We start from the raw sequence: 576,716 nt of genomic DNA, 5'->3' as shown, positions 1-576,716 counted from the left end.
TGCTACTGCGGCTTTTTAAACTCAGAGTTCAGTAATATTCACACTTTTCAAAACCTACTCTCTTTGTAGCTGAAATATAAGTAACCCCGGATCATGGCTACTGCTGATTGTAGAATTAATAAAAATATTAGTCCAATAATTAAAAATTAAATTAAATTGGCTCTGTATTTCCTGTCTCGTACATCTTGAACACCAGGTGATACACACACATACATACATCATACACTGTATCACAGACACAGTCCCTCTGATCGTTCAGAGATGTCACTAAACCCGACCAAAAGATGTAAACAACCACGCATGAGCAGCACCTATTAGACGGAGGGAGTCCTACAGCCGATCAGTGCCAGTCATTCCACCAGGAAGAAGGTACACGGCTCGTGTTGTTTATAATTCAGCCATGCCTAGACGGTCAATACAGCGGTTCGATCGCAACCGCATGTCACTTTGTGCCAGGAAGGGATCTCCACAAGGGAAGTGTCCAAGCGTCTCGGAGTGAACCAAAGCGATGTTGTTCAGACATGGAGGAAATACAGAGAGACAGGAATTGTCAATGACATGCCTCGCTCAGCCCGCCCAAGGACTTCTACTGCAGTGGATGACCGCTACCTACGGATAATGGCTCGGAGGCGCCCTGACAGCAACGCTACCATCTTGAATACTGCTTTTCGCGCAGCCACAGGACGTCGTGTTATGACTAAAACTCTGGCCAATAGGCTGCATGATGCGCAAATTCACTTCCGACGTCCATAGCGAGGTCCATCTCTGCAACCACGACACCATGCAGTGTGGTACAAGTGGGCCTAAAACCACGCCGAATGCACCGCTCAGGATTGGAATCTCGTTCTCTTCACCGATGAGTGTTGCATATGCCTCAACCAGACAGTCGCCGGAGACGTGTTGGGAGGCAACCCGCTCAGGCTGAACACCTTAGACACGCTGTCCAGGGTGTGCAGCAAAGTGGAGGTTCCCTGCTGTTTTGGGGTGTCATTTGTGGGGCCGACGTACGCTACTGGTGGTCTTGGAATTTTTGAACGTGTGATACAGTTAAAAGCACATCCCTATATGCTCTGCCTTGATTATAGTGGTCGACATTTTGAACAGTACCTTAAAAGTTTCAACGTATTAAAAATACTGGTAAGCAACGTCGTGTCCCTTACGCCGAGTATGTGCAATGCTCGTTGTTTTCTCAAAAAAATAAATCGTTTAGCCTCATCCTTGGCCACTATACAAAAAGACAGCAAAGTACAGCTTGATAGTATACCCCGGTTATGTACCACTTTTAAAATCGGTTATAGAACAATTTTAGAATCTTGAAATGGAAGCCAAGTCTATGTTTAAGACAGTGTAATTTACTTTTACATTTCGCAAAAACTAATCAGAAGTTCTCAGAGTAACTGGATTACAATTACATTGATAAAAAAAGTCACAAATACTGTGGAAGCTACCAACTGAAAAGAAGATTTCATGAATAATGTAGCACCAAGATATCCTTATTTGTGCTGTTGCGGACACGAAATTATCGGCAAAATTAGAATTAAATCTGAAACAGAAGCTGCGTACCAGAAACGTAAGAGGAATGAGCTGCTCTATTATGGATCGCACTACCACGGATAGCAAACACTCAAGATCAGGAACGTGTGCCAAGCACCCTCAGGTGGCTATCAGCTTCCATCTTCTTTGACACTTCAGCTCCCAATCTCTCCTAACTCTTCCACCATTCGTCCCTAAACGCTCAAAATATTTCTTCCTCTCACCCAACTTCCAAATTTTCAAAAATTCATTGTGGGCGAGACGACCTGAAGCTGTTGCCAATGTGACAGATAAGAAATGCAACAAAACTTACGAAAAATCGGGGAAAGGACAGCTTATATCCCACTTTTCGTGCACAATGCCCACATTTTACTATCATGAGCTTGAAACTGGACTCAAGGAGTTTTACTTTGACTTGTCAGCCTGCGTTCATCACGAGGCACGATGTGAAGAAGATGAAATTATCGTGTGGCATTGATGACCGGGGGGCCTCATCTAGGGAAATTCGGCAGCCGAGTTGCAAATCTTATTTCATGTGGTGCCAGACTGGGCGACTTGAGTGTCGGTGGTGATGTAATGATGATGAGACAAGACAACACCCAGTCTACGAGCGGAGAAAATTTCTAACCCGGCCGAGAAACGAACCCGGGCCCGCTGCATGGTAGGCGAACACGTTAACCACTTTTTTTTAATCTCATTTTTTCGTTATAGTTCGTTGCAATTGTTCATGGCGGACGACCCCGGCCGCCCGTTGAAGTTCATTATTGATCCATTCACTCAGTTGTTTTTATAATAGAAGGCAGCTAACCCTCTGACCGCTGAGCTACCGTTCCGGCTTAAAAATGCAATTATTGTCAACTTTTATAATCAGTATTAAGTGTAACGAATTAGTAAATGTGTGACTGGTGCCTCCCGTCGGGTGAACCGTTCACCAGGTGCAAGTCTTCCGATTTGACTCCACTTCGGCGATTTGCACGTCGATGGGGATGAAATGATGATGATTAGGAAAACACAACACCCAGTCCATGAGTGGAGAAAATCTCCGACCCAGCCGGATATCGAACCCGGGCCCTTAGGATTGACATTCTGTCTCGCTGACCATTCAGTTACCGGGGGTGGACCCACACAGCCAACCAGACGGACGTGACACGATGTAATCTAATCGTATAAACTAAATTTTGGGAGCGAAATGGAATCGATGCTACGACTCTCGCCGTAAACAGTAACGAGTTGTCTGGACATTTGAAGTTGGCACAGAAAAACAAAAGTGTGTTGTGTTCATATTATCTCCAGCAGGTGGCAAGATAGGTGTCACTGTTCAGCACGCGGACCGCTGTCTGCCGTGTTCACACAATCCCGCCTGAGTGGTCCACAACTTTACTTTTGCGAAAATTGTTCAGCGCACCAGGAAACGTGCTTCACGTAATTAGAATCACGGACTGCTGTGGACATAGGAAACTCGAGACCATACTAGGGCCTACCTGCACTGCTAGCAGGGTGTGAAGCTTTCTCTCTGAGTACACTTTTCCATTGCCTACAAATATGACTGAAAATAGTCGCCAAAGGAGAACTGATATGACATAGTGAAATGTGACAGTAGTGTCGCAACCTGGAGGGTAAGAGTTCTGCATTTGTTACGTGCAGTAATGCACACTGTGTAATTGAAGATAAACATTTCGGTGATTTCATTTTACAAGTATTTCCCGGTTGTGGAAATAACTGGGGCAACAGATCGAATAAATCACAATTTCATTAGTACTGTGTAACGAGCCACTGGATATCATATTTCCCTAATACCAAAATACTCACAAGAAGTCCCTGGACGATTTCAGAAATTTTGTCACTGGACTTCGGCTTCATCCCGTCTACAGTCTAATGCTGAAGGAGGTAAGTAAGGAATATTAGGGTTTAATATATCGCCTTATAAATAAAGTAAATAAATTGCTTGAATAAATCCGCGATAATTCTGGATATTTTGAGAATAAAATCGTCTAGGTCACTTAATGCATTACTTTTATGTAGTGACGTTTTCGCTACTTTCATCATCGGGCCAAAACTTGGAACTTGTAAAACCTGCAGTGTTGATGCCCATCATAGGTGACGGTTGTTTGTCAATGACACGGACCGTTGTTTCCCAAGCTCCAAGTTTTGATCTGATGATCACAGTAGCAAAACCGACCTTCAATAGAAGCGACCTAGATGATTTTATTCTCAAAATATTCAGAATGATCGTGTATTCGTCAAGGAAACTCGGTAGCCCAAACAATGTTAAAAAGTAAAGACATATATCAAACCATCCAGACGACTTCATCCATAAAATGCACTGACCTACAACAAAATTGAAGCGTCCAGAAGGGGAGGACGAAACGAAATTAACTTCATCGGCTAAGAGGATATGTGGTGTTATTTCAGTGGTTACAAACTGGAGTCCAGTGTAGGAAAACTAGGCAATATGAGCTCACTTATCAGCATGACGTTGGAGCCCCCTCTGTGGTGGATGCATACATTGATTCAGTTGGGAAGGCTGTCGTAAAGCGTTGCGTCCTCTCCTGTAGCAGGCTGCCCCACAACTGTTGTACCTGGAGCCTGGCGTTCTGGATACTGCCAGTGAGGTGAAAGTGACGTCTGACTTGGACCCAGACATGTAGAGATCAGAGAGTCTTGCTGGTCACAGGATACTTCAAAATCACGCAGACAGTTCACACTGACACGAACCACGTCAGAACGAGCACTGTCCTGTTGACAAATTACACCACGATACAGTCGCATGAGAGGTAACATACGACGACACAAGATGTCGCTGACGTGCCACTGTGCCATGAAATTTCAACACAAAAGATAATGAAATCTGGCTTCGCAGGACAAAGCGGATCAGGTTGTGGAAAGGGACCCAAATCAATTGCTGTTAGTTGTACAAACATACAAACTTTATTTTGCTAAAACACTTAATCACACATGCCCTTAAAAGAATTCAGAAACAATACGGCTGAAGGCCAGAACACAAGGTTGCCTTAAGGAATACACACGGCTGAAGCCCTTAATTACGAAATAGAAGAACTGAGGGCTTAAGGCCTGGATAACAAGATTTTAATTTAAGATGGCTGAAGGCCTTATCGTAAAATATTTCACATAAAGTTCGGATGAAGGCCATATACTGAATATGGAACAACTCAAGTCTTGATGCCTGGATAACAAAATTAAGATAGAGAGAAAATTTTCAAATTTTCAACTGATTTTTCAAATTTTAATTTAAGATGGCTCAAGGCTTTATCTTAAAATATTTCAAGTAGACGTTCGGCTGAAGGCCACACATTGAACATTAAAACAAACTAAATTAATACATGGCTGAAAGGCCCGAGACTAAAAGAAAATCACAATCGAAAACAACAGAACAGTGGTGCTCAGAAGTGCACCAAGGGTCTGCCTGGTGAGGAAAGTCTAACATATGTTTATGTGAGACAGGCAGCCAAGTGTAATACTACGTAATTGGAAGGCAGCACGACCTAGGGACGGCTGAAGAACCAACCAAAGTTTTGGCCAAGTTTCAAGTGGAGACAATCTTTCGACCTACCAAGAAAATTAGTGAATGTTTAAGATCGGTGAAAGACGCACGACACCCCTTAGCTACCCCAGGAGTGTATAAAATTCCGTGTAGCTGTGGCATGGTTTATATTGGAACAACTAAAAGGAGTTTTAATACCCGCCTAACGGAACACAGAAGGAACTGTAGATTGGGACAGATTGACAAATCAGCTGTAGCGGAACACGTTTTCAAAAACTGTGATCACGAAATAAAACTTAGTGAGACAAACGTGATAGCTAGGACCTCACATTATTATACTCGCATGTATAGAGAAGCTATAGAGATCTACAAGCGCGGAAATAATTTTAATAGAAAAGAAGAAGGATTAAAACTAGACAAGATATGGCGGTCGGCTTTGTACCAACGAAGTGACAATCGATTACCTGTAATCGAGAGAGATGGCACTAGCCAGAGATAGCTTTAAAGTCGAAAGCACGTGACGAGTGGTGGCGCCATCTAAGCGCTCTATATAAGCGGGACCACCAGCGCCTAGCAGTCAGTCGCCGACTCACCTCAGAAGATGTTGCCCGCAGTAGGCAACGAAACGTCAGGAAGGAGAAGAAGTTTTATATATGAACCACGGCAATTCAGCCCGGAAGTTTTAATTAATGAAGATGCCGGCCGTGAAAGCTTACATGTTATGAACCAACCTACACCTTATCAATTCCCTTCCACCCACTCAACAGCACGACAACCCAAAATATCAGAGGGGACGAAGATACCAGCAGCACTTCGTCTTGACAATTGGGATCTAAATACAGTCAAGGCACAATAACCATTAAAAAAATGAACAACACCAAGGCTGTCAAACCACACGCTGTGCCAGACAGCATCAACACGGCAAGGAAAACACACTGCCGGATAACTCCGCTAACGACCAGGGCAGGTAACCGGAACATTAACGGCCACAAGGCAGAAGATACCGCTGGTGCGCTTCACTAATAAGTTACAATCAATTCAATAGATAAACACCATACCGGAAGACGGCTGTAAAATTTTGCCGACTCCAGCACACCATATGTTGCTGATTGCGGGAACGGCCCAGGAAACAACAACCGCCAATGAACGAAGAGATGTCACAGCAGTTGAGCTTTCATCAGAGGTTAAGTTATTACTCAACTCCAGTATGCAGGTTCGGTGGGCGACGAACTTTGCAGCTCTCGCAGCTAGTGCCTCACAAATCCAATCGAGCGTGCACACTACCAGTGGTCCCGGCCTGACCGCGCGCCACGGAGACTTCCTCGCCGTTCTGTCGCAACCGACCGACTGCCTCACTCACACCACCACACGGAAGTACAACGGTCACACCAAAGATGGTACAGCAGTACTAGCATCCATAAGCGCTGCTGCTTCCACTTATAGAGGAAAGTCAGCAACTCATTATGGTAGTAACTCAGGGAGCAATATGACGCCACTCGATTGTGAGAAAATGCCAAAGAAGAAACGTCATCAACGCGAGCCGTGCTCTCGTGATGCAATGTATCTGATGATTTTTCGCGGATCCTCCACATTTATACCAACTAAACGTCGTAGGAGAGCTACAATCGATGTCAAGTTGGATAAATAACAATTACAAATCGACCTGCAACATGTAGCGCGGAAAGGAAACATATTTTTCAAACTTTCAGCTACAATTATGAAACGAGAAACTACAGAGTTCTTAGCTCTTCTTAGACATCGTCTAGATGACAACTGATCACATGGCAGTCCCATTGCTAGTGCAATCCCAAAAATTATTAGTGGAATCTCACGAACGTATTGTAGAAGCATGAATCCGATAAAGATCAGTGATGCATGGGTTAATGCTAACGAAAGGAAAAAAGTGAGTTTATGAAATGACTAATTCATTTGTGTATTTCACTCTACGTTGCTGCAATTAAGTTATTAAGTAAGTTACAGTTTGATGCAGGTAACTATTTGAACCATGCACCTGATACGACCAAGACCAGATGAGAGCGCCAGTCTGGCTTCAGATTAACTGTGTGTGGCACAACACAAATGGTATTCAGAAAATCGAAATGGCTGTTGCATCGGTGGCGTTTGTGGGATACACTGTGAGATTGATGACGACCAACTCTACGCAAGAGGGAACTCATTTTCCGGAATAATGTCATTGAACAGACGGACCTCGACAATAACAAAAGAAACTTTTGGTTACTTAGGATATTTTCGGCGTGCCACAGGACCATAGGGCAATACCCAAGTACCGTTACTGTGGAGCAAAAGGTGATGGCTAGACAGACATGTAATAGAGAACTAGCGGATCACCCACCAATGCTTACAGTTAAGATGCAACTTGTCTCCTGGCGAAGATCTTCTTTTGCCAAGTGACATGAAAAGCAGCCTAATGCTAGAGATATCTTACAAACATTGTAACGATCCCCGTAGAAGCTGTTAGCGACACCATTCATGCGCAGGCAGAATTGTGCCGTTACATCATGTCATTAGAATGTAATAATAATTTCATAACACTTTGCACTACAAAACATTCAAAGGAAATTACTTAGGGCACCAATCTGTTTACAGTCGGCCGTAGAATTTGTGCGAAGGGTGGAACCTTATCACACACGAGGAACACACTGGATAAGAAACAAATATGACTGTGCAATTATTTCACGCCTGAACCTGTAAGCTGAATACAGTTACAGAGACTGCAGATGTTGCTGTTACCAGCCGTTTCTTCTCCGTGATAGGATGACCCAATAAAGCGGTATAGAATATATCTTATCAAGTTTGACTCCATGTGCAAACACATTTGCCCAGATCATGTATCTGCTTCAAGTCGTAAGGAGTACAGCAATCATCTGCGACTGATTCCTGTGTTCTTTACCACCTGAAAGATATCTTGGCTGGTAAATGAGTCTGTTTTTCTATAACTGAGTACATTACGTCTCTGGGAATGAGAACCCATTTGTAGAGAACCACTTAATGATTTTCTGAAAAGGATCGTTTACAATTTCACCAGTTAATTCTTGTCTGTTGAGTGTGATAGCTATACTTGTACCATCGGCAAAAAGTACTAGCTATGCATCTTCGTGAACATAAAATGTTAAGTCATTAAGATATATTAAGAACAGCATAGGATCCAAGCCCAAACCTTGCGGTACCCCATCCTTGATTGTTCCCCAGTTTGAGAAATCACCCGTTTTTTGCATATTATGTGAACTGTTTATTTCAACTTCCTGTACTCTTCCAGTCAGGTATGATTTAAACCATTTGAGCGCTGTCCCATTCATACCACAGTACTTAAGATCATCTAGAAGTATTCCATGATTTACACAATCAAAAACCTTTGAGAGATCACACAAAATCCAAACAGGTGACTTCCAGTTACTCAGAGCATTTAATATTTCATTAATGAAAGTACACTCCTGGAAATTGAAATAAGAACACCGTGAATTCATTGTCCCAGGAAGGGGAAACTTTATTGACACATTCCTGGGGTCAGATACATCACATGATCACACTGACAGAACCACAGGCACATAGACACAGGCAACAGAGCATGCACAATGTCGGCACTAGTACAGTGTATATCCACCTTTCGCAGCAATGCAGGCTGCTATTCTCCCATGGAGACGATCGTAGAGATGCTGGATGTAGTCCTGTGGAACGGCTTGCCATGACATTTCCACCTGGCGCCTCAGTTGGACCAGCGTTCGTGCTGGACGTGCAGACCGCGTGAGACGACGCTTCATCTAGTCCCAAACATGCTCAATGGGGGACAGATCCGGAGATCTTGCTGGCCAGGGTAGTTGACTTACACCTTCTAGAGCACGTTGGGTGGCACGTGATACATGCGGACGTGCATTGTCCTGTTGGAACAGCAAGTTCCCTTGCCGGTCTAGGAATGGTAGAACGATGGGTTCGATGACGGTTTGGATGTACCGAGCACTATTCAGTGTCCCCTCGACGATCACCAGTGGTGTACGGCCAGTGTAGGAGATCGCTCCCCACACCATGATGCCGGGTGTTGGCCCTGTGTGCCTCGGTCGTATGCAGTCCTGATTGTGGCGCTCACCTGCACGGCGCCAAACACGTATACGACCATCATTGGCACCAAGGCAGAAGCGACTCTCATCGCTGAAGACGACACGTCTCCATTCGTCCCTCCATTCACGCCTGTCGCGACACCACTGGAGGCGGGCTGCACGATGTTGGGGCGTGAGCGGAAGACGGCCTAACGGCGTGCGGGACCGTAGCCCAGCTTCATGGAGACGGTTGCGAATGGTCCTCGCCGATACCCCAGGAGCAACAGTGTCCCTAATTTGCTGGGAAGTGGCGGTGCGGTCCCCTACGGCACTGTGTAGGATCCTACGGTCTTGGCGTGCATCCGTGCGTCGCTGCGGTCCGGTCGCAGGTCGACGGGCACGTGCACCTTCCGCCGACCACTGGCGACAACATCGATGTACTGTGGAGACCTCACGCCCCACGTGTTGAGCAATTCGGCGGTACGTCCACCCAGCCTCCCGCATGCCCACTATACGCCCTCGCTCAAAGTCCGTCAACTGCACATACGGTTCACGTCCACGCTGTCGCGGCATGCTACCAGTGTTAAAGACTGCGATGGAGCTCCGTATGCCACGCCAAACTGGCTGACACTGACGGCGGCGGTGCACAAATGCTGCGCAGCTAGCGCCATTCGACGGCCAACACCGCGTTTCCTGGTGTGTCCGCTGTGCTGTGCGTGTGATCATTGCTTGTACAGCCCTCTCGCAGTGTCCGGAGCAAGTATGGTGGGTCTGACACACCGGTGTCAATGTGTTCTTTTTTCCATTTCCAGGAGTGTATATATAGCATTTTCCGTTGAAAAACCTTTCTGGAAACCAAACTGACATTTTGTTAAAACTTTATTTTTACAAAGGTCTGAAGCTACTCTTCAATACATTTCTTTTTCAATAATTTTGGATAAGACAGTCAGAAAAGAGATTGGGCGGTAGTTGTTGACATCATAAGTATCCCCATTTTTATGCAGTGGTTTAACAATGGCATACTTCAGTCTATCCGGGAAAATACCCTGCTTCAGAGAGCTATTACATATGAGGATAAGAATCCCACTTATCTCTTGGGAACAAGCTTTTATCATCCTGCTGGAAATGCAATCAATTCCAAGTGAGCTTTTATTCCTGAGAGAGTCTATTATCTTCCTAATTTCGGAAGGAGAGGTGGGTGGCATTTAAATTGCATCAAATGGTGTGGGTAAGGCCTATGCCATTAACTGCCTTGCTTCTTCTAATGAACATTTAGATCCTGTTGTCTCTACCACCTTTAAAACATGATTATTCAAAATGTTTTCGACTTCCGGCTTGTTGTTTGTCAAGTTTCCATTTGCTGTGATGGTAATGCCGACATCCTGTACTCTAGGTTGCCCTGTCTCCCTTGCAACAATATTCCAAATTGTTTTGCATGATGCACATGCTTCTGGACTTTTTAATAACCTTTCTTAATGTCGCACAGTAGTTTTTATAATATTTGGCTGTTTTGGGTCATTACTCTTCCTTGTTGTTAGATACAGTTCCCTTTTGTGGTTACAAGATATTTTTATTCCTTTAGTTAGCCAAGGTTTTTGCGTGGTTTCTTATAATTAGATTTAACTACTTTCTTGGGGAAACAGTTTTAAAATTCTCTTACAAGTGTATCATGAAATAAGTTATATTTTAAATTAGCATTGGGTTCCTTGTACGCCTCATCCCAGTCTAACTGCTGAAGATTTTCTCTGAAATTTCTAATTGTTGAGTCATTAATTGAATGCACAACTTTGGAGGGTAGTTTTGAATTACTGAATGGAGCTATGTCATATACTGTAACTAGCTGAGCACCATGATCAGAAAGGCCTTTCTCAACAGGACAAGAATTTATGTTTTTAAACTTATCTTGCTCTATAAAAGTGTTATCTATCAATGTGCTGCTGTCCTTTACTAACCGAGTAGGAAAATTAATGACAGATGACAAATTGAAATAACTGAGCAAGATTTCCAGGACATTCTTCCTATTACCCTCTTTCAGTGAATCAACGTCGAAGTCCCCACAAATAATAATTTGCTTTCCCCTGTCTGACAGATAGCACAACATGGCATCCAAGTTTTCCGGGAATAAATGAAAGTATCACTAAGGGGACCTATATACTGCTACAATTATAAAAGAGCCCTCCTTCAGTTTAAGTTGACAGGCACATGCTTCTATATGTTACTCTAGACAAAACTTTTTTGTATCTAAGGTTTTTACACAGTGATAACTTTTGACATATATGGCAACTCCTCCTCTCACCTTATTCTCTCTACTCATACGTGCAGCAAGTTTATAACCACTGATATTTACCTTTTCCATATCAGACACAATGTGATGCTCAGACAGGCATAGTATATTACATTATCTGATTCAGTGACATCTAAACAAACCAGGAGCTCAACTACTTTATTCTTCAATCCCGGAATATTTTGGTGAAAAATGGTAACGTTATTTTTTTACTTTATTTTTGTGAGAATCTACTTTTTTTTTAATCCACAATATTTTGGTTAAATATGCTAAAATTATTATTTTCTTTCCTGTTGTGAGAATATCGTGAGTTTTGGGCCTCTTTAGCACCTGCCTGCCTGAACTTCTCATTGGACACTGATATTAGTCTAAAAAAGAGGTACATCCATGAGTAATTATGTGTCTATTTAAATGAGTAGTCGCAATGTTAGAGGAACTGCGAAATCATGGCGTAACAGAACTGACATTCTGAAATAGACAGTTTAAATAAACGCAAATAGAGTTTACTGTAATTCCATTGTTCTGTGGTGTGCTTGTGGAGCCTTTTGTCGCGCTTGAGTACTCCTACCGTTAATTCCTTTAGGATAGCGTGACCAATTAAAATCTTTTATTGGGCATACAATGAAAATCACTGTGTAACTGGAATGGAGTGAAATGTGCAATAAAAATTCTAATGAAAGTGACTAATTTATCAAGAAGAGAGGTACAGTTTACATCAATGGAAACAATTAACTTTTTTTTGGGTGGGGGGGGGGGGTGCATTATATTACGAATTTCACACGCCAGGACTCTTTAAAAGAGTTTCATTGAAGCCAAAAAAAGAATACGATGAATCCGAACTATAATTAGAAATAGAAATTATTCGTGCTGTTGAGACTCTGGATCGACGTGACTTGTGTCACATCTACTCAGTTCTTATAGTGTCCCCGAAAACGGAAGGCAATTGGGAAGTTGGGAAAAGTCTGACTGTCATCTCACGGGTATGCCTCTTAAGTGATATGCAGCATGAAGGTCCAGGGAACAATTCGATTCTGCTTTTACACTCAGCCCTTCCAGCGCAGAAGTATTACAAGTGGTTCATTCAGATAGGCATCATCGCAATTTAGAACGATTTCATCACCTAGTCGTGTGACGTGTTCAACAGAAGGCTACATCTGAAGGTCTCCGAACGGTCGCGAACCAAAACATCACCACACAGAGCTGAGGCGTTCTCCAAGTGAGCTGTCACTTCAGACAAATAATTCTTCATATAAATTGCTCACAATTATACTGAATTAATGTGTGTCTCCAGGAGTCCAGCATGAGCCGAAGGACAACGGCGCTCTCCAGAAATGAAGAATATATTCTGCAAAGTTCCCTCGTCACCATTTGTGTTCATCATATCATTGTTTTTTAACTTCAGTGAAATCCTTTTATAGAGTCCTATCGCGTGAACTGTTCGTAATGCAATGCGTTCCCGAAAAAAAGCTAATTGTTTTCATTGAGTAAAGTGTACCTCTCTACTTGATAAATTTGTCACTTACATCAGAATTTTTATTGCATATTTCATTTCATTCTGATCACATAGTAATTTCCATTATATGCCCAATGAAAGATATGCTTTTAACTGGTTGCGCGTTCCTATGGGAACTACCAAACTACCGAAGTATGTTAAAAAGCTTCACAAGCACACCACAGAACAATGCTACCATTACATTAAGCCCTATTTGCATTTATTTAATCTCTCTATTCCAGAATGTCAGTTCTATCACAGTTCCTCGTAATATTTCGATTGCTTACTTAAACCATTTTCGAGTTAAATGCTAATTTTTTTCTTTCCGGTGTCTTAACAACGGATTCAGTCCTGCTGAAAGCTTAGACCACACCCAGAAAAACAGTACTGTAGCTTGTCTTACCTGTCATATGTTGTTTGTTGCGGCTCTTAAAATAATACCGTGCTGGAGGGCAAGCTACTACGATAGATTAGTCTGTACGTCCAGTTCCAGTGATGAATCCTACCATAATCGCTGTTCAGCTGACGTTTACTGTTTTGCCAACAAGTACACACCGTTCGTTTAATCCGTGGATTGCCAGGCGGCGCACTGACAGCGACGGACCACCGGGTACCAGGCATCAGCAACAGGTCACTAGCCGCGCCACAAAACACCGCCTCCAACCGGCCATTAGAAACTAGGGAGCAGCACACACCTCTTCCTGAAGAGTGACTGAGCCAACCCAGAGAACACTGTGGACAGTTCCCATCGGCGACAGCTGGCCGAGTAATGGGTCGATACCTCCAGTTCATCGTCAGTATGCCATCGAAGAAGAAAACGCCACACCGAAAAGAATGCTAGTTTCTCCCGTTTTGGTTGAGGTTCCCGGGAGTTAGCTGGAGCCTATACCTTATAATTGCATTTAATTTGAACCGCTGAAGAAGCGGAGTTAATTTCTAGCTATTGTAACCATCAGCTTTTTCAAGCTAATAAAGAAGCCGTTGGTAACATTTTCCGGGATCTAGTCAATTAGTAACAAAAAGTATGATTTTTAAGTGATGACGAGGATTTTTGAACTGTTCAAACGTATGTGTCATGTCCCAGGTAGAACAGGAACAAGGGGCAGACGTTCCGCCAAACATGGACATTACGCATCTGGTACTGCTCTTACTTCAAAAGGGGCAGAAGGCAAATGAGATCCTAATCGAAAAAATTCTCGACTTGAAACTGCCCACTCCAGTAATCACGGGGTTACGTCGCCACCCTAACAGCGGTGTACACCTAGGTACATCAACCCTTTGACAGGAAATCATGCCTTGGACTTGCTACACACCCCGATAATAACAACACTTTGTAGTGTACAATAACTTTGACGGTGAACAACAGCGAGCTTTCCAACAGGCGAATGCTGACCCGCAATATACCAGCTTTTACAACAGTTACACCTTCAGCATTCTTCTGAAGCAGCACATTTCAGAAGCTTGTATACTCTTCTTGCCTAAACTGTTTATCATCCATGTTTCACTTCCATACATGGCTATACTCCATACAAATACTTTCGGAAATGGCTTACTCACACTTAAATCTATTCCCAATGTTAACGAATTTCTCTTCTGCAGAAACCCTTTTCTTGCCAGTGCCAGTCTAAAGATTTTATTCTCTCTACTTCGACCTTCATCAGTTATTTTGTTGTCCAAATAGCAAAAGCCATCTACTACTTTATTTGTCTCATTTGCTATTCTAATTCTCTCAACATCGCCTGATTTAGTTCGCCTACATCCCATTGTCCACACTTCTCTTTTTTTTTATGTTCATCTTATGTCCTTCTTTCAAGATACTGTCTGTTTCGATCAACTGCACTTCTAAACTCTCTTCTGTCTCTGACGGAATTACAGTGTCATCTGCAAACCTCGAAGCTTTTATTTCTTCTTCTTGTACTTTAATTCCCACTCCAAACTTTTCTTTTATTTCCTTTACTGCTTCCTTAACGTACAAACTGAATAACGTCGTGAATAGACTACAACCTTGTCTCACTCCCTTCTCAGCCACTGCTTCCCTTATATGTCTCTCGACTCTTATAATTGCCATCTGATTTCTGTACAAATTGTAAATAGCCTTTTCGCTCCCTGTTCTTTACCCTTGCTACCTTTAGAATTTGATGGAGAGTATTCCAGTCACCATTGTCAAAAGCTTCCTCTAGGTCTACAAATGCTAGAAACGTAGGTTTGCCTTTCTTTTACCTACCTTCTAGAAGTCATAAGTTCAGTATTGCCTCACTCGTCCCTACATTTCTCCGGAATCCAAACTGCTCTCTCTGAAGGTCAGCTTCTACCAGTTTTTCCATTCTCCTATAAGGAATTCGTGTTAATATTTTACAATCGTGACTTATTAAACTGATAGTTCGGTAATTTTGATACCTGTCGGCACCTGCTTCCTTTGGAATTGGAATTTTAATAGTCTTCCTGAAGTCTGAGGGTATTTCGTCTGCATCATACATCTCGCTCACGCTATTGAAGAGTTTGACATAGCTGACTATCCCGAGGCTATCAGTAGTTCTAACGGAATGTTGTCTACTCCCGGGACATTGTTTCAGACTTAGGTCTTTCAGTGCTCAGTCAGATTCTTCACGCAGTATCATTTCTCCCCTCTCATATTCATCTACGTCTTCTTCCATTTCCATTATACTGCTCTGAAGTACATCTCCCTTGTACAGACCCTCTACATACTCCTTCCACGTTTCTGCGTTCCCTTTTTTGCTTAGCACTGGTTTTGCTTCTGATCTCTTGACAGTCACACAGATGGTTCTCTTTTCTCTAAGGAACCATTTAATTTTTCTGTAGGTGGCTTTCATCTTTCCGTTGGTGATATATGCTTCTAGATCCTTACATTAAAATTATATTACCGAAAAAGGAGTCACCAAGGTTTCGGTGGAGATACATGTAACAAATGATGAGAAATGAAATGAATTTATAGTTTTAATATAGTATTTGAAACTAAAACTTGATTTAACAAAAGGGAAATCGGAAACTAGGCTGGCATTCTCTGTCATGTGTTCGTTGACTTCAATTATTGTCAATAGGGTCATGTTATCTTTCCGCTTTTTTTTTTTTTTTTTTTGACGGAATGTGAAACTTCACTTTCTGCATCATATGGATGGTTTTCTGGTAGAAGATAATCAGCAGAGATCGACTTTTTCTTCCTTAATGAAGTAGTACACCACTGTACAAATACTTCACACAGGCTTTGCTGTTTGCAGTGTGATCCAGAACACGAGTGACGTGCTGAAATAAAATGTCACGCTAAGTGCAGTTTAATCATCAACATACATACATCTTACTGATTTCACATTTATTTTTATATAATTATAGGGTCCGCTCTAGTTAATAAATGTATATTTATTAATATTAAACATGAATTGAAATTTGGCAGGATGCAAATTTTTTAACATTATCATAAGTAATTAATGTAGCTCCATGTCATCAAAATACATTTAAATATCTGTATCACTAAACAGTATGGATGCTGAACAGCTGTTAGGTTGTATTGCCATTACCTAATCGGTTCTAATAACCAACTACCTCCCACGAATGTTTACTTGAGCTCTTACAATCCTTGTTCAAATAAAGAAGTTTCTTTAAAGGACATCCCATCTTGGTGACCATCAGGAAGTACAGTTTGAAAGACATTGCCTTAAGATGAACCAGTTTTTAAACTGTAAGGCATTTCTAGAGGCGGTTGTGGACTCCGATCACAATTTATTTTTTATGAACCGCAAATTAAAACAGAAAAATTTCATAGAAGTAGGAAATGAAGGAAATGGTACCTGGGTATATTGAAAGAATCAAAGGTTGTTGAGAGCTCGAGAGGTGTATTAGACAATGTTGGACCAACAGGAAAAATGAATACAAAGGATCACGAATGGATAGTTTTGAGACATAAAGCAATGAAGGCAGCGGAGGATCACATAGGTAAAAAGACTAGGTCTAGTAGAAATCCCTGGATAACTGAGGAGATACTGAATTTCACTGACGAAAGGTGAAAATATCAACTGCAGACAACGAAGCCGGAGAAAGGGAATACAGACATGTAAAAATTGAGATTGGCTGCAAGTGCAAAATGGCTAAGTAGAAGTAGCTAGAGGACAAATGCAAGCGTACAGATGCATGTATGTCTATGGGAAAGACATATACGCCTATAGCAACTGTAAAGAGATCTTTGGAGGAAAGAGACACTGTTGTATGACTATCAAGAGCTTAGATAGCAACCCGGTACCAAGTAAGAAAGGAAAGCTGAAAAGTGGAAGAAATATATAGAGGATCTAACAAAGTGAAACAAACTTAATGTCAATATTATAAAAACAGAATAGAAAGTAGGTGAGGGTGAGAAATGAGATACGATGCTGCGAGAAGAAATTGACAGAGCACTGAAAATCCATGTGGAAATAGAGCCTTTGAAGTAGGTGGCATTCTTCAGAATTTTTGAGCTCCTTGGGAAACTTGCAAACTCACTCCAGCTAATGTGAAAGAAATATGAGACAGGCGAAACACCCTCAAGCTTCAGGAAGAACGTAATAATTCCAATTTCAAAGAAGGCAGTTATTGACAGGCATGATCACTACCGAACCATCAGTTTAATAGATCATGACTGCAAAATATTGACAGTATTATATACAGTAAAAAGGAAGCCGATCTCGTGGATTATCAGTTTAGGTTTTGAAGAAATGTAGAAACATGTGAGACAATACCGACCCTTGCCACTTATCTTTTGTTAGCAAATATATTGGAAAAAGGCACACCCACGTTTATAGCATTTGTAGACACATATAAATTTTCGACAGTGTATACGGGGCTACAATTTTAGAGAATTTAAAGGTAGTGTGGATTGAGTACAGGGAACAAAATGTTATTTAAAACTTATACAGAAATGAGACTGCAGTTATAAGAGTCTGAGGACATGAAAGGGAAGCCGTATTTCAGAAAGGAACGAGACGGTGTTGTAACCTATACACCAGATCTTGTTTACACTTTACATTGAGCAAGCTGTCAAGAAAACCAAGAAGAAATCTGGAAAAGGAATTAAAGCAGAGGGCGGCGAAATAAAACTCTGAGGTCTGCCAATGACGTTGTAATTCTGTCAGAGACACCAAAGAACGTGGAAGAACAGTTGAACAGAATTTATGGTGTCTTGAAAATATATTATTAGGTAAATGTCAACAAAAGTAAAACAAGGGTAATGGAATTAAGTCGAAAAATCCGACGACGCTGAGGGAATTAGTGTAGGAAACGAGACATTAGAAGTACCGGTCGGATACAATAAAAGTGCTGCTGCTCAAGAAGATCGAAAGTGGGCAGTAATTATCGTGTGACAGAAAAACTTGGTAGATATGTTAATTCGTTAATGCGGAATCGACTTACACGGCAAAAAAAAAATGTGTTCCAAATTTGGCCAGCAGGTGCTAATCTCGCACTGTGAATGTAAAAATTACGCATAGAAAGGTTTCCATATGTAGTTTATTAGGAACAGGACGAGAACAGGAAAGGCCAATCTGATGAGAAAGGCGTAATGTTTATTTTATTATTAATCATCGTGCCTGAAAATAGTGGTCTCCACACAGTTGCACGCTTCCAAAGGATGAATCACATTCCGTACGAGGAGGTCTCGATAATGTGCAGACGTCACGGTACACCTGAAACGGTTTCTGTGTGTATTCTCTTCGAAGAAGAACGAGCCCAGAATAAGGTGTTTTGTGAAAGCACAACGCACAGTCACATACGGCGAGTGAAATGGCTCTTTGTACATAACACGCGGTTTGGCAGTAATCCAAATCCGGCAGTTATGTGTATTCACTGCACCCTGCAGCGCAAAATGTGCTTCGTCAATCTGTAGAATATTTCCCAGTCACATGTCGTCAGCTTCGATCCATGCCAGAAACTGATAAGCAAATTCAGAAGTTGCTGCGGATCATGAGGTTTCATTTCCCGCACGGATTGTATCTTCTACGGATACCAGTGTAATACAGCTAGCAGAACTTTCCGTACTGTTGACATGGAATGGACAATTCACTCGTCATTGCACGAGCACTACTAACACTACTGGGAGCACATGCTCCATTGTCAGTTAGAGCAATGCCAACAACGTCCGCAGGTATAGGCCGCCTTTGTCTTCCAAGTGCCACACCAAACAGAGCCGTGTTTTCGAACATCACTGTCATTTTCTTTAAACCATTTACTGGCATCGGGCCTCTTCTCGGACTTTTCAGTGCGCAATACATTCTCAGTGCAGAACTGTAAATAGTGTCGTTCATCAAACAGTTTCAGTAACAGCTCACGGCCTCTCTTGTCGGTGGCCATTGTGGTATCTCAGATTATGGTATGTCGAATGACAGCGTGGATGTCATACCGTCGTACAAATAGTGTACAGCGCCAGATTTGCACCTGGTTGTCAAAACTGCAACTAACTTTTTACAATGTAAATCGGTGACACATTAACGTATTAGCATATCTGCCAGGTTTCGACACGAGCGAGGTGGCGCAGTGGTTAGCACACTGGACTCACATTCGAGAGGACGTCCTGCCATCCTATTTAGGTTTTCTGTGATTCCCCTAAATCACTCCAGGCAAATGCCCGGATGGTTCCTTTCAAAGGGTACGGCCGACTTCCTTCCTCATAGTTCCCTAATCCGATGGGACCGATGACGTGGCTGTTTAGTCCTCTCCCCTAAAGCAAGTTTAATTTAACTGTCTTACGATAACCATAGTCCACAACGGACCTCTGAGAGCAGCTGCACTCTAGTTATAAACATCCAGTAGTAGGTGAGATGTGCTATTTGGGCAGGAAAATAACTGATGATGGCCGCAGCATAACGGTACAAAATGCAGCATGACAATAACAAGAAGGACATTTCCTGAAAACTGAATTTTTTAACATCTTGTCCTTATTATTCTTCCGCCACTTTCTCTTCTACAGAAATTAGAGTCACCCACAGTTGTTCTTGTCTGTACGTCTAGACTAATCTTGGGAGCTATAGTAGATATTTTGAAGCAGTGTTCTTTGATAGACACATTCATGAGGAACTTCTGTGAGCGCAGAAGACAAATGTATGGCCGCCTGACTGCTTTGCCAGGCCAGCAGAAGCTGTCGCAACCACGGAGGAAGCAAAGAAGATTTGGTTTAATGTCCTTTGGACGTCGAGGGCATTAAAGACGGAACACAAGCTCGGATTGTGTCTAGGATGGGGAAGAAAATCGGCCGTGCCTTTTCGAAGGAAACATCGCTGAGTTTGCCCGGAGCGATTTAGGGAAATCACGGAAAACCTAAGTCTGGATGGCCGGACGGGGGATTGAACTGGTGTCCTCCCGAATGCGATCCCAGTGTGCTAAACTCTGCGCCACCTCGCTCGCTCGCTACGAGGAGGCTGACACAATCTACTGCCAATTTCTTAACTGAAGTGCGATATAGGACGTGTCAGATATTACGCTGATGAGAACAGATTCTGTTCATATAGATTTAAGGTTTAAGGCGTGTGAAGGGAAATGCGGGAAAAGATCACACAGAAACTTTAGCTCGCATGTGGTTGGTGTTGGAGTCGAACGGCCGACAGGTGGCTGTAGCTAGTGCTGTTTCAGTCGGCGGGCCGAGCGCTGCGGTAGGTTTCAGCTGCCATCACTACCACTAAATGTCAGTTCAAACACCAGTTCCATATGAAACAGATAACATTCATGCCTCTTGACAACATTCCTGGCGTGCGCTGCGCAGATCGTTTAAATTATGTGAAATGAAGACACTCAGTTACCTAACCATGTTCTCTGAATTTTAAACTCCACGCAGGGACCTATAAGCAGAAGTACTGTTACCCCAGATAAATCATTTATAGTCAGTTGGTGTTACCTGTGTGGAACCGGGTTTAGTTACTAGTCTAATATCAATTTAAGTGGTAGGGAGTCTATTCTCAGGATATTTACATTGACGATGATTGACAGCCGTTCGAAATTAGATCGAAATAAATTCGATGAATACGAATAATTTGGCGCCGGATGTGTTAGTTACAGATGTTCTATCTGTTAGTCACATACGAAAATTTCTGCCGGGCCGGGATTAGAACACTGATTTCCCGTTTATTGCGACCGGTCGCCGTACCGTCGGTCTGACTCAGAATTCCTTACGTCAAACTGTCTGCATCCCTGCTCCGTAGTATATTAATTTCAACACTGAGACCGCCTGCTTAGCTGGGTGGTAACATGCTCGCCTTCCATGCAAGAGGGCCAGGGTTAGATTCCTGGCCGGGTTGGAGACTTTCTCAGCTCGGCGACTGGGTGTTGTTCTGTCCTCATCATCATTTCATCCTCATCAGCGACGCGCAAGTCGCCCAATGTGGCGTCGAATGATATAAGACTTGCACTTGGCGGCCGAACTTCCCCGAATAGGGGCCTCCTGGCCAACGATACCATACGCTCATATCCATTTCGACACTGAATTCTCGCAGCCCGCTTCTGTATTCTTGCATTAGTGAGAATAGGACTACGGGGAATCAAGACCTATGAATTATCATCTAGTGACCGCCTCGGTATGTAATATTCACATTGATGATGATTGACAGCCGTTCGAAATTAGTACGAAACAAATGCGCCAAATGTGAACAACTTTGCGGTACCTACATTAGTTCCATATAGCCTAATGTTGTGGTAACCGCTCGCGACAAACGGGAAACCCGGGTTCGAGTCCCTGTCTGGCACAAATTTTCATATATCGCAAATAGGTAGAACACTTGTGACTAATAAGATACTTACATTCAACGAATTTATTTCCACCCATTCGGAAGTATTTGTGTGGAGTGCAGCATTATACGAAATTGAAATTTGGATAAACAGTTCAAACAAAAAGTGGACAGAAGCTTTTGGAATGTGATGGTACACAAGAATACTGAAAATTCCGTGGGGTAGATCGATTAACGAATCAGGAAGCACTACATCTACATCTGCATACATACTCCGCAATCCATCATACGGTGCGTGGCGGAGGGTACCTCGTACCACAACTAGCATGTACTGTCCCTGTTCCACTCCCAAACAGAACAAGGGAAAAATGACTGCCTATGTGCCTCTGTACGAGCCCTAATGTCTCTTATCTTCTCTTTGTGGTCTTTCCGCGAAATATAAGTTGGTGGCAGTAAAATTGTACTGCAGTCAGCTTCAATTGCTGGTTCTCTAAATTTCCTCAGTAGCGATTCACGAAAAGAACGCCTCCTTTCCTCCAGAGACTCCCACTCGAGTTCCTGAAGCATTTCCGTAACACTCGAGTCATGATCAAACCTACCGGTAACAAATCTAGCAGCCCGCCTCTGAATTGCTTCTATGCCCTCCCTCAATCCGACCTGATAGGGATCACAAACGCTCGAGCAGTACTCGAGAATAGGTCGTATTAGAGTTTTATAAGCGGTCTCCTTTACAGATGAACCACATCTTCCCAAAATTCTACCAATGAACCGAAGACGACTATCCGCCTTCCCCACAACTGCCATTACATGCTTGTCCCACTTCATATCCCTCTGCAATGTTACGCCCAAAATATTTAATCGGCGTGACTGTGTCAAGCGCTACACTACTAATGGAGTATTCAAACTTTACGGGATTCTTTTTCCTATTCATGTGCATTAACTTACATTTATCTATATTTAGAGTTAGCTGCCATTCTTTACACCAATCACAAATCCTGTCCAAGTTATCTTGTACCCTTCTACAGTTACTCAACGACGACACCTTCCCGTACACCATAGCATCATCAGCGAACCGCCGCACATTGCTATCCACTCTATCCAAAAGAGCATTTATGTAGATAGCACTGTATCGAACTGGGCAAAAAATAAAAGAGTTGGGTCATGGGTCACATTCTGATATATCAAGGACTCATGAGTTAGACAACGGAAGTAAGTGTTGTGGTGTAAAAACCGTAATGGCAGACCAAGTTAAGAATACACCAAGCAGCCTCAAACGGTTGTAGGTTGCGCTTGTTATGCAGAGATGAAGAGGTTCAAAAATGGTTCAAATGGCTCTGAGCACTATGGGACTCAACTGCTGTGGTCATCAATCCCCTAGAACTTAGAACTACTGAAACCTAACTAACCTAAGGACATCACACACAGCCATGCCCGAGGCAGGATTCGAACCTGCGACCGTAGCAGTCGCACGGTTCCGGACTGCGCGGCTAGAACCGCGAGACCACCGCGGCCGGCAGATGAAGAGGCTTGCACACGAAAGAGTAGCAAGGAGAGCTGCTTCAAAGAGCAGACCACAACAACAACGTTCTTACCATCGAAATATCTCAGACCTACTTTTATACACATATTTAAATCTTTGATGTTTATCATAAAAGAATATAATGGAAAGTATTTTACAGTCGTATTTACAAGTTTACTCTGTGTTGGTCACGTACAGCTAATAATAAAAAGCTGGGGTATCCCACATCAGTTTTTCAGATAGACTGATTTACAAACAAAGTTCAATGCCCTCGTGGCAGCGATCGCTAGATGCCCTTTTCCTAGCCTAAACAGATAACGGGTCGATGAGACAGGTTTTAACTGAATGCATCATCACAGTAACTTTCACTCGCCAGCATGCTCATTCTTCAAACACTTAAGTGGGAGTGCGTGTTAACTCAGAGCGTCTATCATGTGTCTTGCGATTTCTAATTTATGTTGTCTCAGTCAACGATTGTTGTTCTTCTTTTGCTCTCGTAACCTGCCACAAACTATCCGGTTTATTATTTAGGTTAATTAAAGACAAACTATCTGTGGAACAGTTGGAAGAACTTTGGAAACAAGAATTAGAAAAGAAACACCAATGAAATTCTATAAAGTAATGGCTGTACCTACTGTTGTATATGGTTTCGAATCATGGACAATAACAAAAGTAGAGAAATCGCATATAGAAGCTACAGAGAAGAACTTCATGAGGTATGTAAGCGGTTGCAATAAAATGGGTAAAATAAGGAATGAAACAATAAGGTCAAATTTTAAGGCATTTTCAGTTGATGACACGAGAGAAGAAAATAGAATGAAATGGAAGGAACGTGTTGGGATAACGTCAGAAAACAGATTGTCAATAAAAGATAATGACTTATCGGCAGGCTGGAGAGAGATAACTTGGTAGACCTCGTAAGAGATGGATGGATGGATGATAGAGACTAGAAAAGGTGATTACAACACCTAATCCTTGAAACGAGATTATGATGTATCTGCCACTAAGGAAATTGTTCCCGCACGAAAATTAGTACAATCTTACACAACAAAATATCACTATACCGAGAGACGCACTATTTTGGGAGGTAAATAAGAGTTAGTGACGTGCCTTAAGATGCTGAACGATTCTCTCTCTTTGCAACGTAGTTTGTGACGAACAACCTTCAAGACAGGACGGCGTTGTTGTCGAGAGCTCTTCCTGAATCCAGTCTGCGCATTCTCTAGACAACACTCTACAATTTGAAATACTTAGCACGACTAAGGTTCGGTCAGCTCTTGAGCCTTCCCCTGCCTCTGACAAAGTTTCACACACTCAACCGCAGAATGAAAACATAACTACAGAAGCATTCGTGGATAAGTTATAATCCAAAAAATTTGACTATTAAAATATTTCAGTGCTACTCGTAATATCATCCAGAGTTTTACGGACTGAAGATTTGGATCTTTATGACCATTGTCCACCGCCAGACTAAATTCGGCCTGATGGCGTTGTGAGAATTGACGCGGTAAGAAAAGTGTGCAAGCGGAGCAGTGATAAGTGGGGAACCATTCTAGCGTGGATTCAGGTATTAAATTGGTAAATTCATAGCCATAAGCGTTTTTGAAAAAGGACAGATAGTGATGTTTCGGCACCTGAGAACGAGAATTTCGGGAATGGCGAAACTGATTGGCTCTTCGCATGCTACTGTCGTAACTGCCGTGAGTAGGCGCCAAGACGCTGGAGGTCCGTTACTCATCACAAAATGAGGACGCTGGAGGCCTACCCGCTCTGTAAAGCTGGCTAGGTGGCACTCTGTGGCAAATCAGATGCCAGATTACAATGCTTGAGCAGGCGCATGTGCTTTGGGTGCGCAGTTCAGCGCACTTTGCTGAACATGGAGCTCTGCAGCACACGGCCCCCACGTGATCCCATTTTGACTCCATGACATCGTCTGTTACGATTACACTGGGATGCGATATCCGAGATTGGGTTGTGAGTCAATAGAAACGTGTTTCCTGATTGGATTAATCACGTTTCTTGTTAAAGCGTGTCGATGACAGTGTCCGGAAGCGAAGTCATCTAGGCAGACGGTTGCTCTAAATATGCACGCAGGCCTGTGGGAGCAATATTATGCTAAGGGGCACATTCATCTAGTCTTCCATGGGATCTGTGATGGTAATTGAAGGTACCATGGCACCTCTGACTACGTTAACATTATTGCGGACCATCTGCCCTCCACCGCCTCCTCTAGCACCATGAAAGTGAGTACCAGACATGTTACCACATGTACCACCCTGCCCTCCGCATTGACACTGTTTTCCTCATATTGCTTTTCTCTCCGATTCTGCGGAGAACCTTCTCATTTTTTATGCAGTCTGCCCTACCTTTCAACATCCTTCTATAGTACGCCATCTTAAATGCTTCGATTATCTACTTTTCCTGTCTTACCCAGTCCATCATTTCTACAATACAATGCTGTGCTCCAGAAGTACAATCTCATACTTTTTTTTCAATTTAAGGCCGGTGTTTGATATTAGCAGACTTCGTTTAGCCAGGAATACCCTTCTCGTCTGTGCTAGTCTACTTTTTACGTCTTCCTTCCTTCGCCCATCACATGTTATTTCCAAGGTAGCTGAATTCCTTAACTGTTTCGTGGTCCCTGATATTTGTGTTAAGTTTATTAAATTATTTTCAATTTCCTTCCACTCACTCCCAGTCCAGTCGATATTCCCAGCTCAGTAGACTTTTCGTTTAGACTGAATGGGAGGGAGGGAAAACTGCACCCTTGTCTTACATCCTTTTCAATCATAGCTGTTCAGTCTTCAGTATTTCATTCCTATTTCTCTTGTTCTTGTTGTACTGTGTATTACATGTGCTGTTTTATAGGTTACACCTGCGTTTCTTAGAAATTTCGAAAGTTTTGCCCCATTTTTGTCGAAATTTTTTCTAGGTTGACAAATCTACATCTATATCTATACTCCGGAGGGCTGCTTACGGTGTTTGGAGGAGGGTACTTTGTATTCCAGAATCACTTCCCTCTTGTCCAGTTCCAGTCACATCTTGGGTTAGAAGACATGGAGTATAGCAGAGAGTGCAGGACACCTTGCTAAGGTTCCTTAAGGGGCTTTGGTGACAGACAAGCCGTTTACTCTTTCTACAAGCAGGAAGAAGAAGCTCAATGCAGACGAGTACTCATCATTACCGGTCTCGGACTTTTAGCCCCGGCGGGGCCTAGTAAAACTAGAGGCCCCGCAGCCGGGCAACGCCCATGTAGGCAACCCGCAATCGAGGTCAGAGCCGGCTGCGCGAGGGCCAGAGTCCAAGTCCAGGCCAAGGTCACTCACGCGACACGCGTAAGCGGCTAAGTCCCGCTCGGGTCAAGCTGTACCTCACGTGCAACAACATGCGCACAGCGTGCGTAAGCGGATCAATGTTTTTTAAATTTCACGGGATAGATAAGAAAAGGGAGATAAGGAAATTAACAAACTTTACATATTCACAGACTCCTTTACCTTTAACCCAAAGGAATACAGACTCATTTACAGATATTTTTCTCTTATTACGAGTGTACAAAGGCAATGCAGAAGGCGACATATAAGAAGATTTACCAAAGTATTTGTTAGCAACTTCTGCCATATGGTAGGTACGATAGGCAATAATGTCTCTATCAACAAAACTTTCAAGTCCAGGTACGTTAGGAACTCCCGTACCTCCACGTACAATGGCTACAGTCACCAGTAATCTTTATTTTACAATTACAATTCCCTACTTTGGCCCATATGAAGAGGTACTCGTCTGCATTGAGCTTCTTCTTCCTCCTTGTAGGAAGAGTAAACGGACTGTTTGGCACCAAAGTCCCACAAGGAATCTTAACAAGGAGTCCTGTACTCTCTGCTATACTCCATGTCTTCCAACCCAATACGTTAGCGTCTGGAAAGGCTTCAAGGCCACCGTAGTATGCGTGGTTGCCCCATACAACTGCCAAAGTAAGCCATGTACTGCCTCCAAAAACAGCTTGAACATCACACATGGAATACATTCGTAGTCCTGTTTCAGTTGCGTTCGGTTTATGGGAAAAACGACCGCTGGTAAGCGTCCGTGTGGTATCAAATATAACTTTATAGACTTTTCGCGAGATATACGTAGGAGAAATGAACATACTAGTTGATGCCTCTAGGAGTGTACACTTTCAGGACTTTAAGATTAGATTGTGAAGTGATGCGGAACGCCTCTCTTGCAGCACCTGCCACTGTAGTTGGCTGAGCACCTCCATGCGCTTCTGCGCTTACTTAGTGAACCTGTAACAAAAGATGCTGCTCTTCTTTAGACGTTCTCTATTTCGTCCATCAGTTTTACCTGATACGGATCCCGTACGTGACGAACAATCTTCAAGAATTGGTCGAATCTTTGTTGGCATCTGCCTCACTCGCGATTAATTTTATGTGGTCGTTCCATACGCTTACACCAGGATATTTTACGGAAGCAAGTGGTTCCAGTGATTGTTCTTCAATTTTGTATTTATACAATGAACGGTTTTTCTGCCTACCTATTCGCAGTGCGTTACATTCGTTTGTGTTGAGAGTAAATTGCCACTTCCTGCACCAAGCGTCGATCCTTTGCTGGTATTTCAGTATTTCGCTACAGTTTTATAGTCACGACACCTCCTATTGTATTACTTCTTGCTTCCTTTATCAAGTGTAAGGCCAGAATGGTGACCTTTGTGTAGACGTCGGGAGCCAAGTACCTCCAGAAACATACCTACGACTTGCCGAGTCCATTCCATGCAGAATCGCTCTGCTGTGCTGCGTCCTAGAAATGGAGCAAAACAGTATTAAGCAGGTAGCCATAATATTGTCTGGAGTGGCCGAGCGGTTCTAGGCGCTACAGTCTGGAACCGCGCGACCGCTACGGTCGCAGGTTCGAATCCTGCCTCGGGCATGGATGTGTGTGATGTCATTAGGTTAGTTAGGTTTAAGTAGTTCTAAGTTCTAGGGGACTGATGACCTCAGAAGTTAAGTCCCATAGTTCTCAGAGCCATTTGAACCATAATATTTTCTCTCATGAGTCTAAATAACATTCTATTGAGGGAAAAATCGCAAAAACAAAAATTAATCGAAAAGTTTCTCTGGCGAATCGCAGCCGAAACACAGAAGACGTACTAAGGCTGAAGACTATATTCTTGAACCATGAAACATTTCAATCGTAGGGCACGTCACTTCTGTGGAATACAAGTTACCTCAAATCGAAGGTAGACTATCTCGAACAGCAGTGCAACAACTTCAGTACCTTATGTAAATAAAGTTCCTAAATTTTAAACATGGCTGAAGCAGCAAATGCTGAAAATCTTCATGGTAAATGTACACAAATGTCAACACGCTATTCGTCCGATCGTTAATGGAATAAAGAGTCCACATCACAAATTAGCAATATTCTTACACACTAAATATTAAGAAGCCTTCGTTTTTAACATAATTATTCTGTTAAAAATAGTGCTGAGTTAATAAACAAGCTAAAAGCGGTAGATTGCACTACCTCCTCCCAATTGGTTTCGTTCGTCGTCGTAAGTTCATACACTAATGTTCCGACAGATATCACTCTTAAAATTAATGAAAATAACATTCAACAACATAAAACTTTAAGTGAGTCGCAACTGTCAGAACTTACGTCACTATTGCAAGTTGTACCCGATTATAATTACTTTCAGTTTAACGGCACAATGTATGAGCAACCAATCGGCTTAGCCATTGGTTGCTGTTAGCTGGTATCTTAGCTGACATCTTTGTAAATGCTTTAGAAAGGAATTTTTTCAAAAATAATCCTGTGTTGGGTAATATGATTTCTTTCTATGCTCGCTACGTTGATGACATACTCATAATATTTCAAGAGAGTGACCAAGATCTGCAACTAATGTTTCATGTTTTTAACAGTTTTCAGGAAAAAATGAATTTCACAAAAGAGTTGCAAAACGATGAAACAGAAATAAATTTCCTTGATTTGAAGCTAAAGTTATTTGAAAACGCAATTAGCTTCGACATTTTTCGTAAAAGTACTTTTTCTGATAATATTATCCCAGCAGATTCTTATCGTCCACAAACTCACATAATTGCCTTCCTGCACTCTACAGTCCATCGTGCCATGAACACACCTTTAGAACAGGATCGTTTAGCAAAAGAAATATCTTTAGCAAAATCCATGGCTATTAATAATGGTTACGACCTTATGTTAATTGACCAAATTGTTAAGAAAAAAAATCAGCTGTAAAATGTTCAACCTTGCGAGATAAAAGGGCAGTAAAGTTGGAGTTCAGTAACTTTATTTCTGTTCCATTTTTGGAGAACATATCATACAAGATAAGGAGACTTGTACAGAAGCAATACGGTTACATATAGCCTTTTCCGTAAACAGTAGCTTAAAAGAAAGACTGATTCATATTATTGGGGCACAGGAAGAACTTGGCATTAAATCCGAAGTTTACAAAATTACTTGTAACGACTGCCCCAACTATTACATTTGACAGACAGATAGACCCATTAAAGTAAGAGATAAGGAACAAATGCTAGGTAAATATGGGGATAACGTATACAGTTCCACGTTTGCTGTACATTTATTGCTCTTTCAACATACGCCACGTTAACTGGATGGCGTAAAATTGCTACACGAAGTGAGTAAGGGTTATAAACTGGACCTGTTCGAGGAATTAGAAATTTTCAAACATCTATCTCAAAAAGATAGATTTATTCGTAGCGAACAGGTGCAGCTTAGAAACAAATATTTTCGAATGATTTCAAATCCCTTCTTTCTTTAACGTAGTATAGTCTAGCTGACTAGAAGCTAGTTTTCTTGTCTGTTGATGCAGGTGAAATGCTCCTTTCCTGTCTTGTTGGGATTTTACGTATTTTTGATGAGTGTTGTTCCGGATTTTCGTTGCGTATGTGTGGTTTAAATGATTCTGTTATGTTTTTTATTTGTGACGACAGATGGTTCCAGTTTACAACATTGTGTTCGTTTTCGCAAGTATGTATCCTGGCCTTTAATTCGCGCGATATTCTCGCGCATAACACTAGTGCCCTGTCTCGTGTGATATGTTCATTAGTGCAAGATTCACCTGCTTGACACTAGGACACAGGTAAACTGGTGTTCATATTTTCCATTGTCTGCGGATGTTTTGAATGGTTCTGATATGTTTTACTTATTAAGAAATAGGGTTTAAATTAGCACAATCTTTAAAATTTTGATGCGCATGAGTATGCATTCCCGGTGTTTTGATGTGCGCGAGTGTCTCGCGCATACCACAAGTGCCCTCTCCCGGTGAAATTGTCTGCCCTAGTGCTTCCACATCCACTTCACGCTAGTTCACAGGCGAAGTACTGATAATATGCTGTGCTCGCATTGACCATCTCTTTATAATTATGCTGTACAGATGGAGCTGATATTTTAATTTTAACTACTGACGACGCGTTTTCCACTATTGTTTGTGACTAAACAGTGACTAAAAGTTTTTGTGTTGGTAATACTTTGGTAATATTCATTGTTACTTAAAGCTATAAGTGTTTTTTCCTCTATCTCAGTTATGTTGCTAAGTTTTTTGCTAATGATAGTGTCTTCCTGTTCAGGTGTATTTTTGCTTCTGATTAAGTTATATTTAGATATACCGGAAATGTGCTCAAGGACTTCAATAAATCTTTCTTCTGCAACTGTTTGGCTGTTATCATTTACCGTGATGAGTAATGTTCCTTAGGGTTCAGGCTGAGAAATAAAATTAACCATGAAATGTGGTTAAAATATTTGTCGACGAGTGTCTTGGGTGATACGTCGATGATCCCATGTGGAATGAAATCATCGCGTATTGGCCCAAATTAAGCACGTACGTAAATTTAAGGGATTTTGCCGGTATAATGGAAAGATATGTGCATCATTGTGTCCTGATTAACAGTTAATGCCACAGGTAGTCATTCCTTCTCCCGAAGTTATTTCGTTCGCTAATGTTTGATATTGGAGCTACTCAGTAATTGTAAACCGTTTTTCCGTTATTTCACAAGCTAAGGAGTAACTCATCATTTGAAAACATCCCCTCGTGCTGACAATCGTCAATCAGCAGTAGTTAAGGGACACTGTAATTATTCTTCTGAAGACGTCATACGCTTGACTGTCGTTGGGTGAGCCATCTGACTGTCGAATAGTAGTAATACCGGTGTATGGACAACAGAAAGACTGTCTTTCAGCTATTCGACCATCGTCGCCTAATACTGAACTGTCCCAGACCTGTCGTTGGGCCGGCCGCGGTGGTCTCGCGGTTCTAGGCGCGCAGTCCGGAACCGCGCGACTGCTACGGTCGCAGGTTCGAATCGTGCCTCGGGCATGGATGTGTGTGATGTCCTTAGGTTAGTTAGGTTTAAGTAGTTCTAAGTTCTAGGGAACTGATGACCTCAGATGTTAAGTCCCATAGTGCTCAGAGCCATTTGAACCTGTCGTTGGCCTTCGTCGTATTTCTTGCAATAGGTAATGAAGTAGTGTGCGAATACGACAGCAATAAATTTTGTTATTCCAGCGGTGAAGTCACATCCTCACGGCATGACCTGCCGTCCTACTCGTTTGTTTTCTACTAACGAGGCTAAAACAACTCTGCTAGTCTGCTGCAATACTACTGTAGTAACATCATTCCCAACATTCATATAAATTATTTTATACATTTCCGAAATATTGCTTTTTCCTTTGCGATCTATCGAAAGGAGAGTAGTTTGATATTTTGCGGTGTTTATTCTCTTTCCTCCTATGTATACTTCATTATCGAGAACATCTGAGTTTACGAGCGATAGTTACGTGGTGTGCACGGAAATGAAGGAAGTGGGACAGATGCAAATAACGTCACGTACCTACGTTTGTGCATTGGGACCACATTATTTGACGTGTAACAGCTCCATTTAAAGCCTGTCCTGTGGGTTACGCCGTACATTTCCATCTGCAGCTAATCCCTAATAAACTGGTCGTTCCGGAAAAGAGCTTTAATGTTTTATTTGCTTTAACGTCAAAAGCATGCCGTAGCTTTTGACCGAAGGTTGGTAGTAATGGACGTCATGATGGTGCGGTCTGCATCCCTGCTTCCCGCCTCCCCTCCCCACCTACCCTCACCACCTGTCTCTCTCTCTCTCTCGTCTAGTGTTATTACCCAGCCAGACGAACAGCATATGCGTGCTACACGACATGCCTCTCTATGGATCACCGCACTGAAACTCTTCAACATAGCGTTTCGATGTACCATACCGCAGAGTTCAAACGTTTCACCACTTCCAACTCTCACATGCAAGCTCTTACTTCCCCGCGCATGGACAGAAAAAAAACTGACGTTCGGCTTAGTTTTACTTCTGTAAGAAAAGACGGGTAGAGCCACAAATATTTTGCAGTATTGTACACATATATTACCCGCTCGGGACTCATTTATTCGCTGCGTATTAGTCATCTTAAAATAACATCGTTTTCTGTTTTGAGCCATTGCAATGAAGTAGTCCGCATCTTGTCGAATAGATTTCTCAAAAACCCTTCCTTTAAAGCCATAAGTGGTGTAACTGCAGAGAGTAAACGTCAGAGAGCAATCAGACCAAACAACTACATTTTTTCAGATCTCGTCACTGTGCCTTTATAACTAAGTTATCACTTATGTTAAAGGGACGTTGTACGTGAAATTCGTTGAAATTTGACACTTTCCGTTTTCTACTCCATAATGTACTAATTCAAGTTCAGTGGATCTAGAAAGGTGCATTCAATAATTATGGAAAAATGTAAGTTGGTGTCTTAGAAAGTTTCCAAGATAATGGGTCACAAAATTCGACAATTTAACATTGGCGGCATAGGACGTACCATGTCCCCTTAAGCAATTACTAATCTTATTCCTTTCTTTTTTTACGAGATGAAGCCCAATGGCCGGCGCGCTGCAGTCAATTTCCTTCTCCATCGCTGCCATCTGCCATCCATCGACATCTATCGCTGACTGCAGCAGTTATTCATGGAGGCCACCGCTCCCTTCGGTGGTCTGCTTCCTGTGGAGATGAATCACAGGTGCCTCTGTAGCCACCTGATGTCTTCCATTCGGGCCACATTGATTCTGATAATTCCTCTGCAAGAAAAGAATGATAAAATTCCGTAACAGTGGATGATCCACATTATCTGATTAATGTAGTCTATGAAATGAATAGAGAAGGAACATGAACATACCAGAGTCATGCGTAAAATGTATGAAAATGAAGTAAACATGTGATGCACTCAATACTAGGTGAACTTATCAACACACTATATATAACAGAGGCGTGCAGTGATTGGAATAAAACATTGTCAAATGAAGCAAAGTAGACCGTGCTCTTAATTTATTAAGAAGAGCTTGAAAATTTGGCGAAATGACTTTGTACCCAATGCCTACTTTGCTTTATTTGACAATGTTTTCATACGTTTTACGCATGATTCTAGTATGTTCATGTTCCTTCTCTATTCATTTAATAGACCACATTAATCGGATAATTTGGATCATCCACTGTTACGGAATTTTATCATTCTTTTCTTGCAACGGAGTACCGCAGGGTAGGAGGGGCTCTCTGCCGGTCACGTTCCTCCAGCCACTCCCGCCTGTGCGGAATTCTGGCGTTAGCGCTAACAGAGGGCGCTGATTATGTGCAGCACTATGTTTTCTTTCATTTGTTACTACTTTAGCGATTTGTTTTATGGTTGTTTAATATTACCCGGTACACTATCAACGGTGTTTAATATTCATGTTATTATCTAGAATACTGGCACTAGAGCACATGTCAGCCACTGTTTTTTCTTTAACTCTTCCTGGTTTTAACAATATTACTTTTGTCGTGTTCTTATTTTTATTGCTTTTTATTACTGTAATGCGTATTATACGTTATAAGCTTATTACAGTCTTTAACTATTGTATCCCCCTTTATTTTGGCTGTTTCATTCAATTATTGAAAACTAGTGTATGCCGACATTAGCGACATCTGGTGAACTTACAACACAAACATCTAGTGGCTATTGTACGGCAGCTTGTTTTAAACAGTAGTACTACTGATAACATGACTCGTGCATGTGATGTTATTTATATGTATTTGACGATGCTGGTGCTGATTCCGCATTTAACATTTCACGATGACACTATCGCTGCAGTACATTAAGACTTTGTTTTTATGGAACAGGTATGCCTCTTTCATATTTAAAGCGCACAAATGTAAATTTTGTCAGTACTACTTTTCATTATGGTCTATGGATTGTGCTTAAGCTGTATACAGTTTGCGAGTGTATTTATGTTTTTCCCCATTTTTGCTGCAGATCTGATGATTGTCATTAAAGACCGAAACCGGTAATCTGTTAACTAAAAGTTTGTGACCATAGACGTAAATTAAAGGAAACCGAGAAGTTTATGATAGCCTTGCTTTCTGATATTCCTCGTCTCATAACCATATAGTGCCTCGGTTTCGGTTAGGGGTTTATACAACCGAATTTTCAACTAGCTCGGGGAACGTCTAGACTGAAACCGTTGATCTGGACAGTAGAAGAAGTTTTCTGCCTTGATCCTGCCGTTGGTCTCTACTTCGCATGACGAGTTGTCTCCCATGAATTTAAATACGTGGGCCTTTTTTAGGACAACACGACTGGGTTTTGAATGCCAACTGGTTTCCCGGATAGTATTAGGAATCGTAATGGCTCTGAGCACTATGCTACTCAACTTCTGTGGTCATTAGTCGCCTAGAACTTAGAACTAATTAAACCTAACTAACCTAAGGACATCACACACATCCATGCCCGAGGCAGGATTCGAACCTGCGACCGTAGCGGTCGCTCGGCTCCAGACTGTACCGCCTAGAACCGGACGGCCACTCCGGCCGGCAGGAATCGTAATGTGTTGTGTTTTTGGCGTTACGACATTTTTGTCCACCCGCCGTAGTTTATCTTGTTTCCATGAGAACAAATACGTCTCGGAATATTCGACGCTTTTTTAAGAATCCTTTATAGAACGAAGTCTAAGCAATGTGGGGAGATAAATTTTCGATTTAACAAAGTCACTACCTTTGACAAGTTTTAAAGCAAGAAAAAGTTTAATGTCCCGTCAACGATAAATTCATAAGAGACAGAGCAGAAGCTCGGATTTGAAAAGAATGTGTAAAGAAATAGGCCATGGCGTTTCAGGGAAACCATCCAGGCGTTGTCTTAAGGGACGTCACACAAAACTTAAAACTACATAGCTGGAGGGAGATTTCAACTGCAGTACTCCCGTTTGCGAGCTTATATTAGATTTAAGTTTTTTGTCGACGTCCTGTACAGTTAAGTGTTCCACGTACAGACAACTCCTAGACAAAAGAATATATTTGGTGTTCTAATAAGTACATATTTTATCTAATTTTAGGTGAATAACTCTCTAAAAAAGTTCGTGGTAATGCGGAAATGAAAGTGTTTCCCCCATTTTGAGCGTCATTCCAGTGTCAGGGTCCACAGAACATAAGTAAGTATCTGACGCTCACTGGATGCTTTCGTTTCCCAGGGGATAAAATGTACAACTGGCTGTAGATCTTGGCTCTTCATAAGAGGTCAACGGGAATATGCGGATGCCCCAGTAAGCAAGTTTGTTGTTTACAAATCACACACAAAAAGCAATTTTACACCCGGTCGTCATGAATATGCAGAGTAACATCATTTACTTTTCAGTTGTACGCTGGTGTCTTTATAGTATTTTATTTTGGGTCGTAGTATATCTTCCTTAAGTCATAAGTGAAAAGTACATTTTTTTTAAATTATAGCCTTACCTATTTTTAGTTATGGTCAGTTTGTTTATTCTGCGCATTGGCTATAAACTGCTGGGCGTTCAGAAGGAGAACACTCTGAAATTAATGGACAAGTATTTTCTAGAGAAGATTTTGAACGTAGAAGCATTTCAGTGGATAGTACTCGACAACTTGTAGATTTTTAGCGAAAACTGAATTGTGCCACCGTCAGCAGCTATGAAAACAAATTATTGTTGCTACTTATTTCGATTAACTCAGAACATCATCAGTCATAGGAAGGTTTTCCATCACAGTACTTGCAAGGATAGGAAAATGACATTCATCCACACTCTACGCAACAGCAAGAAGACAAACTGAATACAAGAACCTGATACATACAATCAAAAAGTTGTTTAAAAGATATATTGCCAGTAATAAAACAGTGAAACATATCTCATTTCTGAAACCTAGTAACGCTTAAAAACACATCGCAGCTACACTTTGGCGTGCACGAAGGAACACATACAATCGTTTCTTTTTTCCTTGCTTCATGTGTTATCGCATAACACACTACTTAAACTAACTTAAACCAACTTATGCTAAGAACAACACACACACCCATGTCCGAGGGAGGACTCGAACCTCCAGCGGGAGGGTCCGCGCAATCCGTGACATGGCGCCCTAAACCGCTCGGCCACTCCACGCGGCCAAATTATTGTATATACAGGATATGTCACTAAATGTGTTTGAGTCTACAAGCTACGAAGTAATAGGCGACGGAAATATTTATTGCGGTAGTTCACCATAAGAAACGTTACACTGTCTGCGGAGCTAAATGGTTCAAGTGGCTCTAACCACTATGGGACTTAACATCTAAGGATATCAGTCCCCTAGACTTAGAACTACTTATACCTAACTAACCTAAGGACATCACACATTTGTGTGATGTCCTTAGGTTAGTACATAAGTAAGTATCTGTCCGAGGCAGGATTCGAACCTGCGACCGCAGGAGCAGCGTGGTTCCGGACTGAAGCGCCTAGAACCGTTCGACCGGCTCTGCGAAGCTATGAACGTAGTTTATTGTGTTATTATCCAATGAGTTGCAGCAAACAGATACAGTTTTTAAATGGAACAATAGTTGTTTCTATATTGCACTGGAACCAGTAATACCAGCTTTGTATACATCAATTTAAATTACATTTCTATCACTTTCAGTTTGGGAGCTACAACCCTTCCAAGTTTCAGAGGCAGATTCCACACACGCTGCGCATAACGCAATGCGCCTTCTAAATGTGGTGCGACCGAGTTGTAACGTCGCCGGTGTCACGGAGCGAGAAGATTCCTAGATGCGCTGTTAGACTGCCGACTGTCGCCACACACGGCCGTATACCCGACAGTTCGAGCCACACAAACAAACGGGACTCAATACACCACAGTTACTGACATCGGATTAAGATGGCATACACGAACAACGAGTACGTTGACATGTTGCTGATCCTCCGCCAGTGCGGACACGATGCCATTGAAGCAGCCATGGCGTACGCCGTAAGATATCCTAGGTGAAGAGCTCCGGCAACCATTACGTTCTTAAGTGCCGAACAACGACTTCGGGAGACAGGCAGCTTGGTAATGCGCTCAGTAACAGACAACTGCAAAAAGTGAGGAGACGGAGGTGTTTGTTTTAGGTGCAGTACACCACGATTCTCATGTAAAAAAAAAAGGCTCTGAGCACTATAGAACTTAACATCTGAGGTCATCAGTCCCCTAGAACTTAGAACTACTTAAACCTAACTAACCTAAGGACATCACACACATCCATGCCCGAGGCAGGATTCTAACCTGCGACCGTAGCGGTCGCGCGGTTCCAGACTGAAGCGCCTAGAACCGCTCGGCCACACTGGCCGGCGATCCTCATGTCAGCTTACGAGCCGTTTCTGTAGTCGCTGGTGTCAGTCTCACATCTGTGTGCCGTATAGTACACGGCCACAGGTTTCACCCGTACCGCCTGTCACTGACCCAGGAGCTGCATGGGAACGATTTCCGTGCGAGAGTTACATTCTGTGAATGGGCCATGCGTAATTTCACCCTGGAGTCTTTACAAGGTGTTATGTTCTGTGATGAGTCCACGTTCACAAATTATGGTACAGTGATCGCCATAACGTGCACTACTGGGTCGCAGACAATCCTCGGTGGGTCCGACCTGTCGACCGTCAACGTAGGTTGTCTGTTAATGTATGGTGTGGAATTCTTGCCGATGAAATCATCGGTCCACTCTACTTCCCAGGTACACTGACAGGTGAGTTATACCGCGCGTTTATAGTCGACAGTTTGGGTGCTCTCCTTGAACATGTGTGTCTACACACAAGAGTACAAATGTTGATGCAGCACGATGGTCACCCAGCCCACTCTGCGCTTGCTGTTGTGGAAGAACTTAACTACAGGTTTGCAGGGTGTTTAGGGCGTCATGGTCCTCATTCATGGCCAGCAAGGTCGCCCGATTTAACACTATTAGTTTCCTTTTTGTTCGGATATCTAAAAGGTAGTGTTTATGTCACTGAGCCCACATCCCGAGATGATCTAAAACGGAGCGTCGAGGACGCATGTTGCTCGGCGAGACCGGCGATGTTACATCTCGCCCGCAGATCCCTTAGAAGGCGCACTGCATTGTGCATTCAGGAACATCGTCACACATTTGAACATCTCATTTAAATCAACTTCCCACCACCAGAACATCATAAACTCACCACACGGTCACGTATTACGTAGAGCGTGTGGGATCTTCCCCTGAAACTTCGAAGGTTTGTAGCTCCCAAACTAAAAGTGATAGAAATTTAATTTAAATTGATGTATACACAACTGGTGTTACTGATTCCAGTGAATAATAGAAACAACTATTGTTCTATTTAAAAAATTGTATCATTTCGCTGTAACTCATTGGATAATAACACAATAAACTATGTTCATAGCTCCGCAGACAGTGTAACGTTTCTTATGGAGACCTACCGCAATAAATATTTCCGTCTATTGCTTCGTAACTTCAAGAGGCAAAAACATTTAGTGAAACACACTGTATATATAGGTATATATAAGAAATACCCTTCCATAAATCTACTTTTTATCCTTGCAGCTTGTTTGGTAGCGGTTCAATCTTTAGCCGCATATTTGCAATTAAACAGTTAAGACTTTCTCGGCTGAAACAGAATCTGGTTTTGAATTAGCTGCCCGTTACTACTTAAGCCCTCCAAGAAGTGGAAGAACGCAAAAGCGCTACCAGCACAGTGCCGCGCACTCACCGCCAGCGAGAGAGGGCTGGCCAGCCGGGGTGGGCGGCTCAGTTGGTGTAAGAGCATCGCCTGAATAGCGAAGCGCGCCCGCTGGAGGCGGCTCTGTGCCGCGGCTTCCAGGCCTCTGGAAAGCCCCTCCAGGTGCGCGGCGACACTCAGCTTTCAGACACGTGAATGGAAATTCATAAAGAAAAGGCGCAGCCAGACCAGAGTAGCCGGGAGGAGTCTTCCTCATTAAAGCGTCCTTAGCTCTCCCTTTGACATCTGCTTCGTGAGAGCGCCTTAGTGTTTAATGATATCGCAGCCATCTTCTGGTAAGATGTTTAACGTGGTCAGGGGGATATGATCCGGAAGCAGAATTAATACCAGTAGCTGTCTGAGCTATCGGCAACGACTAAAACGCAGTCGTTCGATTTCTCGCTTCTTGATGTCCTTGCAGTCGTGTGGACCTTTGACATCATTCGTGAAAATCAAATCACATTCATAGGGCAAACTATCTTAGATGTATTTATGCTACGCGGAAGTACTATTCACGCCAGCCAGTGTAACAGAACACATAACGCCCAGCTCTTCTCAGATACCGGGTGGCTCTAATTATAATGCAGCTACTCGCAGAGATTCACTGTGGTCTGTAATAATCGTATGGAAGCGAAACTTGGTAGTTATTCTAATGCGTTAATGCAGAACCTATTTACACTAGAGAAAAATTGTTCCAATTTTTGCCACCAGATGCAAATCTGGCGTAGTGATGCAAGTAAGCCGTATATAAATATTTCCATGTACAATGGATTAGGAATGAGATGTGGGCAGAAAAGATCAAATAAGGGGCATAATGTTGCTTTCATTATTAGCCGCCACTTACAGAACTTGTTCAGTATGAACACCAGTGACGTAGACAAGATGCTGCATCCATGAAACGACGTGATCAACAGCTGTCGCAGAAGTTTCTCTGAAATCTGAGCAACTTGTCCCTGTGTACTGGCGTTCAGATCAGGTGGAGATCAAACGTGTCCCTGGTAAACTCGTTCTTATACATATCCCCAAAACTGAAAGTCACTTTGATTCAAATCAGGTGACGTTGCAGGCCATACGTGTGGGAAACCTCCGGAGATAACACGTCCGCGGAAGGTTCCACGCCGGCCACTGTCGCCGAGCGGCTCTAGGAGCTTCAGTCCGGAACCGCGCTGCTGCTACGGTGCAGGTTCGAATCCTGCCTCGGGTATGGATGTGTGTGATGTCCTTAGGTTAGTTACGTTTAAGTAGCTCAAGTCTATGGGACTGATTACCGCCGATGTTAAGTTCCGTAGTGCTTAGACCCATTTTTGAAGGTTCCACTGAGCAGATATTTCACTGGCCAAGCGACATGAGATGTTGCTCCGTCTTGCATGGAAGTAGTGGTTTCCACGCAACTGTGCTCTTCCAAGGCAGTTATCACTCTCACTGCAGCAAATTTATTATTACCGTTTACATAAAACACTTTAACTAACAGCGCACTATCTCTCTTCTTGGTAGCCATTCTAACACGTTACGGCTTGTCAAATGACAGCGTGGATGTCGTACCGTCATACAAATAATGTACTGAGCCAGCCAGATTTCCACCTGGTGGCCAAAACTGGAATTAATTTTCTCCAGCGAAAACAGGTTCCACATTAGCACATTAGCATATCTACCAAGTTTTGCTGCTGTGCGACAGTTACAGTCCACAATGGGCCTCCGTTAGTAGCTGCTCTTTAGTTATAACCACTGTTATTTCCCCCCCTCTCTCTCTCCCTCTCCCACTCACTTTCTCTGTGTGTGTGTGTGTGTGTGTGTGTGTGTGTGTGTGTGTGTGTATGCGCGCGTGCGCGTGTGTGCGCGTGTGTCTGTGTTGTACAAGGAGCCCTCGACAACGTACAGACGTCAAGGCGCACCTGACAAACACACACATACACACACACACACACACACACACACACACACACACACACACACACACAATATATATAATTGATGATTCTTGACCACCTGGTTAATACAGTGTTGGTCCACCTTTGGCAGGAAATACAGCAGCGATATACAGGATGTAAACGGTATAAGACGCCAAAATTATACAAATGGCACGTCTCGCAATGCTTGACAAAAAAGTCTAGTAACATGTTTGCGTGTTTCCTACGGTTGTCCCAGAGAAAAACAGTTCGTCTCAGGATAATGGTTTTGGAAAAGTAGATACTTGGTCGTGCACGTACGTAAGCAATCGGTTCCTGTTATTGCCCGCTGCACGTATTGACATCTCGAGCGTAAATCGTAAACACATAGGCAACTGCAGCCTGAGTGGCTGCGTCATTGTAATACATCGAGCGACGACAGTAGGCGAGTACCCGTTCAGATATTATTGCAACTCTGTGAACTGTTAGGATGGAAATGATATTTACTGTAGCTGAACTATGAGATATGCATTTAATTTATGGCGAGGCAAAAGGTATTGCGAGGGCAGCTGTGCAAATTTATCGAGAACGCTTCCCACAACGACGAAATCCTGCACGAAAGAGATTTTCTGCTGTGCACCAAAGCTTTGTGCCACTGTAATTATCTACTTGTATGCGATTATTATGCATTTACATCTTAATAAAGTACAGTAGTTATCTGCACCTTTGTAAATTTTCCTCTGCATGCGAAAAGTATCTTCTGTTCTGATATGCTTTCCGTTTTTGTTACATCATGACAGAATACAACTGACGAGTACGTATTTAATTTCCTTAGATTGAGAGATACTGGCTCTTTACTGCCCCGCGCAGAAGGCAGAGGCCCACAACGCGCCGATCGTACACTGGAAGCTGAGGAAAGAATTCTGGAACGCATCCAGGAGGATTCTTCTCAGAGTACTTGAAGCATCGCCCGCCACGTGGGTATATCGCACACTGTCGTTCATCGCACTTTGCAAGAGGAGTGTCTGCGGCCTTACCACATTCAACGTGTACAAGCACTAGAAGAACAAGATTTCCCTCCACGACTTGAATTCTCAGAGTCGTTTTTGTTACACAGTGCGCAGCATGATTTTGTCAACAAAATACTCGTCACAGATGAAAAGTGTTTCACTCGTGACGGAATAACTGATTTCTATAACATGCTCACGTGGAGTGTACACAATCCTCGCCACGTAGTGGCAACACATTTTCAGCGACGATTTTCCGTAAATGGGTGGGCGGTTATGCTCGATAATTACATTATTAGCCCCTATGTTTTACCTGCACACTTGACTGGTAACTATTACCGAACGTTTCTAGAGGAGACATTGTTACCAACGTTTTAGGAGACATTCCGTTAGGCATACGTCATAACATGTGGTTCCTCTACGATGGTGCTCCACCCCAGATTGGTCAGAGTACTCATATTTTTGGATAGCCGATTTCCAGTACGATGGATCTGGCGTTCGGGTCCACGTCGATGGCCAGCACGCAGCCCTGATTTAAATCCAATGGACTTTTACTTTTGGGACCATGTGAAGGAACTTGTTTATGCTGAGCCAGTAAATAATGTCGACTAATTGACGCAGAAGATTTTAGATGCTGCCAATGCCACAAAGGCTAATGTGCAAGTGTGTGAACGAGTGCGACGAAACTGGGTTCGCCGTAATGAAGCATGTGTAGAAGGGAATGATGGTCATTTCGAACATTTATTGTAGTATTGGTGTAAGAGGAAACGAAGTAATGGGTTTTCTTTTCGTTACGATGTTGTTGTACAGAAGGAAATTATTCTGAATTTAGTATTCGTTGCCGGCTGGTGTGGCCGTGCGGTTAAAGGCGCTTCCGGCTGGAACCGCGTGACCGCTCCGGTCGCAGGTTCGAATCCTGCCTCGGGCATGGATGTGTGTGATGTCCATAGGTTATTTAGGTTTAAGTAGTTCTAAGTTCTAGGGGACTGATGACCACAGATGTTAAGTCCTATAATGCTCAGAGCCATTTGAACCATTTAGTATTCGTTATGGCATTGCTGTAAAAAGGTGAAACAGTTGATTGTAATTAATGCACAACTATCTACTTGGTGATTGATTGAATTTGTACTAATGGAAATACATTGTCTTTGATATTAGCTTGTCATTACTACTACGACTTTCGTTATCGACTTGAGAAACAGACTGGTTGTATTCAAATCACGTAAAGCGAATTACACATTCCTGACAACCCAAAAACTGTTTACATTCCTTTTTTCGGTACCACCTGATTATCACACCACGTCGTTGTACACGTCTAATGATATCAATACTCTGGTCGGCTTGTTGCCTTTCTCTGGCCGCCCCATCATTGTAGGCAATAAGCTCGGTACGCCGTGTACTGTCTGTTGACTACGTAAACAGAAATGCGTATACTATCTATCCTACGAGCATTAGATTTTAATAATACAAAAATAAAGTACATGATACAAGAAAATGTCATTAGACTTTTTTGTCAAGCACACGGAGATGTACTATCTGTATAATTTTGGCCCCTTATACCGTTTACACCCTTATATGGCATGGATTACAAAGATATGTGGCGCCGGATATCTACGCGTAGGTCATGCAGTTCCCGTTAGTTACGGGCCAGTGCTCTCTGGCTGCAGAGTTATCCTGCTGGAAGACGTGGGGAAGACGTCAAGCATAAAGCGACGCAAGTGGTGCACAACGTACTCTATGCACAAGGTACTCTGTTTTACTTATTTTATGTTTACCGTTAGAAATGGTTCAAATGGCTCTCAGCACTATGGGACTTAACATCTGAGGTCATCAGTCCCCTAGAACTTAGAACTACTTAAACCTAACTAACCTAAGGACATCACACACATCCATGCCCGAGGCAGGATTCGAACCTGCGACCGTAGTAGTCGCGTTTACCGTCAGATATGAGTTTAATTTTTTGTCAGAAGAAACCCAATACCATGTTCTGAAATAGTGTCTTCTTTATCCACTAGCCAGTGCCACAACTTCTTCCAAAAAATCGTAACACAGCACACACACAAATGTCATACCAACTAATGTAAATACACCCGATGATGGAGGTTTAAACCTTTATAACGCGTCGTGGAGATAAATAAAACATTGACTGGTAACAGCAAATTTGTTGCTTCATTTAATGTCAATAACAGTCACGTTAGAGACTAACTTTAAATGTTCGCATTTGAAGATATATATGCAGTTTGATAAAACTGAAATTCAACCGAGCTATCCTATGAAATAAGAAAAATAATAGATTCACTCAAAAGTAAAACCCACGTGGAACTGATAGCATTTCCAACTGATAGCATTTCCAACAGATAAGTTGGATTCTCAGTCATATATGTAGTGACTCACTGAAACAGGACATTTTTCCAGACAAACTGAAATTTCACTATTATTAAACCATGCATAAAAAGAGGATAGGTCAGATGCTAGCAACTACTGCCCAATCTCACTTCTGACAGCTTTATCCAAAATTCTTGAAAAAGAAATGCATTCAAGAGTAGCATCTCGTATTTGTAAAAACGAAGTACTAACAAAATGTCAGTTTGGTTTTCAGATAGAGATTTTCCACAGAAAATGCTATATATGCTTTCACTGATCAAATATTAAATGCATTGAATAACCGAACGTCACTCATTGTAGTATTTTATGATCTCTCAAAGGCTTTTGACTGTGTGAATCATGAAATTCTTCTAGATAAATTTAAGTATTGTGGCATGAGTGGGACAGTGGCCCCACAAATGGTTTAATTCATATGTAACTGGAAGTACGAAGAAGGTTGAAATTAACAATATAGATAGTCTGCAAAAATCAGCAGAGTCCTCTAACAGGGTCCCACGGGGTTCAGTTTTGGGTCTCTTATTGTTTTTAGTATATATGCATATAAAAAAAGTTTTGCATCACCTCGGTTCCTACATTTTCGGAACCTGTACAGAAAACTGGAATAGACATCAACGTAAACATCATTTCTGCCCTTTTTATTGCTCAGCAATACCACACATTGCATGTTGTACCACCATACAGCGAGACCTTCAGAAGTGGTGGTCCAGATTGCTGTGCACACCGGTACCTCTAATACCCAGTAGCACGTCCTCTTGCATTGATGCATGCCTATATTCGTCATGGCATACCATCCACAAGTTCATCAACGCAAAGTTGGTCCAGATTATCCCACTGCTCAACGGCGATTCAGGGTAGATCCCTATGAGTGGTTGGTGGGTTACATCGTTCATAAACAGCCCTTTTTAACCCCTCCCAGTAATGATCTATGGAACAAGGATTGATGTATGTAAGTATGTATTGAATTTTCCCAGATACTTCCAATAAATCTACGTCATTCATTTGTTTTGTTTAATACTGTTTTTACGTGATCGTTTCTTAGTGTTACCCCTATTTACAGTAAGATAACCAAAGTTCTCGACCCACGATCTGAGTAATGGGATAGAATCTGTCATTGCAAACAAGTATCCTTGTGACAGACTTCCCTCCTGTTGGGATTTCGTCAGTTGGTAGAATGGAGAACAAGTCCTTTTTTTGCTAGAAACGTTTACTTTTAGTTTGTATTGGTTTATAACGACGAATGAAGTGATTACTATCCCATATTCGCCAACGGGTGGAATATGCTCACGAATATGTTCATCCGCGCGCTTTCGTAAACGCGGTAGCAAATCATACAAGAAGTACTGATACGTTTCCAGACACAACCAGGAAATGTATAGGCAACACTGCGTCACAACGTAACTTTCCACCTTATTAGACGTACAGCACACCTACTGCGAACAGTGAGTACCTCTACAATGCAAAATCGGCAATAGAAATTCACGTTCATAATCTTTTACCATCTTTCTTCCAAAAGCTTTAAAACAGTGTAATGATCTCTGGTAAAGTTAAATAAGACTGGATGAACATGATTCAGATCAGAGACGGCGACAACAGCTCCATATATAATGCCCCAAAAGAAATCAGTAAATAAAAATAGTATATCGAAAGGAAAGTAGTAACTCTACATTTCTTGCGCGAAGATAATTGTTAATTATAATCAAAAAGTTCAGGGAACACTTTGTAGAAGCACTTCTTTTCGGTAGAGTTCGTTTCTGCTCTGTTTACAAGTGTATGAAAAATACTTGGAGCGGCACTGGGTAGCCGCGCAGTCTGGGCGTCTTGTGATGATGATGATGATGATGATGATGATGATGATGTTGATGATGATGATATTTGGTTTGTGGGGCGCTCAACTGCGCGGTTATCAGCGCCCGTACAAATTGCGAACCTTTGCTCAGCCCAATTTTGCCACTTTCATGATGATGATGAAATGATGAGGACAACACAAACACCCAGTCATCTCGAGGCAGGTGAAAATCCCTGACCCCGCCGGGAATCGAACCCCCCCCCCCCCGGGGCGTCTTGTCACGGTCCGCGCGGCTTCCCCCGTCGGAGGTTAGAGTCCTTCCTAAGGCATGGGTGTGTGTGTGTGCCGTCCTTAACGTAACTTAGATTAAGTATTGTATAAGCCTAGGGACCGATTACCTGAGCAGTTTGGCCCCATAAGACCTTACCACAAATTTCCAATTTACAATACTTGAACTAACTTCAGTAGACGGCTTGTAGGGACCAAATGGATTAAGAGATGTTTCCATGGTAACAAGTTACACGAGTTTCTCTTTTAACCGATAGTAAGATCAGAGGATGGTTCATGCGGAACAAAAACCGGTTATTTCAAAAAAATTAAAGCACTCTAAAACGATGATAAACGATTGCGAATTTTCTCGGAAAAATATAACATTGTTTCACGAGGTCACTGCTTGTGGAATACGTGGTAATTTTTAATTGAGGTGGCTCTTCGTTCTTCTGAAGCGTTTCTTTTCTCTTTTTTCTTCCTCCAATCGCATGATACCCATAGTTGCTCCAACGACATATAATAAACTGCAATCAGATGACAAGGAAGCTCTTTCGCATAATCTCTGTAGAATTTCGCAATTATCACATTCAGTTCGATGCTTTTCAACTTCTGGGCGATTTTAGTGAATTTTCCATTGTTCGATCACTTACTTTGAAGAAACTTTGACGTGTTCTTCTTTTGCTGGAAAACCAAATACCAGGTTGGAATATGTGCAGAGCAAAGACACTAGCTGAACCAACACCTATTTATGGAAACTTTAATACATTTTTCAGCAAATGTTGATTACAAGGGCATTGTAGGCTGCACAGAATAAATTTCCTGAAATAAGTGTATCCTGAAAGCAGGTATTTGTGACAACGAAGCTATGATTGATGGGAATTGGTTCCTAGCAACAGGAACAGATAGGCTGAGATACATCGTGAACTTCGTTTTTCAGAGTATAGTAGTGCATTGATAACGAGACGGATGGGAACGAGCAAACATAACGGATTGCGCTGCAGACGATGTGGAGGAGTAAAGTGCTATGAGAAAAGCTTTGGAAACATCGTTTAGGCTAGTCATATCTGATTGTAAATCAAACATTCTCAGATGGAGTCCACAGTAACTATATGAACTACATATGACAGTTGTGCACTTACACGTTTTGAATTACTTTCTTCTCGGTCAAAGGGCAGAATTTTAGTTCGTGCTATCTCTTTCGGTCATTCGGAGGTAGGTTAAAACAAATGAACGTTGCATGTTTTCACTCAAAGTCTAACTGGGTTGGAGAAAAGCAGTCATATATAGTGCGTTTATTACACTGTAGCATTCATTCGATGAATAAACATAGATTACTTTCGTCTGACACAGGAAAAGCGCCATGATTTCCCTAAAGCTGGGTCACATTTTTTCTTTCATTTGCATTGCAAATGCATGGGTAAATTCCAACGGCGTTACACAAGTAAATTCCTGCAGTCTATTTACCAACGAAAAAAACTTTGGTTTACAGCACTGGCAAACAGGTAATTCAAAGCGTAAAGCAATATTTGTTACGCTCAGTTTACAGTGTCACGTAACACACATCGGAAGGTCAGAGTGCAAATAAGCGTCACCTCCAATGCCCTCTATATCTAACTTTGTTACAAAATCCATTTGTGGTATTTCAGGAAGAAGACTACAGTAAATGTATTTTACGTCAAACAATCGTTAGAATTTTACGCTAAGTTTAGTCTTGTATATTGGGTGCTATGTGCTTCGTTCACATTTGCGTTAAACGTAAAAAATTTTACAGCGTTTCTGTTCTTAGGATGTACTTTCTGCTCGTGATGTCTTTGAGGTGATGACTGTGGTACACAGTGAAAGCATCCTAGAGCCTGGTAGTAATTCAGGAAATTGTGTTTGCGATAAATGTCAAATTTAAATATTACAGTAAGGCCAGTTGGATTTTTTCTTTGTTGTATTCTCCTGTGACAAACTGTGACATAGACTGTGGCTTGAATCAGTTCTGGAAGTTAGGAGAACAATTGTCTTGCCTTTAACCATAAACACTAAAGGGGCAAAATGTTAAATTGATACTGAACCATAGTAAATTTTACTCCTTCAAATTTCATTCGAAGGAAGTCATAATTCATAGGTTACTTACAATTGTTATATCTCTACTGGTACGTTACACAGTAAATTTGTATCAAATACCTTTATTATACTATTTAATCTTTCTTTATTATTTGTGGAAAGAAAGACTAAATATATAGAATGTAATATAATATATTTATTGGTACAGAATAAACTCTCTGTTTTACGCCCTACCGCAATCGTAAATTTCACGAGTGTTTATTAATCCAGGATTAATTATGTCAGTTCTACGACGTTGGCTCTGATTAAGTTCAGATTATATTTTCTGATTTTTTCCGTAATTTTCCTTCTATCGAATTATTCAATTTCTTTCGACGACAAAAGCTTCTTTGTAAATGTAGTAACACTGATTCACATTGCGAAATATCAGCCGCATACCGGCACTGAAATAAATCAAGGCGGAAGTTGTAAACTTGTGCCGGACCACGACTCGAACCCATATGCCCCGCGTTTCTGGGACAGTTGCCTTAACCACCTTAGCCATCCGGACATGCTTCCCGTCCAGCCCAATTTCTCAATATCGATTCAGGCTCAGCCATCTTCAAAAGCGACTAATAACTTAAACACTTCCTTCTCTTTTACCTGGTCCCTTTAAATGTAGTCGACTGCCATATCCATTATAACTTTAGAACACATTAGTTTTTATTCTCTCAGGCTAATGGGTTTATTTGGTCTCTATTCTCTATCCTATGCTGACACAATCCATTATATCAGCATTAAACCTGCTAGGAAGATTACACTTTTGTTACGTTATCCAAACATCGGTATTTAGTCCAATGTTACTCACACAGTCTATAAAGAGACAAACGACAGTCATATTAGTACAGGCCATATGGACCGTGCGAAACAAATCTTAACCATATGCCTAAAGTACTTATGCATTGGAGTACGTACAGTTTGTGTTTTTTTTGCATATCTTATTCACAAGTTTTATCTCTCAATGACATTCCTGAGTCATTTCAGAATCATCTCTATCGGTGTCACAGAGACTTGCTGGAATGCCATATGGCTGTGTTATCTCTCGCTAATGAGGAAGTCTCCGCACCGTCGGCCATTGTGGAGCCTAGGGACAAGGAAGTGGACCCACTGTCGACTGAAGTGCTTTGGAGAGCGGCCAGTCCGCGTATTAATGTCACAGAGGTGCGACCACTGACTGACAAGGGCAGTTTGGAGCTACAGGCAATGAGTCCAAGCTGCTTTCCTGCCACTTCTCGGTGTCGTGTACAGTGTGCAACGCCAGGATGGATGCTGCGAAACTGCAGGCAACGAGTGCAAGCCATCTGCGTACTATTTCTCATTGCTATTTATGGAGTATGGCTCCCAGTTAGATCCCGCAGAGTTACGGATAATGAATGCCTGCCTGGATGGAAAAGTGATGGGATCATGATATTGTGGTGCTCAGCTACGGTTGCAAGAGAACAAATAACGGCCAAATTACTCATCTCCAGTGTGCAGTTACTGTCTGTTTGTCGTGGTTCACCGTGTTCTGGTACAAGCTATTTACCCGGTTTTGCTCTTTACTGCTGTTTGTTTCTACAGTAGTGGGATGTGAACGTATAGTTTGATTAATCAGTGTTCGAGTGACGCTGTTTTCCAGTCATTGTCACTGATAAGTTTTGAGAGATGTAGTTTGGCAGTCAGTGTAAGTGTCTTAAGTCGTCATTGTAGTTTATTTTGTTTCCTTTCAATTGTATTTTCTCCATCATTTTTATGCCATGTTTTGTTTGGGCTCACGTCTTGTTAAACTGTGTATATTACTGTTTCTCTCTCTTGTATAAGTGAGGGCTTTATTTTGGATGCCATGATTATTCCTCATTTCTCCCTTGTGAAAATTAGTATTACATTTGGTTTTTATTGATACATTTGTTGTAGCTGTGTGTCTTTTAATTAATGTAAAGCAATCCCACGTTCGGTTGGATGTTTAATTTATGACTTTTGCCACCATTTGCTTTCTTTGAAATATTTGCTGCACTTGTATTGCAGAGATTGTGTTATAGGTAGTGGATTATGTGTGAGAACTATTGGTGGACGATTGCCATCATTTAACTATGTTAATGTTTAGTGTGCTGCTGACACTAAGGTTACATGAAAGATTTAATATGTGTAAAATCAACTGATATATTTTTCCAGAATGAGATTTTCATTCTGCAGCGGAATGTGCGCTGATATCAAACTTCCTGGCAGATTAAAACTGTGTACCGGCCCGAGACTCGAATTCGGGACCTTTGCTTTCGCGGGCCAGTGCTCTACCAAGAGCACTTGCCCGCGAAAGGCAAAGGTCCCGAGGTCGAGTCTCGGCCCGGCACCCAGTTTTAATCTGCCAGGAAGTTTGATATATTTTTTTATGTGTGTTTTTAGAGTTGTGTCGAAGAGTGGTTTTTAAAAAATCGAGGTGTAAACGTTTGTAGTGATTTACAAGCTGAAAGGTTTTTTATATGGCTAACATGATTAAATGCAAGTGATTATTTAACTGTGATACGATCAACGATTGTGTAACTGCTCTTATCACAAGGTGTAACGTGCTGTTTTCCCGCTTACCAGTAAATGATGACTTGAAATTTACGTCTAGTAAAATCACCAGCACGCTCCCCTCCCCGTACCATCCATATTCAAAAAACTGTTCTTACTATGCAAAAACAATGGCGTTTCTCAGCCACGTAGTCATCTCTAAGAATTTTAATAAGCATTTCATTGTGCGTGTCAGTGACATATTATCATACAATTCCCCAGTTTCAACCAAGTTTTTCAAGAGGTTTGGTTACGAGGTGAATACTAGACCTGAAAGTTTCTTCCATTCACTCCCAATAATTGCTATTCTGAAATTACAATGAAATGAATACCTCTAGTCGCATACAGGCGTTGATATAAGTCAACGGGGACAGTTGAAAATGTGTGCCCCGACTGGGACTCGAACCCGGGATCTCCTGCTTACTTGCCAGATGATCTAGCCGTCTGAGCCACCAAGGACACAGAGGATAGTGCGAATGCAGGAATTTATCTCTGCAACGCCTCCCGTGAGACCCACATTCCCAAATTATTGTCCGAACTATATTCATAGTGCCCCTGCCCATTATACTCATTACTCGCGGCTTTTTGCCGATTCCTATAAGAGTTCGATCACTGTTTGTGCATCCGCACAGAAGAAGATGGTCAAATGGCCGGTGAGCCTTAACTCTCTCTCTCTCTCTCTCTCTCTCTCTCTCTCACACACACACACACACACACACACACACATATATATATATATATATATATATATATATATATATATATATATACATCCGAAAGAACAAATACCATGTTCATATATATAATTATTATCCTGTCTATCCCATTCCCAGTCTATTAGGACATTCGGTTCAAAAGAACCATGATTATATAAAGGGCAGGGTCTTAAACAGCCCACTTTGCTCCTTGGAGTAGAGAACGAAATCGGCAACGAAAAATATTTGGCTGCGTGTGTTCATTTTAACTAAGACCTTGAAAAATCAAAACAGTGGTAATTCCACCCCGTGAGTGGATGGCGGGGGCTACTTTGAGATATTCAATGGAAAATCCAGTTTACGTTTCAGATTGCGATTCTACGGCAAAATCTGCATGAGTTTTGTCTGAAGCATTTTCTTCGTTTCGTCACAGGTGGTTCTGTAATCGGAGGACTAGAAATTGGTACACAATCGTAATTTATGAAATGCTGCTCAATGGCCCTTGAATGTCCAATGGCATATGCTACCAAACCTACATGCTGCGAAGGTAGGACAGGCCAGTATTTCATAACTTCTAATTGAAAACCGCATTCGCAACGTTGTATTTCTCCGCCATGTCGAACAGGGGCTACTCGATGCGCCACCGTGGCCGCAGCTCGTGGAGAAAACTATTCTACTTTCCCATTTTGAGTGAGCGTTAAAACGTAGTACAGGCAACTTAAATACACTTACTTATCCGGTTTTCAAATGACCGTACACAGAACAGGAGTACATCTTCGGAAATATCTGCACAGGCGTTTGTGTTGCGCTCGATCATGTATTAACGTCCTGTTGGCACTTGCTGGTACACCTTATCTTTTAAATATCCTCACAGAAAGAAATCTGCCGACATCAAATTCGGCGATCTTTCGGGCCAACAGGGCTACCTCTGCCGATCCACCAACCAGTGTAAACACGGTCTAATGCCTCCCGTGCTTCAAGTACGTAACGCGCTGGGCAACCGCCATGCGACAACATACACGTTGTCGAACGTCCTGGACGACATCCTGCAATAGTGCCGGTAGTTCCTGTTCCAAAAAAGTTCGATATTTGCGTCGATAAAATATGGAGCGATGAGTTTATTTCCCGTGATGCCACACTGTACGTTAACCGACCAAGGACGTTCATGGTCAGCCGGCCGAAATGGCCGTGCGGTTAAAGGCGCTGCAGTCTGGAACCGCAAGATCGCTACGGTCGCAGGTTCGAATCCTGCCTCGGGCATGGATGTTTGTGATGTCCTTAGGTTAGTTAGGTTTAACTAGTTCTAAGTTCTAGGGGACTAATGACCTCAGCAGTTGAGTCCCATAGTGCTCAGAGCCATTTGAGCCACGTTCATGGTCAACTTACTGAACCAGTGAGTATTGTCTACAGTAACGCATATTATGCCGGTTAACGCTATCATGGTTTGTAAATGTGCTCATCTGTGAATAGTACCTCGGCAAAGAACGTGTGGGTCGTGTGCATTTGTTGATGTGCCCATTTGCAAAACACTTCCCCGTTATGGACTGTGAAGTTCTTGATGCGTTGACACGTGGTATGGTTATGTGAAAACACTGCCTATGGGAATAGCGGTGTAATTTCCGGGCACATGTCCTTGGGTTATGGTGCACACTGGATGCAGGTAAATTCAGCTGTTTCACCATATTCTCCTGTAATAGGTTTGCTTCGTTTCCTTTTGCCGGTCTGTACAAAGTCGGCAGACATAAAGGCGTTCTTAACCTTGTAAAAGAAAGAGCGAGAAGGAGCTTCCGCTGGGAAAACCTCGGCATACAAGGCAGTAGCAGCCTCAACATTTCTCCTACATTATCCGTAAATCCGGATCATTTCCGTTGTTTCCTCTGTGGTTGCAACATTCGTCGTCCATTTGCGCGACTGTTCTCCAAACGATAGGTGTGCAGACAATAAATACTGCGCAGATATTGTAGGGTTTAGAGCCGCTATTTGCTCTTCGTTTGCACGATACGTCAGCTCCGGTCGCAGTGTTCTGCCTGTTATGATACGAGTACGTCGTTGTTCACTAGACCGCCACCGTGGCACGTCGTGTACTCCCCTGTTCGATATGTCGGAGAAATACAGCGTTGCGAATTGAGTTTCCAATTAGAAGTTATGAAATAATGGCCTGTCCTACCCTCGCAGCATGGTCCCACGTGCCATTGAATATTCAAGGGCCATTGAGCAGCAGGTAGTAAATTATGATTGTGTACCCATTTCCATTCTTCCGATTACAGCACCATCTGTGGCGAAACGCAGAAAATGCTTCAGGCAAAACGTATGTAGATTTTGTCGTAAAATCGCAGTGTGCAATAAAAACCGAGGTTTCCTATTAAATATTTCAAAGTGGCCCCTGTAACCGCTCAGTGTGATCCAATACTATCACGACGACACCCTTCGATCGACGTTAACACTCGTGGTGTCACTCGCCTCCATACATGGCAGTGGACGTTTGAAAATCCGTGACGCTTGCTCAGTGGTCGTCAATTGATTTAAATGTATTTCCCGGCTGACTCTTAATTCAATTACTGCCACGGGGGTCAGGAGAAAGAACACATCCTGGTGGTACCAGCATTATGCGTATTTAGATGTTCGATTAATCTGAATGGTTTGCAATGTTCCAACGATTCTATTCGAACTCTGTGCTGATGTACCGACAAGGACCGTTTTCTCAGATAAACATGCAAGTGCATAATGGATGTTCAGTTTCTCAATATAGTTCGTCGCACTCACACATTATACATCCGCTGTAAGAACAATTTCATGCATTTACATTGTTGGTGTACCACAATATTGGTTGGCTAAATATTATGACGATACGTTGCATACAACTTCCACAGATATTGTTTATCATGTAGTCAAGACTACGTAATGAAGCCAAAATCGTAGATAAAATTGAAATGTAGTTTGTTTATTAACAATTCTCTTTTCACTAATTAAATATGAAATATGAATCGGGATTCGAGGTGATGATCCTATCCTTTTTTAGTATTTTAGGTCCCCGTTAATTAATATCTGGTTGTTAATAAGCGAACTATTTTTTATGCTGGCACGTTGTTTGTATCAGTTACCCCCACAACCGTCCAAGGATAAGATTCTATTAATCTTCCGCGCACACGCGTTTCACCATTTTATCAAATGCAGAATTACGTAAACTATAGCTTTCCGTTGTGCACAACTTTGGTGGGTTCCACAACCGCCGGCCGGAGTGGCCGTGCGGTTCTAGGCGCTACAGTCTGGAACCGCGTGACCGCTACGGTCGCAGGTTCGAATCCTGCCTCGGGCATGGGTGTGTGTGATGTCCTTAGGTTAGTTAGGTTTAAGTAGTTCTAAGTTCTATGGGACTGATGACCACAGCAGTTAAGTCCCATAGTGCTCAGAACCATTTGAACCACTTTTTTTTTTGTTCCACAACCATAATAGTTTCCTAAGAGTATTTTTCCCAGCTAACACGAAGTTCGAATTATGTTGTCGGATTCATTTTCACTTCACCCGACAATAAACGTCTCTGATCACTTCGTCACACGTAATTTATTTTAAACGTGCTTGAAGAGTCTTTAAATAATCTCCTTAACGAATTTCTCAGCCGCGTACCACTTTTTCATCGACTAGCCTGATCGCGATAATTGAAGGTAGAGAGCTCAATAATGTGTTACATGTTCTTTTATATGTATTAAAAAACAAACGCGCCCCTATATCTTTCGGTCCCGCTTTGTCTTTGCTACTTTGCTTTTTATTACTTTTCATTATATTGCTTCTTAGTAATACTGTGCAGTTATTAACGTTTCGTATTACTTTCCCCTTTTTAATTCTTCCCCGTTTTTAATTAATATGATGCTAATTGACACGCCTGCCCGCAAAGTACCGTTATACCCCCTCGTCATCCACGCACGGGGTGGGGTGGCGAGCCCAATGTGGTATCGTTGGATGTGTCCCTCCGAGAAAAACAAATAGGAATTGAAACTTTTCCAATCCGATGTATAGTTTTCGAGATATTTCAATGTCTTCAGTTAAAATGAACATCCTGTAGACATACAAGGTGAAGAAAAATTTGTGCACTCGGGCTTCGCAGAGCGATTCCTCACATACTAGCAATACAAAAATGCCTGTCACAAAATTTCGTCCTATTTACGGCTGTAAATGGACTTAAAGGTAGGCAATGTGGCGACACTGTACTCACGTGTACAGTAACTATTTCAGTCAGGAGAGGTAGTGGTGCTGAGCAGTTGATGCAGAGGATAGCGTTTTAGGTAGGATGCAGGAGGTCGAGGGTTCGAATCTGGGACGAGGCTTATTTGTTTTTATTCGCTAAAAGTAGCCTGCGGGATACGGTATCTGGCGTCTTAATCGTCTTACAGCGTGTCTTCTATAACACATTTGCAGTTATGTAATATGAACTCAGAAATGGAAGTACGAGTTTTCATTGGTTAGTTTTTAAAGAAAACTTTCGCACTTCATGAACGCTAATTGTTTCGCGCCACTGTGTCAACCAGATTCGAAACCTTTCTTTCTGTGTATCATCTACCAATAGTCCCATCGAAATTATTTGCAAAGCAAGTTGCGCAGCCCTACTGGTAACGTAAGTCCCTAATGAAATGTAAGGGGCCTCAACGTGGCAAGAATAATAGTTGGTATCAACCGATGGAACAATTGAGGGAGGATAAACACAAAACAAGTTTGGAATCTAGTAGATGCAGTGGCACGAAACAATTCGCGTCCTTGGCCCGCATCTCGTGGTCGTGCGGTAGCGTTCTCGCTTCCCACGCCCGGGTTCCCGGGTTCGATTCCCGGCGGGCTCAGGGATTTTCTCTGCCTCGTGATGGCTGGGTGTTGTGTGCTGTCCTTAGGTTAGTTAGGTTTAAGTAGTTCTAAGTTCTTGGGGATTTATGACCACAGCAGTTGAGTCCCATAGTGCTCAGAGCCATTTGAACCATTTTGAGCCAATTCGCGTCCACGATGTGCAAAATGTGTTGCAGAATATCCACTGTAGTTACTGCGTGACGATGAAGACACCAGATATCTTACTGCTCAGACTACTTTTGTCAAATGGAAACAAATAAGCTTCGGCCAGAATCGAACCATCGATCTCCTACATGCTAACCCAAACCGTTAGCCACTGCACCAACTGCAGAGCACTACCGCTCTGTTCTGACAATGATAGTTACCGTACACGTGATTACAATGTTGCCAGATTGCCAGTATTTAACTTACATTTACTGCACGAAATATGTACAGTACGAAATTTTGTTAGAGACGGTTATGTTTTGCTAGTATGTAAGGAATCGCGCTGCGAAGCCCTAATGCGCTAATATTTCTTCACCCTGTATATCGTTTCTCGGTAAGCACAGTAAAACATGGGAACGAGTGAAGTGCGCTCTCAAGGACAGGACTCCTAGTCAGGGTAACACATGGCTACCAACACAAGATCATACGGGGGTCATGCATAGGCGTGATAATAAATAACTAGATAGGAATACTGGAAAACTACTACGAACAGCGTAGTGAACGAATTATCATAGCCAAAACAGACATGAAACCAACGCACACGACAACACAACAGTACACGTTTATGAGCCAAATAGTATCGCAGATGATGAACAGATTGAAAGAATGTATGACGAAATAAAGTAAATTATTCAAATAGTTAAGGGAGGCGAAAATTTTAAATTCGGGGGTGTCTGTAATTTGATAACGGGAAAATAAGTAGAAGAAAAAATAGTGGGAGAACATGGATTGAGGAAATCAATGAAAGAAGAAGCTGCTTGGTAGAATAAGACATAGATCATGGTTTCATAATTGCTAACAGAACACGAAGCATGCAAAGGAAATAAAAAAATGAGACTGGCTGAAAGTGCGAAATGGATAAACAGGAATGGCTAGGGGACAAATACAGGGCTGTAGAAGCATGCAACGTGTGACTAGGACGTAGATAGATGTCACCTACAGGAAACTTAGGTAGATCTTTGGAGAAAAGGGAAGTAGCTGTATGAATATAAAGAGATCTGATGGCAAGCCAGTACTAAATGAAGAAGGAATGCCGATTGGTCCTTCTTCCGAAGGTTTTTAAATCACGCCACCTGCTGTGTACGGCGCTGCTGTCAAAGTGACGCAACCTGGTGGCTACTTTCGCGACCTGAGTCGTGCAGCGGCAAAAACGACGTATTCTCTCTCGTGACAACGACCAGCGTGAAACTAACCAGCAGTTTAGGCGACTGCAGCGGTTTTGCGATAGGGTTTCCTCGTTGTATCGCTAAAACATGCAGCCGTACTTAGAAATTGTTGTGACAGGCGCTACGGCACAATCATGATCATGATGATCAAATGCGCATAATTTTTGGTATAATTTGCCATAATGAAATACCAAGTCACAACATCCGTAGTGCAGCCATTACACGGGATTTGGATGTATCATTAACTGAGACACATCTGCGAATATATACACACATCAAAAAAGTTTTGCATCACCCCAGTTACCAGAACTGCTGAATGTAGACGTTGGCTTTGGATATTGTATCACAGACACAGTTCCTTTTACTGTTCAGAGATGTCACTAAACCCGCCCACAGACGTTAACAACCATGCATGAGCAGCGCCTATTAGACGGAGGGGGCCCGACAGCCAATCAGTTCCAGTCGTTCCACCAGGAAGGAGGTACACGCCTAGTGTTGTTTGTAGTTCAACCATGCCTAAACTGTCAATACCGCGATTCGATCGCGTCCGCATGTTACATTGCGCCAGAAAGGGATCTCAACAAGACAAGTGTCAAGGCGTCTCGGAGTGAACCAAAGCGATGTTGTTCAGACATGGAGGAGATACAGAGAGACAGGAACCGTCGATGACATGCCGCGCTCAGGCCGCCCAAGGACTACTGCTCGCCGCCTGGAGTGGCCGAGCGGTTCTAGGCGCTACAGTCTGGAACCGCGCGACCGCTACGGTCACTGGTTCGAATCCTGCCTCTGGCATGGATGTGTGTGATGTTCTTAGGTTAGTTAGGTTTAAGTAGTTCTAAGTTCTAGGGGACTTATGACCTCAGCAGTTGAGTCCCATAGTGCTCAGAGCCATTTGAACCATCTGACTACTGCTCCAGTGGATGACCGCTACCTACGGATTATGGCTCGGAGGAACCCTGACAACAACGCTACCATGTTGAACAACGCTTTTCGTGCAGCCACAGGACGTCGTTTTACGACACAAACTGTGCGCAATATAACTACGAAGTCTTTCGTGACGGAGTCCTTGCGTAAATAGTTCTCGGTTTACTTGCCGCGTCAAATTTGGATAAAATCCCGAGCTTTCGATGACTACCTCCGTCATCTTCGTCAGGGGTAAAACTGACTGTCGTGGACCGGTGAGGCTTCCGATTTTATAAGTAATGGACGGCTTCTCATTGGCTGGATGAAATCACGGTGAAAACGGCGCCTACGGAGGCGGCGGCCTCTGTGGCCATAGATTTTGTTTGCGCGCTTTATCCAGCGTTGCTTGCAGCGCCATTCATCGCAACAGACGGAAAACTGCGAGGAATGTATGAAGTCGCCCTCTGTGATCTTTCTTTATCAACTACGCGCTCCCATGCATTGCTGACTGCATATCCGGTGTCTTTGTTGAAATTATTTTCCCAAAGTCTAATTTCAACTGCTTCCCTGATGACAGAGTCCCAATACTTTGAAGCGTGAGCCAGTATTCTAGTTTCATCAAATAAAATCTTATGTTTATTTAACAAACTGTGCTCAGCCACCGCTGATTTTTCAAGATACCTGTCTGCATGAAGCGCAACTTCACTCTCGACGGCCGCGGTTCTAGGCGCTCAGTCCGGAGCCGCGCGACTGCTACGGTCGCAGGTTCGAATCCTGCCTCGGGCATGGATGTGCGTGATGTCCTTAGGTTAGTTAGGTTTAAGTAGTTCTAAGTTCTAGGGGACTGATGACCTCAGATGTTAAGTCCCATAGTGCTCAGAGTCATTTGAACCATTTCACTCTCGACGTCCATGGCGGGGTCCATCTTTGCAACCATGACACCATGCAGCACGGTACAGATGGGCCCAACAACATGCTGAATAGACCGCTGAGGATTGGCATCATGTTCTCTTCACCGATGAGTGTCGCATCTGCCTTCGATCAGAAAATCGTCGGAGACATGTTTAGAGGCAACCCGGTCAGGCTGAACTCCTTAGACACACTGTCCAGTGACTGCAGCAAGGTGGACATTCTTTGTTGTTTTGGGGTGGCATTATATGGGGCCGACGTACGCCGCTGGTGGTCATTGAAGGTGCCATAATGGCTGTACGGTACGTGAATGCCATCCTCCGACCGATATGCAACCATATCGGCAGCATATTGCCGAGGCCTTCGTCTTCATGGACGAAAATTCGCGCTTCATCGTGCGCATTTAGTAAATGACTTCCTTCAGGATAACGACTTCGCTCGACTAGAGTGACAAGCATGTTCTCCAGACATGAACCCTGCCGAACATGCCTGGAATTGATTGAAAAAGGGCTGTTGGGGACGACGTGACCCACCAACCACGCTGAGGGATCTTCGCCGAATCACTGTTGAGGAGTAGGGCAATCTAGACCAACAGTGCCTTGATGAACTTGTGGATAGTATGCCACGACGAATGCAGGCATACATTATTGCAAGAAGACATGCTACTGGTTATTAAAGGTACCGATGTGTACAGAAATCTGGACCATCACCTCTGATGGTCTCGCAGTATGGTGGTGCAATGTGTGGTTTTCATGAGCAATGAAAAGAGCGGAAATGATGTTTATGTTGATCTCTACTCCAATTTTCTGTACAGGTTCCGGAACTCTCGGAATCGAGATGATGCAAAACTTTTTTTTTTATGTGTGTATATGGACTGATTCATGTTTGTTATTTGCCGGTATATTTCTTTTTCAATATTCTATTAATTTTTTACTAATTTTCAGCTGTGCAGTCATACCCCAACGACATTCTGCCACGATATTTCGTTCTAGAGACGTCCGGCGATCTTCAGACGAGTAGACAACTATTGAAGAGCCCAGGTGCATCCACGGCATTTATGTTGAACCTCGCGCTTGCGAAATGTGCTGGCGTCTTTCGGCTCATGAGCCAGGTGATGACATGCGCGGTGTGTGCTGCTCTCGGTAGTGGCAGTGAAACATGGTCTGATCACTGAGTATGGCATGACCCCTCAATTCCGCTGTGACTGGATAATTTTAATTATACAATTCTATTTTTTATCACGTTATATATAAAGTTAACGGCAAGACGTATTTCTACAACTTCTTTGATTACTGAATCCCAATATGTGCAAACTGCAGCAAAAATTTCTGTTTTACTGAATTCCATTGAGTGTCCCATGGAAATATAGTGTTGTGCGTGCAGATCGATATCTACAGGCGTCTAGCTGGGATCGCCCCGCACAAACCGCCGGTGTTCTTAGTACCTTAACACATGGGGCTCACGTAATATCGGACGATGGTAATGTCCACGCAGAATTATAACACCTGGAGAAAGTTTTTACATAGAATGGCTACACTTCACGCCAAATAAGGAAGGCCATGCACAGCTTTAATAACAAGAAGATCACTGATGACAACTATAAATCAGCTGTGATCCATCCATATGCAGGGAACATGTCTTCTGAACTACGCAGGTTGCTTAGGAAAACTAAAATCAACGTTATCTTCCGTCCACCAGCGAAGAATTTGGCCCTGGTTGGATTCGCTAAAGATAACTTACACTTAAAAAAAGCGGGTGTCTCAAAATTCTCTGTGAGTGCGGTGCTGCATATACAGACCAGACGATACGAACTGTCCAGGAGCATTGTACAGGGCCAGTCTTTGGCAAGCATTAAAATCAGCAGTAGCAGAACACTGTATTTCCATAGGACACTCAAGGCAATACAATCTAACAAAAATTTTAGCTCCAGTTTCCAGTTTTTGGGATTCAGTAATCAAAGAATCGATGGATATACCTCTTGCCGACAATCTTATAAATCGTGAGAAAGGCTTCCAACTGGATAATAATTGGAGTCTTATAATTAAAATTATCAAGTCACAGAGGAATCTACGGGGGTCATTCGATACTGAATGATTAAATCATCTCTCACTGCCACACCGAGAGCAGCACATGCAACTCCCGCGCATATCACCATTTCAAGCATGCGCCGAAAAACACCAGCACATTTCACATTTCACATCCGCGAGATTAGGCATAAATACCGTTGTCTACTCACCTGAAAATTGGCGGGCGTCTCTGGGCGAAAGTATCGTGGCAGAATGTCGACTGGATCCGGCTACATACATGAAAATTATTAGAACAATAAATACGTCGGGAAACTTAAGAAATTACATCGTCTTCATTGATGGTGACCAGCTTGTAAAAAATCTTCTCCTCCTTATAAATGAAATTACGAAACGAATCGAGATCTTGAAACCTGTGTAATGAAGAACGTTACTTCAGAGTGATGGTAGTCAACGCAACATTGAGAATATGGATATTACGCAAGCGTAAGCTGAATTTAGACGCTTCATTTTAAATACATTCAATTTAAAACCGAAAATAAGTTGGACATGCAACTGAATTAACGAACGGCTTCTGCTATTATGTACCCCAGACTGTTGTACAGCATTACGCAGTGTTGCTCTACCAGCAAATCGCTTTTCAGGCCATCGACAACTCCAGAATCTTCTTCGCGATTTCTCCGCTCTTCTTCGATGAGCATTAACAGAGCCAAAGCTGCCTTTTACGAACGTTCATTTTCGTAAACAGACCGTCTGACTAGTGCGTCAGATGCAGCCAATTTCCGCCCGAGAGCATTGCGGCTAGAAATCACGATAAGGAGCACGTTCCGTGAGATTTAGTAGATCGTTTCAGAGCGTGCTGCAACCAGGAGTGCTTCGCCATGGGGTACGAGTCCCATGTGAGAACGGCTGAAACCACGCCGCACCAGGCATGTCTCTCACAGCTATGACTGAAATAGCACACAGGAAAGCGAGATGCTGACTCTCATGTATATTCTAATATCATCCAATTTTGTTTACCTTTATACTTTCAACAATAATTTGTTGCCCGAGGCAGGATTCGAACCTGCGACCGTAGCGGTCGCGCGGTTCCAGGCTGAAGCCCCTAGAACTACTCGGCCACACCGGCAGGCCGTAGCGACCCTGTACGGCAGGAAGTCAGAGCGGCTCCATTCTTGTCTTGATGCCCTCGATCTGTCGGGGAGCGGTGGTGAAGTGTAGTCTGGGAAGGTATGCCTGCAGACCTGGCTGGCAGCCGGCGCCTTTCGATGCCGAGATCGTGGCGCCAAATGCAGGAGCAGTGGGCTCAATGGTGTTCCGCTGGTTCCCACGAAGACTGTGCGGGTTGCAAGTCATGGTTAGTGCTGTGTGTACTGTGCAAAAGACTGCTCAAGAAAGCTTTAACCACTGCATTGTGCAACTAGCAAGCACTGATGCTTGTCAGGGATATCGTAACGGATTGGTTTCGTTAATGCTTGTTATATTTTGAAATTGTTGAGCTAATTGCTCACTTCCCACTACAGGCGACAGCAGTCGCGTACCTTGTACAGTCTCATTGTTGCTGTCTCTGATAAGGTCTTGGAGCACATCCGTGTCTCGACTCATAAAACATGTTCCTAAATTTTCTACATTTGATCAGTTTCACGATACGTTTGGGGATTGAGGTTTATTTGTGTTAAAAGCTTGTCATACTCTTACGATCTGATATGATTCATATTTTTGAGTGAGAAGTGTGTATAAAGGGAAGGTTTTAAATAGTTTAATATTTTGCCCTTAGCCAGTGTTGTGCTGCACCTGGTTAGTTATATTGCATGTATATTAAACATTAATTGTGATATTATTTTATAGCTCTTAGTTTAGATTTTAGCGTTAACCTGTTGACTATTCTCGGATTGATTGTTTCGAATATTATTGCGTTAGGACGTTTTACGAATTGTGATACTCGGGACATACATGCAGAGTGATTTAGTTCGACTGTAAGTCAACTACTGGTGATGCTGTTTCTCTCATTGAACGTTTTGTATTATTGTTTTGTGAATTATTATTATTATTATTATTATTGATTCTGAACCATCAAGGTTTCGCTTACATTACTGAGCTCTTTTTACATAGTAGTTTACTGACTGTGTCCGATAGCACTATCGTTAAAAATGGTATGACTGCTACATTATCATTATACCACAGTCTATGTTTCTGGTAATATCGGTCCCATCGCACCAGCTCCTTCTGTCTCAGAGTCCTCTCTACACAGAGTGTAACGGGTATAAGTGCAGATATTTTCGTATGTGCTACCCTCATATGTACTCACATTAGTGAATTGGTTGGTTTTTTGTCTGAGTCGAACAGTCGTCCCACAAACACGCCATAATTTTACGACCTGATGTTTTCTGCCTGGTCGTACTGCACCACTAAGTGGACTACACCCATCAGTGTAGATTTAACATTTCGCATCCAGACATCCACGGCTGAACACCTGATCCGCTGCCTAGGAGAAAGTAAACATTATTAGGCTTGCTCTAGCCACGTGTACTCGAAGGTACTAATTATTCTAAACATATGCAATTCGTACTGGCTATAACTATTAGTCTGAAAGTGACGTAAATACTGATTTCATGTTGTTCAGTAAGCCATCTTCAGTCACCAATAGAAATATCTGCACTTATATTCTTTAAACGCCATACATGCATTTGCTTGATGCCCCGTTTCCTTCTTATGTTGATTGAGTGTACCTGAGAGAAGCTCCATCGACGGCGGTTTAATACATATACCTAAATGATCTTAATAGCATGAGTAGCAATATTAATGGTATAAACATCACAGTCATATCAATTTATTAATTTCTCCATCGGCATTCGTCGAATGCATGGAAGCATGAAAAGCTGAGGAGGGGAGCTGCTAGAAGGAGACTTAACATCTGTGTTTTATTGGTATCAAGATTAGAGGAATACTATGGACGTGTTGCCGTATTTTTCTGAAACGGTATCGACCGCATTCCTTGAGTGTCACGATCGCAACTTTTGAAGTCCGTGTCTCCGAACTTGGGGACGTCTTTAAAGACATACTGACCGTGAAGGCTGAAGTGGAACACGCCGTTTGAGCAAGGTGGGGCGCGTGCGGCGTGGCAGCAGAGATACGGTAGTTTCCGAAATTAACCCGCAGCGGGCGGCGGTGTCACCAGCGGCGACAGCTCAATTAAACTCCGGCGCGTCTGGTTGCCTTCGGCGGCCGCTTCGCCCGCAGCTGTCTGCTCAGGTCCAGCCACCGAGCTACCCGAGCTGTTGCTACCCCAGCCACCAAGTAGTACTAAGGCCACTTCCGCTAGTACAGACAAGACAATCAGCTTATGTTGATAGCATTCGACAGTGAAGTAAAACTGACCACTGATGATGTGTGCAACACTATACGCTATTACGACCAATGTTATTTCCAACGTCCTATCGATATGGTTCCCGTGAAAGATCCATCACGGTTTAAATCTGTATTCTCTGCAAGTAACATGCTTTCCAATGATTTCTTGCTATCCTCCATTACCTCCTAATCTTAACTATGAGTATATACTAAATAGAAGATTTCTCAAAACATAAATTTTTGTTTCAAAAACTTCCTAACTGCCTAGATCGCTTACATACATGGTGATTATAATTACACATAAGCTTTCAAACCACTGTAGAAATAACACCACCGGTCAGAATGACGTCAAATTGCAATGCAGTATCATAGGAGAAGGGAGAAAACGTATGGCAGAAGAAAAATAAATAGTTACAAAATGTAGCAATAGATGACGCTGTAAGCATCATAATTTATTAGTGGTCGACTACAAATGACAAACGAATCACACAACAATGGCTAAAGTGTACGTTTGACATTAAACAAACTGTACTACTCAAATTGTTCAAATGGCTCCGAGCACTAAGGGACTAAACATCTGAGATCATCAGTCCCCTAGAACTTAGAACTGCTTAAACTTAACTAACCGAAGGAGATCACACACACCCACACTCAAGGTAGGATTCGAACCTGCGACCGTAGCGGTCGCGCGGTTCCAGACTGAAGCGCCTAGAACCGCTCGGTCACTGCGGCCGGCTGTACTAATCAGTGTGCATTGGTGTACAGGTGTTATAGTGTTAGTTACGTAAGCCCATCCAGCAAGGCAAGGTCATATCACATCCGATGGGAAAAATCGGTTTGTAATTGTCCTGAGACCAGAAACTGCATAAAAAGCATCAATCAAAAATAAATCGGATTATTAACTTCCTTGTGACTGGCGCAAATCATGTTCAGCAAGCTGTCCACCGTTTTCTGCTACAAGTTGAAATCGACAAACAGCATGTTCCACAACTGATCGAAGTGTTTACAGGGTCACATTCAGAATGTGCTGCACAACGCATGCCTTCAATGCAGCTAAGTTTGCAGTCGGAACACTGAACACAACTTCTTTCAGATAGCCCCACAGCCAGAAGTCACACAGATTAGGATCAGCTGATCGGAACCCCAGGCTGTAGGGAAATAGCGGCGGATAGTTCTAGAATTTCCGAAATGGCGCTTCAGCAGCTGCTTAACTGGATTTGCAATGTGTGGCGGTGCGATATCTTGCATAAAAATGATCCCATCCACACATCCATGCTACTGGAAGCTGGAATGACGTGGTTGCGCAAAGGACACTCATAGCGCTTAACAGTGACGGTACGGATAACAGGACCGGAAGCAACTCTCTCTTCGAAAAAATATGGTCCTATGATTCTAAATGATGTCGTAAGCCTGCACCACACAGTGACCTTTTCAGGATGAAGTGGTAACTGTCGATATGAGTGTGGATTCGACAATTCTGTGTATTGACGTATCCTGTCAGATGGAATTCGTCCGTCCTCAAAACCTTCCACGGCCAATCACTGTCCACTTCCATGTGAGTAAGAAATTCTAAAGCAAAGGTCTCTCTTGTTGAGAGGTCTACAGGAAACAACTCGTGCACATGTGCAATTTAGAATGGATAATAAAAAGGATGCTTCGTAAGATTTTATGCACCGTACTGACAGGTATGTCCAGTGTTCGGGCAATTCTCCGTGCACCACATCCCCACTTGTCTCCTCCTGCATTGCTGTGTCACTGCTTCCACCGGCGTCGAATCAGTTCGTTTCCTCCCTCTACCAGGTTGCACACCAAAAGAATCCGTCTTTACGATTTTCTCGAGACCCACGGCAGTCATCGGACCAACGCTTTTTTTTCAAACCCCTCAGTGTCCGGAGCTTCTGCAGAGCGACGTGTGCACAGTCATCATTCTTGTAATACATCTTTACAAGGAGATCACGAACGTGCATTGAGACAGTCATAGCGAGCGTCGGAGACGCGAAAGGAGGAAAAGCCGTGTACACGTCGTGTTTATACCTACTTCAATGGGTCGTGCGCATGACAAGTGTTTTCATTTACATACTCTGGCACATACGCCGCCATCTACTGATTAATTTGCACACTATTTTTTTATTTTTTTCTGCATATGTTTCCCCCTTCTACGATAATATTCCGTTGCAATATGACGTCATTCTGAGCAGTAGTCTTATTTCTACAGCGTTTTGAAAGTTTAACTTAAACTATAATCACCCTGCATATAGAAATTAAAACATAATGAATACACTACTTGCAGTTGTCAATGCAGCTATGCTCAGGTCTTGAAGGTATGAGACGAAGTTAGACATGCTGGATATGGGAAATGTTTCGTAACCTACCATACAACCCGGACTTGGCTCCCTCAGAGTTCTTTCTCTGGTCACATGAACCACTGGATATGAAGACAGCGTTTTGGCACAGACAACAAGCTGCAGATCGACGTAGAAAAATGGTAACGAGCACAGGCGACTACCTTCTGTCACGAAGTTATTGGTAAGTTGGTACAAAGCTACGACAAATGTCTAAATCAGAAGTGCGAATGTGTAGATAAGTGGTTGGAAGGCATGCCTAACTGTTGCAGACAAAACATTTTTGATTTTCGCTGTGATTTCCTTTTTGTGACCAATCGGTTCTTACTTTCCGAACAGCCCTCGTAAACTACTTTTAGGAGCCTATCAGTTTTCATTTACGTCTTGATGTTGTTATTGTGGCCTTCAGTCCTGAGACTGGTTTGATGCAGCTCTCCATGCTAATCTATCCTGTGCAAGCTCCTTCATCTCCCAGTACCTACTGCAACCTACATCCTTCTGAATCTGCTTAGTGTATTCATTTCTTGGTCTCCCTCTATGATTTTTACCCTCCACGCTGCCCTCCAATGCTAAATTTGTGATCCCTTGATGCCTCAGGACATGTCCTACCAACCGATCCCTTCTTCTAGTCATGTTGTGCCACAAACTTCTCTTCTCCCAAATCCTATTCAATACCTCCTCATTAGTTACGTGTTCTACCCACCTAATCTTCAACATTCTTCTGTAGCACCACATTTCGAAAGCTTCTATTCTCTTCTTGTCCAAACTATTTATCGTCCATGTTTCACTTCCATGCATCTTGATAATGATGGAAAAACTTAATCTACCCCTGGAAAATTACAATAAAAATTATCAGGATATGCAATCCTTTTCTTTGCAGCAAAAGCATCTTAATCACAATGCATTTCACGTTCTTTTGCTACGCTCAAGTGCACATTTTGAATATCATTATCTTAATAATGTGTATAACATAGGCATCATAAATTACTACTTTGTTTACTACTATCCATCGTTCATGTCGTTAATGACTAGCAGCTATTAGGCTATGTTATGCTTTACGTGAGAGATGACGTCTCTGAGATTACCATGCGGCAATATGGGGTGAGGTGGAGAAAAGGCATCTGAAGATGACAGTAATTGGCTCGGTAGTATCAATAAAAAGCCAGTTTTGATCTATAAAGGGCAGTATTTCTGAACATTTTGTTAACTATTTTGCTTTTTCCTGTGCTCTGCTATTACTCAAACTAGACTTTTTATTTATCTTTTTATGGTGTATATACAGTGGACTTGATTCGTATGATAGCACCTACAGAAGAGAAAATCCGTTGTATGTCAGCCCCTTAAATTGTTTAAAAATGAGGATAAATCACCCCTGTGTGAGCGTTTGGTATGAGAAACGAGTAGAAACAACCCATGATGCTGTACAATAGCGGAGCAATGACCACTGTCCGTATGAGCAATGTCGGAAGTCCGTACTTGGTTATTAAGACACAATCGCTTAATAAACAACAATATCCACATTACCGGTTTCGGCACCAAGTTGCCATCTTGAGATGTGATTAATCCACTAAGGCGTCGTCAAGGTATATATCAGTTACAATTAGGCACTTTCACTATCATGAAGTCTAAAATACGTTATGAATTCCCGTCATATCGTCATACGGTAAAAAAGGATGCTCGCCCACTGTAAGAAGAGTTACAGCATCAGTATCTGAAGAGAATTTCGTTATCTCATTAAGCGATTGTATTTTTGTGTCTCCACTCGTTCAATATGACCCTAATTGAACTGTGAAAAATATACTTCCTTTGGTTTCATATCTAACGTGTTGGTGCTGAAAAAATAGCTAGAAAACAGATGCATTACTTAACAGTGAAATAAAAAAGAAGTGGAAGAAGAACAACAACAGCAACAACACGTGGACGAAAACTGTCCTCCTTGCTATCACCACTGGATACGTGGCTGAGTCAGCCATTGCGTTCATACTACTTTCACACTCCTATATTCATCGCAAATGCAAATGTAAATGTTTCTGTTGTTGAGGGCAGCGATGATCTTAATTCAGTTGCTTCAGGGCACATTGCAGGTGCTCTCTTGTCCATCTGTTCTGTTGAGAACATAATACACGTGTTCGTGTCGGACGTTAGAGACAAAATTGCCGCCGTGGGGTCAGTTTCCACGGTCAGGGTCGACAAACCACTCCCTGCTGCCTCCAAGAACGCATCGGCAATTTCCGTAGATGTCTCCCCGGGGTTTGTGTAAGCAATTATTCGCACCAGAATGACATCGATATGGAGTATGTCGATTATTCTGGCACTTACAACCCGTAGCGCTGCTAGAACTACATCTTTTATACACCGCAATATCGAAAATTCGTACCAGTATTAACGATTTTCGAGCCTTTAACTGTAGGGTTATATATACTTCCGCGCGCGCCTTAACCTCTCTTTCCTTCCTATGCGATGTACACGACAAAGGCAGCTATTGTTCCACGTTCTTCTTAGACTGCATGTACTCAAAATTTCAGCGAACAGGGTTTACTGGGAATAATGACTCCTTCCAGACAATTCCACTACAGTTCCCCGAGCACGTTCATTATACTTTTGTATGGATATCCAGACACATTAAGCTCCTTGCCGTGCGGCAAGTTAAGTAATTCGTTTAATATCTGCTATCACTCCAATTTGATATCCACTCCGGATGTTTAAAAATTACTGTAGAATAGTTAGCAATACCCGTCTTGTCAGTGATTGCCTTAACAGATGCACCACACTTTCCTAGAAGTCTACAAACAAATGTAAGTCTTCCATCAAGATCCGTACTACTGTTTCCATTTGTTCATCCTATTTTTATCCCGTTTCTTAGTGTTACCTGTATGTATGTAAACAGTGTGAAAAATTCCACCGATTTTGTAATCGTATAATTTTTAAAGAAGCCTGTTATGCGATGCACCAATTAGAAACACTGCTAAGTCCACCGTTAATGAGCAAACAGGTAATTCTCCTGCGGGTAATCCTGATTGCGCGCAAACCCTATATTGTACCTGCTCTGGAAGCGGATCACCAGCGGGCGCGGTCGCCTTTCAAAGTAGGTGAATTGCACAGGGTGGTCAACATTTTAGTCGTGTCAACTGCGCACGGAGGAAAAACCAAGTTGGCACTACATTTTCCTTCCCATTTTCAGATACTTGTGGCCGTGCGGTTCTAGGCGCGTCAGTCTGGAAACGCGTGACCGCTACGGTCGCAGGTTCGAATCCTGCCTCGGGCATGGATGTGTGTGATGTCCTTAGGTTAGTTAGGTTTAAGTAGTTCTAAGTTCTAGAGGACTGATGACCTCAGAAGTTAAGTCCCATAGTGCTCAGAGCCATTCAGAGACTTAGGTCTCTATAGACCGGTCATAAATACGTATTGAATCGATTGAAATCCAGCCTAATTCTACCGCTTATCAAAATGGTCATATTTGACTAACTGCTTGTGCTTACACACCATTTCTAAGTCAGAGACAGACAAGGTTGATGCTTAATATTAATATTGTTACAAGCATTTGTAATTCCCCTTAATACTTTTTCGTATGTAGCCTCTGTTCTGTTAGGTGACGGGCAAAATGCTAATGCGACGTATCGATCATCGAAGTATACATGTAAACTGAAATTACGAATGAAAATTTGTGCCGAGGTTGTGGTTCGAACCCTGGTCTCGTGCTCACTTGGCAGAAGAGCTAACCACTACGCCACGCTGGCACAGTGGTTTTGCATCCCTGCACGAACTACAGTAACACGCCTCCCTCCTCAATCGAAATTCGCGTTCACGCCTCAGCCCACTTGGTATTCCCTCTAAACTCGAGGTATTCAACTGTACTGAGGAAGGCGGTATACTAGGCTAGTCTGTGCGGGTGTGCAAAGCCTCTGTGACAGGGTGGTGTACTGGTTAGCGCATCTGCCTAGCAAGCAGGAGACCCGAAAGAATGTGTGTGAAATCTTATGGGACTTAACTGCTAAGGTCATCAGTCCCTGAGCTTACACACTACTTGACCTAATTTATCCTAAGGACAAACACACAGACCCATGCCCGAGGGAGGACTCGAACCTCCGCCGGGACCAGCCGCACAGTAGGATACCCGAATTCGAATGCCAGTCTTGATACATTGCAATCTGCTTGTATGCATCATAAATGTTTGAGTTTTCAAAAGATCTCTGGATCAATATAATTCCATTTCAGTTTTTCAAGCAGGAATTAAACGCAAACAGCTGATTAAAATTTTTTTAGCGGTAGTCGAAGGCACCATAACCAAAAATTCCCTCACTCTCACAAAGCAGTCGTAAATTACTTTCAATTGAATTGTACGCTACTGAAATGCCCTGCTTAACCCGCAGAACAGGACACATGGAATAAATTGTGGAAAGGAACCAAAATAAAGGGCTATCAGTTACACTCGAACGTTCAACTTTATTATTTGATCAAACATTACAAGAGACCAAAAAAAAAAAATTTTAAACACACAGCTTTAATCGTTGGGACTAAATTACTGGCTTAAAGCCACTAAATTTAAAAACAGCTGAAGGCCAATAACTTAAAACGCAAGCATAATCAGAAATTTAAAAGGCAAGGCTTATCTTAAAACAGTTCTTTAGTTAGGCTGAAGTGAAAAATTAAACTGAAATCGACTGAAGGCAGAACACATAAAAATAAAAAAAATAAAAAAATAAATTGCGAAAGGGCTTACGTGAAACAGTGCTTTAAACTAGGCCGAAGGTCTTAAGAGTAAAACAACTCTAATTTAAAACACAAAACCGGCTAGAAGCCATTCAAGTACAAACAACAAGATCAAATTAAAAATAAGGCAGTACACACAAGGGCGCCCAGATGTTCGAGGGTCGGCCTGTAATTCAAACACTAATGCTCGCTTAGTTAAGATAGGCAGTCGGGCCAACCATTCACGATCCGACGATAATCCAACCGACCGACAGTCAGCGGACCTACCGACAAGATAACTTCCTCTTCACCCGACCAGGACTCAACAGGGAGTTCAACGGAACAACGTAGAAGAAATTGGCGCCCACATGGAGCTGTCAAACTACACACCATGCTGGACAGCAACAACACGATGAGGAAACTACACTGCCTGAAATTTACGTCAATGCCCAGGGCAAGTAACCGGATCGTTAACAGCAGAAGGCAGAAGTTTCCGCTACTACACTTCAATTCAAATAACCAAATACGGTGAAACTTCACCGGAGGGTGGCTAGAATTTTCCAACTTGAAAACCTCGTTGTTGCTCTCGGGAATATCCCAACAGCCGACAACGAACTCCAAACGACACAATGTGAACAGTCTTCACTTGCTGGTAGGTTAAATCAGAACTCAACTTTTGTGTCCAGGGTCGGTGAGGCACGGACCTCGTAGCCATGGGAACAGCGCCACTCTCTCCGACACCGTGTAGAGACCACCAGCGGGCCCCGGCCAAACTACGCCCCGCCGAGAATTCCTCACTGTTCCACGCCAACCAACCGACTCCTCAGAGACAATATGCCGACAACATTTAAAATAACTTGTCAATCAAGTCACACAAACTACACACAGTTTCACGAACACTTGCACGAAGAACACACAACCAAACCATAAGCGATCGCCGGCCAAATACTCGTCGTCCGGCAAGACGACCGACCGACGACCCACCCAAATCGTTCCCACTCCAATCATGTGTGTCGGCAACCGTCGGGCGAGTCATGGATGTCCGGACCTCACTGCTGCCGCGCCCAGACTGAACTTGGGCCGCGTGCCAACTCAAAACACTGCCAGGTCCGAACTATTAGACAACGCAAAACGATCGGGAAGTAATAGCAGTCCAGCAAAGATAATACGGCAGGGCCGATATCGATAAGCGCTGCTGCTGCCGCTCACGGGCAGGCAAGGCAGCAACTCAGTACCACCAGTAATTGAAAATTAAGACAACAAGGTAGCACTACGGTAATAAAAACAATATGTAAAATAACAAATGGCACTAACACGAGCCACCGAGACTCAGCTACATTAAAGGTAAAATCGTTAATTAGAGGTTTTTTTTACACTTAAAATCGATATTTCCTGCAAAACGTTATGAACATCATTTAACGTTTTCGATAATGGCAGTAAAATGGATCTACTGGCCCGATAAATACCTTTTTTATGTTAGTAACATCTCCTGGAAATATCGAGTCCAGTGGAGAAAACTTCTTTACGAATTAGTTTTAACGGTCTCTTTCTTAATTCAGTAAATTACAGCCTTCCGTTTTACGCTTTTGGAAGTTGTTTGTCCGTTTAACTTGTCAATGTCATCATGGTTAGGACTCACTTCATTAGTAAAATGAATATGAATTGAAAAATTGTTGCCGGCTGGTGTGGCCGAGCGGTTCTAGGCGTTTCAGTCTGCAACCGCGCGACCGTTACGGTCGCAGGTTCGAATCCTGCCTCGGGCATGGATGTGTGTGACGTCCTTAGGTTAGTTAGGTTTAAGTATTTCTAAGTTCTAGGGGACTGATGACCACTGCAGTTAAGTCCCATAGTGCTCAGAGCCATTGGAACCATTTTCTATGCCCGCAGAAATGTAAAAACGTTTGAGCTTAGTCATTCGTCTATAATTCTGCTCATCCTTTCCTTTGCGGTCCTCTTAAACTGGTGTTGCCGCACACTTTTACAAACAGCTATTCACTGTGTGAAAAATTCTAACGTATATTCTAAATCGGTCATTTTACTGTTAAAATTGGAATACCGTCGGGGGCACCCTCTTTGAAGAGTAATTGCTTCTGTCAACATAACTCATTAACGTGTTTTACTACGGTAGTCTGACACTCATGAACAAATATATTTTTAAATGCGTAATACAGTATTTTGGTTTTTCTGTTTGCTGTCTTCAGTTTAATCACCAAAGAGATCAGCGAGAGTGTGAATGGAAAGTTTGTTAGACTCATCTGCTTCATGTATGATGTAAACCTCATAGAATATTCCGGAAGGTACTTACCTGGAAATTGTTGCACGGTTCACATTGGATGCACGAGTTGCCACAACATTTCCTCTGTCTGTTACTAAATTCTCTTTCCATCGGATTTGATCATAATGCTCTGATTTCTTCTTTAAAGACGTACATTATCAAGTATAGACTATGTCATACACAGATACTCTTAGATTACTTGAGGAAATTTTTGTCTTTGGTGAGCAGGCCGCTGTAGTATGTGAACATGGAATCGACCGTTCTAGGCACATTAATTCGTTGATCAGAACATACACACTCATTTACAAGCACACGCACACCTTAATGATACTCAAGAAACTCTGAACTTCACGTTGAGTGAACAGCTAATATATGAAATAAAAAACGGAAAACGCCCTAAATGTTAAGGGGTTTCAGTGCAGTTGTATTCTCGGTACTCTCTTGCGTGTTAGGAGACTCGACCCAGCAGCCAAACTATGCAGAAAACTCTTCACACATGAGTTAGCAGATGCCACATGATCTTTGTGCCAAGCTGTATTTCCGTCTGGCGTCTGAAAATTGAAAACATATGAGAAGTGTATTGTGTTGACTACATTTGTATCGGTTGAAAACTTAATGACGTATTTCTTTACTTGTATTATCACAGATAAAACACAGAGCTTCAGTATTAGCCGCGCTTGGAACAAAAAGTTTCTCTCTGCCATTTTATCGGAAATTATTTTTGAGACCGTCGCTGGCTACAGAATACAAGCTGATTCGTCCTAAGAAGAAAACAGCAACTAGGCACTGTTAATAATTTTTTTATCTACACAAATAACGTAGGTGTCGGTTGCGAACCGACGGTTAAGCGTCAGACAACCCTCCACATCTGTATTACACTAGCGGAGAACCCGGCGTTGTCCAGGTATTTATTTATATCTGTGCATCCAAGCCCATACCACGCAGCATCTTGTCTTGGGTTAAATGTTAATGACCTCATATATACTGAACGACCTGTCGTTCAGTGATATACAGCACTGGCCATTAAAATTGTGACACCACGAAGATGACGTGCTACAGACGCGAAATTTAACCGACAGGAAGAAGATGCTGTGATATGCAAATGATAAGCTTTTCAGAGCATTCACACAAGGCTGGCGCCGGTGGCGACACCTACAACGTGCTGACATGATTAAAGTTTCCAACCGATTTCTCATACACAAACAGCAGCTGACCGGCGTTGCCTGGTTAAACGTTGTTGTGATGCGTCGTGTAAGGAGGAGAAATGCGTACCATCATGTTTCCGACTTTGATAAAGATCGAACTGTAGCCTATCGCGATTGTGGTTTATCTTATCCCGACTTTGCTGCTCGCGTTGTCGAGATGCAATGACTGTTACCAGAATATGGAATCAGTGATTTCAGGAGGGTAATACGGAACGCCGTGCTGGAACCCAACGCCCTCGTATCACTAGCAATAGAGATGACAGGCATCTTATCCGCATGGCTGTAAGGGATCGTGCAACCACATCTCGATCCCAGAGTCAACAGATGGGGACGTTTGCAAGAGAACAACCATCTGCACGAACAGTTCGACGACGTTTGCAGCAACATGGTCTATGAGCTCGGAGACCATGGCTGCGGTTACCCTTGACGCCGCATCACAGACAGGAGCGCCTGCGATGGTGTACTCAACGACGAACCTGGGTGCACGAATGGCAAAACGTCATTGTTTGGGATGAATCCAAGTTCTGTTTACAGCATCATGATGGTCGCATCCGTGTTTGGCGACATCAAGGTGAACGCACATTGGAAGCGTGTATTCATCGTCGCCATACTGGCGTATCACCCGGCGTGATGGTATGGGGTGCCGTTGGTTACACGTCTCGGTCACCTCTTGTTCGCATTGACGACACTTTGAACAGTGGACGTTACATTTCAGATGGGTTACGACCCGTGGCTCTACCCTTCATTCGATCCCTGCGAAGCACTACACTTCAGCAGAATAATGCACGACCGCATGTTGCAGGTCTTGTACGGGCCTTTCTGGATACAGAAAATGTTCGACTGCTGCCCTGGCCAGCACATTGTCCACATCTCTCATCAACTGAAAATGTCTGGTCAATAGTGGCCGAGCAACTGGCTCGTCATAATACGCCAGTCACTACTCTTGATGAACTGTGGTATCGTGTTGAAGCTGCATTGGCAGCTGTACCTGTACACGCCATTCAAGCTCTGTTTGACTCAATACCCTGGCGTATCAAGGCCGTTCTTACGGCCAGAGGAGGTTGTTCTGGGTAATGATTTCTCAGGATCTATGCACCCAAATTGCGGGAAAATGTAATCACACGAGAGTTCTAGTATAATATATTTGTCCAATGAAAACCCGTTTATCATCTGCATTTCTTCTTGGTGTAGCAATTTTAATGGCCAGTAGTGTAATTTTGTAGGTACATTCAGAGGAATATGTGGATACTATCTGCAAAACGTGTTGCGAAAGGGGTTTGTACCAACGAAGTAATAAATGTAAACGTCACGTAAATGCGGTAACTTTTCGCGTATCTCATTGCTTATAACGTCTTATCTCCTGAACTAAGTGTCGTATAGTGATACAATTTTGCATAATATCGGCAAATTTTCTATCAAATGCAGTTAGTAGTAAAGAAGAAATAAATTGTAACTTCATGCGTCATGCGGTACTCTTTCCTTTCATTTCTTGTAGGGGTTGTCAATGAGCAACATTTTTTATAAAGGCTTGAAAGTTGCGTAAAATTTGTTGCAAGTCGCTAAGTGCTCTCGTTCTCAAATCCTGGATGAATAAAATCTGGAAAAACGTGTGTCGCGGGATATGTTTCTTTTTCACCCTCACTCCTTTGACAGGTAGGTAGTTCTTACCCCACAGCCGTTGTCGCCTGACAGTAAGGTATATGTGAACCAAGTTCGTTGAAGTCCAGTGGTTTAACAGGAGATGCTCGACGTACACACACACACACACACACACACACACACACACACACACACACACATACACACACACACACATCGAAGAGCTGAAGAGTCCAAGAAACTGGTATAGGCATGCATATTCAAGTACTGAGATAAGTGAAGAGGCAGAGTACGGCGCTGCGGTAGGTAACGCCTATATAAGACAACAAGTGTCTGGCGCAGTTGTTAGATCGGTTATCGATGCTATAATAGCAGGTTATCAAGATTTAAGTGAGTTTGAACACGGCGTTATAGTCGGCGCACGAGCGATGGCACACAGCATCTCCGGTGTAGCGATGAAGTGGGGATTTTCCCCTACGACCATTTCACGAGTGTATCCTCAATGTCAGGAATCCAGTAAAGCATCAAATCTCCGACATCGGTGCCGCCGGAAAAAGATGCTGCAAGAACGGGACCAATGACGACTGAAGAGAATCATTTTACGTGACAGAAGTGCAACCCTTCCGCAAATTAATGCAGATGTCAGTGCTGGGCCATCAACAGATGTCAGCGTGCAAACCATTCAACGAAACGTCATCGATATGGGCTATCGGAGCCGAAGGCCCACTGGTGTATCCTTGATGACTGCACGACACATAGCTTTACGCAGCGCATGGGTCCAACAAACTGACATTGCACTGTTGATGCCAGGTCGGAGTAGTCTTTTTTCAAATAGTATCGAGCGGATGGACGTGTACGCGTATGGAGACAACCTTATGAATCCATCGATCCTACATGTCAGCAGGGGGCTGTTCAAGCTAGTGGAGGCTCTCTTATGGTGTGGGTCGCGCGCAGTTGGAGTGATACGAGACCCCTGATATGGCTAGATACGGCTCTGACAGGTGACAAGTACGTTAAGCAACCTGTCTGACCACCTACACCCATTAATGTCCATTGTGCATTCCGACGGACGTGGGTAATCCAGCAGCACAATGCGACACCCCACATGTCCAGAATTGCTACAGAGTGGCTCCAGGAACACTCTTCTGAGTTTATGCACTTCCGCTGATCACCAAACTCCCCAGAGGTGAACATTATTGAGCGTGTCTGGGATGCCTTGCAACGTGCTGTTTAGAAGAGATTTCCACCCCCTCGTAATCCTAAGGATTTATGGACAGTCCTGCAGGATTCATAGTTTCAGTTCCCTCCAGCATTAGTCAAACCATGCCACGTCGTGTTGCGGCACTTCTACGTGCCCGCAGAGGCTCTACACGATATTATGCAGGTGTGTGTAATGTTTGGAAGGTTGTTCCTGGAAAACAGTGATCTATTAATATTATAATTTATTTAATAAACTCAGTCATGACCGCATTTACGTTTCTATCTTCTACGAGATCACCATGGTATCTACATTCCTTGTAACAGCAGGCATCGCTGGCGTGGAGCACGTCTATCTATGCTGTTGTGAAGAACACCGCAGTGTGATAACGATCTCGTAGAAGGTAGATCATCATCACTTTGCAGCAACAAATAACAAATCTATCTATATGTTTGGATTTGTTGTTGTTTACATTAGATGTTGAGAAAGAAACAGCTAACGAGTAATTGAAACAAATGGAATTTATCGTATAACAATTTTTATTCACTTCTCTGTAATAGACCACAAGTCTACTTTCACCATTAGGCTCAGAGATTAACAACGTAGGCTCCGCATATGGCGATTTAACTGGCCGAATTACTCCTTTACACATCATCAGTCAGCTGTTTTAATATCTTCATTCTCGGTGGAGATAGTCCATTTGGAGTTTGCACTCTGAAATATCTTCAATGACATCATTGGAATTCTCTATCAGAGATGTAGGTCTCAGTACGGTAGTTAACATATCCGGATGTTCTTGGCAGATGTCGGCAGAGGTCGGGTTGACAGAGGAGACAGAGAAGATTCAAAGAAGAGCGGCGCGTTTCGTCACAGGATTATTTGGTAAGCGTGATAGCGTTACGGAGATGTTTAGCAAACTCAAGTGGCGGACTCTGCGAGAGAGGAGCTCTGCATCGCGGTGTAGCTTGCTGTCCCGGTTTCAAGAGGGTGCGTTTCTGGATGAGGTATCGAATATATTGCTTCCCTCTACTTATACCTCCCGAGGAGATCACGAATGTAACATTAGAGAGATTCGAGCGCGCACGGAGGCTTTCCGGCAGTCGTTCTTCCAGCGAACCATACGCGACTGGAACAGGAAAGGAAGGTAATGACAGTGGCACGTAAAGTGCCCTCCGCCACACACCGTTGGGTGGCTTGCGGAGTATAAATGTAAATGTAGATGTAGATGTACTTTTTAACTTTACCTTTGCCTGTAGGTGATTTAGGGGACACATAATACAATTCGTCAATTCGTAACATCCATACTGGCCATTCAGTTACATGTTATACACTCCTGGAAATTGAAATAAGAACACCGTGAATTCATTATCCCAGGAAGGGGAAACTTTATTGACACATTCCTGGGGTCAGATACATCACATGATCACACTGACAGAACCACAGGCACATAGACACAGGCAACAGAGCATGCAGAATGTCGGCACTAGTACAGTGTATATCCACATTTCGAAGCAATGCAGGCTGCTATTCTCCCATGGAGACGATCGTAGAGATGCTGGATGTAGTCCTGTGGAACGGCTTGCCATGCCATTTCCACCTGGCGCCTCAGTTGGACCAGCACTCGTGCTGGACGTGCAGACCGCGTGAGACGACGCTTCATCCAGTCCCAAACATGCTCAATGGGGGACAGATCCGGAGATCTTGCTGGCCAGGGTAGTTGACTTACACCTTCTAGAGCACGTTGGGTGGCACGGGATACATGCGGACGTGCATTGTCCTGTTGGAACAGCAAGTTCCCTTGCCGGTCTAGGAATGGTAGAACGATGGGTTCGATGACGGTTTGGATGTACCGTGCACTATTCAGTGTCCCCTCGACGATCACCAGTGGTGTACGGCCAGTGTAGGAGATCGCTCCCCACACCATGATGCCGGGTGTTGGCCCTGTGTGCCTCGGTCGTATGCAGTCCTGATTGTGGCGCTCACCTGCACGGCGCCAAACACGCATACGACCATCATTGGCACCAAGGCAGAAGCGACTCTCATCGCTGAAGACGACATGTCTCCATTCGTCCCTCCATTCACGCCTGTCGCGACACCACTGGAGGCGGGCTGCACGATGTTGGGGCGTGAGCGGAAGACGGCCTAACGGTGTGCGGGACCGTAGCCCAGCTTCATGGAGACGGTTGCGAATGGTCCTCGCCGATACCCCAGGAGCAACAGTGTCCCTAATTTGCTGGGAAGTGGCGGTGCGGTCCCCTACGGCACTGAATAGGATCCTACTGTCTTGGCGTGCATCCGTGCGTCGCTGCGGTCCGGTCCCAGGTCGACGGGCACGTGCACCTTCCGCCGACCACTGGCGACAACATCGATGTACTGTGGAGACCTCACGCCCCACGTGTTGAGCAATTCGGCGGTGCGTCCACCCGGCCTCCCGCATGCCCACTATACGCCCTCGCTCAAAGTCCGTCAACTGCACATACGGTTCACGTCCACGCTGTCGCGGCATGCTACCAGTGTTAAAGACTGCTATGGAGCTCCGTATGCCACGGCAAACTGGCTGACACTGACGGCGGCGGTGCACAAATGCTGCGCAGCTAGCGCCATTCGACGGCCAACACCGCGGTTCCTGGTGTGTCCGCTGTGCCGTGCGTGTGATCATTGCTTGTACAGCCCTCTCGCAGTGTCCGGGGCAAGTGTGGTGGGTCTGACACACCGGTGTCAATGTGTTCTTTTTTCCATTTCCAGGAGTGTATAAGAGAACGAGACAAGTCACCCGAGAACAAACAATATCAGATTTGGCCCAAACAGGTTCATATTCAATTAACTTGCACCAGTAGCTATTAACTTCCTTCCAGGCTGCCCCAGATATGCGTGTTTAAAACAGTCCCAACTCAAGGTTACGAATGTATTAACAAATTCATGAACCATAATCCGTAAAATAATTATTACGTACGAGATAATTTGCCATAAAACAAAACTGACTCATATCAAGGTTCAATATATAAAAGCGTATAAATTATGTAACTTAAAATAGTACATCCTTATATTACCATCATGAGGAGTCCCACTTCCATTTCAAACCGCAAGGGAACCCGCCAGATATATTATAACTTCCAATATAAAGATTCTAACCACTAAAAGATACTTCTTAAAATATAGTACATCAAATATTTACATCACACTCCCTGGCCATCATTGTGGTCCAGAATATAAAAGCAGCGAAATACAACAAGCACCAGGGTAAAACTTACGTCAAGAAACCACTTACTAAAAGTGGGCCGCGCAACATTAAGGCCCAACACCCACTGGGATATACAATCACACAAACAATACCAAAGTCTACGTTAAAATCGGCCACTACAAGAAATCTGAGGCGTCATCTACGAGCTCCGAACAAATTTCCTTATTGTAGCCGAACACGAGTTCTGAAACGAAACCACAAAACAGGCTGTGTGAAATCCGTAGTTTCGTACAGGGAATAAATTCGAACACAACCTCGATTTTATTTGATTGTCAGATGTCAATTACGCACAAACAGAGATACATAGTTTTTCCATTATCCTGACCAATATCAGATATGGCATTTAGGACGCGTTCCATCTCCATTCTTCAAATGTTGTGCCTTTGGAACAATCGTAACTAATCCAGAGTAAGTTGCGAAAGCAAAACAGATAAGCGGTGGTAGTCGGGACAGTCGTATGCCTCCGCTTATGGGCTGGAAAGTGTCTACTAAAATATGGCGCTGAGTTATTTACGAAGCAAGTGTCCACAGGGTGTACTATGCGTTAAGGCAAAGATCTAGCCCCATAGTTCGTATACTCATAAATGTGGAATGAAAACAGACCGAAACCGGTTCTGGTTAAAAGACATTAGTGTCAACGGAGAGAGTAAATTGCAAGTACATTCCAAACTCAACAGTTAATCGAGTGTGTCAGAAGCAAAGGAGTACAAATATCACTTCCCAGAGAAATGTGGCATATGCATTTTGAACATAGTAAAGCATGTAAAACTGTTGTGGCAGAGGATACAAATGAAATCCCATCCTCTGCTGCTCCCTGGTCAACTAAAGAAAACTAGTTGTACAAGATGTGAAGAAACAGTTGGCATCAGGAGATAAATGTGCACTTGTATCCTCTTGCTTCTGAGAAGATAATTTAAGTCAGTTGTTACCGTTTTTACTGCACTATATCATGTTCCAATAATTTACCGTAAAGCTGTAGTGCACACAAAGTTTTCCAAGTATCAAGGTGAAAGTTATTAACTCCAGTAATTCGAAAATATTGGAGTGAACTATGAAAGTAAGTAATTTTCGCTTTCTTCTTGTGTGATTATATCGATATCCTGCACATTATAGCTTATATAATATTAATAGTAATTGAATGTAATAATACTATGTTTTCTGTACTGGTTTGATTTATGTGTGTTTGTACGAAACAAACATCCAAGACTGCTGCTACATACTTAATTGGTTTCAAAATCGAACTGCTTGGTTAACACACGTTATGTTTAGTAACTTTGCTGTGCTCTCAGGTGTATCTGATGTTTTTGGGGAAGACAGTGGCCGGCCGGGGTGGCCGAGCGGTTCTAGGCGCTACAGTCTGGAACCGCGCGACCGCTAAGGTCGCAGGTTCGAATCCTGCCTCGGGCATGGATGTGTGTGATGACCTTAGGTTAGTTAGGTTTAAGTGGTTCTAAGTTCTAGGGGATTGATGGCCTCAGAAGTTAAGTCCCATAGTGCTCACAGCCATTTGAACCATTTTTGAAGACAGTGATGACGAACGTTGCTTCTGAAACATCCAATACTTCCACAGATGGAGACTCTTCAGTAAAGTGGAAGAGCATAAAACGTGTAGAAAGAACAGAAACACGCAAAAAATTCTAGAAAAAACATGTTGCAAGGAGACTGAACGATGAAGGTAAGAAGTGTAATGGATATGTAGGAGTGGGACATCGAGAACGCTCATTTCAGCAGTATAATCATCGATGCCGATACAATCCCAATAAACATATCCCTTATGAAGAACTGTAGATAGTAATTCACGATTACTGGAAATTGAGTTCATGGGGTCTGCAAACTGGTTTCTTGAATACATGTATTACAAGAAACATTCCAAACAGAAAGACAATACGTCCTACAACAAACAAATCTATAAGTATCATCACTGTTGTGTCGTAAAAGGATTTTTAAAAATTTTTCTTGAAAACTATTGATGTCAGTAACAACAGATTCATGAATGTGTTACATAAAAAGACTGCAAATGGTGTATCACTGAGAGACATGAGAAGAAGACATGAGCCATAAAAAAATTCCCCTCAAACAAATCAAATTTTTAAACAACATGTTTCCACGGTTTTGAAGTCAGTGTACCAGAACTCGCAATCCCAACACACGTTACCTAACTTTAGGACTTACCTTGAAAAACTGTATACAGAGTGCTGTGAAAAGCAAGGTAAATTACTTGTTAAATAACCTTATTACAAGCATGTTTTCAGCACTGCTTTTAACCTTCGATTTCATAAGCCTTATACCGATATTCGTATAAAATACGATACCTTTGAGATTGCTATGAAGGTAGGCGAACATGGAAACATATAAAGCACTGGTGCTGAGAAAGAGCTACACATGAGACAAGCAGAAGAGTCGAGAGCCAAACAAAAAGCAAAAGAACTGGCTCAGATTTCAGGGACTCGACATGCCATTTACTTTGATTTACAAAAGGCTTTACCAATTCCGGTTATAACTTGTACCAAAATATTTTATAGTCGTCAGTTACGGACTTAACAATCTCTCTGCACACAACCTTGCAACAAGAAACAGCTATTTGTATGTTTGGCCTGTAAATGAAGCATCGAGAGGGTCCCAGATAACTGGGTCCTGTTTTCTCAACTACGTAAAAGGATTGCCTCCCATTCTTAAATACATTGATGTGGGTGAAAAAAAAAAAAAAAAAAAAAAAAAAAAAAAAAAAAAACAAAAAAAAACAGAGTAAATTTTTGGAGTAATGCTGTCAACCACACAAATATCAATACAACGGATCATTGATTTCGTGTTTACGATAACTTTTACGAGGTATCCGACCAAAATTTTGGAATAATTGAGAAAAGGAGAAAGAATACATCCTACAGCTTTGTTGCTATAAAGTGTATCAATCCAGTCACTAAAGCAAGATGCAAATTTAACGTAACTCTAATGAGAAAGTATGATTTTCTTGAGTATTCAAGGAATGAGTTGAGTAGAAGATATCCGAAAAGATGGTAAGGTTCCATTTTTAAAATGATTCGCTATATGTCCTCTTCTACAAACCATCATTCAATGACGAGCGTGAGTATCTCGAAAGTGAACTAACGAAACTTGACAGAAAAGACAAAACTATCACGAATGTCATCTTCCGACCCCCATACAATCGATAAGTGAAGATTTATCTTCATAAATACAAACATCTTCTGGATTTGCTTCCATTTAATCCTTCCGTCCATCATGGTTTCTTCCACTCGCTTCCATGTAAGGAAGGACAGCCAAGAAGGATAATTAGGGATGGCCCACTTGACGGACTTCTGGAAAAGACTTTCTCGAATCTGAATATGAATAGACTCTTTCTTACCTAGCATCATTATTTTAAGCCAGCATCAACAAAGCGGTTTATACAATTACGTGGGGCTATACTGATTTTTGTATGTTGTATGTTACTTAAATAACCTTGTTGTGAACACGAGAGGAGGGAAGTGACCCAGATGGTGTGAAACATTTTCAATAATGAGCTAGTGCATTAAACAGTACTTTTTCTTATTTTGTTTCACAACTATAAGCCACAAAAGGCACAGTGTTCCTGTAGCATTACATAAATGTTTTGGTATAGCTCTAAATATTAATTTTATGATAACTGATAACAGTCAATAATAAAGCTTTATAAATGACGTTCTTCTCAATTCACAATATTCTGGAAGCAGATTGATACAAATGCAAGACAGACGTTTAGGAATTTTAATATAAAACTCATCATTTACATTGACCTGTTATTCCAACAGTCAAACGGAAAATTCTACAAAGCATTTTCAAGTCTAGATATACAAAAGAAACTGAAGTTCCATTTTGCTATCTCAAAACAACTCTGAAACTTTGAGAATTAAATTATAAGACATGTACTTCTATCCTTTACTTCTGAACTCCCCCCTCAGTTGTTGTTTTTCTTGCCGAAATAAGGTCCCACTACGAACCAAACGAATAATGTGGATTTTTTAAGTTCTATATAGTGCTCTTTTTGTACTTAAGGGTGCGTTTCTTTTTTTTTGTCATTTTTTGTTTTTTTTTCTTTTTTTTCTTTAAATATTTGAATCTTTTATTTTTTCTTAGTTTTATAAATTTTTAAATTTCTTATTTTGTTTCCAAAAGTTTTATTCTTGCTTAGCGGTGTTTAAGTCCAAAATACAACGGGAAATGCTACAGCCTTCATCTCTACTAACGTACTCTCTTGTTAGAGTTTTACATGAAAATATACATGCAAACGTCAAATACGCACATAGTAGAGTGTACGGCTTCTGAGTACTGGAAATTCAATATAATTCTCCCGTTCCTTTGAGGTTTCTTTTTTATAGCTCGTCTATATTTAATTTCTTTTCGGTACGTCCAATTTAAATATAAAAATTATTTTTAATGCAATAGAGCCGTGTAAATAATCCCCAGATCCCGAGGCGAGAAGCGGCGTGTGTCACTGTGTACCGAAACGCCACTGGATTCTGAACAACTCGTTGATCTAATCATGCTGTTGGAGAAGAATATTTCAATAAAACGCGAGTGGGAGTTCGCGCCATCTCTATTCCAGTTACAGAATTAAATTAAAATCGATCTCTGACGTGTTTTGGTAACAGAGCTTCAATAGTGACGACTTCGACTAGATGGGTAATCCAAAAAAAAGAAATTCAGTGCCGAATAAATATGTAGTTTTCGATGCTTTAAGCATTATGAATCGAATCGAACGTTACATTCCCGGTTTAACAATAAGTTGGTGGCCAAACACAATTATTATCGAGAATTCTTCTTTGCATTATGTTTTAGGGATTGTTTAACTTTATAGCAAGGCTCGCTCCCTGATCCGCTGGTCAAAGCCAGGTGTTCGCATAATATATTTCACATATTTTCCACTAAACAAGGACAAGTGTGTACAGATATACTATAACATCATGTAACTTTGCAAGCAGGTGACAGCGATGACCTTCGAAAGTATTTTTAATGCTCCGACGTAGTTGAGATCCCAAATGTTTTTCATTAACATTTATCGTACAGTGCAAGATAATATTCTAATGTATGATCTAGCAAGGTGATGCAGAGGTTAGCACACTGGACGACGGTTCAAACCCGCGTCCAGCCATCCTGATTTAGGTTTTCCGTGATTTCACTAACTCTCTTCAGGAAAATGCCGGAATGGTTCCTTTGAAAGGGCACGGCCGATTTCCATCCCCATGCTTCCCTATTCGAAGCATGTGTTCCGTTTCTAATGACCTCGCTGTCGACGGGACGTTAAACACTAGTGTCCTTCGCTAATGGATGATAATCGGTAGCCTACAGCATCTGCGAGAACGCATTTTGCAACTGCCAGCGACACTTTTTTACTTAACAAACAGTAGTTCCCACCACACAGAAATTCTGAAAATCTTCATAGTATCTGGAATAAGTAGACACTGGCTTATTTTCTACGATACACAGTTAAGTACTCGTACTGCATCCGACAATTTTCTGTCTATAATTCGAGTCCTGAGCTGTCCTGTGGAATCCTGATGTTTCAAGGTTTTCAGAGACCAAGATACTAAGCGTCCCTTTTGTTAACGGATAAAGCACTGAAAGGATCATGCGGTGCGGTATGTGCAGGGCATCAGCATGAGACTCATACCAGACAAGCAGCCACAGCATTTGCTGCAGTTGATACAAATTATCAATATACAACTCAGATTTACCGATAAGGAGGCATATAGTAGGGTTGGGCAATTTTCCGAAGTGATCTGAGGGCAAACTATCAAGATCTCGGGCACCGGCATGCTTATCATGAAGGAGTTGATCACCACTTAAAACTTCCTTCTCCGATCACGCACCGCTCACAGCAGTTGACGTTCATATAGTCATAACAGACGCTCCATTCACCGCCACCGCCTACCATCATGGTACGAGGTCGGAAGATGGTCAAAAACTGACCTAAATGTTTTTTTTGCAGTCGAGACTGTTTGTGTTCTTTTTAAATTACGTTTTGCAGACCACTGTTCTCCATGAGCAGCGTTCTCAAAAATTACTCTTTCTGTTTAATTTTAGCACACCCTCTAATAGGACATTTCGTTTAGAGACTATCTTAAAGCTAAATCAAAGCGACAATGGATCACAGGAAAATTGGCAGTTTTTGCACTGTTCTTATACAGCACAGTCTTTGTATCTCGACATTTTTGTTCAGTCTTTGGACACAGACATTTCATTCTATGGTGTGTAGGAATCGCAATAGAATTTTGTCTAGAGAAGGGCAGAGTTTCTAAAGTACAAGCAGTAAAGCACACCAGTTTGTGACTTTCTGGCCTCGGCGTGCCACATTTTAACAGAGTGTGTTTTATTTTGCGACAAGAGCGGAGCCGCGAGTTTAAGTGGAGGGAACCGGCACCCAGTTTTAGCTGATGACGTGGCGGGTGTGCTGCGCGCTTTAATATTCCGCGCGCTGCTTCTCCCGCCCGGGCTTTTAGTGCGGAGACTTTAAAACGTTTACAGGGAGACTGTTCTTTCATTTTTAGTGTACTGATCACCTGGCTAGAATCAGTTACTATATACTAGTTGCTTCACTTACTTTTTATTCTTTATTTTAGTACCCTTCTAGCTTATTTTTAGACTATGTGTGTATATATGAACCGCTTATTGCCATAGAGATAAAAAACGGAATAAAACCAGTTTAATATATTTATCTCCTGACATGTACTTTTTTGTTTCGTGAGGTAGGTATACTTGCTTATTATGTACATGTAAAAGTCAATTAAGACACGGACGTGTTCCCTATCTGCAGTACAGAGGTTTCTCAAACTTATTTTAGGGTTTAGTTACTTGTTTTAAAATAGAACTGTATATGTAAACGTCTCTTATTGCAATAAACACGGTTTCTTACGTATTTCTGAATAATGTTTGCCTTCAGCTGTCGTGCTCTTTGTCTCATGTATGATTGTACAATTTCAGTGTTAGGCCATTTTCAGATACCTAAAACGGAGGCGTTATACACTGAAGAGCCAAAGAAACTGATACACCTGCCTAATGTCGTATAGGGCCCCGGCACGCACGCGAAGTGGCGCATCACGACGTGGCCTGGACTCGAATAATGTCTTTAGTAATGCTGGAGGAAAGTGACACCATGAATGCTGCAGGGCTGTCCACAAATCTGTAAGAGCACGAGGGGGTGGAGATCTCTTCAGGACAGCACGTTACAAGGCATCCCAGACATGCTGAATCATGTTCATGTCTGGGGAGTTTGGTGGCCAGAGGAAATGTTTAAACTCAGAAGAGTGTTCCTGGAGGCACTCTGTTGCAATTCTAGATGTGTGGGGCGTCCCATTATCTTGCTGGAATTGTCCAAGTCCGTTGGAATGCACAATGCACATGAATGGATGCAGATGATCAGACAGAGTGCTTACGTACGTGTCGTCTATCAGAGTCGTATCTAGAAGTACCAGGGGTCCCGTATCACTCCAGCTGTATACGTCCCACACCATTAGAGAGTCTCCATTAACTTGAACAGTCCCCTGCTGACATGCAAGGTACATGGATTCATGAGGCTGTCTCCATACCCGTACACGTCCATCCTCTCGATAGAATTTGAAACGAGACTCGTCCGACCGGGTAACATGTTTCCAGTCATCAACAGTCCAATGTCGGTGTCGACGGGCAAGGCGAGGCGTAAAGCTTTGTATCGTGCAGTCATCAAGGGTACACGAGTGGGCCTTCGGCTCCGAAAACCCATATCGTGATGTTTCGTTGAATGGTTCGTACGCTGACAGTTTGTGATGGCGCAGTATTGAAATCTGCAGCAATTTGCGGAAGGATTGCACTTCTGTCACGTTGAACCATTCTCTTTAGTCGTCATTGGTCCCATTCCTGCAGGATTCTTTTCCGACCGCAGCGGTGTCGGAGATTTGATGTTTTACCGGATTTCTGATATTCAAGGTACACTCGTGAAATGATCGTACGGCAAAATCCCCACTTCATCGCTACCTCGGAGATGCTGTATCCCACTGCTGGGGCACCGACTTCAACACAACGTTCAAACTCACTGCTATTGTAGCAGCAGTAATCGATTTAACAACTGCGCCACACACTTGTCTTATGTAGGTGTTGCCGACCACAGCACCGTATTCTGCCTGTTTACACATCTCTGTATTTGAATATACATGCCTGTACCAATTTCTTTGGCGCTTCAGCGTAAATTAGATACATTTGTACCACTAATAATTTTCACAAAGGATTAAGTCGGAACTGAAGATACACTAGCCAGATTGTAATTTACATTATGGAGGATTCTTTAATGGTATGTTATGCAATGTGCATCCTTGTTCCTATGAATACATGTAATGTCACAAATTAAATTAAAAATAATTTGGGCTATTTTAGGAGCACGTCACTTATTAGGAGTTGTTGCAAATCTCTCATACATATAAGGTCGACGTGCTTATACCAGGAAGGTTACTTTACAGAAATTTGTTAATTAAGCTCTATATGCCTTTGTTCTCACTTACATTTAATTATAGTTCCTCACTGATGTAAATATAACTGCATGTACTTTCTTTAAAATAATATCTAAATATGTTGTAGCGGTCATCAGTCCTGAGACTGGTTTGATGCAGCTCTCCATGCTACTCTATCCTGTGCAAGCTGCTTCATCTCCCAGTACGTACTGCAGCCTACATCCTTCTGAATCTGCTTAGTGTATTCATCTCTTGGTCTCTCTCTACGATTTTTACCCTCCATGCTGCCCTCCAATACTAAATTGGTGATCCGTTGATGCCTCATAACATGTCCTACCAACGGAACCCTTCTTCTAGTCAAGTTGTGCCACCAACTCCACTTCTCCCCCATTCTATTCAATACCTACTCATTAGTTATGTGATCTACCCATCTAATCTTCAGCATTCTTCTGTAGCACCACATTTCGAAAGCTTCTATTTTCTTCTTGTCCAAACTATTTATCGTCCATTTTTCACTTCCATACATGGCTACACTGCATACAAATACTTTTAGAAACGACTTCCTGACACTTAAATCTATACTCGATGTTAACAAATTTCTCTGCTTCAGAAACGCTTTCCTATGTTCTCTTATTGGGGGAAAGCTTCATTTTTGAATAGTTCTTATATAATATCGATCACATTACTCTAATGAAAATTGTAAGAATCGAGTAAAACCAGCTTTATGGGTGCGTGATGTTTCGCATTACAGCCTAATTTATTGATGCGTGTAGCGATAATTATTCGCTCTATGGTTCTATAATGCTTCGCAGTAGAAATCGTAAAATGTCTAGGAATTTTCCTTTTTTGCACTTTTCGTTCTTTTAAAATTGTATCTGATTTATCTTTTAGTTGGATGTAAATTTCAGTTTTTTCCATTACATCTGTGATTTTTACCTTTCTGTAACTTAATAATGAGAAGTAGTAGAAATGAGAACAGCGAGAAACTTAACATCGGGATTGATGGTCACGAAGTCAATGAAGTTAAGGAATTCTGCTACCTAGGCAGTGAAATAACCAATGACGGACGGAGCAAGGAGGACATCAAAAGCAGACTCGCTTTGGCAAAAAAGGCATTTCTGGCCAAGAGAAGTCTACTAATATCAAATACCGGCCTTAATTTGAGGAAGAAATTTCTGAGGATGTACGTCTGGAGTACAGCATTGTATGGTAGTGAAACATGGACTGTGGGAAAACCGGAACAGAAGAGAATCGAAGCATTTGAGATGTGGTGCTATAGACGAATGTTGAAAATTAAGTGGACTGATAAGGTAAGGAATGAGGAGGTTCTACGCAGAATCGGAGAGGAAAGGAATATGTGGAAAACACTGATAAGGAGAAGGGACGGGATGATAGGACATCTGCTAAGACATGAGGGAATGACTTCCATGGTACTAGAAGGAGCTGTAGAGGGCAAAAACTGTAGAGGAAGACAGAGATTGGAATACGTCAAGCAAATAATTGAGGACGTAGGTTGCAAGTGCTACTCTCTCTGAGATGAAGAGGTTAGCACAGGAAAGGAATTCGTGGCGGGCCGCACCAGTTGATGTCTGAAGTGTATAGCAAAGGTGGGCGGGCTGGTGTCCCTTATTCTCACGTGTTCTTTAAATCATGTTCTAACTTTCCTTCCTGTTCGTCCAACATAGTATTCGACATGTTGCATGGTTGCAGTACTCATTTATCTTCACCTACATTACGAGACGCCCTTGTTGTCGGGCCTTGATGTAAGTGAATTCCAAACCAGTATCTTACCTTGAAGGATATAGACCAACTATTTCTTGATGTTATCCTCTTTATTTATTTATTTATTTGTTTTGTTAGTTATTGGCTTTCATTGAAAGGAGTTACAAAGGTAGTATAGCTTTGAGCTGAAAAGATCATCTCATGATATTCTGGAATAGTGAGAACTCCTTTTAAGTGTCTGGGAACATACAAATCATCGATCAGGCTAGTTCTTTTGGATAATGTACATCACCAGTACTTGTAGTCCACAGTCCTTTGGTTTTTTTTTTCTTTTTTCAGGAAAGTTTTACAAGTTCAGCAACGTCATCCACTGTATAGTATATTTCCTCCTTCCACCAAAATTTCCCCGTCCATTTACTTATTGTAAGGTTACGCGTATTTATGGGAGCTAATAGGCCACCCAATATTGGTACAACGTAAGATGAATTAGTGGTATGGCTGAACGGTAGCGGGCCCTGGTCTTAGGGCGCGCCGTGGCAGTCCTGGCTTCCGGCTGCGTGACCGGTACGAGAGAATACGGGTAGAAAGGCTAGCAGTAGAGTACCGGATGTGGTTAAATCCCAGTACAGGGAATTTATGCAACGGACAATCGCTTAGGAGGACAGACAATGCGCCAAGAAATGGCAGAGTGTCAGATAATCTTAAAGTTTGATACAGCTCTCTCAGCTTCGAAAGTAAATCACAGTGAATCTGAATACATCTGCGATCTCAAACTGGAGCACATCCAATGGCATGACAATATCTTTAAAACTATAGAAGTTATAAACTTTAGAATTCAATAAACATTACACAATGAATCTCGAACTAACAACATTTAATCAACAAAATGGTTCAAATGGCTCTGAGCACTATGGGACTTAACTGCAGTGGTCATCAGTCCCCTAGAACTTAGAACTACTTAAACCTAACTAACCTAAGGACATCACACACATCCATGCCCGAGGCAGGATTCGAATCTGCGACCGTAGCGGTCGCGCGGTTCCGGACTGTAGCGCCTAGAACCGCTCGGCCACTCCGGCCGGCAACATTTAATCGCGTCATGCAATTTCAGTAAAGGATATCTCAAATGATAGCATTGCACTGTGGCTATCATCCCTGAAAGCTACGTATCTGCTTTATTTAGTGATTTACGAAGTATTTTATACCTTTTCCTTTATACAAATGTTTGTCAGAATGTCATAGTCTCCACATTTACACAGCCAATGAATACAGCATGAGTGTCTCACACAAAGTCATACTTGTGTAGTTATTTAATGAACAGTTTACTATGTTGCCAGTAACGTCATTCAATTGTTGATTCCTAGTACTATTAAGTAGTCAGTTGTACGTGTTAGCGGACTCCACAATTAAAATCAGAACCAAAAGACACCTCTATCAAGAAAACATAAATAATTGTTTAAATAATATACAGCTACAATCTGTTGTCATTTATCATGGGTACACCTCCACCAGAATGCTGGCTTATTTATTTATTACAGACAAACCGTGACAATCTGTTGTCATTTATAGTGAGCGACCCTGCGCAAGAATACTGGCTTACTTACCTATGGACAAACTTTTATTTAGAATTGTTACAAATTATCTGAGTGTGACAGAATGGTTATAGGATTTCTTTATTTAATATTGTTGTAGAATATAGTAGTTTACTGTGGGAAAGTGGTCAAGGTGAATCAAATCGGAACTGAGAAAAGACAGAGCACGAGTTATTACACTTTGCATGGCATGTATTAAATTGTGAATCATCATACTCAACTCCGAACTATTTCGAGCTGGCGAATATTTCGTGTATTGTGACTGCGAATTGGACTTAGTTTTCACTAGTCTTTTATGAGTGTTTAGTTTGGGGATTTTGCTACCATTTTTGTAACGCTCTCAAAGTAATTTTACTGCATCTGAAAAGGGTATTTGCTGCCTGCATTTTAATTGAACATCTCAGGACCACTCCTGTTTATTTGAGAGGTCCTTTCTCGAAGAATCGTGTTTCATCATAATTTTCTGCTCTCTACATCAATTATGGACCCTAGAATAGAACCCTTTATGTGAAATTTTTCATTCCTGTTTTGTATTATATTTCTGTGTATTTTATTAATTCGCAATTCTAGCCAGCGCATGGACTATTTGATTGCAGGATAACAGCGACAGATTATTATCTGCAGCGAGTTAACTGCGGGAATGGAATTCAGACGACCCTATGACTGCATTGAGCAATTCTTTTTAAACAGAGCCACACTCAGCGCAAGCTCCTAATGTACGAGTAACCACAGGTAAAGATGCAACTGGTTTTCTCGTATGGGATGCTGTATAAAGGGTCAATTACTCTGCAGTAAACACCAGGCAACGTCGCACTATATATACTAAGAGAAAATTGGCGTCATTGTGCTACACACCATACAGTACAAAAAGTTTTCCTTTTTGCGATAAACAATACAGAACCATAGTCGTCTATAAAAGGAAATTTGTTAATTTTGGGCTTGATGCCTTTCTGCATTAAGCGCTTCACATGTTCTACCAGTAAAGTGGTGATGACACACGTTAAGCTGAAATACAAAACACCTTTTTCCAAAGCTGTTTCACAGAGGAAGATCACACTGCAGTTCCTTCTCTAAATCCTCGTACATACGAAAAAATGGCTGACATCGAAATAAGTGTTCAAGGATTAGAAAAGCAACTAAACTCACTCAACAGAGGAAAGTCCACTGGACCTGACGGGATACCAGTTCGTTTCTACACAGAGCACGCTAAAGAACTTGCCCCCCCTCTCCCCCCCCCCCCCCCCCCCCCCCCGCCACCCCGTTTCTAACAGCCGTGCAGCCGTGTACCGCAAGTCTCTAGACGAACGGAAGGTTCCAAATGATTGGAAAAGAGCACAGGTAGTTCCAGTCTTCAAGAAGGGTCGTCGAGCAGATGCGCAAAACTATCGGCCTATATCTCTGACATCTATCTGTTATAGAATTTTAAAACATGTTCTTTGCTCGCGTATCATGTCATTTCTGGAAACCGAGAATCTACTCTGTACGAATCAACATGGATTCCTGAAACAGCGATCGTGTGAGACCCAATTCGCTTTATTTGTTGATGAGACCCAGAAAACATTAGATAGAAGCTCCCAGGTAGATGCCAATTTCCTTGACTTCCGGAAGTCGTTCGACACAGTTTCGCACTGTCGCCTGATAAACAAAGTAAGAGCCTATGGAATATCAGACCAGCTGTGTGGCTGGATTGAAGAGTTTTTAGCAAACAGAAGACAACATGTTGTTCCCAATGGAGAGACGTGTAAAGACGTTAAAGTAACCTCTGGCGTGCCACAGGGGAGCGTTATGGTACCATTTCTTTACACAATATATATAAATGACCTAGTAGATAGCGTCGGAAGTTCCATGCGGCTTTTCGCGGATGATGCTGTAGTATACAGAGAAGTTGCATCATTAGAAAATTGTAGCGAAATGCAGGTAGATCTGCAGCAGATAGGCACTTGGTGCAGGGAGTGGAAACTGACCCTTAACATAGACAAATGTAATATAGTGCGAATTCATGGAAAGAAGGATCCTTTATTGTATGATTATTTGATAGCGGAAAAAAGACTGGTAGCAGTTACATCTGTAAAATATCTGGGAGTGTGCGTACGGAACGATTTGAAGTGGAATGATCATATAAAATTAACTGTTAGTAAGGCGGGTGCTAGGTTGAGATTCATTGGGAGAGTCCTTAGAAAATGTAGTCCATCAACAAAGGAGGTGACTTACAAAACACTCGTTCGACCTACACTTGAGTATTGCTCATCAGTATGGAATCCGTACCAGGTCGGGTTGACAGAGGAGACAGAGAAGATCCAAAGAAGAGCGGCGCGTTTCGTCACAGGGTTATTTGGTAAGCGTGATAGCGTTACGGAGATGTTTAACAAACTCAAGTGGCAGACTCTGCAAGAGAGGCGCTCTGCATCGCGGTGTAGCTTGCTGTCCAGGTTTTGAGAGGGTGCGTTTCTGGATGAGGTATCGAATATATTGCTTCCCCCTACTTATTCCTCCCAAGGAGATCACGAATGTAACAGTAGAGAGATTCGAGCGTGCACGGTGGCTTTCCGGCAGTCGTTCTTCCCGCGAACCATACACGACAGGAACAGGAAAGGGAGGTAATGACAGTGGCACGTAAAGTGCCCGCCACACTCCTGTTCCCACAAGAGCGATACGAGCAGCAGTATTCAGCAGAAGTAGCCTCGCGTGTGCCACGTCGCTGCCCGTCTCATTACGGACAATTTGCAAATATTTTACGTATTTATTCAACACCGGAAAGGGGTATGTCTGTCCTTCCAACCTTAAAAGTGATTTCGATATGTTAGCTGCATTCGACAATGTAGAATCTGCAACATATTCGAAATTCTGAGAGAAATAGGAATTAGCTATAAGGAGAGACGGGTAATGTAGAAGAGACGAAAGGCGATAATAAGAGTGGGCGACTGAGAACGAAGCGCTCGGATTATTAAGAGCGTAAAACAGGAATATAGTCTTTCATCCCCTACTGTTGAATCTGTACATTAAAGGAGCAATGATGGAAGTACAAGACACGTTCAGGAGCGGAATTAAAAATAATATTGCTATCTTGGGTGAAAGTGAAGAAGAAATACAGGATATGTCATTGTTGAATTGGTGAACATTCTATGGGTATAGAATATGGCTTTGAGTGCATATCAAAGAAAGACGAAAGTAATGAGAAATGGCAGAAATGAGACCAGCGAGAAATTAACATCAGGATTGATGATCACGAAGTAGATGAAGAAATTCTGTTACCTAGACAGCAAAATAACCAACGACGGACGAAGCAAGGAGGACATCAAAAGCAGAGTGGCACTTGCGAAAAGCGCATTCCTGGCCAAGAGAAGTCTACTAGTATCAAACACAGGCCTTGAATTGATGAAGAAATTTCTGAGAATGTACGTTTAGAGCAGAGAATTGTATGTTAGTGAAAGATGGAATGTGAGAAAACCGGAACAAAAGAGAATCGAAGCATTTCAGGTGTGATGCTACAAGCGAATGTTGAAAATTAGGTGGACTGATAAGTTGAGGAATGAGGAGGTTCTGCGAAGAATCGGAGAGCAAAGGAGAAGGATGATAGGACATCTGCTATCAGGGAATAACTTCCATGGTACTAGAGGCAACTGTAGAGGGCAAAAACTGAAGAGGGAGACAGAGACTGGAATACATCCAGCAAATAATTGAGGACTTAGGTTGCAAGTGCTACTGTGAGATGAAGAGGTTGGCACAGGAGAGGAATGCGTGGCGGGCCGCATCAATCCAATCAGCAGACTGATGACTCAAGAAAAAGTTGCATGTGGTACACAGCACTGTATGACATAAAATTCATCAAACATAAATTGGTGACGACTATTTGTTCTTAAGTGCAAATTATTTAAACACATGTGCTACGCTTAATTAATTAGGAAGTGACACATTAACTATGGACAAAGAAAAGCAATTCACCACGAGGCTGTGAAATAAGACTATAAGATGCAAAATATCGTTTATTTATTTCTTTTTTTTTCGGGATACTTTCCTCAAAATCGAATGAGAAGGATTTATTAATGAAGAAGACGCACAACTGAGAAACTAAATACAGAAGTGGATGTATCACTGCTTTATGTTCACAGAACAGTTATTATAGGCACATAGGTTGAGGTGAGATTTGTCACCTCGGGCATCATACGATACAACTGCCTGAGGTAACCAGCACTCCGTGTTGAGCCGGGAGAGACGCCAGACGATCGTATTGTTCTATCGCTGTCATCAGTGTGAACCATGTAAGTAGCTTCAGCTATGTTTCAAAGGGCTCCACCAGTTCGGGTTGCTTCTACGTTGTGTCACAAGTAGCACTGCGTATCATCGCATATCAAACGGCCTAAGAGAATCACGCCTACGGAATTTTTACTGTCAGAGGCATATCTATCTCCTAGCATTTCTTCTGTTATATGAGATCCGTGTTTTCATGATTTGGAAAAAGTTATTTTGGTTATCTTTGTAGCCGAATGTTCAGTCTGTCGCCACTGTCGTCAATTAATATAAGGGAATGAAGTAGGTGCGCTACCTGTGAGTCGTTTGATCTTTGTTCTGTGTGTTGTCATATTTCATCTGCGCTCCTCATCGTCGTTGGGGTGTAGTGTCTACTGTGGTGGCATGGGATGTCATTGCTTACACCTCACGACGGTGTGGTTCGCCTGACCCTATCTGCAAGGTCACTGTAAAGTTACCTTTCAACAGGATAACGCAAGACTGCGTGTTACAACAGCTGTGACGACCTATCTTGGCACAGAGGATGTTCGACTGTTAACATGGCAGCTAGTTCTCCGTGTTTCTCAGCTATGGAAAGTACCCAGTCACAGATTGCCGAGGTGCTGGCACGCCACCTCCTATAAGCCACTGCGATTACTGAACTCTGCAATGTATAAGGTGTCACGACTTCTGCACCACTTGATAGCAGCAGACACAGTGGCTGCGCCAAAGACTGAGACGGCGCGGAGTTTTACTATTATTTACTGAACTTTATTTGCAATTACTCCCTCGTCGTCGCTGCCCAGCCCTGCGGGTCCCTCCGCCTGGCTGCTGCTGTGTAGACCCTCCGACAATGCGCCGCTGATTGCACTCGGGAGCCTCAGGCCACCAGTGCTCCGCTGAAGCCAGGATGCCCTGCGGTTGAGATGAACTCGTCACCGCTCGGCTCCCCAGGCGGGCACGCCCACGGAGCCGCGTCGCTGTGAGGTCAGCTGCCAATGCCTGCTGCACCGGCGGCTGGGAAGCCGTCAGTCGCGATGTCCGCGAGGTCCCGTCATGGACGGACCACGCGCCGTGGGGCCGGGTTGCCGTGAAGTCCGGGCGTCAGTCCCCGGCGGCGCCTGTGACCAACACCGCGGTGCGGCCGGTCCTGCTGCAAGTTCTCGTTGTAGTTTGTCAGCCATGATGCTGACCGAACTCGGGCCGACCTCCAGAGCTGAAGTTGACATCTGGCGGCGAACGAATGACTCCTGCAAGCTGGAACAGAATTCCGGAATCGTCACCTACGAAGATTGAACATTCGGACATGAACCACGTCCGTCCTCATCCAAACTGCTTCCTAATGGCTTCTGTCTGTTGCTGCCTGCGCTCCACTATTTATATCCGGCAGGGGGACGTTTTTTACCCTCGGTGGTAGCTTTTTGTTATTAATCCCGCAGTATATTGCAGCGTAACTTAGCGTGCTGGCCTCACTTCCCCTTACTCAGCACTCTCCAGGCTCCGCTCGGCACTCTGTCTGTGTGCGTCCTTCCGTCAGCCGGTTGGTAGACGGCTGCTGTGAACAGGGCTATCTGTGCTTGCGTACTTCGCAACGCCTCGTTCGTCGGCGTGCCTCTGTTTTGCCATTCTCCACTGCATGAAGTAACGCTTAATACATGTGGCCGCAACAAAGGGGAAGTCAAATGGAAACTGGACACCTGCCACAACCGGATGATGGAATGGTTCCATTCAAAAGTGATCACCACATACATTATGACATTTACCCCACTGGCAGACGATATGACCAATTCCTGTTTTGTAGAATTCGGTCTACCGCTGACGGATCCACAACCGCGCCTACACTTGCACTTCCTCGTCCATCTGAAACAGACATCCTGCATGTCTTTTTTGCAGGTTGTGAAAGGTGTGAAAATCACATGGTGAAAGGTCCGGGATGTACGGAGGATATTGAAGTGTTTCTGAAGCAAATCACTGAAGCGTTGCCTTCGTCCAGTTGGCAGTGCTGGGGTGTGGATTATCGTACGACAGGATTATTCCGTTAGACATCACTCTGACAGCCCAAGGGCAAAGGTAAAGCCAACGATGGAAACATCCCATATTTATCCCGTCAAAGCTGTTCACATAAGTTTCTGTAATGTCGTAATGACCTTCCTTCTTCTTCGACTGTGGGGGACCTGTGTGTGGAATCGTAATCAATGGGAAACGCTGTGAAGACACTTTGCTGAAACTACGACAAGCCATTAAGTGAAAACGCCCAGGAATGTTGTCGGTCGGATTCATTCTGATACTCTTTAACGCCTTGCCCCATGCTGTCAATCATGCGCTTCCTGGCAGATTAAAACTGTGCGCCAGCACTCGAACCCGGAACCTATACCTTTTGCGTACAACTGATGTACCAATTGAACTACAAGAGCGTGACCCACGACCCGTTTTCACTGCTTTACTTTTGCCAGTGCCTCATTTATTCCCAGACATCAGTGGACGTCTGAGACTGAGCCATGTCAATCGCAGTCGGGGTATAGTTCACTTTCTGACAGGTCACGGCCCTTATCCTGCTCACTTACATCTCGTAGGACGCAGCCAGAGTGCTACTTGAGTATGTGTGGAGTATGGATCCCCAAACACCCCCTTTTCACTGTCACCGATACGGAGCACCATACCAGACACCAACGCAGTATGAGAATGACATGATACGGACAATAAGAGACAAAGACGAGTGAGAGGTAATAGATAAAATCGCTGATGATACCTCAAGGATATTACATGACGAATACAGAAAGACACGGCCTATGACAGGAACAGACACGAAGCACGTAAGAAAGCAGTTCCAGCTCGCACACCCACACAGACAGCAGTACCGAAACACACACTCAGTCAAACAGCGGACAGTTTCACCAACACATACCGCAGACAACCTTACACAACATCTAGAATAACATATTAGAATAAACAGCGTAATGCAATCAACCCCGTAAACCTGTTCTAAATTAAGTACAAACAACAGGCGTATCCATCCCGCGGTCATTATAACACTGTTGGTATATAACACTTGCAACTGAACTCTTAATATACAGGATGGAGAAAAATTGTGTCACGAAATTTTAATCCTGGATAGCTGATGCCACTAGGAACCAGAATTACTAATGTTGTGTTTGTCGACAACGCACATTTCTTAAACTACGGAAACGTGGCGGCAAGCGCACCGTTTGGCCGTGGGATTGCCCTGTTGCCGTTCGCCGGTTGACGGGCAGCGCTATGCTTGTCGGTTCACACATACAAACGTCCCTTGCCCTGGCACTGCCCAAACGCGATACGCACACGTGTCCAATAGGTCTTGCTGTTTGTCTCCACCTCACGTCAGAGGCATTCAGACGTAAGCTTCGCTTCAGAGCACACACACACACACACACACACACATGCACATCACTTGTGATTTAGTCACAAAGTAAGCCTGGCGGCAAAGTAATCGTTTGAAGAACAACGAGATATAGGATTTGTTTATGGACCAGCTGACGGTAACACGCATGAAGCTCGACGGTTGTATCAGGAACGCCACCCACACCCGAAAACGTTTACAGCAATTCACAGGCGACTTGGCGAAACAAGTTCGTTAGCGGATTATCATGGTGATGCTGGATGACCTCGAACACGACGGGATGTTGCAGATGATAAGACTGTTCTCGAGCGCTTCGAGGAAGCACCTACGACAAGTACTCTAGCGGTTGCACACGACGTGGAAGTGACTCATCAGTTAGTATGGGAGGTTTTGAGGGATGATGGCCAGCATTCATGTAGTTTCCACCTTGTCCTAGACCTAAATCCCGTGGCCGACTATGAACACAGGCTTGCGTTTATCCGGCGGTTTCTGCGACGTGTTGCACAAGACCCCGACTTCCCCGCCATTGTGTTGTTTACCGAAGAGTGCAAAAAATGGTTCAAATGGCTCTGAGCACTAAGGGACTCAACTGCTGAGGTCATCAGTCCCCTAGAACTTAGAACTACTTAAACCTAACTAACCTAAGGACATCACACACACCCATGCCCGAGGCAAGTTTCTAACCTGCGACCGTAGCGGTCGCGCGGTTCCAGACTGTAGCACCTAGAACCGCTCGCCCACTCCGGCCGGCTCGAAGAGTGCACCTTCCATCGGTATGGCCTTTACAACACTCGAAACGTTCACTACTGGCCAAGGGGACATCTTCACGTCACGGACACCAGGAACCGTTTTCGTTGAACATTTAAGAAGGCATTGTGAGTGACCACCTGACTGGGCCGGTCCGTCTACCTCCTCGACTTACCGGGGCAAATTACCTTCACTTTTTGCAAGAAACTCTACCTGGTCTACTGGAATATGTTCTCCTGGACCGGCAGCTGCGCCGGCCGAAGTGGCCGTGCGGTTAAAGGCGCTGCAGTCTGGAACCGCAAGACCGCTACGGTCGCAGGTTCGAATCCTGCCTCGGGCATGGATGTTTGTGATGTCCTTAGGTTAGTTAGGTTTAACTAGTTCTAAGTTCTAGGGGACTAATGACCTCAGCAGTTGAGTCCCATAGTGCTCAGAGCCATTTGAACAATTTTTGAACCGGCAGCTGCGCACGTGCTTGCAGCATGATGGGGCGCCCGCACATAACAGTCGTGCTGTGCTCGGTCAGTCGACCGGGGTGGCCGAGCGGTTCTAGGCACTACAGTCTGGAACCGCGCGACCACTACGGTCGCAGTTTCGAATCCTGCCTCGGGCATGGGTGTGTGTGATGTCCTTAGGTTAGTTAGGTTTAAGTAGTTCTAAGTTCTAGGGGATTGATGACCTCAGAAGTTAAGTCCCATAGTGCTCAGAGCCATTTGAACCATGTTTTTGCTCGGACATTTAAATGAACTCTTCGATGGCCGGGTAATTGGCAGAGTTCCTCGTAGGACATGGCCCCCGCGATCATCAGACCTCATGCCACAGGACTTTTTCCTGTGGGGATTCGTCAAGGTTCTAGTTCACCCACCCGGACGCGAACCTCCGAGAAACGAAGAGGAATTAATGGAACGCATTCAACATGCTGCCAATCACATCAGGGCAGTACCAGGAATCTTTGAAAGATTTCGGCAAAACACCATTCGATGTTTCCAAAATTGTATCGCGTCAGAGGGTCACCCGTTGGAGTTCCTGCTTTAAGTAAACAATGCCCTAGCTACAATTTGTAAAAGACCTTCTGTACGCGAACTAACAGCTGTTGACGCGTTTCTTCCTGGTACGTCTTATCATGAAACTACAGTGGAGGTGTCGGGACCCTGGCGGATTTGCCCCTAGAGTGGAAGCCTGGCGCGCTACCACCGAGCGTGCGGGCCGCCTTGGATACATCTCGACCTCCGGCAGGCAAACCATTCGCAGTAGCGCCAAGTTCCCGTAGTTTAAGAATTGTGCGTTGTCGACCTACACAACATTATTAATTTTGGTTCCTATTGGCGTCAGCTATCCAGGGTTAAAATTTCGTGACACAAATTTTCTCCACCCTGTGTAAGCAACATAATAGATGAAATTCAAGACACACAAAATAGGACCTGAAGGTTAATTAATAACCCCAAGAAATAACATACTTTACATTCACACACCACTGCGCTTTCCATAATGTACAACATAGTAACAGTGTTTCTGTAGATAGTGTTTGGAAATATTAATCCGTAAATTAAATCTTTACTATCATCTATCATCATACGTTCTTAAAATTTGAAATTTTTTGTGTTTTTCTTTTAATTTCTGCTGTACTAGTAATTTATTATTGCTTCCATTGTAGTTGCTGAAAACAATAAGTGCGGCTTATAATACCGAATACAGTTTGGAATTCAAATGAAAAACTGTAAAATGAACGACCTGTTATAAAATGTAAGGCAACATGTCTCTAAATAAGCAATAGATCAAATACAAATTCAGTGCCTCATCGTAACTGCCTAACTTAACAGACGTTCTCCTACGTGACTTGCTGAACTACACTTCTGGATGAGAAAATATTACTGAAACGTGGTTTAGCCGTAGGCGGGGGAGATTGCTTACAGAAAGAATTTTCACTTTGCAGTGGAGTGTGCGCTGATATGAAACTTCCTGCCAGGTTAAAACTTTGTGTAGGACCGAGACTCGAATCCAGGAGCACTTCTGTTAAGTTTGGAAAGTAGGAAATGAGGTAGTAGCGAAAGTAAAGCTGTGAAGACGGGTAGCTCGGTTGGAGAGCGCTTGACTGCGAAAGGCAAACTCCGGGTTTAGAGTCCCGGTCCAGAGCACAGTTTTAATCTGAACACAAAGTTTCAAATTTAACTATGTTTCCTTCCTATTACGCTGTATACGCACAATAACTATAATTTCGTTATCTGTTTTCTATCTTGGTGTTGCAGCTCTGACATCCAGCAGTGTACATTGCGAGTGGATGCCACGGGAATCCTGCGCAGTATTTTAAATTTACCAGACTCTACGCATAGAGAATGTGCGTGCACTGCTAGTGGACACTGGGGCAGCACAGCGGTCGTTAGTCAAGGCCGGACTATATTAATGCCGTGGCGTCATGTCCACCGTCGCAGTAATAAATAACATTTTTGCTCCCGCGTCGGCCGGCCACGCGTATATCTGGCGTCCGATACCGTCGCTACTCGTATATTTACATTTTTCGAAAGCCATTAATGAAATAATAAACGCCATTAGTAGTGTAGTCCCTCTAAATTATCGTCCCGCCTGCTGTGATTCATGAAAATTATCCAGTACCGACTACAATTTTGCGATTATGTGATAGCTGCCGCTACATAATTCACCAGGTGGCCACGCCTGGTCTCAGCTGTCTAAGAGGACACATTTCTCTTTCCTGTTGACCACCGTTCGCACATGTGGTGCGGGTCGCCCTTCACTGTTTCTGGCTAATATGTGCGCTACATCCCCAACTGGAAATCCGCCAAACCACTGCACTCCCGTTAAGTCTACTTTGATTTATATTGCGAATGCCTGAGGATGAATCACGGCACTCCCCGTCGTAGAACGACTCATTTTCGATTTGTAATTCCGGAACATCTAAATGGATGTACGAGAAAAGACAGGAAGATTAGGATTTAACGTGCCGTCTGCGACGGATCATGGGACACTTGTGTGGAATAATAGGAAATAAAGTCACCAAACAGAATCAGTCTTCAATATAGACACCATGAGGCTAGGGATACAATAGCCAAAAGGGCTCAGGAGTTTATCAAATTGCAGTGATTGCCAATGACTCTACATCGGCCAGACGGGGCGTAATTTCAACATCCTTCAACATTCGATTCAAGGAACATCAGTACCTTATTAAACCAAAGTTTACTTTACCTAGAGTAACTAGGGCCTCGTGTCGGATAGACCATTCGCCGGGTGCAAGTCTTTCGATTTGACGCTACTTCGGCGACTTGCGCGTCGATGGGGATGAAATGATGATAATTAGGTCAACACAACGCCCAGTCCCTGAGCGGAGAAAACCTCTGACCCAGTCGGGTATCGAACCCCGGCCCTTAGGATTGACATTCTGTCACGGTGACCACTCAGCTACTGGAGGCGGACACTTTATCTAGTTATTTCAAAGGTAAGGAGTACTGTCAGTGACATAAACATCAATCTGAGTACCCTTCATCGCCACCGTAAAGGCCTCGTTCTTAATTTATTAAACGAAACCCTTGAACTACCCTTAACAAGAAAACCACGTTGAAGTACGTGTACGGTACTTTCCTTTCTGAAATAGCGCTGAGACCTCAGCAACATCTCCCTCAGAATTGCATCTCAAAGGAATTGTATTTTTCTTTTCATTCTTTAATTTTAGTGGCCTTTGCAGATACTTTGTTATGATTATTTTACTTTTGTCCAACTTGCCACTTTTGGCTCCTCTATGGCTTTTTTATATTTTCTTTTTGTTATTTTATCTTTTAAATCAATTTCAACAGATGGTTGGGCACTCTTATTATTTATACCTAAGTATGTAAATTTCACCTTATTTTTATATTTTGACAAAGTACATTTAACCATCTTCTGTTCAATTATATATTATGTATTTGCCATTTGTTAAAGTTCGAGCTAGCCAGTCACTTCTTAAGCTTTTCACCACTACATGGCTTCACTTTCCCTTCTACTATGACAGTCGCCAGTTTTCGTGCGGGGATGTCTTCTACCATCGCGTCACTCCATATCTCGGCTTCACGTGCGGCTTTCACCTGCCCGCACCATAGTGTTCACAGATCTCGGTGATCTCGCGCCTCACGATGTAACTTATCGTACGTTGCTCGGTGATGTTGCCTTAGTATTTCTCTTCCATTTTCAATCTTTCAGCCCTCACATTCCTTAGGTTTATTTTGTAACTATCTGGTGCGACATCTTTGTTTTCATTCTGACTAACCGACAGTATCAACCTCATATTTAAAGTTAGAAAGTGAATCCCCACTATTATTATAACAAACAAGTGTTAAGTGTTATACAATCTATTATTACAGCTTCTCCATTTTCCCTTCTGGCTTATAATTGCCAAAAACCTGTCGTTACCTCAAATGGCTCTAAGCACTATGGGACTTATCATCTGAGGTCATCAGTCCCCTAGACTGAGAGCTACTTGAACCTAACTAACACACATCCATGCCTGAAGCAGGATTCGAACCTGCGACCGTAGCAGCAGCGCGGTTCCGGACTAAAGCGCCTAGAACCGCTCGGCCACAGCGCCCGGCCCGCAGGTATCGAATCACTTCATAGAAGCGCTGCTAGGATCGTATAGTTCATAAGAAAGCCTAACAGAAATACTCAGGAAACTAAAATGAGACTCCTTGGAGAAAGATAATGTATACTTCGTAAAATTTGGAGCAGTAAACAGTGTGACCGCTAAGCTGACAGCTAGTGGTGGGCAGGAAATCGCGTATCTGTTAGAAATCGCAGTGACTGAGAAGTCACAGATATCACAGTAGCAACTTTACAGAATCTAACTGCGATTTCATTCACAGTTAGCAGTCGCAAGTAGTATTTCACATTCAAAGACGTGAGCCATCTATTGGTCGAATTTAGCACTGCTTTCTGCGATTTCAGTGACAAGTCGCTACTAAGAGTCGCAAGTAGCAACTAAATAGCGCGGTTAACAGTGGCATCTGTTGGCCGAAGTTCGTACTACGTCCATCTCTGCGGTACGCTATGGAGTCTAACTGCGATTTCCGTGACAAGTCGCAACTAAGAGTCGCAAGTAGCAACTAAAAAGCGCGGTTAACAGTGGCATCTGTTGGTCGAAGTTCGTACTACGTCCATCTCTGCGGTACGGTATGGAGTCTAACTGCGATTTCCGTGACAAGTCGCAACTAAGAGTAGCAAGTAGCAACTAAATAGCGCGGTTAACAGTGGCATCTGTTGGCCGAAGTTCGTACTACGTCCATCTCTGCGGTACGCTATGGAGTCTAACTGCGATTTCCGTGACAAGTCGCAACTAAGAGTCGCAAGTAGCAACTAAAAAGCGCAGTTAGCACTGCCATCTGTTGAGCAAAGTTCATACTACGCTATTCGCTACCGAGTCAAACTGCGATTTCTGTGACAAATCGCAACTAAGAGTCGCAAGTAGCAACTAAAAAGCGCAGTTAACATACTTTTCCTAGTGTCATCTGTTGACCGACGTACGTACTTCGTTATGAGAGCCTTGTGCCTCACGAGATCGATGTGCTGTGTGTGCATATGAAGGGCTTATTTCAATAGTGGTACAAGTCCATTTTTGTTAATTTTGAGATATAGAGTCGTAAAGTTAAATGAGTGCTGAAAAATCTGCAGTTGAGATACCAGAAATATTCAAGCATATGGCTTCTTGCTGGAGATGAACCTTTATTTATGTTTGTTTGGATCACTATTTTCAGAAGCATTATAGACAGAAAAGTGTAGGTAATGGACTTGTACCACTATTGAAATAAGCCCTTCATATTATATGGCGACATGCACATTCTGCATCAGTTATGGTTGGTCAAATACTGCTGTGACTCTGAATGTATTATATTAATAAGAAGCAACATTGCCTTTTTCTCCTGAAAATATCAAGTAACGTAACAAATGTGTTTGATTCTGCTTCCAATTGACAGTTTTGGTTAATACTCCACATGCCTACAGGACTTTGCAATCTTAACACAGCAGAACTCAGACATCTGTATAAGTGTAGAGAAATGAAAACAGTCATATGAATGCCTCACTTTTGTTCCGACACAGTTCAAGACACGGGAGAAAAGTTTTACACCTGGTGTTCTACATGGCAACTTCACACACAAGAACTTTTTGCCGACACTACTACCACCTACATAAGTCAGCTTTTCCTGTGTCACTTTCAAGTAATGCACTTAAGCTATTCCTGATTTAACTGGAAGATCTGTACTTCCCACTTTCATATCAACAGCCTCAAAATGCATATTGTAGACTTGGGGATATGTTACAGATCAGTGTCACACCAAGATTGTGGAGAAAGGGGGGGGGGGGGCGGCACGTCGGTATCCAACAAGTGTTTGCCAATAAATAAGTGGCGGAAAATTACGGGTATAGGACGGCTTAACATGTGGAAAATGAGATTTTTAGTATTCACTCAATGTATTTAACATTTATTATTCCTTTAAAATCGCACAACTACTTCAATAAAACACTTTAATCAGTCACACACTTATTTCATAATTATTTCACTTTTAAACTGCAAATCCTCTAAGAGCTGTCTTGAATCTTCACGAGTCTCTCTCAACAGCCATGATGTGGATAGATATGTACAGCAACAAGTAATCAGTCAGAACTGCGTCTGCAAAAACACAAGGATTATTAAACTATTTTTGCTGTCACTAATTACTAGCAATATAATTGACAGAGTAGATTGCTAATATTTGCTATATCACATTTGCTAATATTTGCTATATCACATTCGCAAGAACGATCTCACTGAAGTAATTAAGTCCATCAAAACGCTTAGAAACTAACCTCTCGTCTGACGAAAACGGTCTAAAGACTGGCAATTTCTTCAGATCTGTTGACAATGATATTTTGAATTATCACTTTACTGAGTGACTGAAATGTAGTTCAGGTACCTATGAACATAACAATATGTTAGAATTCATTTTCTAAACACGAACTATTACGGTACTGTGCGGCTACTTACATATTAATTACACTATTAATATTTTCACAGTTGTTTCATTAATACAAAATTAAAGCCAACGGAAGAATAAACGTAAAACATACTTACCAATGACAGGTTTGTTGAGATGCAATTTTCTGTGTGGACAGATGTAACTTTTTCATACGGTGGTACGTCGCAGAAATCGCAGGAGTCACAGAAATAGCAGAAGTAGCAGAAGTCACAGAAATCGCAGAAGTAGCAGAAATCGCAGAAGTAGCAGAAATCGCAGAAGTAGCAGAAGTCGCAGAAATCGCGGAAGTAGCAGAAATAGCAGTGGCGGAGGGATACGCGACTTAGGTTCCTTAACTGCGACTCTTAACTGCGACAAATCACAGTTAAGAATAACAGATACTGAAAAGTAGCATTCACAGAAATCACTGATATCGGAAAATCGCAGTTTAGCCCATCACTACTGACAGCAACGTACAGCTCGCGCATCCACCATTAGAAAAAAATAAGAGAGATTAGGGCACGTATAGAGGCATGCAGACAGCCATATTTCCCTCGCTCAATGTGTGGATGGAGTAGGAGCGAAAATCAGGAATGTTCGTGCGAGGCTACGTTTGCACCGTGGCTTGTGGAGTATTTATATAGCTTTAGACGTTGATGAAACCAAATCTAGATGTCAACACGGGAAACCGAATCGCTGTCCTCCCGAATAGGTGCCCAGCATGTTCCTTGATCACTAGTGACGGAGCACAAGTTTGGAGAAGGCTGGGGAGAGAAAATCTTAATTGCGAAATTCCGTTGCCTTCCTTACCTTCAAGTGCTATGAGCGCTGTACTTTTAGGCTCGATGCACGCCAGTAGTTCATCGTAGTGAGCTCGCAGCAATATTTTCTCTCCCGTTTCAGCAGTGCACTTGAAACTGCCCGCGAGAACGCGGTGAGTGTCTCTCGCTCTCCAGCCGCTGCTGCGTTGCACCGACCTCTCATGTATCCGCGCAGCAGCAGTCGCTGGAGGTGAATGGTGCAGTGCGCGTGCATTCGCATACTTACCTGAAATATAGGACACATACGTGTAGGACCTGTCATGATAGGTAATTTTTGAGAGCATTTTTCATGGAGAACAAAGGTCTGCCAAAACATACTTTAAAAATGGACGCTAAAAGTCTCGACCGTAAAAAATATTTATTTTGTCAAACCCACACAAAACTTTACGCACATCTGAAACCACGCGGCTCTATTCAGAACCCCATCATGATATTTTAAAAATACACAAATAGTCTCGATCGTAAAAACATGTACTTCGATAGTAACCGGTTAGGTCAGGTCTGACTATCCTCGGACCTTCAAGGTATGAAGTTCTGAGGACAGTCAGAAACTGACCGAAACGGGCTACTATCAAAGTAATCATGATATGAGACTCCGAGGACAGTCAGAAACTGACTGAAACGAGTTACTATCAAAGCAAATGCTTTTACGTTCGAGGTTATTTGTGTACATTTTTAAAAGATCATGATGGGGTTAAGAACAGGGACGCATGGTTTCAGATGTGCGTAAAGTTTTGTGAGGGTTTGGCTGCGAAACCGAATCAGGAGACAGATGATATATGTAAAAATTACGGTTAAATTATTTTGTGTTCGTGTTCTAGAGGTGGATTTTTGCTCGAATTTGCCCATTCAAAGTCCGAAATAGCTTTCGCAGAAAATGCTTTGCTCCTGTGGAGAGCCCTTTCATCCTCAGTTAACAACAACAGTTTAAAATAAATTGTTACCTCAGACGGTTCAATGTAATCAACGCTTTATTGTACTGCAGCCAGAAAATACATAACTGTACAGATTTAAATAGTTATATACACTGTTTTACCCCGAACCATATACGACGTAATTAAGATGGACCGTTTAAGTCTGCGTTACACTGGTAGTGATGTTGACGTAGCAACAGGTCGTGTATTACTTGATTTACTTTGACGAGTTTCACTCGTCAGACACTACGATCCCTAGATATCCACTGCCCTAGCGCCAGTAGGTCTCGGGTAGCTATTTATGGACATTCCTAAACTAGCATCATTTATACAGCTCTAGACCATCTTCAACTTCGGTAACAGATTCGGTTTGTTTCATAATATGTACGTGCAAATCGCGGACAGTATGACGAGTGATAAAGGACGCAATTTATGCTCAATAAGCAGCTGTTAAGAGCTATATGGTCTAAACACCAACTCAAACGCTAATAAGCAACTGGGCAGTTTATGGCATGGTCAAATGGGACAAGATGAATAAACTACGTTATTTCAACGGGAACCAGATTGCCATGTCTCTCACAGTTCCTTGCAATGACCCAAGTAATTTTCTTCTTCACAAAATATCAAATCAAATTTCTTTTGAGCAGAAGTTTTATTTAATTTTTACGACACAGCTATGGAGCGCAGCAAAAATTAATCATTCAACCATAACCAAATTTAGCGATTCCATGCGTCCTGAGTACGACTGAAATATCGTTCTTTTCAAAAAGTCTGTTCAACCTGTCAACAGTACGTCAGAGAGAGGAATTTTTATTTAATTACAGTAAAAATTCAACCTATTTCTTAATTAAAAATATTGTTTATTTCCTCACAGAATATAATACGATTTGTTATACTGCGCTCAATCTGTGAAACTGCCATTATCAACGACACCCAGGCACTCAGTCGCAGCCTGTGGTCAAACTCATTATGAAAGGGAGTTCGCAACCCCCATTAATTAAAATTTTTCGCCTTCCGAGAACTGCGAAATGCTGCGGAATTCTAAGGTTAGGCAGAAGGCTGACTGGAGACAATACACAACGAGCAAACATACAACAAACTGATGCACGAAAACATGCATACTATCGAAACCAAACTGACTTCTCATAATGGAAGAGTGTGTGTGTGTGTGTGTGTGTGTGTGTGTGTGTGCGTGTGTGTGTGTGTGACCTTGAACACTAAGAGCCACATGAAAATGTGGTTAGAATGTAAATCGCTCTTCCCAAAAACGTAAGTATGAACCATTCGCATGCAAAACTGCGCATCTTACCACGAGAGACGTTTACTTCACAAGGTCTTGGTAATGTGAAGAAACAAGATATCGATGTAATAGGATTAAAAAGAAAAACAGAATACAAAGTACTGCAGACCTCTCTGTGGGCGTTTCTTAAGGTAATATAGTCTCTCCGAATAGTAGCGGCCCAAGTCAAAGAAAACCATCAGAACGACCGTGAGAGCGATGTGCTGACCACACGCCCTCCTATCCGCATCCTCATCTGAGGATGACATGGCGGTCGGATGATACCGATGGGCCACTTGTGGCCTGAAGACGGAGTTTTGTATCTAATATAGTCTCTACATGAGATTTGCATTGATTTTGTGAGATTATATTGTGAAAAACCATTCATACTATCCTCATTTCATCATCAGAATGCATTCGGTGCTATACAGTCACAATTTTCTACACCGAGGTACAATGCTATGGCACAATACACTTGTCAAAAGACAGGTTATTACACTGACGTAACAATATCACCGTTTAAAAATGTAATTAGAGCTCAACTGCAGAAGTGAAATTGAATTTGAAAAAGTGACTTTAGACAGAGTGCGTGCTGTCCCAATCTCTCTCTCTCTCTCTCTCTCTCTCTCTCTTTTTGACACTTCATGAAATCCTCCCGTTCACTGTGTAGACTGAATAGTTGTGCAACATTATCAGGTGAGTAGAAAACCTTTGTTGTTCAGATAATATAATTATCAGAGGGAAAAATAGCAGTAAGTCACGACAGTGAAATATGTTATATGAATTCGTAGTGTTTGCTCTTTCGGGCATGTCCTCGACGGACAATGAATCCACGACCTTCAGTGAGGATATAGATTTACGTTCGACCTCCAGCGGGAAACTGAAATTAGCCAGCATGGAGGGTACGTAGAGGGACTGCGAATATTTGCTCCTGGGTGGGAGTATGAGTCGGCCGGGAGCGTGCCGAGATAGTCTACACATTTGCGATAAACACAGTGTCCGAGTGGAGCAGAGGTTAAAGCAACTGCATAGGAAGCAAGAGATCCCAGATTCGAGTCCCAGACGGGTGCACTTTTTCACTAGTCGCCGCTGATTTCGCAAGAAGTTCTGATGCAGCTTATAATACCGCTAGTTCCTTCCCTTTCCTTTCCTTCCTCCCTCATGAAATATGTGTTTGTTTGTTCCTATATCGATGTTCTGTTTATTCGCTTTAGCAAAGTTCCTCTCCTAGGCAATGAGCAGATGATCATTCGAATGTCTCTGTTGTGGTAAGACCGCAGTTTTGTATGCGAATGGCTCACCATACTGTTTTTGGTGAGTGATTTATATTCTAAACATATTTTCATGGGGTTCTGAGCATTCCACGTCACGCACCACCCCTGGCAGAACTTCAAGACTTCAAGATAATTAGTGAGACACCAGCAGGTATTTTCTTTTCCGGTCTAGTGACGGCACCTACTGGATTTTGTAGCAGTAGCAACCATAGTACGTACTTAAGGACTCATGTTAATAGCACAGTGGACGGAACTATTTATCCTCGTCCCACTGGTCAAAGCGAAGCTGGTGGTCTTTCTACAAACATGATCACAGGCAGCAAGTTGATCCGGCTTCCTCGTCTAATTAATGTTTCCATCACCAATAGGAGCGTAATTACACCGACTCATACACTTCAGGGATTCGGCCAGAGCCTAGAGCGGTAGCAGACGGCTGTAGCAGACCGACCCTTTCTCAAGTGAACAAAAGGAACACTTCAGCTTCGGACTGAGATAGGAAAAACAGATTATTCGACATGTTTGCAGAGTTCTGATGCATGTTATTACATCTACGTTCCTCTGTGACAGTCCTCGTCCGTCTCACTGAGGACTGCTTTATGCCCACATTATTGTTCTGTAACTATCTAGTAAAAAAACATACAGCAATAAAAATGGTAGGTAAGGCAAATGATAAACTACCGTCTCTTTGCGAAACATATGCTTACATCACACGCATACTTGTACGAGCTGTACCATAATATGGTTCAAATGCGTGGTATACAACTCAGATTCCAGTAAAAAAGGACATAGAATGAACGCAAACGAGAGAAACAACGTTTTATAACTGATTGATAGTAGTCATAAATATTGTGAAATCTGAAGTGCGCAGTCTTTCATGAAAATCCACTTCGAGCATGCGTTTTCAGGCGGAGCCTAACTCCCTATTTATCGCTTGCGTGTGGATCGTGCAGAAAAAATAACTCATAAAGATCCCACTCTCTCCACACTCATTTGGTTCGCACTCCATTGCACTCCGTTTCTTGCAGGGATCTGAAGACGTACTGTGTGTTTATGTATTCTAAGTTTATCAGTTTGCTTGATAGGAGTGAATCTGAACATCTTCAACTCTTGTAGTCCTTCCCTTCCCAGTTGCGTATAATACTGTGATACGTTAGTACGTTTTGCTTTGTGGCCGGACAATCACAATTGAATGAAACATAATTCTTGTGCCATAAGCGTTACGCCTTTACTCTTTGCAGGGAATCTTCAGTGGCCTGAAATATGTACATATTTTTGTTTGTACTATTTAGTTTACTTTAAACGCGTTGCATATATAAATTGTGAAGAGTTATGGCTCTTTTTGCTTACCTATGATGTAGCAATAATTGAAAGTTCTACATCCACGAAATCTGTTAGTAGAAGTTTAAATTATTATCCTACTACATCACAGAAAACGAAAAAGTGGCATAACTGTTTATAGCCTATATACACAACGTCCTAAATGTAAACTAAATAGTATAAAGATATCTACATATTTGAGGCCACTGAAAATGCCTTACAAAGAATAAAGGCGAAACGCGTGTGGCACAAGAATGTTACTTCATCCAGCTGTCAAATGGCTTTATTTGCAATGGCTATCCTGCTCCGATGAGAAACATTTCCTTCCTCATAGAACGGATGGTTATTCGAATGTACATTGATATACGAATTCAAAACTCTACGGTGATCGGGAGATTGACAGGCGCATCATAAAATTTATACCCTTTCGCGTTATTTAATCTTTACTCACGCGGTCAGTAATTACGCAAAACAATACTATGAAATGCATTACATAACTTTTAAGTACTTGTAACTCGGAAATCAAGTGTCCTAAATCGTGCAGACGCCTCTTGAACAAAACTGACATCGTCACACTTTTCACTGCTAATAAAAAACGTTACTAATGAATCAAGCAAATACTCGTTAAGTATAAACTGATGCTAAAATGTACAAATGCGCATACGTTTCAGTCTGCAGGGAGATACGTTTTTATATATTTGTTATTTGATGTGATGCATTGCCTAGCGGCGATTATATTGCCACTCAGTTTACTGTGACATTTGTGGACGATTTATTTCTCTCAGAAGGGCATTAAATACCGACTTTCCACAAAGATTATCTGCACTGTTGAGTACAAAATGTGGTTTATTTTGACAACAGAGATTTATGCGCAAGATTACAGAGAATGGATTTTGAAAACAATATTGGAAATGTTCATCAACTTTCTGGGGTATACACAATGAAGATATAAATCATTCCAAATATGTGTGGAGTTCTAATTTCTCTATTAAGGTTTACCAGAACAATAGAGCATGAGATATTGTATAATTTGTTGCTTGTTAAGTAATGGAAAGAATTATTCTGGCTATGTGGAGGTCTTCTTATGACATATAATAATATTGTCTTGCTCTTATAATTCACTGCTTTAGACAACGTGACAGTAATAATCCTTAATCACATACTGATAGATAGAAATATTTATTGTCTTTAACTACAACATCGCGGGCATTATAGACGAGAGATCTGGCTGTGGTGGCCGAGTGGTTCTAGGCTCTCAGTCCGGAACCGCACGACTGCTACGGTCGCAGGTTCGAATCCTGCCTCGGGCATGGATGTGTGTGATGTCCTTAAGTTAGTTAGGTTTAAGTAGTTCTAAGTTCTAGGGGACTGATGACCGTAGCTGTTAAGTCCCATAGTGATCAGAGCCATTTGGACCATTTTTTATAGACGAGAGAAGTCTGCAGGTGCGCTGAACTTTTATTCTCAGAGACCTGAGTTCTGGACCCAGGTAGTACAGAGGCTACTGATAAAGGTATTCAAGGTGTTTCTCTTGCCCCTGACGATAGGTTTTATGCAACCCACAATGCTTGCAACATCCATGTGTGAGCTTTTCAAATTCTTTCGTTCTCTGCATGCAAGCAATAGGCCTACAGAAAAAAATGAACAGGACCCTTTCGTAGGAAATTTCATGTAATTAGATTTTGTACTGGGATATGTCTTCGCTGGAGGCCAACGTTTTAGGTTCATTTTTTTTCTTTAGGACAAGTAGTTTGCGTACAGCGAGCGAGAGAAAACGAAAACTTTGCGTATGGTATTTGAAGGTGTTGCAGACTTCATAACACCAATGGTCAGGAGCAGCTAAATCACTCAATGTATTAAGTACAGTAGGTATCTTTGGGTGCACAATTTCTTCCAATATATTTTAATGGCAACAGGCATATGGGAAATGTTGCCAAATCTCTTTTAACTTGTGCTAACACACTTTCGTTGACGCTCAGAAATAAAAGAAGTTGGAATAGGTAACCTTTGAATAAACCGAAAAACTTCGACACCATGAAATTCGGTGGGCGGAGCGGGAAAGCCATCGAGGCAGCGACTAAGCGTCGAAATGAGGCCCATCACAACACCAGGGACCAATGCAAAGCACCAAATTAACGGAAACGTAAATCGACGATGTCCCATTCATGAGATACATTAATGACTTCTTCCGTATGACTTGAATGTCGACAAGGGATTTTAGACTCAAAAATTCTCTTTCCAGCCACGTAACAGTATTTCTGCGGGTAATGCAAGTCTGCGTCAGAGGTCTATGCTACGGGATTCAATCGAGAGCTTTGCTCGAAGCTGCCCGAGGAAGGGTCTTGCTCACAAGTATTGTATGAATTCATTTCTTCGAGCAAAGAGATTCTCAGTCTCAAGCCTTGACACGTTCCGGGCGCATCGTTCCGTGGTAAACGTCCTCCTTTCGCAATACTGGCGTAAATTCATTGTTCACCGTTGCCGCTTCTAATGTTCCACATCCACACCTACATCTACATAGCTACTCTGCAAATCACACTTAAGTTCCTGGCAGGCGGCTCTTCGCATCACCTTCGCAATAATTCTCTATTATTCAATCTCGAACAGCGCGCGGGAAAAACGAACACCTGTGTCTTTCCGTTCGAGATCTGATTTCCCTTATTTTATTATGACGATCTTTTCTCCCTATGTAGGTCGCGTCAACAAAATGTTTTCGCATTGGGAGAAGAAATTTTGTGAGAAGATTCCGCCGCAACCAAAAAGTCTTTATTTTAATGATGTCAACCCCAAATCCTCTATCATGCCAGTGACACTCTCTCCCCTATTTCTCAGTAATACAAGACATGCTGCTCTTCTTTGAACACTCTCGATGTTCCCCGTTAATCCTGTTTGGTAACGATCCCACACCGCTCAGCAGTACTCCAATGGAAGACGGACAAGCTTAGCGTAAGCTGTCTCGTTAGTAGATCTGTTGTATCTTCTAAGATCTCTGCCAATAAATCACAGTCTTTATACCGTCTTCCCCTCAGTATTTCCTATGTGTTCTTTCCAATTTAAGTTATTCGTAATTGTAATTCCAAAGTATGTAGTTGAATTTACGGCCTTTAGATTTGACTAATTTATCGTGTAACAGAAGTTTAACGGATTCCTTTTAGCACTCGTGTGAATAAACCTCACATTTTTCGTTATTTAGCGTCAACTGCCAATTTCCGTACCATATCAGATATCTTCTCTAAATCGTTTCGCAATTTTTTTTATCTTATGATGACTTTACCAGACGATAAACGAGAGCATCATCTGCGTACAACCTGTAAGACAGGTCGCTGCGACAGATGTGCGAAACTCGACACGCATTCCACACGATGACCTTTGGTACGAACTGGGCAATCACATAATCTGTAATACTGAGTGACTGTGAACGAGCGAGGTGGTGCAGTGGTTAGCACACTGGACTCGCATTCGGGAGGACGACGGTTCAATCCCACGTCCGGCCATCCTGATTTAGGTTTTCCGTGATTTCCCTAAATCGCTCCAGGCAAATGCCGGGATGGTTCCTTTGAAAGGGCACGGCCGACTCCCTTCCCCGTCCTTCCCTGATCCAACGAAACCGATGACCTCGCAGTTTGGTCTCTTCCCACAAAACAACCCAACCCAACTAAGTTACTGTCCCGAAACCCGGTATGAGTTGCAGGTTGCCTATCTCACGCTTCACAGGGGGAAAAGATTTATTTTTCGATATTTCGCGTGACTATTGACTTAATTTAAAAATTTTAAATGCTGTCATAATCTAATTATTAAGAATCATAATCTCAGTAAACGTACCTCCATCTCTCAGCCGCCGGAGCGTCGCCCACGCAGCCACGCTGCGGACGGCAGCGTCTGCTCGCTGGCTACTCCCTACGCCTACACGGCAGCCAGGCGCGGCCCATACAAGACACTGTTAAATTCCCGAGAGGCCTTTCGTTCACCAAGTCATTCCCGATGTTATTCAATCTGTACATTGAGCAAGCAGTTAACGATTTTAAAAAAATGAGTAGGAACTAAAGGTCAAGCAGAAGAAAACAAAAACTTTGAGGTTCGACAATGACATTGTAATTCTGTCACAGAAAGCAAAAGACTGGAAGAGCATTTCAACGGAATTTGACAGTGCCAACAAAAGAAAGACAAGGATAATCGAATGTAGCCGACTTAAATCAGGTGATGCTGAGGCAATTAGATTAGCTTGGTTGGTTGATTTGGGGGGAAGGGACCAGACAGCAAGATCTTATGTTGTGAATTTAACACAATAAGAGAAGTATTACAGTAAAAAACTGGGTGTTCGTCTTGAGGCGGCGCAACAGATGGTCTGCAAATACCTGGACTTCATTCACCAGGATTTGAAAAAAAATGAGAGCACTTAGCGACTTCCAAGTAACTTTACGCTTAATTTCAAACTTTTACGAAACTTTTTCTAGCTATTATCCCTCCCCTTCCCTCCCCCCCACCCCAAACCCCATACACACACACACACACACACACACACACACACACACACACACACTGCCTTCTCTTGGTGTTCCCTGGAAACGACACAAAATCGGCTAAATATCTCTCAAAATTTACAAAATGATGAAGACTGACAACACTGTCTCAAATTCCAAGCATTGTCTAGCAAATAATAGCAGCATTCGCCTTTAGAGATTCATAGAGCCACCGAATAAGAAATCTTTGCAGCGATAAAACAGGCAAATGAGATGCAATGAAATTCATATTTTCTCCTTCCGTTAGAAGATGAGCAAACCAGCATGAAAATGGTAAAGACAAAATAAATTATCATAAAAAACTGACTGGTCGCACTTTTGCAACTTTTCGACATATGTTAAAACTAATTTGTAGTAACACACGTCGAATACTACAGCAGGGCTGTTGAGGATGCGGCTAGACGAGCAACAGCGCTCACACTCGCTCGCCGCCTAGATTGTGAGCGCTCGCGGTGAATCGGTGCGGTCAGGCGTCGTTACGTAGCTCAGCACGGCCGACTGGTGACGCAGAAGTGGGAACAACATGCTGCCTACATAGGGAAGACCATAATTAGGTTCGGCGTAGCCCTAGATGACACATACAGTATATATGGGGTAATGCTTAAGGGGGACCCCATCAAAAAGCTAACTTTTCATCTACTTTACCGATAGCACCCAAATTTGCAGCAGTACCCAAGTTCTGAGGTCCATAAATTCATTGGATTTAGAGTTTTTAATTTTTAATATTATTGTAATAGTATTCTTGGAAACCAACTTTTGATACTCCCACCACAGTTTTCACTTGCAACATTTTGTAGGTCCATTCACAAGACATACCTGTATTCAACTGTTCTGTGCATTACTTTTGTGAGAAATATTAATAATGTGTTTTAAGCTTTAAATTTTCGTTAATTATCGGTATATAAATGTGATGATAAAATAAACAAGTTAGATTTTCGATAAATTTGATGCATAGAAGTATGAAAACATTTGCACCATCACATACAATAAACATATGGACCAGTCATCCTGCCCTGATATGTTGATGTTGATCTCTGACCGTTTTGAAGCTCCTAAAAAAATTTCGTTCAGGTTGGTTAATATTTATGATAAAAAGGCGGCACTGAACTTATAAAAACAAATTAACAGGAAAATGGATTTTAACATTTTAACGAGAAATGAATGTTATTACAAGACACATATTAAAATTCAGCGACATCATAACGTTTACCCTTCCTGTTTATATTGGATTCTTCCTGTAATTTCAAGATCAGGGTACCCTTTCCCTTGAATTTTCTGAATAAAAATCTACTCCTAGACCCATTGAGGAGATGTAGTGATAGGGATATCTGATTGTAAACCACTGACTATTTCCTTGGAGCTTGTTGATTGTACTGAATTTATATTTACACAGTCAACAGGCATTCATTTCCAATGACTGGCTGCTAACTGTTCCGCCTCAGTTTTTCTGGGTACCGTATCTTCCAACTTGTTTTTCCCAGTTTGAGTTCATCCCAAGTTCGGAGTAATCTTTGGAGTCTTTCAGTGGCCACAGTTCCTTAAGCAGTACGTATTTCAAACATTTCTTAGACGTATATGTAATTCGAATACAGCCAAATCGGTATGGGATCTATGAGCAAACACTCCAAAGATGTAAAGCAGCAATTAGATTTTTTGTGAAAAAAATATGATTTAGGATGCAGTATCCACTTAAAATGCAGAGTAGCTGGTTTTAAAGGGATGAAAAGTAGCTTCATTGTCGGGTTAGAGATTTCAAAGCGATCAGACACATCAGCGTCAACGTATCAGTGCAGGCCTCCTATTCTCAATGTATATTGCATACGGTGGTGTTTGATACGGTTTGTCTTCTATTAATGTACTTCAAAACTTTGAACACAACGAAAAAATTCAGTTTACGACAGCATTACAGTAGATTCCATGCATAAGATTTTGGACGTTTGGAAGGCGATCAGTGAGAAGCCAGGGTGCAAAATTAAAAAAAGTGCATGGAATTTTGCAGTAAACTTTGCAACGTTTGGTCCGGAGAATGGGGTCACGTGTCAAACAGATATTTTTTTTTCTTGAATTTAATTTTGTTATCCTCCTGGAAGAAAATTTGAATGGTATGAGAAATTGCTCCTGTTCAGTACAGTTCTACTTCTTATAATATTATTGCTTTTTTCCTGTGTTTTTACTATCACAAATAAAAGACCGCCCCTCAGTATTAATGGCACTATAAACAAACACTTATTTTATGGAAGTATGTTACAGATTAGATTATAAAAGTCAACATCTTGGTCACATATTTTACCATCAGTTTCGGATTTGGAGCCATCGTTTTATCCAAAAAGATTTAGCAGCATCATGTAGCCGCCGTATTTAATGAACACTGACTAGGCACCTAACTGCTGCTACTGAATTTTATTAGATCTGATAATGGCTGCAAAACCGAAACCGGAAATCAATGTTTATAAAATATTATCTTACCAAGAAGTTGACTTTCATAATTTAATCCCATAAAAGTGTCAGGTGTCCTCAGGAGCTACAAACTGCCGCGTTTCGCGAATTATATAGAAAAATATTCTCTTAGTGTCCTGATGAATGTGAGACTAGGCACTTAGAACGTTTGTTGTTTCCACTTTGCAGTTGGTCCACTGCTTTGCCTGACAATAGTAGTCGACTATGAGCTGTCATTATCAGCTTTTAGCAGGCCGGAGTGGTCGAGTGGTTCTAGGCGCTACAGTCTGGAAGCGCGACCGCTTCGGTCGCAGGTTCGAATCCTGCCACCGGCATGGATGTGTGTGATGTCCTTACGTTAGTTAGGCTTCATAGTTCTAAGTTCTAGGGGACTGATGACCTCAGAAGTTAAGTCCCATAGCACTCAGCGCCATTTTTATCAGCTTTTACCGCGGGCGGTTCCAGTGAAATAGCACTTCCATAGTCTCCGAAAGTGACGGGCTTTGCTCTGTACGAATAGGTATCCGGGTCGCACCCCTTTGTTCACTACGCAGCTGCACCCGGCTTCACACGGTCCGCCACCTCAAAGCGTGATAATTTTCTCCTAGTTCCGACAGCCCTTTTAATCTGTACGCAATGTCTGTCGCACAGTAGCGCGGCGGTGGAGCCGGCTGCGCTTCTACTCGTCTCGCGTTGTGGAGGGCCGGCCGACGTGCTCCGGAATGACGCTGGAGGCGGCAACAGGTGCGGGATCGATGCAGCCGCCGCGCCGGGTCTGCCGTGCTCTGGGGCTGCGACCTGCGTCAGCCGCCGGCGCGTCGCCCACGCAGCCACGCTGCGGACGGCAGCGTCTGCTCGCTGGCTACTCCCTACGCCTACACGGCAGCCAGGCGCGGCCCATACAAGACACTGTTAAATTCCCGAGAGGCCTTTCGTTCACCAAGTCATTCCCGATGTTATTCAATCTGTACATTGAGCAAGCAGTTAACGATTTTAAAAAAATGAGTAGGAACTAAAGGTCAAGCAGAAGAAAACAAAAACTTTGAGGTTCTGTCACAGAAAGCAAAAGACTGGAAGAGCATTTCAACGGAATTTGACAGTGCCAACAAAAGAAAGACAAGGATAATCGAATGTAGCCGACTTAAATCAGGTGATGCTGAGGCAATTAGATTAGCTTGGTTGGTTGATTTGGGGGGAAGGGACCAGACAGCAAGATCATCGGTCCCAACGGATTAGGGAAGAGCCGGCCGGAGTGACCGAGCAGTTCTAGGCGCTTCCGTCTGGAACCGCACGACCACTACGGTCGCAGGTTCGAATCCTGCCTCTGGCATGGATGTATGTGATGTCCTTAGATTAGTTAGGTTTAAGTAGTTCTAAGTTCTAGGGGACAGATGACCTCAGATGTTAAGTCCCTTAGTGCTCAGAGCCATTTGAACCAGTTTTTGATTAGGGAAGGATGGGGAAGGAAGTCGGCCGTGCCTTTCAAAGGAACCGTCCCGGCATTTGCCTTGAAGTGATTTAGGGAAATCACGTAAAACCTATATCAGGATGACCGAACGAGGGTTTGAACCGTCGTCCTCCCTAATGCGAGTCCAGTATGCTAACCAGTGCGCTACCTCGCTCGGTAATTAGATTAGGAAACGAGACATTTGAACTAAGACATGGGTTTCGCTATTTCGGCAGCAGAATCACTGATGATGGCTGAAATAGAGGTATAAAGCGTAGATTGGAATGGCAAAGTAACGATTTTCTGAAGAACGGAAATTTGTTATCATCAAGTATAGGTTTGTCAGAATGTCGTTTCCGAAGGTATTTGCAACGAGTGTAGCCATGTATCGAAGTGAAACATGGACGATAAACAGTTTAGAAGCTTTTGAGATGTGGGTGCTACGGAAGAATGCTGAAAATTGGACGTGAAGATCACATATCTAATGAGGAGGAAGTGAATAGAATTGGGGAGACAAAATTTGTGGCACATATTGATTAAACGAAGGGATAAGTTGGTAGGACACATCCTGATACATCAAGGGATCATCAGTTTAGTACTGGACGCAAATGTGGGAGTAAAAATTGTAGAGGGAGACAAAGGCATGAATACAGTAAGCAGATTCAGAAAGATGTAGGTTGCAGTGGATAGAGAGACTTGCACAGTGTAGAGTAGCATGGAGAGCTGCATCAAACCAGTCTTTCGACTGAATACCATTTCAACAAACAGATATAGAACACTAAAGAGGGGGAATGTTACATTGCTACCGAACCATCGTAAAGTATCCTACTCCACATTTTATTGAAAGTAAGTCATAAGTCACGGATTATGCATTAATTAATTACCATTATGAGAATCTCCATTGATATATACAAAGCTAAGTACAAAGCATCTTCTTTAATACTTTAATGCAATCGTAAATTTTTACGAGGGTTTAGCAGTCTAGGGACAAAGCCAAATGTTCAAACTATTTATTATATGCGGATCGCTTTACTTGCATATTAAAAATTTAGGTACGAAACGTATCTTACCGAGTTAACGGTGTAGGCAAAATTAACACAGACTGTTACCCCACATAATTCAACCGTTGTAAGCAGGGTTATTTTTTTCTGACAGCCACTAACTCATTTCTAGAGTTCCAAAAGACTCAACATTGGGTCAACTTTTGCTTCTCTTAAATGTGAAGAAACTTCCATTTAAATTACATCAAGTAGAATACGTTATTTTTACAGACGATACGAATATTATAAGAAAGCCGAGCAGGACATATAGCAGCAGAAAAGTACTGAGAGGCAGTTGTGTGTGACACGTTGAAAATAATTATATACTGGGTTTCAGAAAATGGTCTCTTACTTTCTTCTAAAAAAATTGCACCATATTTTAGTCCGCACATCAAATGGTACAGGAGCGATGATAAATTTATTTACTGGACAAAAGCTTATAAGAAACAATGATAAAAAAAAACAGCTAGAGATATTAACCAACACTCAAACTTTCATTCATGAATGCCTTATGTATTTATTATTTTGTGCGATACTCACTTAACTCTAAATTAGTAACCTCTCCCAAAATTTATGATTGCTGTTGGCACCAATTCGCACTTCCCGTCAATCTCGTATTGTCAGTATAGGGTGTAAAACAGGACGTTTTGTATTTATTTTGTATGTGACGTATCATTGTGGATCTCATAATTGTAATTAACTAGTGCATAAACTATAAATTATGAGTTACTTTGCATAAAATATGGAGTACTGAAATTTAGGATCGTTTCGTAAAAATCTAACCATCTAACCTTTCCTCCCTCCCCCCACCCCCTCCTCGTTTTATGGTTCCATCGTTAAAAGGAAAAATGAAAGTTATCATTGTGCAAAAGTGTACCGTAAGAATAAAATACTATATTCATGTACGAAAAATTATGGACATACCTAACGAGTGAGCTATTTTAACACTGTCCATAATGAAATACTCGAAGAAAAAGTGACTTCCTTTAATCTACATCAAAATTGACTGTAGCAGAGGGTGGTTAATAAAGCCGTCACCAAAATCTTTGTTCAGTCACATAATAATAAATAATAAGAACTTCGTGTGGCTCAGTGGTTCAAGCCTTTATTCTGGACGCCACTTCGGCGATTTGCGTGGCTCTGAGGTACCACAATTATCCCACTGGGGAAAGGACAGCTACATTTTAACGAGGAATCGAAAGCACTTGTTGTTTCTGGTGACTCCTCACCTCGTTGAGAGGTGAAGGCTAGGTTAAGACAAAGACCGAAAATTAGTGATCGGCGCGAGATTCGATCCCGCCACCTCTTGGTATACAGACACGCACCTTAGGGACTAGAGTACCAGTATAAACATATGTACGTAATGATATACGCTCTTGATCAGTAGCTACGGTGTTGTTGCATGAGAGCTCCTGTAACCACGGAATGGCTATGAAATAGTCGGCGCGCGATATTATTGGGTGTCAACTGACATTTTGCTGGTTGTCGAGATGTCAGTAGAGTGCTAGATGTGTATAAAAATCGCTTTGTTAGCGTATGAGGTGTTTAAAAGATGACCAAAGCGATGCATGGGACACTCAATCTTGCACATCATCCAGCTATGTATGATACTGTGTCAAAGATGTACGCTGAATGCGACCTGCCGCCAGGGTCAACATCTGTGGGCAACGGCGTGTAATGGCGTGGATTACTGTCCACTGTCCCGGATTGTGAAGGGGTAGACGGACGTTAGTGCACAAAAGGGCACACTTACTCAGTGGTGGACAACAACCAGTAAACGTCCGTATCATTACACATTGTTCCTCGCCATGGGACACACGGAAAGTTGCCTCAGAAATATATACCGGCACACAGAAACTAGCATGGGAGGACAAAAACCGTTTTTTGGACGAATCAAGCAAAGAAAAATTTCTCCTGGAATCTTGAGTGGAAACTAATTCATCGAAAGTTGTATGAGACAGTACACGCTTTTGGCAAGAGGCAAACAGTGGGGCCATTAAATGGCTCTGAGCATTGTGGGACTTAACTACTGAGGTCACCAGTCCCGTAGGACTTAGAACTACTTAAACCCAACTAACCTAAGGACATCACACACATCCATGCCCGAGGCAGGATTCGAACCTGCCACCGTAGCGGTCGTGCGGTTCCAGACTGTAGCGCCTAGCACCGCTCGGCCACTCCGGCCGGCGTGGGGCCATTATCGCGTGGATAAGGTTTATAAGGGATTGAATGGAACCCTGGTAGATCACCATCTTTAACGTTAAATTATATGCTTTCGTTTATTCACCCATAGCTTCCCATGACCATCTTTACCTTCCGCAAGACAACGCGCCACCGAATCACTTCTGAATTATCTGAGAATCGAATTACTTCCGATGACTTCCGTCTCGGCATCTTCCACCGACATTTGTTTAATACATTTTTGGGAAGCATAGGGAAAAGTGTGCATTTAAGTAATAGTATAATGTTTCGGAAGGGACTCTTAGTATGGGCAAGACCCATTCTCCGTCGGAGATAGCTGATTTCCGACTTCTGGAGCATAATGATAAGAACATAATATGTAAAATGTGCATGTCCCACATCCCCCGGGCACATGACATGGGTTAAGTATGAAGGCAATTCGATGGGGACTTAATCAAAAAGTTTACATTCCAAAAACATTCGCACAAGCTAGGACAATATTTCGTACTACAGTCAGCGGCTACTCGTAACCACACACTCGTATTTATCTCGAAAACGGCCCGCTATCGTCCCAGCGTCCACGGGAATGTTTTTACTTGCGTTTTCGTATTCTTCATACCGTATATTACATCTAATGCAGTTACAAAAGTGAAGAATATTCAACCAAATCGAAATAATGTTCCCATTCTCCTTCGAAAATAAAGAAAAGCGTGATCTGATCTTAGAGAGCTCACTTTTTCGATTTAGCTTTTCATCGAAATGAAGAGCGCTTGGTGGTCACTATCTGGTACATAACTCCTGAGTGCCCAGTGTCTCAGATCCGACAGCCAAAGCGGAATGTATGCCAAGCAAGCGAGAGAAAATCGTTCATATTCACAGAATCTTAAACGTTTTAAAAGTAGAGGGCCACAAATTCTTTAGGATTCTTTTATGGCATGCCCCCCCCCCCTCTTAACAAAAAGGAAAAAAGAAACAAAAAAAGAAATTCGTTAAATCTATACAGTAACTAACAGGGACAGTAAAACACAAAGCATAGCAAGTGACCCAGAACCGTGCTGACTTACGCCAAGTATGCAGCACTACGGAGTCCAATTTTACTGTCCCTGTTAAGACATATCGACAAATCGAACATCGGACTCGACTGATTTGGGAGCATTCTGTCGAACGGACAGGTAAAATTCCTATCTGAAAATCATTTTGTTTGAAATGGGAAACAAACGACGCTTTCTGTCGACAACGGGCGTCCCATGCAAGACGTAATGAGCAGTGATTGTTTGGGTCGACTCCACTACCCAATGCAGAAACGGAATTGCAAACACCAGAGAAAATGCGGCTGAGGACTCTAAAGAACGTCAGTGCGTGGGAGATATGTGAGAAGAGATAATATATTGCCAGAACCTTGGGACGTTCGTTTTTGGAATTTTAACGCTCCCCAACGCCTCTCTCACGCACAGTTTTTTGAATCTTCAGTTGATGCGTTTTCCTGGTAATTTGTTTCCTGGTTGTTTCAAACTAACGACGCCTGAAGGTTATCAGAACATTCATATGAGAATTGTGAAAGTAACTCTCATAAAAGACAGCTACGTTAAATGCTATGGAACTCGCGACCGAATCCCCTCTTGGAGACTATTGGCACAGGCTTACTAACGTTTTTAACAGAGCAGCTGCGCTCAACAACATGTCTTGTGGCAATTACTGTTCGTCAAATGGTTCAAATGGCCCTGAGCGCTATGGGACTTAACGTCTATGGTCATCAGTCCCCTAGAACTTAGAAATACTTAAACCTAACTAACCTAAGGACAGCACACAACACCCAGTCATCACGAGGCAGAGAACATCCCTGACCCCGCCGGGATCGAACCGGGGAACCCGGGGGCGGGAAGCGAAAACGCTACCGCACGACCACGAGCTGCGGACTACTGTTCATCGGCTTTTCCTTGACTAAAGATGTGTGTGTCAAATAAATAGGACCAAAAGACAAATTTGGAGACAAGGCAACTCATTTATGATATCATAGCGGAATAACTTGAAAAAGCCGAAAATTGGCAAGAGAACGGTTTTAGGTGACATTAGGCTGAGGGTTATCACACCTAATTCATTGCTTCAGTTAAGTATCGCGGCGTTGAAATAGCCCTTACGGGACGAAAGAATGACAAATAGGTGTCATTTAAAATAGCTTATAGTCACTTTCAACATTTTGGTAACCCGAGGTCGCGGAGGTTATTTTCTGCACGCACTACTATTGCCACTACACAGTCCGCGCGAAGCATATGCGATCTCACTATGGGACGCAGCTACGCCATTATAGAAAAAAATTTCCGGTGCGCCCGGATCATGTCAAGTCAAGCTGTAGCATGCGCACACTGAATTACAGCTGAAAAATAATTACGGTTTTGTAACATCTTTTTGTGCGTTGTCAGCAGTGCTGATAGGTGCATGTTTCGTTCCCAGTCCCTAAAGAGCCACATATCGATTCATTACATAATTTACGTTCAACCACGCCACTACTGATTAAAAAGAATTCAGTAGTAACATTTCCACGAGTGTAGTCAACAGCGATAATATGTGTCGGGCCCGAGTCCCAATCAGCACAGAACTTTCTGGCATATTATTGCCAGTTCAGACATGCGTACATCTCGCTATTGGTGAAACGAACCACTATTTAACGTCTAGAAAACGGCTAGAAAATGATGGCGACAGGTGCCAGACTTATTCGTCACACCATTTCAGTTCCGTGTAATCTCGCAACTGATAAAAAAATTCGATCTCTAATATTTGTTTACATGCTTGGTTTGAATCCCCACCCTACACAAATTTAACGTCACATTATTTCAACGTTAAGCGTGTGCATAATTTATTACTTGTGACTGAATCCATATTTAAGACATTTAGCCTTTAGGTAACAGGAACAACGACTGCTGGATAAGAATTTCGGATCCCAGTCCATCCAAAAAATTTTATCGATTAATTTCAAGTAGAAACTTTCTCTTAAAATGTCGTGTATCGTAATAATTTTGAGTTTACAAGAGTTAATACCTGTGTCATCTCTAACTATGTGTTTCTTTATATTTGCATTATTGTGGTATTAATTTGAGACTGGACTGATAGCCATAAAGAACATTGCTCTCAACTAGTCTCTTGTATAGTCAAACGATTGCACCGGAAAGGACATGCAAGAAAACTGTATTAATTATGTCGCATACAAATCAGGCAGAACGCAGTTCAGATCGGTCGGATACTTCTGAACATGATAGTACAGTGTGACCCAAGAGTCCGTTAACATATCAAAATTCAATCCTTCTCGTACAAGCGTACGTAGAGAGGTAAGAATTGACACACATGCTTGAAATGACATGGGGATTTATTGAAACCAAAAAGGTGTACAAAATCGTCAGCAGATGGCACTTCATTTGAGTCAAAAGCAATAATTAGCATAACAACTGATTTTCAGTAAAGACAATTGGTCATCATGTCACCTGAAATTTATGAACAATACCTGCAGTCGTGGGATTATGTTGTGAACAGTACTGTTCAGCATAACAGTAGATTTGGTGAGAAACTGCCGTCGGATGTTGTTGTCTTTTGAGCGGTAGACTTGTGACATCAGATAACTCCACAACCTATGATCACACGGATTGAGGTATAAGAGGGTGGGAAGGGGGGGAGGGAGGGAGGACAAACTTGGCGGACCAGTACGCCACCCTCATTTGTACAAGAGATCTTTAACACGTGCAGCAATATGGGCTGGAGCGCCATTCTGCATAAAAGTAGCACTTCCAGCAGGTGTATATCAGCCAGGCTAGGGACGATCTGACTACCTCTCCTTTTTTTTTTTTTTACTTTATTGTTATTTTGACACCTGAACAAACAGGTAGGCTGGCAGCAGCACAATACGCCGCTCTTCAGCCGAAGAGAGTACAAGGAAATAAACAGAGAAGAGACATCACGTAGAAAAACGGCGGGAAATAACAGTAGACACATGACCATAAAAACACAAGAAGCCGTTCACACTCGATGACAATCCACACTACGAACTGTTGACCCGACGCACAAACACTGAAGAAGACGATGGCACTGGTGAACAATGGAGTGTGACGGCGAAACTGAACACTAAACATGACGGCACACACGATACACTGATGGCGGTGATCTCTGGCGCGCGAATGTCCACTGAGCGTGTGCGAGTCCGGGGACCTGCCAAGAGGTGAACAGGGGTGAGGTGGGGGAGAGGGGAGGAAAAAAGGATGCCAATGTCTTAGGAGACGGCGGCAGGAGGAGAGGGACAGGGGAGGGGAGGCCCGGGGGAGGAGGGGGGAGAAAAGGAGGAGGGAAGGAAAAGGGAGAGAAGGGAGGGAGGGTGCCCAGAGGAGTAAGTACAGGAGGAGGGCGGGAGGATCAAAGTTGGTAGGAGGGGTAGATGGAGGGGAGGAGGGCATCATCAGGGAGAGGGAGCTGGCGGAAGCCACCTTGGGAGAGGGTAAGGAGGGTGGAGAGATGGAGACCGGGTGGGACGTGCGAATACAGGTGCGGCAGCGGGCGGGGGTGGTAGAGGTTCGGGGAGACGAGCGGGTGAGGAGGATCGAGTTTGCGGGAGGTGTACAGGATCCGTATCCTTTCAAGGAAAAGGAGGAGGTGGGGGAAGGGGGTGAGATCGTAGAGGATCCGCGTGGGGGAAGGGAGACGGATGCGATAGGCGAGGCGGAGAGCATGACGTTCAAGGATTTGGAGGGATTTATAAAAGGTAGGGGGGGCGGAGATCCAAGCCAGATGGGCATAACAAAGGATAGGGCGGATGAGGGATTTATAGGTGTGGAGGATGGTGGAGGGGTCCAGACCCCACGTACGGCCGGAGAGGAGCTTGAGGAGACTGAGTCGGGAGCGTGCCTTGGCTTGGATTGTCCGGAGGTGGGGAGTCCAGGAGAGGCGACGGTCGAGGGTGACGCCAAGGTACTTAAGGGCGGGAGTGAGGGCGATAGGACGGCCATAGATGGTGAGATAGAAATCAAGGAGGCGGAAGGAAGGGGTGGTCTTGCCTACAATGATCGCCTGGGTTTTGGAGGGATTGACCTTGAGCAACCACTGGTTGCACCAAGCAGTGAACCGGTCAAGATGGGATTGGAGAGACTACCTCTCTCACTACAGCTCATTTTATACAGAATTTTCACGCGACGTCACTGACGTCTTGCTATCCAGCGCCATCTGTTAGCCAGTTTCCACTCTCGCTTTTGGTTTCAATAAAACCCCATCTCATTTCAGGCACTAGTGGCAATATTTACCTCTCTATCTACATTATTCCACAAATTTTGTGTTTTCAATTTTTAACGGACTTTGGGTCACGTTCACTCTACAGTGCACATTGGAAGGTAGCTCGGTAAACATTAGCGATGCACTGTTCTGTTTCATCGTGTTTCTAACTGACACTTATGCACCCTAAACTCCGTTATTATGATCTCTCTAGTAAGTGTACACAAAAGAGTTTTGCAAGAACTATTCTGCTTTTTTTGCAAAGATACTCATTTAAGTTTGACGAGTAATTCTGTCATTCTTTCTCATGGCCTACACCGTCTCGTTACAATCCTAGCACGGCGTCTGCGAATTCTTGTGATGTCCGTTGTTATGCCTACGTGATGAGGACTCTAAATACTAGCGGCACTCCGGAAGCTGTCGCACTAGCATACTGTACTCCGTTTCCTTCTCAGATGCACTGTTGGTCTCCATCACCATCCTTCCTGAGTTTGCGCTCCGTCTTGTAGAAAAAGAATTGCTATTTTATTATTTTTTTTAATGTCGAAAAAGTGAATATTTTGGTGGGCCACTTGGCAACAGAATCAGGGACTGATTACACTATTATAATAACATACGTTGAGCATTAAATACCTGAATAAGAGAAACATCATCATTTCTGTGCATTTTTATATTCGCGACGTAGTCATACCCGGAACAACACTAAGGGACCAGAATTTATGGACTTTAAAAGAAATGCAACACTACACAATTAAAAAAATTGGCTCAGAAATAATAGGAAATCGATCATGTTCCTTCTGCCTCATGCTGCGTTCGGCCCATCAGCGTGATCGTAATTTCTGGTGATGAACTAACACAAAATAATTATCAATTGAGTGAATGAGGAGATGGCAATCATCAAGGTTAATTTACTAAAATAAGCTCACTTATCTGTAACACACTTTTTTTTAATGCTACGTACCTTTTCATATTAAATTACAATGGATGACCATTGCGGTTAGATACTTTATACATAACAGTCAAAATGTCCTCTTGATGCTGTCTGTTCGTAATCAGTTACAAGAAACTACATGTTTTCTGATTGAAAAAAAATAACAATTAGCATATTCGGTCAATATTTTCACATAAAATGTAAAATACAGTTGCGGAACGCAGCAAGTCCGTGTCCGCCTTTCATAGAATACAAACAGGAAAAGGTGAGGCGCCAAAAGCCTCATTTGTCTTGAAACAACAAAATTCTTTTACATACCATTAATCGATACATGTACATAGAGATTTACAGGCACCGCGCAAGAACGGCAAAGATAAAGAATAATAGACTCTGTCGCTGCTATGCGATGGTTCATTTCTTTTACTTTACAATTGTTCGATAACTTAGGCCATCGGGCGTTTACTATTGAGCGTATATTAATGTTTGTGAGGCGAAAATTACTAATATTACAGTCTCTAACGACCTCGGGATCGACATGACGCGAATGACCTTCCGTCCTTCCTTCAGCTTAGTGATGTATTGCTATATTTCAGCATTTCCTGTACTTTGTCTCCTCTTTTCATGTAGCAGCAACAATGTTCTTTTATTTGACGTTGCGAACGTCACTTCTCGCGTGGCCTCGCAGCTAACCTGCCTGGAGACGTCGCTGTGGTGGGAATCGGTGCTCTCTGCGGCATTCCCTCCGGCGTCCCCGAGCCGCTGGATTGGCCGTCATCTGGCCTACGGCTGGAGCCGCCGGATTGCGGCTCTGGCGCTGGCAGCTCTTCCCCTCCCCGCCTTCCGCAGCCTTCGTTACAGCCCATTCAGGGCGTGTTTTGCTGCGGCGCGCCGGAAGAACACCCCGCGCTCCCGGAACCCCGCTTCCTCCGCGGCGGCCTGACCGTAACCAGAGGCGCAGTCGGGGGCAGCCAGGGCTCAGCGGGGTGCGTCCGCCACGTGGCGCTCCTGCAGGCATGAAGCACCCGCAGTACACAGAGGCACGATATAGCTTTAGAAGCACACGTAAAGCCTCACGACTGTAACGTTTCCGCTTTTATCCAAAGTAGTTCGATGCAACTCTAGTATCATCTGCAAGAAGTACCAATGCTGCTCGCTGAATGTTAAGTGGAACCTAATTCCCACGTGTAAGGAATAGAAGTGGACCCAAAATTGAACCCTGTGGGACCCCCTTCGTGATTTCTCCTCAGTCATTAAAAGTTTATACCTTTCCAACATTATCAGACATATTCAGAGTAACTTATTCCATTCTGTTTGTTAAGTATAAGTCAAACCAAATGTGTTTCCGCTTTTATCGTCAAATATCTTTTTTAACTTACATGGAGATCACAGGCCAATCAGATTTTTGTAATTCTTTATATTTGTGGTGCGTGAAGTTCAGTATTCAAATATCAGTCCACCAAAGTACCTCGATGCAACTCTCAAACATTCTCGAGAAAATCGAATTTGAAGTTTTCTGAGCATGTTTCATTATCTAAATGTGGTTTGGTTTATGGATGGGCCACTGGATTTGTGGTGGACTCCTCACCTGCCCTCTTGCCATGTGGGTGGCCAGATTCGATTCCGGCTGACGCAAAATTTTAAAGAGGGTGTATGTTCCACGAGAACTTTCTAAGTGTAAAATACATAAACATAAAAAATAATAATGTTTAAAAATTTTTGCTCGAAAGTATCATTATTAACAGTCCTTTAGTAAAAGATCCAAACCTAATTAAGAATTTATATTTGCAGTGAAAACCGGAATTTTGTACACCACTTGCAGTTAGTTATAAATAAGAAGACATGCCTTTTTTATAATAAATTATAGTTACATATGTGTTACTTAACATGCATTTTATAAATTTTATGGTTAAGTGACGTAGTTATTGGATCTGGATGAAAGAATCAGACAAAAGTAATGACAAAAATTGCCCAGATACGAGCAAGACTCGAATATTGACGGTTCTGTACAAAATTATGTACATAGACAGTTCTTCCATCCCAGGAATCGAAAATCTTGACCGTTTTTGTCTCTTGTCCAATTGACACTTGGAAAATATGGGTCTCTGGGATTCCAAGATTTTCGAGAATTCAGTAATATAAATGCGACATAGAGTCATGCAGGAGGGAGGTGAGCCCTCTTATAATAATCAGTAGTTCTCCGTCCAAGCTGTCTGGGTGTCTTTGGTGGAAGTCAACATTAGACAAGGAATGACGTTATTGCTCATATTTCACGTTTCTGAATGTATCCATCGTCAGATATCCAGGAGCGATTGCTGCACGTAGATATAACGTTTCAAGTTGTGAGTGAAAAAAATGGCGACCCAGTCAACCTGAATGCTGAAATCTTGATTGTTTTAATTTCAACTTTCAAGTCTGGTAACAAATGACAAAGAAAATATTTCTTTTTGTGATATGATTACAAATTAACTATCTTCGGATTTTTTCTCTTTATTTGTACTGCGAAACCTTACTTCTTGCCAAATTTCACCACTGCAAGACCTTAATGTCTCCCAGCGTAAACAATGTTCAGATAACTTATGGGAATGCAGCCTGGTGAAGTCGACGACAACCGTCGCTATTTCGACGGGAGTGCCCCCTGCCATTATTTACGAGGCAAAACTGCAGCAAGTAAGCGCTGTGCAATACGAATATTAATCCTCGGTTTTCAGAGAAACTCCATAAAAGAAATCTCTATCTCTCTCTCTCTCTCTCTCTCTCTCTCTCTCTCTCTCTCTCTCTCACACACACACACACACACACACACGCGCGCGCGCACACACACATACACACAAACACACACACACACACACACACACACACACACACACACACACATACACATTGTAAACACGAGCACCATCACAAAGCAAAGGTGACCGACGTCAGGAGTCACCGATGGTGAAATTAATAATGAACAGGAAGCATAAACTCTGTCCCTCCGTTTTTTGACAAGTGGAAGAGCAGGATTCTATGCATATTTTAAACAAGGAACACAATATCTATTTACGATTTACTTGCTAATTTAATTTCAACATCTTCTTTAATAACACGACCCCTATAGCTTGAAATACGTGCCAGAATCTTAGTCTTGTTCTATTCTGTATGATGACCGGTGCCAAGATAATGTAATGCAATAGCGGATTTGTTCGGCTGTTATAAGTGAATGTGCCGCTTATGCTCTGTACACCGTTCCTCCACAGTGCTTACAGCCTGACCAATATTTGACATGCCACAACAGCAAGTGATACGGTAGACACCCACCTTATGCAAACCAAGATTATCCTTTACGGAACCTAAACGTACGTTGAGAAATGCCGTTTATAGGAATCGTACTCACACTGATCTTGTCTGCAGGCTCATATTTGTCAGCGTCTCGCTCAACGCGTAGGGATACTTCGTACCTTGGTCCACGGTGCCAATGAGATCTCAGATCCAGAGAGTTTATCAGCTGAGTTAGCGCATCACGAAGTCACTTTTCGTCAGAAAGGTTATAGTGAAAGACAGATTAGACGTGCATTGCACCGGGTGAGTGATGATAATATCGAGGTGACACCAAACTTTACGGTCTTTTAGCCTTATGCCTTATTCAGTGAGCATTTCGAACAGGAATGGTCGTATTTTTCGGAAATATGATGTGAAGTGTGTTTTTCAATTACTATCAAAGATCAGAGTCCTTTTAAGTTCCGTAAAGGATGATGCTGGTTTGTGGAGGGAGGGTGTCTGTCGTATTCCTTGCAGTTGTGGTGTGTCATTTATTGATCAGACGGTAAGAACTGTGGAGGACCAGTGTACTGACCACCAGCGGCACACTCACTAACAACTGCCGAGCAAATCCGCCATTGCAGTGCGTTGTCTTGGCACCGGTCATCTTGTGCAATAGAACAAGACTAAGATTCTGGCATGAAATTCAAGCTATTGGGATAGAGTTATTAAGGAAGATGTTGAAATTAAATTAGCAAGTAGAGTTGGTGGTTTTTGTTTAAATTCTGCATGGAATTCTGCCCTTTCACTTGTCTGAAAACGGAGGGGCAGAGTTGATGCTACCCGTTGATTATTAATTTCAGCATCGATAACTTCTGGCGTCGTTTATATTTGGTATGTGATGGAGCTTGTGTTTAATGTGTGCGTGTGTGTATGTGTGTATGTGTGTGTGTGTGTGTGTGTGTGTGTGCACAGTGCTTAGTTGCTGCAGTTTTGCCTTGAAAATATCAGGGTGTGCTACTGTCGAAATATCGGCGATTGTCGACAACGTCACCCGACTGCATTCTCGTAAGTTGTTTATATTGTAGATCAACGGAAAGTACCGTATAGGTTTTGATGAGTGAGTTTCTGTGTATCAACAAATGTGACGCAAACGGCCGTATCTTTTAACTGCATTGACCCAGAAGCTAACGTTTATTATTCCGCCAAGGTACTATATACTCCGGTATGTGATATAAATTTCATCTCCTTTTGTCTATCTGCTCCTGAGAGAAACGAGTTTCACCAGTTGGACAAGCAGACAGACAGCCAGGCGGCCAACAAAGTGATCCTATAAAGGTTCCGTTTTTACCGATTGAGGTACGGAACCCAGAAAATACTCGAACCAGCGATTACCATTCTCGAGCGCTATTGATTTTCTCATCTTTATGTATTTTCCACTTCAAGTGACTTTCTCAGAACCTGCACCCACTCTATGTTATCGAGAGTATCCGGACACCTGGCTAAAAATGACTTACAAATTTGTGGCGCCCTCCATCGGTAATGCTGGAATTCAATATCGTCCTGGCCCACCCTTAGCCTTGATGACAGCTTCCGCTCTCGCAGGCAAACGTTCAATCACGTGAGGGAATGTTTCTTGGGGAATGGCAGCCCATTCTTCACGGAGTGCTGCACTGAGGAGAGATATCAATGTCGGTTGGTGAGGCATGGCCCGAAGTCAACGTTCTAAAACATCCCAAAGGTGTTCTATAGGATTCAGGTCAGGACTCTGTGCAGGCCAGTCCATTACAGGATGTTACTGTCGTGTAACCACTCCGCCACAGGCAGTTCATTATGAGCAAGTGCCCGATCGTGTTGAAAGATGCAATCGCCATCCGCGAATTGCTCTTCAACAGTGGGAAACAAGAAGGTGCTTAAAACATCAATGTAGGCCTGTGCTGTGATAGTACCATGCAAAAGAACAAGGGTGCAAGCCCCTCCACGAAAAACACGACCACACCATAACATCACCGCCCGCGAATTTTACTGTTAGCACTACACACGATGGCCGATGACGTTCACCGGCCATTCGCCATACCCCCACCCAGCCTTGGGATCGCCACATTGTGTAACGTCATTCGTCACTCCACACAACGTTTTTCCACTGTTCAGTCGTCCAATTTTACGCTGCTTACACCAAGCGACGCGTCGTTTGGCACTTACCGGCGTGATGTGTAGCTTTGAGCAGCCGCTCGACCATGAAATCCAAGTTCCCTCACTTCCTGTCTAACTGTCATAGTACTTGCAATGGATCCTGATCCTGTTTGGAATTCCTGTGTGATGGTCTGGATAGATGTCTGCCTATTACACATTACGACCCTCTTCAGCTGTCGGCGGTCTCTGTCAGTCAGCAGATGAGGTGGGCCTGTACGCTTTTGTACTGTACATGCCCCTTCACGTTTCCACTTCACTACCACGTAGGAAAAAGTCGATTTATGGATGCTTAGGAGTGTGGAAATCTCACGTACAGACGTATGACACAAGTGGCACCCAATCACCTGAGCACGTTCGAAGTCCGTGAGTTCCATGGAGCGCCCCATTCTGATCTCTCACGATATCTAATGACTACTGAGGCCGCTGATATGGAGTACCTGGCAGTAGGTGGCAGCAGGATGAACCTAATATGAAAAACGTATGTTTTTGGGGGAGTCTGGATACCTTTGGTCACATAGTGTCTATTTCAAATTTGCATCAGCCAGGAACTGAACCTGGGCTACCTACATGGCAAAAATGAATTCTACCACGGATCCAAGCGACCCATCAAAAAATCCTCGTGGCTTTAAGGAATCAAAGATGTTTGGAATATTTCAAAACCGGTTTTTCCGATAAATTTTTAAAGGTGCATCGTCTTGCTTTGGGGATTCATATTTGAGTTGTGAGCTTCACATACTATAAATATAGAAACTGTAAAAATTTCACTGCCGTGAGATCTGCTTGTTGAATTAGAATACTTATATGATGCAATTCGACTACTTCATCGTCAGATCTTTCATGAAATAGAGACAAAAGTACATTAGAAAGAAAAAAGTCTCAGTCTAGTTAGACAACATTTTTCCCTACCAACGGAGCATTACACAGAGAGATAAAAATGGTGCCAGAAAATATTGTTTCCAGAAACAGGCAACGGAAATTGAAATACACCATGAAATACCAGTCCGATATTTATGAAATTTTGTAGATGTGTTAGCCACATAACGGATATTAAATGATTAAATTATCATTCCATCATCATAATATGTATGGGGTTCGACTCCACGGGCACAAATACAATCTTGAGTTCAGTGTGCAATAGAAGCGAACTGCCTCCGAATGGCATCTTGAGGAATCTATTGTCATGCATGAAACACCTTCGGTGACAGTTCATAATAATTTCTGGCTGGAGGCAAGAAAGAAAGTGCAGATTTATCGCATCTCACATATACTCTGTGGATGACAGCAAGGAGACCGTACATCCTGAAAACGATTGTAGAGTGAATTGGAGTGTGGGGTTTAGACTTACCTTGTTCGAATATATTAGGGTATGACGACAGGGTTTACCATTCTTGCCAAATAATGGCGAGCATTCAGTCTCCTTTCAACAGTAATGTAGATTATGACTAGTTACTACAGTGCTCCAGTTTTATACTTGACATGGCCAAACTGGCCTGCTGTTTCTCTTCAGCCCAAGTAATGTAGATTATGACTAGTTACCATGGTGCTTCAGCTTTATACTTGACATGGCCAAACTGTGGCATGCAGTAGGTTAGTGTCACTCGCTTCTGAAGAGGGCCAAATTACTTTCGCTGAAACCTGGGTAAAGTTTGGTTTCTATTTGCAGCTGAGGCTGACGTGTTACACCTTCAATTATCACAGTTGGTGACACGGCTGCACAATGTTAGAGGTTCTTAAACGTGAGTTCACTGTTCAGCTACTCAGATCACTGAAAAATTAATCTGGCTTTGTGACACGGACAATTATATTAATGGAAGATGAATCGTCGTCCAGGAGCACATTGTGAAATTGGTCCACAATAAAATTAGTTAGTTAGTTAGTTACATGCTCCACAGCTCATTTAAACGATTCTTTTACAGAATATGTGAATCAAGTCGGTTTACAAGACATCTGAACACGATTAGTTTCAACATTAATGAAGACATTATTTTTTTCTTCCTTCTCATGCTAGTGCACTTAGAAACAAGTTTTTTTCCTTCTCTCTTTTTATTTATTTTTAGTCTTTGTTTTATTTCGATTTTTTTCACGGGCTACCAGTATATAAACATAAATTCGTCAATGTAAGGGGAAGGAGTTATTTAGAAGAAAGGTGGGCTACATTTAAAACGTCCCTTCCATCTGTCAGGCATTTTACGATATTGGGTAAAAGATCAGAAATTTTTATTGCTGCATATTGGGCTACATTCTGAGCCACTGAGAGCTTTAAAATGGGTAATGACTGAGTAACCCGGTCGCAGGTTCGAATCCTGCCTCGGGTATGGATGTGTTTGGTATCCTTAGGTTAGTTAGGTTTAAGTAGTTCTAAGTTCTAGGGGACTGATGACCTCAGATGTCAAGTCTCATAGTGATCAGAGCAATTTGAACTTTTTTTTTTTTTTTGACTGAGTAACCAACGAAAGTACAATGTTCTACGAGTCAAGGCGTGTGAAGTATCAGAAGCTTGAAGGTGGTAGGAGAGCAAGAAAATGTGAAAATGGAAATGCAAAGGCCCAATTTAGATATAGTAGGGGTCAGAGAAGTAAACTGGAAAGAGGGCAAGGATTTTTGGTCAGATGAGCACAGGATAATAGCTACAGCTGCAGAAAATGGTATAATGGGAGTAGGATTCGTTGTGAATACGAAAGTAAAGCAGAGGGTATATTACTGTGAACAGTTCATTGATAGGGTGGTTCTTATCAGAATCGACAACAACCAACACCGACAACGATAGTCCAAATATACATGCCGACGTCGTAAACTGAAGATGAAAGAATATGTAAAGATATTAAAAGGGTAATACAGTACGTAAAGGGAGATGAAAATCTAATGGTCATGGGGACTGGAGTGCAGTTGTAGGGGAAGGAGTAGAAGAAAAGGTTGCAGGCAAATATGGGCTTGGGACATGGAATGAGACGGGAAACACGGAGTTCTGTAATAAATTTCGACTACTAACGGCGAATACTTTATTCGAAAATCACAACAGGAGGAGGTCTACTTGGAAAAGCCCGAGTGATACGGGAAGATTTTATTAGATTACCTCATGATTAGCCTGATGCTGGATTGTAAGGCGTACCCAGGAGCAGATATAGACTAAGATCACAATGTAGTAATGATGAACAGTAGGCTGAAGATTAAGAGATTAGTCAGAAAGAACCAATAAGCAAAGAAGTGGGATACGAAAGTCCTAAGGAATGACGAGATACGCTTGAAGTTCTCCAATGCTATAGATACAGCAATAATAAATAGCTCAGAATGCAGTACAGTTGAAGAGCATTTGAGATTTCTACACGTGCAGGGAAGCTGAAACGAAATGGCTGCATGAAAAATGTGAAGAAATCGTAAAAGAAATTACTGTCTGAAAGACTGACTCAGCGTATAAAAAAGTCAACCCAACGTTCGGTGAAATTAAAAGCAAGGATGCTATCATTAAGAGTGCAACGGTAATTCCATTGTTAAACGCAGAGGAGAGACCGGATAGGTGGAAAGAGTACATCGAAGGCCTCTATGTTGGGGAAGATTCGTCTGATGTGACATAAGAAGAAACAGAAGTCGATTTAGAAGAAATAGGCTAGAATAGTGCTTTCCCGGCCTGACAGCGCTTAACTTCGGTGATGTGACGGGAACCGGTGTTACCACTGCGGCAACGCTGTTGGCAAGAGAAGACGAGCAAGAACGAATTGCTCGGATTACAAAGGGTATAAAAGAGAGATGCAGCCCTTTGCACCTACTGTTCAATTTGTACGTCGAAGAAACAATGATGGAAATAAAAGAAAGGTTCGGGAGTGATATTAAAATTCGAGTTGAAAGGGTATCAATGTTACGATTCGCTGATGACATTGCTATCCTCAGCGAAAATGAAGAAGAATTACAAGATCTGCTGAATGGAATGAACAGTTTAATGAATACGGAAGATGGATTGAGGGTAGATCGAAGAAAGACGAAAGCAATTAGAAGTAACAGAAATGAGAACTGCGAGTAACTTACCATCAGGATTGATGGTCACGAAGTGGATGAAGTTAAGGAATTCTACTATTTAGGCACCAAAATAACCAATGACAGACGGGGTAAGGAGGACATAAAAAGCAAACTAGCACTGGAAAAAAGGGCATTCCTGGCCAAGAGAAATCTACTGGTATCAAACATAGACCTTTATTAGAGGAAGAAATTTCTGAGAACGTACGTTTGGAGCTCAGCAGTGTACGATAGTGAAACACGGACTGTGGGACAATCGAAACAGAAGAGAATTGAAGCATTTGAGATGTGTTGCTAAAGACGAATGCTGAAAATTAGGTGGACTGATAAGGTAAGCAATGAGGAGGTTTTGCGCAGAATCGGAGAGGAAAGGAATATGTGGAAAACACTGACAGGAAGAAAGAATAGGATGATAGAACATCTTTTAAGACATCAGGGATTGACTTCCATGCTACTAGAGGAAGCTGTAGAGAGCAAAAACTGTAGAGGACGGCAGAGATTGAAATGCATCCAACAAATAATTGAGAAAGTGGGTTGCAAGTGCGACTCTGAGGTAAAGCGGTTGGCACTGGAGAGTAATTCATGACGGGCCGTACAAACCAGTCAGAGAACTGATTAAAAAAAAAATTGTTCAAATGGCTCTCAGCTCTATGGGACTTAATATCTGAGGTCATCAGTCCCCTGGAACTCAGAACTACTTAAACCTAACTAACCTATGGACATCACACACATCCATGCCCGAGGCAGGAGTCGAACCTGCGACCGTAGCAGTCGCGCGGTTCCGGACTAAAGCGCCTAATAACAAAAAATGGTCATTTTTTTTCTCTGGTGGTGTAGGTGTGGACATCATTGTTTTCTCAAATTGCGGAGGATTATTTATGACGAATGTGTATTGCGACGGCGCAGTTAAAACACCGAACTCTTTGAAGAGGTAACTACGTAATGACCGCAGGTGACCACCACATATTATTCATATTGTTCGCTTTTGTGCTATCAGTACTTTCTTTCTATGTAATGAGCTACCCTAGACGTTATTCCATAAGACATTATTGAGTGGCAATATGCAAAATATGTCAGAAGGTTAATTCGTTTGTTTCCAAGACTAGCAATTATACGAAGAGCAAAAGTATCTGAACTTATTTGTCTGAGGAACCCAGTAATACGCTGCGTCCATTTCATTTCTCATCATTATGAAAGCCCAAAAAGCTCGAACGTTCTGTCTTGTTTACTGACTCCTGTACATGTGCTACATCAGTTTTTCGTATGACTATCGTGCAGAAGTGATTGTAATGTGCGCAGGTTTTTTTCCAAAATTAAGGCTCTCAGAGAAACACTTAATAATTCTTTGGAAAATATCATAAAAATCTCTTCTGCTGCTTTCTCTCTAATTGGATTTGTTGTAACATCGGTATCGTCTGCAAAAGGTACCAATTCTGCTTGCTGAATGCTAAGTGAAAGGTCATTCACATATGTAAGGAATAGGAGCTGATTCAAAATTGATCCCTGTGGGACCCCCTTTTTGATTTCTCAGCAGTTACTAAAAGTTTATACCCTTTCATTATCCAGCACTACTTTTTGTACTCTGTTTGTTTGGTATGATTCAAAGCAGCTGTGTGTGAAGCCATCACTTCCATAAATCTTCAGTTTTTCTAAGAGTGGAACATGACCTACACATTGAAACACTTTGTAAATCTCATAAAAATACGAACTGGTGATATTTTATTTTTTAAAGTTTGTAATATTTAGAGCGTGAATGTATAAACATCATTCTCCTTGGAGCAACCCTTTCTGCAAATGCGAACTCTGATGTGCTAGGTAAATTTTCTATTTAAATATAGAACCACTCTTGAGTACATTACGTGTTAGAATATTTTAGATAAAGATGTCGTTAAGGAAACAGGACTACAATTTTCACTCTGCAGCGGAGTGTGCGCTGATATAAAACTTCCTGGCAGATTAAAACTGTATGCCGGACCGAGACTCGAACTCGGGACCTTTGCCTTTCGCGGGCAAGTGCTCTACCAACTGAGCTACCTATGAACGACTCACGCCGCGTCCTCACAGCTTTATTTCTGGCAGTACCTCGTCTCCTACCTTCCGAACTTTGCAGAAGCTCTCCTGCGAACCTTGCAGAACTAGCACTCCTGAAAGAAAGGATATTGCGGAGACATGGCTTAGCCACAACCTGGGGAATGTTTGCAGAATGAGATTTTCACTCTGCAGCGGAGTGTGCGCTGATACGAAACTTCCTGGCAGATTAAAACTGTGTGCCGGACCGAGCACTTGCCCACGAAAGGCAAAGGTCCCGAGTTCGAGTCTCGGTCCGGCACACAATATTAATCTTCCAGGAAGCTTCAGGACTACAATTATTTAATTCGTTCTTATAATCTTTCTTATGAAGAGGTTTAACAATTTTATGTTCTAATCTGTCTAGAAAAACTCCCTGCACCAGGCATGTATTAGATTTGTCAGTAAGGACGCTACTTTTTAAGTTGGCAGATCTTTTCGAAATTCTGTTTTAAATTCCATCAGCAGCTGATGAACTTTTTTCTAGTGTTTTTTTTTTATAATTTTTAGTCCACAGCTGTCATGGTGCCTTCGCTTGCTACTACAGGTCCCATGGAAGTACAGGCTGATTTCCCCATCAGCACCATACTGATTCCACCGGCCTGTGTCCGTGATACTGTGCGCGTCTCGCCTGGGTGACAGCGTATGCGGACATGACCATCGTGTTGGTGTAACAAGAAATGTGATTTATTCGCCTAGGCCATACGTTGCCATTGATTCACGGTCCAGTCTCGATGATCCTGTGACCAAGGGAATCCTAATGGACGATGTTGAGTCAACATGGGAACATATAAGGGTTGTCGTCGCCTACGGATCCCCATGTACAACAACAGGCACTGACAGTACGCTTAGAAGCTACTGTGCCTGCGCCGGTGTTGTAATCTGTCACCACATCTGCCGCAGATCGCCGTCTGTCCTGAGTTGCATAGTGGGTAAGCCTCACACCTACACTCTCTGTGCTGAAGCTCGGTTGTCCAACAACTTGTCTCCTATTCATAGTTTCAAACACTATCTTAGAGTCTCACGAAAGTAGCATGCCAATAGGCGCCGTGCCATAGCCGTACGTCCTTTGTGTCTGTAGATTTTCCGATTTGTTGCTCGTATCGCCCCTAGAGTTACTCCTATTCGTCTCTGCTCCACTTACGGAGGGTGATTCTTAGTAACGATTAAAAGCCCTCGTAGCGACGTGGATGAAGCTGAGACAAGTAATGTAATATGACAGACAAGGAAACGCAAAGGATGATAAATGTTGAACATGTGTCACGAAATGGCGCACCCCGCTACATGTGCAGCTGTTGGGCTTGGGCTTGAAGTGATGATTGAGCGATGCAGTAGTGGTATTCGAGCAAACGGTGAAAATATGGAACACCTTTTGTAAATGTGATTTGTTGTAAACGTAGAAGTTGCAAAATTATAGTCCTCGCTCTAATAAAAAAACCGTCGTTATTTCTGTTTCTTTTCTTTTGTTTCTTTTTTTTACTGGCAATTTTTATTAAAGAGTACGTAGGTAATTTTCTGATAACGACGCCGTTAGAAAGCTGATACTCATTTACTTGTGACGCAATATGGTAGTTTTCTGTTGTACTGAGTAATAAACCAGCGGAGACCGTGAGACCGGCAAATAAAATAATAAATCTTACCTCAGCGTAAACACATAATTGCATACTGCAGTGACAGAAACACTGCGTGCCAGTCGCAATATTCGAGACTTGAACCCCACGCAGGTGGGCCCAGATCCAGACCGACTCGAATACTTGACTTGCGTTGAGATGACCATATGTGACAGACCGATAGGCTCAACCGTTACAGGTTCGCCGAGGTACGTCTGGTGGTGACGTCACATTCTCAGCATTTTTCATTCACTTTGCGACTCAGTGTACTTATATCCTACACTAAATTAAATGTGTCGGTGCCAGCTACGTCGCTTCGGAGTTTTTCAACCGTTAATAAGAGTTACCCTGCATACTTTCTACATCACTTGCCCGCAACGGCACCACTGTCAACCATCCTCACGGTTGGCAGTGGCCATAATGTTTTGTCTCATAAATGAGTGTGTGTGTGTGTGTGTGTGTGTGTGTGTGTATGTGTGTGTGTGTGTGTGTGTGGGCTTGTGCGTGACAAGTACCGCACTAAATGTTAAGTGGAATGATAACCTATTAAAAGTCCGAAGTAAGTTGTGTAATAAGAAGTTGTTTTTATTCTAAGAATAACCAAAACACTGTTAAGTTGAAATAAATTCACTATTATTCAATACATATTTAACTTATAAATATAGTAAGAAAAGAAAAATATATTGTAGACCACTGAAGGCGTTCCGAAAAAAAAGAATCCGAACGTATCGTGCAACCAAACAGTTGTCATTCAGTCGTAGAGCCTAAGAAGACACCAATTATGAGTAGGTACATTAGCTGAGACAAATGAGTAAGGATTAAAAAAATGTTACATGGCGAAATTGCCTTCCATTTACAGTTTTATATTTTAATTAGCAACAACATTTCACTGTGTTAATTAATACAAGCTTCGTTTGACTACGTGGTATGCATAAAATAAAGGAAATACGTAAATGTGCAGAAAACAGAATTTATATTCAGTCTAAAGACGTCGCGACATTAACGACAAAGGGCATAGCTCTTTTACACACCGCTGTGTTCAGAGCGCGGGTGCGTACAAAACTCTCCTAAGTTTAACAAGGCATACAATGGGCTCTCGTTTTAACAGAGCATCCGTACACGCGCGGCTTGTCGTTGGAAAGTCCGTCACGTCTCGCGAATGTCCTCTGTATACCACTCACCTTCATTCAGCTGAAGATGTTCCTTCGCTGTAGTGGAGGCGCTTCGCCGTGGTCTCGTACAGAAGTGGTGCTGTAATTGTGATAATAGGAGGAACTCCTTAACTGCTTTGTAGTAATTAGCACAAAGCTCTACTTTTTCTAGGGATGTCTTTTATTAATTCCTGTGGTCTCTGATAGCAGCACAGTTGGCACTACACTCGGCGAGTTGCGCAACGTGTCGTTTCCCATTAAAATTTATAAATCACTCTCAGATTAAATCTGTAATTAGCTCTGATTTGCGTAAGCGGCCGCATTGATCACCAACCCCCCTGCTTAAGTTTTTTCAATGCAATGCTTAATATATTTTATCGAACAAATGACGAGAACCATCACCGATCCCACCGTCCAGTGCAGGCCCAGGTACAAGACTGACGCACCATCAATGATCTCTCAGTTTCTCTCAAGAGAGCTTCTGGCCCGAGCGTTTTAACCAATCACAGCAAAGGCAATTTAGCGCTATTATATGGGCTATGGTGGATCCTTGCTTCTCCAAAGGCAAGCGAGGACGTTTTCCGCAGCTCAGTGACGCCGCTTGCCACATCATCGAAATGCCAAACTGGAACTTCTAGGTTTCCTTCTGCCCAGACCGTAAGTTTTATGAATATTCGATACTCATTTTAATATAAATAATATGTGCAATCTAGGAAGAGAAGTGGGCATCTCTAAATTGGAAGTAACGGATGTTGGGCAGCCAGACATAGGTACTCATACAAAACAGGTAACTTCGAAAGAACCTCGGGTAACATACGAAATACATCAATTTAGCGACAAATTGAGAAACTGCACAAATTTTCGGGGTAAGATAGGATTACTGCAATATAAATCACTTATAACTGAAATAAATTCGGAAATTGGTGGTAAGTTCCTATGGGACCATACTGGTAAGGTCATCGGTCATGTTAAGTCCCATAGTGGTCAGAGCCGTTTTTGAGCCGTCATCGGTCCATAGGTTTACACACTACTTAATCTAACTTAAACTAACTTACTCTAAGGACAACACGCACACCCATGCCCGAGGGAGGACTCGAACCTCCAACGGGGGGAGCCGCGCGAACCGTGGCAAGGCGCAGACCGCGTGGCTACCCCGCGCGGGCAAACGAAATAAATAGGAGGTGCCCGGCAGCCAAGGAGAAATGGCTCCAGGAAATATGTGACGAAATCGGAAAGCAAATGATCGTCGGAATAATTCACTCAGCTTATAGAAAAGTCAATACAACTTCAACTAAGCGAAAACTAAGTGTGATAGCGCTAAGGGTGACAGGAGTTCCATTGCTACACGCACAGGAAAGAGCAGATAGGTGGAAAGAGACACTGAAGGCCTCTAGGGGAATAAAGACTTGTCTGATGACGTGATAGAAGAAGAAACTGCAGCAGTTAATAAAGACGTAGCTGATGCAGTATTAGAGTCAGAATTTAAAATACCTCTGGAAGACTTGAGATCAAATAAAGCTGAAGGGATGGATAAAATTCTGTCGGAAATTCCAAGTTCAGTGAGAAAAATTGCAACCAAAGGACTGTACAGGTTGGTGTGTGGAATCTGTGAGATTGGCAACGTGCCATAAGACTTTCGGAAAGATATCATCTACATCATCCACAGAATGCTGAGGACTGCAAGAGCTGACAGGTGCGAGAATAATCGCACAATCAGCTTATCAGCTCAATGCATCCAAATTCCTTACAAGAATAATATACAGAAGAATGGGAAAGAAAATTGAGCATCTGTTAGATGATGGTCAGTTGGGCTTTAGGAAAGGCAAAGGCATCAGAGAGTCAGCTCTGACCTTGCGCTGATAATGGAAGCTAGACTGATACAATCAAGGGACGTTCATAGGAATTGTCGACCTGGAAAAAGCTTTCGACAGTGTAAAATGGTGTAATATGTCCGAAAGTCTGAGAAAAATTTCCTGTAGGCTACAGGGAACGACGTGTGATATGCAGTATGTACAAGGAAGAAGATGGAACAATAAGAGTGGAAGACCAAGAACGAAGTTCTCGGATTAAAAAGGGTTTGAGACAGGAATGCAGTCTTTCACCCCTGTTGTTCAGTCTATACATCAGAGAAGCTATGACGGAAATAATACTTCAACAGTGGGATTGAACACTGCTGTCCTCAGTGTACGTGAAGAAGGATTCCAGGATTTGCTGAACGGAATGAACAGTTAATGTGCACAAAATAATGATTAAGAGTAAACCGAAACAAAAAGAAATAATGAGAGGTAGCAGAAATGAGAACAGAGAGAACTCAATATGAGAATTCGTGGTCACGAAATAGGCGAACTTAAGTAATTCTGCAAGCTTTGAAGCAAATTAACTATGACGGACGAAGCAAGGAGGACGCAAAAAGCAGACTAGCGCATGCAAAGAAGGCATTCACGGCCAAAAGAAGTTTTCGCGTATCAAACATATGCCTTAGTTTTAGAAATAAATTTATGAAAATGTATGTTTGTAGCCGGCATTATATGGTAGTGAATCATGGACAGTGGGGGAACCTGATCAAAGGAGAAACAAAACGGTTGAGATGTGGTGCTGTAGAAGAATATTGAAAATCAGATCGACTGGTAAGATAAGAAATGAAGAAGTTTCCGCAAAATCGGTGAAGAAAATCAGAAAACTGATGACAATTAAAATGCTCATATTATGACAGTTTCCTAGCATGTAAATTCGTCCGCAAAGAAATGTGCTGTACTTCCTCTTTCACCATATGTCGAACAAGAGAGACGGAAATAATGCTTCTCCACTGCATGAACCTAGCGATCTCGTTAGACGACAATAGATGCTGCAGAAGTTATTAGAATTTAACTATAAAGTCAAACAGTGTACGAGGTATCGGATGAGAAGGAAGACCGGGAAGTAACATTGTACGCAAATTTCAGTAGAAACACGTACAGTAGCGGCTGTTAGTGTTTTGCAGAGAAGAGTCGATACATGTAAAGAAACTTCGGCTATTGACTGGACTCAGTCAATCGGTTGCCAGTCGTCAGAAGAGAGAATTGTAATTGAGTGGCAAGAAGTGGCCGCCTGCCAGAGCGAAACTATTAGATCGAATGATAATTCTGAAAACAGTAAGCTTAAAAGGCATTCGGGGCTTTGTTTCCAGACACGCATCCTTTGACTATTTTATTTCAGCTGCCTTAACTACATCTTGACCAGCGGAATAGCAACACAGGTGATGCGTCTTGAATGCTAACAAACAAGAGTCAGCAACCATAAAATTTTCTTTCAAAAAGCACGTCCAATTGCTGCCAAACAAATACGTCTGAGAAATGCTGTGGTCAGGAACATAGATTACCCTCTGGGACGTCGTAAGCTCTAAATTTGGAATGATTATCGAGTTAATACCTGTTCCGTGATAAAGATACATATTCTGTTAGCGCACTACCGAAATGAACAGGAGAAGAACAATAGGTACACACACATATATGTTACAATCACCTAAAAGAGAGAGAAAATTCGTAGCGAAGTTATAGACTGCCATCTCGTTACAAAACTGGGTGCAGTGTTTAGAGGACAAACGAGACGATAGTGAGCAGTGAGTAAGGATCGGCCAGTAGCTTTATGTTAAATAGTTAACAGGACTTAAAAAAATAAAAGAATAAAAACATAGCCGGCCGGAGTGGCCGAGCGGTTCTAGGCGCTGCAGTCTGGAACCGCGCGACCGCTACGGTCGCAGGTTCGAATCCTACCTCGGGCATGGATGTGTGTGATGTCCTTAGGTTAGTTAGGTTTAAGTAGTTCTAAGTTCTAGGGGACTGATGACCTCAGTAGTTAAGTCCCATAGTGCTCAGAGCCATTTGAACCAATAAAAACATATTTCTCCAGGCGTATTTCATGACGAAATAAATCTCGGGTGAACAGCTTGGTCGGAGTGTACAAAGGACACAATATTTCGGCAATCGACCTTGTTGCCACCATCAGGTGTGCTGATGCGGAAATTTTGTGTCCTTTGTACACTCACACCAGGCTGTTCACTCGAGATTTATTTCGTCAGTAAAAACATAGTCTCATGAAGAGGAGCATAACCGCCAGAACGTAACAGGATAACTATGAGCGGCTGCAAGGGCGGCACGTAAAGTGGTGTCCCAGGGGCGTCTGGAACACAAAGTCCACCAGTAAAGAGCGTGGATGCAGCAGATGTTCGAAGGAAGCGACTGTTCTGGTCGAGACGAGGAAAACAAGGGGTAGTTCTCTATTGCTGTGTCAGTAGAGCCTGGAGCCCTGCCACACAATGCTAGTCTCACGCCTCTCGATTGGTTGTTCGGAAAAACCGCACATTCACCGCTGGGTGCGACTAGAATGGCCCTGGTGGCTAATGACACTTACGTGCTGTAACTGCACTGCGGCACCTTCCACTCAGAGGAAGAAAAGTCCCTTAAGTTCCAAGACGCAGTGTACAAAATATAAAGTGAAATACTTGCTGGAAAGACTAGTTAACGGGTTAATGATGACGCGTGCCACAAACATAAAACACAGCTAGTACATCCTTCTGCACCAGTAGGAGTGTAGCGTTTGTGAGGTGGGGACTTTCTTAGACACTGAAAATACTAATACAAATAGAGTGTTAAGCCCTGATGTAATGAAACTATGTCTTGTTATAAATATCGTGTCCGAATAAACAAAGTAATGCTGTATGACTTGGACACGGAAAAAGGAATTTTTAAGATTAGCTCACTTTCACATTAAACCGCACAGGTAATGAATGACTTCTAGGAATAAACACATCAGTGAAAGTAAAAATCACTCAAGAGATCCTATCACAAACTAATGTATGTAATAATGATCAACTTACAGCCACCACTATACAGTGGGGATCGTGCCCCCTTTCTGAAATCAGAACGCTGAAACACGAGAATAAGTAACTGCTAGTAATACTCCTCGACGATGAATGATCATACGGTTCGAAAGAAGTGAATATCAATCAAGTATTACGTATTGTAGAACACACCGATACAGTACTCGCAGCCAAGTTAACTTCGTCAACCAAGAACAGAGATACTGTACAGAATCCGCCACAGCAACTCTTCACTCAGTCACCGACGTTGATAGTTACCTTCACAGCCGAAAAATCTGTATGCAGAAGACGGGACATTTATGGCTAGAAACAGTGGAAAACTACCTGATAACTGAATGTCTTCATCGTCTTTATTAAGTTCCACACTTTTTTTTTAACTTTGTGTTCTGCCTTACGGCAGGTCTTGTCATGGAGGAAGCCTCGTCAGAGAGGTCCGACGCATGAGCGTCTAGGGAAGTGGTTCCAGTGGTGGTTTCACATTCCCTTCCACTGATGATGGTGAAATGATAATGAGGACAACACAACACCCAGTGCCTGGGCGGAGAAAATCTCCGACCAAGCCGGGAATAGAACCCGGGCCTCTTGGCGTGACAGACAACTGCGCTGACCATTCAGCTATCGGGGTGGACAGGTAATACGTAAATACGGGCTAGTGGCACACAAAACACAAATCAAAATATACCTAAATGTTCAATAAATGACTTAGGAAACTGGAAATGAGAAACAGCAAACGTTATTAAACTGTTTATTGACTTCAAATCGCATGTTGATTTGGATGGCCTGCTGGTATTTCGAAACTTGATGATGAGTTTCCGAACAGGATTGCGGTTAGGTATCTTCACTCCTGGGGACTTTGCTGCGTATGCAGATTCTATTGCTGAGGTAAACTTGTCTCCATTGCGGAACGCATGCTCTACATGTTTATAATCATCCACGTGTGCTCAATGATCAGCATGATGACCTGGATCGCATTGATGTCACACGAGAAGTTGGTCTTCAATCAAACTGGACCTGAAAACAAATACAAATACCTGATCAAATATGGTTCAAATGTGACAAACAATGGAAAATGTTGTATTAATAATTGACAATCATATCAGTCATTACTTAGCACACAAAAACATGGCACTGCACAGTTACTTTCTGAACATCCAACATATGCTGTAAGGTTTTCAACGGAATCGTTCTTCCTGTAGAATATCTACATCTACATCTATGTAGATACTCTGCAAGCCACCGTACTGTACGTGCCGGAGGGTACCCCGTACCACGAGTTGTCATTTCTTTTCCTGTTGTAATCGCAAATAGAGCGAAGGGAAAACGATTGTCTCTATGCCTCCGTATGAGTCCTAATTTTTCGTACCGTTCCCTGGTGGTTCCTACGCGCAGTTTATGTTGGCGGCAGCAGACTCGTTCAGCAGTCACCTTCAAATGCCGGTTCTCCAAGAATTTTTCTCAATAGTGTTTCTCGGAAAGAACACCGCCTTCACTCCAGGGATTCCCATTTGAATTCAAATCAAGCAAACAAGGACACAAACCGCTTGGCATTCGAGGTACATGTGCAACGTAAGATGAAAGTTCCAGCAATCACAAAAACATAAATATGTATGCACGACCCAATAGCAGTAGAGCATGACATAAACTGGAGTTCCGAAACTGCATGCATCATGTTTCGAATAGTGTGACGGGAACAAGATCGTGTAGCCAGCTTCAAGCTTTGTGAAAGCACAAAGATTCGGAAATTTCGAAATACCACTTTCCAAAATATCAGCTCACTTTCGCAATTTGCCACACAAACGAACGAAAGCAAAATCTTGGCTGTGAGCAATCTCGAATAAATGACACGTTCTCACCAATACGTCCAAACACGCCTTGGTGCATCTGGCCTCCGACTGTCCCAACAAGCCTCTCGGAACAGGTGTGCCTCAAATCTGTCCAGCAGCACCTTTTTTAACCCGTCGGTGCGCTGGTCGGCTGAGAATGCGCAGAAGCGTCCGAAGTTGACCTTGCTTCCGTCACAACATCGTAGAGAGGGGCGACTCAAAGAGTCTTCACCGTATATAGCGATACTGATTACAATCTTCTTCCTCCGCAAATAATATTGCTTGAGAATTGTGTCATAAGTGTATCTGCTGAGTGTAGGTGACTGAAATGGGTGTATGTATACTGTGCTGCCGTGTTCGTCTTATACGATGGTAAGAGTGAAGAGAGAGTGAACCCTGGTGCCAGAACTCAGTGTACTGACTCAATTTATTCCTCTCGAACAGCACCAAGAGCGCCGTCCGGTTCACCGTTCCCGTCCGACGGGCGTCTCCACATCATGAGGCGCTGCAGAGAGTTTTCGATTTTTGTACAGGATACGGGCGAAATATCCGGTGATAACGAAGTATATGCCACCATCTCTCTTCCTTCCTGGCCAAACAATTTCTTGGTTCTTCGGATTCGAACCTTTTGCCCTGAGTCGAGGGGCAACGCGACGGCCTACAGTCGTTTCCAACTTTATTGTCCCTTGAGACGGCGAGCTCTTGAAAAATGGATTTGGGTGAGACAGAAATGGAGCGGAATGCTGTTAAGAGACGAGGTGTGGATAAAGATGCCAGAGGTACATATTAGCATCTGGTCACCTCACAGCAGTAGAACAACAAACAAACTATGGGGTGAACAGACTTACAGGGAGTCACCAAGAACTGGGAAAAGATTAAGGAAAGATCTAGACGTACTAGATTTATGTGTCTTTGCGTACAAGTGGCCTCTAACAGACTCAAATTTTATATATGAATTGAAAAATAAGTTAAAAACAGTGTGAAAAATAAAAAGCACAGTATTTTCAATATCGCTTCAACTGTAACGTCCCCTTAGGAAAATTATGAATGACAGAGCTGGAAAAATTCTAACGTTATTTGATTTTCAAACAGCTGAGCAAAACTGAACGTACTCAGACATTTCCATATTTACTTATTCTGATCATCACTAAACTGACACACAATATTTTTAGCGCAACGAAATCTGACTTTCAATAATCCCTACGAAAGAATGGCTCTGACTAACAATAACCTATACGTTTCATGAATCTCTTACGTCACAAAAATCTTCGTTACTCGAATTACTGCAATACAGCGAGCGCCAATACTGCAAGCTAAATAAAAGATTCTAACTACTGAAGGTACTATCTACTGATACGCATAGTTAGCAAATGAAAGATTTTGATAGAGAACAAACAATGTATTTACCTTAATAATGTTCAAAAGTCATCATTATATATCTATCAATTCATGACATCCATCTTTACAAATTTCCTTTTTCTGGCGGACACACGTCCAGATCGTCAGCTAACAGTAACGTCTCAAGATTCTGGCTTCTCTCTCTCCGCATCCACCACTGCTGGCGGCTCACCGGCAACTGCGCAACGCTACGCGCTGTTCACATCCAACTGCCCAACACTACACTAGCGAATATTCCAACAATGAGTCCAACCAGCCACAGACTGCACACAGCACAGTCAGTGATTTTCATACAGAGCGCTACGTAGCGTTACCAACATAAAAACCTAAACAGCCTACTTTATGTCAGATTGCGTTGCGCTAAAAATATTGTGTGTCAGTTTAGTGATGATCAGAATAAGTAAAGAGAGAAATGTCTGAGTACGTTCAGTTTTGCTCAGATATTTGAAAATCAAATAACGTTAGAGTTTTTCCAGCCCTGTCATTTATAATTTTCCTAAGGGGACGTTAAACAGCTTACAACTTAATACGAAGTTAGATACAATACATTAAATACTAACATTTTACAATAAGAAACTTAACTGCTGTATACTAAGACAATAACATAACATTGCTGTATGATATCCTCACACTGCTTGACTTTTGAATACTTACAACAGTAGCGGCTATGTTGATATAATGTAGTGTTAAATATAAATCCATCCAATGATTACGTTATCTAACAATGAGAACACCGCTTGTGTTAGAATGACATTTTACCATTGCAGATATTGTACACACCTCCTTGGCTGTTGTAGTCTTTAGTTCATTGCCTCCAACGCATTCTTTTCCCGTTATCCAATCAAGTAGCGCTATCTTTCCCCGACTCCCAGGCGAAAAGGGTGTCGTGAAGAAATGGTTTCCCTTTTGATAACATGTTCAGAAAATAACCGTTACAGACCCTACAAAGCACTAGCGCTATTGATCTTGCTGTCGAAGGTTGTCTACAACAGTATATATGCAGTTTTAAACATGTCTGTTACAGAGCAACAGTATGCTAGTTCAGCATAGGATTATACAGCCAACCAGTTGCAAATAACTGTTTGGTACATTGACCTAGGTTTCGTCATCTACTAAGGGTGTCTTCATCAGAATGAAATTTTTGATAAACCGTAAAATTACATTGCGAAAAAGCAATGATCAGAACAGCTATGTTCAAGACAAAAATAATATAAAACGCACCAGCCTAGCTAGGAACAACATCAGCACAGCTGCTCTAAATTCTGACCACAGCTTTTTCGCAATGTATTTTCTGATTTATCAAAAATTTCATTCTGATGAAGAAACCCATTGTAGGTGTCGAATCCTAGGTCATTGTACCAAACAGTTATTGCAACCGTTTGCCTGTATAAACCTACGAGGGCAGTTCAATAAGTAATGCAACACATTTTTTTCTGTAACAGGGGTTGTTTTATTCAGCATTGAAACACACCAGGTTATTCCCCAACCTTTTAGCTACACAACACTATTTTTCAACGTAGTCTCCATTCAATGCTACGGCCTCACGCCACCTTGAAATGAGGGCCTGTATGCCTGCACGGTACCATTCCACTGGTCGATGTCGGAGCCAACGTCGTACTGCATCAATAACTTCTTCATCATCCGCGTAGTGCCTCCCACGGATTGCGTCCTTCATTGGGCCAAACATGCGGAAACCCGACGGTGCGAGATCGGAGCTGTAGGGTGCATGAGGAAGAACAGTCCACTGAAGTTTTGTGAGCTCCTCTCGGGTGCGAAGACTTGTGTGAGGTCTTGCGTTGTCATGAAGAAGGAAAAGTTCGTTCAGATTTTTGTGCCTACGAACACGCTGAAGTCGTTTCTTCAATTTCTGAAGAGTAGCACAATACACTTCAGAGTTGATCGTTTGACCATGGGGAAGGACATCGAACAGAATAACCCCTTCAGCGTCCCAGAAGACTGTAACCATGACTTTACCGGCTGAGGGTATGGCTTTAAACTTTTTCTTGGTAGGGGAGTGGGTGTGGCGCCACTCCATTGATTGCCGTTTTGTTTAAGGTTCGAAGTGATGAACCCATGTTTCATCGCCTGTAACAATCTTTGACAAGAAATTGTCACCCTCAGCCACATGACGAGCAAGCAATTCCGCACAGATGGTTCTCCTTTGCTCTTTATGGTGTTCGGTTAGACAACAAGGGACCCAGCGGGAACAAACCTTTGAATATCCCAACTGGTGAACAATTGTGACAGCACTACCAACATAGATGTCAAGTTGAGCACTGAGTTGTTTGATGGTGATCCGTCGATCATCTCGAACGAGTGTGTTCGCACGCTCCGCCATTGCAGGAGTCACAGCTGTGCACGGCCGGTCCGCACGCGGGAGATCAGACAGTCTTGCTTAACCTTGCGGCGATGATGACACACGCTTTGCCCAACGACTCACCGTGCTTTTGTCCACTGCCAGCTCACCGTAGACATTCTGCAAGCGCCTATGAATATCTGAGATGCCCTGGTTTTCCGCCAAAAGAAACTCGATCACTGCCCGTTGTTTGCAATGCACATCCGTTACAGACGCCATTTTAACAGCTCCGTACAGCGCTGCCACCTGTTGGAAGTCAATGAAACTATACGAGACGAAGCGGGAATGTTTGAAAATATTCCACAAGAAATTTCCGGTTTTTTCAACCAAAATTGGCCGAGAAAAAAAATGTGTTGCATTACTTATTGAACTGCCCTCGTACTTTGAAAGAGTCTATCAAAGCCAAATGGTATGCTGAAGTGGAACGGCCCACCTAATGAAGAATTTGTGACTCATAAATATTTTTATTCTTGTATCTACCGGTACGCATGGAGCTCCATGGATCCTGGAGCAGACAGATGACTTATGCAACCTGTCAGTGGTTCATCGGCGGAAAAGATCGTTTTACTCGACCATAACAAAATCGGAATGCAGCGGTTTGGTAGGGGCAGACTTTTAAAGTGAACCACATTTTCTGCTTTATAAAACTGACGTCAATCTGTCCAACGAGGCTTGTCAAAGAGCACCTACCCTACAGCCATTGCATATGACGGTGGGGGCAATATTTTTGTGGCTTTCTCTAGTAAATCCCTCGATAGGTATCATATTCATCTGCTATTTGTCACCCGATGTTTTTGGGAAGATTCAGATCTTTGCCTTTGTTTTTGCTAGCATGGCCTCAGAGCCTCGGTATCGACGAAGAAGCGAAGTCGATGGCAAATACAAGTAATGGGTTCGACAACTTACTTTTGCTTTTTAAAGTTAATTAGATCCTTCTTCTGCTTCTCTCCCGGGCACCTCTTTCCAGATTTCAAAGAGACTCTTTGACGAAACTGCTACTTCTTCAGCTGACGCGGAACAACCCAAGCAGGTCCGTGCGCAGCAGGTTTATAAGCCCGCTTCTGTACTCAAACATTACCACTCTTTCTTTAAAGGTACTTCCTTGCCCATTTTGTCCTTTCCCTAAATTTTAAATTCATTATTTCATTATGTCATTGCTTCTGATTTCTCCATACTCATCATCACAACGTAATAATTCATACGATAACAGACGAAATGCTGGCACCATCTACATTATACAGCTGGTTCCTCTCCCCGATACGCCATCCACCTCTGCTTCACATCAGTATTCCTGTGAATTAAACGCATCTTACGAAAAAAATTGGGTTAAAAACAGTAATTTTTCACTTCATAACTTTATTCACTCTATACGAGAATCATGGAAATTGTACCTCCCCTCCACAATACAATCCCAAAACTCCATGCAAATCTTGTTTGAAATCACTGCCCCGCACTTTCCAAAATCTATGATGTCGAATGGGAATCCAGGGAGGCAATAAAATTCCATCATCAAATCGTGCTTTAATGACTTACGTCCTAATGCGACTAAAGTATCTTAGGGAAAAAATGACACTATTATTGATTGTTCGAAAGTAGAATTCGGACGTTAAGCTCAACGACACTATCAGTACTATTCCAGAGTACTACCAGCAGTTTATTTCACACTATACGTTTCATTCATTTACAAAATGCTAAGAACATCACACTCTACAAGCAGCCATCACAGGTCACCTGAAAATAACGTAATTATTAATGTATTAACATAGTGAGTGCCTGTAACACAAGACTAAATACTTAAGGCGTGCCGACCGAAGTGGCCGTGCGGTTAAAGGCGCTGCAGTCTGGAACCGCAAGACCGCTACGGTCGCAGGTTCGAATCCTGCCTCGGGCATGGATGTTTGTGATGTCCTTAGGTTAGTTAGGTTTAACTAGTTCTAAGTTCTAGGGGACTAATGACCTCAGCAGTTGAGTCCCATAGTGCTCAGAGCCATTTGAACTTAAGGTGTAGCGTAAGAAGCGCAGGTACAAACAGTCACGTTGCTGATACTAAATGAATTGTAGTACGGAAGCGTGTAGGATTTGTATTTATAGATCAATAATTTGGACTAACCGCGATGAACGAAGGATGTGAATATTCATTTTGCATTTAAGCACAAATTATTCACCTCACAAAAAGGTCAGAGGGAAATAAATTTTAAAAAATAAATTTAATCTTATTTATTTTTTATGGGATGGTTTCCAGCGGTATGCAGATATTCTTTAGATACAAGCCCTAAAACGTAGAGTAAAATAAATAAAATAATTTTACTCCCACAAAACTATTCATCAAGAATCCGCTTGCGATTGTACTATTTACCGACACTCTGAAGCGGATGACGTGCGTTTTCAATTGAATTACAATCAGTCCCAAGACACTGAAAACATTACCCATCGTAAGATATCGCCATATTTCTCATTCTACACAACCAGCTGTAGAACCTAGCGGCTATCGACCAATCAGCTGCTATGCAAATGCCTAAAGGTATTTTTGTTTCTCTACTTATTCAGTATTACGATCAGAATTTAAAAGAGCTCTGAAAGATTTAAGATCAAATAAGACAGAAGGGACAGATAACATTCCAACAGAATTTCTGAAATCACTGGGGGAATCAGCTACAAAACGGCCATTAAACTTGGTGTGTAGAATACTTGAGTCTGACCTTCTGACTTTCGGAAAAAGATCATTCATAAATTCTGAAGAATCCAAAAGCTGACGAGTGCGAGAATGATCGCACAATTAGCTTGAAAGCTCATGCATCCAAGTAGCTGACAAGAATAATATACATAAGAATAGAAAAAAAAATTGAGGATGTATTAGATGAAGATAAGTTTGGCTTTAAAAAGGTAAAGGCACCAGAGAGGCAATTCTGACGTTGCTGTTGATAATGAAAGCAAGACTAAAGAAAAATCAAGACACGTTCACTGGATTTATCGATTTGAAAAAAGCGTTCGACAATGTAAAATGGTGCAAGGTACTCGAAATTGTGAGAAAAATAGGAGTAAGCTATAGGAAGTAAGGTGTAAGACAGGAAGGTAGTCTTTCTCTGCATTTGTTCAATCCATACATCGAAGAAGCAATAAATAAAAGAAAAGTACAATAGCGGAATTAAAATTCATGGTGAAAGGGAATTAATGACAAGATTCGCCGATGACATTGCTATCCTTAGTGAAACTGAAGAAGAATTACAGGACCTCCTGAATGAAATGAACGGCATAATGAATACAAAATATAGATTGAGAGTAACTCCAAGAAAGACGAACGTAAAGAGAAGTACCAGAAATGAGAACAGCGAGAACCTTAACATCAGGATTGGTGATAACGAAGTAGATGGAGTACAAAACATTATGGAATTCTGCTACCTTAGCAACGACCTTAATTTGAGGAAGAAATTTCTGAGAATGTATGTTTGAAGCACAGGACTGTGTGGTAGTGAAACATGGATTGTGAAGAAACCGGAACAAAAAAGAAACGAAATATCTGAGATGTGGTGCTACAGAAGAATGTTGAAAATTAGGTGGGCTGATAAGATAAGGAGTGAGGAGGTTATCCGCAGAATCGGTGAGGAAAGAAATACGTACAAAATGAAAACATGACTCGAAGAAAAAAATATTTTGAGCCAAGACATGCACAGACTTTTAAGAAGGTAGATTAATTATTTGGTGATAGTTTTCGTCGAATCTAACCTTATCATCCGTCGGCGTGTAAGCCTCTTCTTTCTACAATTTTCTGTGTTCCCCTCGTAATTCGTTTCACGTCGTCCTCGTTCTCGTCTTCTCAGACGTACTAAGTTCCCAGTTCCCTATGGTAATACTCTTCAGAAAAATTTCTTATGCACTTACACTGCCGTTTTCCCTGTGTTGAATGGACAACATTCATCTTCGTACTCGACTTACTAAGAGCATCACCAACGATTTTCTCTTGTAATCCAAGATTACTAAATAACTCTTATCTTTCCAACCCGTGAATGTAGTAATGTACACACATTTGTATCCTTAAATTTTTGAAGTGGAAGCGTGGGACCTAATAAATGTTTACACGGTAATCTGATATACCAGTTCTTACAAATATTGACATTATCTGTTCATACAATATATTTCCGTCTTCAGATGCGTTAATTACCGGTGTCATATTCCACTACATGCTGCTATTACAGTATTTCCGGTATCTAGCAGCAATGTGATATGCCGTACATGATTACTACCGTGATAGTTGGAGGTAGTAGCCCTCAAAAATGGTTCAAATGGCTCTGACCACTATGGGACTTAACATCTGAGGTCATCAGTCCTCTAGAACTTAGAACTACTTAAACCTAACTAACCTAAGGACATCACACACATCCATGCCCGAGGCAGGATTCGAACCTGCGACCGTAGCAGCAGCGCGGTTCCAGACTGAAGCGCCTAGAACCACTCGGCCACACCGGCCGGCTAGTAGTCCTCGATATTGGTTTAACGCCTTTTAGGTTTCTTAATTTTTACACGTCCTATCCTCTGCTGAGCTCCCTAGCACCATAACTCTAATATTACCGGCCAAACGTCCTCGTAAATGACACTTTACAACGTCTCATATAAGGAAAGATACAGCGTTATGGTTCAGTTATCGCCCGCTATGAACCTTTATCTCGTAACGTAGGACCCTGAGGGCTAAGAGGATTTTGTTCCATCCCAAAATAAAGGGATATGATGACTGCAGTAATTTATTACTACATCAGCAGTTAACCTTCTTCTATATTTAGATGCAGATAAGTGTAGTAATTTCTTTCTGAGTGTTCAGTCTAAGCCGAACACTCATTACTCATTATTCGTTAATTCAGCAAAGCTGTTGGAATAATGGTAGTATTAAAAATGTCAGTACTTTCCATACCATCGTTCTTTACCTTGTAAACCATTCAACTCTTTCCTGGAGCATTAGATAAATGAGGTTAGTGCTATATCAGGAAATAAATGCCAAATCCATAAAGTCTTCCTCAATCATGATCCAAATGACGACGTTTGTTATTGATCCGCCAATCCCACTGTAACAGATATATTCAATCACTTCTTGCCCACAAGTGGTTTCCCTGAGGTGTGGAAATAGTGACTTGTCAAGCCACTAACAGAAAAGAACTTTGCTTCACCATTCTCGGAGCACCGATCTATTCGCTTACTAAGACCTTAGCATTTATGGTCCAATACCAGACAGTAAACTACTTAACTGCAGGTAACTTACTTGTCCGTGTCGGTAGCTGCGCGGTCAACGCGGTAGATTGCTAATCGAAGTCACCGGGTTTCGATTCCCGGCGGGTCGGAGATTTTTCCCGCTCGGGGACTGGGTGTCGTGTTATCCTTACACTCGTATCATTAGAAAAAGAAAACTATTAGACGGATAACAAAGTAACAGACGACCTGAAACTTGTCATAGATAGGCAAAAGGCGACTACCACGTGCTGCTCTACACAATAACTTCGATATTTCAATTCTGTGGTGCGAGTTTCCCCTAATTGTTTCTGTCTTGTGCTGCCCTTTTCCTCTCTACATATCTCCCACATCCAACTTGCCTAAGCTTGCCATATTGTAAACTTTGTCCTTCCTTATAGACATTCCCTCTACTGAGCTTTCAAGCCCCAAGTGAACTATTTCTGGACGCTTTTGCCCATTTCACCTAACCTGTACCTACATGCGGTAAGAGCTTTACACATCCTAGAGTCGGTTATTCTTTATGGAATCTTTTCATTCCGTACACTACATGAGCTACGTGTTCACTTACATGCAGTGCTGTATTCTAGCCATACAATTTCAGAAACTTCTACCTGAACATTTTTCCTCACCAGTAGGTTTCTTTTGTCAAAGAAAACTTTCGACTGAATACTAACATTTTGTATCTAATAAACTCACCGCACATCATCATATATAAAAGAAGGTGTTCCTTACCAACAACGCCTAATTCAAATGCTTATTGTTGTAGAGATTAGACAACAATCTTTACGTTCCTTTCTGGTTCATAAACGAGGGCTTCGCTCATTAAAAAAAAGAGAGGACAGATTTTAGTTTTACTTTGCAGCCTAAATTTCTCACCGAGTGCAGTGCAATGGTTTTGCCCGTATCTGTCGTCTCATCAACAATACGTCATGTCCGGCAACATGAAGTCACAATGGTATCAGGGGTCCCCTGGCTTTCGGAGTTAAGTCCTACACTCGGTTCATTGCACGTCAATGACATTTCATCAGTTCTGTCCCACTGCAAACACGACATACATGCTTATGATCTGCAGATCCTGTATGCCCATTTATATCCCCATTACAACTAAGTATGAAAACTGAAGTAACAAACTTCAAAATTCCACGATTGCCTGAGTTGAGCATTGATTTATATTACCAGTTTCGGCAAACTATGCTGCCATTTTCCGATTGATTCTTTGAACTGTAGTGGAGAAGGTCCGAGATGGCAACACAGTTTGCCGAAACCGTTAATTTCAAAAAATGCTCTACTAAAGCGATCGTGGTATTTTGAAGGTTGTTACTTTTATTTTCGTATCAATCTAAATGGCCCAATGAGTAGAATAACGCCAGGCATATGCAGCTAAGTGTCATTTACCAGAGTTCTTAGCTGGTTCATTCTAATTTCTCTCCCTCAGAACTCGCTATATCATAAAGTACCACTTTTTACACATAACTTTAACTTGCTACTATCACTATTATTATTATTATTACTATAACTTGCGGCAATAATAGTACCGCTAGTGTTCACTTTATATTTCTTAGTACTATTATTCATATTGTCATATAATTTAAATAACTTTTAATTGTTATAATTTATGGTATAAAAAATTTCTTAAGTAATTATGTTGTAAAAAATACTATATGTGTAAGACTCTGGTCCGAAGTAACAGCGGAGCCGAAGCCCTAACCATATCAGATTAAACAAATAAGTAAAAATAAAACCTGTCCTCTTTTTTTTCTCTAGTGTTCCTTATAAATAACTTGTAAATCACGAAAGAACGTAAAGAGTAATGTTCAATCTCTGCAGTAATCAGCATTTGAATTAGAGGTCTTTTCTATTTCATGATGTGGGGTCAATTTAGAGTACACAAAATGTTACGATTCAGTCGAAAGTTTTCTTTCGACAAGAGAAGTCTGCTGGTAGGGAAATTGTACAGGCAAACGTTTCTGAAACTGTATGACTGGAGTACAGCATTGTATGTGAGCAGACACGTAGCTTAGCTGTAGAGTACGGGGTGAAAACATTCCATAAAAATACCGCTTGAGGGAAACCGTTAGTTTGTAAATAAAAGTACATTAGGGCAGCTTCTGGTTGTTTCCGTGACGCCATTCATTCACTGACAGTTACTGTCGACCCACTCGAGTACCTCTACCAATCTCATGACTGAAGTCACATAGATTAACATAGCAACATAACAACTAGTATGAATGATCGAAGCGTGGAAGAACATTCACGGATCAAATGTATCTGAACATCTATTAGAGGACATCAATACTGGCTGTGTCAGCCCTTCGACTTTATGAGTCCTTGGACTCTCTTGGGGACATTTGTGTCTCAATGTCTGTGGAGGAATAGCAGCCCATACTTCCTCAAGAAGCGACATCAGATAAGATAGTATGTTGGAGTCTGGAATCGGAGCGATATCGACGTTCTCCGTCATCCCACGTGTGTTACACTGGTCAGGACGGTCCTTTTCCGGAATGTTACTGTCCACAAACGATTGCCTAACACATGCAGTAGCAGGGTACATGGTCATTCTGATACAACCATTGTCTCCGAACTGTTCCGGTACTGTACACCACACACAAGGGTGTAAAATGTGTTTTATATCCTTCCGAATTTAGCTGTTTCTTAATCGAACTAAGGGCACCACATGCTAACCACGAAAAACTCTCCCCCCCCCCTCCCTGCCCGTCATCATAACACTGTCTCCTCTGTACTGCATTGATGACACTGCATATGTTAGCCAAACTCAAATCCATCCATCGGATTGCAACAGGCTATAGCGTGACTCGTCACCCTAAACCACATGTTCCCAGTTATTCAATCCCAATACCGCCGCTCTTTTCATCACCTCAAGCGTACTAGGCACTGACTACGTAAATGAGTAGCTTACGAAAAGCTTCTCTGCCATTGTACTCCATATTCTTTTCAACTCTCTACAGTCACTGTGCTGGCTGGACTAGGTGGCACTCTGGAACTCACGAGAGAGTCCTTCCGTCGACGATCACCGTCCATCAGTTCATGAGGTCTGCCTGGTCTAACTTTATCTGGGGCTGCTACTTCGCATTTCCACTTCTCAGTTGCATTACCAGCAGCCGACTTGTGCAGCCTTAGAAGGGTTAAAATGTCTCACGTGGATTATTTACTCAGCCCACGTTCGAAGTCACAGAACTCTCCTGACAGACCCATTCTGCAGTCATTGCTTCTCTGTTGACGATACAATTCTCCCCACCTTCTTTTCTAGTGACAGGTTCGTCTCTCTTGATGTATAGTGCTACATTCCGCATTACATTAGGGCGTCCGTTTACGTTTGATCAGCTGGTGCGTAAATGTAGACAAAATAAATGGCAGCTTTCACTTTATTGGTATTGAGAAATGGCACTCGCCACTTCTTAAGAAGCAGTAGGAGAAGTCTAGGATACGAAAATACTGAGCCCTTAACTGCTGATCATTAATGTAAATCGAAGCACTCATAGTGTTGTGTAAAGGAGCAAAGATGTTTATAACGGTAAATCAACGTCAAGGGAGATGACTTGGGGGAAAAATACAGTCTCTTCGTCACTTCGGGTTGGATGTTTCTGGGAATGAATGGAGAGCGTTTCAGGGTGTAGGTAGCGGCCACAATTGGCTGTCCTGGCCAGAGAGCGGCTGCTGCCCCCGAATCCTCCCAGGGGCCCAAGGCGGCAGCAGCTGCTGTTTCGGTCGAGTAGAGCGGGGTTCCCGTGGGAGTGGCGCTGATCCAGCAGCCCGCAGGCGCCGGCCACTGCTTTCACCTATTCCTCCCGGCAAGGCCTCGAGGATCTCACCAGGCGGCCCTAGCTGCCGTCAGCTCCTCACGGCACCATGCGCAGAGGGATTTCTGTCGCTATCGCCGAGAGCGACATAGACTTAACTTCCGTTTAAAAAACGTATTACACGTGATACACATTACTTGGTCAGCTTTCCCCGCTTCGCTGACGCTAATTGCAACCCTCCGCCGCTAGAGGGCTCTGAATTGTAGCGTGCAGAGTCTACATCTTACTCTGTAAGCTGAGGGTACTTCTGGTACTACTATATCCCTACCACCTTTCCCTGATCCACTCTCGAAAAATTGATTTCGGTAAGCCTCTGTATCACCTCTAATTTCCTGTATTTTCTAGTCGTGGTCATTTCGTGAGACTCGCCATGGACAGTCCTCTCTCGAAATTTCAATAGCAAACCCCTCCGTGATCCGTAACAGCTCTTGTAACGTCTGCCACTGGAATTTGTTGAGCGTCCTTGTAACAAGGCGATGTATAGCATAGCTGTGTCAGTGCTTGAAAAATAACGTGCTGCAATCGGGTTTCGTATTCTGAGAGTTCGTCCAGACTATCTCCTTCGATGTGACAGTGCCAGACCACGCACTAGCGCTGCGACCTCTGCAACAATCGACGTCTTGGGATCATTGTCATCGATCATCCTCCGACTTGGCCCCACCTGCGTCCAAAGCTTACAGAATACCTTCGGGGACTTCAATTTGATAGTGATGAAGCGGCGCAAGTAGAGGTAAGATTGTGGCTCCGTCAATGAAGTCAAACGTTCTACGGTGGCGGTATCAACATAGTGGTTTCTCGTTGGGTGGTTTGGGTTGGGTTGTTTGAGGAAAGAAACCAGACAGCGAGGTCATCGGTCTCATCGGATTAGGGAAGGACGTTGGCCGTGCGCTTTGAAAGGAATCATCCCGGCATTTTCCTGGAGCGATTTAGGGAAATCACGGAAAACCTAAATCAGGATGGCCGCACGCGTGATTGAACGGTCGTCCTCCCGAATGCGAGTCCAGTGTCTAACCACTGCGCCACCTCGCCCGGCTTCTCGTTGGGAGAAGTGTGTTCGTAGCTAGGGTGACTACGTTCAGAAATAAATAAGTAAACATGAAGGATAAAAATGTAGAATGTCAATAAATTTTTTATTGAAAGCTTTAAAAGCTTTCACATACAAAATTCGGAGGCGTTACTTTTCTGCAGGCGCTCTGAAAACTCTACGACAGGCAACTCAAAATGTCAGCCCTTGAAGGAATTCGTGGTGTAAGTCAGAAACTGTAGTTTTGAGATACCAAAGGGTTTATTAGAAAGTAAGTTTTTACATTTTTAATGTACCCTAAACTTTGTTGCTACTTATAGTTTAAAGAGCAGTGTATATTGTAACGTATAACATTATCATTGGTATTTAGTAGTTCTAGATGGAAATTTTTTTGCGACTTTCATCAGTAATGCTTGCAGCGTTTACACAGGAACTTATTTTTCATGTCTTACGCCATCATAAAATTAACATAAACCACTGTTTCCGTCAGCAACATGCATATTTAACATTAAGTGGAATAGCTTTATTTCTAAAACCACAAAATTTAAATGAAGCATGTCTACTACACAATAATATACATAAACCGCATACACAACTTACTAAAATTTTTAATTTACTTAATATGTAGTAGTTACTACTAAAATATGGGATTTTTAATTATTATTACTTTTCATTAAACAAACTACAGTATTGTGCGTGCTGACTTTATTCAAACATCTTCCAATGTCCCAATATCATATGTGTAACTCGTGCTCCAATGTCTCTTTTACTACTCTTACAGCAGGATTAACATCCACATCAATTTTCGCAGATCCTCTTCACGTAGCTAATCTTTAGTTATTTCAGACTATGATTATCCAGTTAATTTTCAGGTTTCATGTTCCTACACACAAACATGGAAACTCATGAAATGTCAATTCCCACATGCGCTGTGCTCTTCGTACCACTTGCCCTGTAAGACTAACACATATGTATTCGCCTTATTGAACCTTAAGGGCAGCTCATTTTCGGAATTCCCATTGAATACAAATTTAGAGATAACGTTCCTTTCGCTCAGAGACACTGTTGAGCCCTGTACTTGCTTTGTTTATTTAAGTTCTCTAGCCTGTACTTCCGAAGTATTCTCAGTCTTACTCTCTTCTAAGATTCGTCTAGAAGCCCAAAATTCCCATACTTGACGCTTGATGAGTATTTCATGCTGTTCCTAGTGCATGATTCCTTATTCGTTAAATAGCCTAGCAGCGCCGAAAGTGTCTTCTACCCGAAGCTCACAAAAATCTAAATTGAAATATCTCTTTATCCACAGATCGGATAACGATGCACCAATCGATGTTAAACAAAAGATCGCAGATATACGTGTTGTGTCAAAACCTTCTTCGTCATCGTAATTAATTAGTGAGATTCCAAAGCATAACGAATCGGAAATGAGCGACGTGAGTGAGATAACGTATCATTCTCACGTCTCATTTTGATCCCCTGTCGAGGTAGTGCTCCACAATTGCCCTTGTACATCACTTTTTCTGTAGTAGATTGACTGTTGAATTTCTTTTCGACTGGAGATCCGGAAGGTTTCCATTTCATTCTTTGACGGATGCTCTCGGGTTCAAAGTAATGAATCCATCTTTACCTCCAGTGACGATGCGTCTGAGAAACATTTCATCTTCGTTATCACGACAGTCCAGTAACTGCTGACAGATTCTCACATGATCGCGCTTGTGTTCTTCATCAAGTTGTTGTGGTACTCATCGCAAAAGAATTTCTCCCGAATGTAGTAACTGGTTTCGACCACACTATGCTCATCCTCATGTTTTTTTTTTCCATATGAGAAACCTTTTGTGAAGCTCAATAAACACATTTGAAATCTCACTCAACCATGTGTATGAGTTTTCACAGGAGCCAGTGAACTGACTGCAATGCGTACATTCAACGTAGATGAGACTTTGCAAACGTAAGAGTGTGTGCAAAAGTGTCTTCGTTATATCCATACATAGGCAAACCTACATTCATAGCATTTGCAGATTTCGAGAAACCTTTTTTCTGGCATACATTATCTGAAATTATGAAGGTAGCAGGGATAAAATACAGGGGACGAAAGCTTATTTACTATTTTATTGGTACAAAAACCAGACTGTAGTGGCGTGGCATGAATGCGAAGCAATGATTCAGAAAGGAGAGATGTAACGTATCCCCGCTGTTATTCACGAGAAGGTACGAAAGGAAACGAAAAAGGAATTTCGAGAAGGAATTGAAGTTCATGGAACAGAAATAAATACTTTGAAGTGTACCGATGACATTGTAACTTCGTTAGAAGCAACAAAGGACGTGGAAGAGCAGTTGAAAGGAAAATGTTCTCTGTTAAAAGCAAAAGTAAAACTAGTGTAGTGGAATGAGTTCGAATGAAAGCAGGCGATGGTGAGGGAATTAAATGAGAAAATGAGACTCTGAAAGCAGTCGATGAGTTCTCTGTTTGGGCAGCAAAATAACAGAAGGTGTTTGAAACAGACAGGATACAAAATAATGAAATAAGAACAGCAATTCTAAAATGCAGAACGTGTATAGATTTCAAATTTAGTAAAGTTTTTTCTGAAGGTGTCTGTCTCGAGTGTAGCCTTGTACAGAAGCTGAATGTAAATGTTAAACAGTTCAGAACGGTTCGGAACAGCAGAGAGTCGAATCATTTGAGATGTGGTACTACAAACGAATTTTGAAAATTAGGTGGACTGATAAGGTAAGGAATGAGGAGGTTACGCGCAGAATCGGAAAGAAAAGGAATATGTGGAAAACATTGACTAGAAGAAGGGACAGGATGACAGGACATCTGCTATCAGGAATGACTCCCATGGTACTAGAGGGACCTGTAGAGGGCAAAAACTGTAGAGGAAGACCGAGATTGGAATACAGTAGATAATTGAGGACATAGGTTGTAAGTGCTACTCTGAGATGAAGAAGTTGTCACAGGAGAGGAATTCGTGGCCAGCAGAAGAAAATTGTCATATTGTTTACCTGATGACTGGGATACTTTAGAGGAGGTAAAATGGAGGGAGATATCTAAGCTACAAGGATGGGCAGTAGCGGGACTGAGCATTTGTCGTAGTAAAAGGTATGCAGAAGGGGGGAGTAGAGCATTGGGACACGCTTGCAATGGCATGGAAAATCACGAAATCGAATGCGCGCAAACGTAACACATATAATGTAACTACTCAGTGGGATGCGAAACGCACGTACACACTACCTTTCCCTCGAAAGCACGCGGGGAACTTTGTACGAGACGCAGTCTGTACCGATGCGGAGTGGGCCGAGACGCAGCGCATGAAGCAAAGAAAGCTTCCCATTTCCGGAGTTAATGGGAAAGGCTTCCCCGCGCAGCCCCACGCCGCCTTTTCTCCCCTGAGCGTTGCCGATACGAGCAATTCCTTGGCGTGACGTAGCCGCTGTTTCCTCGCAGCAGCAGAAAGGCATTAGTCGCGCTGCGCGGGTCACCACAACGAGCAGGAAATGAGGTGCCGGCTGAAGCTGCCAGCGAACTTGACTTATTGCTGCGCGCTGCCCGCCAAATCCGCTAGACAACCCACACTAGCCAAGCCGGACCAACATCAGTCTTCCTCTATGGTTTTAGGAGGTAAACAGCATAAGAAAAAGAAAACTGTGTTGACGGGGCGACAGCCTTGTGGCAAGCTAGACAGCTGAAATTATCTAACAGGAACTTTTACCTAATTTCTATATTGTTAACAGGAGATTCCGCCGGTGCTAGACAGAACGTGAGTTTAGTAATAGTGCTGAATCATTACAGAAATGAAAGATAGGTTCAAGAATGGGATTAAACTTCGAGGTGAAAGACTACCAACGATAAGATTCGCAGATGATATTGCATCCTCGTTGGAAGCTAGAAAGTATTACAGGACAGACTGAAGGAAATGAACAGTCCACTGACGACAGAATATGGACTGACCGAAGAAAGGCGAAAGTGATGAGCAGTAGGAGAAATCAGATCAGTGATAACATCAAAATTAGGGGCCACGAAGTAGACGCAAGGAAAGGAAAATAATGGATGACGAACGAAACAAGGATGACACAGAAAGCAGACTATCAAATGAAACGAAGGCATTGTCGGTCAAAATAATTGTACTAGCATTTGAAGATGAAATTTCTGAGACTGTACTTCTGGAGCACAGTTTCGTCTGTAACAGAGCCTTGGCCTGTGGTGAAGCTGAAAAGCAAAGAATCGAAGCGTTTGAGATGTGTTGGCATAGAAAGATGCTGAAAATTAGTTGCATCCATCAGATAATAAATAGGGAGGTGCTTTGTAGAATCGACGTGGATAGTAATAGGTGAAAAACGATTGCTAGAAGATCGGACAGGATGAGGGGATGTGTATTAAGACATCAAGGAATAGCTCCGATGTTACTAGATGGAGCTGTAGAGAATAGAATACATAGAGAAAGACCGAGATTGAAATATACCCAACAATGAGGACGTTAGATGCAAGAGTCACTCTGAGGTAAAAAGGTTGACATAGTGTACGAAGATGTGGTAGGCCGCACCAAACCAGTCAGATGACTGATGAGCCAAACAAATATGTGTTACGACATAACATCAGAAAGTCGGTTTAAAATTCAACTAGTCTGAGAAAGCAACAAATTCTCAAATTATAGACTGCAGAGGTCATAAGGTTATTTCAAGCTATATTTTTCAAATACTCCACAATGTAGGAAAAGACAAACCGCTACTTAACTTAAAGAAGACGAGTCAAGTTGCAGCTACATTTATTGAGTCATAAGTGGCAAATGATACGAGTAGTCGTAGTGTCTCAGGAATATACCAGTGGTTCTCAAACTTTGCCCTGTTTCATCGCAGGGCATCACCAACGTGTCCCAATTTGGTTTGTACATACCTTATGCAGATGCAACATAAGAACAGAAGAATTAACGAAGGTGGTATTGATGATTGTTTTCCTTTGTTGCAGCATTCGATTTGCCTTGCATATAAAATTTGTTTCTAAAGACCACATATCATTATCAAGTAAGGCTTATTCATAAGTACTTCTGGGGTTTTAGAAGGCGACTACATGAAAACTACAAGACACAGAAAACAGACACCCAAACCGTCGATAGCTCAAATCTCAAAGTTTTAAAGTCACATTACAGTTGCTCAGTATGAGCACCGTTAGTATATGAGAAACGTCAGTACATGAGTACAATTTATTGAAATCGCAGGCGCGAACTGGCCAGGAAGGCGTACCAATTGACTGCTTTGGAAAAGTTTTTGTGGTTGCCTATCTGCAGGCACGACCTGAGTGATAATACACAGCGGAAGTATTGACTACATACAGGGTGTTAAGGGTGAAGGTACAGATATTGTGATCTTTGATACCTTAATGGTACCCAATTCTGTGTGTTAGTAGTTTCTTCTTTGTGTCTAACAGTATTCACACAGACACCTCACACAATTTACTACCTAATGTTTCCTATACAGTTGTAGCTACACCTGCCAGTATAGACTTCCCTTTTTGCATCCATGCCACAATATTTTTACCTGACCTGCTGCCCAGGGGAAAATAAACGTTAATGGGCTGCTTCTGCCAAATGTACTTGGAGATACTAACCAAGATGAGAAGATGGTAAGAATATACAGAAGGGATATACGCTGCAGACAGCCGACCAAGTAAAGAAGACCTTGGGATAGAAGAAGAAGATAAAGTTGCAGATTATGAAAAAGGAAAAGCAATACTAACTACTGAGATTAAAGAATCTAAGGAGATGAAAAATGAAAAGGCAATGAGATTGGTGAGATTCCTGCGGAACTGTTAAAGTCAGTGGAAAAAGAAGGGAAAAGTCAGTTGATTGAACTGTGTAATCAAATATACATGACAGGAAAATGGCCAAGGGACTTTACAGAAAGTATGTAATACCTATAGAAAAGAAAAAGAAGAGCAAAAATTGTGAGGAACATAGAACAGTGAGCCTGATATCGCATGCAGCTAAAGACTTGCTGAGGACGCTCAACAGAAGGTTACATGGAAAGCTGAATTACGTAATAGGAGACGAACAATTTAGTTTCAGGCGAGGAGTGGTAACTGGAGATGCCATCGGGCTACTGAGAGTGATAGCGGAGAGGTACATGGAGAAGGAAAGGAGGGCGTATGTTGTGTTCATTGATCTTGAGAAGGCTTTTGACTGTGTCAGATGGGATAAACTGATGGAAATCGTAAGGAAACATTGAGTTCACTGGAGCGATAGACGGCCAATTAGAAATTTATATTTGAACCAGAGAGGAGGAGTAAGAATAGAAGGTGTGATAAGTGAAGAAATTTGTGGTGTCACCGCCAGACACCACACTTGCTAGGTGGTAGCCTTTAAATCGGCCGTGGTCCGTTAGTATACGTCGGACCCGCGTGTCGCCACTGTCAGGATTGCAGACCGAGCGCCACCACACGGCAGGTCTAGAGAGACGTACTAGCACTCGCCCCAGTTGTACAGCCGACTTTGCTAGCGAAGCTACACTGACCGATACGCTCTCATTTGCCGAGACGATAGTTAGCATAGCCTTCAGCTAAGTCATTGGCTACGACCTAGCAAGGCGCCATAGCTTTGATAATTAATATTGTGAAGCATGTATCATCAAGAGCGATGTTCTACAAATGTGAATTAAAGTTAAGTATTACAGCAACTGCGTCCATTTTCTCAGTTCTCATTTCCTTTTAACTGTTCCAGACCTCACGCCAATCTGCGTGAGCTTAACGCGTGCCTTTCGGCTTCCTCTCGTTGTGACTTGGCTGTCGTGCTAAGTCACAACAAAATTGAACTGGGAAGAGGTGTAAGACAAGGTTTTTGCTTATCACCAACACTGTTCAATATATATCTGGAGGAAATTATTAGTGAAAGTTTTGATGGAAGGAGAGGAGATTGTTTAGGGGGTCAGAGAGTGGAGTGTGTAAGATTTGCCGACGAAATGGTTGTGATGGCAGAGAGTGCAAGAGAGATGGAACAAATGTTAGATGACCTAAACACAAAATCAGAAGAATATGGAATGAAGATTAACAAGAAGAAAATAAAAAGCATAGTAATTGGAGCAAAGGGGAGAAAATGCCGTATGAAAATAGGGGGAGAGGAAAGTGATGAGAGAGCAAGTGAATAACCTTACTTACTTGGGAAGTGTAATAATGGATGATATGTATTGCTCAACAGAAATTAGGAAAGGAATTGCAATGGCAAAATAAGGATTCAAGAGGAAACAGAAATTACTTTGTGGACCACTAAACAAAGATCTGAAGAAAAGACTTGCCAAATGTTACATCTAGAGCGTTGCACTATATGGTGTGGAGACCTGGACATAGAGGAAGGAAGATGAAAGAAGATTGGAGGCACTAGAGATGTGGATATGGAAATGGAGGAAGTGAAATGGAAAGACCGAGTAAGGAATGAAGAACTATTGAGAAGAGTTGGCGAAGATAGAAACATGATGAAAGTCATCAGGAAGAGAAAACGGAACTGGATTGGACATTGTTTGAGGAGGGACTGTTTATTGAAGGAAGGAATAGAAGGAATGGTGGAGGGAAGAGGAAAAAGAAGATATCAAATGCTGGACAATATCAAAGGAGGCAAATATTCAGAAATGAAAAGACTGGCTATGGACAGAAAAAAGTGAAAGAAATGATAATTAATTGTAACCCACAGCTGCCGACAGGTGTTGTTGATATACCTCGATGGGGACAGCAGAAAATGTGTGCCCCGACCGGGACTCAAACCCGGGATCCCTTGCTTACATGGCAGACGCTCTATCCATCTGAGCCAACTTTTTTATATTTTTTTATCTCATTTTGTTCGTTGAGTTTGTTCGTGGCGGACGTTCGACGACAGTCGTTCAGGTTGTTCGTTGATCCGTTCACTCGGAGAGCTAAACCCTCCGACCGAACACGCTGAGCTACCGTGCCGGCAGGCATCTAAGTCATCAATCGTATCTGTTCTTTCGGGAACAGTTACTATCTTCATATATAGTTAAAGGCTACACGACCCTTGACCTTCGTCTGTGCGAATGCGCACAGGTTGCGCCAGCTCTTATGGGAATCGTCACCTTAGTTGGGGCGAGTAATGAGTGGATGGGTAAATATTTATTAGGAACATTACGCATGTAGATTGTGGACAGTTGGGAATGTGGGTCGCACGGGAAGCACGCAAGGGATAAGTCCCTGCAGTCGCGCAATTCATCTGTGTCCTCGGTGGCTCAGATGGATAGAGCGTTTGCCATGTTAGCAGGAGATCCTGGGTCCGAGTCCCGATCGGGGCACACATTTTCAGCTATCTCCATGGAGGTATATCAACAACACCTGTCGCCCGCTGAGGGTTTCAGTTAGTTATCATTTATTCTAGAGAATCTGCATGGTCACCAGTGGTATCTGTTCTTTCTGAAACAGTTACTAAAATGGTTCAAATGGCACTGAGCACTATGGGACTTAACATCGGAGCTCATCAGTCCCCTAGAACTTAGAACTACTTAAACCTAACTAACCTAAGGACATCACACACATCCATGCCCGAGGCAGGATTCGAACCTGCGACCGTAGCGGTCGCGCGGTTCCAGACTGAAGCGCCTAGAACCGCTCGGCCACTTCGGCCGGCTAGAACAGTTACTATCTTCTTAAAAAGTGGAAGACGCTTAGCCGGCCGGAGTGGCCGTGGGGTTCTGGGCGCTACAGTCTGGAGCCGAGCGACCGCTACGGTCGCAGGTTCGAATCCTGCCTCGGGCATGGACGTGTGTGATGTCCTTAGGTTAGTTAGTTTTAATTAGTTCTAAGTTCTAGGCGACTGATGACCTCAGAAGTTAAGTCGCATAGTGCTCAGAGCCATTTGAACCATTTGGTAGAGGCTTAACCCATGACAAGACCTGCCGTAAGGCAGAATACCATACTACTAACCAACCTGAAGACATACTACTCGCAAAGCTGTAATTAGTAGTATGCAAATGAAGTGAATACTTATATAATGTCGTTCAATACATTGTTCTCAGTTATTAGTAGAGATATATGCTTACAGCCCCAACGCCTTATATTTCGACATGCATGGCTACTAGTGCAACTAAGTGACTGTTGTATTACGAACTGAAACTTGGATAGATGCTCTACCCACTGATAAGTGTCATTCCTGTACTTCTTGTAGTTTTCACATCGCCATTTTCTGAAACCACAGAGCTGCTTATGAATAACCCTGCACTTTCGAGCAGAAATCATCAAAAAATTTATATGGATTCGATACCCTATTCAGAGACAAAGCCTCGCCCAAATTTTCTTCTTTCGACCAAAATCATGTATATTGTAGAGAAAATATGACAGCATGAAACTCCATGATTTTTTTTTTATATAGGTAACAACTGAATATCAGTCCCTCAGTGTTAAAGATCGATGAACATTAAGTTGATTTGTAGATTTGCCACGCCCTGTTTGAGTTAAACTGTAAGTTTTCGACAATGGCTTTAATAAGGAAAGTATATATCATATGAAAATTAGCGTGGAATGGGTTTCATTCCGAGATTTGAGAAGTTGTGCCGTGAAGAACAAGATCATTCACCCCATTAATTTTACTACTGATAAATATGACCAATAAATGTTGAACTTAAATTATATATTTGATTTTTTAACTAACTCAAGCACGTCAACTACGCGTTATGTAGACCTATGTTTTGAGTTAAGCAAAATTAAGGCCATAGAGATCTATTCACTTGGGAAACGCTGTTCCAGACGCCTTCTTAAGTCTCAGTTCCTTCTTCTTCAAGCGTCATCTCGTAAGTGGATTGATATCCAGAATTCCTTGCTACAGCCATTTCTACAGCCATTGGCGATTCTGTGTGTCTATATTCTTACCGTTTCCATGGAAACAGTCAGTAAAGTTCTTTCTATATAAGTACCAGGAAAACGCTTTTGAGATACTACTGCTTTTCTTGTACATGAAATAATTTTATGTGAATTTTCCGGACGAGTGCTTTGCGACTGTTCAGTAACACCAAGCGACTGGCTAATGAACTACATCGGAATTTAATAATGGGCTTTTTCTTTTTCTTTTTTTTTTTCAGTGCACGACTTTAAAACGGAGTAGACGGTAGGACAGTAACTGAAGTTGCTGTTAAAGAGATGGGTAGTTCTTGCAGTATTACTTTTTAAGCAGATCTCATTAAAGAAAGAACAGAATTTTCAATTATTCCGGACACTGTCTTAGCTCGTAACTTGCCCACCAACGTCCGGACTCTAAAGTTCGTGCTTTTATGGCTCAGGAGATCCTGGAATAAAAACTTAAAGTAAAAAAGCGGGATTAAATTTACTGACTCACAGAGATCGAGGTCTGACGATGCTTAAGCGCGCTAGTTGTAGCTGACAAAAAGAATAGGCTTTGCAGAACACCAAAATAGGAGGTTCCAATGCAGGTATTGATTGCAGGCAGTGCCGACACATGCGGGTTTGTCCAATTTCTTCTGTGACAAGACTCTTATGAAATCCTCATCAGTTGGATATGTGGTACATTATTGACGTATTGCGTTCTCGGCTGTCCTATGAGCAATTTTGTGTTGTGCGTTCACAATAGTTGACACGTTTGAGCGATTTAGAAGCATTTAAAGTAGAATATATGTGTCTGATAATCCTAAGACTATTGCAGAGGTTGAAAATACCGCTTGAGTTGTAAATTACTTTATTTTCACACGACCGGTTTCGGACTGCTATAAGCCCATCCTCAGGTGTCGTAGCTGTACTGTGGTCCCCGAGGGCTGTGTGTATCAGGCGCGGTGTGCTGCCTATGAGCGCAGTCCGAAACCGGTCGAGTGAAAATGAAGTAATTTACAACTGAAGCGGTATTTTCAACCTCTGCTATAATGCTCAGTTGCGGATGTTCTTACAACAGGATTGTTTGGCCTAAGACTGTTTACACAGAAGGAACAGTGAATTTTCGTAATGTTTCCTGTTACACATGAGAAAACAGGTCACAGAAAGCATGTTATGAAACAGCTTCTCTACATCGCGCCGTAGTACAGACAAGAGTACTTCAGGACAATAGTGGTAGCAGTTGAAATTGCAGTCTAGCATCATTGCAATGACGAAGACAAAATCTGACGTATCTCTGCCTTCTCGTACACTGGTCTGCGGAAACCAATGAAAGACTAATTTTGATATACTGACAGAGGTGTGAACTGTATATTGTTTTTTTCCTCCTCCCGATACTGGTGTCTTAGTTACGATGCCATTCCACCAGATTGGTGCATGGTGCATTATACTACTTTTATAATATCGTGCTGTCAGACGATCTTAATTCTTCGACCCATCGCAGTATTAAAGACCAGCTCCATTCAGAAGAAACACACATGAAATGTCAGATTCCCTATTGAGACATTAACATCAATAATTCAAAGAAGAAGAGCTTTTACTTATCATACAATTGCCGCGAGCCGTGGCGTGAGGAAACTCCTCGTAAGTTTCGTTAACGTCACTGACACATTTCTAGCTCCATGAAACTCTTTGGACTACACTACATTCATCAAATCATCCCCATCGACCAAATAAGGATGTAGGCAAGCGTTTGGGAACGCTTACCTAAATCCTGGTTTGATGATATGATGAATGTAGTGTAGTCCAAACAGTTTCATGGAGCCAGCAGTGTATTTCATGGACTTCCAGTTCCTGCAAAATTTGCGTTACATGGTATACACATTTTCATGCAGTCGATACGACCTTACAGGTAGAGGTTACAAGGCTGAACACTATTAGCATTAGGTGCGGATGCTAGTGACTTTATTGTACAACTTGTAGGTTTAATTTCTCACAAATTGCGCCACCGATCTTGTAGCATCGTCTATGGTACGCTCATTTTTCTCGATGAAGGCAAACGACGCTCCTTTTGATGAATATATTGTTTGAGTATTGTCACTTTAGTTTAGTTCCTGAGTCCGATGAAAATTTTGTGAACCGTTCACGAGTCCACTGGAAGTTAAATGAGTGAAATTTTTAGTAGAACGTAGGTAAAGTAATTTCTAAAAGCTGTTCACTGTTTACATGACTGCATGAGCCACACTTATTTCTCTTTAGCTGCCAAAATTGAGCATTCAAATACCCGAAATGATTTTACTCTCGGAGGAGTTGTGCAAAGTCAATCTTCATTCTACAGATCCAGTTACACCTTTTTTTTCTTAAACATGAAGTTTCTAACTACGACTTGCGTTCTAATCATTTGAGGTGTGTCCAACTGGGCTATTATTTTGTTTCAATTGTTCCTTTTTTCTCAAACACAGACTTTCAAATTACAAACTTCCGTTCTAATCATTTGACGTGTTTCCAACCTAGTTATTACACTACTGACCATTACAATTGCTACACCACGAAGATGACGTGCTACAGACGCGAAATTTAACCGACAGGAAGAAGATGCTGCGATATGCAAATGATTAGCTTCTCAGAGCATTCACACAAGGTTGGCGCCGGTGGCGACACCTACAACGTGCTGACATGAGGAAAGTTCTCAACCGATTTCTCATACACAAACACCAGTTGACCGATGTTGCCTGGTGAAACGTTGTTGTGATGCCTCGGGTAAGGACGAGAAATGCGTACCATCACGTTTCCGACTTTGATTAATGTCGGATTGTAGCCTATCGCGATTGTGGTTTATCGTATCGCGACATTGCTGCTCGTGTTGGTCGAGGTCCAATGACTGTTAGCAGAATATGGAATCTGTGGGTTCAGGAGGGTAATACCGAACGCCGGGCTGGTCCCAACGACCTCGTATCACGAGCAGTCGAGATGACAGGCATCTTATCCGCATGGCTGTAACGGATCGTGCAGCCACGTCTCGATCCCTGAGTCAACAGATGGGGACGTTTGCAAGACAACAACCATCTGCACGAACAGTTCGACGACGTTTGCAGCAGCATGGACTATCAGCTCGGAGACCACGGCTGCGGTTATCCTTGACGCTGCATCACAGACAGGAGCGCCTGCGATGGCGTACTCAACGACGAACCTGGGTGCACGAATGGCAAAACGTCATTTTTTCGGATAAATACAGGTTCTGTTTACAGCATCATGATGGTCGCATCCGTGTTTGGCGACATCGCGGTGAACGCACATTGGAAGCGTGTATTGTATTCGTTATCGCCATACTGGCGTATCACTTGGCTTGATGGTATGGGGTGCCATTGGTTACACGTCTCGGTCACCTCTTGTTCGCACTGACACCACTTTGAATAGTGGACGTTACATTTCAGATGTGTTATGGCCCGTGGCTCTACCCTTCATTCGATCCCTGCGAAACCCTACATTTCAGCAGGATAATGCTCGACCGCATGTTGCAGGTCCTGTACGGGCCATTCTGGATACAGAAAATGTTCGACTGCTGCCCTGGCCAGCACATTCTCCGGATCTCTCACAAATTGAAAACGTCTGGTCAATGGTGGCCCAGCAACTGGCTCGTCACAATACGCCAGTCACTACTCTTGATGAACTGTGGTATCGTGTTGAAGCTGCATGGGCAGCTGTACCTGTACAAGCCATCCAAGCTCTGTTTGACTCAATGCCCAAGTGTATCAAGGTCGTTATTACTGCCAGAGGTGGTTGTTCTGGGTACTGATTTCTCAGGATCTATGCACCCAAATTGCGTGAAAATGTGATCACATGTCAATTCTAGTATAATATATTTGTCCAATGAATACCCGTTTATCATCTGCATTTCTTCTTGGTGTAGCAATTTTATTGGCCAGTAGTGTGTTAACACAGTTAAAAGTGCGTCAGACGGTTAGAACGCAATGTCTCACTTTACACCGCGTTTGCAGCTTTTTCATTAAAATGTTTGTGTTTGAGAAAATAATTTTTTTCATGCGAAGATCGGTTATATTTGTCGGAGGCATGAGGCGACAACTATTACTAGTTTAATTATGCTTAGGCCACTGAAATCGGCGGTTTAGAGATAGAGAGGCATGTCATAAATTAATGACTATTGGTGCTTCACATCTACACTATGCATGATTAACACATAAGTTTGACTAAATAAATAAGATTGGGCTCACTGCTAATCTTCTACCTCAACTGTCATCCCGCACATAAGATAATAGGATGACCTAACTTCCATCACCCTGGCATCAGACTTATAGACACTTTCCTTATTATTAATTCAACCATGCCTCGAGAACATAATATCGGCAGACGCTGTCGGTGAGGCCACACATGCTACAAGCAGTCATACACTTATGTGCTTTCGCTGAGCTGGTAAGCGCTACGATCTATGCTGCTTCTTGCAACGAATGTATACAATTCTGAAGGCTAATTAACAGCTCCTGTTCTGTTTATGTGTCTAGCTCCTTGCCCCTTCCCCCCTCCCCCCCCCTTCTTCCCCGCCTTCTCCAAGTGCATTTTAAATTCGAATCATTTTCTTTCTTTCCTACACAAGCATGATAGAAACTGTGCCTACTACCATCTGTTCGTTCCGTTTTAAGATTCTACGGACTCGAATAAGTGAACTTCTTTAGCTTTTCAATACTTTATCATGTTAAATCTTTTCCTATGTGTAGGACGGCTATTTCCACTGAAAGTCCCGCATTGTGGGCTAGTGGCTCCCACAATGAAAGGGCTGTCTCAAATTTCACTTCTGGTTTAAAGAATGTATCTAAATCACAGTACTGCAGTGCCTGCGTTATCCCGAATTATGATGCATAATTTTGGTTGTCGAGGTGGAGGCATAATGTTGCATGCACGTACTGACATCCAAATCATTCAAGACGGTAGACTTACAGGTCAGCGTTACACTGAACTCCTGCCCACATCTTTTCAGGTGTGGATGAGGACATAACTTTATTTTTATACATGAGAGTGCTTGACTGTATCGAACAGCGCAGGTGGAGAACCTCTTGAAACGAGAGGATATTTGCCGAATGGACTGGCCTGCCCATTACCCCAACTTAAACCCCATCAAGCATTTGTAGGATGCCTTGTGGAGATATACATGTCCGACGGTACATTGCATCGTAATTCAAAATAACACACGCACTACAATATCGAATTTATCGCCTGGCACAGGGCAAGCGACTTTCAAGTGAAATGTAAGGAAATGTACTTGATGGATGTACGAGTAAAGGTTGTGGACACGTGGTTGGGTAGACTTACAGGTCAGCGTTACACTGAACTCCTGCCCACATCTTTTCAGGTGTGGATGAGGACATAACTTTATTTTTATGCATGAGAGTGCTTGACTGTATCGAACAGCGCAGGTGGAGAACCTCTTGAAACGAGAGGATATTTGCCGAATGGACTGGCCTGCCCATTACCCCAACTTAAACCCCATCAAGCATTTGTAGGATGCCTTGTGGAGATATACATGTCCGACGGTACATTGCATCGTAATTCAAAATAACACACGCACTACAATATCGAATTTATCGCCTGGCACAGGGCAAGCGACTTTCAAGTGAAATGTAAGGAAATGTACTTGATGGATGTACGAGTAAAGGTTGTGGACACGTGGTTGGGTAGACTTACAGGTCAGCGTTACACTGAACTCCTGCCCACATCTTTTCAGGTGTGGATGAGGACATAACTTTATTTTTATGCATGAGAGTGCTTGACTGTATCGAACAGCGCAGGTGGAGAACCTCTTGAAACGAGAGGATATTTGCCGAATGGACTGGCCTGCCCATTACCCCAACTTAAACCCCATCAAGCATTTGTAGGATGCCTTGTGGAGATATACAAGTCCGACGGTACATTGCATCGTAATTCAAAATAACACACGCACTACAATATCGAATTTATCGCCTGGCACAGGGCAATCGACTTTCAAGTGAAATGTAAGGAAATGTACTTGATGGATGTACGAGTAAAGGTTGTAGACACATGGTTGGCACATCTGGAAGTTTCAGTCTGGCCGTGAGGAAGTTTGAGTCTGGCCGTGAGTCGTGTGCAGACAGATAAATGGTAAGGCGACCACTCGCGATAAGCGGGAATTTTGGCACGAATTTTCATTGTCCTCATTCCATTCTACAGCACCGAGCGAGGTGTCGCAGTGGTTAACTCACTGGACTCGCATTCTACATCTACATGGATACTCTGCAAATCACATTTAGGTGCCTGGCAGAGGGTTCATCGAACCACCTTCACAGTTCTCTATTATTCCAATCCCGTATAGCGCTCGGAAAGAACGAACATCTATATATTTCCGTACGAGCTCTGACTTCCCTTATTTTATCCTGGTGATTGTTTCTCCCTATGTAGGGCGGTGTCAACAAAATATTTTCGCATTCGGAGGAGAAAGTTGGTGATTGGAATTTCGTGAGAAGATTCCTTCGCAACGAAGAACGCCTTTGTTTTAATGATGTCCACCCCAAATCCTGTATCGTTTCAGTAACACTCTCTCCCACATTTCGCGATAATACAAAACGTGCTGCCGTTCTTTGAACTTTTTCGATGTACTCCGTCAATCGTGTCTGGTAAGTATCACACGCCACGCAGCAGTGTTCTAAAAGGGGACAGACAAGCGTAGTGTAGGCAGTCTCCTTAGTAGATCTGTTACATCTTCTAAGTGTCCTGCCAATAGAACGCAGTCTTTGGTTAGCCTTCCCCATAGCATTTTCTATGTGTTCCTTGCAGTTTTAGTTGTTCGTAATTGTAATTCCTACGTATTTAGCTGAATTTACGGCCTTTAGATTTGACTAATGTATCGTGTAACCGCAGTTTAACGGATTCCTCTTACCACTCATGTGAATGACCTCATACTTTTCCTTATTTAGGGTCAACTGCCAATTTTCGAACCATTCAGATATATTTTCTAAATCGTTTTGCAATTTGTTTTCATCTACTGATGACTTTATTACTCGATAAACGACAGCGTCATCTGCAAACAACCTAAGACGGCTGCTCAAATTGTCTCCCAAATAGTTTATATAGATAAGGAACACCAAAGGGACTATGACACTACCTTGGGGGACGCTAGAAATCACTTCTGTTTTACTCGATTACTGTTCGTCAATAACTGCAAACTGTGACTACAGTGTCAAAAGTCTTCCGGAAATCCAGAAATATGGAATCAATCTGAAATCCCTTGTCAATAGCACTCAACACTCCATACGAATAAAGAGCTTCTTGTGTTGCACAAGAACCAAGTTTTCTAAATCCATGTTGACTGTGTTAATAGACCGTTTCCTTCGAGGTATTTCATAATGTTCGAAAACAATATATGTTCCAAAATCCTGCTGCATATCGACGTTAACGATATGGGCCTGTAATTTAGTGGGTTACTCCTACTACCTTTCTTGAATATTGGTGTGACCTGTGCAACTTTCCAGACTTTGGGTACCGATCTTTTCTCGAGCGAACGGTTGTATGTGATTGTTAATTATGGAGCTAATGCATCAGCATACTCTGAAAGGAACCTAATCGGAATACAGTCTGGACCAGAAGGCTTGCTTTTAATAAGTTGCTTCACTACTGCGAGGATATTTACTTCTACGTTCCTCCTGTTGGCACCTGTACTTCATTCAAATTCTGCATTTCGGAAGGCTGTGTTTAGTAACTGCTTTGGCAGCACTTTCTGAGATAGTATCTCCGCTGCTGTCGCGCAAAAAAGGCATTGATTGTTTCTTGCCGCTAACATGCTTCACATACGACCAGAATCTCTTTGGATTTTCCGCCAGGTTTCGAGACAAAGTTACGTTGTGGCAACTATTATAAGCATCTCACATTGAAGTACGCGCTAAATTTCGAGCTTCTGTAAAGTATCGCCAATCTTGGGGATTATGCGTCTGTTTAAATTTCTCATGTTTGATTCGTTGTTCCTCCAACAGTGTTCTGACCCGTTTTGTGTACCGAGGAGGATCATCTCCATCATTTGTTAATTTATTTGGTATAAATCTCTCAATTGCTATCGATACCATTTCTTTGAATTCAAATCACATCTGGTCTATACTTACATTATTAATTTAGAAGGAGTGGACATTGTCTCTCAGGATGGCGTCGAGTGAATTTTTATTTGCTTTTTTGTATAGGTATATTATTCGTTTATTTTTGGAGGATTTGGGGGTTACAATATTCAATCTCACTACGACAACCCTGTGTTCACTAATCTTTGTATCCGTTTTGATGCTTATTATTAACACAGGATTATTTTTTGCTAAGAGGTCAAGCATGTTTTCACAACAAACCCGCGTCTAGCCATCCTGATTTAGGTTTTCCTCGATTTCCGTAAATCGCTTCAAGCAAATGCCAGGATGGTTCCTTTGAAAAGGCACGGCGATTTCCTTCCCCATCCTTCGCTAATCCTTTGGGACCGATAACCTCGATGTTTGGTCCCCTGTGCCAACCATTCTACAGCTAGTGGTGAATGTGAATACATTTAATATACACTCCTGGAAATGGAAAAAAGAACACATTGACACCGGTGTGTCAGACCCACCATACTTGCTCCGGACACTGCGAGAGGGCTGTACATGCAATGATCACACGCACGGCACAGCGGACACACCAGGAACCACGGTGTTGGCCGTCGAATGGCGCTAGCTGCGCAGCATTTGTGCACCGCCGCCGTCAGTGTCAGCCAGTTTGCCGTGGCATACGGAGCTCCATCGCAGTCTTTAACACTGGTAGCATGCCGCGACAGCGTGGACGTGAACCGTATGTGCAGTTGACGGACTTTGAGCGAGGGCGTATAGTGGGCATGCGGGAGGCCGGGTGGACGTACCGCCGAATTGCTCAACACGTGGGGCGTGAGGTCTCCACAGTACATCGATGTTGTCGCCAGTGGTCGGCGGAAGGTGCACGTGCCCGTCGACCTGGGACCGGACCGCAGCGACGCACGGATGCACGCCAAGACCGTAGGATCCTACGCAGTGCCGTAGGGGACCGCACCGCCACTTCCCAGCAAATTAGGGACACTGTTGCTCCTGGGGTATCGGCGAGGACCATTCGCAACCGTCTCCATGAAGCTGGGCTACGGTCCCGCACACCGTTAGGCCGTCTTCCGCTCACGCCCCAACATCGTGCAGCCCGCCTCCAGTGGTGTCGCGACAGGCGTGAATGGAGGGACGAATGGAGACGTGTCGTCTTCAGCGATGAGAGTCGCTTCTGCCTTGGTGCCAATGATGGTCGTATGCGTGTTTGGCGCCGTGCAGGTGAGCGCCATAATCAGGACTGCATACGACCGAGGCACACAGGGCCAACACCCGGCATCATGGTGTGGGGAGCGATCTCCTACACTGGCCGTACACCACTGGTGATCGTCGAGGGGACACTGAATAGTGCACGGTACATCCAAACCGTCATCGAACCCATCGTTCTACCATTCCTAGACCGGCAAGCGAACTTGCTGTTCCAACAGGACAATGCACGTCCACATGTATCCCGTGCCACCCAACGTGCTCTAGAGGGTGTAAGTCAACTACCCTGGCCAGCAAGATCTCCGGATCTGTCCCCCATTGAGCATGTTTGGGACTGGATGAAGCGTCGTCTCACGCGGTCTGCACGTCCAGCACGAACGCTGGTCCAACTGAGGCGCCAGGTGGAAATGGCATGGCAAGCCGTTCCACAGGACTACATCCAGCATCCCTACGATCGTCTCCATGGGAGAATAGCAGCCTGCATTGCTGCGAAAGGTGGATATACACTGTACTAGTGCCGACATTGTGCATGCTCTGTTGCCTGTGTCTATGTGCCTGTGGTTCTGTCAGTGTGATCATGTGATGCATCGGACCCCAGGAATGTGTCAATAAAGTTTCCCCTTCCTGGAACAATGAATTCACGGTGTTCTTATTTCAATTTCCAGGAGTGTATATCTAAATTACGTTGAATTTAACTGTAACTCGTTTCTTGTCTGTAGCCGTCCCACCTGTACTAGTATATTCATACAGCGAGTTTCGGTAAAAACACTTCCAGTGCAACAAAGTGTCCGAAGCTTCTACGGTCATAGTGATTGTAGAGTAAGAAAGAGCGTATCTGAGAATTGGAAAGGATGTGACAGTAGGACTGCAGGACGCCACTTCGGTAGGTTATTCCATATAGCTTCCACTGAGCCACTGGACCGCAACTGGGTGCAAGGATAAACAAACACATCTCGGTATATTAACTCATTGGCATGGACCGTACGCCACACTATGGCATCACCACATAGTTACCAATTGCTGTCTTCCGTTTTAACCTTCCCTATTTTACAATGCTGGTAATTTAAACTCGCACGTTACTTCCGTTCTTTAACAAGTTTTCAAGTTGGTTACACAACGGTCAATCTCAGAGCGGTTCCCTTTCCTCCTGATCGCAGTTATCGTGACAAATCGGCTTGATCTGATTGCTACCCTCTTAGAAACGCTTCCTAGCGGCCATTTTCGTGACAAACGTCTCCCTTAAACAGTCAGATTTCACTGCGGCTCTCATCCGTAAGATTTGCTTCTCCTAAGATTACTCATCGAATGGCTGGCGAACTCAACTTGGCTTCGGTGGAATAAACCGTCTGAAATCTTTAAAATCTATGTATTTTTAAAGCCCATTCCGTTCGTTGCAGTAGAGAATTACGTCTCTTTAGGAGGTGGATTAATTTTAAATCGCCTGATTAGGTTTATCTTGAGTGATCTTGTGGAATGTCGAAAAATAGCCTGAAGTAACTGGAATGTCTAAAACACGTTAGACGCTAGTTTTCAGTTATAAAAATCCGTGGCTACATCTCTTTGTAGTCCTGGGTATCATTTGGCATGCGACGAGTTTCAGAGTGTCTGCAACTGCTTAGTGCAGAACTCATTTGAAGTTGAGGGCTTTAGTTCTGTACATCTCCCACTAGCGTTATGTTCACATTAGTCAAAAATCTCGAATTCTAAATAGCCAACGGAACTTGATCTAACAGTAATAGTGTTCGTTTTCGTACGAATGATTGCTATTACACAGATGGGTAAATGATTACATGTTTCTATCCAGGATCTCGTTCTATGTACGTGTAGTCAGCTTATGACGGAGATATACACTAATGGGAAACTGCTACGCATATCAAGAATTAAAGAACATATTTTCTTAACAGAATGCAGATAACGCAATAGGAAACTATAAATAAAGCATTTTAACACATACCGCGTCCCCAACAATTAAATAAAAAGCTTTCGAATCGGAGGATACACATTAAAAAAGGAGACAAAAAATCTGGATGTATTTTCAACAATAAAACATTTAATAGAAAATATGCTTACCAGCTTCCACGCATCCTTGAGAGTGACGTACTGTCTCGCCTGTGAGGCGGTACGAGAGTTTTATTCGCAGTCGGCACCAATCCTACGAGAGAGGTGTGCGGAGGTCTGGAAAAACTCTTAATGGATATTTCAGTTTGCGTTTCACTTGCTTCGTAACCCTGTTCTGTAGGAATCTAGTCCAGAGGCCTTGATTGTACGTCTCTGCGATCAGTGTTTTACCCTGATACCCTGAAAGAAATCCACGTGCTAGGCATCCCGATGAAGACGGATATTATTGTTCATACAAGTCTAACTGAACTCCAGCTCAGTGAAGGTTCGCATGTGGATGCAGTACCTCATACCAGTACGTATCAATGACGCTCATCCATAAAGATAGTAGTATGTAGCATTTTTCCTCCAGACAAAAGGGCTACAACGGTCACTATGCAGTGTGAAGTGGGAGTCATCTGTGAACACATTCGTCCATGCATTTTTGGATCAACATCTAGTAGTCGGAACGCACACAGCCTTATGCATAATACACAGATGAACTGTTCTGTGCCTTCATCGCATAGTTTACCGGGAAAGTACAGTACTGATAAGCGACGCAGTGCAGTTAACGCCAGCTATTTGTATTGTTATGGAGGGTCTATTGATAAAAGATAAAATAAAAAAATAAAAACGAAAAAAAACACACACACACACAAGAGCGTGTCAAACTTCGCTTCAATACTTCGTCGAGGTTATATAAAAAAATGTTTGTTATTGCAAAACAACTTTCGCACTTACCAATAGCATCAGGAAGCTCTTGCCCTTGATCATGAGAAGAACATTGTATTAATTACTAAATAATAACAATAATTAAATAGATTTTTTGTGTTCTGCGTGTAAGTTTCTGAATGTAAGCTGTACTTGCATCAAAAGCGATTGCTTTGGTTACATAACAGTGCAGGAGGTACGCGACCAGCTAACACACAATGGACTAAAACTGAAGGTTGTGTGGTTCTAATTATGAGCAAAACAAACAAACAAAAAACAAAGAGAAATCGTCGGCTGTCAGTTTCTCTCTCACACATTCATTTATGTCTCTTTCCCTACCAATGCTACCACTACAGCCGGTGAGGGAGCACTCTACTTACAACAAATTTCTCTCATATCTCTCCAGACTTGACGTAGCACTGCTCATCACATTATATGCTACTGAGACTGCGGTCTTCAACTGACCTGCTCTAACCTCTGCAAAGTTTATAACCTGCAAAACAGGATAAAATGGCATTTCTTTGGCATTACGCTATAAACTGCATTACGACAGTGCATACTTTTCGCAAGCCCTCAGCAATCGTTATCTTTGACTCGTGTGCCTACTTTCATGCACAAACAGTACCATTATCATTACGTTCCCGTTTGCCATTTTATGCATACCTCTTTACACTAGTATTGAAGGAGTCTGTTTCATTTCCTCATTTGTATATCTCAATTCATTGTACACTGTACTGTAATGGTCAAAAATATCCTAAGGTAGAACACTTGAACGTGAAAGGCAAAGGTCCCGAGTTCGAGTCTCGGTCCGGCACGCAGTTTTCATCTGCCAGGAAGTTTCATATCAGCGCACATTCCACTGCAGAGAGAAAATCTCATTCTGGAATTCATTGGTTACTTCAGGCCAGTTAAAACATTCTACAATGTGCAAACAATCCTGACAGAGAGATGATAAGAGTCTGATATAATTGAGTGCGCGTTAAAAGGCAGTGAAGCATCAGCATTTTTAACTCTAGTATTAAAAATTGCAAATGAAAACTCTACACCTGACTTGGCCTCGAATACGAAACATTTTGCGTTAAGCGGGCAGATGTTCTACCGATTGATCGAACCAAATATTTGGCCGCTTAAGGCGAAAGGTTCCGGGTTCTAATCTTGGTCCGGCATATATTATCACGACAAAATAAATGAAATGAGCGTGTGGCATTGCTAGCCGGGAGGCCCTATCAGGGTAAGTTCGGCCGCCGAGTGCGAGTCTTATTTCAGCCACTTCGGGCTACTCGCGTGCCGCTGATGAGGATGAAATGGTGATGAGGACAACACAACACCCAGTCAACGAGCGGATAAAAATCTGCAACCCGTCTGGGAATCGAACCCGGGCCCGTTGAATGGGAGGCCACCACTTTACCACTCAGACAATCAGACGTACAACACGACAAAATCATTACAATCGAGTGAATCACTGAGGAAAAAAGATTATTTGCCGGTTGCTTAAAGAGCGAGAATTTTCTGTCACAGTTACACTGGACATGTTATAAGTTATCACAAGGTCTGATCCACAGCAGGACAAAGGTTTAAGGAAAGAAAGGTGTTACGGACCCTCAAACGACTAGGAGAAGCTGAGAGACTCAATAGCGGCGACCAGGTCAGGACAGCCGCCTGGGATTTCGCCCACGCGTCTCGAGTGGGGGGACCCGTGACGCTGTGAGCAGCAGCAGGCAATGGCATCGCTACGAAGTAGCAGAAACTCGTGAGGCATTTTGACTCCTCCAAAATGCCAACAGAATGTAAATTCTTCCAAGCGCTCTTCTTTGAAACTCCAACCGAACTGTCTCACAAGGTTTTCCCTTGCGCTCGCTCTAATTGATTCGTCTGCTAAAAGTCCGCTAGCTGATGAAATACGGTATTACAAACTTGTGACTTGTACTGTCTAGCGCGCTTTGCGCACCCGTCAAATTCCAATACATTGCGATCGGATTTTCCGTGATTGGCTGCCAGGTGCTTCTGGCCGAAGCCAGGCTATCTTTGACGCGCGTCTTCATTATGGTCGTTCCGCCCGGCTGCTGTCGTTTCCAGTAAAGAACTGTCGCTGTGTACGGCGTAGAGCTCAAGAGCTTAGAGAGGTCAGGAAAGATATCTTCAGACTAACTGCTAGGAACGTTTCCAGGAAGAACTCTTCTTCACTTTTTATATCTCCATCCTTGTGATTGAAGGTTTGTGGGACTTCGTCCGTTTACTTATGTAGTAAAATGAAACACCTGCGTCAGTCCGTTCGATGTTGTTTATTATACAGCTACAACTTCTTGAATCAGACGTACAGCTTTCCTTTCTCACGAACGCCATTTCAGAACTGAATCGTACACATTCCAGACATCACTTCAGAACTTCAGGTTCTTTCGTCTCAAAGTTTTAATGAATGTCCATTCCTTTTTTCATCGTGTCGATCAAGCACATGGATGGAGCTGAGTGCTGAATGTTGCTTAGTTCATGCAAAAGGGATGTGTTAATTTTGTTTCCTTTCTTTACAGTCCCTCTGTGTATTGAATAGAGGATCTAATATCCATTGAAATTAAGCGAATACGTGCAGTTTGGGTTACGTTAAGTTCGCTGCATAGCATGTTTAGCACATATACTGATAACGCAATAGACACTGCCCAACATATAAGGTGGAACAGCAATATGCGCAAATATAGATGGCGGTAGTATCGCGTACGCAAGGTATAAAATGGCAGTGCATTGACGAAGCTGTTATTTGTATTGAGGTGATATGAGGGAAAAGGTTTCCGACGTGATTATTGCAGCACGATGGGAATTAACAGACACTGAATGGGGAACCGTAGCTGGAGCTAGACGGATGGGCCATTCTACTTCGAAAACAGTTACGGAATTCAATTATCGAGATCCGCGGCGTCAGGTATGTATCGAGAATACCAAATTTCAGGCATTACATCTCACCACGGACAACACAGTGGCCGCCGGTCTTCACCTAACGACCGAGAGCGTTTGTATAGAGTTCTCATTGCTAACAGACAAGCAACACTGCATGAAACAGCCACGGGAATCAATGTGAGACGTACGACAAACATATCCGCTAGCACAGTGCGGCGAAATCTGGCGTCAGTGGGCTATGACAGCAGACGAACGACGCGAGTGCCTTTGCTAACAGCACGACATCGCCTGCAGCGCCTCTCCTGCGCTCTTGGCCCTAGCTGACTGGAAAACTGTGGCTTGGTCAAAAAAAATGGTTCAAATGGCTCTGAGCACTATGGGACTCAACATCTTAGGTCATAAGTCCCCTAAAACTTAGAACTACTTAAACCGAACTAACCTAAGGAGATCACACACACCCATGCCCGAGGCAGGATTCGAACCTGCGACCGTAGCAGTCCCGCGGGTCCGGACTGCACCGCCAGAACCGCACGGCCACCGCGGCCGGCGTGGCTTGGTCAGACGAGTCCTGATTTCAGCTGGTATCAAATGACGATACAGTTCGAGTGTGACGCAGACCCCTCAAAGCCATGAGCCCAAGTTGTCAACCAGGCACTATGCAAGCCGCAGGTAGCTCCATAATGGTGTGGACTGTTTTACATGGAATAGACTGGGTGTTCTCGTCCAACTGAACCGGTCATTGACCGGAAATGGTTATGTTCAGACTTGGAAACCAATTTCTGTCATTCATGGACTTCATGTTATCGCTGGCAATGTGTCGTGTCACCAGGCCACAACAGTTCGCGATTAGTTTGAAGAATATTCTGGAAAATTGGAGCCAATTATTTGGCAACACTGATCGACCAACATGAATCCCATCAAACATTTAGGGGACACAATCCAGAGATTAATTCGTGCACAAACTTTTGCCCCTCCAACGTTTTCGCAGTTATGGTCGGCTATATGGGCGGCAGGGCTCAATATTTTTGCATCGGACATCCAACGACTTGTTCATGCCACGTCGAGTTGCTACACTAAGGCAGGAGGAGGTCCGACACGATATTAGGAAGTATCCCATGACTTTTGTCACCTCAGTATATATCACGTCCCCAGCTTTCTATTACACTCATCTCTCTTACTTTTAAATTAATTGTCGTGTGGTCTGCATATTTCTGGCACTTAAGTGAGCACACATGGAAGGATGGAAGAGGCTTAGGTGACAGCAAATCAGTTACGAAACACAGATTCGCCGGCCGGTGTGGCCGAGCGGCTCTAGGCGCGTCAGTCTGGATCCGCTCGACCACTACGGTCGCAGGTTCGAATCCTGCTTCGGGCGTGGATGTGTGTGATGTCCTTAGGTTAGATAGGTTTAAATAGTTCTGAGTTCTATGGGACTGATGACCTCAGATGTTAAGTCCCATAGTGCTTAGAGCCATTTCAACCATTTAGCCAAACACCGATTCTTTTTCAAACCAGCGGTGAAGATATATTTACAGAAACACATCAGATACATGTGAATGTACCAATAGTACTTCACAGCATATATATCGTAACAAAAGAAAACTGCGTATATGAACACATAATCACAAAGGATTATTTCTTAGAGGTCTCTCAGACTATTATTATAATTATAATTAAGCTTTACAACGAATGTATGTTGGATTCAGGCTCGGAATCAGAGACAGACCTGGATTCCAAACGGAATCTCCACAAAGAATCACGTAATTTATGCACATTCACATCATGGATAAAGCGGGAGTAATTTATTTTATCCCCAATTACCATTAAAACAAGCAAAGAACGATAGTAGTGATCAGTAGCTGCCGTAACTGGAAGTGTATGTAATTTCAATCACTTGATTAAAAATCAAAAAAGTTTGATGACAATAATTCTCTTTGGATTTCGGGCTTTGTTCGCTACAGAATTTCACTGCTACAAATATCATACAGGCTCTACGCAAATAAAGTAGACAAAGACCACTATTCAAAGAAAAATAATAATCTTCTGAAAACAGTACCACTCTTCTGAAAATTTGCCGGTCAACAACATTATTAAGCAAACAGGTTTAACAAGACATAGAGTTCACAATGCTTAACGCACTGAGCTCTGGAGACGTGTTATTAAACTCTGGGTTCACACGATGCTGAATCTACCAAACTGCTCTCCCGCGCAAAATTAATTGAAATGGCCTTTACACGAAATATCAAACGTCTCCCTAACAGAACTAATATTGACGCAGAGCAGACAGCACACCTCTAAAAATTTAAACCAACATATTCAAATACCTGTATCCAAGCTACAACGAACCAGCCGACAAGAGCATTGCCATTCCCTTATGTACACAGCGAAAGTGTGTCACGCGTGGCGCATAGTCCAAAATGGTTCCCTTTTCAAACCATGGTGGCGGGGAGAGAGGTCCGTTGCCTCTAACCAGCTACAGCAAGACGGAATCTGAACTTATCATTTGTCTTTGACTCTGCTCTCGACGTTCGTTCCTTGGTGAGCCACCCCACCAGGTTAGGCTGCCAATAACTCCACAAATCCATGCTAAATAATGGTTGTCCACGAAAACATTTGAATTACAGGCAGACATGTATCCACTCATTCCGGATCAAATGTGGGATGGATATTGACAGGAAACGAGATTTATTGACCAAATAAATGAACAGATTAGTCCCCTTCTCCAAACGTCGCTGGTAACTCGAACAGTGTACCACGAAAATAAGAACAACAAGCACTCTAGATGCGTCGCGAATGGGGGGTTTTTGAAACTATTCGAAATGAAACGTTTCACTATTTCTGTAATTTACACAAGGTCTTGAAGAAGCCTTTCCTTTACTCAATTTTTTTTACTCTATTTCAAGAGTGTTGTTGCCACTTGCCCCCCTTATGTATTTTACTCAATAAATAGTACCATAAAACTGTTCAACTTTGTGACTGAGATATTATTTTGTGACAGCAGCGTGTTCCAGCTTTTAATTCTTAAGGACTGTTAACTCGAATGAACATTCAACCTATAGCTCTGCAGCCGTATGTTCGTCAATACTGCTGTCGTTAGCGATAGAAGTTACAAGTAGATGCTTTACGCTTTAGCTGGTCGCAAAGCCACTCTGTTTGCAGGTGTAAAAAGTGTTTGTAGATTTCTTGAAAACTATCTCCTACTACAGATAACTTTGAAAAGCTAACTAACCCTACATAAGTTGAAATTAATAATGTATACCTGCAGACTATTCCGCATAAGATTTAAATTTTACGCATGTTTTCTTCAGCCATTGTAAAGCGAAAGGAATTATTTCCGTAGGTTATAGTGGTAATGATGTCGCAGCATAAATGTCAGCAGAAGCAAATGTAACAAGACACTGTAGAAAAAAATTCTGTTAATGAAATGAGGGACATTTGTAAAAAAAGACAACCTTTTATCTTGCATTGTAATTTCATTTATAAATATACCATGCAGTTACTCAGACCTTGTATTAATTTGTCATGACTATAATTTTGTTCTCATACCCTTGAACTCGTAGGTAACTAATTAATTAGCTTAGAGAATATTGTACTAAACGCGTAATGACTTTTTCTTTCCTCTTACTGTTCCACAGATCAGCTGCGTAAATAAGCGTGTAAAAATGTATTCCACCGCGTGTCTTGACTTAACGAAGTTAGGATGTTTTTGTTACTTATTTTGTTTCAATGAGGATAGGCCATAACTATTTAGATTTTAAGAAAATTGGAAAAATAAATCTCACGAAATTGGAACAAAAACATTGTGACTTGTGTTTCTCTACATCAGTTAAACAAAGGTCACACAATTTTGAAAATTTATAAGACAGTTATAATTGGTCTCACAAATAAATTGGGTTATCCTGTCTTTCGGACAGATGAACTTAACTCTGTTTTTCCAGTCATAGACTCATGTCGCAGTGTTGTGAGCTGATCGGCAAATTTGTGACAGTTAATGTTCTATATCCCCAATATCTCATTACACATAAAATCTTTGTTGCTATCAGAATTAAAGAACAAAGCCTGCGACACTCCATATGTGGGAATTAAATGTCACATTACGTATTTGTTTACTGTTATGTTACAAAAAGTCCTAAAGGCATAATAAAGTTGCACAGTTTTACGGTATTGCGACAGATGTGTACTTTCCACTTAACCGCGATCTTACCTGTTACCATGAACCAAAGCCTCAGTCTGTCCATCAGATTCTAATTTAAACAATGTACAATATAGAGTGTAATTTCTAAGAACACAAATGAATGTAGTTAATCAAGAGTTTTTCTGTTTCATTCGGCCAATAAGTATTGGGTAGAAAGAATTCGTATTTCATTTTACCCATTAAAAATCCTCTGACTGGCTACATTTTGCTTCATCTGCAAAACGTCACTCCTTTTGGCCGACTGTAGCTGCTCAAACGGCGCAGATACAATTCAAGCACTACATCGAAATGCAGGGCGGTGAAAACAGTCAGGCTCGGAAGCTGAGCACTATATACCTGTCCCAAAATCAATCGACATACTGATTTTCTAATTGTTGACTGCCCGCGGGCTGTGGGTTCAGTTAATCACACAGGTTGAAAGAGGCCTCATCTTATGTAATGAGGAACTAAGAATCCACATCTACCGATACTACTTCATTCAGAAATCACCAGCAGAACAGAGCATTATCAAGTTAATTCATAAACAATAGAAACTTTATAAACAGGTCTTTTTTCACAGTGTTATGGCGCAACAATATTTCAGTTGCCACCAGCACAGCTAACTGACTTTGCAAGTTTGTCGGAATTTTCTGCAGGATATCTCACATTTGAATAACGTTTTTGGTATTCTGACTAGTTTCAGATTGTTTCCCTACGGTGTCTTCGCGGCTTACATTATATTGCGTCGAAATGCCTAAAACACTTTTCGGGTCACTTTTATTATGATAGTGCCGTGTTCGATTCACTGGTTTCCGTAAAACTAAGAAAGTCGCAAAATTAAGTTAACCGGTAACTCAAAAGCTTATGTCAAAGTACGTTGTATTAGAAACCATTCCAGACGGAGACTTTGTATTCTTTGAAATGTGCAAATTTGTGTGCTTTTGAGATAAAGTAACGCCAATACTGAGCGTGATTTTTCCGAACAGTAATACTCGTACGTGATGATTCCATGTTGATGTTACAAACTTTCAGAGCTCTGACAGTGGAATCCACGTATCGGTGCAGTTGTGGCAAAGACAGTACAGTAGGTAACTTCCAGAGGACCTAAAGAAAAAAGTCTATTAAGAAAGGATTCTAAAATGCTCACCTTAAGAGCTATGAGCACTTGTTGATCTTCGCTAATGTGAAACACATTTCTTCTAAAGAGCAACTGCCCATAGTTCTTAGGATATGCACTTTGAAGCCTATATTTACTGAACACTTTTTTTATTGTTTTGGTCCGTATTACCTGCTCCAAAAATGTGGAAACCAAAGAGTTTGCAGTAGGAGACATGTGTTACACTGTATCGCAGGTGTAAAAGTACTCATAGCTCTTAAGGCATACATTTTAGAGCAAATATTTACAAGACATTTTTATTGTATTGGTCGACAACACCGCCTTTGAAAGTTTCGTACCATACAGACTTAGCAATAACAGTACCAGTACACGTACTCCACTGTCAGAGATATCAGAACGATTTTCGCTTATAACTTCGACTCGGTCGTTTGCAGACCAGCATCTCTTACCTCAGATTGATACTTTTACCCTGAAATTTTGTAACAGCATTACGTACGTAATACTGTAATGACATCACATTTTTGCTATTTTTCTTCTGACTGGTTTGATGCAGTCCATCGGATTTCCTCTCCTGTGCCAGTATCGTCATTTTAAAGTACTATTTACGTCCAACAAGCACAATTAATTGCTGAATGTTTTCCAATCTCTGCAGTCCGCAGTGGTATTTGTACTCTGTCGCTAACTCTACTACCGTAGGAGCTATTCCATGATATTTTAACGCATGTTGTATCACCCTGTCCTTTCTTGTAGTCGCTGTTTTCAACATATTCCTTTATTCGCGGATACGACGGGCAATTTACTCCTTAAATTTAAAATCTTTTGGGTTGTTTTGCCGCCTCATATTTCCTTTAAAATGATCGACGTTTTGACCCCTCTGCTCGGATCCTCTTCAGGATCTTTCAGTGTTCATTATTGCTAGAACACAGCAATAGTGGACACCGGAAGATCCTGAATATGTTCCCAGCAGAGGGATCGAAACATCCATTACTTTAGAGGAAATATGACGCGGCCTAACAATCCAGAAGATTTTGACTTGAGTGACAACGGCCACGAAAGCCTGCAGACTTACATAATTTACTACTTATCAATCCACTCGAGCTTAAGGATTCTTCAGTAACATCATATCTGAAACTCTTCGAGTCTTTCCTTATACAATTTTCCCACAGATCGTGAATCACATACGTATAATGCTATGATCTACAGAGAATTTGTCTTATAGTTGCTTCCTCCACAATCTTTAAGGGAACATATGACGTACTTCCGCTCGTTTCCGGAGTTCGATACTCCTCATCGCCCGGTATGTAGAGCAGCAGACGGCTGGACGGATGAGTATTGCAGGTATCTCAATTACTTTCTCAACAAAGACTGAGATTCTTATCACATGCTGCCAATAGTCTGAGAGGGAGAAGCTCGATTAACAGCTCACCTGCAGAGAACACCTCAAGCATGTCCTTTAAGTTCCAAGTGCTCAGATTAAGTCTATTTCTGAATGTTCTGATTTCTTACTGTTACAAAATTCGTGCCGGCCGCTGTGGCGGAGTGGTTCTAGGCGCTTCAGTCCCGAACCGCGCTGCTGCCAAAGTCGCAGCTTCGAATCCTGCCTCGGGCATGGATGTGTGTAATGTCCTTAGGTTAGTTAGGTTTAAGCAGTTCTAAGTCTAGGGGACTGATGACCTCAGATGTTCAGTCCCATACTGCTTAGAGCGAATTGAACCATTTGAACAAAATTCGTCCAGGAGTAATGCTCTGTCTAAAAGAACGTTGGCATGTTGCCAACTAATATCATCGCCTGTTTTACTGGTCTCAGAAAATACGTAAACGTCATGGCTGTCATCTCCACGTATCTGTCACAGTACCATAACGTACGTCGTAAAGATGTACACTATCTCATCAAAAGTATATTTTTGTGGACATAACTCGTGTATGAGGTGTGTACACCCTTCGCCCTATGAAGGATGAACTCTCCTGATGATACTTTCAATCATGAGACTGTGTGGGAATGGTGGCCCTTTCTTCCTCAAGAAGTGAAACCAGGAAAGGAAGTGACGTTGGATGCTGGGACCTAGAGCTAAGTGACGTACTGACGCATCCCTAATACGTCCCGTTGCGTTCAGGTTGAGGCTCTGGGTAGGCAAGTCAACCTCATGAACGTTACTGTCCACAGGTCATTGCCCCACAGTTTCTGCTTTATGACACAGTACATAATCATGCAGATACAACAGACGTTATCCCTGAACTGTTCGTCTGCTGTACGCAATACACAACACTGCAAAACGTGAGCATATCCGTCAGCACTCAGCATTTCTTAAGTGTAATAACAGGAGCACACCCTAATCACGAAAAATATCCTGTATCGTAAAACCACCTCCTCATTACTTCACTTTTGGCACAACACACGATGGCAGGTAACATCCACCGGGCATTCGTTAAACCCAAACCCTTTCATCGGATTGCACAGGCTACAGCGCGATTCGTCATTCGAAATCACACGTTTCCAGTAATCCGCTGCCCAGTGGCGTCGCTTTTTACTCCATCTGAAGCGTTGCTTATCGTTGACTGCAGAACTGGGTGGCTTACGAGGAGCTGCTTGATCACATTCATTTTAACTGCTTACGTAATGTCATTGTGCTAGTTGGACTGCTGGCAACACTTGGGAGCTCATGTGTGATTTCTTTCGCTGATTCGATTCCACTTCTTACAACTGTACTCCGCAATGATCGATGATCGCTGTCCGTCTGTGCAAGATGTCTGAGTTGTGTTGGTTTACTTTACATTATTTTACATTAATACTTGTTCAATGCCTCACAAATACGACATTGGAGGAACATAGTGGAACGTGTCATTTTATCGTAAGTTTTTTTACATGATGTAATTAGTACTTTTTTACTACCTCGTACCTAAAACTTCATGCATTGAGTAGAAGGAGTTGTTATTCAGTAATTCTTTTAATTTGTTTCTAAATGCTGATTGGTTATCTGTCAGACTGTTAATGGTATTTGGTAAACGACAAAAGACGTTTTTGGCAGCATAATTCTCCCTTTTCTGTGCGAAAGTCAGATTTAACCCAGAATAGTGATGATCATCCTTTCTTCCAGTGAAATAGCTACGCACTTTGCTATTATTTTTGAACTGGGACGGATTGTTAATAACAAATTTCGTAAGTGAATATATGCATTGCGAAGGTACAGTGAATATCTCTAGCTCCTAAAATAAAGTCTCCAAAGTGATCTTGTGCGGGCTTCAGCTATTATTCCGAGTATTCCTTCGTGTTTCCACTTCACAATCACATTACCAACAATCGACTTGGGCAGCTTTAGAAGGGTTGAAATGTCCCTGATAGATTTGTTACTCAGGTGACATCCAACGACTAATCTGCTTTGGAAGTGACTGAGCTCTCCTGACCGACCCAGTTACTACTTCTCTAGTGACAACGCAAACTCCCCACCCCTTTTACACTGGCGGACCTGCATCTCCTGAGATCTGGTAGCCAACTGCTGATCACATACGGCTGTCTGGCTGTCTAGATACTTTCGATCACATAGCGTGTGTCTTCACCTTAAAATATACGACTCTCCCTGCCAAACGAATTCTTTTTACTTGAGTGATAAGTGAGTCTGCCTTCTACCCCAAACACACCACTTCTATTTTTAATTTTCAAGGCAATTCTTGGCTCACTCTGTTATTGTTTTATATCCACTGCATAAGCATCCTTCTGTGACGAGCAGTACATTAGTGGCTGGGAAGCCTTGCAAGACCCCTTAAAGTGTAGTGTATTCGAGTAACTTCTGACTGTGTGCGCATGTGTGGAACTCCACGCTACTCTCCTGAAGTTAAACGCCTAGCAAACTTACGCAGTGGATACTGGATAACGCGAGCAATAAGTTAGCCCCGTGACATTCAACTCACCGTTGGGAATCTTGACATATGTAATCATCTCTTTCAATAAATTTACTGAAAATTTACATATCCGACCAAAATAACTGTATTAAATTTAATCAGTGGTTCTCTCACCCTTACAAACCACATACGGATACAAATCACGACTGGCACTTGTAACTTGAAAGACAGGTAATATGTTTTAAGAATTTCATTTATTTGAACAAACCACAAAACGTTACACTGAAAATGTTTCATCAACAGTGCTGTTAAGATGACGAATATAAGCAAGAGCTATTCAACTAAAGCAAAGTAAACTTAATCAATTGGTTGACTAATTTTTCCCACTGCTCATTCACGAAAGAATATTCCCTTCATAATCAATAATGAATGTGCATTATAGAGTTAAAATTGGCATGCAGTTCTAAAAATTATTGAATCATGAGCAGAGCTGAGCAACGAGTCGACATCGAAATTCTTTACAGTGCTGGAGCTGAGGTATGCTTCACCGTATCGAAAGTTTGTGCTGAGTCGTCGTGGCTGCATCTGGTGGTGTGATGGCTCGGCTCATGGGCTGCATGGCGGGTCTATACGTGTGAAAACACGTCTGGTGGTTGGCGGTGAAGATACGAGTAATCCTGCTTACGCTGAAACAACTACCGAAAGATCCCAGTACAAATTTATGTTAATGAGGAGGACGGTATTTACTCATTCCATTGCAAATTTATCCTTAAACATTCAACAACCAAATTAGGGGTTAATAAATATTCTGTCAGCATGAATGAAGTTAGCAGTACTAAATTCACTAAAAAATGTAATCCGCGGTGATGCTCGTTTAGAGTGAAGTTCTCCGACTTGAATCGAAAAATGCTAAGTACTCTCCACTTTCAGAAATATGAACTGGACGTTCGTAAAATCTCATTATCTAAAGACTAAATTTGATCTTATAAAGCAGAAGGTTGAACGTAAATCTTGGCTGAATGCTAAGGCAGAAGATCACTCCGCAATTGCATATGATGAAGCAGATGTTGTCCACGACCGCACGCTAGGGCAGAACTTTTCATGGAATTATATGATGATCAATTAGACGACTGTTTGACCTTGTGAGTCTGAAAACAGCGCAGTCCGACCAGTCTGGCGTCAGAGTATCGGAGGTGGCGAGAGTGGAATTAAGATGCTGTCCTGTATGCCTCCTGATAGGAATTAATAAACTTCATACATTCATCTTTTTCACTTGTCTTATCCATTCACAAGCCTGAGGATCACGAGACTCTCCTTGCTACCAAAAGAAGAAACATTCTTCTCCAACTGAACACCTAGTTTCAGATTTCTGGTACTAATGGGGGACACTTCAGCCGGTCCTCTGATGTCACAACGTCTTTGCCAGAATGTTACAGGATTCTGGCTAGGAGCCAAAAATGAGAAACTTTAAAAGTGAGTGGCAGATGGTATTTCTTTCGCATCCCGTTTCCGCATTTTTAAGATTCCCAGAATCCCATGGAGCTAAATTCTATGCGTGGAGAGAGGAAGGCCGAACACAGCGTGGACAGTAAAATGAAACGTAAACTTATGTTTTCTGTTTCGCAACAACACTCTAGAAGTCGACGTCGAGTGGTGATTTTGCGTCCCGTGGTTGCATTCGTAAGATTCCACTCTGATGATGGGACTGTATTTCGTGCTGGGAGAGAAGAAGTACAACCTGTAATACAGTGGACACGGTAAAACAAAATGAAAACTCATGTTTTTGTTTCGAAAGCTGTGAACCCAATTGACCCCTCGGCTTTTGGTGCCATGGAAAGACGGCAGGCATTCCTGTGGTTCAGTGGCGGCGCTCTGTCGTTAACTCATAAATCTGGAGGTGACAGACCAGCGCCCCAGGCTCTCTCTATTCATTGAGAAGAATCCATGACTCGGCCTTTACATCTCAGCTCTGACAAGCTCGTATTGCACTTACAAGCTACCACAATTGCAACGTGATGGCAAGCTAAAATTGTAACAAGAATTAAAAAGGAAATTACTAATCTATAAGAAGAAGGAAATATAGGATGACTCATTGCCTAGTTGTTACTGACCCATTGCAAATCAGCCTTTCCCAAAGTTTACATAACCTAACTGGCTATGAAAAGGCAACCAAAAATGTATTACACGTTAGAAACGTCAGGCTAAATCCGTGAATTTTTTCAGCCTCACATATAACTACCTCCATGAGAAACTACGTACAGTAATAGAAGATGTCACACTCTCGATCCTACACACACTAAAGAGTCAAAGGAACTGGTACACTTGCCTAACATCGTGTAGTGCCGCAACTCGACGTGGTATGGACTCGACTAATGTCTGAAGTAGTACTGGAGGGAACTGACACCATGAATTCTGCAGGGCTGTCCATAAATACTTAGGAGTACGAGAGTGTGGAGATCTCTTCTGAACAGCATGTTGCAAGGCATCTCAGATATGCTCAATCATGTGCATCTCTGGGGAGCTTGATGGCCAGCGGAAGTGTTTAAACTCATAAAAGAGCAATTCTGTGGCAATTCTGGACATGTGGGGTGTCACATTGTCCTGCTGGAATTGCCCAAGTCCGTCGGAACGCACAATGGACATGAATGGATGCAGGTGATCAGACAGGATGTTTACTTACGTGTTACCTGTCAGAGTCGAATCTAGACGTACCAGGGGTCACATATCACTCCAACTGCAGACGCCCCACGCCATTACAGAGCCTCCACCAGCTTGAACAGTCCACTGCTGACATGCAGGGTCCATGGATTGATGAGGTTGTCTCCATACCCGTAGACGTTCGTCCGCTCGACACAATTTGAAACGAGACTCGTCCGACTAGGCTTTGAAACCCATTCGTTGAATGGTTCACATGCTGATATTTGTTGATGGCCCAGCATTGAAATCTGCAGCAATCTGTCACGTTGAACGATTCTCTTCAGTCATCGTTTGTGCCGTTCTTGCAAGATCTTTTCCCGACCGTAGCGATGTCGGAGATTTGATGTTTTACCGGATTCCTTATATTTACGGTACACTTGTGAAATGGTCGTACGGGAAAATCTCCAGTTCATCGCTGCCTCGGAGATGCTGAGTCCCATCGGTTGTGCGCCAACTGTAACACCACGTTCAAACTCACTTAAGTCTTGATAACCTGCCACTGTAGCAGCAGTAAACGATCTAACAACTGCGCCGGACACCTGTTGTCTTATATAGGCGTTTTCCACCACAGTGCCGTATTCTGCCTGTTTACATATCTCTGTATTTGGATACTCATGCCTGGCCTGTTTCTTTGGCGCTTCAGTCCATGTGTCTTGCGGTAGGAAATAGTTGCCACAGTCTATGAGTAACAGAACGCCAAATACTTAACTTGACTGCATTAAAACTGTCAATGATTCCACATCGTGACGGGCCTACAGAATCATTCTTTGCACTGATACGATCCAATTCTCTATTTAATCACACAGTAACAGCTACTTTACTAATGTCACGTAAGCACTGTGCGCGGTGCCTTGCAGAAGGAAAGATCGTAGTTTCGACTGACTCTCACGAATAGGCGGAAATAGCAGCCGGAACCGGGACAGAGGATGCAGATAGAGTGTTAGCATGAACCGTCGGTTACCGATTACTGGAAGCTGGATTTACGTCTCGAGTAGCCATGTTTCATTTAGTGCGGACACTATAGCGCAGACACTGTCAACTACGACATTGAGTGGCCCGTTGCGGTGTTAGGCGATGAGTTACGCCTCTGTTTGTGACGGTCAAACCGACGACAAATTGTCCGTAAATGACTTGGTAAAAGATCATAGGAAGCAACATTTCTCGGTACTCACACCTGTTTTGGAATCATGGTGTGAGGACGTACTGGACTGTACGACTTATGTAGTAAATGTTGAAGGGAGTCGGAACACTCTGCTTATCTACATCTAGATAAATACTCCGCTAGCTAGCAAGCTGTGTGTGGCGGAGGGCACTATTCGCGCCAGTCATACTTCCCCCCCTTTGTTCCACTCACGGACGGCGCGAGGGAAAAACGACTGTCTGATCGCATCAGTACGAGCTCTAATTTCCCTTATCTTTGAATGGTGAACACTGCGAGATTTGAAAGTTGGTGGTAATAATATATGCTCTACATCCTCGGCGAAGATCAGATTTTGGAATTTAGTGAGCAGCCCCTTCCGTTTAGCGCGTCGTCTATCAGCAAGTGTGTCCAACTTCAAACTTTCAATGAGATTTGTAACGCTCTCGCAATGACTAAATGTACCAGTCACGAATCTTGCTGCTCTTCTTTGGACCTTCTCAATCTCTGAAGGGTCCCATACAATACTTTAAGACTGGACGAACTAAAGTATTGTAAACAATTTCCTCTGTTGAAGGACTGCATCGCTTCAGGATTCTACCAATAAACCGCAATCTAGAGTTCGCCTTACCCGTTACTTGTGTAGTCTGATCGTTCAATTTGAGATCATTTCGAATAGTCACACCCAGATACTTGGCGGATGTTACCGCTTCCAAAGACTGGGCATTTATTTTGTACTCGTACATCAATGGGGATTTTCACTTTGTTAAACGCACTAGGTTACACTTACTAATATTGAGAAGATAACTGCCAGTCATTACATAACGTATTTATTTTCTGCAAATCCTCATTGATTTGTTCACAACTTTCGTGTGATTCTACTTTCCTGTAGACTAAGGCATCATCGGCAAACAGTCTAATGCCGCTGTCAGTACCATCAACCAGATCGTTTATGTAAATCGTAAAAAGGAGCGGACCTATTACGCCGCTCTGGGGCACACCTGATGTTACGCTTGTTTCTGCTCAAGTCTCCCCATTCAGGACGACATACCGCTCTCTGTCTGTCAGAAAACTTTCTGTCCAACCGCATATGTCATCGGATAGACCGTAAGCGCCCACTTTTTGGAGCAAGCGAAAGTGCGAAACTGAGTCGAACGCCTTTCGAAAGTCGAAGAATATGGCATCAACCTGGGAGCCGATATCTAGAGCCTGTTGTATATCATGCACAAAAAGGGCCATCTGTGTGTCGCATGGCCGCTGTTTCATAAAATCGTGCTGCTTTCTGCAGATGAGCTTCTCAGTGTCTAGAAAGGTCATTATGTCTGAACACAAAACATGTTCCATGACTCTACAACAAATCGATGTCAGTGAAATTGGCCGGTAATTGTGTGCATCAGATTTTCCATCCTTCTTAAAGATTGCTATGACCTGGGCCTTCTTCCAGTCCCATGGAGCTTTCCGCTGTCCCAATGATCTCTGATAGATGATGGATGAGAATGGTGCTATATTTGTAGCATATTCAACATAAAATCTTACGGGGATACCGTCTGTGCCAGATGCCTTTCTGGCGTCTAAGAATCTTAACTGTTTTACGATCCCAGATAAACTATAACACTATGTCAGCCATTCTTGCATTTGTTCGACAGTTGAAAGGGGGAATGGTGCTGCAACCTCTACAGTAAACGAGTTTTTGAAAGCTACATTTAGAATTTCGGCCTTCTGTTTATCATCATCAGTTACATTTCCCGTACTGTAGGAAAGAGAAGGTATTGCATTATTTGTAGCGTTCATATATTATGCGTACGACCAAAATTGTTTGGGGTTATTTTTAGAATCTGCAGATATAATATTGCTTTCAAATTCGTTAAAAGAATCTCTCATTGACATTTTCACGGCTTCTTTCATTTTCATAATTTCTGTTTGTCAGCGGGGCAGTGACTACGTTTAAAATGACTGTGCAAAATTCTCTGCCTTCTCAGCAATTTCCTAATTTGTTTGTTGAACCAAGGTGGATCGTTTCCATCCCCTACATTTTTGTTAGACACACATTTCTCCAGCACGTCGTCGACAATACCTTTAAATTGCGACCACAGATGCTCAGTATCTTTGAGTCCCGCGGTGAATGCTTGGAGCTGACTATGAAGATATTCATTAATGACACTTTTATTTGCTTCCTCAAACAAGAAAACTCTACGCTGTTCTTTTGTTTTTTTGCAACTTCCACTGACATAGAAGCCACAACGACATTATGGCCGCTAATACCCTCTTCTAGATTAACTTCTCTGAACGAAAGTTTCGGAATTCTAACAGTAAATCTCTCCGTGATGAACGCCGCCTCTCTTGTATCCACTCTCATTGGACTTGGATTTTTCGTGACGTTCTCGCATTTACTGAACGATTCGGTGAATAAATGCACATCTACTTAAGACTATCTCTTCTATTAATCCTACCCGCTACGTGTTCCACAATGACGAGCCAAACTCAGGAATCAATCAAATGAGTGTTTAGTAAGTTCGTAGGTGAATGGAGTTTCCTTAGCTTCCTTTCAATGAGTCTCATTATAGCATGTACCTTTCATACAATCAGATTTATGTGGCTGCACACTTCATCTGCTGCGTATTCGTAGATATATCACGGTTCTTACTATTTCCAGATATTTATCGCCAGTCTCGAAACCGAAAGATAATGCGTCTTTTTATGCGCAATATTATAACCCCGGTCTTGCTGTGTGATATCTTTTTCTCTCGATGAATTCTTCTGGAAGGCAACCATAAAATTCTCCTGATTGCTTTCCCAATACCTGCCGAACCCCACGACTTTCTTGATCCAAACACAATAAAAAAGTTTTTGAATGAAATTGCCGCCATTTGACTAAGTTCTTTTACATTATTCATTTACCTAGTCTTTCCTGCGTATTTGTTTCGTCAATTTTCTATGAAAAACGAAAAAATTAATTTTGCTTCTAATGTAATATCGAAATAGATCCATTTCCCTGTATTCGTGAAACAGCTTTGAAATTATGAAACGGTCATACAAAGATATATTCATAATGTACAAATGAATAAATACAATTTCTTCGCGTTCGTACAACGTGATTTTGTAAACGCCTCTATGGTAACGTCTCTTCTTAGTTCTATAGTTACCACCTACCGTCATACGTGTTCCGCAGCTGAAAGCTGTCAAAAGAGTTTCAAGGCATCAGGAATTTCCTTAAGTTGATTCGACTTCCTGAGTGTCCTAGTAGTAAAGAGTAAATGTGTTAAAACTTAGTGCATGATGCAGTACTTTTCCATGTAGGCCTTTCTGACTTTTTGTGACGCCATATCTCTTGAAATGTGTCGTACAATGATATATTTGTATAGGTACATTCAGCGGCATATGTGGATACTGCTTACAAAATGTGTTGCGAATAGGGTTAATAGCAAATTGGTCACAAATTTAATCGTCATGCACAATGCGGTAGTCGTTCATGCATCTCTGTATTTATGACGTCATGTCTCCTGAACTGTGGGTAATTCTATGATAGAATTTTTTTCATGAATTTGGCAGCATATGTGGTTTCTGTTTATCGCTCGTCTCATTACTTATGACGTCTTATCTTCTGCACTATGATTTGTTGTCCGTGGTTCTTACCCCGACAGCGATTGTTTTCTGACGGTAAGATGTATGTTTTGCAAGCTTGATTGAGATCGGTCCAGTGGTTTAGCAATCACACTAAAGCGATTTGCGTCTTATAACCATTGTCAACAGTAAAAGTGACTCTGTCTGCACGTTGACGTGTACAGAGAATAAGTTGATGTTCATGTATGAAACGATGTGAATTCTCAGTTGTTGAACGTTAAACGCGTGCATGAGTTTATTGTACGTGGGTCTCGCACATGGGTTATAATATTCTTTTCCTGTTTGATACAGATCATGTCGATGTTTATAAATAGTTCCGCATGTGGGGTGGTGGATTGATTTGTATGTTACATCTGTTGCAAAGGGTTGCATAGAAGTTTTCAGAATGTTGCTTGATAATATGATGCAGCCTGTAAGAAGTTAGTATTATACATTACATAGCTTTGGGATCAAAATTTCCTAGAAAATAAAAAAGAAGAAAAAGACATCGTATGGGGTTGTTATGTGAAATCATAGATATTTTTTATTACTGCTATTATGATTATTTATCAAAACCCTGTTATGTTTTATATAAGTTATCGTTCGCTGAATAGATGCACTGCTTAACAAGTCCTTTTTAACTGCCTTTTTAAATAAGTTAGTTTTACTAAATTCTTCAATCTCCTTGGGCAACTTGTTGTACAGTACTGTTCCTTGGTGGAAAATTCTGTTTTGAGCTTTCCAGAGTAAATATAAGTTCAGCCTAGACCGTAATCCAGGGTCGTGGAAAAATCCATCTTAAAATTATCATCTGGTAGGGACAGTAATAGTGATAACAAAAGTGAGCCTCGCTGCAGACAGCATTTTCAGTAACGGTGGTTGCAGTTAACGTGCTGGAAAACTCATCTCCACTGACACAGACATGGGCGTCTGTTCCCGCGGCGCGCTCTTGTAGCGCTGTCTCGAGTTTCGCGTTGCGCGCCAGTGTGAAATGAGACAAGGGAGAAGGTTGGTGGGGGGGGGGGGGGGACATAGGGAGGAGACCAATCCCGCGCTGCTGCCCTTAAATTAACGCCCGCCACGACCAGAAAACGCGATTGATTCCTCGCTCGCCCAGGGCGCAATGGCACGATCGCCATGCACCGCAAGTTACCGCCATATCAAAACGTGATACCAGTCTCGGCCGTCGGCAGACCCCGTCTCCCGGCTGCAGTCAGAGAACGCGCCTGTTAATGTGACCTGCAGATTATTGCTAATGACGTCCGTCAGGGGTCACACTGCTCGCAGAAACACTGGCCGTGTCCAGTATTTATTAAAAATACGGACGGCGCTGCGGCAGTAGCGCATGAAACCGGCTTAATCTCGGTGCGCAGCGAGCTACACGTCCCCTGGCCGTCGCACCGGCGGTATATATTAAATTCCATCCCAGCGGTAATATCGGCGCAGCCCGAGGTAATCAAAGAATTGTGAATTTGTTTCACTCGAGGGAGGGGCTCGCCCACTGCCTTGCGCCGTTCTACTACATCCGCAGTACCTCCGAGATTAAAGGCGGACGAGGGAAGCGACCGTGGCTTACGAGGGACTCCTTCGCAGGATGAAACTAGTCCACTACGCGTTCCTTCTCTTTTCCTGTTCCATTCGCTGTGTTACTCATTCACACAACAGATCGGTATGTTAATGTGCTTGCTTCAGTTGATAAAAACGAAACACTTATATAATCGCTCTGTTGTCCATCCGTCCGTCTGTCTGTCTGGTTGTCCGACTGTTAAAAACCTTTTCCTAAGGAAAGAGTCGACGCATGAAGTTGAAATTTATGTCACATACTGAGCTCTACGGTCTCTTAGTGGTGTACAAAATTGGAGATTCTAAATCAGTGCAATCAAAAGATACGGGCATTTTTATCAAGTATTATCAAGTATTTTGGTAGAGCACTTGCCCGCGAAAGGTCAAGGTCCCGAGTTCGAGTCTCGGTCCGGCGCACGTGAAAATCTCATTCTGAAGTATTTTGACACACTCAAATTCTGTCATCAAAACCTATAAGGTACTTCTCATTGGCCTACAACTATCAAATTTTGCAAGAAGCAAGGTTTCACAACACAGCCAAAGAAAAAAACCGTAAATTGTCAATTTCTAATCATATCAGACGAATAAATATTTATTTGTCATTTGTTGTCCACCTACCTGTCCATCCATCTGTTGGAACTCCTTCGTGTCAGCAACAGGTTGACGTATCACGTTGCAGTCCACATCACGTTATACGTTCTATAGGTTGCTTAGCGGTGTAAAAAACTCAATCTCTGAAGTCAATGCAATTAAAAGATACTGCCATTTATGCTTAGAATCATGACATTTGGCAAGAAACAACCTAACACAGTGCTAGTAAAGAAAAAATCCGAAAACTGTTAATTTTTAATTATGTCACAGATTTTCTTTTCTTTTTCAAAAATTAAAACATTCCTGGGACCGATATGCTGCCAGTATCAGTGTGGATAGCAGGCAAAAGTCGATGGGATTCTCGACTCCTGGGATGTTTGAACTGTCTAGATACATAATTAAGTTTGTACGGAACCCTCAGAGCTCGAGTGTTACTCGCACCTGTCTAATTTTTACGTAGAATAATAACAATTTAGATTATTACTCAAGAAGTGTACACGAGGGTCAGTCGGACTCTGGAGTTTTTGTTTGTTTAGTGCATCCGTCACCGCACACGCACAGCCCGCTTCCACCAATGTAAATTCGACACTGAGTCAGACCTAGTAGAGGATGGATGTTCGAAGTTGTGGATCATTATTGTTTAAGTAATCTGACAGTTTTTTAAGTGCCGTTGTGATCCTGGTGTACACACTGTGTAACTGTTCTGTCACTGAGTACGAAGAACATTCATGTGAAAGTGTTCTTCTACTGACGGAGGATGCTATACGGGAAGCATTGTTAGGAGAACAACTTAAATCGGAAGGAATACATAGAAAATGTTGTGGGGAAGGCTAACGAAAGCCTGCGTTTTATTGCCAGGACACTTAGAAAACGTAATAGATCCACTAAGGAGACTTCCTACACTACGCTTGTCCGTCCTCTTTTAGAATCCTGCTGCGCGGTGTGGGATCTTTACCAGATGGGACTGACGGAGTGCATGGAAAAAAGTCAAAGAAGGGCAGCACGTTTTGTATTATCGCGAAATACGGGAGAGGGTGTCACTGAAATAATACAGGATTTGGGCTGGACATCATTAAAAGACAGGCTTTTTTCGTTGCAACGGAATCTTCTCACGAAATTCCAATCACCAACTTTTTCCTCCGAATGCGAAAACATTTTGTTGACACCGACCTACATAGGAAGAAACGACCACCACGATAAAATAAGGGAAATCAGAGCCCGTACGGAAAGATATAGGTGTTCGCTCTTTCCGTGCGCTATACAAGATTAGAATAACAAAGAATTGTGAAGATGGTTCGATGAACTCTCTTCCCGGCACTTAAATGTGATTTGCACTGTATCGATGTAGATGTAGAAAACCCAACTGTGAAAGTGGCGTAAGTAACTTTCCTGATGAAAGAGATTCTGAAGATGATGCTCCTAAAGCAGGTGCTTTACAAAATAGCGAAACTGATCAATCTGCCAAATCTGCAGACAACGATAAAGAAAATACAGACGTCCACGCTAAGAACGGTCACTGTTAGAAACACAGCTCTCCCTAACAGAAGATGCTGTCTGGTTGTCGATTACATTGTAGTCCACATTCCTAGTGCGTAGAAATAATGAATGTAGGAATCTGTGAATAACTGAGAACACGTCAAAACATTTGAGTGAAATGTGTATTTCATTAAATGAGTAGCTTTTTCACCTCATTAAAATGCAAATAAAGTCTTTAGATCGACATCACTTTCAAGTTTCGTCATTGAAAAGCCTCGATGAGAGTTTTTACTTAGTTCAGAATTTTGGATGTCAGGTGTAATAAAATGCGTTTAGGATATGTGAGTCCAGTAAATTTCTTCAGCAAATACTCGAAGATCGCTGTGACTCTGGTATACAGTTTCAGAGGTGTACACTACTGTGGTTAATATTGAACAGCGACTCTAGGACTACGTCTAAAATTTTACATTTTACACCAAAGAGATTTTCGGAATCATGAGAATATTAAGCTCTATTACTGATCTCTTATTTCAACATAGTTTCTAAAAGTAACTCTTTTTCCCCAGGTTAAAAAAACCAACGGCAGTACAGCTTTACATCAACTAGACGTCTTCTGGACCTGTAAATGTACTTTCACTCCATGACGTGTAACGAGTCTATTATATTTTTTCTCTACATATTGTGAACTTTTGTTTGTTACTTTGCAAGTGAATAGTTGTGTTTGCTAAGTAACGTGACCTCGCTACAACTTTTCTGTTGTCGTAGCATGAGCTATACACTCGAAAACACTAATAAAATTTCAAGTCGACGCTTTCGAGATTTCGTTTTACTGAAACTACAACATTTAATAAAAGTTAACTGTATGTAAATCCTGATTGACCATTATAGATGCTATTATTATTATCCGCCACAGTTGATATCCCCACCCGTCCCGTCCTCCCCCTATCCTGCCTGGTGACGGAATCGGTACGATCCTGCGTTCCTGCTGTCGCTGGGAAAGCAATCTGCACAGACGCACTGCCACACCGAGGTATGGCACAGCGCAAGCCACTCTGGTCACCAGCATCTAGCCGCCGCAGACAAAGGTGTACAAGTTGTCGGTGTTGCGCTTTTTTGTGTATCGACGTAGCTGGCCCAGAGAGTTGTCGGTGTCTTCGTGGCTTCGTACAGACAGAGCACAGGCTATTGCTATTGGATGGACAATCTCGGTGGAGCAAAGGCAGCTGGAACAGGCCAACAGGCCAGGAAAGACAATCGGAGAGCGAGATCACCCATCTGGAGACGATGCAGTGAGCTTGACGGAGCAGCAAGGCAACTTTGTAGATTGACGGCCATGGCTGACTGTGACTTCCTGTCAACACGGAACTAGTTTCAGGTGAAGCAGCGGACGGTGTTTGGCCTCTCACGTCCAGAGGACACGGAGCAGTTGCGAGCGAGATAGTGATCGCTCTAGAAAGTTTTCGGCTACGACAAAATAGGGTGTGCTTGTGGTGACTAGTGTTATGTTGTCATGCAAACTGTTGAGTCAGTATTGGCTTCTTAAATCACCAAGAAATTACGTTTGTGAAGTAAAACGAGGTCATTGTTGGGCCTGGAATTTGTAGAGTACAGCTCTATTTGATTGAATTCTGCAGAGACATATTGTATCGGTTTTTGCTGTTGCTTTCCCCTTTCTTATTTGCAGTAGAATTTATGTACGAGTAATGCGTTGCTGTTGGCTGTGTTTGTCTATTTGTGTTGTCTTTGTAGTGTTCCTTTAAAGTCAGCCTTCGTTGGGTACATTTTATGATTGGGTACTGGATAAAATCCTTTTATGGGTTTCGTTATGCTGTCCAGTTGCTGTGTGTGCTGTTATTTCGCCATATTTATTCGTAGCCCCTTTATTGTAAATTTTTTTGATCTCGGAGTGATTAGATTATTGATACCTTGTGCTACTGTATTAGGTTAGTGCTTTGTAACAATAGTATATTTATCCATACCCTGTTTTTAAAAGCTGCTTAGGTCCAGTGGGGCAAGTATTTCAAATGTACGACCACACAAATGAAGAACATAATGTCTTATATTACTGTATTAGAGCTCTAGTGTCGCTTGATAAACTGAGTGATGATTGCTTCTTGTGTTTGTGCATTAAATTATTGTGCTGTTTCATAAATCTGACTTACATTTTGTAAAGAGTTTACGCCCATACAACCCCCACTTTCCACTCCGAGCGTTTCCTGCGACATAGATTTTTTTTGGGCATTCCCCTAAGAAACCATTACTTTTTTACGCGCTTCACTGCTTATCTTACTAGTCGTTCACGTGCTCCTTACTTTCCACTATACCAATTGAGTTAGAAACGAATACTAACTCTCTTTGGGTATTTTTCCCTACGAAAATGAATAATAATGTCTATAGACAAGCCGCGCGGCTTAGCCGCGCAGTCTTAGGCGCCTTGTCACGGTCCGTGCGGCTCCCCTCGTCGGAGGTTCGAGTCCTCCCTCGCGCATGGGTGTGTGTGTTGACCGTAGCGTAAGTTAGTTTAAGTTAAGTTTAAGTTGTGTGTAGGCTTAGTGACCGATGATTTCAGCAGTTTGGTCCCCTAAGATCACCACAAATTACCAAATTTTGGTCTATAGACATCGGTCGCCAGTAAGGGAAGGAGAAATTTTGGGAATAGTTCTTTTAACTGGAGATGAAATCGTCATTGAAATTTTCCTTAAAAGAATATAACTTTATTTTTAGGACAAGAAGGAAACTAGTAAGGACTATTTAATGTTAATCACTTTTGTAATTAGATTAACTAAACTATTGAAATAGAAATGAAGCTACTCGTTTTGATTTATTACATTTACTGTAAGCTTCAGAAACTGAGTAAATGAAATTAACCAATGAATATTACAAAGCGACGTTTTACAGTTGCATGGGAACTTCCTGATTTGAAAATTCATGTAACCACTTTCTCATTGAAAGTGCAATACGAAAGTTTATACTGACAGCAACACTATTGAGTTAATAAGCTGGATCTGAATATTATTTAGGAAAATGGGCATAAGGTACTTTTAAGTGACATAAGTTACCGTAAAATAATCACTGTATTTTTTCAAAAGAATCACCACACTCTGACTGTCTCTTCTGCAACAGTTCTAAAAATAAAATTGAACGTGAAGATTCTTGTCTTTCAGCAGTAAAGCATCGTAGCTACTGTGCAGATAAGCTTTTGCTGTGTCTCCACCTCTCATATACGCAGGCAGACAAAGCTGGCCATATTGTTTGCCTTTTTGAACAATACTTCATGTAACCTATTTGCAACCCACTGTAAAATTTTTGAATTTTCTTGGAAACTTTGCCTGGAAATATTTTGCGTCTGGGACCATAATTTATATGAGACAGCTTACTAATGTAAAGGTGCAGAGCCATCGTTTCTTCCATAAAATTCAACGTATTTCTGCAAACACCTCAACTCTACGTAGATCATTTTTACGTAAACTACTTTGGGCTACGTGTACATGGTCTGGGAGCGTCTGCCCCGCCGATTACCTGTGCGCTGCTTACCTCGACCACAGAAAATACAGCAGACGAAAAGTAGTAGTAATTCCCTACTTTAGTGTTTGAAGACCACATCCTTTTCTTTACAGAAATATTCTTAACTCAAGAGGAGAACAGACATAAACAGTTTATTGACAGTAACGTTATGACAGAATAAGCCGTTAAGTAAAAAATAGCTACACAGCAACAAAACCTTATTCGTTTCAAGTAACCGATGTAACCGCTACTGATTCTTTATTGCTGAAAGCACATCATAGAAATGTAAACTTAATGCTGTTCTGTTCATGCACTTGGAGAACACATGCTGTGTTTATTACATGTGACAAATAAAAACAGCATGCCGGACCAGAATTCCAACTGGACGCCTACCATTTTTTATCAGTTGTAGCAATTATACTTCATCAAACAATGTCACTGCACTTCAAGGGACCATCAAGAGGTTAAGATCCCTTGGCTGCGTACAACCAAGACTGTATGGCTTTCGCCGGCCGAGGTGGCCGAGCGTTCCTAGCGCTACAGTCTGGAGCCGCGCGACTGCTACGGTCGTAGGTTCGAATCCTGCCTCGGGCGTGGATGTGTGTGATGTCCTTGGGTTAGTTAGGTTTAAGTAGTTCTAAGTTCTAGGGTACTGATGACCTCAGAAGTTAAGTCCCATAGTGCTCAGAGCCATTTGAACCATTTGTATGGCTTTCCTGAAATACATAGAAAGGATTCACCTTTAAGACTGATAGTAGGCAACGTTGGTGCCCCCACAAATGATTTTGCAATACACATTTCTTCCTTGCTGAGACCATTGATGGGCAAATGCTCACATCATATACGGAATTCGACTGGTTTTATAAACATACTGAGGCTCTTTGTCTAAGCAGTTGGGGCCGAGAAGTCAAACTTGATTTAGAATCTCTTCTTAAAAAGGTCCCTCTCGCAGATTCTTTGGCAGCAATTGCTAGTAAGTTTCAGGCGGACATCAGTGCTTTGCTTTGGCAAGCTCTTTCCTCAACTTTTTAATGTTCAGCCATGAATATTTCGATCTGAGTAATGACTTCTTCACGGATATTTTTGTCTCACCTGGTGACCAACTTTTTTTATGAAGGACTTTGAGGAGAGAGCACTTGAATCTGGTGGCCCTTATGAGGGTGATACTTTCCTAGTGTGGTCTGGTTGAGTACATAAATTAATGCTGTTTTCCAACTCCCTTCAGAAGAACATGCGGTTCACTACGGAATAATAGGAAAACGACTGTCTACCTTTTCTCGATATTTTGACTAGACGGAAGGCTGATGGTTTTCTGGGCCATATAGTTTATCGTAAGCCCATACATACCGTATTATATTTGCAATCATCGAGTTGTGATCACCGCTTGAAACGGCTGTACACAGAGCTCATATAGTCTCAGATGCAGATAGTTTGCCTAAGTAGCTCGCCAACGTAAAGACAGTGTTCAGGGAAAATGTTCTGCCTTACACATTATCAGGGCATTATCAATTAAAACCAAGAAGCAGGAAGTGGACAAAGAGGACAGCACGCTGGCAAACTGTCTAGCTTTTCTACCATTTATATGCAATATTTATTTTAAAATAGCAAGAATCCTCCGTAATTTTCAGATGAAAGGGTTTCTCGCCTACCATCTAAGATCGACTAACTCGTCGATTCAGTGAAGGCCAATTTATTTACCGAGCGAGATGGCGCAGTGGTTAAAACACTGGACTCACATTCGGAAAGATGACGGTTCAAACCCGCGTCCGACCATCCTGATTTAGGTTTGCCATAATTTCCCTTCATAGCTTCAGGCAAATGCCGGGATGGTTCCTTTGAAAGGACACAGCCAACGTCCTTCCCCATTCTTCCCTAATCCGATGGGACCGAAGACCCTGCTGTATGGTCCCCTCCCCAAAAACCGTCAACCAACCAATAATTTGTTACTGCAGGACGCTGGAATTTACAAAATTGGCGCTCCATTCGCGTTTTATAACCAAAAGAGTCTGCTGTTGCCTAACATTGCATTCATGAGACATCAATGGAGAATGATGAAACTATAATATTGGAAAACAATGACACTTTTTTGGGACTCAGTTATTAAAGAAACAGTGGAAATACGCATAGCGGAATATCTGATGAAGGTGACAGCGGTTAACAGCTGGATAATGTCTGGAATAGTACCAGCTTCACGATTTGCTCAAATGTCAGGCGATAGAGTGCGCCGACGGCCGCGGCGAAGGCAACGCAGAGGACAACTGTGTTTAACGGTTCGATCAGCGAGGGCGCTGCTGCCGGGTGGTGTCGTTCGCCTGTCAACATGATTTCGGCGCATGCGCGAGTACTCACAGCGCGCTTTATACAGCGTAACGTGTAACCTCTTCATCTCCACCCTTTTTTTATGCCCTCTCCCTCCATCGGGCCTCCCCTTACCCCTCCCCCTCATCTGTCCGGGTCCCTCCCCCCCCCCTCCTTACCCATATATCTTCGTACTCTATAGAGCAGTGTTTTCCGTGAGCGTTCAGTGTTGTGTGTCCATTTTTACAGTGCTGCGAACAGAAACCAGACTGTCGCCCTGTTTTTTAATTGTACCTCTGTATTTCCCAAGTGTTTTTAATCAGCATCACTAACATCTTTGTTTTTTATGTTTTCTTCGCAACTTTTTCGCCATGTACCAGTTTTAAACAGTCACCGTTTTACCCTGTTTTTATTTTTATATCTCCTCATTATGTTTTTTAACTTTATCTGTAAGCTGCAGAGCGGCGTATTACGCTGGGGAGGAATCCAAATAAAATAAAGGAATAGAAACCTCTTTGTCACCTTCTCCACCTATGTGTTTGCCACCGACATCAACATCCGTAGCCACTCACCTGCCGCCGTTCGGCGGTGGCATCAGTTCCCCTTCCCCAGCACACCAGTCCATAAAACTACACAACCCCTGATGTTGTCATTGCCTCCGCCAATCTTGTTGGGCATATTGCTGTCAACATCCTAGACACCACAAGTAGCGACCACCTCCCCATCCTTCTCACCATAATATCTGCTCACAACCCCCCCTCTGGTTCCCCACACTGTACCCCCTGCCAAGGTAGTCCATGACTAACATCGTGCCAACTGGGATGCCTACTGGGAATCCATCGCCGCCCAGGTCGAAAGCCACCCTCTTACTTATCACCATCCTGACGACATCATACATGCCTCCTCCTTCCTTCAGAAGGCCATCACTGATGCCATAGAGACCCATGTTCCTACTAAAACCATCCACCCCCACTGTCCCAATCTGCCTCCATGGGCTGTCCTCCTCCTCCACGAATCCTGCTGCCTCTATCGATCCTTCCTGAGCACTTGTGATAGGGATACACACCAATGCCACTGGCAAATCCAGTGACACATTCAGAACCTCATTACAGCAACAAAACGCTGGGACCAGCGTCACACCTGTACATGACTCAACACCACCCTCCCTATCAACTCCTCCAAGTACTGGTCAGGCTTCCATCTCCTTAATGGTTCCTACTCTGCACCCCATTACCCCCTCCTCCTTAACGACTGCCCCCTTCAAAACAACCTAAGACCTACCACTTCGTTTCCCATCTTTCCAAGGTCTTCTCTGTCTGATGATCCCCACTTTGATTATTCCCTTTTCCCCACTGTCATAGAATGCATCGATACCTCGGTCGCTCCATTTGCTCCCAGTCATCAGCACTTGGGGCAGTTGCCCCCCCTCTGACCTCAACACACCAATCACAGCACAAGATATTAAACTTATCATCCAATCAAAAGGCAACATGGCCCCTGGTCACAACTGTGTCACCTACTGCCACCTCAGCGAATGCCCCCTTCTCCTTCCTGACAGTCCTTGCCAATTTATAAAATGTTATCCTCTCTAACAGCTTCTACCCCCACCTGTGGAAGACTTCCTATGTCCTCATATTCCTGAAATACAACAAACCCCCTTCCATTGCCTCTTCCTATCGTCCCATCTGGCTCACCTCAACTTTCAGTAAGGTCTTCGAATCCATCCTCTTCCGTCATGTTCATCATCACATCGTCACCCCTACCCAGTGTGATTTCTGACCCGCCTTCTCCACCAAAGACCAACTCCTTAACCTTGTACCTCTCTTCCTCCAACTTAACCCCTGTTGCTCCACCACTTTTGTTTCCCTTAACCTCCAAAATGCCTATGACCATGTATGGTATCAAGGTCTCCTCTTTTAAACTCCCAACCTACGCCCTGACTATCAATCTTGTCCATCTGGTCGCTTCCTTCCTCTCATGCCATCCTTCCTATGTCACCTTCCATGACACCAACTCCCGTATCTTTCATCCCACTGCTGGCATCCTTCTGGGCTATGTCCTCTCCCCTCTTCTCTATATCCTGTATACCACCGATATGCCCAAGCTTTCTATCCTACCCTTCAATGGTCCCAACACACCCTCCAAAACCACCTTGACCAGTTCACCACTTGGTATAACCAGTGGTTCCTTTGTATCAACCCCTCCAAAACCCAGGCAATCATCATAGGTCACACCACCCACTCCTTCTGTCTCCACGAATTCTACCTAACCATTTATGGGTGCCCCATCTGCCTCATCCCCACCCTCATATACCTTGGCCTCACCCTCGACCATCACCGTACCTGGACCTGTCATCTCCTGACCATCCAGCAGAAAGCCCATTCCTGCCTCTGCCTCCTGAAACTCCCGCCTGGCCAGACATGGGGATTGCATCCTTCCACCATCCTCCACATCTACAAATCCCTCATCTCATCTGACCTAACCTATGTTATGCCAATGTTGCCTGTATCTCTGTCCCTCCCCCTCCACTTTTATAAGGCCCTCCAAATCCTAGAACACCACGTGTTCTGCATTGCCTTCTGTATCCACCTTCCTTCCCCCACATGACTCCTGTATGGTCTCATTCCCTTAACCAACCCCTCCTTTTCCTCCAGCATCTCTGTGTCCCTTACAGTGTCTGCAGGCTTGACCCCCCCACCCCATTGTTTCCTCCTTCCTCTCCACCCCCTACCCATTGCCACACCTCTAACGCTGTATCCCTCCCTCTCTCCAACTCCACAGCCACCATCTCCTTCAAAAGGGCAATTTACACCACCTCCCCCTCCCAGATGTTTGCCATGACATCTACCCTTCCTTCAAACTGTAGCCCGGCCTTGTCCCTCCCCCCCTCCCCAGGGCCCCTCCTTCCCTCTTACCTCCTTCTTCCTGAGCGGATTTTCCTCCTCCCCCCTGAGTCCCTGCACCCCCTCCTCAGCTGCTTTCCTCTCCTATCCCTTCCCTCCCTGGCCCCCCTTCAGCGCGGCCCCCACCCTATCCCCCCTATCTCACCCCTCCTTCTCGCCTCCTTTTCCCTTTTCCCTTGTCCCCCACCCCTGGCAGATCCTGCCTGGTAGGCTATTGTGTTCAGTGCCATCATCAAGTGATGTGGCTTTAACTGTGTGCTCGACCTGTATATAGTCCATGATTGTTCCATGCTATGGCGTCCATCAGGTGACTGTTTTAATAGTTCTGCGACTTTTTATGCTATGGCCGTACTTTGCCTGGTGCTTTTTAATCCTTACAGTGTGTGTTGTTTTGTGTAAAATACTTTTTAGATTTTTTACCTCCGTTTTACAGTCTCCGCTTTTTGTATGCTTTCTTCTCTTATGTTCCGCCTTTTTTTCTATGTTCCTCCACGTTTTCTTCTTTATATTGTTTCAAATGTCTTCCTGTCTACTTGTAATGTCTCTTGGCTGAAGAGGAGTGCCAATGCTGCTGCTGCCTCAGGTGGGAAATTGCAAATACAATAAAGGAGAGAAAAAAACCTCTTCGTCAGTCTTCGATGGCTCGCCTTAGGGTAGCTGGCGGCTGCCCAGTCGAAATATCGTGGAATGTAGTGACAACGATTGGCTGCAAGCCTGAAAGCTCTTAGGACACTCCATTCGCCAGGAAAATCCTGAGAGTCGTAGCGTCTCAGCAGTTCCTAGTGAGGGGCAATGCAAATGTAAACATTTGTATTAGTGATCCATCATATCTGATGAAATTTCCTGCATTTCTCTTACGACAAACCAGGAGACCAATGGTGGTTTGTTTTCAGCTGCTTCAAACTGTTCAAAATAAACCTACGGCTACCATATTTTGTATCCCCTGTCCCCTGTACTCTCCTAACCTGGTACCCGGTGACTTATTCTTCTTTCCTCTGCTGGAGATACCGTAGCGTATTTTTCGAGTCAGAACATTTCCTTCAGAGCCAAAATGCAGTCTTCTACAACCAAGGTCTCTACCAAGACATCCAGTGAACCACTGTGAAGTGTTGGTTGGTAGAGTTTTATGAAAGCAGCTTGAATTTTTCGATGTGACAGTTCAGTCCTTATAAGTGCTCATCGCATCAACTGTATAACAAACAAACACTGTCCGAACAGGCTTAAAGACCCAATGGTACCGGTCGGCTGGCATGCCATCCTCAGCCCTTAGCCGTCACCGGATGCGGTTATGGAGGGGCCTGTGGTCAGCACGCCGCTCTCCCGGCAGTTGTCAGTTTTCATGAGCGGTGCCCGACTTCACAGTCAAGTATCTCCTCAACTGGCCTCACAAGAGCTGAGTACACCCCGTTAGCCAACAGCTATCGGGAGACTCGAGCGATGACCCATCCAAGTGCTAGCCAAGCAACGACATCAAAGCAAGAGTGTTGATGCACAAAGAAAAACTTTGTCGCTGTGTTAAAAATTTTATTACCACCAAATAAGGCCATATTCTGCCAGAACGCTGAATCCAGCTTGCTGGAAACATTCGAAGCTCAGTAGTGTTGGACAACATAACAGAAAAAAGGCTGCTGCTGGTATCCTAACATAAGTTATTTAAAGAACACCGAGCAAATCTCAACATCTGTTTCGATGAACCCGAGCGTGGGACTAGTGACAGTCAACTGTAGCGATGATTTCTTTTTCAATATGGTCCGCACATGACTAAACAGATTTCTAGATTATCTAGCTGCGCAAGATCTGGATTTCATTGAACTTTGTGCACCACGCATTTGCCTCTGTGACCAGGAAGAGCTAAACATTTATTTTAACATCAGATAAGTCCGCCTTCGTCTTTAGGAAGTCTGCTTCCTGCTTTCCGACCGCTGGTGGCTGGCGACGGAGTCACTGCAGGGGTAGAGAGCAACCACACACGAGAAACAGTTTACTCTGAAATACAGAATTGTGTAAATACCGTGGCCTTTCTAATTGGAATACTCCATATAGCGGAATTCCAAGTCTGGCAAACGGCAGAAAATATGTGTGTGAATTCCTAAGGGACCAAACTGCTGACGTCATCGGTCCACAGACTTACACACTACTTAAATAATGTATGATAAGAACAATACACACACCCATGCCCGAGGGAGGACTCGAACCTCCGGCGGGAGGGGCAGCGCAATCCTTGACACGGGGTAAATGGCAGAATTTAAGTATTAGATAGCCCATAAAGCAGAAAGCATCCATGAATTATAACATTTTCTTAAGATTCAATAAAATTCGTCAATATCCTTGATAAAACCATAAAGTTCCCTAAAACATGAAAAACATCTGCTTTGAATAACTTAGGTTAAAGTCTGATTGACAGCGCAATTTTTCAGAATTTTGCGTATAGGTGCGCACCACTGTACACGGAAACAAATCTAAGACAAAGTTCAAAAAATAGTTCAAATGGCTCTAAGCACTATGGGACTTAACATCTGAAGTCATCAGTCTCCTAGACTTACAACTACTTAAGCCTAACTAACCTATGGACATCACACGCATCCATTCCCAAGGCAGGTTTCGAACCTGTGACCGTAGCAGCAGCGCGGTTCTGGACTGCAGCGCCTAGAACCGCTCGGCCACAGCGGCCGGCTAAGACAAGGAAAGACAGACATGTTATCAGCACATGTCAACACTGGACACGAACAAGTGACCACTAGTCAACATTAAACAAGATTAATTCACACGCAATAGTTTCACCTTGCCTCCATTAATTAAAGTCCTGCTGGTATCACCCAACATGAATAACCTTTTACTACGCTATGATACAACTAATGATTATTCTATAGCGCGCCTGAGATAGTACTTAAGACTAAGTACTGCTCTGCAAACGGCACTGGGACTAGCCTGCGATACTAATTTGACACTGCAGTGACAAGTTATGGGAGAGCGATAGGCCCATTTACAGATGCCTGTGTAACGAGTAAACAAGGCGAAAAGGGCAATGCACAGGTGGAGCTGTGACTCGTACTCAGGTGAATCACGTGAAAAGGTTTCCAGTGTGATTATAGCTGCACGACAGCAATTAAAAGCCTTCGAACGCGGAATTCTAGTTGGAACTAGACGCGTGAGATATTCCTTTTCGTAAATCGTTGCGTATTTCAATATTCAGATATCTACAGCATCAACAGTGTGCCGACAGTACCAAATTTCAGGAACTGACTCTAAATACAGACAACGGAATGGCCGACGGCCTTCACTCAAGAGTGGTTAGTCGTCTCGTCGGTAATGGGATACTTAGTAAATCACAGTTCGGATTTTAAAAATGCTGTTCCACTGAGACAGTAGTATACTGTTTCACAGTCCACATAATAGAGTCTTTAAATAGTAAAATGTCACCAATAGGAATTTTCTGTGATTTGTTCAAAGCATTTGATTGTGTGAACCATGACATTACGTTACAGAAATTACAATTCTATGGTATAAATGGAATAGCATATCAGTGGTTTAAGTCATACGAACAGAACAGAAAACAATAAGTATCTTTATATGGGTCTAGTGATTTAAATAAATTTGCCACTTCATCTAACTGGGGTGAAATTACAATAGGTGTTCCATAGGGTTAAATCATGGGGCCCCTTCTGTTCTTGATATATGTGAACGACCTCCCTTCTCATCTGAAATAAGAAGCTGAACTGACACTGTTTGCTGATGATACGAGCATCATTATTAATCCAGCAAAAGAAACTCCAATTGAAAATCATACAAATAAGGTCTTAGGAAAAGTCATTAATTGGTTTTCTGCAAATGGGCTTGCTTTAAACTTTGGAAAAACACAGTGCAACCAATTTTCTGCTGCAAGAAGTACAGTTGCTTCAACGAATATAATTCGTCAACAGAAGTTAGTAGACAGGGTAGATTTTGAATGTACATTTAGATGAGAATCTTAATTGGAAAATTCATATTTTGGATCTTCTCAAGCGACTAGGTTCAAAACTTTTGCAATCTGAATAATTGCCAATTTTGAGGATACAGAAATTTGCATATTTTCACTCTCTGATGTCATATGGAATAATATTTTGGGGTAACTCAATACTTAGACAAAAAGTGTTCGCTGCTCAAAAGAAAGTGGTTAGAATAATGTGAGGGGTTCATAGTCACACATCTTGTAGGCATCTTTTTAAAAGATTAGGAATTCTTACAACAGCCTCATAGTACATTTACTCACTAGTGTAATTTGTTCTCAACAACATGGACCAGTTTAAAAATAACAGTGACGTTCATGATTATAATACCATGAAAAAAGAAAAACTTACACTATCCTTTAATCAACCTATCTTTGGCACAAAAGGGGTAAAATTTGCTGCTATAAAAAATTTTTGACAAATTAGCAGATGAAATAAAATGTCTGACAGACAGCATCAATAGCTTCAAAAATAAATTGAAATCATATCTCCTTGACAATCCTTCTATACCATAGATGAATTCTTGAATAGGAATTAATAATTCTATAAGTATAGTATATGTGTTCTGTGCCATTTAAGAGAATGGGGGTTAATAATACATATATATTAATCTTTGACACTATACTGTAATATATATATATTAAAAAATCTTGTTTCATATGTGCACTTCTTGTGCACTTGACACGTTCCATATCATAACGGCTACCGTACCGTGCGATTGATCAATGGAACACGCAACCAACTAACTAACTTAACGACTGCGAACAGCGGCGTTTGCGTGGAGTTGGCAGTGCTAAAAGACAAGCAACAGTGCGTGAAATAGCCGCAGAAATCATGTGGGACTTATGAATAACGTATCTGTTACGACAGTGCGCCGAAATTTGGTTGTAAAGCGTTATGGCTAACAGCACGATATCGCCTGCAGCGCCTCTCCTGGCCTCGTAACCATATCGGTTGCAATTTGACAAGCATCTTCTGGTCAGACGTGTCCCGTTTTCAGTAGGTAAGAGCTGATAATAGGGTTCGAATGTGGCTCAGATCCCACGAAGCCGTAGACCCAAGCTGTCAGAAAGGCACTGTGCAAGCTGATGGTGGCTCCATAATGGTGTGGATTGAGTCTGCATGGAATGGACTTGCTCCTCTGGTACAACTGAATCGATTATTGACTGAAAATGGTATGTTCGGCTACCTGGAGACCATTTACAGCGATTCATGTCCTTCATGTCCCGAAAGAATAGATGACAATGCGCCATGTCAAGTGGACACAATTGTTCGCGGTTGGTTTGAAGAACATTGTGCAAAATTCGAGCAAATGATTTGGCCTCCGTGACTGCCTGACATGAGTCCGATCGAACATTTATGGTACATAATCGAGAGGTCAGTTCTTGCACAAAATCCTACCAGCAACACTTTCGCAATTAGGACGGCCACAGAGACAGCAAGGCTCAATATTTCAGAAGGGGACTTCCAACGACTTGCTGAGTACATGCTATGTCGAGCTACTGCATTACGCCATGCAAAAGGAGGCCCAACTCGACATTAGGAGATACCGAATGATTTTCGTCACCTGGGTGTATTTTAGTTAAGTGCGGGAATTAGCTCCTTTTTTTAGCACCCAGTTTAAAGTATGGATCGAATAACTCTTAAGATACCTCCTCAGTCGGAACTATACAGTGGTCAGCTTACTAACACTATTCGCCTTTCATAAACCACTTGCACTACAGCCGTCCTGGAAATCTAGCAGAACTAAACGCGGCAAGTACGCCACATTGGCTAATATACTCCGTGCGTGACAACCAACCGACACAAATTGTCAAATTTTCCACCAAGGATCTAATGACTGCAATATGCCAAGCAGTCACAGCCAGAAACTACAACAACTTTTTCCACCCACATGTTTGCAAAACTTGAAACCTGGTGGTAGTCAAGGGAGGGCAGGATTCGGTTACGATTGTAGACGCCGCCATAGTCAGTTACTATTGGTTGCCTTTTACAATTACACACAATTTATTTTAAACCAGTAATTCCAGACTCAACAGTAAATAAAAAATACCACAATTTGTCAATGAACGAATGAACAACAGTGTAAATAATAGTGTTTTCAGTGAGTTACAATTTAGGAAATCACCATTAAATACAGATACAACAGATAATGTTTTAAAGCATGTGACTGCGATCTGGGCAGAAGGCCTTACACGCCAGGAATGGCAATAAACTAAGAATGGTTTAAAACTCGCTGCAATTTACAACTTACAGGTATTGAAATATTAAGGTAAGTCGCCACAAACACAGCAGAAGGCATCAGACGCCAGGAATAGCAGTAAATAAGGTTTTAAGGCTTACTGTTAAAATACCAAATTAGAAATTTAAGGCAAATGACCACAATTACGGCTGAAGGCCTTACACGCCAGAACGGCAACAATATTTTAAAAATTTTTAAACCTGCTGTAAAACAGCAAATACAATAGCCAAAGTTAACTAAAAAGGCAAGCTACTGGTCCAGACAGTGTTCCAGGAACCGACCTCTGAGAAGGTCTGGCAACCAAACCTTTCGCGAGCGATGAGATAGGCAGCCAAGAGTTGCATTCACTTCACAAGATGGTAACTCAGACTAGTGGCAGTCTAGCGAATGACTGATGATAATCTTGCTGAAGCTACCTGACGTCTGACAAAACAAATGCAACGATGGAACAAAAAAAGCTAATCAGATCCGCCTTCCCCAAGCACTTCACTCGCGGCTCTTCGCCTCGACGACACTACGAGCAGCAACACGAACCCAAATCACTGGAGATTCTCGAGAGATCACAATGGTGGCAGATTCTCTACTTGGATTGAAATTCACTCATGGTAAAGCTTGCTGGATCCGGTTTACGACGAGATCGTGCACCATCGTGACCACAGTCCTTCCGTACGGCAGTCCATGCCTGCCGCCAGGGGTCCCTGCGTGTTCCGCACTGCGTGGGCCTGGCTCCTCCTGAGTCTCAAACCGAACTGGCCCACTCACACGACCCGGGAAAACAACAACGTCGCCCCAAAGACAGGGCAACAGTTACTACATACCGATAACCGCCGCTTCTGCTACTAGCGGACAGGCAACGCTTGCGAAACCGAGTGGCGCCAGTCAACACGAGAAGAAGACAAACAACCGCAACCATGCCAACTAAACGATACCATATGACGACAGACGGAGGCACACTTCAGCGAACCACTCTTTAGCGAACGATTTAAGACCACACTCGCTTCTTTATGGGTTTGTCAAGCAACAAACTGCCGATACGTTTATGGCGTACCCCTTGTATAAAGCGCAGGATACTTCTACATCAACGCACATACTACCAAAACTCATAATCACCGCAGTACAGAAATACTATTGAGCCATTTTGCTAACGTCCAGTAATTCAAGGGCGTCAGTCAACAGCGGAGAATGAACACTAACCAAGAAATGTAACTAGCGACTGAACTTCCAGAAGGACTGCATGCAACAGTAAAGTTACATATCAAATCCACATAATTCTAGAAACACCACCACCTAACGAGACTCAAATTTCCTTTTCATGGAGGTGAGTTAGTCAGTTTTTCAATGTAGTGACAATCTCTAAACAAGATGGCCGACTTTGCGTGATGCACACGACTGACGACAGTACGAAACCACCGACGGACCCTGGATAAACAAGCCTCGCCGTACTAAATCCGCAATTGCTGCTTTTAACGACTCCGCGAACACCTATCAGCCCGACTACATACAGGGTGGTACAAAAAGGTACGGCGAAACTTTCAGGAAACATTCCTCACATACAAATAAAGAAAAGATGTTATGTGGACATGTGTCCGGAAACGCTTCGTTTCCATGTTGGAGCTCATTTTAGTTTCGTCAGTATGTACTGTACTTCCTCGATTCACCGCCAGTTGGCCCAATTAGTTGGCTCTGAGCACTATGCGACTTAACTTCTGAGGTCATCAGTCGCCTAGAACTTAGAACCAATTAAACCTAACTAACCTAAGGACATCACACACGTCCATGCCCGAGGCAGGATTAGAACCTGCGACCGGAGCGGTCGCTCGATTGCAGACTGTAGCGCCTAGAACCGCACGACCACTCCGGCCGGCTGGCCCAATTGAAGGAAGGTAATGTTGACTTCGGTGCTTGTGTTGACATGCGACTCATTGCTCTACAGTTGCACATCAGTACGTAGCACCAAAGGGTTAGTGTTCATCACGAACGTGGTTTTGCAGTCAGTGGAATGTTTACAAATACGGAGTTGGCAGATGCCCATTTGATGTATGGATTAGAACGGGCAATAGCCGTGGCGGGGTACGTTTGTATCGAGACAGATTTCCAGATCGAAGGTGTGCCGACAGGAAGACGTTCGAAGCAATTGATCGGCCTCTTAGGGAACACGGAACATTCCAGCCTATGACTCGCGACTGGGGAAGACCTAGAACGACGAGGACACCTGCAAAGGACGAGGCAATTCTTCGTGCAGTTGACGATAACCCTAATGTCAGCGTCAGGGAAGTTGCTGCTGTACAAGGTAACGTTGACCACGTCACTGTATGGAGAGTGCTACGGGAGAACCAGTTGTTTCCGTACCATGTGCAGCGTGTGCAGGCACCATCAGCAGCTGATTGGCCTCCACGGGTACACTCCCACGAATGGTTCATCCAACAATGTGTCAATCCTCATTTCAGTGCAAATGTTCTCTTTACGAATGAGGCTTCATTCCAACGTGAACAAATTGTAAATTTTCACAATCAACATGTGTGGGCTGACGAGAATCCGCACGCAATTCTGCAATCACGTCATCAACACAGATTTTCTGTGAACGTTTGGGCAGGCAATGTTGGTGATGTCTTGAGGGGCCCCATGTTCTTCCACCTACGCTCAATGGAGCACGTTATCATGATTTCATACGGGATACTCTACCTGTGCTGCTAGAGCATGTGCCTTTACAAGTACGACACAACATGTGGTTCATGCATGTTGGGGCTCCTCCACATTTCAGTCGAAGTGTTCGTACGCCTCTCAACAACAGATTCGGTGACCGACGGATTGGTAGAGGCGGACCAATTCCATGGCCTCCACGCTCTCCTGACCTCAACCCTCTTGACTTTCATTTATGGGGTCATTTGAAAGCTCATGTCTACGCAACCCCGGTACCAAATGTAGAGACTCTTCGTGCTCGTATTGTGGACGGCTGTGATACAATACGCCATTCTCCAGGGCTGCATCAGCGCATCAGGGATTCCATGCGACGGAGGGTGGATGCATGTATCCTTGCTAACGGAGGATATTTTGAACATTTCCTGTAACGAAGTGTTTGAAGTCACGCTGGTACGTTCTGTTGCTGTGTGTTTCCATCCCATGAATAATGTGATTTGAAGAGAAGTAATAAAATGAGCTCTAACATGGAAAGTAAGCGTTTCCGGACACATGTCCACATAACATATTTTCTTTCTTTCTTTGTGAGGAATGATTCCTGAAAGTTTGGCCGTACCTTTTTGTAACATCCTGTATATGCCACGTATGATATCAACGGTTAATCACAAGGTATACTACTCCGTATCATTGCAGGTGATATCGACTGACCACCGCTTCTGCACTAGTTGGTGCGGTAAGAGGAACTAGCCGACTCGGCAGCGTCCGTCTCGCACTCAAGGGAAATCGCTGCCAGAGCTCGCCACAACTGTAAACAAAACCGCGGACGAAAGGAGACGGGGGTTCAAACACCCGCGCATGATGAGTACTGGGCTCAGAAGAAATGGCTAAATAAATAAAAAGTTTTCGATGGCTTTGAGTCACAGTCATGAAACCCTTTTTAAAAGAGTAAACCGCCATTTAACTGTGTAATATTATACTCATCTTCTGTACATCCAGATTTCAGCTTTATGCCTTCTTTACCTTCTGTGGACTGCCTTAACAGATACGACTTAATAATAGTCTAACAACTTTTAGCACTGTACTTGATAAACGCATAAAAGCTAAAATCTGGGTAGTATAAAAGATAAATATTGTAATACACAGTCAAATGGCAGTTTACTCTTTTAAACAGGCTAAATAGACGTGTGAATCTACCTAACAGTTAAGTCCGGGTCTCAAAATGCATCCAACAAACGCTATTTAATCGAGCTAGAATAATTTCTGTGAGTGTATCTCACCTCCTGCTCTCGAAAGCTAGTGTTTCATACGTTACTTTGTACGATACGGCCAATGAAAGTAAAAATAGGAAAAAAATAGTTTTCAAAAAGGAAGCTACGCAAACAGATATCTTGCAAGTAAGCTGGAAAGTGGGAATCGGCAAGGGCTTATTTCTCTACGTCGGATGTATTCTTCCTGATACTATGTTAGACATTTTCGAAAGAATGGTTTGCTACTTGGCGAGAGAAGGTGTTGGCAAACGTATGAGGTTACAGTCGTAGCTGGAAAGAAATGCCCACGCAGGGGAGCCGGCCAGCAGGGCAATGCCTCACCAGACTGCAGCGGAGCCGCCGATTCCATGAATTGCAAAACCGGCGGCCGCCGCGCTGCCCGGCACTATTTTGCGCGTCGCCGCCGTCCGCATTACAGGCGCCGACGGCGCGGAAGTGCGCGTCGGAAGAGATAGGGCGGCGGTGGCGGGGGAGGGCAGGGCAGTGTCCACTCCTCGATTTCGTTGATCGATGGCGGTGCTTGAAGCAGAGGCGTGGGGCCAGGGGCGCGCTATCGGGCCCGCCCTGGAGGCCTTCCAGCCCTTGACGCTAATGTCTCTGCCCACTGGCAGCGGCGTCGCAGTAGCCTCTCCGCCTTATGTCGCTGTCTACAAAGACCTTTACCCCCCGGACAACACGGACCAAAATGGAAGGGGAAGCCGACGTGGAGCTCGTGAAAGTGACAAAAGCTCAACCACAATAAATAACTTCTGGCTCCGTTAAGGAACAGAGGCTTCTTTGGTACTTCCGTTAAAATTCGATACGTTGAGGGTTAGCATAAAGTAAAGTAACTCGTGTTGTGACAAACTTTAATCATGAATCTAATACAATGAATATTTTAGAGAGATTACCTCTCCAGACAAGATTTAGGCTAGTTGGGAGAAGAAGTCAAGGAAGACCGAGGAAGCGAACGGTACCGTAACAGACAAAACGAAATAGGCCCAATGAAGTGAAGATCTTAATGATGGTGGTCATGATAATGAGTATTCACTACAGCTGGTATACTCATCGCGAGAGAGTCCATCAACTGTGTTGATGTTTAAATTATTCTATGTATCACGTATTTTTCGACTCAGGTGCACATTTCTTACTGTATTACCAGTTTTGATCAGGCCAACCACTTCCAGATCTGTGGTGTGCGTACTGTAAGACCTTTGGTACACACACGATCAGATTATTTGACTTGTCGCTCTAACGAAGTAGGCGAGTGTCAGCAATATGTCTCGTGGTCTTATTGTGGCGTGTTTATCTTCTGCCGTTAGGTCAGACTATAGAAATGCCACTTGCACACTTAGAGGTGACCAACTTTAAACAGAACTTGATTAATTTTCACACACATTTATTAAAATAATAACAAGCATAAAAATAACTTACCTTGGTTCTGGATGCTATTTAATATTGACAATCTGAAGTTCCTTTGGTCTTGATACGTTAATCTTATTCTCACATGTCTCTTATACTTGACATTTCTATTCATGGCTATGTACAGGAATATGATAATCTTATTAGGCGCACACTGAAACTTGACTATAGACTGGTACAGACAAATGCAAACAAATGCAGACTAATGCAGACTGACTAATCGGAGGTCTGTACACTCGTTATAATACCTCGAGCTTTCAGGTACCACTGCACGAGTGTGATCCGCGAGGAGAAAAGGTTCTACGTTAGCAGCAATCTCATTGGCTGCGAGACATATTAATACGCGGATCGGCGGAAGTAGAATTTGGTCCGTCTCTAAGACAGCGCCATCTCGTAGTGCGGAGATGGACGAGCACTGCGCCTGCGCTGTTGTGCTTAGCGGGGCGCGCTCTATTGGGGAAGTTGCGTACGCGCTGACTATGCGGAACTACGTACGCAACAAGACCTATGTGTGAGGATAAGTCAATATGTACCTGCAATTTAGATATAATTGTCTTTACGTTAGTTCCACGGCTCTGCGTGCTCACCAGCCAGCCGCTAGATGGCACCGTTGTCTTCGTCTGTGGTGCGCTGCAGCGTTGTCGCATCAGTCTGCCTCGCTCTGTTGCAACGTGAAGATGACCGTGCCACACTGTGTATGCAGCACAGAACAACAGCATTCCGTAATCCGATTTTGTGGTGTGAAGGTCTATCAGGAGCGTCAATTAGTGAAGAACTTTCAAAACAATACAGGGGCAATATTTCGCCACTGCAGTCTGTCTACCAGCGGACAGAAATCAGACTCGATTATAATAGTTTACAGGAATGGTACTGATCAGTCTGTTTTTGTCCTCATAATGGTACACGTGAATCTACACAGTGAACATGTTACGCTATAGTTTATCCTGCACTGCCAGCTTCCTTGAAGTGAAGCCTTTTGTCAAACTGCTAATGAGTCACAGAAGAAAATCCAAATTTTATAGGCCTAAAATGATTTTTTGAGACCATGTGTTTTAATCCGCGTAGCAGCACACACACAGCCGCCAAAGATGGCGCGCATTGTCAACTATCTGTAGCCCAGCAACGATGAACAATAAGGTGCTTGTAAAGTATTATCCACGACTAAAATGTGCAAACCCTCTGGAAGCTAAACGTACAGGGTGAGCGCCTTAAAATTTCCACGCATTGTGCAGAATAAAACACGACCCAAAAGTGCCAGTACAGTGAAATTCGCCATTCAATCTCTGATTTTATCTCGTACGCTGTCATAGAGAACGTAACTGTTTTTACTTATGGATTCTTCTTTTACGCCGGCGCGGAGTGGCTGCGCGGTTAGAGGCACCATGTCACGGACTGTCTGGCCCCTCTCGCCGGTAGTTCGAGTCCTCCCTCGCGCACTGGTGTGTGTGTTGTTCTTAGCATAAGTCACTTTAAGTAGTGTGTAAGTCTAGGGACCGATGACCTTAGCAGTTTGGTCCTTAGGCACTCACACACATTTTAACTTCTTTTACTTCTTGGTACAACAATTCTATATTTAAAGTTGAGTACCAAGTACACTGTTTTTGTTCTAGAACTAAAACATATCCCTGCTATTCAACTTTAAAAACCTTATTACTTTCAGCAAACTAAAAAAATTCGGAATTTCAGAATTAAAACATGATAAAAGTCCGATTGAATAACCCTTCAAATCTCTGCATTGTAACGAATGCGCGAAGGGAAAATGTAACACGGGTTCCCGGGTTCGATTCCCGGCGGGGTCAGGGATTTTCTCTGCCTCGTGATGGCTGGGTGTTGTGTGATGTCCTTAGGTTAGTTAGGTTTAAGTAGTTCTAAGTTCTAGGGGACTGATGACCATTGATGTTAAGTCCCATAGTGCTCAGAGCCATTTGAACCATTTTTGAAAATGTAACAGCATTGTAATGCTAAGCGTAATATGCTAAAGTAAAGTTTGTGTTGTTCTTCTGGTATGGATTACAAATACACATATAAATTTTAGAAACTAGTGGATCTATTTATCTATTAATTATCTTATGATTTGCCGAATGTTGTAGTCATTTTACCCGTAGGGTAAAGGTAAGCGTAAATGATGAACGTGTGATCACGAATAGATTAAGTTTACTCCCTGTAAATTACACGCAGTCTGCTGTTTCTGTGACCATCTTTTATCCCCTTCCGGAATTCGAACCAAACCTCCTTGTCGCCCGCACTTACAGCGTCTACTTCCGCATGTTTGTGACCTCGGGTACGCAGGGGCTGCAAGGAGAATGATGGATTCAGATCCATCCTAAAAGCATCTTACATGAATTAATGACACATTTATGTCAAATGTTAACAAATGACTTAATTGACTTAATCTTCTCTACTGCGTTTGAAATATCCGTGACAGTGGTAATTCAGTCGAATGAATGTTCGTGAAACTCTCGAGCAGATTAAAACTGTTTTCCGAATCTGTGCTTAATAGTGAGACCTTTTGCCTTGCTGCGGACAAGTGCAAGCCCTAAGCGCTTCACTTTCGCCAGAACCTCATCTCCTACCTTCCAGATTTCCAGAGATGTCCTGCTGCATACCTTGCTGGACAAGCATTACTAAAAGAAATGGCTTAGCTTTAGCCTAATGGATTGTATCCAGCCGATAATGAAAACTGGTACTAGAAATGTACATACATGGTGGCTTTAATTAAAGTGCAGCTACTCACGGATGTCCAGTGTGCACTGTAATTATCCTACGTCAGCAAAACTTGATAGATGCGCGAATGCTTTTGAAATGCGGTAGGCAGCTGGTGTGAGTGGAAAGGCACTGAGCCATAATTAATGTATGAACATTCATAAAAACACTAATTAATTTATTTTTAAAAAGCGAAAATCCGAGAATAATATTAACAAATTGCCCCCAGAATCGAAAAGACTAAATTTCAGTAACACAACTGATAACAAATACCTCAAATCGGCCACATTATAAAATCACATATTAAATGCAGTAAAAATACATTTAAATTACAAACAGCAAAATATATGATCAAATAAACATGTCCCAAATATCAACCATCGGCTATTACCAGTAATTATCAAAATGCCATTGCCTTCAAAATAGCCAAAATGAGTGACAAATGTGGTTCACATTTATGATGATAGAGGCGGTGGCAGAGGCAACGTCAGTAGCAAAATTCCTCCTTCTCTGCTAATGCAGGACGGCGGTTGCCGCTGCCACAGTACTAGAAACCTTCTTAAAAATTTCAATCTTGGTACACAAGCAGTTAAAAAGAGATACAATCATCTATCCGCGATTTCTCGTAAAATCCAGCGCCCACTGACAAACGCTTTCTTAGAGAGCACCGAGAGATGTAACGAAGATTACTCGTAGTCGGAAACCCACGGGCATCATCCAGCAGACGCCACCGCGTCCAGTACTTGCAAAGGTCAGACCGGACTCCAACCCGGCACCACATTGGACATAAACTGCTTGCAGCTTCAGTAGTGGAGGACACGCCGAATACTGTGCGTCCCGCCGAAGTAGCTTTTAACGAGCAATGTTCGGCTGCGACAACACTCGGTCCTGCCAAACCCGCAGTGAGCAAAGGCACCACTCTGCCAACGGGCCACGGCAGACACTTGGCCACAACACGCCGCCTCACGTGCACTCCTCGCCGTCCGTGTCAGACTCTCCATTTCTCCAGGTCACAGCAGCCCTTAACTACCTTCTCCTCCGACCTGCCCTCTACCGGCGACAGTAACGCTCCGTGCACTCTTGCAGCCAGAAGGATTCCAAATCCGCCGAAATTACGCGAAACTAAACGCGAGCGCACGGCACAGCTGTGACTCGGAACCGAGTTAAGCTGGAAAGCAAATTAGTTCCAACTGTGGCCACCAGATGCAAATCTGGCGCCGTGTACTGTTTGTATGACGATATGACATCCACACTGTCATTTGACAAGCCATAGCACGAGTGAACGGTATGGCTATCGAGAAGACATAGCGAGTACTTTTAGCGAAAATCTTTTACATGATCGGTAGCAATTACAATGCTGCATTAAGAGAGTAACGCCGACTGAAAGGTCTGACGAGAGTCCTGATGTCGTTAAGCGGTTTAAAGGAAATGATGATGAAATCCGAAAACACGGGTCAGCTTGTGTGACTCCTGGAAGAGGTAGGCGCCCTATCCCAGTGGAAGTTGCTGACGAGGTAGCTGTAGCTGTAAATAACCATGCAGCACGTTCCCCGGATATTGCTACTGGTCGTGCAGTGTCACGAGAATTGTCCACCCCATAGTCAACAGTACGGAAAGTTTTGCAGTCTATTTTACACTTGTGCCTGCACAAGATCCAGGCGGTGCAGCAATTGCAAAATCATTATGCGCAGCAACGTCCTGAATTTGCTCTTCTGTGTCACGGATCGAAATTGATAACACGTGGCCGGACAATATTCTATGCAGTGACGAAGCACATTTTACAGGGTGCAGTGAGTGAGTACGCAAAACTACCAAATTTGGGGTACTCTTAAACCGTGTGCTGTGCACACAGAACCATTTCACTCGCAGTATGTAACTGTGCTGTGTGAATTCACAAGCACCTTTATTTCTCGGTCCGTATTTCTTTGAAGACTATACGCCCACAGCTCCTGTCCTTTGTATCGTGACATCTGCACGTTATTGAAACCTCCCTGTACAGCATGTGATACCTGCATGGGAAGAGCCGCAACTGTATAGAAACCACTGTTTTCATATAAGAAAGATCTGCTTAATGCAACCTTCCACGGATGTTATATCTCTGGAGGTTTTCCAAATGCATGGTCTGCAAGACCACCTCATCAAAAAAAAAATAACAACCAGGAATCCCTGAATTACAAAAGTATTATTTTTCAAATAATCGTCGTCGTATTGTAAAACAAGAAATATAATTTTACTTCTAACACTTCTCAATATTAAACAACTTTTTCATAAGTAACTAACCTGTTGGTTGAAATTTCATAGTAGTCACAACTGAAATAATTTTTTCTTGGGTGTATAAAACAGTATGCATCATTCAATTATTATTTTTCGTAAACATTTTAAATGGGTTTATTTCCATCAACGATAAGAAATGTTAGGCCACATAATAAAAAGTATTGACTCATTCCATAAAACTTGATGTGATAATGACCAACAAAGATTGACTATACTTTTGCAGACAAACGTTTTATTTAAAATTCTTTTTTTTTTATTTCATCGTCAGATCGTAATGGTATAACACCGGATATACACTCCTGGAAATGGAAAAAAGAACACATTGACACCGGTGTGTCAGACCCACCATACTTGCTGCGGACACTGCGAGAGGGCTGTACAAGCAATGATCACACGCACGGCACAGCGGACACACCAGGAACCGCGGTGTTGGCCGTCGAATGGCGCTAGCTGCGCAGCATTTGTGCACCGCCGCCGTCAGTGTCAGCCAGTTTGCCGTGGCATACGGAGCTCCATCGCAGTCTTTAACACTGGTAGCATGCCGCGACAGCGTGGACGTGAACCGTATGTGCAGTTGACGGACTTTGAGCGAGGGCGTATAGTGGGCATGCGGGAGGCCGGGTGGACGTACCGCCGAATTGCTCAACACGTGGGGCGTGAGGTCTCCACAGTACATCGATGTTGTCGCCAGTGGTCGGCGGAAGGTGCACGTGCCCGTCGATCTGGGACCGGACCGCAGCGACGCACGGATGCACGCCAAGACCGTAGGATCCTACGCAGTGCCGTAGGGGACCGCACCGCCACTTGCCAGCAAATTAGAGACACTGTTGCTCCTGGGGTATCGGCGAGGACCATTCGCAACCGTCTCCATGAAGCTGGGCTACGGTCCCGCACACCGTTAGGCCGTCTTCCGCTCACGCCCCAACATCGTGCAGCCCGCCTCCAGTGGTGTCGGACAGGCGTGAATGGAGGGACGAATGGAGACGTGTCGTCTTCAGTGATGAGAGTCGCTTCTGCCTTGGTGCCAATGATGGTCGTATGCGTGTTTGGCGCCGTGCAGGTGAGCGCCACAATCAGGACTGCATACGACCGAGGCACACAGGGCCAACACCCGGCATCATGGTGTGGGGAGCGATCTCCTACACTGGCCGTGCACCACTGGTGATCGTCGAGGGGACACTGAATAGTGCACGGTACATCCAAACCGTCATCGAACCCATCGTTCTACCATTCCTAGACCGGCAAGGGAACTTGCTGTTCCAACAGGACAATGCACGTCCGCATGTATCCCGTGCCACCCAACGTGCTCTAGAAGGTGTAAGTCAACTACCCTGACCAGCAAGATCTCCGGATCTGTCCCCCATTGAGCATGTTTGGGACTGGATGAAGCGTCGTCTCACGCGGTCTGCACGTCCAGCACGAACGCTGGTCCAAATGAGGCGCCAGGTGGAAATGGCATGGCAAGCCGTTCCACAGGACTACATCCAGCATCTCTACGATCGTCTCCATGGGAGAATAGCAGCCTGCATTGCTGCGAAAGGTGGATATACACTGTACTAGTGCCGACATTGTGCATGCTCTGTTGCCTGTGTCTATGTGCCTGTGGTTCTGTCAGTGTGATCATGTGATGTATCTGACCCCAGGAATGTGTCAATAAAGTTTCCCCTTCCTGGGATAATGAATTCACGGTGTTCTTATTTCAATTTCCAGGAGTGTAGTATCAAGCTGCGTATTGTATACGGTGACGTGGTGAAACCGTGCCGGGTTAAGTATAGCTTTCAGCGATCACCAGATCTCCGTGGCGTACATGTGAGAAGTAAAAACATAGAAAGAAGCTGTTTTTAATTTGCATTAAACATAAATATTGTCGTAATAAACTAATTATATTAAATACACACAGTAACAAACATCATGAAAGCCGCTGGTACTCTCTGCGTTGAGCAACCGTACGTTTCTTTCTCCTCTATCGTGTCAGCGGCAAAGTTCAGTGTGATCTTGTGCAATTTCTGTATAACTACGCTGGGTCGCAGAGTATTTGTGGTGTGCACATTTTGGTTTCATAGGTTAGAAAACGCTTGGTTATAAACGCCTCTACATGATAGATGAGCTCGTGCTGTTCATATTCGGAGAGATGAGTAGAACACCGATTGCAGTTGAGAGGAGCAATGTTGGTACTCTCATGTTTGAGACTTCGTCAGCTGCAAGAACTGTGAGATGAAATCGCATAATTTCTCTCGCTTATTACTGGTAATATTGACCAAGTAGTACTAGGAACAAAAACGTCGCCAAAATTAGACGTGAATGCCAACTCAATCTTACATTCGACGAGAAATATATGTCACAAATGTAGGTAAGATTCCTATGACAGGGACATATATGTTGCCACAAAGAAGGCTTTCATACCTAGAAAAGTTTTTACGGACTCTGTGTATGAAATAATTTATTTCTTATGAACATTTAACATAGTTAAACATTGTAGTCATTTACTGTTTTTGAGGCCTAGCGGCATACTGTTACTGGAAAAACTTCTGAATATCATCACGATTATATCTAATGATGCATCTGAAGTCAACGGAAGACAGAAATGTTAACGTCTTCATTTACAAATGGATTCACACTTGAGAACTGTTTTACAGAGCTAGTTTTTTAACCACCGCGTCACTCACAAACTGACGTCTTTGGAATTATCAATCCGATTAAATGAGACTATTCGAGAATATTAGGTGCGAATTACACTTTCAGGCTGGAATAATAGGGAGAAGGTTCAACTTACCACCTATATACACTGGGATATTCAACACGTTAGATCATGTGGAGCTTACGACGATTCGTGTGATATTGCATTAAACCTCTTGTCCGAAAACAATCTCGAGCAGACAGAGAACTGACGCGCGAGAGTGACGGATATCCTGGTATGAAACAGAATTTGATTTAGCAGAGAATGCAATCAGTTACCGCAAGTCTTTAAGCCAGTGGTTACTGGCGTAATGTTTAAAGACAAGAACACATTCAGCTCCAAGGTAAAACTGCAGTGGCTCCACGTAAAAACTCAAAGTTATTGTATGACGCACAATGGAGCAAGGTCGTCAATGATGTGAAACTCACTTTCCATATTGGTACGTTGCACATATCGAGCAAGTAATCGTCTTTATTCTGTACACTCATTACTAAATACACTTTCACGTACACTTTCAATTTTTTGTCTTGCACGTATTGTCTCGGAATTAAATTACACTGTCTAACGAAACAAGTTCTGCACCAAAACGGTATGGTCGGATGTTAATGATACTTCGTGAGCATACGGACTATTGGTGGTTATGTAAATGCTTAAAGTTGTAATTCTCTGTGAATAGCAGAGCCGCCAAAGGGTGTGTTAGTGTTGTTCGTGTTTATTGTTGTTACGAGGCCCGGTTGGGTATTTAAGGAACTGAAAAGCTTCAGATGTTGATCGATGTCTCTGAAGGACAGGAAGATGCGTGTGGTACAGCGTTATCAGTGCCTGACAGAGTCTGTAAGGGGCCTCGTTGCGGTCTCCATTCGATCGGTTGGTCGAATCGTGCAATAACCAGATATGTGGCGCTTTCGAATGTGAGGGTGTCCCGATATTGGACTGCATGGGAACATGGGGGCAATCACACCAGTCGTCAAAGTTCATCATACTCGTAAGGGAACGGGCGCCTAGCATCTAAGATTGTTGTTGGTTCTTTCCGAAGACCGCTAGAAATAGATGGGGTCCCGGAACAGCTGTCGATGTGCAGCATCGGTTCCGAGGACTTACTGGAATCCATTGATATAGAGAAAAGTGGAGGATCTAATCTAAATAGCTGTGGTCAGCTCCGGAGCAGTACCCTAGACATGCTTTATCGAGTAAACGTGTATAAGTTTCCTTGAGTAGATGAAACGTACAGAGACGGTTTGGCTGGCAGAATACGTCGTCCATGCAGATGGTTTTCTTTTTAATTTAGGCAACTCCAATCGCAGACAGAAACTCGTCATCACGTAAACCCAATGAACAAACACGGAAAGTCTTATTATTAAAATACTACTTAGTAGCTGCTGAAGCATTCGTAGTAAACTCTTACAATTGACTTACTTCCAAAGCAGCTGTCGTCCAAGTATAATATTACAAACAGAGAATTCGTTCAAAACCCGAAAATCCAAATTAAGGATTTTTCCATAACATATGAGGTATACATCGTAAAGATACCTTGTACTCAAAAAGAAGTGGAAAGTACATAATTACTATCAGAAGCATTAGGTCCAGCAAGGTTCAAAATGAGTAAAACTACGTAGTCGGATGTGTTTACCGGCCACCAGATTCATACGAATCATACATCCATTCAGGGACAGCGTACATGCGGTAGCATAGAAATGTGCCAGTCATAGAGTAGCACTATTTGACGATAGAGTAGTACTATTTGACGATAGAGTAGTACTATTTGACGACTTACTGTACATTTTTCTAATATCAAATGTGCAAACATACATTACCATCGGTAATAAAAGTTTTGCGAAGTAATACTAAATGCATTATCATCTACATCTCTCTGAAAAACTGGTCTGACAAGATAAATATGACACAAATATAGTCCTCTTGGCTGCAGGCAGACCCAGTCATAGTTAGTTGCATGTTCCATAGATCATCTGAACGATTCTTTTACTGAAATGATGTGGAACGAATGAGTTTACGGGATATGTGTAAATGATTAGTATTGACAATAATGAACTTATTTAGCCCTACTCATGCAACTATACTTAAAAAAATAGTTTTTAGCGACGAAGGTCAGCAAAGGCTAAAAAATTTCATGCTTGGAGATAATTTACATTTGGTAGCACGAAAAATCAGTTACATTCTACACAAAATACGAACTGAGACAAGTATTTTATATCTGTCAAACGTTAACGAGTTGTTGTTAAGTATTACCATCGTCCCCTCTGCTTCGTGATTAGATCCCCAACATATCATAAATCGCGGTGTAGATAAGTGCAAAGTGAGATGATAAGAAGTAAACATGTATCTTAGTTTAGTGGAAGCATTTGACTGCTGTGAAATCAGGTATAGCTAAAAGAGAATATCAGAAAAATAATAAAGCAAATTTACTGACAGCTGGAATAACTGTGGAAAGGACTACGCATAAAGCCGATAATAATTTATAATACTGGTGATATATGTATGACGTTATCCTAGAAACTACTTCTTTCACGTCAGTTAACGATTCCTGTCCTCCTAGTCTCTCATGCACCTCAAGAAAGACATCTTTTCGGCAAGGGCTGATCCGTAACAGAAATTATTTAACCTAAATGAACAGCATTTCACTCGTAATTCTTGACGTCTTGGTGCACGATTGGAAGAAATCAGTCGTTTTATGGGTCTATCTAGTGACACAACCGAAGATATAATGAAATATCGAATTCGGCATTTAAAAATGAATTCACTTGTGAGAACGCCTCTACCAAGCCAATGTTTAACCGCTGAACACACTCGGAAACGAACCATTTTGGAGTAATGATTTCCGATAATTGCGAATATTGTAGAGCGAACAAGACACCTGGTTCTGAGGAATTCCCATCCGATTTTACAGCGGTTATACTGCGGAATTAAACCCTTTTCCTCGCTCGTTTTCGTCCATAATCTGTAGCGCAGCGAACAGCCCCGCGTGAAAAGGGCGGAGGTCACTCTCATTTATCTGATAAGGTTAAAAATCTGATGTACAAAATTACGGACCAATATCTCTAATATCTTAACGTTCTGTCCGTTACAGGATCATAGAGAATGTTGTAAGTTAAAACATCATAACATTTCAAAAGAACACCACTAGCGTGAAATCTTCCTCGTAGTGGACCAAGGCGATTATGTCAATCGTGTGAGATTCCCGGAATCATTCTGTAATGAGCAACACACTTGCCCAATAACACAGACGCAATAGTGTAGAGTATCTCTGATATAAGATTTTCTCAAAGAATGTTTGGCTTGCAGCACGCAGTTCGTTGCTCTGGACTTCGAATGGATGAAGGAAACGTGTTAGTACTGCTAACGTTCTCAGCTAGGGTCTACAGCAGTCTGATACCGTGCTGACGACGTTGTTGTCTTTAGGAAGAGTATGGCCGCTGGACGGTCGCTTGGAGAAGCAGAACAATTTAGGGAGTACCTCTGCTGGCGAACTGAATAGTATCTCCCTTTGTATGTGAAAAAACACAAGGTAATGCCCACGAATAGAATAAAGAATCGAATAGTATCAGATTTATCAGATTACATGATTAGCGGTAAACATCGTTTAAATATTTCGCTAATAGCACGAAGCTAAAGTGGAGAAGTTGTATAGAAGGTTGATATTAACTGTGGGGGGTGGACAGCGGGAAAGGGCGACGAAAAAACAAAAACAACACGCTACAAAGGAATTATCCGAATGGGACGGAAATCGATAGATGTGATGTACCTGTACTATCCGAAGAAAACACACATGATGAAATTTGACACACGAACAATCAAAGAAACCAATCTGAAGGAGGAGTGGGAAAAGGAACCAGCTGACTCTTGGGAAAAATTTCGAACAAAAATTACAAAGAAGGCAAAAGAACTGATCCCATTGAAAAAGAACACAAAACACCCCTGGTGGGACTCTGGATGTGAAAAAGCGCTGGAAGAAAGAAAGAAAGCCTTTCTGAAGTATAACAGTAAAAAATCCCCAGAAAATCTAGATCACTTCCACAACACCAGAAGACAAGTGGCAAAAACAATCAGACAAGTCAAGAGGAAGTACCTTAAGGAACAGTGTGAGTCTATTGAAGAAAATTTCCGTAACTATAATGTACGAGACTTCTATAAGACCTAAGCTGGGAGAATCAATGGATACGGCTCACGAAATCTATGTTTCAGAAAACCAGATGGAAAACTAGCGCTCACAAATCGGGAAAATTGTGAGGAGCTGGCAAGATACTTTTCCGGACTCCTCAATTGCCCTGAACCTTCTTCAAGATTCCCTCAAGAAACTGCTATCTACACAAATCCAGAATCCCCACCACCTACACTAGAGGAGATCCAAAGACATATTCATAGACTGAAAAACAACAAGGCATCCGGAGAAGATAATATCACTGCAGAACTACTTAAAAATCTTGGACCAAATTCCCTCAAAGAACTCACTCAAATCATCACAGACATTTGGCAGACAGAAAAACTACCAGAAGATTGGAAATGCGCCCTAATTCATCCACTGCATAAAAAGGGAGACATGGCAGATATAAACAACTATCGAGGAATCTCCCTTCTCCAAGTCACTTATAAAATCCTCTCAGCTTGTCTTCTTCAACGAACACAAGAACAACTCGAACACAGTGTTGGTGAATACCAAGCTGGCTTTCGCCCTCACCGATCCTGTGCAGAACAAATTTTCAATATGAAGACAACACTAAAAAACAAAGCAGTCAGAAACAGTCCGATCATTTGTTCCTTTCTTGATTTCGCAAAGGCTTATGATTCAATCGATAGGCAATCTCTCTTTATTATCCTTGAGGAGCTAGGACTCGATCCGAAAACCCTAAACCTTATCAAAGAAACGCTCACAAACACAACTTCTAAGATAAAATTCCTGGGTGAAATATCAGAGCCCTTCCTGATCAAAACCGGCGTCAGACAAGGTGACGGCTTGTCTCCACTCCTCTTCAACCTTGTCTTAGACAAAGTCATCCGAGAATGGGAAAAAGAACTGAAGAATCAAAATTACTGGAAGCCTATACAACTAGGAAGATCTACAGATGGTATTAAAATTTCATGCTTGGCATTTGCAGATGACGTGGCCATTCTAGCAGAAAACGAGACCACAGCAATTAAACAGATAGACATTCTCAAAGAATGCGCCGAAAAAGTTGGGCTACAAATTTCCTTCCAAAAAACCAAATTCATCTGCTCAAAATTTGAAACTCAAAAACTGACTACAAAATATGGACAAATTGAGAGAGTTCCATTCTTTAAATACTTATGCGAGGTCCTAGAACCCACAGGGGGAGAGAAAACTGCACAAAAAGATCGACTGCAAAAACTGAAAAGAGCATACTGGAAAACCCACAACATCTACAATAAAAAGTGTCTCTCCATTCACTCAAAAATACGACACTACAATACAGTAATCAAGCCCGAAGCACTATATGCCAGCGAAACACTCACACTCCGTAGAAAAGGCGACCTGGAAGGCATCCTGAAAGAGGAACGCAAAATTATCAGAAAGATTCTTGGCCCAAAAAGAACGGAAGATGGATACAGGTTACAGTCTCGGAAAACTACAGAAAAATTATCTAACCTCGCCGCAGACATCCGGAAAAGAAGACTAAAATTTTACGGTCATATCCACAGACTCCCAACACCCAGACTCTCCCGCAAAATTTTAATATACATTGAAAAATTGAAAACCATACCCTGGATACAAGAAACCAAAACAGATCTAGCAAATGCACAAATAAATTCTTCAGAAGTTATAAACAGAAATGTATAAAGGCAAAAAATCAATAGTTGGAAAGTACAACCCGAGAATGAAGTTTGCAAGAGACAGGGGACAAAATGGACAGAGGAAAGAAAGAGAATTCATGGGGAAAGAATGAGAGAAGTTTGGAGAATTAAAAAATTGAATCGGAAAAGCTTTGCGTGATCCGTATGGGTCCAATCGCACATAATAATAATAATAAAGAACCGAATAGTATCAGATTTATCAGATTACATGATTAGCGGTAAACATCGTTTAAATATTTCGCTAATAGCACGAAGCTAAAGTGGAGAAGTTGTATAGAAGGTTGATATTAACTGTGGGGGGTGGACAGCGGGAAAGGGCGACAAAAAAACAAAAACAACACGCTACAAAGGAATTATCCGAATGGGACGGAAATCGATAGATGTGATGTACCTGTACAGTCAAACAAATGATTACAACTACAGAAAAATTGGATGAATTATTCAGGAGAAAGAACTTCATAAATTTAGCAAGTCAATAACACGTTGTTCCCCATCTGGCCCTCATGCAAGCCGTTTTCCGGCTTTGCATTGTTGATACAGTTGTTGGATGTCGTCCTGAGGCATATCGTGCCGAATTCTGTCTAACTGGTGGGTTAGATCGCCAAAATACCGAGTTAGTTGGAGGGCCCTGCCCATAATCCCCCAAACATTCTCAAACGAGGGAGACCCAAGCGACTTTGCTGGCCAAGATACGGTTTGGCAAGCACGAAGACAACAGTACAAACTCTCGGGCGGGACTTATCTTCCTGAAATGTAAGCCTAGTATGGTTTGCATCGAAGGGTAACAGTAGAACAGAAACGCAGAAAATCGTCTACATATTGCTAAGGCGGCCGCGGATGGGAACCAGAAGGGTCCTGATATGAAATGGCACCCTAAACCATCACTCTTGGTCGTCGGGCCTTGTGGCCGGCGACAATCACTGTCCAAGGCACCTCCAAACACGTCTTTGGCTTGGAGTCTCACTGACTGGAACAGAATTGTCTTCAATGATGCGTCCCATTTCGAAATGAACAACAACAAGCAACGGAGACGTGGCAGGAGGCGCCCCGGATAGCAAAGGGATACAGACCTAACTGTCGCCCGCCATACAACCCCATAACTAAGACGGATGCTCTGGGATGCCATTTCTTTTCATATAACGCCCCTTCGGTTAACATCTGCGCACCTCTAAAGCACGGCTGTAAGCCGACGATATTCTACTTTCAGTTTTGATGCTCTTCATGCAAGTCATCCTGGGATTACACGTCAGCAAGATAATTTCCGCCCGCATACGTCGAGAGTTTGCACTGCGTGTCTTCGTGCTTGCCATACCCTACATTGGCCAGCAAGGTTGCCGGATCTCTCCCCAGTTGAGAATGTTTGGAGCATTATGGGCAGTTACCTCTAACCAACTTCGGATTTTGATGATCTAACTTGCCAGCTGGACAGAATTTGGCACGTTTTCCAACAAATCTATCAATCAATGCCACGCCGAATAACTGCATGCATAAGGGGCAGACATGGACTAACGCGTTACTGATTTTCTCAAATTGTAAAGCTCTTTATCTTGAATAAATCGTCGAGTTTTTCTGAAGTTGTAATCATTTGATGGTCTGTACATATACATCACATCACCGATTTCCGTCCTACTCAGATAATCCCTACGTGGTGCGGTTTTTTGAGTGTATTTAGAGGGAAGACATAGTAAAGAAGTTGAATCGGAAATTTATATTAATTGGGGTTGGAGGGTGGAGGGGAAGGCGCATACTTTAATGGAACTCCATACAAGACGCTAGTCTGACTTACAGTGAAGGCCCAGCGTCTGGAGAACTTGTCTAGCAGACTAAATAGAAGACATTGATGGAATACTACGAGGGGTTTCTAGTGTCGGACATACAGAAAACAATAGTGCATTCAGAAGAACGACGAAGCTATTCTTTCGTAACCTTATCGGGCAGATTTAAAAAACCTGTAATGAAGCAATATACGCTGCCTACGAAAGTTTCATACACTTACAGGTAGCGTAGAACATTGACACAGCGATGTGCTCATAGAAACGTCTGTGGGCATTTGCATATAAACTCATTATAATAACAAGGAAGCTATTAAAAACATACAACGCAAACATGAGACCACAGTACTCACACACACCTATTACAGCCATCTACAAGTATCAGAAATACATACCACACTTCGACAAGGAAATATGCTACACGTAACACACAGATCACACGTCGCCAAGGAAAGGTACGACAACGATTTCAATTAGGCAGCTGAACCTGCCCGTCGGGGTCTCCCAGCCAAACATGCCATACAACTTTACTTTTATCTCCCATCTCCGATTACTTCCTCTTTCCTTTCTACAATTCTGTATTCATTTCTCTTGTATATATCTTGCATATGTTCCTTCCATCTTTCAACTTTCCCATCTTTGCTTAGTACTGCCTTGCCATCTGAGCTCTTGATATTCATACAGCTGCTTTTCTTTTCTAAAAGGATGTCCATAATTTTCCTATAAGGATGGTACATAATTTTTCTTTATTAATGCAGGCTATTACAGCCTTGCATTAGTCATCTAGCCGCATTTGCTTAGCTATCTTGCACTTTCCGTCGATCTTATTTCACGGATAGGTTTGAAATACCCTATATACGAGGTCCTGCTGTAAAGAAATGCCACTGATTGCTTTATGTTAAAACTCTAAAAGCTTTGTAAATAAAACAAATGTTATTAACATTCTGCATTTTGATTCTTCTTGTCTACAAATTTATTTTTCATTAGAGTATCTTCGGTGACGAACACATTTCTCCCAACAAGAGACCTGTTTGCTGTTACCCTCACTGTAGAATCTTTTACCTTTTTCACGGAGCAGCAACCTCACCTCTGCATTCACCGACTCATCACTATCAAAGTGAAATAATCGGAAATGTCCTTTAAGTTCTGGAAACAGGTGAAATCTGATGGGTCTAAATCGGGACTGTATGGAGGATGATCGATGGCAGTGAACCCAAGGCGTCGGATTGTTGTAGATGTCGCAGTGCTCGTGAGTAATCTTCCATTGTCATGTTGAAGAAGAGGGTGCTCCATGCGTGGACGAACTTATTGAATTCGAAACTTCATTACAGTGCGCTGTTTCTCACGCACCTACATATTAACGTTGCACACTGCCATGTAACACGCTACAATTCGAAGTCCTCTAGCGGCAAATGGATGCAAATTTATAAGACACGAATAGAGATACAGAATATCAACACAGTTTGTTTTATTTAAAAAGCTCTAACAGTTTTCACATAACAAATTCTGAGGCATTTTTTAATCATGCCCTCGTATTATGACGAAGTCAGATACAGCCTTCAGTTGACGAATTGCTACGTAATGTTGTTTGCATTTTACTATCCCCGTTTCTTTTATTTTGAACAGATCTTTTCTTTCATTTTACACAGATCAACTGGTGATGACCTGGTAATTAGTCGAAACTGGAATGGAAAATGTTTGTTGACTTGAGGCAAATATAATGGATTTACAAGACGGTTATTGAGCATCCCAGAAGTAGTATGCCTGTTCTGTGCACAAAGTACACTGCCTTAAAAAATTAGTATAGAGATTTCCAATTCACTCGATATTTTCTGTTGTAACTGCACATATAAAGAACATGAATGATTACATTTAAAGATCAGTAGCATAATCGATTCTGAAGTGCCCGATATCGACCCATGCTGAAAGACTCATGTTAGTACGTGGTGTAGCCTCCACGGGAAGCGATGCAGGAGATGATTCTGACATCCAGTCGATCGCACAGATAGTGAATACTGTCCTGCGATACGTTATGTCAGGCCTGTTCACATAGTTCCGTAAGAGTTGTTGGTTGACGAGAAGCACGAATCATTTTTCGACCCAACATAAACCACATTTACTCTCTTGGTAACAAGACCGGAGATCGTTCTAGACAGGGAAGTTGTTGCACGTCTTACAGAGCACGTTGGCTTTCACGAGCAGTTTGTGGGCAAGCATTATCCTGTTGGAACAACACATCGCCTTCCTGTTCCAAGAACGGCAAAAGAACGAGTCTAACAGCATTCTGCAAGTACCGAGCGCTGGTTAGCGTCCCCTTTAGCAACACCAAAGGTGAAAGAAGGTTATAGCTCATCGCACCCCATACAGTAAGGCCTGGGGCGGGACGAAGCACTCTACGGCACAGCGCTCATGAGGTATAAGCTGTCCGCGCAAACGACCTTCACCTGTGTAGATGCAGAATCTGATTTTAGGGATGAAGATGATCGTTCCTTTTACCAATTCGTCATCTGATGGCACCAGTCGAGCATTCCACGTCATTGCCGTGGTGTGAGCGGAAGACGAGTGAGAGATGTGCAAGCACGTAGTCCTAGTGCTAATAACCGGTTCGCAACACTTCGTGTTCGTCTGGGCTCATAAGAGTTTTTATCTGTGCTGTGGTAGCTGTACGATCTGCCACTTACCCTTACAATAAGACGATGCTGGTGGGCGTCTGTGTTGAGTGGAGGTCGAGAAGCTAACGTACGGATTTGCGAACGTTCACGTGACCACTGATACAAGCATCATTCCACAACCGACGCAGTACTTACAACTTGTGTGGCGTTTCTCCGAAGGGACCATCCTACCACTCGGAGTACCACAATTTGGTCCCTTTCAAATTTGCTCAGTTGGCTGTAGGAAACAAGAGTGCGTGTCTGTCATAGCTCCCTGCTTGCTTTACACGTTTGCACCATATTGAGCCATCTGGCTGTGAGCATTCTCTATGAGAGGGGTAGACACATGTACATCTACATCTACGTGATTACTCTGCTATTCACAATAAAGTGCCTGGCAGAGGGTTCAATGAACCACCTTCAAGTTGCCTCTCTACTGTTCCACACTCGAACGGTACGCGGGAAAAACGAGCAAGTAAATTTTTTTGTGCGAGCCCTGATTTCTCTTGTTTTATCGTGGTGATCATTTCTCCCTATGTAGGTGGGTGCCAACAGAATGTTTTATAAATCGGAGGAGAAAACTGGTGATTGAAATTTCATGAGAAGATCCCGTCGCAACGAAAAACGCCTTTGTTTTAATGATTGCCATTCCAATTCACGTATGATGACTGTGACACTATCTCCCCTATTTCGCGATAATACAAAACGAGCTGCCCTCCTTTGTACTTCTTCGATCTCATCCGTCAGTCCTTCCTGATGCGGATCCCACACCACACAGCAATACTCCAGAATAGGGCGGACAAGCGTGGTGTAAGCAGTCTCTTTAGAAGACCTTTTGCACCTTCTAAGTGTTCTGCCGATGAATCGCAGTCTTTGATTTGCTCTACCCACAATATTATCTATGTGATCGTTCCAATTCAGGTTCTTTGTAATTGTAACCCCTAAGTATTTAGTTGAATCTACAGTCTTCAGATTTGTGTGACTTATCGCCTAATCGAAATTTAGCTGATTTCTTTTAGTACTCATGTGAATAACTTCACACTTTTCTTTATTCAGGGTCAATTGCCATTTTTCGCACCATCCAGATATCTTATCTAAATCATTTTGCAAGTCGTTTTGATCATCTGATGACTTTACAAGACGGTAAATGACAGCATCATCTGCAAACAATCTAAGACGGCTACTCAGATTGTCTCCTAAGTCGTTAATATAGATCAGGAACAATAGAGGGCCTATAACACTTCCTACGGGAACGCCGGATATTACTTCTGGGATACCTTCTGGGGGAAGACGTTGAAACAATTATCAATACACCTTCTAGCCCGCAGGTGGCATATGCCGTCTTCGGATCAAAATCGACTTCGTCCTTCCATGAGCATTAACTTTCCCCCGCGCCGCATTTACAACAGAGGTACCTACAAGAACGGTGGTCTCTTGCACTTGTGCAGGGTTCCTGAAAACGGGTGCGATGGGCAGCGCGCAGGGCAACTTCGGGCTGATGGACGTGGTGGCGGCGCTGCACTGGCTGCGCGAGAACCTGCCCGCGTTCGGCGGGGACCCGGCGCGCGTCACCCTGCTGGGGCACGGTTCTGGCGCGGCGCTCGCCAACCTCGTCGCCGTCTCCTCCGTCGCCAAGGGTGAGTATCCCACTGCCTGCGCGCTCTTTTGCTTTCTCACTGCGTTCCGCATCCTGCACTGGCCCTCATAAACACCGCGTCATACTCGTCCTAATGCTCGGTTCTGTTTCCGTCACGACACTTTTACTCCTGAAATGAGCTTTCGCAGGACAGAGCGGATCAGGTTGCGGAAAGGGGCCAAGGTCAATTACTGTTATTTATACAAAAACACACACAATTTTATTCCTCAAACCAATGCACAGTTTTCTCTTTAAAACAACAAAGATCAGTTTACGGCTGAGGGCCCAAGTAACTTCTCCAGAATAAGTTCAAATGATTGCTTTTAAAACACCAGGAACGGCTAAAGGTCGAAATAATATTTCAGATCAGCTAAGAAAATTCTTTATAATAAAAAAGGCTTTAAAGATAAGCTTTTCCACGGTACACGAGAAACATCTTAAGAAAACTTGATGTTTCTTGTCGACTGAAGGCCCAAACAATTACTCAACAATAATCGAAGACAACCTTAAGATACTTACAGAACAAGACTGAAGGCCGTTTCAAGATTTCAAGATAATTAAAGAGAAACCTTACAGACAAGGATTTACATGTTAAAGCCACAGGTTCTGAAACAAACGCGGCTGAAGGCCTAATCAGAGCAACAACAATTTTATAAAAAACAGGGCTGAAGGCCTATTCTTAAAATAGTTGTCATGAAGTTCGGCTGAATGCCATGCACTAAACACAAGACAGACAATATAAATACACAGCTGAAGGCCTGGCACATTTCCTGCGACCAAATAAAATGACAATCACAAACTACAAACAGTGGAGCTCAGAAGTGTTCCAAGGGTCGGCCTGGGGAGGAAACTAACCACACTTAACGTGAGACAGGCAGCCAAGCGTAACACTAAACAATCGGGTTGCAACACACAACCAAGGGACGGCTGAAGAACGAACCAACAACCTAAACAATTACCTCTGTCGCAACCGACCAAACTGCCTATTCCAGTACGCAGACAGCATTCATCTGCTCAGTGGAAATCACAGAAGCTACACACAATTCGACGTAAACACACTTGCACAAGAACTCGAACAATCGTAAAAGCAGTCACTGTGGAGCAAAAAGGACGAATCAATTCGACACACAGAGAGTTTCCACAAGCGGTCGACGACCAAATACACGTCGGCCGATGAGACGACCGACCGAACGACCAACCCAGGTCGTTCCCACTTAAGTTACGTGTGTCGGCGACGGTCGGGCGAGTCTTGGCTGTCCGAAGCTGACTGCAGCTCCAACCCGACTCCATGTCTGTTCGGAACTCAGAGACACGGCGCTCCGGGAACACTGGCTCGGACCCATCCATGTAGAGGTAACTCTTGCCCATTGGCCACGACATCTCTGCACAAGAAAGGAACCGACCCACGTCCGGCAAGATGACCAAGTGACGAGGCCCAGAAACGGTCAAAAGACCCAATACACGCCGCCCCATCAGACAGACCAACGGTCGTCCCGCTCCAGTCTCCCTCCGTCGGACAGTTCACGTGTGTCGCCAGCGGTCGGCGAGCACCTCACTGGCGCTCCGTCCCCGACTTCACTGCTGCTGCGTCAGGACTGAACGCTCGACAGACGACGACCCGGAAATACTAGCGGTCGCTCCAGAAATGCACTTATCGACATGCGCTGCTGCTGCCACTCCCGATCAAGCAAACCAGCTACCTCGTGACGCCAGTAAATCGAATTAAAAGAAAATACGAGGTGACAGAACCACAAAAACAAGATAACGAGCGATAAACGGTATGACCGGGGACCACGCACGGCTCAACTCCGTGAATTTACTAGCCTGACAACAGTTCGGCTATTTGCCTTCGTCTTGGTTACTGAGCCAGTTCCGTTAACATAACCAAAAGTTATTGACGATGGGCCATCGTAATCTACAGCTTGTTCACGAGGTCCTGACCGAATTTTCAAGGATGTGCGGGCAACGGAAGGCACACTCTCCTCCTACCAGAGGCCAGTACAGGGGAGGGGAACAACCTACGCTTTCCTATCGCAGGGCTGCCGCGTTCTCGTTTGGCAAGACAATCGCTTCATAATGGATACGGGACACACAGATAGCGTACTGTTAGTGCGCCAGTGTTGACAGAGACTGAGTAAAAACACTCGTGGCCTTAAGTGGGAATTAAGGAAAACTTTCCACCCCTGGCAACAGGCCAGGCTGCAACGATCTTCACTTTCAGTCCGTATGGAGCCCATCCAATCCTCATATCTGAATCTTCGCAAATTAAAACTTGTTACGTTCACACCACTCCTCTAGATCATTCAACAACGACGCTGGAAGACAAATTTCAGCTTCCCGAAAGAAGCAAGCACAATTAACGTTGTAACAAAGCATAGTAAATACTATCTGCTGATAAGTATACTCTATAAATAATAAAGGTCGCAATAGTCATCTACGTTCCAGCAGTGTTTTACGTAATTAAAGTGATACCTTTCATTAAGTAAAAACAATACAAGGCATTGTATAACGTTATCCTTTACTGTTCCGTCTGGTCACAGTCCTATAGATAAGTTTCGTACATTTACGCTTCGAAGCCTTCTTGGCACTTAGTTTGGCGAATTGATTCCAACAGGCTCCCTACTTGCTCTGAAATTGTTCACCACTAAGAAACTTCGCAAGAAAACGGTAGATGGGAAGTTATAAGTGACATCGCAGAATATGACAGTAATTTAATGCTTCATTCATTTACATTGAAGGTATACGAAACTATTTAACAAACATAGAAATTTACTGGTGTTAAACTGTAAACCTTCAATCATTTGAGTAGTGGAAAACGCCATATTTTAATTTACTTGATCAGCTTTTCGATGTGATAGTGGTCCATTTCCTCTATAAGTTGTACCAAAAGGGCCATCTTTGTCTTCGAGACTAACACCCATCCAGTTACTTTAACCCCAAGTGTTACGAGCAAGAACAACTCGTGATTTAACAGGGCACCTCAGAGAAGACAGCGTGCCTAGCCGTTGGCTGCGCACGTTACGTCAGCTGTGTGTGTGGCCTCCCCCTGCTCGTCTGGAGGGTCGCGCCCCACTTACGGCTGCCGTGGCTCTGTATCGCGTTCCACCCACTCTGGCCGCTCTTGCCTTCCTCTGACAAGGACAGCTTCTCCACTGGCTGTTTCACCATTCTCCCTCCAGCGAGAAACGTTCTGATTGTCTGTCCTTAACACTGCCTTCTCACTGAAATAAACTATCTCTTAACGTGCAACAGGGTGTTGCAAAAATGTGCAAGTTATTTCTCCGTGTAAATGAAATATGACAGTCTTATAGCAGGGGTGAAGGACAGGTAAAAACAATAGTAGTTAGTCTACGTTAGTCTCATGAGGGTCCGACCCTTCTCTCTCAATAAGACCATCCCTCACACTCACCCTCCGGACTTTTCCCACTCCCCACTCCTGCTCTCCCCATCCCCCCCCCCCCCCCCCCCCGGATGTCAGACCTAGCCCACTTGTGCTACTTGACTTACCTGCTGTCTGTTTCAGTCTCCTTGATATTATAAGTACGTTTATGCCTGCTTCAATCTCCTTGATGATTACGTAATTAGTGGTAGGAACCTTCATATAGCTAATTTCAGTTCATCCAAGATGTCGAATTTATGCCACTAGTGCTACTTTCAAAAAATTCAAGAGAGCGGAAACAGATGGTGGAATCAGCGTTTTTTTACTTCTTTATAAACCAATTACGCCGTAGCAGGCAGCCTCCGTGCCCACTCGCTTTCTGTCAAAGTTTCTGAGCTTACAAAATTCGCTGTTAACGTTAAATGCAATTCTGAACGTGTCTGCATCTGCAATCCGTATAGTTACGACGTCGTTAAGTTTCATAGCATCAGTTGCTTAAAGATTTTTCATATTCACAGGAGAAAGAAACGTGCAAACTGCACAATACGTGATGTTATTTCTTTTCTTTTCGTTGTAGCATGTAATTTCTAACTTAATAAGATAAAGCTGTCCATATAGCCTCTGATGTTTTCTATGTCGCTCTTAGATTGGCAGTACATCAGAACCACTTCATTTTGGTAAGAAATGGGTAGACGACCGAGTACATAATACCGGGTGCGGAAAGAGATATGGTCTTCCTGAATCAAAAGATGTGGCAACTGGTGAATTCTGACTGCAGACCGCATCTCGATGTATTCCTTAAGCTGGAACATCAGAGGTTAGCTCAAGTCCTTGAAGTGAAAAATGTGGTCTGCCTGCTCTTATTTTAGTGCCTACGCCCAATTCGATGTATTGTCGAAATTTTCATTACAGTATAACTTAGGGATAACGTTTCAAATATTTATTCCCAAAATCTGGAGGTGATCGTTCCTGAAATCTACGTCCTCCTTTTCTAATTTAACTTCGAAGTCATTGAACATTTTATGGAATGTATACAACAGAATAATTTCCAGTCATACAACACGACGAATATTTGTTAATTTAATTGGTGTTCTGTATGTGTACTTGATAACATTGAATAAGAACACTAATCTCCAAAGTGATGTAATTGGCCTATTCAGATAAGTGAAATGGTCGAACGCTTGCAAGGAATTTTTTTTCTTTTCAAATTAAATTTTTCTAGAAGAAGGGAGTGTATAGCTAATGAGGAGAGAATCATGAAATCCGTTAAAGTGTTATTGCTTCTTCTCGATTACAAATGCGCATAGATTAATCGTATTTCACAGAACTACATTTATTACATCAGTGTACGCATAGGACTACAAAGTTTTCATTTCGAAACAGCTATACGGCTTTAGAAGGTTTTATATTTTACGTGCATTCCCATGCACTCTTGAGATACTTTTTACAGTTCGTTTAGATTCACGGTTCTCAGTTACGTTTCACAAATGTTCAGTATGATCCCTCCGGACGTACGACCAGCATCCAGCCGTAAGCCAAAGTCGTCCCGCAGTCTGGAGTTACTTAATTCATCATGTTGCTGTGACGCGTCACAGTTTTCCCGAAGTTGTTGGAAGGGTGTAAGGTGGGGAGAGAGGGCGGGAGTGCGGGGGGGGGGGCGACGCACATAGGTGCAGTGTTTCAGAAACACCCACATACTATCGGATCAGAGAGCCGTGAAAGTTAAAAGATAGCGAGATACGCACACCTACCGATCGTTGAGGCAGTTCATTGTTACTAAATGCTCTTATGCGTATGTGCTAGTGCAGTGGTGCTCCGTCTTGGGAAATATTTAAGTTTTCGGCATCTTCTCGCGATTCTGGAACAGACGGATCTACAACATATCTAGGCTCGTGGTTCCTGTTACTGTCTATTTTAAAAAAAAAAAAATAAGTACCGTAAATCGTTTCTCGAAAATGGCTCAAAACACTTGTAGCTTAATAGAGACGTTGCTGTGTTCCCCATATTCTTACTTTTGGTCGGTTCGCTTTTCCACTTAAATGGAATACAGCCATACAACTGCATACTGTACATCTCCGTATCCAGTATGAATTCATAATACCGTAAACGTTGTTATTTACGCCATCAGGAATTTTAGCAACTGAATCACATGTACTTTGAAACACAAACGTGGCCGTAAGACATGCCAGACATTCACGTGGCTAAAGGCCCCAATACACGCTTTGTCAGTTACACACTACAACAAAACAAGCAGTCTACATTGCAACTAATATTTAATACAGCAGTGCCTAGACTGAACATTTTCTGTACTGCTTAACAAGTTCGGTGTCGTTCCAATAGCTTCAAAAGTTACTAATCTGCCAGTTACGCCAGAAGAGCAACAGCAGGCTGCGCTGAACGCCCCATACAGCTTCGTCTTAAACTAAGCCGGCAAACTGACGAGATCGTCTGTCATGAGGTCCCCCAACGATGAAGATGGGCTCGCAGTCCTGCCTTTAGTTATGTTTTTAGAGTGTAAGAAAAGACGGATGGAAAAATTTCAGGTGTGATGTAAAGAGTGATTTCTGAAGTGAAAAACGTATTCATACTTGAATTTTCTTAAGAAACTGGCACGATGACGTTAGAGGGACGATTACGTTAGAGGGGCGAATGTACAAACTTACAACGGTTGGCGTTGTTGGTACGTTAATTGAGAGAAAGAATACGGCATTTACAAAAACTGACAATGTCCTTAGGAGAACAAATCCACCAATTTCAAACAGATATTATCCATCTTGATTGCATTACTTTTTTAAATAACCGGTTTCGATTCAGCATGAACCATCCTCAGATCTGAATGTATAGATTCCAAGATTAACCTGCCCAACTATCATCAAATTTAAGCGCTACATCATATAATAAAATATGGCGTAACCTGTGAATTTGCTGATAGCTGGAGCGGGTACTCTTGTAACCTATGCATTCAGATGGTTTATGTTGAATCGAAATGGGTCATTTAAAAAATATTGCAACCAATATGAATAATAAATCTGTTTAGAAAACGTGGGACGAGAAATATGACCTCTCCTCATCAACGTATTACGGCAACAGGTTCCTATATGCGGCGAGACGTTTGGAGTACTTGAAGGTTTCTACGATCATATCGCTTCAGGCACTCGTGAAAGACGAAAAATGAATATGTGTATAAAGTGAACATACTAAAGAGTCAAGTGATGACGAGCACAGCCGGCCGGAGTGGCCGAGCGGTTGAAGGCGCTACAGTCTGGAACCGCGCGACCGCTACGGTCGCAGGTTCGAATCCTGCCTCGGGCATGGATGTGTGTGATGTCCTTAGGTTAGTTAGGTTTAAGTAGTTCTAAGTTCTAGGGGACTGATGACCACAGCAGTTAAGTCCCATAGTGTTCAGAGCCATTTGAACCATTTTTGATGACGAGCACAAGTTATTATAATTTGGGGTTCTGTCACTGTTTACTAGTATTGGGTTGAAGAAGTGTAGGGCCCCCGCCAGCACGCAGAAGTGCCACAACACGACGTGGCATGGACTCGATTAATGTCTGAAGTAGCGCTGGAGGGAACTGACACCATGAATCATGTAGGGCTGTCCACAAATCCGTAAGAGTACGACGGGGTCTGGAGATCTCTTCTGAACAGCACGTTGCAAGGTATCCCATATGTGTTCAGTAAAGTTCATGTCTGGGGAGTTGGTGGACAGCGGAAGTGTTTAAACTCAGAAGAGTGTTCCTGAAGCCACTCTGTAGCAATTCTGGACGTGTGGGGTGTCGTATTGACCTGCTGGAATTTCCCAAGTCCGTCGGAATGCACAATGGACATGAATGGATACAGGTGATCAGACAGGATACGTAGGTATGTGTCATCTGTCAGAGTAGTATCTAGACGTACCAGGATCCCATATCACTCCAACTGCACACGCTCTACACCATTATAGAGCCTCCACCAGCTTGAACAGTCGCGAGGGTCCATTGATCCATGAGATTGTCTCCATAACCGTACACGTCCATCCGCACGATACAAACGAGACTCCTCCTACGAGACAACACGTTTCCAGTCATCGACAGTCCAATGTCGGTATTGACGGGTCCAGGCAGGCGTGAAGCTTTGTGTCGTGCAGTCATCATGGGTACACGTGTGGGCCTTCGGCTCGGAAAGTCCATATCGATTATGTGTCGTTGAATGGCTCGCACGTTGGCACTTGTCGATGGCCCAGCGTTGAAATCTGCTGCAATTTGCGGACGGGTTGCACTTCTCTCGCGTTCAACGATTCTCTTCAGTCGTCGTTGGCCCCGTTCTTACAGGATCTTTTTCCGGCTGCAGGGATTTCGGAGATTTTATGTTTTACGGGTTTCTAAATCTAAATCTGCATCTATATGATTACTTTGCTATTCACAACAAAGTGCCTGGCAGAGGGTTGAATAACCACTTCCAAGCTGTCTATCTACCTTTCCACTCTCAAACGGCGAGCGGGAAAAACGAGCACTTAATTGTTTCTGTAAAAGCCGTGACTTCTCTTATTTTGTAATGATGATCATTTCTCCTTATGTAGGTCGGTGTCAACAGAATGTTTTCGCAATCGGAGGAGAAAACTGGTGATTGAAATTTCATGAGAAGATCCCGCCGCAACGAAAAACGCCTTTGTTTTAATGATTGCCACTCCAATTCACGTATCATGCATGTCTGTGGCACTATCTTCCCTATTTAACTGCAATACAAAACGAGCTGCCCTTCTTTGAACTTTTTCGATGTCATCCGTCAGTCCCAGCTCATGCGGATCCCACATCGCACAGTAATACTCGAGAATAGGGCGGACAAGCGTGGTGTAAGCAGACACTTTAGCAGACCTGTTGCACCTTCTAAGTCTTCTGCCAATGAATTGCAGTCTTTGGTTTGCTCTACCCACAACATATGTATGTGATCGTTCCAATTTAGGTCATTTTTAATTGTAATCCCTAAGTATTTAGTTGAATCTACAGCCTTCAGATTTGTGTGATTTATCGCATAATCGAAATTTAGCGGATTTCTTTTGTTACTCATGTGAATAACTTCTTCATTCAGGATCAATTTCCACTTTTCGCACAATACAGATATCTTATCTAAATCGTTTTGCAATTCATTTTAGTCATATGATGACTTTACGAGAAAGTAAATGACAGTATCATCTGCAGACAATCTAAGAGAGCTACTCAGATTGTCTCCTATGTCGTTAATATAGATCAGTAACAATAGATGGCCTATAACACTTCCTTGGGGAATGTCGGATATTACTTCCGTTTTACTCGATGACTTTCCGTCAATTACTACGAACTGTGACCTTTCTGACAAGAAATCACGAATCCAGTCGCACAAATGAGGCGATATTTCATAGTCACGCAGTTTGGTTAGAAGATGATTTTGAGGAACGGTGTCGAAAGCCCTCTGGAAACCAAAAAATATGGGATCGATTTTACATCCCCTGTCGATAGCACATATTACTTCGTAAGTATAAAGAGCTAGTTGTGTTTCACAAGAACGATATTTTCTGAATCGGTGCGGACTATGTATCAATGAATCGTTTTCTTCGAGGTACTTCATAATGTTCAAACACAATATATGTTCCAAAACCCTACTGCAAATCGAAGTTAGTGATATCGGCCTGCAATTTAGCGAATTACTCCTATTTCCCTTTTTGGGTAATGGTGTGACCTGAGCAATTTTCCAGTCGTTAGGTAGGAATCTTTCTGTGAGCTAGCGGTTGTGTAAAAATATGGAGCTATTGTATCAGCATACTCTGAAAGGAACCTGACTGGTACACTGTCTTGACCGGAGGCCTTGCCTTTATTAAGTGCTTTACTACACCGAGGATATCTACTTCTATGTTTCTCATCTTGGCAGTTGTTCTTGATTGTAATTCAGGAATATTTACTTCGTCTTCCTTGGTGAAGGAGTTTCGGATAACCATGTTTAAGAACTCTGCTTTAGTGGCACTGCCATCAATGAGTTCACAATTGTTATCGCGCGGTGAAGATATTGATTGCGTCTTGCGACTTGTGTGTTTTATGTATGACCAGAATCTCTTTGGGTTTTCTGCCAGATTCCGAGACACAGTTTCGTTGTGGAAATTATTAAAAGCGTCTCGCATTGAAGTACGCGCTATATTTCGAACTTGTGCAAAACTTTGACAGTTTTGGGAATTTTGCATTCTTTTAAATTTGGCATGCTTATTCGTTGCTTCTTCAACAGCGAACTGGCCCGTTTTGTGTACCATGGGGGATCAGTACTATCACCTATTAGTTTATGTGGTATATATCCCATAACTGCCGTCGACACTATCTCTTTGAAATCATTCCACATCCCTTCTACGCTTACATGATTAGATCGGTACACTCGTAAAATGGTCGCACTTGAAAATCCCCACTACCCTGGAGATGTGCTGCGTCCCGTCGTTCGTGCACCGGCTATAACACCACTTTCAAAATCATTTAAATCTTGATAACCTGCCATTGTAGCAGCAGTAACCAGTCTAACAACTGCGCCTGACATTTCTTGTCCTATATAAGCGTTGCCGACCGCAGTGTCGTATCCTGCCTGTTTACATACCTCTGTGTTTGAATACGCATGCCTACACCAGTTTCTTTGTCTCTTCAGTGTATATATACGTACATGTACGTTTACCCATATACATGAACACTAAGGTATGCGCTATTGTGACTGTGATTTTGTTGTTGGCATGCATTATCATCAGTGCATGCTCCATGGTACTTAATCTAAAGTTAACCCCCCTCTTGTGACTACAGTTTTTCAAGTTGGCTGTATTCAGGGTGATGCCTATTAACGTTAAAAATCTCAGAAGTGACGTAGATGAGGCTGAGACAACCAATTTAGTATAAGACACTTAGGTCGCAAATGTCGGGAAATACCCCTAAAGTGGATGAAAAATGTTAAAGACGTGACGCCGTCAGAAGACGTATCTCGCCAAACGTGCAGTGGTTGAGCCTATCGGTTTGTCACACCTTATCATCCCAATACTAGCCAGTTATCCACTTCGGTATGCGGGGTTCAGCGTTCGAGTCTTGCGTCTGGTAGGCAGAATTTTTTAGATTGAGTTAGACAACTGTGTGTTTACATTGAGGTAAGATTTGTTATTTGATTTTCGGGTATCGCTGTCTGCGTTGGTTTATAGGAAAATACAGTACCTACGTGTCTATTATTAAATAACGTCTGTAAACAGAAAAATCTGGGACCAAAGGAAAGAAACACAAAACAAGAACAGCTTTACCTTGGTTACAGCAAGGTCTAGCTTCCAGGTTTACAACAGATCACATTTATAAAAGGCGTACGAAATTTGCACCGTTTGCTCGAGCACAAGTATCGCATCGCTCAATCAACCCTTCACGGGAAAGCTCAACCGCTGAACTTGTAGCGAGGTACATCATCTGGTGACGCCACATGTTCAACAATTGGCAACCGTTTTTGGGGTATTTGCGATGCGGCCCCCAGTATCATATTAACTTACTTGTCTCAGCCTCATCTATGTTGCTTTGAGGGTTTTTAAATATTTGTAACAATCACCATGTATAACATTAGTAGCTCTTTATTTAGCATTAACAACTTTTATAGGTGAATGCATGGTTTCGCGGTGATATGAATTAATAAACTTTTCTCGGACTTCCAGCCGCGTCAGATGGTCTCCCTCTTTACACGTGTTCCGATCAGAGACTGTATACAGGGTGTCACAAAAAGGTACGGCCAAACTTTCAGGAAACATTCCTCACACACAAAGAAAGAAAATATGTTATGTGGACATGTGTCCGGAAACGCTTACTTTCCATGTTAGAGCTCATTTTATTACTTCTCTTCAAATCACATTAATCATGGAATGGAAACACACAGCAACAGAACGTACCAGCGTGACTTCAAACACTTTGTTACAGGAAATGTTCAAAACGTCCTCCGTTAGCGAGGATACATGCATCCACCCTCCGTCGCATGGAATCCCTGATGCGCTGATGCAGCCCTGGAGAATGGCGTATTGTATCACAGCCGTCCACAATGCGAGCACGAAGAGTCTCTACATTTGGTACCGGGGTTGCGTAGACATGAGCTTTCAAATCCCCCCATAAATGAAAGTCAAGAGCGTTGAGGTCAGGAGAGCGTGGAGGCCATGCAATTGGTCCACCTCTACCAATCCATTGGTCACCGAATCTGTTGTTGAGAAGCGTACGAACACTTCGACTGAAATGTGGAGGAGCCCCAACATGCATGAACCACATGTTGTGTCGTACTTGTAAAGGCACATGCTCTAGCAGCACAGGTAGAGTATCCCCTATGAAATCATGATAACGTGCTAATCATGATAACGTGCTCCATTGATCGTAGGTGGAAGAACATGGGGCCCAAGCAAGGCATCACCAACAATGCCTGCCCAAACGTTCACAGAAAATCTGTGTTGATGACGTGATTGCACAATTGTGTGCGGATTCTCGTCAGCCCACACATGTTGATTGTGAAAATTTATAATTTGATCACGTTGGAATGAAGCCTCATCCGCAAAGAGAACATTTGCACTGAAATGAGGATTGACACATTGTTGGATGAACCATTCGTAGAAGTGTACCCGTGGAGGCCAATCAGCTGCTGATAGTGCCTGCACACGCTGTACATGGTACGGAAACAACTGGTTCTCCCCCTTAGCACTCTCCATACAGTGACGTGGCCAACGTTACCTTGTACAGCAGCAACTTCTCTGACGATGAAATTAGGATTATCGTCAACTGCACGAAGAATTGCCTCGTCCATTGCAGGTATCCTCGTCGTCCTAGGTCTTCCCCAGTCGCGAGTCACAGGCTGGAATGTTCCGTGCTCCCTAAGCAGCCGATCAATTGCTACGAACGTCTTCCTCTCGGGACACCTTCGTTCTGGAAATCTGTCTCGATACAAACGTACCGCGCCACGGCTATTACCCCGTTCTAATCCATACATCAAATGGGCATCTGCCAACTCCGCATTTGTAAACATTCCACTGACTGCAAAATCACGTTCGTGATGAACACTAACCTGTTGATGCCACGAACTGATGTGCTTGATGCTAGTACTGTAGAGCAATGAGTTACATGTCAACACAAGCACCGAAGTCAACATTATCTTCTTTCAATTGGGCCAACTGGCGGTGAATCGAGGAAGTACAGTACATACTGACGAAACTAAAATGAGCTCTAACATGGAAACTAATCGTTTCCGGACACATGTCCACATAACATCTTTTCTTTATTTGTGTGTGAGGAATGTTTCGTGAAAGTTTGGCCGTACCTTTTTGTAACACCCTGTCGATCTCCTCTCCCAGTTATTTGATAAGACATTTGTAGGACTATTTAAGCACATGTTGACACCGTGGTACTTCCTACATGGCGGCCAGTATTTCGACCAGTTGGACGACGTGTCTATAGGAAGCCCATTAGCTCCATCCATAGCCAACCTTTTTATGGAAAAATTTGAAGGCATCGCCTTTTACACGGCTCTACCTAAGTCAAGTTGCTTTTATCGTTACGTCGATGACACTTTTATCATCTGGCCCCATGGTCGTGAAAAACTGGGAGAATTTTTAGAACCCCTGAACAGCATTCACCGCCACATCAAGTTTACGATGGAAGTCGAGAGAGATGGTGGAGTGCCCTTCCTTGACGTTCTCATTCGACGGAAAACCAATGGGCACCTCAGTCACAGTGTCTACAGGAAACCGACACACACAGATCGGTATCTGCACGCTCTCAGCCACCACCATCCGGCACAAAAACGTGGCGTTCTGAATACCCTCGTCCATCGTGTTAAAGTCGTTTCAGACGCTGAAAGTCTGTCACTAGGACAGAGCCACCTCCTAAAAATCTTCCGGGAAAACGGGTACAGCCACGGACAGGTGTCACAGGCTATATCTGGTGTGACTCGCAAGAAACACACTAACAGAGAAGAGAACACCACCGAAGAAGATAGCAAGAAACTTGTGTTTTTGCCTTTCTGTGGTACAGTGTCGGGAAAGGTTAGGTGGCTCCTGAAGAGATATAACATTTCATCGGTGTTCAGGCCCCCAGCAAAAATTCGTCAGCTCATGAGGCCTGTGAAGGACGATCTAGGGCTTAGAACGCCTGGAGTGTACAAGATACCGTGTCAGTGTGGGTGTTAGTACGTCGGCCAAACAGTACGCACGGTGGAGCAACGCCGGACGGAACACGAGAGGTGCTTACGCCTACACTATCCAGAAAAATCAGCCGCGGCAGATCACGCCTCAGAAAATGGACATCGAATTCTATTCGACGAAACATCAGTCGTTATGAAGACGAAGGGATTTTGGGATAGGGTCATAAAAGAAGCTATTGAAATAAAAACCTCTGAAAACACCAACAACAAGGACGTAGGTTTGCAGCACAGCACAGCCTAGGACCCGGCTATTGCGATGTTAAAAACGGCGCGACGGACGCGAAATGAAAACATTACCATACATGGCGAGGAAGAGAGCACCAGTGACGTCGCAGCCGGCAGTGCGGCCATATTAAGACGCGGCCACGGCGACACAGCAGTCAGTCTTACCACTTGACAATGACTGGGGAGAGCTCGGTCGAAAGCTTGTGGGATTTTAACCACGTGACGCGGCTGTAAGCCCGAGAAAGTTTTATTAAAACTTTTATGGGCTTATAAATTTTTATTCAGAATAAGAAAAGGTATTGTCTTTTATTATGTGACTCAGCGAGTAAATTTGCTGAAAGCTGGACAGGTTATTACTGAAACCGATACATTCAAATCTTACGATGGTTCACGTTGAACCGAAACCTGTCATTTCCAGAATTAATGCAGTCAAGAAGGGTAATATATCTGTTTGAAAACCAGTTCCAGACTTCTCCAAGGGCATTGTCAATTGCTGCAAATACTGTATTTTTTCTCTCAATTATCGTGTCGCCAACGACAACCGTTGTAAATATGTAATCGCGTCAATTTTTGGAGCCAGCTTCAATTTCTTAAGAAAATTCAAATGTGAATACGTTTCCCTCTTCAGAAACAACTCTTTACATCGCGCTTCACATTTTCCTCTGTTTTTCTCGTACACTCTTGAAACACAATTAAAGCAAGGATAGCCAGCGCTTCTTCACCGCTGAGGGACCTGATGACAGATGATCTCATCTGATTGCTCGTCTCGGTTCAGCCGAAAGTGTATGTGGCGTTCCGTAAACCTTACTGCCGTTCTTCCAGCGGACTGTTCAGCTTAATAATTTCTTAAGTCATATTCGAGGAAAGTTGGTTGTTTTGAGAAAGTACACAGTAATTTCCGATAAATGAGATACTTCACGTACGTCCATGGAGAATTTTTTATTCAGATAAGTCATTGTTTTGAAATATATCTAGAATGACGATACATTCTCAAAATCATAAATTTTATCGAATTTTTTTTTCTAAAAAGTACGTCTGTGGTTATTTGCCATTGTTTACTTGCAAAGTGAGTGCACTTGGCATCACTTATTATTGACTTACCATTGTTTATTTGCTGGGCGAGCTTAACGAAAAATTATGTGAAACTTCCCAAAAATACAAATTTAAAGGGTCCGCATTGTTTCATTACATGTTACTGTATTTGCTTTCCCAGTTTTTCATACAATGAAGTGTAACAACCTGAAAAATTAATCTACTATTCAGACCAATACTGAGGATGTCCCTTGACTTTCCCGCAAACACTCTGTCACATAAATTCACTTAAACAATGGTAAGGGACACAACATTGTTTACTTGCTTAAAAAATTATTCACATTTACCTACGTTACAACTACTACAACTACAAGCAGCCATGTTTTTGGCACTCAACACCATTTACATACACACATCTTGAGAAAGTTGCTATTAGTGAACAAGTGAACGTGTTTTGCACGTAATAACTCTGTTCCACATTGACTGTCCCACAGTCGAGGTCTTCAGTTCAAACTGGGTGTGAAGTTGGAAGATAGTTTCCTTTCACATTTACTATACAAGGATGCGGCTGTGTTTCATTTAAGTAGAAAAACAAACCGCCAAAAAGTAAGAATATGGGGAGCACAGCAGCTACATGTCATAGCCCAACATGAAAGTGACTATCCATAGCTTCATGTATTTTGGTGCCATTCCCAAGAAAAGATTCCTGAACTTTTTTTCGGGAAAGATTAGTAACAGGAATCACCAACATGAATATGTTGGAGATCCGGTTTTTCCACAGTCGCGATAAGATGCCGAAAATTTCATTTTTTCCCAGGGTGTACGGCCGAGCAAAGTGGCGCAGCGGTTAGCACACTGGACTCGCATTCGGGAGGATGACGGCTCAATCCCGCGTCTGGCCAATTTGATTTAGGCCTTACGTGATTTCCCTAAATCGCTTCAGGCAAATTCCGGGATGGTTCCATTGAAAGGGCACGGCCAACTTCCTTCACTGTCCTTCCCCAATCCGATGAGACTGATAACCTCGCTGTTTGGTCTCCTTCTCCAAACAAGCCAAACCCAGGATGGAGCACCATTGCACTCGCACATACATACAAGAGCATTTCGTAACAATCAACTGCTTCAACGATAGCTGGGCCGTAATGGGAGCTACGGGTCACGTGTTCCACCTTTGTCCTCCAGAGTCATCTGGTCCCATGGTATGTGATTTTTCTTCCTGTATGGATTTCTGAAAGGCTGTGCCTATGTGTCTCCCCTTCCAGAAACTTTGGGTGAAATGTGACGCCCCATAACTACTGCAGTGAATTCAGTAACCCCAGACGTGGTCGCTGAAGTGTGGGGTGGCTTTGACTGTCAGTTGAATGTTGGTCGTACGTCCTGTGGAGTGAGCGTATTGAACATTTTGTGAAATGTTACTGAGAACTGTAAACCTAAGCGTAATTATAAAAAGTATCTCAAAGATGCGGGGGAATGCTTGTAAAAACACAACCTTTAAAATCGAATAGCTGTTTCCAAAATATAAACATTGTAATCCTATACGTACGTTCATGTAGAGGATATACCGTGGTATTGTAAAATCAGATGAATCTATGCGCGTTAGTAATCAACAAGAACCGATAATACTTCCATGGGCCTCATGATTCATTGTATATTAATTACCAACTTCCTTCTTCCAGAAAATCACAGGCTGAGAAGGAAGAAACACCTTCCATGCGTTCGAACTTTTCATTTCTTTGAAGGGGCCAACTGCATCACTTTAGAATTAAGTGTATTTTTGAAAAATATGTGTTGTTACTCCGCGATGCCAGATACACAAATACAACACGATTCCAATTAATAAATATGCCCGCTGGTAGAGAAAAGTTGTTTGATTCGAAATTATTCTGTTGAAGTTAAATTTGAAAAGCCGGACATAGTTTTCAGGAACTGTCACTTGCATAGTTTAGGTACAAATATTGGAAGCATTATCCCTAAGTTATTAGGTAATTAAAATCTCGAACATACATGACGTTTGAAATACCCGCTGAAATAAAAGCAAGCAGATCATGTTTTTCTCGTGAAGGATTTCAGCTAACCTCTCATGTTGCAGCCTAACCACCACATCGAGATCTGCTCTCTGTTCAAAATTCTCCTATTGACACATTGAATTGAAGAGTGCAATGACTTCGCACCCGATACTGGATATTCAAGTTCATTTACCTATTTTCTACCTAAATGTGACGGTTTTGATGTACAACCAAAGAGCTCCATCGAAGATATCCGATCCTTCTCTGCCTTATTAAGCTAAGTTGTCCATTAATGTCTTTTTCCAGACAGTTTAGTAATCTAGGTTTAATAAAATCCGTGCTACAACAAAAAGAAAAGAACTGATATTATGTTTTACACAATTTGCATGCCTCGTTTTCCTATGAAAATGAACAGTTTAAAAATACTTGGTCTTTTGTTACGACTGATGGGAATAAATGCTGACGCAGTAGTAAATATATACAAAACTCAGACGGAGACACGTTCGTAATTGCACATAACTTTAAGAGCGGCTCAGAAACTTGCGTAGAAAGCATTACTTTTGTTATCTTTGTTAGTTTCTGACGTTTAATTATCCAGTTGTTTATATCAGGAAACGCTATTTGAAAAGAGTAATCAGCTAAGAGTGGAAGGTTTGCTGTTTACTTATTTCGTAAAATTACTGCCGCTCTAAAATGAGAAGCAGCTTCCTTTCGAATGCGCGTTCCAAGTTGAGAATTAAGCGATGGTATAGAAGGAAGCAGAGCATCAAAATAGATACGCGCCACCTTCTCGGCGGAGAAGAAATTGCCCATGAGCTAAAAGCTTCCATTCCATTTCAAAGGTTTCGCAGATTAAACTGCTCTCTCGAAAGTTAGATCCTGCTGCAAGGGTGGAAACTTTGGCAGTTCTACCGCCGACTTTGCCAGGAACTGAGTCTGCTTTCGATTTGCTGTACAAGTGAAGCGTCGAGTGCATAAGGTGCTCGTGGATGCTACACTCAGAAAAAGGAACTGAATGGCGATTGATATATAGCTTGCTCATGAAACTAACTCGATTTTATGTCACTGATGGCTGCAAATACGGATCCCGGATTGTATGAAAGATTTCGCATGCTTGCATTATACGTGTTGTCCATACCTCACTGGTGTTGTACAATACGTAACTAGAAACGTCGTTTTGTTTGGAAAGGTGACAGTCTGTTTATGACATTATACAGGGTGTCCCATTCAACCCCTCCCCTCCCTCCCCGATTTCAAAGACCTAGTAAAAAAACCACAGTATATGCGACAATGAAAAATGCACCAGCAGATTAAAACTGTGTGCCGGACCGAAACCCGAACTCGGGACCTTTGCCTTTCACGGGCAAGTGCTCTACCATCTGAGTTACCCAAGCATGACTCGCGACCCGTCCTCACAGCTTTACTTCCGCCAGTATCTCGTCTCCTACCTTCCAAACTTCACAGAAGCTCTCCTGCGAAGCTTGCAGAACTAGCACTCCTGGAAGAAAGAATATTGCGGAGACACGGCTTTGCCACAGCCTGGTAGAGCACTTGCCCGCGAAAGGCAAAGGTCCCGTGTTCGAGGCTCGGTTCGGCACACAGTTTTAATCTGCCAGGAAGTTTCATAGCGGCACACATTCCGCTGCAGAAATTTCGTTCTGAAAATGCACTACATTGCAGAGCATCTCACCTCTACATGTGAATCATTTGCAGCATGAAGAATATCGAGTCTATATTCAATTTCTTGACAAGTTCTTTGTAACATTCCCTCTGTTATTGTTGCAATCACATTAGTGATTCGATGTCGCAACGTATGAATATCGTCCACTTTGGTCGCATACACGTGGCCCTTCACGAAGCCCCACATGAAGAAATCAAGCGGCGTTAATGGAGGGTGAACGTGGTGGCCATGCAATGGGTCCTCCGCGTCCGATCCAACGATTGGGATATTCCCTATCCAGGAATTTGCGAACAGCCGTTGACCAATGCGGCGGAGCTCCAATCTTGTTACAAAATGATGATGGGCTGCAAGTCTTGTCTCTGAGGGTACAAAAACTGCTCCAACATCTCCAGATACACTGACCCATTCAATATTTGTTCCGCAAAGAAGAACGGTCAAAAGATCCCGTCGCGTATTAGCCCGCACCAGACGTTTAGTTTAGGGCCATCACGAACATGTTCAATGTCAATGTGCAGATTTTGCCAAATCCGAACTTTATGCCTGATAATCCTTCCTGGTAGATGAAAAGTTGCCTCACCTTAGAATAAACATCTTCCCAGGAAGCTGGCATCCATATCAATACGCTGGCCTAGGTGTATGACGAATTGACTTACTTGGGCTTCAAGAAATGTTTGTCTGATGTCATCCACTGTCTCTTCTGCAACTCAGTAACGTGTACCGCCAGAATGTTTCAGAACACTCCCTGTTGCCACAAAGTTCCTATACCATTTCTTAATTGTTTTCACATCAGGTGGATCACATTTATACACAACGACGATAATTTCTTTGCACGGTGATCGGCGATTTTGTTTCTGCTAACCATACTACTGCTTGCGCGCGCAGCTATGGAGTTGCCATTTTCTCTTCATGCGACCATGCTGCACTCTACTGACGATACTTGGCATTTCTGACCAGGGAATATAAATTCTTTGAGATGCTCTACAATGTGGTGCATTTTGCATTTTCGTATCTACTATGGTTTTTCTCTCCTGGGTCCTTAAAATCAGGGAGTTTTCAGCGGGACACCCTGTATTTATAACTAATACTCCAGATGCATCTTTGTAGGATTACGCATTACGCCGCTTTGCTCTGTCGTGTCACCGACATATTACAACAATATTGAAATTTATTCGTAACTTACCAAAACCAGTCTTGTGTTCAGCCGGTCCCTTCACTCTAAACTCTATTTCTCTGTACTGTAACAACTTTCACGTGGGAAGACGTCTAATTTAATTTTATTTTTTATCTTCACTGTAGTGGCCCCTAAACCGCAGTAGCTTTCCACAAATCATACAGTGTATACCAGCAACAACGAGTTTTAAGAGTGCTTGTTTATCGATTCGAAAAGTCCTTGATAACTGTCCGAATGTATGTGGCACTCGATGTCTGTGCGTAGGAACGTAATTTCCATAAAGTTCGGGACGTTGTTTTCTGGACGCGGATATGGCGCTCGATAGGGAACCAGATATGATCTACCAGGTTCAGACCAGGAGAATCTGGCAGCCAACACATCAACGTGAGTCACTATTACGCTTCTCAAGGCACCGTAGCACGTTCCTGGCCTTGTGATACGGATAGTTATCCTGTTGGAAGATGCCATCGCTAACAGGGAAGATATCAAGGTGACGGAATGTAAGAGATTCGCACTAATATTCGTGTAGTTTTCAGCTGTCATGGTGCCTTTGGAAGGGTTACACTTATATCGCTGACACTGCACGAATGCAGAGCCAAAGATACTGCTTCCGGTCTGAGATTTTAGTGTTAGAGTAAGAGCGCGCTTGACGCACAGCTGTGAGTGTGTATCAGTCTGTGAACAAAAGAGGATGCAGTAGGCAGTTTTTTGTAGTGTGCTCTGTAAAGCCACCAATCGTAGATTATAATATAGGAATTTTCTCATGCCAATATTTGGTGTTAAGCCGCACGTAAAATACGTAGTTTAAAACGATGAGTCATTTTATAATGGAATGTAAAAGGAAATGATCAAATGTAAATTTAATAGTGACAAGAAAGGATTGCTAGATTGATATTACAAAGAAGCTTTAAGAGTACATGTATTATTGGAATATAAATATGGAAGCCGAAGTCTTCTAACAGTTAAGGTAAAGAAAATAATTTTTTATTACTTTCCTTTTGCCGATCGTTAGTGTAAATGAGTTGGCTGATAATTGGTAACAGTAACTTATATGTTGAGTAGCCGCAGAATGTACGTAAACGGATGTGATGTATAGACTAGTTACATATTTCCTTTTTGTAATGTTTCTAAGATTTTTAAAACAGGTATACGTAATTTGAAGATTTGTCTTTATGCATTTTAGTGATGTTAGATAATATTTTCTGTAGAAATTTCATTGTTTGTGACTACGTCAGCAAAGAACATCTTACATCTACGTCTACGTGATTACTCTGCTGTTCACAATAAAGCGCCTGGCAGAGGGTTCAATGAACCACCTTCATGCTGTCTCTCTACTGTTCCACTCTCCAACGGCACGTGGGAAAAACGAGCACTTAAATTTTTCCGTGCGAGCCCTGATTTCTCTTATTTTATCGTGATGATAATTTCTCCCTATGTAGGTGGGTGCCAACAGAATGTTTTCGCAATCGGAGGAGAAAACTGGTGATTGAAATTTCATGAGAAGATCCCGTCGCAACGAAAAACGCCTTTGTTTTAATGGTTGCCACTCCAATTCACGTATCATGTCTGTGACACTATCTCTCCTATTTCACGATAATACAAAACGAGCTGCCCTCCTTTGTACTTTTTCGATGTCATCCGTCAGTCCCACTTGATGCGTTTCCCACACCGCACAGCAGTACTCCAGAGTAGGGCGGACAAGCGTAGTGTAAGCAGTCTCTTTGGTGGACCTGTTGCACCTTCTAAGTGTTCTGCCAATGAATCGCAGTATTTGGTTTGCTCTATCTACAATATTATCTATGTCATCGTTCCAATTTACGTTATTTGTAATCGTAATCCCTAAGTATTTAGTTGAATTTACAGCCCTCAGATTTATGTGACTTATAGCGTAATCGAAATTTAGCTGATTTCTTTTAGTACTCATGTGAATAACTTCGCACTTTTCTTTATTCAATTGTCAGGTTTCGCACCATACAGATATCTTATCTAAATCATTTTGCAAGTCGTTTTTATCATCTGATGACTTTACAAGACGGTAAATGACAGCATCATCTGCAAACAATCTAAGACGGCTTCTCAGATTCTCTCCTATGTCGTTAATATAGATCAGGAACAATAGAGGGCCTATAACACTTCCTTGGGGTACGCCGGATGTTACTTCTGTTTTACTCGATGACTTTCCGTCTATTACTACGAACTGTGACCGTTCTGACAGGTTTCCATTTAGTAAAAAGGATGTAATTTTTACAAAATTGTTAAGGCTTTCGTGGCCACTTATTGACAAACTGCCTATTGGCTTCTGTCTCGGGCTCTTCGGCCGACGTTCATCTAATGATTTTACTGACGTTTTGCCAGCACGTGTGGCTGGCATTGTCAAAGCTTCACCCTCCATTACCGGTGGTGAACTGGAGCCGAGCTCGCGGCCGCAGGCTATATGTACCTGGCGCGCCAACGTCCGAGGGCTTCTCCTCGGTCATTTCCGGTGCAGGCATATATTGATTAACGAGCTAGAGATATATTAGAACAGTCACAAGCCCGGCACACTTTAGATGCCGAGTGTCACACGTTTCTTATAGCTCCTGAAACGCTTGAATATTCTCAACGACGTGTCGTTTAAATTCTGCAAGACAGAGAGTCGTCCTGCCTTAATATAGAACGTGGGAGGCTTTTGATAAGGGTGCGTTCGATAATGACCCTTTAATTAAATATGTTAATCATTCATTAGTTATATTAAGGGGAATGATCAAACATGTAGGCACTGTAATGCGTTGAAACGGAAGATAGAAACGGTTGGTATGTGTTCCTTGCCGCGCGGGATTAGCCGAGCGGTCTCAGGCGCTGCAGTCATGGACTGTGCGGCTGGTCCCGGCGGAGGTTAGAGTCCTCCCTTGGGCATGGGTGTGTGTGTTTGTCCTTAGGATAATTTAGGTTAAGTAGTGTGTAAGCTTAGGGACTGATGACCTAGCAGTTGAGTCCCGTAAGATTTCATACACATTTGAACATTTTTTGTGTGTCCCTCTGGTGGAAATAACTCACTTTCATTACTAGGTGAGCCAGACGAACCTCTAAAAACCCATCATGACCAATTGTAAAAAAACCATTCATACGCGTGGGTTGCAAAGGGTAACATCTAGTTGTTACTCTTCGCTGTTCAGTGCAGTTTACTTTATCAAACATGATGGATTTATATCAATGTAAATTTGGTCGTGTATAAAGTATGGTTCACAAGACTACTGAGAATGACATTATCGTGAAACCATCACACACAATGGCTAATAGTTACGTAAATTAAATGTGCCCTTTTACAAAAACGCATCCTTTGGATTTTTATGAAATTTTACTAATGAAAACTGATTTTAATTCTCTCTTAAAAGTTTCATTTAGGCTCCAAAAATGATTCTTACGTTGTAACGGATAACTCGGCTTTGCTCTGACTGCACTGCATAAATGATGAGCTGAAATAAATAAGTGCGTAGCAGTTTGCCTTTTATCTTAGTTTTCAGGCTCTTTGTTGCAAATTAAACTTCTTTTCTTTTCAAAGAAGGATTCACTGAGCACACACTACAACAAGACGTAACACTGCAGGTTTTATGTAATTTTTGTTTCACTTAATAACAGGGATAAGTTCATAAAATATATCTGAAGTGAACAGGAAAGAATTTTGCAATTACATTGAATACTTTTAATGAGACAGCAAAGAAACTCGAACTACCATTAACACTGACCTTTTCTTTAGCATAATCACGCAACAAAAAATTTATTTTTGCACACAATTTTTAATTCATATCAGAGTTACCCGTTGCCTTTATAATGAAATATTTTAGATAGCATTGGAGTGAGGAAACTTAAAATACTGCAGTAATTCTCCCTCTATACCTACACATAAATATTGCTAAATGCAATAAAAACTTTACTTCACAATTGATTCGTTGCTTTCCTAGTGAGATTTTGTAACTAACAAGGGGAGAAAGATAGTTAGAATACCGAACACATGACTGAGAATTTACTTTGAATACCACTACGCATGAAATCTTGACACCACAATAATTACTAAACTAGCGCTTGCAGCAAAATATTTTTCCAAATGAGCTATCTCTCATCCTTTCTAAAAAATGATCTTTTATTCTTCGTCTTCATCCACCATCCCGGCTCCGCACTTTACCATGATACAACATTCTCTCTCAGTCTCTGGCCGACCATTGGACTCCTACTGCTGTTGCGTGGGTACTGACAAATACGTGGTTGTGAGTGTAGGAGATTTGAGATCTTATGAAGCTGTGGAGGTGAAGGATTTTTGGATCTGGCTCAGAGATTAGTCGACACTGCAGCGACTTACGGAAAAGTATTCGCAAAAACTACTGTACCTATCCCCACATTTGTCTCACGACACATCTAATGTAAAGTGAGAAACCTCAGAAAGTAAATTATGCCTGAAGTAATTTATTACGTCAACGGAGGTGAATGCTCAGCGACACAGATATGGGGATAAGCAATGCAGCCGGCCGAAGTGGCCGTGCGGTTAAAGGCGCTGCAGTCTGGAACCGCAAGACCGCTACGGTCGCAGGTTTGAATCCTGCCTCGGGCATGGATGTTTGTGATGTCCTTAGGTTAGTTAGGTTTAACTAGTTCTAAGTTCTAGGGGACTAATGACCTCAGCAGTTGAGTCCCATAGTGCTCAGAGCCATTTGAACCATTTTTTGATAAGCAATGCAAATGCTCAGCGACACAGATATGGGGATAAGCAACGCAAAGAGGATTCATTACCTAACACGTTCAGTTCCTTGTTTTGTTAACTGGGACCTCAGATCATTCTTCTTATTTACGACCACGATTTGAGACAAGTATTAAACAGACGAAAACATTAGAAACTAATTTGTGACACGATTTATCTCAAACACTTGTCTTTTACGACTGACCAATGTGCCAACACTATCGCTGCTCTTCGTGGATATTCTACACTGTATTGTTCCCGTCACATGCTGAACACAGTGCTACGAAATGCGCTTAATATGCGGTATATTTCATCCAGTTTCCCGCAACTTCGTTTTGTTCCGACTGTAGTGAAGAAATATCAGACATTTTCAAAGCAAAGTGGCCTTGTTCATAGCCTAGAGAGAACAATGGATCAGTCGAACGATGCTCGCTGGGACACGCGACTGACCATGCTTTAAACTATCAAAAGGCAATATTCCGTACTGTGTAAAACAACTTTCTGAGAAATGAGAAATAGAGAGAACAGAAGGATTGATGCCACATTGATGGATGAACTGATTTCTCTTCTGGTGGCATGTATGCTGTTGCGTTTTTATATTAAACTGGTATACATTAGCACGAAAATTATTTGAGGAATTGTAGAGCAGGGGTTTTTCTTACATCCCTTCAAGGAGACCTCAAAAGAACTGGAAATGGAAAAATCACCTACACCGCACATCATATTGCCATGGACGATGAAGCTCCTGAAATCCTTATTGAAATCCTTCTTTAAAGAACCTTGGGACGGAGAAGCCTCCGAAATAAATATTGCGAATCGGCCTAAAAAATTATGTTGGTGAAAAGGCACCTGGAGCTACCTACTTTCCTGTGGACACCATTTCGCCATCTGAATATGACGTCTGAATCTGAGAGGCGTGAAGTAACGGGAAAGGTAAAGCATACAATTCAGCTGCTACTACAAAAATAATATCGAGAGGACACTCATTTGTGAAGCGCTGTCTAGCAAATTAAATTAGGCCGCAGAAAAGACGGCCTTCTCAGGTATATTCTCAACTAAATAACAGCCAAATATACGTCTGCTGTTTGTCAGAGTGTCCAGACAGAATCTGAGAGCAACTTCGACGAAGTCTTCAAACGCTGCGAAATAATTCAAATATTTTTAAGAAGGGAACATTTTTTTTCTCTCCGGTAGTACATTAACACACTGATGATTTTCGAAACGGTGTATTAAAAGTCTTCGTTTTATACAATGGACAAAAGTACAGAAGTTTTCTTTGTGAGCAGATATTGGTGACAATTCGACTCCCACAGATGAATTAGATAGGTACTTAAACCAGAATTGTAAGTTGGTCGAAAATGTAGTTTACGATTGGAATGAAAACGAACAAATGGTTCCGGCTCTCCGGAAGAGAGCCAGAAAAATTTTGTGGGTACAGACATGCAGCATTGCATTAGAGAGAAATTTTAGTCCTGCAAGTTTTATTATAAGTGCTCAACGGTAACTCCTGGACCCGGACAACGTTCACGCTCTTCTATTTCTTTATAGTAACTCCAGTATCAGAGAAGATGAATGAAGGAGTATGTTGTAAATGTTTTCCACACCATGTTTTGATTTATGTTTCCTCTAAGCTGATTGTCAAATATTTTATATGGTTGTCTTGTAGTTTTCATTCATGCGAACAATTCTCAAGTCGCTGTTGATTTATTGCAGCCAAATAAACTTATCAGTTTCTTTGAGAATCATTATTCCATTGTAGACTTTTGGTGGCAGGTTCATCGCACCCCACGTCGTCATGTTTTGATGTTAGTGCAATGTCAATCGTTTAAAACATGCTCAAATTTTTCTTTAGCATGGAACAAAATGATCTGACATGACAATAATCTGCTTCGCAATAAAATTAGATACTCGGTATATACTTTATGCAGTTGCACCAACTCTCAGAAGTTTTATTCTTATTTTTGTTTATTTGTTAGTGCACACAGAATAAACAATGCTGCTTTTGGGCAGGTTAATGTACTGTCAGTGTCAGCACATTTCATTGTACAAGTCAGTCAGTTTTCGAATTTGGTTCAAGGTTTGGTGAAACCTAATTTACGTGTCCAATGGCCTAGAAATCTATGCGAATACAACCCGTCCTTTCACTTAAAATGAAGATATTTAAAGCGTAAGCAAATGTATCTAATGAAATGTTTTAGCAATTGCATGTGTACATTTCAGCAGCAAGCAGCATTTCAGATAATTACTTCTAATGTATTGTCCAGCATTTATTTCGAGTGTATAGTATAACCCAGGGTGTATACGACCCGGGACGACCGGGAGATCCGTGAAAAACCCGGGAATTTTTTCATCCGGGAGAAAACCGGGAAAAAACCGGGAATTGTTTAGAATTCCGGGAATTTTTCATTGTTTTAGTTTGCAGTTAAATTTTTGTGATTTTGACTGGTAAGAACCAACACTCTAACAAAGTATATTACTATATCCCGCTACTGCAGAATAATACTGCTGCAACAAAACATGACCAGGGGAAAAAAAGAAAGAAAATAAAACTTAAGTTGCAAAGGAAATGCGCCGTATACAACAACAAAACAGTGCTCATACAAGCGCCTGCCAACAGCAAAGTGTGTCAAAGGCTTTAGTAAGTCTATGCAATGTTTTGTAACAACAAATTGCCTCCTTTGAGCGTGATGTGACAACTGTTTAAATTAGATTCGTTTGAGCTGTTGCGGGCGGGCTCGTGAGCATGCGAAGTTGAGTCGCGTATGAGAAGTACCGTCTCCCGCTTCTGGCTACAGATGTGAGGTTGGGCGTCACTACCTAATATTGCACCGGTTCGGAAATTACTAAATCTGGGGCTTATGCACAGAGCAATCTGAGTTGTGGTGGGGAGGTGGGTCGTCTCCACGTGACCTGTGTTTACGTTTAGCGATTTTGTTGTTTCCTCTTCGTTTATTGCTCTCATGTTAAATGATAACAGAACGGATTTTTGTGGCCGGGAGCTATCAAATGAATTAAAATACGTTCGCGTAATTACGGAAGGCTAAAATATGTTATTAGTTTTAGATTTTATTTCCACCTTTCTGACAGTCAAACATTAATCGCCTTACAGACCAACGAAGTTATTTTGGCCAGTTTGCTAAAGAGATTTGGCTTTTATTAATCTTTTCCGTTGCGGCAGTCAATTTATTCGAAACGAAGTGTTTAATTTCAAACTATTGGCTAGTTTCAACTGTTCGCTGCATTTCAAGTGCACGTATCACATTATACCATAATAAAAAACCAAACATGAGCTAATACAGTACTGGTACTCCAAGAAAATTTGCTTACGAATGTGCATTTTAAGCCGAATTATGCGTTTTAGTATTGTTCATGAAATTCCGACGCTCGTGAAGTCTCCTCTGATGTCTTGTTTCTTTTATGACATAAAGTAAGATCTATTAATGTTTTACACGTACGAACATCCGGCCTTCCTGCGTCATCGTAGCTGCCCAAGCGCGGTGACGCTTGCTACCTGGCGCTTTATTCCAACTGCTGAAACGAACCTATTTCTAACAGGTATCAGGAAAATATTGCGAATGGTGGTTTGAAAAGCTTTACATTCAAAGGAGATTTCCTTTTACGTAAGATGAGCTATGTGCGAGAATGTACCATGAATTTATTAAATCACAAAGCGTTTGACCTTCATTTAAAAATCAACTCTTTGAGGACGACCATTTAGAAGAATTTCGAGCTCAGAAGACCAGACATTTACGTCGTTATTAAAAATTTTACTGGCGCATTTGTGTGATGTATCTTAAAGTGTAACAAGAGCAAAAAAGAACAACATTATATGTGGAAGCTTAGCTTCTCTTCCAGCTCATTAATCTTCAATACCAATATTATATGTGAATGCTATGTATATTAATTTAAACCATTAACTTTTCTTATTTGTGTGCTCGCGCTACTTAAGAGTGATGTTGCCATTGGCTCACTACATCATGTGTCCTATTGCTGTCATAAGCTGGCGAGATCACGTGACATGAGCTATGACTGGCTTACAAAAGCGCATTGCAATCTCGATTTCATTGCTTCGGAAAGTGACATGCAGTGTTTGGTGGAATTCAAATTTATACCTTCGTAATACAAAATATGCAGCGTACATGTTGCTGCACATCAAAAGGTCTTTCAAAAATTGTCCCCCCCCCCCCCCCCCCCAGTTACATTTTCTAAAGTGCCGGGAAATTCTTCTCCAGTATATAAAACCATTAACGTCCAAAGGATTGATGAGTTTTACAGCGCGAATAAGACTATACTGTCACTTAACACGGAAAAAGTGTGTTTTCACCTGGGAGAAAGAGTATTTTTAACCGGAAAATCCGGGAAAAATCGGGGAATTTTTTTTCCTTGTCCACGTATACACCCTGATAAACTGAATTTCTTGTAAGAAATAAAAATATTTTGGCCCCTCAGTTTCGTGTTAAACGCTTTGTACATTTACAAGGAAATCTCTGTCTGAGAGGAGGTAACAGCACGTCTAGTGTATTAGAGTTTGGTACGCAGCGCGGGATGTATACCTGATAGGCGGACGAGCCCATCCAGTGCGGTGGGCTGCGGCGGGCTGAGCAGACCGCGAGCTGGGCTGGTCAAGCCCGTGGGACGGCAGCGCCTTGCGGCGGGCCGCCGTGCAGGACTCTGCCGTATGCAGCAGAAGAAATACTCCAGCTGATAGACGAAAGAAGTACAAATACGTTCAGCGAAATTGAGGATCGTCGAGATACAATTCACTGAAGAATGAAATAAATCAGAAGTGCAGGGAAGCTAAGGTGAAACGGTTGAATGAAAAACGCAAAAAAATCGAAAAAGAAATGATTATCGGAAAGACTGTCTCAGTTAGAAAAGGCAAAACAGCTTTCGGTAACTTTACAAGCAAGAGCGGTAAGATTACAAGTGCAGTAGTAATTCCGCTCTTAAATGCAGATTGGAGAGTGGAAAAGTGGAAAGAGTACATTGAGGGACTCTATGAGGTAGAGGACTCGTCTGTTGACTTGATAGAAAAGAAATATGCTTAGCGTATTCATACTGAGCAAGCAGTAAAGGAAACAAAAGAAAAATTCGGAGTAGGAATTAAAATCCGTGCAGAAGAAATAAGAACTTTGATGTTTGCCGATGACATCGTAATTCTGTCAGAGCCAGACCCTACACGTTTCCCACCAATACTCAATTGGCCATCCCTTGATGCCTCAGAACGTGTCCTACCGACCGATCCCTTCTTCTAGTCAAATTGTGCCACAAATTCCTATTCTCCCGAATTCTATGCAGTACCTCCTCATTATTTACATGATCTACCCATATAATCTTCAACATTCTTCTGTATCACCACATTTAGAAAGCTTCTGTTCTCTTCTTGTCTAAACTATTTATCGTCCATGTATCACATATATGGCTACACTCCATATAAATACACTCCTGGAAATTGAAATAAGAACACCGTGAATTCATTGTCCCAGGAAGGGGGAACTTTATTGACGCATTCCTGGGGTCAGATACATCACATGATCGCACTGACAGAACCACAGGCACATAGACACAGGCAACAGAGCATGCACAATGTCGGCACTAGTACAGTGTATATCCACCTTCCGCAGCAATGCAGGCTGCTATTCTCCCATGGAGACGATCGTAGAGATGCTGGATGTGGTCCTGTGGAACGGCTTGCCATGCCATTTCCACCTGGCGCCTCAGTTGGACCAGCGTTCGTGCTGGACGTGCAGACCGCGTGAGACGACGCTTCATCCAGTCCCAAACATGCTCAATGGGGGACAGTTCCGGAGATCTTGCTGGCCAGGGTAGTTGACTTACACCTTCTAGAGCACGTTGGGTGGCACGGGATACATGCGGACGTGCATTGTCCTGTTGGAACAGCAAGTTCCCTTGCCGGTCTAGGAATGGTAGAACGATGGGTTCGATGACGGTTTGGATGTACCGTGCACTATTCAGTGTCCCCTCGACGATCACCAGTGATGTACGGCCAGTGTAGGAGATCGCTCCCCACACCATGATGCCGGGTGTTGGCCCTGTGTGCCTCGGTCGTATGCAGTCCTGATTGTGGCGCTCACCTGCACGGCGCCAAACACGCATACGACCATCATTGGCACCAAGGCAGAAGCGACTCTCATCGCTGAAGACGACACGTCTCCATTCGTCCCTCCATTCACGCCTGTCGCGACACCGCTGGAGGCGGGCTGCACGATGTTGGGGCGTGAGCCGAAGACGGCCTAACGGTGTGCGGGACCGTAGCCCAGCTTCATGGAGACGGTTGCGAATGGTCCTCGCCGATACCCCAGGAGCAACAGTGTCCCTAATTTGCTGGGAAGTGGCGGTGCGGTCCCCTACGGCACTGCGTAGGATCCTACGGTCTTGGCGTGCATCCGTGCGTCGCTGTGGTCCGGTCCCAGGTCGACGGGCACGTGCACCTTCCGCCGACCACTGGCGACAACATCGATGCACTGTGGAGACCTCACGCCCCAAGTGTTGAGCAATTCGGCGGTACGTCCACCCGGCCTCCCGCATGCCCACTATACGCCCTCGCTCAAAGTCCGTCAACTGCACATACGGTTCACGTCCGCGCTGTCGCGGCATGCTACCAGTGTTAAAGACTTCGATGGAGCTCCGTATGTCACGGCAAACTGGCTGACACTGACGGCGGCGGTGCACAAATGCTGCGCAGCTAGCGCCATTCGACGGCCAACACCGCGGTTCCTGGTGTGTCCGCTGTGCCGTGCGTGTGATCATTGCTTGTACAGCCCTCTCGCAGTGTCCGGAGCAAGTATGGTGGGTCTGACACACCGGTGTCAATGTGTTCTTTTTTCCATTTCCAGGAGTGTACTTTCAGAATGGACTTCCTGACACTTAAATCTATACTCGATGTTAACAAATTTCTCTTCTTCAGAAACGTTTACCTTGTCATTGCCAGTCTACATTTTATATCCTCTCTACTTCGACCATCATCAGTTATTTTGCTCCCCATATCTACAACCTTAAGTGTCTCATTTCCCAATCTAATTCCCTCAGATTCACCTGGTTTAATGCGACTACATTCCATTATCCTCGTATTGTTTCTGTTGATGCCTTCAAGGCACTGTCCATTTCGTTCAACTGCTCTTCCAGATCCTTTGCTGTCTCTGACAGAATTACAATGTCATCGGTAAACCTCACTGTTCTCATTTCTTCTCCATGGATTTTAATTCCTCCTCCGAATTTTTCTTTTCCTTTCTTTACTGCTTGCCCAATATACAGATTGAATTAAATCGGAGTTAGTATACAACCCTGTCGCACTCCCTTCCCAACTACCGCTTCCCTTCATGCCCCTCGACTCTTATAACCGCCATCTGGCTTCTGTACAAACTGTAAATAACATTTCGCTCCATTTATTTGACACCGGTCACCTTCAAAATTAGAAAGAAAGTATTCCAGTCAACACTGTCAAAAGCTTTCTCTAAGTCTACAAATGCTAGAAAAGTAGGTTTTTCTTTCCTGGATCTATCTTCTGAGATAGTCGTAATGTCAGTATTGCCTCGTGTGTTCCAACATTTCTACGGAATCCAAACTGATCTGCCCCGAGGTCGGCTTCTACCAGTTTTTCCATTAGTCTGTACAGAATCTGTGTCAGTATTCCGCAGATGTGACTCAGTAAACTGATACTTCGGTAATTTTCACACCTGTCAACACCTGATTTCTTTGGGATTGGAAGTATTATATTATTCTTGAAGCCTGAGGGTATTTCGCCTGTCTCATACATCTTGCTCACCAGATGGTAGAGTTTTGTCATGGTTGGCACTTCCAAGGCTATCAGTAGTTCTGATGGAATGTTGTCTACTCCCGGGGCCTGCTCTGTCAAATTCTTCACACAGTACCATATCTCCCATTTCATCTTTATCTACGACCTCTTCCATTTCCATAATATTACACTCAAGCACATCGCCCTTATATAGACCCTTTACATACTCCTTCCACCTTTCTGCTTTTTCTTCTTTGCTTAGAACCGGTTTTCGACATGAGCTCTTGATATTCATACAGGTAGTTCTTTTTTCTCCAAAGATGTCTTTAATTTTCTTGCAAGCTTTATCTACCTTATCCCTAGTGATATATGCCTCTACATCCTTACATTTGTCCTTTAGCCATCATTGCTTAGCCATTTTCCATTTCCTCTCGAGTTCATTTTTGAGATGTTTGTATTCCTTTGTGCCTGCTTCATTTACTGCGTTTTTATATTTTCTCCTTTAATCAATTAAATTCAATATATTTTCTGTTACCCAAGGATTTCTACTAGCCCTCGTCTTTTTACCTACTTGATCCTCTGCTGCCCTCACTACTTCATCCCTCAAATCTACCCATTCTTCATCTACTGTATTTCTTTCTTCCGTTCTTTTCAGTCGTTCCCTAACACTCCCTCAAAATTCTCTACAACCTCTGGTTATTTCAGTTTATCCACGTCTCATCTCCTCAAAACGCATCCCTTCTGCAGTTTCTTCAGTTTTAACCCACAGTTCATAATCAATAAATTGTGGTCAGAGTCCACAGCTGCCCCTGGATATGTCTTACAATAAAAAGTCAGGTTCCTAAATCTCTGTCTAACCATGATATAATCTATCTGAAATCTTCTAGTGTCTCCAGGCCTCTTCCATGTACACAACCCTCTTACATGATTCTGAAGCCAAGTGTTAGCTATGATTAAGTTATGCTCTGTGCAAAGCGGTACCAGGTGGCTTCCTCTTTCATTCTTTACCCCCATTCCATATTCGCCTACTACTTTTTCTTCTCTTCTTTTTCCCGCTATCGAAGTAATTACAGTCCCCCATGACTATTAAATTTTCATCACCCTTCACTATCTGAATAATTTCTTTCATCGCATCATAGATTTCTTCAAACTCTTCATTAGCGCGGAGCTAGTTGGCATATAAACTGCGTTCACTATGCTGTTTGTAGTAGCTTACCAACGCTCCTATTATTTTATTGATTATTAAATTTACTCCTGCATTACCAAAGTCTTGTTCCTCCTGCCACCGAACTTCAAAATGGTTCAAATGGCTCTGAGCTCTATGGGATTTAACATCTGAGGTCATCAGTCCTCTATAACTCAGAACTACTTGAACCTAACTACCCTAAGGACATCACATACATCCATGCCCTAGGCAGGATTCAAACCTGTGACCGTAGCAGTCGCGCGCTTCCGGACTGAAGCGCCTAGAACCGCTCGGCCACAGCGGCCGGCTGCCACCGAACTTCACTAATCCCCACTATATCTAACTTTAACCTATCCATTTCCCTTTTTAAATTTCCTAAACTATCTGTCCCATTAAGGGATCTGGCAGTCCACGCTCCGATCCATGGAACGCCAGTTTTCTTTCTCCTGAAAACGACTTCCTCCTGAGTAGTCGCCGCCCGGAGATCCGAATGGGGGACTATTTTACCCCCGGAATATTTTACCCAAGAGGATGCCACCATCATTCAACCACACAGTAAAGCTGCGTGCTCTCGGGAAAAATTACGGATGTACACTCCTGGAAATGGAAAAAAGAACACATTGACACCGGTGTGTCAGGCCCACCATACTTGCTCCGGACACTGCGAGAGGGCTGTACAAGCAATGATCACACGCACGGCACAGCGGACACACCAGGAACCGCGGTGTTGGCCGTCGAATGGCGCTAGCTGCGCAGCATTTGTGCACCGCCGCCGTCAGTGTCAGCCAGTTTGCCGTGGCATACGGAGCTCCATCGAAGTCTTTAACACTGGTAGCATGCCGCGACAGCGTGGACGTGAACCGTATGTGCAGTTGACGGACTTTGAGCGAGGGCGTATAGTGGGCATGCGGGAGGCCGGGTGGGCGTACCGCCGAATTGCTCAACACTTGGGGCGTGAGGTCTCCACAGTACATCGATGTTGTCGCCAGTGGTCGGCGGAAGGTGCACGTGCACGTCGACCTGGGACCGGACCACAGCGACGCACGGATGCACGCCAAGACCGTAGGATCCTACGCAGTGCCGTAGGGGACCGCACCGCCACTTCCCAGCAAATTAGGGACACTGTTGCTCCTGGGGTATCGGCGAGGACCATTCGCAACCGTCTCCATGAAGCTGGGCTGCGGTCCCGCACACCGTTAGGCCGTCTTCGGCTCACGCCCCAACATCGTGCAGCCCGCCTCCAGCGGTGTCGCGACAGGCGTGAATGGAGGGACGAATGGAGACGTGTCGTCTTCAGCGATGAGAGTCGCTTCTGCCTTGGTGCCAATGATGGTCGTATGCGTGTTTGGCGCCGTGCAGGTGAGCGCCACAATCAGGACTGCATACGACCGAGGCACACAGGGCCAACACCCGGCATCATGGTGTGGGGAGCGATCTCCTACACTGGCCGTACACCACTGGTGATCGTCGAGGGGACACTGAATAGTGCACGGTACATCCAAACCGTCATCGAACCCATCGTTCTACCATTCCTAGACCGGCAAGGGAACTTGCTGTTCCAACAGGACAATGCACGTCCGCATGTATCCCGTGCCACCCAACGTGCTCTAGAAGGTGTAAGTCAACTACTCTGGCCAGCAAGATCTCCGGATCTGTCCCCCATTGAGCATGTTTGGGACTGGATGAAGCGTCGTCTCACGCGGTCTGCACGTCCAGCACGAACGCTGGTCCAACTGAGGCGCCAGGTGGAAATGGCATGGCAAGCCGTTCCACAGGACTACATCCAGCATCTCTACGATCGTCTCCATGGGAGAATAGCAGCCTGCATTGCTGCGAAAGGTGGATATACACTGTACTAGTGCCGACATTGTGCATGCTCTGTTGCCTGTGTCTATGTGCCTGTGGTTCTGTCAGTGTGATCATGTGATGTATCTGACCCCAGGAATGTGTCAATAAAGTTCCCCCTTCCTGGGACAATGAATTCACGGTGTTCTTATTTCAATTTCCAGGAGTGTAGTTTCCCCTTGCTTTCAACCGTTCGCAGTACCAGCACAGCAAGACCGTTTTGATTAGTGTTACAAAGCTAGATCAGTCAATCCTCCAGACTGTTGCCCCTGCAACTACTGAAAAGGCTGTTGCCCCTCTTCTGGAACCATACGTTTGTCTGGCATCTCAACAGAGACCCCTCCGTAACGATTGCACCTACGGTACGGATATCTGTAACGCTGAGGCACGCAAGCATCACCACCAACGCGAATATCCATGGTTCATGGGGGGCGGGGGTCTTAGAAAATCTGTCGGCCTCGGTGGCCGTGCGGTTCTAGGCGCTCCAGTCCGGAGCCGCGCTGCTACTACGGTCGCAGGTTCGAATCCTGCCTCGGGCATGGATGTGTGTGATGTCCTTAGGTTAGTCAGGTTTAAGTAGTTCTAAGTTCTAGGCGACTAATGACCACAGCAGTTGAGTCTCATAGTGCTCAGAGCCATTTGAACCATTTTTAGAAAATCTAAAGCTACCAGAGAGGCCGTTCTGACGTTGTGGTTGATAATGTAAGCAGGGCTGGGCAAATATCAAGACACGTTCATAAGATTTGTCGACCTCTAAAAATCCTTAGACAACATAAAATCGTACAAGATTTTCGAAATTGTGAGAAAAACAGGGATAAACTATGGGAAAGACAGGTAGTATATACTTTGTAAAAGAACCATGAGGGAGACCAAGAACGACGTGCTCGCTTGAAAAAAGTATCATACGTGATATAGTCTTTCGCTCCTATAGTTCAGTGTATATGTCCAAGAAGCAATGACGTAAATAAAAGAAGGGTTCAAAAGTGGATTTAAAATTCAAGGGTAAAGGATATCCATGATAAGATTCACTGATGACATTGCCATCTCTTTGAAAATGAAGAAGACTTACGGGATCTGTTGAATAGAATGCACAGTCTAATTAGTAGACAGCATGGATTGACAGTAGATAGACGAAAGTCGAAACTAACGTGAAGTAGCGGAAATGAGAATACCGAGAAACTTAACATTAGAATTGGTGATCAGGTAGTACAAGAACTGAAGGAATTCTGCTACCTAGGCAGCAAAATAACCCACGACGAACAGAGCAAGGAGCACGTAAGAAGCATACTAGCACTGGTATGAAGGGTATTCCTGGCCAATAGAAATCTACTACTATCAAACATAAGCCTTAATTTGAGAAAGAAATTTCAGAGAATATACGTTCTAAGTACGGCGTTCTATGGTTGTGAGACATGGACAGTGTGAAAGCCGAAACAGAAGGAATCGAAGTATTTGAGATGTGGTGCTACAGAAATATATTGATAATTAGGTGGACTGATAAGTTGAGGAATGAGGAGGTTCTCTGCAGAATAATCGAGGAAAGTAATATGTGGAAAACACTGAAAAGAAAAGGGGCAGGATGATAGGACATCTGTTAAGACATCGTGGAATAACTTGCGTGGTAATAGAGGGAGCTGTAAAGGGTAAAAACTGTAGAGGAAAACAGAGAATAGAATACATTCAGCTCAGAATGGAGGAAGCAGTTTGAAGTGCTACTCTGACATGAAAAGGTTGGCTTGTGACTTCTTTCGAGTCCGGGAAGCAGGACTTTTTATTAGTCAAACACGCTACCCTTAGGCCATGGCTAATTTCTTTAAGTTTTTTCCCGAGATAAGAATTTCACATATTTTACAACAACCTGTTAATAATATGAATTACTTGTTTAACTTTTTATAGATGAAATTGGTTTTTCCAATTTTTGTTATTTGAACTAAATACTTAATAATATCACAATTCGCATTATGAATCTTTAGAAATCGGGGGTATTATATCTGAGGGTCAAAATATTTGTAAGTTACTTTCTGTGTTGCTTCTTGCACCTTACCTCAGTATCTTGCTTGTATGTTTTGGGAATATTATCATGCAGTGGTGGCACGAATTTCTCAACTCCAATCCGCCGTTGATACATGGGGTGAGCGTGTTGAGAAAAGGCAGTTTGAACACAGTGAACCTTCACATAATCCACGCCGCAACGAAAAGGGATTGTTTTGCGTAATTCTCAGGTACAGGTAGGACTGCAACTACGTGACTGAGCTTGGATAAAACACTGATGTAATAAGCAATTTTTACTGTGTCTACATGTCGTTTCAATTGAGTGTACCTTCTCCTGATTCGCATTCACCAGCATGTCCACCGCGTACAGTAGTGGACATAGTCGATACAGAGAATTAGATCCTAGGTCGATACAAAATGATTTATCAAGATTCTGATTCTGCTGTATCTTTGTGATATTCGGCCCAATTATGAATAATGAGGTCTAAACAGGACTTTTGTCGGACTTCGCCAGTAGAATCTAATTATGTAAATTATATAAAAATTTGAAATAAATTGATCAAGAACTTTGCGAGATTTTTCGTAAGTAATACCCTTTTATGTATTAATATCACGAAAAGGAAAGTTGCCACTCAACATGTAGCGTAGACGCTGAGTCGCAGATTTAAGAAAATAGCGTATTTCCATCAGTGTGTTTATTGGAGTGTCATGTAAAAATCTGAAGTAATTTAGTCAATAACTTTTCGATATTTTTTTAACATCATTTTCCATTTAAAGTGCATATATATTTATATAATATATTTTAAAATGTATAGTCTACTTCCATCCAAACGTTTATTAACGTAACGTATAATAATTTGAAGTAAATTGATAAATTGTTAACAAAGTTTCCGTGAGTTTTGGTAACAACTTTAGGCTATGACTTATCTTCATATAAAGATGAAGTGTGTATATACATATATTAAAAAATGTGTAGGCTACGTCTGGCTATCCTTTTATTGAGTTTTGTGTTACAGTTGTAAGTAAACCGCTCAAGAACTTTCAATTTGTAACCTACGTCCGTCCAAAGCTTTATTCGAGTATTGTGTAAAAATATGAAGTAAATCGATTGAAACATTTTCGATATTTTTGGTAACAATGTTGAACTACAACTTGTCTTCATATAGTATTACACATTTAAATACTTTAATTGGCTGATTCGGATATCCTCTTTTGGTCATGATTTCCCATAATTGCTCTCTGCATACCCGGTCGAATGCTTTTTCATAATCAGTAAAAGCTATATGAGTACTGAGGTTACATTTCCTTCTGTTTCCTGTCATCTGCTCAACAGTGAAAGTGGCACTTGTAGAGGATCATCCCTGTGCGGTTGTGGTGTATGTGAAGGATCTTCCCTTTCTAAAGCCATTTTGTTCTTCTACTAACAAAACATCTCTGTTGGCTTGTACTCTCTTACTTAATATTCTTTCATGTATGTATTATATGGCATTCAAAATACTTATATCCCTATAATTTTCACACCTTTTTCTAGCACCTTATTAAATATAGGAATGACTTGGCATGTGAACTGGAACTCGAAATATGACATCCATTACAACACCTATTAATCAGCAGTATCCTTTCTTTCAGGAGTGCTTGTTCTGCAAGGCTCGCAGGAGAGCTTCTGTAAAGTTTGGAAGGTAGGAGACGAGATACTGGCAGAAGTAAAGCTGTGAGTACCGGGTGTGAGTCGTGCTTCGGTAGCTCAGATGGTAGAGCACTTGCCCGCGAAAGGCAAAGGTCCCGATTCGAGTCTCGGTCGGGCACACAGTTTTAATCTGCCAGGAAGTTTCATATCAGCGCACACTCTGCTGCAGAGTGAAAATCTCATTCTGGAAACCTCCCCCCAGGCTGTGGCTAAGCCCTGTCTCGGCAGTACCCCTTCTTTCAGGAGTGCTAGTTCTGCAAGGTTCGCAGGAGAGCTTCTGTAAAGTTAGGAAGGTAGGAGACGAGATACTGGCAGAAGTAAAGCTGTGAGTACCGGGCGTGAGTCGTGCTTCGGTAGCTCAGATGGTAGAGCACTTGCCCGCGAAAGGCAAAGGTCCCGATTCGAGTCTCGGTCGGGCACACAGTTTTAATCTGCCATGAAGTTTCATATCAGCGCACACTCCGCTGCAGAGTGAAAATCTCATTCTGCTTCTGTCGTATTGTCTGTACTATGAAGTGCGACGGCAAAAACTTCCACGGAAGACACACGGTGCACTGACATGCTCTAACCGTCGCCGGACACGCTGAGCTGAAATTTTAACTACCACATTGGTGCTGTAATACGATGTTCATTCCTTGAGATGTCACGAACTGGAGCAGAGTTCTTGCTAGTTCGACACTATACTGACATCGCGTGAAGGTCCTGTAGGGCTGATAGGGGGAGGTGTGGTTTTCAGGAGCGCCTTCCATATAACGTTTCGAACTGCAGTGAGCCCTCGTGTATGTCTATGATACCGATTCGCGTTGCCAACTTTGGTGTACGGTACCGCATGTGTCATTTGCTCTCGGGAAAAAGTCACTGTGACAGTAAAGCATCGCTTGCATCTACGTGTCTGTGTGTGTGTGTGTGTGTGTGTGTGTGTGTGTGTGAAAAAATGTGACATGTGGGTATGCGGGCAAAACGCTAGTGCATGATAAAACCAAGTGTGGTTTTAACGGTCCAAACAGAGAAACGAATGAAGTAGCAGATACATTCATTTCGGCATCAAAGAGCCAGAGAGATGGTTTACGTCATTCCAATGGAATCGAGACGTATCGAATCAAAAGAATCCAGCATCTCTAAGGATCCATCGCTCAACTGCACTGCCAAGTCTTCTGACGCCCCCCACGCTGTCTGCCAGTCCCAGCTCGCAACGGCATCAGAATTCGTAACGAAATTCCATGTTTCCAGAACAGGCTTAGCCAGATCTCTTTACGGGCAAGTTTTCTCCCCAGAGAGAGGGAAAGAGAGACCGTCATAAAATTTTATTCGCTTGTTTTATTCACGGGATACACAAAACGACGGGTGTCGTCGTGCCGGGGGAGGGATCCGCCGAAGCGAAAGCGAGTGCGTTCCTTAAGCGATTCAGCAGCCGGGGCTGGGCCAGGCTTATTGCGAGCTGTGCGCCGCGCGACACGCAGCGGCCGCTGATTGAGTTGCAAAGCCGCGCACACTGCGAGCGACGGCCGCGCTTCCGGCCGTAAGCCCCGGACACCGGTCTGCAGTAGGCGGCGGCGGCGACGCCTTGCCACTTTGCGTGGTACGGGTGGCGGGGCAGGGGAGCAGGCGGGGGGCAGAGGGACTTGTTGTTGCAGAGCGAACCACGGAAACAGCTTGATTAACAGACGGGGGAGCAGCGTAATCTGTTCTCGAGTGTTGTCACGACTCATAAAGCCGGTGTGTATTTTTTTCTTTATTTTACTTGCCAGCGGCCCCGCTCTCTGTTATATTTTAAACGAGGACCTGTTTTTCTTCCCCCTCCGGCTCAGCGAGGAAAATAAATGCCAGTAGAGCAAGAGATACAAATAAAATAAAACACCTCCATCGTCACCACTGCGAAGTAAGGGACGCTCTGATTCAGAAATGCTGATAGTTGTTTATTGGTATCGCCGTTCCTTGTCGCGAACAGTTGCGAAGTTTTGTCATAACTTGAACTTCATCTAGTCCATCTCTTATACCAACAACACAGCAAATGCCGGCCCTCATTTTTTTTCTACTTACAGAGGAAGCGTGTGGCACGTGCGGCGCCAATTTTGATCAATCTCTGCAAGGGCACTCTACTTTGACAATAAAGAGACACCTGTTTCAGCATTTTGATAGACATTTCCTAACTTTTGAGAAAATCAAGGTCAAAGTTGCTGGAGAATATCGTATATTCAATGCAATACATCGAAATACCAGTTGTCCATGCCTGTCTTTCAACATACGCTTTCATACGCTGGGTGAGCACCCAAATTGGTATCTCACAGATTTGCTTTTAGCATCGCCAGTCACATATATTTCCCACGAACAATGAAGCGATAAACATGTCAATGTGGCGATATTTCGCTCGTGAGTTGCGCATGGTGTGATAAGTATTTATGTTTTTACCTGTTCCTATGATAACTTTCACCCCACTGGTTTCGAGAACGCTCACAAATAGACGATCACTTACGACTGCCCAATAATATAATTCAGGTATGTTTTTGTGCTTTGAGTCACGATGAAGGTAATCGTCAATACATTATAATCTACACTTATTCTATTCTTAATCACACCTCCCGATGTTTTACTCCAGTAAACGTATTCTGAATATCAGAATAATATCAGAGGCACCGTAAAAAATATCGAAAGAAAAAAGTGCCATGACCAATAATCGAACACGGACCAAGTCAAAAACGTTAATAGCTCGAACATGATTAATTTTGAACCCCGTATTAAATTTAAAAAAGCCGGCCGCCGTGGCCGAGTGGTTCTAGGCGGGTCAGTCTAGAACCGCGCTGCTCCTACGGTCGCAGGTTCGAATCCTGCCTCGGGCATGGATGTGTGTGATGTCCTCAGGTTTAAGTAGTTCTAAGTTCTAGGTGACTGTGACTTCAGATGTTAAGTCCCATAGTGCTTAGAGCCATTTGAACCATTTTTTTGAAATTAAAAAGAAATGTTTGTTTTTAGACGATCTTTCGATGCTCAGCGTTGAATATATGATTTTCCCTCCTCAAATTTGACCTCGATTTTCTCAAAAACTAGGAAATGTCTAGCAAAAGCCGAAAGAGATTTCTGTTTACTATTAGTATGCAACGTCCTTGCAAAACTTGAACAAAATTGGTGACACACATGTCACATACAACCCTTGTTCGCAGAGAAAAATCGTACGACTGTATCTGGCATTCCGGTCTTCTGTTCAGATCCCACTGTTACGCGTTTCCATTCAGTCACATCCACCTAATTGCATCCTTCATGACAATACATTATCGTCTGAAACAATTAAGAACACCCACTCCCAAATTTTTTAAACTAGAAGTGTTTCCCAACGATTCGTGTTGTCATTGGTCCTCGATTCTGTATGCAGCACCCTCTCCTATGTATCTTCTCAAATATGTTGACAACGCCATTCTTCATATAATAAAGTTACAACAGGGTCCACAGCCGTGATGAACTCCTTGAAAGAAATACGTCCCCAGCGTGGCATTTATTTCCTTTTTATTTTCATTTTGCACACTACGACGTTCTGGCTGTGTAGCGGCTCTCAGATAAAATGTTTAACCTGTTAACTACATATGTTTTGGGTTATAATCATATTCGCGGGTAGTACATGGTTCGCCGACCTTGAAAGCTGTACCCATGATATTCGGTACACTACTAACAGAAGCACACAGATACGCCGTTTACTATTGTCAGGCACCAACGAACTGTGTATAGCGACACCTCGTAGCAAAGGACTTAGAGATCAATCCTTGTAATTCATGCTACTACCGACTCCGGACTCCATCTCAACATCACCTCCTGGTGTAACCATGCTATCTTTCCATCAGTTCGAAACAACCCAGGCCATAATTATAGGAAAAATCACGAAAGCATTCCGTCCCGGACATCTTTACCTGTCAGTGCACAGTTATCCAATCCACCGAACTATAGCACTAAAACATGTTAAACTAAATTAGCTTTAAAAAAAACCTGGAAGCATCATTTAACAACCGTCCAAAAGGATGCCCACAATAAAGTTAAACTACTAACCGCCCGAACATGGGGATTAAATACTGCAACAAAAATCCCGTACCTTTCTTCAAATGACATCGAATTCACCATCGACTGCACAAATTATTTCAATAGCCGCTACTGCACTTTCGACATTAGTTCATTTCCAGATGGTTACAACGACAATCAGCCACATCACTGACAAAAATATGCACGTTCTCCGCAGCACAACGATGAAAAATCTGGGTTAAAAATAAACCAAAAATTACTCACGTGCTGAAAACACAGTGGTAATCAAACTAATAAGAAGAATAAAAATTAAGTGAGCCTCTATGGCTCGTGTCAGCTTTTGTCACATAAAATATCTGCATAAAGTATAAAATACACCATCACGTTACGAGAACATATCATAAAACGAACAGATAAATGCAAAAGTCTTAACTAATTTAACCAATATGTGATGGATAGGATAAAAACTCTTGAAAATAGATTCGTGGTTAGTGCAAATGTCAGTAACAGACGCCATACTGTTCAAAACGACGACAAAGATCTTCATCGTATTGCTCTCATTACGCTACTTCTGTGAGTCAAAATATTCTTGCTGTATAGTAATTCATCTTACACACTTGCACAATTCTTAACTAACACGTACTCAAATTTCAGTGACATTGAACAGAACATTGTTAATAGAGTCAAGCTCACTTCTCACAATGTCTCACGTAATCTAATGTAGTAATCCATTATGTTCAATTGTTAACTATGGTTCGTGTAACAATAACATAAAAGGGAAAAAAAGTTACTCAGTTACCAACTGTGTTAAGATAGGAGAAGTTCAAGCGTTTCCGCAGTTTTGTTCAAATGGTTCAAATGGCTCTGAGCACTATGGGGCTTAACTTCTAAGGTCATCAGTCCCCTAGAACTTAGAACTACTTAAACCTAACTAACCTAAGGACATCACACACATCCATGCCCAAGGGCAGGATTCGAACCTGCGACCGTAGCGGTCGCGCGGTTCCAGACTAAAGCGCCTAGAACCGCTCGGCCACCCCGGCCGGCCGCAGTTTTGTGTCACCGAAGATAGAGTGACACATTGTTAAAATATTATTATACCTAAGTACGTGCATTTATCACACATCATCATATCTTGTAAACTACAAGTGTAACTGTTAATTTTGCAACACCGTCTGGTTTTTGTAACAATCGGTACTGTATGCCACAACATTTAATTTTACGTATGTTCACATACTTATAAATGGGAACACAAAATACGGGTGGCTTCATTATTAATTTATTTAGTGAACTATGAAATCGGCATATGCTCGTCGAGATACTTCTGACATCTGGTCTAAGTCGTCTATTGAGAACAATGCTTCCTACGTAGACTTTCCGTAATGTTTGCACTTAATAAATTCTGCTGTGATTTATTAATAGAAACACTACTCATAATTGATATTTGGGCTTTTCAGTAGTAGGTGGTCAAGGACAGTCATTGCTGAACATAACAATTTGTTTCCACAGTAGCATACAAGCAGATTACTACTTATCTTCGAAGGCTGCAGAGGGTCTAGTAGTTCGTTCGCACTGTGACGGCGTATTCTCATTAGACATTAAACAGAATTTTGAAAACAGTTCATTTAAACAGTTCACATTGTATTCTAGTATCGCGCCAAGGTCTTCGTCTGCCCATTTCGTACACTAACAATATGACATTTCAAACAAATAAATTGTTTGTGGAATTAGCATATGTACCACGTCTACTGTCTCCGATCCGAAATTAAGACTGTAACTTTCCACTTAACTGTTCAGACTAAAACACAGTAAGCTGTTCATATTCGTTGACCTTTCTTGACACACATCGTCATGTGACTGGGAGATTTGTGGTAAGGTCTTATGGGACCAAACTGCTGAGGTCATCGGTCCGTAAGCTTACACACTTCTTAACATAACTTAAACTAATTTACGCTAAGGACAACACTCACATCCATGCCCGAGGGAGGGCTCGAACCTCCGACGGGAGGAGCCGCGCGAACCGTGACAAGGCGCCCAAGACCACTCGGCTACCTCGCGCGGCATATCGTCATGTCTCCATCCATATACTAACTTCGCTCAACAGTGCCAGCTCAGTAATTCCCAAAAAGACTATCCAAAATACAAAATTCCGACACTAATTTTAAATTATAACTTTTAGTTCTGTACATTTAAACACTGATGTTCCAATTCAGATCGCATATTTGTTAATTCCCTAAGCTTTTCGACTCATTGCATCAAAATAACATTTCCGGTACAGGCTGAGGACAGCTTTTTCTTTCACAATTGAAACTCATCCAGACAAGACACTACGATTCCTACACCTCCCAGCAGAAAAAAGTCACCTACGTGACCTCTGAATATATAGAAAGTAATCATCATACAACACACTCCTCCACAACAGATCCAACCACTATACAACATAGGCATGCTCCTTCATTAGTTTTCTATACTTCATTAGTTAAAAACTGTCACCCTTCCTATTCACACGTTCTCCCAAAATGATTTTTTACTATCGGCGCATAAATGCTACACAAGCCTTTTTCCTTGCCCATTCTTTCTCGCACCTCTTCATTTAATGCTCTGTCTGTCCTTTAATTTATAAAGCCATTGTCTGACATCACATTTAAAATGTTTCCCATACGTTTTCAGGACTCGCATGAGAAACGATTTCCTTCCACATGACACTCTGCTCCAAATGTACATTTTTGGGAACTTCAACAATTAGTACCAGTAAAAATTTTTTTGTTGTGTTGTAGGATCAGAAGGAAATAAAAGCGTCCCCATTTATTAGTTAGGTGATTTAGTAACTGAAACGAAGTACAATGAATGTCGGCGTACTCTGAGTAAAAACACGCATATTCACTTTGCCCCTTCGTTTAATGTACACATTCGTTCAACCAACAAAGCTTTCATCTCATGCGCGAGCTGCCAAGATGCGTGGACGCCAGATATAGAGCAACGACTTTAACCCGCTTCAGTCCATACACTGCCGAAGTGTGCTAGCTCCTGCAGAAACCAATGGAGCAAGTTCTCGGTCGCTCACGGCGCCATTTCTGATCTAGCATAATGGCTTAACTTGCGGCATTATATCTCTGCGAGCGCCTCGCTGTCTTCAGGCCCATTCACTCCAGTGGCAATCCCACGGTGCGAGCTCTCGTCGCTGAAGTTGGGTAATCTCGAGAACGAAAATGAAAGGCATTCTAGTCACGTCCGCCAAGTACCTCCAGGACAAGTAACACTGCATTAAACTCGACTGTTTGCCTGTCACTCCGGAGGATTGCAACTGCGCGAACCAAGTAGCTGCCGTAGTTCTGAAGTGCTGTTGGAAACTTATCTTTTCTCTCCATTCATTCTAATTCATTAAACTCTTTGCATTGTGATTAACTCAGCAGAGCCTTCCTCTCACAATATTATTTTCTTTACCTATGTGGAATTACTCAAAATTAGTGACGCCTCTCCCACGTATTATCGATATTCGCTCCCACTGGTCCACTCACGAGTACGATATGGAACAAATCGGCACCAGGGATTTAAAATACACTGATGGAAAAAAATCGTAACACCAAGAAGACAAAAACGCAAGTTGGCAGGTGAAGTCAATGCAAATTTCGCGCCAGGCGTTGTAACGGTCGTGAGCGTTAGTTGCCTTTGAGATTCGACGTTGTCAGTTAATGTTAGTCGAGAATGAGTTTCAGGTGACAAAGACGCCATTATCAATACCTCAATGAAATTGAACGAGGTCGTGTAATAAGGCTACGAGAAGCTGGATGTTCCTTCTGCGGTACTGAAGAAACACTTGACAGGAATGGAGCCACTGTACATGACTGCTGGCAGCGGTGGTCACGGGAATTTTCGGTCGTGAGAAGACAGGGCTCTGGACGGCCACGTGGCACTACAAAGAGGGAAGCCCACCGTGATCGACGCATCATACTGCATATGCGGCAGCGATTTGAGCAGCAGTTGGCTCCACGGTGATACTTCCACACCTAAATCTATATGGATACTCTGCAAATAATACGTAAGTGCCTGGCAGAGGCTTCATCGAACCACATTCACAATAATTCTCTATTATTCCACTCTCAAACAGCGTGCGGAAAATTCGAACGCCTGCATCTTTCCGTGCGAGCTCTTATTTCCCTTATTTTGTTATGATGATTGTTTCTCCCCATGTAGGTCGACATCAACTAAATATTTTCGGATTCGGAGGAGAAAGTTGGTGTTTTAAATTTCCTGACAATATTCCGCAGCAACGAAAAACGCCTTTATTTTAATGGTGTCCATCCCAAGCCCTGTATTATGCCTTTGACACTCTCTCCCCTATTCCGCAATCTTACAAAACATGCTGCTCTATGTTGAACTTACTCGGTGCACTCCGTTAATATTATCTGGTAATGATACCAGACCGCGCAACAGTATTCCAAAAGACGACAGACAAGCGTAGTGTGGGCAGTCTCTTTAGTAGATATGTTGTATTTTCTAAGTGTTCTGCCAATGAAATGCAGTCTTTGATTTGCCTTCGCCACATTTTCTATGTGTTACAAATAGGTTATTTCAAGAATAGCTCCGAGCCACGCGCCCTATAGCGTGCATCCCACTGGCACCAAACCGCCGCCATCTGCGACTTCAGTGGTGTCAAACGAAAGCTCATTGGGCGGCAAGGTGGAGATCAGCAACACAACTGAGCCACGTTCATGGCAAAGTTTAAACAAAGCACTTCAGTATAACTACAAATAATCCCGCTCACACAGCACTGCTCTCGCTGACAGTGCACACATCCGTATTCCTCTGTGTCATCAATAAGCAACTACAGCATGACACATGACAACCACAGACTTCAGTGCAGATCTTTTGGCAAGCAAACACTTTCATTCCACCACTCGTATACCACATGGCTCACTGTATCAATAATAAAACCACCAGCGTGCCACTATCCGATGCAAAAGCACCCGGGTGGTGCTCATCTCTATGTGTAGAAGCCGCTTTTTGATGCCTCCACTGGGATCGCTGTCCATGTGGCTGGGAAAAGACACCAACTACTCGACCAGACGGTTGCATCCACACAGCGGCCACACCCAGCACAGACGATATTTTCATCCAGCTGACAGTACATACCACATCTGCAACACTCCTGTTCCTGAAGGACCTCGCTCTTAGCTCTTTGCGGAATTTGCTCGATCGTCTCTATGCAGCATACAGAAAACTGATCGCACACTTTCACCTCACCTTCACAGACTGAGTGTGCCACTAGCTCAGCCATGGTTGTGCTCAGGGCAGTTACGTGTCCGCGTCGTCCAGATGGCTGCAGCATGACACTCCGCACAAAATAACTCTCTGGAGACAGAGAAATCATCCATGCCGGTCGATACGGCACAGCGCTATTATTGTAACGGTGAGTCGCAATTGCTGCAAGCTACGCTTCCGTCACACAAATCACACTACAAAGAATGACCGACTCTCCACGAGAAAGGGATCTATGCCGATCGACACGGCGCAACAATACTGTTGTGGTCGTGAGTGGCAATTCCTGCAAGCTAGACTTCCCTCAAACACAGCGTGCTACACGGGACGGCCACTCTCCAGGCGAAGCGGGTATGCCATTAAATTAGAGCCACTTGCTGCGGAGGGAACCAAACATTTTCAAAACTACGTAACTGTCTCCGTTTGCAACGTATATGTTTTAAATTTGGCTCAATGGTGCCTAAAATCTTCCATTGTAACGGTTCAAAATCGTGACGACCTGCGACGTCACTTTCCAACTCAACGACACTTCAAACAGCAAGGTGTCGACACTTGTGAAAAAAAGGCTACAGTTCCGAGGATCCTGTGAGCTTAAGATAGGTTCATGATGTCACTTTGGCACCAAAATTCACCACAAATATGCTGAATATCACTGTAGACGTGTCACCACGATGGGAACGTCGTCACACATTCACTTACACATTTCACCCCCTTTATAAAAGACATCATATTTACGCCAGTGACTGTAACACTTTCTTTATTTCACGATTGCAATTTCGGCCTTAGGTCATTATCAAGTGCAGATTTTTGTGGCTTTGAGCCCTGTCAACTGAAAATGAGCTGACACATTTATACGTCGTTGTCAGTACTGTTAAATACATTCGTGACGCTGTTACATACTGCAAGCACACGTATCCATAGGTCATAAAACAACATAATATGTAGACACTCATGTTCGTTAGCCCATCACCAGTCACTTGTCTACGTGACCAGTGGTGGGCTAAAGAACATGATGTGCACGATGGGGGCTCGAATTGTCGTCCGTGAAGACGAATGCCTCGTCAATATACTGCCGATATGTTTGCACTGTCGGTCGGAGGTTGGAGTTCACGTATCGTACTGTCGTTAGAGCGCCTCCCATGACCACCTGCGGCGTACGTCGGCCCTACATAGTGCCATCCCAAAACAGCAGGGAACCTCACCTTGCACACTTGCTGTATAGTGTGTCTAAGGCGTTCAGCCTGACCGGGTTGCCTCTAAATACAACACCGATGATTGTCTGGTTGAAGGCATATGCGACACTCATCGGTAAAGAGAACGTGATGTCAATCCTGAGCGGTCCATTCGGCATGTTGTTGGACCCATCCGTACCGCGCTGCATGGTGTGTGGTTGCAAAGGTGGGCTTCGCCATGGGCGTTGGGAGTGAAGTTGCGCATCTTGCAGCCTATTGCGCACAGTTTGAATTGTAACACGACATCCTGTGACTGCACGAAAAAAAATGGTTCAAATGGCTCTGAGCACTATGGGACTTAACTTCTAAGGTCATCAGTCCCCTAGAACTTAGAACTACTTAAACCTAACTAACCTAAGGACAGCACACACATCCATGCCCGAGGCAGGATTCGAACCTGCGACCGTAGCAGTCGCGCGGTTCCAGACTGTAGCGCCTTTAACCGCTTGGCCACTCCGGCCGGCGACTGCACGAAAAGAATTACTCAAAATGGTGGCGTTGCTGTCAGGGTTCCTCCGACCATAATCCATAGGTAGCGGTCATCCACTGCAGTAGTAGCCCTTGGGTAGCCTGAGCGAGGCATGTCATCGGCAGTTCCTGTCTCTCTGTATCTCCCTCATGTCCGAACAACATCGCTTTGATTCACTCCGAGATGCCTGGACACTTCCCTTGTTGAGAGCCCTTCCTAGCACAGAGTAACAATGCGGACGAGATCGAACCGCGGTATTGACAGTCTAGGCATGGTTGAACTAGAGACAACACGAGCCGTGTACCTCCTTTCTGGTGGAATGACTGGAACTGATCGGCTGTCGGAACCCCTCCGTCTAATAGGGGCTGCTCATGCATGGTTGTTTACATCTTTGAGCGGGTTTAGTGACGCCTCTGGAAACCTTTTTTATGTGTGTAGTTTTTGTGATTATAATGGTCGCGCGCACGTACTAAGACTTTCGGTGGAATTTACGACATTCTTATATAGGTTGCTTCTGTGTGCTTTAAGTATCTGCTTATCATTAATTCTTGTTGATCAGTTGTATTTCCATTAGTTTTGGAGCTTTCATGTGTTGATTCTTGACGGTTTATTTTTGCGTAGTTTGCCCTGAGCTAGAACCCTACTACTTCATCTTTCTTGTCATTCCTTCCAGCTTGTACAGTTATTAGTATTAAGATTGTCTGTTGTTTTGTATCTTCTGTGTTATCGTAAATCCAAAATGATTTTGAAGAATAGGAATTTTATCGTAGGGGCTGTGCCCTAGTTATGTAAATTTGTCATTGGTGATTTGCCTTGAGTTTTACCTTTACTCATGCAATCTGATTTATTGAATTTCGTTGACAAAAAATGTGTTTAAAGCATGTTGATGTCATATGGGCACACAACCTCCAGCTACTTTCCACTCATATGGTTTCCTGTGCCACAAGATGATCAACAAATGTATTACCATGGTTTAAGGGTTTTGGGTGGTTCTTCCTTTTCTATTTTAAATTTAATTTCTCTAAATTTCGCAAATAGTTTAACTACTTTACAAACCAGAAAGCGAATGTTCAGTCACAGTTGTAGATCCACATTTAACTGTAGGTGGCAAGCGTCTATGTTAATCAATAACGTATAAGCAAATAAATGAAATCTCAGATAGTACAAAAGATGACAGGTCCTTTCGACCCGCCTTTCTTACACCTAATCTGCTCAGTCGGGGTGACAATCACACGTTCTGTGGTCATTCACACTACTAGAGATAGTTTAGTGTTGTAACGCTGAATTCACTCGTAGCTGGGTGCAAGCAGGCACTTCAGGTAGAGGAGAGGAGTGCTTTCTTTGGTCAGGCAGTCACGGCTCTGGGCGATGACACTGAATAGGGTGAGTTCTGAGAATGTAACAGGCCGCAAGTGTGCCAAGGGCAACTGGCCGGCTCTTTGCCATGGCAATGCCCATCACAGAGGATGCAGCACAAATCACAGGAGGTAACTGAACGCACGGAATGGAGAGGCAGCATCAGGGGCTCGGCTGTGTTGTCCCTGGAGCCAGGGGAGAAATGCACAACTTCTTTTGTAGAAGTGGCATAGGAATGTGAGATTGGCAATTGTTCCCGGTTAAGCCGAGGCGCAGTCCACGTTTCAGCAGGGGTCTCATATTGTCCCCTGACTTCGCTAAGGTATCCGCTTGGTGGCGAAAACATTTCTCGGAAACATTTCAGGTGGCGAGCAGTGGGTGGCCGAGAATGCTGTGTCGTTTTTCCACGTCATGTAAAAGCTCCGGTAAGCACGGTTTCCCCCGTGTGCAAAAATGGCAGAAACCGCCGTAGCAGACGCCTATCGATTACTAGAACTGAAGGGACAGTCTTTTCCCGTTTTATGCAGGTATCACAAGTAGTATGTGAAATGATGTTCAATTGGCACACAACTATTTTCTGAGCTTTTGATTATTAGTTTTGGTTTGTTGGCGAAAACTCCACGCACTGCTTTCTGGGACTGGGAGACAGTGAGTGGAGAATCGGGAGCCTGCGAGGAGTGAGGAGTCCGGACAAGACTGAGACGGGATGTTGGACCTGGAGTCTGGCCAAAAATGGATCTGAGCGAGAGCAGGTGACGGAGATACACCCAACGCCAAGGCGCACTACGCATCGAATCTCGAATTTTCTACATGCGTATAATGAGCATTTCGCAGCACCAGCACTGGGAGTGATTAGAGCAAATTCTCTCATTTTACCTCATGCCCACGGTATCCGCAGTCGCTGTACGATCTGAGCACACTGCATTAGTCTGTTTCCGAGTTCAGTTCGCAATCATATTAATCGTAGTCAGATATTGTCACCGGTTAAAAGCAGCATTTAAAAGTCGTTGCCCTTGTTGCAACTTTTTTAACTGCCAATCAGATCATTTTACTTAATTAACATTAGATAGGATATAATCAAGATGTTATATTGCAATTTTGTCATATGATGACTTGATGGAAACCGTGGCTGTTATTTGAAGACAAATGTTGATGGACAGCAACGAGCCATAAATTTACTTTCAGTTCCTTTATTCAAAGGGTACCGTTACCGGTTTCGAATCGTTGCGATTCATCCTCAGACGGATTACACGCTTTCTTTATGACATGTGGTGTGTTTTTTACAGATTAATTGTCCTAAAATATAAATAATACATAATTGTAAACATGCCACACACAGATGGTTGCGTTACAGATTTTCGTTGCATGTGACTTACGTGAAATGTCGGTTTGGAGTGTTTGTTTTCATAACACAAGATGTTATATTCACACACTTTCCATTTAAAAAGTGATTTTGTGAATATATCTGTCATGATATTTAATTCTTTCTTTCATTCAAGTTCACAAGACCGCATTATAACCTTAAATAATTTTGTTAGCTTATGTTGGAGGTAACAGGAGTAGTCTTTTAATGAAAAATACAGCGTGTCATCTTCAGCGCCACTACACAGGGCTCTGATATCCTCTGTGCATAGTTTTCACAGTAGTATAACTGAAGTGGTGCTTCTGTGTCTTAGAATTTTTGAGAGGCAGAGGTTGATTAGAGGCAGCACATGCCTGGCTATCAGAGAGACATCTTGTAAGCGTCACACGCTAAATAGTAATAACAGAAATTTGGCTCTCAATTGCGTATCGAATAACACGATGGACAGAAGAGCTTCAACATTTGAAATGCTGCCGACATGAAGAAACGTGGCTGGTTAGCGTGTTTCTTAGCTGGTAGCCTCCTGGTCTGGTGTGCGCCGGTGCCTTGACTCCGCCCCCACAGACGGCGGCGGTGGGCGCCGACCGCCGGCCGTCCCGCCTCGTTAAGCCGGCGCGCTCCTCATTAGCCGCGCCGTGTGCGCCGACACGTGTAGCAGCGCTAACCCCCACCCCCACCCCACCCCCACCCTCAGCCAGAGTCGTAATGACGGGCCCTACCCGTGCCGATAGGGCCGGGTCGTTCACCTCTCATTAATAAACCACCCTGCGCTTTTGAATACCTCGCCGACGAAGAAAATAATAAAAAAAAAGACTTGGAAAGCGAGATTATCGCTGAGTATCGCTGAGATAGTAGCGCTTTTCGCTTTTCTGGGACAAATTTTAACGAACCGAGACAGCTTCTGTGTTGTTAGAGCTATAGACAATCTGCCCAGCAGCAGCAAAATACTTTCGGCATCGGTCGTGTCCCGATAAACAGCAAGCCTTAATTCCGACATCAGAGCGAGGAATAGCGACTATCAGTCCTCCAGCTTCCTTCAAAACTTCACCAAATTTTGCATTCGGGTCATGTCAGCGAAAGGTGTTAATTCTAATATCTTTCAGTAGGTACTCTGCTAGTATTTTAAAATAAATTGTTGTTTGATGACAATGGCTACTAGAAACAGATCACAAATGCGGAAAGATTCAGTGTCATTTCCAAAATAATTAAACAGCTCTTGGTGACTGCAAATAAAAGTCATTAAACATTTGTAAAGATTTGTAGTTCATGTTGAGTGCAGTTTTCCTTTTCTTCACACTAAGTTTCGACTACGAACTCCTACGTTCTATTAACATTATATTTCATCATTCACATCACTAATAAGACAACTGCCGTATTACTAGAATTGTAAATCAGCCCCCTCCCTCCGGAGGTTCGAGTCCTCCCACGGACATGGGTGCCTGTGTGTTAGTATTAGCATGAGTTAGTTTAAGTAGTGTGTAAGTATAGGGACCGATGACCTAAGCAGTTTGGTCTCTTATAAATTCACACACATTTGAACATTTGTAAATCAGCGAGAGTACGGCAGTTTTCATAGTAGATTTGGTCAGTTAAGGTAGTACCTGAATTACCAGGTAGGACCAGTATGTTGGATGTTTCGCATACCTATTGGGCAATGCCTCATAAAGATCGCTTCATTTACATATGCGATCAATGTCTTGTTAGATTCCCCTAGAAACAGGAAGCAGTGAGCCGTAATGTATAAAGAGCTGGGTAACCTACAGAGCATTTTTGTTAAACTCAGTTATCCTCCTCTATAGCAAAGCTCAAATTGCTAATGTTTATTTTCGGTTTAATTCCAATATAGTTGATTTGGAACGTGAAATAGAGGAATCTTGTACTATAAATAAAAGAAACAACACAAATTTATCATATAGCACTAAAAAACGCAGTTTCCCCAACAAAAAGGTAAAATAGAAAAGCAACACTAAAATATACTAAACATCACTTTAATACTTCGTTGTACTTATATAAAACGTTCCTGTTATTCATAAACAGTAATCAAAATGGCTCTGACCACTATGGGACTTAACATCTGAGGTCATCAGTCCCCTAGAACTTAGAACTACTTAAACCTAACTAACCTAAGGACATCAGACACATCCATGCCCAAGGCAGGATTCGAACCTGTGACCGTAGCAGTCGCACGGTTCCGGACTGAAGCACCTACAACCGCTTGGTCACCACGGCCGGCAAACAGTAATCAAATTTAGCAAAAATAACAGGAAACTCTTGACTTTGATCATAATGAAGAATGCTGTATTGAGTACAAAATAACAACAATAATTATATACATGTAATGTTTGTGTATGTGAACTGTACTTGCATTAAAAGTAATTGCTTTGGTTAAGTAAAAGTGCAGAAGCTGTGCACTCAACTAATTTTTATTACATATTCGTTAAGAATACAAAATACACAATGGACTTACACGGAATGATGTGCAGTTCCTCGTATGTGCAAAACAAACAAAGACACAAAGAAGTCGTCGCCTCCCATTTCCTCTGTTACACGTTCATTTATGTTTGTTTCATTATCAATTCTAGCAATACTACTGGTGATCATATATTTTATTACCTACCACTATGTAGTGTACTGAAACTACTGAACTGTAGTTTTGCTAGAGCACAGCACTATGTATTACCCAAATTCATCTAACGTTTTCGGCATCTGTTAGATGTTACCTGAGTTTATCCAATATATCTCTCGCCAACTTCTTCTTCTCCTTCGTCTTTCTTCAAGTGTTAGGCATTTACCTACTACGTTCTCTTGTTCCTTGTTCAGTGCCTCCGTTGTCTGTGATAACTTCTATTTGATCTCTTCTTCTCGTTTTGGTTTACATATTGATCTTTCCCTCTCGTTCTTATTTTAGGCATTACATCTTTATTCATTCTTGTGACATGATCTCTCGGCTTATTTCTGTATTCCTTGATACGTCAATTTATGCTTTGAAGTGTAATCTCTGATAGTCCACAACCAGGTGACCTTTCTAAAAAAAAAAAACATTTCCGCACCTTGTAGTCCTCGTTTACTTCTGCCTATTATTGTGAAATTCTTACTGCCATAAAGTATAGAATTCTCTACTCACCTTTTTAATCATTGTCCTCTAAGCATGTAAAAATTATGTATACGAAATTTTAGACTGTTTAGAGAAGATGAAATGATACACTTTTTTATGTGACAGGAATGCCGCTGGTACACCGTTTCCCCACAAGAGATTCGTGAACGTATTGACGCTGCTAAGGTTCAGAGACGCTGTTCAAGCTGCCATGTGATCAATATTGGTAGAGATGTTGCTGAAATTTTTTTCCGTTTAATGCACCGTTGGCATCTGCGTCCTATCGATGGTCTACCACGCCCAAAATAATCAGGTATTTCGCGAATACTGGTTTCAGCTTCAGCCAAATGGGCAAACATCCCTTCTGGAAAGTTTGTCAGTGCCTCATACCTCAAAATGATTCCTCCCCCTCCCCCCTTCCCCCAGAAAAGAAAATAAGAATCCTTAGGCGTGTTTCATGATGGCTACCATCAAGTCTTTGTAATGTGGCATGATCAGGTAACCTCTTCCCAGGAAATCATTCTGGATGGAGGCTCCTTGCAGTTCGACTGATGCATTGTGCCTCCCATAAATGAGATGCACGTCATCTAACTCGGTTAAAAGTCTGATGGTAGTAACTGAATGCTATTGTTACTCAGCCCAAATCTCCCCCGTACGAAGTAGCAAAAAAAGGTTCCACTTCTACAGTTCCAGTAAGGTACCCATTGCACACTACGATTAATAACACTGTGTCAACAGAATAAGAAATAACAAATAATTTATATCACCAGTAAGTCATAAAATTGCACATTGCGACAGTTTGGTGCATGCCACTTGATGTCCTGAACTAAATACACTGCTGGCCATTAAAATTGCTACACCAAGAAGAAATGCAGATGATAAACGGGTATTTATTCGACACATATATTATACTAGAACTGACATGTGATTACATTTTCACGCAATTTGGGTGCATAGATACTGAGAAATCAGTACCCAGAACAACCACCTCTGACCGTAATAACGGCCATGATACGCCTGGGCATTGAGTCAAACAGAGCTTCGATGGCGTGTACAGGCACAGCTACCCATGCAGCTTCAACACGATATCACAGTTCATCAAGAGTAGTGACTGGCGTATTGTGACGAGGCAGTTGCTCGGCCGCCATTGACCAGACGTTTTCAATTGGTGAGAGATCTGGAGAATGTGCTGGCCAGGGCAGCAGTCGAACATTTTCTGTATCCAGAAAGGCCCGTACAGGACCTGCAACATGCGGTCGTACATTATCCTGCTGAAAAGTAAGGTTTCGCAGGGATCGAATGAAGGGTAGAGCCACGGGTCGTAACACATCTGAAATGTAACGTCCACTGTTCAAAGTGCCGTCAATGCGATGGCACCCCATACCATCACGCCGGGTGATACGCCAGTATGGCGATGACGAATACACGATTCCTATGTGCGTTCACCACGATGTCACCAAACATGGATGCGACCATCATGATGCTGTAAACAGAACCTGGATTCATCCGAAAAAATGACGTTTTGCCATTCGTGCATCCAGGTTCGTCGTTGAGTACACCATCGCAAGCGCTCCTGTCTGTGATGCACCGTCAAGGGTAACCGTAGCCAGGTCTCCGAGCTGATAGTCTGTGCTGCTGCAAACGTCGTCGAACTGTTCGTGCAGATGGTTGTTGTCTTGCAAACGTCCCCATCTGTTGACTCAGGGATCGAGACGTGGCTACACGATCCGTTACAGCCATGCGGATAAGACGCCTGTCATCTCGACTGCTAGTGATACGAGGCCGCTGGGATCCAGCACGGCGATCCGTATAACCCTCCTGAGCCCACCGATTCCATATTCTGCTAACAGTCATTGGATCTCGACCAACGCTAGCAGCAATGTCACGATACGATAAACCGCAATCGCGATAGGCTACAATCTGACTTTTAGCAAAGTCGGAAATGTGATGGTACGTTCTTCTCCTCCTTACACGAGGCATCACATCAACGTTTCACCAGGCAACGCCGGTCAACTGCTGTTTGTGTATGAGAAATCGGTTGGAAACTTTCCTCTTGTCAGCACGTTGTAGGTGTTGCCACCGGCGCCAACCTTGTGTGAATGCTCTGAAAAGCTAATCATTTACATATCAAAGTATCTTCTTCCTGTCGGTTAAATTTCGCGTCTGTAGCACGTCACCTTCGTGGTGTAGCACTTTCAATGGCCAGTAGTGTATAATGATATGTAAATAAATTTTCTGTCTTGTGGCAGTCTATAATATTGTTGCTGTAACTGACTTTAATTTGCAGAAAGTCTGTTAACTGTCCTAGTTCACCACAAATAGCCACTACTCTATCGGAAAGTAGTCTTTCAGCGTACAGTACTGAGCGATCGGCGGGTACTGAACTGAACTGTCTGACAGCTGGTTCATAACTGTCTGTGAGAGCATGTGGTGCATTATGTTTTGTGTGTGTCGGTGAAAGAACTTCCATGTCTGCAATTTCGAAGCAGAAGCAATGTAGACTGCAGTTGACGGCATTCCCTATTGGCTGTCACCATTATTGGCGGATGTATGTGACACGATAGAGAAAGTGCCGTGGAGGCAGGAAGAGGTCAGTGTTTGTGAGCGTGTGGAGGCTGCTGCGTGGTGATGAGAGACGGCAGGCGAGAGGTTGTGCCTGTGTGGTGGCGGCCTCTCGTGACATTTATTGTGTACCTGTTTTAGTCGATCACAGTATTATTGCACCTGGAAGTGAGAGTGCTTTGGTCGCCTTATCGTGTATTTTTATCATCATATGTCACGAGGTTACACTGAATCACTTGATTGCCTACACAGGCACATCTGTCTTGAAATCATTCACAATGTGATGCCTTTTCCTTAGTCGCCACAGCATTTGTTTACAGTAACGTCACCATGTGGCTCCGACAACGGTCACGGGACACCAAGTGCCTCGTATTGTGGTCGGACAGTAAATATCTACAGAAACTTTCAAATGAACAAAAATAGCATAACAAATAATAATGTATTTGTTTTTCCAGGGACGTGGACACTGTTAGGAATGATTAAAATTTATCTTTCCTAGCAGTTTTTGTGTTGCATACGTGATTCAAATATCAACGTGTTGCATACGAAGCAGTTAAAACAACTGGAAACGTTGGTCAAAGGAAATTCCAGCGCCAAACCCTTCAAGTACCCGTCCCTGTGGCATTTTTTCCACTGTGTACGCTTCCCATTAATGTATCTGAATATTTCTGTTTTTTTTTTTTTGTTTTTTTTTTTTTTTTTTAGTGTCTGAAGGAGATGGTATTTTCCAACAAGCTAAATTCATTCACACTCTCCATTTTCTATTCGTTTATTACAGTTCTACTTCAGAGTGATTTTGAGGAAAACTTTAGATTTTTGTGTCAAGATTGTCAAATAATAAATGGCTTTTTTGAAGGGTGTCCTCACTTTCAGTTATAAGAATTTGAACATCGGTAAACAGTTTTGTCATTATGTAATTTCGTTGGTCAAACTTATGGGTATAAATCTATGTTTCTTTTAGTCATTATCTCAACATATCATAATCATAGATATGTAAGTATCGGAGATAAGCTATTTTCTTGTCGTAAGCTTAGATTCGTTGTCATTGTAACATTCTCCCTTCTCGTCATGACAGTGACAGTTCTGGAGTGTCGTAATTTTTATGTCAATAATTCTGTTATCTGCTTAATATAATGATGAATTTATAACCTATTACATGGGAACGAGACCAGTTATAAAGAGGGCTAAATTCAGCATTTCTGAAGAAACGTGGAAGTAGTTTAAAGATAAATGCGATCGGTAGTGAAAAACAAAATGAGAGAATATACAGGGTGTTACAAAAAGGTACGGTCAAACTTTCAGGAAACATTCGTCACACACAAATAAAGAAAAGATGTTATGTAGACATGTGTCCGGAAACGCTTAATTTCCATGTTAGAGCTCATTTTAGTTTCTTCCACCTACGCTCAATGGAGCACGTTATCATGATTTCATACGGGATACTCTACCTGTGCTGCTAGAACATGTGCCTTTACACGTACGACACAACATGTGGTTCATGCACGATGGAGCTCCTGCACATTTCAGTCGAAGTGTTCGTACGCTTCTCAACAACAGATTCGGTGACCGATGGATTGGTAGAGGCAGACCAATTCCATGGCCTCCACGCTGTCCTGACCTCAACCCTCTTGACTTTCATTTATGGAGGCATTTCAAAGCTCTTGTCTACGCAACCCCGGTACCAAATGTAGAGACTCTTCGTGCTCGTATTGTGGAGGGCTGTGATACAATGCGCCATTCTCCAGGGCTACATCAGCGCATCAGGGATTCCATGCGACGGAGGGTGGATGCATGTATCCTCGCTAACGGAGGACATTTTGAACATTTCCTGTAACAAAGTGTTTGAAGTCACGCTGGTACGTTCTGTTGCTGTGTGTTTCCATTCCATGATTAATGTGTTTTGATGAGAAGTAATAAAATGAGCTCTAACATGGAAAGCAAGCGTTTCCGGACACATGTCCACATAACATATTTTCTTTCTTTGTGTGTGAGGAATGTTTCCTGAAAGTTTGGCCGTACCTTTTTGTAACACCCTGTATAAAATCCAACTACCTTGTTAGATAAATACAAACAGCCTCATTTTGATGTCTTTTCATCTCTGTGATGATGTTCCTATATTTGCGATTTTATCTGTCGACTTAATATTTTCCTTCCTCTGTAGACACCGGTTTAAATGCTTTCCTACTTGTCACGCAGTTCATCTTTCACATCCGTAAAATTCGGTGTTTCAGAAGCGCAATCTTTCATACTTGCTACGCAGTTTAATGACATTATAAGATGCCAGTTGATTTCGTTGGCTGCTTCTAAAGTTTCTTATTTCGCTCATGTTCTTTGGTCTTCCCCTGGTTGAATTCCCTTTTCGCATCATGTTTTCCCCTTTTTAATGAGTCATTACTTCCTTCGTTTCTCTGTCGTCTTCATTTTTTATCCCTGCAGTTTATGAACATAAGTATACAAACTGGAATGGAATGTGATCAAAATCCTACGAGAAGAAAGGATCTCTTCATGCATTGTACGAAGCGTTTCTCGTAGGATATATTACTGTCCAACACCCAGCTCTGTAACTTTTCCACATTAACCAAATTCTTCCTTGAACTAACTCAGTTTCTTTAGTCACTCCTATCTGCCTTGGACAGCGGTGAAGCGAAAAGCATTCCAGAATATTTTACTCGTGAATCTTGTACGATACATAGTCCATAAAAAGTTACAGCTCTCCCTATATTAAAGCTTATGAGCTCTTTGTGTTGTGTCGTAACGACTAGGCACGCAGAGAAATTTAAATTAATATTTCTGGGTATTCACCGTTTCTGCAACAGTGAGATTATACAGGTGTTTTTCGACTAAGTAAAGGTCGGAAACAACGCAAAAATCTCTTATCATCCGATAATCCTCCTGAAGCAAGAGCTGCCACGAACGCAGCTATATCCGAGCAACGTACCTCAGGTCGACAACCTGAACTACTGCAACTGCACTCGCAGAGGATATATTTTATTTATCCACTTATTTCACCTTGTAAGATTAGAGCCTTGAGGCTCTGTCATCCATTTAACCAGACGTCCTTAGTGAGCCAGCATTACAATTTGCGTAGAACGAGAGCAGTGTCAGTTTTGTTTACCTCGTAGTAAGCAATTTCCTCAGAACGTTTTCCTCTAACGTGTGTAATTACATCTAATATAAAAGTGCGGCAACAGAACAGAAGCAATCAAAGAAGAGAAGAAGTTAACACATCAAAGGAAGAGCAAGAAATTGAGGTTATGATTAGCAAATAAGGTGGAAGGAAGAAAAAAGAAACAGAGACGCAAATAGATGGGATGAGAAAAACATAGTGGTTAAAAGTGCGAAAAGCACACTACTTCCCTGTCGGACAGAAAGAAAACAGCTGGGTTATGCCGACAGGGAAGCTATACCGATGAATACAGAGTGGTTTTGTATAACATGCTGTAGTAAGCCGCTCTCCCTTTTTAATTAAAAATACGTGCAGCCGTGCAGCTGTCTGAAATTCATAGGGCTCGAACTTGTCGGCCACGACAACGTATAAGAGCGAATTTACAACCAAGCTACACGTACCAGATCATGAAAGTTCCTGATCGTTTGTCTAGTGGAACGTGTCCTATTTGTCTCTATAGCTTTGCTGATAATCTGCACCAAAATACTAGCATTAAAATTATAACTTTAAATTATGTTAACGCTGATTTAATAAACACTCGATTTATTATACTTTAGTCACAAATAACATGTCCCTACGAATCTATTCTCACTTGTTCTACATCCACAATCACTCACTTGGTATGAGTTTGCCATTGCTGATCGGTATCTTACAGTTGCCGCTGAATTAACCCTAGATTATTAAACCCACGTAAAATTTACGATTGCAGTAGGATATAAACCAGGGCATTATGTACTTAATTTAGTATCTAACATACCATTCCAGATCTGATAATGGAAATTAACTAATGCATAACCTATAAATTATGACTTCCTTTGTATATAATGTGTAGTAAACTTTACTATGGTTTCATGAATAACCTGTAATTATGACTTCCTTTGTATAAAATGTGTAGTAAACTTTACTATGGTTTAGTAGCAACGTAACATTCCCCCCTCCTCTTCTAGGGCTACATGTCATTTCCTGAATAACCAAATACAATAAATTCTGCAAATTATTAAATTTTCCTGAGCTATTAAAAATCATTTTGTGCAAGATGTGCAAGGATAAATAGATACGCTAAGAGCAGGATCGATTTCTGCACCCTAAGAAGGCTATGGGACAATTTGTTCCATATTCGTATGGCTGGAATGGAAAAGGGGACGGATCAGTATTTAATGTCATGAAAAGGTAGATCAAAGACGCTTCACGTATCCGACATGGTAGTAGTTGTGGAATGATAATAGGTATCCGATGTGTGAGCAGAGGTGTTAACGACAAACGTGACTAAGAAACCGATAAAGTAAACAGAGCTGTGAGAATCACACAGGCTGAGGGTTCTCGGTACGATCATGTACTGTTCAATGTCACACGTACTGGGCTGACGTCAGTCTGTCGAAACTCGTAATATTAGAAGAAATAAAGAGCGATCTAGACAGAAAATTAGCTGTATAAGCAGAGAGTCTACAACGCCTTCTTGTAAGTTTCTCTAGATGACTTACTGTAAATTGCCACAAATTGTGACCCTTCTGACAGGCAAACGAAAAACATTTTGTAAACACTTACCTGATTTGTGTCTGATTTTATTTAGGATCTGGTTGTCCAGGCTGTTAGCAGGTGCGCAGTGTTTCACGTATTTCTGGCGTTTCAAAGAGAGTAACCAAACTTTTTTAATCGCTAAGTGTGAGTTTTTGGCATCCCTCAGTTTAAGATTATTTTACTGAATGTTACTATGTATGTCATACCTCAATCGTAATCAATACGCAGTTGATAGTGTACTGAATGCACTAAGCAGATTCAGAAGGATGTAGGTTGCAGTAGGTACTGGGAGATGAAGGCGCTTGCACAGGATAGATTAGCATGGAGAGCTGCATCAAACCAGTCTCAGGACTGAAGACCACAACAACAACAATAGTGTACTGTAAAGTCTACAGCGCCGTTTTAGTGCTTGTTACCGAAATTTTAAATGAGTATCGTATCTAACTGTCTGCGTCGTCGATGGAATCTTAAATATTAGTCTTTCTTCCTTTTCATTAGTCAGTTTTTCACAAGTTGCATTTAATGGATCCGGACAACGTCAATTCTTTTAATTCCACCTGTATTTGCAACTAATTGTTTTTGTATAGTAATAACCATCTTGTGTGTGTGTGTTTGAGGTTTACGGGCGCTAAACAGCGTGGTCATCAGCGCCCAATTAACCATCTTTATCTCGTATCGAGAATCTTAATCTATTTTGACAAGAAAGAAGAACCTAAGGAAAGAAGAACATAAGGAAAACACTGACAAGAAAGACACAATGATAGATTATGTATTAAGACATCAGGAAATAACTTCTGTGGTTCCAGGGGGAGATGCAGAATGTAAAAATTGGAGGGAAAGACAGAGATTGGAATACATCCAACAAATAATTGAGGATGTAGGGCGCAAATGCTACTAAGAAAAAGTGAAGGAGAATTAATCTGTGGAATGAATGGTCTAGTAAAAACAGATTATGTATTGAGAGGGAACTAGAGAAATTCAGACGTGCTTAGGAGCTGTATAAATGGGACAGGCAATAAATTTAACGTGAGAAGTGGGGACCATGTGTTCGACGAAATGAATCAATTCTACCTTCGAGGTAAAAAACGTACGACGGACGAAGATGGGAGAACATAAGAAGAGCACAATCAAACAGAGCATTCTTCGTCAAAATAAGTCTTCTAGGCTAAAATACAGTTACTCATTGTGGAAATTAATTGTGTTGGGTAAACGTCCTACAAACATTTCTAGAGATACAGTCACTTTAAAGCTTCATGACTGAGATCAAAGTAGACGACCGAAAATTAAATTTTGTATTGTAGCGTGGCGGCACCGTCTTTTACTAGAACCTGAAAAGTATTTTTGCGGTCAGCCAGAAAGCGATGGAGAATATACTGATGATAGTTTCCAGTCTACAAATCTACATTCTCCTTTTACCCTCTGAAAGAAATGTTTCTACTCTCTATTTACTACGCGGGATCAGGAACTATGAATATAAATGAAAGTTTTGAGTTCTAAGTGATTAATGTATATTTTCAAAAAAGTTCACATGCCAAACATAGCAGTAGTCCTGATAGTAACAATAATAATGTTCCTACCATAATCATCATTAGTAGCCGTTCAGAGGCGGCCTCTAATTTAAGCTCCCATTAAATGGTCGTTCGCCCTGACTTCTAGTAATCAGAGTTAATTGCTCTCCACAAAAGCGGAAAACAATATCACAACTTGCCACACGGTTGTGTTAACATTCATTCATTTAGTTGTAGCCTAGGCGAACGTCACCCGGGGCAGCGCTTAAGCCAGCGTTTGACTGACTAGCAAGTGAAGTGTCCCTGTTTTTTCTTTATTGAATTTCAATTCCCCCCGAAGGGGGCGGGCTGGCAGCAGCTTAGTATGCCGCTCTTCAGCCTACAGACTTTGTTAGAAAGATGACGAGAATAAATAATAAAAACAGGCGATAAAATCGGAGACTTAAAGAGTAACATGGCGAAAAGAAATCGTGGAACTTAAAACAAAGAACGGAGGGATGATGATGCTGATAAAATACATACGAAGCAGAGAGGTAAAACAACAGACAGACAACTAAAAAACACGACGACAGTCTGGTTTCTGTTCGCAAAAGACATAAAATTCACACCTAGCGACAGCATGGTTTCTCTTCGCAACATGAGAAAGACGAACAACACTGAATAGTCACTGGAACACTGCACCAAAAAGTTGGCAAATGTGACATACCACAGCCGAGAGCAGGTGGGGGGAAACTGGACAGATGATGGGAAAATAAAAAAAAGGGGGGGGGGGAAAGGAGAGTAAAAGCGAAGGGGGGGGGGGGGAGCCGGGAAAGGAGCTGATGGAGGATGAGGACCCATAAGAGGGGGTGGGGCCGCTGGGCAGACGCGACAGGGAGTGGGGTAGGCGGAGGAGGGGAATACATAAGGACTCAGGGGGGGGGGGAGTAGAAGGGAGGTAGGGAGATGTTTAGTGGGGAGAAAACAGGACGGAAGGGGGGAAGAGGGAGCCCAGGGAAAGGGCAGAGGAAAAGAGGGGGAGTGAGGATCAGAGTTGATAGGGGGGATAAATGGAGGGAGAGAGTGCATCATCCGGGAGGGGGAGTTGATGGAAGCCACCTTGGGAAAGGAGATGTAGGGTGTAGAGATGGAGGGTAGGGGGGACACAACGGTGAAGACGTGGCAGGGGGCGGGGATGGGAGAGGAGAGGAGCAACCAGGGGGTGAGGGGGTTCAAGACGGCGGGAGGTGTAGAAGATGCGGATATGTTCTAGGAATAGGAGCAGATGGGGGAAAGGAATGAGATCATAGAGGATCCGCATGGGGGACAGGAGGCGTATATGGAAGGCGAGGCGGAGTGCATGACGCTCAAGGATCTGGAGGGACTTATAGAATTGGGGGGGGGGGGGGCAGATATCCAGGCAGAACTGACATAACAGAGGATGGGACAGATTAAGGATTTGTAGGTGTGGAGGATGGTAGAGGAGTGCAACCCCCATGTCCGGCCAGAGAGGAGTTTGAGGAGTCGGAGGCAGTTGTGGGCTTTGGATTGGATGGAGCGGAGATGAGGGATCCAGGTGAGGTGACAGTCAATGGTGAGGCCAAGGTAGGTGAGGGTGGGGGTGAGGCGGACAGGACGGGCGCAGACAGTAAGGGAGAAATCCAGGAGCCGGAAGGAGCGAGTGGTACGACCTACGATGATGGCCTGGATCTTGGAAGGGTTGAGTTTCAGGAGCCACTGGTTACATCATGCAGCAAAAAGGTCAAGGTGATTCTGGAGAAGGCATTGGGACCAGTGGAGGGTAGGAGCGAGGGCGAGGAATGCGGTGTCATCAGCATATTGCAAGAGGTGTACTGGAGGGGGGGGGGGGGGTTGGGGCGTATCTGCCGTGTACAGGAGGTAGAGGAGAGGGGAGAGGACAGTGCCCTGAGGCACACCGGCAGAGGGGTAGAAGGTGTGGGAATTGGCATTATGGATGGTAACATAGGAGGGGCGGTGGAAGAGGAAAGAGGCCACCAGATGGATGTAGTTGATAGGAAGGGCGTAGGTTTGGAGTTTAAACAGGAGACTGGGATGCCAGACACGGTCGTAGGCCTTTTCGAGGTCAAGGGAGACAAAAATGGAGGAGCGACGAGAGGTAAGCTGGAGGGAGAGGAGATGAGTGAGGCGGAGGAGTTGGTCATCAGCAGAGAAGGAAGGCCGAAAGCCACATTGGGTGTTTGGGAGGAGGTGGTTTTGGTGGAGGTGGTGATGGATGCGCCGGGAAAGGATGGATTCCAAGAGCTTGCTGAACACCAATGTGAAACAGATAGGACGATAGGAAGAGGCATCAGATGGAGGCTTGTTGGGTTTGGAGAACATCAGGATATGGGAGGTTTTCCACAGGTCGGGATGGAAGCCAGTGGCAAGGATGACATTGTAGAGGGTGGCAAGGATTGAAAGAAAGGAGGGAGGGCAGTGTTTGAGGTGGTGGTAGGTAACGCAGTCGTGGCCGGGAGCAGTGTTGTGTTTAGTGCGGAGTGTGAGGCTGATGTCCTGTGTAGTGATGGGAGTGTTAAGTTCAGATGGTGGGGTGTGGCCCAAGTACTGGAAGCTAGGAGCAAGGGGAGGAATAGAGGTATTCATACGATCCATGACATCAGGGAAGAGGGAATAATCAAAGTGGGGATCATCTGGGATGGAAAAAACATCAGAGAGGTTGGAGGCAAAGTGGTTGGCCTTACTGAGGTTGTCAGGAAAGGGACAGTCATTAAGGAGGAGAGGGTACTGGGGGGGTGGGGCAGTTCCCAGTAAGGTGGTGGAAAGCAGACCAATACTTGGAAGAGTTTATGGGGAGCATGGTGTTGAGTTGTGTACATGTTTGGCACCAGGCACGGTGTTTCTTCGCAGTAAGCAGGTTGCGGATGTGTCGTTGTAATTGCCGGTGGCGGGTAAGTGTATCCCGGTCACGAGTGCGGAGAAAAGAGCGGTAGAGGTGGCGGGACTCTCGAAGGAGAAGGATGGCCTGTGGAGGCAGGGTGGGGCGGTGAGGGTGGAAGGCTTTGGTGGGGATATGGGTGGCGACGGCGTCAGACAAGGTCTGGTGCAGGAAGGCAGCAATGCGAGAGATGTCATCAGAAGATTGGAGGGTAAGGTCGTGGCCGTCAACCTGAGTGTGGATGGAGTCCCGGTAGGCATCCCAGTTGGCACGGGAGTAATCATGGACCAGTTTAGGAGGGATGTCAGGGCGAGGAGCGTTGCGGGGATGGCGACCATTAGAGATAGTGAGGAGAACAGGAGCATGGTCACTGCCAATGAGGTCAAGGACATCTGCAGTGATGCGCCCAAGGAGGTTGGGAGAGGCAAGGACCACATCAGGAGTGGTGTTGGATTCGGGTTGAGTGTGCTGAGGCAGGGGAACCAGGTCACCCTGGAGAGTGGTGAGAAACTGATGCCACCACTGGAGGTCGGCAGGATCACGGCTGTGGATATTGAGGACGGCGGCAATCACGTAGGTGAAGAAGGTGCGGTCAATGTGGGCCAAGAAATCATATGGGATGGGGATGCGAGGGTGGACATAAATGGTGGCACAGGTGATGGTAAGGGTGGGGAAGAAGAGGCTGAGGGTGAGATACCGGCAGGATTGTTAAGGAGAGGTTGGGATCAGACAGGGAGGTGCTTGAGGTGGCCTATAGCAACTCCACCATGCGCCAGAGGGTACGGGTTATCGGTGCGGTGTAGGATGTAAGGAGCCGTGGAGACGGATATACGGGGTTGAAGAAAGGTTTCATTTAGGACGAAGGTATCCACGTGGTGCTGATGGAGGGTGTGGAGGAAGAGGAGTTTGTGGGTGGGCAGGGAGCGAATGTTGTGGTATAGGAGATGGTAGGGTTGTTGTACCATGGGAGGGGAGAGTTAGACGAGGATGGTGAGGGGGTTGAAGGTGAAGTGGGCCTGGTTGTGGGAGTATGTGGCATAGGTGGTAAGATGGAAGATGGAACGGGCAGCGAGGGCGATTTGGGAAAGAGTGTGTGAGCACTAGAAGGGGTGGATGTTTTGGAGCACAATGGTGGTGAAACGGATGATGTCCTCGGCAGTAGGGGGAGGGCAGAGCGAGTTGTTGGGGTGGATGGGGTCATCAACAGGATGGACAGGGACGGTGAGCTCAGGGGTGACTGGTGGAGGTTTCGCTTTACACTTCGAGGAGTAGGTAGGATGTGGTTCGTTGCAAGTGTTGCAGGAGGGGGGAGAGGTGAGGTTGGGGCAATTCTTGAGGAAGTGCGAAGCTTTGCAGTGGGGACAAGTAGGGGGGTTCTTGCAGGCAGAGGTAACGTGGTCGTTGCAGGTGAGACAGCGTTGGCAGCGGTAGGATTGGACTGCGGAATGGGAGGGGTCCACCTTATGATGGCGATTGTAGATGAGGGCTCCCTCGGTGAGGAGGCAGTCAATGGAGGAGGAGGATTCGGTGAATATCTGCATGAGAAAAGTCGGCCCGGCATCATTGAAGATGCGATGGGCTGAGCGGATTTCAATGTCGGGCCGGGAGTTGAGTTCCACCAACACCTCAGCCTCCGTGATCACAGGGCTAAGCTTCTTGATCACAGCGGTGAAGGTTGGCAGACACTGGGGAGGTTGAGGCTGACGGGGAGAGAACGGGGTGTGGTAGGGGGTGAGGGTTGCATGTTGACTAAATTGGATACGGGGGATGTGGGAGAGGAGATCGGTGTGGAAGGAAGCATTGGGGGATTTAATGAGGACTGAGTCCTTGCGAGGAATCAGAAGGGAGATGGGGCATTGGGATAGTATTTCCGTATGGCGAGGGTGAGGGAGCGGGCATCAAGGAATTGAGGGTCAGAATTGGAGAGGACAAAGGTGTGGGTGGCAGGCATGGCGGGGGCGGGGCTCGAGGCCGCGTCCATGGGGGTGGGTGGGTCACGGGGATTGGGGGTTTTTTTGGAGGAGACTTCGGGGGAAGGGTCAACATTCGGGTGCTTTGAAGGTTTCGTGGTCACGACCGGGTGTAGAGGGGGCAGGGGGACGGGTTGCAGGCGGAGATGGCGGGGGGCAGGACCACCCTGAGCAGGGGATGACGCAGACAGAGGGGGCGTGGGTGTCACAGAGACTGTGGAACGTCGAGCCGAAATCCGTGTTGGCTTGGAGCCCATCGGAGGCGGTGCAGGGAGTGGCGGAAAGTCAGTAGCTGTCGATGGGGTGACAGTGATAGGGGAGGAGGAGTAGGGGGTGGTTACAGCCGAAAGTGGCGCAGGGGTGCGGTGGACAGAGAGAGAAGGAAGGACGGGCAGTGGGGTGGAGGATGAGCTCCATGTGATGATAGTTGGAGCAGCGGAGGGAGAGGTGAAAATGATAGTGGTGGTGGGTTGGGACATGGTGGCGGCGCGCGAGAAAGGCGGCGGCGGCGGCGTGCACCGGCAGGCGGCGACCAGGCGGCGGCGGCGCGGCGGCAGGTGGCGGCGGCGGCGACCAGGCGGCTGCAGGCAGCGACCCAAAGCCGGCGGCGGCGAGCACCAGCAGGCGGCGACCAGGCGGCGGCGGCAGGCGGCGGCGGCGGCGAGCACTGGCAGGCGGCGACCAGGCGGCAGCGGCGGCGACCAGGCGGCGGCGAGGAAGACCGGACGGCGAGCAGTAGTGACGGCGAGCAGACGACACGGCAAGGAAATGGTGGGGATCTTCCACGTCGAAGATGCACCCTGAGAGTAGACCAGGCAGTGAAAGTCTTCGATGATGAAGGGAGGGAATCCAACCCTCGAATCCCAGTGTCCCTGCCTCTCAGGCCGTATTTATATACGGGGCAGCCGACGGCCGGTGGGAACACCTGCCGTCATCCGCTCTATATCCCGGTAGCAGCCTCTAAATGGCCTCTTTCTGGGACACATATTATTTTATAACTCCGTTATGAATCAATGTACAATCTTCATAATTTTTATATGACTGGAGTTAAGTTGGATTTAATTACAGAAAAAGTTTTAGCTCTACTGCATTTAATCATTGCCTGCTAGAATTTTTAGAACGGAACCAACAGTAGAACGTGACCTCTGAACTACACCTTTAAGGGACTTTGTGTTCATTGTTATTTACATCAAAGATTTGAAACTTGGTACATCTTCAATATTTAGGGACGTTATTAAGTGCTGTATTCAAAACTTTGTGTCATTAATGTAAATGATACTTATCTATTGGAAGTAAGAACGTTTTTGTTCCAAATTTTGTTTTCAGTCATTACTTGAAAACTACTAGAGGTAGCTTAATGGAGTCACATATTTAATGTTTTTACATCAAACTGAAGCTCCATACCAACTTTAATCTTTTTCAGTCTAATATTTAGAGCCTTCAATTTCTCGTAAAGAAAACGCCCATTTTGACCGAAATACTCCTCGTATCAAGTTGAGACTTGTAACAATTTTGGCATACATTTGCACATTCTGGCCGATTTTTGACCTCCTAACTTCATTATTTAGCCTCACTGTTTCTTTATTTAACACGATGTATTTAGGGAAATCATTAATATACTGAAGCATACGTTGACAAAGTTTGAAATCCTACTTTAATTTTTAATTTCATCCTTAGATTAAGCGCAGTACTTGTATGTTATGCACAGTCGCGTTATGATGACGTGGCGCTAGTAACAGTGAACTGGGGTAAGTCCCGGCACAATCGCTCGCCTCTGTATCTCTCAAATGATGCAGCGCTTGTTTCTCCACAGTATCCTCTCGCAACGTATGTTCAAAAGTGCCATCGTCAACTTCGGTGTGCTTTGTCGTTTCTATAAATAATTACCATGGTCTTTGCATGTCCATCCTTGTAATAAATTGTTACCAGGACTTCAGCTGTTCGATGTTGTTGTTGTTGTTGTTTTTGTTGTGGTCTTCAGTCCAGAGACTGGTTTGATGCAGCTCTCCATGCTACACTATCCAGTGCAAGCTTTTTCACCTCCGAGTAACTACTGCAACCTACATCCTTTTGAATCTGCTTAGTGTATTCAAAAAATGGTTCAAATGGCTCTGAGCACTATGCGACTTAACTTCTGAGGTCATCAGGCGCCTAGAACTTAGAACTAATTAAACCTAACTAACTTAAGGACATAACACACATCCATGCCCGAGGCAGGATTCAAACCTGCGACCGTAGCGGTCGCTCGGTTCCAGACTGTAGCGCCTAGAACCGCACGGCCACTCCGGCCGGCCTTAGTGTATTCATCTCTTGGTCTCCCTCTACGATTTTTACCCTCCACGCTTCCCTCCATCACTAAATTGGTGATACCTTGATTCCGCAGAACGTGTCCTGCTAACCGATCCCTTCTTCTAGTCAAGTTGTACCACAAATTCCTCTTTCCCCGATTCTGTTCAGTACTTCCTCATTAGTTACGTGATCTACCCATCTAATCTTCAGCATTCTTCTGTAGCACCACATTTTGAAAGCTTCTACTCTCTTCTTGTCTAAACTATTTATCGTCCAAGTTTCACATCCATACAAGGCTACACTCCATAGAAATACTTTTAGTAAAGACTTCCTGACACTTAAATCTATACTCGATGTTAACAAATTTCTCTTCTTCCGACATGCTTTTCTTGCCATTGCTAGTCTACATTTTATATCCTCTCTACTTGACCATCATCAGTTATTTTGCTCCCCAAATAGCAAAACTCATCTACTACTTTTAAGTGTCTCATTTCCTAATCTAATTCCCTTAGCATCACCTGATTTAATTAGACTACATTCCATTATCCTCGCTTTGCTATTCTTTATGTTCATCTTATATCCGCCTTTCAAGACACTGTCCATTCCGTTCAACTGCTCTTCCAGGTCCTTTGCTGTCTCTGACAGAATTACAATGTCATCGGCAAACCTCAAGCTATGAAATGAAAATTAAAACACCTATAGCCGTCTCTCTTGCATTTAATTGATTTGTGGCAACAGTCTCGGAGTTCCGTTACGCCTTCCTCAGGCCCCTTTATTCCGACTCGTTGGTTGATGAACAAAGCGACAGTGTCGTATAAATGAGATATCTACGGCACCGGTTATTTAATGTTGTTTGGTGTAATGACTGCACACGAGATTGGAATCCTCGCAATTTAAGTTCATAAAATTGCCTGTAAATGGTGTAATGGAACACCGAAACAGGTTTTGTAAATAATTAAATGCAGAAGAGACAGCACACCGGCCGTCGTCGTCAATCCGCTGGGCGTATTCGAATGGAAGCCGGCGCTTTAACGCGCACTGCAAATCCTGGCTGGTTACTATTTTGGCAGTCGGAACTGGAATTTACGTTGCATTTTGTCATGTATAAATCTAAAACGCGAATAATTAATTTTTTCATTGTTTTCACTTTTAGCACTTTTGAACATGAGTTGTAAACAATTCCGAAATAGCGTCACCATTGCTACCTTTGGAGACTATTTAGAGAAAAACAAATGTTTCTACGTTTGCCCTTGCGATTTGAAAATTCTTATATCTCTGCATCAAATTAGCCTTCGTAGTGAAGACCATAACACTGTTTAAGTTAAACATCATCATATTCTACGGCGTACTCGTTTGCTGAACATCCACGCAACGTCGTTGTGAATTTTCCGCTATGGTTGGGCCATCACAGCCAGTTATTTAAATTACATATTTACTGAGCCTTTTTCCTGCTGTTTACAGTACTTAGTTTTAAAGTTTGTGGATATAAGTGGATTTTTTGCTGAAATAGTATACAACTTTGTTTTTAAATAGACCATGTTTAAGAGTAGGCCTAACAGAACCTGGCGGATGTGTGTCGCCTTTCCTCATCAAAAAGCTTTTATCTACTACAAGACGTCAAAAGTAAACAGGAGCGAGAAGTGTTTTCGGAATTCCGTGAAAACGTAATCCAAACAGCAAAGAGATCATTTTATTTATTTATAACTTGTTTTTACGTTCGGACTGCACTCCTTGGGCCATGTTAGTATTATTATTATTATTATTTTCTTATTATTTTTAGCGAATGTCCCCATTGGGAAACAATAAGCAGGTGACTTCCAATTTTTTTTAAGGTTCTTCTTATTTTCTCAATATTTCTTCATTTTCTCCCCAAAGGCCTTCTTTATTTCTTCTGACCATTTTGCTCGGTATGGTTTTGGTTCCACCTCTGGAGTAAACTTCCACTTATCAATTTTTCTTCCGAATGCATCCCTGTCTGATGTGCTTGCTATGACAATTTTTGCCTTTGTCACATCCTTCTTAGCTTCAGTTACCCATGGTATTGATGCTTTAAGTGATCTCACATAGTCCAGTAGGCATTTAGTTGGTCTGTTTTCAGGTAATTTCTCTAGGTGTCCATAGAACCTCATTCGTCTCTTTCTGATGTCAGTTCCGATGTTTGATTTTTTTTTTTTTTTTTTTTTTTTGTTTTTTTTTTTTTGTTGTCTCGATGGTTTTCCGTCTGTACCCATCTTTGTGTATCGCAGTCCGATATAGCTACTAATAGTCTTTCTCTTTACTTTCTTAATGTCTTGTAAATCTAGTTCAGTGAGAGCGTTTCACCTGCATATGTGACTGTCGGTCTGATTATTGTGTGGTAGTGTCCCATTTTAGTGCCTTTTTAGAGGAATTTTTGGCTACAAAAATTTTAAACAAGTCCGGACGCTCTCTTGATTTTCTGAAATATGTTTTTTGTGCTTTTTTCAAGTTCTTTGGTTCAATAATTTCATCGAGGTACTTAAGTGTTTGACTATGTTCACTTCACCACAATTTGTTTTTGAGTTTCGGAGTAGCTAACTTGAAATACATTAAGTCAGTCTTCTCAAAGGAGATTTGCAGGCCAAACTTCTGTGGATATTCTTTGAGGATCTCGATTTTTTTGCTATTGTTTCTTCACTGTTTGTTGGAATCGCTAAGCCATCTGAAAACGCTAAATATGGAATGTTCAGTTTTCCATGAACTCTTCCTAGTTCGATTGGTTTCCAAAAATTTTGTTTCTTCAGTTCCTTTTCCCACTCTTTCATTACTTTGTCTAAAACTGTCTTGAATAATAGTGGCAAGATCCCAACTCCTTGTCTTACTCCTGTTTTAACTAAGAATGGTTCCGAAATGAATTTAATTTTTGGTTTGGTTTCTGTCAGTGTTTCTTCGATTCATTTTCGGGTTTTGGTGTCTAGTCTGCGTTCTTCTAGAATATTGCACAGACACTGTCTATCTATAGAATCGTCTTCTTTTTAAAGTCAACGAATGTGCACACTATTGTTTTCTACCTGACTGCTCTAATTTTTAAAATAGTTTTAAGCTTAAAGATCCGTTCCCGTCACGTTTTATTAGGCCGAAAGCTAACTGGCCGGCTAAAGTGAAATGCCTCCGCAGTTGTTTACAACTGATCTCTCTCCTTGTTTGTGCAATGGATGAGTTGCGCACATTTTCAATACTCTGGATTATTTCCTGTCTGCTAAATTTCTTGAACGATCTGAGTTATATCTTATAAGGAATTTGGACCAAGAAACTTCAGTAGCTCATCTACAGTTCCAACTTCACCCGATGGCTCCTTATTTTTGAGCTTTTTAATGTGACTATAAATTTCTTCTTAACTTAGCGGTAGTGAAGTTTCATTCGTGTACTTGGTTATGAGCAATTTAGAAGTTAAGAGAAATATTTGGCTAATTCTTGACAATATTCTTTGTTAGTTAGTGTCAATGTTCCACTTCGTTTCTTGAAACCGAGGTTTCATGGAGTGTATCCTGATTTGATTTGCAAACGTTTTATAAAAGTAGTGTGTTTTCTGGTTCCTCAAGTCTTATTTGATTGAGTTTAGCTGTTCATTCGGATATTTTTTGATTAAGATATTTTCTTTTTGTTTGTTTAAGCATTTTAGTTGTTTGTTTTCTGACTTCGAAAAATTTATGTTGTGTTTTCTGACTTGTGACAATTGTCGTTTAAGAAGGCTGGTTGTCACTGTTGCGTTATCACAATCTGAATTCCACCATGGCTGTTTGGATTTTCTCTGTAATGGGATCAATTCTCTTTCTTTCTGTATAATTTTCGTTTGGGAATCTCTCCAGTTATTTGGAGGTTCTTTTTCCCATACTTATCTAATTTTTGATTCTTGGATTTTTTCAAACCAAATTTGGGGATTAGTGGCGTTTTCTTTCGGCATTTCCTTTTTGGTGTGAATTTAATTTTGTTAATTTTGACCCTCGTCAGATAGTGGTCAGAATCTATATTTGCCCCTCTGCGTACTTGAACGGCTCTTTTTGGAAATCATGTGAGATCGCAACATGGTCTATCTGAAATTCACCTAGCTGAAGGATTGAGAATCGCCACGTTTTTTGTTTCTTGGCGTTCTTTCGAAGTGATATTGACATTGTTTTTAGATTGTTTTCTTGGCACAACTCGATGAGCCTGACGTCATTCTTGTTCGTGAATTTTTGTGCAGGATTAATTTCGGGCGTTATATATTGAAACCACTGAGAAGAATTTTTACGTCCTCCTTCGGAATTTTGGACATTTCAATTTCAGGTTTTTCCCAATATTTTTCTGTCTTCCCGGGTTCTTTTTTGTTGTCTATGTTAGCAGGTGCATGAACATTAATAATTGTATATGCTTTGTTGGTGTGCTTAATTCGCATGGTCATTAGTCTGTTGCTGATTTGATTTACATCTATAACAAAGTCAAGGATGTCCTCATCCACAATAAAATCCATGCTAAATAATGCAGCTCCCTTGCATATTTTCTTGTCTGCTTTTCTTTTAAAGATACAATATTTGTTGTAGTCTGTTGTTTCCGAATCGGTGAATCTAGTCTCTTGAATTGCAAGGATATGAATTTTCTGTCGAGTTCTGTAGTAAGATTCTGTAATTTTCCAGTTTGAATAAGTGTTTGGATGTTAAAATGGTTGTCGTCACAGGCCGAGTGGATTGAAAACCTGTGCTAATTTTAATATTACTTGTACAGATCATTCTGCTTATAATTGGTTTCCAGCTAATGCTGTTAGTGTAGAACCGGGGATTGTCAGTTCCTGGAGCCTAGTGTTCAGCCGCACCATACATGGTGAACAGACGCTGGCCAAAGCACCGGAAGTTGCCACATAGACGCGTCTGAACTATAAAACATGCTTTATCTTCCTTATAAAGCTTGCCTCTTCCTCCAGTTCCACCGTTTCCATTATCTGAATCTCCGGATTCCTTGGCGTTGAGATCTTCTCCGTCATCGTGGCAAGGGACCCTTTCAAGGTACAGGATGTCCAGAAAAGGACTCCCTGATTTCAAAATTAAATATCTCGAAAACAAAGATCGATAGAGGAATGCAGTAAACGGTATGTTTATTGTGAAAGCTGTAAGAAGTTTATACAGCAGTTTGAAATAATAGTTACAAAAGCTGCTAACAGATGGCGCTGTAATCGCCATACATAATGCCTAGTATAAATAGTGATCCGAAGCCCAGAGTGATCAGTTCCACTATTGAAACGTGGAAGGAGGTTAGCGTACCGAAGGAAGAGATTAAAACCATGTACTCCATTGAACAACGCGTTTTTCTGTTGCTAGAGTACCACAGGTTAGAAGAGAGTCCTACGGCAACAAGGCGAAGTTTTCAAGCACGATTTAATGCTCCAAAAGGACCCGATGCGAAAACCATTCGTACGCTCTTCGCAAAATTTCAACAAACAGGCAGCGTAACTGATGATCTAGTGGGCCATGTTGGCCGCAAGCAAACCGCAGTTACGCCTGAAAATATCGCCACAGTTTCTGGAATTATTCAGCGAAATCCAATGTCATCCGTCTGTAGAATTGCATCTGAGACTGGTTTGAAGCGTTCCAGCACGCAGAAAATACTGAGAAAGAGCCTACACGTGTTTCCATTCAAAATTCAAACGCACCAGGCCATACCCGTACGAGCTGTGCAACGAAGGGTTGCCTTTGCTAATCAGATGCTCACAATGATTGATAGTGAAGGATTTGATGTTGGCTGCATCTGGTTTACAGATGAAGCACACTTCCACCTGAATGGATACGTGAATAAGCAGAACTGGCGATTTTGGGGTTCCGAATCGAAACCCCTGTATTCTCCTAAAGTTACTGTGTGGGCTGCAGTATGCAGCAGAGGCATTATTGGCCCTTTTTTCATTTGAGAAACGGTCACTGGTGCACGTTACGTTGCAATTTTGGAACAATTTGTCGCCACACAGCAAGCGTTAGAGGATCGACCAGGTACTGAATGGTTTATGCAAGATGGAGTCCGACCATATCGGACCGAACAAGTGTTTCGCTTTCTTGAGGAATACTTCGGGAATCGAGTCATTGCTTTGGAATATCCCAAATTTACTGGTGCAGGCATGGATTGGGCTCCATATTCGCCGGATTTGACTCCCAGTGACTTTTTTTTGTGGGGCACAGTGAAAGACATGGTCTACCCGAAGCATCCCGCCACACTGGACGAGCTTGAATCGGCGATCTCTGTGGCATGTGACTCCATTTCGGTTGAGACACTACGAAATGTGATGGCGAATTTCATTCTTCGTTTGCGCCACCTCTGTAGTGCCAATGGTGAACATTTTTAAAACATTGTGATGTGATTGTTTGCAAAGATTGTTTTCGTACGATTATTTCACTTATGTATGCTGATATGAGGTGTACAGCGTACAGCGCCATCTTTTAGCAGCTTTTGTAACTATTATTTCAAACTGCTGTAGAAACTTCTTACAGCTTTCACAATAAACATACCGTTTACTGCATTCCTCTATCGATCTTTGTTTTCGAGATATTTAATTTTGAAATCAGGGAGCCCTTTTCTGGACACCCTGTACTATCACCCGGGTCAGGTGAACCTTTTTAACAAGGTTTTATTCCTCCCTCCACCCCCCCCCCTCATTTTTCAACCGGGCTTAGCACGGTTTAGGCGGAGTTATATTATTATTATTCCTGTTATTAATATCCACAGCTCATTAACAAAATTGTTTCTCTCTTTTATAAGTGTTAACTGCATAGCACGGAAACGCAACACCACATTACACTACTTATCTATCAAGTAGATCATTAAAAGTTGGCGATCTAGATGAGGAAGAAAGAGGGGAAGGACATAATAAGAATGAGGTTTGGGTACATAATAGAGGAAAAGGAAAGGCATTGTCTGAAAACAAAAACGGATCACGTAACTATAAAAGAGGTTTCCAGTAGGGCAGAGTATTGTTAACTAGAGGAAGTGTAACTAGGGACACATGTTTCTTGGTCGGTGCTTCAATCTAGTGCCTGGTTTTAAAATTAAATGATGGAATGCTCACTACATACCATCAAAAACGGTTACCGCCATTTTCTACAGCTCTGTTGTTTCTAGGTTGTGTTTTGTGCAGTATCTGTAAATACTTTGCGGTCTAAAAATTTGAATGCTGTATAATTTATTAAAACTATTTGGAATATATTGTTAATTCTTCAGTTACACAATTTTATAGCAACCAAAAGTCTATATATTTCTGAAACTAAATATATAACGTGTGCACAGTAGAGCTATACTTTGTCGGTGGTGCACTATGCTGTACCTTGATACAGAAGGAAGAATTAGGTGCAAGCCCCGCCGATATCGAGACTACTAGAGACGGTGCACAAGCTCGGATTGTTTCAAGGATGGGGAAGGAAATCGGTCCTGCCCTTTCAAATGAACAAACTCTGGATTTGCCTAGGGCGATTTAGGAAAATCACGGGGAACCTAATGACCGGATGCGGATTTTAACTTTCGACCTCCCAAATCTGAGTCTTGTGTGTTAACCGCAGCGCCACCTCACTCGGTTAAAGCAGGACGTCTTTTACCATGAAACATGGCATATTAACTGCGTTTCATTAATGTCTTAACAATTTTACCCTTCATTAAAATGGAAGTTTCTGTTAGTTTCCAATAGCTTCAGTTTCAGAATGTGTTTAATGTGTAACTTGTTTTAAATAATACATCTGCCTGAGTTGATTTCGCTTACAGATTATTGGTGTATAGTAGAGAAATAATGTAACAGATAGATGACTTGTTGCACCTTCGAACGTTTTTCCATTTGGAAAAACCTTAATTTCCCTGAGTAATTTCTGTAATTGCAGAAAAAGACTGCAGCTCATAAAAAGTGAATGCCATGATTTAAAAATGGAATACGAAAATGTATTAAAGTTCCCTTACAGGGCTGGCAAGAGGCGAAACTATAAAGGGTACCAAGGTATAAAGCTGTCCCCAAATATTTTTTTAAAGGATGAAGAAATCAATTGTATCATTTGCAAATTTTTCAAAATTATGTTGTTTTTTTCTGCGTATGATGAAGGACAATCCGGTAGGAACCCGTGGTCGAGGCTTGGCAGTTCCGACTTGTTCGTCGAGTGAGCAGGCTGTTCCCACTTCCGCCTGTATAGCAGCACTGCGTGTGCCGAACTTTTGTGTACTCAGTCTTGTGTACGTTGTCCGGTGTCACATCGTATTTGTCTAACGGAGTTCTTTGTTGGTTTGTTCTCTTTCGGCGGCGTTCTCTGCCCGAGCCATGATGTCTGTCTTGTCTCCCAAGAACATTCCTCGTCGGGGTACCATTCGTTTCAGTTTTGATAAAAGCACGAGTCATGTGCAACAGAGCTTTCTAGAAATAAGCCAGCGTTGGTTCCTTTTGGAATCGTTCAGCGTGTTCGGCGGGAACGTTGGTCTGTAAAACATCGCTTGCAGTGTTACAGTGGTATCCGAAGCGTAGAAATGTGTGTTCAGAAGAATATTCCATATCACCTGAATGTTTGTCATTAACCTAATTTGAAGTTACATACCCAGGGCAATATGAAACCTGTTTCCTTTGTAATGAAAATGGCCATCTCAGATCCAGTTGTCCACGTCGTGTTACGGTTTTTAAGTCGTCCTATGAAAAATGTCGTCCGTTCATTCACTTTAGCTGAATTAGTGCCTTCGCAATCTCCTGTCACTACTTCTCCAGCTTTGGAGGTCGTAAGGGAGACATTATCCACCAATCCGCGCGCCTTTCCGCCGTTGCTGTCACTTTCAGGTGCGGCCCGTGTTGCCTTTAAGAAACCGGCGTCTGTGCATGTGTGTGTGTTTGGAGCTAATGGGCACTCAGCGGCGAGGTTATCTGCGTCCTTACATATATTACAAGAAACCAATGTGGATGAAACGTCTAAAATATCTGTCACACAATGGGAAGGAAACCTATAAAATGACAGTCATTCACTGACTCCCACTCCACTCACTTTGACTCACACAATCACTTTATTTCACAGGCCTCGATAGAACGGAGAGGTGTAAAAAATGCTGTGGCTGGAATTGAAACAGAAGTAAAACCACAGAAGAGCTAAAAACAAAGGCATTGGGAAATGTGACTAAGTAACCACTTAAAAAAACATAGGTGGCTCAGTCTACCTGTTAACATACTATCTCCCCAAAATTTTGGGAGACAGGTTCTACATACCTCATAATCTTAAAATACGGACCACATTCGTTTCATTGTCACTTAAAAGAGAGAGCAGATCTGCCGGCAAATCCACAGCTACCCTCTGTACCGAGAATAACGCACACTCTAGTAAACGTGGCGCACAGTTATCTGTGTGCCTCAAGCACCACAGATTGGAGGATCCTCTCGCCGGAGCATGGAGCCGTGCGTCATGGACTGTGGCGAAGACGAGTAAGCAGGACCTCATCCCGCCTTCGTCTTCCTATCTACACATGGCTCTGTACCTCCACAGTTAGACAGGAGCATGCAGGAGGACGGAACACTGATCTAATCGAAGATCAAGACACGCCTCCCTGGTTGCTACATCCGCTCTTTCGTTTCCCGCAAAACCCATGTGCCCTGGCATCCAGCAGAAGTACACCTTCTTCCCCAGCCGCTGCAGCCGGAGGAGGGTATCCTGGATACTGGGAATAAATTTATCAGCTAGGTGTAAGGTTTACAGAGACTGAAGGGCACCCAGGAAGTCGGAACAGACGAGGAATTTAGCAGGAAAGGCACATCTCATCTGCACCAGCGCCCTCAAGATCGCAGATATTTGGACGTAAAGCACAGTGAACTCTGGAGGCCCGCCGAATCTTGAGGACGCGATCTGGGAAAACAATGGAGCAACCAATGGAGTCCCCCTCTTTAGACTCGTCCGTGAAGACAGCTACATAGTTGTTGCGCTCATTTAAAATGACGAAAAATGTCACATTAAAAGCAGAAGCAGGAGTGCTGCACTAAATGTAAAATAACTATGGGCCTCTGCTGTAACCAGTGTAGCAGCCGGTTAAAACCCGGGATTTGAGCCCGAGCATGCCCCACATCAAGGGACTCCAACACACATTTCTCACAGATCCCAGATAGCCTCGTTCCCTGTGGACGATTAGTAAAGAGGCGTTCTATAGCAGCACGAGTAACTGTATGGTATGCTGGGGATGTGGGAATAGCGAGGAGCTGACGTCCTGACGCACCATGCGAAGCTGCCGCCAGATGGTCTGTGACAGACTCAGCGCAGAGACTGTGTATGGGGCTGGTCCTGTCAGCGCCACTGGTCAGCTTGGTCCCTTCATGGAGGACTGCGTCAAAGACTTTCAAGAACTAAGACCTCACTGACCTGTACACCTATGCACCCATAGTCCAACAGCTATAGAACGAAAGCTCTTTAAAACTGGAGCAGACGCGCCCTATGCACTCCCCAAGACCTGTGGCTAAGACATTTTAAAATGTTCATTGCTTCTGGGTCCTTGCCTTCAGGTCTTTCAGGTGTAGTAACCATCACACTTGGAATCGAAAATGAGGCCTGAAAACCGCACAGAGCCTTGAAAGGGGGAGTGGATTACCACATAAGCTATTCAGGTAAAATAAAAAAGCATTTGCAGTATCATGAAAACGATTAAAATGAACACACAGACACAAATTCACTTCGCAGAAAACGTAGAACAAGTCGATGCTGCCTACTCCTCCAGCCTCTTCATTGACGAGTTGCCAATGTTGTCCGTCACCCAGCGCTGCCTCTACCACTTCCGCGGTTGTATCGCTGAAGCTACTTCAGATAAAAAAATCGAAGTCAAATGCAAAGAATCACCCACTGACAAAAACAGGAAATACACAGACCGACGATGTTGATTCATCCTGACTGACGTCTCTCTCTAATCCTTTTCAGAGGCGATAGAACTTTATGTCGGAGCGAGGCAATCACCACGCCCCAAGACTGAGTCTGCACCCATTGTGTGCTCCCCTTCCCAGCATAAAGTCAGGATGAAGGTGCTACCCCCGTGATAGACGGCTCCCATCCTATAGTGTAACATCAGTGAGTTCAGGACACATGTGGAGATAATGAAACTCCTAGCACAGGAATGGTCCATTTGCTTGTGTTTGCAGGAAACATATTTTAAAGCGTCTGATGCCCCTATCGTACAGGGTTATACGCCCTGTTACAAGGATGGCCTGATTAAGGGCCAAGAGAGGGATCGCTTTGTTTGTCAATAACGCACCCTACTCCACTGCTCTCCTCCTGGCTACCGACTTGCAAGGAATTGCCTTTGAAATTCATGTGTATCGGAGGATCACTGTTTGCTCCCTGCATATACCTTCGCAAGCTACAATAGACTGTGAGGCTCTCACATACCTTAAAGAACGTCTCCCCTGATCATTTCTCCTACTGGGAGACTTCAATGGCCATCGTTTTGTGAGGCTCGACCTATGCTTGTCCCTGGGGTCGAGTTTTGGAGAGACTCATGACGTCTCAGGAGCTGTGCAGCCGTAACACGGACATGCCCACTGTTTTCTGCGTGCTGCTGGGTCATTCTCAGCCATTGACCTCTCATTCTGCTCTCCAGCTCGTGTGGACTGTTCAGTGCGATGTCACTGACGACCTTCATTGCAGTGACTACCTTTCACTCCGCATTCACGTACTGGATGGAAGATTGTTAGAACAAAAGCCACCGAAATCGCTGGTCAGCAGAGCTAACTGGATGCTATTCGGCCAGTTGGTTGTTTGGACACGGCAACATCGCCGTGGAATGGGTAGACCATATCACATGTGCGAGCCACCGTGCAGCTGACTTATCCATCACAAAGTCTTCAGGTCCTCTTAGCAGGCAAGCTGTACCTTCGTGGACTGGTAAGTGCCGTTCAGCAATCTGGGACAGGTGTGCGGCTCTTCAACGGCTCAAATACCACCTAACAGCAGACAACCGCACAGCCTTTCAAGTTGCGAGAGGCAAGACTCGACGCGTAATTAAGGAAAGCAAGAAAAGCTTTTGGCAAGCGTTCCTGGGCTCCATCAATCGTTTCACTTGTTCTATAGAAGTATGGGAAACCAAGAAGAGGATTTCCGGTAAAGGCAGTCGGTTACCCGTAGCAGTGTCGTTCAATCAGGGTATCTCCAAACAACACCTGGAGACATTGCACAGACAATGGCAGAGCATTTTGCATTGACTACCGCCACTGCCAGTCAGGATCCGTCACTCTGTCTTTATCGCGTCACCATGGTGAGGGGTGAGCTGGACTTTAGGTCTAACAATTCAGAGTCGTAAACTGCCCATTGTCCGTGTGGGATTTGGATGCTGGAGATGAGGCAGCTCCTAAGTCGCTCCCAATGTGGATTCTCGAGATTTGGATCCATTGTCAACAACCTGATCTTGGTGGAGATGGACATTCAGCACGCTTTTCAGCATTGTGTAGGTGTAATTTTTTATATCAGTACGGCGTAGTATACTACTTGGAGACACCTTGTTCTAGGACACCCCCACTAATGAGGCTTCCGTGGCCATTTCCAAATATTTATTCGGTCCTTTTTTCGGTACCGAGTTGGTGACGTGCTGTCGAATAGTTTCGAGTAGGAGAATGATTTTCCTCATGGCTGTGTCTTAAGTGTTACCGTCTTTGCCATAGCCATAAATAGTACCACGTATACGGTAACTCCTGTGCAATGTTCCTTACATGTGGACGATTTTTCAGTTTTCTGTTCCATTTCGCTAATTCTAGACAGATTTTAATGTTTCAGAAATGCCCTCCAAACCTTTTTGTATATAAAACGGTAAAACGTTGCCGAAACAGCCCCGTTTCTAACTATTATAAAGACATTCTGCTAAACAGCCCGTGTTCTGCTACCATTGACTGTCAGGACGACTGGCTACCCGAGCCCTCTCGTTAGATTGGGTGTTGCTGCCTTCCAGCGGCCCACACTTCCCGCTGCGAGGAGGAAGGGAAAATTTTGAAGGATCCCACAAACAGCTACGTAATTACAATTTCACCTAGATGGACCCCTACATGCTTGGGTAACCCGTATAGAACAGAGGTCCAGCAGGTTCCCCAGAGCTTGCCCGCTAACGACTGTACCACCTCAGCAGCTCTCATAAACGCGCAGATTGAGGGGTTTGTTATAGAGGTTTTTAAAATCTTCGCAGTCTGGGCAACCAAGCCTAGATCCCTGTTCTCTATGAGACACAACGTTCCACCGCCGCGCCCCTTGGTGCTAGCTGAAGCATGGCCAGAGCTTATGGTGGCGCTTATCACTTCCCAGCTCGGGAACCCCAGGGTTGCGGAGCCCGTACTCAGAAAGCGAATGGTGAGCCACTGAGGGGAAGGCCTCGGCACCAGCAGCAAAATTTAAACGCCGGCAGACTCAGGATGGTGTTGATTTTAAAGTCACCTCTCTCCAATCTCGCTTCCCCGAACAGATGGTTCAAATGGCTCTGAGCACTATGGGACTTAACTTTTGAGGTCATCACTCCCCTAGAACTTAGAACTATTTAAACCTAACTAACTAAGGACATCACACACATCCATGCCCGAGGCAGGCTTCGAACCTGCGACCGTAGCGGTCGCGCGGTTCCAGACTGTAGTGCCTAGAACCGCTCGGCCACCTCGGCCGACTGAAAAGATGTTGGTGGAGGGTGCTTCTTCCAATGGTGATTCTTTGACTGTCGACGATAATTGCGGTTTTTGTTTCGTCAAGGATGACAAGGCTAGTTTTGTCGATGGTGAAATGAATGTTGAATTTGCGTCTTCTCCAGACGGACGAGTGTCTCTTCTGGTGGGTTCCGATGACTTAACTGAAACATGATCTGCTGTTCTGCCTTTCCAGTGTTCTAGTAAAATCTCATCTCTTCCTCAGTCTGATACGATGGAAAGACAGGTTACTTCCGATTCTCTTCAGTGAAATCAGATGATGCAGCCAGCTTCAGACGCTACGCTGCCTGTGTCTTCTTTATCTGATGATGACGTTATTCGCTCCCCGTTATGTTTCTCGCCTTCCGTTGAGTGGAATGGGGCGCCTCCCTTCCCGCAGCGGACCTTGATGAGGCCCCTACCCTTCCGCGTCAATAAGTTATATTGTCATAGAGTAGTGTGAAACAACGTTTTCAACCTGTGAATGCAGCGTCGTGACGAAATAAACAAAACGTGGAATCTGCACCTTCCGGTGGAGAGGATTCAAAGCCTGTACCTTTGTCTCCGCCATTTGCCGATGCTGTGGAGAGAGGAGCGTGATGCGTAAATTTATTTCTAGCTTTACTTTTATGCCTTACATGTGTTAATTAATACAGGCGTATACGTCTCTTTCTCTAAATGTTAGCAGGATATGCTTTCCATTACGGCTTGTTGCGTTGCGATAGTTTATTTATGATTCCCAATCTGATGTTGTATGTTTACAAGAAGTGTTATTTGCTATGTTTTGTCTCACTGGGTATTCTATGTTTTTTTAATGTTGTAGCAGAAAGTTCTATTGGCATGGCCGCGCTTTATATGGGCAGTTTTCCGTTGACTTTTAAACGATGGGCTATTGTCGGGGCATAGGTGTCATTTCTACGACCTAGCGTTAATTTTTCATTACGCTCCATCTGGATCTGGTCGTACATATGAACTCTCGCGCGTTTCACAAGCTGCGACATTGTCGCGAATAAAACAGTGACCTGAACATAGAATAAATTTCCTTTACTTTACGTCTATGGCCACAAACTTATTGTCAACCGATTACCGGTTTCAGCCTATAATGACCATCTTCAGATCTGCTTTTATAAAACAGTTTTGAAGATGATCATTATACACCGAACCCAGTAATCGGTTGACAAAACCTTTGCGTCCATAGACGTAAAGTAAAGGATATTTATTCTCGCGCTTTTCTATGTCATTTAGTTACTTCGTCAAAATCCGCGAAACATTATAATGGGGTGGGGGACTGCGTCTTACGTCCTGTGGATCAGACTCCCAGCTGTAATGGATCTGGGAGAGGTTATTTTTTTACCGTATTTGTCGATACCGAATTGTAAATGTTTTCTTATATTTTTGTCAGAATTTATTATAATTTGTCTTATTATATGTTAATTTACTTCTGTTTTTGAGAGTAAAAGCATATTAATTACTATTAGAAAATGTATCAAAGAATAGCTAAGATACTGATAACAAGTGGAAACTTGTGAATTGTCTAAAATATCTTTGACGTTGGAGTCGTCTTTGACTGTAGTCAGTCGGCAGCTAACTCTTGGTGTGTGTTGACGGAAGAACAATGTGAAGGTCGCAGTCATAAATAATTTTGAATTATGTTACTATTATTTTTGTATTAACTAAAAAGAAGAAACTACATTTGAAGAAACTGTATTTGAAACACCAAAATGAGAGAAACACGTTGAACCACGTCATTTCTGCAGCTGACATAGATGCATTGTGGAATCATACTTAGACAACTGAAGCCAAGACTAATATCGCCTTGCAAACGTCTAACGGAAAAGGTACTGTAAGGAAATATGGCAAATTTGAGTAAATAAAAAACAGTGACCATAGTTTCAACTTGTGTCTTAGCCGGGAAGCCATATTTCACAGCTATAGCTACTGCCGTAAGCTTAACGATATGTTAGCGCCGTTGAGTCTACAGGATGCGTGGATCTGCAGGTGTCACATTAGTGCGTTTCAAGTATTTTACAGCTACTTCTAGTAGGCGACTGGACCGTTTTTACTGTCTGCTTCCCTATGTAGCCAAATTTTGTCAGTTGTATTTCATGTTAGCTTCCCTGACCAATTACTCTTAACCACTTCCTGAAGCTGGTACATCAATCTCGCTCTATTTGGAAGTTCAATATTTTAGATCTAGCGGACCCCTTTCTGGATGATATCACTGATACCGCGTGGGATCGGGCGATTTCTTCCCAAGTGCGTTGTCTCTCAGTTACTGAATGGTGAGTTGCTGTTGTCAAACGTCGGCTTCGCACTGAACTCGTGCGTTTTAGTGCTGGTAAAGCGGCTGAAATGAGGAGGGCTCGGGAATTGTATTATGGTATCTTTCGTGATCTTTATGATACTGCTTGAGACGTCCCTTTAAGAATTACGGAAGTTCACCACTTTAAGGCGAAACTCAAAAGACTAAAACTAGATGGTCTTCGTTTGCGATCCCAGTCAGGGTCGATTCTCCGTGATGAGTTGGCGTAAAATCTAATTCGGCTTCGAACGGTGTCTCACTACCATTCGTTCTACAGATGGACGTGAGTGGTCATCACAGGCTGATACAATACGTGACGTTTCCCGGTATTTTTCCAACCTTTACACTGGATTGGCGTCAGACAGTATACCGTCTGCTGTTTTTACTTTTCTCCTTTATAGTGTTGTTACACGAGCTCACCATGAGGAGTTTTTGGCAGCTTTGCACCGTGATCATGCTATCTGAGATTGTAGTTCGCTCTCCTTCTCGCAAAACGCCATGTTTGGAGGAATTTTATGTTCGGTTTTGGTCTCTGGTAAGAGATACGATAACATTAATTGTTAATGAAGAGGTGCAAGGGGTATACGTCCCACCCTCCTTTAAGGTCGAAAAAATTGTTTTAATTACAAAAAAGACATGACGTCTGTCCATCGATCAGACCCAACAACTCACTTTCGATTATAAAATCGTAGCGCGGGTAATAAACCTTCCAATCTGTCTCTGGCGATAGGGGCTCCATAGGGGAAGCGCTATTTAGAAACGTCCAGCGACACAACGGCAGTTTGACAGGGAGATGCGACTACGAAAGAATATCAACCACCAAATAACTGATATCAATAAAAAATTCTCGAATATGCCTTAATTTGTTACTTTTCCTACGAACAACTACTAGAAGGGCTAAGTTCGCAGGTCAGAGACAGACAAAAAGGTAAGCTGTAAGTAATTAGGGGACACGAAGACACATTAAAACAGTGTGTCGAAGTACTAAAGCAGAAACCTTGGTCCGAACATGAGAGAGGCCCAAAGGACTATTCAGCCGGCGACTCGCCATACCCTCATAGCGCACCCGAAAAATAAAATTTCGCCAGATATATTTGCCCGACAATCGTTGTAGCTTTCGGGATATCATCGCAGGAAGAGGTAAAACAAAATAGGCTTTGCTCAATACGTAAGTCTCCATGGTCCGAACCTTGTGAAGTAATGAAAGGGAGCAACGCTCGTGTTCAAGACTCCGTCCTTGAATCCTGTCAGTGGCGCATTTCCATTTTAAAGCAGCCATTTTCATCGGACAACTCTCAGTTATGACACCAAATGATCGACAAATATTTTGGAACCCTTTCTGCTGTCCATAGCTGCTCGACTGGATAGCTGGTCGTTATTGGGAGATAGGTTCAACCGTTCACGCGAAGATCGTTGGCGTTGTGGTACTTCTTCGTACTCATGACGACACACCGGTGCTCAAGGACGTTTTTGATGCATTTTGTCGTCTTACGGGCGCACTGATTAACAACCGGAAGTGTCGGTTATACAATTTTCGTGGATTTGACGCGGTTGAGATTCCATGGGCTATGATGGTCTCCCGCTATCGATCGTTGGGTGTTCTAATTGATCGTTGTCAAATGAAAATGGATGCGTTATACTGAAAGTGCTTCCCTGACAGGATTCTAGGAGCGATTCTTTAACTCGAGCGTTGCTCCTTCTCGTTAATTCATAAGGTTCGGTACTTGAAAACTTACGTGTTGAGCAAAGACTACTTTGTTTCCCAAATTTTTCTCCTTCCTGCGATGATGTCCCAAAAGCTACAACGATTGTCGGGCAAGTTCATCCGGTGAATTCTATTTTTTGGGTGCGCTATGAGGTTATGGCGAGGCGCCGGCTAAATAGAGATTTCGGGCTCCTCCCTGTTCGGGTCTTCGGCTTTTGTTCTTAGACTTACTGTTTTAACGTGTCTTTGTGTCCCGCGGTCAATTACAACTTGCCTTTTCGACTGTCTTAGACCTACGAGCTTAGCCCTTCCAGTAGATGTTGGTAGGAAATGTAACAAATTAAGGCACATTCGAGAATATACATTTGATGTCAGTTATTTGGGGACTGATATTCTCGCGTCTCCCTGTCAAAATTCTATTATGTCGCTGCGTTTCCTCTGAGGAGTCCCTATCGCAAGAGACAGATTGGAAGGTTGTTTGGTCTAACAAACTGCCTATTGGCTTCTGTCTCGGGTTCTTCGGCCAACGTTCATCTAATGATTTTTCTGACGTTTCGCCAGCACGAGTGGCTGGCATTGTCAAAGCTTCACCCTCCATTGCCGGTGGTGAACTTCACCCTCCATTGCCAGTTCACCACCGGCAATGGAGGGTGAAGCTTTGACAATGCCAGCCACTCGTGCTGGCGAAACGTCGGAAAAATCAGAACGTCGGCCGAAGAACCCGAGACAGAAGCCAATAGGCAGTTTGTCAACAAGTGGCCACGAAAGCCTCAACAATTTTGTTTGGTCTAATGTCAGCCTACCTATTTTTCCGAAGGGAGTGACGTCCTCAGGTTACCAAGACTTTCATAACCTTCTCCCCATCAACTTTCGACATTTTCGCACTGACCTTAGTGAGACAGACCGATGCCATGAAATGAATACAATATGTCTTCGGTTGGTTCCCTGCGGACACAGACATTGGAGTTGGCTCCGCCGAAAATTGACTTTTGCTCTGATGAGCCAAAAGACCATATCCGTCTTTGGAACGAAATACATCACCGATTACGGATCCGACAGTTTGTTGGTAGGGTTTTGGTAGGTATGTGGCGTTACACGTCTACGCACAGGTCACGTAATTCGCTTGAATACTGGGCCGCTGATTTGCGTACTCGGTGGTGGCGCCCGCAACCCAGATGGGTTTCACAGCACTTACATCAGCCGAATTGGTAGCGGAAGAATCAACATGAGTTCACTATAATAACGGTTCTGGCTCCGAGACACGGACAGTTATACTTCGTAAAGATGGAAGCGCCGTCAGGTAAGACATCAAACATGAAGAGGTGCAGGTGGTTTGCAACGGTCAGCGTGTCTTCGATTACTACCAAAGCCCATGCAGGCCCAGGTGCATGTCCCCCGTAGCGTAATACTGCTCCCACAACCTTGCCTCCGTGATGCGCTGTACGTTTCGAGCCGCCGCTCAGCTCGATGGCAGCGTTTATGGATACGACTATCGACCTAGTCTAGCAAAAATGTGAAGAGCCCACTCGTTTCCATTGACCGACGATCGAATCCCGATGGTCCCGTGCCCAGTCGTAACTGGCCATGTCGTTGGTTTAACATGTGAACGCGTAGGGGGCTGACTGCTGTGGGGTGTAATGTTCAACAATGTTCTGTGAACGGTGTGCTCCGAAACATTTTGTACGTGCATCAGCATTGCGCTCTTTCGGCAGAGGTCCCACACATCACCATGTATCACACTTTACAGAGCATGCAAACCTCTGAACCCCACGTTCTGTTAAGAGTCGTGTACGTCCAACCATTTGGCGCGTAGCGGTAGTCTCACTGTCCTCCTACCTCTTTCCGTAGATGCTCACGACCGTAGCATGTGAACATTTGACCTGTTTCGCTGTTCTCGAGATACTCGTTCACAGGATTTGCATAATCATAATCTGTCCTTTGATCAAGTCGCTTACCTCAGTGGATTTCCCGATATCTTCGCTACAGTGATTCCTCATCCGTCTCTGCTACGCTCACTTACTTTTCATAGTGCGCCCGCAGTCACCAGGCGCCATATAACCTCGATGTGGGCAGTGGTTGGTTGGTTGGTTGTTTGGAGGAAGAGACCAAACATCGAGGTCATCGGTCTCATCGGATTAGGGAAGGAAGTCGGCCGTGCCCTTTCAGAGGAACCATCCCGGCATTTGCCTGGAGCGATTTAGGGAAATCACGGAAAACCTAAATCCGGATGGCCGGACGCGGGATTGAACCGTCGTCCTCCCGAATGCGAGTCCAGTGGGCTAATCACTGCGCCACCTCGCTCGGTTGGGCAGTGGTCATAACATTTTGGCTCATCAGTGTATCTTGCTAGAACGACGGAAGTGGCAATCTCCACTGAGATTCTTCTGCGTTCAGGTTCAATCTTCTTTACCAGACCAAAGAACAATACGGTTATGGGGCCTGTCGGACATTTTGCTCATTACGTGGTGAGGAACTGATACCGGACCCTCGTGCAATTACCAACGTATAGTTACGGCCCATTGGACATGGAAAGAGAGTCACGCTATCGTGACCTTTTTGAGCTCTTGCTGTAGCTATTGTTTAATCATCATGGAGTGGAGTGAAGAGTAGAATCCCTTTTCTGCGCGAATGTTTATTCTTGTTACCTTGCCTTTGGTAAACTTGACCAAAAAAAAAGGAGTGGATTGGCTGGTCTTCTTCGTATTTTAGTCATATTCTTTTTCAGGTGTATTGTTAAAGAATTTATTTCATTTTTTTGGACCTGTTTGTCTCACATTTTGTTTGATCAATAAAGAAATAAACAAAAATTGCTGCAGGCCCCAACTAGAAATGAACCTTTTTTTTTTTCTTAAGTGGCAGAAACCGTTTCCGTGCTTGCCTGGAGACCGAAAAAAATAAATAAATGAAAATGGTAAAGTCTTCGAATAATAATCAAAATGTCCTCGGTCCTGCGTTTGAAACCCGCCACCGCTTAATATTTGAATAAAAATCATCAGCAATGCCGGCCGAAGACTGCCAGCATAAGAATTCACTCCTCGCACAGCCAACGGCCATGTCAAACAGGGCAGAGGAGCGGACAGAGGATCAGGTCACTCTCTTGTCCTTGAGGTGAGAAACTACCACTAAAGGTGGAAGAATCAGCAATGATCTAAAGAATGAGGATGCAGAAGGCAATGGAAACCACTTTATTAAAGACACATAATGTGTATCCACAGAACATATGGCCTGTAACTGAAAAAGTGTCATGATGATCTCACCATTGGCAAACGATTCCGGACTAGTCCTCCATTCTGATCTCCAGGAGGGGATTGCCAAGGTGGAAGTGACCGTGAAAAAAATATTGAATAACCAGTGAAAGGATAAAGTTCAGCGAGTCGGCGCGTGGGATGTCAGAAGTTTGAACACGGTGGGGAAGCTACAAAGTTGAAAAGGATAGTACTAAGGTTCAGTTTATAGTGAGGGTCAGTGAACTGAAATATAAAAAAGACAAGGTTTCCTGGGCAGATAAATACAGTATAATGTCAAGAGCAGTAGAAAATTGTATTACGGGAGTAGGCTTCATTATGAATAGGAAGGTAGGGCAGGTAGTGAGTTACTGTGGTCAGTTTAGAGAAAAGTTTATTCTAATCAGAATCAGCAGCAAACCATCACCGAGAATGATAGTGCAGGTATACATGCCAACGTCGCAAGCCGAAGCTGAAGAGGGAGAGAAAGTGTATGAGGATACTGGACAGCTAATTTAGAACATAAATGGAGAAGAAAGTCTAATAGTCATGGGGAACTGGAATACAGTTGTAGGGGAAGGAATAGAAGAAAGAGTTACGAGAGTAGTAGGGATGATAAAGGGGAAAGACCAGTTGAGTTCTGCAATAAATTTCAGCTAGTAATAGCGAATATTCTGTTCGAGAATCGTAAGAGGAAGGGTATACTTGGAGAACGCAGGGCATACGGGAAGATTTCAGTTATTTTATATCATGATCAGATAGAGATTCCGAAATCATATATGAGACTTTAGGGCGTACCAAGGAGCAGATACAGACTCAGAGCACAATTTAGAAGTGATGAGGGGTAGAGGCCAGGAGCAGATATAGACTCAGAGCACAATATAGTAGTGATGAATGGTAGGCTAAAGTTTAAAAGAGTAGTCGGAAGAATCAGTGCGCAAAGAAGTGTAGATATCTTTGAACTCCTCTGAGACTGTAGAGACTGCGTTGGGGATTAGCTCAGTAGGTAGTATAGTTGAAGAGGACTAGACACTTCTAAAAAGGACAGTCACTGAAGTTTTAAAGAAAAAGACAGGTACAAAGACGGTAACTGCAATGTAATTATGTGTAACAGAAGAAATCCTTCAGTTGATCGATAAAAAAAGGAAGTACAAAATGTTCAGCGACATTTAGGAATACAGAAATACGAGTCACTTAGGAATGAAATAAAGAGGAAGTGCAGGGAAGCTAAGGCGAAGTGGCTACATGAAAATATGAAGAAATCGAAAAAGAAGTGATCGTCGGGAGGACTGACTCAGCTTACAGAAAAGTCTAAAACTTCTGTGAAATTAAAAGCAAAGGTGTCAACATTAAGAGTAGAATGGTAGTTCCACTGTTAAATGCAGAGGAGAGAGGAGGTAGGTGGAGAGATACTTTAAAGGACTCTGTGACGGATAAGAAGACCCAATGAAGGAAATAAAAGAAAGGTATAAGAGTGGAACAAAACTCAAGGCAAAAGGAATTCAATGGTAAGATTCGCTGATGACATTGCTATCCTCAAAGAAAGTGAAAGAGAATTACAGGGTTTGCAGAACTGAATGAACGGTCTAATGAGTACAGAATATGAAACTTCCTGGCAGATTAAAACTGTGTGCCCGACCGAGACTCGAACTCGGGACCTTTGCCTTTCGCGGGTAAGTGCTCTACCAACTGAGCTACCGAAGCACGACTCACGCCCGGTAATCACAGCTTTACTTCTGCCAGTACCTCGTCTCCTACCTTCCAAACTTTACAGAAGCTCTCCTGGAAGGTAGGAGACGAGGTACTGGCAGAAGTAAAGCTGTGAGTACCGGGCGTGAGTCATGCTTCGGTAGCTCAGTTGGTAGAGCACTTACCCGCGAAAGGCAAAGGTCCCGAGTTCGAGTCTCGGTCGGGCACACAGTTTTAATCTGCCAGGAAGTTTCATATCAGCGCACACTCCGCTGCAGAGTGAAAATCTCATTTTAGTACAGAATATGGATTGAGAATAAATCAAAGAAAGACGAAAGTAGTAAGCAGGAGCAGAAATGAAAACAGCGAGAAACTTAACATCAGAATTGGTGATCACAAAGTAGATGAAGTTAATAAGTCCGCTACCTGGGCAGCAAAATAACCCCTGACGGACAGATCAAGGAGGACATAAAAATATACAAACACTGGCAAGAAGGGCATTAACGAGCAGGAGAACTCTAATAGTATCAAACACAGGCCTTAATTTAAGGAATAAATTTCTGAAAATGTATGTTTGGAGCACAGCAGTGTATGGTGGCGAAACACCGACTGTGATAAAACCAGAAAAGTAGAGAAACGCAGCATCTGAGATGTGGTGCGACAGAAGAATGTTGAAAATTAGGTGGATTGATAAGGTAAGGAATGAGGTGAATCCAGAGAACTGAAGAGGAAAGGAATATATGGAAAACATTGACATGAAGAAGGGGCAGAATTGTAGGACATCTGTTAAGATATCGTGAGATAACTTCCATGGTACTTGAGGGAACTATAAAGGGTAAAAACTGTTAAGGAAAACTGAGAACGTAGATTGCAAGTGCTACTCTGAGATGAAGTAGTTGGCACAGGAGAGGAATTTCGTGGTTGGCCGCAACAAACCAGTCAGAAGACTGATGACTCAAAAATAAATGAAGGTAATCAATAAATCACAGTCCATAATTCTACATCCAGAGAGTTGCGGTACGTCCGGCACTCCGCACTGGAGTCGGAAAATGTGGCTTCCTTCAGTCTGGTAGACGTTCACACTGATCTCAGTATTTCTTTTCGCTCTTAGGGTGTCATCCATTAGTTGTTACTGTGGTCCTCTTGTTGGCCGGCAAGGAAGATGCTGGTGATGTTCTGTCTTTTCTTCCTGGTGGCAAGCATTGCAGTAGTTATGATTTTGAAATAATTTCCAATCTCAATAAACGTGCTTTCTGTGTGAAGTGTTAGTTCTTGTTGATGACTCTGCTGTCGTAACTGGTAAACGATTTTGAATCATATGTAAAGGGGATGATAACCTTCAGGAGGAGTTCGAAAAAACTGCAACATCAGTTAGTTTTTTCAGTGGGGTATAGAAGATCATCAGTTCAAAACATTATCAGAAATAACCTGCCTCATAATCATCATGAATTTTCTGTCTCGTGAGTTAATGAGCTTCAACGCCAATCCTCAGGTATTTAGTTCTTCTAATTGTTTCTTTACTAAACGTATCTCAGTATTTGGATCTTCAGTTTTTCATTTATTCAGTTTCACCTGATAATTTTCCACCATCTGATCGGACCAACCAACTCCCACAGAAGTCACACCTGTAACTTTTAAACCCCTCTCTGCCAGCTGGCTCGATCTGCCAGGGGTACATAGAATTTACAGTACGTCTGCATTCCTCCCAGGCAGCAACTTTCTATGGAGCTTGAAAATGGCCCTCATACATGGCACACTAACACAAATATAAATTATCACAATCAGTCTGGAATGTAAACTACTTTATTCACACTCCTCTTCTGCTTGCTCTTAGAAAAATAAATGACTAGACTAATGGCGAGGCTAATCAATGCTGATTCACCACAGATCGACTCATGATCGTCTATCTGCTTCTGCATTAATAAGAAATTGAAGAATGAATTAAAAACACTGTTCATAGGGCCTCCTTCTGAGGTGACATGACACTCTCTCACTTTAACAACACTGTCAGATTAATATTTATATTTTAGGTCATGATCTCGGTGGTCCCCAGTACTGCATTTGGTATATGTGGTTTATGACTTTTTATATGAGGAAATTGGGGAAATAATGTTCATATAATTGTATAGCCTGTAGAGAAATTGTACCCGAGGTGCTGTAGTGAAGGCAACGGAGAACTGGGAGAAAGATGGATTGCAGGCCATAAATGCTGTGTCCGGCCACCTGGCTGTGCAAGTGATTGTGGGAAGCAGCAGAGGGATTTCGGGCTGCGGCACTCCCCTCTTCCCACTGAGGGTCAGAGCAGGAGGGCGCTGCTTCTCCAAACATTTCACTTGGGTCAGGCCACAGACCGTCACGGAAGTGCTCAGTTGGTGCAAAGTGGGTGGAGGAAGCCATTTAAAAGAGACTGCTTTAATATGAACTTTTGTCAAATGGTGGCATGATCATAAAACTCCAAACATTCTCATGTTAGAAGCTGGCACTATACGGCTGGTGCACGTGATGAGTGGAAGCAAGGCTGTAACTCTCCTGATGTCAGGAAGTTGCCAGGTTCCTTTAGCAAGCGGCAAAAACATATATTTCATGAGTACTACTGTCTCAGAAGCTTAACAGCCTTCTTTCAGAAATTGTAAATGGTCAGTATGGAAAGATTAGATCTCTCCATAAATGAGGAACTGTGGTCCCATTAGGTAGACGTCTTTTGTCGAAACATGCTTACCGTGAGAACAGTGTTTCCCTACTATAAAAATCTTCTTTTTTCAGACATGAGAGATTTTAAGTCGCTGATTAGCTCCTATCACGACAGGTAAAGTAGAGGCTTGCTCCCCCAGCGTGGGAACCCCGGTGCTGTGTCGGGGTTGGCTGCCAAGCCAACAGAACAGCCAAAAGGAGAGTTTTAATGAGTGGAAGGTAGTTCAACTGGTTTGTACAAAGTGGAGGCGTTTTTTCCTTCTTTTTGCTAATTTTGCTCCTGTACTGAGGCTTGGTGGAAAGTGAGAATGTGATTCTTTGCTTTCTTCGTCTTCCGGCACTCCTCTGGTGAAGAAGTTCAGGTTTTTCCCAAGTGAGTAAGACTTGTGGTCTGCAGCTTGCGGTAGACTAAAAGCCATTGACCGTTTCCAGCTGTACATCATCTCTGACAGATCGTGTGTCATGAGGGTGAACTTATTGATCTTGAGTCAGCCATCTGATGTTTGACAATTCCAGCACGCAACGTTATGCCGGTGAGTCAAATTGGTTTGGCTAGACCAGCGAACAGGTGCAACTAACACTTATATCTGCTGGGATTTCAGGGCTAAGATAGGAAAGTTTCCCATGTTCTAATAATCAGAACGCCAGTCCACATATTATGTAAATGTTCTTCACCCACAGCATGTCGTTTTCTGCTGTCGCCAGTGTCAAGGTGGAAGTGCAACAGAACAGTCAAAAGGAGAGTTTTAGTGAGTGGAGTATAGTTCAGTTGGTTTGTACAATGTGGAGGTTTTTTTTTTCTTTCAGCTAATTTGGCTCCTGTACAGAGGCTTGGTGGAAAGCTCTCCGACAAAAAATGTGGATAAAAAAATTTCATAATGTGTATCAAAAAACTTCGCAGTCTGTAATAGCTTTTTAAGTTTCTGTATGTGCAGCACCTTTGACCATAACTTACATGTTTCTGTATGAGCAACATCTTTACACCTGCTACTTCTAAGTTCTTTGACCACAGCCCACATGTTTGCCTCTGGTGAACCATAGTTTGTGATGTACTTGGTCATGGTTGATTCCATTTGAATAGAATAGGGCCTCGCAGTGGATTCATGTAAACAAAGTCAGATTGCGTTGTGAAAGGGATTAATTTAGAGGAGAATTTGTATAGTTTCCACCCTTAATGAATGCTTAGCCAATCAAGCATCATCCCTTTTCTGATTTGTGTTTGTCATTTTTTCGTAAGATTCATCAGTTCATTGTAGTTATAAAAGAATGAATAAAAACTTGTCATTAGCTTTGTAAAGCTATTTACTGTTTTTATTTTTTATGGTAATACATGGGTACAAATTTCGTAATAAAATGAAGGTTATTGAGAGAATAATACTTTTTTATGTAAAGACAACAACATTTAGCATCACTCAGAGATATATTTATGATTAAAACAAGTGACAGCTTGCATCCTAACACGTGATTCGATTTTAAAATATTGGCTACATCACTGTCCAGGGGCCAACCAACACATCTGTCATCTGTCGCATTAATCCAAATGAAATCAGTCACAAATTTAATAAATGTAGAGACAGAGAAATGCTGTGGAATAATATTCACTTCTCACTTTTCACGGAATGAATTTATCCCAGAAAAAATAAACGAAATACCCGTTGACGCTCTTCACAACACTTTATTATTAAAATTAATATTTGACAGAGCGATAAACTAAATAAGTTGACCAGTTTCACGTGTTCGCTTGACCTTTAGAAAAGCACGTTTCTAAGTTGAAGTTCTGTAATCACGAACAAATGATAATATTAATTGTAGATCGCTATCAAAGTTAACTGCAGAACAATTCATGGACGTTTAGACTTTGTTGGTTAGCCCGAAACTACTCAGAGTACCCACGCTGGAAAAATGTTTTAAATTCTTTGCAATCGATACTCACGGTATGCTTACAAGCCCCAACCATTCAGGTCACGTTACACGAAATTTTCGAAGTCCACACTAGATAAAAATATTTATAAACTTAAATACGCCACTGTTCTCATTCACACTCCCTCAGCTGTTCAACCTAGCGATAGTCACATGCGAAAACGACCGAATACTGGAAAATATTTCGATTACTCACACGAGGCGACTTCCAGCCGCGCATACGTCCTATCTGGATGCAATCTCAGCACCAACTGACTGCCAAAATTCCGGTCTGTGGCGCGTTAAAGTACCCTTTGTTACTTATACCCTCGCACTGACGTGAGTCATGCTCATTGGCAGCCGACATAAACTATGAATTTGATGTCATATATAGATATTACACATGATTTGGATGCAAATTTCTTCAGCTTTCCAATCTTTTTGCCTTTGCCGCGCAGGATTAGTCGAGCGGTCTCAGGCACTGCAGTCATGGACTGTGCGGCTCGTCCTGGCGGAGGTTCGAGTCCTCCCTCGCGCATGGGTGTGTGTGTGTTTGTCCATAGGATAATTTAGGTTAAGTAGTGTGTAAGCTTAGGGACTGATGACCTTAGCAGTTAAGTCCCATAAGATTTCACACACGTTTGAACGTTTTTTTTCCAATGTTGTTCGTAGTTATTGTGTAGCTTTAATAGTTTTCTCACAAATAGGGTTTTTGCTCACATGGAGGCTATTTTGAGTCGTTGTATCACTAATAAATATTAAACAATTAAACTAAATAGTTATACATCTCTAATTATCTCTGTTTATTAATGCTGCCGCTACTTTCACATTTTCATATTTTATTTAGTAGAGTATTCACTTTTTCGTTGATGGCATATACGTTCGGGCCTGTAATTTGAAATACGCAATATTCACAGAAAACCTATTACAACAATTCGATAGTGCTCACTGAGCCCTATTCATTGCCAGTACGCTTGTCTGATCACTTAAGGCGTTAGTGAGCTATTAACTTTTATAGATTATTTAATAACTTGTGAACTAAATCTCGTAGCGAGGGCATCTCTTCACTGGCGCTCTCGTCTAATATTTTTCTTTAAAACCAAGTGACAGGTTTCTCTGTCGATGGTTTGGCTTAATTTCTATTTAGAGTTTCCATTATTTTATATTTTCTTCATTTCATTAAGTTCGACCATGGCAGCTACCATCCGCAGTTCATTCAAATGGCCTTGTTTTACTCATCACGCAACGTGTGAATCTGCCTATCTGACATGCAGTCAAGATTTATTACTTTGAGCTCTGTCAGTCATTCACATCCAAAGCCTCGCCACCTGTTGACAGAGCCACAAAGTTCGTCCGTCTACGCACGGCCCCCTCACCTGTCATACCCAGCTCTCTGAGCTGTCATAGGCTTCCCTGATTGAGCTGGTAGCGGTACAACAAGACACGAGTGCACGACCGCGTCTGTAGCTAATGACTTCTGTCATAAATTTCTACTTCAAAAGTGGATGGTTAACGATCACTTCAGGGTTGAAAGTCATACGCTGTGCTAGGAGAGTTGTCATAGATTGGAAGGCTTCTCGCATGTTAAGGAATCCTGCAATGAACATGCCCAAGGCCGACAAATGCTTCAGAATACACCCAGCTCCAATCATATAGAATGAAAAATTCCTGCTTTTTTTAATCTTGACAAAAAAATCCTCTGCTATATTTGAAATGCCATCTTACTCAGAGCTAGAATCTGAGTCTCATTTTTGTTTAAATTTGTACGAGCCTCTTTAGCTTTCTAATAGATGGAGTTTCTGACACAATAACGACCACCTTTTTAATTTTCGTCCAAATCAGTTACGGGTTTTTCATTTGCTAGAACAGATAACCTCTGACATTCAAACTTACGGTTACCATAAATTATTCTTCTCTAGCCACAATGGTCCATATTTTACAACGACGTACTGGGTTATTCGTAAGAGGGTTTAAGATGACGACTGTGCGAGAACTACAAGACATAGAGAAACGTGACACATACCATTGGACAGTGCATCGATACGTAACACGCGACACGGCTTAATTGCAGCCTGGGACAAACAGGCTAGAACATTTAGACTAGGCCCGGCCAACATTTACGCTCCCACGTCCTCCAGCGCTGCGCTATCCCGAGGAGGTGTGTGACTGAGATGGCTGTATGCTGAAGGCTGTGCTTCGGGAAAGTCTAGAAAACGTGTTTGCAAGAGGTGAATATTACAGCATACTTTTACCAGAGTGAAAACTGCTCTTGTCATAGCACAAAAGAGGCGGGCACTGTTTTAGATGTAAAGTAACATGACAGACGATGCCTTGTCGTATAGCATGACACATGCCATCGTGTCACCCAGCATGGCATTTTTCATGTCATGCAATAGGACAGAACGTGTCATTAAAGTTTAGGATGCATGCTTCCCCGCTCTGGGATGTTTCCTATTATATGTGCGTTCCTAATCTCTGGTACTTCGTATTGCACATGCATCCCACTCTCTCGAAGCACATAAATTAGTGTCTGCTTGCTCTTACACCCCTAATCATATGTGTAGCAGCGGGTCGGTTTGCTGGAAAAATGGTCCCATCGGGAAGATAATCAGCTCCTCCCCCAACCAGAAATCAGAAAACTGTTTTAGCATCCCCTAGGAAAAAGTCCACTAGCGGAAATTTTATTCCCCAAGAAAAACTGCTTTAGCTATTACATGAAAGCTTTCCAGCTATATGATATCGTGTATTTTTACTATGGCTCTGGATTTTGGGCACAGGATCTGGGATCTTAGTCTATAAATTGCAAGATACAGATGTGCCAGCGCCTTGCAGCTAAGAGAGCTCACTGCGCTGGGGAAGTAGTGTTAACTCTTAAAAAGCCCGAACATGTCAAGATATTTTAAGTGTCTCTGATGCTGCCTAATAAGCTCTTTCCTTCTTTTACATCCCTAACTCTGCCAAGAACATGTTCGCCTTTTTGTGGTACGAGAGGAGCATTTTTCAGTGCGGATTTCAATTTTTACCTCCCACGCCCGGGTTCCCGGGTTCGATTCCCGGCGGGGTCAGGGATTTTCTCTGCCTCGTGATGGCTGGGTGTTGTGTGATGTCTTTAGGTTGGTTAGGTTTAAGTAGTTCTAAGTCCTAGGGGACTGATGACCTAAGATGTTAAGTCCCATAGTGCTCAGAGCCATTTGAACCATTTTTTGAATCAATTTTTACTCTGTCATAATTTTGACAATAGACCGCCATAGTTTGGCAATCGATGTATTTTTGTTAACTCGGGCGACAACTGATCGGGTAAGGGTTTCTTTACTGTCTTTCGATCGAAGTTCGTTATATCGTGGCAACGGATAAAATTTTCACAAAGCAACGGGACGACTGTTAAATGAAAACAACATGTTTTCGTCTACCTTCTTATAAAATCTGAATCGCTTTAAACCGTTTCCTTGCATTCGATTCACGTAAGAATGATTTTTACGCGCTATATTTTGCTGAACTTTAAAACCATCGTATCTCGAGAACAGACAGGATTATTAGATGAAAAAAAAATTCGTTTCGAGTTCATCCTTTTGTCTACCTTCGCGCAACTTTTGACGCGATTCGTGCAAGATTAAGATATATAAGTGGCCTGCATCAAAAACCTCCCAGAAAAGAAGCTAGATCCGTTACACTGATGGTCAACATTTGATCACTAGAGATTATTTATTTTTTATTTTTCTGACAATGCGATAACATTACTACTTAACTAAATCAGTACATTAGTTAATGCTAATACAGTCGGCACAACTACAAAAAAGTTTTAATACAGGAATTTAACATGAAGTTTTGATACTTATAAATTTACATACATCTAAAATTTAGAACACGTAATATATCTGGAACTATAGGTTGTGATACAGTTAAACACACGGAGTTAGGCAGATTAAAATCTGTTTAACCTGTCCGTTGGTGGGACTTTGTAACAGAAAAAAAGAACGTTCGTACATGTATGTTGACCCAAACATTGAAATAACTGTAGAGACTTGTCTGCGCAGCCAAGGACAATGCTCTTGAGGTAATATCTTACAATTCTTTTACTATTTGTAGGACACTTTATCAACGGATACAAACAACACTTCCAAATAAAAGTTTAAGTTAAAGAGCAAGGAAACATCGAAGTATAGGTTTCAGCAAAATTCGAAGCCCAGGAAATTTTCCTTAGTGCGTTTTGTCTGTAAGTTTTCATTAGGTACAGATCGTACCTTAACATGCACTGGCCCAGTAATCGTGCTAAAGAGACTTCTCTTCACGTATTTGGAGGAGGTGGAGGCCCGCGGCTCTTAAATATCTGAAACAGTCATATTTCGTAAATAACAAGAACTGCTCCTGACAGAAACCTTTATAGCTACCTACTAACTACCTGATCAGAGAGCTAGTAAAGTCGCTGTGACTGAGAGGCAGCGTTAAATCATGATTCAACATCATTCTCATGGCCCAGATTCCTCACGCAGTGTCGAAGCAGACAGTACCCCGTACGTAGCCAGAGGATTTGTCCCTGGGACCAGCGATCGATCAGTCATTCGCACCTTTCGGTTAGTGGCACGATACATTCCAGCTAAACAAACATGGAATTTTATTCCATCGTAGTATTGGGTCTACAGAAACTGTTTCCGCTACAGAAAACGTGCAATATGGCTTTCGTATGAAGGCAACAGTTTCAGATAGTCGTCATCTAGTGTGAAGCAACAGTAGTTTTAAATGAACATTGTGTAATCTAGCATTGATAAAGGTAGCAAGTGTTCTGCATGAACTGTGGTAGCGTCCAGAGATAGCGTTGCTACATTAAAGTCGGCAGCTCACATCGATACCACATACATTAGCGATGTCTCGCTGCAATCCGCAACGATGAATCGGAGGCACTCCTGAGGACCACCCCTCCCGTCTCAGCACTGCAGCGCCCTCGTACTGAGGTCAAGATAGAGCCAAGCTAGGAAGAGATCTGCCCCAGCTTGTGACCTCAGCTTCAACAGTGAATATCATCTAGAAGACAACTTTTGTCGAAGTCTCAATGGACTTTAAAGTTTGTGATTGTGTGCATCAAGAGATGTTTTCATAGTCGATGATAGCTGTAAATTATTAAACAATTCTGTGGCAAAGAACTCTATTAAAGTTAAGTAAATCTTTTATTCATTAATGTAATAAAGTAAATTAATATTTCATGTGTTCTAATTTATTGAACTATCTCCCAGAGCACTCAGAGAACTCACAGTTGTGGCCGGACGATTGAAGTTTCGTCTGGTCATCACAGGAACAGTGGTTAAATTCGGCTTTTGTCATTCGAAGTTTCTGTTCGTTCACGTATCGCTTCACACGAATGCCGGGGTGATTCCTTCGAAAGGGCAACAGCCGAATTAATTCCTCACTCCTGTGGTCATTTTCTAACGAACTCGATATCGACAGGACACTTAAATCTAACCTTCTTTGTAACAACTTCGTGAAGAAGAGCGATGAAAGTTGAGAGCCCAAATACCCAGATATGGATTCCGAACGAAGTTACAGCATTTCGCTTCATCCCCTCTGATCGAGCAGAAAGGTCGGCATCGAGAGGAAACGATCCGTGCGGCATAATTACTGATCTGCGGCCCGCAACTCGTGGAGTCAAAGTGGGGCGGGCAGCCGAGTGCGAAATGAATCTTGCAGATTCCGCGGCTCATCCGGTTACCGAAGGCTGTCCTCAGTTCGTTAGCCCACCCGGCTCTGCCTTTCGCCCGAGCGCGATTAATCGAGCGGGACACCCCGTGCTGCACCGTCCAACGTAACCTCGTCAACAGGCGCAACAGAGAGAGCGGGTGAAAAAAAGTGTGGAGAGAGCTTTTTTACCGGATGGGACGTGATCGCGTTCTGATGGCGCCACAGGTCTCAACTGGCGTCCGCAACTCTCCCGGCAGTCACGGTCGCAGTGGCACTGATCTCGGTGGCTTCCGCCGACTACCGACATCGGACGAAGACGTCCGATCTTTCCAAATCAGTACGCTATTATGCGCACAGTCACAGCGTAGCCCATCTCATCGCCCGAACGTACAGATTTCGTACGACAAACGGTGAAATGTGTGGTGTCACCGCCAGACACCACACTTGCTAGGTGGTAGCCTTTAAATCGGCCGCGGTCCGTTAGTATACGTCGGACCCGCGTGTCGCCACTATCAGTGATTGCAGACCGAGCGCCGCCACACGGCCGGTCTAGAGAGACTTCCTAGCACTCGCCCCAGTTGTACAGCCGACTTTCCTAGCGATGGTTTACTGACAAATTACGCTCTCATTTGCCGAGACGATAGTTAGCATAGCCTTCAGCTACGTCATTTGCTACGACCTAGCAAGGCGCCATTATCATTTGCTATTTATCTTGTGATGCATGTACCGTCAGACCGATGTTCACCAATTATGGATTAATGTTAAGTATTCCAGCAGCTACGTACTTTTCTTGCTAGTATAACTCCTTTAACTGTTCCAGACCTCACGCCAGCCTGCGTGAGCTTAAACGCGTGCCTTTCGGCTACCCGTCACTGTGGATTGGCTGTCTTGCCAGTCCACAACAAAATGCAAATCAGTTTGTTTTCTTCGATAACATTGACCGGTACAACATGAAACACGGACTGTGAGAAACTGTTAAGTTTAGTCAAAGAAAAAGTTTGTGGCATCTTGAGTCGGTATGCAGTTCAGAATGTATGAACATAAGTCACAGGTGTATTACAAACCACAAGTAGGCAATATCTAGGCGTAAACCATAACCTCAAAAAATTCGTACAAATGAGAAGGATGTTGTATCCTACGCGTGAAGCTAGTGTAGTGGATCTTTCTTAGGTTGTGGTAGGTGTGTAACCTCCCCCTTCCTAATCAGCCTACTGAATAGCGATATAACTGACCGTGATCGCATACGCCTAATGACATTTTACTGTGAGTAAGACTTTCGTTACAGGAGAAAAATAACAACGGTTACTTGGAGGAAACTGTACAACAGACCCTTCTGAAGAATGAATCTATTCTAAATTAAGATACATACTGAGGATAAGTGGGTAGGATATGGTAGAATCGCTCACGAACCGCACAGAGTGGGAAAGGATACCACGTAATATGTATTACTAAAATTTCTGATAATACAAAGAAAACACTGATTATTGAAACGGGGGATAATTAAACGGTCGCCAGTCTGCCAGGGCAATGAATCTCCAGACTCTTAAGAAAGGCAACGGTAAAGAAATTTAAGCAATAATCACTGGGTTGGCAACAGAAGGTTGTCACGCTTTTCTGCAGCACAACAGCTCACGAGAAGATAAATGAATCATAAAGCACTGAGTTTGCAGTTACTTATTCTGAAATTCTAAATTTCGAAAGTAAAATTGACTGGAGTTATTAATTAAATAAATGTAACTAAGACTTTTTATGTACAAAAATTACTTTCCGTAACGTCAGTGTAACGTAATTCAAACTTTAGAAAGAGGCAAGCAAGTTGCTTTTGATCATTGAAACATTGAATTGAAGTTACTTTGAGCAAACAGGCAACTGATTTTACTTTTAATGTAACAACCATAAAACATATACCAAGTCAGCGGAAGTCACTCGCTTAGCTAAGTACGGAATAAATGAAATTGTGCACTCTTTAATTTCTGCTGTATCTTTAGTTATTAGTTTTGCCAGTGAAATTTTTCGTCACTTTAAGTGAATGAAGTTAATACTCAAAATTGCAAATTATTTTGGCCTCTGTTATGCAATACAAGAATGAACAGTTGCTGAGGCAAAAAATTTAGACTGAAACTGGTCATTAGCAAACACACAAAACTGGCAGTAAATAATCAGTTTTCATATTCTTACGACACTCGGTGATTGCATAGAAAGGTAAGGGACCCTTCCTGCTAATAATGTCTTAGGACAATGACAACACAGATGCCCTATAAGTTTTAACTATTGCAAGTTATTATTCAAGTGAATCATACTTTTTGAAAGGAATTCAACTGGGCAAAGCCTCTACAGTACTACGTCAGTTAACAGTCTTACGATGATGTAGCTGTGCGGACGACGAGGAATGTAGCCGACGACACTGCTGAGCTGCCTTTGTTGTTGCTGCTGCTGCTGTTCGATGAGAGGAACACCGAGTCGTCTTCAGTGCCACAATTATAGGACAATTATGGGACAGACAATAATTGGAATTGCAGCTTTCTCTGACTGTCCACTCCTACCGCGCTCTCAATACTCGCGGGTTAACGAATTAGGCGCGCCTACACTGGCGCGATCATACCTGCACCCCACACCTGAGGGAGAGCCCAACAAACACTTTTGCACTCGTTCATGACTCAAGCTGCTCTGCCTCCTCTCTGCTCGCAACGCGATAGAGACTCCCCATAAGCAAAGATAAACAATGGCACAGCTACTCGCATTTTGTCGTTGCTATCGATATATTTAAATAAAGTTCCCTTGGCTACTACCCAGCAATTTACAACATTTTCAAAATACTTACAATTAGTTACATATAGCCAGAATGAAATACACTATTACATAGGTTACTTATTAAATATAGTTGCTGTAATACAGCCTGTACATTCAGAATCAGAAGTACAGTACAAGTTTTCAACGGGTATCAAACGGCAAAATTTTTTAAGTGGTTCAGGAGGTATTTCATCTGCATTTTCGGCGTTACAGGTGGACCTTAGCTGCCTACAGATTATCATTACTACTGACTGCGTTTCTACGCCAGCAGGGTGGTGATTCTGTTACATGAAGTGGTTTCCAAAAGTGGCGTTTTTCCATTGTTCAGTGTTTGAGGGGTTCAGAGTATCTTTCACACGTATACTGAATGGCAGTCATTGAAGGTTAATTGACCTATATTCACACAACTTCAAATAAATTCAAGCAGTGTCTGTAATCTTGCCTTTCAAGGTCGCTACGAATCATCTCGAGTATGTAACAGAGTGTTTCTCTTTTCACCTCGTATATTCGTGAAACTTGTCTGATAATCAAAATAACTGAGGACAGAGTGTACAGTACTAACCTCCGTGCCGGACGCTGCCGGCTGACTGCCCTATGTAAGAAAAAAAACTGAATAAAGCATTCAATGATAAACTTGAACAGTTGTACAGCAACTTCCACCCAGACGAGATGCCGAGAAAGATAACGATAAAAAATGGTAGTTTCTAAAAAAAAGACAAATAAATAAATTGAAAAATGTTCGCTGACGGAAGCTTGGGCGGTGGCGCTAGACCCGGAGGTAAGCCGGTTCCAATCCTGGTGGTGGAAAAAATTTTAACTGCCAGTATTTGACCGGCAAGGGGAAGAGAGGTACTAGCGTAAAGCTCTTGATCACCACACTTTGAGCCAATGTCCTTGTTTAGCAACAGGACAACCATTAATTACATGTTTTTGTCTACCTTCTTATAAAATCTGAATCGCTCTAAACCGTTTCCTTGCATTCGGTTTACGTAAGAAAGTTTTTTACGCGCTACATTTAGCTAAACTTTAAACCATCGTATCTCTAGAACCGATAGGATTGTTAGATGAAAAAATATTCGTTTCGAGTTCATCCTTTTGTCTACCTTCGTGCAACTTTTGACGCGATTCGTGCAAGATTAAGGCATATAAGTGGGTCGCATCGGAAACCTCCCAGAAAAACATGTTTTTTTGCACGTAAAATCCAAAAGAAGCAAGATCAGTTACACTGGTGGTCCACATTTTATCGCTAGTGATTATTTATTTTTTATTCTTCTGGCAATGCGATAACTTTACTATTTAATTAATTCAGTACATTATATAATGTTAATACAGTCGGCACAACTACAAAGGCTTTAATACAGGCATTAAACATAAAGTTTTGATGTTTATAAACTTCATCTCGATTTTAGAACACGTAATATATATGGAACTATAGGTAGTGGTACCGTCAAACACAAGGAGTTAGGCAGATTAAAATCATCATCATTATCATCATCATCATCACCATACGACACAAACCTTACACGTGCGCGCAATACATCTATGCAGTATTGCAAATAGTGTGTAATAGAGCACGTTGTAAATAAACAGCCAAGAAACAGTACTCACCAGGTTGTTTTAGAGATAGATAAAGATCTTTCACACGCATTCGGCATCTTTTTAATAACAAAAGTCGCATTGTAGCACTCGTCTGCAACCACAGAGGCGCTGTGGTCTCCGACCCACCGTTGAAAGTGAAAACCAGTGCTACTACGCACATAAAATAGATTCTGACCTAACCAAGCGTAACCTTCTCGATCCCGGCAAAAACTGACGAAGGAGATCGGACGCAGTGTGGCTGAGCTGTCGGCCGATGTAATCGGGCGAGCTCTGGCTACAGTGTCTGACGACCGTTGTCTGTGGAACTGCGAACGCTGCCTAAGCCGCGAGCAATGCGCGGCGGCGCCGACACGCATTTCGCACTGAGTTGAGGAGGAGATCCATGAAACATTCAGGGGCATCAGCTGTTCGGCAATAAGGGAAGACAGCGGCTTGGGTCGAGCAGCGAGCTCAGGTGGTGAATATTGCATCGGCGGATGCGAGCAGGCGGTGCGCCCGCCGGATATTAATCAGGAACGCCGGGGAGACGAGACGCCACTTTCCCCGCCGCCGCCGCCGCCGCCGCCCCGCGCACATCGAGCACGAGCAATTGCTTGTTAGCTGCAGATTACAGCGCGCTCCATTACTCCCATAAACCAGTAGGCCCGGCGCCCGCGCCAGAATACTGATGGAGGCCGCCGTCTATTAGACGCGCTCGCTACTTTAGCACCGGCCTCGAGCTGTCGATATCATATCGCGCGGGGTTCCGGTGGAACGGAGAAACGCCACCGCAGGCCGAAGGGTCACAGGTAGCGTCGTGTTTCCCACATGCGGCTGCTCCGTCAGAGGACGCAGCCAGTGTTCTGTTCAATGTTCTACACTGCTTCCTTAGCTGCGGCTTTTCTTCCTAACAGAATTCTTCTTCTCCTCCTCTTTCGTCATCTTCTTTGTCGTCATGATACCTGTTTCTTCCTCTTACTGCACCGTAGTGTTAAAGGAATTCGAAACAGAATTCTGTGAAGTTATTGTAACTGGTAAGTAATACATCACTGGTAGAGGGAATATTTCACACAGATTCACATACGGCATTGTTAAACCACTTTATATGAAAAATTATATTTCCATTTCCTTACTGCCGTATTTTCCCAAAATATTCGGAAAAATAATGAACTCAAAACAAGACTCACATTTAAGTAGAAACTATACTTACTTACTTGCTTGCTTACTTACTTGGCTCTACATCCCATCTAGGGCCTTGGCCTCTCTGATTGATCACAGCCCAATCCTGACGATTTTCTGCTCGTTTCCTCCATCTTCTGGCTTCAGTTTTTCTCAAATCATTTTCCACGTCCTCCAGCCGTCGTTTCCGGGGTCTCCCTTTGCTCCTTTTGCCACCTGGATTTCCCGTGTCAATCTTTTTGACAGCTCAATGCTCCAGCATTCGCTCTACATGGTCCAGCCATCTCAATCAGGATTTCTATAAATTTCTTCCAATTTCTTGTTTCTCCTTATCCTCCATTGCCCCACCTCATACACTCCTCCAAAAATCTTTCTTGGTATTTTCCTCTCCCATCTTCTCAAGAGCTCTTCTTCTTCTACAGTCATTGTCCATGTTTCGTAGCCATACATTACCACCGGCCTTATGAGGGTTGGGTTGGCTTGTTTTGGGGAAGAGACCAAACAGCGAGGTCATCGGTCTCATCGGATTAGGGAAGGAAGTCGGCCGTGCCCTTTCAAAGGAACCATCCCGGCATTTGCCTGGAGCGGTTTAGGGAAATCATGGAAAACCTAAATCAGGATGGCCGGACGCGGGATTTAACCGTCGTCCTCCCGAATGCAAGTCCAGTGTGCTAACCACTGCGCCATCTCGCTTGGTCCGGCCTTATTACTGTTCGATAGACAGTCACCTTCGATTTTCTGCTCAGGCTACGTGACTGAAGGCTCTTCATCAAGACCCAGTAAGCTCTATTTCCTGCAGCAATCCTAGACTTTATTTCTTCTCTTATTCTTCTATCCCCCGTAAACAAAACTCCCAGGTATTGGAACTTCTCACATCTCTCATAATTGCCTCTGTTCAACTTAATATATTTCTCTTTAACAACAGCATTTTTCCTGGAAGCAAAGAGATACAGTGTTTTTGTATTGTTTACTCTAAGTCCCAACTATTCTGCGTTATTTTCCATTCCGCCAAATCCTTCTTCCATTTATTTCAAACTTCTAGACAGCATACACACATCATCGGCATAAACTAGATTTTGGTGCATACAGTTAAGCAGAGATCCACCTCAGTTATCAATCTCCACCCTTCGCATCACTCTCTCCAACACTATGTTGAATAGTAGCTTGGATAATGCATCACCCTGTCTTAACCCTTGGTTGATCTCAAATTCTTTAGAAAGTTTTCCTTCTACTTTTACCTGACATTTTGTGCTGGTGAGGGTCATTTGTATCAGTCTGATAAATTTACTTGGGACTTCCATCTCCATTAAGTTGTCATATAGCTTTTTCCTTTTAACATTATCATAGGCCTGTTTAAAGTCTACAAAATGCTGGTGTACATCCACATTATTCATAACACTTTTCCAATATTAGCCTTATAATGAAGATCTAGTCAGTTGTTGATCTGCCCCGTGGAAAACCGCACCAGTAGTCTCCGAGTACTTCTTCTGTAACTAGTGGAAGTCTCATAGCAATGACTTTGGCTAATACTTTGTACACGACGCTGACTAAAGCAATACCGCAATAATTTTCACAGTTTGCTTTGGCCTTCTTCTTATGAATCGGGCACAAAATGGCCAGGGAAATGTTCGAAATTTGTCGTAAGGTCTTAAGGGACCAAACTGCTGAGGTCATCGGTCCCTGAGCTTACGCACTACTGAATCTAACTTAAACTAACTTACATTAAGGACAACACACACATACACGCGAATGCCCGAGGGAGGACTCGAACCTCCGACGGGGCAGACGCGCGGACTGTGGCAAGGCGCCCTAGAACGCGCGGCTACCCCGCGCGACATAATGGCCATGTTGCACTCGTCTGTACTGTACTGAAGAAACTGTCTATACTGTAGAAACTGTATGTACTGTAGAAACTATACTGACGGAAAAAATAATTAATGAAATTATGGGAATAAATTTGTGTAGGTAACATATCTAAGTGGTTAACATTGCAAAATCACAGGTCAATGTAAGTGCGAAATAAGCCATTGGAAATGTGGAATGCTGGTACATTAATAACGGGCGTAACCCCCATAATGTTGAATGCAAGCATGAAAACGTGCATGCATCGTGTTGTACAGCTGCCGTATGTCAGTTCGTGGAATGGAGTTCCATGCCTGTTGCACTTGGTCCTCAACACAGGGACGGTTAAATCTGCTTGTGGATGACACTGTATTTGGCGTCCGATAAGGTCCCATTTGTGCTCCACTGCAGACAGATCTGGTGGTCGATCGGGTCAAGGCAACACGTCGACGATCTGTAGACCATGTATGTGGGCGAGAGATATCTTGTTGGGAGACAACCCTAGAATGCTGCCCATGAATGGCAGCACAACAGGTCGAATCACCACATTGATGTACAATTGTGCACTCAGGTGCGTGAGATAATCATTAGAGGGTTCCTGCTATCAAATGAATTCGCACCCCAAACCAAATTCCCAGGTGTAGGTCCAATTCGTCTAGCACACGGACTAGTGAGGTGCAGGTCAACTGGCCTCCATCTAACCAACACGCGACCGTCACTGGCACTGAGGCAGAACCAGCTTTCATCAGAAAGCACAACAGACCTCCACCCTGCCTTCCAATGAGGTTTCACTTGACACCGCTGAAGTAGCAAGTGATGACGGTTTAAGGTCTGTGAAATGCACAGGGTGCCTGACTCGGAGCTATGCTTGAAGTAACCGAATTGTAACAGTTCGTTGTGCCACTGTGGTGCCAACTTTTGCTCAAATTTCCGCTTCCGATGCAGTACGTTGAGCCATAAGCCACAAACGATAGTCTTCCCTCTCGGTAGTGCCATGTGGACATCCAGAGTGCAGTCTTCTTGTGACTGGACGTTCTCGTAACCACCACTGCCAGCAATCATGTACAGTGACTTACTCCCGGCAGACCTTTGTCCAATACCACAGAAAAAAAATCCAGCTTCTCGCAGCGCTATTACATAACTTCGTTCGTGTTCGTACTCAGTGAAGTGAAGTGCTGATAATGGCATCCCTTTGCCTTAAAGACATTCTTGACTAAAATCAAGTCACCACGTCCAGTCTCAAAGGTAACTAACGCTCACGCCGATACAGCGCGTATTTAAACTTGATTTACACCTTCATAGTGCCGTTACCAGCACCACTCTTATGCGACTGGCCCGAAATCTGAATAGACATTATTTTTCATGTGTAGAACTGAAAATGCTGTTTATACATTCACTCACCAAGTGTTGCTAGTCTTAAATAATAAAATATCGGCAGTTGGTTTTTTTTGGATATTTAAAAGTAGTTTATTTGCGTAGATCACGTTCCTTCTTTGAAAAAAGTGAGTTTTTTGGATTTGAAGGCTTCAAGCACTACTGTTTTGAATCATAACAAACAGAATGCAAAAGGTTGTGCTGCCTAACGCAGACAGTCTTGAAAGTGAAGAAAATTTTAATGATTGGAGGAAAGCACGAAGGATGTCCCACACGGTTCAATTTAATTTTAGGCCCACTCCTGCTGCATTGTTTGTAAAGATAGCTTCGTCGATAAAGAGAATTCTCTGAAGATTGAATCTGTTGAACTAATCTCTCATCATAAGAGGGTGACAGAGTAGCATGCCTGAAGAACTGCATTCCAGCCAGCAGCTGTAGGAATTGTTCTTTATTTTTATACTGTTTTCGGTCGTAGTGACTGTCACCACAGGAAGAAAAACCAGCTCATTAGGTTGATAACCAGTTCATCTTTCCTTTAGATGAACTGAAAGTTTTCAAAGTTAAAAGATGTTTACAAGACTATACGTACTACACCATGACTCTAAGCACTATACAATTGGCGTCATTATAACTCACAACCCAATATGAAAGAAACGTGAGGATTTATTTCAGTTAAAGTATTCTCTGTTTAATTTCTGTGATGATGGTCGCTACTACTGAAACCGGTAAATAATGAAGTGTACTTCCCACAGCTGACGCTTAAAATGCAGTTATCCATGTTCCTGCCACCTGTAGCAATTCACCTGTCTAAAACATTTGAACAGCGCTGCGTCTTCCGCAATCCCACTAATTAATCTTCCAATGAAATGACACATGATGCGGATAGAAGTTTTGAAAGTTTCTTTGGGTTTGCTGCCGGATACTAATAACAACTCGATTCAATAATTCGGCGATCCAACCGTTCTCCTGAAGATGGCGAACAGTTGGATCGCCGAAATATTGAATCGAGTTGATTTTAGCATCCGGCAGCAAACCCGAAGAGACTTTCCAGGCTTATTACGCCGGAAAAGCTTGCGGAGTCAAACGGATAGAAATTGTCTGCGTGAAAATTTCGAACGATACTGAGCTGACTTATATTAACGTTTCTCTGGAGCTAATATCTGGTTTGTTGATGAAATCTTCTCGGGCTTCCATCCATGAGTGTCATTCTCATCATCTTCTGGCGAAGATGATGAGAATGACACTCATCGAAACGTCGCGGATTTTCGACGCAGCTACCCGGATGGAAGCCCGAGAAGATTTCATCAGCAGGATACACTGGAAAAGCCTACATTCACATAAAATATCTGGCTTATTAGCAACATGTATTTGCTTCGGCCTACTCGTTGCAGGTTTGCTGTTTTCCTCTGCGTAATATTCCAATGCTCTTCCTATAGCAATTCTTTTGCACATTCACTAGATTATCATTCTTGTTGAATAGCTTTTTGCGTAAGATTCAACTATTCTCCTCTGCGTTCTCCGTAGAGATGTAGAATATCTAGTTTCTTTTGGTCTGTGAAAGACACCCTTTTTTTTTTCAAACTAACTAGCACTTGCCACACGTGAACGACACAAACAGAATGAAACCTACATGCATGCATCTATGATGGCAATGGATCTTCATGGAGTTATGCATAATTCTCCGACTATTTTTGGAGTTCACAACATGCTGGGGAACGACGGCTGGTGTGCGCCACTGAAGGCACAACTGGTATAAATCTTTTGTTGTTGTTGTGAAATGAGGTATAACTACACAGAACCTTTGCTTGAACATTATTTTTGATGTAAATGACAAAGAAAATTTTTCAGAGCGAAATGACAGAGCAAGTAAATCTTTTCTAAGACTTAAGATTCGAGATGTTAGAAACAGTGTTGGGAAGTATTGCCCATGCAACAAAATATAGGCTTTTAAATAAGAAAAAAGTGTTTCTGTTGTTCACAAACAAAGTAATCTGTTTCTAAAAAATTAAGAAAAACCAGTTTGTTAAAAGATCTTTCAAATTGTGGTCGACTGAACCTGACACGTCGGGATACTGCAGCTTATGTAAACACATGCGCTACTGTGTACTGTGTTTCTGTGATGTAATAAGCATCTGTGAATGATATATATATGGACATGGCCGTTTGCGCAAAATGCTTTACATTTTTAAATATTTTAGTTATGACAATTCTTTTGTGATGTGCTGGTTTTTATCCACATGACAACATAGCATAAGGTCCAACGTAAAATGAATACGGTTCATAACAAAAAGATTTTTTAAGACCTGAAGATGACAGCAAATTCTGTCGAAACCGGTTGTTTCAAATATAGAAATATCTGTGCTATCGTGGCTGTTGATTTTTTGTAGATCGTACAGATGACGAATGCTGTCCCGAAATACGTTATGCCACGCCTGCTCTATCTGTTCACGTAGTTCTGTAAGAGTTGTTGGTTCCGTAGTCGCACGAATCATGTCCCTCATGTGCTCGATTGGGGACAAGTCCGGAAATCCTGCTGGCCAGAGAAGTCGCTGCTCGTCTTGCAAAGCACGCTGAGTTCCACAGGTGGTTTGTAGGAGAGCATTATCCTGTTTGAGCAGCACATCACTCCGCGTTGCAAGAACAGCGAAAGAACGGGTATAACAAAATTCTGCACGTACCCAACACTGGTTAGCGTCCCCTCCAGAAACACCAAAAGTGAACGAGCGCTGTAGCTTATTGCACCCCACACCATAAGGCGTAGTCTGGGACCAGTCTGTCTCGGACGAACTGACTCTATGAGTTAGCGCTCATCAGGTCTACGTCGTATAGACAAATGACCATCGCGTACATACGGACAGAATTTGCTTTCATCGCTGAAGACCACGGTGCGCGATTCCACATTCCAAGTGATTCTCTGACAGCACCAGTCGAATCGTGCACGTTGATGCTGTGGCTTGAGAGGAAGACGGGCCAGACATATGCATGCACATAGTCCCACTGCTAGTAACTGGTTCGCGACAGTTCGTGTTAACATGTCTGGGCTCACAGGCTGTGGTAGCTGTACGAACCATTGCTGCCCTTACAATACAACGATCCAGTGCTGTGTGGACATCCAGAACCTCCTCCATAAGTGTGAGAATGTTCACGTGACCACTAATGATGCAGGATTTCAGGATTTCAATACACCATATTATTCCCCAGTCTTTTGGCTACAAAAGACTATTTTGCGACATAATCCCCAATCAGTGCGACAGCCATACGCCAGATTTGAACCGGGGACCTAGAAACGATAGAGATACTTCGTCCCGCCGTAGTCCTCAGTGGTTCACATCCCCACAACAGGACACAGCAGTCCACCCACCCCACCGCCGCCCCACACTGGGCCCAGGGTTATTGTGCGGCTCGGCCCCCCTGTGCTCCCACCCCCCCCCCCCTCCCCCACCCGGGAGCCGGGAAGTCTCATACCAGACGAGTGTAACCCCAAATGTTTGCGTGGTAGAGTAATTATGGTAACTGAGGCGGAAAAAGGAGAACCGACCCGCATTCGCCCAGGCGGACGGAAAACCGCCTTAAAACCATTCACAGGGTGGCCGGCACACAGGACCTCGACACTAATCAGCCGGGGACCGGCACGTCTTCCGCTCTGGAAGCAGGGCGTTAGATCGCGAGGCTAGCCGGGCGGATACGCCACTTCACTGGGAGGACCTGTACCCCCGCATAGTACCACTCCACCGGTCGATGTCGGAGCCAACGTCTTGCAACATCAACAACCCCCCATCACCCACGCACTGCTTCATTGGACCAAACAGATGGCAGGTGCGAGATACAGGCTGTAGGCTGCATGACAAATTCATCCAATGAAGTTTTGTGAACTTCTCTCTGGTGCGCAGACTTGCGTGGTGCCTCTCGTTTGCATTTTGTGTCGTTTCTTCGTTTTCCTGAGGGTAGCACTATACAATTCCCAGTTGATAGTTGCACCATGAGGGAGGACACCAAACAGAACAACATCTTCAGGTTCCCAGCAGATCGTCGCCGTGACTTTACCGGCTGAGGACACGGATTTGAACTTTTTCTTCGGAGGAAAGGTGCTGTGGTGTCACTCAGTGGATTGCCGTTTTGTTTCCGGTTCGAAGTTATGAATCCATGTTTCATCACCTGTAACGACGTTCGCCAAAAATTGTCACGAACAGCCCTGTAATGCGCAAGCAATCCGCACAGTTGTACTTTGTCACTGTTTATGGTTATTCGTTACGCGGCGGGGAACCCAGTGGGTCTAGACCTTTTAGTACCCTCAGTGTTGGACGATTGTGTCAGAGAGGTGTTTGTGATCCGTCAACAATCTCGGAGGAGTGTGTCTACACTTTCTAGTATTGCAGGAATCATCTGTGTGCGGCCGGTCAGCATGCGGAAGATCGGTCAGGTTTGCGACCTTGTTGCGATGATGCCAAACGCCTCGCCCAACGACTCACCGTGCTTTTGTTCATTGACAGGTTTCCCTAGACAATCTGAGAGCGCCGATGAATATCTGCTATTCTCTGGTTTTCCGCTCGACATTTTGAAGGGTACATATATCGCCGCCACCTATCGGAACTTCATGAAACTATAGGGAATGGAAATGCCGTGTGGCTAGGGCCTCCCGTCGGGAAGACGGGTCGCCTGGTGCAAGTCCTTCGAGTTGACGCCACTTCGGCGACTAGTGTGGCGATGGGGATGAAATAATGATGATAAGGAGAACACAACACCCATTAGCTGAGCGGAGAAAATCTCCGACCCAGCCAAGAATCGAACCAGGGCCTTTAGGTATGACATTCCGTCGCACTGGCCACTCAGCTACCAGGGACAGACAACGTTAGGTATGACATTCCGTCGCACTGGCCACTCAGCTACCAGGGGCAGACAAACTATAGGGGCTAAATCGGGACTATTCTACAACGTCCCACAACAAATTTCGCATTTTGTCAACCGAAATTGTCCGAGAAAAAAAATGTACTACATTACATATTGATCTCTCCTAGTATAATCCACCAAATTAGCCGAGAGCGCTAATTCGTTGCTTCCTGGACTCGGCTAGTAGCGCCAGCACCGGATCGAATCCGCCTGGCGGATTAACGACGTGACCAGTGTGTCGGCCAGCCTGGATGTGGTTTTTAGGTGGTTTTCCACATCCCGCTAGCTGAATACTGGGCTGGTCCTCACATCCCGCCTCAGTTACACGACACGCAGACATCTGTAACACTTCCGCATTATATCATGGTTTACACTGGACGCAGACAGCTGGGGTACACTGACTCCGTCCTGGGGCGTATGGGGTAGGAAGGGCATCCGGTCACCCCTTTAAATTAACCTTGCCAAATCCGTTGTAACCACGCCGACCATATGGAAATTGCGGTACAAAGGCACAATTGAAAGAGAGATTGATCGCTTCTCGTATAATGGAGACAGTATAATATGATATATGAAGTTTCTAAAAACAGCTACAAAACATCCAAAATGGAACCACAAAGTGACACAGAGCAAATAAATACTGTAAATCTAAAGAAATATCCCTAGAATAAGAACTGTATCGAAAGATTCATATGACAGGTGTGTCGTCATCAGAACAGATATCACAAGAGTATAGATTCGTTTCAGGATGTAGAAGTTGGTGGAAGTTGGGGCGCGTTGGACGATAACAAGTAGACGAATGTATAGATGTATCAGTCACGACGGAGGCCCCATATAGAGGCGAAGTGACGGCGGGTGTCCTTGCAGAGCTGGTACGGCGCGTGGTGCTACTGTCGGGGTCGGCGCTGAGCCCGTGGGCGGTGCAGCGCGACCCGCTGGCGGTGAAGCGGCGCGTGGCGGAGCACACGGGCTGCCACGGAGACCTGCTGGCCGAGGACCTGGCGCCGTGCCTGCGGGACCTGCCGCTGGCCGCGCTGCTCGCCGTGCGAGCTGACGCTCCGCGCTTCCTGCCCGGCTTCGCGCCCTTCCTCACGCCAGCGGACGCCTCCTCGGAGGCGGCGGAGGCGGCGGCGGCCGCGGCGGAGGCGGCGACGCGGGCGGCGGCCGAGGAGGCGGCGCCCGCCTGGAGGCTGGCCGCCGACGGGGACTCCCCCGCCGCCGCCGCCGCAGCGGACTTCCCCGACCGCGACCTGCTCTTCGGCCTCACCACCACCGAATCCTACCTCGACCTCAGCGCTCAGGTAAGTGCACTTTCACTCCGCCTAGCGGCTGATTAACTCTCGCAACTCTTGTCAGTCAGTATTATAGCGGCGGCGTCAGTCGTGGTTTGTGTTGATCTCGTTGGAGTGTGAAAGATCAGGAGCAGACTTGTCAAGGCTGCCGTTCCGACTCCCTTACTCAGGGTGCGCAGTTTCGTTAGCAGGAAGCAGGAGAAAATCCAGGAACTAGTTGATTGGTATCTTAAAATTTTTGTATGTATGGGGATCCACAGCTTCCAGATGTCTAATAAACGTAAACGTGGTCCGTAGTAGCTGTATGTGATTTTTACGTACTCGTGCGCTTCGCTAATTTCAACTACTTGTCATTTTCTAGCACAACCGCATGGCAACTGACAGCAACTAGTAATTTGTTGCCAGCTCCTGTTAGTTACCATGTGATTGTGCTTGACAGCGACAAGCAGTCGAAATTTGTGAATCGCACGATTAAATAAAAATCACATCATAGCCTACCACGGACCGTGTTGACGTTTGATTTATATCGCTTTTACGTCAAGTTGGCACTTGGGAGGGATGGGTCGAGCCCACAGTCCACTGCGGCACTCTCATTTCATCGCCAACATCCTCCAAGGCTCATAGTGTTCTAGAGCGGACAAATCTCGCACAGTAAGCGCTGCAGACTGCAATGTCAATGCCGCAACAGGGCGTGCCAGAAGAATGCCCCGGCAACTGCTAACGACAGAAGCGATGCGTCTGTGAGGCGAATTCCAGATGGTGTTGGTCGTCATTGGAAGTTGAATATCAGGAACAGATTTGTCAGAGCAGCAATTTTGATACCCTTATTTAGCCGTTGCAAGTTCACTGGAGGTAAGCAGAATCAAATCTATCCGCACTGTGATTAGAATTACTGTACTTGATTTATTTCTCTTGTATATACAGCTGGCGCATAGGTTCCTGAAGCTACAGTCTTCAGCAGCAGTGTACTGGCGTTTCCTCACCCACAGCCTTTATGATTCAATGCTGTCTGACTAGGGCGACCACACACAGTTAGTATTCCAGTCTGGCGGCCAGTGCTGCATTAGTGCAGACTGTCACAGCTATGCAGAGTTACTGCATACTGCTGTCCCAGCAGTGGCTAATTACAGAGGCGATGGCATCTGTGAAGCGAACTCCAGATGGTGATGGATAGCGTCGATCTCACTGGAGAGTAGTCGATCATGAGCAGAACTGTCAAAGTGGCCATTCTGATGCCTTTACCCTGGATGTGCTGGTCTGCGGGTCCAATAGTGACAAGCAGGATCAAATATAGCCACGACTCAGAACTAGTTTATTGATTTCTCTTGTACGTCAACCTGGGGCTTGGAATGGTGGGTCGAACTCCCTGTCCTCAGTGGCAATGTGCTGTCGTTTACTTGCTCGCAGCCTTCGGGTTTCTGCGCAGTTTAGAGCGGGGCGACCTTACACAGTTAGCGTCCCAGTCTGGTGACTGGTGCTGCATCAGTTGCTAGGGACGTAGGCTGGCACGGGCCTGCCTATGCAGCGGCTAATGACAGAAGTGATGGCATCTGTGTAATGGACCCCAGCCCCTCATGTATGGCTTATTTCTAGTTAATGGTCCTTCAGACCACCAGTGCTGGTGTAGGACTGTCTGTCAGGCGAACCCGTGAGACGACAGCCATTGACGACTGCATTAGCAGACGACAACAAAGCAATGAGGCTTCTCCATACCACGTGGAGGTAGCCCACTCCACAGTCGCTGCCGACTCAATACCCTTTGCTAGCTGGCCCGCCAGTGCTTATAAGTGACAAGAACAGGTGTGTTGACATTTCAGTAACTCCGCTGGTTGCCTAACCGGTGGTAATACCAGCTTACTGATAAGGGACCATGATGGCAGAATGCTGTGCCATCTGCTAATTGCAATCAGCACATTTCGACCAGCGGCGGCTGGCACTGTTTGTTCACGACTTCCTGATCAAGTGCTTCCCAGTTCTGGGTCGATGGAAGTTCATAGAAGTCACTCAACTCAGGGCCAAAGATGTTTTGTGCTCAGCCACAGCCAACATTGACGATCTACTAATACAATACCTCTGTGTGTAAAAATTTGGAAATTTGTGGGAAGTCCTATGGGACCAAGCATACACACTACTTAGTCTAACTTAAACTAACTCACGCTAAGGACAACACACTCACCCATGCCCGATGGAGGACTCGAACCTCCGACGGGGGAAGCCGCGAGAACCGTCACAAGGCGCCCTAGACCGCGCGGCAGCACAGTGCGGCCTCTGCGTGTACAATAGCCATTATGAAGTAATTGTCGTACAAAAAAAATTATGCAGAAGTGGGGTGCCAACACAGTGAGGAAAGTGTAGCTGGCTGCATCTGCACCCTCACGCTCCCCGCAGCCCTCTTAAGTGTTGGGTGTCAGTGGGGAGAGCTTGCTTTATCGCTCCCCACACCTCCCTGTACACTCAGTCAGGATGTCGTGAACAAATAATATACAGGACAGAGAAACAGAAATTTTAAAAGAAGGTATTCAGAAGACCTTAGAATCATAAATAGTAATAGCTGCATATGACATTTGCTGGCCAATTAACAGCCCACAACTACCATCCAACTAAAATACACATAGATTTAAAATACTGAAATCCATCCATAGCCGCTTTTGAAAACTTATTGTGCAGACATTTTACCGCAGCAGTTTTAGATAAGAATTTTTTGAACTATGGCTAAGACACCAGAAGAGGTCGGGCCTGTGCTGCCTCGTTTACACAATGTCAGCCTTATCAAATAATTTTGGTAGCCACTACGCCATTATGTGTGCGTTGCTCATTGCTTTTAGTTTATTTTGAGGTGGGTGAAGAGGCTGTTTCATATCCATAATGGGATTCGAGTACGATTCGGACTACCCCGAAAAAGGCAATCGCAGTTACCGTGTGTCAGCACAAATCTCGCGTGTCTCGCGTGCTGACTGCTAGCGCTGCCAGAGGCAAGAGAGGCATCTTTTGTTCTCGTTTATTTTTGCTCGCAGCAGACTGCTACATTAAAAGTGTCCGCACTATACAGAGAAAATTAGAAGGGAAACACTGTATAAACGATTACACTACCTTTTGCTGTGGTGCACTATCAGAAACACTGTAAGAACTATAAAAAAAGACAACCCTAACAGAGAAAAGCTGAAGACACACACGCACTGAAACAGGTAGGGAGGGGGGCAAGGGTGGCTGGAAAGAGAGCGAGACAGAGAGAGAGAGAAAGGTAAAGAGGGAAACAAAGTAAATAGGGTTCAAAATAGACGCCAGAAGGAGCTTGAAACAAAGCCTGGGTTCAAACTGCCGCCCAGCAGCTGCAATAGAAGCTTCAAGTTCAAAATGGTTCAAATGGCTCTGAGCACTATGGGACTTAACTTCTGCGGTCATCAGTCCCCTAGAACTAAGAACTACTTAAACCTAACTAACATAAGGACATCACACACATCCATGCCCGAGGCAGGATTCGAACCTGCGACCGTAGCGGTCACGCGGCTCGAGACTGTAGCGCCTAACACTGCTCGACCACTCCAGCAGGCTAGAAGCTTCAAGTCTTGTGCGCAAAGAGTGATGCAAACGTCCCATAATTTCATCAGAATTTACCGTGCTTTATCTGATGTAGTTCTTGTAAACAGGGTCTATTAGTTCCCCCCCCCCCCCCCCCCGCCCAGAGGAAAAGTTCAAATCTTGTAGACTGGCAGACCGAGAAACAGGGCCCTTACGTACAATCCAACGTTTACTCTGTCAGTCCTATCTGGTATGGATCCCATACATATAAGCAACAGTCAAGAATCTGTCGAACGACAGTTTCGTAGGCTACTTCCTTTGTTGATGGCCACACAATAGCAGAGTGAGCGGTCTACTTAACCCACTAGACAAATATCCTCTACCATTGTTTAAAATTCTAAGTTAAAAACTGAACATTAAATTTTCAATCGGCACCTTATTTGGTGCACATTCAAAGGCTTGTAAAATGTTTATATAATCTACTTTTGTAGAAATCGTTTGATAAGATGTTTGGCCCTATTTTTTTTTTTTTTCAAAATAGTTTTTCATATGTGTAAGTGGGAATTTATGGAACGACGTGCGGCAGGACCTGGAGTTCGGCTTCAACGAGAGCCGGCGCGACCGCATCCTGCGGACGTTCGTGCGGAACGCGTACCTGTACCACTTGAACGAGATCTTCTCGACGCTGAAGAACGAGTACACGGACTGGGAGCGGCCGGTGCAGCTGCCGCTCAACGTGCGCGACGCGACGCTGGAGCTGCTGAGCGACGGCCACACGGCGGCGCCGCTGCTGCGCGTCGGCTTCCTGCACGCGGCGCGCCCGGGGCCCGGCCGCACCTATTTCCTGCACTTCTGCCACCAGGCGGCGGAGCGCGACTTCCCGCAGGTGGGTAGGCAACCCGCAGAGCTGGCGCTCGCAGTGTGCCACTGGTCTGCACCTCAATCAGAACATCTGATGAGTAGAACACGGCAAGTGCCATAACCCGATTTCCCAGAAACTTCGCTCAGTGGAAGAGGGGACAAAATAACTTAACACATGTCTTGGCTTATCTGTAGATTACTGTTTCTGAAGAAACGACGGTCGAAGTTTTTGAGGCATTTTCGAGGAACTACGTGCGTCTTTCACCACGTGATATCCTCAAACGAAATGGTGGCACAATGGTTAGCGTCGTAGCTTCTTAATTTTTTTTCCTTGACTCGAAACACGATCATTAATTTCATTTTCGTTTTCCATTTACTTACCCCTGTCTGTAGAAGATTAGTACCCAAACGTTTTCCATGGTGTAGTTATACAACGGCATCCTTATTCGTCTCCTAACTGTACGTCAGATGAATGGTTTTAAAAAAATGACAAGATTATTTGAAATTGTTTTCGGTGAAATTCCTGCGGTGCACCATGATTCATAATCAGCTAAAACGCCAGTTTTCGGAAAAATAATCAGTTACGCATGGTTTGACGCAAAATTAGTGGCAAGGTGCGAAATCCTCACCAGTGGTAGCACTTTGGAACTGCCGAACGATTTCTTACGCTGGCTTCACGTGACTATTTTTTTTTTTTTTACAACCATCCTTTGAAATTCTAGATGGTCCCTGTCCATCTCTATATAACCTCTGCCTGATCTCGATGTAATAGCGGTTGTACCTTCGCGTTTCCCCTTCACAGTCACCTGATCGATAGTCGTCTTGGGCGACTTTTGAAAGGCTGAAATGTCTCTGATGGTTTTGTTCCTCAATTGATGTCCAATGACCAGCCCATTGTCTCTCTTGACCGAGCCATTTTGTTGTTACTGCTTCTTTGCTCACAACACAGTACTCCTGGCCTCCTTTTATATTGACAAATCCGCTCTCGTGACATCTAGTAGTCAGTCCCACATTATATATCGGTGTCCAGATACTTTTGATCAGGCAGTGTGTATGGCTGCAGGGCGATCCCGTTCTGGATGCATTCACATGCTGCTCGTTCAGTTGCAGTATTAGGTTTGCTTATCGGGGTGGTAATAGTCTCCACTGTGTACTCTCGGAACTATTTCAGAACATTCTGTCGCACAAAACAAACACGTTGCACTGAGAAACAGTGCAACCAACGACAACTTTAGCGCGCAAAACAAACACGTCATACAGAGAAATAGCGCAATCAAAGAAAACTGTACAGACCGCAAGTGTCGACTGCACTTTCAGTAGCAGAGCGATAGACAGAAGTGATCAGAACAGATATAGTGACCTCCCCTGTACATTCTCTGATAACATTGTTGCTATGACAAACGCCTTGTAAACAACTGTCAGTCAGTTTGTTATTCTGATCCAGACACGTATTACGGCTTTCTACCTGTTGTACCTCTGTCACCTATAAGTCTTACACGAACGACCTGTAGTTGGCTGTGTTGAAGTGACATTCTTTTAAAATTTGGTACATGTTGTTTTTAAAACAACGGTGGTTCAGAAAATGCCTGCGTAGTTTGTTTACAGTAAGCGTTTAAGGAAACAACATCGGTCAAAATAGAAACAATTTTCACAGAGCCCTAAATAACTATACCCAGAATCGCTTGTTTCAACACCTTCGGAAAAGTCCGTTCGCAATAGATTGAAGAAGTTCGTCGCGCCCGTGCTACCTTCACCACTGAATTCCGAAAAGGTCGAAGTTATTCGGTTGTTGTTCCATGAAAACTTTGATGTTCTGCGTAACATTGAAAGCATTGCGCTACTGTTTATTTTAACCCGTGAGTTCATAACAAAAAAGTTACCTTTTTATATAAAATAGGATCTATATGTGAATAAACGCAATCTGATTTTAAGTTCCTTAGTCGTAAGAAATTTCGCAAAGTACAACAGAGTAATTAAAGAGGGGCTTAACCAAACGTAATCAAGACGAAAGTGAATCCTTAGAATAGATCACTTATAGATACAACTCGTGCTGTGTGAATGTTTTCGCTCTCCATGTCTTGCAACAGCTAGAAAATTGAAGAGACCTGAGTCAGTGTAGTACAGAAATCATATCGGTTTCTCCTTCTTCGCTGGCTCGTGTCTCGAAGTTCAGGCAAATCCCGAAATGAAAACTTTATTTCCTAACACTTTCATCTCTGATTAAGGCAGCTTATACTCTCTCCGCGTTAAATTAAGTTAAAGTCAATGTAGTAATTTCGAGAACGTAGTGAATACATGTGAAAGTATGGAGCATGTGGGAGACTAATTTGAAGACAGATCAGGGGGAATGAAAATAAGCTTATATGAATCCCAAATTATATTCATACTTATTACAATGTTCAATAATTGAATACAAGATATCGTAAACAAAAGAAAATTACCACATAACAGCTGAAATGCCCGAAGTATTATTTGATGAGTGGAAGAGCAATGAGCTAAGAAACTTGTAATCTTTGATGACTGAAATAGAATTGTATATTCATCCCAAGTGATCTCAAAACTAGTGTGCGCGAACAGAGACCATACATTTCCCAAGTCAATCCCGACTGGAAAATGTATCGCAGACAGAAATTTAATGCTACTTAAGCTGAAAACGACGCAACGTACAATCACGTAAATATATTGCAAGCATGGGAGCCAGTAACCATCTCACCATAATCCAGGACGAAATCAGTCGAGTATGCCCAGTTCACTTCCAAGTGACAAGCGTCTATATTTTCTTTTTTTCAGTAGTCAGTCTTCTGACTGGTTTGAAGTGTGCCACCCCCCTCCCCCCCCCCCCCCCGCTCCGACGAATTCCACTGTAGCGTTATCCAGTCGTAGTATGGGAAGATGTCAGCCGAGTGTTTAGTCTGGTAACCTTCTCTTAATGGAGAGAAAAGCAAAACCGTATACTTCACGAAACGCCACAGTACATCAACCTTGACTACACGCTTAATGAGTGAAACTGGAATCATGTAACTCGAAACTTCTATAATCACAAATCAGAGCTTGTCGTTTCGTTTTACAACTTAAAAGTCCTTTTTGTTTCATTTTATGTTAGGAACTTATTCTACTAAACAAACAAGCAAATGCTGTCAGAACCGGCATTGAACGCCCAACGATACCGACCAGCTACCGTGTCATTATCAGTTGTTAACCGTCACCGGACGCGGATATGGCGTGTGGTCAGCACACCGCTCTACCAACCGTTGCCACTTTTCGTGACCGGTTCGGCTACTTCTCAATCAAGTAGCTCCTCAGTTGGCGTCATAGCGGCTGAGTGCATCCCGCTTGCCAACAGAACTCGCAAGAATCGGACGGTGACCATCCAAGTGCTAGTCAACCCCGACAGCGTTTAACTTTGATGGTATGAAGGGAACCGCTCTTACCAATGCGGTAAGATCGTTGGCTCCTGTTCTACAAAACACCGACGTAATATACAATTAATGTGTGTCTTTCAAGTTAGTAGTTTTTATTGGTATATCAGTACAGATACTGATTACGAAACAGGAAAATAAAACAGAGTTTACCTATAATTAACTCAGGGAATTCACGCAAATAGTTACTTCATGATTAACTACAGAACATTTTTGTCACAATCTTGCGTTGTTTGCAACTGGTAAACCATTCAAAATTTTCAATCTATTATTCTGAACTAACAACATTCATCGTTACAAAAGTCTTTCGGTTGGTACTACTGTCTTTGTTCTGCTGAAGTACCAGCAGCGGATTCTTATAGCAAATATATTAATGACAGTAATCTCAGAAATAAGAGTACATTTTCGGACGCCCAAAACCTTCCCTTGAAATGAATTCATAATGAATACCACTGAATTTCCTTTGAACTGGATGTTATTTATATTACAAAAGAAAAATATCTCAAATAAAGGAATGTCACTGGTAAGTTTCACAAAATTTTGGCGACAACGGAAGTAAATCTTTTGTAACAGGTACTTAAGATATGAATCGTACAAGTTCACAACAACACTTGGTAGTTTTTAACACCCATGACCTGACATAATTAGAAAAAAACACGAAATCGTCACAGAACAATAATGACAAGGCACACGAAAACTTCACCCAGTAGTTTGCCCAGTTTCTTTTTCGAAAGACAGAGTAGAACATTTCGTCAGTATTGAAGCATATAATTATGGACAAACAGCTCACGTGGACAGGGATGGGGCAGGGAATCGATTGTGACTCGGTAATAGGAACAATCTCAGCATTCGCCAAAAATATTTTATGGAAGTATCAAATTCAGGATTTTTCTCCCGCTTCTTGTACTAACCACCTTGCCAGATCGCTCGGTGAAAAAGTTACTTTTGTTGAAAAGAGTAACATAAGGGAGAGTTAAGACTATCAGTAAAGTTACACTCTCGAGTAGATAAATAAAGACCGAGCGAAACGAAAGAGCCGGCCACGGTGGCCGTGCGGTTCTAGGCACTTCAGTCCAGAACCGCGTGACTGCTACGGTCGCAGGTTCGAATCCTGCCTCGGGCATGGATGTGTGTGATGTCCTTAGGTTAGTTAGGTTTAAGTAGTTCTAAGTCAAGGGGACTGATGACCTCAGATGTTAAGGTCCATAGTGCTCAGAGCCATTTTAACATTTTTTTTTTAAACGAAAGAAAAAAAGCTGATTTTGTATAAGCAGAATGTAACCATGCGTGTGACACTTCAGAACGGGTATCAACAAGAGAATTTTTCTTTGTGTTATATGTTTCTGACAAAGACATGTGAGTACAATTCATTTGGTGCCACAGGTTTCACGCAGAAACATTATATCGATAATTCGTAAGCATCAAATGACTGTGAGTGTGCATGCACTGTGTTTCACTGAGCACGTCTTGAGATTTTTGAAAACTTACAGAACTCAAAACTGAAAATCATGGGCTACATGTGCTTCTTCAAGATTCCTCCACGACTGTATGGACATTAGTTGCGGCTTTCCTGAGTGCGGCCGACAAATTTTCTGTATTCGTGGTGAGTTAACGTTGTTCATCTTCACTCTGCAATTACACACTTACGGCGGTACACAGCTTTACAGTACGTAAATCCAGTTCACAGTGCACTGTCGTCATTATAGCTTTTGTTATGATTCATCACGCTTTCACGCCATTTACTGACGGCGCACTTACGCACTGTTCAAAGAGTACATCAGTATTAGACACCAGGCCACGCTTTTAGTATACCATCACTCCATGTATTGGCGAAGAGAGCAATCTTCTTCATACTAATCGACTGAAAAAACGTGTGTATGAGGCGAGACAATGGAAGACCACAAGGGAGCGATGCAAAAGCGACTTGGTGGAAATGATGAGGGAGAGTGAGAAAGGGGAGAAAGTTTGTAGGTCTGATGATACCTTGAGGGTATCTCTTTTTTGCGTCCCAGTATCCACAGGATCAGGTGGAATCATAGGGGAGCCTGAAGCTGATGTAATCTACCGCAAATAAAGTAAGACCTATAGGTACAACTGGAAGTGTCATCCATGTTCCATAAAGATACAGCAACAGCTATGGATGGATCTACAGGGATATTCTAGTCCTGTTCTTGCTGGAGTGATGTCACACATCACCCAGTACATCATATTACCTCTGTGTAACCCTAGGTCTTCACGAAACTTGTAATCATTTTAATCAACACCAGTTTTATTTGTATCGTTGCATGTGAGAGGCCGCGAACGTGACTTGTTAATGATCCATTTGCCGCAGCTACGGTACCTTATCGCTTCCCAGGGACCACTACTGTGTAATCAAGTTGTGCAGCAGAGCTTAAAGAACGCGATAAATTATGGGGAGCGTGTGTAGGAGGTAGGGGGGCGGGGGGAGGCTTAGGGAGGGAACTAAGCACAAGTACTGTACCCTGAGTGTCGCTAGCTTTCTGTTAATTCTGCCTAAGCATGGAGGAGGGGAGGAGGGGGCGGGGGAGTTTCATTAACTACGATAGGAAAATCAAGGACTACAGGATAATTATGATTCATTTTATCAGTAGCATACCTACAATTAAAACAATCTAGCATTCATTACAAACAGATCACTTAAAACAAGTAGTTCATTGGCAACAAAAATGTAATGTTATAAGTAATTGTTGGCAAAGTTCTGAGGCAGATGAGAGTAGTAAACTGATCAAGCCACGATCATCGTTATCCTATCACGGAGTTAAGCACGGAGTACGCATCGATTCCATGGCTACCACGGCAAAGCGACAGGGCAAGGGTCCCCTAATCCCATATATTAGCCCACTTATCATACGCTAAAACATGCTGTTGCTGCGGAATGACCTTACCCTAGTCAAAGATGACCACCAGCAAACCGAAACAGTGCTATCTCAAAGCCGCCTAAGACTGCAGTCCCAGACATGGAAGATGCAGATGAATCCCTATCGGTAGTCAGAAGGCGCCCTCCATCTTTCCTCAGAGTCTGGATCCCGCGTGTGGTGTCCTCTCCAGAGTAAGCAGCCTACATTTTCTCTCTCCACTATACCAAGCCTAACTGTTCTGGTGCCTGTTTTCTGCACATCTAAAGTTCTTCAATCAATCGCTAAATTTACTGCCAATACTGGCCAATGGTATATCTTTGTAGTAGTTGCACTCCCTCCTCCAGAGACTCTGTAAAACTGTTTCCCCAGTCAACGGACTTAGCACAACCCTTAATCTAAGAAGTTGAGCTCAGAACCTAAGGCGCAGGCCATCCACCAACGACTGATGGTGTCATTTTCATTTGCACATTTTCAGACTATGGGAAAACAGACAGGAAAGAATTATCCTGTGTCTCTTGGTGTCAGCTTGGCGGGCCACCAGCCAAGTGATAATAATTCAAGCTAGCTGATGTTTTTGTACTCTTCCTAAAAATGTAGCCAAAACCTACACTTTCACAGGCTCTGGCATTCCGACAATATTTCTACAAAGTTACTCATCCCAGCGGGAAAGATTTTTCATGTCACGTTGTGGATGTGTACTGTGAACAGAAAGTTAAACTAGGTCAACTGTGGTGGGAGGGGGGGGGGGGGGGGGGAGGGGTGGCAGCTCCTTAACACAGTGCTAGGGTCTCGATATATTGTCTGGAGGTTTCGTTGCCTGTCGCCTTGGTGGCAGCAGTAGGGCCTTCTACAACCTGGTTCACAACAGCTCCGCCCTTCTGATCCATACCTGGTCGCAGCTGTATTCTTCGGTCTGAAAGGAAGCCACCTTCCCCATCCCAAGGGACACATCAGCGTTGTCCCTCAAGCGTGCGCTTGCTCCCAGTGGCCTCTTGTCCGGCACAACACACAACTACTACAGCATGCAGCAAACCATGTCAGAATTCAAAAGTCACAGAGAGTTAGTAGTGTCATTGCAATGACTGTCCTATTATTCATTTTAATTTCAAGTGGAATTGTTGTGTTTGATTGTCACTAACCCGTTAATTCATCCCATAGTCTCACACGGGAATGAGATGTGGTTTGCTTGAATGACTAGCCACCTCTCATCACTCCCTCCTCACAATTAAGATTTTTCACAAGAGATGTCATACTCAAAAATTGCTAGCGTGGCATCCTAAAAGCTAAATCTTGAGGGACCTAGCTTCCTTATGATCTCCTCGTGCTACCTTCATTCACAGGAATTGAGAGGAGAGGAGAAACTGTAAAACATAATATCCTTCCCAACCCACAAACACAGATATTGAAGCAAAAGCTCCGTTCACGTTTTTGGGAGCCACCCTTTTCATTCACACTTCTAACTGGGCTTGAGGCTGAAGATAAATTACTTGACTTCATGCAGGGCGTTGCAATTGTACAAACATTAATTGCAAAAATCGAAATAACAACCAAAACTACAAACTAAACTCTGCCAGGCTCTTTGAAAAACACATTCACACCTTAATACGAGGGAAAATTACATATTATATAATCCCCTTCCTGAAAACATTTGTTGGTACCTGGTACATGATTCCTTCATCTGATTCTGTAAATAAAGGATTGGTGTTATAAGGTCTAGCCATCATATTCATCTTCAGCATCCATCACACCACCAAATGCATCTTTACTGAATTATACGGAAAATAATACACTACAACAATTACTCTTAGTTAATCAATACAGAAAATACAGAATTGAAATCAATGAGCAGATTATGAAATACAACATTATATAAGCACTGTGTAAGTGTTTGCAGTAATGTTAAGACCCAAAGTAAATTAACGAGATATATGCAAGAATATGAGAACACACTAAATGTTCCATATTTCGTGCAATTAAAAACAGTAGTAACAATATATAAGCAATGTGTAAGTGTTATGATACCTCCGACCATAGCCACTTTCGCCAACTCGCAGCGCCAGCGGCCGAGGAGGAGGAAGCCAGACACCCTGCAGTGAGCACCTGAAGAAAGAACGTTCCTTCCATTCTGCAAGCACACAGCGGGAAGACGGGTGGACGCCCTCGCTTCACTCAAGAAGGGACATCTTACGAAGGACCTGTCTGACCGAGAAGACTGCTGATAACTGATGGATACCTGCAGCCACTAGAATAGAACATCTAGAATGTTTTCCCAAAAGCATCTGAGATCTACTGCCCTGGCAGCAGTCATTTTACCTGCCTTAGAAAGCAGGAATGTGCCAACAATTCCAGCACCCCACACGCACAGGGAGGAGCGTACACAAAGCGCGGAGAATTCGTGGAGGGAGACGTGTGAAAGGAGTAAACGATCTGAAAAAGATGTTATCTTTTTTTCCGACAGTAAGAACGTTCCTCATAAATAACGGACACCAGCAGAATCTGAGATAAAGCCCAAACATGCGTCTGTCCAGACCTTATGCAGAGATAGCGGTTACTAAGAAGTTTTGTGTAGCTGCTGTCACAACAGCTTCGGAATGCAGAAAAAACATCGTAAGAATATGAAATCGTGAGAAAGATGCCAATTCTGAGGCACACGCCAGCCCACGCCAGATAAGAAATATCTACCCTGCAGGGAAGGCGTGGGCGTGACACGGCTGTCTGTCATTGGGCTGCATTGAAAATTTTGTCCGCGAATGACAACGCCGAAAAGAAAAAAAAAAATTCGAAGAGGAATTGAGCTGGGAGATGGATGAAGAGCGAAAGGGGGCGGTCGGTGAGACGGCGCGGAAACGAGAGGACATGAGGTCTCTTCCATCCGTCTCCAACTTCTACCTTCTGAAGCCATTATATCACAGCTTTGGCTTCACAACCGACAGTGGGCATACAACGCGGAGATCTTACCTGGACCCCGCCAACAAAGCAGCGATTGCTGATAAGGGCAACCGACTCGTGCCGCACAGCACTGAGGCGACGCGCAGTGCCTAAGCAGCGCCTGCCGCTGAGCAGTGCACGACGAATGATAACGAATGATGGTGAGACGATTCGTCCTGGCCCCCTCTTCCCCTTAATAGCCGACTCGTGTCCACGCCCTGAGATTTGTAATTTTGTTTTGGTTGGAGTCAACAGCACTGAAATAAATACATTTCCTTCACATTTCAATTATCTAAGCGATCCTTTTGCCTTCATACTTCAAGCCCCTAAATTTCATGCCCTTTGTGTTTGATTTCATTTATCAATTAATTGTTGGCTCCTAGTGTGGGGCAATGTCATCAATCATCTACTCGTCATTTAAATTCCGACAGCAGAGAAGTCTCAGTTCACTACAGTGTATGTAATAGAATAGTGCCAAAAAAGGTAATGAAGAACATTTTTATATATGCAAGGACATTTCATGACCTGCAATGTTTTGTATTTCATCCCAGGAAAAGTTCAGTCAACCCCAGCTATGTGGGATCATTCCGATTGGGATAGAATGGAGAGCGAGCCTATACTGGTGGTTGTACACTCAAAGCATTTCGCACTGACGCTCAATGGTATCTTAATCTGAATAGAAACACCTATGAAATTTATAATTACTAGTTATGCCGGTATTGATACCGTAATTTTACTACCTGTGCGTCTTCCACGAAGGATACATTACAATACATGATGAACATAATATGATTCATGTCGTAAGCTCTCTAGTAATCCATAACCACTTTATAAACAAATATGTCATATACTCTCACATCGCCATGTATGAATTACAAATTCAGAACTAGCAAGTGAGGTCGTGTTGAGGCATGAAGTCCAATTTAAAGAGAGAGCAGATACTCTTCACTCGTCGTCAGATGTATTTAATTCGAGCCATCTTTGCGCCATTGGCATGGGAGAGTCATCCTTCTTTCATGGCTGTTGCCCATCTAGGAATCAGCTTTCCAACATCTCACACAGCGACAGATGGGGCGAAGTGAGTGTCTCACGGTTGGCGATACACACATTCTCATGTTTTTTTCTTCTTTTTGCGCCTGAGTGGCTCTGTCAGGATTAGGTTTTGGCCAGTTTATTACCCCTTAGTAGTGCAACCATATGTGGAACCCCTCTACATTCTGCCAACTGTTATGATCACTGTGTAAATGCACGAAGACACAAAACTGGCTCATAGAGAACAAAAAGCATGTGATGTTAACAGCGTAGCGTGTTACATTTTTATCTCTGTATACATAGGGCAGAACATGGCTTAATGTTTAAAGCTGCATTGTGTGGTTAAAAGCAGGGAATTGGTCCTCTCTAGGAGAAAATTGATCACGGAGGTATGCCCCTTGGCACGGTGCTACTATGAGCTGTAACCTGGCCAGCTACCTGTCCTTCAAAAAAGAATAGCGTCTATTTTACCCCCACTGGGTGCCTCAGTGTGTATGCGAAGCCTTAGCATTGTACCGCCCTCTGTTGCCAACACTGCGTTGTGGCGTGGCTGCTTGTTGGTTCAGCTAAGGTGCCAGCAAGGACACGCCCCGCTCTACACCCAACGATATGCTGCAGGCCCCACGCTGTGGCTTCGCCACTACTGATCCCCTCGAGGCATGTGCCGAACAGGAGGACAGCTGACTGTCCATACTCCACTACTTCCTCATGCCAGTGAGCGGCCGCCCTCCTGCGAAGCCATTACCTGGTGCCCAGTTCACCTCAGCATGTCCAGTGTGTAGCGCTCACACTCATGCCTGACTATTAATTAAGTGCACAAGTTTTGCAAGAAGCCCTGTAAGACCAAATAGAAGGGACGTAGGTACATACGTTATTAGAGAGCTTGGAGTACAAGGATGTGAAGGAACGCATGCGACTTCCGGAGAACCTGTATTTTTTTTTTTTTTTTTTTTTTGACACTTCAGTAAGTGAAAGAGAATATGAGTACATCTGAGGGAACAAGACGGCGTGGAAACGAGAGGACATGAGGTCTCTTCTGTCCGTCTCCAACTTCTACCTTCTGAAGCCATTATATCACAGCTTCGGCTTCACAACCGGCAGTGGGCATACAACGCGGAGATCTTACCTGGACCCCGCCAACAAAGCCGCGATTGCTGATAAGGGCAACCGACTCGTGCCGCACAGCACTGAGGCGACGCGCAGTGCCTAAGCAGCGCCTGCCGCTGAGCAGTGCACGACGAATGATAACGAATGATGGTGAGACTGTTTATTCCTTTGGACAGACTCCCATTCACCCACTTTACTACTAGTCAACTTATCATTCCGTTCTTCACCTCCCTTGAGTACTTCTAAGGCAGAACACTTGCTCCCTAATCTTCAACGGCACCCCATTCTTCCACAGCATATAAAGAAAAATACCACACACATTCTGCACATGGACCACCATATTGAGCCTCACTTGTTTAATCGAACCACTTGCTCAGCGAGGATTAAAAAAATAGCGTCTTGTGTTTGGATAGCCCTACAGCACAGCGTCAAAGTTCGAATATTGCACACTTCCTCCAGATCAGGCAAATGCAGTAAATCGGTTGGCTCTTTTTGCATTAGATGTAGATCACGGTACGCCTTAAGGGTCTTATAAGGCACCATTTAGTTCATGGGAAGGTCCTGCGAAAACCAGAAAAACATGGTATGTTGGGTACCAGAACAGAGCCGCGGACTCCACGACGGCTTCCACATCAAATTCCTGAAATTTTTGTGATACATTCCTAAGATAACGATCTTGAACAAAATTTGAAATTTTCTTGATAACTTTATCCGTTTCCGGGATACAGAGGTTCAAAATTGCTCTACTTGTACAGGTAAACTAAGCACGAAAAACCCGGTGTGAGGCGAAAACATAGTTTATAAAGTGACTTAGCACGGAGAAATACGCTGTAAAGTGTCTCCTTTATCACCAGCGGGGTTCTGGAAACCACATGTTTTAGTATCGAAGCACATTCAAAATTCTTGTGCACGGAAATCTGGTCTGAGGAGTAAAATTACAGGTCTTTTCGTTATTTCAATTTCACATAAGTAAACTATCAAAATTTTATTGACCTATACAGTTCTTTCCATCTGGAGCAGGGAAAGGAAGGGAACCAGCGAAAAAATACTCCTAGCGGAGCACAAAAAAGGCGAATATGCTCCTATATAAGGACACTGACTGAAAATAGGGACCCCAGTTGCCTCATTCTGTCTTCCTCAGCACTTATACAAATTTTCCAAAATCTTTTCAACATAAACATCATTTCCGCCCTTTTTATTGCTCACGAAAACCACACATTGCATGTTGTACCACCAAACAACGAGATCTCCAAAGGTGACGGTCCAGATTGCAGTACACGCCGGTACCTCTAATACCCAGTAGCACGTCCTCTTGTATTGATGCATGCCTGTATTCGTCGTGGCATACTATCCACACGTTCATCAAGGCACAGTTGGTCCAGATTGTCCCACTCCTCAACGGCGATTCGGCGTAGATCCCTCAGAGTAGTTGGTGGGTCACGTCTTCATAAACAGCCCTTTTCAATCTATCCCAGGCATGTTCGATAGGGTTCATGTCTGGAGAACGTGCTGGCCACTCTAGTCGAGCAATGTCGTTATCCTCAAGGAAGTCATCACAAGATGTGCACGATGGGGGCTAATGCCACTCCAAAACATTCATATCTATCACGGCGAAGTTTCTAAAGCAAGCAGTGTTGATATAACCAATCTATATGCTGAACACCTTAGAGTGGGCAAGTTATTGCCAAGGAATACGCGCCTGAAGATGAAAAACGGGACCGTATGTCTACCGGTAGATGCCCTATCAAAATCACCACATTTCCCATTAAAAATCTTCACATCTTCTAATAGATACGAAAAGGATTCGAAAGTAGACACTGACTTCAAAGAACTGAAGGTTTATTGTCTGTAGTACACGTTCCAAATCTTTCCACGCACGCGTACCGACGTTCACACTTATTTCGGCTTGTTATTACTTTTCTGAGTTAACTATTGCTTCTACCGAGCGTTGCTAATGACTCGCTTCCATTACTGATGCGTTCTTATTCCCGTCCACGAACACTGCAACATTTAACGAATTTATCTAATTTCTCGCCGCAAGCAGCCATGTATTGTTCAGCTACGTCTGACATCCAGCCACGACCTCAGAGCACATGAGTTCTATGCTCTGTGGCCACGATTCCTCACTGCGAACTGCCTTCCGCACCACCCGTAACAGTTGACACCAAATCTAACTTCCCGATCACGGGAGGTTGGCAGTGATGATGCGCTAGGCCGCTGCTTCTTAGGTACAGATGCCCATACTCAAAAAGTAACTACATTTGTAACCATACAACTGTTAAGTAGTCACTGGTTCCAACTGTCAAAAAAGCACGTACTGGGCGCTGGTTAGCATCCCCACCAGAAACACCAAAAGTGGACGAGAGCTGTAGCTTATCGCACCCCAGACCATTTGGGGTGGAACCAGTGGGTCTTGGACGAATGCACTCTACAAGGCAATGCCCACTAGGTCTACGTCGTACGTACAAATGACCATCAATTGAATACAGCAGAATCTTATTTCATCGCCAAAGACCACAGCGCGCCATTCTAGGTTCCAAGTGGTCCTCTGACGGCACCTGTCGAGCCGTGCACTTTGATGCTGCGGTGGGAACGGAAGGCGGGATCTGGTTCGCAACAAGCCCTCTTATCTATGCTGTGGTAACTGTACGATCTGCCACTGTTACCCTTACAATATGACGATCCCAGAGGCTGTCTGTGCTGTGTGGACGTCAAGAACCTCATCTACGACTGTGAGAATGTACACTTGACCATTGATACAATTGTTTCACAAATGACACAAAACGTCCAACTACTGTGGGAGTTCTCCGAAAGGACCATCCCGCCACTCGGAAGATCACAATTTGACCTCTTTCGAACTCGCTCAGTTGGCTGTAGGAAGCACAGTGCTTCTCAGTGGCATGGCTGCCTGCTTGTTTCACACGCCTGCACCACATTGAGCCCTCTGGATGTGAGCATTCCATATTGACGGGCAGATACAGATGGCGCTGTAGTAGCTATGCTAGTACGTTATCTGTTGCCGGACAAGGTTGAAACCATTATCAGTGCATCTGCTATCCCCCAGATGCAATATGCCGTCATCGGATCAAAATCGACCTCATCTTTTCAGGTACACTACCTTTTTTTCTGGCATTGTATGTCATCGTCTCAATATACGCCTGCAGTTCCCCTGCACAATTGTACAATTATATGGATGTTGACACTGTTTGTTGCAAAAAAAATTAGGGAAAACAGTACAATGAAGACAGGCACAAATGCGGTTGAAAATACATAAGCACTGTTAAAGCAATGTTTTCAAGGATTTTGCGTTAACAATAACAAGATAAAACTTCCGTCGTGAGATTGTGGCTAAGTATAGCAATCGTCTTTCCTCCCTACTCAAAGAGAAAGCACAGAACAGCTACTAAGATATTAGGTCACCTTGACGCGGGAAGTTGAATGAAAGAACGTGTGTGAATTTTTTAGGGACAAAACTGCTGAGGTCATCGGTCTCTAGACTAAAACACTTCTCAAAGTTACTTAAACGAACTCTAAGAACAACACACACCCATGCTGGAGGGAGGACTCGAACCTCCGGCGGGAGGGGCCGCGCAATCCGTGACATGGCGACCCAGACCGCATAGCCACTCCGCACGGATGTGTGAAGTTCACTGAAAAATTTTTGTCCAAGAACTCCTTCGTAAATGACTTCATAGCCATATTACAATCCTGTCACACAAGCAACCTCAGTTGTCACCTCAGTGATTATGGACGAAGTCAGTCTAGAATTTAACGAAGAGGCGATTTAGGGAAACCAAGAGAATGTTAAATATGGATGACACGAAATAGACCTGAACCACCAGTCCAGTGTCTTATGACAGCGCCACTCCACTCATCTAGTGCTCACTATCACATTATTCATCCTCCTGTACTTTATATCTTAAAAATGTTCATCATTCTCAATCCCCCCCACAGCTCTTGGATTTTGTGGTGAAACTTGAAGTGGTAGGGAGCTGGTTGGGTAGTGGAAACGTACTGGGATCACAAATTAAACTGTACTAGAACAACAATTTACTTACAAAAGCCGGCCGGAGTGGCCGAGCGATTCTAGGCGCTACAGTCTGGAACCGCGCGACCGCTGTGGTCGCAGGTTCGAATCCTGCCTCGGGCATGGATGTGTGTGATGTCCTTAGGTTAGTTAGGTTTAAGTAGTTCTAAGTTCTAGGGGACTGATGACCTCAGAAGTTAAGTCCCATAGTCCTCAGAGCCCACTAACAAAAAATTAAATATTTTACAATGAGAAAACACACAGTTAAATATAACCTTGAATCGAATGAGAATAAGATGATGATTAAAAATAACAATAAAGGTCCCCCCGCGTTGGCGGGCCGAAATGAATCATCAAGTAATTCAAGTACGAACGTGTTACAACCAAATTGTTAATCGCCCTAAGGCGCTAAGCGTTAACAGACAATTCAAGAACATCAGTTGACCACGTTGGCGGGCCGAAATGAAATCTTCAAATAATTCAAGTACGGATGAGTTTCAACCAAATTGTTAATCGCCCAAAGGCACTAAGCGTTAACAGACAATTCAAGAACATCAGTTGACTGAACTCAGCAACTGCGCGAACGACTTAAGGCCCAATGATAAAAATATTCCGCGGTGAACCTGAGACAATTTAAAGTATTTACCAGTTGCAGTAAAACTGATTATTCTTTCCAACAGTACAAATGGCTTAAGATCCAATGATAAATATCAACAATGGCGAAGATATTTCAATTAATACAATGTTACATATTATTTTCACTACGGAACAAGATGTTTCGGCCACAAAGACAAGTTTACGGCAACGCTGACCCATCTTACGTGGACATAATTACACTACAAGGGACTTTAAAATAATTTGGGACACGTATGGGGTAACAATTAACGGCAGGTGTCTATGCTACAGCTTTGCAACTGGCGAAGGAGCTCCAGGATTCACATTAATTACATTTAACTAGTAACTGTTTTGAAGGGTCTTAAGCTTAAACCCAAAGAGCCTTACGGCACAATGGTCGACCAAAACATCAGGTTAAACTTATACTAAAGGCCGCCTCCAGACGGTGTTATTTAGATTTACTTAAGCGAGGATTTAAAAGAAATCAGTTGCATTAAGTCATATACAGCTGAGATATAAACACCAGACCAAGGCAAACGCTGAACTACAAGCGTTACACGAAATGCAAATAGCTTAAGTAGCAGAGCAAATATACGGACGGTATCATCTAAAGCCAGTGAGTAGAAACGGCAAATAAACAAATCGCAAGATAATCATTACACAGGAGGCTAGTTCGGAAAATAGCACGTCACAAGTAATACCCACTTACTATAATTAACTGGTCAGCTGTCTTATCAAAACAAATACCTTTTCCGGGTAGATGTATGAGGAATTTGCAAACGATTTAATGAATGCCACCAATCCCATCAAATCATACAATGAGGCCCTTTTCTTGTTTCGCCACTGAAAAATAAGGGAGTAAATAATGTCTAACCTATCCCGTATCAAATATGTATAAGCAGCATTATAGAAAATACAAATATCGATGAACAAAATAAGTTTGCCAAACAATGAAAGGGTTAAATGGTATTCTGCCTAAATACAGAACGTCAATGAATTAAGCCAAAGTGGCAGGCACTATCCAAATAAAATACCAAAACCATGAATTGATTAAAAAGGCTAGCGAGCTTTGAATAGATAATATCCCAGACAGGTAGCTTACACTTAACCACAACAGTAAATGCGATAAACAGTATCTTAGTAAAATACGTGACACTAGTGAATTTAAGAAGGCAAGGGAGCATTGTACAGATAACAAGACGGACAGGTAATTTACAGAACGATTTGACAGAAAGTGCAGTTTGCCCACACAAACAACGTAGCTGCGCTGCTCAGTAACGTGGCAAGTACACAAAAAATTAGAACTAATACACGTTCGCCTCAAATAACGAATACATATCCAGAAAATCGCCAAACACAGCCTAGTAGCACAACACTAACGAGTGCTTTAACTCACAACAGCGAAACGGAGTAAAGATCACAAGTACCAGTTAGACCCAAAAGCAACCAGGACGCAGGGGCTCACACATTGCTTACGAACAAAAATACTGCCCGTTACAAAATACCTCATCATATAGTCCACAAATGGGCATGCAACTGTACCAAGAGGTTCTATACATTCTTAGACAGTGAAGAGTCTATACATACACAATGAAGCGCCAAAGAAACTGGTATAGGCACACGTTTTCAAATACAGAGATACACTATGTGATCAAAAGTATCCGGACACCTGGCTGAAAATGACTTACAAGTTCGTGGCGCCCCCCATCGGTAATGCTGGAACTCAGTATGATGTTGACCCATCCTTAGCCTTGATGACAGCTTCCACTCTCGCAGGCATACGTTCAATCAGGTGCTGGAAGGTTTCTTGGGGAATGGCAGCTCTTTCTTCACAGAGTGCTGCACTGAGGAGCGGTATCGATGCCGGCCGGTGACGCCTGGCACGAAGTCGTCGTTCCAAAACATCCCAAAAGTGTTCTGTAGGATTCAGGTCAGGACTCTGTGCAGGCCAGTCCATTACAGGGATGTTATTGTCGTGTAACGACTCCGCCACAGGTCGTGCATTATGAACAGATGCTCGATCGTGTTGAAAGATGCAATCGCCATCCCCGAATTGCTCTTCAACAGAGGGAAGGAAGAAGGTGCTTAAAACATCAAATGGTTCAAATGGCTCTGAGCACTATGGGACATAACTTCTAAGGTCATCAGCCCCCTAGAACTTAGAAATACTTGAACCTAACTAACCTAAGGACATCACACACATCCATGCCCGAGGCAGGACTCGAACTTGCAACCGTATTGGTCGCACGGATCCAGACTGTAGCGCCTAGAGCCGCTCGGCCACCCCGGCCACCTTAAAACATCAATTGAGGCCGCCTGTGCTGTGATAGTGCCACCAAAACAACAAGGGGTGCAAGTATCTTCCATGAAAAACATGACCAAACCATAACATCAACGCCTCCGAATTTTACTGTTGGCACTACACACGCTGGCAGTCGACGTTCACTGGACATTCGCCATATCCACACCTTGCCATCTGATCGCCACATTGTGTACCGTGATTCGCCACTCAACACAACGTTTTTCCACTGTTCAATCGTCCAATGTTAAGGGTCCTTCGACAAAACGAGGCGTCGTTTGGCATTTACCGGTATGGTGTGTGGCTTACGAGAAGCCGCTCGACCATGAAATCCAAGTTTACTAGCCTCTCGCCTAACTTTCATAGTGCTTGCAGTGGAGTCTGATGCAGTTTGAATTCCTCTGGGATGGTCTGGATTGATGTATGGCTGTTATACATTACGAGCCTCTTCAAATGTCGGCATTCTCTGTTAGTCAACAGATGAAGTCGGCCTGTACGCTTTTGTGCTGTACGTGTCCCTTCACTTTTCCACTTCACTATCGCATTGGAAACAGTGGACCTAGGGATGTTTATGAGTGTGGAAATCTCACGTACAGACGTATGACACAAGAGACACCCAATCACCTTACCACGTTCGAAGTCCGTGAATTCGGCGGAGGGCCCCATTCTGCTCTCCCACGATGTCTAATGACTACTGAGGTCACTGATATGGAGTACCTGGCAGTAGGTGGCAGCACAATGGACCTAATATGAAAATCGTATGTTTTTGAGGGTGTCCAGATACTTTTCATCACATAGTGTATGTAAACAGGCAGAATACGGCGCTGCGGTCGGCAGCTCCTATATAAGACAACACCTGTCTGACGGAGTTATTAGATCGATTGTTGCTGCTACAGTGACAAGTTATTAAGATTTAAGTGAGTTAGAACGTGGTGTTATAGTCAGGGCACAAGCGATGGGACACAGCTTTTCCCAGGGAGCGATGAAGTGGGGATTTTCCCGTACGACCACTTCAAGAGTGTACAGTAAATATTAGGAATCCGGTAAAACATCAAATCTCCGATATCGCTGCAGCCGGGAAAAGATCCTGCAGGTACGAGGCCAACGACTGCAGTGAATCGTTCAGCGTGATAGAAATGCAACCCTTCCGCAAATTGCTGCATATTTCAATGCTGGGCCATCCACAAGTGTCAGCGTGCGAACCATTCAACGAAACACCATCGATATGGGCTTTCGGAGCCGAAGGACCTGTCGAATACCCTTGATGACTGCACGAGACGAAGCTTTAACCTCGCCTGGGCCCGTCAATGCTGTTGATGACTGGGAACGTTGCCTGGTCGAACGAGTCTCGTTTCAAATTGTATCGAGCGGAAGGACGTATACGGGTATGGAGACATCATCATGAATCCATGGACCCTGCATGTCAGCAGACGACTGTTCAAGCTGGCGGAGGCTGTGTAATTGTGTGTGGCGTGTGCAGTTGGAGTGATATGGAACCCCTGATACGTCTAGACACTACACTACTGACCATTAAAATTGCTACACCAAGAAGAAATGCAGATGATAAACGGGTATTCATTGGACAAATAAATTATACTAGAACTGACATGTGATTACATTTTCACGCAAATTGGTTGCATAGATCCTGAGAAATCAGCACCCAAAACAACCACCTCTGGCCGTAATAACGTCCTTGATACGCCTGGGCATTGAGTCAAACAGAGCTTGGATGCCGTGTACAGGTACAACTGCCCATGCAGCTTCAAAACAATATCACAGTTCATCAAGAGTAGTGACTGGCGTATTGTGACGAGCCAGTTGCTGGGCCACCATAGACCAGACGTTTTCAGTTGGTGAGAGATCTGGAGAATGTGCTGGCCAGGGCAGCAGTCGAACATTTTCTGTATCCAGAAAGGCCCGTACAGGACCTGCAACATGCGGTCGTGCATTATCCTGCTGAAATGTAGGGTTTCGCAGGGATCGAATGAAGGGTAGAGCCAAGGGTCGTAACACATCTGAAATGTAACGTCCACTGTTCAAAGTGCCGTCAATGCGAACAAGAGGTGACCGAGACGTGCAACCAATGGCGCCCCATACCATCATGCCGGGTGATACATGACGAATGCACGCTTCCAATGTGCGTTCACCACGATGTCGCCAAACACGGATGCGACCATCATGATGCTGTAAACAGAACCTCGATTTATCCGAAAAAAATGACGTTTTGCCATTCGTACGGACACGTTCGTCGTTGAGTACACCATCTCAGGCGCTCCTGTCTGTGATGCAGCGTCGAGGGTAACCGCAGCCATGGTCTCCGATCTGATAGTCCATGCTGCTGCAAACTTCGGCGAACTGTTCGTGCAGATAGTTGTCGTCTTGCAAACGTCCCCATCTGTTGTCTCAGGGATCGAGACGTGGCTGCACGATCCGCTACAACCATGCGGATAAGATGCCTGTCATCTCCACTGCTAGTGATACGAGGCCGTTGGGATCCAGCACGGCGTTCCATATTACGTTTCACCAGGCAACGCCGGTCAGCTGCTGTTTGTGTATGAGAAATCGGTTGGAAACGTTCCTCATGTCAGCACGTGTGAATGCTCTAAAAAGCTAATCATTTGCATATCACAGCACCTTCTTTTTGTCGGTTAAATTTAGCGTCTGTAGCACGTCATCTTCGTGGTGTAGCAACTTTAATGACCAGTAGTGTACTCTGACAGGTGATTCGTACGTAAGCATCATGTTTGATCAAGTGCGTCTATTCATTTCCATTGTCAATTCGTTGGGCAAAAGATCAAAAAATTTTATTGATGCGTATTCAACTCTCTTCTGAGCCACTGACAGATTTAACGATCGGCGAGAAAGATATTATTTTTCCTCTGATTTTGTAATTGTGGACATTACCATTCTCCCGGATTGTGTCGGATTATTTACTCAAAAAGTTAGGGGTTTCTACCTTGTTTACTGAGCCCTGTTCATCAGCTAGACCAACTGTCGGTTATACTATTTTTTGTATGGAACTCAATATTGGATGTTATCTCAAATTTTGGAGAGTGTAGAGAACCATTTAATAATTATTTGAAAAACGTTATTAACAATTCTCTGTAATAGTCTGCAGAACTTACTATCTCTACTAAATGGATGTTAATTGGAACGTCATTCATGTACACTGTCACATCACAAGTATTCAGAGACCTGTCAGTGGATATTAATATATGGTATGTCCATCCTTCTGCTTTATGAACGTTTGAACTCTGCTGGGGAAACTTTCAACAAGGAGTTTGAATATCTGTGGAGGAATAATTTCCCAGGAGCCAAAAGCAGAGAAGGTGTTGATTTCGGACGTTGGGGATGGAGTGAAGTCATCGAACTCTTCCCAACCGTGTTCCATTTGGTGTAGGCCGAGACTCTGACAGGCCGGTCCATTTCAGCAATGTCACCATAATCATTGCCTCTCAAACGCTGTTTTGTAACAGGGTTAAGAGTCATGCCGATACAGTCATCGTCTCCGAATTGATCCTCTGTTGTTTACAGTACGCAATATCGTAAAATGAGCTCATATCCTTGCACAATTAGCGCTTTCCTATGTGCACTAAAGGGACCACAACGTGAAGCGGAAAACGCCCTAATACTATTACACCACCTCTGCACATGTTGGCAGGTAACGTTCTCCAGGCGTTGTTCAAACCTAAATCCTTCCATCGGACTGCACTGCGTGTGTCGTGACTCATCACTCCAAATCACTCGTTTCTAGTCATCCAGTCACCACCTCCACTGTCGCATAGCATTGCCTACAGAAATGTGTGGCCGGGGAGGAGCTAATCGGCAATTGCACTCCATTCTTTTTAATTCCACACGCAAAGTAATTGTGTTTGTTGGACTGTTGGCAACACTGTGGAGCTCACAAATGAATCCTTCCGATAATTTCATGCGATTTTTTATAATCGCCCTTCACAACGCTCGACGGTCCCTGTTGGACAGCACTTGAGGTCTTCCCGGTATTGGTTTGGTTTAGGTTGTTCCTCGCCGTTTCCACTTCATAGTCGCTTCACTAACAGTCCACTTGAGGAACGTTTGAAGGGCTGAAATGTACCTAATGGATCTGTTGCTCAAGTGACTTCCAATGTGTAGCTGGCGTTCGAAGTCGATGAGCAGTCCTGACACTTCATAGTTTATGCCTATCTGTTACGTAAAAAGTGGCGTTGTTTCAATTGATAAAACTGATATTATTGTTGTTGTTGTGGTGGTCTTCAGTCCTGAGACTGGTTTGATGCAGCTCTCCATGCTACTCTATCCTGTGCAAGCTTCTTCATCTCCCAGTACCTACTGCTACCAACATCCTTCTGAATCTGCTTAGTGTATTCATCTCTTGGTCTGCCTCTACGATTTTACCCTCCATGCTGCCCTCCAATGCTAAATTTGTGATCCCCTGATGCCTCAAAACATGTGCTACCAACCGGTCCCTTCTTCTTGTCAAGTAGTGCCACAAATTCCTCTTCCCCCCCAATTCTATTCAATACCTCCTCATTAGTTATGTGATCTACCCATCTAATCTTCAGCATTCTTCTGTAACACCACATTTCGAAAGCTTCTATTCTCTTCTTGTCCAAACTATTTATCGTCCATGTTTCACTTCCATACATGGCTACATTCCATACAAATACTTTCAGAAACGACTTCCTGACACTTAAATCAATACTCGATGTTAACAAATTTCTCTTCTTCAGAAACGCTTTCCTTGTCATTGCCAGTCTACATTTTATATCCTCTCTACTTCGACCATCATCAGTTATTTTGCTCCCCAAATAGCAAAACTCCTTTACTACTTTAAGTGTCTCGTTTCCTAATCTAATTCCCTCATCATCAAGCGACTTACTTCGACTACATTCCATTATCCTCGTATTGCTTTTGTTGATGTTCATCTTATACCCTCCTTTCAAGACACTGTCCATTCCGTTCAACTGCTCTTCCAAGTCCTTTTCTGTCTCTGACAGAATTACAATGTCATCAGCGAACCTCAAAGTTTTTATTTCTTCTGCATGGATTTTAATACCTACACCGAATTTTTCTTTTGTTTCCTTTACTGCTTGCTCAATATACAGACTGAATAACATCGGGGAGAGGCTACAACTCTGTCTCACTCCCTTCCCAACCACTGTTTCCCTTCCATGTCCTTCGACTCTGCCATCTGGTTTCTGTACAAATTGTAAATAGCCTTTCGCTCCCTGTATTTTACCCCTGCCACCTTTAGAATTTGAAAGAGAGTATTCTAGTCAACATTGTCAAATGCTTTCTCTAAGTCTTCAAATGCTAGAAACGTAGGTTTGGCTTTCCTTAATCTTTCTTCTAAAGCATTCTTTATAGGGTGAAGTGTTGGCAGAAGAGCCAACACTGTGTTGCTAGAGGAGGCCGAAATGCACGCGTTTAATTACACGCTGACTGGCGTGAGGTCTGGAACAGTTAAGGGAATTAATAGTAGCAAATAAAGTACGTAGTTGATATAATACTTAACTTTAATCCACAATTGGTGTACATCGCTCTTGATGGTACATGTTATAATCTCAATATCAAATGCTATGGCGCCTTGCTAGGTCGTAGCAAATGACGTAGCTGAAGGCTATGCTAACTATCGTCTCGGCAAATGAGAGCGTAGTTGTCAGTCATCCATCTCTGGCTAAGTCGGCTGTACAACTGGGGCGAGTGCTAGTAAGTCTCTCTAGACCTGCCGTGTGGCGGCGCTCGGTCTGCAATCACTGACAGTGGCGACACGCAGGTCCGGCGTATACTAATGGACCGCGGCCGATTTAAAGGCTACCACCTAGCAAGTGTGGTGTCTGGCGGTGACACCACATTCCTCCCCCGCAAATCGGCGAACGGTCGTGTTATAAGGCTTCCGCCCGCCGTGGGGAGGACCCCATGTTGACGTATGCGACGAGGTGGGGAGCCTAACAACAGGCGAGGCTGTGCCACCCGCACCCGGCCATTCGGTCCGAGGGGAGCTAGGAAACGCCTGAAAACATAGTCCAAGGTGCACGCCAACATGCGGTGTATGCGCCCGTAAAGAGACAGGAGGGGCCGAAGATTCGACCTCCATCGGGGCGGGGCAGCCGACGGGCGAAGACGACATCTGGTCCGGAGCCGGCAAGAGTTCCAAGTCGGAGGACAGCTGGTCACGAGATGCGATCGGTGGCGCGTGACCCAGGGAGGCGCTTGGCGGCTGCAGCGAAGCGTCCACTGAGGGCGTCGCCGGCGGGAGAACAGGCGGCAGCGGCGCGTCGCCATGGGGCAAAATGGAAGGCAGCGTCGGTAACACCTGGGGATGAGGCGATCCAGTAGATGGGTCCTCAGGGCGCTGACCGGACGGCACCGTCGCTGAAAGTAGACGGAAAGCGCCAGAACCCGTGCGACGACAGAAGCGCAGCTGATGGAGATACCGACGTTCCTCACCAGAGGCCCCCAGAACCAAATACATAGCGCGGCCGAGGCAGCGAAGAATGCGCCCTGCGAGCCAACGCCGTGAACCTCGATAGTTGCGATAGTATACAACGTCGCCTGGAGCAAAAGCAGGTGGCTGGCGCTGCACAGGAACCTGATGCGGCGGATGTAGCAAAGACATCAAGGTTCGATGAGGACGACCGTGGAGCAACTCAGCCGGCGAGCGACCATCTCGGGGCTGAGAGCGATACGAGGACAAAAAGAGCAATAACGCTTCCTCCCGAGAATGCGACTCTTTCAACTTCAACATCTGTGACTTGAAAGTCCGGACCAATCTTTCAGCGGCACCGTTTGAGTGAGGCGAAAACGGCGCGGATGTCAGATGTTGAATACCATTGGCCTTGCAGAATTACTGAAATTCTGCGGACATGAATTGTGGGCCATTGTCGGAAACAATAGTCTGTGGAAAACCTTCAATGCAAAAGATAGCAGATAACGCTTGGACGGTGGCAGATGACGTCGTGGAAGCCATCCGGACAACAAAAGGAAAATTACTGAATGAATCTACCACTACCAACCATCGAGCATTCCAGAATGGACCAGCAAAATCGATGTGTAAGCGTTGCCAAGGGGAAGTGGCTTTCGGCCATGCAAAGAATTTCCGCGGTGGTGCGGATTGTTGTTCGGCACACGCCATGCAAGAAGAGCACATATTCGTAATCGCAGCATCGATTCCGAACCAAGTACAGTGCTGACGAGCAAGGTGTTTCGTTCGCACTATACCCCAATTTCCTTGGTGGAGAAGCCGTAAGACAGAGGACTGTAACGAACGTGGGACCACGACCTGGACTGATCATTATCAGAACGCAACAGCAAAACACCACGTCGTACAAAAAGTCTCTCCCTGTGAGCAAAAAATCGGCGAACCAACGATCCTCGATCCGTGACTTTGACAAGGGCCATTACGTAGCAACAAAACGCAAAACGGTAGCAAGGACAGGGTCAGCAGCTGTGGCTGTAGCTACACGACGAAAATCAATCGGAAACGATTCGACCACGTCATCGGTTTCCGAGTCAATGAACATGCAAGCAAGTTCGGAAGAATCGAATGCTCTATCCTCAGCAACAGGCAAACGGGACAACGCATGAGCGTTTCCGTGCTTAGCAGTGGACCGATACAAGATATTGTAGCGGTACTGCGAGAGGAAAATAGACCAGCGAATGAATTTCTGCGCTGTACGTGGAGGTACAGGCTTGTACGGATGAAAAAGCGATGTCAAAGGTTTGTGGTCTGTGATGATGGTAAAGTGACGACCATACAAGAAATCATGAAACTTAGTAACACAAAATACGAGAGCCAAAGCTTCCTTCTCGATCTGTGAATAATTTCTTTGTGCAGACGAGAGCAATTTGGACGCAAAGGCAATAGGGCGATCGTGCGAACCATCTTTGGGCGCAAGCACAGCACCGATCCTGAAATCCGATGCATCCACCATCAACAAAAGGGGTTTCTGGGGATCGAATGGCGTAAGGCAAGTATTGGAAAGCAACGCCGATTTCAAATGGCGAGAGGCGCGTTCGCATTCCGTCGTCCAGACGAGCCAACACTGTGTTGCTAGAGGAGGCCGAAATGCACGCGTTTAATTACACGCTGACTGGCGTGAGGTCTGGAACAGTTAAGGGAATTAATAGTAGCAAATAAAGTACGTAGTTGATATAATACTTAACTTTAATCCACAATTGGTGTACATTGCTCTTGACGGTACATGTTATAATCTCAATATCAAATGCTATGGCGCCTTGCTAGGTCGTAGCAAATGACGTAGCTGAAGGCTATGCTAACTATCGTCTTGGCAAATGAGAGCGTAGTTGTCAGTCATCCATCTCTGGCTAAGTCGGCTGTACAACTGGGGCGAGTGCTAGTAAGTCTCTCTAGACCTGCCGTGTGGCGGCGCTCGGTCTGCAATCACTGACAGTGGCGACACGCGGGTCCGGCGTATACTAATGGACCGCGGCCGATTTAAAGGCTATCACCTAGCAAGTGTGGTGTCTGGCGGTGACACCACATAGGGCATATTCTGAAAACTGAGTTTCTGAATGCATTAATCTTACTCTGTTTGTATGAGTTCGGTCCATGCTAAAGCAAGTAAACAGCATCTGTTCTGTGTGGTTGCGTTAGGACCGTGTGGAAATGAGTAAAGAAATTTATACAGTGTTGCGTACATAAACACGGACTTCGAAAACTACTTATCTTACTGCCGATATTATTCTTATTTGCAGGTATTGAAATTAACATCGGTCGCGAATGCCGACCGATCGTGCATGCTTCCACGCAAAGCATCAGCTAGCACCATTACTAAGGCCAGAACTGTTGGTTAAAAATGACTCCAGTTTGGAAGGGAACTCGGGGTGATCAGATTACTTGAATGAGGAACGAAATTCTTTTTATGGTGATATTATTGAAATAAGGCAGCTCACACTTACAGAATAATTACATACATCGCTTTGAAGTGTAAAGGAGAGAGAACGATAAATTAGTCAGGAGTAATTGTTTTATGATCATTACATCAAAACCAAGCACAGCTCGATAGTTAATGTTAAACAGTAGGTTCTTTGGACTATGGTTACGTTCCTTTGATAAGTGACAATGTTATCTTAGGCACTTTGCCGATACTTCAAACACTTTAAATCTTTTATCTGGCATACGCGATTGCAAGCAACGGCTTAAAATGCTAAACTTGCTAGGATTTGTAAAAGGAGTGCCACATCGTCTGCTGTTACTTTTTCTCTATTGACAGTACCATTCTCCCCGCCTCATTTCGTATTGCAGGGTGCGCCTCTCGTCTAGTCATCAATTCCGTATTACATAGTTGTGTCCAGATACATTTTGGCAAATAACGAACGTAAAGAATAGGAGTGAAATCTGGTCTCGCAGGACAGAGCGGATCGGGTTATGGTTGTGGAAAGGGCTTAAGGCCTGGATTAGAAGAATTTCAGGAAGAAAATTTTAAAAGGTTTTTAACAAATGATCTTTTAAATCTTAATTTAAGACAGCTGAAGGCCTTATCTTAAAATATTCACATAAGGTTCGGCTGAAGGCCATGCACAGTACTTGAGACAAAAATCACAATCTAAAAACAACAGAACTATGGTGCTCAGAAGAGCTCCAAGAGCTGGCCTGAGTAGATAACTCGAACATAAGTTTCGGTGAGATAAGCAGCCAAGACTAAGTAATCAGATGGCAACCCGACCCAGGGATGGCTGAAGGACCGACCAACAACCTAATCAATTCCCTTCCGCCCGACCAACGACACGTCAACCGAAAATGTCAGCGAGGACGAAGATACCAGTAGCACTGCGTCTTCAAATATTGGCGTCTAAATACAGCCAAGGCCCCATAACCACTCAAAAATATGAACAAATACAAACGCGTCGAACTACGCGCCGTGCCGGACAGCGTCAACACGGCGAGGAAACACAGGCTCGCTGTTCTGTCCGAACCGACCGACTGCCTACTCCAGTACGCAGACAGCATTCATAACTGCTCAGTGGAAATCACAGAAGCTACACAAAGTTCCACGTAAACACTTGCACCAAGAACTCCGACAATCCTAAAACCAATCACTGTGGAAGAAGTGAGTTTCCATAAGCGGTCGGCGACCAAATACACGTCGTCCGATAAGACGACCCACCGAACGACCAACCAAGGTCGTTCCCACTCAACGGTCGGGCGAGTCATGGCTGTCCAGAGCTCACTGCAGCTCCGTGCCTACTCCCTCGATGTCCGTTCGGAGCTTCGAGACACGGCGACCCGGGCACACTGGCTCGGACCCAGCCATACAGAGGGAACAGTTGCCCACTGGGCACCCGACATCCCTGCACAAGGAAGGAACTGACCCACGTCCGGCAAGACGACCAACTGACGAGGCCCAGAAACGCTCAAAAGACCAAATACACGTAGCCCGATGAGACGACCGACTGAATGACCAACCAACGGTCGTTCCCGTTCCAGTCTCGTTCCGTCGGACAGTTCATATCTGTAGCCAGCGGTCGGCGAGTACTGGCTGTCCTGACCTCACTGGCGCTGCGTCCCGACTGAACTGCCGACACACGACGACACGGAAAATACTAACGGTCGCTCCAGAGATGGTACGACAATCCACTTATCGATAAGCGTTGCTGCTGCCACTCACGGGCAGGCAAGCCAGCAACTTAGTGACGCCAGTAAATCGAATAAGAAATGTGACGGCAGAACCGCAAAGAGAAGATGTTAAACAATTCGTATATGTTTCCTGAAATTAAACTTCCGCAACTTGAGAGAGCCCCCATGAAAAATGAGTGATGGTAAGACAATGAAACTTTGTGGAAACTTTCGAAAGAACATGAAAAACAGAAATAGCGATTAGTTTCCTTTCAGATTACGCTGATACAATAGCTCCCTACTTAGCAATCATATACAACCGCTCGCTCACCGATAGATCTCTACCTACAGACTGGAAAATTGCGCAGGTCCCACCAGTGTTTAAGAAGGGAAGTAGGATTAATCCATCGAACTGCAGACCTATATCATTGACGTCAGTTTGCAGTAGCGTTTTGGAGCATATACTGTATTCAAACATTATGAATCACCTCGAAGGGAACGATCTATTGATACGTAATCAGCATGGCTTCAGAAAACATCGTTCTTGTGCAACGCAGCTAGCTCTTTATTCGCACGAAGTAATGGCCGCTATCGACAGGGGATCTCAAGTTGATTCCGTATTTATAGATTTCCGGAAAGCTTTTGACGCCGTTCCTCACAAGCGACTTCTAATCAAGCTGCGGGCCTACGGGGTATCGTCTCAGTTGTGCGACTGGATTCGTGATTTCCTGCCAGGAAGGTCGCAGTTCGTAGTAATAGACGGCAAATCATCGAGTAAAACTGAAGTGATATCAGGTGTTCCCCAGGGAAGCGTCCTGGGACCTCTGCTGTTCCTGATCTATATAAATGACCTGGGTGACAATCTGAGCAGTTCTCTCAGGTTGTTCGCAGATGATTTACCGTCTAGTAAGGTCATCCGAAGACCAGTATCAGTTGCAAAGCGATTTAGGAAAGATTGCTGTATGGTGTGGCAGGTGGCAGTTGACGCTAAATATCGAAAAGTGTGAGGTGATCCACATGAGTTCCAAAAGAAATCCGTTGGAATTCGATTACTCGATAAATAGTACAATTCTCAAGGCTGTCAATTCAACTAAGTACTTGGGTGTTAAAATTACGAACAATTTCAGTTGGAAAGACTACATAGATAATATTGTGGGGAAGGCGAGCCAAAGGTTGCGTTTCATTGGCAGGACACTTAGAAGATGCAACAAGTCCACTAAAGAGACAGCTTACACTACACTCGTTCGTCCTCTGTTAGAATATTGCTACGCGGTGTGGGATCCTTACCAGGTGGGATTGACGGAGGACATCGAAAGGGTGCGAACAAGGGCAGCTCGTTTTGTATTATCACGTAATAGGGGAGAGAGTGTGGCAGATATGATACGCGAGTTGGGATGGAAGTCATTAAAGCAAAGACGTTTTTCGTCGCGGCGAGATCTATTTACGAAATTTCAGTCACCAACCACCATAAATGAATGCAATCTATTTTATTTGTAGTATATGCATACTGTGTTACCAGTAACATCATTGCTGTTCAATTCAAGTAATGTATCCTTGATGCCAAACGAAATAATAATAATAAAAAGTCACCAACTTTCTCTTCCGAATGGGAAAATATTTTGTTGAGCGCAACTTACATAGGTAGGAATGATCATAAAAATAAAATAAGAGAAATCAGAGCTCGAACAGAAAGGTTTAGGTGTTCGTTTTTCCCGCGCACTGTTCGGGAGTGGAATGGTAGAGAGATAGTATGATTGTTGTTCGATGAACCCTCTGCCAATCACTTAAATGTGAATTGCAGAGTAATCATGTAGATGTAGGTAGATGTAGAATAAACGGTACGAACACGAGCCGCACACAGCTCAAGGAGTGGTCCCAAAATTGAACCCTATGGGACTCCCTTCGCTGTTGCTCCCCAATGACTAAAATTGTCTTTCCTTCCAATGTTGTTTGAACTTCATGGTACATCTTTTTGCTTTCTGTTGTATTTGATTGAAACCAGTTGTTTGTAAAGCCATCAAATCGTTAAAAGTTAGGTTTTTCTTTGGTAAGATCACAAAAATATCATATGGTGACATTTAATTATTTATGGCTTGTAACATTTGGTGAGTGAATGGATAAATAAATAACATTCTCACTCGAGCAACCCTTCAGTAGACTCTTTTAATTATGCAGACACCCTGCGAGCGAGCTTTGGGTGGGGCCACGCTTTTGTAGCACTTGCACGTGTAGTCTAGGAGGCGCGGCAGGTGTCTGTGAGAGCCGGCGGCGCGGCGGTGTTGCAGAGGACGGGCAGCGTGCGGGGCGAGGACGTGCCGTACGTGCTGGGCCTGCCGCTGGCGGCGGCCGCGGCGGGCGCGCTGTCGCCGCAGCAGCACAACTTCAGCCGGCAGGACGCCGCCGTGTCGCGCCTGCTCATGCGCTACCTCGCCAACTTCGCCAGGACCGGGTCAGTACGCCTCACCTGCACTCTGCTGCCTGCTGCCGCGCCTTGCTTTCTGACGTGGTGCTAGCCGAGGTAGCAAATAAAGACGATCAGACATCTACAAAAAAGATTAATTATTGTAGGTTTGCTACAATTAAACTTCCGCTGCTTGAGAGAGCCCCCATGAAAAATGAATGATGGTAAGACAGTGACACTTCTGGAAACATTCTAAAGGACATGAAAAGTAGAAAAAGCGAATACACCATTGAAAGAAATACTCTCGTGATGTATATTTTAAGACTGAAGCGACAAATGAAAAATCGTAGCAAGGCCAGGATTCGAACCTGGGTCTCACTCTCACTTTTTTCCATTTTTTTCTCGTTTCCTCCTCCAGATGGGGCAACGCTGTAGGGAGAGGAAACGAGAAGAAGTTGTATCTTACCGGGATTCGATCCCGGTTTCTGGCTTACTTTTTTTTTAGGCAGATGTGCTAATTACTTTGTCTGGCCACGATGCCCCCCCCCCCCCCCCAGGCTTATCACTGTGCTGGTCCCTAACATCTACTGGCCTTTTTTATGGTTTTGTTTTTTATTCCATTGATTTATTTATGTTTCTCTTTGAAACCTTACAACGTTGTACCCGAAAAAGAAAGCACTAAAACCGGAATTAATCCTGCATGGCTTCCATCACTGAAAACGGAAAAAAAATTATTTCCAATCGTTGCTTGCAAAAATGTTTTATTTATTTCTTATTAACTAAAAAAAATTGGAGTAGAGCCAGAAATATTCTCCACATCATCCAACTCATTGCTAATTAAATACGTGATACAGCATGTCCACAAAAAGCGTACGATAGTGTGGCAGATTTCGCCATGTCCAGTGGGCTATAAACATGTACAGACACAAGGGTCCACATCATACCCATTCCCCACCACATAATGAACATCATTCCACACAAGCCACATAATTGTACTGTTCTTCATCCTCCGGAAGAAGGTTGAACCTGAACGCAGGACAATCTCACCGCGGATTGCCGACTGCCAAGAAAGGCCAATTGACCAATTGACGGCGAAGCCAACTGCGATGCCTGTGTCCGCAGGCGACCAACTCCTGTTTCTTCTTCTGCAACATCAGACATATCTTCCCCCTCATAGAGGCTCTCAATATACTCTCTCCACCTACCCCCCTCTTTCCTCTGCATTTAACAGTGCAATTCCATTGCTCTCTTGATGACACCGCCCTTGCTTTTAATTTGACGTAGGTTGTTATCACTTCCCTATATGCTAAGTGAGTCCTTCCGACCATCATTTCTTTTTCGATTTCTTCTCATTTTTCATGCAGCTACTACGTCTTCCTTTTTTCATCAATCAGGTGAAATATTTCTTCTGTTACCCATGGTCTCTTCGCAGTTACTTTCTTTGTCCCTATCTTTTCCTTTCCAACTTCTGTGATTGACCCTTTTACAGACGTCCATTCCGCTTCAACTGTACGCCCTACTGAGTTATTCCTTATTGCTGTACCTATAGCCTGAGAAAGCTTCAAGCGTATTTCGTCATTCCTTAGTACATCCGTATCCCACTTCTTTGCGTATTGATTCTTTCTGACTACTTTCTTAAATTTCTGCCAACTCCTCATCACTAACACATTGTGCTCTTGGGTAAGCCTCACAATCCAGTATCTGATTTCGGAATCTCTCTCTGACCATGATGTAATCTAAATGAAATCTTCCCGTACCGCCCGGCTTTTTCCATGTATCCCTACTCCTCTTGTGATTCTTAAACAGACTATTCCCTATTGCGAGCTGAAATTTATTACAGTACTCAATTAGTCTTTCTCCTCTCTCATTCCTTTTCCCAAGTCCGTATTCTCCTGTAACCCTTTCTTCAATTCCTTCCGCTACAGTTACATTTCAGTCCCCCAAAAAAAGGTTCAAATGGCTCTGAGCACTATAGGACTTAACTTCTAAGGTCATCAGTCCCCTAGAACTAATTAAACCCATCTAACCTAAGGACATCACATACATCCATGCCCGAGGCAGGATTCGAACCTGCGACCGTAGCGGTCGCGCGGTTCCAGACTGTAGCGCCTAGAACCGCTCGGCCACCCCGGCCGGCCCCAGTCCCCCATGACTATTAGATTTTCATCTCCATTTTCGTACTATATTACCCTTTCTATATTCTCATATACTTTCTATATTTCTTCATCTTCAGCTTGCGACGTCGGCATGTATTACTGACGTATCGTTGTCGGTGCTGGTTTGCTAACGATTCTGATAAGAACAACCCTATCACTGAACTGTTCACACCAACTCACTGTTTGCTCTGCGTTTCTATTCATAACGAATCCTTCTCTCGTTATGCCATTTTCTGCTGCTGTTGATATTACCCTGCATTGATCTGATTAGAAATCCTTGTCTTCTTTGCGTTTCACTTCACTGATCCCTACTATATCGAGACTGAGCCTTTGCATTTCCCTTTTCAGATTTTCTAGTTTCCCTACCACATTGAAGCTTCTAACATCCCATGCCCCGACTCGTAGATCATTATCCTTTCATGTGTCTTAGTTTCCATTGCCTTCTGCATCCTCTTTCCGTTGATCATTATTGATTCTTCCGCCTTTAGGAGCAGTTTCCTACCCCAAGGACAAGAGAGTGCCCTGAACCTCTGTCCGCCCCTCCGCCGTCTTTTATAAGCCCGTTGGAAGAATGAGGGTGACTCCTTATGCGGGAAGTCTTCGGCCGCCAATGCTGCTTATTAATCAGAGTTTAAGCGGTAGCGTGCTCCGAACCCAGGCCCGAGGATATTTTTATTACTAATCAAAGACGCTACTCTAGACAACGAGTGCAGCACCTTCATCGAGTAATGATCAATAATAACACGAAACAATCAATGGCGGACGATCGCCACGGCCCATGGAATCTCAACCGCGTCAAATCCCTGATACTCCCGGTTGTTAACCTGTGTTCCCGTAAAACGACAAACTGCATCTAAAACGTCCTTGAGCACCGATATGTCGTCCTGCGTACGAAAAAGTACCATAACGTCATCGGCACGCGCGCGGACGATAAACCTTTTCCAAATAACGACCAGCCATCCAACCGAGCACCTATGGACTGTAATAAGTATTCCAGAATAGACATAAAAAGGGAACTCCACTGTAGGGCACCTTGACATACTTCATTCACGTCGACAGACGCCTAAATACCAGTAATTAGAGAGGGGAACATCCATCGTGCACCATTATTAAAACAAACAGCCGTCAATACTTGCAACAGAAACTCATCTCGACCAAACGTGTGATTAAAATCAATAAAAAGTAAAGCTGCCGACACAGGAACGGTGCAAGCAATCGAGATGAGATCTCGACATTCAGCAACGGGAGTCAGGAGAGTACGACCCGAGACACAACTTTGATAACGCGCGACAATGTCAGCAGGCAAACCTGACAGACGGCTATTTATCGTCTGCGCTACAGTTTTATAATCACAACTGAGTAGTGTTATCGACTGGACCTGATCTATGGGCAGATGTCCCATCTCCTTTGAATTGAAAACGATTTTTCCGACCTCATAGGAGAGCGGGATGTGTACCCCTTGCCCTACTTCATTCACCGTAGATGTTATCGTATCACCTATCAGAAGAAAGAACCGAACATAAAAGTTTTCGGGAAGTCCAGCCAGATCTGGCAGTTTGGGGGAATGAGATTGGACTAGAATGTCAGATGTCGCATGACGGTGAAAAGCTTCAGAACTTCTCACAGTGAGCTGGCATAACAACACTATGAAAGAGGGATGTAAAATCAGCAGATGGTATACCGTCTGACTGCACCCTGGTTAAAGGTCGGAAATGTGTCCTCGGAGTCTTTCGTGACGGCATACATGAACAAAACGTTTTCGGTTTTCCAACAGCGTCAGTTCGAATAAAATCCTCGAGCTTTCGACGGCCATCTCCGCCATCGTCGTCGGGAGTTCACTGACTGCCGGAGCTGTTACGGTCTCTCGCTTATATAGGCATGATGACATCAGCAGCAGCCAATCAGATCGATCCAATGTGGCGCATGCGCGTAAGTCGACACGGGCAGCTAGCGGAGCTATTGCCCGTGACAGCACGTCTGGTGGCGCCAGGGGCAGGCGCTACGTTTGAAACTGCCGCTCCCGCATCGCGCATCTGTCTCTGCTTTCTTTCGATGTCCAACGCCCGTCCCCATGCCCTGCTGACTGTGTATCCCTGGTCTCTGTTGAAATTGTTGTTGTTTAAGCGAATCTCGGCCACTTCCTTTATAATGGAGTCCCAATATGTAGACGCATGAGCCAACACTTTTGTATTTTCGAACTGTATTTTATGTCCGTTTTCTAGGCAATGCTCCGCTATGGCCGACTTGTCAAGCTTCCTTTGTTTTATATGGCGCTTGTGCTCAGTACAACGCTCCGCAACCGTGCGAATTGTCTGTCCAATGTACATGCTGCCCCATTCACAGGGTACACCATACACACCGGACACTCAAAGAGCAATGTCGTCTTTAACAGGACGCAACAAATCTCGTATCTTGGAGGCGGGTCGGAACATTGGTGTTAGCCCATTCTTCTGCAGCAGACGTCGTAACTTTGTGCTAGTTGCTCCACAGTACGGCAGGAATACAATCCGTTTGGCCTCTTCTACTGATTCACCAGGTGTCTTTCGTCGGCAGCCCTTGAAACCGTTTGCGATGTCTCTTTTGCTGTATCAATTTTCCCCGAAAATACGTTTTAAGTTCTGCAATTCAGACTGTAGGTGGTCGTCGCAGCAAGCCGTAATAATGGAGAGCTTATCCCCTTAACGTTTAGGTTGAGAAATGTATGGGCCTGAATTAGGTAACACATGTAAAGCACGAAAGGAAAACTAGAAAATAATTCACGCATCACGTCCCGTTATCCACAACACCGGCAAATGGCGGAGAAGAAGGTACAGGATTTCAATCCTCCCCACAGGAAGGTGCAGATTTCATTTTTTTTTTTTTTCGGGTAGACGCTACACGCACATATTGAAAAAGTAGTTTCGCACCACTCCGTGACAACCTAATTTCTTGACGTGGAAGGGTAAAGAATTCATCAAAGTCCGCTGCGAGGTGGAAGGCGTCCCCTCTCCACTTAGTCGAATGCGTGAAACACAACCGGCAGCGATGAACATATTCATCAGATAAAGAAGAGACAGACAATTCAGCATCTGACTACCCGGGAGAGAACCTGTAGTAACCTGTTGCTCCACCGTATCAAGAATGAGGAGGGGCTAGTAATGCACTAGAACACGGTGAAGGCAGAACAGCCGACGACGTCTCCGATAAATGATCGGAACCTACCGTAAAAGATGCTTATAAGGGTGGAGGACAGGACTCAGATGCAACATTCATTTCAGCACCAATAGAACCAGCAAACAATTGAGGACGTGGGTTGCCAGTGCTACTCTGAGATGAAGAGGTTAGCCACAGGAGAGGAATTCATGGCGGGTCCCATCAAACCAGTCAGAAGACTGATGACAAAAAAAGAAAAAAGAAAAACAGCCTCGCCAGTTGCAGATATTTGCTGGGTTGCAGAAGGCGTGTGCAACGTTTATGTTCTGTTCGGCACAGACAGCTGATCTTTACAGTTCCGCCAACGATGGCGCTGGCGCCGGCCTGTGTGGTTTCTGTCATCGTGACAGTGATGCAGGTGCGGCAATACTCGCAGCGCGCTATATAAGGCGGAGCGGAGAACGTCTTCGTCCACCTATTCCTCCACATGCAAAGCCAAACCCCCTCCCACCAACCCTGAACTCACTGTCCCCGCTCGCCCCATCGATCCACCCATCCACCCTAACAATTCCCTCCGCCCTCCCCCTACAGCAGAAGACATCGTCCGGTTCTTCACCATCGTCCACCCCTTCCAGCGCCCCCACACACTCCAGCAGATTTCCCTTGCCGCCCGCTCTGTTTTCCACTTTAACACTTACGCCACCTACTCCCACAACCAGGCCCACTTTACCTTCACCCGCCTCGACACCCTCGTTTAAGCCCCTCTCTCCCCTTCCCGCACCCTTCCCACCACAAACCTCCTGGCGCATCAACAGTATCATCTCCTCTAACTCAACATTCACTCCCTCCCTGCAAACAAATACCTCTTCATGCATAACCTCTCCTGGCACCAGATTGACTCCTTCATCCTTAATGAAACCTTCCTCCAACCCCACCATGTTGTCCGCACCTCCCCCTATCTCCTTCACCGTACTGACAATCCCCTTCCCCTAGCCCGAGGCGGGGTCGCTATAGGCCACCTCCGACACCTCCCTGTCCGGCCACAACCCCTCCTCAATGACCCGACTGAACACCTTCTCCTCAGCCTATTTTATCCTCCCTCACCATCACCTGCGCCACTATCTGTATCTGCCCTGCAGCTCCTCTCCCCTTTGACTTCATTTCCCTAGTTGACCCTACCTTCTCCACCTATGTGATCGCCGCTGACCTCAATATCCACAGCCGTGAACCTGTCACCCTTCCGCGGTGGCATCAGTTCCTTGCCACCCTCTATGGTGACCTTGTTCCTCTCCCATAGCACACCCGTCCTGATAGTAACTCCACCCCCGATGTTATCTTCGCTTCCCGCAACCTCCTTGGTCGCATCATCGTTGATGTCCTCGATCCTGTCGGTAGTGACCATCTCACTGTCCTTCTCACCATCTCCTCGACCTGTCCCGTCACTGCAGCCACCCACCCAGCAGCCCCTCCGAAGTCTGTCCATGACTACCACCATGCCAGTTGGGATGCCTACCGGGAATCCATTGCCTTACAGGTCGAAAGCCACCCCTCACCTTTCACCACCCTGATGACATCACCCATGCCTCTTCCTTCCTTCAGAAGACCATCACTGACGCTGTGGAGGCTCATGTCCCTACCAAACTCATCCACCCTCACCACCCTACGCTTCCTCCACAGGCTGTCCTTCTTCTTCGTGAATTCTGCAGGCTCTACCGCTCCTTCCTCCACACTCATGACCGGGATACTCTCACCCACCACCGGCAATTACAGCGACACATCTGGAACCTCCTTACAGCAAAGAATCGCCGGGACTGGCTCCAAACATGCACACACCTCAACTCCGCCCTCCCTGTCAACTCCTCCTAGTACTGGTCAGCCTTCCCCCGCCTTACTGGTAGCCATCCCTCCCCACATTGCCCCGTCCTCCATGACGATCGACACTTTCCTGACGACCTCAGTCAGGCTCACCATTTTGCTTCCCACTTATCTGAGGTCTTCTCCATTCCTGACAATCCCCATTTTGATTAATCCATCTTCCTCACCGTCCTTGACCGCACTGACACCTCTGTCCCCCCGCTTGCCCCTAGCTTCCAGTACTTGGATCAATTACCCCCCCCCCTCAGACATCAACACTCCCATCACCACACAAGACATCACACTTGCCCTCTGCTCCAAACGCAACATCGCCCCTGGTCATGATGGCGTCACCTACCGTCACCTCAAAGAATCCCCTCCATCCTTCCTGTCTGTCCTTGCTACCCTGTAAAATGTCTTCCTCTCCACTGGATTTTACCCCAACCTGTGGAGGACTTCCCATGTCCTGCTGTTCCCTAAACCTAACAAACCCCCCTCTGATACCTCTTCCTATCGTCCCATCTGCCTCACCTCCATGTTCAGTAAGGTCTTCAAGCCCATCCTCTCTCGCCGTATTCACCACCACCTTAACCAGCACCGCCTCCTTCCTCTTACCCAATGTGGCTTCCGGCCTTCCTTCTCCACTGACGACCAGCTCCTTAACCTTACCAATCTTCTTTCCCTCCAACTTAACTCCCATCGCTCCATTATCTTTGTTTCCCCATGATCTCCAGAACGCCTATGACCATGTCTGTCATCCCGAGCTCCTCTTCGAACTCCAGACCTATGCTCTCCCCATCAACTTTGTCTGTCTTGTTGCTTCCTTCCTCTCCCATCGTCCCTCCTATGTGACTATCCACAATTCCAACTCCCTCTGCCTGCATGCCCCAAGGTTCTGTCCTTTCCCCTCTCCTCTATCTCCTGTACACTGCTGATATGCCCAAACCTCCACCACCTGTTCATCTTCTCCAGTTCGCTGATGACACCGCCTTCCTAGCCCTTTATCCTACCCTTCAACAGTCCCAATGTACCCTCCAAACCCACCTTGACCAATTCACCGCTTGGTGCAACCAGTGGTTCCTCTGTGTCAATCCCTTCAAGACCCAGGCGATCATCATAGGCCACACCACCCACTCCCTCCACCTCCATGATTTCTACCTCACCATTTATGGCAGTCCTATCCACCTCACTCCTATCCTCAGATACCTTGGCCTCACACTTGACAGCCACCTCACCTGGACTCCCCATCTCCTTACCATCCAAAATAAAGCTCACAACCGCCTCCACCTCCTGAAACTCCTGTCCAGCCAGATGTGGGGTCTGCATCCTTCCACCATCCTTAACACCTACAAATCCTTGATCTGCCCCATCCTCTGTTATGCCAGCGTAGCTTGGATTTCCGCCCCTCCCCGGTTCTATAAAGCCCTCTAAATCCTCAAACGCCATGCTCTTTGCCTCGCCTTCCGCATCCGCCTTCCACCCCCCACGCACAGCCTCTACGACCTCATACCCTTCCCCCACCTTCTACTTTTCCTTGAATACATCCGCACACGATATATTGTCTTCCACCTTGATCCCCCTCACCCCCTGGTGTCTCCCTTCCTCTCCACCCCCAACCAGTTGCCGCGCCTTTACCGTTGTGTCCCACCCTCTCTCCATCTCCACACCCTCAACCTCCTTTCCAAACACAACTTCCACCATCTACCCCTCCCTGACGATGAGCTTCGCCCTGACATCTACCCTTCCTACCAACTCTAACCCCATCTTCCTGCCTCCTCCTCAGGGCTCCCTCTCCTCCTCCTCCCTCCTCCTGAGCGGCTTCCCCCTCCTACTCCCCCTCCATCTCTTGTGCCTCCTTTCAGTGTCTCTGCATTCCCTCCTGCCCTGTCTTCCCTCTTCATCTCCCACCCCACGTGTCTCCAGCATCTTTGTGTACCCACTGATGCCCCTCCTCTCTTCATCTCGCCACTTCCCCTGCTGCCCCTTGCTCACCCCCCCTTTTCCATCCTCTCTGCCCTTTCCGTCGGCAGGTCCCACCTGGCAGTTTTATTCTTCGTCGTGTGTGCTCCAAGTGGGTTTTTAAATGTGTTGTTCCGGAGTGTTTTTACTACTGTGGCCGACTTTTAACCTGTGCGTGTCCATTCAGTGTCTTCTCTGAGTTTTGAAGAATCGCTAACTGTGTTTTTAAACTTTCTGGTGACTTTTTTTTAACTGTCCTCCATGAACGTCTCCGTGTTAGTCTATTTTTTACCTCCATTTTCTCCCATTATTCTGTTTTAAGTTCCCCTTTATCGCCTTATGTATGTAACTTTTTATTCTTATTTTAAGTTGTCATGTCACTCAGCTGAAGAGCAGGGGATTGTGCCACTGACAGCCCTCCCCTGCCCATATGGGGCAGGGGAATGAAATCACAATAAAGGAAAAAAAAAGTCTTCGTCAGTCTTCGATGTCTCACCTGAAGATGGTTGGCAGGTGCCCAGTCGAAATACCGTGGAGTGAAGTTTAAGACGACCGGCTGCAATCCTGAAATCTTTTCGAATAACTTCTGCAAAGTTTGGAATGTAGTGAAAGAGGTACTCACCGAAATTTGGGGGGTTGGGGGGGGGGGGGGGGGGGGAGAGGATGCTGTGGTTGTACTTGGGATAGCTCAGTCGGTAGAGTGTTTATTCAAGAAACGCTAAGGTCCCAGGCTCGAGTACCTGTCTGACGCTATTTTAAACTGCCAGGAAATTTCAAATCAGCGCACACTCTGTTGTAATACGAAAATTCACTTTGAATGTATTTATTTGATGAAATGATATTCTGTCTATGGAAAGTGAGTGACGTATTATATATTTCTTTTTGTTTTAGACAGAAAAACAGAATACGACTACCTGCTATTGCTGGCACCAATTGCAGCGAACCAAGTTGTGATTCTTATCTTGAAACGGTAAATGGCTTCTGGAGTTACCATAAAACATTAGCAAACAGGAAATAAATGAAAAAAAACGATGTACCAGTTGTCCCTTTTGAACGTGTTCTGGCTGATCAAACAGGTGATATTGGCCTTTATTGGGCGAAACCTGAGTCACCAATGTGGGTTAATCCCTTAGAGCAGAGAGCAGAGGAAAGACGTAGAAGTTTTATTCACCCAAACCCCACCCCTTTCCACTCCCAGTCGTAATAGCTAGTCAGTGAGATCCAGACGATTCCAGCCACATCAGTGCCCTCTGATCAGTCATTTTCGAAGGCGGGAACAGGTTTTTAAAGAGAACAGCCAAACGATTGGATACGATATTAGTTTCATTACTGTACTGATTTAATTCATTTACTTTTTGCAACAATCTTTAGGAATTACTGAACTCGTATAAGGAACCAAGCTACTATTCGGATTGGTGTGCAGAATCTTTGAGTCTGGAGATACACCATCAGACGTCTGAAAAAATATCATCCACACAAATCCAAAGATAGCAAGAGCACATGGTGGTGAGAACAACCGCGAAATTAGGTCAACAACTCATACAGTCAAGATGTTGAAAAGAAGAATGCAAAAAAAAATTGAGGATCTCTAAGATGACGATCACTTGGACTTTCGGAAAGGTAAGGGCGCCTGAGAAGCAGTCTGAAGTTGCGGTTGATAACGAAAGCGAGAGTTAAGAAAAATCAAGGCACATGCATGGGATTTGTCGATCTTGAAAAAGCGTTCGACAATGCAAAATTTGCCTGAAAAATGGGAGTGAGGTGTATGGAAAGACGGATAATATAGAACATATGTAATAACAGGCAATAATAGGAACGGAAGACCAAGAACGAAGAGATCGAATTAAAAAGAGTGTAAGGCAGGGACATGGTCTTTCGGCCCTACTGTCCAATCTACAGGGGGTCCCAGGAGGAATGGTCAAGAGTCAGGGGTATGACAGGAACTTTTATTGGAAGCAAAAAAATGTGTGTGTGTGAAATCTTATGGGACTTAACTGCTAAGGTCATCAGTCCCTAAGCGTACACATTAACCTAAATTATCCTAAGGACAAACACACACACCCATGCCCGATGGAGGACTCGAACCTCCGCCGGGACCAGCGGCAAAAAAGTTTAATACACTTTGTCTCTGAAATGCGTTCCTTAAGAGATATGAGCTCTCCATCTTTGCTACTGTGAAACAGATATTTACTACTGAAAAAGTGCTCAAGGCTTCTAAAGTATGCATTTTAGAGTCCACCTTTACCAGACTATTAAACATGGAAATCAAAGAGCTTTCAGTAGAAGAGATTTGTTTCATAGTATCGAAGATAAAGAAATGTTCATAGCTCAAGGTATCAATTTTAGAGGCAATATTTATTAGACTTTTTTGCTTCCGATTATCATTCCTGTCATATCCCTGAATACTGAAGATTCCTCCTAGTATATCCAGTATACATTCAACACCCAATGAAGTGAATAAAATAAAGGTTCTTGGTGAAAGGATGTAAATGATAAGATACGCTGATGAATTGCTATCTTCACTGAAAGTGAAGAAGAATTCAGGAGGTTTTGAATTCAATGAACCGTCTGATGAGTACAGAACACTGACTGAGAATAAATCGAAGAAAGATAAAAGTAATGAGCGGTAGAGGAAATGAGATAAGCGATAAATTTAACATAAAATCGGAGTCCACGAAGTGGACGATGTTAAGCAATTCTCCTACCGTGGAAGCAAAATAAAACAACGGACCACGCAAGTCAGATATAAGAAGCACATCAGCACAGGCAACGAGGGCATTCCCGGCCAAGAGAAGTATGCCACTAGCAAATAACGACCTTTATTCGAGGAAGGAATTCCGAGAATGTACGTTTCGAACACGGCAAGGCATGGTAGTGGATCGTGGTCTGTGGGGAGCCCGGAAAAGAAAAGAACCGAAGAGTTTGAGATACGGTGCTATAGAAATATGTTGAAAGTTTGGTGGACTGATACGATAAGCAACGATGATGTCGGGGAATAGCTTCGTAGACAGGTAGGGGGAGCTGTAGAGGGTAACGGTATAGGGGAAGACAGAAATTGGAATACATCCAACAAGTAATTGAGGACGTATGGTGCAGCTGCTATTCTGAGATGTTGGCACAAGAGAGGAATTCGGCTTGGGCAATCAGAAGACTGATACTAAAAATAAATAAATAAAATAAAATAAAAATAAAATTCAGGTGTTTTGTGGTAATCTGTTCCGTAATTTCGTATTTCAAACTCCAAATTTTTAAACTCACTTAGCGCTATTTTGAACTTCCGAAAATCGACTGTATGTCATTATTATAGATAGATTTTAATGACACAGCCGCAAAGACTGGAACCGATAGTATCTAATCCTTTTATCAAAGATAGGCTTCGATACCTCAAAGTATAGATTTTTGTTTCTCGATATTTTTATGAGTACGATACCTTTCTTACGACGTTACTCAAGAGTGAATATCGAAACCTTTCGTTCGATCCCGTGTCACTACTCCCACACATAGAAAACATAATAAACATAATAAGAGGCACGTAGGAAGACAGAATGTATTGTAGTGGTCTGATGATAATCGCTACATCCGAAAGCTGGCAGTAATGTTTCGGCAGGCTGAGAGACCGTGGGGTAAAGATTTCCGAGTACACCCACACTGCGTTGTTATATTAGTATCACAATCCGACACAGCCGCAGTCGCTATACTCGGTTCGCAATTAATACGGAGATAATCCGGCTAACCTGAAGGGCGGATGCGCGCGATTGCACGTAACCGATAAACGGTGCGTACGGAACTTGCGTCCGAGATAAGTCGCACGTGGCACGCAATCACGATTTGGCCGGACCCGCTGGCTGGTAATCGCGATTTGCGCAGATCCGCGCACTCTCTCTCTCTCTCTCTCTGCCATTTGCGCCCTACCGGCTTTGTCGCCCTAATGAGTCGTTTAATATTGTACGAACGGATAATGCGCTAACTTAGGCTCGCCGAGCAACGGCGGTGCTCTCGGCGCTGCGGCGCTGCCCGTTTTTGCGGCTCTCGTGTGCGCTTTCACTCGTTAGCAAGTCAAATTTGTGCCGTCGCGCGACGCGGCTAGGCGCGGCGTGTCCGGGCAGAAATAAACAAATCCATTTCCCGTAGCGGTGACAGGTGACGCGCGTGACAAATGCCGGCGATAGCGGCGCGCCCCCTGCGCTGTTTCGCGCGCCGCCGCCCGCACCTACGCCCGGTTCCTGCAGGTAATCATACAAAGCTGCAAACGCCACCCCACACAAAACAATATCCGCTTTCCGAACAGTGATGGACGATATCGCTAGCAGAACAAACTCCCCGGAAAATAAAAGCCCATTTCCGAAATGCCATGTCGCGCAGAACATCCGAACCAGAAGCTTTTATGGCCTCAGAGGAGGAGGGATGTGGGAAAAGGTGGCGGTTCGGGGGGGGGGGGGGGGGGGAGGGAGGAGAGAGGGGGAGAGTTGTGCCGAGATAAACAGCAGCGTGGAAGTGGGAGCACTGCATCTGGAGTCGATAGAAGCCTGTTAAACTAGCGTTGCTCAAAAGGAAATCGCAGTACCTAACAAAACTTGCCTGCGTAATCATATTTTATGCATTTATCAGGGTCTGTGGGACCGTGCGAGCCAAAGTTACAGGGTGGCGCACAAACAACGGGCTCCGAGTATAAACTGCTCACGAGTTACGCACGAGCTGTTGCCTGCCACGAGCAGATACAACAAATACATAAACATGTAATTATTAGATAATAAAGAAATAACGGGTAACCTAATGCAAATATCTGTATTTACTCGATTGACTTTGTCTTTTACAACACATTAGGCGGTGAAAATGGCCTCCTTATGCTTGGAAACTCGCCCAGTGTTTGCTATCGTGGGACCCTTAATTGATATCCAATGTAGGATCAGAATCACGATGTTATGGAAACCACACTGAAGTAGGTCTACACCGAATCAGCACAAGGAGTGTAATGCAGTATTATAATAGCCCTGACATAAATCCCACTTGGGGTGACTTGTTTCTCATATGACTCATTCATTAAATTAATTCATCAAATTTTCCCCAAAAAATTATGATGGGAAAGGATTCAGATACGCGTAACTGTTTAACAGATGAAACCCGTCCCAAAAATTACAATTACACTTATTTCCTTTAAATGGAACGCAAAACTGATTTTGAATTTGTGCGAGGGTTGCCCAGAAAGTAATGTGCCGTTTTTTTTGTTTTTTTTTCTCAACCGAATGCAATGCTACGAATGCGAAACGTTACGTATGTATTATTTGAAGTTTCCTGAGTCAGCGCGCCAAGTTTTCGTCACTTCCGACAGATAGCGTAGCTGCAGGACAGTTTCAAAATGGCGTCTGTAAGTGATGTACGTTACAAGCAACGTATCGTCATTGAATTTCTCACTGCTGAGGAAGAAACTGTGGGGTATATTCACAAAAGCTTGTGTAAAGTCTATGGGGCATCTGCTGTTGAAGAGGTACAGTCAGTCGCTGGGCATGGAAGGTGAGGTCATTAGAAGGCGGTTTGGAGGAGCTCCACGATTTGCAGCGGTCGGGGAGACCAGCCACGGCTGTCCACCTGACACGCCTGACCTAGCCCATTCGGACTTCCACTTGTTTTGGCCATTAGAAGGTGCCATTCTCGGAAGATATTTTGAGGAAAATGAGGAGGTGATTCACACAGTGAGGCACTGGCTCCGCAACCATGACAAGGATTGGAACTGACAGGGCATACACGCCCTTGTTTCGCGCTGGAGGAAGGCCATAGAAAGGGATGGAGATTACGTAAAAAAATACGGTGTGTAGATGGAACACAATTCTTTCGTGTGTAATTCTCATTATGTTCAATAAAGAACTGTTGAAGAAAAGAGATGTGGCGCATTACTTTCTTGGCAACCCTCGCACAAGGAACAATTATGTATAAGAAGTAAACCAAACTTGTAAATATTCCTCGCTTGATAGAGGCGTTGGCAAGAATATAATATAGACGACACTGCGTGGTGTAGTGTGCTTCTCTGCTACAAGAAGGGGTAGCAAAGAATACGTGTGAAACAAGTGTTCTTTATGTGATTTCCTCTATAGATGAGCAACACTTTCTTGTAATTAACCCAACAAACCGAAGTCGGCGATGCTCCCTCCCCTGCAACCATCCTTACGTTCACGGTCCGTTTAATGCGACTTTTCAACGTTACGCTTTAATGTTTAATGGACGTCATTGTAAGCAGCATTCCGAAATATGTTATTTGAACATTACAGTGTCGCATTGTGTCAAACACTTTCGGGAAACCTAGGAATATGCCATATGCCTGCTGCTCTTAATCCACAGTTCGGCGGATATCGTGAAAGGAAAGGGCAAGTTAAGTTGCTTACGAGCAATGCTCACTACATGGAACAGACTTTAGTTCCCTCGTGGAAACTGGGGACGGAAGTCGGGCAGGAACACGCCAGCCATGTTTTATGATATCTGGGAAGGGAAGCCGGATTCTTTACACCAGGGTGCTTAACCGCTTTTTCTGTATCTTAATGAGTGCTGAACAAGGAAGTGACAGAGAAAAGATTGAGATCTTCATTTCGACTGTTTCATATCCCCCACGACTGGAGAAACGCATATAAAAGCCATCGCGCCAAGAATACGGCATTATGTACTGTGACAAAAGTTACTACCAATTAAATGTATGATTTATACAGTACATTTAGCCACAATATTTTACGTTCCATTAGCCACTTTCAATCTGCGATTTAATAGAATCACAGACAGTAATTACTAGAAATCTAGAGATGTCTATCTCCATAACTTAGGGCTCAGCGCGGCAGAATGCCGTGCGGGTGACCAGGGTTCGATTCTCGGCCGGTTCGGAGATTTTCTCCGTTCGGGGACTGGATGTTGTGTTGTCTTCATCATTTCATTCTCATCGACACGCAAGTCGCCGAAGTGGCGTCAACTATAAAAACTTGGTCCAGACGACTGGTCTACCAGACGGGAGGTCCTAGCCACACAGATTTCATTTCACTACTAGAAATGCTAAGAATTTTCTAATGAATAAAACGTCTACGCCCCTAGGTTTCAGGAGAGGGCGAGAGTCTTTCTTCCACTCGACCCACGCACTTACCCTTTTAGTAACGCCTATGATCATCGCATTTCGTCCAATAACTGTAACCTTAAAGCCATTGGACAAGTTATGCAATGTGTGATGTTCCCAGATCAACATAACATATTGCTGTATAATCTCTTTTAGGAAAAAAAAGGCCTCTGGGAAAGATTCGCTAGCGTCTCTGAAGAAGAATGCTGCTGTGTGTTGCAGGGACCCCAACAGCGGACCTGGCGAGCCGCCGCCTTTCTGGGACACGTACGATGCCATCAACCAGCTCTACCTGGCGCTCGGTGAGTGCAGCGCTAAAAACCATGTGTAATGAGAATAGACGGCTATAGTGTCTAGCTTGCCATTTGAGCACAACAGTCTCCCTGAACACCAACGTTCAACCTAAACAAATACTACAAGTAAACCAGGAAATGTAGAACCTTTACAGGATGTAGAATAATAACCGCTACCAGTCACATTAGAAGGTGATTTTATTTAACACATCACCGGTTTCGCACGTGTGCCCATCTTCAGGTGGTTAAATTCATGTACATATTTCCATACTCAGTGTTGGAGATCACTGTTTGAATCAAAAAGAAATAGTGTGATGATAACTTAACAGACACAAATGAAACATCTGGAAGTTGCTAAGCGACGCGTGTTGTAAAATATTATAGCACTTAAACATAGTTGGTGTATCCATAGCATTTTCATATTACATTTCTCACGTATTTTTTACAAAACATTTCGTTTTCTATACGTTAACTGTATATTAATGACCATGCTAATTATTGGTGCTTCCACATTATGCCTTTGATAAAATAGTGGCACTACTTTATTTATGAAGTTAACTTGTAAAAAAAAAAAGATATGGTTACACCAGCTATATCTAAGTGCTATAATATTTTACCGCACTTGTCGTTCAGCCACTTCGAGATGTTTCTTTTGTGTCTGTTTAGTCACTATCACATTAATTGTTTTTTATTTAAACAGTGATCACCAACAAACATGGAAACATGTACATGAATGTAAACCAACTGAAGATAGGCACAAGCCAGAAACTGGTCGTGTGTTAAATAAATCACCTTCTGTTGTGACGTAACGGTTATTATTCTACATCCTATAAAGGAACAATCACGGAGTTCAACTGCCTCCATTAGAATAAAATATATGTAAACCCCTTGTCTCTTTCAGCAATGCTAGACATGAATTATTTTTTACTAATCGTTTATCTCTGAATACCTACTTCATCAAGGACCCTTAACAACATTTTTAGATCCTCTTTTGATTGATTTGAAGCTGACCGCCAGTATGTCCTTTCTTGTGCTAATCTCTTAACAGCACTTAGACAGGACGCCCTCTACTATTTGTTGTATATAGTCTAGTTTTTTGTCTTCCACTATAGTTTTCTTCTCTTCTCTCCGCTTATTATTATGGAAGTTGTTTTCTACTGTCTTAACGCATATGTTACAATTCTGCACTTTTTTTCAACCTTCTTCTTCTTCCCCCTCCTCTTCTTTGATGCTGCATTCCTTGATAAGCCTTGGCCTATTCAACACCCTGCTTTATCCATCTTTTTTCTGTGCTTAACAACACCATTATGTTTAGTGGATGGTGTTGCGGGAGTTCAAATAAGACACGAATATGAATTAGAGCAACTTACACAAGGAAAATGTACACTGAAATACAAAAAATAAATAAATAAAAATAAAAAATAAACGCTCAGGGAAAACGCTAACCAGGACGTATGGTTAGGCTGGCAGAAGAATAGATGCCAAAAGTATATTGAAAGAAAATGAGTGTGCTTTGAAACCGTATATATTCATAGGAAATATGTTATAATACAAAACTCGCAAAATATGGGATTCGACTGAAAACGACGGGTTTCAGTACGGCGTCTTCTAAGTTTTGCCTGTGACCTAGGACGTAATTCTGCAGTTCATTGGGCACGTCTCTCTCCACGATGCAAAAACCTGACTTGTCTTATTCACTCGTTCGCGCTACTGAATGCTGCAGAACGTGAAACTCCACGCTGTGGCGTCACCAAATTCGACCATCTCCTCGTCCACGAGTTCTTTTTCGCCCCGTGTGAGGACAGTTTCGCTCTACTCTCACAAACATATATCAACCACAAGTATTTGGTGAAGCCACCCAGTTGTCCCAGAAGAAAATTAATCATTTTCAGATAAACTCAAACGACTTATCTGTGATCCATTTGCAGTATAATATTTCATCCAAGGCTATGAATACTGCAGCCTGGTTTTCATGCATACTAACCGAGTAGCCAGCTGGGATGGACATGTGTGGGCTCTCATTAGCAGAAAGAAGCACTTGAGTGCACATTTGGTGCTAACTATAAATAATCGCCATTCACTTGTTGTGTATTTTCTTACACCCATATTTGTTAGCAATTCTCGCACGTTATTCCAAAAAATTAAATCGTTCTCTTTTGTGAAGAATGACAAGGAATATTTTTCAATGTTATGACACTAAATGTCGTGTCTGATAAAAGAAATTATTTCTCAGCCAGTCTAGAAACTAATAATTCAGACCACTTCTTTAGAAGGCTTATATCTATGATGAGGTCGTTCATTCCCTATTGACTGGAACCTGATGTGTTTCATGAAGGCCTTTCGAAATGTGTCATTCTGACCAGCTGGTGCATCTTCTTCTTCGCATAACCCTGGGAGACTGGCTAAAATGGGGCCACTTATTTTTTCTGAAAATGGAACAAGGCGTCTAGCTGAGTCATGTTTCGGATATGTCCACTTAATCTGGCTACTTCTATTAACACCCTTTGTATTCATCGAACAAAACGAAGTCATCACTATGGTTCCTCTGTTCTCACCGAATTATTGGCGATTCAAATTTCACACACTTCCGTTTGACCACTGTCGTAAAATTTCTGTGTACAACTTTTACATAAAATGATGTAACCAAAACTTACATGGGTCTCCAGGTTTCACTTTGAAATACACCAAATATGCTCTTCTTGCAAAGTAAGCTATAGCTTTTCTTTGCTGAAGAAATGTGTACACCGCAAAACGTAAACAAACACATCAGTATGGATCACACATTTTCTACGTGATAAATCCATTTTAATGCCTGTGAAGGAGAAGACATCGGAATGATTAAACAAGGCAGCAAACTAGCAACATGCATGTATATAAGCGAATACAGTTAATTAGGTAAATGATAAAAAAATTAAACCATTGCAATGTTAGAAAGTGAACAAAGTATACTGTAAAATATAGATCACTGTTTCTAAATTCATTATAAATTACACTGATTAAAATAGATACTTACGGATCAGTCGTTACGTTAGTCGCTATACTCAATAAAAGAAATAGAAACTGCGTTAGATAAAACAGAGGTTCCCTGAGTATTGGAGGCTGTACGTCGTTGCCTTTCTCCGACCAGGAAGACCACAAATCTAGCCGAGGCATGACGTGACTTAGTAGTGGAGCCATAATACCCAGGATAAGGTCAAAAATTCAAAGCGACAACAAAAAAAAAAATTTCATTTGTTCCCCAACGCAATGATGTTGCTTAACGAGTTTTCAGCCGTACGTCACCCCATATTGTTCCAGGTACAAACGGTCTCAATACGTAAATGTTCAGCAACATGTGTTCCCTTCAATTTTGTACGTTCCAATTGCATAATCAAGAAAGTATGTCCTCCTTAGTTTCAGAAACGACAAGCACTATGTGACTTCTATGGAATTTCATATCTCTGTTAGACATATATAAATCATGTAGTCGGAAATTCACTGTCAAACGCCAGAGACGTATCTTCTATACTACACTTTCACGTATTTTTTTTGTTATGAGATATTGCATTATCCACCTGTGACTCACAGGATGTATATACTGCATTATAATTTGTGGCGAATTAAATACAATACACTTAGCAGCTTTGCTTACTAAGAACACACATGTTAATGGGCGGTGTTGTAGGAGCTCGACCCTAACACCTATGGTCGCGAAATTTTGCGGGGATGAATTTTAAGGCAGTGCACGGAAAACACCAGAGTACCAACGAAAGTACCTTTACAGATACGCTGAGCATAGGTTGGCGGTGGGGCAGCACTTAAGGAGTCTACAGCTGAATTCCTGGGCAACCCACACAAGATTCGTAAAAATAACCGTGGATGTTGATTGGAGTGTCCACCTATAAAATTAGCCCGATGGCACTCTCGAACTTTCGAGTACGGGAGAAACAAACTCACACACTATGCTTACCTTGCAGCAGCTGCCTCTTCCCCACCCCCTCCCCTCTACTCAGTCACCATCACCGCCACCGCCACCGACAGCGATATTCTGTCTTCAGCTAGAAGGAAAAATACTGATGGAGCTTTCTTTCAGTCATCAGTCTTCTGACTGGTTTGATGCGAATCGCCACGAATTCCTCTCCTATGCCAACCTCTTCTTCTCAGAGTAGCACTTGCAACCTATGTCCTCAATCCTTTGCTAGATGTATTCCAGTCTCTCTCTTCTACAGTTTTTAGCCTCTACAGCTCCCTCGTTATCATGGAAGTAACTCCCTGATGTCTTAACAGGTATCCTATCGTCCTGTCCCTTCTCCTTCTCAGTGTTTTTCACATATTCCTTTCCTCTCGGATTCTGCCCAGAACCTGCTCATTCTTTACCTTATCAGTCCACTTAATTTTGAACATTCAAATGCTTCGATTCTTTTCTTTGTCCATTCCCCCATAGTCCATGTTTCACTACCATGCAATGCTGTGCTCTAAACGTACATTATCAGAAATTTCTTCTTCAAATTCAGGTCTATGTTTGATACTAGTAGACTTCTCTTGGCCAGGAATGTCCTTTTTGCCATTCCTAGTCCGCTTTTGATGTCCTCCTTGGTCCGTCCGTCATTGGTTATTTTGCTGCCGAGTTAGTAGAATTCCTTGACTTCCTCTACCTCTTGACTATAATCCTGATGTTATGTTTCTCGCTGTTCTCATTTCTGCTACTTCTCATTACTTTCGTCTTTCTTAGATCTACTCTCAATCCATATTCTGTACTCATTGGACTGTTCATTCCATTCAGCAGATTATGTAATTCTTCTTTACTTTCACTCAGGACAGCAATATCATCAGCGAATCGTATTGATATCCTTTCACCTTGAATTTTAATCCTACTTCTGAATCTTTCTTTTATTTCCATCAAAAATGGTTCAAATGGCTCTGAGCAGTATGGGACTTAACATCTGAGGTCATCAGTCCCCTAGAACTTAGAACTACTGAAACCTAACTAATTGAAGGACATCACACACATCCATACCCGAGGCAGGATTCGAAACTGCGACCGTAGCGGTCGCGCGGTACCAGACTGAAGCGCCTAGAACCGCTCAGCCACTACGGCCTTATTTCCATCACTGCTTCTTCGATGTACAAATTGAACAGTAGGGGCGAAAGACTACATCCCTGTCTTACACACTTTTTAATCCGAGCACTTCGTTCTTTGTCGTCTACTCTTATTATTTCCTCTTTCAAATCTAAAATATGATGATGGTGCTGAGGGAAACTGGACTTATTGATACGATAGAAGAAAAATAAAAGAAAAATTAACTTCGTAGGATATAGTGGTAAGGCCTCCACTACATTCGGCGGATCTCTATGCCAAATTGGTTTATCTTTCGTCACCACCAAATTTACGATTTTCAAAGACGGTCGAATATCAGTTTCGAAGTGGGCTTTAGGACAACAAATTAACGATGCGACTGAAATACGGATGTCGTTGAATCTGACAAACAGCCCAAAGCGCTGTTTGCAACTTGTACTAAATGCTGGGAGCGACGTATCGTTGAACTTTGCAGTGCAGTTATGCGCAGTAACGTCGCTATGCCACCCACGTAAACGGGTTGATAGTTATGTTTATGCTTATGCATAAATGCGTGAAACATTTCAGAAATCGTGTACGCATGAAATACGCGACAGATCACAATACATCCTGCTTCAATTAAAAGAATAGTTCTCCAAGTTTCTGCGAAACCAATGGCAGCACGCAGAAATTAAGCAAGTATTTACTATTTTGGAATACAGTAAAATATCTGTCCTTTCTAAACGCCCGAGAGCGTTTTTATGCTTGATCCCAGAAAGCAGCGCCTCCTTTCAGCAGCATCAAGAGGGTATACATGAATATCCGTGACGACGGCTGTTTGTGCGTTGCTGCTCTAGTGGGACGATGCCCAGGACGAGGCGAGGGAGCGTCGCAGAGCTTACAGAAGCTTAGCCGCGAAGGCCTCGCAAGTCTGTTGTTGTTGAGAGAGGCATTTCGCAGACAACCATCTGATGAAGCGACCGCAGAAGTCTTAAATGTAAGCCTTCCGCACTTAGGATGCTTCAGAACCCTAGGCAAAAGGGCTCACATTCGCGCTCCGATTTAGGTGTTGAGATGCAAAAGGGATCTGAAACTGACGGCGTGAGAGATTTCATTCGAATGAAGCGACGAAACAGGGTTTCGTATGTCTTACAAAGCGAAGAGGCACAAAGTGCACATCTGGGGAACCAAAATTCACAGACAGTCCCAGATTCGCTTAAGCATATCTTTTGAATCGTTTTAAAAGGGGAGATACTGTATGTTAGTCAGCTTCATTTCAAAAGCCAACGGTCAAGCGATGGTTTACTCTGATAGGCCTGGAAACTAGCTAAATGCTACAAAAGCCAACGGTCAAGCGATGGTTTACTTTGATAGGCCTGGAAACTAGCTAAATGCTACATCTTGCATTTTAATTGGTCTCTTGTTCAGTACTACAGAGAAGTGCCATGCGCTAATTACGTAGTCGCCCCGGTGACCTGACTTAACCCCCTGAGACTTCTGTTCGCCTTAATTTCTGAAGAATACCGCCTCATCACCTTCGTTACCTCCAAATCTTCTAGTTGTATAAGACAACACGGCGAGCTCTCTGGCAGCCCTGTGTTGTTCTACTTGAGTAGACCGGTGCGTACGTCCCTTCCAAATTCTCAGTCAGAGTTTCATCTCCGTACAGCCATAAAGTGAATTACGAGAGTACCATCAGCGCAGTTGTGTTTCTGTTGTGTGTTACGAAACTGGAACAGCGGAATTAAGAGCAAGGTTATGCAGTCAAATTCTGTGTTAAACTTAGAGAAACCGCAAGTGTGACCTTTGAAAAGTCGAAACAGGCCTGTGGCGAACATCCCTTGCCAACAGCACAAGTTTTTGGAAGGCCGAGAACATTTTGAAGATGAACGTCGCTCAGGGAGACCTTCAACTTAAAAAACCAACGAAAACGTTGGTCGTGTGTGTGCTCTTGTGAGATCGGACCGAGTTTTAACAATGAGGTTGATAGGTGACCTGTTATACTTAAATACTTCCATCATATATCAAATTTTGAACGAAGATCTGCACATGCGAAAGATTTGAACCAGAATGGTGCCGAAAAACGTCACCACTGAGCAGATGGATAATCGAAGATAAGTGTCGGTTGATCATCTTGAGAGGATTGGCAATGACCACGAATGACGATGCGATCACTGGTGATGGACTACGATCCTGAGACAAAGCGGCAAAGTGAAGATGGCACACTGAGACATCTCCTCGACGGAAGAAGGTCTGAAAGAGCAAATCAGAGATCAAAAGAATGCTGGTTTCCTTTTTTGGCAGTAGGGGCATAAAGAATTTGTTCATGCCGGACAGACTGTCAACCAGGTGTTTGGAAAGATGTCCTTGAAAGGCTCAGGAAAAGGGTGAATCGAATGAGATCGGTCACTGCAGACCACGGGATGCTGCATCATACCAACGCCTCATGTCACACGGCCACTTCCATCACGGAATTTTTCACCTCAAAACGCGTTCCTGTTGTTCCACGGTCCCCCTATTACCAGATCTGAGTCTTTGTAACTTTTTTCTTTTTCCGAACTTGAAAATTTCTTAAGAGGACTTCATTTTGTGACTCCGGATAACATTCAAAAGAATGTGGCCGTCATGTTAAACGCCCTACTAATAGAAGCCGTTCGGCGCTTCTATCAAGACTGGGAACGACTCCGAAGGTGAATACCTGCACAAAGGAACTGCTTTGTGCGGGACAATATTATTGTTTGAAAAAGAATAAAGATTTGGCAGATGAAAAGAAATCAGTCTCATTACTTTTATCACTCACTTGGAGTAAGATTTATTGTTGTGGCTCCAATTGGCCCTGATACGATACGATGCGTATTGTTAACTTTCCTTTACAAATGCAACGCTCTTTCCAACAAATATATGTCTTCTATTCATCTACTTCATTACGGATTTCACCATTACGTTTCATTTCATGTTGCTTCCTAGTACCACCTCTACATAAACTTGGAATTTTAAACACCGCCTTCTCCACAATACGATGTATTTCTTTTTTTCTATTTACCCAAAAATATGTCATCGTCTGTGGACCTGTATCTGTTTCTGTAAAAATATTACATAAAATTAGTGGCTTTTTTGCACCTTACGCCTAAACATTATAACATGTGCACAATTCGTTTTGTTTTATTGCTCAGCTGAAACTATATTAATTTTGAAAGTGGATTTATAAAAGTCGGCTTGCATTTATGTGCCTTTTTATGGTTTTACAGCATGCCATCTGTAACACACTCGGGAGAATTTGTTTAAAAAGTTATTAATTTTAAATACTTTTTCCGAGAGCAGTGGCAATGTACGTACTGTACTTACGTTTTCTGTCCTGTTGTACATCTCTGTATGGCCCTCTACTTAACAGTTACACACACTGCTTTTCATACGTTTTACACTCCTCTCACGTAATATCACACGTTTTCATATCCAGAAGACAGATTTGAAAGAAAACTTGTGAACGTTTGTTGCAATATTTTATAGTGCACCTGCTGGGAGACAACTTATTTGATTTGCATGTTTGTGTGCTAGAGAGAAAGACGATGGGCAGGGGGGAGGGAGAGAGAAAGAGGGGGGCAGAGAGAGAGAGAGAGAGAGAGAGAGAGAGAGAGAGAGAGAGAGAGAGATGGAGGGAGGGAGGGATGGAGAGGGGCGGCGGGAGAGGAGATTGAGAGGCAATCGAGGACCTTTTACATGTTATGTTTTCAAACAGTTTCTTGTTGCATAGCTTTGTGTGCTGGCTCAAAATTTAAATGTTTTTGTGTCAATGAGCATTTAGACTGGTCGTGAATGGGTGTACCTTTGGTCGTGGTTGCCTTGTATAGTTCAAGATTGTTTGTTGTTGGTTCTGTGTTTTAGATATATGGAACACAGACTTAACAGAACTGCGCTGGATAAACTCAGCTACACACAGGAGATAACACAGTACACCAGATAGCCAGATAGAATGCGTACAATACACAAACTAAACAACAAAATAAAAAAATTAAGAAACAAAGAAAGGAAAAATTAACAACTGCCTCAAAAGCGCAGGAACGCTAACTCAACAAACACAGCGAACACTTTACAAAAAACGCTGCCTGGCACATACAGCGTATTGAAGAAACAAGAACCATAAATGTCATACCGCGCATACAACACAGTACAGAAAAATATGAATACTAACAACATCTCCACAGACAAATTTAACAAAACTTCGATCTATTTGTTAAATCTGTCCGTTAGCTTACATTTCTATATAGCACAAACATTGCAGGTGTTCTGGGGACCTAAGATCCTTAAAAAGTGAAAACACACACTCCATTTTTGCGGATAATCTCATACAGGAAGACCACCACCTAAATAACGTTTAAACTGATCGCAAGATCCTCGTAGAAAACAGTAACCTCTACAAAAAACGTATAGTAGCGATGAAGTACGATATACAGTACAAGGAAAGAAAGTTTTGAACGAACACACAAAGCAATGCAACAAAGCACACTGTTTGCAACACTTAATTAATTATACAAAGATACATCCTTAAAGAAAGTATAGTATATCAGACATCATTGACTATCCAAAAACAAGTGCTTCTCAATAATTCACCCTCCTCTCTCCACCCCTCTCCCCCTGCCTTGAACCAACCCCCCCCCCCCCTCTCTCTCTCTCTCTCTCTCGCAAAAGCAAAATGATTAATAAATGAATAGCGACAATAACATAGCGGCTCTTGATGGTTACAAAAGTCCTTCCAAAAATTTCACTTCTGTGTATGAAGATGTGTGATACTAACTGATAGTGAAACGCAAAGGCCTGAGAAACATAAGTACCACTACTCTTCTTGGAAAAAGCATTTGCAGGTAATGACCCTTGAACAAATTCTTCCAGCTACTTTGCTGATGACATGCTGTCAAATTATAAAGAAACCTGACAAGTGCAACTAGGCCCCGCGCTCTGAGGGTTCCGTACAAACTTTATTGTTTATACAGATACGCCTGGTTCACCTATAGGTTTTGATAAGTGAGCTCGCGTCTATCAAAATATGTGGCATAAATGACCGTATCTTTTGATTGCATTAACTCAGAAGCTTAATTTTTTACACCTCTGAGAGCTCGTAGACGATAATGTTTCACATAAATTTCAACTTTATACCTTACCTGTTCGTGAGAAATACCTGTTTCGAATGAGCAAAGAAAACAAAATAAAAAATGCGCGTGTTATGGCTTTTAGGACTAAAAAGAAAAAAACGACGATCTTTGTATAATATTTTTACAGAAATATATCCAGACCAACAGGAGGTGAAACATAAGTGTCCATTATATTTGAGTAAATAGAAAAAGGAAATTGAATAAAATTGGGGAGAAGAGAAATTTGTGGCACAACTTGACCAGAAGAAGGGATCGGTTGGTAGGACATGTTCTGAGGCATCAAGGGATCACCAATTTAGTATTGGAGGGCAGCGTGGAGGGTAAAAATCGTAGAGGGAAACCAAGAGATGAATACACTAAGCAGATTCAGAAGGATGTAGGTTGCAGTAGGTACTGGGATATGAAGAAGCTTGCACAGGATAGAGTAGCATGGAAAGCTGCATCAAACCAGTCTCATGACTGAAGACCACAACAACAACAACAACAATGTGCATAAAATGGAGTTTATAAACCGTAAATCAATTTGGAAATACTAACAAGATGATTACCCTCACTAGTTAAAAGCCAGTCATAAGCTGTGCCTTTAAGTCGCACCTGAAGGTTGTACAGGGTGTTTCAACTCGTAAAGCTCTACTTGTGAAAGCCAGCTGTCCAGGTTCGAATCCTGGTTGGAACTTAATTTTAAATGGGTACACATTATCGCGTGAACAGTTACATGTTGACTGTAGAGCTTCTTTTTTCGTTTTCGCAGAACTACCTTTGTATGGCATGCTGCCTCGTGAGTTTCTAGTCGGTTTCCTCCAGTTAAGCCTGACGAATTTCTTGGTAGCAGCCCGTAAACGCCAGCGTTGGCGGGGGCGGAATTTCTTTCAGATGCATGCGACTGAAAAATTTGCTACAGTGGAGCGCGTCAATATAAAGCCGTCTATCGGAGACATGTCACTGGTGTATTCGCTCGGTTGCATATTTTGCGAGGGCGAACGAAGTCGGTGCAGAATAAGGTATACGTCAAACGTTAAACAGATCTTTACTGCGCACAGCCAAGAAAAATTTGAAATACAGTATAGCGATGCTCGAAAAAGTGTCTTCTTTGACGTTACTGAAAATATGGAAGCAATGTAAAATAAATGTGTGGTAATCGATAGGAAGACTGCTGGCTTGATGACAATCATTCCTGCCTCTGCTTGGTTGCCCGAGAACACAAAATGTTGGTGTGTCATCAATGCATGACATCCCGAAGTAAAAGCTACTGACATGAATTAAGAAACAGATACACTGCCTGACAAAACAAATGGGGCACGCAGAAGGAGAGGAAGAAACTATATGAGACTTCAGAGCTTGAGAGATTACATCACGTTACTTCAGTGATCACAAAAACGAATTAAATTGTCAAATAACATGGCAGCATGAGCCCACTTACCCGTTTGACGTAGCACCCCACTGGTCTGGGTAAATGCATAGATACAGTTGTGAAGGGTGTCACCTAGATATCTTGGATACTGACACTGAGATGGAATTGATGTCTGATAAGGATCACAACTAGTTGTTCTTGTAGCCCGCTCCGCAAATACGTTCCACTAATGTCAGTACACTGAGCCGATCTGAGCGGCCGGGACTGGCAGGAGCGGCCCTTATATTCACTTCTTCCAGGGGGTGCTCTTGACGCGGCTCTGTCCTTGTCAGGAGGTTATTGGCTTCTCTGGTTTTCCGTTCTTCGTCTTTGTTCCGGCGCTTGTGGTTACGCCAGAGCAGCATTTATGCCCAAGATGGATTTCTTGTGGTTTTTGCATAATTTTGTCCAACCCCCTGTACATAACATAGAACCTTCACTGATCAGCCATAACATTATGTCCATCGACCTATTATAGATACACGCCCGACCAGGAGACAGCAGCGTCACCTGGCGAGGAATGACTGCTATTCGGGCACACGCATGGTGCATGTAGTATCAGTAGCTGGTCATGTGCGGTACGAGCATTTCGGAAACTGCATCACTTGTTGCGTGTTCGAGTAGTGCTCTGGTGACCGTCTTACACAGGTGAAACCACCTCCAGACGTCGCGGGGTCGGTGGCCACCCCTCATTACAAATGTCGGACATGGAAGGCTAGGCAGATTGACAAAACAGGAGAGGCGGCGATCTGGTTCGGAACTAACATCAGACTTAAACGCTGGGCAGAGTAAGAATGTGTCTGAACATACTCTCCTAACGATGGGCCTCCGCAGCCGATGTCCCATGCATGTGCCAATAGTAGCACCACGACATCGGCAACTACGACTGATATGGGCATTTGACCATCTGCACTGGACGTTGATCCAGTGGCAGAGTTTCGCATGGCCTGATGAATCCCGATACATTCTTCATCATGGGGATGGGAGGGCGCCAATCCGTCGTCTTCCAGTGGAACAGCTCGTTGACACCTGCGGGACGAAGATAAGTTGGTGGCGGCTCCTTTACGCTCTGGGGAACATTCACGTGGCCATCCATGACCCCAATGGAGCTCACGCAAGTCACCACTATGCCTCTCCAGAACACTGAAATAAGTTGCACTCCTCACCGTAACACCAGCATTAACACTGTTGTGCTTCTCCAGAACATTAAAAAGAAGGGCACCCCACGCCATAAAAAGAGGATTAACACAACTGTGCCTCCCCAAAACATTGGAAGAAAGAATTCCCTGCACCATGACACCAGGATTAACATGGCTGTACCTCTCCAGAACACTGAAAGAAAGGGCACGCCAAAAACAACAGTATTAACACCTCTGTGCCTCTCCAGGACATTGAAAGAAGAGGCACAGCTCACCATAATACCAAGATTAACACTGCAATGCCTCACCGAGAAATTGGAAGAAAGAACTCCCCACACCATGAAGTCAGGATTAATATGGCTGTGCCTCTCCAGAACACTGAAAGGGCACCCCACAACATAACACTTAGATTAACACCGCTGGGCCATTCTGGAAGACTGAAGAAAGGGCACATCACACCTTAACACCAGAATTGACATTGCTGTTCCTATCCAAACCATTGGTGGATAGAATTCCCCACCATGACACCAGGATTAACACTGCTGTGCGTTGGTCCCTTTCCCCCCTTTGAAACCAACCAACTACTGTGCCTCTCCAGAACACTGGAAGAACTACCCACACCATAAAACCAGGATTAACACCACTTTGTCTCTCCAGAACATTGAATGAGAGGGTACCCCACACCATAACACCAGGATTAACATTGCTGTGGCTCTCCTAAACATTGGAAGAATGAACTCAATTCGCCATGATGCCAGGATTAACATAGCCTTGCTTCCCCAAAACACTGCAAAAATAGGATTTATTCCCAGATCGCCATCATACTCGTTGACGGTAGTAATCGGGGGTATTGGAGAACTAAAATTCATTGCTGCTCACAATGCGACACCTTTAATCAGGAATTCATGCTTCCTGGTAATGGCACCACTACAAACGCAGCATTTCAACTTGTGGTTCTAATGGCAGCCTAAGTGTGGGACGGTAATTCCCTAGTCTGGCTGGTACTAGTCTCTGACCAATTCTGCAGGACGACACAGAATATTGCATTACTCTTCGTTGATCCATTTTGGATCGTGGGACGACGGCTGGCATGAACTTCTTGGTGCAATAATTTACCAACAGCCGTATGTATTGTAGAAATTTATTTTATTTTATGAACTTCTATGTGCTACCAGTTTCGGCACTACACTGATGCCATCTTCAGGCCCCACTCATCATAGTCGTAAAATCGCTATACACGGAAGCAGCCATCAACTTGCTCCATATAACTGGCTCCTTCCGTGTATAGCGATTTTACGACTATGAAGAGTGTGGCCTGAAAATGGTTCAAATGGCTCTGAGCACTATGGGACTTAACATCTATGGTCATCAGTTCCCTAGAACTTAGAACGACTTAAACCTAACTAACCTAAGGACATCACACACATCCATGCCCGAGGCAGGATCCTGCGACCGTAGCGGTCACGCGGTTCCAGACTGAAGCGCCTAGAACCGCACGGCCACACTGGCCGGCCTGTGTGGCCTGAAGATGGCATCAATGTAATGCCGAAACTGGTAGCACATAGAAGTTCATAAAATAATATTAATTTCTACAATACATACGGCTGTTGGTAAATTATTGCATCAAGAAGTATTGCATTACTTGTTCTAGGGCAGCAGGCACAGATGTGAAGGCCTTACGTTGCTCTTGGTGCATAATATGGCGAATCTCTTTTGGGGTGGTGAGACGTGATTGACTGGAACCTTGACAACAGTTATGTGTCCTCAGTCTCTCCCTATGCATTCCAACACTATGTCTCTGTCGTGTCCGAATGTCCCACAAATTTGGATACTACACGATTTGACTAGCCTATCAAATGGAGACCCACAATGGTTCCCCTTTCAAACTCCGTCAGGTGATGTCAACGCTAATCGAAAATGTGTGCGCAGACATCAGTGTCTTCAAAAGTGATCGCTTAGCACTTCACGTTGTTCATACCCCTTATATCCCTGCCAGGCCTGCTAACAACACTTAACACGAACTCCACTAATAGACTCTGATGGTTCTTTATCCTGTCACAGAGAATTGTAACTCTAATCCTTTACACACCTGTCGATGCTGTGCAGGTATAGGAAACAGCAATGACATCCGATAGTGTCTTGTTGGTACTTCACTCTTTTTTCAGGCAGTGAGTATCGATTAAGAATAAAAGAAATACGAAATGTTAATTCTGCTCTTTGAACCCACATCGCAACGTTGAGAAGTACGAGGGCAGTTCAATAAGTAATGCAACACTTTTTTTTCTCGGGCAATTTTGGTTGAAAAAACTGGAAATTTCTTGTGGAATATTTTCAAACATTCCCGCTTCGTCTCGTATAGTTTCATTGACTTCCGACAGGTGGTAGCACTGTGCGGACCTGTTAAAATGGCGTCTGTAACGGATGTGCGTTGCAAACAAAGGGCAGTGATCGAGTTTCTTTTGGCGGAAAACCAGGGCATCTCAGATATTCATAGGCGCTTGCAGAATGTGTACGGTGATGTGGCAGTGGACAAAAGCACGGTGAATCGTTGGGCAAAGCGTGTGTCATCATCGCCGCAAGATCAAGCAAGACTGTCTGATCTCCCGCGTGCGGGCCGGCCGTGCACAGCTGTGACTCCTGCAATGGCGGAGCGTGCGAACACACTCGTTCGAGATGATCGACGGATCACCATCAAACAACTCAGTGCTCAATTTGACATCTCTGTTGGTAGTGCTGTCACAATTGTTCACCAGTTGGGATATTCAAAGGTTTGTTCCCGCTGGGTCCCTCGTTGTCTAACCGAACACCATAAAGAGCAAAGGAGAACCATCTGTGCGGAATTGCTTGCTCGTCATGTGGCTGAGGGTGACAATTTCTTGTCCAAGATTGTTATAGGCGATGAAACATGGGTTCATCACTTCGAACCTGAAACAAAACGGCAATCAATGGAGTGGCGCCACACCCACTCCCCTACCAAGAAAAAGTTTAAAGCCATACCCTCAGCCGGTAAAGTCACGGTTACAGTCTTCTGGGGCGCTGAAGGGGTTATTCTGTTCGATGTCCTTCCCCATGGTCAAACGATCAACTCTGAAGTGTATTGTGCTACTCTTCAGAAATTGAAGAAACGACTTCAGCGTGTTCGTAGGCACAAAAATCTGAACGAACTTCTCCTTCTTCATGACAACGCAAGACCTCACACAAGTCTTCGCACCCGAGAAGAGCTCACAAAACTTCAGTGGACTGTTCTTCCTCGTGCACCCTACAGCCCCGATCTCGCACCGTCGGATTTCCATATGTTTGGCCCAATGAAGGACGCAATCCGTGGGAGGCACTACGCGGATGATGAAGAAGTTATTGATGCAGTACGACGTTGGCTCCGACATCGACCAGTGGAATGGTACCGTGCAGGCATACAGGCCCTCATTTCAAGGTGGCGTAAGGCAGTAGCATTGAATGGAGATTACGTTGAAAAATAGTGTTGTGTAGCTAAAAGGTTGGGGAATAACCTGGTGTATTTCAATGCTGAATAAAACAACCCCTGTTTCAGAAAAAAAATGTGTTGCATTACTTATTGAACTGCCCTCGTATTCAGATTAAGTTTTGGCGTTGCAAGATCTACTTTAATTTGTGTCGTTGTCTAAAATGTGACATGGTAAGAGATGGGGAGCTTTTTACGCAGAACAACTGAAAGAAGGAGTATGAAGAAAACACATTAAACTAGAACAAGGAACAGGATGACTGTACATTTGTTAAGACATCAAGGAAACACTTCCATGAAAGAGGCAAAAGTTGCAGGAGAAGACAGGCTGGAATATATACGAAAAATATCGGCGGATATTGGGTAGCTATACTGTTAATCTGAGATGAAGAGATGGGCACAAGAGAGGAGACAGTGGTAGTGGGTCAAAATGTGGTTATCGGATTCAGTAAACTATCGCCCATAGATTATTTACTCGTTGGCGAAGTTAACCTAAATAAAAATGATAAAATTATCTTCTTATTGTAATTGACAGCTTTCTCGTTTTTTCTTTCAAATGGACTGAGAAAAACTTATGTAATAAATATTTAAAACATTTTTACTCACTTGGGTTACAATTTTTTGTATGTCATTCTTAATCCTTTTCTGTCATCTTCCTCACTTCGTCTGTACATCTCTGCTACATCCAACAGCTCAAAGTGGGTGCATATTCAAATGTTATAATATTTCCACTTTAATTATACGTAGTTATTACCAGAATTATTAGTCGATACCCCAAACATATTTCTTTTTTTTATACTTTTCCATAATTGTTCCACCTGCTCTATTCTTTCTAGTTATCCCTTCCTTCATATTTATTCTTCGCCCTCACCAGTCTATTTGTTACCTCCCTTCCTAGAGCCAGTTTGTCTGACTCTTCCGAACTGTGGTGATGAGCTTCTTCACAAGAATTTGCATTCCTTTGTTTCCGTTTTTATTATTTCTATTTTTAGGTACCTTCTGTTCGTCTACTTAATACAATTTTTTTTTTCAAAATGTCAAACATTTGGCAAGGGATCCAAATGTGTATTTATTCTTCTTTTTTTCTGGTTGTTTTTCAACCAATTTCAGGATTGGCTGTAAGTAAGTAAGTACCTGCTCAACAGCGACAGTGATTTGGTATTCAACAAAGCTGACGATAAAAGCTGTAGGGGATTTGACTCTCCCTTCAGTAAGTATGTCCAAAGTAAAAAATTACTGGTGCAGTTCATTGCTTTATATGAAACCGAACTGATCTCAGTTAAGCGTCTGTTGGATTGTTGTTGTCGTTCAGCTCTACATTACTCTTGTTAGTGATTCTAAGTACACTAAAGTTTGTGAAAATTGCATCATCCAGAAACAATGGCCTGCATGAATCCAATACCACGGGGATGTGCAGAGCTGTTTTCCGGGAGTTACAAACTTTTATTAGACACATGATATACACGTTGGCCCAGTAGAACTCACTTCCAGTAGGTGATATGTAAATCCTTAATAAAAATAAATAAAAATGATCACGGCCTGCTGTTGTGATGCTTAATCCCGTATTACACCGTAGAACAACTTTGTCAAAGGTCTTTTATAAAAGGCGTCTTATATACTCTTTATCGGAGTGTTGAGGTTTTTTTAGCAAATTTTACAGAACTTAAAGGATGATCTTAGCTTTTATGAAAGATTGGTTAAAAACCTTTGGCAATGCAATACCACCCTCAACGAAATTATTCAGGTCATACCTCATACAGAGAATTCTCCGAAGGACACGGATTAGAGTGATATTTAGTTCTAGTCGACATGTGTTTCGTAGTCGGCCTACGACCTAACAGTATCTGCAATTTGTTTGCACATTCCGTTGTAGTGCTTACAGATCCGATTTCTGCATTGGCTATGGAAGTAAACAGTGACTCTTTCACACTGAAAAACATATGTAACCAGAAGACGTAGTGATGCGCCAAGCTGAGTCAGAGAAGAGACTACAAATACATTAAAAACGTGATAACAATTGTCAGTGTTCTGTGTCGATATGAAAGTGCACAATAGCAACATGTGCTGAGTTTAAATGAAGCAGTAGAGTCGGCCTCTGGAGAATGAATGTCATACCTGACACTTCAGCTAGTGCAGTAGATGTTGCTGCGACAGTAAAACGAACCTTAGGTCATTGACTGGAAGAGAGTTCTACACAGCGATGATAGGCTGCTGGAGTATACAGTTTAACCTACAAGCTAGAACATACAACTGCTGTGCTCTAGTCTCTTCGTCGAAATTTCGATGTTATCTGTCGCAGTGCCTCTAAATATAATTCCGTCAATCTGTCCTGTACCGAATGAAACATAGATATTTAACGGTACAGTTCTGACTGGCAGCCTGAATTTCTGAAAAGCGTTACGGATCAACTTACGAAAATAGCGTTCAGGGAAGCTAGTGTATCAATCAGAACACGAACTTCTACAACGGGAGGTACTGCCCATCCTTCAGGCAACATCACACACTGTACTTCAGCTGGACAGTTTATGTCCATACGTGATGCCGAGTGTGCAGTTCTTCTTCGACGGCCGAACTGAACGCCCTCTTGATAAACACCCCACTGAAAATGTCTGGTGTACAGCTGATGGGCAACTTGCGCGTTACGACCCTCCAGCATCCACTATGTATGGTTTCTGGGTGAGCTTGGAGGGAGATTCCACAAAACATATACAGGTTCTATTTGATTTCATCTCACAGTGTTTACAGACTCTGATTGGAGCGCCTGATGGATTCGTATACTATTGGATTCTTATAGTTAGAATTTATATACTGGTTTAAAATCCTAATCATCTCTGTACTGCCGTGTACCGAATCTGTGGTATAAAGTTCATTCAAACTGAATGTCAAGATTTTGTAACATTACGCGCTTATAATGTCGAACTGATCATTTCACATGTATAAGCCACTAATTATTCAGTCACGAATATCGATGCTTCCCATCTACATAAAGCAACACATCCGGCGTTAGATAAGACTCCATGTAATTTTTGGCGTTAACTATGCTTATTCTAATTATTTTTTTGGATATTTGTACGAATACTATACCGATAAACTGCAGAATGCTTTTTTTGTAGAATCAGATTCCAATTAAAGGGATTAAATTATTCCCAGGCAACCGGTGGCAGTACTGCATTAGAGTCCAATATCTTTCTTTTTCTCTTATCTTCCACCAAACACTTGTATTGCTGCAATGGATCATGTTTCTTCGGAAATGAATAAAAAATAATGATAATGTCGTGTAATCGAGGTATAACAACGAATAGTGATGAAATGAACATTTATTTATCCATAGAGTCACGCACGTGTCACAAACACGGTGTACGTCATTCAAAGAAAGTATAGCTCTGTGTCACTTCAATGCAATATGTGCATGGAAGTATCGATAAACAAATATTCGCAGTTTAATATTTCAAATGATTGTTACTGATCGTTCCCGAAGAAACGAGATTCGTCGTAGCGATACAAACAGTTTAGGAAAACAATTGAAATTACTCGAACCCAGTCCTATTTGGTTGCACTAACGGCGCTCCACGACAGCAGACCCACTCCTGTGATATTTAACTAGCTCGCAAACTTTGGACGTCTATTTCTGGAAAAGCTTGAGAAACGCATCATACTAGAGCAGCATCTGTTACATGTGAGTATGTGCTACAACTGCACTATATATGAGGAAACTAGGAGACGTGTCGGTTGTGTACCTCCTTTTCAAGTTTTGACAACCGTGCAATAACCTAATGCAGCCCGCCTCAGTAGAAGTTAGGTCAGAGTGGGGGATTGCTAACTCAAGAGGTCCGACTCCGATTCCTGCCTCGGTCGGAGATTTTCTCCGCTTGGGACTGGCTTTTCTTTTGTCCTTACGTTCTAGTCGTAATTGACATTCCCCTATCGAGATGACTGTATGGGCAAGTCCTGAAAGACAATAAATTAAATTTTTAGAAACTAATGAATATTTTGTATGTTTATTTTGTTAACATTAGTTTCCAGCATGACGGTAAATAGCCCCTTGAGGGATGAGATGTTATTTTGGGGGTGGGGGGGGGGGAGCAAAAACAGGTCGAGTCACGAAAATATACTCATTATCTATAAGCAGTGTAAAATATTCACATCAAAAAAGTTTTACATCACGCCAAATCCGGGAGTTCCGGAACCTGTACAGAAAATTGGAACAGAGATCAACATAAAGATCATTTAGGCCCTTTTTATGGCTCACGAAAACCACACATTGCATGTTGTACTACCATACAGCGAGACCTTCAGAGGTGATGGTCCAGACTGCTGTACACAGCGGAACCTCTAATACCCGGTACCACGTCATCTTGCATTGATGCATGCCTGTGTTCGTCGTGTCATACTATTCACAAGTTCATCAAGACACTGTTGGTCCAGACTGTCCCACTCCTCAACGGCGATTCGGCGTAGATCCCTCAGAGTGGTTGGTTGGTCGTCCAAAAACAGCCCTTTTCAATCCATTCCAGGCATGTTCGATGGGGCTCATGTCTGGATAACATGATGGCCACTCTAGTCGTGCGATATCGTTATCCTGAAGGAAGTCATTCAAAAAACGTGCACGACGGGGGCGCGAACTGTCGTCCATGAAGACGAATGCCTCGCCAATACGCTGCCGATATAGTTGCACTATCGGACGGAGGATGGCATTCACGTATCGTACAGCCGTTACGGCGCCTTGCATGATCACCAGCGGCGTACGTCGGCCCACATAATGCCACCTCCAAACATCAGGGAACCTCCGCCTTGCAGCACTCTCTGGACAGTTGTCTAAGGCGTTCAGCCTGACCGGGTTGCTTCCAAACACTTCTCCAACGTTTGTGTGTTTGAAGGAATATGCGACACTCATCGGTGAAGAGAACGTAAAGCCAATCCTGAGCGGTCCATTCGGCATGTTGTTGGGCCCATCTGTACAGCGCTGCATGGTGTCGTGGTTGCAAAGATGGACCTCGCCATGGACGTTGGGAGTGAAGTTGCGCATCATGCAGCCTATTGCGCTCTGTTTGAGTCGTAACACGACGTCCTGGTGGAGTTGCTTTTAGGGTTCCTCCGAATCATATTCCGTAGGTAGCGGTCATCCACTACAGCAGTAGCCCTTGGGTGGTGTGAGCGAGGCATAACATCGACAGTTCCTGTCTCCCTGTATCTCCTACATGTCCGAACAACATCGCTTTGGTTCACTCCGAGACGCCTGGACACTTCCCTTGTTGAGAGCCCTTCCTGGCACAACGTAACAATGCAGACGCGATCGAACCGCGGTAATGACCGTCTAGGCATGGATGAACTACAGACAACACGAACCGTGTATCTCCTTTCTGGCGGAATGACGGGAACTGATCAGCTGCCGGACCCCCTCCGTCTAATTGTCACTGCTCATGCAGAGTTGTTTAACTCTTTGGGCGGGTTTAGTGACGTCTCTGAACAGTCAGAGGGACTGTGTCTGTGATACAATATCCACAGTCCACGTCTATCTTCAGGAATTCTGTGAAACGGTGTGAAGCAAAACTTTTTTTCATGTTAGTATATTGGCGTAGAATTCGTTATGAGTAGGAATGCAGGGCAGAGATTGAATTACATTGAAGAGTTCAGTAATAGGTTTGTTCCCATCAGAAACGACAGCAAACCAATACCGACAACAATTGTTCAGGCTCACAGACCGACGTCGCTAGCCGAACACCAAGAGACAGAGAAAGCATATGAGAAAAATGGAAGAGTAATTCAGTACGTAAAGGGAGATGACAATGTAATTGTGATATGGAATTGGAATGCAGTTGTAGGGGAAGCAGTAGAAGAAAGGTTTACGGGAGAATTTCACCTTGGTACTAGGAATGAGAGCGAAGAAAGATTGAGTTCTCCAATAAATTTCAGCTATTAACAGCGAATATTCTAGAATGAGATTTTCACTATACAGCGGAGTGTGCGCTCATATGAAACTTCCTGGCAGATTAAAACTGTGTGCCGGACTGAGACTCGAATTCGGGACCTTTGCCTTTCGCGGGCAAGTGCTCTACCGACTGAGCTACCCAAGCACGACTCACGCCCCGTCCTCACAGCTTTAATTCCGCCAGTACCTCGTCTCCTACCTTCCAAACTTCACAGAAGCTCTCCTGCGGTAGAGCACTTGCCCGCGAAAGGCAATGGTCCCGATTTCGAGTCTCGGTCCGGCACACAGTTTTAATCTGCCAGGAAGTTTCATATCAGCGCACACTCCGCTATACAGTGAAAATTTTATTCTGGAAACATCCCCCAGGCTGGGGCTAAGCCATGTCTCCGCAATATCCTTCCTTCCAGGAGTGTTAGTTCTGCAAGGTTCGCAGGAAAGCTTTTGTGAAGTTTGGAAGTTAGGAGACGAGGTACTGGCGGCATTAAATCTGTGAGGACGGGGCGTGAGTCGTGCTTGGGTAGCTCAGTCGGTAGAGCATTGCCCGCGAAAGGCAACGGCCCCGAGTTCGAGTCTCGGTCCGGCACACAGTTCAAACCTGCTAGGAAGTTTCATATCAGCGCACACTCCGCTGTAGAGTGAAAATTTCATTCTAGAAACATCCCCCAGGCTGTGGCTAAGCCATGTCTCGGCAATAGCCTTCCTTCCAGGAGTGCTAGTTCTGCAAGATCCGCAGGAGAGCTTCTGTGAAGTTTGGAAGTTAGGAGACGAGGTACTGGCGGAATTAAAGCTGTGAGGACGGGGCGTGAGTCGTGCTTGGGTAGCTCAGTCGCGTAGAGCACTTGCCCGCGAAAGGCAATGGTCCCGAGTTCGAGTCTCGGTCCAGCACACAGTTTTACCTGCTAGGAAGTTTCAGCGTATATTCTATTTAAAAATCTCAAGAGGAGGAGGTCTGCTTGGATACGCCCGGGAGATACAAGGAAGATTTGATTTAGATTACGTCATGGTCAGGCTGTGATTCCGAAACCAGATACTGGATTGTAATACTTATCAAGTAGCAGATATAGACTTAGAGCACAGTTCGGCACTGATGAAGAATAGGCTGGAGTTTAAGGGACTAGTAAGGAAGAATGAATACGCAAAGAAGTGTCATATGTAAGTACAAGGAATGAAGAGATACTTGAAGCTCTCTGTGGCTATAGATATTGCAAAAAGGGATTAGCTCAATGGGCATTTCAGGTGAAGAGGAATGGACATCTCTAAAAAGGGTTATCACCAAAGTTGGAAAGAAAACGATAGCTACAAAGAAAGTAACTGCGAAGAAACCATGTGTAACAGAAGAAATAATTCCAACAATGTTCAGGGAAGTTCAGGAATACAGAAACACAATGACCGCTCCCTATGGATTATGGTTAGGAGGAACCCTGAAAGCAACGCCACCACATTGAATAATACTTTCTGTGCAGCCACAGGACGTCGTGTTACGACTCAAACAGAGCGCAATAGGCTGCATGATGCGCAACTTCACTCCCAACGTCCATGGCGAGGTTTATCTTTGCAAACACGACACCAAGCAGCACGGTACAGTTGGGTCCTACAAAATGTCGAATGGACCGCTCAGGATTGGCATCACGTTCTCTTCACCGATGAGTGTCGCAGATGCCTTCAACCAGACAATCGTCGGAGACGTGTTTGTAAGCAACCCGGTCATGCTGAACGGCCGGCCGGAGTGGCCGAGCGGTTCTAGGCGCTACAGTCTGGAATTGCGCGACCGCTACGGTCGCAGGTTCGAATCCTGCCTCGGACATGGGATGTGTGATGTCCTTAGGTTAGTTAGGTTTAAGTAGTTCTAAGTTCTAGGGGACTGATGACCACAACAGTTTAGTCCCATAGTGCTCAGAGCCATTTGAACCATGCTGAACGCCTTAGACAAGCTGAAGCAAGCTGGAGGTTCCCTGATGTTTTGAGGTGGCATTATGTGTGGCCGCTGGTGGTTACGAAAGGCGCCGTAACGGCTGTACGATACGTGAATGCCATCCTCCGACCGATAGTGCTTCCATATCGGCGGGATATTGGCGAGGCATTCGTCTTCATGGACGACAATTCGTGCCCCCGTCGTGCACATCTTGTGAATGACTTCCTTCAGGATAACGACATCGCTCGACTAGAGTGGCCAGCATGTTCTCCAGACATGAACCCTATCGAACATGCCTGGGATAGATTGAAAAGGGCTTTTTACGGAGACGTAACCCAGCAACCACTCTGAGGGATCTACGGGGCATCGTCGTTGAGGAGTGGGACAATCTGGACCAACAGTGCCTTGATGAACTTGTGAATAGTATGGCATGACGAACACAGGTATGCGTGCTACTGGGTATTAGAGGTACCGGTGTGTACAGGAATCTGGACCACCACTCCCGAAGATCTCGCTGTATGGTGGTACAACACGCAATGTATGGTTTTCATGAGCAACAAAAAGGGCATAATTGATGTTTACATTGATCTCTCTTACAATTTTCTGTACCGGTTCCGGAACTCTAGGAACCGAGGCGATGCAAAACTTTTTTGACGTATGTATTATACGGCCCTTTGTCATACAGTGTACTATCAGTGTTTGGTGCTGTGAAATCTTTCAGGTGTCATACAGTATACTGCACACTACAAATCGGTGTTCCGAAATATGTTTAAAAACATGTTTCATATTATTTTCATTTATCATTATAAAACAAAACAAAATGTTAACAGTATTTTAATTTACCACTAATACTTATGGGAAGTACGTTGACACAGTTTAGGATGAACTTTGAGGCCTCCGGTATTTAAACTGGTTCAGGTTCTGAAACCGAGTGAGGATTCGCAGTGATGAGGCATTGGTATTCACAGCGGCCAGCACGTTGGACTTGCATTCGTGAGGACGGTGGTTCAGATCACTGTCCAGCCATCCAGATTTCGATTTTCCGTGATTTTCGCTAAATCATTCAATATGAATGCTGTGAACAGCAGTACGTTTGACAGGAGAACTCAGTCTGCCCTGTGGCCTAGTTTCCACCATATTTTAAAAATGTTCGACGATACTAAACTGTTTTTGTGTATTTTTTGGCTTTATTATATTATCAGATGTTTCAAAAAAGATCTGAAGATGTTCATCGCTGAGCGAAACCGGTTGTCTGATGACCAAAAACTTTTGTGATCTTAAGGAAATAAAAAAAGTTTTTTGTGCGGTAACGTTAATCAGAGTAACAATAGTTCTTGTAGGGTCAGTTTATCTCGGTGAGTCAGATGGTGCTTCACCAAAAAATAGCATAAATTAGCAATGTAGGACTATAATGAAGCTGGCTCTTTATCAGATTGAAGAATCGCAAGGATATTAGATAGGATATGCAGCGTGTCAATTCAATCTGATTATTCAGAGTTGAGACTGGGGCTTTTTTTCCTACAGAAGGTTTGAAACATTTCTTCTTGTTTCCTTAAATATAATATGTATACGCATTTCAATGCTGGGAATAGGATAACTCATTTCTCTTATGTGAACTGAGACAACTGATTTACGGCAGGCGGGGCTTACATGTTCTTTAAACCTTGTATTAAAATTGTGCCCAGTCAGAAACATATATTTCTAGAAGCATAGAATTCTGAACGGATATTTTTCTTTTTTAACTTTCTGGCAACATATGTCGATACACTATCAGAATACGGTACTCTGCGATAACTTGGTCTAACGCCATTTGTATCAGATGGAAGGAACGTTGATGGACGGTCCAATAGCGCTTGTCGAGTGGGCACAGCGGGCAGACCTTTCCTTACCGATGGTTAATTGATCCCTGCCACATTGCAGTGTCTATGTTGTTCAGAAAAGCGATGCAGAGTTCCTTCGGAGACGAATCCACGTCCGTAGGAACAGCCACGAAAACGACCGCAGCCGTTACGAAATACGTGAAATGTATTCGCAGTTGCTAGTATGGACAACCATCGGCTGTATGATGGAATGACGACCAAAAAATCCGGATTTGCCGCTTATCGCGATGAGTCGCCTGACCATTAGGCTATCCGAGCACGACTTACAGCCAAACTTCCACATGTCGCCAACCATGTGTGTACAACCTGCAATCGTACATCTGTTATTTAATATTCCCGTATAGAGGAGACATTTTAGTTGAAAGACGCTTGCCGATCCATGACCGAAAGAACTAAGCATTGCATTTTCTGAATAATACAGGCACTGCAGTATGGTAATTATCCGCCGACACCGGGCAATCGACTTCCAATTACAAAGTCTCTACTGTTCGGGAATTACAGGTACATGTGCAGGTTGTAGGCACTTGGTTGACGACATATGGAAGTTTGGGTCCGGTTCTGATTCTTAGTCGGATAGCCTAATGGTAAGATGACCACCCGCAATAAGTGGGAAATTGCGGTACGAGTCCAGATCAGGCAAAAATTTTCATTGTCGTCATTCCATTATGCAGCTGACGGTTGTCCATCCGAATATATTTCATGTCTTGATTGATCTTCTCCAGAAAATCGCTGACGTAGCCATTTTGGGCCGCTATATACTGAATAGTCTGGTATTCTCGTTGAAAAGCTTCCTTTTTTAGGGTATGCTTTGTAAACGGAGTAAAGTGCCCGGTAAGCCACCCTTTATTTCATGGGATGATTAGAGGATCGATGGATAGTCGTGCTAGCAATATAGTCTTCCGAAAAACATCAAAATAGAAAGTAGCTCGTTCCTTAGTTACGTGTAGGTCCAAATGCGGTAAGAACTTGTCGACACTATATTCCATTGAACATTGAATTACATCCTGCAGGGAGTTTAGACGATACAGAAACTAGTTATGGTTACCGTTTGAACCTCTATATACCATAAACACATCGTCTACATATCGCAACCTCAGAGTAATGCTATCCTTGTGGTCTAGAGATTTGTGATCATATTGAGACTCAAAGTGCGTCATGTAGATGTTGGCAAGACAATAAGACAAAGGGGAACCCACTGCAAGTCCTTTTTCTTGGATTTATGTACAACCTCCAAACTTAAAATAACTGAGTTTCAAAAGAATGTCTAGAAGCTGTAAAATATCTTCCAAATCGCCTTCTGGACGTCCACTAAATGCACTAAAATCCCCGGATACGATTTACTGAACAAATGGTTCTGAGCACTATGGGTCTTAACTTCTGAGGTCATCAGTCCCCTAGAACTTAGAACTACTTAACCCTAACTAACCTAAGGACATCACACACATCCATGCCCGAGGCAGGATTCGAAACTGCGAACGTAGCGGTCGCGCGGCTCCACACTGTAGCGCCTAGAACTGCTCGGCCACTTCAGCCGGCTTTACTGAACACGTTTTGTAGGGATGTTAGAATACATGTTCTGACATCAAGCGACGCCATGATGCCTTCACGTATATTTATCTTTGAAAACTCAGAAATTAAGTGCTCTCTATTTCGGATTGTGGCCTGAACCTGAGGTTTAGAGTATTTATGAATATACCAAGCAAAAAGTCTTTCCGACTCATGGTCAACCCACTACAAGCATTCACAACTGGGCAGACAGGATTACTATCCTCGTGGACCTTGAAGGTTGCTCTTAGGTTAGGCGCAGGCGGATCCATAGGAATGAGAGTAGGTTTTTTAAAACACAGGGAGCTGTGATGGCCCTCCACAGAGAGTTTTTTTGTATCAAGATGTAACACGTCAGCCTCAGTTGCAAATAGAAACCAAACTTTACCTAGGTTTCAGCCAAAATACTTTGGCCTTCTTCAGAAGCGAGTGACACTAAACTACCGAAGAAGACCAAATTACTTAGGCTGAAACCTGGGTAAAGTTTGGTTTCTATTTGCAACTGACGTGTTACACGTTCAATCATCACAGTTGCTGACAGGGCTGCACAATGTTAAAAATTCTTGTTTGTATCACTACAGTGCATTCACAGTTACATTAAACAATTATGTATATTTGGAGCAAAAACAATGTTGTGTAAGACTTCAAATGTTCAAAAATGTTCAAATGTGTGTGAAATCTTATGGGACTTAACTGCTAAGGTCATCAGTCCCTAAGCTTACACACTACTTAATCCAAATTATCCTAAGGACAAACACACACACCCATGCCCGAGGGAGGACTCGAACCCCCGCCGGGACCAGCCGCACAGTTCCTGACTGCAGCGCCCTAGGCCGCTCGGCTAATCCCGCGCGGCTGTAAGACTTCAAGCACAATGGTAAGGAGAGGTGGACTACAGAATGGTGCAATTACTATCGTCATGGAAAGCTGGACAGCAGCATAAATGATTAGCGAACAAGTTAACACAGTAAAGATTTACTCAACCTGTATTTCTCCAAGTGTATGAAGACTCAATACAAATAATGCAGCAGGAAGTAGAGTCCAGGTCTCGGTGTCAACAAGGCACAGGCCAGCTCAGCTAAGCGCGAACGGTGGTGACAGAGCCGCGACTGGGCGCCGTCTGCATAGTGTCACGTGACCAAGAGCCTCCAAGAGCGAGTGCGCTGCGTGGCCGCCGCCGGCCGTCCTATATTGCGTCGGCAGAGGCGCTCGTCTACCAGCGCCGCCGGTGGCGTGGTTCAGCGGGCGTGCACCATTGCGTCCAACGGATCCCGCACGGCCGCTATCGGCATTTGACGGGAACTTTCAATTCAGTTGCCACATATGATGTGGTATCCATGTGTGATGCCAAAAATAGTATTTGAATAGAGGGATATTTTTGCCAGAGAAGCACCTCTGAAATCAGTTAAGCTTGTTTCCAGAATGATATTTTCACTCTGCAGCGAAGTGTGCGCTGATATGAAACTTCCTGGCAGATTAAAACTGTGTGGTGGGCCAAGACTCGAACTCAAGACCTTTGCCTTTCGCGGGCAAGTGCTCTACCAACTGAGCTACCCAGGCACGACTCACGCCCCCTCCTCACAGCTTTACTTCTGCCAGGACCTCGTCTCCTACCTTCCAAACTTTACAGAAACTCTCCTGCAAACCTTGTAGAACTAGCACTCCTGAAAGGAAGGAAATTGCGGAGACATGGCTTAGCCACAGCCTGGGGGATGTTTCCAGAATGATATTTTCACTCTGCAGCGGAGTGTGCGCTGATATGAAACTTCCTGGCAGATTAAAACTGTATGCTGGACCGAGACTCGAACTCAAGACCTTTGCCTTTCGCGGGCAAGTGCTCTACCAACTGAGCTACCCAAGCACGACTCACGCCTCCTCCTCACAGCTTTACTTCTGCCAGTACCTCGTCTCCTACCTAGAGCACTTGCCCGCGAAAGACAAAGGTCCCGAGTTCGAGTCTCGGTCCAGCACACAGTTTTAATCTGCCAGGAAGTTTCAGTTAAGCTTGTTATTTGACTTACAGGTAAATCATACTGTCACTTATAGACGTAAAAATGAAAGTAGGACACTGCAGTGTACCATTAAGAACCGGTACACCAGTATGCAGGTCCTGTCCAGAATACTGCTGGCAGATGATTGCTCTGCCTTCTATATCAGACGGAGATGTGATGACAACTACTCGCGTTGCAGGCGTAGGTGCCGGCGCGGGCTCGTCGCAGGCTGACACGAAGAGCCACTACCGCGGCCACAAGATGTCCGTCTGGCTCAACCTGATCCCGCAGCTGCACCGGCCCGGCGGCTCCGACCTCAGCATGCGCCACCACCACTTCCAGGAGGAGGGCGCCCAGTTCTACGACGGTGAGTACTGTAGCCCAGGCGTCCAGCACAAGCGGCTCCCTGGCGCCTTAACTGCTGGACACGTGCGTAGCGAGAAGCTCACTACTCTAGCACCAATAGATATACGCTGCTTGATGATTTCTAGGAATGGCTAAATGCATCTGTCTGGATCTCGGCTTGGTAAAGCCCTTTCTTACAGGTTGAAAACTTTTGAAATATATGAAATAAAATCGTTGTAACTTCTGAACGGTTTGCGTTAGGACGTTCGAACTGCACGGTTAGCTGCTGGGCGTGATGGGAATTAGTATGCGCTTTATGGTTTGGTTAGCGAAGAAGCCCATTTTCATTTGGATGGGTTCGTCCATAAGCAAAACTGGCGCATTTTGGGGACTGAGAACCAGCAATTTCCGATCGAAAAGTCTCTTCACTTTCAACAAGTGACTGCCTCGTGTACAATGTCCACTCACAGAATAAACGGTACGATATTCCTCGATGGTACGCTGATTACCGACCGATGTTTGAATGTTTTGGGAGATGATTTCATCCCCATTACCCAAAGTGATCCTGTTTTCGACAGGATGTGGTTCATGCAAGACGGAGTTCAACCCCATCGAAGCAAGAGAGTGCACTTTGGGGACAGCATCTGGCTCTGCGTTACCCAGAGGCCACTGGTATAGGCTTCGATGCGCCGCTGTATTCTCCGGATCTGAACACACCTCACTCCTTTTTGTGGGGCTATATTAAACACATGATTTTTTTTGGTCATCAGTCTTCTGACTGGTTTGATGCACCCCGCCACGAATTCCTCTCCTGTGAGAACCTCTTCATCTCAGAATAGCACTTGCAACCTACGTCCTCAATTATTTGCCGAATTTATGGCAATCTCTGTCTCCCTCTACAGTTCTTGTCCTCTACAGCTCCCTCTAGTACCATGGAAGTCATTCCCTCATGTCTTAACAGATGTCCTATTGAAAGTATCTAACCAAAATTGTATCCTTTTTTATTCTGTGAAAGTATCAGTGATAAGATTGTTCTAAATTAATTATTCAGCAAACCTGCATGTGACTGCGTCTGTGAACTTGTTTCTTGCACTCCTCCATTTTGCCAGAAATGCAACATGTATTTGACTCAGCAATCAAGTTTAAGAGAATAATGCCGTTTGTGCAATGGCATTAAGATGGTACTGGAAAATCAACTTTTTGCCCTGATGTTTACTTGGTTCTTTCATTGGTGGGTAACTTTAGTTTACTACTTATTTTCATATTCAGTACAAGCGAAGGATGTGGATTATGATTCAGGCTGTTAGATTTAAACACAATGTTGATCTCAATATATATATTGTTAAAATTTTAAGTCTTACACAAAACCTACTATTTCAAACATTTTTGTAGCACGAATCACTCTTACAAAAAATTTTACAAAACGCTTACGGCGTCAAATCTTGGACATACAAATCCTAACTCTGAACATTATCTAACAAAAGCCAATTTGAAATGATTATATATCTTCTCTCATTTACATGCTAAAGTTTGGTCAGGGGCAGCGACCTAACTTAACGCTGTCACCACACGTCTGCTTCCTCCGTGCACCTAGCTGCGACTTCCGGTCTTTTTACTGCGCGCGCCTGGCTCTCTTAACCATCAAAGATCCTCCTACTCAAAGATATTATACTCGTTCCACCTTGTGGTTGGCAACTACCGACTATTTTCTGGAGCTACCCTGATCAGACCTTAGCACATACCTTTCACTATCACCCAGTCTCTTCTCCTTATCAGTGTTTTCCACATATTCCTTTCCTCTCCGATTCTACGTAGAACCTCCACATTCCTTACCTTATCAGTCCACCTAATTTTCAACATTCGTCTGTAACACCACACGCTCCTTCCGTCATTGGTTATTTTACTGCCTAGGTAGCAGAATTCCTTAACTTCATTGACTTCGTGACCATCAATCCTGATGTTAAGTTTATCGCTGTTCTCATTTCTACTACTTCTCATTACCTTCGTCTTCCTTCGATTTATTCTCAAGCAATACTGTGTACTCATTAGACTGTTCATTCCGTTCAGCAGATCTTGTAAGTCTTCTCCACTTTCATTCAGGATAGCAATGTCATCAGCGAATCATATCACTGATATCCTTTCACCTTGAATTTTAATTCCACTCCTGAACCTTTCTTTTATTTCCATTCTTCAACGTACAGATTGAACAGTAGGGACGAAAGGCTACATCCTTGTCTTACACCCTTTTTAATACGTGTCATGCAGAATTTCGTTATTCGTCTGCACCACATCATTATCAATGATGTTAAGCATATCGAACATGTCATAACCTAAATCTGATTATGTAATGACGTTTATGTGTTGAATAAAGTATGTGCACGCAGTAGTTTGTAACTAATTTACGGTTTCTTTCGTATAGTTCAATAATTGTCACCATATATGAAAGCCACTTGGTTGCCTTGCATGTCACATATTTTTTTGAGTCATCAATTTTAAGACTGGTTCGATCCGTGCCCAGCACGATTTCCTTACTTCTGCCAACTTCTTCATTTCAGACTATCACTTGCACCTAACTTCCTATATTATTTGTCGGATGTACTCCAATCTCTGTCTTCCCTTCAGTTTCTGCCGTCTACGTTCCCTCTAGCACCACACCACGTAAGCAGCTGCGCGTTTTTCTTAGCGTAAGTTAGTTAAAGTTAGGTTAAGTAGTGTGTAAGTCTAGGAACTGATGACCTCAGCAGTTAGGTCCCTTAGGAATTCACACACATTTGAACATTTTGAACCATGTACGCTGTTTCCTGATATCGTAACACCTATCATATCATCCTCTTTCCTCCTTGTTGTCAGTGGTTCCTGTACATTTTTTCCTCGCCGATTCTGCGGAGAAGTCCCTCATCCCTTACGTTATCAGTTCACCTAATTTTAGACATCCTTCTGTAGCCCCATATCTCAGACGCTTCGTTATTCTTGTTTTCCGTTTTTTCCCACAGTCCATGTTTCACTACCATACAATGCTACGTTCCAAACGTTCATTCTCAAAAAGTTTTTCCTCAAATTAAGTCCTTTATCTGATGTCAGTGAATTATTCTTGGCCAGGAATACCCTCTTTGCCCGTGATAAACTATTTTTTATGCCATCCTTCGTTCGTCTGTCATGTTTTAATTTGCTTCAAGTAGAATTCTTTAACTTCATCTACTTCGTGGTCACAAATTTCGATATTAAGTTTATCGCTAATCTCATATCTGCTACGTGTTATTAATTTCGTCTTTCTTCAGTTTACTCTCAGTCCATATTCTGCACTCAAGAGACTCCTCATTCCATTGTAGAGATCTTGTATTGCTTCCCCACTTTCTATGAGGGTAACAATGACTCCACCAAATCTTATCATCGATATTATTTCACCCTGAATTTTCGTTTCAGTTCTTCTGCTGTATTTTTGTCAGAAACTTAGATCCGTGAGCTATTACACTCACTGTGCGATAGTTCAGATTTATCTCCCCTTTCTATCTTTGGGTTTGTGTGGATGATATTTTTCCGAAAGTCTCATGCTGACTCTCCAGTCTCATAGATTCTACAGACCAACTTTAATAGTCGTTTGTTGCACTACTCCCAAGATTTCAGAAATTGCAAAGCAATGTTATCTATTCCTTCTGCTTTATTCTGTTGTGAATCTTCCAGGGCTGTGTTGAACTCTGACTTTAATACTGGATACCTTACGTCTCCCATATCGAGTCTCATTTCTTCTTATGTGACGTCATCAGACACGTTCTCCCCTTCTTAAACAGCTCTTTATGTTTGCGGCCTTACTTTTAATTTCACCGTAGTTGTTTTGACTCTATATGCTGAATAAGTCCTCCCGACGACTATTTCCTTTTCGATTTCTTCACATTCTTCGTGCGACGATTTAGCTTGGCTTCACTGGGCTTCATGTTATTTCTTTCCAAGTGACTTGCATTGCTGTATTCCTGTATTCCCCTGAACATTTTTCTATTTGCTTCTTTCGCCGGTCACTAGACGTTTTTCTTCTGATGCAGCACCTTTCTTCGCAGTTACCTTCCTTATATCTATGTGTGTCTGACCAACTTCCGTGAATGTCCTGTTTAGAGCTGTCCATTCCTCTTCAACAGAACCGCCTACCGTGGTATTCATTATAGTAGTATCTATTGCTTTAGGCAATTTCAAGTGCCCCTCATTATTCTTCAGTAATTCAGTATCGCACTTCTTTCCACGCTGATCCTTCCTCACGTTTTTCTTAAACTTCAATTCACTCCACAGTATTACTGTGATCCGAGTCTACGCTACCTAATCAAAAGTGTTCAGACAACGCTGTGTAAAGCGAAATTGTTCACTAGGTATCACGAGAAGCAAACCCGCCAGTATACAAGGAGGCGGGCAGCACTGTGTTCTCAGTAGAGAAGCAGTAACAGCAGACTGAGTCAGGCAGGAGAACTCAGTAACTTTGAGAGCGGACCAGTCGTTGTATGTCACTTGAGTAACAAATCCATCAGGGACAGTTACACCCTTCTAAGGCTGCTCGTCTGTTGTTGATGCGACAGTGAAGTGGAGACGCAAAAGAACACCACAGCTAAACCGAGACCAGCCACTCACGAACCGATGGATGGGAACCGTAGATCATTGTGAAGGTCGGATGCAAAAAATAACATGAAAGCGGCGAGAGGAAAGACTCCCGAGTTTCAAAGTGCTGCCAGCAGTCCAGTTAGCACGTGACCGTGCGTAGGGAGTTTGAAAGTATGGTGTATAATGGTCGAGTGGCTCCTCACAAGCCACACTTTTCTGAAGTCTGTGATAATCAAGGCTGTGAGAAGACTCAAGTGATCATCACGCTTTGGCAAATCCGATGGAATGGTTTGGATTTGGTGAATGTTTGGAGAACGTTATCTTCCGTTATGTGTAGCGCCAACAGTCAAATACAGAAGAAATTTTGTTGTGGTGAGGTATTTTTCGTATAGATAGTGTGATCCACTTATTGTGCTTGAGAAAATGCTAAATGGGGTATTGTGTACTACGTACAGCAGAGGAGCAGTTCTCCCCCTGTCATAAAACAGCATCTGTGAGACAATGGTTTGTGTGTAATAACATTCCTGAAAAAGATTGTCATCCCCAAGCTGAACACAACAGAACACCTTCGGAACGAGTTACAACGTCGACTTCGGTCTAGTCCTCAGAGATCAACAGCACTGTCTTCTCTGAAAGAATTTCCTGCCATTACTCCACAGACATTCAGAATCTTCTTTTAATGGGCCCCAGAAGCCCAGGAGAATGTGAGCAGTCATAAAGGCGAAGGGGGGGGATACACTGGGTGTTAAAGTCCATTAATAGGATTCAAGATACTTTTGATCATAAAGTGTATATCAGCTCCTGGGTACGCCTTACAATCCAATACGCAATTTCAGAATCTCTGTCTGACCATATTGGAAAACAAATGGTTGAAATGGCTCTAAGCACTATGGGACTTAACATCTGAGGTTATCAGTCCCCTAGAACTTCGAACTACTTTAAACCTAACTATCCTAAGGACGTCACACACATCCATGCCCGAGGCAGGATTCGAACCTGCGACCGTAGCAGCGCATGGTTCCGGACTGAAGCGCCTAGAACCGCTCGGCCACAGCGGCCGGCTAACCATAATTCAATCCAGCTGAAATGTCCCAGTGTCTACTGATCCTTCCCAAGTATATCACCTCCTTTTCTGATTTTTGAACGGTGAATTCGATATCACTAACTGAAATTTAATGCAGATCTCAATTAGTCTTTCACCTCTATGATTCTGGCAATACTGTCTTCTGTTCTTTGCCTTACAACTACGTTCCAATCACCATTTTGTTATACCATCACTTTCCTTTAGATACTAAATTACCTGTTCAGTATTTTCATATACTTTCTCTCACTCTTCTTCTCCACTCGTAACATCGGCGAATACACATCAACTATTGTTGTTGATTCTGATGACTACGACTCTACCACTGAATTGTTCGCAGTAACTAAAATCACTCTCTGTCCTACCTTCCTTTTCATAACGAATCCTACTCACATTATACCGTTTTCAGTTGCTGTTGATATTACCATATATTCATATGACCCGAAATCCTTATAGACTTTCCGTTTCACTTCACTGCCTCCACTGTATTTACACTGTCGTTTAATTTCATTTCTCACATTTACTACCTTCCTCACAACTTTCAGGCTTCCGACACTCCACGCCCAACATAGAACGTCATCCCTTTTGTTGGTTACCCAATCCTTTTTTCATAATGATCTCGCACTTGGCAGTACCCTCCCGGAGGAAAGATCATGAAGACTTTCTTCCAATAGCAGGTCACATGTCCTGTGGATGTCTCTCATGCTGTGGTTTCCACTGCCTCCTTCTTGGTAACGCCGATGATCATTGTCGTTTCTTTCGCCCTTTATGGCCAAGTACGCATTCCAAAGGAACTTGGAACCTCTGTCCTCTCCTCTGCCCTCTTCGACAAGGCCGTTTGCAAAAAAATGATGACTCCTTATACCGGAAGTCTTTGGCCCCCATTGCTGCTGACTTACCTCCAAAATTTAAGCAACGGCTGGTTTCGAACGTGAGACCTAGGACTTTTCGATCAGTAGTCAAATATGCTTCGATCAGTAGTCAAAAACGCAATCCGTTTACTTTCATTTATTACTCAATATGTATTGACATAGGCATACGAAAAGCATAATCGTGTATCGATACTCTGTTAGCGAACTTTCATTAATGAACTCTAACACTGACTCAACATTTTCACAATTTAAGAAAATCCCTTACAGGTTGTTAATTAACAAAGAATCTGAGCATTACCATTTCTTCTGTGCTGTATGTGGCAGAAGCCTCAGTTCTGAAAAAGAAAAATGGTCTTCGGCCCCTATAACAATATATTTGGCATCTGCTCCAAACTGCATGCCGTACCCTTCTATGTCTGGGAACTGTTAGCTTTTCCCTTTGCATTGTTTGTTTTAGCAATCTGACGTGTTCTTGAAGGAAGCTTCTTTTTTAAGACTAAACTTGGTTTCAGACCGGATTTTACAAGATTTTTTTGAAATTCGCATAACTTCGCCTGAATTTTTTTTGTTTGCGATAACTCGTGATGATGTGTTGTGAGGTTCATTTTCTTCTGTTAGAATGTAGTGAATTGAATGGTTTCTGGCATCTGGGCTTATGAAGTCGGCCGGCGTGTCCGTAGTTCGTAACGTTCTGGTTACGTTCTAAATTTTATCATGCAACAGCCCATATTTCTTTTGGATTATCGGATACAGACCTGTGCTAACGGGTATCTGTCGAAATGCACTTCATACCCATTTGCATGTTTGCAAGATTTGCGTGCGGTTTTGATTTTGTTGATATTTTGTGGTAAAGTGCAAAATATCACGATGCTTTCATCTGCAATGGAAAATTGCAACACCAGCCGGATCTTTTATGTTTTAGTTTCATAATGTTTCTTTTTGTCTCATTAGTTTCTGATACATCCCTCTCACTTTCGTCGTCTCCTTTGCAGATATCTTTATTGTAAGGTAACAGTGTCTTATTAATAAGTGCTTCAGTTGGTAGAGATTGTTCCCTATGTATTGCACGTTGATATAGGTGCTCTACTCATGGGGGTAATCCTAAACCACGGCTGCGATTCCGTGTAGTCAGGCCGTACTAAATGTGGAAGGCTGTAATAAGTGTGTGTACAGTGCAGTGTTTGTGCTGCATCTGCAAGTCCTTTATCCGCCTCAGTGGATACTGGGGTATTCAGTCACAGAGGGCGGGCCTATTAGTTATAGGGAGCTCCAACGTTAGGCGGGTTATGGAGCCCCTCAGGAAAATAGCGGGTAGGTCGGGGAAGAATGCCAGTGTGCACTCGGTGTGCTTGCCGGGGGGTCTCGTCCGTAATGTGGAGGAGGCCCTTCCGGCAGCTATTGAACGCACTGGGTGTGACCGGCTGCAGATAGTAGCACATGTCGGAACGAATGACGCCTGCCGCTTGGGTTCTGAGGCCATCCTTGGTTCCTTCCGGCGGCTGGCTGATTTGGTGAAGACAACCAGCATCGCACGAGGAGTGCAAGCTGAGCTTAATATCTGCAGCATAGTGCCCAGAGTCGATCGCGGTCCTCTGGTTTGGAGCCGTGTGGAGGGTCTAAACCAGAGGCTCAGACGACTCTGCGACTATAATGGTTGCAAATTCATCGACCTCCGTTATTGGGTGGAGAACTGTAGGGCCCCCCTAGACAGGTCAGGCGTGCACTACACACCGGAAGCAGCTACTAGGGTAGCAGAGTACGTGTGGCGTGCACACGGGGGTTTTTTAGGTTAGAGGGACCCCCCCTTGGGCGAAACGATAAAATACCTGACGGCTTACCAGAGAGGACATTATCATCGTTGATAAAGAACGTCCGTCCTCAGAGACCAAAAACAGGAAAAGTTAACGTAATATTGGTAAACTGCAGGAGTATCCAGGGCAAGGTTCCTGAATTAGTATCTCTTATTGAAGGAAATAGTGCGCATATAGTATTAGGAACGGAAAGTTGGTTAAAACCGGAAGTGAACAGTAACGAAATCCTAGACACAGAATGGAATATATACCGCAAGGATAGGATAAACGCCAATGGTGGAGGAGTATTTATAGCAGTAAAGAATTCAATAATATCCAGTGAAGTTATTAGCGAATGCGAATGTGAAATAATCTGGGTTAAGTTAAGTATCAAAGGTGGGTCAGATATGATAGTCGGATGCTTCTATAGACCACCTGCATCAGCAACCGTAGTAGTTGAGCGCCTCAGAGAGAACCTACAGAACGTCGTGAAGAAGTTTCGTGATCATACTATTGTAATAGGGGGAGACTTCAATCTACCAGGTATAGAATGGGATAGTCACACAATCAGAACTGGAGCCAGGGACAGAGACTCTTGTGACATTATCCTGACTGCCTTGTCCGAGAATTACTTCGAGCAGATAGTTAGAGAACCAACTCGTGAAGCTAACGTTTTAGACCTCATAGCAACAAATAGACCGGAACTTTTCGACTCCGTGAATGTAGAAGAGGGTATCAGTGATCATAAGTCAGTGGTTGCATCAATGACTACAAGTGCAATAAGAAATGCCAAGAAAGGAAGGAAAATATATTTGCTTAACAAGAGTGATAGGGCACAAATCGCAGAATATCTGAGTGACCACCATCAAACGTTCATTTCTGAGGAAGAGGATGTGGAACAAAAATGGAAAAAATTCAGAAACATCGTCCAGTACGCCTTAGATAAGTTCGTACCGACTAAGGTCCAAAGCGAGGGGAACGATCCACCATGGTATAACAATCATGTACGAAAGGTACTACGGAAACAAAGAAAGCTTCATCATAGGTTTAAGAGTAGTCGAATCATAGCTGAAAAGGAAAAGCTGAACGAAGCGAAAAAGAGCGTAAAGAGAGCAATGAGAGAAGCATTCAACGAATTCGAACATAAAACATTGGCAAACAATCTAAACAAGAACCCTAAAAAGTTTTGGTCATATGTAAAATCGGTAAGCGGATCTAAATCCCCTATTCAGTCACTCGTTGACCACGATGGCACCGAAACAGAGGACGACCGAAGAAAGGCAGAAATACTGAATTCAGTGTTCCGAAACTGTTTCACTGCGGAAAATCGTAACACGGTCCCTGACTTCAGCCGTCGCACGGACGCCAAAATGGAAAATATTGAAATAAACGATATCGGAATTGAAAAACAACTGCTATCACTTAGTAGCGGAAAAGCATCCGGACCAGACGAGATACCCTTAAGATTCTACAGTGATTATGCTAAAGAACTTGCCCCCTTTCTATCAGCAATTTATCGTAGATCGCTGGAAGAACGTAAAGTACCTAGCGACTGGAAGAAAGTGCAGGTCGTTCCCATTTTCAAGAAGGGTCATAAATCAGATGCGAATAGTTATAGGCCTATTTCGCTTACGTCAATCTGTTGTAGAATAATGGAACATGTTTTGTGTTCTCGTATTATGACGTTCTTAGATAATACAAATCTCCTTCATCATAACCAACATGGATTCCGCAAACAGAGATCATGTGAAACTCAGCTCGCCCTATTTGCCCAAGAAATTCACAGTGCCGTAGACACTGGCGAGCAGATTGATGCCGTATTCCTGGACTTCAGGAAGGCATTTGATACGGTTCCGCACTTACGTTTAGTGAAAAAAATACGAGCTTACGGAATATCGGACCAGGTTTGTGATTGGATTCAGGATTTCCTAGAAGAAAGAACACAACATGTCATTCTTAACGGTTCAAAATCTGCAGATGTAGAGGTAATTTCGGGAGTACCGCAGGGAAGCGTGATAGGACCTTTATTGTTTACAATATACATAAATGACTTAGTTGACAACATCGGTAGCTCCGTGAGGCTATTTGCAGATGACACGGTTGTCTACAAGAAAGTAGCAACATCAGAAGACTCGTACGTACTCCAGGAGGACCTGCAGAGGATTAATGCATGGTGCGACAGCTGGCAGCTTTCCCTAAACGTAGATAAATGTAATATAATGCGCATACATAGGGGCAGAAATCCATTCCAGTACGATTATGCCATAGGTGGTAAATCATTGGAAGCGGTAACGACCGTAAAATACTTAGGAGTTACTATCCGGAGCGATCTGAAGTGGAATGATCACATAAAACAAATAGTGGGAAAAGCAGGCGCCAGGTTGAGATTCATAGGAAGAATTCTAAGAAAATGTGACTCATCGACGAAAGAAGTAGCTTACAAAACGCTTGTTCGTCCGATTCTTGAGTATTGCTCATCAGTATGGGACCCTTACCAGGTTGGATTAATAGAAGAGATAGACATGATACAGCGAAAAGCAGCGCGATTCGTCATGGGGACATTTAGTCAGCGCGAGAGCGTTACGGAGATGCTGAACAAGCTCCAGTGGCGGACACTTCAAGAAAGGCGTTACGCAATACGGAGAGGTTTATTATCGAAATTACGAGAGAGCACATTCTGGGAAGAGATGGGCAACATATTACTACCGCCCACATATATCTCGCGTAATGATCACAACGAAAAGATCCGAGAAATTAGAGCAAATACGGAGACTTACAAGCAGTCGTTCTTCCCACGCACAATTCGTGAATGGAACAGGGAAGGGGGGATCAGATAGTGGTACAATAAGTACCCTCCGCCACACACCGTAAGGTGGCTCGCGGAGTATAGATGTAGATGTAGATTATAGCTACTTTAGCCCGTTCTGTAGGTCTACGTTGGACTTATGATGTTGGGCTTTCGCTTGGTCTGAATTTATGTCTGCTGACTTCGGGTTTCGTGTATTTCATAGAACGTAGAGGTCGATCATGACACATTTTAATACAATGTACTCTGTCATATTCTGGATACTTTCCTGTAGTTCCAACTTTCTATCGCAGTTACATAAACGGTTCTTGTAAAATTTTGTGCAGAATATTTCCCCAACATTGGGACACATATCTTGCATGCTGTTGAGGGTTAGTAATAGAGTTCGTTTATAAAAAAAAAATTACTAAAAATATAACATTATATCAACGTACGATAGTTATCAGTATATTAAGCGATGCACAGTGTACTTGTAAATAAATGTATGAGAAACTTTGACAGGCACGCTGATAAAATGTTATACCGAACATTATTAGTGTTGTATGTGATACACAAACAGACGTCAGACAATAATATGAACATTCCAATTGACGGAATGAGCTTTGTCGCAGCTTTCGCTAATTGCGTAAGTGACCTCTGTTACTGTGAACGAAACAGGAATGACTCAGGAGCGACGCGAGCTGCCGTTGCAACGGAAGAAGGAAGGACGTGTAAGGTGTGAGGGAAAAAATTAAGGTTGCAATGTCGCCATCTTTAGCCATCAAAGACGTCAAAAACGCGTCTACAATCTCCACGATACTGCACATTCAAGCCAATATAACGTATTCCCTCTCTAATAGGCAATAATAATGAATTAAATTTTTTGGAAATTTGTGGTAAGTTGCTATGGGACCAAACTGCTGAGGTCATCAGTCCCTAGGCTTAGACACTACTTAATCTAACTTAAACTAACTTACGCTAAGGACAATGCACACACCCATGCCCGAGAGAGGACTCGAACCTCCGAAGGCGGCAGCCGCGCGAAACGTGGTAAGGAGCCTCAGACCGCGCGGCTACCTCGCGCGGCTATGAGTTAAACAATAATAATTATTGTTACCAATCGCTTGTAACGCTAAAATATGCAAAACGGGTATTATTGACACTATCTTTTAAATTTCAGATTCAAAGTAATGTTATTAGACTAACCAGGGATACACCCACAAAGGGAGATGTTGTTAAGCCATTGTACGAGCGAATTCAAGTGGCCCACTAGTGACAGTGCCGGTAAAACGTTCTTCCTTTCGTTTGCTAAAACTGAACAAAATTGGACACGGGAGGGTGGTAAGGGTCGAACCCGATCCAAAGTCTGAGCAATCTCGTGCACTATCATCTACCTTATGAGAATAACTGACACTAATTGTATCTGGAGGACAGTTTGAATTTACGGCGCTACGGCTTGATTGGCTAACTCCAGTGCTAATTAACTCGGGAACGGCGCAACGCATCGTATTTTTGTCTTAACACTTACTTCGAAGTACAGCGTATCCTCCAGTACCCTTACAAGTTTTTCAGACTGTTTCTGACCACCTTGTATGTGGTTGTACGTCATTGTAGCCTTGGTGTAATGTGTCTCTGTCGTTCCGGTATTGTCCGCAGATAAAGACTGTGCGATCTAGGGAACCTTCTGAGCAAGACACTCTTCTCTCTAAACTTCTCTGTCTTACTCATGTAGACGCCTTGTTAGTAACTAGGATTAGTGTATGTGCCCATGCACATGCTACAAAACTTAGTACTCCTTAGGGCACCCACGAGAGACGCCTAGGAGACGTTTGATGACAGCCTGGAGGGGACTCCCGTCGGATGGCGCCCCCTCAGACCCCAGCAGCATCACGACAAGGAGCGGCCCGTAGACCAGCAGCTAGCAGAGGCTGTGGCTAGCTGTAGACGAAGCTTGGTGACCTACATCGGGTCGTTGGCTGGTGCGGAGTAGCTCTCATCGTAGGCAGCAGTCGAAAACAGACACCGCCAGAACCAGAATGCGAATATTTATGACAAATTTTGCCCTGCTTCTTACGACCTGGTAACGCAACAGATCACACAGGGGCCGAGGAGGCCCAGCACAAGGGGCGGCGTTATGCAGCTCCGCTCGCCACTGCACCGGCTGGTGTTCAAATGTCTCTGAGCACTATGGGACTTAACATCAGAGGTCATCAGTCCCGTAGAACTTAGAACTACTTAAACCTAACTAACCTAAGGACATCACACACATCCATGCCCGAGCCAGGATTCGAACCTGCGACAGTAGAGGTAGCGCAGTTCCAGACTGTAGCGTCTAGAGCCGCTCGGCCACTGCGGCCGACCCGGCTGATGCCTCTCGCTGTTCCAGCCCTGGCAGCGAAAATCCACTTATAGCCACAGCCCGCCGCGTCACAGATTGTGAGGTTTGCTAGGGAAGGTACTAGTGCAGCACGCACCAGGGGCGCTCAATAAATAAAGTAACACATTTTTTTCAATGCCAATTTCAGCCGCCAAAATGCGGTTTTGTGTGGGATATCGAGGAATATTCCCGGTTCAGGGCCCACAAGTTCCGATAGGTAGCAGAGCTATATGTAGCCTTCAAAATGGAGGTGCTTCCCAAGCAGAGAGTTATCATTAAGTTTCTTGTGGCGGAACACCAGAACGTCGCAGATCTTCATAGGCCCACGCAGAATGTCGACGGCGACCTGGCAGTGAACGAAAGAACGGTGAGTCGTTGGGTGAGGCGTCAGTCAGCATCGCAACAAGGTGGCGCAAAGCTGCCCGTTCGCCTGCGTGCCGGCCGATCGCACACAGTTCCGACACCTGCAATGTTGGAACGTGCAGACACTCTAATCCCAGGTGATCTACGGATCTCGATCAAACACCTCGCTGCTCAAACTGACGTCTCTGTTAGTAGTGCTTGCAAACTCGTCCGCATTTGAGGTACTCAGAAGTGCTAGCCAATCTCAGAAAATTGAAGAAACGACTTCAGCTTGTTCCTCGACACAACAAATTCAGATGAACTTCTCCTTCTCCATAACAACGCAAGGCCTCACATAAGTCTACACACTCGACAGGAGCTCACAAAAATGCATTGGACTGTTCGTCATCATCCGCCCTACAGCCTGGATGTCATACACTTCGACTTCCATCTGTTTGACCGAATGAAGGATGCACTCCGCCAGCAGCAGTACGTGAATGATGCGGAGCTTACTGACGCAGCAAGACGTCGGATCGGATGTCGACCAGTACGTGGTACCATGCGGGCATATAGGCCGCCGCACTGAAGCAAGATTATATTAAAAAATATGATTTTGTGTCCAAAAGAATGGGGAATAATATAGTGCATTGGAGTCCTGAATAAAGATGATGGGTGGCTCTGAGCACTATGGGACTCAACTGCTGGGGTCATTAGTCCCCTAGAACTTAGAACTAGTTAAACCTAACTAATCTAAGACCATCACAAACATCCATGCCCGAGGCAGGATTCGAACCTGCGTCCGTAGCGGTCTTGCGGTTCCAGGCTGCAGCGCCTTGAACCGCACGGCCACTTCGGCCGGCAAAGTTGATGGGTCAGCGAAGCATGGAATTCAACTTTTACACAACGACACGAGTTCAGCACAATAGTCTGTGGGGTGATAGGACTGGACCAAGTGACACATCAGGCAATCGCCATCGACAGTTGCACTGAACATTTATTTGGCACATTTAAACAAGACAAATAACAAATAAAACCATCAACACATTTTTAAAATTACCGTTTAGATGAGAACAAGTTATTTCAAAATTTAAACATTCATAAACCACGCCACTTATGGCCTATTATGCAGTTCGTGAAATGAGTTAAAAATTATTTACTCAAAAACTTAAAGAACAATTTACTAAAATTTAACGAGGATATGTAATCTTTCGTTACTGCAGTGATTGGTATTAACAAAGTAATTCAGAGTACAGGCATCAACAAATCAGCTACAACAGACTGACATCTGCCTTGAGTAACTAGAAACACAATAATTCATTACAGCAAATCATCTGTAGAATTAATCAACCTATTAATGAACATCAGCTAAGCAGTACAAATCTATTATCTTATGTGCGTAAGACCAATTATAGCCACAATTAATCTTCTGATTAAATCAGAATTAATTACCATATCGACATAGTGTCATTGAAGGAATTCTTGTACTTTCATTAATAGAATCAATTTCAAACTATTTAAACACACAATAACAACTGGCCTCTCAGTAACTTGTAAGAATTTATGAAGCTACTCATTTAGAATTAGACACGTGTCTCTCAGACACACTATCACTACAGATAGAAACGTAACACTAACGTTATTGCAATTTGCAGCAAAATATATCTAGGGAAAATTTTATCCATGTATATCTATAGCAATTGGCCAGATTAACTCCGTCGTGTGATATAAAGACAATAACCAGACTAGAACCAGCCAAACTGTTTTCCAGTGGCGGTTAACACTGATAGTAGCAACCTGCAAACCGAATGTATCAGCACTCCAGACACTAGCAAATGTTAATCGTCACATCACATACAGCTCTCAGTAGAACCTTCCGTACTAAGCAAGTTGAAATTAACACATTCGAGGACAGATTCAGTGGGAGTAGCAACGGCCGGCCAAGAAAATGAAGTCAACAGCACTGAACTCAGCAGTCGATTCCGGTCCCAATTTACAGCACATGCAAGGCCCTCACCCTCCTGCTCGTTCGACGAAGCCAGCCGCCGCAGATGCCGGTGGCAGGAGACACGCAGGATGCGAAAAACACCAACGGCTTCCCAGTTACGTGACTGCTTCCGCTCCGGCGATATTTGCTACGGTGCCCTCACTCCGGTAAACAGCCCTCCTTAGATGTGCTCTTCCTGCTGCCTCGCATGGCATCTGTACTGTCCGCCAGACTTCCCAAACGAGGTTACTGCTAGGCGTCCCAAAGCAAAATCCCCGCTACTTGCTAGAGCTTACTGCTCGCTCCCCGATCAGCCCGGTACGTGGCGCCACCGCGCGCTCTGCGCACACCATCGAGAAGATGACCCATTCCGGCGGCGGGAATATCGCTGTTCGAGCCACACGGCTCAAAGACAACCTGCTTTCAGAAAAGAATGTGTTACATTAATTATTGAATGCTCCTCGTAATTTGTCCCTGTTTTATTGATGGAACTCTAAATAGCCGTAAATACCTACAGTTTCTAACAGATATACTGCTGCAGTTCCTGGAAGACATCCCACTGGAGGTAATACACTCCATGTGGTGTCAACATGTACACATCACCCTTTCGGCTCAAGAAAATTACAAACCTTCTTCAAGAAACATTTGGAGATCGTTTGAATGGTTGTTGAGGGAACGTAAATTGCCTGTACGCTCTTAGACTTAACACCACTGGTCTTTCATCCCTGGTGAAAATTAAAATAAGATGTCTACAAGGAAACATTGACGATGCCGGAAGAATGCCGTATAACATTGAACTGTGCTGCGGTTTAGTCCGTACGAAACTGCTTGTCCGGAATCGCTTCATAGCAGGTATCACAGCTAATGCTGAACATTTTAAGCATTAAATTCGACAGTTATAAACATAAACACATGCACAGTGCCTGAATTGCGTGTTTTCTTGCAGTAGGTTAGGCGTTTATGTGGCCTGTTCCCCTGACTGCGGGACAGTGCTTTGCGACACTGTTATCGTGTTACTGATAGATCACGTTCCACTCATATTATGTTGTCGAAGGCACCTACGTAGGCCCTGTCAAATGCCACAGAAGAATAGCGTACAGTTCCATTAAAAGGACGTCGATGCAAATATTGTGTGGAGCTATAAACATTTAAAACTAGTTCGGTCCGTCATTAAATTCGACACATTGTCCTCTTTAAATTGGTGAAAACAGTACCTTAATATATTGGCGTCGGTCTGTCTTGTATATTGTACAAGGTGAGCCACACAAGACGTAACACTCCATTTATTTCTTTAACGGTTCTAGGTTTCGAAACGATATTTTCGGCAGATTTTAGTACTCTAAGAGACACCTACTTTTATTAAGAGATAAAGAGTCTTAACTCTTGTATCGACTGGTATATTGAAGTAAGTATGATTTTTTTAAATATAAGGATGTATTTTTGACGGCACCCGAAAGCCCTTGAACGGACAAGTACAGTGACATAATTCTCGTGCAGTTACTTAAACTCTTCGCAAAAGAATTCGATAAATATTCTAAAATTGAAAGACAAGTTGACTGGAAACTTCTATTGCTTTGTATACAGGCTCATGCCATGCTACGTCATTGTATCAAACCTTTCGACTGTTTACTCGTCAGCAGTGCGGAATTAGCAGGAACTGTGACGTCTGATGGCAGGTCATTTCTGCTTCAACATTCCTTGCACGCAGACATGTACACCGATGGGGAGAAGTTAGACATGCTACTCTCATGCGACGAATGTCGAAGAAATGCCGTCAAAACAGTACCGGCAATATAGCCATGTCTATCTTGATCGACTCTTTCCTTCGCGGGGGGCACTTGCACGATTATTAGGTCACTTGTGGGAACCGGTACCTTTAAAGGACGAAGACGAAAACTGCAACTGACAGAGCACTTGAAGAAGCTGTTCTGACTAAAGCGTTTACTGATCTGTATGGTGACGCGAGACGTATCGCCAAGGAATGTGGGATCAGTAACATGAACATCATTCGCATCTTGCACCGACATATAATCCACCCTAAACATCTGTCGCTACATCAGGCGCTCGGGGGACGTGTTTCTTAAGTCGTAGAGACTTTTGCCTGTCTGCTGTCTGCTCTGCAAGGCCTGGGAAACCGCACTACATTTTTCCAACAAGTGCTCTTTGGCGACGGAGCAACATTTACGAACCACGATTATGTAAATTTACCTAACATGCGCTACTGGGCAGCTGAAAATCCGCGCTGGCTTCATCGGGTGTAACACCAACTACTATGGGGCTATACGTATGGTGTGGCATCATAGGAAAATCAGCTGCGGTACTTTACTTCATCTCATGATTGTTAAATGCAAACAAATATGCACTCTTTCTTCATTTTACCTATTCTAGAGAAATACCACTGGAAAGCGACAGTGTATGTATTTCCGATACCAGCTCACTCTTTACGTGTTGCAACGCAAATACTGAATGAAAAGTTTCCTGACCGTTGGACAGGACGGAATGCTGCATTACAATGGCCAACCAGTTCCCCTGATTTAACTCCTCATGACGTCTTTCTACTGGAAGCACTGAAAGGTGCAGTCCGTCATGCCGCTCCAGCCACGCCAGACGGTATGTGTCACGGATTCACCACAGCATGCAGTGGCATAACATCCAACGAACTTTCATTTGTTCATCTATCTCTCGAACAGCAACTGTAAATGTGTCGCGCAGCCGATGGTATATAATTTGAGCACACACTAACAAGGGAACCTCCCCATCGCACCCCCCTCAGATCTAGTTATAAATTGGTACAGTGGATAGGCCTTAAAAAACTGAAGACACATCAATCGAGAAAACAGGAAGAAGTTGTGTGGAGCTATGAAAAAATAAGCAAAATATACAAACTGAGTAGTCCATGCGCAAGATAGGCAACATAAAGGATAGTCTGAGCTCAGGAGTGCCGTGGTCCCGTGGTTAGCGTGAGCAGCTGCGGAACGAGAGGTCCTTGGTTCAAATCTTCCCTCGAGGGGAAAGTATACTTTCTTTATTTTCGCGAAGTTATGATCTGTCCGTTCGTTACTTTACGTCTCTGTTCACTGTAATAAGTTTAGTGTCTGCGTTTTGCGACCGCACCGCAAAACCGTGCGATTAGTAGACGAAAGGACGTGCCTCTCCAATAGGAACCGAAAACATTTGATCCCAAGGTCATAGGTCAACTGATTCCTCCACAGAAAAACACGTCTGATATACTCTATATGACACTGGTGACGGCATGTGCGTCACATGACAGGAATATGTTGTCGACCCACCTAACTTGTACACTTGGCAAATGGGTAAAAAGATTCCTCTACCTTGCCCGATTTAGGTTTTCTTGCGGATGTGATAATCACTCCCAAAAAAGTGATAAAAACATAAGTTTGTCACATAAACTGAAAATAAAAAATTAAACTTTTCACTGGAGGGAAGACTTGAACCAAGAACCTCTCTTTCCGCAGCTGCTCACGCTAACCCCGGGACCACGGCGCACCTGAGCTCACACTATCCTTGATGTTGCCTATCTTGCGCATGGACTACTCAGTTTGTATATTTTGCTTATTTTTTTCTTAGTTCCACACAACTTCTTCCTGTTTTCTCGATTGATCTGTGCTCAGTTTTTCAAGGCCTATGCACTGTGCCAACTTATAACTAAATCTGAAGGGGGTGCGATGGGGAGGTTCCCTTGTAAGGTGTAAAACTACGTTTCCTTAAGAAAAGAATTTATTTTGTGGCTGACATGTCAGTCATTCTGAATAAAACATTTATTTTATTTAAAGTATATTCCATATGATTACAATTTCGAGTAATATATAGATACATTTGTCCGACAGCAGATGTTTTATCTTTAACAAGCATTCCGTCGTCTCCAGGCAAAGACAGATTAGGTACTATCTCTTTCACGTCTAAGAAAGTTAATATGGTAGTTTCTTTTTTTCCATGAACAGGACTGTTTATCATCTGAAGTACGAACGACCGACGACTGTGTTTCGCCTTTGACAAATAAGCAGCAACTGGAAGTGTTTAAATGGAAAACTGCCTGGCGAAACTGTAGTTGTTTTCCCACATTCCTGCTAACGCACACACATCTTAAATCGCTTTCCTAAGACCCATCTGATGCGCCAGAAGGTAGCATATGCCGTAGTTCCGCGCACAGAAACCATAGGTGACCTGTATCTATGTCGTAGTATCTTAGTAGCATAAGCCTGTCCCATAGCGTATAACGATGGAGCCTGGCATGGACCTCTTCTTGGTGGCGTTTACACCGCAGTAGCTAACTCTGGCCGCATTGCTTTCCAGTTTTAATACATTTCTCGAATTATTTTGCGGGAAGTTACAACGTCAGCAACAACAAGCGCTATATCACTGAAATTGTCTTTCCAGCAGCTGTTGAATGCAGTTATGAATGGTACACGGCTCCATAAAAAGAAGTACTTGTTTCAATGTCGGGGTTGATACCAGAATAATTAGCAGCATTCATACAAAATAGTTGCTCCGCAGCATACAATCAACTGTGGAAAATCACGTTTCGATACCCGTAACCGCTCTCGAAATAAAAGCGGTGTTACGTCTTAAGTGACTCACATGTTTCTAAATAAAAATTCATCCATGGCAAAATAGGTCTCGTCACGAATTAAAGTTTTCACCTTGCTCTATAAATTAATTTAGCCATCTGTCAGACATTCTATATAAGAGACATTATTAAATCTAAAAAGTGTAAGCATGCTTCTCTCTCTCTCTCTCTCTCTCACACACACACACACCCGCACACATACACACACACACACACACACACACACACACACACACACGCGCGCGCGCGCGCGCGCTCACACTCACACACACTTTATCTGCCCTACATATGAAAATGAAAAAACTCTGTTTCTCGTATAAAATGTCATCTCCCCTCGCTTTTGTCTCACTAGCCCATATGGTTCTCACGAGCCTTGAGTTGGCACATTGCGCTTACTGTCGCCTTTTCTAGAAAATTGCTTTCGTTGTTTGGGTAGCTGTCTGCTACTGGAAACAGTGGCCCGAATTACTTCCCTACGTTATGGAGCGTCTGTTTATATTTGCTCAGCTTTTCTCGGGCACAGGGAATTGATATTCTCGGGCGACTGCCAGACGTTAATCACGGCACACTTACACAATAACGGCGGAAGATATTTCCTTATAATGGAGATGAAGTTGCCCGCATAAGCAATGCTGTAAGAGGCCAGGCGATTTAAGCTTCAGCCATAGATTGCTCCACCAGAGGCGTTCTGTAAGCTATAAATTGTAGCGATGGCAGTGGAGAAGCAAACAGCCACTACAACAATTTAGTAGCATGTGGTAACGCACAGGACTAGGTAATAATTCGAGGATGTCTGTTTCTGCCAACTCATTGCTTCTTCCCTTTGTTGTGAATCCAAGTGTCTTAGATCATGTCGCGGCTTTTCAGTACGGTAAAATGCCTTTAAATGCAGTTACGAGTAACGCAGGCATATACCATTTCACTGCTCAGAGCTCCACTACATGATCTCACTGTAAGAGTACTTATGTGATCCTAAATGATAAGTAAACACTCAAAAATTCGATAAACAAAACTATACAATGTTTCGCAAAATTGTCGCCTCGGTCCCTTGCATCATCGTTGGTCTGGAGCTGTTCTGTGTGTCAAAAGCCACGCACTCTCCAAAAATATAATGGCAGTGTTTCTTTTCGTCGTACTTGTACTGAATATTTTCTTGCCTTTTTTAGTGTGTTTTCCTCATTTATATACACTGATTAGCCAGAAAATTATGACCATCTATCTAACAACCGGTATGTCCACCTTTGGAACAGGTAAAAGCAGCGACGCGTCGTCGCATGGAAGCAATCAGACCTTGGTAGGTCGCTGGAGGGAGTTGGCACCGCATCTGCACACACAAGTCACCTAACTCCCGTACATTCCGGGGAGGGGGGCGATAAGCTCTGACGTTCTGTCACATCCCAGATGTGACATGTTCGGGTTCAGATCTGACGAGTTGAAGGGTCATCACATCAATTGGAACTCGCCACTGTGTTCCTCGAACCACGTCATCACACTCCTGGTCTTGTGACATGACGCATTATCTTGCTGAAAAACGCCACTGTCGTTGGGAAACATCATCTTCATGAAGGGGTGCGCGTGATCTGCAGCCAGTGTAAGATACCCCTTGGTCGTCATGGTGCCCACACGAGCTCCACTGAACCCATAGATGCCCACGTGAATATTCCTCAGAGTGTAATGGAGGCACTGCCAGCTTTTCTCAGAGCCACAGCACAGGTGTCAAGGAGCTGTTCCCCTGGACGAAGACGGATTCGCGGGCTCTCATTGGTATGATGAAGAAGATATTGGGATTCATCCCGACCTTGCAACGCTCTGACACTGCGCCAACGTCCAATTCCGATGATCACTCACCAATTTCAGTCGTAGTTCCCGATGTCGTGGTGTTAACAATGGCGCATGCATACGCCGTCGGCTACGGAGGCTCATCGTTACGAGTGTTCGGTGCATTGTGTGTTCAGATACACTTTTACTCCACCCATCATTAAAGTATGATATTAGTGCCGCCACAGTTCGCCGCCTGTCCTATTTTACCAGTCTGTCCTGCCTACGACTTCCGACATCTGTAACGAGGTGTGGTCGCCCAACTCCACGACGTCTGGACATGATTTCACCTGGGTTTCGCCACGTGTTGAAGACACTCACCACAGCTCTCTTCGAACAGCCTACAAGTCGTGCTGTTTTCGAAATGTTCGTTCCGAGCCCCTGGGTCATCACACACTGCATTCGGTCAGGTCAGAAGGATCGCGCATCTTCCCAGTTCTACACACGGGCGGCTCACCCACTGATACTGGATGCACCGTGTGCGTGTCTAATTAGCAGTCATGCCCCTCCAGGTAACGCTGCTATCGCCTGGACAGGTTCATGTCGATAGTAAGTCGGTAGTCATAAGGTTCTGAAGGATCAGTGTGTGTAGTTGTCTGAAGAGTTTTATAGCCCTCATCGCTTGTTTTCCGACGTCTCCATACGTACGTATCATTTACATGTTTAGCATCTGTAGCTGTGCTTCGGCTAGCTGCAGAATATTTGTGCTAAAGGTATTGCTCAGTCGTGTGGTATAACTCAGAAGGAGTGTGTTGTGTCTGTTCCGTTAGACACAGGGATCAAAATAAAAGTACATTACATGCTGAAAGGTTGCTGCCTTTATCTGCAAAGTCCCAGAGGCTGGCTGAATTTACCTTTCCCAACTAATGCACTTACACCCCAATCGCGACACACGAAACTACGAAAAACAGCTACTGTATATGAGCTACCCTGAGTCGAAACTATCCACTTCCTTCTCTCGCTCAGCAAAAATGACAAAAATTAATTTCAGTGTTAGTCAGCTAACCTACAGAGCGTGACAAACTATTTTTTCTGGAAATATCTGTGTACAGTATTTTCTTCGGTGTTTTCCCCTTTTTATTACTCAGGTCAATGACACTTCCCCATTTGACAATAAAAGCAGCACACTGGACTCGCCTTCGGGAGGACGACGGTTCAATCCCGTCTCCGGCCATCCTGATTTAGGTTTTCCGTGATTTCCCTAAATCGTTTCAGGCAAATGCCGGGATGGTTCCTTTGAAAGGGCACGGCCGCTTTCCTTCCCACTCCTTCCCTAACACGAGCTTGCGCTCCGTCTCTAATGACCTCGTTGTCGATGGGACGTTAAACACTACCCACCACCACCACCACCACCACAATAAAAGCATGATATCAGCCACACACTTTTTAAAAAAACAACACTTTCGGGTCGTTAGATTATACGCAACGATTAAGACACTGGAATAGAATCAGAGAGGCATGGGGTTCAAATCCCTCCTGGCCATAGAGGTTTTCGTCGGTTCCCTTCATCGCTCAGCTGAATGCCGGGATGGCTCCTTTGAAAAGGACACCGCCGATTTCACACCCGTCTCTGTCCAGTCCAGTTTTTGCTCCCTCTTGAAATACTTCGTCGGCGACGGGACATAAGCTCCTAATCTTGCTTCCTCTTCTTAGTCAATGGCCCTGGACAAAGGGCTATTCCATAAATTTTACAGCTACTTTTCTGAGCCAGCTGAATCTTTTTTATTTGCACACAATTACGCATTATTCCTGGGAAGCATTGGTCAGTTGTTTATCTTTCAATTAATACAAATACAGCAGTCTTGCTTCGAAACAACTGCAGTGAACGGAAGTTTCCCGTGACGACAATCTCGTGTAAAATATTCTCGGACTTATTTCCGTATCAGTTCTGGGGAAAATCTCAAAGTTTCGAGCAACTGACTGCTATGGCTGCAGCTGTGGTGGCCTAATACAAACATCAAAAAAAGTTTTGAATGACCTCGGTTCCGATGGTTCTGGTACCTGTATAGAAAATTGGAATAGAGATCAACACAAACAACATTTCTGCCCTTTTTATTGATAATGAAAACCACAGAATGCATGTTGTATCACCATACAGCGAGAACTTCAGAGGTGGTGGTCCAGATTGCTGTACACACCGGTACCTCTAATACCCAGTAAGCACGTCCTCTTGCATTGATGCTTGCCTGTATTCGTCGTGGCATACTATCCACAAGTTCATCAAGGCACTGTTGATCCAGATTGTCCCACTCCCTCAGAGTGGTTGGTGGGTCACGTCGTTCATTAACAGCCCTTTTCAATCCATCCCAGACATGTTCGATAGTATTCATGTCTGAGGAACATCCTGGCCACTCTAGTCGAGCAATGTGGTTATCATGAAGGAAGTCATTCACAAGATGTGCACGATGGGGGTGCGAATTGTCGTCCACGAAGAGGAATACATCGCCAATACGCTGCCGATATGGTTGCACTATCGCTCGGAGGATGGCATTCATGTATAGTACAGCCGTTACGGCGCCTTCCATGATCACCAGCGGCCTACGTCTGCCCTATATAATGCCACCCCAAAACAGCAGTGAACCTCCACCTCGCTACACTCCCTATAAGGCGTTCAGCCTAAACGGGTTGCCTCCAAACACGTCTCCGACGATAGTCTGGTTGAAAGCATATGCGACACTCATCGATGAAGAGAACGTGATACCAATCCTGAGCGGTCCATTCGGCTTGTTGTTGTGCCGATCTGTACCACGCTGCATGGTGTCGTAGTTGCAAAGATGGATTTCTCCATGGACGTCGGGAGTGAAGTTGTGCATCTTGCAGCCTATTGAGTACAGTTTGAGGCGTAACACGACGTCCTGTGGCTACACGAAAAGCATTATTCAACATGGTGGCGTTGCTGTCAGTGTTCCTCCGAGCCATAATCCGTAGGTAGCGGCCATCCATTGCAGTAGTAGCCCTTGGGCGGCCTGAGCGAGGCATATCATCGACAGTTCCTGACTCCCTGTATCTCCTCCATGTCCGAACAAGATCACTGTGGTTCACTCCGAGACGCCTGGACACTTCCCTTGTTGAGAGCCCTTCCCGGCTCAAAGTAACAATGCGGACGCGATCGAACCGCTGTATTGACCGTCTAGGCATGGTTGAACTACAGACAACAAGAGCCGTGTACCTCCTTCCTGGTTGAATGACTGGAACTGATGGGCTGTTGGACCCCCTCCGCCTAATAGGCGCTGCTCATGCGTGTTTGCTTACATCTTTGGGCGGGTTTAGTGACATCTGTGAACAGTCAAAGGGACTGTGTCTGTGATACAATATCCACAGTGAACGTCTACCCTCAGGAGTTCTGGGAACCGGTGTGATGCAAAACTTTTTTGATGTGTGTAATGGTTTCTAATTAGTCGGAGTACGTCATCGTGTCCTTATGCTGCCATAGATGTTGTCAACGACTGGGTTGGACGGGGCATCGCTCACGTAGGAGCGGAAACAATTACGGGGAAAATCTCTGTTTCGTCCCAGCTTTGAGAATTCGGTTTCAAGCCAAACATCACAAAAATTACAAAAAAAATGGCTCTGAGCACTATGGGACTTAACATCTGTGGTTATCAGTCCCCTAGAACTACTTAAACCTAACTAACCTACGGACATCACACACATCCATGCCCGAGGCAGGATTCGAACCTGCGACCGTAGCAGCAGCGCGGTTCCAGGCTGAAGCGCCTAGAACCGCTCGGCCACACCGGCCGGCACAAAGATTACATCCACTGTCCTGACTGAAACTGTTCTCGCACATTCTAGAGCTCCTGCAGCCTCTTTAATAACACAATCTCAGCATGTAGAAACCTCGAACAAAACTTTTGCTTCACAAAACGCCGTTTCCTCTTTCTTTTTGAGTCTGTGCTCAAGTTCCCGAGTTTTAATGCCCTCTTTGATGTTCTGCACAGCGGTCGAAAACGGTATGGATGGATCGACAGTTGCTTCCACAGTCACAGGAGAATTAAAAGTCATAGGTTGTTGCATTTCCGTTACTTCGTTGCGAGCGTACATGAGGTTTCACACGGTCAAGCCACATTAATGTGCCTACCACCTATTTTCAATGTCAACGTGCTGTAACCAGGCACAGTCGGTATGTGCAACACTAGCAGTGGAGGCTACATAAAGGATGTCGTTGCGCAGGGGGGAGGGGCGGAGTGTGAGGGGGCGTGCGGGACACAGTGCAGTCGTTGTCGTCATGCGAAAACGGAGCTATTTATCTGACGTCAATGTAAACTGGTCGTGCCGCCTTGGTTAAAGATAATCTCCATGGCAAAATGGTGCCATTCAAAACCGGCGCCGTGGCATCTGTGACGTACAAAGGGTCACAGATGACAGGAGTGAACGACGTTTGCGCAGACGTGTAGGGCCGAATGGTCGTCCAACAGTTGAGCAACGGATCGCCTAGATGAATCAAGGGGCTACCAACTGTGTCCTCTCAACGACAGTTCAGAGAACGTCAGTGCGCATGGTTCTCCGCAGAAGACCCCTTGTCCATGCTCCCATGCTGACTGATGTTCTTCGGCAATTAAGGCTGGAATTTACACGCAAATGGCACTTCTGGACGCCCAAGGCGGCGTTTTCAGATGAATCATGTTTTATCATCCATCGGTCAGATGGCCGTTGGCATGTACGGCGTGGAACATCTGAAACCAAATACCCTGCAAAAGTCGTCAGACGTGTCCAGGCAGGAGGAGGGAGCGCTACGGTCTGGAGATGTTTTCGTGGCGTTCCCCGAGTTATCTCGTCATTCTTGAAAACACAATGGATCAACGTTACTATTCATCTTTCCTTGGTTACCATGTTCACCCCACATGCAGTTTGTTTTATCTCGGCGCGATAACATCCACCTGCAGGACAACGAAATGTGTCACACAGCTCGCAGTGTTTCCTGTGTGGTTCGAAGGGCACCAGAATGGGATACCGCACTACCATGGCCACCAAACACCCCGGATTTAAATCCAGTCGAGAATCTGTGGGACCACTCCGGTCCAGCTGTACGCGCCACGGATACCCAGCCGAGAAACCTAGCTCAGCTGGCCACGGCACAAGAGACGACGTGGCTCCACATACCTACCAGAACCTCTTTGATTCTTTTCCTGCACGGCACGCGGCGGTTCGCAACATGGTTATTCAAGCTTTTGATACGTGGTCACGTTAAAATGACTGGACAGAGCGTGTGATGCTATCGGTGGGCGCAATACACGACCTAATTATTTAGCCTGACTCGTCGTGATGTTTGAGGGGTCGGTCGTGCACTGTCGCTTTAAAGTACATAGGCCTACATTAAACGCGGAACTAATCCTGAAACTCATTTTGGCAAATAAGCAAATCAGCGAGACATAAATTATAAATAAATAAGAAAATGACTGAGTAAGGTCCTAAGGGATGAATGACGTCGATCAGAACAGAGTGCTATATATTAGACCAAGGAAATGTTTATTTATCTGAAATTCAAACAAGTGAAAATGTTGGCTTCACAAAAGCGGATTGAAATGAAAAACAGAACTGCAACCAAACAATAATTAGTTATGTAGCATGTAGTACGAAATGTGAAGTGCGAGCAGTGCTTCGAATACAGAAATTCGTGTGAGCAAAGTTCATTTCACTGTACAGCAGTTTACCAAAATCAACAGAAAATACCCACAGCCTGAACGTGCACAGTTTCCTACTATCAGTCGCGTTGTTAAAAGTTCGTTATTCCAAATAAACACTACAATAGAACATGCAACAACTCTATCACACACTAATGCAAGCGTTAACTGCAATGAATAATCACAGTTCATAGTTGCCTCAAATCCCATGAACAAAACTAAAGTTCGTATAGTCACGCGACATCAAATACCAAAAAACACAAATACTCTAAATCCCCTGAAAAGTTAAAGTCGTTAACTCGAGCCAACAAAATTATTCAGAGTCCACTGAACTGTTATAGGATTTAACTCGTGCGCGACTCTTCAGCTGCACTCCTTCTGGACATAAACATGCTCACCATCACCGACAAAAGCTTGCCAACAGATTTTACTGACTAAAGAAATGATGACTAGCAAAAGACCTCGCGCCTTTTGCTCGTGCTTAAGAGCTCTCTGTGACGCCACACACAAGTGAATCCCTGTTAGTTGTTTAAATACATCTACATCATACTCCGCAATCCACCCAATGGTGTGCGGCGGAAGGTACTTGCAAAATTCTTACTATCTTCTGGCGTTGTTACTTTGGTATAAACAACTGCATAATCTGCGAATAGCCTTAAAGAGCATCCGACGCTTTCTACTGGATCATTTATATATATTGTGAACAGCAACAGTCCTATCACACTTCCCTGTGGTACTCCGGATATTACCTTTACATCTGTCGATTTAGTTCCGTTAAGAGCGACGTGTTGAGTTCTATCTGCAAGAAAGCCTTGAATCCAATCGCAGGTCTGCTCCAATACTCTGTAAGCTCGTATTTTTTTCATTAAACGGCAATGCGGGACGGTGTCAAATGCCTTACTGAAATCGAGGAACACGGCATCCGCATGAGCACCGTTGTCCACTGCGCTGTGGATCTCATGGAGCTCTGTTTGCGGAATCCATGTTGATTTTTATAGAGGAGCTGTTCGTTTTCCATGAATGTCATAATTCTTGAGCATAAAATATGTTCCATAATTCTACAACAGATTGACATCAACGATATAGTTCTATAATTGTGTGGATCTGTCTTACGGCCTTTCTTAAAAACGGGAATGACCTGCGCTTTTTTCCATTAACATAAGTACCTAACGTTGCTCAAGCGATCTACGATAAATTACTGCTAGAAGGGGAGCAAGTTCTTTCGCATAATATTTATAGAATCTTATAGGTATCTCATCTGATCCTGAAGCCTTTCCACTACTAAGCGATTGTAGCTACTTTTCAATTACACGATCGGTTATCTCAATATCTCCCATTTCGACGTTCACACGACGATTGAAAGGAGGGCCAGTGTTACTATCTTCCGCGTTGAAACAACTTCGGAAGACCCAATTCAGTATTTCGGCCTTCTCTCTGTTATGTTCCGTTTCGGTGGCGGTGTGGTCGCTGAGAGAATGAATAGATGATTTTGACCCCTTTACTGATTTTACATAAAACCAAAATCTCTTAGGGGTTTTACTCAATTCGGTTGACAACGTTTTACTTTCGAAATCATTGAACGCTTCTCTCATTGCTCTCCTTATGCTCATTTTCTCTTTGTTCAGCTTTTGTTTGTCAGCTAGGTTTTCACTTCTCTTGAAGCTGAGATGAAGTGCTCTTTGTTTACGTAGCGCTTCTCTAACACGGCTATTAAACCATGGTGGATCTTTCCCATCCCTTAGAACCTTACTCGGATCATATTTGTCTAGGGCATATTGAACGATGAATTTGAATTTTTTCCATTTGTTCTTCACATCTTCGTCTTCATCACCGAATATTTGATGCTGACTGGTGAGATATTCTGAAATTTGTATCCTGTCATCCTTGCTGAGCAAATATATTTTCCTACATTTCTTAACATTCCTTGTAGGACCCACCGTCATAGATGCTGTCACAGTCTCATAATCACTGATACCTTCCTCTACGTTAACTGATTCGATATGTTCAGGTCTGTTTATTTCCAGGAGATCTAAGACGTTACCCTGACGAGTTGTGAAATGCCTAGTTAAATCCGCAGGACAGAACAGGTAGTTGGAATTGTGGAAAGGGGCCAAAAATGAGAGGCTGTCAGTTACAGTACAACACATATAAATTTATTTAGTTGCCCAAACATTATAGGGCAAATTCCGAGCTTAACTATCGACTGAAAATGTCACACAATCTTATGGCTTAAGGGCACAACCTCTTTAATTTTTAAAACGGCTGAAGACCCATGATTTAAAACATAACTACAATAAATTTTCAAAAGGCAGAAAGCGCAAGGTTTTATCCTTAAGTAATATTTCAAATGAGGCTGAAGGCCCAAACAATCTAATACTCGACAAGTAAGGGATTTTAATTTTATAAAGGCTGAAGGTCCATGATTGAAAAACACAACTATATGTGAAATTTAAAAATTTTCCGGCGAACTAAATATTCAAAAAGATTTTGGCTTGCAACCGGTCGTCGTTAGCTTCCATCCACGATATTTCGACTGGACAACTGCCAGCCATCCGCAGGTGAGCCATCGAAGACTGACGAAGACGCTTTTTTTTTCTTTGTTGTTATTTTAATCACCTTATACAAAGGTGGGCTGTCAGCAGCATAGTACGCTGCTCCTCAGCCGCGAGTGGTACAATAAATATCACATAAAGGTGGTACAGATAATACAATAAAAATGGCGGGCAAAAACTGTAGACACGAAAAACAATAAACATGAAGCCGTTCACGCTGGACGAGAAAAAACACTAAAACCCGTTGACACGGCGCATAAAACACGGACGACTGTGACGGCACAGGTGAACAGTGGTGGCGTGATGGTGAAAGGACACTAAACACAAAACGAAGGCACACACACGAGACACTGATGGCGATGATCTCCGGCGCGCGAATGTCCAATGAGCGTGTACGAGTCTGGGGACCTGCCAAGAGAGGAGGAGGGGGGTTGGGAGAGGGAGAGGGGAGAGCAGAGATCCCACGGGCTGGGGAGATAGGGGGAGGGAGGAAGGGGGAGGGGAAGCCGGGGGGACGAGGGGTGGACGAAGGGGGGATGGGGGGGAAAGGAGAGAGAAGGGAGGGAGGGTGCCCAAAGGAAAAGACACAGGAAGTGGGAGGGGAGGATCAAAGTTGATAGGAGGGGTAGATGGAGGGGAGGAGGACATCATCAGGGAGGGGGAGCTGGCGGAAGCCACCTTGGGAGAGGGTAAGGAGGATGGAGAGATGGAGACCGGGTGGGACGTGGGAATACAGGTGCAGCAGCGGGCAGGGGTGGGAGAGGATGGGTGAGACAAGCAGGTGAGGAGGATCAAGTTTACAGGAGGTGTACAATATCCGTATCCTTTCAAGGAAAAGGAGGAGGTGGGGGAATGGAATGAGGTCGTACAGGATCCGCGCGGGGGAGACGGATGCGATAGGCGAGGTGGAGAGCATGGCGTTCAAGGATCTGAAGGGATTTATAAAAGGTAGGGGGGGCGGAGATCCAGGCCGGATGGATGTAACAAAGGATAGGGCGGATGAGGGATTTATAGGTGTGGAGGATGGTGGAGGGGTCCAGACCCCATGTACGGCTGGAAAGGAGCTTGAGGAGACGGAGTTGGGAGCGTGCCTTGGCTTGGATTCTTCGGAGATGGGGGGTCCAGGAGAGGCGACGGTCGAGGGTGACGCCAATGTACTTAAGGGTGGGGGTGAGGGCGAGAGGACGGCCATAGATGGTTAGACAGAAATTGAGGAGGCGGAAGGAAGGGGTGGTTTTGCCTACAATGATCGCCTGGGTTTTGGAGGGATTGACCTTGAGCAACCACTGGTTGCACCAAGCAGTGAACCGGTCAAGATGGGATTGGAGAAGGTGTTGGGAACGCTGCAGGGTGGGGGCAAGGGCAAGGAAGGTGGTGTCATCCGCAAGACGAAGACGCCTCCGTTCCGTAATATATAGCGTGTAGAGAGTATTCCGCGCATGCGTCAAAATCGTACGGACAGACGAACCACACCGCCCGCCAGCAGCGCCCTCGCTGGTGGAACTGCAGAACTCGGTGTCTTCTGCGTTGTCAATTGCCGCGGCCATCGGAGTAATCTGACGTCTTCGTCTGGAGTAGATCTTAGAGATGACGGGATTCCACGCATTATCTAGTTGGTAGCCATTGTCACGGTTGATAAGATTGTCTGTCATGCGAATTTCCACTGATTCTTTTATTCATTCATTCACTCATTCATTGCATTTCCACTGGACACTCAATGGAGTATGACAAGACAACAATTTTGGCCACAGCAACATCCTTTTGGGACTCCGTCATAAAAGAATCAGTGGAAGTTCGCATGACAGACAATCTTATCAACCGTGACAATGGCTACCAGCTAGATAATGCGTGGAATCCCGTCATCTCTAAGATCTGCTCCAGACGAAGACGTCAGATTACTCCGATGGCCGCGGCAATTGACAACGCAGAAGACACCGAGTTCTGCAGTTCCACCAGCGAGGGCGCTACTGGCGGGCGGTGTGGTTCGTCTGTCCATACGATTTTGACGCATGCGCGGAATACTCGCTACACGCGATATATTACGGAACGGAGGGCGTCTTCGTCAGTCTTCGATGGCTCACCTGCGGATGGCTGGCAGTTGTCCAGTCGAAATATCGTGGATGGAAGCTAACGACGACCGGCTGCAAGCCCGAAATCTTTCTGAATAACACAACTATAATAAATTTTCAAAAGGCAGAAGGCCCAAAGCTCTATCCAAAAATATTTTAAGTGAGGCTGAATGCCCAAACAATACAAGACTTGACAAGTAAGTAACTTTCAGTTTTAAAACTGCTGAAGGCCCATATACAAGTTCAAAGCATCGGCTATGAGCCGTAAAATACACAGTCAAACACCAGTAAGAAAAGGCAGCACAGCCAGCGGCGCTCAGAAGTTTCCGGGGGTCGGTCTGCGCTTGAAATATTAACGTTCGCTTAGGGGGACAGGTAGTCGGCCCAACTATATCCGATCCGGCGGCAACCCAACCAAGAGACAGTCAACGGATCCACTTAAAAGACGACTTGCTTTCTACCCGACCAGTACACACGGAACTCCAAAGCCAAAACGTAAAATGTATAGTCGTCCACAATCAAGTATGCATAAGCTGTCAAAACTACACACACGTGTTGGAAAGCGACAACACGGTGAGGAAAGGACACTGCCTGAATTTTACGTCAGCGGCCAGGGCAGGTAACCGGAACGCTAACGGCCACAAGACAGAAAATTCCGCTGGTGCACTTGAACTTCAAATAACCAAAATACAGTTAAACTCCACCGGATGGTGGCCAAACTTTCGTCAACTCGAACACTCGCTGTTGCTCACGGGAATACCCCCAACAGCCAACCATGAAAACCAACGGCACAATGTCAACAGACTGGCTTCGGTAATTAAATCACCACTCAACTTTGATGTCCTGGGTCGGTGAGCCACGAACCTCGTAGCAAACGGAACAGCTCCCACACACTCCGACACTGCACAGAGACCGCCGGCGGGCCCCGCCCATTGCGCCGCGCGGAGATTTCCTCGCTGATCTTCACCAACCGACCGCCTCCTCAGAGCCAGTACGCCGACAACATTTAAAATAACTTGTCAGTCAAATTCACACCAACTACACACAGTTTCATGAACATTTGCACGAAGAACTAGACAATGCTAACGGCAGTGACTATACAATAACCGGGACGAATCACGAGTCGGCACACACAGCCAACCCATAAGCGATCGCCGGCCAAATACACGTCCTCCGGCAAGAGGACATCATACATCTCCGTATTCATTTTGCAAGCTCCTGTGAACATCTGCGATGCTCTGATTTTCTGCCAAGAGAAACTCATTGACGGCTCCCTGCTTGATCCGCACCTCTTTTACAAACGCCAGTTTCATTTTTCAGGCTACGTGGAGCACCGCCACCTTTCGGAACGTATGGAACTATAGGTGCTGAAGATTAATATTCCTCTATGTCCCACAGCAAATTCCGCACTTTGTCAACCGAAATTGACGAGAAAAAAAATTTGTTGCGTTACTTACTGGACGCCCCTAGTAAACATTAGCTCCTTTTGCGCATTTACGTAACTAAACCAATTACTTTTGATGCAAATACAGTTTTCATGCACAAACACAAAAAAAAATAATTATTGTCATTATTTTGTACTCAGAAGAACGTTCTTCATCTTGATCAAATGCAAAAGGTTCCTGTTATTATTGATAAGTTGCTTAGCAATAATACAAACATGTTTTATATAAGGTTGACGAAGTATTCAAGCCATGTTTGACGTGCCTATACGCGTTTTTTCTTTACCTTTTTTTGAGGAATCGCGTTTCTAGCACTACATGATAAGTCTGTATTTTTTTATTTTTATAACATCCCTGTGTTTCACGTAACAGATCAATAATTATCGAATAAAACCTGAATTAAAGATTGATAATTTTAATTTTGATATAAATACTGTTTATTTCTAAGTAACAGATAGTAGGATAATTATGTAGAACATAGATCTTTATATATCCTCGCTCAGTTTCTAGACAGTTCTTTTTTGGGATGTATTGTAAGGCAGTGGTCGCATACGCAAACAAAGCGATCGCAATGAGGAAATGCGCGATAGTTATGCAACATATCTAGGGTACAGGCAACGCAGTTGCAATCTTATCTGACCAAAGGTGCTAGGAAAACTCCTATAGTCTACGTTTACTTACGATAGTTTACTGTAGCCTACAGTAGTTTTAAAACTCTGGTCGTCACCATGATTGCCCTGGCGAGACAGCTTGGGTCACTATTGGTTACACAACACGATCACCTCTGGTTCGCATAGCTGGTACTCTGCGAGGCAGGTGCTACATTTTTTATGTGACGAGGCGAGTAGTTGTGCTCTAATTGCACGGTCTCCGTGAGGTTATCTTAAAGCAATATAACGAGAGACCACATGCTGTCCTGACGTACCTCGATACAAGGGGTTTCCATTAAGGCCCATGCTGGAATGTTCTCCAGAACTCTCAACCACAAAAAATTATCGTCTTGGGTTGCCGAGAGGTTTGGCATGCTACTACTCGCTGTTCACTATCACTGACGAACTGTGGCGTAGAGTTGGTGCAGCACGAAGTGACGTACCCGTGTCAGTCATCCAAGTTCAGTTCGAGTCGATGGCCAGACAGGTTAGACGTTAGAGCCATTATTACTGCCGGAGCTGGCAGCTCTGTGTACTATATTTCGCACAATGTATGCCCTCAAATCAGCTATAAACGTATTCATATACTCACCCTACTGCACTGCACACAAGCAGCCAGTAATATTTCATTATTCTTCCTGCTCTTGCCATTGGTACTGGCTAACAGTATACCTATGCAAAACTGTCGACAGGACTAGTGACGCAAATTATTTTTCGAGTGATAAAAAAACAAGTGATGATTTATAAGACACAAAGAATGTATTCGCAATTGCGAATATAAACTACCATCGACTGCATATTGGAATGATGACAATGAAACTTTGTGTCGGACCGGGACTTGAACTCAGATTTTACGCTTTACGCGGTTGTCTTAGCTACTTCAGCTATCCGTACGCGAATCACAGCCAGACCCGAACTTCCAAATATCATCGTCCGTGTGTCACAACTTACACTCGTACGTTACACATATTCCCGTCCAGGAATGACATATTTATTGAGAGTCGAATTCTAGTGTTGGCGAATAAATAAGAAATAGCAGTGCCTATGTTATTAAGAAGTATGATATAATGTTCTTTTGGAGATTGCATCGCACTTCTTAATAACACAGGCACTGCTATTTCGTATGATTTATGAGAGACTTCAAGGCATTATTTCTGCTGTTCAAATGTTTTTTTTTCTTTGCTCACTAGAACAAAAACTGCCTTTCCGTCAACGTTTAGGAGTGGTCTTCCGAATTTTCATTACATTCTTCGTTAGGAAGATTAAAGTTTCCAATTATCAGAATGTTTTAGCTAAATTGAAAGTTACGACGCGATGAAATCCATTGTTAAAAACGGCTTAAGGGCAATCAAAATATTTAATTGTAGCGATAAGCCCCCTAGGGAGGATAGGACATTCCATTGTGTAAAGGAAATTTCACCGGCGCAATGTTTCGGCTACGCAGCACGTCTTGTTTTGCTGACAAGGATCAGTTTTCTGGCACTGCCGCGAGCTCCAGAAAAAAACAAGGCCGCCTTTTGTAGAAGAGAAGATGAGATTTTCGCACATCTCTAATGCCATAGCCAAACAATGGTCAAGGCAATAAAAGCAGAGTTAAGTAACTGCAACAGGAATATTGGACAGGAGCAGACTAGTCATGCTTTTGTTTGATTTGAAACTAATGTAGCTGACCGCCATTTGGAAAATCGCACGACAGCGTATTTTCCACAAGAGTCCTGTCTGGAACAAGTGGACTTTCTGTAATTCGTACGCTGCTTGGCCATGTTTATTGTGAAGAACAGCTGCACCTACCCAGACAACTTGAACCTGGCATACTTCATTCGTAGCTAACGAATAAGCAATACGTAATAGCCGCAACGGCTAAGTCGTGTTTGCATTTTCATTGCGATCAGAGGCGTTTCCACCATAATCCCAAAACGATTCCATCTGCTCATGGAAATATACACTTCCTGATCAAAAGCATCCGGACACCGCTACGGAATGCGGAATTGAGTGCTAGATCAGAAGCGGACCCGCCAATATAAAAGGAGGCAGGGAGTACTGTGCAGTCAGTAGTGAAGCTGTAACAGCAGACCGAGTCGGTCAGGAGAGTTCGGTGACCTCGGACATAGACTAATAATTGGATGTCACCTGAGTAACAGATCCATCAAGCTAAACGAAGGCCAGCCAGACATCATGAACTGACGAACAAGGACCGTCGAGCACTGCGGTGTGTGGCTGTAAAAAATCGCATGGAATCAGCAGAAGGAAACGCTGTGCGACGGGGCGAGGTTTACATTGTTCGACAGCGGCGGGTTGGGTTTGTAATGTATGATCGCTAACATTGAGTGAAGCTAGCTGCAAAATTAATGTCCACCTACCTCAGTATAGCGTTCGTTCACCGTCCGTTACTCTGCATTCGTAGGTACTATGCAGAAGATGTTAAAAGCAGCGTTGAAGAAAACCATCGTCCATACTTATGATTGCATAGTCTGCGTAACTCAGGTTACAAAATAAACCTGCAAATCTCTAGTAATAAAGGCTTGCTTCCTTCATTTAAAATGTCCGCTTATCGATACTAATGTTTTTTATTGTCTTTTAGCTATTGTGTCAACAAGCCCACATTTAGGTCGATAGTACATCCACTACTAGTGCGTGCAGCTTATGTCACACGCAAGACAGCCAGTAATGTGCTAAGTCCAACCCGAAATATTACGAGATTAATACAGTCAGTACTCTGCTACGAAATGAGTTTCACACTCGGTCCTTTTCAGTGGATTCTTCAAATGAAGATGCTCGCCAGAATGTTCTGTAAATGCATCCTGAACACGCCACGCAGAATTCTTTACAAATGCCGATACAACAAACACTCCAAAATCTCCCAACCTTCACAGAACTGTCCGTAACTGCATCTACTTGAACGGTGATATAAACCGAACGCTATATAAAAGACATTTCTTCATCTTACAAATAATTTTTTCAGACACGTCTAACATGACCTTCTTGTCCGACAGCTAGTCCACGACTGCCTGAATGCAGGCTTTCAGGGCATATAACTCATCCCAATGCACGGGAAAGACTTTACCCTCATTGGTTGATCAAAACGAACAGCCAATCACATTAATCTTTCATGATCACATTCGCGCTCAATCTGCTTTACTCAAATCAACATTCGCAGATTCATCTACGTCATTTCATGCTCCAAGTATTAACAAAATGTTCCACTGAACGAAACGAAACGAAATCTAAGAGAAAACTATGCTTGAAATATACTTTAGAACTGATTATCCTCTTACTACCTTTCTGGCTACCTCATTACAAAAGCAAACGCTCATAGACATACGTCATCCGCCAGTTAGGGAGATTCACAGTTTTTCATAACATCCTGGTGGGGTAACACTTGCTAGTAACGTAAGGTGTAATACAATATAGAATTAAAATTTTATATACGTCCGACATACACACTCACATTCACTCTCATTTGCTCTTACCCTAACACAAAATATAAATATTAACTTTGAAACTATTATTTCCATTACGAATGAAAAATTATCGAAAGTTTAGAATTGAAAATCTTTATAAAATAAATCAGCACACTAAGAGTGCTATTACTGTTTTCAGATACCAAACGAAATATAAACTGTTATTATTACTATCTGAATTTATTTTCTTAAGTGTCGGTTAAGTACTTTTGAATAGGTTTTTTATATCTCTGAGACTATTATAGGTAGTGGTATCGAATTTCGACACAAAGCTCGTCTGAATAACAAAAGGTCATGTACCAAATTTGGAATAAAACAGCTTATATTTAACGTAGTTATTTAGTTTCTTAGGAGAGGTGAATAGGTGACTTTAGTACGCGCCACAGTGAGCATTCTCACGGTCCGTTTAAGCGAAAGGTGGGGGGGGGGGGGGGGGGGGGGGCAATGACGCATACGGCAGCCCACATACCGGCCGCCACCGAACGTTACTATACTGCAGGCTCCCAAAGCAGCTTTCCATAACGTAACAAAATTACTGCAAAAATCTGCAGTCGCGTAATAGCTGCGACGCTACAGCTCGTGAGTTCCAGAATGCTACTAGCAGTCCAACTGGCACAATGATTGCTCGTATGGACTATAAAGAATGGAGTAAAAAGGCCGAGCAGCTTCTCAAAAGCCACACAGTTCTGTAGCCAGTGCTAGGCAACGTTTGAGCTGGTGTGAAGTGTGATTTGGGGTGACGAATCACTTAGTACCCTATGGCACTCTGATGGAATGGTTTCGGTTTGGCGAATGCCTGGAAAACATTATCTGCCATTACGTATAGTGCCAACAGTGAAGTACAGTGGAGGTGGTGTTAACGGTATGCTGATTTTCGTAATTGGGGTGTGCTCCCGTGATTGTGCTTAAGGAATCGCTAAATGCGAAGGGATATCACATATTTGCGTACATACTTTGCACAGACTTTTCTCTTCCTCAAAACTAAATGAGAAATATCCTGAACATTTTATTTAGAGATGTCCCGAGGCATAAAAATGTTGATACGTCCACTACCTAAGACTGCCTGTTCACAACTGAGTGATCGAATGCAAACTGTTGTTCACATTTTTTTTAATCCTAGCTGCCACCGTAGTTATTGCCCTGACGTTTATACACAAGGAATAAAATCAGTGTCGGAACTTTGGAGAGATAATTTACAGTCTTGCACATTTTTTTAAGTATCCGACAGAGTAATTAGGATCCCTCGCCCAGCCTGATTGTCGATCTGGAGGAAAAGTCAGAGATACTCTGGCTTCCCAACAGTGTCGCAGGACGCCCCCCACAGAAGGCGCCGTCGATCCAGAGGCTCGAGAGCACCAATAAACACTGCCGCCCAGCACTTGCCCCTTAGTCTTCTCCACTCTGTATCGACATCTACATGATTACTCTGTAACTCACAATTATGTGCCTGGCAGGGGGCTCATCGAAACACCTTCGAGCTATTTATCTACCGTTCCACTTCCCAACTGCGTCCGGAAGAAACGAATACTAAAATCCCTGCGAGCGCTGATTTCTCTTCTTTTATTACGATGACCATTTCTCTGTATCTACGTGGGTTCCAAAAAATATTTTTAAAGTCTGAGGAGAAAGTTGGTGACTGACATTTCGTGAGAAGATCCTACCGCAACGAAAAAGTCTTTGTTTTAATGATTGCCACCTCAGTTCCCATATCATATCCGTTGCTCTCTCTCCCCCACTTCGCGATAACACAAAATAAGCTGCTCCTCTTTGGTCTTGTTCGATGTCCTCCAGCTGTCCTAATTAATGTCGATCTCAAACAACACAGCAATACTCCAGAATAGGGCGGACAAGCAGTCTCTTTAGTAGACCTGTTGCATTTTCTAAGTGTTCTGCCAATAAATCGCAGTCTTCGGTTTGCTTTCCCCACAGCATAATCTATGTGATCACACGAATTTAAGTTACTCTTAATTGTAATCCCTGTGTATTTAGTTGAATTCACAGCCTTCAGATCTGTGTGATTTATCGTGTAATCGAAGTTTAGCGGATTCCTTTTAGTATCCATATGCATGATTTCACACTTTTCATTACTATTTAGAATCAATTGTCACTTTTCGATCCAAACAGATATCATGTCTGAATCATTTTGCAATTGGTTTCGTTCTTCTGCTGACCTCACTAGGTGGTAAATGACTGCATCATCCGCAAACAATATAAGAGGGCTGCTCATATGGTCTCCTAAATCTTTTATGTAGATCAGGAAGTGCAGAGGGCCTATAACACTTCCTTGGGGAACGCCAGATATTACTTCTGATTTATTCTACGAGTTTCCGTCAGTTACTACGAACTGTGTCGTTTCTGACAGGAAATCACGAATCCAGTCGCATAACTGAGACGACACTCCTCCATAGGCACGCAATTTGATTAGAAGCCGCTCGTGAGCAAAGTTATTAAAAGCTCTCTGGAAACCAAAAAATAGAGCTAATTTTACATACCCTGTTGATACAGCACTCATTACTTCGTCAGAATAAAGAACTATTGTGTTTCACAAGAACGACATTTCTGAATCCGTGTTGGCTGTTTGTCAATAAAACATTTTCTTCGAGGCAATTCGTAATGTTCGAGCACAGTTTATGTTCCAACTCCTACTGCAAATCGACTTGGCGATTTGGGTCTGTAATTCAGTGAATTACTACTATTTTCTTTCTTAGGTATTGGCGTGACTTGTGGAACTTTCTTGTCTTTAGATAGGGATGTTTCGACGACCGAGCAGGTGTATATGAATGCTAAGTGTGGAGCTATAGTATCAGCATACTCTGAAGGGAATCTAACTCGTTTACGATATGGACCGGAGGTTCAAAAATGGCTCTGAGCACTATGGGACTTAACATCTATGGTCATCAGTCCCCTAAAACTTAGAACTACTTAAACCTAACTAACCTAAGGACATCACATAACACCCAGTCATCACGAGGCAGAGAAAATCCCTGACCCGCCGGGAATCGAATCCGGGAACCCGGGCGCGGGAACCGAGGGACTGGAGGCCTTGCATTTATTGAGCGATTTAAGCTGCTTCGTTACACCCAAAATATCTGCTTTTAAGTTACTCGTGTTTTCAGATGTTCTTGATGCGAATCCTGGAATATTTATTTCGTGTTCTTTCGTGGAGGAAATTCGGAAAACTGAGTTTAGTAACTTTGCTTTAGTGCCACTGTCATCACTAACATCACCATTGCTTGTAACAGAGTGAAGGGACTGGTTGCGTCTTGTCGCTGGTGTACTTTGCATGCGATTAGAATCTCTTTAGCATTTCTGCCAGATTTCTAGACAGGGTTTCGTTGGAGAAACTATTAAAAGCATCTCACACTGAAGTTCGCGCTAAATTTTAAGTTTCTGTAAAACGTTACCAATCATGGAGATTTTGTGTTCTTTTAAATTTGGCATGCTTTTTTCGTTGCTTCTGTAACTGTGTTCGGACATGTTTTATGTACCATGGTTGGATCAGTACAATCTCTTATTAATCGGAGGATGGCCACGAAAACAAAGTTATTATTTGGAATGAATCTCGCAGTGCTTCAGACACTATTTCTTTTAATCTAAACTACTTCAGACTCTATTTCTTTTAATTTAAGCTACATCTCGTCTACGCTTACGCAGTCAGGCTGGAAGAAGTGGAGCCTGTCATTTCGGATGGCGTCAAGCGAATTTTTATCTGCTTTTTTTTAAGTAGAAGTATTTTTTCGTTTATATTTGGTGGATTTGGATGTTACGGCATTCAGTCCCGCTACAACAATCTTACGGTCACTAATCCTTGTATCTGTCACGATTCTCCGCATTTGCTCAAGATTATTTGATGCTAAGAAGTCAAGTATGATTTCGCAACCATTTACTCTTCGGGTGGGCTCCTGAACTAATTGTTGTAACTATTTTCTGAGGACGCGTTCAGTACAATTTCCGATGACGTTTTATGCCTACCTTCGACCCGTGGCGGAAACAGAAAAACCTCAAGGAAGGGACGCTAAAGATATCTTGAGCTACCGTTACTTTAACCGTAATAAAAAATAATCAAGTCAGATGCAAAGTTCAAAAAAGTTTTATTTAAATTGATTATACACATATAAAAGACAATGCCGTCTTATCAAATGTTCAAATGTGTGTGAATTCCTAAGAGACCAAACTGCTGAGGTCATCGGTCCCTAGACTTACACATTACTTAAACTAACTTATGCTAAGAACAACACACACACACACACACACACACACACACACACACACACACACAAACATGCCTGAGGGAGGACTCGAACCTCTGGCGGGAGGTGTCGCCATCTTATAACATAAAAATGTTACAATTGTGGTTCTCTTCCTCAAATGATGAATTCTATGCACCTTTTCTTCGCGGAAAATTGGTTAATTTCATCGTCAATAGGACAATCAATGTCAGGATGAGTGTTCAACAGAGCTGAGCCATGAAGTCGATCCTGCTTCATTGTTGCCCATTGTACGACGGCCGCAATGTTGAAGAACTTCCTTCTACTGTAGCAATAGATGCAGGTAGACAAGCAAATATTTTATACAGCGTGTGCAAAGTAGGATAGTCAGATGTAGGACAAACAGATATCGCTTGAATAATAGAATCACGATCATTAAGGGCGTTTATGCTCGTTTGATTGTATTGAAGATTCTCTCCTATTAGTCTCTTTTTAATCACATAGAGTGATTCTTCTTCAAAGAACGGTAGTTCAGTTAAGCACTGACTCGATTTATGTGCCAGATTTCAGTAGTTGTGAGGGCAAAAGTATGTTGAATTTTAGATGATAATAGTACATAGGAAAGTATAACTACTCGATAACTCGATTCAGTCGAGTCGACTGGCGAAAGAAACGAATAGCGTGCGGGCTGACTGGCGGGGACGGAACGATTGGAAATGCGGGTGGCACCGCAAGGGTGGGGGGGGGGGGGGGGGGCATACCCCGCGCGTCACTCATATGTATCCGCCACTGCCTCAGAGTCTAAACATGTATTAATGCGGGCACATTGAAGTCACCACGAATTGTAAATATATGAACGGGGTAACTATTTGAAACATGATTGAAATTTTGTTTGAACTGTTCAGCAACTGTTTCATCTGAGACGGGGTTCGATAAAAGGAACCAGTTATTAATTTATTGCGGTTGTCAAGTATAAAATCTACCCATACTAACTCACATAAACTATCTACTTCATTTTTTTTTGACAACATAGTTGTGTGGAGATAACAGCGATTAATTTACTTATAATCAATTATTCAAAATGAAAAAAAATTAATAATGCGGTTGTGACTGTCATTTTGAATACTTCAATTTCGCTACAGAGTAAACTACTTCTGACAGCAATAAATGCTCAACCACCAATTATATTGAATCTATCCTTTCTGAATACGGTTAGGTCCTTTGCAAATATTTCGGCCTAACTCGTTTCCGGTTTTAGTCAGCTTTCCGAACCTATAAGGATATGAGCTTCGGTGCTTTCTATTATCGCTTGGAGCCCTGGTTCTTTTCCAACACAGCTACGACAGTTTATAACTACAATATCAATTATTGCTGGGTCTACTTTCCTGTATTTCACCAGCATTCTTTTAGACTGGTGCCCTTTCTGTTGCTTCCCGAGACCCTCTAAAAAAAAAAAAAAAAAAAAAAAAAAAAAAAAAAAAAAAAAAAAAAAACCAAACCTCCACACAGCCCCCGCTTCCCGTGTAGCATCTTCCTGTGTGTAGTGGACCCATGACCCTTGGCCCTATGGGGAAAGGCGAGGAATGTGCAGGTTACACGGTCGCAGAACCATTTGAGCCTCTGGTTCACACCAGCCACTCGGCTCTGTACCAAATCATGTCAGTCGGTTCTGTCGACCATGCTATAGGTAGTGAGCTGCACCTTCATCTCTCAAGCAAGACTGGCCGTTTTACCGCTTCAACTAACTGGCCAAAATCAGAGGTAATCTCTTCCGATTTAAAGCGACAGACATCGTTAGAACTGACATGTGCCACCACCTGAGAGTTGATGCATCCTGTGCTCTTCATGGCACCCAGAGGAAGCCGTTGGAATGACTTCTGCCAGAATGCACACAGAGCGAACAATGAATTCCTTGACAGCGATATCTCTAAGGGCCCCCATTACGCGCCTAACGTTGCAACTCTTAAACTACCCATAATCCACCATCGGTGAATGCCCAGAGCTTGTGGCCCGAGAGGCTTCCTCTGCAACAGGGAGACTGCATATGGCTGAGGGTCTTTTTCACCACCTTTGAACGACCTCCCACTCGACCATGGATGAACGGTCATGGGACTCGTGGGACATGCTAGACTTCCTTCGGAAGTTCATCACAACGATGCCCAATCGCAACAGCCTCAAGCTGTGTGACTGAGGCCAACACCGCATAGAACAGTGAGCGAAGGGTCACCAATTCAGCTCGCATCTGAACACAGCAATCACAGTCCCTATCCATACCAAAGACGGCAAAACTCCACACTGAAAAGTTATTAGATCGTTAGACTGTGCCTAGTAAGCACTCAAATGCACGAGAAATTTATAAAAAAACTAAACTAGTGGTCACACAGATAACTGAAAATAAGTCGCTCCTGCATAAAGCTCTTTGATTCTCTGAAGTATTCTGCACGCGCCATTGACAACGGATCAAAGTTGCTTGCGTTAAATTTTCGATTCTGGTCACTCCCTGCACGGTTTTTCGTATGCTTACGACGACTTCCGCTAATGTCTAACCTTTTCTCCTTCGTGAACTCCGCCACCATCGACCTCAGAGAGCACCTGTTTGTTCGACCAGTCTGCGTCACTGTCAGTCAGAGAATAAATTGTGTTCTGCGAGCGTAGAATACGACAGAAAATTTCATTATTTACTTTTCCATTCATTTCTCTGTCTCGGTTTTGGCACCAAAGATGTCACTACGACTGCCATGTAATCTATTCCGCTTGTTTTAGATTTGAAGTTGGTCTGATTCGGCCGAAACGATTCATCTGGACCTTGTTTTGTTTGACATCTGGTTGTGCTGATTTACATTATCCTGGTTACAATGTGTAGAAATGGCGTGATTTCTCCTTCAAGAAGACCATAACCGACCCCTACCGCATTTCTCGTTCGTTTTACGTAGTGTTCCGTTCATAACATTCTGTCGAATCACTGTCGGACGCTAACGGGGAAAGGACCTCAGGAGGAATACTTTCCTTCATTATCACCATGAAAATTAAGTTTCTTTTGATTCTTTGCCTTGACAGACACTGGGGCTCCTGTTGTTTGTTTCGGTCCTGTGGGACTTCGCGTTCGTAATTGGTCTTTACTGTGATAAAATGAATTACCAGCGTCCGTATCGAAGAGACAACAACAGCAGAGCCGCAACAACTGGGAGGATTCCTCTTCCGCCTTTGAGAAACTCGGTGACAAACGTATGGTAATGTGGCGACTCGCGGCGTGCTCCATTATTCATGGGCGAGATGACTCACAAATTCTAATAAACGGGGCAAGCTTTTAGACGCTCCCTGAGCACTCTCCTTTCTTTCTCTCTCTTTTTTATTCATTCATCGACAGGAGAGGCTGCGCCGGGGCCGGGGCGATCGGCGGCCGGGAATGGTCTTTACGCCTTGGCGGGAGCCACTTTAATGTTTAAAGTCGGCGCAACAGGCCAGAGCAGGCGCGGCGCGTCGGCCGCGGCTTAAAATTTCAAGGACGGCCTCCCTTCGAGGCCGGCTCAAGCGGATTAATTAGCTGCTCCGCGGCCCGGCCGTAAATCTGACAAACCCCCGGCCCGCACCACGCATAGAATATGCATTAACGCGTGCGCTTGCGCCATCCCAGCCGGCTACACGGCGCGAGCAAATCACGGCGCCCGTCACCTCACCTCACCTCTGCTGGCGGGTCGCCGCGCCCGTGGCGAGTAAACAGTCTGCACAGCCGAGACTGCAGCGCCCCTTAAGTCTACAGTACACTGAGGTGACAAAAGGCATAGGACAGTGATATGCACATATACAGGGTGGTCCATTGATCGTGACCGGGCCAGATATCTCACGAAATAAGCGTCAAACGAAAAAACTGCAAAGAACGAAGCTTGTCTAGCTTGAAGGGGGAAACCAGATGGCGCTGTGGTTGACCCGCTAGATGGCGCTGCCATAGGTCAAATGGATATCAACTGCGTTTTTTTAAATAGAAACCCCCATTTTTTATTACATATTCGTGTAGTACGTAAAGAAATGTGAATGTTTTAGTTGGACCATTTTTATCGTTCTGTGATAGATGGCGCTGTAATAGTCACAAACATATGGCTCACAATTTTAGACGAACAGTAGGTAACAGGTAGGTTTTTTAAATTAAAATACAGAACGTAGGTACGTTTGAACATTTTATTTCGGTAGTTCCAGTGTGATACATGTACCTTTGTGAACTTATCATTTCTGAGAACGCATGCTGTTACTGCGTGATTATCTGTAAATACCACATTAATGCAATAAATGCTCAAAATTATGTCCGTCAACCTCAATGCATTTGGCAATATGTGTAACGACATTATTCTCAATAGCGAGTAGTTCGCCTTTCGTAATGTTCGCACATGCATTGACAATGCGCTGACGCATGTTGTCAGGCGTTGTCAGTGGATCACGGTAGCAAATATCCTTCACCTTAAATCCGGGGACGTCAGACCCGGTGAACGTGCGGACCATGGTGCTTCGACGACCAATCCACCTTTCATGAAATATGCTATTCAATACCGCTTCAACCGCATGCGAGCTATGTGCCGGACATCCATCATCTTGGAAGTACATCGCCATGCAGTGAAACATCTTGTAGTAACATCGGTAGAACATTACGTAGGAAATCAGCATACATTGCACCATTTACACTGCCATCTATAAAATGGGGACCAATTATCCTTCCTCCCATAATGCCGCACCATAAATTAACCCACCAATGTCACTGATGTTCCACTTGTCGCAGCCATCGTGGATTTTCCGTTGCCCAATAGTGCATATTATGCTGGTTTACGTTACCGCTGTTGTTGAATGACGCTTCGTCGCTAAATAGTACGCGTGCAAAAGATCTGTCATCGTCCCGTAATTTCTCTTGTGCCCAGCGCAATCGATGTTGATGTAGCATTCTCAACACCGACGTTTTTGAGATTTCCGATTCTCGCGCAATTTGTCTGCTACTGATGTGCGGATTAGCCGCGACAGCAAATACCGAAGCAAATACCGTCTGCACTGGCGGAATGTTACGTGATGCCACGTACTTATACGTTTGTGACTATTACAGCGCCATCTATCACAAAGCGAAAAAAGTGGTCCAACTAAAACATTCATATTTCTTTACGTACTACACGAATATGTAATAAGAAATGGGGGTTCCTACTTAAAAAACGCAGTTGATATCCGTTTGATCTATGGCAGCGCCATCTAGCTGGCCCACCATAGCGCCATCTGGTTTCACCCTTCAAGCTAGACGAGTTTCGTTCTTTGTAGTTTTTTCGTTTGATGCTTATGTCGTGAGACATTGGCCCGGTCACTATCAATGGACGACCCTGTATACAGATGACGGTAGTATCGCGTACCCAAGGTATAAAAGGACAGTGCGATGGCGGAGCTATCATTTGCACTCATGTTGTAAGTAGGCTGTTTAGGTTTTCTTATTGGTAACGCCACGTAGCGCTCTGTATGAAATTCACTGGCTGTGCTGTGTGCAGTCTGTGGCTAGTTTGCATTGTTGTCTGCCATTGTAGTGTTGGGCAGTTGGCTGTTAACAGCGCGTAGCGTTGCACAGTTGGAGGCGAGCCGCCAGCAGTGGTGAATGTGGGGAAGTGAGATGGCGGATTTTTGAGAATGGATAATCTGGAGTTGTGTCCATCAGAAACAGTACATTTGCAAGAATGGATGTCATGAACTGCTATATATATATTATGACTATTAAGGTAAATACATTGTTTGTTCTCTATTAAAATCTTTCATTTGCTAACTATGCCTATCAGTAGTTAGTGCCTTCCGTAGTTTCAATCTTTTATTTAGCTGGCAGTAGTAGCGCTCGCTGTATTGTAGTAGTTCGAGTAACGAAGATTTTTGTGAGGTAAGTGATTTGTGAAACGTATAGGTTAATTTAGTCAGGGCCATTCTCTTGTAGGGATTACTGAAAGTCAGATTGCGTTGCGCTAAAAAATATTGTGTGTCAGTTTAAGCACAGTCATGTATAATTTTTCTAAGGGGACGTTTCAATGTGATCCGTGTGAAAAGGTTTCCGAAGTGATTACTGACGTACGATGTGAATTAACAGGCTTTGAACGCGGAGTGGTAGTTGGAGGCAGACGCATGGGACATTCCATATCGGAAATGGTTAGGGAATTCAGTATTCCGCGATCCTCAGTTTCAAGAGTGTGCCGGGAATATTGCACGTCGGGGATTACTTCTCACTTACAGACAATGCAGTGGCCGACGTATTTCACTCAGCGACCGAGAGCAGCGGCGTTTGCAACATTGCGTGAAATAACCGCAGAAATCAGTATGGGACGTGCCACGAATGAATCAGTTAGGATGGTGAGGAGAAATTTGGCTATGGCAGAAGACGAACGACGCGAGTGCCTTTGCTAACAGCACGGCATCGCCTGCATCGCCTCTCCTGGGCTCGTGACCACATCGTTTGGATCCTAGATGACTCGAAAACCGTGGCATGGTCAGATGAAACCCGATTTCAGTTGGTAAAAGCTCATGGCGCAGACCCCAAGAAAACGATATATCCAAAAGAAAAGACACTAAGTATTCAAATAATTGATTCGCCTCAGTGCACGATGAATCTACCAGCTTCAGTGCGGATGCACAGATACTTTCGACCTCCAGCAGGAATCTCAAAGCAACTAGCATGGAGGACATGGGCGGGGACTGTGGATATGTGGCGCCCTGTGGGATTAAGTCGGCCGGGAGGCGTGCCGAGGTGGGCCGCGCATTTGCGACAAATGCTGTGTGCGGATGGCGCAGTGGCTAACACAACTGCCTAGTAAGCAACTGATCCCGGATTCGAGTTCCGGTGCGGCACACCTTTTCACACGTAGATATCGAAATAGATGACAGAGGGATAGAGAAACAATTAAAATCGCTCAAAAGACGAAAGACCGCTGGACCTGATGGGATACAAGTTTGATTTTACACAGAGTACGTGAAGGAACTTGCCCCCCTCCTTGCAACGGTGTACCGTAGGTCTCTAGAAGAGCGTAGCGTTCCAAAAGATTGGAAAAGGGCACAGGTTATCCCCGTTTTCAAGAAGGGACGTCGAACAGATGTGCAGAACTATAGACCTATATCTCTAACGACGATCAGTTGTAGAATTTTGGAAGACGTATTATGTTCGAGTATAATGACTTTTCTGGAGACTAGAAATCTACTCTGTAGGAATCAGCGTGGGTTTCGAAAAAGACGATCGTGTGAAACCCAGCTAGCGCTATTCGTCCATGAGACTCAGAGGGCCATATACACGGGTTCCCACGTAGATGCCGTGTTTCTTGACTTCCGCAAGGCGTTCTATACAGTTCCCCACAGTCGTTTAATGAACAAAATAAGAGCATATGGACTATCAGACCAAGTGTGTGATTGGATTGAAGAGTTCCTAGATAACAGAACGCAGCATGTCATTCTCAATGGAGAGAAGTCTTCCGAAGTAAGAGTGATTTCAGGTGTGCCACATGGGAGTGTCGTAGGACCGTTGCTATTCACAATATACATAAATGACCTTGTGGATGATATCGGAAGTTCACTAAGGCTTTTTGCGGATGATGCTGTGGTATATCGAGAGGTTGTAACAATGGAAAATTGTACTGGAATGCAGGAGGATCTCCAAAGAATTGACGTATGGTGCAGGGAATGGCAATTGAATCTCAATGTAGACAAGTGTAATGTGCCGCGAATACATAGAAAGAAAGATCCTTTATCATTTAGATACAAAATAGCAGGTCAGCAACTGGAAGCAGTTAATTCCATAACTTATCTGGGAGCAGGCATTAGGAGTGATTTAAAATGGAATGAGCATATAAAATTAATCGTCGGTAAAGCAGATGCCAGACTGAAATTCATTGGAAGAATCCTAATGAAATGCAATCCGAAAACAAAGGAAGTAGGTTACAGTACGCTTGTTCGCCCACTGCTTGAATACTGCTCAGCATTGTGGGATCAGTACCAGATAGGGTTGATAGAAGAGATAGAGAAGATCCAACGGAGAGCAGCGCGCTTGGTTACAGGGTCATTTAGTAATTGCGAAAGCGTTACGGAGATGATCGATAAACTCCAGTGGAAGACTCTGCAAGAGATACGCTCAGTAGCTCGGTACGGGCTTTTGCGTAAGTTTCGAGACCATACTTTCACCGAGGAGGCAAGCAGTATATTGCTCCCTCCTACGTATATCTCGCGAAGAGACCATGAGGATAAAATGAGAGAGATTAGAGCCCACACAGAGGCATACCGACAATCTTTCTTTCCACGAACAATACGAGACTGGAATAAAAGGGAGAACCGATAGAGGTACTCAAAGTAACCCCCGCCCCACACCGTCAGGTGGCTTGCGGAGTATGGATGTAAATGTAGATGCAAATATCGCCACTGTTTTCACATAAAGTCTCGGTGCAGCTGATATCAATAATTCCTTTCCCCTTCTTTCATTTCACCCCCGTCCACCTTCAATTTACATAATGCATATCACAGCTATGGATAGCTCGTGGTGTCCGTTCTTCCGGACATGTTCGAAAGAACAGATACCACACATTCATAGCATATACATCTACATCAAATAAAATTGTCAGACTTTGCATGGGGTTGATATTTTGCCTACATGTTGCTGTAATATTTTTCTGATAAACACTTTCCCATCAATCTAAGATTACTACTCTCTACTAAGTCTATCATACTTCCTTGGAGCACATATTAAACGTCTGGAAAGCACCCATTATTGTGGGTGACGGGGTAACGTACAGCTTTCTTGAGGCCAAGAAGATTGCAGTCTACTCGTATACATGGCTAGATATCCTGCTCTTCTTCTTAGAAGACCTCGGTGTTGTAGTGAACCGAAAGCTTTACGAGATTCTAGAAGTACTGACCCCGAGATATACGCTCACTGACTTATAAAAATCAAACGTCCAGAAGGAGGAGAGGAAGAGAAATGAAATTTTTCGCACTGAAAGATTATATGGCTTTATTTTTGTGATCCCAAAACATATGAACAGCGAAATTGTAAGTACGGAACACTACTTACCTTTGTCAGCTCGATTGTACATCCTCTTAGATGCATAGACTGGTTCCCTAGGGAGAGGTACAGCTCTTGTATCGTTTAGTGCTGTTATTGTCTCAGAGCTGTTGTAACTGACCTTCTGCATCCTGAATATTGTCACTAGATTAGAGTTAGCGTATAAGCTAGTCCCATACGCATTCTATTGATGGAAGATCTGTGGATCTTGCTGGGAAAGGAAGAACGTTAATATCATTCGTGGGGTTATGATTATCATGTAGATAAGAAAAATCCCGTCTTTTGCAACTGCGTGTTTTATTTGTTTCTAACCAATCATGCTGCTCCGTTAATCTCAGGCAACATCAGCGTTTTCATTTTTGTGACCTTCTCATCCATATGGTCTTCTGTAGAAACTAGACATACACAGTACAGGTTTGTAATTCACAGGTCACATTTCACTACACGCAAGCTATCCTATTGCTCACTTGCTGTAGAGCCGGCGGAGGAATCATGGAAGCTGTAGACGGTAAGAGTGGAGTGGGTTTGGAATGTAGATGAAGACGTAGGTGTAGAGGCGTAAGCAAAATGACGGCCCCTTCAAACTCACTCAAGTTCTGATAACATTGCCCCAATCTTTTATTTTTTAAGTCCGTGATGGATCCAAAGTGCTACCTTTTATTGAGGTTGGAGTTCTGGCGTGAGGTAAGTTTACGATTCAATATTGGCGTTATTTAGACATTAACACGGGCCTGAGCTCATGGTCCGTAGGCCATACTTCAGTGGTGATTTCTTCGATTAGTGTTTAATTTCACTAAGGGGCGCATCCACAATTCTGCGAGGCACTTTTACCCGGTGCCATTGTTCTGGGGCGATTGAGTCTGTGAATTTCAGGTGTCTGGTGGTAAACCGTAGCACGTCAATTTTGTCCTGTAGGGTTTTGGTTTTAATCCTGATTTGGTCGCAGATCGGTAACCAGTGGAGTTCTTGGTGTAAGTCGTTGATTTGGGCGCATCTAGGGGCACCAAGCACGAGTCTTAAACACCTGTTCTGGATCATCTGTAGTGGCTTGAGATACGTGGGTCTTGTGACGACACGCATTAAGGAGCCATAGAGTAATGCGGGTAGAACCGTTGCCTTATATAGTCTAAGCTTTGACTGTACGTTCATCTGCACGCTGGCCAGTAGCGGGTACAGCTGGTGCAGGAAATATAATAAGTGCACCCCCTTAGACTGGATGTGAAGTTTGAAAAGTATTTTGCTGTCCGAAGTTACCTCTAGATATTTAACTTGATTGTTGCAGGTGATCAGTCAGTTGCCGAGTCTGTCACGCAGCTTGCGACGTCGGCGAGTGAACATCACCACTGTGATTTTCCAGCGTTGAGTCTAATGTGGTTCGCTGCTGCCCATTCTTCCATTAAAATGAGTTGACGTTGTAATCGCGCTCTGCCAGCGGTAGTCCGTCTGCTGCTCGTTAGTAGGGTGGTGTCGTCCGCAAACTGGGCAAGGACGACTTGGGGTACCACAGGTAAATCTTTTACACATAGCATAAAGAGAGTGAGCTACAGTGCCGGTCCCTGTGGGACCCCGGAGTAGTCTGTAGCTTGACCGTTGCTCATCGTCTTGACCATGATCCGAAGGTTTTGTTAGAAGGTGCTAATCAGTCTAAGGAAGAAGTCTGGAAAGGTCTGGAGATGTTCAAGTTTGAGAGGTAGCTAATCTCGCGATGCCCTATCGTACTCCTTTTCAATGCCTTAAAAAATTGTTGCAGTGTAGTAGATTGTAGGCGATGTATTCTATTACCCGCAGGAGTCGGGAGTTATGCAGACAGCGAATGGTGGAAGGCGAACTAATGAGACCGGATGATGTGATTAGCGATGAAAGGTCGTAATTGTCGCAGATTAAAACGTTTCAGAATTTTTGACAGTGTTGATAAAAGGCTGATCGATCTAGCCAACCATCCGACGCACTGCACGTTCGTTATATGTAAAGTGACAGACTTGATAACGTGGTCACACACACTAGCACAGTTCTAGCCACGTCAGATGATTCCAGCTCTAACCGCTTACCTACGGAGTGACAGTGACTGCATCTACATTCAGTCCGAGCTCTTCACTTTGTCGGCGAGTGTGGCTAAGCGCGTCACTTTCCAAAAAAACTGGATGCATTTCCGCATCGTATCTCCCCGAATATGTACCGTCTACAGACGGAGGGCTAGTTCGGGCTCATCTGTGGGCAGGCTCGGTGCGGCCGCAGACGCTGCAGAGGCCGGCGCCGCCGCCCCCGCCGCCCACGGAGCCTCCGCCGCCGCCGCCCCCGCCGCCCGCCGCCAGCGCCCCCGGCGGCGGCACGCCGCATCCACCCGCCTCCACGACCGAGTGCCCGCCCAACGCCACCACGACGGGGGCTGCGCCGGGCAGCGACGGCAGGACGCCGCCCGACCCCGGGTCGTCGTTGCTCAACCAAGGTAAAGCGACCGCCCCTCTGCTTCAGCCCGCCTGCGTCTGCTGGTGTTTCAGGAAGATTCATCACATTTTACAAGACTACGTCTTCCACACGAATTAAGACTAACTTAAGCAAAGGACTGCAACGGATTTTTTTTTCCGATAGAACCATCTTATTATTAAAAAAAAACACTCCGCCTTCAGGCCACGAGTGACCTACCGGGATCATTCGACAGCCGTGTCATCCTCAGTGGAGGATGCGGATAGGAGGGGCGTGGGGTCGGCACACCGCTCTCCCGGTCGTTATGATGGTTTTCCTGACCGGAGCCGCTACTATTCGGTCGAGTAGCTCCTCAATTGGCATCACGAGGCTAGGTGCACCCCGAAAAATGGCAACAGCGCATGGCGGCCTGGATGGTCACCCATCCAAGCGACGACCACGCCCGACAGCCCTTAACTTCGGTGATCTCACGGGAACCGGTGTATCCACTGCGGCAAGGCCGTTGCCCCATCTTATTATAAAATGGTATATTTTTTCATACAGTCTTTGGGTATATTTTACTCGCACAACTACGATTAGGATCAAAGTTTCCACTTACCTTTCACAAATGCTCTCCCCCGCAGGGACAACTATCACCCAGTCGTCTCTACTGATGTGAGCACCTCTGGAATTACTACAGGCTCATCTGTCAGGACGCGGCGTCGATCTTTGACGAGTCTGATAAATTCTTCACCCCTCCTACCAAGAACGAAAAAAAAGGGAAAAACATACCACGAAATCAAGGAATGTTGGAGTCTATTGGTGCAAAGCAAGATCTATACGTCCCTTGCACTCCTCAGAGATGCTCCTCCACGTAAACATCAGTGTTGTGGTGATGCGTCCCGTTGAAAAATCAAATTGGTCTCTTCATGTGTAGTTCCACATCCTAGACGTACAAGTTCTATTCGGAAAGTAAGGAACTATCTGTCGCGAAATGGAAACCACAGTGAAAATCCGATGAAACTTTGCACAAATGTATTCGTCAGTGTCTCTAGTGTGCCCGTAGATACGGATACGACTCTCTCCTCAGTTCTGAGCACACAATAAGCACGTGAAGATGCCTAGAAAATAGTGTCTCCCGTGAAGTATGGTTGCCTGTCGTGAGATGTCGTCTGATTTCACGGTACCTCGCGTAACGTAACTGTCACGAATTTCCTTCTCCATGCCAATTCTCGGCCACACACTCCAAAGGCTATGAGGTCTCTCCCGCAGCGTTTTCAATGGGAAGGGTTTGGTTACCCACCAAACCGCCCGGACTTAGCTCGCTCTGATTTTCATCTCTCCTCCAATGAACTGCTGGCTATGGAGACAATATTTTGGCACAGGCAACCACCTGCAGTTCAGCGTAGAAAATTGTCAGAAAGAAAGGAGGTTGCCTTCTTTGATAAGGGTATTGAAGAGTTGGTACAACGCCACGACGGACGTCTAAGTCGGAGCAGCGACTGTGCAGAGAAGTAGGTGGAAGGTTAGCTCATTGTTGCAAATGAAACAGTTTTGACTTTCGCTGTGGTTTCCATTTCGCGACCGATCGTTCCTTGCTGTCCGAGTACCCTTCGTAATTTCTGAATGCTAAAACCACTGAAATGTCCACCATAGGTTGCCGGATTTTTCTTTCTTTATACAGATGAATTTTATTATGTAATGTACCGGGTGGTAATAATTAAAATGCAGCTACCTACAGAGCTTCAATGTGGGCTGTAATTATCGTATAACAGCGAAACTTGGTAGATATGCTAATGGGTTAATGTGGAACCGATTTAGGCTGTAAAAATTAGTTCTAATTTTAACCACCAGATGCAAATCTGGCGCGGTAAGTGCAAGAAAGACGTACTGGGATACCTCCTTATTTAATGTTATAGGAATGGGACGTCGGCAGAAAAGGTTAAACAAGCGAGAAAAATGTGATACTGATTTTATTATTAAACATTTTGCATGAAAACTGTGGTTTCCACATAGATGCGCTCTTCCAAAGCAGGAATCATATGCTGCACAAGGAGGTCTCGATAACGTGCAGACGTTACGTTACACCTGACAGGCCCCCAGCGCGTATTCTCTTCAAAGAACGGTGCGAGAATAAAGGTGCTGGTGATCCACACCAAGCAGTCACATATGGCGAGTGCAATGGCTCTTCGTGCTCAACACGCGGTTTAACAGTACCCCAAATCCGGCAGTCCTGTGTATTCACTGCACCCTGCAGAGTAGTAAAATGTTCCTCGTCACTCCGTAGAATATACCCGGCCGCATGTCATCAGCTTCGATCCATGCCAGATACGGAAGATCAAATTACGAACGTTACTGCGTATTATGAGGTTTCATTTGGTGCACCGTCTGTATCTTGTACTGCTACCAATATAATACAGACCTCAAAACTTTCCGTGCCGCTGACCATGGGACGGATAGTTTTCGTGACACTGCCCGAGCACTAGCACATCACGGAGCAGGTGGTGCGTGGTCAGATACGGCAACAACAACCTCATGAATAATTTACACTCGGATGGTACGCTTTCCTCTTGCAGGTGCCACACCAAGCTCGCTCGCGTTTTCGGATTACATTACCGTCTTCTTTAAACCATTTAATGACTCCGGGTCTCTCTTCATACCTTTTCAGTTGGCGATACTCTGTCAGTGCAGCACTGTAATTGCTACCGTCCACATAAAACAACTTCACTAACACCGCACGATCTCTCTTCTCGATAGCCATAGCCATAAAAACTATAGACGGAGCCAGATCTACACTTGGCGTAAAACATTGGAACTATTTTTTTTTTCGTTGTAAAATGGTTCTGTATTAGCGCGTTAGCATATCCACCAAGTTTCGCTGCCATACGGTGATTGCACCACACACTGGACCACAGTGAGTAGCCGCAGTTTAATTATACACTCTAATACATTACCATCCACTTTCGGCCGATGGCCATTTTCAATTGGTTTCATATAAACACATCAAAAAAAGTTTTTCATCGCCCCGGTTCCCAGAACTCCTGAAGACAGACGTTGGATATTGTTTTACAGACACAGTTCCTTTTACTGTTCAGAGACGCCACTAAACCCGCCCAAAGATGTAAACAACCATGCATGAGCAGCGCCTATTAGAGGGAGGGGGTCCGACAGCCGATCATTTCCAATCATTACACCAGGAAGGAGGTACACGGCTCGTGTTGTTGTAGTTCAACCATACCTAGGCGATCAATACCGCGGTTCGATCGCGTCCGCGTTGTTATTTTGTGCCAGGAAGGGCTCTCAACAAGGGAAGTGTCGAGGTGTCTCAGTGTGAAACAAAGCGATGTTGTTCGCACTTGGAGATACAGAGCGACAGGAACTGTCGATGACATGCCTCGCTCAGGATGCCCAAGGGCTACTACTGCAGTGGATGACCGCTACCTACGGATTATGGCTTGAGGAACCCTGGCAGCAACGCCACCATGTTAGTACATGCTTTTCGTGCAGCCACAGGACGTCGTGTTACGAATCAATCTGTGAGCAATAGGCTGCATGATGCGCAACTTCACTCCCAACGTCCATGGCGAGGTCCATCTTTGCAACCAAGACACCATGCAGCGCGGTACAGACGGGCCCAACAACATGCCGAATGGACCGCTCAGGATTCGCATCACGTTCTCTTCACCGATGAGTGATGCATATGATTTTAACCAGACAAACGTCGGAGACGTGTTTGGAGGCAACCCGGTCAGCCTGAACGCCTTAGACACACTGTCCAGCGAATGCAGCAAGGTGGAGGTTCCCTGCTGTTTTGTGGTGGCATTATGTGGGGCCGACATACGCCACCGATGGTCATGGAAGGCCCCGTAACGGCTGTTCGATACATAAATGCCATCCTCCGACCGATAGTGCAACTACATCGGCAGCATACTGGCGAGGCATTCGTCTTCGTGGATGGCAATTCGCGTCCCCACCGTTCACATCTTGTGAATTACTTCCTCCAGGATAACGACATCGTTCGACTAGAGTGGCCAGCATGTTCTCCAGACATGAGCCCTTCGAACATGCCTGGGATAGACCGTAAAGAGCTGTTTATGGACGATGTGACCCACCATCACTTTGAGGGATCTACGCTGAATCACCGTAGTTGAGTGGGACAATCTGGACCAACAGTGCCTTGATGAACTTATGGGTAGTATGCCACGACGAATACAGGTATGCATCAATGCAAGAAGACGTGCTGCTGGGTATTAGAGGTAACGGTGTGTGCAGCAATCTGGACCACCACCTCTGAAGGTCTCGCTGTGTGGTGGTACAGCATGCAATGTGTGGTTTTCAAGAGCTATAAAAAGGGTGTACATGATGTTTATGTTGATCTCTGTTCCAATTTTCTCTACAGGTTCTGGAACTCTCGGAATCGAGGTGATGTACAACTTTTTTTGATATGTATACAAACATTTCAGCGACAGAACGGCATTTTAAAATGACTACAGGCCGAAAGTGGCCAGTAACTCTAACACATGATGCAGTAAAGATCATCTGCATTAAAAATTTTTCTAATAGGCTACGGCGGGTATTTAAAATGATTTTAGCATTTATTAAAAATGAAATTTTCGGCATGTTGTGCCAAGTGTGTTATGATCGAGCAAGCGAGCTAGTTGTGCTAGACACATCCTACTGGCAACTACATGAACCGATCTCTTACAACTGGCACCAGAATAAATGTTTGGTTTCAATGCTTAAATTAAAATTCATTGAGTGTGTTTATCTGTTTTCAGGTAGGAGATAAAGTCTTGATAAATCTGATGACTCTTTTTGAAATCTCCTGTAAAATTAACTTGTAACTTCTCGTCTCTTTTACAGACATTGCATAATGCTGCATTTCCGATTTCGTGCAGTAAAAGTCGTAATTTCGAGTGGTCTTTTTTATTTAATTTTTTTTTATTTTTAAGTAGGTGTTCATACTTTTTTTACTGTCTCCAAAGGTAACTCGAGATTATGCAAGTCGCACAGAATAAACGACGGTACTCCTCGCAAACGACAGTAATAGAAAGCAACAAATACCAAAAGCACGTCCGTGTGCAACCACGTTGAAATAATCTGATTGGTTAATCCCATTAACTGTCATAAGATCCCAGACAAACAAAATAAGAGAATTTTTTTCACAGAGGTAGGTCTTGAGTAGAAACAGTCGCTACTCTGTATCAACTGAAACCCTATTTGAAGAACAATATGGTTTTTGTTTGCGCAATCTTCGTGCAATACTTCGTCCAAAACAAATCATTCAAATATAAAAGCACTATAATCCTGAACCATAGCTGTATATCTAGCCAGAGTAACCTCTTCCAAACTGTGGAATATATTTATCTTGTATATTGATTTAACCTGATCTGATTAGGACTAGCAGGCCCTCTCTTACATCGGACCAGGGTTTCACACATACAGTACCTATTTTTAAATCATACTTACCTAAGAAATAACAATTTTAATATGACAAATATTATTAAAATGATATGTATCTGAAGTGACAACTGAATAAATAATACTATGAACTGGTAAAGTTAATACTGGAAGCACATGTACTACTGTAGCTATTGCCACTAGTAGTGATAATAATAGTAATGACAACAACAATAATGACAGTAGCAGATATAAGAAGAATTTGTATGTGTGAAAAAAAATAGATATTTTCTGAGATAGCGAGTTCTTTGGAAAGGAAGAAAATTTAAGGAGACCACATCGTCATGGTTGAAAGAGGGATCTACAGCGGTAAAGAATGCGTACAGTGACAATGGAAAGTATTGTTACTTTAGTAGATACGTCGTTAACTGTTTTCTGAAGATGGAGATGTTATTCAGTTCTCCAGTTATTCCAGAGTCGGGTTACTGCTACTGAGAAGGACTTCGAGAAAGTGGGTGAACGATAGATTGGGACAAAAAGGATTTTGCTCTGATGGGAACGGATGTTTCTCTCATGTTGTTCAGACAAGAGCGTTAAGGACGAGGAGAAGTATGAGGGACAGTTTTCGCTGATAATATAGTGTAGAAGACAGAGAACATTGAAATATCTGCGCTTGACTGCACGCAGCCAGAATAGTTGTGAATATGATAGTGAAATATGTCAAATAATGGAACGTCACAGGTGTAACGAACACAGGCATTCATAACCAATTCCAGGTATCATGAGCGTTTCCGAGAAGGGCCTTGCAATAAAACATCGCTGTAATCAATATTGGAAGTATAACTGTTTGTACAAGTTTCTTTTTCAGATCAATAGCGGAGCGCCTTTTATATTTTTGTACGACATGGAGAGATGCTGAGCCCTTCTTGTACATTGCGGTTACCAGTTCAGACCAATTTAGATTTTCATCTATTATTACTCATAGACTCTTCTATGAAAGAGAAAAGTTGACATTTGTCCTGATTGTAGGGATTCCCCATATTTCAGGGTAATAAACCTAGAATGACCAAACAGTTCCGCTTGTGTCTTGTGTGGGTTGAACTGTTAACCAAATATCCTGCCCCCTTTTTCGTAGGGCAAACAGGTCGGTATTGAGATTCACGATGGCTGTCTTCAGGTTTATTGGTTTAGCGCTAGATACAATTTGAGGTCACTAGCGTACATGTGGTGTTTGCAGTAAGAGCAAACTGAAGACACAGTATTTACGTACAATGAGAAGAACAAAGAACATAATAACGAACCCTGAGGGGACGTCTAATACAACATGCTTCCATTGCGACTTCATGGTGCCGGATATGCACTGCTGGCGAGACGTCAGGTATGGCGAGAAATTAGAAGAGAAAAGCATCCCAAGGTGGATGATGGATGTTATTGAAAGTCTGTAAAAGAACACAGTTGGTTTAATACCTGTTGCTGAGGTGACGGAATTTAAATAAGGTGTTAGACAAGGACGTTGCGTATCCTCCATTCTGTTTAATTTGTACGTAGATGATAACGTATGGAGAAGCCAGCGTCCTAAAGATATGGGTCTACGTCGACATATGTTAGTCAGTACCCGTCTCTTTGCATACTGTCAGTACGGACATATAGCCTGGAAATTAGTACAAAAATCCATCTGCTCATAAAATATAATTGCGAAGTACTGAAAACTAAAATCAAAATAATAGCATTCTAATGCAATGATATACTGGTACTGAAAGAAAATCATGATCACGAAAGACGAAGCACAAGAATGGACAGAGAACGGTATGGGAAATTCAATCAGCTGTGTCCTTTTCAAAGGAACTATTCCGGAATTTGCCTTTAGCATTATTTTTAAAAAATCGGGAATCTATATCCGCATAGCCGGTTGGGAAATAGAACATCCTTCTCTGCGAATGTGAACCTGCTAACCATTGCACCCATCTCGCCCGATCTCTTATAATAACGATTAGGAATATGTTTAGATAATATTCGCTACGATAATTAGCAAACTTTAAATATCGTGGATGCAATGTCACACACGATTACTGTGTAAATGCTGAAAACAAACCAAAAACTTTTTCAGGAGTGTACGGGACGGTTGGAACACCTGTGAGTTAGATTCTGTGGAAACCCAAACAAATTATTAATATACATACCGTTTTGTATAACAGCGAAGTTTGGTTAAGGAAATTCGCGGACAAAACTAAAATCCAGCGGCTAAACGAAGTTTCTCGCTGTTTCATAAACAACACAAGCAAAAACAACCCTGTATGATGTAACTGATAGCCGACGTTGCCTATCGCGAAACATTCTTTTAAGTCACCAGTCTTTGAACTGATTTCATGCCTATAATATTTTTTCCAGTCTTATGCTAATCTTTTAATCTTTACGTTTTTACTACAATGAACAGTTTCTGTAATCTGTTTTGCTTATTTTTCCCTTCACTGCACTTTCAGCGCAAAGTTAACCATTCTGTGTGCTGCAACACCTGTCCCGCTAAATTGTCTCTTCTCCTGGTAATGATCTTCCATAGACTCTTTTCCTTCTTTGTTCTTTGTAGTGCTTCTTAGTTTTTTACTTTACCTGTCCATTTAATTTTTAACGTTCTATGACAGCACCACACCTTTAATGCTCCCAGTATATTTTTTTATCTAGAGTTCCGAGGGTCCCCGTTGTGAGACTCCTCTTCGTCGCTCACTTGGCTGATAATAACTTCTGTGTTTGCCAGTGTGAACTGTTTCATCATTATTAATGTTATTTTTGGTCGGTTGGGTGGATGTCATTAAGCACAATAGACTGAGATGAAATCGGTAATATTATTTTTGCGCACGGCGATACCTCGACTTTCGCAAGAGTTTCTCGGAAAAAAGAGGAAAAGGGGGGGGGGGGGGGCGGAGGAGGTGTCCTAGCAAAGAAACTACGCAGTATCTTTCTCTCCAGCTTGTATCGTGATGGATAATACTAATCCCGATGTGCTGTTTGAGGCTTTCCCGACGTAATAAATGCTTAAAAGGTTCTCGGCCAGTGCGTCGGATCGCATTGTCTAAATTGGACATTTCCACAAGTCAGTTGCTCGACATCTTCAGGTCTCACTGTGACTAGCTGTTGTGGCTGTCCAATTTATACAAGCAACACTAATCTTCTATAATTCCCCCTGTGTTGAGTATCTGATTCATTGCAGAGGGATTTTGAAATCCCATAGGAGGCAATGGAAATGCTGCAGCAACGTCAGGGTCCGGAATGTCAGCGGGATGGGTGGTTCTATTACGTATTAATAGGCGAAGAGATCCATTACTGTCTGATTATACTTTTGGCGGTATATCATTGGGAGGAACCGTCAGGAGTAACCTAAAGAGGAATGCACTTATAAAACTAGCTATATTCAAAGGCAGATACCAGAACGAACATTACCGAGATGCTCAAAAAAATCTAGTAGGGGCCACTATAAGGTTGATGTCGTGTATCACAGACAAGTTTACTTTTGAAATTCAAAAATCGGACTTTCCAAGAAAAGTCGGGCAACATACGCGGTCCCCCCAAAAAGTTCCGAAACAGATTTTGTTCCTGGTACACAAAAAACGTCAGCGCAGTTGTTATGATCGCAGCCTAAATTAGCAACTGTCAAGAATAGATGTGTGTTCGACCTGTCATTTGTGAGCAGGCAGTGATAAGTAGTGGACGTGCAGCCTAGTATGTCAGCGTTTTTATGGGACAAATCACAATGAAGCTATACCTCCAAATCAATATTCATGGCATTCTCCAGAATTATATGCATACCTGATATCCGTTCTTTCGACAGGGAGTACGGATAGGAGGCGCTAGGTGCGAGTGGAAGTCGATCGGGGAGCGTACCGAGACAGTCTGCGCAAGTGCGATACCTGCTGTGTCCGAGAGGCTCATTGGTTAACGCAACTGCCTGGTAAGCAGGAAATCGCAGGTTCGAGGCCGAGTCCGGCACACATTTTCACGTGTCACCGCTGATTCCAGATGCAGCTGATAGCATTAGTGCCTTTCCTTCCCTCTCTTCCGCCTCCAGTTCACATAATCATTCTCCAGAAAGTTTTGAAGAAGAAACAACAATAATGCCTGGACGCCTGCCGCGAACTGACTGAATGCAAAACGCAGGCAACTGGTCTTCTGGAAAAAATAATCGCGGGTGTCGAGTGTTGGCGTTATCAGTACGAACCCACAGTTCTGGCATTTGCCTCTCGACCAAGGAGTACCCCCTTCACCAGAACAGGGAGACTGAACCTATCTTATTTGTTGCTAGGAGACGCTATCTCTGGGGAAAAATGTGAGCCACACACCGAAGGTGGATATAGAGTGTACACTGAGATCACAAAAGTCTACCGATAGCGACATGCGCTTGTAAAGGCGGAGGTAGTATCGCGTACCCAAGGTGTAAAAGGACAGCACGATGGTGGAGCTGTCATTTGTACTCAAGTGATGCGTGTGAAGAGTTTTTCGACGTGATTATGGCCGCACGACTTGAATTAACAGGATCTGAACACGGAGTGGTAGTTGGAGCTAGACGCCTGGAACATTCCATTTCGTAAATTATCAGAGAATTTAATATTCTGCGATCTTCAGTGTCAAGAGTGTGCCGGGAATACCGCATTTCAGACATACGTCTCAGCACAGACGACCGAGAGCAGCGGCGTTTGGGTAAATTTGTCACTGGTAACAGACAAGCAACACTGCGTGAAATAACTGCAGAAATCAGTGTGGGACGTGCAACGAATGAATCTGTTAGGACAGGGAGGCGAAATTTGGCGTTAATGGGCTATGGCAGAAGACGAACGATGCGAGTGCCTTTGCTAACAGCACAACTTCGCCCACGTCGCCTGTCCTGGGCTCGTGACGACATCGATTGGACCCTAGGCGACTGGAAAACCGCGGCCGGGACAGATGAATCCCGTTTTTAGTTGGTAAGAGCTGGTAGGATTCGAAAGTGGCGCAGGCGCCTCGAAACCGTGGACCAAATTTGTCAACAAGGCACAGTGTAACTTGCTGGCATTTCCATAATGGTGTGGGCTGTTTTTAAATGGAATTGACTAGGGTCCTCTGGATGTTCGATTGCTTGGAGACCATTTGAAGTAATTCATGGACGTCATGTTCCCGAACAACAATGGAATTTTATGGATGGCAATGGGCCATGTCACCGGGCCACAACTGTTTGCGACTGGTTTGAAGAACGTCCTGGACAACGCGAGCGAATTGTTTGGCCACTCAGATAGCCCGACGTGAATCCCGTTAAACAGTTATGGGACATAATCGAGGGGCCACTTCGTTCACAAGATCCTACACTGACGACACTTTCGCAATTGTGGTGTAACTAACCTGTTTCTACGCGTTATTGCGTTAAGATTAGGGTCGCCACCGACTCTAACCATACAACTAATCAAAGGTTTGGCCGAGTCAGAAAATAAATTAATTTGATCATAGACCAAAAACTCATAAAAATGCATACGTTGTGACGTCAGCCATAGGGGATGCGATGCAATTAATAGTATTGACCGTGCACTGTTCACGGGAATCAAACATTTAAAATAAAATAGAAAATGCATCAACACTGTGCTTAAGATCAGCTCCCAGCAACACACCTGAAAATAAGGCTTAATCTAAAGCATTTGTTTTAAAATAAAAGGGGAAACTAATCACTGGACCTGTGCTTAAGGAAACGTGTTGAATCGTTGGATGTGCTAAAGGGAAAGCTATGAGGTGAGTGGCGTAGGTGCAAAAACGTAACCTCGGAATACAAGAGAAAATTGTGGATAAAATCATTTATTCCTAAGATATGGATGTGAGGCATGTACATCCCTGATAACATAAATTTCTAAAACATTAATGAAAAGCATCGATACATTCACCGTTATAATCTACACCTAAAATCATTGGTGTGAATCATTTATGCAACTGCTGTTGCCTGATAACTGATATCAATAACTCGTGAAACGGTACACGTTTCAAAGTATACACGCGTGCCCAGGTGGTTTGTGGAGACGCAATTGCCAGGTATCGTGGGCAAGTTGCAACAATATCACACCACACAATCATGAACAGTTAACATTCTTTAAAACGAACGTGAGATCGGACAGTTAGTGATGATGGTAGCCCAACAAACTCTATTGTTCAACCACGTGGCTGGCTCCCCATGGGTGAAAGATACGTAAAGCAAGGAAAATTTACGAGAAGGCAAAGCTATTAATATTTAGAAAAATAAAAGCTTATACAGGCACAGCTGAAGGCAAACAGACATTCATACAGAAGCGAGTGCTCACTTCTTATCGACACCTTTGTGAGGCGCTCTTCTGGCGGATCCAGATCTGCTGTAGAAATTTACTAAAAGAAAAATCTGCCAAAGTTTTGCATTGCTTGCTGCGACAAGGCAAAGCAATCTTTCAGAGTTGAAAAGTGAGACCAAGAGCTAACAGCTCTCCTCTCGCCAAGTAACAACGCGCCACGCAGTCACTCTAACTCACCGTTCTTCGACTGGAGCACAGCTGTGGACGCTTCCCGTACCGGCGGCAGACTGCCTCCCTTTTTCTTCTCCAGCCTCTTCCACGCACACCGTGGCCCGAAAAACCCAAAGATGCCATTTCCGCCACCAATCTAACGCAGGTAGATTTCTCACAAGTAGCGCAAACCTCTTTGCCTACTTGACCACTACGAGAGTTGGCTATTCTGTACAACTGCTGCTGAATCTGTACGACTATCGCAGACTTTCTGCAGCAGACTACGCCACCGTCTAGCAACGTGACACACAACCACACCCGTTTAATCACACCAGTATGAGAGTTATGAAAAAAGAGAAACAAGGAAAAGAAAGAGAAATGCTAGTGAAAGTGGGCTACAGGACTAATGAATGGTGGCTACAGGACCCTTTCAGACAGTATGGCTCAATATTTCGGCAGGGAATTTCCAATGATGTTTGAGTCGATGCCACATCGAGTTGCTGCATTACGCCAGGCAATAGGAGGCCCGACACAATATTAGGAGTCGGTGTAAGTGATGTTTTGTTTTCATTTTAATTTGATTTTCAGTGCCAAAATGGTCTGTGGATTAATATTCAATAAACTTCTTCTGCTAGTAGCATTCCCTCCATCCGTCGCACAGTGTCTGATCTCCATGCAGCAGTCGGCCCGTGCAGTGAGAGCAGAGTGGCAGTTGGAACTTGTCAACAGGCGGCGGCGGTGGAGGGGGCCTGCTGCGGCGGCTGGCCTCCTCGCACTACCAGAGCTACACGGCCGCGCTGTCGGTGACGATCGCGGTGGGCTGCTGCCTGCTGCTGCTCAACGTGCTCATCTTCGCCGGCATCTACAGGCAGCGCGGGGCCGGGCGGCGCGCGCACCGCGACAAGGAGGAGGAGAAGAAGATGGCCGCCGTGGCCGCCTCCAGCGCCGCCGCCGGCGACGCCGCCGAGGCCACCAAGGTTACGCTCGCTCTGCCGCCACTAGAACTATCCGCCGCTCTTCTACCGTTACCTCTACGTCAAAGAACAGCCCAAGGCAAGACAGGAAGCTGAATACCAGTTCTCCCACCCCACCCCACCTCACCATCTTCCCATCTCCTGTAACATCCAGTGAGAGGCCCTATTTCTTTTATTACGTGTTACCAGCAGAAAAATGCTCCGATAGGAAGGAAAAAGGGCTAATATTCTACTAAACAAAATATCCACGGGTGTACTGCCGGTCTACAGTGTCCAACGGGCACAATATTTCGGCGATCATACATGTCGCCATCATCAGGTGAACTGACGGACTGAGCTCCTGTGAGCGTGCCGGTACGGAGATCCGTACGCTATGGCTGCTCAGGGGGAACTGGCTTCGGTCGCGGCGGCGGCCGATTTAAATACCCTCCTCCCGCGGCGCACTCCCTCCGCCGTCCGCGCCCGGCGCCACGGTCACGGTCACGCGGTGGAACAGATTGCGACGGCGTCTGAGATGACGTCGGTGTGATGGCTCTATCCGCCGTGGTCGTCACAACTATACGTTTGCTCGATTTACTCTCCGTACACGTTCATTTTTAAAAACCGTGGGTTTTGCCGAACAAGGGAGGGGGGGGGGGGGGGGTGGAGGGGCAGGGATTTAGAGGAATTCTTTTCCGTTTTATTCAAGCATGTGTCAATGTCGCACCCCTTCATGATCACATCACATGAGGGCGCGAATGCAAGAGCAAAAAATGCAGTCGCATTGCAGTCCAAAGGGGTGTGGTCACGTTTATTGAGGATGCAGCCCCACAATATCCTTAGAGAAGGGCTGAACCGTCCGAGGATGTCGACATTGTCAAAGGCGGCCAAGAACGTCTTCCTGTTCCGGATCGCACTGTGAACTGTCGTTTACGGCTGCGAAATGTGTGGGATTCAACGCCCCAGGGAAAACTGTGGCCCCTTGGGCCTTTTTGTGCCGCTTCTTAATGGTGTTGTGCCTCGAATGATTTCCTCAGCCACTCATAAGAAAACTGCGTGATTTCAACTTTGGTCGTCGCGGTTCTGAACTCCGTCGCAGGAACGTCAAAAGAAGGAATGGGACGTACAAGGCGGATGTGATGACCTTCCCATATTGCGGCACGCCCACGATGGCGTTGGGCAGAATTGCTGTGAAATCAGGTGCCAATGTGACACCATTAACCCACCCTGAACGTCACATGAGCTTCTGAGATGTAGTTTTCCTTTTTTTTCGCATGTGACGACACCTTGCTGTTACAAACACTGTCGGGTCCAATAGTGACATCGCAGGACGCCACGCTCTTGCACCGTTGCAGAGGAGGGTCTTATGCTGAAGGTTGTATGCAGCTTTGAGACAAATTTCTAAATTATGCGTCGTAGAAGGAAGCAATTAGAGGGTTTCGAAAAAGTTATCCTTTAATTCTGTTGCGCAGTGTCGTTTACTTACGTGAAATTGAAATAAAGCAAACTGATTGCACAACTCAGGCCGAATGTTGCGTGGACAAAAATTTAAAATTTTGCATGTGCTTCAGTACAACAACGTCGAGTTCCCAGTACCTTCTGATGACAACAGTGACACTTTAAAGCATATTTCTCCGTGCTACGTCACATCATGAACTACATTTTCGCCTCGACTGGAGTTAAAGTGTGTATATTATGAACCTCTGTATCTCGGAAACAGCTTAAGATATCAAGAAAATTTTCAAGATTATTCGAGATTGGGATCGGGATATTAGGAGTATATCGAAACAAATTACACCCATTTGCTATGCATAGTGGTCTTGGAATCTGTGGCTCGGTTTTGATATCCCTTTTGGTACCTAGAAACCTTGTTTTTGGGGTGTTTCTCGACAAAGGATAAAGATTTTTAAAAACTAGACGATGGCACTTCGAGACAAATGCCTGTAGGTAGAGAATATGAGGTTACAATTTGAGAAGTTTGCTGCGGTTATTTATTACTTGGTTTTCGCCTCACACCTGAATTTACATGCGAATTTTACGTGTAGATCTTAGGAACTTTGAAGCTCCGAATCTCGGAAACGGATAAAAACAGCAACAAAATTTTCAAGGTTACTCGATATCGGAACCGTAGAAATATACCGCACAAATGTAATCAGTCATCTTGGAATACTTGGCTGTGTTTTGGTACGCAAAATTGCAAAGAAAAACATTTTTGAAGAGCCGGCCATGAACGGTGTCTCCAAACCCCTTAGAGCGCACAGTAGATCACAATAGACGCAAAAAAGAACCAACCGGTTTGCTCCATTTGATTAATCAGGAGAAAATGTGTAATATTCGTACTTTGACATTGTACAGTAGGGCAGTGACGCTAAGGCGATCGTTCCGTTGCGAATTAAAATGGTCCTGATTAATCAAATGGAGCAAACCGGTTGGTTCTTTTTTGCGTCTATTGTGATCTACTGTGCGCTCTAAGGGGTTTGGAGACACCGTTCATGGCCGGCTCTTCAAAAATGTTTTTCTTTGCAATTTTGCGTACCAAAACACAGCCAAGGATTCCAAGATGACTGATTACATTCGTGCGGTATATTTCTACGGTTCCGATATCGAGTAACCTTGAAAATTTTGTTGCTGTTTTTATCCGTTTCCGAGATTCGGAGCTTCAAAGTTCCTAAGATCTACACGTAAAATTCGCATGTAAATTCAGGTGTGAGGCGAAAACCAAGTAATAAATAACCGCAGCAAACTTCTCAAATTGTAACCTCATATTCTCTACCTACAGGCATTTGTCTCGAAGTGCCATCGTCTAGTTTTTAAAAATCTTTATCCTTTGTCGAGAAACACCCCAAAAACAAGTGTTTTGGATAGCCCTTGGGCTAGGACCATCAGCAGAACCTGAGGTATGAGCCTCAGAAGAACATCGTTTTTATGCACAGCATTTTGGAACACATTAAGCAGCGCCTGCTGTCACATGTGTACCGACACAGAGTGCATTGTAACAGTAAAAGGTGACACGATCGAATGTATGTAATAATAGATGCAAAAAAAGTTCCAGTAAAATCGGTTCTTAAAAGAGCCATTTGTGCAAGCTTCTTCGAACTGAAGTGACTTATTAAGCATTAATGTGAATAAATTATGTAAAATGTCTTAATATAATAACAATATGTTGTTATTCAATTATGAATGTTAGCCTTCTGTGGGGGACACGGCAAGTTATATTTAGAGGGAGCTGGGCACAGAAAAGGCTGTGACAGACACCTTCCACCCCCATCCCAAACTGAAATGCAGATATGCACCTGCAGTTGTGAGATAAGTGCAAATTTGTGGTTACTAGCTCTCACTGATTTCAGTTCAGGTAGTGATGGTGCATGGTGTTATTTCAGTGATTATAGTGTTGAATCAAATTTAGAAAGAGTTTGGCAGTAAGAGCTCATTTCCCAGTATGATGCTACACCCTCCCTGGTCTGGATGCACACACTGATTAGGTTGAGCAATGTGTCACAAAGCCCTTGTATCCTCTCCTAAGACAAACTGGTCCATCAGTGTTGTAACTGGTCCACATATATACATTCTCAAATATCCAACGTTTTTCTGTACACAGGAGAAAAATAAACTGCAAACAGAAGTCCATATCCGAAACTGTCATCCACCAAGGCACCAGAGTGTTGAATTCCTAGGAGACAAGGCCTCTCTATGCAGCATCTAGCTCCTCCTCCCCACTGACGATAGTGGCATTCAGTTGTGATCACTAAACAACAAACAACGCTGCAAAGTATTCCCTCTATTGTCCGTCAGTGTACAGAGTCATATTTCCAGCCAAGGAGATGGCCTAGTGGCAGGTGCCTGCACCTACAACTTCGAAGATCTGTAGCATCGTTGGATGACATTTCCGGATCCGTGTTCCTACCCTCAATTTGTTCCTCAAGACACCCTCTACAGCGCCTAGAAATCTAAGAAATGGTTCAAATGGCTCTGAGCACTATGGAACTTAACATCTGAGGTCATCAATCCCCCAGACTTAGAACTACTTAAACCTAACTAACACACATCCATGCCCGAGGCAGGATTCGAACCTGCGACTGTAGCAGTCACGCAGTTCCAGACTGAAGCGCCTAAAACTGCTCGGCCACACCGGCCGGCTCAAAATGATCAATGGACCATAGGAAGCCTCCCAAATGTCTAAAATCCAGCAGTCTGTGTTGGAGATTTTAACTCTCGCCACAGATGATGGGGCTACAGAAAGTGTAATGAGGTTGGAGAAAGACTGACCATGTGGAAAGATCGTCATGACCTACTTCTCCTTCATGATCAGAAAGAGAAAGTAGCTTTCCATTCTACTCATGATCTACATTTCCTTTACCATCCAAAAGAGAAGGCAGCTTTCCACTCTAAAGTGTGTAATTCTAAATCGAGTCTGACGTATGCTTTACCACTTGTGGAGAAATAGTACTGCCCTTCAAGATCAAGGAGGGCACTGGAAGATTCTCAAAAAAGGTCAACACTGACCTGTGATAATTGAAGTTATCGTAACTCTTCCGATTATATACAGCCCACCACTTGCTCGCAGGAACCTAAAGAACACAGACTGGAGAAGATATCAAGGACACATATAGGAAAAACCCAATAGGATCCACTCCATGACCAGCAAACTACAAAAGATTTACTGTGTTAGTTAAGACTGTAGCAACAAAAATCGTCCCTCGTGGAGGAAGTTAAGAGTACATCACATGCTGATGAGAAGATTGTGAGAAACTATTGGATGACTCTAAAAGGACTGCATACAATGCAGTTTCTGACTGCATTATCGAGCTCTTAGATCAAGTACAAAAAAACCTATGGCAGGAGACAGTATCCTTTCTTAATTTTGTACATTCCAGCCATAAGGGATGGAATTTACTACAAAAACTGGGAGGAACAAACAACATGAAAACTGGAACTGTCATTGTCTCACCACACTCAGGAAAACACCAGAAATAAAAATTACTAATTAAAAAAAAAAAAAAAAAGGAAAAGAGAATAAAACGGAAGATACATTTTGGAAATTGCTCTGAAAGAACAAAAATTGCATGTGCAGTTGATATTAATGAAACAGATTATGCTCTGAAACAGGTGAAAAACCAGAGCCCCAGGTGTGTATGGTGAACTACCAGAATTTTTAAAAGATTTGGGACCAAAAACCAAACTCTAATTGGGCAGATTCTTCATTAAGATATCTGACTCTACAAAACTTCTAAAGATACGGAAGAAGACAAAGGTGATTGCAATACTTAAATGAGGAAAATAGCAGATGATCTGAAGAACTTTAGATCTATCTCTTTACCGTGTGCTACCTACAGACTGTCTGAAAGGGTATTGCCATTTATCAAAAAGGTCCTGCTGGTGGGACAAGCCGGTTTCAGGAAAAACAGGAACTGGTGAGCAACAAATATTGATGCTGACCATGTGCATAGAGAAAAGCTTCCAAGACACAATGAATACAGTAGTGGTGCTGCAGTGTCTGACAGTCTGGATCCAAGGGCTTTTAGGTAAACCCATAAAAGCTACCAAATGCAAGCAAACACTGAAGATCATGAAATCTATGCTACTGGAGAGAACTTACAGATTTCACGTGAGAGACAAGATAAGCGGTGTCCAAGCACTACACAATGCTCTACCTCAAGGTTCTCTCCCCCTCCCCACTTATATTTCAACTTACAAACACTGGATTTACCACACAAGGTCATATAAATTTGCCTTTGCTAATGTATTAGCAATTACCACACAGTCAAAGTCATTTGAACAGCTAGAAGTTCCTCTGAATAGTGATCTACATATCACAGACTCTTCAAGAGTATTATACCAGTATACATGAAACCAAGCCAATTCACATCAGTAAGTATCACTATGTATTTCAACAACGTAAAATTCACAGAAAGTTGATCCTTTAACCCAATGGAGAGCCAATTAAAGGCGACAACACCCCCAAATACTTATAAGTTAAATTTGACTGTACACTTTCCTACAACTACAGCCTAGAAGAACTGAAGCAAAACCAAATTTTGGGAACTCTATACTAGACAAACTAGCATGCAACTCATGCAGAAGGGACCCAAACAGTTTGTAAACATCAGCCTTGGCACTGGTGTATAGTACTGCAGAATACTGTGCCCCAGTATGGGCAGTGAGCACACACACAAAGAAAGTTGTTTTGGAGCTCAATGAATCAATGAGGATCATAAGTGTCTCATTGAAACTGACCCCCTTAACCTGGCTACCAGTGCTAGCCAGTGTCCAACTATCAAACATCAGATGCAAAGCTGTAATAAAAAGGGAGTGGAAGAAGATACTAGACCAATGTGATCACTCAGTTCATCATCATTTACACACAAAGAATTGACTGGATTTGAGGTTGCCTCTCCAGAAAACCACCCAAGAATCAGAAGTTTTTGAGGAAGAAAGGACTGGCAGGAACTCTGATGAAGAAACATCTGGCAAAATGGATCTCTCATTGCTGACTTGACCAAATAAGTTACTGGTTTTGACTTTCCAAGAAGATACTGGACAAGATTAAACAGAATAAGAACTGGAGCAGGTTGGTGTAAAAGCTTAACAACAAAGTGAGACCTTGCAAATGATGCTTTTGTGAGTGTGGTGAACTTCAAACTATGGATCACAGTTTAAATTGTGTAATTTGTGGTTTCAAAGGAGACAGAATTAAGGACATCCACAACATTTTCAGAGAAGGCGTCCACTGGCCAAGTAATCTCCAGTGCAATTTGACCTTACCTTACTTAGTTAATATATTAATAGACTTCTATTTCTATGTCATTCTCTTTGATTTGTGAGCAGAATTATCCTTGATATCATAGAAACTGGCTCTGAGTCAGAATTGATGTCTGGGATGGTCCCATACATATTCTATTGAGAACATGTTTTATTGAGGACAGATCTGGGGATCTTGCTGGCCATGGGAGTACCTCATCATCATACGGACAGCCCATAGAGTCACATGCCTTATATGGGCAAGCAGTGCCCTGTTAAAAAATGGTATCATAATGCCTTATAGATAGCACATAAGGACACAGTGTGTTCATGATGTACTGTTGTGCTATCACAGTTCCCTCAATCACAACCAGCCATGAAATGAAGTTGTACCAAATGTCTCTCCACACCATGGCCCAAGAGTAACACTGCAGTGCCTCTCCAAATCATTGGAAGAATGGGACCTCTCCCCAAGTTGCTGCAGTACTCATTGACACTGGTCATCTGGGGTAGTGTAGAACCACAATTCATCACTCAACACAGTGCAACACAATTCATCAGCAGTCCATGATTGCCAGTCATGGCACCACCCCAAATGCAGTCATTGGTGTTGTGCTGTTAGTGGCAGTCTGCAAAAGGGATGGTAATCATGTTGTCCAGTTGCTGCTAATATCTGTCCATTGGTGCAGGATGACACAGAATATTGCAGGGAATCTATTATTTTTCCAGGTGTGGTAGACGCAGATGTGAAGGGGCTACAATTTTTGGTGCATAATACTCTGATCCTCCCTTGTGGTGGTCAGACATGAGTGACTGGAAGTTCAATGATGAATGTGCCTGACCTCATACTCCAATGCAGTCCAACATTGGGTCACTGTCATATTTAAATGCCCCACAAATCTGGATATTGCACAGTTCAACCAGCCAGGCGAATGGAGATCCACAATGAGGCCCCTTCCAAATCTGTCAGATGCTGAGAACATTGTTTCACAGGGATATGTGACATCTCCAGGTCCTTTACAGTAATCAGTCAACATCTTATGCTATTTGTGGCCCTTATACACCCTACTAGGCTAGTAATAACAATGATCTATGGTAACTGTTCTACCTGTCACAGATAACTGCAGCTCTAATCATTGTGCCCTTGTGTGCAAAGTTACTTTGACATCTGACCATGTATTCTGGATGCTTCCCTCCCCCCCCCCCCCCCTCCCCCTCCTCACCCCTTTCCCCCCTTACTCACAGGCAGTGCATTTGAAATGTAAACTTTTCCATCAAGTCCCCATTGGATTGAGTTCAGATTTCACCCATAGCCCATGGATGAGCATGATGGGGTAACAGGAATTTTTTTGTTCATATACAAGATCTTAAGTGCCAGTATGGATAGATTGAGAAGGGCCCCTACCTTGACCTTCAAAATCACATGATCTTAATCCTTTGCATTTTTCTGTGTGGGCTCATCAAGAAAGTGAAGTGTGTAGCACTGCTCCTGGTATGGTTGAAAGCCTGGATTAGCAAAGTGTATACTCTTGTCGAAGTTTACCATATGATCAAGGGTTTTCTGAGTGAACACACGCCCCACAGCAGACATGAGTGCTTCAGAATGTGAGGACATCACTTGAAGCACCTTATGTGCGTAAATTGTAACAAGGAACATGCTGAGGCAGAATTGTACATCTTTTAAGTGCAGGCCATGGTTCAATTAAATGAGCACTGAATCAAAAAGTTTAAATTTCAAATACATTTATATTAACCAGAGTCACCCTTCCAGAATTAATTTTCATTCTGAAGTGGAATGTGTACTGATATGCAACTTTCTGGCAGATTAAAATTGTGTGCCAGCTGAGGTTCCAGTTTAAAGGCTCCAATTTAATCCTCATACCACTGAAAAGATGAATGAAATTATATTAATGACAGTGGTATTGAGAAACAGCTGAACAAAGCTCCAGAGCCCAATGAAATCCCTGTCAGATTCCATACTGAATCTGCAGCTCAGTTAGCCCCTCTTCTAACTATAATTTACCATAGACCCCTTGAACAGAAAACCGTGCCCAGTAGTTGGAAGAAAGCACAATTCACACCTGTCTACAAGAAGCGCAGCAGAAATGACCCACAAAACTACCATCCAATGTCCTTGACATCAATTTGTTGTCTTAGAACATATTCTGAGCTTAAATATAATGAGGTATCTCAAAGAGAATGAACCCTCTGTGCCAATCAGCAAGGATTCCAAAAACATTGATGTTGTGAATCCTAATTCAACTTTCCTCACATGGCATACTGAAAGCTTTGGATCAAGGCAGTCAGGTAGATGCAGTATTTCTTGATTTCTGAAAAGCATTTGATTCTGTACCACATCTACACTTAGTATCAAGAGTGCAATCATGCGAGCTGTTTTAGTTGCAATCTTCAGCACAATGACTGGTTCAATGCAGCTCTCCATGCTCTTCATCTCTGAATAACTACTGCAACATATATCCTTCTGAACCTGCTTACTTTATTCAGCTCCTAGTCTCCCTCTACAATTTTTACCCCCCCCCCCCCCCCAAAAAAAAATACCGAACTAGTGATCCCCTGTTGCCACAGAATGTTTCCTATCAACTGATCCCTTCTTTTGGTCAAGTTGTGCCACAAATTTCTTGTCTCCCCAATTCTGTTAAGTACTTCCTCATTAATTATGTGATCAACCCATCTAATCTTCAACATTAATCTGCACCACAACATTTTGAAAGCTTCTATTCACTTTTTGTCTGCACTATTTATCACCCATGTTTCATTTCCATAGATGACTACACTCCATATAAATACTTCCAGAAAAGACTTCTTAACACTTAAATCTATACCCAATATTAACAAATTTATCTTCCTCAGAAAAGTTTTTATTGCTATTACCAGTCTACATTTCATATCATCTTTACTTTGGCCATCGTCAGTTATTTTGCTGCTCAAATAACATAACTTCTCTACTACTTTAAGTGTCTCATTTCCTAAAATAATTCCCTTAGCATCACCCAATTTAATTTGACGACATTCTACTAACCTTGTTTTGCTTTTGTTGATGAACATCTTATGTCCTCCTTTCAAGGCAAAGTCCATTCAATTCAACTGCTCTTCCAAGTCCTTTGCTGTCTCTGACAGCATTACAACATCATCAGCAAACCTCGAAGTTTTTATTTCTTTTCCATGACCTTTAATTCCTACTTGGATTATTTCATATCCTTTACTGCTTTTTCAGTGGACAGATTGAACATCATCAGGGACAGGCTACATACCTGTCTTACTCCCTTCATAATCACTGCTTCCCTTTCATGCTCCTTGACTCTTATAACTGCTGTCTGGTTTCTGTACAAGTTGTTTCTGTACAAGCTGTAAAGAGACCTTCACTCCCTGTTTTATCCCTGCTACCTTCATAATTTCACAGAGAGTATCCCAATCAACATTGTCAAAAGGTTTCTTTAAGTCTACAAATGCTATAAACATAGGATTGCCTTCCCTTAACCTAAGTGTAACATAAGTCTTAGGGTCCGTATTGCCTCCTGTGTTCCTACATTCCTCCGGAATCTTCTCCGAGGTTGGCTTCTACCAGCTTTTCCATTCTTCTGTTCATAATTTGTGTTAGTATTTTGTAACCATGACTTATTAAACTGATATTGTGGTAATTTTAACACCTGTCAACAACCACTTTCTTTGGGATTGGAATTATTACATTCTCCTTTAACTTTGAGGGTATTTCACCAGTCTCATTCATTTGCCCACCAGAGGAAGAGTTTTCTCATGGATGGCTCTCCCAAGGCTATCAGTAGTTCTGACAAAACATTGTCTAGTGCCACAGATTGTTTCAGCTTAGATCTTTGAGAGCTCTGTGAAATTCTTCTTGCAGTATCATATCTCCCATCTCATCTTCCCTTCTATAATATTGACTTCAAGTTTATCTCCCTTGTATAGACCCTCTATATACTCCTCACACCTTTCAGCTTTCCCTTCTTTGCTTAACACTGGTTATCCATTGGAGCTGTTGATGTCCATACAGCAGCTTCCCTTTTCCTCAGAGGCCTTTTTAATTTTCCTGTAGATGATATCTATCATTCCCCTGGTGAAATGTGCTTCTAAATCCTTACATTTTCTTCTAGCTATTATTGCTTAGCCATTTTGCACTTGTTGTCAATCTCATTTTTTAAACATTTCTATTCTCTTTCACCTGCTTCATTTGCTGCAGTTTATATTTTTCCTTTTCATCAATTACATTTGATATATCTCATGTTCTCCAAGGACTTCTACTTGACTTTGTCTTTTTACCTATTTGATCCTCTGCTGCCTTCACTATTTCATCTCTTAAGGCTACTGGCTCATTTGCTACTGTATTCCTTTCCCCTGTTATAGTCAAGTGTTACCTAATGCTTGTACTGTCTCCCTAAATAAAGAGACTTATTTCTTACAGTATACAGTTTTATAATCTAACAAAAACATAATAAATGTTTAGGTATAAGGAAATAATGAGGTTAATTTTTTGGTGTGTTGGACAAGCACAATAAGCTGAGCTATGCCTGTAAATGAGTAAAGAATGTTTTCATATTAGTTCCACATAAATGAAATAGTCCTTCTCTTGTTGTAGATTTATGCTTATCAATTAATAATACTACATTTGATCACTGTATCCATCTACAAAATCTTGCACGTGTCCATCTTTCCTTTTGTAATCAGATCTTCATAATAACTCCGAAGTACACAGGTGGGCTTCTTGGATTTTTATATATTACAGTACTACTTGGAGTAATAATTCAATTTTTCACTGGTGAAATACCACTATATTCTTTCTTCTACACACATAAAAAATACAAACTTTTTACTTATTCTCACAACCAAAATGGCTACCTTCATTCATTAACAGACAGTGAGTCCTTCCTCTTACTGAGGAACAGGAAAAGCATCTTATGTTTTTTAACATTTTAAAATCAAAAATACATGACAGTAAGCACGGGCTCTACACTGGGCTACCACTTCACCTTTTCTCTTTGTTTTTGAAAGAAAAAAAATCATAAAAGCAAGAAATGGAAAAGGTACATCACATGCTCCTTCTGAAACTCTCAGCAACCTCTGGTTCTTTCAACTTATCTTTTTTTCAGTTTCTTCAGTTTTAATCTAGAGTTCATAACCTGTAAGTTGTGGTCAGAGTTCATATCCGCCCTTGGAAATATCTTACAATTTAAAATCTGGTTCATAAATCTCTGGGGTATCAAGTGAAGTTAGAGACTGGATTGAAGACTTTTTGGTAGGAAGAACATAGCATGTTATCTTGGACGAAGAGTCAATGACAGATATAGAAGTAACTTCAGTTGTGCCTCAGGGATGTGTATTCAGACCCTTGCTGTTCGTGGTTGTGTTAATGACCTAGTGGACAAGATTAATAGTAACCTCAGACTGTTTGCAGATGATACAGTTATCTATAATGAAGTACTATCTATATGAAGCTACATAGATACTCAGTCGGATACCGATAAGATTTCAGAGTGGTGCAAAAATTGGGAACTTGCCTTAAATTTTCAGAAGTGTAAAATTGTTCACTTCCCAAAATGAAAAAACGTGGTATCCTATGACTACAATATCAATGAGCCACAGATGGAATCAGCCAGCTCATATAAATACCATACCTGAGTGCAAAACAGTTTACGGATGTGAAATGGAATGATAACAAAGGCTCAGTTGTGGATAAAGCAGATGATGGACTTAAGTTTATTGATAGAATACTGAGGAAGAGCAATCAGTCAACAATGGAGATTGCTCAAAAATCGCTTATGTGACCCAATCTAGAATATTGCTCAAGTGTCTGGGAACCATATCAAATAGGACCAACACAGATATTGGTTGTATAGAGAGAAGACAGCATGAATAGTAACAGGTTTTTTTACCCATGGAAGAGTGTCAGAGTGATGTTGAAGAAACTGAACTGACACACTCTTGAAGACAGAACTATCCAGAGAATGTCTACTAACAATGTTTCAAGAACTGGCTTTAAATGATTACAGTATGATTATACTGCAACTACCTAAGCATTGCTCACATAGGGATTGTATGGACTAAATTAGAATAATTACACCATACACAGAGGCATTTAAGCAATCACTCATCCCACACTCCAAACAGGAAGAAACCCTAATAACTGGTACAATGTGACATACCACTGTCCAAACAGGAAGAAACCCTAATAACTGGTACAATGTGACATACCTCTGTCATGCACTTCATGGTGGTTTGCAGAGTATAGATGTAGATGTAGATGACTAGTCCTTGCAGCATAACTTCCACCAGTACTTCATCTCCAATCTTCCAAACTTCACAGAAGTGCTCTTGCAAAACTTATGGGATTAATACTCCTGGAAGAAAGGATATTGTGGAGACATGGCTTGGCCACAGCCTAGGGGATTCTTTCCAGAATTAACTTTCACTCTGCAGTGGAGTGCACACTGATACTAAACTTCATGGCAGATTAAGCTGGAGTAAGACGCAGACCTGGGATCTTTACCTTTTGTGGGCAATTGCACTACTGACTGGGCTAGCTAAGCACAAGTTCCACAAGTTTTGCAGGAGAACTCCTGTGAAATTAGGAAGACAGGAGATGTAGTACTGGTGGAAGTTAAGCTGTGAGGACAGATCCTGAGTTGTGAGAACGGTTGGTAGAGCATTTGCCCAACAAAGGCTCATGTCAAGTAGATTTAATCTATCAGATGAGACTGTATACTCTGTCATAAAACTAAGTGATAACCCACACAAATGAAGTAAGGCAGGAGGTTGCAGTCATGTAGGATTCAAGTAATACTGGAAAATTATTTGGATTCATTTGGAGTGGAAGAGGTAGGGTACGCTATAACTGACAGGTGACTAGGTTTCAAAAATGATTTCATAGTCTTGAAGGGGAAAGCGATTGAAATTACCTTGAGAAAAGGCATGGTGCATTCTGGGATGTAAGGAAGATGGAACAGATTGATAGAAACATGGGATCAGGCCAGAGTTCTGAAGAATGAGGGATGCAGCAAAGTGCTAGGAAACAATTATGCCTTCTGCAAAGGACTAGTATAGGTATTGCAGGTAGATGAGGAGCTGTGAGAACTTCACCAGTGAGTGGTTGCAAAGGTTTATTTCCATATTTTTTTATTTTTCATTTTCTACTCCTGAATGCAATGCAGGCTGTTCAAGTTGTGACTCACTGTAGAGTCAAGATCAGTTCACTTAAACAACAGGCAAGCTGGTAGTGGAACAGAGAGGGTCTCAGCTGGAAATATTTGGGATAGGATTTGCCTTACAAATCAAGGGAAACATCCCAAAAATCATGATTGTAAGTTGGAAAGTATTTTCATTTCATTCTGAACAGTTTCTCTCAGACATAAATGTGAAATCCTAGAGTATGTGTAAACTTATTTTCAATATAATAGAGGGAAACATTCCACGTGGGAAAAATATATCTAAAAAGAAAGATGATGAAACTTACCAAACAAAAGCGCTGGCAGGTCGATAGACACACAAACAAACACAAACATACACACAAAATTCTAGCTTTCGCAACCAATGGTTGCCTCGTCAGGAAAGAGGGAAGGAGAAGGAAAGACAAAAGGATATGGGTTCTAAGGGAGAGGGTAAGGAGTCATTCCAATCCCGGGAGCGGAAAGACTTACCTTAGGGGGAAAAAAGGACAGGTATACACTCGCACACACACACACATATCCATCCACACATACACAGACACAAGCGGTCTGCTTGTGTCTGTGTATGTGTGGATGGATATGTGTGTGTGTGTGCGAGTGTATACCTGTCCTTTTTTCCCCCTAAGGTAAGTCTTTCCGCTCCCGGGATTGGAATGACTCCTTACCCTCTCCCTTAGAACCCATATCCTTTTGTCTTTCCTTCTCCTTCCCTCTTTCCTGACGAGGCAACCATTGGTTGCGAAAGCTAGAATTTTGTGTGTATGTTTGTGTGTCTATCGACCTGCCAGCGCTTTTGTTTGGTAAGTTTCATCATCTTTCTTTTTAGATATAAATTTATTTTCATGTGTACATAATCAGGTCAATGACTATTTCAAGATGTGCAGTGTTCGTGTGTCACTTCCAGTTGCCAGTCTGCCACAGAATAAATCAAAAGAGGAAAGCTACTGATTTATCCAGTTATAATTAATTTGCAGTTCTACAGAAATAAACACAATATGAATATTTCACAGTTCTCACTACAGTTCTTGAAGCTGAGGGCTAACCATCTGTTGATACCAGAAAAGTTGTTGTTTGGCTTTCTTCATTTGTGTTAGTTCTCGCATAGTTTCATGAATACTGGCATCTTATGAATGATTATCATGATAGACTATAGAATCCCACCTGATTTCCTTTAGTTATTATCATAAGCTCCCAGTAAAGTCACAGAGCAGGGAAGAGTTCAGCACCAGTAGCTCACTGTTAGTACACAGATTGTATACATCATTTATTTAGTAGAATACTTACATGCTTATGAGTATAAATTAACAGTAGCTGTTCATGATGAAAGAGTTTTGAGATATCACAACAAATGGCATAGGTTTCACTTGTTACTAGTCAACATCCACAGCATGTTCAGTCTTCAAACATACTAAATTCATACAGTTGTCTATGTTGTGGGAGTATGCATTTTGGAGAAAGGAGGGGTGGAAAGAAGGGGGGGGGGGGGGCTTAGAGTGCATTCTCATCAGTTTCATTGGTCAGTAAACAATTATATGTTCTTTTCCTGGCAACTGATGATATCTTGCCTATACATACATCACCATCTGCTGTGTATTTGTTTGTAAAATTTAACAGCTAATGGAAAAGGAGGGAATAACAACATGAAAAGGATAGATAACTACTTACTACATGGAAGAGGTGCTGAGTGGCAGACAGGTTCATTGAAAAAAGATTACTCAATATCATTAGCTATTGGGCTAAGTCCTTCTTCAGATGTACACAAACCTAGTACACACACATTGACACATATATTCACATGCCCACAGTTAATCATGAGAACAACTGCATGAAAACAATCAATTCAGTTGCTTGTTGTAAAACAATTGACTCCTTCAGTTGAGGTTTATGTATTGGTTTAATTATTCACTCAGTCTTTTGACTGAAACCAGCCTATTGATGCAACAAATGAAAACAGCTGATTCAGTCAGTTGTATTTTTATGTATCAATTAGATTATTATTCATTCATTTCTTCCTAGTGAAATCTGTCTGGAGGAGAAGCTGAATGAAAACACTCAATTCAGTAATAATTTTGAATGTTGACTGACTTCCTCAATCTTTCTCTTCAAGTGAAACCAGTCTGTAGTTTTTCTGTCAGTTTGACTATGTATTCATTGTTTCAGTTGAAACCACACCTCATAGGTTTAGATGACTAAGCTATCCACTCATTCATCTCAGTGAAAATAGTCTTTTGTTTTCATTGGGAACTGATTAATATATTGCCTTGGATTAAGTTTTGCCAGGTGCAATTAACACAAAACTAATTGAGCTGATGTATCATTTGGGGAACAAAGTTGAGCATAAAAGTTCCCTAAGGGAAATGTGAAGAAGAAAGGAATATTGCCAGATTTCAATGACTGGATGTATTCTGTTTTATTAGAAAAGTGTAATTATATCCATTAATTAAAAATCATATCAATCTAGCATTTAAATACTTTTCAGCCATTTATTTGTGTGGAAGGTAAACATATTGCACAGAAAATTACTTACCAGTTATGTACATGCAAATCAGACCCAAGGACACAAATCATTTTACAGTCTTTGAAAAGTAGCAGATATAGTGTTTCACAGGCATCATTCCACTCACTGGTACTTCAGTTCCACAGTTAAGTATGTCCCTGGCACATCACTGTAAACTGTCTGCACTCCCTGTACCATTGGGAAAGACAAACAGACTTGCCTGATCCTTGGTGCATTCATTACATTTGATTGTATTAGCATTGTTAAATTATAGAGTGAAACTGCTTGTGTCTGTATGTGTGGATGGATATGTGCGCGTGTGCGAGTGTATACCTGTCCTTTTTTCCCCTTAAGGTAAGTCTTTCCGCTCCCGGGATTGGAATGACTCCTTACCCTCTCCCTTAAAACCCACTTCCTTTTGTCTTCCCCTCTCCTTCCCTCTTTCCTGATGAGGCAACAGTTTGTTGCGAAAGCTTGAATTTTGTGTGAATGTTTGTGTTTGTTTGTGTGTCTATCGACCTGCCAGCGCTTTTGTTCGGTAAGTCACCTCATCTTTGTTTTTGTATATAATTTTTCCCATTGTTAAATTATTATAGATAACTGCACTCTGTCATTGCCTGTCATAGCTTTTATTATTAATCTGATACTTGTTTTTTTTTTTTATTTGTTGCACGCTACTAAATAACTTTAAGTTTGGTTTTTCATCCATGTTTATGAGCAGACATTTACTTGCTAGTGAACTTTGTGTTTGGGTCCAAATACAGAAACACTCAGTGGCATGGGAATGGAAGAAATCAAATGATAATCACTTTGTATATAGTCAAGATAAATTCAGTGTGATATACCATATCTACAAAGATGAGTCACATTTTGAAACTAAATTAATTAAAGAAATTCAAAGAAAATTAATAATGGCAACAAACATCTTGCAAAGAAATGCTTCTGAAAAAAGCAAGTGATTAAGTCATTAAAAAATTAAAACAGTCACCACAGTATTTATCACAAAAGAATTATTGGTGATAGATATAAACCAGCGGGAAGAAAGACACAGAGTTTATAAATGTAAATAATAAAATAATTCCTCAAAAGTATAGGAAACAATAGATTGCTACTTACCACAAAGATGACACATTAAGTTGCAGACAAGCACAACTAAGAGATACTTACACAAACTTCTGGCCACAGCTTTCATCAGCTAAAGAGAAACACACACCATTCATGCACACAAGCAAGCACACCTCATGCACACATTACCACCAACTCTGGCATCTGCTTCGAGCTGCTGGAGTTGGCGTCATGTGTGCATAAGGTGTGCTTGCTTGTGTGCATGAATGGTGTGTGTTTCTCTTTAGTTGATGAAGGCTGTGGCCAAAGTTGTGTAAGTGTCTTTTAACCGTGCTTGCCTGCAACTTAATATTCAACTATGTTGTTGATATTTCTACCTGTAGTTTTCATTGTTTGAAAATAAATTCTTCACTTATTTAAACATAAATTTGTACCTAATGTAGCACCAGTCATTAACCTTTTGAAACTAACCAAGGGCCCACATTTAATGCCAGCAGCACAAGAAAACTCTAGTCAAATAAATAAATAAGTGATTCTTAGAAACATCTTTTTTTAGAAATATACATTTTACTAATCTGTTCCTGAAATAAGATGAGGGTACATTACGTATCTCTAAAAAAGTTGGCAACTCTAGTCATGTTTCTTGTGAAACTGTCAAGGCTGTAAAAGTGTGTAAGTGAAATCACTCAAAGCCAAGATGAGTACATTCATATAATTGACATAACTGTCAAATATTTGTGTCATTCAGTTGGTTCACATTGACTGAAACCACTAAAACCCCCAGAGTGAGTGACAAATATTTATATAGCTGATATAGTTGCACAGAGTAAATTCATTCAGTTGTTGAATTTGACTACACGTCAAACATACCAACCACCAACAATACCACCACTCTGACAGTTGCCAGCCATTCCACATCAAAATGTCTCTTCCATACAGCTGAGCCACCCACAGATGTCACATCTACAGTGATGACTAGACCTTCTTTAAATATCCCAAGGGAATCACTGTGGCTTTCGCAGATTGAAATTACCATTCCCTCCCTAGCCAGAAACATATTTCCTGTGTCTTGTCTTCCCAGTCGCCTATTATCTCCCATATCTCCACTGTCCAGCCACAGAGGAGCACCTCCCCTCCTCTCCCCACCATCACTCAGTTCCACCAAGGACTAAACCAACTGGATCATATTCTCCACCAGGGCTTCAACTCACTGCATTCCCTGAAATGCGAAATTTCCTCTCCACTATTCTCCCCGCCCCTCCCACTGTTGTATTGCACCACCTACCCAACCTACACAACATCCTTGTCTGTCCCTATTCCAACCATGCTCCCAACACATTGCTCCGCAGTTCATACCTCAGCAGCAGACCTAGATGCAGGACCTGGCCCATACATCCTCTGTATATGACCTACTCCAGTTCTATCACAAGCATCTCATAACCCATCAAAGGCAGGGCCATCTGTGAAAGCAGCCATGTGATCTCCCAGGCTAACTGCAACCATTGTGCTGCATTTTACATGGGTGTGACCACTAACAAGCTGACTCTCTACATGAAAGACCATCACCAAACTGTAGCCAGGAGGCATCAGGACCACTCAGTACACAAACATACCACTGAACAGTGTGCACTCAACTTTAACAACTACACAGACTTTATCATTTGGATTCTTCCCACCAATACCATGTTTTCTGAACTGCACAGGTGGGAACTCTCCTTGCAACATATTCTTTGTTCCCATAACCCCCTGGCCTCAACTATTCTTAGTTAATGTCCTCCACCAACCTATACCCACTCTTCCCTACTCCCACTCTAGCCCTACACATGCCAACTATCCGGCCAGTGAACCTGTATAGTCATATTCTCTTCTCTTCTTCTCCTCACTCCCCTTCTACCCCCTCCCCCCCCCCCCCACGCCCCTCATCACACAATGCAGCCTCACAATGCTCCATTTAGCATCCCATTATTGTGTTCTCACCACTTTGTGAATGCTCCCACCAGCAGCACTAGAATTTTCCCCCATGCCTTCCTTGCTGTCCCTGCCCGTCCTTGCCCAGCACTTCTTCTATACCCCACTACACACCCAGGAAAGATAGCTGCTCACTTCAGAAGCAGTCACAGTCAATGCCCAAAGATGACAGTGTGTGTTTAAGTTATGCATGTGTGAATGTGCTTGTCTCTTGTTTTGTCTAAGTCTGATGAAGGACTTTGTCCAATAGCTAATAATATCGAGCAGTGCTTTTTATCTTTTTTAATATGCCTGTCTCCTGCTCAGTGCCTCCTCTATGTAGAGAGTAGCAATCCATCCTTTTTATATTGCAGTTAATACAGTTCTCTTGATCTATTCACTCCTATTTGCCTTTGAAAAATTGAAATCAACACACATGGCAACTCTTGTTTCAAACCTTTATAGAGACTCAAATGTTCCCCACAGTTAAATCTGAGTAAAGTTCTGAGCAATGTGTTGTTACATCAGGTTTTTAAAAGGTCATTCCCCATCTTATAGAACAACAAACAATATCCAAGAAACTTATTTAAAGGTGCCTTGTCATCCTCAGCACTGAGGCATCATCTGAGGCAGATATTGTGCATGTGGTAAGCACACACTCTCCCAGCCATTGTCAGTTTTCATAACTGGTGTTTCTGCTTGTCAATCAAGGACCTCATCAATGACCTCACAGGCGCTAAGTGCACCCCACTTGCCAATAGCGCTCAGCAGATGTGGACAGTGACCCATTCAAGTCCTAACCAAGCCTGACAGCACTTAACTTCAGTGATCTGATGAGAACTGGTGTTACCATTGCATCAAGGCCATTGGCACTACACAAACATTAAACCAAAATAACAATTATCAACAGAAATATACTCCTGTCAGAGCACAAAAAGATGAATAAGTTCCTCTTTAAAAGTCTCTGATAGAAAAATGGAGAGGCCAGCTACCTCAATTCTAATATCACATTCCTCATTGAATTTTTTCATACTAACATATTCACACCCTTTTAACATAAAAAATTCTAAATCCTTTTACTCAGTCTCTCTCTCTCTCTCTCTCTCTCTCTCTCTCTCTCTCTCTCTCTCTCTCTTTCAAGTTAAACTTCATACTTGGCATTTCCCTCTCACTGTCACTGTCTATAAATGTCTCTCTCCCACTGTCTCCTTTTTCTCCCACTGATTTACAGTATATCCCACTGCCACTGCATCCTCTCTCACTTGCCTGTCTCCTTTTGTCTTTCATTGCCACTGCCACTGTTCCACAACACTTCATCATTTCAATATTTCTGTGAGGGCCAACTTATTTTTTCCTCTGTACTCACATGTTTAAAATTCTGTACTCCAAAAGGCAACCTCATCCTCTGTATCCACATATTTAAGTTTGCTGGTCATGGAAGGTCCAGACCCCCAAGCCTATGTATGTATGGTCTCCATTCATCTCTATGTTTCATTTTCACTGTCTCCTCTTGCTTTTGCTCCCACTACTTCTATTTCCATCCTTCTCTCTTTTTCTTTTGCTGCCACTGTATTCCACTGACTGTTAGTATCTTCTCTCTCTTTGGCTCCAATTGCTATTGTCTTCATTCACCTCTCTTTAACCTTCATTGCCACTCACTCTCTCACCACAATCACTGTCTCCTCTCTCTTCCTCTTTCACTGGCACTTTCTCCTCTCCCCTCTATTGTCATTGTCTTTCTGCTACTCTCTTTCAGCACAAAAAATTGCTATGTTTGCATGCCAAATTTTTTGTGAAGAAAGTGGAGTGAGGATTAAGGCAGCTAGCTGGTTCCCGAATTTACTGCCAGAGTCTCTAAAAGAGAAACATATTCTCCTTTCTTGTGCTCCTCAAGTTCACTTTCACAACTTTACATACAAATGCACAACTGAAGTGTCTGATTTGCAATTACAAAGGATTTTTGTGTAACAAAATAAATGTTCATAAGGTGCTTATGTTGCCAGGGGGCACCATTGAATAATTTCCAGGTCAAGACAGCCTTTATAGGCAAGTAGTGCCTGTTATAAAGAGGCAGCACATCACAAAAATTTATTCGTGGAAAAATTGTGACTAAAAACATAGTTTGGTAAGCACAGATCCCTTGACATGTGCTCACTACATCAGTTACAACTGCAGTTATTGAGTATTATTTTATATGCTTATGTATGGTAACTTTGAACTTCTGAATCTGGGTAATGGATAGTGATACAGAAAAAAGTTTCAAGGTTCCTCAAAATATTGTTTTATGAGTATATGACAAAAATGTTGACAATTTCCCATGAACAGAAATTACAGAAGTGTGTGCCCCCACAAGCGGTGCTTTTGGCAACCGGAGATCATAATTTTTTGGGTCTATTTGATACTGAATACAGATTTTTTTTTAAACAGATAAATGGTGTTTCTGGGTGAATGTCTAAAGAATGTACAATTAAAATTTCAGCCATTTGCTAAGTTCAGTTCATCAGATAACTGTAGAGCACAGGAAAAAATGGCTAAAACTGGCTTTTGTTATTTTCTGTGTAAATATGGTAACCTTAAACGTCTGTGTCTTGATAACTGAAGAAGATATCACGAAAAGTTTCAAAGCTGCCTGGGAAAATCATCTTAAGGGTATATGGTAAAAATTTTGACCATCTGCCATGAATAGAAGTGATATATGTGGTCATTCCTACAACTGGTACTTATAGTAACCAAAGATCATAGGTTTTCAGAGTTTTCACACCCATGAACAACCTACCTCATGTTCACCATAGAAGACACCTAATTGAAAGGATCCAACAAATTTTCTCAATTTGCCTGGACTGGAGGAAGTGTGTAGTGTTTAAATTTTGACACTGTACAGTAGGATAGCTACAGTACGCCCATTCTTCTGAGAGGCATGTGAATTATCACTAGGCCAATGGCAATCCAAAACATTTGATGACATATCTCTCTGATCAAAGGATCCCAAGATATGATCCCCTGAAAAATCAGTTTTTTGAATTTAGCTTTTTCTAACATATTGGTAAAGTGCACTGTCAAGCATGGGCCAATATAAATTAATGAAATATGGCATAATCACATTCAAGGACAAAGTGATCCAAAGTTCAAAATTTATTGAATTTAAATTCTCTTTAACCACAACAGCTTTTCTGTAATTTTTATGAAAAATTAAAATGAAACAGACAGACAAAAAGTTAGTAAACTGCTTATTATTTCAAAAGTAATCAACGTAACTGCTAATACATTTGTCCCACTGCGTTACAAGGTAGTTAGTGGCTTCATGGGAAAATGTTTACACATGTCTACAGAACCATGACTGTGCCCAGGCATGCACCTTTTCATCTGAAGCAAACTGACAGCCACAAGCGTCTTCCTTCAGGGCTTCAAAAATATTGAAAATGTATGGGCAGAAATTGGGGCTGTAAGGAAGATGTGTAAGAGCTTCCCAGCAAAACTTCTGCAGTGTAGTCACAACAAACTTATACTTTCTCCATATAGTCCAGAGGTGTCAAGCAATTGATAATTTTCAAGTCCACAATTTTTCCCCAGTTTTTATAGGAAAATTATTTCCATTTTACTTTTTTATTAATTTTGAGACTAAACAATCCTTTTCCAAACTTTATATTGATAATTATCAGAGATGCATAATTAGTTACAAGTTATATCACACATAAAATTAAAATATTTTCAAAATATTAAATAATGTATTTTTATTTACGTGCAATAAGAAATACAAAACAAAAATTATAAATTCTGCTCTTACAAATACATATACAGTGTAGCTTTTTGATTAAGGGAAACAAACTAGAAATTTATCATGATAAAAATGAATAAATCATTTCTGTAAATTTTCTTTTTCTGACAAAATCTTTGAGGCATCACTCAACATATGTGCTCTTTTCATTTCTAATTCCTTGATTTCAGCTTGCTTTCATTTGTTCATCCTCTTCTGTTTCACCTTCCCTTTCTTATGTTTCATATTTTCTTTGGGCAAAGAATGTGCATTGCAAAACCAGTGTATAAAACTTTTGTCAATGTTGAAATTGTCAACTCCATTTGCATCCTGGACTGTGTCATATATGTATCTTTGAGCAATAGGGCTTTTTCCTGTTTGATTTTCAACTATAATTTCAGAATTTGCAGAAAAGCCTCATTCAACAGAAGCATTTCCATATGAGATTATTAATATAATTTGCACAACATTTCAGAAATTTAGGTGTGGCTTTGAAAATAAATTGATTATATTAAGCCAGAATTTATCAAGATGATTTCCACTTATCTTATAACATTTCATCTCATCTTCAGTGCTTTTTTTCTCTGCAGATCTCCACAAATTCAAGTATGACATGGTCTGCCTTTGAACCCTATTTCCTGGTTTAATGTGATTTCTGGATTCAAGCAGGAAACTGCGCATATTGAGTTGTATCTGAGTGGTGATCTTTCTCGTGAATTCTCTACTATGCCAGTAATTCACGGTCACATATTTTCCTTCAGCAATAATATTTCCTCTTCAGATACATAGTACTTCACACAGAAATGGGGCCATCAGGACATCACTCTGAAAACTGAGTAAATATGGTGCCAACAAACATGCTGTTGAACTGAAGAATGTCAGTTACGCAGCTAGCAATTTGTCCTTGACAGGTTCAGAAACAACTCTGAAACTTGATGACTGAGGAATAGTTTTTGATTTATTTATCTCTTGGTAACATAAGTTCAAATGTGTTCAAGAATTTCCACAGCTTTTTCAGCAGCATTGGCATTTTTGACCCATCACACTCCACAGAATGACTTAGAGGAAGATGAAGATATGTTTGTCTCAGTGTATTGTGACCTTTGTGCAGATGAATCATGAAATAAATAATAGATCACTCTCAAAAATAACACAATTTTCCGATTACTTTTTGGATATTTCTGTTTTTAAAGAGCCATGTAATATGTACAAAGTGCAGGTACAAAATTGTAGCAGTTGTAGACAACTGAAGGAGTCTTTTAGTTCCTTGTCTAAGTCATTCAAAAGTTTTAAACTCACCTTTGGTCTGTCCATTAACAATTGCAAAATTTTTTGGGGTTTTCCAAATCCCATGATCTTTTTACACCTTCAAGAAAATCATTTGCCTTGTAAATTTAAGAAAAAGAGAATTAAAGAATATGTATTTTTTAATGATTTGTCATGGTCCCAAAATTGTACATATAAATCCATCTGAGTTTTTGAGAAACCATATTTGTTCTTTCATCAAATACGAGTGTGATCATTTCACATTTGTCGGTCAGGTCAGCAAGTTCACAAGTCATGTATGATGTCAATCTGTATACAATGTTGTAGCAAAGTTTTGATCTTTGCAATTGCATTTTCTTTGCAATTTGACTTTCCAGAAATAATGAAGGGGATAACACTACACAGTCTGATGAGCTCTGACCTGACAAATGACTCCTGATAGTCACAAACACCACAAAATTTTAGGTCATGTAACACCATCTGACAGTAAATATTCATATAGTCATCTGTCATTTGTTTATTTCTTTCAAATAGTCTTTGTATGTTACTGGCAGCCTTTTGCCGCTGAGCAGTGTGACAGCAGTGCACAAGTGGCAGCATTACTGCATTTACTAGGCAATCTTCTATTTTAATAACTGCTTAAATTTTGTGTCAAATTGTTTGTGCTCTCTGTAGATTAGTTCAGACATTCTTTGCACAAGAGTATTTCGCACGGATAGGGACTGCGACTGCTGTGTTCGGATGCTGGCTGAGTTGGCATCCCTTCGCTCCCAGCTTCAGGCAGTGTTGGCTTCGGTCACACAGCTTGAGGCTGTTGCCAATGGGCATCACTGTGGGGGTCCGGATGGGGGTTTGTCGGGTACAGCCAGCTCGTCCCACACATCCCCTGATCGGACTACAACTGTGGCTCCCCGGGATACTGCCCACATTGAGGCTGACCCCTCACCTGTGGTAGAGTGGGAGATCATCTCGAGGTGTGGCAGGGGGCAAAAGACATTCTGAACAGCTGAACGGAAGGCCTCTCCAGTTTGTCTGATGAACCAGTTTCAAGCTCTCTTTCCGGCTGATGCTGATCTTCGGCCATACATGGCTGCTTGTCCTGTTCCAGAGGTTGCCCTTCAGTCTGCAAGATCTGGGTGGTTGCAGAGGGTGGGCTTACTGGTAGTTGGGAGCTCCAACATCAGGCGCATAATGGGGCCCTTAGGGATATGGCTGCAAGGATGGGGAAGAAAATCACTCATTGTGCATACCGGGGGAAGTCATTCCAGATGTGGAAAGGGTCCTCCCGAATGCCATGTAGGGTACAGGGTGCACCTATCTGCAGGTGGTCGCCCATGTTGACACCAATGATGTGTGTCGCTATGGATCGGAGGAAATCCTCTCTGGCTTCCAGCGGCTGTCTGATTTGGTGAAGACTGCCAGTTTCCCTATCGGGATGAAAGCAGAGCTCACCATCTGCAGCATCGTCAACAGGACTGACTCCGGACCTTTGGTACAGAGCAAAGTGTAGGGTCTGAATCAGAGGCTCAGACGGTTCTGCGACCATGTGGGCTGCAGATTCCTCAACTTGCACCATAGTGTGGTGGGGTTTCGTGTTCCGCTGGATAGGTCAGGGGTCCATTACACACAGCAGGTGGCTACATAGGTAGCAGGGGTTGTGTGGCATGGACTGGGTGGTTTTTTAGGTTAAATGGCCTCGGGCAAGTACAGAAAGGGCAACAGCCTCAAAGGGTGCGGGGCAAGGTCAGGACATGCGGGGACCAAGCAGCAATTGGTATTGTAATTGTAAACTGTTGAAGCTGCGTTGGTAATGTACCGGAATTTCAAGTGCTGATAGAAAGCACCAAAGCTGAAATCATTATAGGTACGCAAAGCTGGATGAAGACAGAGATAAATTCTGCTGAAATTTTTATAAAAGGCACAGATGGTGTTTAGAAAGGATAGATTGCATGCAACCAGTGGTGGCGTGTTTGTCGCTGTTAGTAGTAGTTTATCCTACAGTGAAATAGAAGTGGATAGTTCCTGTGAATTATTATGGGTGGAGGTTATACTCAACAACCAAGCTAGGTTAATAATTGGCTCCTTTTACTGACCTCCTGACTCAGCAGCATTAGTGGCAGAACAACTGAGAGAAAATCTGGAATACATTTCACATAAATTTCCTCAGCATGTTATAGTCTTAGGTGGAGATTTCAACTTACCAGATATAGACTGGGACACTCAGATGTTTAGGATGGATGGTAGGGACAGAGCATCGAGTGACATTATACTGAGTGCACTATCCAAAAATTACGTCGAGCAATTAAACAGAGAACCAACTCATGGAGATAACATCTTGGACCTACTGATAACAAACAGACCCTAACTTTTCGACTCTGTAAGCACAGAATATGGAGCCAGTGATCATAAGGCCATTGCAGCATCCCTGAATATGGAAGTAAATAGGAATATAAAAAAAGGGAGGAAGGTTTATCTGTTTAGCAAGAGCAATAGGAGGCAGATTTCAGACTACGTAACAGATCAAAATGAAAATTTCTGTTCTGATGCTGACAATGTTGAGTGTTTATGGAAAAAGTTCAAGGCAATTGTAAAATGTGTTTTAGACAGGTATGTGCCGAGTAAAACTGTGAGGGACAGGAAAAACCCACCGTGGTTCAACAACAAAGTTAGGAAACTACTGCGAAAGCAAAGAGAGCTTCACTGCAAGTTTAAATGCAGCCAATACCTCTCAGACAAACAGAAGCTAAACCATGCCAAAGTTAGCATAAGGAGGGCTATGCGTGAAGCAGTCAGTGAATTCTAAAGTAAAATTCTATGTACCGACTTGACAGAAAATCCTAGGAAGTTCTGGTCTTAAGTTAAATCAGTAAGTGGATTGAAGCAGCATATCCAGACACTCTCGGATGATGATGGCATTGAAACAGGGGATGACACACATAAAGCTGAAATACTAAAAACCTTTTTCCAAAGCTGTTTCACAGAGGAAGACCGCACTGCAGGTCCTTCTCAAAATCCTCGCATGAACTAAAAAATAGCTGACATCGAAATAAGTGTCCCAGGAATAGAAAAGCAACTGAAATCACTCAACAGAGGAAAGTCCACTGGACCTGATGGGATACCAATTTGATTCTACACAGAGTATGCGAAAGAACTTTCCCCCTTCTAACAGCCTTGTATCGCAAGTTTCTAGAGGAACAGAAGGTTCCAAATGATTGGAAAAGAGCACAGGTAGTCCCAGTTTTCAAGAAGGGTCATCAAGCAGATGTGCAAAACTATAGGCCTATATCTCTCACATCAATCTGTTGTAGAATTTTAGAACATGTTTTTTACTCATGTATTATGTCATTTCTGGAAACCCAGAATCTACTCTTGAGGAATCAACATGGATTCTGGAAACAGCGATCGTGTGAGACCCAATACACTTTATTTGTTCATGAAACCCAGCAAATATTAGATACAGGCTCTCAGGTAGATGCCATTTTTCTTGACTTCCAGAAGGCATTCGATACAGTTCCGCACTGTCGCCTGATAAACAAAGTAAGAGCCTACGGAATATCAGACCAGCTATGTGGCTGGATTGAAGAGTTTTTAGCAATCAGAACACAGCATGTTGTTCTCAATGGAGAGACGTCTATAGACATTAAAGTAACCTCTGGCATGCCACAGTGGAGTGTTGTGGGACCATTGCTTTTCACAATATATATAAATTACCTAGTATATGGCATCGGAAGTTCCATGCAGCTTTTTGCGGATGATGCTGTAGTATACAGAGAAGTTGCAGCATCAAAAAATTGTAGCGAAATGCAGGAAGATCTGCAGCAGATAGGCACTCGGTGCAGGGAGTAGCAACTGACCCTTAACATAGACAAATGTAATGTCTTGCAAATACATAGAAAGAAGTATCCTTTACAGTATGATTATATGATTGTGGAACAAACACTGGTAGCAGTTACTTCTGTAAAATATCTGGGAGCATGCGTATGGAATGATTTGAAGTGGAATGATCATATAAAATTAATTGTTAGTAAGGTGGGTGCCAGGTTGAGATTCATTGGGAGAGTCCTTAGAAAATGTAGTCCATCAACAAAGGAGGTGGCTTGCAAAACACTCGTTCGACCAATACTTGAGTATTGCTCACCAGTGTGGGATTTGTACCAGGTTAGGTTGACAGAGGAGATAGAGAAGATCCAAAGAAGAGCGGTGCATTTTGTCACAGGGTTATTTGGTAAGCGTAATAGTGTTATGGAGATGTTTAGCAAAGACAAGTGGCAGACTCTGCAAGGGAGGTGCTCTGCATTGTGGTGTAGCTTGCTGTCCAGGTTTTGAGAGGGTGCGTTTCTGGATGAGATATCGAATATATTGCTTCCCCCTACTTATACCTCCCGAGGAGATCACGAATGTAAAATTAGAGAGATTTGAGTGCGCACAGAGGCTTTCCGGCAGTCGTTCTTCCCACGAACCATACGTGACTGGAACAGGAAAGGGAGGTAGTGACAGTGGCACGTAAATTGCCCTCTGCCACATACCATTGGGTGGCTTGCAGAGTGAAAATTTAGAAGAATGTAGATGTAGATGACTGCATTGCATACTGATTCCCTGGACCATTCTGTGGCTTTGAATATATCACTTTGTCTGATACTGGACCTCCTTTTAAAAACAACACACTCTATATTAGCTAATAAATAATACACATTTACAAATTAATTAATTGTACTTCAGACTAAAAATGATTTATAATATTTCTCAAAATTGGAATGAAACACCCACCTTCCTCCTATAAAAAAATAAATAAATAAAATAAAAAATAAATAATGAAGAACCCTGTGCAACTGAATATTTCTTCCCATCCTCACTTTCTTCCCTAGTCTGGATCTAACCTATACCACCACATATTTTAAGAATGCGAGTGAGGTTTCTCATATCCACAATTGAGTAGAATCCTGAGTGCATAAGAGAGCAAATATGAGTCTCAAGTCTCAGTCTGTACGCTCTTCAAACTCACTGTCATCATTTACAACTTACCTCACACTTACCAAGCAACCAACAGTCAAACCTGGTTGCAGTTGCAAGTTGCCTAACACCTTCCAAGGGCAACAAAATTTTATTTTCTATATTTTATGAAATTATTGACCAAATTTAGAAATTCAAAATGCTGTCATAATCCACTCATTAAGAGATATATTCATATGTTGAAGGTTTCACACAAAAAGTCAAGTATTATAGTTAGAAATTGTGCACATAACTCATGGCATGTAAATTACTCAGACTATATTCATCCAGAATATGAGAATTAGACTTTCAATTAACTATACACCTTCTTTAAAACCTTCCCTGCTAACTACAACAATCTAACAGTAAGCATTACAACAGGCTTAATGCAATTTTGGACATTGTGCTAAACTGAATATGAACATACCTATAAAACGCTTTTACAAAACTTATGTCCAGTCTGGAGCTTGTGGTTTTGCGGTAGCGTTCTTGCTTCCCACGCACTGAGTCCCGGGTTCGATTCCTAGTGGGGTCAGGGATTTTCTCTGCCTCGAGATGACTGGGTGTTGTGTGTCTTTCATCATCATTTCATCCTCATTCACTCGCAAGTCGCCATAGCGGCGTTAAAGAACATGTGGAGCGGTGGCCGAACTGTCCCGCGAGGGGTCTCCCGGCCACCAATGCCATACGCTCATTAACAAAACTTATTACTCCCATGTATTTCTACCATAGTAGCTGACATGTACTTTATGCCAGACTTCAAAGAAATGAATTCTTCCACCTCTCCCGCCTCTCTTGCGGTACCAGTACCACGAATCAGCTTCCTCGGATCTCGGATCCCCACCACATGCAACAACTCAACAGGTATAAAACAATTATGAATCATTGTATAAATATTGAATTACCAACATATGTTATGTGTGTGACATCTAGATTCCCCTTTGAATATCTGCATCTTATTTGAAATACCACAGATGGTTTAAACCCATAATGTGTCAATATGGGTATGGTACCAAAAAACTTTTAAAAATACAGATTTTTAAATAAAATACAAGTTTTTTCCTAGTTTTTTCCTGGTTTTGAAAATTCCTGGCTCTTTCTAGGTTTTTAGGATTTCAGGGTTCACTGTACATCCTGAGTCCGACTCTCTCCAGATGCAATTTCCATATTTCATGGCTATCAGTTTGCTTCAGACAAAGAGGTGCATGCCTGGATACAATCATAGTTCTGTAGGCAACTGCAAACAGTTTTCCATAAAGGCATTGACCACAGTCGAATGAACATATTTATAGTTATGCTGATTACTTTTGAAATAATAAACAGTTTACTTACTTCTTTCCATTTGACTGACCCTTATGTATGGCCATCATCATCAGATATATCACTCTTGCTAAACTGCTTTAACAAGACAGACATATCTGGTGTTAATCACACAGAATGAAACTAGTCATAAATAAAAATAAAGACTTCTGCAATAAAAGCCTGTTTTTAAATTCAACAAATATAAATTAAGAAATTTTGTGAACACCAAAGTCATCCAAAAGATTAGTAATTGTACTTGAAAACATTTTAGAACTGAAGGTCTGACTTTGTAGAGTTTAGCTTTTGCAAGACGTCTCTTCTCTTCATTTGACACATACATCCCAAATAGGAATTAGTAGTCTAATTCAGCTGCAAAAGCTTGGAAATTACAGTTTTATAGCTATAAACTTCTAACTAATGTTGTCTAAGTAATTAATTTATTTGATTTTGAAGGCTCTTCAGAAATAAAGATTACAAGCCTACTTATTCTTGGGCTTCTGAAATATTTTCACAATAAAGTCTAGCTATCCTGTAAACAGCATACTAACTGTGGTCTGAAATTCTACAGACTGCCTCTACATATTGTCTTGTTACAGATACCCCTGGCTGGTAATGAGATGCCTCTGCGAGAATTCCGCTCGTCGCCGTCCAAGCGCTGCTGCCCAGGTGCCAGCACCATTGCTGGAAGTGGGTCCATCCCTGATCCACCGCCACCTCCCAAGAATCATCCTCCAGCCCCAGGAATCCTCCGTCAAGTTGGTGGTGGCATGCCAACTCCTGCAACAGCAAAGAAACGTGTTCAGATACAAGAGATTTCTGTCTGATAGTTTGAGTAGTCGATCTCGGCCCCCCAAGTCTTTCAGTTGACATTGCAGACATGGATTACACAGCAGAATTTGCCCTTCTGTGTTATTCCAAATGGATTTAATGCATCAAAAAGGCCACAGAGCACATTGTGTGAAACTTATATTAATGTGCTTTCCTGTATGATTATGACAAGCCTTGAATATCAGGCCTACTTCATTTTAGAACATTTTTCTATAATGCAATTTGGTGAATTATCATTTTGGAATTGTCTCCTAATTTGTTTTTGGTGTTCTGTCATTCAGAAACATGCTGCATTTTGTAATATCAGACTACAATGAATTAATATTGAAATCATAATTACCAGATAATGGTGGATACAAATTCCAGAAAATATTACGTGAGTGGATTTCTGTCTTTTGCCATAATTTATCTGATCAGCTGAGTGTCAGAAATATGTGCAGAGAAACATCCAGACCAGTGCAGGTACTGTAGGAAAATGAGCGTTACAACCAGAAATGTGAGACTGTGATAACAGCAGTTGTTCTACAGTGTGAAAGCAGTGATGTGATTTTGTTCTGCTGCTCAACTATACTACTACACAGAAAATCAAGTGCAGCACATACTGTGATGTTGAGCAAGGTTTTCTTTTCATTCAATTAAAATAGATTCTGAAGACAAACCATTTTCATTTCCTAAGCAGCAGGAAGCAGTGACTCCCCATCAGAGGAAAAAGTGGGGGCTGCAAACTTCTAGATGTCTTTCTCTATCTTCACTTTTTGTATGTTGATAATAGTATTACTGATATGCTCTAATGTGACAACTGTCAACACAAATGTTTACAATCAAGATTCACAAATGTTCCATGCATCTCTCTGAAGACTTATTTTTGTTTCTTCACTGAAACTGCACAATAAATTAGGCACAAACAGAAAAATACCAATAATAATAACAACAGTGATAACTGATTACAAAGCAGTTCAACAATAAATTCTTATTCAGCAGCAGTAAAAGGTATGTTTCAGTGAATATATTCTTATGTGAGGCAACATTCATGAGCTATTTTGTGATATTCCTAAGTCACCAAAACTGTACAAATGTTGAAAGGATCAAAACTGCACTAAGCACATCACTGATCCAATTCAGATGAAATGATACCTTTTATCATCAGCCTTTTGTCATCCTGTGATTATGTTAATAATAATTATTACTATTATTGTTGTTGTTGCAACACATTATGTGGCTATTGTTCTTCGTGAATGACCTCATGTATTGTACTCCCTAAAGTCGCTGTGTAATAGTACTGTACATCAATTTCATGCATTTTAAAGGCATTTCTTTCTTTCCTTGCTTCTCAAATTTCAAGCCCCTCTCATTTGTACTTCCTTTCCTCCCCTCACTCCTCCCACCCTCAATCCCTTTCTGCTTCACTCCCCTCTCTCTCTCTCTCTCTCTCTCTCTCTCTCTCTCTCTCTCTCTCTCTCTCTCTCTCTCCCCTCCCCCCCCCCCTCTCTCTCTCTCTCTCTTCCCTCCCTCCCCCTCTCTCTCCCTCTCCCTCCTCCCCCCTCTCTCTTTCTCTCTCCCTCTCCTCCCCCCGCTCCATCTCTCTCTCTCTCTCTCTCTCTCTCTCCTCTAAGCCTCAGCTACACCCCTGCAATATTTCATGCCCTGGTAAAAATGGTAAAAAAAGAGCGTAACCATGCTCAGTAATACATCTGATATATTCCTGTTGCATAGCCATAAACAACATTTTATTAATGACATGTTTTTCAAACCAATTTACATCAGAAATGGCTTTTAAAGTGGCCAATACATCACTGACTCTAATGTAATTAACATCCGAGCAACCTTTAATGCATTTTGCTCTGAGAAATTGTAAACATTAAATAAAACTTTATATTTTCCAGTGTATAATTATCAGGTCTTTATTTGTTGCTTGAGGGAAACAGAATAATGTGTTGCATATGAAATTTCAATAATCTTCAATGAAATAAGTGTGTATTTGTGTCCAAAACTTGGTAATTTTTGTGCAAAAAATATAAATAAAAATGTTATGATGCATAAGACAAATGTGTCTTATGTAACAAAATAAAATATAATTAGTAGCCTTACAATAAATTACCATTGAGTTTAGCCATTTCCAAGCAAGTTTTATCTACAAATATTTTGTTACAGTGCTTTTGAGATCTATGAAATGTTTTGCATTGAAGGAACAGTCATTTATATTCAAATCCCTGGATAGGTGGTTAAGTGTATGACTGCCTGCACTAATACCAGAGAAAGTGACTGAGCGATCTGCCACTAATAATGTCTGATTACTTACATACCAAAAAAACAGACAACAACTGGATCAGTAAACAAGGGAATTCTTTGTTGCATTTAGAAATTGTTTCTCAATGGCAAAAATTAAAAATAATGCTTCATGTACAATTTGCAGTTCTGAAAGAAGAATTACATATTCAGAATATTAACTTTGTGAAAATATACTACAACTAGCTTTCCCAGTGACTGAAAGACAATTATTCAGTAACAGAGGAGAGCCTTATGAACTGAAGAAGAGAGATTCTTGTTATTATGAATTTCTTGCACACACATAAATGTGGCACATGTCCTAAGACTACAAATAAATTGACTCATTCTTTTAAACAGAATTACTACATTTTTATTTAGCATTATTCCACTTTACCTTTGATATCATAACAAATATGTAACATCTAATTTCATATTCATAAATAAGGAAAAAAAGTCATCTCGTTTATATGCTAGAAATTTACTTTGATTTATTTAGTACTTTATATGATTCCTGAGTAAAGTAACACATAATTTTCAACACAGATCTTTTCTCTGTCAAGTACTGCAGAAATATCTGATTTCATTGTCTACCCAACCGTTGTCCTTTAATGACAATGAACTATTTCGGATGGTCAGTCCTGATATTCTTTTAGACAAGTGTAAGAAGTAGCAAAAGAACTTGGAACACTTTATTTTATTTTATTTGAGAATTACTACAATATACAAAACAACATCTGAAACATAATTCCACATAAAATGTTATCATAACATACTTATTTACTTAACTGGCAACACGAACCACAGTCATTTCAATGACTGACTTCTCAGCCTCATCCATTGGGCTCAGTCACTGGCAGTATTCTCATGGGCCCACATGATCTCCAGATCTTTCTTGATTCAATCCATCCACCGCAGTTCTAGTCTCACTCCTTGCATCTTCCCTTCAAGCACTGCATTTGCCTGTCAGTACATGTCCCAGCCATTAAGTTATTCTGCTCTTTACTACAGCTGTCACATCTGGTTCATTAAAATCCTGTGTTTCTTCTTCTTCTTCTAAAAATTCCATTTTTTAACAGAGGTCAGAAAATATTTTTTTTTATATCATAAGGCAGATAATAACTTGGAAATGAAAATATATAATTAATTAAAATATAAAAAGATTTAATTAATAACTTCATCTAATATTAAAAACTATTCTCATAGTCTCCTGGACAATCTTTTTGGAAGAGAAATAGGAAAGCTCACCTTTTAAATGAAACAGCATGACTGACACTGTACCCTCTGTTTAAATGTTTATAATTTTGTGTAGGAATGTATTTAACTGTTCCAGTCATTCAGTGCTAAGATGAAGTAAGACTGAATGTTAATCACAGATAGAAGTGAATTGGGAGAAAAAGTAAACTTAGTGACTATGGTTGAGCATTTCAGTATTTTTGTTTCTTTACACATGGCAGTCAGCAATATTCAAAGCACTACTTGTTCACAGCAAACATTGTACAGTTTCAACCCGTGAAGATTCATATTACATAACTTCAAATAGACACTAATCACAGTCTGCCACCAGAAATAGATATTATTAAGCATACACTAAATGAAACCCTTGCCTGGATCCAGTAACATTACGAGGTGCATTCAAGTTCTAAGGCCTCTGATTTTTTTTCTCCGGACTGGAAAGAGATAGAAACATGCGCATTGTTTTAAAATGAGGCTGCATTCATTGTCAATACGTCCCAGAGATGGCAGCACCATAGGCAGGTGGAATTTTACCGCCAGCGGCGAGAATGAGAACTGTTTTAAATACTTAAAATGGCGACATTTTCCTTACTTGAACAGCGTGCAATCATTCGTTATCTAAATTTGCGTGGTGTGAAACCAATTGAAATTCATTGACAGTTGAAGGAGACATGTGGTGATGGAGTTACGGATGTGTCGAAAGTGTGTTCATGGGTGCGACAGTTTAATGAAGGCAGAACATCGTGTGACAACAAACCGAAACAACCTCGGACTCGCACAAGCCGGTCTGACGACATGATCGAGAAAGTGGAGAGAATTGTTTTGGGGGATCGCCGAATGACTGTTGAACAGATCGCCTCCAGAGTTGGCATTTCTGTGGGTTCTGTGCACACAATCCTGCATGACGACCTGAAAATGCTACGGACGACCACACGGCTGCCCGTGTGGCATGTTGCCAAGCAATGTTGACGCGCAACGACAGCATGAGTGGGACTTTCTTTTCATCAGTTGTGACAATGGATGAGATGTGGATGCGATTTTTCAATCCAGAAACAAAGACCCAGTCAGCTCAATGGAAGCACACAGATTCACCGCCACCAAAAAAATTTCGGGTAGCCGCCAGTGCTGATAAAATGACGGTTTCCATGTTCTGGGACAGCGAGGGTGTAATCCTTACCCATTGCGTTCCAAGGGGCACTATGGTAACAGGTGCATCCCACGAAAATGTTTTGAAGAACAAATTCCTTCCTGCACTGCAACAAAAACGTCCGGGAAGGGCTGTGCGTGTGCTGTTTCACCAAGACAACGCACCAGCACATCGAGCTAACGTTATGCAACAGTTTCTTCGTGATAACAACTTTGAAGTGATTCCTCATGCACCCTACTCACCTGACCTGACTCCTAGTGACTTTTGGCTTTTTCCAACAATGAAAGACACTCTCCGTGGCCGTACATTCACCAGCCGTGCTGCTATTGCCTCAGCGATTTTCCAGTGGTCAAAACAGACTCCTAAAGAAGCCTTCGCCACTGCCATGGAATCATGGCGTCAGCGTTGTGAAAAATGTGTACGTCTGCAGGGTGATTATGTCGAGAAGTAACGCCAGTTTCATCGATTTCAGGTGAGTAGTTAATTAGAAAAAAAAATCGGAGGCCTTAGAACTTGAATGCACCTCGTACAAGCTAATCTGGAATTAACACAGAGCACAAACCTTCCTTCATTGTGGAGGAGAAAATATGTTGTGAAAGATTAAAAAAGGTGGACAGGTGACTCAGATCTCAGGAAGAGTGAGACCCAAATATAGTGAGAATGAGGACAGACCAATATCTACTACACATTTCACGTCCTGAAAGTAAGTATTGGCTGGCAATTCTGTGTCATGATTTATTTGTTTTTGTGTGAATTTTCCTTTGATACAATTAAGTGACCCTAGATATACCTCTGTAGAGTTTAGCTATTTCCTTGCAAATTTTTTCTATAATAAAATTCAATTTTTGTTGGAGAGGTATTAAAACTGACAAAATGTTTTACATTGAATAAACAGTAATTTGTATTTAAACCTCTGTTTAGGAGATCAGGCATATTACTTCCTGCTCTGATAGCATGACTAACCAGTCTGTTCATAACAATTTTTTGTTATTTAAATGTACAGAGAATGACAGTGATGGGCCAAAAACAACAAAGCTCTCTATTGATCTTTAGAAAGTATGTTTCTCTTTTGTGAAAACACGGAAGTATTCATTCATTAAAATTGTGTTGAATGGAGAGACACAAAATATGTAGTCTCACAATGTGAAGTAGATAACTGTACTTTTGCAGAGGTATCTTCAAAGATCTTGGAGTCTTAGACACACTAACCAGTTCTGTAATGCTATTTTGTAATAATAAAAACAGTTTTAGTTGATCTGTTATTTACACATAGCCAAAAGAGAAACAAAAATTATGTTCAAGTGGTCTATTACACTTTGTCCAGAGTTCATGGTGGAATTCCATATTCTGGTGTTTTTTAAGCTTCCATTAGGCATTAAAAAAGTGAGAATCCCTGCATATCCAAAGAAAATTCCTGATTAGTCATTTGTCGATAGGTAATTATTTTGTTATCTAAACTGCTAGCCATTAAAATTTCAACACCAAGGAGGATACTAAATAATGAAATTTAACTTATTGTGCATAAACAGTCGAATAGGAATAACTTGCTGTAAAATCTGTATGTGAATGAGGGTTTTGATGGTTTGAAATTTGGTACATAGAGCTGCCACTTCTGGTACCATTAACAGTTCTAACTGAACAGCATTATGTTACACTGAATTTGGATATGAAATACAACTATGTCATATCAAATTTTTTATCCTTTGTAGAGTTTTATGTATGCTTCCTAGGGGAAATAGGAATCTAGTATGCTAAAAGTTTGTAGTGGGGGAATTTCTATCTTTTTTACTTGTGATAAGTGACACTGTTGGCTTTACAGGAATTATTTTAGGGAACATTAGCTTAATTTAGTGTAAGTAATTAGGCTGATTTTCTTGTACTGAATTATGAAAGGAAATTAATCTCTTTGTAATGAGTACAACTAACAAAGCCTGATTCACATTAAGATTTGATCAACTAAACAGATGGAATTACAGTTTGTGTCACTGCTCTCTTGTAGGCTGTCTATAGTAGGCTGTTGGTAGCAATTTTTGGGGCCCATAGGGGTGAAGCCAGGTGGAAGGGTGACTGTTCTGTAGCACTGACAAACATCTTCATTTTCTGCCCCCCCCCCTTCCCGTGAGACACCTCTCAGGAAAAGATTCTTGGGGTGTGGGCATCCTGAAATTCGTAGTTGTCTCTTCTTTTCTTTCTTCTCCAACTGGAGTACCATGATTATCCTCCCTCTTTCCAAATGCAACATTTTCCATCAATGGGACCCTTCTTGTATCCATTTAGGTAAAGCCTGTTTTCACAGAACTGCCCAAGAGGTAACACACACTAATTTCTGGCTACAGTTGATAAATAGCAGAAATAATAAATAAGTTTAATATTCATCTGATGTTATTCTAGTCATAAAAAAAACATAGGGCACTAATACTGAATAGTGAAAAGAAAAGGGTCTGTTTTATCAGCCCCCTGTGTGACTAGTGTACACATGCAAAGAAAGATGGTGTAAAACTCACTGAGACTGAGAATTTGCCATAAATATAATATACTATGAGAATTTATATTCATATTAAATGAATGATCACTTTTGATAACGTACATCAACCTTGATCAAATTGAAATGAGGTCAAGTACATGACCATGCTTAGTGGTTCTGGACTGTTTTCAGAAAATACTCATGTAAGAAATATGAATAAGTAAATTTATTACAAGTGAGACACATTTATCATTGTAATCATGAAGTACAAAGAATGAACAATATAATTGTGGCATCTCTGGCACAGAGTGCCCTATCTTTGACTCTTATTTCTTTGGACTGCTTTGCTCTAGCTTCTTCTCGGCATGCAACTTGTTCTTCTGCCATGTTTGTTCATTTTGTCTCAGTGATTAATAAATGTGTATTCGATACTTAGTGTGTGTTATTACCGACCAACCATATGTGATAACCACATAATAAAATTTTCAATAATTTTATTTAAGAATTGTTAATTATTATTATTATTATTATTTTTTTTTTTTTTTTTTTTTTTTAAATTTGTGTTCTAAGGTAAGGAATACGCAGGGTTACATATCACTTTGGTGAAGTGATGTGTTGCATGGCATCTACAAAACTGATGAATAATGATCACCACCATAAAAGCTTTACTTAAGTAATGAATTAGCATAGTATGCTGTTTAGAAGTTTGTCTCGTTTTTGGTCATGTGCTCTGGAGTGGATGAAGGCAATGTATCTGCAAGTCAGGATGAAGCTAGCAGTCATTTTAAGTTTTGCAGTTCCTGCCTTTTGCAGGTTATGCTGTTTCACTACATCCTGCCATGGAGATATGATGCACTTCATGGAAGAAGAACTGCCATGATGACTGCAATGACATCAAGTGAACAACAGAAGCAGCTTTGGCTGCCACTTTTCTGCTAGCTGATTCAAGTGAGAATGAATGCCATTTAATATCAAATTAAACTACAGTCAATACAGCCCATTTGTCAGAAAGCATTGTATGTGGTGTTTATCTATTGTAACAAATTGGTCAAAGAAGAAGGCCTCAACATCATTTCTTGGACGACTGGAATTTGTGAAAGATCTTTACATCTTCAAGTACAGAAAAAGTTGCAGGAGGAGAGGAGGTGTACATCAACAAAGATGTTCACGATTATTCCAACTTGGCATGTTAAACATAAAGAGGTCAGAATTATTAACCAATGCTGACCAGAAATTTATTTATGAATTTGTCACATCACATAACATATGGACTGGGTAGAACACTCCAGACAGTAGATTAGGAATATCTACAATTAAATTTGTATGTGTCTGAGGATGCACCATCAACAGCATTATGTCATACTGAATTTGGATGACAGATATGCATATGCCATTCCATGCTGTTTCACCACTGTGAGAAAGTTCATTAAAAATACTAGGTGATGAGGGCACCACAGGTTCTTCGTAACCTATAACAGACATTGCCAGCGGGTAAGAGGTCTGGAGAATGTGCTGGCCAAGGTTACAGCTGAACACCCTCTGTATTAAGATAAGTCAAGACTGCACAGACCACACACAGTGTCATGTTGTTTTATTGCAAGGCAGTGCCACAGAGACCTCAAAGATGGGGTATAGCTACCCTCCTTAACACACCAGAACAGCAACAACCACTATCCAGTCTACAAGCTAAGCAAATGGGAGGCGAGCATGTTGTGTACTCAATGGCACCACGTAACATCACATGAAGTGCAGGTGGTGATGATTATTTCAAAATGGTAACATTCATTCTCCTAACAGCCACCGTGAAGCTGTAAGTAGAACCCTGAAAAGCTGACATGGTGCCACTCCTGTGTCCATTGTTGTAATTGGGTGCACCAATCTGACACACCTCTCTCTGCTGTCACATCCAGCAAAGCCACAACAATAGTCACACTATTGCTGACTTTTTTTATGGTCATAAGGCCACCATCCATGGCATAATTCTCTGCCTAACATTTCATCTTCCAATTCTGAAGACATCATCAGATGCTTTAACTCTGAAAGCAGTTACAGTCTCAAACAAGGTCAACAAGCCCAACTATTAATCTGTACCCACACAATGGCCAGTTTGTGAACTCATCAGACTGCTGGAATATGTTATGGAGCTTGTAGTGGGAAGAAATGGTGCTGCTTGTTTTATTTAGCACTAAGGCCTAAAGGCTCACACATCTAATTTAAGTTCTTCTCCTTTTATGTTAAAGTTGTTTTTGTGCACCTGAATTTTGTTTGTCTGCACATCCTAGTACACAATGATTATATCTTGCTAAACCCACAGTGTAAGAAAAACAAATTTGGTGGTTCACTAGTCCCAGTGCATAATCTGCTAATGCTGATTTACCCATCTTGCCCAGCTGACAACTGCTCTTGTGTTCCTTAAGGCGGGTGCTAATGCTTCTTTTCATAGTTCCTATGTACAGTTGACCAAAAGTAAGGTATACTGTATTGTACTTACTGTAACATGCTATTGGCTGTGGGATACACCTTAATTTTTAAGCAGTTTTTTTTTTTTAAATAACAACATTTTTACCTTTTATATTCTTAGACTTCAAAGCCAGGCTAAAAAAATTCTTAGTTTATAAAACCGAACTGACCTTTAAAATCCTTAAAAACTGTCATATGAACTTTCTTCTTCTTCATCGTCTTCTTCTTCTCCTTCCTCTTTGTTGTTGTCATAGTCCTGTTCATTTATAAGATGGTTTTCACTGCCATCAAGAGCATTGCTTATGCTGCACTTATTGAAAGATTTAACATGATATCATCTCTCACTCTAGATTATGACTGTTTAACCACTGGCACATTTGTTTGATTGTAGGTCATTTTAAAGCTCCCTTCAGTGTGAATTCATGTTGGGTTTCATCCATCATCTATTTGTTCCATTCCTCTCTCATATATACTCTAAATTGTTTATTTATCAAGGTATCAAGAGGTTGCAATTGTGAAGTAAGTCATCCTGGAATAACAGCAAGTTTTGTATTTCCCTGTCTAAATTTCTCTTTCACAGAATTTTTCAAATGACTACTAAACTGATCTAGCACAAAAAGAGAATTCTTCTTCAATAAAGCACCTTTCTTTCTCTCTCACATTTTGTTGATCAATAATTTCATACAAGCCTTGTCCATCCAACCCTTGCAATATATGTGAACAACAGCACCTGGTGATATTTCAGGAGGTTTTCGTATTGTTTTGCAGTTGAAAATGATAATTGGATGAAGTTTAGTACCATCAGCACCACATGAAAGGACAGCAGAGCAGTGCATTTTTTCATGTCCACTGTTTTTATAGTTACCTAGTTTTTATAGTACCTTTCATGGCGACAGTTCTGTTACTTGGCACATCAAATGTCAGGAGTTTTGTCCATATTTGCTATTTGGCTTAGTTTCTTTGATGTTGAATAATAAAGTGATGGGAAGATAATATTATCTCTTCATACTCTTGTGGCATTTACTGAGATACTTTGGTTTTGATTTGCATACTAAATCCATGATATATCATAAACATGTAGCACCAACCAATACCACCCTTAAAGTCTGCTGAGTTCCACTGCAGTGCTTGCTTATGAGTGTGTATTTGTATCATTTTTGTATTAATTCCAATGCCATTTTCACAGTGACCTTGAATCCACTTCAATACATCTTTAGTTTTGGCCATTTTGATTTCAGTCCTCTATTTGCACATTTAATCTTCCTCATTTTTTTCAGTTCTTTTTCACTAGTCCATCAATCATAAATGGTTTTTTTCCGTTGGTGGAGGGCCAGAATGCCTCTCAGCTGCTCTATTTTCATGTTCTTCTCCATGTTATTACTTTCAATTTACAGTCAACATCATTTGAATCCCTTTTATTTTTTTCTGTTATGAGACTATCTCCTAACAAAAATATTGTACTGCTACTGATAACACAAATCACTTTCAATTCAAGTTCGCTGGCACCATAGGCCGCAATGATGCATCGTAGGAGAGACAGTGTTCTGGGTTTGCGATGGTGGGCTGGGAGGGAGATAGTGTTATCAAGCTCGTGAATCCTCATAACTCATGTCTGTCGGATCAGTGCATTTTTGCTGCCAGTTGAATCCAGTGTTGCCAGATAGAGATTGGTTTCCCGCAGCATTGACTGTATGGCCATTTCTGAGACTGGGGGGAATATTAAATCAAGTACTAGACTTTTTATATTAATTTCAAGTATAAGACTGGGGGGGGGGGGGGGCAGGTTTAAATCAAACAGTAGACTTTTTATATTAATTTCAAGTATAAGACGCACCTGAATTTTGGAGGCAATTTTTCAAAGAAAAAAGTGCATTTTACAGTCTTTAAAATACAGTGTGTGTGTGTGTGTGTGTGTGTGTGTGTGTGTGTGTGTGTGTGTGTGTGTGTGTGTCCAAGATGAAATAGTGACAATATTATGAAAAGGAGAGTTGGTACTCACCATACAGCACAGATACTGAGTCACAGACAGGAACAACAAAAACACTGTCAAACAACTTAACTTTCAGCCACAAAGGCTTTTGTCAGAATTAGACAACATACTCATACACATGCTCATGCAAGCACAATTTACACATGTATGATCACAGTATATGTACACACTCTTGCTATGGCAAGTGGTTGGCATACATTCTTTGCGGTGTTCAAATGTTTGTGCATATTCTTTTAAACTCTGTATCAGTTCTGTGTTTTCTGAGTATTATGTTGATGCAGGAGTATTTAAAATCCCTTGTATTTGTGGTTCTGTAAAGGTTATGCAAATGCAAATGGACCTGCTTTCCTTCTGACAGCATTTATCATAGACTGCTGGAGCAATGAGAGGTACCTAGTGACTGGAAAAAAGTATAGGTTATTCCCATTTTCAGGAAGGGCTGTAGAACAGATGCACAAAGGGCCATCTACATCTACATCTAAATTTATACTCCGCAAGCCACCCAATGGTGTGTGGCGGAGGGCACTTTACGTGCCACTGTCATTACCTCCCTTTCCTGTTCCAGTCGCGTATGGTTCGCGGGAAGAACGACTGTCTGAAAGCCTCCGTGCACGCTCTAATCTCTCTAATTTTACATTCGTGATCTCCTCGGGAAGTATACGTAGGTGGAAGCAATATATTCGATACCTCATCCAGAAACGCACCCTCTCGAAATCTGGCGAGCAAGCTACACCGCGATGCAGAGGGCCTCCCTTGCAGAGTCTGCCACTTGAGTTCGTTAAACATCTCCGTAACGCTATCACGGTTACCAAATAACCCTGTGACGAAACGCGCAGCACTTCTTTGGATCTTCTCTATCTCCTCCGTCAACCCGATCTGGTACGGATCCCACACTGATGAGCAATACTCAAGTATAGGTCGAACGAGTGTTTTGTAAGCCACCTCCTTTGTTGATGGACTACATTTTCTAAGGACTCTCGCAATGAATCTCAACCTGGTACCCACCTTACCAACAATTAATTTTATACGATCATTCCACTTCAAATCGTTCCGCACGCATACTCCCAGATATTTTACAGAAGTAACTGCTACCAGTGTTTGTTCTGCTGTCATATAATCATACAATAAAGGATCCTTCTTTCTATGTATTCACAATACATTACATATGTCTATGTTAAGAGTCAGTTGCCAATCCCTGCACCAAGTGCCTATCCGCTGCAGATCTTCCTGCATTTCGCTACAATTTTCTAATGCTACAACTTCTCTGTATACTACAGCATCATCCGTGAAAAGCCGCATGGGACTTCTGACACTATCTACTAGGTCATTTATATATATTGTGAAAAGCAATGGTCCCATAACACTCCCCTGTGGCACGCCAGAGGTTACTTTAACGTCTGTAGACGTCTCTCCATTGATAACAACATGCTGTGTTCTGTTTGCTAAAAACTCTTCAATCCAGCCACACAGCTGGTCTGATATTCCGTAGGCTCTTACTTTGTTTATCAGGCGACAGTGCGGAACTGTATCGAACGCCTTCCAGAAGTCAAGAAAAATAGCATCTACCTGGGAGCCTGTATCTAATATTTTCTGGGTCTCATGAACAAATAAAGCGAGTTGGGTCTCACACGATCGCTGTTTCCAGAATCCATGTTGATTCCTCAATAGTAGATTCTGGGTTTCCAAAAACGACATGATACTCGAGCAAAAAACATGTTCTAAAATTCTACAACAGATCGACATCAGAGATATAGGTCTATAGTTTTGCGCATCTGCTCGACGACCCTTCTTGAAGACTGGGACTACCTGTGCTCTTTTCCAATCATTTGGAACCTTCCGTTCCTCTAGAGACTTGCGGTACATGGCTGTTAGAAGGGGGGCAAGTTCTTTCGCGTACTCTGTGTAGAATCGAATTGGTATCCCATCAGGTCCAGTGGACTTTCCTCTGTTGAGTGATTCCAGTTGCTTTTCTATTCCTTGGACGCTTATTTCGATGGCAGCCATTTTTTCGTTAGTGCGAGGATTTTGAGAAGGAACTGCAGTACGGTCTTTCTCTGTGAAACAGCTTTGGAAAAAGGTGTTCAGTATTTCAGCTTTATGTGTGTCATCCTCTGTTTCAATGCCATCATCATCCCAGAGTGTCTGGATATGCTGTTTCGAGCCACTTACTGATTTAACGTAAGACCAGAACTTCCTAGGATTTTCTGTCAAGTCGGTACATAGAATTTTACTTTCGAATTCACTGAATGCTTCACGCATAGCCCTCCTTATGCTAACTTTGACATCGTTTAGCTTTTGTTTGTCTGAGAGGTTTTGGCTGCGTTTAAACTTAGAGTGAAGCTCACTTTGCTTTTGCAGTAGTTTCCTAACTTTGTTGTTGTACCACGGTGGGTTTTTCCCGTCCCTCACAGTTTTACTCGGCACGTACCTGACTAAAACGCATTTTACGATTGCCTTGAACTTTTTCCATAAACACTCAATATTGTCAGTGTCGGAACAGAAATTTTCGTTTTGATCTGTTAGGTAGTCTGAAATCTGCTTTCTATTACTCTTGCTAAACAGATAAACCTTCCTCCCTTTTTTTATATTCCTACTAACTTCCATATTCAGGGATGCTGCAACGGCCTTATGATAACTGATTCCCTGTTCTGTACATACAGAGTCGAAAAGTTTGGGTCTGTTTGTTATCAGTAGGTCCAAGATGTTATCTCCACGAGATGGTTCTCTGTTTAATTGCTCGAGGTAATTTTCAGATAGTGCACTCAGTATAATGTCACTCGATGCTCTGTCCCTACCACCCGTCCTAAACATCTGAGTGTCCCAGTCTATATCTGGTAAATTGAAATCCCCACCTAAGACTATAACATGCTGAGAAAATTTATGTGAAATGTATTCCAGATTTTCTCTCAGTTGTTCTGCCACTAATGCTGCTGAGTCGGGAGGTCGGTAAAAGGAGCCAATTATTAACCTAGCTCGGTTGTTGAGTGTAACCTCCACCCATAATAATTCACAGGAACTATCCACTTCTATTTCACTACAGGATAAACTACTACTAACAGCGACGAACACTCCACCACCGGTTGCATGCAATCTATCCTTTCTAAACACCATCTGTACCTTTGTAAAAATTTCAGCAGAATTTATCTCTGGCTTCAACCAGCTTTCTGTACCTATAACGATTTCGGCTTCGGTGCTTTCTATCAGTGCTTGAAGCTTCGGTACTTTACCAACACAGCTTCGACATTTTACAATTATAATACTGATTGCTGCTTGTTCCCCGCATGTCCTGACTTTGCCCTGCACCCGTTGAGGCTGCTGCCCTTTCTGTACTTGCCCATGGCCATCTAACCTAAAAAACCGCCCAGCCCACGCCACACAACCCCTGCTACCCATGTAGCCGCTTGTTGCGTGTAGTGGACTCCTGACCTATCCAGCGGAACCCGAAACCACACCACCCTATGGCGCAAGTCGAGGAATCTGCAGCCCATACGGTCGCAGAACCGTCTCAGCCTCTGATTCAGACCCTCCACTCGGCTCTGTACTAAAGGTCTGCAGTCAGTCCTGTCGACGATGCTGCAGATGGTGAGCTCTGCTTTCATCCCACTAGCGAGACTGGCAGTCCTCACCAATTCAGATAGCCGCCGGAAGCTAGAGAGGATTTCCTCGGATCCATAGCGACACACATCATTGGTGCCGACATGAGCGACCACCTGCAGATGGGTGTACCCTGTACCCTTCATGGCATCCGGAAGGACCCTTTCCACATCTGGAATGAGTCCCCCCCGGTATGCACACAGAGTGCACATTGGTTTTCTTCCCCTCTCTTGCTGCCATATCCATCAGACAGATTCACAAAATGATAGGTCTACATTGTTGACATCAATCTATTGTAGAATTACAGAACATGTTTTATGCTTAAGAATTAAGATATTTTTGGAGAACAAAAACCTTCTGTATAAAAATCAACACAGATTCCACAAACAGATATCTTGCAAAATTCAGCTCACTCTCTTTCTCCATGGCACTGTGGACAATGGTGCTCAGGTTGACACCATGTTTCTTGACTTCATCAAAGAATTTGACACTGACCTGAAGTTCTGGTTGGTGAAAAAGTAAATGAGCTTAGCTAGTATTGGACCATATTTGTGACTATACTCAAAACTTCCTTGTAGACAGAACCCAACACATTACTTTTAATGGAACAAAATCAGCAGGTTTAAAGATATTTCCAGGAGTACCGCAGAGGAGTGTGATAGGACTATTACTTTTTACAGTATTTATAAATGATCAAGTAGAAAGTGTTGGGAACTATTTATGAATGTTTGTAGATGATGGAGTCATCCATAAGAAAGTAGCAACACCAGAAGACAGTATTAGTTTGGAGAATGACCTGCGGAGGACTGATGAATGGTGCAGGCTTTAGCAGTTAACCCTGAAAGTAAATAAATATAACATATTGTGCATTCATAGGAAAAGAAATCTGCTACTCTACAACTACACTATTGATGACAAACTTAAGTGGAATGACCACATACAACAAATATTAGGAAAAGCGTATATATACGAGGCTGAGATTCATAGGACGAATCTTAAGAAAACGTAACTCATCCACAAAAGAAGTGACTTACAAGGTATTTGCTTGACTGATTCTTGAGTATTGTTCATCAATATGGCATTCTTGCCAGGTAAAATAGATAGAGAAGATTCAACATAGTGCAGCGTATTTCATCACAGGATCATTTACTTGGCATGAGCGTGTTACATAGATGTTCAACAAACTCCGATGGCAGACATTAAAAGGTCATTACGGAGAGGTTTACTGCTGAAATTTTGAGACAGTACTTTCTGGAAAGAGTCAGACAACATATTACTTTGGCCCGCATACCTCTCGCAAAATGAGCACAATGAGAAATTTTGAGAAATTACAGGTATTACAGAGGCTTACTGACAATCATTCCTCCCATTTGTGAGTGGAACAGGATAGGGTCAATCAGTTAATGGTACCAGAAGTACCCTCCATCACACACCATTAGGTGGCTTGTGGAGCATGATGTTGATGTTATTGTATATGTAGAAGTGCTAATTCTAAACAAGTAACCTGTTGTGTATCTTTCCTAGTACAGAATATAGATGGGTTGAATCCTATCTATTTTGTAAGGTAGTTCTGAAGTGCTGTCTAATCATGCACTACATGTCATGCCAATTTGAGGTTGGTTTGTTGCTTGCTGATTTCATGGTGTTGCATTTTTAATCAGCAGCAGTGTAGTTTCAAAGATCACAGATTCCTCCTGTTCATGCGTGGCAAATGGCAGTGTTTGTTGTAAAGTAAAAGCTGTTATGCTCATTTTAATATGCTAAATGTAGCTATCATAATCACAAATATTCTGTACCAGTGAAATGACTGATTTTTTTCCTACAAGCTGCTCTTCTATTACTAGTGTAAACATGGACTTGTTGGACAAGTCTGAAGGTTCACCTTCGTGGTGACAGTTATGTAACAGAATGACTGGATGAATGAATGTGTGCATTCAAACATGATGGAAAAGTTAATAAAATTCTTATGAGTAGGGGGGGGGGGGGGGGGGGTCACACCATTCGGTAAAACTATGGGGGTTGCCCTGAAAGTAATGCACCACATTTTTTTTCTCAGACAAAAACAATGCTACAAATGCAAAATGTTACGTATGTATCACTTGAAGTCTCCTGAGTGAGCGCACCAAGTTTCTGTCACTTCCAACAGGTACTGTAGCTGCAGGACAGTTCTAAACTGGCATCTGTAGGTGATGTACATTACAAACAATGTGCCATCACTGAATTCCTCACTGCATAAAAAGAAACTATGATGGATATTTACAAATGCTTGTCCAAAGTCTATGGAGCATCTGCTGTTGACAGAAGTACAGTCAGTTGCTGGGCATGGAGGATGAGGTCATCAGAAGGCAATTCAGTGGAGCTCCACGATTTGCAGCATTCAGGGAGACCATCCACAGCAGTCACGCCTGACACAGCTGACCTAGCTCCCTCAGACTTCCACTTTTTTGGGCTATTAAAGACATTTTGCACTGGAGGAAGACCGTAGAATGGGATGGAGATTACGTGGAAAAATAGGGTGTGTGTGTGTGTGTAATTCTCATTATGTTCAATAAAGAATTGTTGAAGAAAACAATGTGGTGCATTACTTTCTGGGAAACCTTTGTACAAAAAAGATTTGGAACAAAAGCCACACTTTTGGTCAGTAGGTTCTAGGGTCCTCCAGGGCACGAGACTGCAGACCTCTGAAGGTAGTCTCTTTGTATTACACATTACTTTGCAATCAATGTCGCTGTCATGAGTCACCAGTGGATTGTTTAGTGTCAAGAGTACTGGTTGTAGGTGGTTATAAGAGGCTGTTACTCGTTCTATTCAAGTAGTCGACTGCCAGGTTGTTTGGTCGTTATATTTGACCAAGTGTCTGGACACTGTTGCCCTCTCTGGAGGTATTTGTACATGAGGAACAGTGGTCAGAGGGCCACCACTCCAAGGGCACCTAACAGTACACTCACTGCGGCGAGGGAGAGATTTGACAGTGGTGAATGGGCTGGCTGTCAGTTAGGCGTCTGTCCTTAGCTCGTGACCGTGCATGACATGTAAATGTCAAAGATGTATATTGTGATTGTTAACTTATCTATGAGTAATAAGTACTTATCTCAACTCTCGTGTTTCATTACAATCTGAATGGATCTGACTATTATACAGTCCTCTTCAATTCATGGTCCTCCAGTACGTTTACGTTTTCATCTGCAGACGCTAACATTTTGGTCCTCTGGGCTAGATTGTGATGGATTCAATGAAGTAACGTGCAGCGACAGCCATCCATCAGTGGAATGGCAGTGATAAGTGTCGACAGAGCAACACCGAGATGTAGCCTGTAGCATCAAGACTGCATATCTGGAAGTTGAGTATGTACCTCGTCTGGCTATCCTGCTTCCTGCAATTCCCACTCATTGTAAATGCTTCTTCTGCTGTTGCCTTCCACTGCTAGCTTTTCATGATTAAGAAAGAAACTTTTAACCACACGCTCGGTGGCGAAAGCAAGCCTCACACGGTTGTTAAAGTTTGCAAACGAATTCGATGTAGGGCTAACAGCTAAATCGGACACTTTGGACATTACTGTCAGGCTAGAACAGTTACCAAAGATTGTGGAGAGGTATGAGGATGCACAGTTACAGCTCGAATTTTTTGAAGATGTAGGGAGTTATGCTGAGTACAGAGAAACATTCAAAAATATAGTCTTCTAGATTTCGAAAATCTTGTCAGTTGACAAGGTTTTGTCAGATGTTGGGTCTGCCTTGAGTGTATCAAAACGTATCATCAAGATGCCCACCATAAAACTGCCATCATTTAATGGTGATGTAACGCAGTTATGGCATTTTCACGACACACTTATGAGTCTCATCGTAAACAATGAGGTACTAGAGGACATTGCTAAGTACCATCATTTGCTGAGTTCTATAACAGGTGAAGTACACGATGTAATTGCCTGTCTCCCTGTGACTAATACTAATTTTAAGGTAGCTTTTGATTTGGTCTGTGATAGATACAATAATCCTCGACTGATTGTATCAGCACACTTAAAGAAACTGCTAACGCTACCAGTAATGAAAAAGCCATGCTCAAGTGAAGTTCGTGCACTGCTGAACAAGGCTTTAAGCAATGTGTGTTGTAACCATGACAGAAACTTTCATGGGTTTGCCGCTAACAAAAACACCACGGGTTCGACGGGAGCAGCCCGCGAACTAACAAGACGGACGAACAGGAATGGAAGGATAAGCATGATGACAGACAACCGAGCAAGACGCCAAGATCAACAACAAAGTATTAAGCAATGGGGTCACAAGAGACAACCTTACAAAATCAAAGCAATACCTACTCGTAAACGGGAAGAAAGCACATGCAGCGTGAACACGATGTCTGAAGCAAGATGTCAACTAAATCGATGCGAATACCAGACTGCCTCACTGAGTGAGAGGCAGCCGCCTAATTACATGACAGGGCATGTCGGTATTGGCCGCTGGGACCATGTATTCCACAGTGGCGCCTTCACGTTAGACTCGGGGCCAGGAGCGTGTGCAGCCACGGCCTACAGCGCTTCTGCTGCAGCGACCCCTAGTGATCATCGACTTCCATGCCGTCTGGTGCAGATTCGAAACCCGTGGCGCTCGGTACCAGGATGTGCATGCACTGATGGCATTATAGCTAGACGTCTCTTTGCAAGATATAATTACATCACAACTCCTTTTAGAAAATTCTATAAGAACCGAGTTTGAAGCCAGTCTGGGGTCCAACATTTAAAGAAACTTGTGCCTTTCTCGAGAATAAATGTAAATCTTTAGAAGGCTATAGCACCACAATGTCGTGGCACAACTGTTAATAAATATCAGAATGTGCCCAACACCAAGCAGTTTTGGCATTCAAAAATGGTTCAAATGGCTCTGAGCACTATGGGACTTAACTGCTGCGGTCATCAGTCCCCTAGAACTTAGAACTACTTATACCTAACTAACCTAAGGACATCACACATATCCACGCCCGAGGCAGGATTCGAACCTGCGACCGTAGCGGGCGCGCGGTTCCAGACTGTAACATCTAGAACCGCTCGGCCACCCCGGGCATTCGAAACAGACATACATTGCTACAAGTATCACATGTGTCATGGACTACCAGGAAACACAAACAAGCCACACGCAGTGAACGTAAGGCTGTTGTGATGTGTAGCAACTTGTGCTACAGCTGTCTGAAAAATGATCACAAGGCTTTTCAATGCAACTACATTATCTGTCATACCTGTGTCAAATGACACCACACATTATTACACGCAGAATCACAACGGGTACAAGATGCACCAAGAAAGGAGTGTACAGTGACATGCCACACGAACTCAATGGCAAACATCACTCAACTACATCGAGCTATTGTCGCTGACTATCAGTCCAGGCAAATGAGTACTCATTGCGACAGCGAGAATAAGGTTGTAAGACACCAATGGAAAATGGCAGACTCCTCATGCTCTTTTAGATTCTAGGTTGCAGTCATGCTTCGCATCGGAAACAGATGCACAGTGCCTCAGACTTCAAAGGTGGCACAGCAGAGTACCAATTCAAGGAATAGGTGCAACCCATTCAAAAATAAAACTCCATGACTCTATAGTAGTGTGCTCACAGCTTTACTTCCGCCAGTACCGCAGCTGGCGGAAATAAAGCCGTGAGGAGAGGCCGTACTTGGGTAGCTCAGTTGGTAGACCACTTGCCCGCGAAAAGCAAAGGTCCTGAGTTTGAGTCTCAATCTGGCACGCAGTTTTAATCTGCCAGAAAGTTTCATTCTTGCTAATGACTTTTGTGTGGACGATTGTATCTCAGGTTGTGATACAGTAGAGGACGCAATCAAAGTCCAGCAAGATCTCATGAAGCTTTTGAAGAAAGGTAGTTTCTCATTATGGAAATGGTCCAGTAACAGTGAGGAATTACTCAAAAATATCCCCTCAGAGTTAAGGGGAGTTGGAATGCCCTATCTCGCCAATGTTAAATTTGCTAACTTTGTGTACCTTTTTCTTTGGAACTATTATCTTCAGAACTTTGAAATTCTGGCAGAGGTTTTCAGCATATATTGTGAGCCCACTGAACTAGAACCAATGTTTTCTTTTTGTTGGTATAGTATTTATGAATTTTTTACCATTAAGCCATTTTTTATTGGAAAAAGTATAACATAAACTTCCCTAGTTCAGAGAATAAGCCAGTTCTTGTCATGATTCTAGTTCAGTGGCCTCTTTGAACTGTTTTGCAGCATTTCTGAAAATTTGAATGTTGTTGGTTGAGTGGTTTATGAGATAAAGGTACATGTAACACTAAAAATGTCAAATGCCAGAAAATGCGATTAAAGTAATTTATTATGAAAATTCACAAATACCTTTTATTCTATTATCAAAAGTGTCCAGCAGAGTAATCAGGGTCATCTTCTAGTTCTTCTTCTTCACCTAGAAGCTTTCTTCTCCTTGCTGCCCTTGCTTTTTTTGTATTAAATTCAGCTGCATACTGAGCCTTCCTTACTCGCACGCTGTCCAGAAGCTGAAGACCTCTGATGGTGTTGATACCAGGAGCAATGCCGAGCCTTGCCATGACCTTTAGCCTACCCATATGACCATCATTGAATGAAATAACAGCATCACTGACTCCCCATTTCAATGTTTTTATCCCAACAAATACATTCTTAGGTACACGAGTCCAAATGAGGTTGTTGAACGACTCGTTTTGATTCTGGGTACAACCATGAAGACATTTTCGCAGAAGATCAGGATGCCCCAAGTCTCTATATATTGGTTTAATTACTTCCATAACAGCCAATGGAATATAATTTTTATGGTGATAAGGATCCCCAGTAGCTTGAGATTTTCTATAATTGCACCATGACTGAGGACCATCTGGACAAGCAAAATGTTGAGGATTATCATCAGTTGATGATCGATGTAAATATGTGGCCCATACAGCTTGTCTCATTTCCTGCAAATTATTTGCATTATTTCTTATTGCCATACCATAGTATTGTTGTAATTCATTTATAATTTTATCTGACAGGCGACCTCTAATGGTTTTACCATCTGACAAAATTTTGTCCTTCAGATTCTGTTTCAGTTTCCTTAGACGAGTGCCCATTCGTTTCTGAACATGACCGACACATTCTAGTTTAGTTATTGTCTTATTGACATATGGCATGGATTCTGTAACACTTTTGTATGCCTTGGAGTCCCCATCTCCAAGGAATTTTGTGTAAAATACTCCCCGTTCTTTTTCTGATCTGCTAAACATTTTCACAGCAGCGGCAGCCTCCATGCCTCCACTCGTACCTTCATAATTCTTGCTACATATGTGAGCTGCTTCTATCTTACCAGATGCACAATGGTAACAATGTTTAGTGAGCACTTCATAGTCCAAAACTTTACCGCTGTCCACACTAGTAACAGTAGCAACAGCATTTTTGGATGTGTGACCCCTTTTCTGCCAGGTTCCATCAAAAGCAACAGGGATATCTGGGTTTCCTTCATTTATATATTTTGCTTCACTGGCAGCAGCTTTCATTGATAAATCTGCTACAGACTGAACAGCATCTCCTATCACTTCAGTGTAATTGTCAATTTTAGCAGGTGGAGGTGGAAGATTCATTATGGCACAAAATGTTTGAGCAGCAGTATGTCCTTTACCAATTGCTCTCATTGCATACATTAGCCTGATATTACTCTCAAACAAATTGCTACTGCATGTTTTAGAGCTCCAAAAACAGGTCTCATTTTCACAACTGGCACAAACTATAGCAATTTTGCAGGAAAGTCCTATAGATTTTGTTATGTTCATATCAAAAGAACCTCCACAAAGATTACAACACAAACATTTCTTCATAAACTCAGTAAAAACAGGAAAGTCGACTAAAACATATTGTTCATTAGAAGCTTCATCTGTAATTTCACTTGCACAGTTTGATAACTTCTTTTTTGATGCACTGGTGGGCGTGTCTCCTTCACACATCTCAGCTGTACAAACGTCAGAACTTTCACCAGCATCAACAGGTGCTGAAGCAGAATCACTTGAACAAACGTTATTTGTAAATCTATTACCGCGAAACTTTCGCTTTTTAAATAATGATGCACTCCTAGGCATCGTAGAAACTACGCACTCACCACTGAAAGTCAAAACAAGACAGATAACAAACTCCAAATGAGCGACAAACTAAACTCGAGGCTCAAAACAAACACTCACAGATCAAAAACTGAACAATAAACACAGCTAGTCGTAAAAACAATGGTACCTATGGAAGGATCAAAGATTCTACAACTGAAGAGTGAAATCCACAGCCTTCTATATGTAATGTTTTCGGAAATGCGAAGATTTAAATGTGTACAAATCACAAGATGGGTAACTTTGCTGGGCGCACATGTAATTTTGAAAAATTAAATAAAAATACTTCCAATTGGAATTTCTTAACAAATTTTGCACCATTTTAAGCAGAAAATTTCAAATTAAGTTATAAGGTTAAAAACTGAAAATGTGAATTTTTTCCATTTTCCGGCATTCCAACTCCCCTTAAAAGAGACACAAGAACCCTTAAGCTTGATAACGACGAGGATATTAAAACTTTAGGTTTACTCTGGCATCCAGCTGCTGATCAGTTCCAAATTGTGAATAATGTCAAGCCACTACTTAAGACCTACAACCTCACAAAACGCATTGTACTGGCCCGTCATCCATATTTGATCTTCTGGGATTAATCGGTCCCACTGTTATCACATTCAAAATCTTTTTTCAACGTCTGTAGCAGCTTCAGTTAACATAGGACGAGCCCTTGTCTTAAGAGCTGAATTGCATGTGGCAGACACAGAGGTTCATATGACAGATAATACTCGTGTTGATTATAGAGTCATTACAGAAGGAAAAATTGTCAGCATTCAACTGCACAGATTCTGCGACCTTCAGAGAAGGCCTACGGCTGTTGTATATATGTATGATCAACTAATCATCATATTACTGTCATATTATTAAGCTTCAAAACACGAGTATCACCATTGAAAAAGTTGTCCTTACATTCCTTGGAACTTGGCGGTACACTCTTCCTGTCACGACTACTACAGCATGTTGTTCGCTAGCAGGATATAGACAAAGAACAAACTTACTTGTGTATTGACTCATCCATTGTACACTGTCATGGCTCTTGTCTCCACCCACCTGGTGGAAGACATTTGTGGGCAACCGTGTAGCTGAGATACAGGAAAATACAGCAGCAGCGACATGGAACCATGTATCTACAATTGAAAAACCAGCTGATTTGACTTCACGAGTAGTAATATTGGGACAACCTATCTTCTACCCCACTCTCCATTGTTGCCAGATGTATACAAGATGGTGACGATGACGTCATCCAAGATGGTGGCGTGTAGACTTGGCAACAGTGCATGATATCGTCCAAGATGGTGGCAATGACGTCATCCAAGATGGCGGATTTTGTTGGGAAGTTTCAATTTTGGTGGGAAGTTTGAATTTTGGTGAGAAGATAGGTCATTTGGGCTACCTCCACTAACCTAACCCCCTCTCCTCCCCCAGAAAAAGGGGGGAAGTTCAAATTCCAACAGGATAATGTATCACACCTCTAATAACCTAAGAAAATCGCGGAAAGATAGGTCACTTGGGCTTCCCCCACTAACCTAAGCACCCAACCGCCGCCTCTTCCTAGGAACTGGTGCCAAGTTTGAATTTTGTCGGTAAATAAGTGTCAATTCATGTATCTCTACTAAGCTAACGAAATGGCGTGAAAGAATTGACACTTGGATAACCTCCACTAACCTAAGTCACCCGACTGCCACCTGCTCCTAGGAATTCGTGGGAAAAGGACTCAGCCTACACTGGGCTGCTGGAGAGACGAAGGAGTGTACTTTATTTATTTTGGGACAATTTATTAAGGGATAGAGTATATTCATCACAACAATACAGAACACACGCTCTTACATGCCACACAGCTTACACACCTGCAAACTACTCCTAAATAACTCTTGTATAGTGCTCTACACACGCACTTGCTAATTGTAAACTGTTGCCGGCCGAAGTGGCCGTGCGGTTAAAGGCGCTGCAGTCTGGAACCGCAAGACCGCTACGGTCGCAGGTTCGAATCCTGCCTCGGGCATGGATGTTTGTGATGTCCTTAGGTTAGTTAGGTTTAACTAGTTCTAAGTTCTAGGGGACTAATGACCTCAGCAGTTGAGTCCCATAGTGCTCAGAGCCATTTGAACCATTTTTTGTAAATTGTCAAAATAATAATCCATCTAAAAGACTCTGCAAACACGTTTGCTAATTGTCAACTGTCAAAATCATGCACCAGTCTTATTTAAACAATTAGAGACACCACCACCAGCCAGTGTGTTCACCAGGAGGTCCGCACTCCAACTGACCTAGTACACAGTACCACCACCAGAAGGCGCTGTCGTCCATTCCATGACGTAATCCAAGATGGCAACCGTGACGTCAGCTGACGACACAAGTACAGTTATCCAAGATGGCGGCAAACAGTGTGTCCACCACAAGGTGTAGACCTAATACACAGTACCGCCACCAGAGAGTGCTGTCATGTGTTCAGTG

The 576,716-nt window shown here is 43.1% G+C and overlaps 1 protein-coding gene and 1 non-coding gene across 2 annotated transcripts; both read left to right on the top strand.

Moving 5' to 3' along the window:
- The first annotated feature begins 251,552 nt into the window (after nt 1-251,552).
- LOC124584853 (neuroligin 4-like) lies at nt 251,553-552,432 on the top strand. Its single transcript, XM_047131372.1, has 10 exons — nt 251,553-251,721; nt 370,564-370,997; nt 375,094-375,393; nt 406,536-406,699; nt 423,062-423,141; nt 452,778-452,945; nt 506,406-506,437; nt 506,546-506,633; nt 519,199-519,446; nt 550,773-552,432. Exons 1-10 carry the CDS (start codon nt 251,553-251,555, stop codon nt 550,998-551,000), a joined length of 1,911 nt encoding a protein of 636 aa, XP_046987328.1. The 3' UTR covers nt 551,001-552,432.
- Trnas-cga lies at nt 445,761-445,834 on the top strand. Its single transcript has one exon. It is a non-coding gene; the product is annotated as a tRNA-Ser (tRNA).
- Nucleotides 552,433-576,716: the final 24,284 nt, after the last annotated feature.

The sequence above is a fragment of the Schistocerca americana genome, chromosome 1 (assembly GCF_021461395.2).
Source record: "Schistocerca americana isolate TAMUIC-IGC-003095 chromosome 1, iqSchAmer2.1, whole genome shotgun sequence".
Taxonomy (NCBI): Eukaryota; Metazoa; Arthropoda; class Insecta; order Orthoptera; family Acrididae; genus Schistocerca; species Schistocerca americana.
Note: the sequence above shows the minus strand (reverse complement) of the source record. Positions and strands in the feature narration are given on the sequence as shown.

What these genes read in the sequence shown, in the direction of transcription:
- LOC124584853 (XM_047131372.1), top strand. Translation starts at nt 251,553, where the DNA reads ATGGGCAGCGCGCAGGGCAACTTCGGGCTGATGGACGTGGTGGCGGCG. An exon ending in CGTCTCCTCCGTCGCCAAGG is followed by an intron (nt 251,722 to 370,563) that starts GTGAGTATCCCA and finishes GTGTCCTTGCAG; the next exon opens with AGCTGGTACGGCGCGTGGTG. An exon ending in CGCAGACGCTGCAGAGGCCG is followed by an intron (nt 506,438 to 506,545) that starts GCGCCGCCGCCC and finishes TCCACGACCGAG; the next exon opens with TGCCCGCCCAACGCCACCAC.